Source organism: Oenanthe melanoleuca, chromosome 8 (assembly GCF_029582105.1).
Source record: "Oenanthe melanoleuca isolate GR-GAL-2019-014 chromosome 8, OMel1.0, whole genome shotgun sequence".
Classification (NCBI taxonomy): Eukaryota; Metazoa; Chordata; class Aves; order Passeriformes; family Muscicapidae; genus Oenanthe; species Oenanthe melanoleuca.
The window spans coordinates 3,585,114-4,160,538 of NC_079342.1; the positions used below are offsets into that span (position 1 = coordinate 3,585,114).

Below are 575,425 nucleotides of genomic sequence, written 5' to 3' on the forward strand. Positions count from 1 at the left end.
TTATGGCTTTTCTTTACATGTTTAATTGGATGTTGAGAAGCCAATAAATGTATTTACAGGATGAAAAGATTGTGCTATGAAGAGAAAATTGGCTGAAAGAAGCAGTCTTTAATGCATGTCAATGGTGACATAGCAAATGTGAGGTGGTGATGTTATGAGAGTTATGTTGTTGATTCTGTTGTATAAATTTTATTGATTGTATTAAATTCTGTGTTTAAAATGTTTAAAATGTAACATCCTTCCTTTTCAAATTGTCACTTCTTTATATAAAGGGATGAAAACAGGGCAGCATCTATTTCAGTTCAACTGGTCTGGAGACACCACGGTGTGGATTTTGTGTGCCTTCCACAACAACAAACATTCTACCAAACCTAAATGGCAGAATACTTTATAAATATTCACCTCACATTCCTTTCAAGTGATTCAAGTGTGCTTTAGAATCATCACAGAATCCCAGACTGGTCTGAGCTGGGAGGGATTTTAAAGCTCACCCAGTTCCAGGCTCCTGCCATGGGCAGGGACACCTTCCACTGTCCCAGATTGCTCCAAGCCCTGTCCAGCCTGGCCTTGGACATTTCCAGGGATCCAGGGGCAGCCACAGCTGCTCTGGGCAGCTCCCATTCCCAGCAGCTGCCCAAATACTAAAAAAAAAGAAAAGAAAAAAGAGGCAATTAATTGAAAACCTGACATTCTCTGCTTCTCTGGGAAAGTACCTTAAAGCACACTAACATCAACAATATATTTTTCTACTGCTTTAAGATGATAGCTGTGCTGGTCCATGGGCAGGATTCTGCAGTGTCTATCCAACACTGCAGACATGTTTTCCTCCCAAGCTGATTCCATAACCCTGTGCTGCTCTGCTCTCTGTAATTGTACTGATCCATAGCATACTGTTTTCTTCCCATTTGACCTTTGCTTTTCACTGACATTTGCAAAATGTGACTAAGTTGAAACCACTCTAAATAGATGTTAACAGCAAAATCTTTTTGCTGCTCTTTCTATTTAAAAACAGAAATCTATTTTCTAGAACTGCAGAATGCGAGGACAAATGCAAAAGTTCTGATATTTGCCATTACTGCAGCACATCCAAATGCAATTAAAGGCATTGACCACTTGCTTATTTTTATGTGCTGATTTACACAAATCTATTCAAAGTAATGAGAAGCCCAGCTGGTACAAATCGTTACCAAATGCCTTTCGTAGCCACCTTTAGCCAGAGAACATTTGTTCTACGTTAACTGAGAACAAACTGTTTCAAATCATGCTGCAGTCCCTCACAAGTATTAGACACACATTTATCAACTGTTTTGAAAGGCAAAATGAATTTACATGCTTCTCTAGCACCAGCTGTGTGCTGTGATGTGTCGTGGTACAACCACGTCCCAGTGCAGTTCCACAGCTTCTGGGTGGAGGGGACATTTCCTCGCTGGGTAAAGCAACCTTGGCAGCAAAAGCTGCTCAACAACCTATTTATTAGTATCTGCACTCCTCCCCTGCTGTTCTATTAATATAATGAATTGTTCACAGGTGCTCCAAATGAGGTTTAGATGATCGCTGGGAGCTCTGTTACTCAGACAAGCCAAATCGGAAGGAGCAGATGCAACAGTCCCCCAGCAGAAGTACAAAGTATGACTTAATGAAGGTCATTCTGCACATTTTGGCCTTGGCGACCCTATGAACAATCAGACTGTCATTATTTTACTGTTTCTAGACAGAAAAGAGATTGCTTCTTGTCCACTTGCCTTGATTTTTTTTTTAGTTGTCTTTATTACATCATTGGGAGCTTTTAATTGCATTTAATCCTGCTCTCTTTTAGCTAAAATGAGATAGTTCCCACATGATTGTTGTTAATCCATGCTCTAAGTAATGTTTGAGCTTTAATGCTCTTTTTTGTGGCAATTGTTAAATCACAATGTGTATTCAAACACTGGGCCAGGTGAACAGACAGTAAAATGGACATTCCCAGCTGGATATGCAAAATGGGGAGAAAAGAGGGGTTGGAAATGGTGCCAGATTCATGGCCTGAACATTTCCTGCAGGTAAAACCTGTCCAAAACCTGTGGTTTTCTTCTCTGCCTTTGTTTTGTGGCAAATACAAACTAACACAATGCCATTATTCCAGGAAGGCCTGTGTATGCACTTTGATTTGTAAATGTTTATTTACTACTTTAAAAGTCTCCTGAAAGGCCATGCAGGATGTGCAAGAGCTGCAGGACCTGGGAGATGAGGAATTGCCATAGGTGTGTCTTTGGGAAATGGAGGTGTCAGCCTAGCAGAGACCTGGGTCCTTCCCCCTGACTCTGTCACAGATCTCACTGGGATTTTGGAGAAAAGCTCATTTATGCCTATTCCTTATGATAGAAATAGGGGTGAGGACTTTTTTTCTTTTTTTTTAGCTGTGCTTAGTTTATGCATTTCTGAGATAAGGCTTTTCCCTTGCTTTATGTCTTACACCACTCATCATAAAGGGATTGTGGTCTCAGCTAAAGCCTCTCAGTGCTGTAATAATTGCAATAAATGTGAGGGCTACTGCACCCAAAGTGCTCCTTAATGTCCTTCTGACCCCAAATGGGAAAGAGAAGAGGCTTTTTTCCTTTTTTTTTTTTTTTTTTTGTTTTTTTTTTTTTTTTGTTTTTTTTCAGTTTAAAGGGAATGCACTAAGGTCACAACGTGCATCAAAGGTCTGTCTTTGCATCACTCAGCCCTCCACTTGGCAGGCTCTCTAACATGCACACTTTGATAGCTCAGTGACACATCTCACCAAGGAGGAAGGACAGCATTTTAACCTTGAGTACACACTGCAGGAGAAAATTACACAGGGACAGAAAAGCCATGTACAACTGCTGTGCAATGAGCCGAAGAAAGGGATCTTCACTGGGCTTTTCATCGAGAGGGGCTTTGGCAAGGAGCTGCCACATGCTGCTGTTCTGTAAAAGGTGGGGGTGCAAGTGGTCAGTGGTGGAATTGCCAAAAGGATACCACTCCTGCCAGCAAATATGACTGAGGAGAGTGATATTGTAGTGGAAACATGAGCACAATATTCTTAGTTCTCCCCAGAAGAAACATCAGTTTTGTCTTTTCTCCACTAGTGCACATCCTTCTTTGCTCCAATAGGACACAGTGCATTCAATAATAGGTGTAACCTAACTCTTGGGTGGGTTTTAGTGTGAAAAATGTGTATCTGGATGCTTTTCTGGCTTGGGCCTTGCCAGACTTTGTTTATATAAGTTTACACCAGACTCCTGGGGGCAGGTGTCTCATTTTTATTGGGCTTTATGGCAGAGGCTGCAGAGTGGAGTGCAGAAGTAATTGTTGGATCCAACCATGAAAACTGCTATTACTTGGTTTCTCTGTGACATCTGTTATATCCTGTTGTGCATGTGATGAGAGGCAGATTTTGTTTCATTTCAGAATCTGTTGGTGAGCATGAATAGTATCTGAAATAGTTGATGGCTCATCAAAACACATAGAAAACACATATAAAAGCTCAGCTTCAGGAGGTGTAGCAAATCAGTGCTCTACAACAGGAGGATTCAGCTCCTGCCTGTGGCAGAGGCAGAGCAGGCAGTAGGTGTGTCAGGCAAGGAGGATATTCCCAGAGCAGCACAAGTGGGAGGGTGGATTTATGGCTACCTGGCTACAAATGTCAGCATCCTCTGTGCAATTCCAGCAGGTTTTCCCAGGAGCTGCACACTGTCCCATCCCAGCTGGATGCAGGGGGATCATGTCCTGAGCACAGGTGTGGGCAGCACCAGGCAGGGCTGCAGCACAAGTTCCCACAGATTTGGGGTAGCCACAGGGGCTGGGGGAGCTGCTGCACACTCCCATTTTCTCATCCTGGCATATGTGCCCCTGGTCACATTGCTTTTTACAGCTCTCCTCCTTCCTCATCAACAGGCCAGATGGATCTAGTCTTGCCTGCCACCCACTCTGTGTTGTTTATTGACATTTGTCACTCCCAAGGACTTGTACTTCAGCAGAAAGCAAGTATTCAGTTGGCTGCTATAGGTCTTTTGTCATTCATTAGCTATTTAATCAAATTTTGACTTCTTTTTCCTTGCTAAAGACTATGTCTATGATACATTTAAGTCCTGAGTGAAAATATTTAATATCAAAAGCTTTGTTTATTAAACAATGCAGATTTTCCCTGCTCTGAAAACTGACAAACAACTTGGTGTTGTTCTTCAAATTTATTTTTCTGTTGAGGAAACAAGTTTATTGTAAAGGAGATAAGCTTAGGCAGATGCTGATGAGAAATGAAGGAATCAGAAGGGAAGGAGTTATTTGGCTTAACAATACATCAGATTTCTTTTTATTCTGTGTGTAACCTTGATTCCATGTAACTTCTCTGGATCCTGATGCTGATGTTTTGGGCAGTTTTGTTAGAGGCTGGCACAGAGATTCAGTCTTTAATGCACAATACATGTGAAAGCCTTCCAAAAGTTGCCATGATGTGTGCTTAGCATCCAAAAGTGGAATTTGGCCCTCATGTTGGGTTGAAGGGGTGCCACTGTATTCCTTAATTTGTTGAGTGTTATCCTGATTTGGAGAAATACCACAGGAACCACATATCTAAAAATCTATAATCTCCTCTGTGTATATGCTGTGTAGTGTCAAAACTGGACCTTAAGCATGTGACAACTGCCAGTCTTTTAAAAATACCATTTGTTAAAGTTCTTTGAAATTATCCTGGTTTTGTGGCAGTGGGTAAGGACTCCATAACTAGGTTGTATAGATTCTGTCTTGGTCCTGTCATAATTTCTTATTAAATGTGAATAAGAATGCCAGGAATGAAAAAAGACATAGACATTTAGGAACCTAAACTCCAGTGAGTGCCAGTAAATAGTTTTCTAATATAAATAAATAGAATGTGTTTGAGATATTATTTTAAACCTCGATGTTTTGTCTCAGGCTAACGTTATAAACTCTTCCAAGTGAAGGATTGTCTTTTTAGATAAACAGCAAAACCCCTTTAGAAAGGAAGCCCTGATCTAGTTGACACCTATAAATTTATTACAAAATAAAAATACTTCAAACATCCTTCATTTAAATTGTTATTTGAAGATTTATATTATTGCACTGAGTTGCTATGGTGGCACTTGCAATTTCCATTCCTGCCTGGAAAGCGTAAAGAGGAAAAAAAAATACAAATAGCAAACGTCAGGAAGTAATGATTTGTCATGTTTTGAAATGTATTACAGAAATATCAACTTAGGCAAATATGTTTGGCTGAACTCTGGCGTGCTGCCTGGAGCTGAGGCTTCCAGGCTTGTGCAGAGCCTCACAGTGTGGAGTGCCTGGGGATGGGAGCTCCAGGGTCCAGCCTGTGCTGGACAAGGGGAGAACTGACATCCCAGGAGTGGTTTTACCTGGATTTAATGGCACTGTGCTTTTCAGGAGTCCCAGAAGCACTGAGATCTTGTGTTGGAACTGGCACTTGTTGTTGTTGAGCCACGTGTGTGGAGGTTCTGAGTTCATCAGCAAGTGAAGCAGCCCCACAGAATCCCTCAGTCCTTGGCTCAAATATGTCCCACAGCCTGAAGGGTGGAGTGGTCCTGTCAGTGTCAGGTCAACTTTGTCATAGAACCATGGAATGGTTTGGGTTGGGAGGGATTTTAAAGATTATTTCCAGTTCCAAACCCCTTGCCATGGGCAGGGACACCTTCCACTACCCCAGGTTACTCCAATTCCTGTCCAACCTGGCCTTGGACACTCCCAGGGACGGGGCAGCCACAGCTTCTCAGGGCACCCTGTGCCAGGGCCTCACCACCTCCTCAGTAAAGGATTTTTTCCTCACATCCCATCTAGCCCTGCCCCTGCTTATCCTGTCACCATGTGCTCTCACAAAATCAAGAAGAAGTGGCAAAAGAGTCAATAATCAGCAGCTGCTAAAGAGGCATCATATCCATCCTTGGATGCTGAAATGGCAAAAGGAAACATATATGCTGTGGTATCCAGAGAATGGTTTGGGTTGGAAGGAACCTCATTCCAAGTCCCCTGCCATGGGCAGGGATGTCCATGAGCTGGAATCAGAGACATAATGAGAGAATAAAGGAAAAGGTCAGCAATGAAGCGTTGAAGGCAAAGAAATGTAGAAGTTACTATTCAAACAAGAGGTTTTAAAAATGCATTATTATTAAAAGGAAAATGATGAAAAATTGATTTCATACTTTCAGATACAGCTTTATGCAGCAGTGGGCTCAACTAACTCGAAAGTGGGCTAAGCAACTTTCAAAGGAAGGTGTCAGGAATCCTTTCTGTGCCTAACAGAAGTAACACATTAAATCTTACTTGAAAATGCCTTTTCCAGCTAGTGCTTACAGTACCATGCTGAGGGCATATTTCAGGATGAGTCTGAGGTTAAAAAAACACCTACTGAGTAACCAGTGGCACTTGCTTCAGCATTTGAGTTTTCCTCAGAGGTCTTCCATCCAATTACTGGCCAGATCCAGTGATATTTAACTTATCAGATCTGACAAGAGCTGAACCCAAGGTAGACTGACTGCCTAAACATTTATTTGTGTCAATGACACGTTTAAAACTCTCTGCTCTGTCTAAATATTTAAAAGGAAATATAAAGAGGAAAATGTAATGTGACATAAGAGGAAATGAAAAACAACCTTACTTGTTGAGGACATTCAGCACACACAATTGCTGTCTCCTGAATACCTGTTATTTTGGCAGCAATTGAGGGGAATGCAGCTCTAAATATCGTGTTCATCTGTCTCTTTTTAACAAAAAATGATTTTTACAATGGCAAGTGGATCTTTTGCTGTCAAAATCATGGAATATGACAACAGGCAAGATCTTTTGGAACCTCTGAGACTGAAATTTTCAATTGTAAAGCTACATCTAAAAATGAATAAATAACGAAGATAAATATATACTTAGTAAAAAGAAGCAGCAGAATTGTCCAAATCAGAGAGCTTAAATGTATTGGCTGTTTGTTAAAGTAGTCAAAATCTTAAGAACAAGCTATAATAAGTTTTTTCACTGGGGAAGTGGAGAGTTTAAAGTTTTCAAACCCCTTTTTATTCTCTAATCCAGACTAAAGCCAAATTCTGGAATTCTCTGTAGAAATACATTTTCCTTAGAAAGTACCCTTTGCTGTATTTTTTGGTGTATTTAAACTAGTGTGGGCACTCTGCAAGGCAATGCAGAGAAGCATGTGGGCTTTCAGGATGTAAGGGATGCTGAAAATTTTCTTCACCCATGAAGTTCTCCTGGAAAGGAGTTTATTAAATTCTGAGGTGTCTCTGTGTGGATCATCAGTGGTGTCTGGGGGGAATGAGAGAACAACAGAACTCAGAATGTGTGCATATATCATGCTCTTAGCAACATGTTCTCTGTTGGAACCTGACACTTATGTTTGCAAAAGCAAACCCTCTCTAAATTAGTTTGCAGTTAATTGGCTGTGAAAGGAAACACACCTTGCCAAAAAGGATTTGAAATATGAAGCAGTTTGGATTTGTGAAGGAGTTGATCACTGTTCTTGGAGAATCACAGACTCTTTCATGGGCATCTGGGAAATAATGTGGCTCATAATCTTCAGTGCTTTCACAAATTCCATTATTTGGCAGGACAGGCATCTACTTGCTGCCATCTACTAGAAGACAAATTGATTTTGGAGGGGCAGTCTTGGACTGTTTGTTTGAGCTGCTCATTTGCAGCTGAGGAAAGTGTTTGCAGCAGGCTTAGTTCAGTAATATTTTGAATATGTGAAGGAGAATAATTGGGGCTACCAGATAGAATGACAAGATCTTGTTTCTATTTTTCCTCCCAGGACTCAAAACTGAAGGAATGGCCACATTATGACAATAATCAGTGTTTATGTATGTCCTTGCCTGTCTCTGGGGTCTTCCCAAGCATTCCTGCAGAAATTCTAATGTTGACTTATACAAGATCACAAACTAGTCAGTGACAAAGCTGAGATCTGAACCAAGCTCCTGAATCCCTTTTTGCATGTGTGACTACAAGATTTTGCAATCTTTGTTGAGATGCATGAAAGGAAGGTTCCCCCTGTGACTAAGCCACAATACAGTAGAGGATCTACCTTCAGAAACCAGTGATGAATCTCTGGAACATTCAAGACTTAATTCTATTTTTAGTATTTCCATGTGCTGGCTTTTAATAGAGAGATGTCAGTGATATTTTTTGGGATAATGCATTTTCCACCAGATTGCACTGTGGGGGCAAGAGTTATCATAACCTCTTCCTGATATGTCACTGTCAGAAAATAGAGTGGCTTCTTTTCCATGAAGAGCTACCAAAATTCTTCTAGGCAGATCTTTTTTGGTGGGCAAGAGCAGTGTTCAGCAGTATATTCTGCTCAGTCACCTGAGGTATCTCTAAGGAAAGCATCCCAAAAGATCTTTAGTGGAATAAGAGAGCTAGGTTTCTTTGCATTTGAGAAAAGTGAGGATGAAACCAAATCATGATTAATTCTCCTGCTGAATGGGTAAAGCAGCTCACTGTGTGGCTACAGCAGTAAGTGATGGGCTACCATAGTTACTGATAATGCAGCAGATACTATTTTCAGTCAGTGCCTAATTGCCTTAGAGGAACTTATTAAAGTGAAATCACTATTGTGTGAGGAGCTATTCACGTAGAGGATCTCCAGAGTGATCAAGATGATCCTGCTGTGGGCTACAATATAGATCAGTAAATGTGAAGAGGGGTTTTGTGAGAAGGCTGACATCTTGAGAGCTCACTTGGCAAGGGATGGGTCTGCACGTTGTGCTGTATTTTAGTAAAATGTTAATAGCAGAAATAATGGCTGACTCTTTTTTCAGATACTGAATTCCCCCTCCAAAAATCCCACTTGAATGCAGCAAAGTGGAACATTGTGTATCTTTCACTTCTAGATTCTTTCAAAGCACAACAAAAACAACAAAAATTTCTCTGTACCATTATTTGGTAGCCTTTTATGATCAGCACAGGTTGAGATACATTAATTAGTTTAATGAAGGTAAGGTCTGTATTCCATCTCAGAGAATGTTCAGTTCTCATTAATGCCAGTGGCTGTCACATGTGTGCATGACAACCCTACAGAGTTTTTGGCCAGTGGTTTGCCATTTTTGCAGGATGATGCTGGTTTTACAATGTGCATTTCATGTGAGAAACACACAGGATTGCAGCTGGACAGCACTGATGCTGATAAACTTGCCTCTGAGGTGAAATTGGGAAGTTTTTTTACTTTTTTCCTTAGGAGTCAGAAACCTTGACTGTGAATTATCAGTGAATTCACTGTAAACAGTTATCCTACAGATTATCTTTTATTTGCAGGTAAACAGTTTTGCTCTGCAGGGTGCAGTGGTTTACCAGCAACTGCAGTGCTTATTGAAATTGGGTAGTATAACAAATTATTTAGAACCCAGGTCTACAGGTATCAGTGGTGGACATTTTAATGTAGTTTCGAGGCAATTCTTCTAAAAATTTGTAGAGTACTCTTGGTTGTGAGATTGAATTCATCCTTCTTTCAACTGATGTGTACAGGACACTTAAATAGATTCTGATCATTGTCCTGAGTATAAATCTGTTAAGGAGCACAGCTGATCTTACTTCCCCTTTAGTTGTTTTAGCAAGTAATAAGTGAATGAAAGCTGCACAAGTGACTACTGCAAAAATAGTTGAGAACTACACTTTCAGGTTTTCATCATCAGCTCCTCCAGCTGTTTAGTGGAAATTACATTTTTGGCCTGCAGATCTTAATGTACAACTCTTAATGGTTTATCACATAATTGGTGATAAATGATGGCATAGTGCATCATCAGAAAGGAGAATACAGGAATGATGAGTTTAAGCTTTACAGATCAGGACAAATGAAAGCTGTCAGTCTTCAAACCAATTTTCTCGCTCCTTTGTTTCTTGATCCTGTTTTTCAGTAGAGAGATGGAACCGTGACCAAGTACATGTTCTCAAGTGAGAGTTTGAGTTGCAAAGTTATAGCCTAAAAAATATTTTACATTAAAGCAGAGCAGATTGCTTATGACAACTCCTGCATAATGAAGGAACACAATGAAGAACTGCAGTGCATATTGCTCTTCAGGTCTGTTCTATTTTCATAGTTGTCTTTTTTTTAAGTAGGAAATTGCATAGTATAATTACAAGTTCATTTGCATTCATATTACAAGCTGTGAGCTAGTACTCTTTTATATTTAAAAAGTATTATTAGCAAGTATGACTTGCATCCATCCATTTCAGAAATGAATGGGAATGAAGTTTTATACTACTCAAAGTTCCCCCTCTACTTAGTCAGCTGCCAGCACCCCTCCTGTAAACTCCAGGACCTCAGTGAGGCCAGCAACACAATAAATGCAACTTCATTTTATTGTGCACTGGTAAAAGGGTAAGAGCAGCTCAATTACCATTTCCCCAACAAAAAAAATAAATTGCCTTTTGGGAACTAAGAATCACCAATATTTTGTTGGATCTAATACGTATAGACAAGCCTGTCTCCTCAAGGATGCTGTCTATTATTTCCTAATGAAAAAAATTACTTTATTTCTGCTTTAGTTCTTTGTCTTCCTAGATGTTGAAATTCTCACCAATAGGAGATTTTGCTGCAATGAAGTTGACTACTTACTTCTTTTAATTCACATTAGAATAAGTGGGTTCAATTGAGAATCTGACCTTTCATTTCTGTAATAAATTGAAATGAAGAAAACAGGTCTATAGCGAAAAGCTCCATTGCATCAACTACTTTTATAAATGTGGCTTGAATTTTGAATTTTTTTTTGCTGTAAAGGTTATTACATGACGTTATCTTTTATGCTTAATACCTAACGTGCTGCGGAAAGAATAATTGAGGGAGATGAAACTGATAATATTTGAGAATGTTACGAGATCTGTGCATGTACTTTCAATCAATCTGTTGGCTCAGCCTTTCCCTCTGCTCCCTGCTCTGTTCAGTGTGTTGCCACATTGCTTCAGCTCTCCTGCCTGTCAGGTGGAGGTAAAATAACCTGTAGACATCTTTGTATCTTGTGAGCATCCTGTGATCCCTGCCTGGCTGTCATCCCGGGGAGCGTGCATCAGCAGCTGGGTACCTGCTGAACATCTGGGTGTCCTGCAGAACATCTGGCTCCTAATTCCCGGTCAGACCCAATCCCCTGCCATGGTCTGAGCCTTTTTCCCTGTCAGCCGAGGGAGACGTGGCCACGCAGCCCCGGGGGTGAATCAGATCTATCTAGAGGCTGCAAAAAGCTCTTCTTTTAGTAATTTACCTCGGTTAACGAGAGCAGCGCTGCTTTTGTGCATTGATTGGAGATAATTCTGGTGAAATGGCAATAACCTGGCAAATGTACTTCTCTCTGTATCTAAATCCTTTCGGGAAGCGCATGACAGCCTCTGTTTTCTATAGGTCTCCGTTTGTAAAGAAGCTGTTATCACAGAATAAGTTTAATGGGTCGTGAATTCTGTGTTGAAAGGAGAGTCTCTCCATGACTTCTGATCCGCCTGCAACAGAACTATTGGCTCGGCAGCGAGTGCATTAGGCTAAATATGCTTCCTCCATTGACTCTGAAGGCAACAGCCCTAAATGCCTCATTAAATTTTCATGGGTGACTGCGAGAAGCCATGAGAAAAGCAGCACACTGGTGGCGGTGGGGCCCCCGGCCCGGCCGGAGCCCCGCGGCCGTGAGGGGGAGCAGGGATGGCGGGGCCGTGTCCGGGCTCCACGCGTGGGCAGCGGCCACCCCCGCCCCGACTGCCCCAGTGACCGGTCTGACTGCCCCATTGACCACTCTGACTGCCCAAGTGACCGGTCTGACCGCCCCATTGACCGCTCTGGCATCCCCACTGACCGCCCCGACTGCCCCACTGACCGCCCCGACTGCCCCGACAGCCCCACTGACCGCTGTGACTGCCCCACTGACCGCTCTGACAGCCCCGACCGCCCCGCTGACCGCTGTGACTGCCCCGACCGCCCCACTGACCGCTGTGACTGCCCCGACCGCCCCACTGACCGCTGTGACCGCCCCACTGACCGCTGTGGCTGCCCCCACCGCCCCACTGACCGCCCTCCGTACGCTCCGGGGCAGCCCCTGGTAGCGATTCTGCCCCCGGCCGTGCTGAGCGCGGTGCTGCGGGCGGCCCGGGGTGGAGAGGGGTCTCCAGCCGCTCCGCTCCGCTCCGCTCGCACACGGGGCTGCCCCGGAGGCGATGCCGGGCTCGGGATGAGCCGATGCGCGGAGCCGCCGCTCCCCTCCTCGAGCGGGGACAGCTCCGCCAGCCCCCTCCTCGCCCGTCCCCCTCTCCCTGCCCAGCTGCACAGCGGCGCTGAGACCCCCAGCCCTGGGAGAGGAGGAGAAGGAGGAGGAGGAGGAGGAGACCGACCCCTCATCAGCAGCGTTCCTCCACCGCACACCTCCCTTTTCCCCTCCCTCTGGCCTCAGCGCCGCGCTGGCGGGGCCGGAGAGGGCAGGCGGCGCGGGAAGGCGGCTCTGCCAGCATGGACGGGCCATGTGTATCCTAAGGAATAACAGCAGCTGCTGCGCCCACGATGGGGAGCAGAGGAGTGCGCGGAGGAGAGGGCTCGCTGGGGCAGGTGAGAGCGCCGGTCCCCGCTCCCCTGCGCGGCCGGTCCTGAGGGCGGTGCGGGGGCTGCGGGGTGCGGTGCTCCCCCTGCGAGCGGGGACCCCCTCCCCGCAGCGGCGTGGAAGGGCAGCTTTTCTCCGAAGGAAGTTTATTTCTGCCCGTCCTTCCCCCCTCCCGCTCGCTCCCGTCCCCCCGAGGCGGGGAAAGGGCTGGGATCCCCTGCGAGTAGCGGGAAGTTGCCGGCTGCGAGGGGAGGCTGCCCCACAGCCAGCCGAGCTCTGGGGCAAACGGCTGGGGGCGCTTTCGCCATCCCCGCAGCGGGGCAAGTAAAAAAAAATCGAGGAGGGAGCCAGAGACGCGATGCGGCTGCGGGATTCCCCCGCCGTGCCGGGGGTCCCTGGGATGCGCCGCTCCCGGGAGCCTCGGCCCCGCAGCTGGAAGCGCCGATCGGTCGCGGTAGTGGTCGCTTTCCCGGGAAGCGCCCCCCGCTGCCGGGCTGCGAGCCGGCCGAGGGCTGGGGGCAGGCTGAGGGCTGCGAGCCGGCTGAGGGCTGGGAGCAGGCTGAGGGCTGCGAGCCGGCTGAGGGCTGGGAGCAGGCTGAGGGCTGGGAGCAGGCTGAGGGCTGGGAGCCGGCCGAGGGCTGCGAGCCGGCTGAGGGCTGGGAGCAGGCTGAGGGCTGGGGGCAGGCTGAGGGCTGGGAGCAGGCTGAGGGCTGGGGGCAGGCTGAGGGCTGGGGGCAGGCTGAGGGCTGCGAGCCGGCCGAGGGCTGGGAGCCGGCTGAGGGCTGCGAGCCGGCTGAGGGCTGGGAGCCGGCTGAGGGCTGCGAGCCGGCTGAGGGCTGGGAGCCGGCCGAGGGCTGGGAGCCGGCTGAGGGCTGCGAGCCGGCTGAGGGCTGGGAGCCGGCTGAGGGCTGGGAGCCGGCTGAGGGCTGGGAGCAGGCTGAGGGCTGGGAGCCGGCTGAGGGCTGCGGTGCGGCTCGGCTGCGCCGGCGCTGCCCTGCCCGGGAAGGTGCGGCAGAGCCGGGGACGCCGCGCTGAGGAGCGGCGGGGAAATGGCGCCCGGAGCGGGGCGGAGGGGCCGCTGGACGCGCGGCGAGCGGGGCGAGCTCGCCCTCCGCAGCCGGGAACCCTGCGGGGACCGCCCGCTGCTCCCCGGCCATGAGCCCGGGACAGCAGCCCCAGGACAGCAGCCTCCGGACAGCAGCCCCAGGACAGCAGCTCCCGGCGCTGCCAGCGGTGCGCGGTCCAGGGGAGCGGGTGCCGAGTGGCCGCTTGCAGTAGGGGTGCTGCGGGTTCGTGCGTCTCTCCTTTAGGGGAGAACCCGACAGCTCCCCCCATGATCTGAGTGTTTTGGAGTGCTTTTTCTCGGGGTTGTGCACGGCCACCAGGAGCAGGCAGCCTGGAGTGAAAGTTCAGAGCGCTGCGGTGGCAGGAAGGTGGGCGCAGGAGCTGCTGCAAGGCTGGATCAGGACAGAGCCCACGGGGGCCGGCAGGACAAGCAGGGCACTGTGAGCTCCCCAGAGCCACCTCTTCCTTTGGTGCTCTCCAGGGTGTTTGACACGCTGGGAGCTCAGGTTCGTGACCGGCAGATTTGAAACGCCTCTATGAATGGTGAAGTGGGATGCTGGGACCAGTAATAGTAAAGAACAGTAGATAACAAAGCTGGTTTCTGGGCTGGAGAGAATGGGAAGTTTTTAATTTCCCGGCGAACTTCTGTTTCATTGTACATTTCAAACCGCGTAAGTCAGTTTCCAGGTCTTTCCCCGAAGTAGTTTTAAAAGCAAAGTCCTTGGAACTCTTTGCCATTTGTCTAAATTCTGAATGCATGTCTGAAGCATTTAATCATGTTTATTGTTTTCAGCCACTCAGACGGAATAAAAATTACTTATCGTTGACGAAGCTTATCTCGCAAGCTGTTTCACAGTATGTTTCCATTGCAAGACACAGCGCTGTGTTAAACTACTGATGACTGTATTGTTTATTGTTCTTTCATTCCCCACCCTCACCCCCCGTAACACCAGTATCAATCTGTTCCTTACTGCTATACTCAAAAATAATGGAGGAGCAAGTTTTCACCAGTTTGGTATTTTCACTCGTAGCTGAGATTGATGTCTTTTATATTTGCTCTTAAGCTGTTTTTCATTCAGTGTGCTAAAGGCAGCTGATGTATTAAAAAAGGAATCAAGGCACAAAGCTAAAAGGGACTTTCAAACTCCTGAGCTGAAACTGTGCATGGAATGAGTGCTGGATCCACAGCATTATTTATTTGTTTATCCACATACATAACACCTTCCTGAAGCATAAGATTCCTTGCCCCTTTGTCATTACTATTTATGTCATCACACAACTAAAATGCACTATTCACACTGGTCTAGAAATACAGATTTATTGTTTGCACTGTTTTGATCTTGGACTGTACTTCATAGGTGATTTTGCTGCACTTTAGCAGTATCTCAACACAGTGATGGAGGACACCATCATGTTTTCTTGTAGGATTACCTTTGGGACCTTAGTGACTGCACACATCAGTGGTTTCATCTTAGGAGGATTGAAATTGATTTTCTTCTTTTTCTTTTTTTTTTTTTTTTTTTTTTTATCTCAGCCAGTGAAAGACCCTGTGTATGTCCTTTGACCCATGGCCTCTCATGATGAAGTGAAACCAATAGTGGAGGATGTAGACTTGAAGTAGATGCTACTAAAAAGTAGAGGTATCAGAATAAACCTCTTGCCCTGGTGATCAGCTTGTGTGATTCTTCGGGCAAGACGCAATGTTTTAAATTTGCAAGATTTGTAAAACTGCTGCATATGTGTATCAAAATAAATTTAAAGCACGAGCATTATGATACTTTTTTTCTTTGTACTTTTGATGGGTCCTTGCTCAACCAAAGAAAGATTGACCATTCCCTCTCATCCATAGCAGGCCTTTGTCTCTAAAGTATTTTATATTTAAAATTTTTGCAAGGTATTTGTGTTGAATTTAGCATCAGCCAAGCTCAGCAACTAAATATCAGTGAGGTGGGAGAACCTCTCTTTTTACAACCCTGTTTGCATTTTAAACTGATAGCAAATACTAGCAAAGAGGAACACGGTTTTCTAGATGTTATAGTTCAAATTAACTTTCCCAGTCAATATTTAGTCAAGGTCTTGATGGTTAAAGTTAACTGTCCAAGTCAATGTTTAGTCAAGGTAATGACTTGGTTTTTATAAACACTACCCAAGCATTCTTGCAGAATTAATCAGAGTTGCTTGCTCAGCCAATTACTTAGGAATAAAGCTACGTTATTACTTGGTCTCTCATATGTCCTGTTCTATTTGGTGTTATTTCAGCAGTGCTTGCTTTCAGCCCTTCTGTGGCTTCATTCTTACAGCACCAGCTCTGTCCTAAGGCATTTATTTTCCTGGTGGTTTTGGAAGTAAAGGAAGTCCAGCACAAACCTGTTTTTGTGGTAGGAAGATGAGATGTGGAGATGCCAGAAGGAAGTGCAACATGTAGTCCAAAAACAAAATTTATTTACATCCGAGGAAGTCTTCAGGAGCCTGTGCTGAGCAGCTCCTTGTGCAGTGCTCAGGAAGTGATGAGCACTTGGGATAAAGCAATCATTAACAATATATGAAAACCATTTTGGTGTCTGGGACAAAAGTGATGAAATTGAGAATCGTTGGCATTGGTACTTACAGTGAAAGATGGAAGCGTGTTGTGATCTGGGAAAGAACTGGAAATCTTTATTGTGATTCTTCATTTCTTGGCATCCCTTTAAATGGGATCTTCATTCTTCAAGGATGGCACTTTAGTCTCTTAAACTGACACTAAAATCACAGTCTGGACTTCCATTGTACCAGCGGTTTTTCTTTCTTTCTTTCTTTCTTTTTTTTTTTTTTTTTTTTAAATTGTATCACTTGCAAATGCATTCCCTGCAATTACATGGGTATTAGAGTAGATATTCATTAGGATTTTACTAATCTGAACCTCAAGTGCTGTTCTGCAAATTTGCCAGCCTTTGTAAGGCAGTGCTTGACTTCATCAGCTGCACTGTTTTATTATGAATATTTTGATACAGTAGAATGAAAAGTATATATTCTAAACCAAGTAATTAATCAGATTGAAACATTTTCATTTTCATACTTTGATTTGTCACAAAGAGAGCCCACAGCTCTATATTTTTCCCTTAACACCAGTTTTTTCCCAGTCTAACTGCAGCCAAATGACATTTCATGGTGGTGGTTTAAGAATTTCATCCATGAATCAATGTTCTATTTCTGTTTCAAGGCAACAGAATTGTCACAACTTAGAGAAGGTGAGTATACCCAATACTGTGAGCTCCAGGACAGGTATCTGTGTCTGTGTGTTTAGTCTTACATTGCTGTCAAACACATTTTTAAGTGCTCCAGGTGTAAGCAGTGTTTTAAATTCTTAACTTTGTTTATTTTAGTGGTTCAGTCGAGCACAAATCCTCTGACAGAACCCACCAGTGTGAGCCGTGCTGGTGGCAGTGGGGTCTGTGGTGGATCTCTCCCAAGGTGGTGCCATATTGAAGAACCAGAGTGGGGCAATACCTGCCAGCTTTTGTCTCTTAATCAATATATTGCTTTTTGTGGAGTGAAGCTGATGCCCTGGGATGACCCATGGTGCAGCTGTGGGGGAAGCAGCTGCCCAAGCCCCAGCCCTTCAGACAGTTGAGCCTGGCCAGCTCCATCCACAGCAGAGCAGCAGCGCTGCTGAAGGGCTGCTTGTCACATCTTGCTCTGGCTCAGTCCTCTCCTGAAGATTTCCTTCTGGAATCAGGGAGAGGATGGCTGTGGGTGAGCTTTTGAGAGTGCAGTGTTCCTGAGCAGAAGCCTGCTGGGGGAGCAGGCTCCAGGCACTTTCCAGCCTGTGATCCTTTGCACTTTCTACAGAGTCATCCCATTATTCTTGGTTTAATGAGGATGCAGAGGTTACTTTTCTTCAGGGTGTTTTATCTTATCTTTAATATTTGTTTTCTATCTTATGTTTTGTATTCTTAGCTTAAGGATAAGAATATTTTCTTAGGTTCTAGATATACAGAAGAAATTCCTCCCTGTGAGGTGCTGAGGGTCTGGCACAGGGAAAAAGAGAAGCTGTGGCTGCTCCATCCCTGGAATTGTCCAAGGCCAGGTTGGACAGGGCTTGGAGCAGCCTGGGGTAGTGGAAGTGTCCCTGCCCATGGCAGGGGGTAAAACTGGGTGAGCTATAAGGTCCCTCTCAACTCAAACCATTCTGTGATTTTATGATATGTAACACATAAAAAAATAGGGATTTCACTGTTTTTTTTCTTTATTTAAAAATACAGAAAAAAATGTCTCTGTGTGTGCATATATACATAAATATATGTATGTATTTTTGCAAAGATTCATTAGCTGCCCCATTTTTATTGCATAAAGATTTCTCAGGTCTCCATGTATTGCCAAGCAGTTACACTGAGATTCCCTACCCCTCCCACCCCCAAAGAGTGATTGCTCTTGTGGGTAGAGGAGCATCAGTTTCTTGAGAGTCTTTGCAATTCCCTGAGCCTGAAGGCAAATGAATAGAAATTTAGTGGACCACCTAGTTCTTGACTCAAAATTCTCCAAAGAGGAGTCTGACCTAATTTATATTGTATTGGATCAAATAATCCTATCATGCATGTGTGCTTGCTGTTTTGTTTTCTTTTAGCAGGAATATTGCTGTCTTGCAGAAACTTCAGGTTTAGATGTTAGGCAATGTCCCTGTGGTTTTGGGAGGTGCTTTTCTTCAGTGAGTACTTACTGGAAAATTACATTTAAAGGACACTTGTGAAGAGGAGAACAATCAAGACAGATGACTAAGGCTGCTAGAATTATTCATACCTGAATGTGAATGGATTGTTATTTAGTACTGAGGATAATCAAGGGTCCTCTAATACAAAGTCTCCTTATTATTATTGAAGATGGAGCTGGAATCTCCCCAAATTGCTTTTTGTAGTAAAATACAGTATAAATACCTCTGTCATCACATATCCCTGTGATAGGGATTCTGGTGGGGTTTGGTGTGGGTGATTGTAGGGTTGCTGATGGGGTTTGTTGGGGCCAGCAGGTGTTGAAGCTCATTGGGAGCTGATCATCATCCAGGCACTGCAGTTGTGGCCTCTTAAAGCAATTCCAGGTGTGCAAAACCCTTTTCTGGTGTTATTCTGTAGAGAGTAGCACCCATCAGTTTGTCTGTACCAATATCCTCCAATGCTTATCAATCCATCTGTCAGTGTTCATGTTTTGGGAAATAACTGTCTAAACCTGCACAGGTTCATTCTTAGGAAAATTTTGAGTCTGCAGAATTTCAAGATCATACCAACAGGTACAAAAACAGTTCTTTGCTTTTGAATTTCTTGAAGAACTTGGATTACTGGGAATCCCATTGATGCAATACCCATTTCATAGTTTTTACAGAAATGTCTTCCACCCTACTGGCAGAACAGTCACTTAGAGAACAGCAGGAATCAATAGATTGTTTCTTAACCTAAAGCATTATTATTTTTTTCCAATGATTGAAGTAACTGAGGGGAAAATTGTGAGTGGTCTTTTTTCACGCCATTAAAAGAAAGCTGAATTTCTATTCCTGGTTACTTGAGATGCAGCTCAATAAACTATGCTAAAACATCAAAGAAAAAGAGCACTTTAACTTGTTTAACATTTCCTGGACCTCTTAGTCTCTGTCTGAGACTGGCCAGAACACTTCTATTGGCATGTGCTTTTTGCCAGATTAACATGGATTAGGTCACTTGAATTGTCCCCTCATTGAGTCCATACCTTTTATTTAATCCTCTCTCAGTATTTGTCAGAATTGATGGGGAGAAAAAAATTTTTCCTGTATTTGGGATATTTTTAACAAATAGTTACCATGAAGAGTTTGTTTTACCTTTTTTTGATTTCCTTGTGTAACCTTTACAAGCCAAATACTTCTTTAACCTCTTGTGTTTTGCTTGTGGCTGTGATGCTTCCTTGATTTGGGGGTTTGTGATAATGGGCACCACTGATAACTTGGTTCTGTAGAGGATTCCAGGCTTAGGAATTTCAAAGCAGCTACACAGTTAAGCCAAGCATAAAAACAATTAGGAAAAAAAGCAAAATACTTCAAAATTTCAATGTAGCACAGCTGATATTCAAGAAGTTGTACTGCTCTTCAGTTCATCAACAGTCAATGCAGCAAATATTTTATTAATATTTCAATTTTCCCTTCATTCCTTTATGTAAAAAATACACACTTAATTTAGTTTTATTGTTACTGCCTCTTACGTCAGTTTTCTAGTTCTGAGGCTGATTAGCAAATTCAGACCTTTCAACTGCAAGATTAGATGACCCATTAGATGTTCATGTCTTAATTTTTTAGCAGTTATTCCACAAATATCAGGAATCTTCCCAGCAGGTGGATTTCCCCCCTGCTTTTCAATGATAATTAAGGTTTTCCCATTCTAGGTTTTTAATTTCTGTGAATGTGTATACAACATGTTGGTTGTGCCACAGTAACACTGACAGTGTCACTTGAGAATGTTGTGGCCCCTGTTTGTGGTTTTAAAACACCTGGTAGTTGCTTGCAATAGAGATTCCCCTTTTTAATTGCACTGTAATTAATACAAAACAAATCAACAGGAAGTGCTACTTCACACAGCGTGTTGGCAGTTAGCTCAAGTTTAAAAACAGTGAAAAAAAAAAAACATCAGTGAGTTTAATAAAGATTATTTTATGAATGGGGTTTTTCTTTCTGGCTGCTGAAGTAATCAAATCTCACATTATGGCTTCAGGACAGTTTTCCACCCACCATCCCTGTGTGATAGTTTTTATATATTCTGACCCATTTTTCTTCTTCCTGAAAACAAGAGAAATAAAATGTTTGAGAAGTCCTAAAGAGGATAACAAATTGAATTGACCACTTACTGTTCCTGGCACTCAAATTTTATGGTCCTTACCTCCCTAGTGATGGAGTGAGCTATTCACCAGCACTGCGTGAGAGTTGCAGCTGATGAAATTTGGTAGAGTTCTTTCAAATCAGAGCCACTACACTGATTTACATCACATGAGGGCTTGTCCCCTGTTGCTATGTTACATTTGTAGCAAATGCTAATTGAATTTGGTGTGTACAGATCCTCAGAGAAAAGTGAGAATTGTTACTGAGTGAATCCCACTGTGCTAAGCTTCAGTTTCTGGATTTCAGTGCAGGATGCTCCCAGAGAAAACATGAAATCTTCTTTGTGATGTCAGACAACACCAGAAAAATAACCCTGCTGCAGCCTCAAACAGTTCTGAGACTTCAGCACTGCTGAGTTTTGGCTTGAAAAAGAACAGCAAGTGATTTTCATAAGGGAGCTCTGGTTGCAGCTCTTTATTTTTTTCATTGTAGGACTGTGGGTCCAACGAACTACCTGTATGGTGCTGTCCCTTTTGAATGTAGAGTTTCTCATGTTTCATTCTTGCATAATTTGTTGTGTTGCATTCTTGGGTGAGGTGAAGAGATGGTAGAAGATGGGATGCTTCTGTGCCTCACCAGTTCTTGTAGAAGCAGCTGAGTTTAACTTGGGCACAATGCCCAGTCCTGACAGCTGGAATTTAGGTGAGAAGAGCCCTGTTCTCAGTCACTGGGATTCCAGGGAGCAGAAATCCAAGGGAGCAGATCATGTGCATCAAGCTTCAAAATACTGCTCAGGCTGTGTAGAGAGCTAACTCTGTTCTTTATTGCAAAGATCAGCTCCAGTTCACAGAACAGACTGCAAGTGACCCATACACACTGTGGGTGGCTGATTCTGCTAATCACTGTTTTTAGATGGAGCTTTTGGTGGAGATGGGAAGGAGGACAGGGCTGAGAAGGGAAATAGTACAGAGAGAGTAATTTGTCTTGTGGATCGGAAAACACAGGAATAAATTTTCCTGATGAATAGAGTGTTGATTTTCTTCTTTGTGGCTGAAAGTGTGTACATAATTTGCAGTGTAGCCAATGAGTAAAGCAGTTATAACACCAATTTTAATGTCTGTATTGGATTAGCTCTAAGACTTATTCTGGTGGACTAGGATTATCTTTGGCTGCTTCACAGTGATTATTTATTAATTTATTTGTTAAGGAGATGTATTTTGAGGTTGAATGATAGTGAATATATCTTACTTTCATAGGTGCACATACATTTTCATGAGAAAGACTGACACTGGATTTTACCAAGACAATCTAAGGTTTGATTTGCTACAAGAAACACATCCAGAAACCACCAGGAATTGTGCTGATTTTGGGTATGTCAGGTTTCTTCTCCAAAAAGCCATTCTGGAGATCAGTGTAGGTTCACTGTTGTGTATTCATACAATTCATATTGGAAAAAACCAAAAGAAGTGAAACAAAGATGTCTGGAGGATTCCTTCCCACTTGGGGCATGAACATTGCAGGTCTTAGGTGAAAATTTTCAAGTTAAGATAGTTATAATCAGCAGGAATAGAAGTAGTTCATGATAACTCTGTAGTTTTAGCATGAATACAGCATGGAAAAGTTCAGCCTAGAGTTCCAGGAGATGGTTGAAGAGGTTTGGTCACTGCTGGCACCCTTCTGTTGGGCTGTATCTTTATCATTCCAGTATCACTGCATGAGATAAAATGCAGACAATGACAACATCTTGTGTATTAATCTTGCTGAGCCCTAATTGTTCCAGCAATTGCTTCCTGTAAGAACTTGGCCACACTGGGTACATTAGGGAGAGAACAATGCTAAATAGAATGAATTGTGTATTCAGATGTACTTTAGCTTGTACTTGCAAAAAGTAGAGAAAATCTTGTCTGCCTGTCGTGCAAGTAAAGGGGATAATGTCTGGAGGAACAGTTCCAGTGCTTGACAATTAATAATAGCACTTTGAAGAGAAGCTTTTAGCAGAAGGCAAGCACATAGGTTATAGAGTACTACAGAGAACAATGTAATTTTTGTGCTAATATGTTGAGATCAAATAAGTCATTAATAGGAGAATAATTTATAAGGATGATGCAAGTAGGAGAGTAAAGTTCTTCTAAATATTAATCTACTGCATATATTATTTATTGTTGTAATAAAAGGTTGGGGAGTAGACAAGGGAGAACTGAAATGCCTTGCAACTTCTAGTAGAGTTCACAAAGTGCTTTTTTAAAGGAAATTTCCTTTAACTGAAAAATGCTGGTGTAGCCTTTTGGTGAGTTAGTGGTAAGTTTCTAAATGCATCTCTGTGCAGTAATGTGAGAGGGAAACTTCTGAACCAGGGTTCTCTTCTGCAGGCTGAACATCCCAACTCTCATTCTTTCCTCCCAGCAGAGCTGCTCCATCTCTCTCACCACCCTGGTGCTTCCTCTGGACTCACCCCTACAGCACCACGTCCTTCCTGTGCTGTGTATCACACTTGGGAGGAGAAATCCTGAGTTCTGGCACCTGTAAAAGAGTGTTACAACCCTCCCACTTCAAATCTCACATGCCAAAGGCTGTCTTTTTAAAATAGCCTATTTCATTTCCTGGTTACAGCCTTAGGAGCTGTGCTACAGTCTACCCAAAATTTCAGAAATACAATGGGAAAAGCAACTCAAGGAAGAGTGGGTGCAGAAAAGAAAGAGCTACTATTACAGGTACAAGGTGTTAAGACCCACAGCCTCCCTTTTATCCACTGAATAATTTCATATTTAACAAGAACTTGTGAAACAGTCTAATAATGTGTTAATAAATCTGGAGTGGGATACATTTTAATTGTTGGTTTTTTCAAAGGTTTTTTATCTGCTGGCCTACTTCTTCAGGAGTGTGAGTAGATGATTAGGTTATGTATTCTATTTTTGAACACTTTTTGTAGTACAAAGCCTTGCATGCTTCTGTCATTCAAAAACCTGACATGACTCTGAATCTCCTCCTGTGATAATTCTGATTGATCACTGAGGCTTTTAAGGCACTAATACCACCTGTAGAAGAATTCTTAGCATGTGACAGAAATGTGTCTTGCTTATTTTGGAGAAGTGGAGTTCACACATGTTCACAAAGATTTGTAAAACAGCTCTGTGTACATTTTTGCAGTGACTGTAAGTCAGACTGTGTGAATGGAGAATTCAGCCTTCTTTGTATTTTGTGAAAGTTTTTCCATGTGTGATCTGCTGGTACCTGTTGATGTTTGAAAGATTATTGCCACATTTCAGTGTGCAGTATTGGGTAGAAAATGGCTTTGCTGATGTTTTTCCTGGAGTAAGTCAGAGATGCTGTTCCTGCCATTAGATAACCTTCATATATTATTGTTGATATGTGTGTTGGAATGTGTTTGCTTAATGTAAATAAAATGCTTGCCTTTAGGTTTTAGCTGTGGTAAACCAGATGTTTTTTGAGCTCTGGTTTAGTGGTTTTCACTGCTGTTTTGTAGCTAAATCTCACAGGAATTCTGTCCCCCAGAGATCCACTTTTCCTTGTGCACAAGTGAGCAGTAAAAAAGCTTTTGCCCTGCACAGAAACCTGCACGTGCTTCCAGCTTCAGTGTCTTCATCTCTATGGATGTAGGTAGGAAATGTAGCACTACTTTCTGAAATGGCCATCAGAGCTTTCTAATGAGACACTTGGATTTTTTTTCCTCCTTTGACAGAATTAAATGTTACCTATTAACCATAATGCTTAAATTGATGAAGTGTAAAACTGGTGAAATGGGTTACAGGGAAAGGAAGTGAAAATATTATGAACCATGTGCCCTAATTTATATCTTCTTAGAAAATTCATCTAATGAAGTTAAGTATTTGGAATAATTCAGCGTATGATATTCAACAAGAATTACAGCAGTAATTGTAGGATGATTTTGCTTTTATTATAATAAGGAAGATACAGCTCCTTTTCTGGGGAGGAGAATCACATCCTATTCTGTTGAGATCCATGTGCATCATCAAGTCCAGGTTTTCTTTTCCTGTGGACCTACACATTCTGTTTAATTGAGTAGCTGTGACAGCAGTTCTGCTGTATTTTTTGTGACTTTAAATAGAGGCAAATGAGATGCCAGCTCTTCATGTGAGTTCTTCATCTCAGTTTCCTGGTCCCTCTCCTGTCCTCATGGCTCCCTCTCTGGATGCAGCTCCTCTCTCATAAATGATTGTCTCCATCCACCCTTAATCTTCCCCTCCCATGGAGCTGTTTTTACATCTTGACTCCCAGACTGAACCTCCCAAGTCCTCCATTATTAAACAGCTCTCACAAATTCTTCTCTTCTGCTTCTTGTGATACAAGACTTTGTGTCAGAGTCAATCCCTTTTTTCTCTGCTCTGACTGTTCTGTTTTATGCATTTAAACTCAGCAGCTTGCTGGGTGCCTTGATGGAAAGATGAATCTCTTGCTGTCACTTTCACTGTTCTGTGTAATTCAGTCCAAAGCAGTAATTAAAGGAATAGTCCATTTTCCAGGACAATGTCTATAGGAATGTGAATGCACATTTTAATTCCTTCTGGAAGCTGCAGGAGGGGTGATAGTACAGAGGGATTTTTGTATAAAGAAGTCATCCTGGACAAATGTAAAATCTCATTTTTTATTTTAAGTAGTTTTGGGCTTGGGATTTTTGGTTTGGGGCTTCTTATTTTAGTCTACTGGCTTTTTTTTTTTTTTTTTTTTTTTTTTTTTTTTTTTTTTTTTGGGGTGGGGGTGATGATGTTGGATTTTTTAGTGTTAGCAAGAAAACCAGATCTGTACTATGAAGACCAAATCCTACTCCCAGTTTCAAAACTCAGCAAACTTTCCAGATACAAGTTTGTGATGATTCTTTAACATGGTCAAAACACAGTATTTCTCTACAGTGTAAATTTTGGAAGTGATTCAACCCATTCATCCCTCACATCCTGAAAATCACCCCAAAGCAGATATACTTGATGTGTAGAATTGTAATCTGAACAGTTAAAAATCTGGCAAAGCTGCAAAGTGATTAAAGGAAGTGAGAAGTGTCAGCCAACCTTATCCACAGGTAGTGCTTCCTACCCTAGCTTTGAGTAGAGAAAGTTTAAATAAGTAACTTATGCAAATGGAATTATTTAGCAATGTCACTGTTGATAGCTACATCATAAATAAACTGCCCAGAATTTTGGTGGAATTTTAAACATTGAGACCAAAGGTGTAAGAGAAAAGTGGAAGAGTGGATTTTGTGCAGATTTTGTTCTCATTGAGGTGCTCTGGGTCTGGTTGGTTTAATCAATAAAAATGTGCTGTATCTGATGCTCCTGTGAGACAGAGCATGAGGGTCATTGATACCAAGAGTTCTCTTGACTCTGGTTGATGGGGGAGAGAAGAATTTGAACTACATTGTTTGGCTTCTTGTCTTTCTCAGGATAATCATGGTGTGTTTAATGGCTGTACATGTCTGAAGCATTCCAATGAGTTTAGGATGTGGTTTTGGAATTTAGGGGGAGGAGGATGTATAAATACTGCCAGTATTACTCTTCTTGGGCCCTTAGAGAATTCAAGACATGCAAATGCTAAGTCAGGGAGTGGAAATGTCATCCTTCAAAGAAATGCAAGGACTGTGATAAAAGTGTTGTGCACTTTGAGGTGTCTGAGTTACAAAGAAAGCTTGTAGTTCATGGAATTATATCCATGAGTCTTTTAATACACTCAGGTTGTTCTTTATTTCCTATGGAGCGTTGCAGAATTCGTTTCCCTGGAGGTGACTGAAGTAAGGCTGGAAAAATCCTACCTGATCTTTACTAATCCTTCACACCCATGGTAATACTCCAGAATTGTACTATCATTGGGTAATTTGCACGTTAAATCCTTTCATCTCCATGCTCCCACCTTTAAAAAAAAATCCTTTAGTGTTATGAGCAGCCAGGGATTGCACACTTGAAATGCCTTGGCCTTGTTGCCAGTTCAGTCTCACCTGCTTACACTGATTTATTGTAGGTTTTTTTTTTTTTTTTTTTTCAGAGGGCTAGACTGAAAAATACATTTCTCCCATTATAGCTAATAGATTCAGGAAGTAATTTGCAGATCAGGAAACAATGGATCTCATATAATAAAAGCACTGCCTAGGTAATTCATAAGGAAGATAAACTTGCATTGTTAAGCTTGCACATTTTACTCTTATTTGTAGGCCATGTATTGCTCTCCTGTGCTTTCCACCATTAAGCAGTAACATTATTGCATTAGTAAAAAAGCACTGCTGCTTTGACTGGCTTTCAGAACCACACACAAAACCAGATAATGCATTTTACTGAATTATGAAGAACTGTGTTATTTGTTTATAACTGCTCACTTAGTTATTGCTCTCAGGGCTCCATGTTACAATTTAATCACTTCCCTGCATCTCAGGGCTTCTCACAGGCTGCCAGTGCAGGGACCAGGCAGAGTGACTGGCAGCTAAGTGTTTCAATCAGTCAGGATGCTGATTTATTTCTGTGAGGAGGAGTGTAAAGGAAATGAGAATGGCTGTTTTTTGTAAGTGATGTGCTGAACAGTCATCATTTAAACACTGGAGGTCACACAGAAGCACTGAAATCTTGAGAAAGAGAAAAAAAAGCCCCACAAGAGTGTGTCCTGTCACCTTCCCTGCACCCAGGCTTGGGGAAGGGTGTGATGCTCAGCATGTCCTGAAAAGGCAGCACAAAGGATGGGTCTGGAATCCTTTCACTTACAGGGCTTTTCTCACAGAAGAAACATGAAAAGCATAAAGTTAGAAATTGTTGTCTAGTTACTTTACACAGCTGTGAAGATCTTAGCTGTATTCAGGATTCTGGCACTGCAGAATGTTTAAACTGGACTAAAAGCATTGGAATAGCCAAGGTGGTGTAAATATCTGTGCAAATGGATCCCTTTTGGAGTTAAAAATACAATTTAACTTGAGCAAAACTAGGAGTAAAAACATTGGTAGAATATTATATCTGTGCTTTAAAGATATTCATAGGTATGCCTGAGATAGGAACAGATACATTAAAGTTTTCATTGCCTACTTTGAGGCAATAGAAATCATGTAATTTTATGTCCTCCTTGAAGTGCTGGTTTTAATCTGAAAAAAAAATTCTTTTTAGATAGTCAAAACAATAAATGTTCTATTGCAAACCTGACAGCATTAGATGATGTTTATAGGAGGTAAAAAATTAAACTAAAGTTTTTTGCTAATGGTGTATCATTCCCTTTGTATTCCATCTGAACTCATACAGATATAAAATCCAGAAGAAGCCAGCAGATAGTTTGGAATGAAATTAGGTCTTTCTAAGATTTTAAATCTCCAGAGCCCACTGAAAATCTGTGCTCAACAATCACTGCCTTTATAGCAAGGAAGATCCCTTAGCTATCAGGAGACTGCTTTAGTGGGGTATTCCCTAGAAAGCCCCCTGTAGCCTAGCCTACATTTCATCTTTCTAACCCAGATCCTGAGGTTATCAAACACTTTCATAAAATGTATGCACTAAAATTTGATGAAAATGTGGCTACATAGAGAAGAACTACTTCAGGAGAAGCTTTTAGTGCTGACGATAGAGAAACTTTTTACTGTCTCATGAAAAACTGAAACTGACTGCAGGGAGAGAAAGGGGGATTTGCCTCTTGGTCAGAGGAGAAATCTCTTGGTTTGCTGCTAAATGCACTCAGGGGAAGTGAAGGTATCTGCAGGATAAAATAATAAAATATAAAAGCAGCTCTTGCTGTTGCAGAGACTGGATGGCAAAGGAGAAGCTCCACTTTTTGATTACACTGATTTCTGGATGGTTTATGCATCCAGATGAATTGATACTTCTTTTGATGGTGCAGACACAGATTTTGAGGTCTATTTTGTCTTTTTCACAGGGAAAGTATATGATATGTTGATAGATGTATGATCATGATAGTTTTGGAAGATGAAGGAGAAGACAAAATGTGCTGTGGGCAGGAAACAGCTACTTCAGCATTTCTTTTGCCTCCTGTCTTTTTTTCCATTCAGTCTGAATACAGATCTATTCTTAATGTGTTCAACTGCATTATTTAGCCCACCACTGCAAGCCAAATTGTTATCCCTGGAGATGGAATTGATTTAATGGAGCTTTGTTGATCTGGAATTTCGTTTATATCTTGCCTTGGATGCATCCATTGTCTCTTCTTGTGTTTAGGACATGTGATTTTGGCCAAAAGGCAGAAATTGACACTAAGAGCAGCTCTTTAGCTCCTGGATACCTGCAAGGAGACTCTTGTCTTGTGAGAATCACTTACAACTTGCTGTTAAGTCTATAGTGCCTCCACATGGATCCTTTGGAAGTGGAGCCTGAAGGAGCAGATCTCTGTTGTGCTCCATGGCTGTGAGTAATTGCTGAGAAACACAGAAAAGAAAAAACCTGAGTGGTTTATTCATAACCTGCTTAGTGGCTGCATTCCTGCCTCCTGCATGGTTGGAATGGGAAGCACCAGTTGAAAACACAACCAGCTGCTGGCTGAAAAGCTCTGCAGTGGTTAAAAACACTGAGAGAGAGAGGTATCAAATAGTCCCCTGGAAGGATATGGAGAAGGATTATATGAGAGAGGGAATTTGCAAGGCTGGAATGTGTTTTTCCCCACAGTATCTATTTCCATTTTCTGTGAAATGGCTTTCAATATTTAGGTTATTTCACATTTTGTTATAATCTCTTGGATGGAGATCAGATATGAGATTTATAGTCTGAAAACAGGTTGAAATGGTTCTGGATGGTGTCAGGAATATTTGCAAGGTTTTAGCAGCTGATATAGTGGAGATGAGTGGATAATACAAATAATAACATTTATTATCTCTATTGCTATCCCATTCCCCAGAACTGTGGAGGTGGATTGGAGCCCTCCTTGCCTTCATTTTCTCCCATGGTCCTTGGCACTGTATCAAACAGGAAAAAAAAATCCCAAATTGTGTTTCAGAATGCTGGATAGTGGAGACACTTGAGTTTTCTGATGAGGAAATAGCAGAATGATGTGATTCTGGCTATGAGCTAGTCAGTGGTGTCACTGGTCAAATACCAACATCTTCTACCCCTTTCTCTCCCATTCATTAAATCACACAACAAATTGCATATTCAAGGTGAAATTTTAACAATAAATAATTTAAACAAAGTTAAATAATTGGCTTTGGAGATGTCTCTGTGTGATGGAGTGTGGATTTTGTGACACAGATAGAAATGGGGTGAGTACAAGTTATTAGTGGTTGAAGAATATTGTGTGTGATAAAATTACAACTCTCAGCTGTCCCACCTTCCTCAAGCAGTGCACCCAGTAATCCTTTTCAGATTATTTTTCTGATCTGATGCAAGAGCAAATAAACTTTGGCTGCTGAGCAAAGTAACCCTGTCATGTGGCTTGAATGGGACTTAACATGGGCACTTAGACTTTCTGTAACAGACTTTTTGCAGGTTCAGGTTTCTGTTTGCAGGATTTGGTAATGCATTTCTTAATGGAAAATGAAAAAGTTCTGTTACCTGTGAAATGTTGAGCATTTAAAGCTTTCTGATTTCTAACAGCTTTCTAGTTTCCCTTGGTTTCTGCATAAAGTCTGTTCTTCCCCAAATTATTCTGTCTCCTCAGAGCAATCTTCAGCTAAAAGTGAGGACAGATTTGCACCATGGGCAGTTCAGTGTCTTGAAGGTGAGATTTATGTTAGGGAAAATATGATGTGATGCAAAGGCAAAAGGTGGTCTTGCCCAGATTCCCATGTTTGTCCTAATTAATGTATTTATTTCCTGTTAGCTTCAAAGGATTTATTTCTAGTCAGGAGTTAAATGGACCCATTTAGTGTTTATATTTATGCAAATGATCATTGTGTCACTCGGGTTGCAACATTAAAGAAAAAAAAGCCAGATATTTTACATGCCTTTGAGTATTGAAGTGATTACAATTACCTACATAAAAGGGGTTGCTTTATTAATTAATTAACTTGGAGAAAAATGTCTAGTGACCCTCTGAAGGAATATCAATAACTGAAACATTAATTATGTAAATAAGATCTGCCTTTACTGTTCATTATTCATCATTTAACATGAAAATTGCCTTTTAAAATAATGCTTCATTCATATATTTCAATAAATGTCTAGTCTGGCTAGCTTTTCACTGGGATCTAGATTTTGAGTCAAAAAACTGTAGTGATATCAGTACAGACCTTGGGGTACTTCCTGTGAGCCACCAACACCCAGTTCATTTTTGGGGATGGGCCTCTGAGGCAGCAAATCCCCTTTGGGATTGAGTTCTTGCAAAATTCTTGCCTGGAGAGACAGAGTTGCTGCATTTCATGGGTGAGGAAGGAGAGGAAAGAAGCAGCAAAATACTTGCAGAGCTTTTGAGACTTTGCCATGGTTTCAGAAGGGAGGCTGCAGAACCAGCCCAGCTCCAAATCCTGCTGGGTTGTGGAATTGCATTTTTCTCTGAGTCAGAGGCAGCAGTACCAAGGCAAACAAATACCACAAGGAAAACAAGGTTAGCCCACATGTTTGGTAACTGTGATCTTGTGCAGTCAGTAAACTTGCTGGTCCTTTTTACATTTGGAGGATGAGACTGAATGCTCCTGGCAAGTGCTGCAGGTGATTTTGTACAGGCTATGAGAATCCTTTCTGTGTAAAGAGCTCTGCCTTTGTGTTTTCTAAAGTTTCACTGAGCGTGTTAGCAAATTCTGATGAAGGATTCCTGGAGGTTTTATTCCTTTTTGCATCCCTAAAGACAACACACAAAGGTTTCCAGGGTTACTTTTTGCTCAGGTGGCTGGGAGTGCACCTGTAAGAGGAGGGAGAGGAAGAGCTGTGTTTCTTTCTCCTAATCTCAAAGGCTGTGCTGCACGTAATCTTGAGCTGTGCAGTCCCAGAAAATCCTTTACTCTCCACTCCCTGAAGAGCACCTGCTTATGAGCATAAGATGTTCAAATTCCCCTTTTTTAATGCCTCAGAACTCGCTTTGCTCATAGCAGGAATGGCTGATGAAGAAATATGTGTGTCCCCCCCGTTCCCTTGTAGCGTGATGGATTGTGGAAGTCCTGATTGAAAATTCTAATCACAGCCTTGCAGTCCTTCAGATCACAACCCCTGACAGTTGATTCACTCCTTTTCATGCCTGCTGCCTCTGAGTGCTCCTGGTGCCTCGTCTGCATGAGTCTATCATTAGCACACAAAGCATGATGGATTGGCCAGGGTACCTCTGTCCTCAGAACCTGGGAAATGCTTCTCTTTCAGAATCAAAGAACCTGTGTGTGACATCGTCATGAATGAGAGAAGAGAGTAATACAGTATTGGAGGTGCCTGTTTGCTGCCACTGTTTAGAGGGGAAATGATGCAATATGGGGACTGTAAGTACCTGGGCTGTTTGTTTGGGGTTTGGCTCCTCGCTGGGAGCGATGCAGAAAGTCACGGGTGTGGAGCAGTGCATGAGCTGAGTCTGGCAAGTGCACCGCAGCACTAATACTGTTTGGAAATCAAGGCTGTAAACACTTCCAAAATTCTACTTAAAGTTCAGCCTGCTAATGAAATAATTTAACTTTCAGTGAGGTCTGATGGCCAAGATGATTACAAACAATGGCTTTTGGTACTGACTGTGGGCTCGGTTCACTTTGGTGGATTCTCTTCCACAGATCTTTTCCACAGGAAACTTTTGCAAATGTTTGCATCTTGCAAATGCTTTTATTCATCTGTGTGACTTGGCATTTAATGTTTCAGTGAACAAGACAGTTAAGTTTTGGCTCCAGTGAAAGATTGATAGGAACAATTTTCAAATGTGGTATCACAACAAAGTGAAAATATGTCATGTTCAAATACTGAGCTCTGATGCGTCATGTGGTCTTGTAATAAATGAAACAGCACTACCAACCTGACAGATGTGCAAGAAAACGGTTTTAAATTTATGATGATTAATTTTCAAGATGAACTGCAATGAAAAAAACTGTTAGTAGATACTTAAAGAAGGTAAGGGGAACCAGCTTTCTGAAATGAGAACAGGCAGGTAATGATAAAGCTGCCTTCACTTTTATGTTTTGCTTTCTGAAATCTTAGCAATGGGAAAATTCATACTCTGGCTGCTGCAGCTGGTGTTAACAGCTACTCATGCAAGTGTAACATCTCATGGAAACTGCACTTCTTGGGTTTGTGCTGCTGTTTCATGCTGGTTGTCTTGGAAGTAGGAGTAACTCAAAGCAGAGCTGAAGGGTTTCTGCCTGGTGATTCTTTCAGAGCCATCAAAATAAAATGGCACTGAACTTAGTGAAAAACAGAAATAGCTTGGTACTGCCATGAAAGAAGTCAAACATTCCTAAAACTCAGCGTGTTCATTCATTTGGAGGATTTGCCACTTGAACATTGGCTTTATTTTGCACTAGGACAGTTAAATGCAAAGGATATTTTTTGGTAATAAACGGGTTTAGGTAATTTCAGGCTAAAAACAGCCCTTGATAGCTTTTAGTGAAGTCAACTGCTGCCAAATGCAAGAAAATAAAGTAGTGCCCATCCCCAGCAGTAAACTCCATTATTTCAAGGAATTGTGTCCCAGTGAGGCCAAAACTGAGCTTTCCATTGGGAATGGAGAAAAGCAGTGTCAGAAAGGATGTGGGCTGTTCTTTTTTCAGAACGTGAGTTCAGCAGGGGAAAAAAAAATCCTAAGTGTCATTGTCATGTTATTTTGAGACAAACAAAATGCATTTAAAAGGAGATGTTTTGTTTCTCATTAGCACTCTAAGCTTTTACATGGGAATGTTTTTAGGTTGACAGATTTTGTGGGAATCCCCAACAATTGTCTGCCAGCTGTTAATTTCAGGCACTCTGAGAACAGCTGGTCTTGTAGCATCTTCTCCTGTCTGACCTTCCTCATCTTCAGCAGTGCTCCCTCTTTGTTAAACACACCTGATGGTTCTAGAATTTTCCCTTATTATTTGACGGAAATTACAATTATTATAATTTTTTGGCAGTGGTTGTGTAACTCAAAGGCAGTATTTTATCTGTGGATTGCAGTTTAAGTTCACTAAATAGAAAGTTAAAAATTCTAGAAGCCATTTTAGCTGTCTGAAGATAGATCTGAATGCACATATCCATTTTTTTTCTGCAGAAATACTTGTCAAAACAAGGTCTCTGCTGGTCCCTATCAGGTCCCTTTCTTACTGTGCCCAGAGGAAAGAAAAAACCAAAATGTCTCAAGAGCTTAAGGATCCAAGTATAAAATTAGTATAATAAGTATAAAAATGTCAAAACAGATGAGGTGTATCTGGAAATGTGCAGTATATTGTGCTTGCTGCCTTTAGTGCACTAAGTAATGACTTTTATACAAGTTGCTTTGGCCCTTAGTCTTTATTATCAGGAATTGTTCTTATCCACTTTTATCTTCAAAGAATAGCCAAAATTATGCTGAAACTTAATGTCTTTACCTCCAACTAATGCCAGTGTCTGTGCTGGAGGGAAAAACTTCATTTAGCTGATGCTCTGTCCCTGCTCTGGAATTGCCAGTAATGCATTGAAAATTCACCTCTACCAAAAATGGAATTTTTCCCAATCTTACTTTGTTTTAGTAACAAGAGTACTCTGGGAGACTTCCATGATCAGCACTGATCAGTTGTACTGTGGCATTTGCAGCTGGATAGAATTCAAAGTTTCTTGGGCACAAATATTCACAAACCTTGGTGTGTTCAGTGATTCTGAGGTCTGATTTAACATTTAAATTATTTATATTTAGGATTTATATTATCTTATATTTCCTCACCTCTTTTGCTTGTGAAAAATATTTACAATCACTATAATGCAAGTATGTTACTTTTTAATAGAAAATACTCATAAAACTGGGTTGATATTTGAGATTTGGCAAGAGGTAACTAAATTCCATCCACCACAGTGACTAACATTTTGACATTTACAGATGTGCCTTTGACTTTACAGTTTGTCAGATGTGACCTATGTATCTTCTGCTGTAAATACCTGGAGTGTGGAGGATGAAGCTGGAATCTCTCTGTGCATGCAAATTTTTGCTTTTAAATTTCACTGTAATAATTTTCATACCTTAAGATAGTTCCCCACATGTAATGTGAGTTGCCACTGTTGATACAGTTATTGGATTATATTGGAATTATTAGTTATTAGAGTTTTAGAACTAATTTGAATTAAGGATTGTTTATTAATTTTGGACCTTATGCAAAATATTCTGATATGTGCTGTGGCAAGATAAACTAAACTGTCAGTGGAGATTTTAATTTTCCTCTGAAATTGGAGAAATATTTTTCTCCTAAATACTGAGTGTAGAGTATTTTATGATGGTTTGCCTATAATGAATCTTGTTGATACACCCAATAATCAAGAGTGCCAAGAAAGCTGAATTTCCATCCTGGTCTGCCACTCTTTGCTGGGAGTGACCAAATCACTTTTGCAATAGGTAATTCAATATTCTGGTTTTCTTTTTAACTTGTTTCTGCCAAATGAAGGCAGACTGATCAACAGGCACATTGTCAGATGACATGGGAAGTCAGGATTTGTACTTCCCCAAGAAAATATGGGTTTCCCTATAGCCCATCTTAAGTCTAATGCCATCATTAGGTATTAAAAATGTGATCTGTAATAAAATTGAAAAGAATGTATTAGTATGTTCATTTTAAGCAGTAATGGCTGTGGCTGGTCTGAAATGGCCTAGACTTCATTTTACCATCCAGTGACAAAGTGGAAAGGCTGTACAAACGTATGGTACTTTAATTAATGGGGGCAATACTGAGCTTTGAAAGTCCTCTGGAGCTTTTGTCTCTGTTGGAGCATTGTGCTGTGAATCTTCCCTAATAGTTAAAGCAAATGAAGTAAAATAGCCTTTGGGCTATTTTGTTACACTGTGTTGTTGGGGAAAAAAATTAATCCTGTGCCATTTTGCATTTGCTGTCTGTGAATCAAACTGTGAAAGCTAATTTAAAAACTTTCACACTCGGCTTGAATGAGGACTGTCAGTGCTTGGAGAATGTCAAATTGAATGCAATTAGCTGGAGTTGGGCTAGCCTAGATAAACCCATCAGCCTCAAAGTGCTCAGCCTTAATGACTGATCTGATAAACTAACACAGAGGTTACAGGAGAGAATTTAAGGGCGTTAAAGTCCTGCTGGAAACTTGCCCTGTGTAGAAGAGCTTTGAAACCGAAATAGTTTGTACACCCAGGGGCAGGGAGGAGGTGAGACCCTGTGGAAGGTTAAATACAGCACAGATGTTCATCCAGGAAAGGGAGACAAAACCACTGATGAACCTGCTCAGAAATAGTAAATACATCAATTGTTTAAGTATTTGTTAATGGTTAAGCAGCAAGTTACCATTTGTGTCTCTGAAGTAGCTGAGTGCCAAAGGCATTTGTAGAAGAGGAGTGGTGGAGTGAAATTTTGGAATGTTTCAGGGAATGGTGGCACTATTGCTGTTCGAGGTTGGGGAAATAATGGGGTTTTGAAGTTCTTCTCTTAATTGTATCTGTTCATCAAATGCTGCATCGACCTCTAATGGGGACATGGGGTCCAAACTTAATTGATAAAGTGAAGTTCATGCTTGGTTCTGTGTGTTCAGAGTAATTTTCAGATGGGATGTGAGCAGGTCTCCCAGGCTGCAGGTGCTCAAGAGACAGGGAGATGAGGAAAAAGACTGGAGGAGAAATAGGTGATGAACAGCTGAAGTGGTGAGAAGTTATCTGCAACATCAGCTGCTAGTCTAAAATGTAATGACTCTTCCTTGGAAGATGGGACTGTCAGTGGACTGTGGCTTTTGGGATATTATTTTTCCATGAGAGCATGTCAGAAAATGTGTTTGGAGCTCATTCAGAAGTTGCCTTTTTTTCTTTTCTCTCCACTTTTTCTTGGAGAAGGCTCCCTGCAGAGTTTTATCTCCAGGTGCTGAGTGAGGTCTCAGCCCAAGTTATTCCCTGAGAATTGCAGTGAGTGACCTCTGATTTTCCTCATGGAGAGAGCCCTGATGGTAAATTGAAAAGAACTGAGCCTGTAAATTAGCATTTTACATGTCATCCCTTCTCACATGAGCAACATGAATTGTGCAGACAACAGCAGCATTTTTACTTAATGAACCCAGCCATGAGCACTGTTCACGTTTAACATATTTACAGGGGGTAGCATCCAGTCAAAAAATTCCATTAATTCTTTTTGCATGAATATTGTGTGCATGAATGCATGCATTTATGTGTCCATTTGTATGTATGTGTACACTATTAGTGTATGCAGTGTTAAAGCATATAGAGTAATTCAAGAAGAATCACCGAGGAGGTTTCATTAGGCATGTAAATGTATTCAGCAGAAGATCTGAAATAACTCTTTAATGGAAAGAAAAAGGAAAAACTGTGCCATTTGACATGAGAAATCTATTTTGAACTATTGTATATGCACAGTCTGTTTTCTGCTTTCCCTTTCTTGAAATTGTTGCTTGAAATATTATGGTGGCGTGCAAAGGCTTGAAGTTTAATTTTAAATTTAATTTGCCTGAATGCTGCCAGGGTATTTTTACATAGACAGTAAAATTGCAACTTGGTAATACTTGGCACTCAATTTCTATAGAAATGGCATTCAGGATACAATTTTGGGCTCATAGGTAAAATAAGATGAAATCACACATGTTAATGATGATTTAAAAATATTTTCAGGACTATGTAAATGTAATTTTGTAATGGATTTTGTTAGTTTTATGGGCAGCAGGGGAGGGAGTTTGTAGCAGTCATATATATGTATATTTAAAGCTGTGAATGAACTTTTTTCAATCTGTTAATCCAAATGTTCTTTAATGGCTAAAAATAGAATCAAATTACTTCATATAAAAAATCTGGGACTTACTTACTGAGCTTCAGGCAGAATTATTCTTCCAATAATATTCTTGAATGGAGTACTAGAGGTTACTGTGCTGCTGAAGGCTGGGCTTCCTCACCTGTGATTGCTGATAATGTGGTTCCTTCCTGACTTCAGTCCTGATAGGAATGCCTGTTTGGTGAAAAAAAGCAATGTTTTCATGGCTATTATAATATGAAATATTTGCTTTGAGGTGTTCAGCATTTGTTATCAGTGAAACTTTATTTTCAACCTCTCTGTCATCATCTTGGACAGCCCAAGACCTTGAGCTGAGCCTCTTTATGGGGAATGCTGCTTTCCTGAGTGTTGCCCCTGAAATCAGCTGGCTCAGGGCTGGCCCTGGTACTTTGTTGTGTTCCAGGAGTGATGTCTCATCTCCAGAGGGGTGTAATTCATGGGGAGGACCAGAGGAGATGAGACAAAGACTTATTTTCTTGTTGAATGTCACATTTCCCAAAGGAAGTCTTTGGTTAAAGATGCACCACGAAGTCTCTGTGTGGTTGGTTGGTTTTATTTACTAGAACAGTGCTCAATAAAGTAGTATTTAATAAAGTAGTGAATGCTCTGAGCATTTGTCTGTGTTTTGTCTTTCCAAGCACTTTCTGACACCCTTTGACACAGAGACCTGAAAATCACAGCTAGAATTGAACATCCTGCTTTTCATGTTTGGAAGAGAGTCACTGCTGTGCCAGACCCAAATCCCATATTCCTGATGTAACTTCTGTAGGAGTGGGTGTTGAAGGAATGCAGCTTGTGAGCTGAATTCTGGAAGGTGCTGCAGTGTGCTTCTTGTACACCTGTGCTGCTGCTTTATCCTGCATGGAATTACACACATACACAAAAAAAAAAAAAAAAAGGAAATTACTGTTCCAGAGCCAAGCACATCAGTAAAGAGATGCTGAATTAATCATTGTCCAGGTGGAATGGAAAGTTGTGTGTGCAGTCACAGAGTGACTTCTCTTCCTGTGACAGCTTCAGGTACAGACAGTCTGTGCTGGAGGATCAAAGTCAGGGTTGTGTGCTAAGGGCAGTCACTGTCTGGGATCACTGCTAGCTGAGCAGGGGAGGAGGAGGAGGAGATGATCTCATGCCTTGGGGAGCAGGACAAGCTCCTGGAGGTTGAACTCTGTGTTTCCAAGCTCCTGTGTGTGTTGTTCAAAATGCCAGCCCTGGCACTTCACTTTGGTAAAGTTACCAGGAGCTAAAACAGAACTCATAAAGGGAAATACCACTCAACTTTAACACATGGTTTTACCAGACATCACTGTAATTAAACCAAACATCAGCAGTGACCAAATCTCTCTAAAAATGGTCAGAAAGACTAATACATTTCTTGGAAGAAGCACTAGTTCTGACTCAAATTTCATGGGCATGTTTTGGGCTACTGTAATGTGCATTTCTTTGGTTGGACTACCTGAGCTAATGCATTAAGTACCATTAATTTCAGCTCCTGTGTAGGTGCCTGTAGCTTCTGTGTACCTGTGAGTTGCAAGTAAAAAGTATTTTCTCTGACTGTGATATGAAATAAATCTAGAAAACTTTCCTAAGCATTGTTTGCAAAAGAAGCAATATTTTCAGGAAATTAAGTGAACTTTTCTTTGCCAATGTGATACCATGTCAGTAGTCTTTTTTTGGTTGATTGGTTGGGTGTTTTTCTTTTTTAAATTTTTAATTTACTATAATGCTAGGCACTGTTCTGTCATGTGACTCTTCCCAGTGGAATAATAATCATTATTCTGCAATTCTTGCTGTGGTTTTGATAAAAATAAATCTGAAGAAGAAACCCACTATGCATCTTTTTTAAAAAGGAAACAGCTCTATGCTCTTATTAGAATTAAAGAATAAAATGTATCTTAGGCTTCTTAAAATCTAAGTAGGATGAAGAATTCACTGCAGATGATCCTGTGGAAAGGCTTTGCAAGAGGAGGGCAATCAAATAGGGATAATTAGAGTTATTATTTAAATATGCAGAAAGCAAAAAGCTTATCTGGAAGAGCAGAGTGAAGTGTAAGTGCAATGTAAGACCCACGTAAGGATGATTTGCAAGCAGTAAAATCACATCTCCCTGACTTTGTAAGTACAAACTAATAAGCAATATTTAATAATGGGGACTGTAATAGTGTGGGATATAAACCCAGTGGAATGTGATTTTACCATTAGATCTTACCTGAAGGGGATGGATTGGTTTAGCACTGACAGAGGGAGGATTACAGGTATTTGGAATGTGTGTGCAGTAAGGGATGAGAGTAATTGCTCAAGATAATCTCCGAGCAGTTAGCTCAGAATAATGATGGGGAATTGGTGGGACCTCTATTCCCAGGTTTTACTTCTTCCTCTGAATCAGCCTGAAAGTGTGAACACCTCTGATGGGACTCTGGCTGCTCCTGTGATTTGGAAAGGTTTGCTGAAGAACAGAATTAATGTGCTGCTAAGAACAAATCCTCCTTGGCAGAGAAATGGGTGGGATGGTCTTCAAGTTCTTAATCATCCCTGATTTTGTAACTCTGTCATTATTTCCATTAATTAACTCTAGTGGGTAACACAAACATCACACTCCTTCCAAAACTAATATTATTACTGCCTGCTATTTAGTCTGTTGATCTGAAAAAAAAAGCCCAAACCAAACCAAAATGTTAAAAGTGGTGCATAGGCAGTAACTTCATTGAACGTGTATTTATCTGAATGCCTTGACTGGGCATCATCTGCAGCCTCACCATGGTTTCTGGCTGGGCAAGGCCAGGCCTGCCTGATGCTGGGCTTTGGGAGGCAGGAGCTGCTGGAAAGGCTGGGATTCAGGAGCTGGTTCTTCCCTGGGGCTCAGCTACAGGGCAGTGGCTGCCAGAGAAGGAGAAAGGAGCAGGGGGCCTGACCACTGGAATTCCTTTGAGTTCCCCTGGCCCTTTCACCAGGCCATGGGTGCTTAACCCAGTGGTCCTGGCTGCCTTCCAAGTGTGGTAATTAAATTCTGCATTCCTGAATTCCCTCTCACTTTAATTGGATTTGGAATTCTTCACCTTTTGGCTTTAAACTCACCTGGTGAAACAACTGTTTCTCATTACAGCAAGGACTTTATTTCAGATCAGGGTGTATTACCCTTGGATGTAATGTACATTGCCTTAAGTGTGCCAGGTGTTTCAGGAGAGCAGTGCACAAGGGAGAGCAACATTTCACTTCTGTTTTTAATTGATTTTCTTTGCTGCTCTGAAGTGCACCCATTTGATGGTTATTCCTGTTCACTCTCCCAGTTTACAGGCTTTGTTGAGACTGTAGAATCAAAGGCAATTCATGAAAATATTTTAGATCTTTGCTACATCCAGGAAACCTTCTGTTTGTGTCTGTGTGCAGCTTTCATCTCTTTTGTACAGTCAGTGAAATCTGGGGCATCACTAGAAATTCAGGTTTCAGTGTGTATCCAAATGTTCACCTGATCGTGGAGACTGCTCAGCACTTCACAGGAACCAGCTGGTAAACAAGGGAATCTGTGCTACATCTCCCCTAAAATATGGCTTGATTTCTACTGTGCCAGTAACTTCTGTTCCTGTACTGGGGCCTAAATAATTGATTTTTTTTCTGTGTGTGCCACAGCACAGCATTTTAAAGCCCAAGCTGCCTTGTCGATGAGTACTGTGATTCTGCAGAAATTTTAATTAATGAATAGGGATGTCCAAGAGATGCAGGCAGTAATGAGAGTCAATACTTGGTTTAAATCTGGGAAGGTAATTTCTGGAAGGGACAAATCTTTGATATGGATAACAGTCAGATGAATTCACTTGAAGGTTCACCTGGCCCTGATACCTAAATTTAGAACTTGTGAGCACTGCTGGCTCACAATCAGAATATGTTTTTCCCTGCATAAAATGGAATTATATTAGTCAATTCACATTAGCCAAGTCTGAAGTCTGTGTCTGGTTGGATTTATTTGTACTGGGCTGATGACAGAGCTCTGTTTGGCTTTTTGTCTGACCTGGATATGTGTATTTTAATGCTGTCAGTCTGCTCTTATGCTGCTTAGTGAATACTCCTGTTACTGAAAATCCAAGATCTGTAGCCCTTTATTAAATTATAGAGTACATTACTTGCTCCTTTAGTATTTACCTTTGGGCATTAGGAATTTTTTCCTAGAAAATAACCTGGAAAAGGTTTTTATGGGAGTTTCTGAAACCTCTCTGAAAGAAAAAAAAAATCCAAGCATATCTGGGAATGCATTAAAAAAAAGCAAGCAGTAGTAATGAACACATCTGCTTTTTTTTCTTTTCTTTTTAAATTAAGAAGTATATTTCATATAAATGATTGCACAGAAGTCTTCAAAAGTAGGAAGGTCCCACCTGTGTTATGGACTATAAATTGACTTTGTATGGCATTCTGTCTCTTTTCTCTGTTTGAATTCCAGGGGACACCCCCAGACTGACAGAAAGCCTTTCTGTTGTGGACTTGATTTTGTTGGTAGGCAGAGAGGGCGGGCAAAAGCAGCATCCTGTCTTTCATCCTTCTGGATGAGGATTAATCATGATCACAGCTGCAGGATAATGCAGATCTTAGCTGGGGCTGGCGAGGGGGAAGGGATGGATAAGGGGAGAGCAAAGGACAGCTCTGTCTTCCCTTCCTCCTGCCCTTTATGGAAGAGTTGGATGGAGCTGATTCTACCTTTTTTTAAATAGTTAATCTTTAATGTATCTTGTGTTTTTTTTCCTTTAATCAGAAAGAATGCAGTCAATTTACTGGTAACACACACAGAATGTTTGCATGGCTTCCTTGTTTGCTTGATGATGCATCAGGCACTGGGTGCTGAAATTCTGCTGGTTCAAATGCACAAAGATTTACACCAGTGACTTTTACTGTGTCTCTGTAGGCAGCCCCAAAATGCCCTGCAGGTCAGCTGTTTTTGAAATGGATAAAAGTGTGCTAATTCCTTCAAGGAAAATCAGAAGGATTATGACATCTAGGAAGAAGAATCTGCCAGACAATTCCAAAGCAATATAACCAGGACTGACCCAACAGCATCTCTAAAGCTTCCAATAAAATTGCCTGAGGAGTCTGCCAAGAAGCCAGATGCTGCTGCTGGAAAAATACCTTCTGTAGCTTGGCATTTGTCCTGTAATTGCTTCCAAGAGAGAATAAACTGTAGCATGACAGTAGAAGGTGAATGGTTCCTCACTGCATGCTGCTTGGTGATTTTAAAAAATACTTTGAAAATAGGCATTATTTTCTGATGTGTTACCACTCATGCAGATCCTTGTACTCATTTAACTGCTTAAGAGTTCCCCATCTGAATAATCAAAAGCTTTTCCCCCCTCCCCTCGACATGTTAGCCTGGCAGTGGTTTGATTTTTCTTTTCCTGGAAGTGATTCCTTTTGCAGGGTCCCTAACCTGATCACCTGGGCTTTGATCCTTTAGGGTGTGTGGTAGTCATACACACCTGATTATGCAACAGTGGAGACCCTGTATGGAATTATGATACAGCAATCAACACCTGGCCCACACAGTTCCAAGGGTTAGATAGTGTTGTGGCTTTGTTTTTTCTTTTAGTGTATTTTCCAGTTGTGAGAAGAGCACTGTCTGTCATTATTCAGAAATGCTGTTGAATCTTACCTCAAACCAGAAAATGCATGGAAATTCTTAGGGAAGATGCTTCCTCCCTTTGAAACTGGTTAATACTCCTGCTAATAGAAAGCATTTGTGGAATAGTGTGTAATCTAATCAGATACAAATTAGATGAGAGCAGATAAGTGATTCCAAGAAAATTATTTATTTGAAATTTCTCCAGTAAAATCTGTTTGGTATGATGCAGGAGCCAGCCTGCTATTCATCCCAGCAGTCCTGTGGGATTGCCTTCAGAAGTAGTTTGAAGACCAAAATATTCAGATGGAATGGTCAAAAGTAATGCTGAAGCTAAAACTCATCAGAGAATCACAGAATGGCCTGGTTTGGAAGGGACCTTAAAGCTCACTGAGTTTCAACCCCTCTGCCATGGGCAGGGACACCTCCCACTATCCCAGGCTGCTCCAAGCCCTGCCCAGCCTGACCATGGACAATCCCAGGGATGGGGCACCCTTCTCTGGGCACCCTGTGCCAGGGCCTCACCACCCTCACAGGAGAGAATTTCTTCCTAATCTCTGCTCCAAACCTTCTCTGTCAGTTTGAAGCTGTTCCCCCTTGTCATGTCACTGTGTGTCCTTGTGAAAAGTCTCTCTCCATCTTTCTTACAGGTTCCCTTCAGGTGCTGGAATGCCACACTTAGATCACTTGACATTTGAAAATGTTGATATTTGTCAGTTGTGAACACAAATGTAGAAGTAACTGCCTGTTTGTGTGAATTCATACTTACAGTCCCAGAAGCTTCTTGCTTTTTCCCTTTGCTGTGCTAGACAATGAACTTTGGTAGGAGTCAGGTGGTTGAGTTTGGTGTAATAAAGCAAAAGTCCATTTCCAGCAGGGTGAATTCCTTTGATCAGTTTTCCTAATACTTTACAGTCAAAAGAACAAGAGCTTAGTGTTGAAAAACAGCAGTGAATAAAGATCATGGCAAAAGGGCTTTTTGTTATTGTTGGCATTAGGAGGCTTTGCTTTGCTTTGCTGTAGTGTCAGGAAGCTTCAGAGAATGGAAGGGCACAGGGTACAGGTCAGCTCTTGTGGCTGAACAAATCTCAAAGGGACCTGGAAAAGTTGGTGCAAAATTCATATCCTTTAAGAAGGTCAATGTAAGGCATCACTCTAAACTTTACTTCAGATTTCAAAGTATGGCTTAAGTTAGGTATAGTGCTGGTATTTTATTTAAAATGAATGAGAAGGTGAGTTTCAGTCCAGTTTCACTTGAAATATTAAGAAAATGATCCTGAAATTAAACAAAAAACAGAGCTGAATCAAGATATTTCTGTGAAGGACAGGAGATGAACAAGATTCCTTCAACTTACTGTGCCACTTCAAAACTTGCTGAGCTGTCCATGATGCAAATGTTTAATTCCATAACCTTTTCTTCCAATTAGAAGACAGATTCTGATTGTGAGGAATTTGCATTTCAATATGAAACATGGAGTCTGACATTGCTTTTACCTTCTCCCTGGTGATGCTCCTGACTGCACATTTCTCCCTTTCCTTCAGAGTGATGATTGCACCACTGCACTTTAGTAATCATTTAACAGCTCTAATTACAGAATACTGTGATCCCAACTGTGTACTTTGTCCTCTTTGCCTTCTCAGTCTCAGTTTCTTTGGTGTTGAGAGGATCAGGAAAGAGCTGTTCTTCCACTTTGCAGAAATAAACTCCAAAGGCCTTGCTGTGGTAATGTACAGATCTGCATTTTCTCGTGGCTTTGGAGTTAACAATGCTGGATTTTAGCCATAGAGGGCTTGGTTCTTCTGCTGTTGTTTACATCAGTCACACCAGCGTGACTTCTCTGACACTAATGCAGATACACCAGCATAAAATTGGTGTAACTGCAACTCCATTAAAATCAATGGAGTTATGCCAACAGGAGTCAAATGCAGCACTATTGATTTTGTGCTGGTGTGACTTCATTGACTGGAGTGGAGGTGAGGCAGTTTCTGCTGGTGGGGCTCAGGTCACAGCTGTGCTTGTGCTTGGAGTACTTGTGACTTTGGTTTCTTGTTTGTTCTTGCACAGCCTTATCAGAAATTCCTTCTCTTTTCTGCTCCAGGGTCAGCAGTGTGGGAATCTGGGAGTAGTGGAGTTTTGAAGTAATGCAATTCATAGGGGAAAAGCAATAAGGTAATTTCACTGAGCAATCTCTAGTCCCATCTGAATTATTTCCTCTGTTATCTGCTAATGTGGTATCAAAGGAATGATGTGGACTTTTTAAACCTGCTCCTTTTTGATGTGATACCCTGCTAAAGCTTACAGAAGCATTTTGAGTGGAGTTTTGAGTCAGAAGGTGCACTTAAAGGAATGATGAGTGCTGTATCTGTACCCCCAGCACACTGGGATTGTTCCTGGTTTTCAGCTCTCTGGGCTGGAATTGCATTTCCTGCTCCATGGGCAGAGGAGATGTACTTTCCCCTGAATTCAAATGCCATTCCTTTGCTATTTCAAAAATCCTTTAAAGCAAGTCCATGTCTTCTATTTTGCCTTTGTTGCATGAATGCTGCCCTGTATAATATAAAATAGAAACTGGAATATTAAAATGAAATGTTAGTAATTTGCCATTAAAAATGTTGATGAAATCAATTCATTCCTTTGAAAAGCTTCTTTTTAATCCGGTCAGCATTTTCTGTGAGTAGAAAATTCACAGCACTTCTGGTGAATAATTGGTGGAGTGGAGTGCAGTATTCACCACGACATGGAGTGATTTCCAGGAGGAATTTCAGTAATTATTCCTGCCACCACTGGAATACTAATAAAAATCTTACTTTAGAAATATTGTATAGGTCAGTTTTATGCCAAGATGCTCTTTCAGTGGTGCTTCAGTGGTGCTATTTACCCCATCTGAGGAACTGGGTAACATTTCTGAAAGATGCCCTTGGAGACAGAAAAATGAAGCATAATTTAAACCACAATAAACTCAACAAAATGTTTTATTAGCCAAGTTACATTTAGGATTTCGTTAAAAAAAGAGCTTCTTGTTTTCAGGAGATAAGTATTTTATGAATGCAGTCAACTACAGCAACTAAATATAAAAGGAAATTAAATGCTGTGGTTTGAGTACTGAGTTGTTTTCTGATATTGGAAGAATTAAAAAGGGTTATTTGGGAAGTGTTGTTCTGGAAGACACTACATAGTACAAAAGGCTGAATAAAGGACATAAAACTCCTTCCTTTATCATAATATATAGATAATCAGGAGTGGAGGGAAGTACATGCTCATTTTAGAGCAAACAAAACAAAGTATGTGATCTGGAGGCAGTTGTGAGTCTTAACAAGTTGTGCAATTTAGGGAGTGAGTGGGAGAGGAAGGGTGCTGGGTTCCAGGGGAGGGTTTGTAGGGCAATAAATGTTTGTGTAGTGTCTCAGTTGGTGCATGTGAACAGTAAAATTCCTTTCACCTCTACAGGCTGCAGAAATACCAGTAGAGAAATGGCAGGAAAAGGCAGTGCTTGGCATAGAGTGCCATTAAAGAGAGTCCTTTGGCTTTGTCACTGGAGACAGTGCATTCTGCTGTTCTGGGGGCAAGTGGCAAAACTGGAGGAGAGGGACAGACCTGTGAACAATCCAGCAGAGGTTGTTTCTGTGCCAGGGCAGCAGAATATCAGTGCATGGTCTGGCTTAGATTTTCCTGTTAAACACTTTACAGAATTTGCTGTAAAGAAGTGTCACCAGCAGCTCTCCTGTTTGCTTTTGTTTCCTCCTCATTTTCTCCTCTCTCTCAGTGTCTCTTTTACCTCAGCCTCCTCCATTTCTGGTTCTTACTTGCAGCCCTTGTTGACTGCAGTGTATCAGTGGGTTTTGGATCAGTCCCTTGGGTTCCTGTTCAGAATTAGTGCAGTGCCTGCTGTGACAGATGAATCCTCTGATGTTCCCCTGACCATTGGGGAAATGAGCTGATGAGTACAAAACAGTGTGAGCAGCACCAGAGGATTTCCTGGCCCCTGTCCCTGGAGGGTACAAAGAGCATTGGTGGCAGGGATGGGTTTTCCACTGTCTGTCTGTGTGTGGTCCCCCTGCTGTTCTCTGTGTTAGGCTTGGAGGGCAGGTGGGAAGTGGATGAGTTACATTTTCTCCCTGGATTGCAGACCCTTACACTTGAACTGGTTTTAGTTTTCCAGGATCACATCACTTTTCACTTCTATTTTCATGTTTCTTTTCCCTTTTAGTATGTTTGGGCTTTGTTTAACACTCATAAAACCACAGGCATCAACATGATCATGTAGGGCTCTTTGGAGGAGCAAAAATCTATTGCAAGACTCCAGAAGCATAAAAGCAAGAGCTAAGGATGGGAGCAAGGCTTTTGTTTTGTCAAACCAGTGTTTGGGAGGTACCATCCTCTTGTCAAATCCCACTTTGGGGCTCTGGAGAACTTAAATACCTAGGGAATGCCAGGGCTTAGTTACAAATCCTTTCTAAGACTGCTTTTCTTTTATATAAGCAGATGGAAACTGGTTTCAGGGGAGGGAACTTCTTAAGTTTTGAAGTTCTGAAAAAAATTAATTAATTCATGTGTTTTAAAGCCAGAGGGGAAGTATTATGATCATCTTGTCTGACCTCCTTCATAACTTGGGCCAGGGGAAGTCTCCTAATAACCCCTGCACGAGCTCACTGAAGCGTGATTGAAAAGACAAATGATTTGACAGAAATATTTGTTTCACAGGCGTGTGGGGGAGGTGAGTGGAGCTTGGGACTAATTTCCCCGTGCATAAAGGGTCCAACCTGTGTTAATCCTCACTGCAAAGTGAATTCACAGAAATATTTCTTTGCTAAGGCTTTAGGTTTTGTGCTGGCGTAGGAGTAATAGAGAGCGCAGGCTTAAGAACTTCTCCTGGAATTAAGAGGCAGTTAATTCCAGAATGAGCTGATTGTGTTCCTGCTGTAGCCACTCAATAAGGCCACAGAAAATGTCAGTATTTTGTTAAAACGAAGAGCTCAGAATCCTCTTTAGGAAAAGCTGAGGCATGCACATAGCATTGCAATAGCTGGAGCAGTAACAAGGCACACAAGGAGATTGTTAGAGTGGATGGATATGTGTAAGATGATGAATATTTTTTATATAATTTTTTTTTTTTTTGGAAGCACAGCTAACAAAATTTTGTCTTTAGAGCAGGGAGAGAAATGTGGCAGAACTGATCAAAGCAAATAGCATCTCATTGATAAAAGACATGCTGCAGTACTTCCCACAGTTGGGAGGCTGTGGTATTTAACAGCAGTGACCTAGATTGGAGGAGACAATGAAAGCTGTTGCAGTGAGGAGCAGATTGACTGCCATTCTCATCTGGGTAATAAACGGCTGAAATATGGACAGTGCATGGAAGTTTACTAATGTGGCTTACATAAAGACCTACACTTCTGGAGGAATTGTCTCTGTAGCAAATTCAGTTTGAACTATAGCTGGTGTCTGACAGATGTTTATGTGCTCCTTTACAAAGATACCTATTACTTTATTCAAGGATCTATGAGCCTGCGAGAGTATGACCTGATTAGGTTTGAAAGTAAATCAATATGTGAACCTGTCCAAAAACAGACATGCATTTATTTTAAAAAATATTACTCAGTGGGATAGCCTCGAGGGGATATAGCTTTTCTGGAGAGTTTCAAATGAGGTAGCAGTCATATGTTGTTACTTTAAAATATTCAGTGCCATTCTGATGCTGCTATTTCAGCTGTCCTGTTGGAAATAGCTGACAACAGGAGATGACATTCCTCATGCTTTGTAGCCACAATGGTCTTCTAAGACATTAAAACCTGCTTAACTATGGACCCCGGGGGTATTTGGTATTTGTTTTTAATTTATTTTTTTTAATAAGTGGGCCTGTTATAAATATTTCCCTTTTGTGAAGTGGCTCATGTTAGTGCTCCTTGTAGAGTTATGTAGTTAACCTTTAGGTAAATATAAATCCAAATTCTCGAAAAATAAACTGTCAATCCAGCTGTGACTCGAGAGATGCTTTAAGTAAGTGCCATTGAGCTGTAAAGGCTGATGCATCCCTACTGTGCTGTAAAACTAAATATTATTAAATTGGGTTGCATGCAGGGGGAGGGGAGGGAGATGGGGGCTGTGAGGGACATCTGTTGTTCACAGAGCTCCTCTCCCTGCTCGTGGGGGGATTTGAAGCGTGAGTGAGGAGGGTGGGGGTGTTCCCCCAGCAGCTGTGCCTGGGGAGAGGCATCTCCTGTCCATGGACTGGCCAGAGAGCTCTTGGGTCCTGGAGGCTCCACTTTGGGAGCTCTCTGACCAGCCTTTCCTACTCTTCTCTCAGCTGAGAAGATTAATCAGGATGCTGTTGGTTTTATTCAGGTCTGGTACACCAAGCAGGTGTATTCAGCAAGCACTGCAACTTCAATTTGTGCCTTGCTTAATTGTTTTCCTACTTTTTTTTGGCCATGAGGCGCTTATTCAGATTCCACAGAGGGGGGAACAGCGAATTTTGTATTTCAGAATCAGTTCAGCAGATTTTGAAAAGCTATCTTTGAATATTCTATAATACACAGACAGATTTGAAGAGCTTATTAAAGAAAGCCCCTGACACACTTCAGCAATATTAAATCACTTCAGACGGTGCATGGCAGTGTAATGTTACTGAAGCATTTTAAAATGTTAAAAGAGCCTGGATTTGAAAGTACTGGTGGCTTCACAGCCTTTACTGTGAAAAGTGATTTAAAGTGTCAAAATTACTCCAGTGTTTGCAGTCTGTTACTTTCTTAAATGACAAAGAAGGGACATTAGTAAACAACTCTAACTGCAGTTAATCTCTGGCCATCTAACCAGCTGATATGCTGGGTTAATATCTTTATTAAATGCTTATTTAATAAGTGGGCAGCTGTTCTGACAGGCCAGATGGACTTCTCTGTAATGGTGCTAATAATGAGAACTTTCTCACAAAAAGAAAGGGGCAGTAAGAAGATGCATTTGGTGGGAACATCCTGACAAATGGCTTTGGGACAGTCTGATCCCTCTGCCCTGACAGACTGGCTCAAGTGAGTGGTTCATCCCTCAAAGCAGGAAGGACCAGCAGTGAGAATTGGAGCCCTGGGTTCTTTTTTTGCTTAGATGTTTATTCTTTGTGTATTCTTTGCCTTGACATCCCCAGTCCTGCCTCCCTCATCCTGCTCCAGCACATTCCTGCTGTGGGCTCACAGCTGGTGCATTTTTGTCCCCAACAAATCCACATTATGGTAAAGCTGTAGCTTTCTCCCTAAATGTTATCTTTTTTGCACCTATCCCGTTTATATTTCATGGGTTTAATTAACTATTTTCAGAGATCTTTGCAAGAAAGATTACTAGATGAGTGTTAAAATTACAGCTTTGTTTGCGTGGAGACAAAGTCTTTTATACTGGAAACATTATCATAAGCAAGAGGAGTGGCAAAGTATGATGTTCTCAGCATGAGCAATGAATACATTTTTCATTTCTCTTTGTTCCAGTAAGAGAATGAAAGCTCTGAAAGAGAATTGGAGGAGTAAAAATCTGTACTTACTGTCTGGCAATATGGAGTTGGTGCATTTAAGAATTGAGTCCCTGCAGATTTTTTTGCTTTTGGTGACATTTCCTGCATTGTGGTCTTTGTCCTCCAGCTTCTGGTCTTCTGTACACCCTGAGCAGTGTCTCTAGGCTGTGAAGACACCTCAGATATGCCAAAACACCTCAAATACAGATGTTTGAGGTAGTCACAGATAACTCTGTTTAAGCATCTAAAATCATGGATTGGCTCAGTAGATGCAGAACTTTATATGTTTCTCCTTTGCAATGGTTTGGCTTTTTTGTTTTCCTTTCATGTTTTAATCCCAGAAAATGACTGTTCCTTTTTGTTTCCTTCCTTAACAGCACTCGAAAGGAGTGAATGAGATGAACTGTTTGGGTTATAGTATCTGAAAGGCTAAATTATTCTCTTGGAGAGACGTTCTAAATGAGCCTGACCGAGATCCTGGATCTGTGTGAAGAGGACTAAGGATATAGGATGTCAACTGAGACAGAACTTCAAGTGGCTGTTAAAACCAGCACAAAGAAAGACTCCAAAAAGAAAGGTAGTGACTTATTTCTCTTTATTTGTGTGTGTTTTTTACTTTAATCTGTTCCTACATCAGCCACCTTTGGCACATCTGTGGATTTTATGTTATCTGTGTGCTCAGTGAAAGTGGGATTTGTTAAGCTCAGTGGAAGTCTGGTACAGAAATACCGGGTTTGATTCTCTGACATAAAAAATCTATCCTTTTGAAATACGAGAAAAAAATTGCATATTATTTATGGTTCATGAAGAGAAATACATTTTTTAAAATTACTCAGCAAAAGATCACTTCTCTTTTTCTCTGCTGATAAACATATTTTATTCTAATGGCTTTTTTTCTGCTTTGCTCTGAACTAACCAGAGCTCAAATGAACTTTCTGTTCCTGGAGTTTAAATTTTACTGGCACTTGGTGAAGTTAGAGAACTCAGTAGCAATCTGTGGAGAGATTAATTGTAATCTGGTATATGGAAATAAAAAAGAAGAGGAAGAAAACTCAAAATTAAGGAGAAGCTATGGAGAAATGCATGGTTGGATTAGTTCATATTTGTATTTATAATTTTGCCTCAGACTGTAGAGCAGTTCTTTGGAATGTTAAGTGTGAGAAATGGGACCATATGAATTTGGTGCTTGTGCTTGCTTAAAGAGTTTTAGTAGGGATTTTTCTCCTTAGAGAGAAAAACAGTATTTTTAGTATTAGTATTTAGTGTTTTTAGTATTAGTTTTTAGTATTTTTATTGCTCATGGTTTTAAATACTGATGAACTTGGAGCCCAAGACCTTGACTTTCTAGTGGTGCTTCTTGTTGTTCTGTGTAGCCATATTTGGTTATTTTTTTAAACCTACACATGAAATTATGATTGCAAACATATTTAAGATTAATCTGTTATTAATACTCAGATAAAAAAGTAAAACAAAAAGAAAATAATCACACTTAATAGTTTTAATACTCGACACAGCAAGATTTGAGCTTTCATGTAAGCTCTGGAGTTTTTCATTCTGTTTCTTTCTGTGGATGTGTAATTTAGCCATTTACTTCTGAGGGGTTTTCTTCATTTTTCGAAGACAAAGATTATCTTTGCTTATATATGTATAATGCAGATTTTACTCATAGTTAACTTGAACTGCTGGGCAGCAATGCCTTTTACTGCAGCAATTCTAAAAAATCATTTACTAAGGGCTTGTGTTCCCTTTGGCTTTTGTATCAGAAATCTTTATCCTAGAGTTTGTAGAAGACACAGCAATTAAAAAATTCCAAGTGTTTGTTCAGGAAGATGGTTTAAAACCTTATGACTGCTCTAGGCCAGCACTCACAAATCAAAAATGATTCATTTAAGATTAAAAAGCTGCAGTTTGGAAAGGCAAGGAAAGGGGAACTTTGATGTAAATGAGAATGTGATCTAAGATGTTTAAGGCAAATAAAGTTAAAGTGGTTTGGTCGTATGATCATTCAGTTTTTGGGGGCAGGCAGGAAATTAAAAAATGTCATTTCTTTGCAGTATGGATAACATCTTTTTGATGTGTGTCCTATGTTATTTCTTCTGCTGGAGGCTGAAACTTTTGAAACCAGCAAACAACTCTTTTAGGAACTTGGCGTTTATGTTAATAAAGTATTCAGCATCCAATTTGTAAAAACATTTCCATAAATCACAAGAACCGAACACTTCTCTGCCCAAAATCTGATTCTATACCCCAAGTGGAAATTCTGATAATGACTTTCAGTGCTGAGGGGGAGTATAAAATCAGTTGTGTGGCAGTGATGTGCCTGGGGAGCTGGAAGGGCCAGGGAGTGGCAGTGGCACATCCCCAGGATTGTTGTGGCTCAGTGCAGCCCCATCAGCCCTCCCAGGGCTGGAGCAGTGAATGCTTCACACAGACAAGGTACACAATGCACACACTGTTTGCTATTCAAATCCCACAGAACCAGAGTCAAAAGGAACTTGGTGTGCTCATTTACTTGTCATTGAGTTGTATGCACTTGCCTGTGTTCCAACAAAGGAGCCCTCCTCTGTATAGTGGGAGTGATGGACACGTGAAAAACAGGGATTTTTTTTTTCCTTTTTTTTCCCAAGTTCATTAACTGTGAGCAGTGGCAGGTAGCAAGTGCTAACATGAAGTTTCTAATGATGCTAATCAATGAGTTTGATTAGGCAATGGGACTGAGTGTTCCTAAGAAATAAATCTTTGCTGTATAAACAGAAATTTCAGCTCTGGTGTTTTTCCAGTGTTTTGTTGCACTTCTGGGAGAGCTGTGCATCCTTCTCCATCCAGAGCAGGGACAGGCCTCTTTTGCTGTATTTTCCACTGCTTTGGTGGTTCTCCTGCTTCTGCAGCTCACAGCACTGCATGGAATGTCTGTCCCACATTTGTGTCCCACTCTGGAGGTCTGGGGTGACTGAGACAGAATGAGGGTTAGTGTGGAGTTGGGGCATGGGACTGGGTTCTTTCCTGATCTCAGCCTAAATCTTCTGTGTAGAGTCAGGTAAATCTTCAGTTCTCTTCATCTGCCTAAACATCCAGTAAAGCAGTGTTTCTTGTCTGGAGTGTTGAAATTCAAGAAAAGCTGAATTCCAAGGACTGGTAAGGTGTATGGGTATAAAACAGTATAAAGTGTCAGATAAATGTGAGCAGCTCTTCTTATTGATGTCCAGTGGCCAAAAGGAAAGCAGTGATGTGTATGCTTGTGGTAATAGTGCCTATCTTGAGTTAAAGCCACTGTGATGTCATTAGTTAACAATTTTATAACCTGGACAGGTTAGAAGAAAAGCCCAGGAGGAGTCTAATGATACTTAGTGAGTGTGAATGCAGAGTCTTGCTGCTGGGATGGACTAACTCCCTGCCAGGAGGGTGGAATGTGTAGTTGGAATTCCTTTAGGATTTCATATTTCCTGTGCTTTTAGGTTGTGTTGCATAGACTGCTGACTTTTGGGTGACAGGGAAGTAATTTGATTTGTGCTGGAGATGGGGCAAATGACAATGCTTGTGCAAAGATTTTACCAGATATTTCTTTGATGTGCTGGGGACACACAGAAAACTCTTTCTGTAGTCACATGCAAAGCAGTTCCCTTTGAAACACTTCTCTTTAGGTGTGATGTTCATACAGCCATGAGCTTTCTGGTCACAGCCAGCTCTGCACTATCTCCACTGTCACCTGAGCTGGTGTGTCAGGCACTGTCCTGTTCCAGCACTGAAGGGTTGTCACTGCAGTCAGGACAAGAATTTAAATACAAAACCCTCTCAGAAGCTGCTGCTTGCACAGAATCACAGCTGAGGAGCTCTGACATTCTGTGGGTAAGCTCAATATGTACATGATCATGTCAGACTGGAATTTTGTATGTTAACAATATCTCCCTGGATAACCTTAAAAGCAGGCTATTAAATCAGGAACAAATTTTGTCTTTTATTCAGTCCATATTGATCTGATGGATCCAGGGTTGGGTGGGCTCTAGAAATGTTTCCTGGCAGAAAGGTTAGAATTTTAACTGACCTGGAAATACTGATGAGATGAGCCAGGCACCTCCCTTCCTCTCCAGATTGTCACTTCTTCCTCCCTGTGCTGTGAAGCTCCTTGACCCCTGAGGACCAGTGTTTCACCCTGACCTCCAGAGCTCTCCTTCCCACACTTTATTCCATTTTACAGGCTTACAGTGCACTAGGCATTATTGGAGGAGATTATATTTCTGCCATCCCCCACCTCCAGCCCTAATCTTCATGCCACTCTTGCTGATATCTGCTGGTAACTTCATTGTAATTATCTTTTTTGAGAACTTGCTCACATTTTAAAGGATATCCTGGAGAGGTTTTATGTTGCTCTCTAAGTAAAAACTTCTCAGGAGATTTAGAAAGCTCAATTTGAGGACTTCTTTTGGTGATACAATTTCTTTTTTTTTTTGGTGAGTTTGCCAAAAGTAATGTGTTCTTTTAGAAGCATTTAGAGAATTAATGATACAACTAATGCTCTTAAATGCTGATTTTATTTTGTTTGTTTATGTCATCTGGTTCATTAAGAAGTGAATAAAAATTGTATGTTTGTATTGTCCAGGATAGGAAATTAGAATTTTTTATTAGCCAGAGTTGTTAGAAACATAAACCATGTTTGTCTTGTAGTACATGGGGGAAAAGCCTTGTTATAAGTGTGTATAGATTATTGAATCAAATTGAAAACATTTACTTGAGCCTATCAGAATTAAAATTGATTTAGAAACCTCTCTGGGGGACATGTTTGCATTGATGTTGAATTCACACTGATAACTGCCTGGGAAAAATCCTTCTCACAAAATTAGCTGAACAGAAAAATTGAAATGGAAGGTCAGTAAAGAAATGAGCCAGGCTACCAAATTTCAATGCAGATGTGTCTGCTTAGGGTGGGCCTAAGGGAATTTTTCTAGAGATTTCATCTTTCCTCTTGCACCTGAATTCTATAATTTTTCTATTTGAAGCTTAGGGCTTGTTCAGCAATTCCATCTCTCACTGTATCTCCCATCATAAGACTCCTGAGTCAATTTTCAAAATGACAGGCACTTGTAAAAAATGGAAGCAAATTCAGAGAGGAGCTTGGGCACGTTGACACTCAGTGTGATGGTGGCTGATGCTCAGGGATCCCTGGGCAAGATTCCCTTGCTCCATGGGTTTGCAGAGCTGGGAGGTGGGAGAGCTGAGTCTGATCCTCTCGGGATCACCATGGCAAAAAGCTTAATGGTGCCATTTTCTCTCTCCTGATGAAAAGGAAAGCAGTGGCTGCAGGACCGTTCACGTGCATGGGGCCTGTGGCAGAGTCACATCTATTTCCTGGCTCTTTTAAGCACTAATGAGAGGCTGGGATCTGCCTAACTAGCTAAAAGAAAACCTTTGCATCCCCAGGAGCAAAACTCTAGTCAGGCTGAGATCAAACAGGAGCTACCTAGTTAGTTTAAAAGCCTTTGGGGATAGGAAGCCTTTAAACGAGGTTGTGTTTTGTCATTGTCAGTTTTCATCATAGGTGCCTCATCTACCCCAGTCCTGTTCTGGGCTTCTCAGACCTCATTTGAATCCAGTCTTTGCCCTAATCATTGCTGAACTTGAGAGTGGAATGCAGGTTTCTGATGGATATAAAAGTTACAATTTTGCTGACACACAGAAATGTTGGTGCAGTTTTTGCAGCTATGTTTCCAGGTTAGAACTTCAGTTTAGATTAATAAGTGCTATGAACAGTGTTGGTAGATTACTTTTTGAATGAATTAACTTTTTTTAAAAACTTTGTGATCAACTACCAACAATTAAAGCATCATCACTATAATGAGGCATTTCAAGATGTCACATTGGTATAGGTTGGTTTATTTTTCTGATTGTGTAGCTAAGATTCATGGAATCCAGCAAAATTTAAATTTGATCTAAAGAGTAATGAACAGAGGAGCTTCTTGCATTGACTGGGAGTGGATTTGCTTTGTTTCCTTGCAGTAGCTATGAGTTTTTCAATAATTTATAGATCAAGTAACAGCAACATTAATTGATACACTAATTGTGTCCACATTCCTGTCTTTAACAAATCTCTTCCGTGAAATGATTACTGACAATATTAATTGCACGTCTTTTGTGAGTTGATATAAGTTATGAATTCATTCTCAAGTTGAAAGGGGGTGGGAAAATCATTAATTTTGACATTGTGTAGCTGTAATTAACAAGGGTTATCCAATAACCTATCATCAATTAGAGAGCTCATGAATTCTGTTTTAAATACCACGTTCCAAAGGGGGTCTGTGGCTGTTAATTGAAGGATTCTTTGGGGGTGATGGATGTTGTCTCTTGTTTCAGATACGATGTTTACTGTTGTTTTTAATTGGGGGAAATCTGCCTAAACTGAGGTTGGGGCTGGTTCAGCCTGTGCTGTACCTTGTTGTTGGCTTCATCCTTTTATGCTCTTAAACTACCTCTGAGATTTGATTGAAATACTGAGAAAATGGGGCTGATAAGGAAGTAGAACTTCTAAACAGGCAAATCAATTCATTCTCAGCAAAGCTTTTTCTCTGCTTGCAGTCATTGAAAAGACTCTCAGCAAAAATTGCAAAATTCGTGTTAGAACTTCTGCAAATGGAAAGTTTTGTTTAGAGAGTTCAGGGAAGAAAATTCTATCATGTAATGAAAAACTGAGCAGGAGTGACCTAATTCATCCAGATTAGTAGCTAAGATACCTCCAGAGGTTTGGATTAGTAGAAGTTTCCTAATATGGCTCACAGAGAAATATTCTACAGGGACAAGTATGTTGGTGATGATAATGCTTTTGGAGCATTCTTCATCCAAAGATATTTTCTTACCTAATAAATATTAATGAATACCATTTCTGTCAGCATGTTGCACTACATGCATTTGAACATTTGTAATTTTCTGAAACATTTTGCTTTTTCCATCAGCATTATTGTTACTTGCAGAATTTACCATAAAATGCAATAAAGTGTTGATCTCTGTATATTACAGATTAGAGGTATCAGCTGTGTTGATGATAACTGCTCCCATTTTGCTGAAGGGATATCAAAGGCTAGTAAATTTGGAATATTAGCTTGATCCCAGTATTAAATTGCTCACTAATTTTCCCTGAAATGAACAGGTAACACTTAGCATTGGTGTCTGCATTATTGCAGTGTATACTTTTTCATATTGCTAGGGAAAATTCCTCCAATCTTGTATAATTTTATGTCATTTATGGAAAATCATGAGCTTTCTTGACCTGTGTACATATGGGGGAAATGTAAATTGATTTCAAAGGTAGTTAGATCCTTGCATCAAAAGCCAGGGCTGATCTCTCAATTACTTTTCCAAGATTACAGCAGAAATCAGGGCAGAGCTTGGTGTGTAATCCAAGGATCCTGTTTGTTATTTGTGCTTTAACCAGCACGTTTCACTCTCTCAGTGTTGACATCACAGTAATTTCACTAATCAGCTTGTGAAGAAAAAGCTCTGGAGGAATGTCACAAGAGAAATGCAGGGTTTGGTTTGTGTGTTTAAGCAGTCTGAATTAGAAATGTTTATTTAGATATAAATATATATATATGTTAGTCACAAAAACTTTAGTTGAAAAATAGTGGGGGCAGAGCAGATGCCCCAATATTGAACTAAACCTGAGAGTTGCCAAAGGCTGTTTTCTTTTGGTTCTGGCTGTAAAACCTCGTGTGGAGATGCTCAAACTCTTAATAAGTTTCTGCTTTGAGCTTCCTGAACAGGTGAGGATCAGTGGGGTTGAAATCACTTCTGATTTAGACACTGTGTTTATCCTGTCTCACTGCCCAGGCTGAAACACCAAACCCAGTTATCACTTAGTTGCAGGCAGGTGAGTTTACCCCCTTTATTTACTCCACTATTGGCTTTTCACAATTCCTTTTATTTATGCAGTTGTGCAGTGCAGGGGAATAGTTGCCAACACAATATCCATTATTATTCTGACAAGAACAGAGTAGCTTTCACTTCCATTTCCCAGAGACAGCATTACTCATTGCTGCAAAACAGCATTAAAAACAGGAGAAGGAGGGTGAGTTGTCCCAACACTGCCTGTCCTTGCTCCAAGTAGAACAAGTTTGAAGTAGAGGTGGGAATGATGTGTGCTTTCCCTTTGTGATGGGGCAAACAGGGAAAGCAAACAAGCTGTTGCTCCATCAATACAAAAGTCCTTGGGGGTGGAACCAAAGCAATTGTCACGATGGTGTTTGCAGCATCCTCCATTGGAGGTAACTGAATCTGGTGGGCTACAGGGTTTGGGGGATTTTTCCTCTCCCAGATCCTCCTGGCAGTGGTTTCTCTGGCCATAGGATATCCTGCAGGGTTGTTAAAAGCAGGAAAGCTCCACCCTTGACTTCTAAATATTAACATTTTGCAGCAGATTCTTCTACAGGTGACAGGAGCAGCAACTTCCTCTGGAGCCAACTTTAACCACCAGCAAATGCTGAACAGCTAATCTGTGATCTATAATTACACCTCTTATGCTCTTAGTTTAGTTAGAGGGAGAATTGTAGTGAAAGGGATGATTCAGGGAGTGAAATGAAATTAAGCACAGTCTTTTGAGGTTAGCTATTAATTTCATTTTAAATATAAAATTGCCTTGAAAGTAATAAGAGGGTAATATTCACACATCACAATAATGTGCTGATAACTAGGTAGAAGGCAAAAACACCAGTAGTAGTTGGATGAACCAATCTTTTCTTTTGCAACCTTGTGTTGCCTGCATAAGTTTTAAATTGAATTCATATGTCCAAAGTCACATAAAATGAATTAAATGCACCAGGGAAATTGTGTGTACTCTGAACTCAGGCATGGCTTAAGTTTGACATGGTTACCTGGTGTGTTCAGTGTTTGCTGCATTTACTAGTGTAGGATGTTTATGGTTTATAGTTCTTTTTAAAACAATGCACCTATCTGAAATGTCTCTTTAAAAATCATGTTACCAGCCCTTCCCAGTAAAACTGGATGTGGAAGAGCACAGCCTCTGCTGTGGTGAGCGTGTCAGAAGGATGGCAGTGCTGGAGAGACACTGGAGATCAAAATGAAAGCTACCTACAGAATTCTTTATCTCTCTTGCCTATTTTCTTTCCCTGTGCTAGACTATAACTAAAGCAGTGCATTATATCTGTGCCTCTGTTTAATTGCATTAAAGAAATGCCAGGGCTCTAAGGTTAAGCACTAAAATTCTAAGGAAGCAGAGCCTCAAAGTTGCCTGTGTAAGCCTCATTTAATATCCCTTCAGGATACACATTTTCATACAGTTTTTAATGAGCTCAGCTCATCTTGCTGTTTCCTGGAGACCTTTGTCCTGCTCAGTGAATGGAAGGACAGTGGTCAGGGAATGTTCTCCATTTGGGGCTGCTTTCTGTGCTTGGCACTCAGGATGGAGCTGCCTGCTTTGTTTGCATGGCACCCCAGCCTGACTGTGAATATGTGGCTATTGATGGAATAAAATCTAAATTCCTTACATCTTCGAAAAAGGCTTTTCATCCATACCTCTGAAATAAGTTTAAACTGAATAGTGTGAATGTCTGGACATCAGTGCAGGCTCTCAGAGGAGTGCAGTCAGAGCAGGATTTGGGAGGGATTATTTTGGCAGAGGAACAAATGAGAAGAGACTGAGAGTTGGTTAAGATATGGATGCTTAACATGATCCCAGGGTTAGAGCAGAGGGGGATGAACCATCTTTAATGACACAGGTTTATTAGAGATTATCTAACCCTAAAATGATGGAAAGGCCCATACTTTGAAGCTCATCTACATATGTTAATGAGGTCCAGGATAATGCTAATTAAGAATAATTCTTTTTAGGCTAAGTCATTCCCTGTAAGACAGGTGTAGGTGGCCCCACTCAGTGCTACATGAAACAAACACAGCTTGGGTGTTTAAAAATAGCTTGAAAGGACTCCTACAAACCTGAGAGCTCACTTTAATTCTGATTTTTATGTTCATGTCTGGGGTGTTTTTTTATGCAGCAAGGATCCTGGGGTCAGATCTCATGGAAGCAATGAACCTTTATTGTGTTTAAAAACCTTTAGGATTTTATCTTAATTTCACTGTTCATTCATTTTAAATTATCTCACAACCATTTTCAGGGACATGGTCATTTAAGCAAATAAAGATAAAGTAAATATATATTTCATATATTTAAAAACCTAGTAAACTCTCTCCAGTAACTTCTTAATTCAGTAATTCCTCATATTCTATTCAATGCATAAACTGCTGGTGTACTGAAAAGATTATAAAGATAAAGAAGAGGTTTGGGTTTGGGTTTTTTAATCTTGTGGTGGAACCAATTATTTGGGGTTAAATGTCCACAGAGCAGTCAGATATTGGATTTTTAGTATGTGAAATTACTGTGTGTTGATACAAAGTACTATTTGTACTAAATCCCTCTGATTTTTAAGACAAAATATAATTACAAAGAAGGGATTTTGAGAGATGATTTGTGTCCTTTTGGTAATGAAGCAATGGATGCAAATTTAAAAGTGCAGTCAGCACTTCTATGAGCACACTATGGAAAATATATTTCCTGTTGCCTGTTAAGACTGACAAATAAAGATGTCACTTGTAACAAGTAATCTGCTGTTTGCTAGTAAAGTTCAGTTTTGTAGTAAAATGTTCACAACAGAGGAAATAGGAAACCTTGAAGTTGTGAAAAGTAAGTTGTTTTTCACCATTTACTCACAGCTCAGCTTCCAGGGAGGTTCTATGGACATCTAATCTGGTTTTGAATATTTCATAATGAGGAAGCTCATTTGGAGCTGTTGTCCAACACAAGAGTAAGAAAGAGCTGCACCTTTGAGTGAAGTTATCAAAGAGGACTTTTATGTTTTATTAAATGAGTGTGGTGAACATGAGACACTGTTTTCCACGGCTGGATTGCAGGGGAATGCTCTGGTTAGAGAGAGAGATGGGGGAAAAGACACCAAAGGTGCATCTCTTGATGTGTTTTTTCAGGAATGTGGAGTTCTCTTCAGAAGTGTAACCTGAAGCTCGTGTGAGTTCACTGACCATCAGATGAACTCTCTGAAGGCAACTTTACATATTCTGTGCTTTCTTCTTGCTCTGTTCCACACAGGCTATCTCCAGCAGATAAAACTATTACATCATCATCTTTTGTTAATGCCTTGTAACCTCTGCAGGCCAGATTTTGTCATTTCTGTCATTTCACACTAATTATATCCAAACACAAGCTGATTTACTTTTTGCTCTCAAAGCAGATGATGTTTGGAGGAGACTGAATTCTCTAAGGTTAGTAATGAAGTTTCCATTTGAAGTAACCCAGTTCAAAGGGGGAAAATTTCCCCTTTAGGTTTAGAGCAAAGGTTCTAAAAGCCTGAGATGTGAAAATAAAGAGGCACTAGCTATAAATACCTTTCAAATTATGTCTCTTTAGACTTGCTGAAATGTGTGGTTAAGCTTCTTTCTAGCTGCTTTAAAATATTCAAGGTTATTGGCCTGCATTAAACTCAAAACCCTTTAGATACTTTTTTTTATCAACTTATTCAAAACTGACAAGTGGAAAGATTTTAAAATGGGGGTCTGTGAGGAGAAAAAAAAACAACAGACTTGAAAGCAGGAACTGCCTTGTTTTCTCATAATAGAAAAAAATAGTATTTTTACACTCAAAAATGAATTATCTTAATTATTAAATGTATAGCACAAGCAGTTCCCTCTTGCCAGTGCTGTTTATATAAACAGCATCCCTGGAATATGAGTATTCAGTCAGCCAAACTCTCATGTCTAGAAAACATTAATATGCTTATGCTGCTGTGACCAAGGCAAAATATTCCAAGTGCATCACCTCTGAAAGTTCCTTTGGCAGCATTTGGAGCAGGGGCTTTATTTGATCTGCTGTGTGTGATGGGCTTTGAGGTCTGAGATTTCATAATCAGTATGTTCCTATTCATCAGAATTTCATCTGCTTAGATATGTTAATTCACACATTTACTCCTCTCAAGCCTAATAGTGAGTAGTATTAAGTGAATGCTAAGTCAGAAGTGTTGAGGGAAACACTTTTCTTTCATGGAAATTCCAGCTTTGAGTCTGGAATTCAGCCATTGGATATAAAAATCTGGAGTGCAGCTGGAACAGCCTTGTCCCAGTGAATGCACAGCTGGGCCAGTGCTTGCATTGGCAATGTGGAATTCCTCCAAAGGATGATGGTGTTTCACACACCAGCTTAGAAAGGGAGCTGGATCACTCCAGGGCAGTGAATCCCAGCACTCACTGTATTGAACTGAAGGACTTGTGTGATTGGAGGTGGATCTTTGTGCTCCCTTTTTAAAAAACCTCCTAAGCAGTGTTAGAGGTGGGAAGAATCTCTCTGAGTATCTCCAGCCACTGGATCCTGCAGTTTTTATTTCTTGTGTCAGACAGAGGTGTGGCTAAAGCTTCATATGACTCTTCTTTAATGTGCTTAACCTTTGTACCAGAGGCATTTTTATTCATTTGGAGATTGGAGCAGCATTGCCAACCTCTGCAAATGCTGTAATCATGGTATTAACCTACTTCAGAGCTCTGGGAGCTCGCTCACTTTGTGAGGGGAGCAAGAATGTTTTCATCACTCTGAGTTTGCTGGCAGGTTTTGAAACCAAATTCTGCTCCTTTTATTTATGTCAAAGTGGAAGGTGTGGAAATTTTTGTTCTCTCTTCCATTCTGCTTAGAGGAATAAGAGTTTCTTGCACCTTTTCTATGCCTCTGTGAGATTTGTATTTTATTTCTGCTGTGCATAGACACAGAGATTCTCCGAGCACATGGAATATTGTTTTAGGAAAAAGAGTGAATGAGTTGATAATGTCCCAAAATAATTTGCCAGTCAGCTTTGTGTTTCCTGCTTACCACAGTTTATAGTTGTTACAAGCAGAGCCCTTTCAGCATTTTAGGCACAAGAAGTGAGTGTAAAAGGCAGTGCTCATGTGCACTGTGTGCAGCTTTCATTTTAAATGGAATCTCTCATTTTAGAATGGAATCTTTCCCATTCTGAAATGAGAATTCTAAAGATTCCATTCTAAAACCAGCCTGATTCTTTTATTAGAGACCTACATACAGAAATTTAAGAATGGTCAGAGCCAGCTATCCATAACCTGATGCTTCTGTCCTGCTCTTAACCAGTTGCAACTGCAACTTCCAGATTTCCTAGAATGATTTTGGGGGTACTTCTGTCTGTGAAAAGCCTTGTGAACTTGTATGTTTAGAGGGAGCAACTGTGCCAATAAAAGATAAGTTGACCTGAAAATGGAGCCTTCAAGGAAGCAAGATTAAGAAAGGAGAAGGAATTATTGCTCTTTTTAATTACTTTTCACTGGCTCTCGTGCCTGGACCCACAGAACTCAGCGTGTGGTCACAGCACTGCATCTCCACCATGCCTTGAAAAGAGAAAAAGTTGGCATCTTGTTTCTAGACAAACAATCCCTGCTTTCCTTCCAGTTAATTTTCAGTGGCAAGAAGCAACAGCCAGTTTTCTGGTTCTGACTGCTCTCATAATAATAGCAAGTTGGCAGCAACGGTGAAGAAGGGAAAATTCACGCCTTTGCAGCTAAACATTTTGTTCTGAACTGTATTTTAATTACAAAATGTCACTTTGTGATAAATGAAGCTTTCTTCTCCTAGCTGGTTTCAATTAAGTTTTGTTTTAAAAAGGAAGAATAGGTTTTAATAAGGCTCAAAACACGTAAAAATATTTCATTTTGACTTTAGTAGAACAAAGAGGATTTTAATATTGAATCAGTATCGAACAACTTGAAGTTATCTTGGCTGTGGGCCTTGGTTTCTTGCTATCCAGGTTGCTCTTTTTACTGGCCAGGGTCACCACTGGCTCCAGTGGATGCTTTTTACCTTCCCAGATGCTGAATTGCTGCATCCCAGATGCTGGCAGGAAAAGTCAAACCAACCTGGCCTTGGGCTTTCTCTGAGCTTAGAGATTTTATGGAATTAGGCACACAAACATGGGCTCACTTCATGATCAAGGATTTTGACTTAAAAGAAGAAGCTATTTCCCATAAAGGTGTGGGGAATGAACATCTTCCTGTAAAATCACATCTCTAATTTGACTTTTGAGGTAGTGGATTCATCAGAGGACAGTTTACAGGATATATTCTGTCTGGCTCCTGCCTGATGTGTGGTGTCACTCATTAAGCTCCAGAGTGAAGATTCTTCAGGGAGGTTTCATGTAGTCAAGAAATCTACCACAAAATGTTCCTACTCTTGTGGGAAATTAGAAGCAGAGGATTACTTTTTAGCTTGCTAGAGCTGCCCCACTTAAAGCAAATTTATTGGGGACTCTGCTTTGGAGCTAGTGCAAAAGGTCTGCACTTCAGTGGGGTTGGGCTCAGCTCTCAGTTGTCTCAAAATAAATCTGCTGAAATCAATGCAGACAGATTTCCTGGAAGTTACCAAACCAAGACAATATTTTAAATTACAGTTTTTGCTAGCTGAAACAAGTAAGGAATTATCTTTTCCTAGAATTTACACTTTGAAATGATGTATTCACACACTTTCACTGGTGACATAACTGTGGGCAGGAGACATGGCAGTGATTTCATGAAATTGGTGGCCCAGCTGCCTGTCCATGGCACAACATTTAGATAAAAATAGAAAAAAATAGCACTATCCTCAAGATGCAGGTTTGAGGTTTTTCCCCCACTTGGCTGGACAAGAAACCCACAAAATATTACAGTGCAGACAAAGCTGCAGATTGGCTAAAAGCTTCAAATTCCAGTTATTTCTAGGGTCTAAGCAATGCATCAGCCACATCCAGGCTCTTAACAGAGCACTCTGTGGAGGGAATGTGATTTTCTCTTTAAGATGCCTGAAATAAAGCTGGCTCCCTAAGAAGGAGAGATTTTAAATATCTTGTCATTGTGAAGGGATTTTGGTCCCCCATCTGTAAGAATAAACATATGAGACTCCAGGTCTGCTGCTTAAAGGGCTGGGAAGAATTCTTGGAGGGAAATAAATGAATGTCAGTGATTCCTCTGGTTATCTTTTAAACGTGAATAAATGCACCTTTCAGTGTGAGGTGTCTCTAGTTTTCAGAATGGTCAACACAATGTGGTTTGTAGACGTGGCAGTTTAATGCTGTGAAAATCTTCTGGCAGTAAGACAGATGTGGCAAACCCCTTGTTGGAAGAGGAGCAGGTAAGGATTTGACACCCAAATAGCTGCTAAGCACACAAGCACTTGATTTTCTTTGTTAGTGAAAAAGGTAGAGTGGCTGTGGGATGTGAGAAAATCAGGAATTTCTCTAACATTTAATAAAAACAGAAGAAAATTGCTACTGAGGAGAAAGGAAAAGCTGCTTCAGAAATCCAGCTGCTGGTGGAGTTGGAGCTGTGTAAATCTTGCTCTGAGCTGGTGCAGGTACATGACCATATTCACAAAAAGAAACCTTTGTTTCTCTCCTTTTGGACCCATTTTTTCCCCCTTCAGTCTCTGCTAAAGATGTACATCTTGCTGTAAACACGTGGAAGGCTGTACTTACTTCCATCTCCTGCAGGTAAAATATGCAGCGCGACACAATTAAAACACAAAAATATTCACCGGGTTTCTTAAGCAGTTTTGCCTCCCTTCACTTGGCAGCACATTGTCAGGACGTTCCTAATGAATCCAGCCTGCAGCAGGAGCTGCTCTCTTCCCAGTTTTCCCTTTAGGAGTTAACAAAGGGAGAAGAGCAGAGAAGTGTGTCAGTGGCATGGGGAGAATGACAGGCGGCGTCAGGGGCAGGAGCTGGATCTGCACAGCTCCGGAGGTGCCACTGAGCCTCCAAACCCACTTTGGAGCAAATTGAGAATTCTGCCCAAGGCAGAAAAAAAGGAAATTTGGGATTGAGCAACTTCCATCAAATAACTTTGGCAGAAAATGCTTTTTTTTTTTTTTTTTTTTGATTCCCAAAAGGCACACACAGCAATCACGTCAGCCTTGTTTTCTGAGGTTTCTTTTTAATTTTTCTTCCACTTTTTTTTTTCTTTCAGATATGTGGCAGATTTAGGCTATATCATGCTTGAGTTTTAAGGAAGTTGTGACAGTTTGATATTTCTGACTTGTCTCTCTTTGAGGATTGCTGTGCTGCTGAATCAAATTAGCCATAATAACTGATCTGTCATTTCAGGTATTTCCTTAAACTATTTACAAATATTCTTGCATCAAATCAAGCACTTTTTTTCCTAAATGGAGTGATTGCCTTGAACTCATTGTCACTTTATACTGAACATCCCCTGCATATTGAGAATCTTTTATAGTCTAAATACACCCAAATGGAAATTTTTTCACCAGTATTGGAGCTCTAATCACACCACACTTTGGTTTTCTTCAACTCCTTTTATAGTCTCAATCTAAATCAATTTTTTTTCTTTTCAAACTTGATTTAGTGGGATATTCCTAAAAAATCTCTGTTCTTCCTCACTTCCCCATCAAAATTTACAGCCTAGAAGTAACTGTGGGAGTGTGGGAATTGCAGAGTTTGCAAATACAGCAGGCAGAAAATTTCTCTAATACAGCTGTTAGGCTTTATGGATTTACCTTCATAAATAATTAACCATAACCCTAAATGAAAAACTGTTTAGATTTTTCTTTTCCTTAGGTGGGCTGAAACACATTGCTTCAAGTAAATTGTCTTTCAGTGTCTTCCCAGTTTAATTTATCTCACTTTAATTGCTGCTCTTTGGCATAACTACAGGTTTTTTTTCTATTTCTGTCTAAATATAATGTTTCTGCAATGCTTTTCCAGAGGCTGCAGGTGAAGAGCAGAGTAGAAAGGTGCCACAAGGATGAGACACAGATCAGAGCAGTTAATAATAAAGAGACAAGGTTTAACTTTTATGAATTACAGGAAGAAGCATTTTGTAATCTTGAAACAAAGCTCCATATGGTTATTGAAGTCCCAATGTAAACACTGGTCAGTCACCAGTCATGTCAGTATTTGTTTCAAGGATGGAAATACATTGTTTTCTTCAGTGTCAGCAGCCTCACTGAACTGCAGCATCTACTTTGATTTGCCTTCTCCTTATCTCTTTTTGGGGCCTCCTGTTGCTGAGATTTTCTCCCTAATTGGTTTAGGGATGTTTTGCTAAAAAAGTGCAAGGACTATTTCTCTGGCTACATCCAAGAGACTTTCTACAAACCTGCTTGTCCTCCTCTTTCTTCCTTTATTATATCCCTCTCAATCTCATTCACACTTCCATCCTTGCTAACAGTAGTCTAAGAAAAAGTTTGTGCATATTCTTCCAAGAAGGTTTCTAGAATTGACCTGTTATGGAAATAAGCATCCTTTTGCTACCGTGGAAGGGGAAATAACCTGAGAGAAAGATCCTCACAGTGTTTTCTCGTCACTGAATTTGGACTGAGGATCATTTTCAGGCATTGTTTGCTTAACAGAGAGGGTTTATGGCAGCTTGAAGGGTGGCTTTAATGTTCCCTCACCTTTGCACATTGTCTAGGAAACCAGAGGAAGGTTTAGAGGTGTTTAATAATGCTGGGCTCTGTCAGTGGCTCTGTGATTGTGTGGTTATGGAGTCCCAGTGCATCCACAAGCATAGATGGTCTGGATCCAATACAGAAAGGAGAATTAGTGACTGTAAAGGTCTGATGAGGGTTCAGAACTGTCTCTGCCAGTGCTCCTGTTACTCACACAGTGCTGAGTTACTTTTGCCATCAGGTGTGTTGACACTGAATAGAAAACCACTTTTGCTGTTTCCCTTTGCACTTAGAGAAATCAAATACAGAACAATGAGATCACAGGTGCAGAAGAAGGGGAGATTTGGAGCAAATAACAAGGATATCAAAGCAAATTGCATATATGGGGAATCTCACCTGCTTTTTAAAATGAGGTCAGAGGACTTTGAGCTCTCTCAAAGCCACAATTTAAAAGCCAAGACCTGTGCTGCTGGTGTTTTCCCACTCAGTGTGGGAAGTATTTATGGAACTTGTTTTTTTATTTAGTTCCCCTTCTTTCAGTAAATAGATTTCAGAGGAAAATATGAGGATGGGCAGAGAAGTAGCCTTTTTGTACAGAAAGCTTGATCCAAGCAAGGAGCTTCAGGAAGTTTCCAGCAAACCTTTCATGTACAAGGAGGAAAACATAGCAAACAGTAAACAAATAAACACAGGGGGGATTAACATTCAGATAACCCTGTGAAAAACAACACTCTGTGATAATATATTTATAAGCAAAGAACATTCCAGTTGATGGTAATGAAATATATGTCAAAAGCTGCTTCCCTTCCAGGATATAGGCAGATATTTTTCCATTAGTTTATTTCACCAAAAAATGAAAATATTGCTCTCCTTCTCCTTTCTCTGTAATGGGAAGGACAGATGAGTAGGTATATTTTATAAGAAATATTTTTGAGAACCTGCTGAACAAGAAGCTGGTAATGCTAATGTACTTTTTGAGGTTTCCATTGCTGGGTGTATTTTGGACATACTGAAACACAAAATTAGTAGAGTTGCTGCACACATCTCTAAATACTGCCTATGGAGGTGGATGTGTGTCTTTCTTATCCCATATCTCTAAGTACTGTACAAAGTTTGAAACTAAAGAAAGATGAGGAATTCACAAAAATCACATGTGATCTCTGCCTATTGTGAAAGGTGCATTTTGAAATTTTATTTTAGAGCTACTTTTTAAAAATGAAAATGAACCTGCATACATCAGTGATGGGCAATGAATGCAAAAATAATAAAGCAATCAGCCACCACTGAAATGCTGCCACCTCTCAGGAAATGACAGCAATTTGCCTGTGCTGCAGCACATCACAGTATCATCCCTCATTTTAATATTTGATTTCCAAGATTCATGTTTCTGATATTTATGACAGATGTAAATCTTGGAAATCCAGGGATGTAAAATTATGGACACGACACCCAGAGCCAGCCTTTTGTGCTACTAAATAACATCAGTTAAAGGAACAAGGATTGAGCATGAATCTTCCCACATGTGAATGTCTTAGGTGGTGTCTCTGATGATCTGATAAAAAGTTCTGTGGTTTGTCCTGTAAATCAGTGAAGGGCAGATAAACTACACTGATTTTACAGAAGGAAATGCTGTTTTTCTGTATTAAAAGATACCATCCAAACTCCTGCCTGTAAAGCCTTTCCTCCTCAGCAGAGGCTCCTCTCTCAGGTGTTTGTGAGCTGCCAGCTCCAAGCATTTCAGGCAGCTCTACCTGTTCTTATAGAAGCACTCAGCACTAATGGCTCTGAAGGAAACAAGGTTTTCATTGACTTACCAATCTCCAGCGTGAGCTACAAGCTGAATTTTACCTCCCTGTCACTCAGCTTCAGTTCTGTGAAGGATCCTGAGCTGGATGTGGGGTGACAGTTCCAGCAGGATGCTGCTGCTCTGGGAGGTGCCACGTTGGGTTCTGTCACTGAACAGGCATGGGGGAAACTGCAGTTTTCTTTATCAAGTATGAGATTAGCTGTAATTAATACAATTTTATTGCAAAGCCATTTTTAGGCGAGCCATTAGACACTGCTGGTGGAAAGGCTCAGCCCACTTAAGTGTTGCTGTAGCAGTGCTGCCTGCAAAGTTGGGAGTGCTTTGCTCAAAGCTGAAGTCACTTGTAACTAATTAAAAAGATGAACTTTTGCTTCTCAAAAATTATATTGAGCTACTCAGAATTAAGAATGATGTGCCCGTTTTTTTAGCAAACACTCACCTTGGGGTGCATTCACCTGGATTTCACTTTGCTTGTTACAGCTGAAAGCTTAATCTGTATTTTTTTGTGCTGTGTAGGCTTGGTTGGGTTTTTTGTTTCGTTTTTTTTTTCCCCCCATAAAGAACAGGCTTTTCTCTGGCAGAGGAGCAGTTTGTGTTGTAGGGTAGGCATTAAAAGGTTTCACTTGGGCCGAGCTGGTTGCTGCTGGAGCTCAGAGTGCAGGGATGGATTAAGATCAGACAAAACTGTGTGAAGTTGGCTGTCAGCTACACTCAGACTTCTGACAGGGGATGTAAATTATGCTCTGCTGCAGCTCTCTTAGTTAGCTGATCTATGGAGTGAAATTGAACCTGACTACCTGGGCTGTTCATCTTTCTTCTTGATGGAGAAAGAGGTGCCAGTGGCACTGAGCAGTGAGTACCAGTGCAGAGGGAAAAGGCTCAGGCTGTGAGAGATCAGGATGCCACTGACAGCCTGTGGGAGATGGGGAGTGATGGAAGCACAGCCTCCCTTCCCTCTGCTGCTCTGCAAGGGGAATGTTGTAATTTTAAAAAGAATAGAGAAAAAAAAATGGCTAATTAAATTAAAGTGCCTTTGATTAAGAAAAATAAATCAATGCCCATATCATGGTGTAGATGATAGATACTTCCTGCCAATAGATGAAACAAGAAGTGAAACCTGAAAGAGGATGCTGCAAACTAGAAGTGCTGAAAAATTCCTTATTAATAATGGCCACATACCCTGAATACCTGGATAGCCTTATTATTATGGTTTGGTTTTCTTCAGGGTAGAAAATCCTGTGCAGTCCCATGCAGAGGTGCCTTTCTGAGTGGGAATTTTGTACATTTACTGGCTGGATTGAAAGGCAGAAAGCCTTAAATATTAAAAATATTTGAATGTTAAATATTCCCACACTGTGCATAAGCTGACTGTGCTGGAGCTGGGAGGAGCACAGGGTAAAAGTTGAGGCAGGGAAGCAGCAGCCTGTGGCTCAGTGGCATCCTTGGGCTGTGGGTGGGAAGCTCATCCTTGGCCTGATCCTCAGTGTGAGGAGAGGAGCAGCCAGCAGCAGCACAGGGATTGTGTTTTCCAAATGCTACTACCCTGTTACAACTTGTTTTAAGCTGAGAAGTGCCAGTTCCAGGGTAGGAGCTTCTGCAGCTGTTAGGGAAGTCATTATCCCACCTATTTGAAAATCCAGAGGAGTTCACCTCAGCGCTCCCGCACCTTCCAGCGAGCACATGTGACTTCTTTTGAGATTCTCATTACTGCTCTCTTCTCCTGTGCCATCATTTTCATTAGGCAGCATTGTTGGAGGAGCTCTGAGAGGCTGAGCTCTGATTTCAGCACGCCCGTCAGGACACGCGGAGAGCGGGGAGGGAGCCTGGTGTGGAGTCTGGCACAGGACCAGAGCCACGGCAGGACTTCCAGGAGTTGTCCTTGTTACTCACTAATTCAGTTATTCTGCCCCACACAGAACCATCAGAAACAAGCTGAAAATCTTGTTTGTCAGCACAGGCAAACTGTGAGGTTCCTGCAGGTTCCCTCGTGGGGCAGCTGCACAATCTGGCTTTAGCGTTCTCAGGAAAGCTTTGAGACATCAGAAAAAGTAAAATTGTCCTTCTGTACTGTTCAGTCTCCAATTTTGCTCTATTATTCAAAAGATGGGCTTGTAGAGGATAGTAATGTCCTGTCTGGCCTTGCTGAGAGCAGGTGCCCTGGTATAAATGAGCTCATGTTTCTGCAGCCTTTCTTAAGGTTGAGGAATTTTGGAATGACAGCACTAACATAAACAGTGTTCAAGTCTGCTTTGTTCTTCTGATGAGGTGGTGCATTTATTTAACACCAAGGTAAAAAAGCTTAATCCCTGCAAGCTGTTCTAGCAAAAGCCCCAAATTGGGTAATTCTCATGTGACAGGCCAGCCTGCAGAGGTTGCTGCCACCCCGGGGCTTTTCTGAGCCATAATTAGGAAAAACTGGGTTAATGCTGTTTTGTAGACTGAGCTTGAACAATGCATCTGGTGCTGAGTTTGGGGCTGTCATAGGTAGACTTGGAAATCATCACTTTAGTGATTGATACTTGAATGTATAGAGGGATCAGGATCTGATTTGTCTTCCTGCATCAACAACTTACAGTTTTTTTTCTTGACATCATTGGATTGGGAGGAACTTGGAGTCCAGCCCCTCACACTGATAATTATGCATAATATATGTAGAGTTTATCACAGTCTGTTTCTCCAGGTTGCTGCAGGTGTACAGAGCTCTCAGTGCTGCCTGTGTGTAACTGCAGTGGAAGGTGAGAAGTTAACATCTTAAAAAATCTGTTTCCCTTCCACACCTGCCTCTAATTTACATGGCAATTGAGGAAAAGTGAGTCTCAATGAAAATAAATGTTCTGTTTCTAATTTTTGTCTCTTCCTGGAAGAGGCAGGCAGGAGGGGCTGCCATTTTTGTCACAGAGATTGAGGAAAGTCCAGCTGGTTTGTAGCATGTTACTTGAAATGTCCAGGGACATTGGTCTGGTTGCCTTTTAAATGAGCAAATAGAAGGTGGCTATATTGTTGTAGAGATGTTGTTAATGGGGGTTTTGGGTTGGTTTGGTGGGACACATGGTTAAATGTTCCAATCTCAGAGGTGCTGCTTGTCCTACAAAAAAGTTTTGGCGTTGGAACTACTGATACGTGAGATCCAGGAGGAGATGTTCACATCTCCAGCTGATTTACTGGAGCAGACCTGCAATGGAGGGCAGATTTTGGGGTACTCATAGGTGAGAAGGTGGCTGGTTTTTGGGAAGGGGAACCTGTGGAGATGAAATCCCTGTGCTCCCCGAGCTGCAGAAGGATGTGCTGTGCAGGGAAACTGCTGGCACAGAGGCAACAGGGGAGGCAGTTTGAAGGAGGCTTAAATTAAACTCAGTCAGGCACAGCAGCTCTGAGCTGAAGGGCCAGATCCTGTGCCTGGTACATGCACTGAGCTCCTATTTCCATCTGTAAATTTGGAGAAAACAATGTTGGCATCAGAGATGTGAGAGAAAGCCGCCTTTTCATCCCTCCTGCCTGTAATTTTTGACAGTTTTTTCCCCCCCCCCCTCTTTTATATCCACTGATGTTTGTTTATTCCCCTCTTTGAAGACTTTTCCATTGAATTTAAAATCTCAAGATTTAAACTCTGTGTAGACATAATTATGTCTCTTCCTATTTACTTAATCTTGCTACTTGTTATCCATACAATATTAGCAATGACACTTTTTCCTGGGTAGGGTTGTGACATATTTTCATATGGAAAAAGGGAAAAAAGGAGGAGTATTTTGAATAGAAAAACTTGACTTATTTCAATAAAAGTAGGCAGGTGGTGTGTTTAATAGGTTAACCCCTGTTCTGTGGATTTGTTTTACAGCCCTTCTGTCTTGAGATGGTAAAAGACTGGAAGGGAATTAAGGAGACCAAAGAAAGTCCCTTGACATTTTTATGTGCTGAAGTAACAGGCAGGCAATCTTGCTTTATACAATGCTGTCTTCCTGGGTAGAACAATTAGTGTTAATGTGGTAATGATAATTGTTTCTGTAAATTATTCTTAATTAACTATTTATGTAATAAGACACTTAAGGATCTGTATTTAACAATTTTGAGGGGTTTTTTTCCCCTGCTAATTGGCTTCCCTATATATTTCTTTCCTGAGCTAGTAACTGCTTTCTGTTCATTATTAACTGTGTGACATTCAGGCTTAAAATTTGGTGTAGATGATCCTTAATTAACACAAAATGGTGCATAAATGATCAAGAAACAGGTGGGTTCCTTCCTTTAGCTGTGGTCTAATTGCAGAGTGCTGCATTTTCAGGGAAGCTACCAAGCTCTTAGACAGATCCCAACTTGTGGGGCCACTGTTCCTACCCAAAATCATCACCCCAGACTTTTCAGCAGGTGCCTCTCAGAAGTTAAACTTTATTATGTGCCAGATGTGGAAGTGCCTCTTTGGGAATCTTCCATATCCAACTGAGTAAGGAAGAGAGGAAAGAGGAAAAGTGCTTAAGACAAGAGCTTCAGGACAATCAGTTTGTGGTGGTATTAAGGCAAGGGAGAGAGTAGAAATGGATGATCTCCTGCCTCATTTGATGTTGCCTGATATATTTTGAAGGGTTTTGGAACAAGGTAAGAGAGAGGGAATAGCCTGCTATGCCATGTGCTCTTTAATTAGTTCCTGTTGTTCTGGTTTGGGCTTTCTTCATCTTGAAAATGTCACCTGCTGCCCTGCTCTTTCCTTGTGGTTTTTTTTTTCCACTTGCCTCTGTGTGAAGCATATACCAATATTTTATGTACATAATTGGTCTGAGTTTCTGTATACTGCCTAATATAAAGTGCACATTCTCCTCTTCACTGTGGTTTATGTTTATTGCACTCACTGCATTGCTTTATGTGCACAGTGTGCTTATGGAATGTCTGGTGCAGGCAGAGAGATGTTATATTCCATTCTTAGCATCATTAGTGCTGTTTTCTTCACCAATTTTCATCAAGCTATAGTTTAATTTAATTCATTTCATTATTTTGCAAAGCATCTCTTATCTGTTGGATTTCCCTTCTGTTGCTTTTAAACCTAGCAATGTCTCAAAACAGTGAGAACTTAAATATTTTTAGCTTCATTTTTCATTTTTTTGACATGTTCTCAGCATCCTAAGATTTCTGTAATACAGCCAATCAGTTAAAGCCAAATACTGATAGCTGTACAAGTTAATTAGCACCTCATTTCATCACCACTCACACTCAAATTAATACTGGAGGAAGCATCTCAGAATCTCATCTCCCATTTGCATTTAGTGAAGGTGATTTTGCAATATGTTAATTTTTATTGTGTGCAGAGCCTGTTTAATTTTGGTGCTCTTATTTTTTGACCTATTTGAACTTGGGGCCTAAAACCTTAGAGGAATTGGCTTGTTTGAGCTTGGGTGAAGAATTTGGAAAATTCAATCCATTGCTAGGATTTACTCTGATTAAACAGCACTGACTCATTATTTCCCTACTCAGTCACTTGGAAGGTAGGTGTTTTTTTGACTATTTTGGGTTCTTCAAAAGTGTTTGCAGCTTAGGGCTCTTGATGTAAATAAAAGGAACTATTAGACTAAAGTAGGAAAAATAACTTTAACCTAATCAAGCGCTGGTTGTCTGAATTAGTAACACCTACAATAATTAGGATGCTCTGCGGAAGCAATAAGCTAATCACGTTCAATAATAAGGAATAATCATCATATTCTATCCATTGCATCTTTAGATTTTTCACTGCATACCCTTTTCTTTCAAAGATTGAAAGAAATGGTAGGAAGATTTTTGTTTTTTTACACTGGTTGTGAGCTCTGGTGTATATGAGAAGAAATAATTGGAACTTAGAGGGTCAGTATTTTGGGAAGAGTACAGATAATTGCTGTTTACTGTTGTCTCCTCAGCTGCAGCATGCCAAGAAAACTAGCTAATTTCAATTACTCTTTCTTGGTTATTGAGGGAACACTTCATCAAGGGTAGTTTGCTGCTGCAGAAGACTTTATCCAAGTGCTGTGGGAAGCCAGAAACTTTTTGGTGGTCCTGCTGCTGCAGGGTCAGAGGAGGAGAATCCTTGGAGTCACAGATCTAATTTTACATCCCTGCAGTGGTGCTGAGGGCTGAATGTGCTGCAAATGCATCAGTCCTGCTCTGCTGGCTAAAATCCCCTCTCTAAGGAAGCAGTTATCCCAAATACCAGCACAGGGGGTTGGAGTGTATTAGAAGGGGAAGTCAGGGCTGTGTCTCTCAGCACTGCTGGTGTGGGTTTTGGTTTTTAGGAGTATTCTTCAGGGGTTTTAGCCATGTACTGCCCCATTGTGCCTTCCTCTGCCATTCTTGAGGCAGGAGTAGATGAGATCTGAGTTCATGGGAGGTGGGAGAGATTGATTGGCTGCCTGCTGGAGAAGAGACTTTTATCAAAATTTATTGAACAGGATAGAGGTAAATGTTTCTTTCTTTTAATCAAGGTTGATTAAATTACAATCAGAAAGATGCTCCTGCTCCCTTAGGCACATCACAACCTTGTTATCATCTCAAATTCATGCTGCCTTTCAAGAGGGGGTTTTATTAGCTGTTCCTAATCCCCAGGTAATTACTGTAGACCAAGAGATATTTGTAGAGAACATTTTGAGTGAGGGCAAGGGGTTCACAAGGTACCACAGGCCTGAATAAATTCTGTGGTGCTCTGTGCCAGAGTTCCTGCTCTAGTGCCAGTCCCTGGCTCCAGGCACAGCCCCCTGAGCCCTCCTGGGCTGTGCCCCTTTCCTGGCACAGAGCAGGAGTTCCTCCTTGTTCTGCAGCAGCAGCACTGCAGGAAAGGGATGGTTGGGATGATTGGTGCCACTGCTCTTTCCCAGAACAGCTCCTGATTGCACGAGCTTGGAAACTCAGCAGGATCATTAATTCCTTCAGGTTTCCACTTTTTTTCATGGCAGCTGCCTCCAGAAAAAGGCTCCAATTTCTGAGCTTTCTGTATTTCAGAAATCAGCAGATTTTGTGGGGAACTTTTATGATGGTGACAGTAAAACAAAAGCAAGCAATCAAGCCTAGACTGTTTTATATACTTTGATGTTATTTATTTACTTGCTAATTAACAGTGCTCCCTAAAAAACAGACTATCTGCTCACACCTATTCCAGTTTTAATGCTACTGCAAACAGAGAAATTAATCATAACTGGCTTGTTCTACAAAACACACTCTTGGTGATGGGAAAGGTCTGATTTTTTTTTTATTTAATTTTTTCCCCTTCAAATAAGGAAACTTAAATTACTTAAGGGACTTCTTAGCTTCCACTGGTGCAATTAGATTACCATAGGAGGAATTTTGATTTATTTCCAGAAATGAATATATGTTTCTAGGTCAGTAGCTCCATTTAGAACAAAAGATCTTAAGGTTTTTTTCCAAAATAAATCCAAAGGTAGTGTTGGTTAGGCTGCTCTCCATTTGAATTTCAGTTTAATCTTCATCTTATTTTATTCCCCTTTTTCTTGAGAAGTGCAGAAGTTTTAAAGTTTAGAATAAATATATGAATTGGGAAAGGGGAAGGAGTAATAAAATGATGAAGTCAGTAACCCTGAAGCAGTACCAGAAGCCAGAAGGAGTTAAAGAGTAAGAGTAAAGTAAGAACTGAAAGTTGACAGTGAAACTGTGAAAGGTAGGATGATATTGAATAACTGGACAACAAAAGCAGATCCAATTCAATGTTGCTGACATAAACCAATCCATATGGAGGAAAAAGAGTAAGACATGACTCCCTTTCAGTGAAACAAAACCAGATTTCTGGGTTTGACCCCTTGTATGCAATCTGGAGGAATAGATCATATCTATCAGTGTTATCAATTGAAACAAAATGAGATGTGCATTATGCTGCAGTCTGTGTGTGCCTGGTTTGGTAATTTATCCACTGACAAACTTTATAACAGAATTGTTAGAACTCCACCTTTGGAGAAATGAAAAATCAAAGAATTGAGCCTCTCTTCAAATATTCAGGATGCCATGTGAGACTGAAAATTAGCTAATGCTGCTTGTGGAAAAGTAGCCTCTAGCAAACTCTTCAGTGTAAATTTTGAGGAAGTTATATGTGTCTATGCTGGTTAAAAATATCAGTATAATACACCTTCAGAGGTCCAGGGGGATGTATGGTGAGTTAAAAAACAGCCCTAAAAGTGCCCCAACTCTTCCTCCTCCCCCAAGAATCCTTTACTCAGTCCTGGAACACCAGATCAGGATCCAGTCTGGGCTCACCTGTGGAATCTGCTGCCCTTCACAGCCACCTTTGGCTGCAGTTGTGAAGATTTATGATAAGGTAATAACCCCACAGTATCTGAATTTACAGCCTGATGGTTAATTATTCTCTGTGTGCCACGTGCTGTAGTTCCCATGTAAACAGTGGCTGGAAAGCAAAATAATCCTCCACAGCAGAACTGGGCATATCCTGAGGCTGTTCTGTTCCGTCTCAGGAGGGGGATGCTCTGCTCTCATTTTCAGCTTCTTGGAGGGTTTTAAAACATGACCTGCTGTATCTAAACGTGGTTTATCTCCATTGCCAATAAAGCTTATGCAATTTAGTCTCAATACTAACCTGGAATATAGTTTGGTCTCTTTTTGTATTCATGGTTGATTTTTCCTTGCTGGTGATCTCAGCAGAATGTCTCTACTGAGCTATGGTTATTTAATCCAGGCCTTGCATTATTATACAAGTCCCTTCATTCAGCTTTGTCCTGAAAAACTGACTGAATTTTTTTTTAATTTGCAATGGAATTGAATGAGCTTCTGATAATAAAATCCAGCTGTGCATTCTGCACCTCTGCCTAGTGTCATCCAAATGTGAAACAGGAGGTGCATGTCCAGCAGGCCTTGCTACTGGAAGCCAAAGAGATTTTCTACATCAGTAACAGAGGAATACAAAATTCAGAATCCTTTCCACCAGTTCTGATGCATCTTTTTTAGTGGATCCTGCAGATGTTAGTTCTCAAACATCTGTTTCTCCTGGTGTTTCTTTCCTCAACATCTTGAAGCACAGTTGAGCTGGTGCTGCAACACCAGCTTGGCACCACCAGACTTGCTGGTTTAGCAATTACATCTGGTTTTCTTCCAAATTATGGTTTTGTCCAGCTGTCTTTTAAACCCATTCCTATGAGTTGCTAGGATACATTTCTAAAAGTGGAAACCGTGTTTACACCGCTCCAGTGTGAAAAATCTTTGTGTGTCACTTACTTTGCCAAGGCTTCATTACAAGGCACTGCTGAAGTTTTCCAAGCTCTCCAAATTGTCACCCAGTCCTGTTTCTTTGTTTGTGGCAATCAGAGCAATACATGGTGATTAAATGAACCCTGTTTTGCCTGCTGTTATGAATTCCTCTGCATTATTCAGAGGGATGTTTAGCCAGCTCAGCCCTGACCAAGGCCAGTCCTGCACGTGTGGGTTCTGCTGTGAGCTGGGCTGAAACAGCTCCTTTTGTGCATCCTCCAGCCCTCAGAGCATCTCTGGGACTTCCTCTGGACTGGCTCCAAATCCTTCTTATGTTGAGGGCCCCAGAGTCAGGAATCAAATCATCTGAAACAAAATCAAACCCTCATGTTTTCCTAAGGAAAGCATCGAGGTTGTAAGCAAGGAACATGAAATTTGTGCAAGTGAAGGATGGGCAGCACACTCCACCAAAAGGCAGTGTCAGAGTTTGCCCAAGTTCTGCATGATTTTTAAATTTCTGCTTGCCATGATATGATCCCAAGGATGAAGTCTTCCACATCTTACAGCATCTGCTGTAACCTGCCTTGTCTTACATTGTTAACTTTTCTAAAATGTGAAGGGTTTTTGACATAACTGTAGTCTCCTTGCTGTGAAATCTACAGAGTAGAAATATATTTTAACACCTAAATTTATATTTTAATTGTCCACTTCAGGCTGTGTGTTGATGCTTTTAGTATCAAATAGGGTTTTTGTGGAGGGCATCATGTAGGAGAGTGACTGAAGAGAGAACTGGCATTTAAATCTTGAAAGAATTTTTCTTAAATGATAGTTCTGAGATAAGACTTGTAAGTTACCATTGTGATTCTTTCAAACCAGCCCAACAGGCCTTGATCTAAGTGTTGTGGATGTAATCAACAGTCAGATTACACGAATGCCCATGGACTCCACCAGAAAGGTCTAAGGGAAAACAATTACAGATGAAACAAAACATAGTATTTAAATCCCTGCATGAGAAGCAGCCACACAAGGGAAACACAGATCGTGGTTTAATTACCCTGGTGGAAGAATATTTAGAAAATTAATATTAGGACACTGGCAATTAAAAGCATTTAAAAGTGTTAATTCCCCCCCTTTTCTTCACTTTGATTAAAAGGTCACTGACAGAACATAGCTCTGTGCATACTCCAGCAAACATGGGAGTGATGGCTGCAGTGATTTTGTGCAGCTCCTGCAGGTGCCAGAGGACTGAGGGCTCATGAGTGGTGCATAGCTTTTTAAAATGATCCCCAGAAACACAGATTTTCATTTAAAAGTTGATAAAAGGAGCTGCATGGTTGATGAATTTAATCCTGTCGTGATTTTTTCAGGTGCAGCCTTTATAGCTCAGGTGTATCAAGGCAACCTGATGGTTTGGTCATGCACAGAGGTGACCAAAAGATTTCAACTCTCTCTGTTGTTCAGGAAAAACTTCTAAACTAATGAAATTGAAAGCCATTCCTTCCATTCTCTCCTGAGAGTAAAAAAATCTTAGACACACATAAGGTGTTGCAGGAGTAAGGAGGAGAGCCTGGCACTTGGCCTTTGTGTTTTTAGCATCTCACTGTAGGAATTGCTTTGTGCTGTCTCCTCATTTTTACTTTCCAGTGTGGTGCTGGAATGGCATGAAAGAAAACACAGTAAAGACAAGAATTAGGCTCATTGTTTTTTGCCTCAGGGATGATAATACTATACAATTTCAGTTGTACCTCCTGGCAGTAGATTAGGAGATGAAGTTTAGGCTTAGGCAGCATTTAGTTGGGGAGGAAAGAGAAAAGATTTTACTTCTTCCAAGCCTTAAGTTTTTAGGATATTTAGTAGGGATATGGTGGGTAAAATATGGAATCTGACATGTGGGTGGTGATAAAAGCAAGGACTGGTAAAAGCAGGAGAAGTCCACAGGTAATCTGAATGCTGCAGCAAGGTCAGTGCAATGAAGGAAATTTGAGATCTTGGAGACCATTTCTTCACTTACAGCACTGGAAACCTTGGAGTTGTTATTTACTCTTGAATTTAGATGACCAACTGGTGAGAGGTGGCCTTGGCTGGGTGATGAGGTGATTCCCAGAGAAGCTGTGGCTGCCCCATCCCTGGAAATATTCAATGCCAGGCTGGACAGGGCTTGGAGCAGCCTGGGATAGTGGAAGGTGGCAGATGGGTTGATTCCACGAATCTGTGAGTTTTTCCATCTCCCTGGTACTGCAGGAGCATTGCCTGCAGCTTGGAGTTGTTCCTGATCTCTCCCTGGGAGGGGCTGGATCTTGTGGAGCTCGTGGATAATGGCATCCATGGTACATCCATCCCCCTTTCCTCCTGGGAATCTCAGTGCTGATGGAAAGACTGCTGGCACTGAGGGGCCAGGGAAGGCTGCCTTCTTTGGTTTGCATGTTGATCTGAGCTCTAAGGAAAGGCAGGGCTCAAGTGTGGCCTCTCCTCAGCACATCCATCCATGGGATGGTTCTCTTCTGTTGAACCAGCTGTTTTCCCCTGCCTGCTAGAGTGAAAAATTCATAATATAGATGAGACTTGACTGAAATTGGCCTGAAGGTTCACTTGTTAATCCAGGGGAAGAGCAGGCACAAGAGGGGAGGATGGGGGCTTCCATTGCTCTGCACATTCCCACATTTACACCCAGGGAGTGTCTGGCTGTGTTCCTCTCCTTCCCTTGAGAAACCAGACTAAAAATAACAGCAAATAGGAAATGAAAACAATTCTATTACTACATAGTACACTGCAAGGAAAAAAACATTCTCCACGTCTCTGGATTAGCAGAATGTTTGAAGCTGTGATAACCCAGTTGTTAACAACCATAATTTAGATGTGGGGGTTTTTTTTCTTCACATAAATATGACTTATTTGAAGTACGTTGAATTAGAAAACTCATGAATAAATATTTTGACATAATCAGAATTATATGGCTAGAAATTGACCTACTTTGCATGACATATGCTTGAGAATCCCCCAGCTAATAGCAGACTAACCTGGCATAGCAATGCCCGATCTTACAATATTCTAAGCTGCATACAAACATTAAATTATTAGATTGTTGGGTTTTTTTCACGGAGATTAGACACAGTCAATTTTGTTTGTAAATGAATAAGTTATAGGCAAGTTGTTGAGGAGGCATTGGGGTGCAGTCCAGAGAAGGATTCCTGCATCATTTAATCAGTGTTTTCAGCATGGTCTCAAAAAATCTGTTAGAGGTAGAAATAGCCAGCAAAGCTTGATGGTATCAGCAGCCAAATAATGAGAGTATTACACCAAATGGACAGGTCTTTTCAGAAGATAAGCACAACTGCAAGAGGAATAATAATGTTTTAAAAATCTGGTAATATTTTGCTGGTGTAAATAGAATCTACTTTTCCCCCTGCAGCTGCTCCTTATGCCAGTGTTGATTTCAGCAGACTGATTTTATCTGTGTGTCCTTTCAGTTAATATGACAAGGATTTTCTACAGGTTAAGTCAACAGAGAACTCTGACCTTGGGAAAAGAGTCTTCTCAGTTTAGGTTTATATGGATTCTTAAAAGCATAATCTTCCTTTATTATTTTAACAAACACAGGTGATGAAACAGGTGCTTATTGCACAGAAGAGAGTTTTCAAGCTTCATAAGTTTTTGTTTTTCAGTTCTAGCACAAGTAATAATAGTGATTTTATTTGTAAAGTATCATGCTTTTTATTTTTAGTGGGGGAAAAGTACCTTTTTCATGGCTCAGTTTCAGCAAAGATAACCTTCCTTTTATTTAATCCATGCAATAAAAAATAGCATATTCCATTTCAGTAGTCTCTTTATTCTCTTCCCAGTTGTTTTCTCTTGTTTTCAAAGAATCTCTGCAGATGAAGTTGGCTTTGTTCAGACTTTTTTTCATCAAGGTCTTCAGGGGAATGTTTTGCTCTCTTGTAATGAACCCTTGTTAGCACAAAGGTAGTAAAACCTCGTGTATTATATTGGCAGATCTGTTCCCTTCCAAGCCTGAAGCAGGGCCAGGCTGACACACAGCTCCTACCCTCTATCTGGATTTGCTCCAGCTGCTTAAAACTTCCTAGAATTAGGTTAAACTGTCCCTTTAGCACCCATATTTCTTTCACAAAGGATGCAGCTCAGTTATCCTTGCAGTGCCCAGCTGCCAGCACAGCACTGTGTGCTGCAGGCAGAGACACCTTCAGGTGCTGCTCAGCTGGGGATGGAGCTGCTCCTTCCAGGGAATGAAGGCATCCTTTAAAAGGGACTCAGGTTTGCAGGACACTGATTTGCAGCTGAATCTGGATTCTTTGGAAGCTTCACCAAAGGGTAAGAGGCAGAGGTGGTGACTTGGGTTAGCCACAGTCACTGCTTTAGGGGCTTCTCTCAGGGTTGCAGTGTTTGGAGGAGGGTTGTTAGTGGTTCCTTTCAGGTGAACAGCTCTGGAGCACTGGACTGCTCTGCATGTGGCTCAGTGTTAAAATCTGTTAAAATTTTGGCTCTCCATGTTGGTATTTTGTCCTGCTTTTTGGATTCAAACTTGGGTCCTTGTGCCCTTACAACTCAAACCATCTACTCAACAGCTGAAAAAGTCTCCCAAGTTTTCCCAGCTGGGGGAAGTTTCCTTTCCTCTCTCTTGACACAGAGTCAGCTGGTGGGGTTTGCTGCTTTGTTTTTTTTTGTGTTTCATTACTTTCCCAACAACTGACTCTCAGTTTCCTGAGCTCCTGCCCAAGCACTTTGGCTCCTGGATGCCTGATCAGTTCCAGGAGCAGAGGAGTTCTCCTGATGTGCTGATCCTCCGTGCAAACCCCAATTCCTTGCCTCTGGAATTCTCTCTGGCACAGGGGTGTTTTCCTTCTTGTCAGCAGTTTGCCCAAGGGTGAATGCCAGCAGTAGTCTTTTCATTCCTGCCTCCTGCTGCCACTTTGACAATAGGAACGGCAGCAGGAGGCAAAAATGAAAGGACCAGATTGAAAGAAGCACTTTGCCACTGTTGTAATTTTGAAATTGATGGCGTTTTTTAGCCCAAAGTCTCAGGAAAAAAGCTGCTTTCCTCTTTGCCTCCTATTGTTTTTCCAGCAGGGAGAGACATTCTCTGATGTTGCAGAGGCAGTGGGAAGCCAAAATGAAAATAATTTTCTTCCTGAAACATTGGATAACAAAATGTGAACAATTTCAGCAGGGAAAGAGTGGTTTGTTTTTTTGTTGACTGCCATGTGGTGAATACTGGTATTTCCATTTGACTACAGAAAAGAAATAGCAGCTGCTTTTCTTATTGAGTTAATGTGATTTTAGGATGATTTCTAAACACCTATTTACTGTGGGGTTTTTTTTTAGCATGACACTTTCATTCTTTTCCTTTTTCTGCATGAGAACAGGTGTTGTAAGGTAGGTGTAATGTTCACTTCTGCTGCCTTTAATGCCATGCCCTTGGAGCCAGCCTTTTAAGGCAGAAATTTACAGGTCTGCACATTCCAGGTAATCATCCAGATTATCAGAACTGCTATCAGATTATCAGAACTACTAATAACCCAGATGTCATTGTCAGGGCCACTAATTCCAGAGGAAGAAATATGAGGATTGTTCTGCAGTTGCACTGATATTTTCAGTGTGGTCTGCAGTGGTTTTGGGGTTTAAGTGATGTGGGAGGTGGGGCTGGGGAGCTTTAATGCTTCAAGAGTGACCTTCACCTTCTCTGCCAAGCTCTGTGATTTAGGTGAGACTTTATTTGCACTGGGGAAGGAAGTCAGTGGAGGAGCACAAGCCCCATTTCTGTGCAGGGGGTGCCACAGTGGTGACAGCAGAGGGTGAAGTGTAAATCAATGAATGGCTTTGTCCTCCTGCTTTAGCTGTTCCAGGCTATTGCTCTTGTCTTTGGGGACTTCAGTGGCTGTAATTAGTTATCTTGAGTGGAGAGATTTCTTTCTCTTCTTGGACGTGTGAGAAATTTGGGACTGTTAATCAGCAGAGCATAACCTTTTCTTAACTTGCTGTTTTTATAGTGCAAGGGAATTAACATTTATCTGAGGGCAAGCACAGGAATCTGGTATTTGTATGAAGTGAACTGATTCTCCACCCTTTCTTTATGCATAACAAAAACTAAACTCTTTGGTAGGCTCATCAACAGCAAGTATTTTGTAGGCTTTGAAGTGTAAATTGTGAATTTGTGTGACATGACTTTGGGGCTCTGTGTGTAAACCTTTGCATGTCTGTGTCCTGGATTAGTGAAAGTCCAATTAAAATTGTTCCTCAAAACTTCATACTTAAAGCCAGATATAGGGAGACACATAAAAGCAGCTTGATTTTTTTTTTTTTCTCATGAGTTCTGAGCTCTTACAGTTCTTGTAGGATTAAAGAGGAATCGGGGAGATCCAGCAACTCTGTGGATCTTGTTGCATGCTCACATACCAAAATAATTAATTAGATGCTTACCTGTAAATGATCAGTATTCCTTGTGTTGGTTGATTTTTCACCTGCTTCAAGGTGCTTCTCAGTGCTATGGTGAAGCTTGGAAGGAAAGGCAATTCTATCTGATTTTCCTCTGCCCCAATAAGTTTAGATTTGGTTGGGAAATGACACATTCTGGGGTTATTTAGCAGCCTCTTTAGACTGGGCTCTCCTTGCTGCTTTGGAAGTCATTTATAGAGATTTTTGGCAGCAGATGGTATCACCTGAGTGCCCCATTGGGACTGTTTTGCTCAGGCATGTGAGTACAGCTGTAAGAGGTCCTTGGGTTTTCAGAGTGCTTGGGCTTTTACTGTGCCCCATCCAAATGCAGTGCACATATTAATGCAAATGAAGGATCACTGCAACATCAGTTACCTCTTCTTAGCTGGTTTTAGCTCAGAAACAACTGATTTCACACTGACACTGGGGCAAGGAATAAAACAGCTGATGATCCTGTTTTCCTAAGGGCTTTATGTACTTGACATTTTGATGTCTGTTTGATTTAAACATTTACCCAAGCTTTGAAACATTAGGTGAACAAAGATTACTAAACTATCTTCTGTCTCCTAAGAGGAGAGTCCACAAATACCTGTCTTTACCCTTCCCCTCTGGTTGTCCAGAAAACATCATTTTAATTCTCTAACAGCAGAAAATGGACTGCCAAGTTTCCCTGGTTTCACTTCTGGTCATCCCCTGGGGCTTGCTGAACAAGGTTAGTAGCCCAAAATGAAGTTTTATTGCAGGGTCTCATTTCACTTTAAATCAATGTAGAATTTGGTATTTCAGCTGTTTCTGCACACAGCCTGCAAAGGGCTCCTTTACAAAATGACTTTCAAAGATTTATGAAGACTTGCATGGTACAGAGGCTGAAAGGAAGTTTAATTACATTCAGCTTTTGGTCATTTCTGTGTCTGAAGATGTGCCCATATTCTGTCATCTCAAAAACCATCTAAGAAAATAAAATTGATCAGTGAGCCTTCTGGCTAAAAGGAAAATGAGTGCTTTGTCATCTGCCCGTGGAGCCTGGTGCTCAATCACTGCCTTCTCCCGGGTGCTCAGCCCAGGCTCTCCATCACTGAGATTTGTCCCAAGTTTTAATCAAACATTATTTTATACTGAGGCTCCTCTGTAAATAGCAGAACATCCTCACATGGACTTCACTGCAGTATAAAGAAAATTTAATCCAGTCCATACAACCATTTTGCTTTGGAGATGGTAAAATGTGTGTTGTGTTCATCTTGTATTAAGTGTTAAGATAAAAACTTGGCAAGATCTGTCACCTGATGAACAACATCTCTGCTTTAAAGCTGATCAAGGGCAGCAAACAATATGGGAACATCTTATTTCCTTGCAGAGGAGACTTGTTTCTAGGAGTGGGGCTGTGTAGGTGCCTTCAAGTACAGTAATTCTCAGGCTAATAATGCCAGAAGCCATAAAATCTCTGTTTGAGGTTTTGTGAAAAACAGCACTGAACAACTGAGGAGTACTGCTGAGATGATAGTCTGAATGATGATTGAGTTTTCCTGGAGAGCCTTTATCTGTGCTTAAAATTGGAGGTAATGTTTTTAAATTAAACCATAATAGAAGTTCATTGAGCCTTCAGAGTGATTTCTGTGTCCCCTCTTTACGTGGCTTATCATTTTCTGTGGAAGTATTCTCAATCTTTTTGTTCAGGGCAAATTGTGTTGCTGTCAAAATGGGGCATTAAAAGCACCCCAGAACAACACCTTGCAGACTTTTTCAGCAGATTTCCTATCAGTTGATGAAAGGAGAAGTTTGCACTCAAGTTGTGCTCATATGCTGTAACCAAGCTTCTGTACAGGCACTTACATAGAAAGAAGTGTTTATTCCTCACAAAATTGTAACATGCTTTTTAGGGTGGTGTCCCCATAAACAGGTTGTATTTCACTCCATCAGTAGTTTTTTACAGCTGCTAAGGATTAGCCTTTATCTCTGAAATAAAGTGTGAAATCCATAGTATGTCTTCATTTAAAAGACAGCAGTCCTTGATGTTATGAGCAAACTGTGCTATGACTGTGCTCTGGTCACTTGAGATGAAGTATTCATCTTGAAATTAAACCCTCAAGTATCTGTTCTTTTTAAAGAATAAAAAAAGTTTAAAATGGCTAATTGCAAGAATCTCATTTGAGAAGTATTGGTAGAGGAAGAGAATGCTAGTGCTGACAGCAGAAGTTAAATTTTGAGCACACAGACTGCTACGTGTACTGTGGTTTCTTTCCTAAAATATTATATTAAAAAAGGAAAAAGATGTTCTTTTTCTGTGGCAGATCTATGGATGCCCACAAGAGGGTTGGGCAGTTGTACTCTTTATGGTTGTGAAGAAAGAATTGCTGAGTTTGTGGTATCATGATCCATCCCTTTGTATGATGGATCATTTTGAGCTCTCTGTGTTGGTCTTGAGGTTCTGTGAAGGCACTCAGGAAAATGTGCTGTTGAGGAGAATAATCAGAATTATTTTCATGATTCCTTTTAGTTCCTGCTGTACTGAAATATACATTTAATTGCATTTGAGTATTTTCTCTTTTACACCTGCTTATGTACTTAGGGTTTTTTTTTTCCTAGGGAAATCTGTTGATTAAAATTGCTGTGAGTTTTCTTGGGATAATTGACACCAAATGAACCTGTGCCTCATGTGTGTGTATATGTGCAAATAGATAAGATTATGCATGTATATATATGTGTTTAGATGCATATATATGCACAGCTAATGGGAAATACCTTTCACTTAGCAATTAATTTAGGAGTCTTCAGACTGTGTGGCATCTTAGAGGTCATTCTGCACCACAGTGTTTTGTATTTTCTGCTGCCTTGATGCCACAAAAACCCATAAAAATGCTAATTGCCCCAGGAAGATGTAGGCTGTTTATAAGTGTGTATGGGATTGTTTTTCAGCCCTGTGATACAGAAGGAGGTGTTATTTCAGGTTTACAATTTGAATGTGTGCATAATTCGAATGGATACAACTTTGACAGTTTATTAGTTAGAAAAGAAGAAGGAAAAGAAAGACAGCACTGTGTCGTTCTTCAGCGAATTGATTGCCAGGAGCATGTTATTGACTTTGGTGATAATATCATTATATATTTTACAGTCGTAAAATCAAGAAATTCAGATTATGCCCTGAGGGCTTCACACATTTAAATAAAGGATATAGCCATTTCCAGAGTTATTGGTTTAGATTAGTGGGTGCCATGAGGAATGCTGAGTGTGTTGTGAGCAGGACAGGAAGAGCAGCAGTGGGGCTTTGCTTTATTTTAGTTTTCTATTTATGAAATACACTCACTCACAGATCCCCTGGGAGGATGGGCAGCATTTGCTCTAAACTTTAGCATATTAATACAGTGTTAGCTTGGTGTTCTGTGGGGCTGAGAGCTGGAATCAAGTGTAATCCTTGGCTAGTACCAGAGTGAGCATAAACGAGGGAACGCTCAGTAAAATACACAGTGAAGCAAACCTGGGGGGAGCTGCAGAATTCAGAGCAGTGTCAGAGCCAGATAACCTGACACAAACACATCTGTCCCTCTTGGTGGCAAAGGTGCAGCTTCCCAAGGAGCCCCAGTGCCCTGCCCTGGGAGCACCTCTGGAATTCAGCTGGGGCTGCTCCACCCCGGATCTTCCCCAATAGCTCCTCTCCCTCTTGGGCTGCTTGCCAGGCACCCCTTGGGACTGACTGGGCTTGAGGCATTTGGGGTTTGGGGCTGTCTCCAGCTTGCTTGGGGGAATCTTGAATTAATTAAGGTATAGTGCCTTGAATAAAAATTATTGACTGCATTACAAACCTTATTTATGACTTTTACAGTAGCTTTAGTGAGATGGATAAAGTACCTTAATGCTGATCGTGCTGCTCAGCCTCTCTCCACTTCAGGTAGGAGCCTGGGAGCACATTGCATCACCCAGCTCTGGGGATTTATTGTGCTCTTAAAAGACTGTGAAAAGTCCAAGTGCAATGTCACAGCTCCTCAGCAAAGGTCGTGTTTTCCTTCTCACAAAGAAGCAGAGGGTCCAGCTGGAACACATGTGGCTCTAGGGTGTGTGGTGACATCGACAAAAGTAGATAAAAATAAAATACTAACTCTTACATTTACATTTTAAGTGCCTCTGAGGGTTGTAAACTGGAAACAAAACTTTCCCTGGATCAAGATCAGCACATTTTCTGATTAAAAGTGATCACCTTTTTAAACTGAATTTGTATGATTTCTTAGTGGGTTTTTTGCTTCTGCATTTTTTCTCAGTCTGTGGCATGAGAATCAAAAAGATTTTGTTTTTGATAATCTTGTTCCATTTTGGATTGTAAATTGCTTGTGTTGAGGTGGGAACAAATGTCTGGGTTATATCTTATGAAAATCCTTCTGCTTATGAAAAACAGAACAAATCACTGGAAAGCACCTATTGGTCTCAAATAGTTTTCACACATTTAATTTAGGATCATTTTAGAATGGTGTAAAGGTGCTGGTCCTCTGAAGAAGAACTCTGGAGAGATTGCTCCCTGTGCAGGGGCAGGTGAACAGCTGCAATGGCATCAGCTGCTTACCCAGAGTGGTTTGGCATCTGTGCTGTTCTCTAGTCCAGAACTGCTAAAACAAGATTTCAAGAAATGTGTTGTCATTAAACATGGGCTTCTAATTTAGCTGCAGATTATGGCCTAATAATGATTTCTGATCTCAAGCCTCAATGTTCCATAAAACCTTCACAGGTGAGTGTCCCCCTTTGAACCATTGAGATGTTACCTTAACCCCAAGTTGTGGCTTTACAGTGTTGAAATAAAACTCAGCTCTGGCAGTAAGTGCATCCTATTCTGTGTCCAGAATAATTTTCCTTCCCAGAGGCTGGGACCCATCCAGTGTGGCAGGGATGGCTGGAGAGCCAGGCTGGATGGCAAAGCTCCACTGATAGGAGCAGAAGCTGCAGAGGAGCAAAGCTTGACTCTGCTTGTAACATGGAAGGAAAGATTCACTTCCCTGGGCATGTTCCTGGCACGGGCACAGCTCTCTGGTGGAGTGGTTTAATGTTGTCACTCAGCCTCCTCTGAAGCCTAGGAGGAATTACAGCCTCATCATTCAGGCATCTCTTATTTAAGCAGCTTCAAATTCAGAAAGAACCTTGTTCAAGAGCTGTCATTAGAAATCCCCACCCTTTTTTGTTTCAATTATGAGATGTTTATGGCAGCCTGGACTATCTGCTTTCCACAGTGTTCAGGGTTCAAATGAAATATCCCCCTCCCAATATATCTCACACACCTGATGGGCGCCCTAAAATGAGCTGCACTGACAGTGTCACTTTGTAATTTCCCGAGCAGGTAGGGAGTTCTCAGTACCAAAAATTGGGGATATGGGTGAATACAGACCAGAGGAGGTGTGTGTGTGTGTGCTGAGGAATGGTGGCTTGCAGATGGCTGATCCTCAATATAGGGCAGCGTGCGTGCGCCCTCGCTGTGCTCTGCACGGGACATATGCTCTGGGGTTTCACGGATGACTTTGTAGTCTCCAGCAATTTGCAGCTTCCACCACAGCTTCAAATATCTACATCATTTTCAGGCTGATGATTTTTCCCAGTCATTTATCCCAAAAGCACTTCATCCTTAATCTGGGTCATAATTGACGTGGGACTTGTGCCGAAGCAGACAAGTTGTGTTTGAGTGGGCTGTTAATGGCAGGGATTTCCTTACCTGCAGTAAAACACAGCAGAGGTTCTACAGAAGTAGAAATGTTAAAACAACAGATGAATGCAGGGTCACAGCCACGACTTGGGCCCAGAAAAGACTCTTGAACACTTGACACGCTCCTGCTGTCAGCTCACAGCTGCCTTTGGCTCTAACCAAGGCGTAAAGTTGGAGATTTTGGGTAAGGAAGCTGTTGGAATTGGATCGTATTTATTGCAAATCAACAGGATGTCTTCACAAGTATCAAAGACATATGGAAAAGTCCACTGTTATGGTTGTACTTTGATGTGTCTCCAGATGTTTTCCCTCCTGCCCCCCTCTGGATGCTGGAAGTGGGAAATGGTTTTTCATTGTTTCTAGCTGATGGTGCCAACATCTGCCTTGACGTTTCCCTGGGGAATGATATTGGCACTGCTGAGAGTTTCTGATTCATGGCTTGTGTCTCATTTGCCTTTTTTCCTCTTTTTTTTTTTTTTTTTTTTTTAATGCAAGACAGTGTACAAGTGTGAAGTTTCAGCTCTGCTCAGTTCTTTCGGGGGGTGAGAAGAAATCAAGGGAAACACTTGGGTGGCTGAACTATCACAGCAAAGCTTAGGAGCTCTCTTATTCTTAAAGGGCTACAAATGAGGCATTAAAACATTGCTCTGAGCTGATGTTTTTTATTGAAAGAAATAGTATTTGTGAGCTCAAACATATTTGAAGATCTCAAAATGCTTAAAATAGCTGTTTTCTTAATATACATTTAATCCATCATTAGTTCACAGTGCTTTACTAGGAGGGGAAGGGAATCAAGTGAATATCTTCTTTTAAAAGTGCTCTTTGCTGGTCATATATTCTCATAATGGTATTGTAAAGACTTAATTCCATAGTTCAGAACCTAACTTGTTGATCAACTTGATAGGTGTGTAAATTAGCAAAGCTGGCCTAAATGTTGTCTGCTAATGAAGGAGCTTTTAATAGAAATGCAAAACAAAAGAGCATTTTGTCCCCAAAGCTTCTGTTCTTCTCCTTATTAATCAACAGCAGTATCAGATTATATTGATCTTAATATACTAATAACATTTATTATATTAATTAGATATATATTTTTGTGCTTAAATCTGACCTTTTCAATAGCAATGAGCTCTGGAGGAGGTTTGAGCCAAAATTCTCAAATGTAGACTAAGACTAGATTCTGACCTGTGATTCCTTTATATCAGGTGTGGTTTTTGGTTCATTGTCTTACATCAGCTGGAGCAATCTGTGACCACAGCCCTTAGGTGGCAATACTGTAAATTTCAGCAGTGTCTGTCCATGTTTAGGGAAGGGGTTTGTTTGAGAAATGTGTTGGGTCCAAAAACTGAAAATTGTGTAATATCTCACCATTCTGCCTGCTTCTTTGTGCTTTGGCTGTTGTTTGTTTGGTTACAGTTATTTACAGCTCACTGCTAGGTTTTTTTGAGATCCTAGCAAGAAATTCCACAGGCAGCTACAAAATATATGTTTAATCAATTTTAGGAAGACTGATTCCCTAACTAACATATTTCTTCCAGCTGAGACACGGTAAAAACTGTTCTGCAGATACTCAGGGAAAGGGGGAAAGTTTTCCTGGCAAAGATGTCTTTTTTGTGGGTTGTTGTGGTGCCATAGTCATGTGGTTCAGGTAATTTAGGTACATTGGTGTTGAGGTTTAACCTCAGCTGACAACAAAGCAGCGTGCAGGCACTCACTCCCCTCCCAGCAGGATGGGGGGGAGAGAACTGGAAAGGCAAAACTGAGAGAATTGGTTGAGAAAAAATAATTTAATAGTGTAAATGCTACTGCTACTACTACTGCTACTAGTACTGTTGTAATGAAAATAAAATAAACAGCTAAAACCCAAGCACTTTTATTAAGAAGCATATTTTTAAATTTTTTTTTAAGCTTCTCAGGGTGAGCCTCATTTGTCAATTATGTTGTTTCTGTGTATGTTTGTGTGCAAAAAGAGCAGAACCAGGAGTCTCAAAGCATCAGTGTTCTATGGACAAACAATACAATTTGGTGTTTGGTTTTCCAGCTTTTAAATGTTAATAGTGTAAATATTGCTTAGATGAGTGATTCTGTAAGGAAGTAGCAGCATGTTTCTGTTAGAGTTTTGTCTGCAAAATGTAAAACTCTCCTGTGTATTGGGATTAAAACAACTCGTACAGAACACAAGTTTTCAGCTTCACCAGCTGTGATTCAGGTTTATCTCTAACTTCTGTAAAGCTAATTTGTGTGCTGGAGATTTTGTGTGGCAGCACTTCCACTGTGAATTCCTTCGGGGTAGCGAGGCCCCAAAGGTTTTAATCGAGCGTTTCCTTCTAATTCCACAGGAATGTTTGGAGCTGGATCTGATTTTTCACCTGGTGCTGTTGCTTGCCTTGTTCCCCTGTGCTCTGCTGTAATGTCCTGGTGTCTGTGCTGCCTCTGCAGGTCAGGATCGCAGCGAAGCCACTCTGATCAGGAGGTTCAAGGGGGACGGGGTGCGCTACAAGGCCAAGCTGATCGGGATAGACGAGGTTGCTGCTGCCCGAGGGGACAAGTTATGCCAGGACTCCATGATGAAGCTCAAGGTGCAGTGGAACTTTTCAACATCACAGTCAAATTTCAGCTTGAACTCGGCACTCATTCTCCTTTCATGACACTGGGTTTTAGTCTGGTTAATTATGTATTGAAATCAGTCAATTTTGCATGAACTCCTGCCTGCTATTGCTTATCCTGGTTTAATTTTAATACATTATCTCCCAGTTCTGTAGTTACCCCGTGATTGACACCACTGCAATTTGTCCACAAATTACAAACAACGCGCTGCAAATTGAATAATTTTATTATGCAGAAGGGGAAGTAAACGACTGTGGGGGAAAATGGGATATCAGAGCATTTTCTGTGACATTTCTAATCAACTTCAGCACTGCCTCTGGCTGTTACCTCCTGTGAGTGATGGGTGTAGGCAGCCAGATTTAGGGGGAGCTGGTGTCCTCACTGGAGGAGAATGTCTTGCACCAGTGGCAGGGCTGATGTGCTACAAAACCAGGCAGTGCACTGAGAGGATGGGCCATGAGAACATAAAGAGGAGTCCCCAGAATTTGGGGGATGAAATGAAGCAGTGACAAAGGCAGATGTGGGTGTGAGGATGGAGTGCAGGCAGTCTGAAATACCAGTGGTGTCAAGGATGGGCTCTCTGGACCTGACAGACATCCCTCTATTGCTCAGTGTGTCTCAGAACATGAGAGTTCCTGTAGGAATCATTCTGTCCCTCACCCACTGGGAAGGAAGGAGAAGTTGTGTTTTCCTGGAGTGCCTTGGCTGTTCCCTTCCCATCTCCCCTCTGCATTACAGGGTCACAAACCAGGTCTAGCAGCAAACCAACCCTCTGCTGCCTTTTCCCTTTTACTTCCCTCCCAGCCTAGAGAGCTGATGGATTTTTCCATATTTTCCAGTGCTGTGTTTTCTCAGGAGGAGAAATCACTAAATGGTGTCTGGTGCACTGCCAGCCTGCAGGGTTCCAGTCCATCCAGGAGGAATGAGTTACTCATGAGGGAAACAGCATGGGGTGGCACTCAGCTTGTGGTTCAACAACCTGAAAGCAAGATCTGGGGGATAATTTACAGTTTTATGGCAGGCAAAAATTAATTCACTCCAAAAGTTGCTCTGTTGGTGTGTCACATCTGCCACAATATTCCTGCCTGATTTAAATGTGTGCTGGGGGTTCCTCATCATTTCATAGTTGTCACTGTTCTGCTGCACAAACCTTTTTGTCTCTCTCCTCCATGGATGAATATTTCCACATCTCCCAGGTGCCTAATACCTGTTTGCAGGTGGCAAAATTAATCTAAACAGTACTGGGAAATTACTGAAACTGTTAAAGGAAGGGAGTGTTAAAAATTCATTTTTGAGAGCAGAGCTTTAATATATGGGCTCTGGAAACCCTGTGTGTTCCATAACATGAATTTTGAGGCCACCCATAAAGTTTTGGGGTGGCTTTTGACATCAGATCCTTGTAGTGGCAGCAATGAAGGTCTTAAAACCTAAGTTACTTGTTCTTGAAACATTGGAATTGCAGAGGACCAAATAAAGTCTAAATATTTTCATTTCATTTAGGAGTACAACTGATTATATTTGATTTCAGTTCAGTGTTACTGGTCAGAGCAGGCTCCTGAGAAGGTGGAAACAGAAGTTACTGTTCTAATTCTGTTCAAGAATAATTAATGAGATGGTATCAGCAAGTTCTCTTACAAAGTCTGAGATCCTGAAAAAAAAATAACCCTCAATACCAGTTTTTCACAGCACAGGTGTAGTTTGATTTTCAGAAAAATATTTTTCTTCCATAAAAAAAGCTCAATTTGCTTATACTAGATGGGTGTGAACTGAGCTAAATTCACTGCCATTTTCTCTCCTCTGCTGCTTGTTAGGGTTTTTTTCCTATTTAAAAAACGAATAAATAAAACAGAACAGCTTATAGCTGGGAAAAGTGTGCTAGGAATGACCTTCAGCTTCCATGAAAACAAATTTCATGGAGGATTAGCTAGTGAAGGGGTTGGAAGTGGGAGCACATTGGAAATTCTCTCTGGGTAGCATAAAGAGATGTAGTACCTTGAAGAAAGGGAGGAAGCCAGAAGTAAGGAGGAAAACCTCCAAGTTTTCTTAGAAAAGTGGTGAATTTTCCACAAGCAAATCTGGGAGAGTCATGAAACCAACCAAAACTGCTTTTTGTTTCCACAGGGAATTGTTGCTGCAGCTCGATCGAAGGGGGAGCATAAACAAAAAGTCTTCTTAACAGTTTCCTTTGGGGGAATCAAAATCTTTGATGAAAAGACAGGGGTAAGTAAAGCTGATCTCGTGATGGGACAGAATTGAATCTTTCCCTGGTTCCTTTAGAAGCATTTCCTGGCTGGGCAGTGGAATCTCACTGGTGCAAACACACATGAAGCATCTCAGAAATTTGATAAAGTGTTATCATCCCTTACATCACTTGAGTATTGTCAGTGGTAGGAAAATTACACTTTTTACAAAATGAGAGGTAAAAATACTGAAAAATTTGAGGTTGTCTGTGTGAAGCAGTATCTGGTGGAGGAAGTTGCAGAGACTTTCATGCCTTACACGGTTTCTGCCACAGCAATACCATGTTTCATTTTTTAAATTGCTCTAAAAGAAGAAACCTAAACATTACACTACTTAGATCTAAAGCAACAACACACAAACTGTTTTAATCATAATTAAGAAGATTTTTACAGCAGTTTAAGCTCTGCCTTGAATTTTAAAAAGCTCTTGATTTAATCTTTTGGAAGATTAACTATTTAACACGGTGCCAGAAATAAAACCCTACTGATGATAGATGAAATTATCTTTGCCAGTTAATTTATATTATTAGAAAATCAATGTCATTGAGCTCACTGATACATAATACGAGTAGTTAGTGATGAAAAGCTCATTTGGGATGTGTTGTGTAAAGTATCCATGCAAAAGCTTGTTTCAGAGGGCATTGCTGGGGTTACAGAAAATAGGAAATGTCAGAATTAGGGCTGTCAGTGCAAATTGCACCCCAGCCACAGTTGCTTTCCTGAAATTAAAGCCTTTTATTGGGGAAATAAAAAAGAAGAAAGAGAAGGTCTGTTCCTTTTGCACTTGTCTCTGACTGTTTCTCAAACACAGGAATTTTTTGCCTAGGATAAAGAGGGAAAAAGGGACAGAAACAAAGGTATGCTTTATTCCAGCTGCCTCTCCTGCCTGCAGAAAGTGAGGTGGGGACATGGGAACAAGTCTCCTTCATTTCATAGCTCTGACATCCCATACTCTAAATCTGACAGAACTATATCATCCTTACAGCAAACCTGTCACTCAGCCACTGAGGCTGAGAATGAAACCCTTAAATCCACCTTGCAGATGTCTGCCCCTGAGCTGCCAGTGATGGACAGGACTATTGAGTTGTCCTTCTTGCAGCAGGGCTGTGACAAAGGCATGTGGGGAGCTTTCCACCTCAGTTTTTACATGTTGTTGTCAAAACAGGGGGGTCGTGCTTCCCATGCCAAGAGTTTGGAGCAGAGGAGCAGAGATGAAATCCTCTGCCAGGTCTGCACAGCCACCATCCCTTGGGCTTTTTTCCCAGCTTGGGTCTCTCCTTGTGCCAGTTTCACACCCTTGTCCCATTCATTCTTAGTCTTTCTCATCCAGCCTGTCTCTGCTTTGCCAGCCTGCAGTTGTCATCTCGTTCCCATCCCTGCTGGAAAACCCCAAAAACTGGCAAAACTAGGGCTTGCTCAGCCCAGGTTTTTGGATGGGGAGAAACTGTAAAGGGATGGGAAAAGATTATATTTCATTCACACTGATCTTCTGATTTCCATGTTAAACTTCAGAGTTTATAAAGTTTGGAGACTGGTGTTTACTTTTATGCAGCAGGGAAAAAAGAAGCCCATAATAGAGAAGAGCCTGGATAATCCTGCATTTGCTTTCTCCTCCTTTAACAACCCTCCCTGTTCCCCACAATGCTTTTCCTCTTAGTTTTATTTCCATGATTTTGGAATTCCCAAAAGGGTATTTTGGAAAGATTATTTACCTCTCTAGAGTGTCCTTTCTTAACTTCTGCCATTGTCTATTGCTGTCACGTCTGCCCCAGTGCCAGTCCAATGTGATAGAAAAGAATAAAAATATTCAGAGAAAGAAAGTGGGCTGCTTCATGTTGAATATCTTGTAGGCTGCCATTGGATTTTAATTTATCACAATAAAAAATCAATTTGTAGCTCAAAACCAGCGAATTTTTTTTTAAATTGGCAGTGTCATAGCTGACTTCATACAGATGATTTAGGGGAATTGCTCCATAATTCGTTACAGATGAAGGGCTCTGGTTGGGTTACTACTGAAAATGATAAGCAGGTTTTTTTCTTCCTCTACTTTATAGCTCTCCTTAATATGTTCCAGACATAATATTCATCAAAAAGTATTGATTTTAATAATGGTATTATTCCAGCCATCAGGAATTCTGCCCTTTGAGTAAATTTATCCATGAAGGAGATTGAGTTGGAGGTGGAATATCATTTGGAAAGAATATATCTCACCAAGAAAAATACAAAAGGATTTTGCTGTGAGTTTGCACTGTAGATACAATACAGTATGGTTCATCTACAGCACTGCAATAGAAATAATAACAATCCTTTCTTATATTCCATCATTCCATGCCAGGAATTAAACTAAAGGGGTCCCTTCAGACCACTTTCCAAGTACTTGTCAGTGTATTTAGAGCATGATAGCAAAAAATTGTATTTAATATGACTAACAGGATGTTCTCCTGTTGTGTGTATGCCAGAAATTGTCATTACACGTGGGGTTTGACCCTATTAATCTTATAAATGCACCTTTTCTTTTCTGCTGTCAGATGTTTTCCATCCATTCTATTTGCTTTCTCCAGATTATGTTTGCTAAATATTACCTTAACTGAAAGACTTTCTCTATCCAATGCCACTTGAGACATTTCCTTGCTGCATATTATATGAAAATAATTGTTTACCATTTATTCTGTCATATCCATCTTAGTTAGACCTCAATGCTGCAATGTATTCTGAAATTATTTTATGTGAGTTCTTTTATATTTTCAAAAACCATCTTCAGATGGCCAAAATACAAATAATTGCATTGTGTTATTTCATATTCTCCCTTTCAGGGTGGAATGTAGTGATTGGTGATTTGCTAAGAAAGCAACAAAAGGCATAACTCTACATGTGGAAGGAAATGCAGATTTTGTGGAGGCCCATCATTGTTGGCTGGCTGTTGCTGAGTGTTGTTTTGTTAATCACACCCATCAGGCCATCTCCCTGTGATAGCTCAGTGATGCTTCATTAGACATGCCTGACTAATCTGGGCTCTGTAAAGAGCCTGTAATTGTCTCATTGTTTATTTATGTGGCCATAAATCTCTGTTTACTTGCAGGTTCCTTTCCAAAAATGTATTTGAAACTAATAATTAAATCCTCTGAAATGCCTGGGAAAAGATTTCCTTCCACCTCCATGCAGTGAGGTGTGATTTTAAACTCTTGTTGTCTCTAATTGCAAAATGCTGTCGACTTCAATGGCAAGCCCCTAAACTGTGAAAAAGAAATGAGATGAAAGCAAGAAATTGCTATTTGGCTCTAAGCAACCAATAATTTCTGTTCAAGTAAAATTTTGTATCAGCTCGTGTATGTGCAAATTTCCAGATTATGCTGTAAAATCTAGCTCTGTGTGAGATATTGTACAGCTAAATTATTTATCTGGATTCCTCCAGTGGCCCAAAAGCAGGGTAAATCAGTGTCAGGATCTTGCTTATTTATGGGAAATGCCCTAAACAGATGGATTGTAACCCAGCTCATGAAGATGACAGTCATCTCACCAATTTTTTCCTATTTTGTAGCACCCTGAAAGTGAGTTTTATTTGCACTGTCTATTCTCTTTCAGAAATGTTGACCCCCTATCCTTATTGAAATAAAGCTCTTGGGTCCAGTCTGTGGGATTGTAACATTTCTAAGAATACTCTGGTGGGGTTTCTTGCAGATAAGTATTGCAGTGTGTTGCTCATATTTCATGAATTTGATCTGTAACAATTTTCTTCAGGCTGGCAGTGTGAAACCCAGAAAGGAAAACCCTGTGTATAAATACATGTATTTCACGTTAACTATCTGTTCTTGTTATCTATCAGTTCCTCCAACCTTCATTATCTTTGCTGAGGATTTTATTTTATTTATTTTATTATCTTTGAGGGTTTATCTGCCTGAAATGGTATTATTCCATGTAAGGGAGACAAGACCTTACCTGTAGAATTCTATTTAAAAAAAAGAAATTAATTTGTTTCTTCCTGCTGGCCACAGAACTGGTGATTGTGCTTCTGCTTTAAATCTTAATGACATCCAAATAAATAATACACGTGGTGGATGGTTATAATCTGTTGTCCTCAGGTTGTTCTCTCTAATTGACATCATATTATGGCTCTGAAAGGTTCCAGCCAACGTTTTAGATGCCAACATCTTGCCCACCTTCCTGAACTTGTAAATTCTCTTGACCATACAGTGTGCATTTCTCAAGTTGTTTCTATAAAAGCATTTTCCAGCATGTTCTGAGGCTTTTTCAGGTTTGTGCTGATAACCCCTGGATTTGCTGCTCTTCCCTATTCATGTGAGTGATGGTGTTAATTATGCTGATAGATTGCTAACAGGACAGCTAAACTTGGCTACAAGAAAATTTTAGCAAGATTAAAATTCTCACTGTTGGCAAAAGAGACGTAGTTTAAAATGTACCAAAGGTACTTCTTGACTTTGCTGGAAAATCTGCTGGTTCTGGCATCCCTGACCAGAAATGGAGGTATGATCCTGGATCTGCAGTTATTCCTCGAAGCACATGTTGCTGGAGCAGATGAAATGTCAAACTGTCAGAGTCTCTGTCACTGAGCATCTCTGAGTCTGTAAAAATAGAAAGAAAAGAAGGAATTAGTTTCTTTGCTCTCTGCTCGCTCTGCAGTGAGCAGGAGGGATGGGGTGAGGAGTTCACTGAGTTTTGTGTTTGCCAGAGGGTGGGATTGGCCAGGGGGATGCTGATGCTCCCTGCCTGGGGCTCCCACAGGTGGGTTTTGTCCCCTTCACGTCTCTGAAACATCCCAAAGTTCCTGCTGGCCTCTCCTGGCTGATCTCAGTGTGATCTCTGTGAGCATCTTGTCTGATCAGCTGATTCCACACCCACTCCTCTCACCTGCTCTCACTCTTGTCTCTGGATTTTACCTGTTTTCCTCTCCTGCAGTTTTCATCTGGATTTCCTGTGTGCTCTCTGTCTTTGCTCTCTTTTTATTTTTTTATTTTATTTTACCCTTCTGTGCTCTTTGCCAGAGTTACTTAATTTGCAGACATAAATTTGGTTATTGTATCAAGCCAAGTGATGCCAGCTCTGTCTTCTGCTCCAATCTTGATCTGTCTCTCCAGCCCTCTCCTTGTATGCTTAGCCAACAGCTCAAGCTCAGTGAGGCTAAACCAGGCTTTTTAATCCTGACTCCCAGAGGTCTCTCTCTGACCTCCTTTTCAGAGAGCTGAGCAAAATATCAGCATCATCTATTTATTATTCAGCCCTGTAAATTCAGCAGCCTGTCTGACCTAGTGATGTGTTTTGATTGCCACACCCAGGGTGACTGCAGATCTTGCAGAATTCTTCTCACCTGCTCTGAAATACAGCATTTGCTCTCACACTGAGAGTTAAAACCCAGTCCTGCCTCTCTTCAGCTCATGTCTCAATTGTTATCCCTTTCTTTGTCCTTGACAAATTTGACTTTTATTTTTGAAATCCGTTGTGACTGCCAGGATTGCTGCCTCAGCTTATTCTTTTGATCATGTCACACTTCCCTTTGCATTCCTGGGCTGAATCTGCCTTCTCTCTTTTATCAGCCCATTGCTGAATTGTTTTTTTTCCAGGCTCCTCATGGCTGCCTTTACTCTTCATCAGCTTTCAAGGAGTCAATCCACAGTACCAACTTTCATCATTCATTTATTCATTTTTCTTAATAAATTACTCCCAAATCCCTTCCTACCCTGCCCTGCCCACCATCTTTTGGAGGAATTCCTTACACAAAATACTCCCATGCTACAAACTTGTTTTAAAGCTGATGATGCTGAGGAGCTGCTGCATTCATGCATCCCAGAGATGTTCCAAGGGGCATCTGGCCTTTAGCTCTTAAAGGTTGGAATTTAAATAAAAACTCTCTGGGGTTATCTTTTAATTCTTTCTTTATTTTTTAAGTTAGTATAATGTATTTATAGGAACTTCTTTTGTAAGAAATGTTCGGTCTTGGACCATGCTAAGGATTCTAAGGGCTGCTAGTTTAAAAAAATATTACATAATAACTGTAAAATAACAAAGTCAGTTTTTGCACATAGAGTTGAAAATGGTGACATTTGGGGCCTTTCTTTGTGCAGTCCACAGCTTCTGCCTGCAGAAGATCCCTGTGGGCTGACTGGGAGTCATGCCCTGCTCCTTGACACTTCCCATCTTTTTGCTTGTAAATATGACCAGTAAAACATGGCACTTACTGTTCTACATGCAATAAATGTGTCTAATTAGAATATGGCAGAGGAGAGGACTTAAAAATCTGTGTATGATGCTTATAAGGTATTTATAGACCCTGGTGCTTCAGAAGGGAAACAATAACACATTTCATGGACATGTGGCAGCTAGCAAAATGTAAATGTCAGAAGAACCTACTTCCTTAATTACATCCCTTATTGACTATTGTAATTCATTCATTATTGGCCTTCCAAACTGGGCCCTGGGCAGTTTGGATGGTTTACAGTGCTCCACAGGGATTTTTAATAACCACAAGCTCATGGAGTTCCTTTCTTTAGATGCCCAGTTTGCTCTAGGAGGGTTTTAAAAGCCTTAGGTATTCTGGCAGTTTTGTTACTGGGGGAAAAAAAGAACCCAAAAGGCAAAAGGAGGGTGTGATTGTGCATATTGTGAAGTCTTGGGGATCTAGAGGTTTGATTTGAGAGCTGAAATTTCTCTTCCTTTCACCTGGAAAAGGGAAAAGCTCTAATCTACAGCTGAGTCCATCCTGCTTGTAGTCAGGATATGCAGAAACTGCCTTGTGAGATAAAATAAAGCTATTCCAGACACATTATCCAAACTAAAATAATTTGTGCAATTTTGTGGTAGCTGTATTTTCTTTTTCAATATGAAAAGGGTAAAAAGTTGATTGCTTTCAAAAAGGCAGAAAATGAGATTTTATGAGTTTAGTGATAGTCTCATTTGGTCTCCTGTTGTTTAATCCAAGTACCCAGGATTGAGTTAGGGAAGTGCTGCTTACATGCATTCTGTATTATGGTATGGAGAATTTCACTATTATATAGTTATAACAGACAAATAACACTTCCAAACAGATAATATTAGGCATAATAATGTATTCCCAGTTACCATATAGCTTCCATTGATAGGGAGGTGGGTACTGTGTCTACAGAACTGTTGAAGTAAAAATTACTATGCCAACACTTCTGGTTTTTACTGATTTCAGTGTTTGGAATGCTTAACCAGAATTTGGGGTGAATTTTGAAAATCAGTATATTTGTTGTTATGGATCCTATTATATAGTGGAGCTGCACAGCATCTCTCCCATATTGTCCCATGGCAGAAAACTCAAAGTATATAGTTATATTGGGAATTTTTTTGCCTGTATTCACTTTTGTGATCCAGATAAATAAATCTCCAGTAGAGCCACATTCCTTTTTCTCCAGCTGCAATTTTGTCATATAGGAAGAGCACCCAAAGTACAGAGCTGCATGCAAGCCCTGGTGTTTTTAAGCCAGGTTAATGCATCACACAGTAGAAGAAAATTTCAGGCCCATTTTCAGCACACCTGGAATTACAATGGCTGGATTTCAGACTGCTTGGGAAAGGATTTAAGCAAGAGAAGTGCTGACATAATAATAGCACAGGCAGCTGAGATGCTCTGAAACCTCCCTGGAGAGCAGTGGGGGACATGCAGCAGGTGCCAGAACAGAAAGTTACATCCCCCTTTGAAATCCACTCTTTTTTTCTTGGAGATAGCTGGGAAGCATTACACCCCAGGAGAGCTGGTGATTTTCCTTCCTATTCAGAGCATTTTTATCTGGTGGGCTGTTCTGCAATTTTGTGTTTTGTGCCCTGGTAGCAGCAATAGCACTGTCACCTGAATCCCTGTGCTGCCTCCTGGGCTCTCCTGTTGTGGGGTCAGATGATAGGGGGCAGATGTCCTTCACTGTCAAGGGTGATGAGAGAGGGAAACTACAGGAAAAGATTGCTTTTAAATGTACATGGAGTTTGCAGGATGATAGTAATAGATATTTATTGGAAGTAAAGTCATTGGGTGATGTTCTGCCTCCAGGAACACAGGGAAGTAAGCAAGAGCATTGTTCACTCTGATACCCCATGGGGATGAATAAACTCCTTTTTTTATTCCTCTTAGTTTATGCAATAAGTTCCCTGTGGAAGGAGAAGAGGGAAGGCCACTGCCCCTGGATGCCAAACACAAATACCTGCTTTCATCCCTCTATTTCATTTGAATAAGTCATAAATTTCACATACCACTAGATCTTTGCTTAGTGCAAAAACAGCTGCTCGTAAAAGTTGTCTCCCCAAATGAGATCCCTGTGCTCCTGACCTTTCTGGTGGATGCTGTGTGTGCTCAGCATGTGGCAGCCCCTGTGTCAGGGGAGCCCAGGGGCTGGAGCAGCATCTCCCCTGGTGCTCCCAGCACCCTGTGGCAATCCTGGAATTACAGCAGTGCCTCTTGTGTCCTTTAATTGTAGCATCCTACTTCTCTCTGCTGTTAATGCTTCCTAATCCTTTGTGGTTCCCATCCTCATTCCACGTCATTGTACTCCCAGTGGAGCAGGAACATTCCTGCTGGCTTTGCAGGCAGCACTGTGAATAGGTGAGGCAGAACACTAATTAGTTTGAGTGCCCTGACATTTAAAGCAAGTAAGAAGTCTGGGTATCTAAAAATATTGCATATGGCTCCCAGCCTGGCTCTGTATAGCTCAAAGTATTTTTTTTTTCACTTTTTAGATAGTCAATATATGGATTTGAATCCAATTTTTGATTATGCCCGTGCTTTTAGAAAGGCTGAGTTGGTTTGTAAAAGGCTTTATGCACAGCCTTCTGCAATCTTTAATTAGCCAAATGCTTTCCTGTGAGTGATACAGAATTTGGAAGTATTTTAAAGTGTAAGGCACGTGTGAGTGTAACCTGTGCATGCACAGGGCTCAGTGCTGAGCAGGGCTGGGTAAGTTCAGGTTTGATGAGGAGGAGAGAAGACATTCTGCATGCAGGAGCTGCAGAGAGGGACAGTGAAAGGAGTAAGAAACAAGCCAGCATCCACAGCTGTGAGAGGCTTTGCTGCCTGCATTTCAGTAAAAGGTGAGGAGCTTTTCTGAGAGGCAGATCCTGTGTGTGACAGAAAAGCAAGGCAGAGACAGAGAAAAGCCAACAGAGTTGATCTGTTCTCTCAGCTGGGCCAGGTCTGTGTGTGAAGCTTTAACCAAAGTTTGCTTTTAGAGATTTCAATTAGCAGCAGAAGACTAAAACCAAACATTCATCCTGCTTTACATGGAAATGAGCAGGAGGAAACAACTCCCTGCATTAAAACGTGCAAATGGGAGCTGTAGGGATCACTTTTGGGAGGTGGCAGGACAGAGCTTAAAAACAGTCTCCACTGCCTGAGTTGAAATGCAGAACTCTTGGAACACAATGTGCCAAGCACCTACCAAGGGCAGCTTCAGGAATTCCTATCTCAGGATAATGCAAGGGAAAAGAAAAAGAAAATAGAGAAAAAAAATTACTTGCAAGTTCTTTATTCTGCTTTAGAGTCTCTTTGAGGTTTGCCTTTTACATTTTATTTTATTCTTATCTTAGGGCTCAAGTACTGCACACACACTTGTCATGTTGCTACGGATGGTTTATATCCAAGGTGAAGTGTCTGTTGTGGGACCTGAACAAATGAAGGATTTATTGATGAGTGATCCCATTTATGGGATTGTCTGAAGCTTGGTTATACGTGCAGTTGTAACTCAGAGGAAAAGGTTTCCTCTCTTTTTTCTGTAGGAAAACTGAAAACAAAATGGTTTGGTCTTTATGACCAGGATTGTTTCTGAATCAGCCACTGAAACCAGTCTGTCATTGTGGAATACAGGGCTCCTTGCTTCTGTACCTTGGTTAAATTCTGGTTATGAAATCACTTCTATATTTGATCAATACCAAGGTTGTATCATGTGAAATTTTCAAGTGTTTTGCATCATTTTCAACTGGCTCATGAGCACAACATACTTGTTACACACAGTTTGTGAATTCATAGAATCCTTTTCTGCTCTTGTTCTTCCCTGTAGCTGTGCTTTCTCTCAGTCCCCTGTAAATTCTTAGTAAATTAGGGAGAGTATCTGGGAATAGATAAGTAAATATAAAATAAATCCCTCTTTTCCTTTTTCCCCTTTTCCAGTAAAGTTTCTTACATTGTGCAAGTAGATGCATGGCCCAAGGAAGTTTCTGTTTGATGATTATCCAGTGCAACTTAAATTTGAGTGTGGTTTTTGTGATCTTTTCAAGCTCTGCTTTATAGGGGTTGCATGGGAAATCAAGAGAATCAGCAGCTGCCTCTCACTGAGGAGTTTTTCAAATCACAGGCTACAAGAAGAGGGTGACTGGTAATGCTTGCTGAATCTGAAGCAGTTAAGATCTGAGACAGCTAAAGCCAAAAAAATTACTTCCAAATCTCCTAGGAGTTGTATGAAGGAATTGCTTGTGCTGTTCATGTAAATCAAAAGCATTTCAGGAGGGTGAGGAATGTTGGTGTAAAGGAACAAAAGAACCTTGTAAAAAGTAAGGGCTGCTCAAAAGACATTCACAAGCTGTAAAGATGAACAGAGCAAAAATATGGAGAGGTTCAGTGATGCTGCAGCAAACTGTCTCATTACTGAATATTGTGCTCCTTCAAATTCAAGATTTAATCAGTGAGTCTTACAGAGTCTTGCCAGGAAAAAGTACAAGGTGTGGTCAAGGGTGCTGCAGTTGAACTGTATGGAAGCTTTGGCTTGAGAGTAGAGTGCAGTACTGGCATATTTATGGCTGCTTTGATCACTGACCATTCTGCAGAGGGTGGTGAGGTGGGAGCTCAGGTGGAGTGCACTCAGGTGTGTTACAGCCCTGGGAATCCCACAGTGACCACTGAGCAGCTGCCATCCCAAAGACTGCAATAATATCTTACAGGCAAGTGCTGTTCCTTGTACAGCACACTGGAACAGTGAAATGGCAACATAAACCAATGTACTGCAGCCTGTAGATGCTCCTTGCAGGTGGAGTTTGGGGCATGTTGCATTGCTGAGCTGGTTAGGGCCATTGACTTCACTATCAAGGATCAGGTCTGCTGTTTCTTGGTGTTACTGGGAAAATCCTTATGGCTGTGTTGGATGCAGAACAATAAGAAAATAGTACAAGACTCATGGGAGGCCCAGCATCTCAGCTTCAGTGTAGCACATCTGTCTTTCCTAAGCTCTCTGAAAATGTTTCCTTGCCCTTTAGGGTTTTCTTTGTCCTGGAATAAAATTTGCAAGTGCATATTTAAAATATAACTTGGGCTTCATAGTAATTGGACAAGGGGTTTGGGTTTAACTAGCTCCTTTCACTCCAGGTGCAATAAAAAATGGAAAAGCCTTCAAAGTGAAGATGGGAAATTGGCCATATGTGTGTTACAGTTTTGTTTTGCCTCTTTCCAAATTCATATATCTAATAAATGGATCTTCTGCATGAGCAGCTTAGCATTTGCTTCTGAAGACAATGACCAATAACTAAATTCATATCTGGTCTGTGTCAGACATTATTACAAATTATGAGAGCTGGACAGAAGTTTATTACCTTAGTGCTGCTCTCTTTCACAAATGAGGTTCTTGGAGCATCCAGCCAGTTCAATATCAGAGATCCATTCATCACAATTAGGTGCTGTGCTGGCAGAGCCACGTCCTGCTGCCTGACTGGGGTTGGGGACAGGGTCCCACCAGCAGAGAGCATCACTGGGACTGTCTCACAGGGGCACCACAAGGGCACTTTGCTCTCTTAAGAATTTCCCACTCTTGCTCCCCAGATGAGATAAAGACAGCAGCAGGGAATGGTGAGGATTAATTTGTATTTTAGCTGTGGCCCAAGTACCATGTTAAGCTCTTTTTCTGAGTCCAGCCAAGCAGGCTCTTACCTGGGGTACTCCTGGGAAGTCCTTGCCTTTATTTGGGATAGAGGGTACAGGTAGAGCTTAGTGTAGCCCTGGGCTTGAGCAGGTTCTTATCCTCACTCAGATCTTGCCCACTGACTCTGCTGCCTCCTGACTCAGCTGCACATTGCCATGCAAGCTCAGGAAGTCCCATAATCTGGGCTTTTTTTGCTTCAGTCTCCTCGGCTGCAGGAAGAGAACAGCTCTTACGAGCTAGTTATTGTTACTGTTATTAAAAGGAAATGAAATTTACACTTCTCTGGGTGCTGTGCTGTGTCACAGCCAGACGGCTGCCCCCCGGAGGGACTGAGTCTGCAGGAGCTGGGGCTAAATCTGTTTTGATTCTTCTCTTTATCAGCACCATATTTCATGTGCCCCTTTGTGCTACACAGACCAAGCTTTGATCTGCATATAATCTCAAAGTGAGCTTTTTGTGCCAAGTGTTTTTATTGCCGAGCTTGAGACGCCTTTTAGTAGCTGGCACTTGGAAAAGTCTTTCTTCAGGTTATTGTCTGCAAAATCAGTGTGTGTGGAGGAAGCATGGGGATTAGACAGATTTATTTTCTTCTCATTGTGAAGCCACTCTTACAGGCTGCCATCTGAGACAGCCCTTCAGGCTTGGAGAACACTCCAGAGGTTACATTTTCCTTTTCTGCTCCTGTTCTTGGGGTGGGGGTATTTTTGCAGAAGGAAAGTCCATAATCTGTTGTTCAGCCTACATTCCGTGAGAGGCTCTGGCTCAAACAGATTCAGGACTGGACTCTTCATTTTCAGTCTCCTTCAGGAGGAAGGGTTCAGCCCCCACTCCATGTTTTATGTTCAGTTGAGACTCTTTATGACCAAATCTGATCTTCTTGGCCAGTGCTGGGAAATGCCTCCCAATACTGAAATCTCCATAACTGCAAGAGGTTTCCAGAGGGTTTTTGCTTTCCAGGTTTTCTTGTGTGACATTTCTTTTTGAAAGCTGAATTGGAATGATGCTTTCTTCCAAAACTCCTTGCTCTCCTTGTATGCATTCAGTATTTTGATAATTTGCTAAGTTTAAACTCTACAGCTCCCTTCATTTCCTAGATCAAACCTGATAAAATTTTCCACATGTTGCAGTAAATGTTTCTATAGCAGATTTTTTTGGCTATCAAGTGTTTCCTCACACTAAGCACTATCACATTTAAGGCAGATTACTGTGATCTGTCATATATTGTTTGTTGTGTCCCCTCTCCATGGGCATGTGACAGAAGTGCTCATGACAGTAGGGAAGGGCTGTCAGATTGGAAATAAGATATTTCTCAGTCACCCTGTGCTGTGTCCAGCAGTAATTTGCAGGGAGTTTGAGTTGTTGGCAGCTGTAGCTCTGAAATAACACTGAGCTGTCTCCTCTCTGCTATTTCACATGAAACTGAGAATTTTTGCAGTGGTTGTTTCATTTCCCCATCTGCTCATCCCCTGCCTTATCTCATGAGGCTGATGTCTTGCCACCCCATCTGCCATCCAAATACCAAGTTCCAGAAAACAACACCAGGAAGTTTGTGATGCAAATGCAGTTTATTGATGTGTTTTTCATTTCACTCTGACATTTGAGACTGTTGACTTTTCCTCCAAATTATGTGTACACAGTCCCACTGAAATGCACTTTTCTCTGGAGGGAGAGGAAGTGGAGAGGTATCCATGCACCTTCATGAGTACTGGGGAAAAGTCTATGTCAGGAAGAGGTTTTGGGGGTTTGGGTGGTGGTTTTTTAGCTGTGTACATACATGGACTGCTGTCCATCTCTTAAAACTTCCAGAAGTTACAAAACTAGATCAGTCTGGGATTTGAATCTGCAATAGAGAATTCAGGTGGTTTCTTGTCATGGAATGGTTTGGGTTGGAAGGGGCCTTAAATATCTAATTGCAACCCTGCTGCCATGGGCACCTGTAGAACTGAGGGATGTTTATGATGGGGATGAGCAGCTCCACCTTTGCTAAGTGCATTTTAAGCAGAGAAGCATTGCAACACAAGCACAGCAATGGAGGGAATGCTTGTGGCACGTTGTTGTCCCCATGTTCCCTGCAAATATCAGCTAAAACAAACAGGAGTTGTTAGGAAATGGCTGTGAGGAGCACTGGACCAGGTGCTGCATGTTGAGCCCTGTTAAGGAGCACAGCAGCCTCCTGGGTGCAGTGAAGGAGAACCATCTGTGCCACCCAGTGTTTTCTTGCAGCAGGGAAATAAAATTAATCTCAGAGCCACTCATGTGTTTTGCAATTCAGTGTTTTCACTGGATGTGTTGCAGTAAGTAGTGGTCGATGTCCTGTCACACTCTGGGCTTGCTGAGCTTCTTGGTAAGGTTTTACCATTCATTTTCCATGTTAGGTTCCATTTCTCTTTGTTTTTTCCTAAATAGACAGGGCCTGTGTGCTGCTGAGTTGGAATACAGAGGACTTGCAGCATGGCTGAAACTGTGGTCCATGGAGTTATTTTTTTATGATCCATTAAGGATTTTGGTGGGTAACTGAGGTGTTTAGGGAGTTAATATAGGCAAAATGTTTGCTTATTCCAGTGTGAATAGGCAGGACTAGGCTTGGTCCATCTGTATCCCACATCCCAGCACCCACAGTGGAGCTCCCAGTAGATCCCACTCTCTGGAGCCAGGCTCAGTGTGCATCACTGTGAGAGGCTGTGCAACCCAAATCCCTGTGGGGCTTGTCCTGGTGGATGTAATACTGTGTGGAACAAGCCTCCTGCTTTCAGTGGGGCAGCTTTTCCAGGAGGATTTGCAGCTTGCAGGATATTTATTTTTTTTTTTTTGTTGTGGCTCTTAACACTGTGCCCCAGGCTCCACTAAATAGACAACCTCATTAAAAGAGAAATAGTGATAGTAAAGCAGTGACTTTCTCATGCCATCTAACTCACATTTTTGACATGATTGCTGGACCCTCCAAGTACTTAATTGATTGACTTAATTGATTTAGTGGCACTGGAGGCTACAGCATGGAAATAAAGGGGCAAGATGAGGATAAGGGGTGAAAAAATTTATGATAGGTGCCAAGCAGCCTGAGGGAAATTAGAAATGCTACAGATCTCAGAGGCAGCTAAATCAATTCAGTGTGATGTACAGGGAGTGACCTGGGGGAAGAGGGGAAGCAGGGGATGGAATGGAGAAAAGGAGAGGAAACAATGGCTGGTGGGAGAGACCAGAGAAAACTTAAGAGGAAGAGGAAAGGCAGCAGGCTTGGTGCAGATGGATATTTTGGAGTTTAACACCAGGCAAAAACTTACTGATGTATGAATAAAATATAATAATGCCATTATGTTTGGCCTAAAAAAAAAAAAAATCATGCATTACAAGAATGCCTTGTTGCCCAGTTCGAGACTTTATCTGTGCTCCCATTTAAAATCTCCAACATTTGCAACAGTGGCTAAAGTCACAGGAGACCTAAAATAATTTGGAGACTGTGGATTTTGCTAACAACTGGAACTTAAATGTTAAATTATTTTCTAATCTCTGCAATATGTAATTGACTGTGTTGAACCATAATACAAATTAAGTCTTCTCTATAATTTGTTCTGTCGTGCTGCAGTGCTCCAAAACAATTTGGTACCTCACTTAAGGATTGGTAAATGGTTTGTTACAGCTCTCAGCAGAGACAGAGTAAAAACTTCAAATAGTGTGTGATGGAACCCTTCAGCATTGGCATGCAGGGCTGGCAGAAACATCCCTGAGTTGAGAAATAATTCTTTCATGTGCTTGTGGCCACTAGGGACAGGATTCTGATCTTGCATTTTATGGTGGTGAATCTGACTGCAACAGGAGCCCCATTTCTGCTGTGCAGGAGCAAAGAGTCAGACAATCAGTGAATAATGCTTAGAATGGAGCATTGGAATATGTAGAAAGGACAGATGAGGTGAACTGAGGGCTGTGAAAATGCAGGTGTGTTTGTATCTACATTTGAATACAGTATGTGCATGCAACATTGCATTTCACATGTGTGTTCCAGCCCAGTGTCCCTCAAACAAGTGAAAAGCTCTCCCTAAACACTCCATCCAGTAAAATACATAAAAGGATAATTGCAGTCACCTTTATTTAATTTCTATTTCTATTGATACAGTGTGTAAAATACAACTGTTGGAAATGTAATGATTTTTGAACAGTGAATGTGGATTCCCAAATAAATTGGAGTGTCTCCATCTGCTCTCTTACCTTGTGGGTGATACTCTTCCATGGTAGAACAATCTTCAGATTTAATTCCATGAGGAAGGCATCTGATCACAGTTTAATTTCAGTGCAAAACGCTGCCTGGCAATCAATAAAGCAATGTCAGAGAACTTTGATTTAATGGGAGCCAGAGATAACGTTCCCTGTCATATGCAGAATAGAGAGATGGGAACATTTCATTTCATCCTAACAGATAGCATGTAACTTGGTTTTCAAAAAAACCTAATAAATCAATATCCCTGTATTACCTAAGTAAGATCCCATCATTAATTTTAAACACTCAGCACGCTGGAGAGTGTGAAGTGCACCTTGAGCTGAGCCACGCTCTGCCTGCAGTCACTGGCAGCACCTCACTCTGCCACGAGCAAGCAGGCTTGATACAGGGACATTAAGGGCCATTTACTGTGAAATGAAAATGAAACATGTCCAGTCTTTTGTTTGATATGGAGCCATCCATCTCTCACAGGCTGCCTCTCCTTTCAGATCCCCCTCCCTGCCCTACAGAACCCACATCACTCACCCTGCACCCTCAGCCTTTCCCTTGCCACACACAAACCTCCTCCCTGCTTCTGAATCCTAAAACTTCCACTTTTTATTTTAACTCTAAAAATAACTGGTTGTTTAGAGATTGCCTGGATACCATGCTGGTTTTCAAAATGTGCTTTTCTCAAAGCCAGCAGGAATCTGGACCTCCAAAGAATTCTCTGCAAAGCTTTGCCTGCTCTCAGAAATAGCATTATCCCTGGATGATACAAGAGCAGGTCAATATATCAGAAGGTAGAAATTGAAACTAATAGATTGTTTTAGATAAGCTTTCCAAGGACATTGTTTTAAGTGGAAATACTTCTCTATTACTTTGATAATAAAATGCTGTTTAGTCCAAAGTGAGGAAGATTCTGGCACTACAAGAGATGCTTCTGAGAGCCTCAGATTCATGTTCTGACTCTGGGCAGGGTTTTGCTCATACAGTTAAAATTAATTCTTTTTGTTATTACAATTCACCAAAGTGGGATTTTAAGTACAACATGGACTTTTGAATACAGCATTGATTTCCAGTCAAGTAATTACATTTACATTCGTTTTCTGAGGAAAATAAATATTTGGAGCTGGGTTATTGCTTTAAGTGAAATCTCTCACACTGGCTGATGCAGATTTTTGGGGAGATAAGGCAGGTCTGGTACTGATTCCTAGAGGTACTGGAGATCTCAGCTGGAGCTCTGCAGACCAGCCTGGCCTGGAGTCACCCTGTGTGGAGCTACAGCTTTCTGCACCCCCTGCTTATTTATGTACCTAGAAATACTGATTCTGTGCCTGGGATGTTTTGTAGGTAGTAGCTAGGTAATACATGTTCTATTTAATTCTATTTCACTTAAAGATACCAAGAAAAATCTTCAATGGAAGCTTTTAATCACCCTGCTAAAGCAAGTCAAATTTGGTAAGATTTTGAGAAAAAAAGAGGCTTAAAGCGTTCAGATATTAATTGGTTTTCATATCAGAATGTGTTTGGATCCAGATAAAGTGATGAAGGAGAAGTGATACTGCTTTTTAATCAAACATTCTGATGGATATTCTCTACTGTTGTGTGTTGTTTTTTTTTTAGCTACTCCAGCATCACCACGCAGTTCATGAGATTTCCTACATTGCAAAGGATATCACAGACCACCGAGCGTTTGGATATGTGTGTGGAAAGGAGGGAAATCATAGATTTGTGGCAATAAAAACAGCCCAGGCAGTAAGTATCAAATCACTGTCATTTTCAGCCCTGTCACTCAGCTGAAAAGCTCTTTGTAAAAAGCTGTTCAAGAGGCCAGTCTTGGATTGTTTATGATTGTGCTGAACTGGTCACAAGTGTCTGTGTAGATCTTAAATAGCAGATTAATGGAACCAGCTTGAGCAGAAGGGAGTGTGTTTCATTGTTCTCAGTTTTTTATGATGTGTTTTGTTATAATTAGTTATTGTTTACCTTTCTGGCTAAGCTAGGCTGGATGAAGATAAATTTGCTTATGTTCTATACTCATGGAAATCCACATTGTGTGTAGTCTACTGTAATTCCAGTGGATGAGAAACCACTAATAAATATGCCTTTACATTCATCCATGTGCCTTTTATATTCATAATGCTTTTTATATTCATAACTATAATTATCATTAATTTTCAAGCATAGTTAGTTCAGTAGGAATTAACCCAGGCCTGGGTGCAGAGATAGAAATTAATTCTGTATTAAGTTTAATTGTGGAGGTGCTCTAAGTGCTCTGCCAGCAGGATGGGATAAGAGATGTTTATTTTCCCCAGCAGAAATTCTCCACCCTCTTTTTGCTTCCACAGGCTGAACCTGTAATCCTGGACTTGAGAGACCTGTTTCAGCTCATCTATGAACTGAAACAAAGGGAAGAACTGGAAAAAAAGGCACAAAAGGACAAACAGTGTGAGCAGGCGGTATACCAGGTACACCAATAAGCTTAGAACTACTGCCACCAAAAGTTTGGGTTTGGAGTTTCCCCCCAAAGTTGCTCCAGAGAGGCTCTGAGCATCCTCAGCACTTCTGTCAGCAGTGGCTTTGAGCAGTGCTGGCTTCCAAAGGAGCAGCAGCCATCCTGAGCCCAGACTAGGATTAAACTGGAAGCTGGCACTGGGGTGTGGTGAACCTGCTTAGCAGCTGGAAATGATCCCCTCATTCCCTGCTTAGTGTTTCTTCTAATTCAGAAGGGAAACTTGAATGAGGGTGTTGTAAGTCAGGTTGTCAGTGTTGTAGTCAGGTTTTGAGTGTTGTAAGTCAGGATTTAATTGTCTCTTACTGTAGGGGAGATTGAATATACTTCTGACTGTGTGTATCTGAATCAAGTCAAACAAGGTGCAGATTGTTAAACTCGGATGGAACTTGAATAAAGTTACTTTGTACCATAATGTGGCTTTACCTGTATCCTAAAGAAAGAAAACTTTAAACTTACCTGCCCATTTTGCTTATTCCTTTGCTGTCCTTTAATTTCTGAATACAGTTCTTTTATCTCTGCTGTTTATGTTCTTTGCTTTTACTGCCTGTCCTCTTACTTTGCTGTAGACAATTTTGGAAGAAGATGTAGAAGATCCTGTATACCAGGTAATTTCTGAAGCTGTATGGCCTTGGAGTTTCAGAAATGACTAGATACATGTTATCTTCAAACACAGCCAAAACCTTGAACAAGATGTTTTGAAATTTACTGAGAGAGGTCTTGTGAGAAACCTTTAAAACCTCCACAGACAGTAGCATACTTAGAGATTAAGCTGTAAGTAATAGCAGAATATGTCTGTATAGAATGGAATCTTTCAGTTGGAGTATAGAAATATTACATGAAATATGTCTGCTTAAAATGGGACTTGTGTATCCAGATTTTAAGCTTCAAAATGAGATTTGTCATTATTTTTTAATACAAACTCTTAACTGAAGAGGGAGGTACTCTGAAAATTAGAGAAGGTGACATCCTGTTCTCATAGTAATAAGCTGACATTTTGTTTTTGTTTTCTGTGGAGCCAGAATTTAATTCAGGGGGTGAATATTTGGAAAAAAAAAAAAAAAAACCCTGACAGTAGCATTGATATTGTAACATACTCCCTTGTTGGTGTTTGAGCTGTGGTTTAATAATAGATCTGAAATTTAAGTCTTGCTTCATCCAAGAAAAATGTCTGGGAGCAAAGATGATTATCAGAAATGTGTCAATATATTCATGTCCAATACCCTGCTGAGTGTGAAGAAGAAAAAGATGTAATTTCATTCTCGTGTTTTTGTGCTGAAACAAAATATGTGATAGTTTACTTTTTTTTTCCTGGGGATTTTCTGTTTTTCCACTTAAGCAAATCAGTGGGAGCCACGCTGAAAGGAACCAATTCAACCATTAGTGAATATTGAGCAGTGCCTAAGGTGCAGCAAGAAAGATGATAAGAGCCAGGATGCCCTAAATTGCTGTTCAGCTATTATAATGTCAGGAGTTTTGTTCTGTACTCTTCACAATAAAGCAAGAACCTGAAAATGAAAAAGTGTTGTGACAGCCTTTTGCCATGTGGCCTGTTCCACACACACCAGCCTGTTCTCCCAGCTTGGATTTAGCACTTCTATTCAGAGATAATAAATATATGTGGAAATAATTGCCATTATGTAAAAGAGGCAAAAATTCATGTTGCCTTCAGAAAATTAATTTTGGGCCACAGGCAGTCTCCCTGGCGAGGGGGAATTAGGGAGTTGCTCTAATGATCATTAAGAGGAGATTTAGGCTTGTTCATTGCTGGTTTATGAAATATGAAACAACCTTTCCTGGTGCTTCCCAACAAACCTTGTCCTGCTGCCAGCCTGTGCTTTGAAGTTGTTTCTTTAATGCCTGCCTTTGTGTTGACAATTCCAAATGGCCTTTTTCCCTTCTGTTTCATCTCTGACTGTCCCTCTCTGGCGCTGGTGCCATAGTACATTGTGTTTGAGGCTGGACACGAGCCCATCCGTGAGCCTGAAACGGAGGAAAACATTTATCAGGTATAAAACCTCTCCCCCTGCTGTTCCCACCACAACCAGCCTTTGATCAGAGTGCATTTCATACATAGCTCGCTTTTAGTTCTCATCCATCACCAAAAATGTCCTGGCATCTCATTCTGGTGACATTATCTGCCCAGCCACAATGTGATTTTTCTGTTGTTTGTCATACCAGCTTCTGCAAATTTATATTAACTTTGTCAACTCACAAAATTTTGAGTACACCATATGAGGTGATAAATGGAGATTCTCTTCTTTTTCTGTTAATTTTTTGAAAAATTTTTTTTTTGCACCTATTCTGAGAAACATGCTGAAGATATTTTGTTGGCAGGCCGTCCAAACAATTCCTAGAAATTTCAGTGGTGCTGTTCTTGTTCCTGTGTAACCAAGGAAATAACTGAGCAAAACCTCAGAGCTCTCAAGGGGTATCCCCCCCAGACCAGGGAAACCATTTTCAGAAGTGCATATGTTATGTTAAAGCCCAAGCTCACATTCTTCACATTGACAAAAAACTGCATTGAAAGCAATATAAAATAATCTTTTGTCGTTCAATTTATCCTCAAGGGATCAGCACGAGGTTTATTAAAATATAATGTAATTCATTTTGTATCACATACTAGAGGCAAATCTGAGGATAGACAGAGATCTTTGTGTGCTGTGAGAAAATTGTGATTCTAGGAATCGTTCAGTGTGGAGGGAAAGGAGTTTCAAGCAGTGATTAAGCATTTCATCCAGCTGGACTAGAAGTTGATCTACTTAAAGGAAAAAATGTGTGGTAGGCAGAAGGAAGGATAGAACTAAAAGGAAAAAAAAAGGAAAAGCATTAAGTAATGAGAAAATGAAGGAAGATGATAAAAAAATGAGATGCTAGTGTAGTTCTAAGCAAAAATATAAAGGAGCTGAGTGGGAAAGGGAAATGGAAGTTGAACATTAGAAAATGACACCTTACAGATGCCATCAGAGGATCATTAATATGAGATTCATTTAATCTCTGCCTGCTGCTCCCCTGGCACTCCCACCACACACACTCAAAAATAAAAATGCAGCTTTTTGCATCTCCCAGCCAAGACATGCAAAGCTCTCAAGGTGAGAGTCTGCCTAAGGCTGAACATTTTCAGTGTTGAAAGTTTGACTGTTCTCAGCAAATGTTAAAAAATCACTAGTCTAGTTGTCAGGTTTGTGCTAGAAACAAAAATCCCATGAGAACTAGATTCGAGGAAAAAAATGGTGATTGCTGTTCATCAAAGTGTTGAGCTTTTAGTGACACTTCAAAGAATTTAGGTGGAAGGAAACAAAATGGGGATTTTGCTCCCAGTGTTAGTAGAACTTCCAGCAAACATTGTTGGGTAGGGAAGAAGTTGGAACTGTGTTTTCAAGAATGGCTCAGAGAACTGGAGGACTCCTGGGGCAGTTCCTTTTTTTCCATAAAATGGAAATAGAAGGTGAAAAGCAGCTAGTGAGGCCTTGCTTCATCTCAAGGTAAAGTCACACTCTGTGTTCACTGCAGGCACTACCTGAGTACAGCAGATGCTGAACTGGGGAGTCAGGGGTCATTTTTTGGGCTCTGTAATTGATGGGTGCTGAGGTGTCCCAGCTGCAGACTGGCCTGGAGCTTTCCCCCCTCCCAGGGGCTTCCTGAGCTCTTGGCTTCCACAAATTGGGTCTCCACAGCTCAGATTTTGCACTCAGATCACTCACAACATTGTTTCTCTTACAAGATCTTGGTAATCTCAGAACTGTCAGGCTACTGTTAAAAGCAAAATCAGAAAAGATCCTCTTTTACTTTTTTTTTTTTTTTTGTGGTGCTTTTGGTCGGTTGGTTGGGGCTTATTTTATTTTATTTTTAATTTGATGCATGTTCATGGCAACTTCTATTATTTACTGTGAAACCTTCCCCATCCCAGACACTGCTAAACATATATCTGCTCAATAACCTCTCACAGCCCTGCTTCAGCCTCACCAAACCTTTCTGCTGGTGCTGCTCTGGCTTTTCATTTGCTGGCATGCAACAAATTCACTCCTCCCTTGGTGGAAGAGATTCCCACCCCTGGGGAATTGCAGATGAGAGATAACGTGCAGAAAGTGACAATTTCTATTTCTTTTTAGCATAATGGAGGTCACAACTTTCTTTTTAAGCATTCTTTCTCTGTCTGCCACCTTTCTTTGATTCATTACCCCAAAGACTGTCTGGGTCTGCTCTTTTAATATTATCTATGTAAGTTGCTGTAATTTGTTAGGCAAGGACTCAATCACTGAGCACATAGCAACCCTCAGATTGCTTAATAGCATCTCCTCTGCTGCCTGGTGTGTTCTGGTGAGGTGGAGATGGGATTTTGGGAGGTGGTTTGGTGTTTGTGTGGCAGCACTGGTCTCTGTGGAGAGGCAAGTTCTGCTCCGTGAGGAGCTGACAATCTGAGATGGGGGTTCTGAATTGTGGTGCTTTTATTGCTGCAAAGACATCCAGATGGTTCACAGCCTGTCACAGAGAGAGAGCTGACAGCAGAAATAGTGCTGGGACCTCAAAAGGAAAACCAGCAATTCCTTGCAGCCCCTCAGTGTAAGCAGGGATGCAAACAAATGTGGTGGTGCACAGCAAGAAAAGGCAGCAGGGCAGGCAGCACCGAGCTGGGAGGGAAAAATGGCTTTCAGGAAAGTTTCAAAATTTCTGTGCCTTCATATGAGATGTAAGGAGCTTTTCTCTGAGTAAAAATTGGGGTAGAAAAAGGGGGATTGACAATTCAGGGAAATGCTCAGTCCACAGTCAGCTCTGGATGTAGGTGCAGATTGGGATTTCACAGAAAGGCTGGAAGGAGGAAGAGAATGGCTGAAAGGGAAACATTTCAGAGAAAACAAAAAAAATGCATTCTGATGAAAGTTTAGAAACAGTTTATCTTTCCAGATTTCCCCTCCTTTTGTGAAGACTCTGCTTTCCAGTGACTCCTAAATTGACCTTTCCTAGTCCCTGCTCTCACACTGTCACCTACAACTCTCTCTTTCCAGACTTTTACTGCCATGGCACTGAATTTCTGCCAGTTTCACATGTGTAATGGGATACTGGCTTTAGTGGAAATGGCCAGAGAAAACCAAGGATGGGAACAGAAGAGGTTTTCCACAAAGTTTATTCAGTTTCTTTGAGAGTTCTTGACAGACTTCTTCAATGTGCACCGAGTTAAAGAGACACAGTTTCTTGTGAAGGTTGTGATGGGGTGAGAGAACAGTGGGAACAACAGTACAGAGAGGTTTTTATATAGAATATTATACAGAATATTATACAGAATAAGAAATGATAGCACATTGCAATGAATAAGTTATGTTTCTTCAGCTTCCCCTAGACCAGTCTGAGTTTAATATCAGAACCTTAAGATACTTATTTTCTTAGAAAACAAAAAGTTGTTAATTTTATCATACTTGCAATATCATCCTGTTGACCTGTGAGGTTTCATTGTTGTCTGAAATGTAACTTTTGTACTCTGAATGCCTTGTGTGGTGGAGAAGCACCACTGATTAGAACAGGTTACTGCTCTTTTTGCTTTTGTCATTTACAATGGACACTTAGTGCTTCTAGGGAGGAAGGGAAATATAATCACAAATTATAAATGTGCAAACAAGTGGTCCTGGGGCAAGCCCAGCCCAGTACTACAAAGCAGCTGAGTCTGCATGAGCAGGTTATAAATCCCCTGGGTATAAATCATGAGTGGTGGCTCAACCAAAGGCTCACACAAAGTTTATGTGCATTTTGCCCTGCCCATCACTCTGTGTCAGGCTTCAAAAGGCCTTAATTCCTTAGGAAAATTATAACATTATAATTACAATTATAATTATAGCATTATAACCAGATATTTCATAGAGCAGCCACAAGACCCCACCACTGCAATATTAGGACTCTTTTTAGCTGATTAAATTAATTGTGTGGAAGAAATCTGACACAAGGTAGCATCTCTTACCCTCACCTTGGTATCTCTACTCTGTGTCTCTTCATCTGGGGAGATGAACTCACCTGGCCATAACTTCCATTGCACATCTCTAACCCCAAGTTAAAGGAAACAACAACCATTTAAGTAGGAAGGAGATCCAAGTACACCTGGACTTCATGCAACCAGAATTATCTGAGAATGGAAATCTCCTTTCTGAACACTGCTAGGCTGTAAAAAAATTCAGAAAGGTGTTTCATTTCTTCAGTATTTTCTCCATTAATGGCCCTGCTTGGATAAGAAGGGACCCATTCTCAATCTCATTAGTATTAAAAATTAGTATTAAATAAACTACTCACTTATTTACACCCTGTGCATAAATACAATTGCTCTTTTCACTTTTTCATCCAAGCTGCTTTTGTAGTGACCTCAGTTTTCCTTTGCTGTTGCAGGTTCCTACCAGCCAAAAGAAGGAAGGTGTTTATGATGTGCCAAAAAGTCAACCTGTAAGTGTAAGTATCTTCCCTATTTATATAAGGAAGGGCAGTGTGGTTTTTAGCTTCTGTGACTTTTATTATTGTTTGTAGCATTTGATATATTTCTCATGGTGTGACTTTTGTCAGTGATATGTTATGGGTTGGTTGGGATTGTGATATCACTTATATCCATCTCATTCATTGCTTGAATCTCCTTTCTGTCTTTTCTAACTCATTTTTTAGGCAAGTCACCATTTTTAAATGTGTTTTTTGTGGTTAGGAGTTGCCTTCTGCCTGTTAATATTTGAGGTGCTGCCTGGTTTAGAATGGTCCCTCTTGTACCCAAATGTGCAGTGTTTCTGTAGTGCTCTAAGTGTACAATAAACCAACTTAATTCAGCTGAATTTTTTCTGTCCTGTGCCTTGCAGGGACAGGAAAATATTTAAAAATAGGAGTAATGTTAGTCAAAAAAATACCATTCCCATTCTGTGTATTGGCATTTTGAAAAGGTGAAGCATTTATTCCCAAAATATGTAAGGAATGGTAACAAGTGATTGAGAGCAGTGACAGATGCCTTAGAACAAGATGTGCATTTGCTGAAGGGTGGTTATGCTGTTCAATATAAATTTGTGCTATAAATTCCTCCAGAAACTGTTTGATTACACAAAAAATTTATTATTTCTGAGGATCAGTGTGAAAGTGGAGAAAAACCAAGGGAAAGGTCAGGGATTTCAGTGTAGTGGAAGCATGGGGAAGATGCCTGTGTTCAAGAAAGGAGAGTTTTTCACACCCGGATGTGGTGGCTTGCACAGCTTGGGCTGACCAAGACATGGAATAGAAAAAAGAAAAATGCTGTGGAGTGGCTGGTTGGGGACCTGGGCTGTGACACTTCTGGGCTTTGCACAAACAAACAAACCCTGCCAGAAATATTTCATGATGAGCCAGTAGGAGCAGGGAGGCATCTTCATGTTGCCTGCAAAAATCTGGTGAAATAGCTCACATTGCATCACTGATGGAGGTATTTGTGGGCATGGAGTAGCTGTTGATTTTTCACTTACTTTTCGTGTAGTTTTTCATATAGTTCAGTGTTACAATTTTTCTGCTGTGCTTTTCCTGTGACTCTTTTATTATCCCTTCAGAGATGCTTCAATTTCACTCAGGGTGCAGTGTGTAATTTAGGTTGTTCAGTGTGACTGGGTGAGCAGTGCTTGCAATCATGTCTGCAGACACTCTGGTTCTCTGTCCTGTAAATAGCAGATGTAAGATATAGGACTCATGGAATCCACTCTGTAATCATCAAATATATTTAATCTGCCATCTCCATGAAGCTGGTTGCACCTTATTTTTTTTTTTTTTTTTTGATAGTTCATGGTTAAATTTAAAGGAATTGAAGCTTTTTCTCTAATCAACTTCTGTACATTAATTAATGAAGAAAAGGAGAAGAGGAAGAAAGATGTAGCTGAGATCCTGTTTCACCTTTTTATATTAGTATGTATTAAAAAGAAAAAAGAAAGAGCAATAGCTCTTAAAATTAGCAATTTAATATTCCACTGCCCATCTGATTTATTGCTCACCCTTCCACATGTGAGACTCTCTGTCATTGAGACACTTGCCATAATTTTGTTTTCAATTTATCGCTGTCATTATTATATAAACCTCTAAAATTCAATCTGAGGGCAAATAATCAAGCTCATGTACCTGGTTTAAACATGTAAGGACATTTCCTTTATTAGGAGGTCTTGCTTTCAGTAATTTCCTAATGGATGAATGAAGTGGGAAACTTTTTTGTGGCTCCTGATAGGTTTCAGGCACCATGAATTCTCTCTCCTGATGATTTATTCAGCTCTTAATGCAGCAAGTTTTGGTTGAATTCAGACTGAATTGCCCACGGTTGCTGGACAGAGATGGAGTTTCCATCTTGGGATTCTTTTCCTCTGGTGTGTTCCCAGGCAGGTTTAGTCTGGGAAAAAGAAAAAAAAAAAAAAAAAAAAAAAAAAAAAAAGGAGAAAAGTGAGGGATATTGAAGTGCTCATCCAGATGCCCTCCCTTGTCTCTCTGTAACCAGTGGAGAGAATTGGTCACTTCTCAGGTTGGATTTGCCTTGGAACAACCTGCTCCAGTGGGAGAATTCCCTGCCCATGGCAGGGGGTTAGAATGAAATGATCTTTAAGGCCCTTCCAACCCAAACCATTCAGTGATTCTCTGATTCTGTGAAATTCCTCCCATCTCACAATATGTCCCTCTCAGATGGAAATTAATGTACATCTGTACATGGCTCTTTGGTGGCTGCAGTTTGATTTTAAATGACATGCAGGTATGATGGCTTCTAAAAGTTAGGCTTAGGTGGGGTGAGATCCAGCACAGTGTGAAGGCTGGAGTGCAGAATCCCCATGCCAGAGGCTGCTTTGAAACTGGGCAGTGTAATTCCCACTGATTTTCAGTAAGATACAGCTTCCTTAGTCACTGAACCATTTGGGCAAATATTTCTCCATGGATGTGGGGTCCCACTGAGGCTGAAGGTGTGAAGCATCTCCCTGGTGGTGCCAGGGAGGAGCAGGAGAGATCAGAATTGTGTATTCACATCTTTACCAATGCTGTGCCAGTGTGTGAGGCCGTTTGTCAGCAGGTGTCAAAGTGCTTTATAGCCTGGCTCCTCATGATCTCTGATATCAAATAATGTAAATACAGAGCAAATGAGGCAGAAAGGAACGAGAGCCTCACATCCCAGGGTTGGAACAGACCCACTGAACTCAATTATCAGCAGTGGCTGCTTGCCAAGTCACTTCTCTGACATTGGGATGAAAAGATTGCTTACTCAATGTAATTCTTGCATTTCCCCATCTCTCTGCTGCACCCCTTCCCAGAAAATCCTGCTCTCCTGTGGTTTTCCTTTGCTGAGCTGAGCTCCAGACACACACTTTCCCTGGAATTCAGTTCCCTCCCAGAACCTCTCCCTTCCTCTGTATTATCTCACACTTCTTGAATTCATTCTTATTTTCTGTCTGCTCTTAGACCAGTTCTCCTGTTCCCCATTCACTGAGAGTACACTTCAAGACAAAGAAAACAGGCTTACCCTAAAATCTTCTGTTAGGTGGTGCATGCTCCACTTAGAAATTCTAGTTCTGTGTGTGAAATTAACTGTTCTAAGAAAGGGAAATGCTTAATGAGTTCTTTTTGTCATAATTTCCCTTCGTCTCCCCATTAAACATCCACATCAAGTTCTACCTGTCAGGGTGTTTTTAGTAATAACAGTCAGACTGTAAATACCCTTCACAGAGTCTGTCAGTCAAATCACAATAAAACCTTCTCATCAAAATGTCTAAACTATCTGCTTAACAATTTCATGAAGGCTTTCAAGCAGCTCATCCTGCTGCTGTGTAAAGATCCAAGGTATCAGAGCTGCCTGGCAATGCAGGAATTTGGCTACATGGGGAATATCAAACCAGGCTGGAACAGACAGGGAGAAATTGCACTGCCTGAGCACACTCAGGTTTGGCACCACAGCATCTGCCTGGTGGTTCTGGGGTGTTTGGGAAAGCCCAGCTGTGATTCTGGCTGGGATTGCAGTGCCATTCCCACCTCTGGCTGCTCCCAGAGTTTGCATCAGTGGCTTTGCAGGAACCACTTGCAGGCTGCTGATGTTGCCTTCAGCCTCCACAGTCAGGCTTCCAGGATCAAATTCTCAGACAGGAGGAGAAAGGGAGGGCACAGTCCTGGTCTCTGGCCATCTGTGCTGGGAAAACTGTCCAGTTCTATTTACATTTGCTGAATGAGACACCTGTGTTCAAATGTCCTGACTTAGTCACACTCAATTAAACCCCATGTATGAGGTTTAATAATGCAGTGTGGGACCTGCATTTTTAACAGCTACAGCTACTTGTTGCAGAACTAGAAAATACATTAGTTTGTTGAGACAGTGTCTTGTGGCCTGGGTTGATGTTTTGGTGGGGCTTGGTTTCACAGGCAGAATCATAGAATGGAAATCATAAAATCATTTGGATTGGAAGGGACCTAATTGTTAAAATTTGCACCTTTACCAGGACTGCATCTCTTTATGTTTGAATTACATCATTTGCACAATTAGGGGTTTAATTTTTGCAGATTCATTCAACGCTACTCTGAAGTACAGAAGTACACAGGTCTTGGCTTTTTTGCCTGCTGAAACTTCCAGTTATGGGAAATACCATGATGACAAGGTATTTAGTGATGAAGGTAGAAATAACTTGTTTCTGAAGTTTGGTTAGAGTTCCAGTCACCTGCTGTTTTGAAAAACAGTAGATACACCTGTCAAATGGTGCCTTGCAAGTATTTTAAATAATAAATATGAGCTTGTGCCTTACTCCCTTCCACTGTGCCTTATTCCCTTCCACTCCAAGCTGGAGTCACTCTGGTGAACTCTTGATTTATTAGAGTCTGTCAGAGAAAAGTGGTAATTGAAGCATTGTAAATATCATTTCCTCTAAGAGTAAATACCCCAAGTACACAGGGAATTCAGAATTAAGTTCCCTGCAAATGAAGAGAAAATAAACAAATGAGTAAGCGTCTGTTTTGATCACATGAAGAGTTCCTTAATTTAAAGGAAGCTCTTGAGCAACAGTGGAGCAATTCAATTCCCTCCACACGCCTGGGTAATCTGGGATGTCAATTATCAGCTGTGCAGGACTAACAGGATGTTTAACCAGCACATCCAGGGCTTCCCAGTCACCAGACAGAGGGAACTGGGCAGTTGGGCAGTGCACTGAAGCTCAAGGCTGCCCTGGGTGCATCACAGCCAGGACTTGGGTTTATGGCTTCAGGAGAATTCCCTGAAGGAGAATGGTTGTGACCCTGTGAAACTGAAAAGAACTTTAAACACAATTCCCATGTCCCGTGGGATTCTGAGCGCTGGATTTTTGCCCTGTGCAGTGTCAGATGCCCCAAATGCCTGTTTTGGATCAAGAATCCAGCAGTGGTCTCATGGCAGCTCGTGCTGCTGACATGACCTGTACTGGTTGGGAATTGCCTCCATCCCTGGGGGTGTTCAAGGCCAGGCTGGATGGGGCTCTGAGCAGCCTGCTCTGGTGGAAGGTGTCCCTGGGATGAGCTTTAAGGTCCCTTCCACCCCAATCCATTCTTGATTCCACAATAAAATGTTCACAGCAGCCTTAAAATGAAAGGGTTGTGCTCAGCTGTGGCTCTGGAAATCTGGGATGGTAACAGCATTCTGTAACTGGGAAAGTTCATGGCATTTGAGGATCTTTAGGACCTGTAGGAAGCTGCAGATTGCAAAGACTTTGATAATATTTTCTTGGCACACATTCTTCTGTGTATTCTCTTTAATTGGGAAGTAATTGAGCAATTCTTTGTTGAGTTCCCATGCCACTTCATTAATTCAGCAGTAGTTTTACAGGAAAACAATGTCTGTGGGATGTTTTCAGTGTGTCTCAACCTACCAGACGTGGTTTGACTGATGATGGGTTTAGTCAGGATGCCAACATGATCCTTCATTGTGGTTCTAATTGTTCTTTTTAGAATGAGTTGTGGTTAATTAGCAAGCTTGCTGCTCATGGAGCTTGTAGCAATATCAAATTTTGGTGTAAGGTGCAAACAACTGGGGCTTTGCTGAGCCACAGTAACCATTTGAACCATCAGAAGAGTTGTTTGTCATAGCCAAAATATTTAAATGTTCAACTGAAATAAGAGAGAAAATCTTTAGTTTGACCAAGCATTTGACTTGTCATTAGACTTCCATGTAAAATCCATGTCAGAAAAAGGGAATTGGAGATGCAGAGAGGCTGTGGTTGGGTGACTCCTCTTTTGTCTGCTGGGCTGTGTGGTTTAACACTCACCCTGAGTGCAGGAAACCAAGTTTAAATCCCTCTGCTGCCTTAAAAGAGCTAATAGCTAATACCCAGCTCAAAGGTTAATTACTAATTGCTGGTTATTTGCTATATTTAGTATCCTTGGTACTCTTTTTTTTCTGGCTGAGCTGTGTAGCACAGTACAAGTTAATTACCACGTTTGGTTTTTTTTGTGCTTTTAAGCACCATCTTTGCTCCATTCTCTGAGATTACAAACCCACATTTTGTGAGATGCTACTTTTATCATCTCATTTGCAAAAGTACAGCAGTATTAAGCAGGTTTTCTCGTGCCATATGTCAGTGTAGATCCCTTGCTGCTGCTGAAAAACAGACTGAGTAGCAGAAGTTGGATATTCTGTCTTGATGTGTGTATGGGAGTGAAAGAAGAAGGTGCTTCACAATCATGTGAGCACAAGAGCCCTGTTTTAGATTTCCCTATTAAATTCTGAACTTCTGCATTGCTTAGAAAAGATGTTTTTCAGAGGACTTGGTGCTCAGAGGGAGTACAGGAGTGGAAGTGGATCAGTTTTATGTGGTTTATGAAAGCAGCAGTTCTCTTGTCCCTTATCCTTATGGGTGCTCAGGATATTCTGTGATTCTGTGACTGCCATTGCTTGATGCACTCTGGAGTTTTCTCCAGCTCTTGGACATTAAGTTATTTTTTAGTGAATAGTGAAAAGTGTCATAAGGAATTTCTCTGCTTGCTTGGAGTGGTTTAAAACTGCTCCTGCCTTGGAATGGTGCTGCTGCTTTGAGGAGGCAGATTTACATCTTTTATGTTTGAAAGATTTACAGGATGTCTCACATGTAGACAAAGATGGAGCAGGTTTCATGTCACAAGGATTAATTCTCCTTCCTCCTCCCCAGATGCTGGTGGGGACCTGGCTGAGCTGGAGGGGGGTTCACATTCAACCCTGTGCCTTTCTGATTAATTAAACCAAGCTTTTATCACTCTGGGGAGGAATCCTCACCTGGAGAAGCACCAAGAGCTGGAGCATCTCTCCAGGCTTCTGGTGCTGGAGGGTGGGGGGCAAACAAGGGGGATTGTCAGAGCCCCAAGTGATGAACTCCTGGCCAAACTGGGCTCTCCAAAAACCTTCTGCTTTGTTTAAAGAGCATTGTCAGAGTCTGGAGTTCTTCAGTGAATGGACACAGCTTTTCTCACATTTCCTCACTGGGGCTGGGGGAATGCAGGGTCAGCTCCAGGAAGGTACAGGACTGTTCCTGATGGTGAAAATGACATTATGCTACTTTGGCTTTGCCTTTTCTCACTCTCCTTTTTTTCTTTTCTTCAGCTCTGTGATGAGATGAGGGAGGAAAAAAGTATTTTAGGCTGTTTGTGAGATTTTTAAGTGACATGGAATTACTGGTAACTTGTATGAAGCTTCTCAGTCATCTTAGACTTGATTTTCAGCACCCTGCTGTTTGTGTCTGCAGAAATGAAGTCTCAACACTGCAATAAATGTTACCTGAAATTCAGCATTCTGAAGTGATAATATGTGCTAAGTGTGGATGGACACAGATATGTACAGATGTGTGGGCAGTCTATTCCCATGTATATTTACATACACACAAACCATAGATTTAAATATAACTTGAATTGGCTCATGTAATTTTCAAAATTTCTATGGAAAGAAAATTATTATCTTAATTATGTTTACATTGGTGTTGTAGTTTCCCTAGTTAGAGAAATGTGTGGTTTTTTTCTGAAGATAACTTGGTTTCAGAGCTTTTATCATCCAAAACTCAATCATTCTTTTTTCCCTTGAGGATGTTAAATCCCTTCTTTCACCAAGCCAGGGAAATGTTCCATTAATGTAAGCAGGATCAGAGCTCACTGGCTGTGCTTATTTCTGAATTAATAAATATTTAGGGAAATAAATAGGTGTGTCACAAGTGGTAAAATTGCTTTATACACCAGAAGATGAGATTTAGCACAAATGAAGTGTGTGTTTGCCCCACATCCCAGCAGCATTCAGACTCACTGTTTTGACTGCCTGATTTCATATCTGTGCTCACAGCAAGATGGAAAAGGGTTTTCATTTCAATGCTGAAGTCAATAATTATGGAGGTTATCATTTTCATGCTCAGAAATTCATGTCATTTTCATAAATCATTCATCTCATTTCATAAATCATGCTTTACAGCTGGAGAATGGAAACTTATTGCTGGACATTGATGAAAATCTTGTTTCAGTCACTCAGGTAAGGTTGTGAAACTAAAAAATATTTTAAGGAAACACAGCTGAAAATATCTATAGGAATAGTGCATTGGAAAATGTTCATCTTGGCATTAATTTCACTGGAACATAGCTAATATCAGACGTGAGTGATCTTAATGAAGCATAAGGGGTGAAATCAGTTCTGTAGTGACAGTGAAATCACAGAAATAAAAGATAAGTGCTTGGTGTCCAGGATCTCGTGTGCTGCAAGTAGATAAAGGCAGCTCTGTGTCAGAGAAGATGCATTCATTTATTCAGGCTGAGAGCTGGGTTGTAGAAAAAAGATTCCTGAACCATTTGGGACTTTAAAATCCGCCTCCAAGGGTTGCTGTTTAAAGCTGCCTCCAGTCAGTAAATGAAGGTGTTGTGTTCCCACTGAATTTGTGTTCACATTCTCTGATGTGGTTCTGTAGCTCCTGTTGCATATGAGGTTGCTATTCTGTAAAAAAAAAATAAAAATTCCCCTGTAAATGTATTCCTTTTTCCTGGGGAATATTGTGAGTGAGGGTTTATTATAACAAAGTGCTGCTGACTTTCCTATCACTCTCTCCAGCTGCCTGTTTAGAAATGTGTCTGCAGAGCTTTAACAGAATTATATCTGTGAAGAGTACCCAAAGATCCATCACCTTGAAGTACTCTGAGAATTATTACTATTCCCATTTTCCAGGAGTATGGAGGCACAGGGATCTGAGTTACCACCTTTCAGATCCATGTCATATAATCCAGAGTTCCAAAGTATACTGACTATCAATTTCCAGCATTCCTGTGAAACCTAAACTATTTTTTCCACAAAAAAAAAAAAATGTCTGGCTTTGCACACAGCTGTGTGTACCCTGCCCTTTCCCATCCTCCCTGGCTTCTTTATCTGCTCCCTCTCCTGGGGTGGAGGCACAGGGGAGCTTTTGCTCATGGAAAAAGGACACAAGTGTTCCTTAGGAGCAAACAGAACAGTTCACAAGGGGGGCAGGAGAAGGGCAGGTTTGGGGTGCTGCTAAACAAGCAGTTTGGATAGATGAGAAGAAAGTGGCTCTTGGAGTATTTGAGTGTCACCTGACACCTCTTGAGTCAGCAGTGCCTGCAGGAGGCTTGAAGTGATTTCCAAATGAGTGCTGCTGTTGTCATTATTCCCATTTTCCTGGGCATTTTAACAACCCTTGCCTGATGTGTTTGTGCAGGGACTTAGGCTGGGTTTGTTGCTTGTTTGGGTTTTTTTTTTCCCAAAAGCTACTCCTGGTAGTATTTTAGTACAGAGCATTAGATTTGGTGTACTCTGAAGAAAATGTGGCTTTTCCTCCTTTTCCCTTCTGCATTTCCATGCAGATACTTAGAGGGATGTACAAGCCCATAAGAAGAAAAGGCACTGTCATAGCACTGAAGCAATGTGATCTTTTTAATATAAAACATAATGTGAGAAAATGTGAGATAATTCATCCCTGGGTACATCATGATGTGAAGCTGAGAATCAACAGAGCTGCTTAGACAAACTCCAGTTCTAAGTGACTGTGGTATTGTTTTTATGTGTGGGAATAGAGACTGGATTGAAAAAATATATAAATTTTTGATATGTGTAGTCTTACTCCTTAAGGGAGGATTTTTAATGGAAGGTTAAAGGCAGGAAAAAGTCTTGGAGTGATCTTGGCCTCTTGGAAGGCTGTAAAGCCTGACCTGCCAGTTTGGTTACTGTCCAAAGCATTCAGGGGCTGCTTTTGCAGGACAAGACTCGACTGAATGTCAGACCTGTGAGAGGAGGATCCAAGGTTTATGTGCCTAAAATGGGGAGAAGATTCAAGGAGCTAACCTAAGATTTGCATTAAATCTTGTTCATAATGAGAATTGTGCCTTCCCACATTTTGTGGGTGTGATACTGGGAAAACCAGGAAGAAAGGTAGTGAGAGGGAGAAGTTCTGGGTTCTCACAGAACTTTCCAGTAAAGCATCCTGATAAGGGTGGTGGATGGGGTTTAGGTTTCCTGCAGAGCTCTGAGGGATCTGTGCTTTAACATCCCTGAGCTCCAGCTGAACTCATTTGCAGGTGGAAGGGAGTAAATTTGCTCTAGAACCTGTGAAGGAGCTTTGATTATGCAGCCACTCCAGTTGTTTATAATAAAATGTGTTTTCTCTTCTGGTCCAGTTAGCCAGGCCTTGCATGGGTGACCTGCTTTGAGCTCCCAGTGAAGGGCATCCCAAGGAAATATTTCTAACAAGAATTAAATGTAGAGCCACAAACTTGCAATAACCCAGTTGTGCATCCTCCTTCAAGTCCACTTATCCAGGTCACACCTGTCCCATGGGCAAGGGGAAATCAGCAGCACTTTAAAAACCTTTCCCTCCTGTATCCTTCTGGCACTCCATGTGCTGCTGCCATGCTCTGAGACCTTGCAGTGAGGTTTAGAAAAGGAGCCAGGGAAAAGGACTGGCCATAAATCATGCTTGGAGCTCACTGATGTTAAAGGCAGAGCAGTAATGCATCCAGTCCTGTTCTGGATAGTTGTTTCTTGTTTTATTCATTTTTTTCATTTTGGAGAATTCCCTACAGAATTGCTTTTATTGTGAGTTGTTGGCTATTTGGGTCCACTAGCAATATTAAAATCCCAGAGCTTGAGCCTGTGTGTTTCCTCCATGTGGGACTTTGGGAAGGTTTATCTTGTTTTCTGCTACCAGATAACTTTACAAGTTATAACTACTTAACTCACAGTTTTTTCTCCTCAGAAGATAAATGGATATTTTTTTTTTTCTCTTTACAGGCTGTTACCCAACTAGAGCTTTTTGGGGACATGTCCACTCCTCCTGATGTAACCTCTCCCCCAGTGAGTACCCAGGGAAACTGCACTGTGTTTTTCCCTGCATGCTATTTTCAGCACATTTATTGAGCACATTTACAATTTGTGTCCTCAGCCATTCCAGTGGGGAGGATTTCAAAGCAGTTTTTAGGTTGCAGGAAAATAAAAGTGAAGTAAATTGAACGTGCAGTCCCTGCTTCACAACGATGTGCCAAAATACCTTTGATTTTTATTTTTCTGCTCTAGTGGTAAGTGTTGCATAGGGTGCAACCTGAGCTGCAGATCTGCTTCCCTGGTGTTTGTCAGAGGGAAATGCTTCATTGCACTCTCACTGCACTGCAGAAGATCCAGTTACAGCCTCATATTTTGTGTTTCTGGATCCACCAAGCACAGATCCCAAATCTGCTGTTAAAGGAGGGAAGTAAAGAGAAAGAGATAGAAAGGGCTGGATGTATTTTAAGGGGGAAAAAAAGCTCACCATGTTTTTCAGCATTATAAGATGACAAAAAAAATTTCATATAAAGCTTTTGAACCTTACATTAAGCTGTAGGGAAGTGTGAATATACTGAGAAAATTATATTTTTGAGGTCAGGATCCTCAAATCTGCAATATATTCTGGATCATTCTGGGACTAGATGTTCAAAGACCTTTCTGCTCATCCTCAGCTTATTCAACTGCATTTGGCTTCTCCTTTAATGTAGACCTATGATTTTGGTCCTGTTGATTAATTAGAAGCAATATTTATTATGTTTACCTGTAGCTATTTAATTTACCTTAACTGTTAATAACTTGAAATTTAATGCCTTTGTCACTGCCTTTCCCTTTTGTCACCTAACAAATAAATCACAAGTCTGTGTGTCCTGGAGAAAAAAACTGTGTCAGTATTTTGCATGTGATGTATTCCAGGCAAATTTCACCTTGATTCCTTTCCCCTGATAGAAAGTTTCTCCATTTCTTTCTTTAACTCACATCTTACTTTTATTTCTATAGCTTCTTTCCTTTACATCTTCCCATTCTTTCTTCTCTCTCATTCTTCACTGCAAACCTGGATTTTCAGAGTTGCAGGTGATGTGACAGCAATGTGCAGCAGAAGCTGCAGCTGATTTGTCACCCTTGTGCTTTGTCCCTGTCTCCCTGCAGACTCCTGCTACTCCAGGTGATGCCTTTATCCCATCTTCATCCCAGTCACTCCCTGCTAGTACAGACATGTTTGGTTCTGTACCTTTCAGCACTGCTGCTGTACCCTCAGGTAAGAAATCACTGGAATTATAGTCTGGAATCAGATCTGGGGATCAGTGCCCAGCTCTGGTTTGCATTTCAGTACTCAGGGCATTGATTTTAGCAGGATGGAAGTGGGGAAGGCTTTTGAGGTCAGTGCTTCAGGGCAAGGCAAAGCAAATCTTTAATAAGCAGGGAGTACATTAGTTTGAATTTGCCTACATTTTTTAAAGCAGAAGCCAGAAAAGTCACTGGGAGTTCAAGCATATTCAGCCATCTGGGTGACAGAACTTCTAGGTACAGGACCAAGGGAGGGAACAGCATTTAATTTAGTTTTGGGAATTCTGTGCTAGCAGGGAATATCCTCTCTTGTCTCCAGTAAACAGAGGCTGAGAATTTAGTTGCATTTCAAATGTATTCCACTCTGTTAAATTCTGGAATGTCCTCTAGACTTCCCTGTGTTCCACAGAGTGCTCAGAATTCAAAAGCTGGGTGCATTCTGCACAGACTCTGTGGTTTGATTGCTGATCTCTCCCAGTGCTCTCAGCTCTGCTTAGGAAAAGAAAGGAGGAGGAGGAGGAGGAGGAGTGCCTTGAATCATTCAGCAGTGACTTTCTAATTGGCTGCCTCCTCTGATGGCACCAGATCAGCCACTGCACCTCAGACAGGTTCCAGTGGCAGTGAACGTTTGGGGATAATGTCAGATGGAAACCTTCTCTGCTGGGATGAGGTCACTGCAGGGGTGATGGAGAATCCATCCTGGGGTCTGGAGAATCCATCCTGGACATCTCTTGGAACAGAAATGTATCTGAGCTCCTTCCAGCACTCAGGAATTCGGTCTCTCAAAGTTCAACATACTTTTTTATTTTATTGAGTTCTGGGCTTTTCCCTTTACAATATAGCAGCCACCCTTACGTTTGTGATGACAAAACAGCCTAGAAATAAAACAAAGTGAAAAAGGTACAGAGGGACTGAGGAAACACTCAGCTTGGAAATAAGAGTTTTAAAGCTATAGCAATATTAAAATTGCATTATGCAAAGTATTAGTGGTAAGTATTGAATTTAAACATGAAACAGCATATCTGTAAAGCACAGTACTGCTATCAGTGAAACATAATTATGTTAGGTAGTTTAATTTGTAAAATGTTTTACAGGAGTTTTAGTTTCAGAGCATTTTTGTTGTTGTTATAAATAAAAAAGCACCTGATGTTATAATTCCTTCACAGTCAAACTCTGGGTAGCTTTAGAGGAGGCTTCAGGTCTGACAGGAAGCAATTATCATTTTAGTTTTAATCTTTAATTTCCTCCTCAACTGGAGGAGGTTATGTTAGCCTAATACCTGAAGCAGTTTTTGTTAATAGGTATTTAGTGCATCAGAAGCTCAAGATCTTTTTGATTTTCTCAAGTAATTGGGTAATAACCAAGTGTGAGGGTTTTAATCTGAAATCATCTGGGTTGGATTTTTTTTATTCTTATTAGTAGTAGCAGTAGCATGATGATGCAATTTGAGATGACTGCTTTGCAGAGCCCACCAGCCTGTGGTTCTGTCTGTGGTGTTTGTGCAGTGATGTGAATTCAGTGTGCTGCAGCTCTGGGATCGCTGGTGCAGCTTTGCACCTTTCTGATTTATTTCCAGCGCCGTTACAATCTTCCATCCCATTTGTTCCCCCCTCTCCTCTCTTTATTCCCTGAAGGTTATGTTGCCATGGGAGCTGTCCTGCCCTCCTTCTGGGGCCAGCAGCCCCTTGTTCAGCAGCAGCTGGCCATGGGTGCCCAGCCTCCAGTCGCTCAGGTGATGCAGGGAGGACAGCCCATCGCGTGGGGCCAGCCCGGCATCTTTCCTCCCACCCAGCAGCCCTGGCCATCCATGGCTGGCCAGTTCCAGCCCACTGCCTTCATGCCAACACAAACTGTTTTGCCTTTACAAGCAGCCATGTTTCAAGGTACCATTGCTCCTATAGCCACCGTCCCGCCCACGAGCGATTCCAACAGATCGAGTCCGCAGACAGACCGGCCCAGGCAGAAAATGGGAAAAGAAATGTTCAAAGATTTCCAGATGGCTCAGCCTCCACCAGTGCCATCAAGAAAACCAGATCAGCCTTCCCTCAGTTGTACCTCAGAGGCCTTCTCAAGTTACTTTAACAAAGTTGGGATGGCACAGGAAGCAGATGATTGTGATGACTTCGACATCTCTCAGTTAAATTTGACTCCTGTGACTTCCACGACACCATCTACAAATTCACGTGAGTATTTATGTGCTTTCAGCCATCCCTTTCCTGAGACATGACTGCTCCTCAAAGCACTTCTGTCTCTTCTTAAATTCCCACCCAGATACTGAAAATCTCCATGCATGCTCTGGCTTAAGAAATGTGTTCAAGCCATAAAGGAAAATATCAGAGAGGAATTTCAGAGGTCATAGAAATGAACAGCCCAGATAGCTACAGTCTGAAATTTAATTTCTAAAACAGTAATATTTGTTTTGGGGTGAGAACATGGAAGCTGGTTGGCAGAAGCCCATGGCATTCAACCTAACAATTGGTTTCACTTATGTCCCATCCATACTTTGCAGAAATTAGGGGATGGGTATTTATTTTATTAGCTTGACATACTGGACACATGAGGAAATTCATTGAAAAGCTGTAAAATAAGCTTATGGTGTTAATAGCATGGTGTGGGGGATTTGCAGATTGCTGAAAAGAGGAATTCAAGAGAATTACCAGGGGCCAGTCAGAGACCTTTTTCACTTACCTGCCACAGGGCAGGTGACTCACCCATTCCTGATGTAATGTAGTGGTGTCTCCCAGGTTCATAAAGACATAGGCCAGATGCAGCCAAACTTAATTTGGAAGTTGCCAAATGAAATCAGACACGTGGGATTGATAATGACAACTGTGACCTCCTGCAGCTCCTGCTTAGAGAATGATTCTCATGGGTGGTGAAAGTTGAAGGATGTAATTTCATGCTGAATTGTCTCTTTGAAGAAATCAACAGAATAATTGTTGCTGTTGCCTTAATCCTTGTTTAGCTCCAACCCCTGCACCCAGACAGAGTTCTCCATCAAAATCATCAGCATCCCATACGAGTGACCCTGCTGCAGATGACCTCTTTGAAGAGGGGTTTGAAAGCCCAAGCAAAAGTGAGGAGCCAGAGGCTGTGAGTAGCAACAAGGTTTCTAAATCCTCACTGTCTCCTTTTAGCTAGGAAAGTTAATAGCTGATTAAATGTTGTTCTGTAGTGTCAGAAATAATTTTTCCAGTAGGGCTGGGTGGTGCTTATGGGGAAGCTGCAGCCAGAATTCCTGTCCTGCTTTGGGTTTGAGAGCTGATAGCCCAACATTTCTGCTGATGTGCACTGACACTGCATACAAGGAGCCAAACTCAGAGCTCACATGGAAGGCTGTACATGTTAGCTGTGTCCAATGTCCTCTTCAGCACACCAGCAGCCACTTTACTCATGGTAAGGAAGTTTGGGGTAAAACAACAAACGTGCTGAGGCTGCAGAGAAAGATGTGAGAGTTTGTGTGTTAAAAGATGATGGTTGATCTTGTCTTGCACATTCTTGCATCCCAGTTGCTTGCCTAGCTACGTTCCTCAATGTTCTGGCCCTCAGTATGTGATTTCTTTGCCTTTATGGACCAAAGCAAGGAATGTTATCCAAGCAATGACTGTAAATCACCAGGTGTCTTAGGGAGGGAGGAGCCCGAGTGAGCCAAAGGCAAGAAGGGTCAGTACAACAAAAAGTGCAAAATAACCCAAGCTTGGACTCTCTGTTTCACATGGCTTTCAGGGCCTTCTGCAGTTCTGCTCCAGTGCCTTCTGAAGTCTGTGGCAGCTCCTGCCTGGGCTCCAGCAGGAACTGGTGAGGTCCTGTGGTGCCTGCAGCAGCTGTAGGAAACCTCTACAGCTTTGGAGAGCGGGTCAGCAGCGAGGCCTCGCTCTGGTTTTCATGAGATAGGATGTACTTGTTATGCCCACAGCATGAAAATAACCTCGTGTTGACTTTTCACTTTCTGTTGTTGAGAAAAAAAGGTGTTATGTTCTTGTATTCTAGCCTGATGGGTCTCAGGCCTCCTCCAACAGTGATCCCTTTGGTGAGCCAACTGGTGATACTATAAGTCCACAGGTCGGTAGCTAGATAGCACAGGTTGGGGTAGGTATCTGTCCTTTTTTTCTCTACACCTCCAGGTGTTCACTTGCTCTTCCACCAGTGCCTGCCATTGCTTTCATGGATGCATGGTTTATTTTTTTCCCCTTTTCATCTCTTCTGTTTTGCCTCTCCATTCTCCACAGTATATTGCTCATGCTTGGTGGTCTGCATGGCTTTTGCCATTCACTGAGTGTTGCAGCTTATGCAAATATGTGTGTTTCAGCTGCCTGCATGCTTTTAAGAAATGTAGACTTATTTTACTTTGTGTTCAAATTCTGAGGGCAAATAGGGAAACTGAGCCATTACTAACAATCTATTAGAGCATTTTTTTTATCAAAGCCATCCTGGCCTTCAGTCAGATGTAACATATTAAATGGAATAAGACATCTTACCCATAGACATAACAATCATTAAATAAAATTATGTAATGATACATGAATGTCTCTACCCTAAATCAATGGGATAATCAGTAGAAGAAGCACGTTTATTATCTGCATGTAAAAAATATTGAAATGGGTTTGTGTATTTTTATCTCCAACTGCAAATTAAAAACATCTGAAAATTATCATCATTCATATTACCATTGGCATACTGATGTTTTAAAAATTATTCATCAATGTAAGTCATTTAAACCCAGACAGACGGGAAAGATGATCTTTTCATCTTTTGTGTTACAGAACACGTAGAAAATGTGGCTGCCTGTGAATGTTCTGTGATTTGTTTCAGTACAGTAAATACATTTTTGCCAAAAAAAACAGTGAAGCTACGAAGTTTTATGAGTGCTGAGCGTTGTTATTCCATCCAAACACTCTCTAGTGTTGCTGTTTGAAGAATATGTTCCATTATCTTCTCCCCGTCTGCCACTCCTGTTTGGTGTTGCCCAAATACAAGATCTGATGTGGCTTCTGTGCTCCAGCACAGAGCTCCTGGAGCAAATCCAGAGCAGTGGGAGAACCCTTCCCATTTTTGTACAGAAATCCCACTGGGTTTGCCAGTGACTAACCCATCCTCAGTTCAGTTTGAACTCAAAATTAATGGTTTCGTTTGCTTTGTGCATTAAATATGATTTTAAAAAACCTTACAGTAACTTAGCTTTGATCCACTTGGGAATAATGAGGTTCTCTCTTAATAATATGTGGTGCTGTGAGAGGGCATCTCCCCCTTCTGTAGCTTCACCCATGCTCAGCTCCTGCAGAATTAAGCTTTGTGTCTCCTTGAGTCTAGAAGTGGCAGTGTGAGGAGAAAGTCAAGCTGCTCCAGCAAGAACATTCATTATTTACTCCAGTGAGAGCTGCTGCTGCAGATGAATGGTGCCACATGATAATTTGGCTGTGCCTTTGCCTGACCTTGGCCAGCACTGACATCCCAAGCTATCCAAGCTCCAGACAACTCCAAGTGCTCTTCCCTACATCATGAAAGAGGATTTGCCCTTTATCTGAGTTCCACACTCTGGAAAACCACATATATCTGTTTATTATGGTTTATCACAGTGGTTCTGAAATTCAGAGCTACCAGGACAGTGTGTTACCAATGATTGCATATGGTTTAGCTGCATTTTTTGTTAATCCCTGCAGAGCCTCACATCAAATATGTATAATTCTCAGAAATATATTCTGGGAAGTGTTAACTAACGTTCCTGATTATGGTATTACAGTAATTCCTAAAAGCTGTAGGCAGGAACAGGAAGCTGAACAAAAAAGAAAGCCTCTCTGCAGTGAAGTTCCACTAATATCATTGTGCCTGTGTGCAGAGCATTCAGCAGCAGTCTGTAGGAAATCCACTTCCCAAAGCCAGCCCATCTAATTCTGAAGCCTGGTGTCGTCAGAGCAACGGGAAGTCTAATCTCCATGGAAAATTATCAATTCAGGACTTACTGTGGAGTTGTGTATTGAGCTCTGCATTTGGAGACAAACTTAATGGGGAGAAACATGTCGTGCAAAAGAATCACAGTCTGCATAAAAGCCACTTTTGTGGCTTAGATGGGAGATTACTTTGCTTTTTAGAGCGTGGTTCTTACCCCAAGAACAGCACAGTAACAACTCAGCTGAATGGACCTCTCAGGAGCAGAGCATTGTGTGCAGAAATGTCAAATCTGTCTGCTCCCAGCATCTCTGAAATCAGCTATCTTTATTTATCTTGATGTATTCAGAATATCCACCTGCCTGGTTGTTTGTACCCTGATCTTTCAAGGTACCACAGCAATTTGGTTTCTTCATTTCTTCTGATACTCTATATTATCATCTAGTTATTATCTTATTTTCTCCAATTTTTCCTCACTTCCTTTTGCAACTTTCAACTTCAGCTCTCAAAATCCTCATCCTTCCAGCAGCTGTTCTAGAAGTCACCCTTTCAGAAACAGCTGTGAGCTCTTAGTAGGTAAATGTGACATTTTATGGATATATTACATTTTTGTCCCTTTATGGTTGAAGATAAGAAGCAGAAAGGCCCAACTTCCACAGGTGAAATAAGATAAACTCTTTGCAGAGCTGTTTATTGTATTTGGCTGTTTCCCCTTTGTTCATGCATGGTGTTGAGGATGGATAGTGATTTTGCAGAAGAGGTGAAGAGAGTACAGAATGACTGCAATCTTCAGATTATTTATGTTTAATCCCTAATGCTATATTTAGGTTATGTGGAAAGTAGCTGTGGTGAAAGGAGAGAGAGGGAAAGAACTGTTCCATAGCTGTGATCCTACCAAATGTTTTAAACATTTCTCATTGTTGACATTTTACATTAGAGCAGGAAGTTTGAACAGAGGAACAAACACAGCTCTATTGAGCTGCTGCCCAGCTCAAAACTTGCACTGGCAATCATTCATCAGAGATTCTCAAGAAACCTTCAAAACATTTGTGGCTAGAGCCTATCTCCCTGAAAAAAATGGTTCAGTTGTTCTGAGAAATGTGTGCAGACAATTAGGAGCCCTCAAAATGTGTCACACCCTTCACGATGCCATCAGCACTGTCAGGAGAGCAGCAGTTTGTTAGAATATTTGTCTATCAGCTTTTGGTGCTGCTTTGGTGGCCCACTGCCATCATCCATCTTGGAGCAAGTGCTGTGCTTGGTGATAAATGCTCCTAAAATTCTTAGTCAGCTCCGGGATGAGCTGCTGTAACTCTTTTATTTGGGCTGGTTTTAGGAAGTGGAGAGAAAACAGCAATTTATGGATAAAGCCTTGGGGTACCTGGGAGCTTAGTGAGCCTCAGGAGGCAATATCAAGCTGATTCTGCATCCTCCTCTTACTTCTGCCCCTTTTCTGTTGCACCAGGACTCCAAACAGGCTCAAAAAACTACAGGCTGTATTTGCAGGACCTATTCCAAGCTTTCACCTGGCTCAATAGGAACTGGATAAAGTCCAAAGAGAAATTCCTAATTACTGGTGACCTGTTCTTGCTGTAGGCTCCAAAGCTGTCAAGCTAAGTTCTTAAGCTAAGGACACAGCACTGAGCAGGGCTGGGAACCTGAGAGAAGTAGTGTTGTGTCTTTGGAAGGGGATCACAGGTTTGGAAGTCCTGCTTCACTCCAGAGAAATGCTAAAATTTACATTTCAAGTCTCCTGCTCGGTCATTCCTATTTCCCAGGAAATATGGAGGGGGATGAGCAGAGAAATTCAGGCTGCTCTGTGAACAGGGGCATCCTGCAGGTTGGCCTTAATCTCTGTCCATTTTCCTGTGGCCAGCTCATACAGGGGCTTCTCACCTCTTCGGTGTCACCAAGCCCACCTGAGGTCACCCTGTACCTTTCCCTTTCTTCAACTTTCTCTAAACAAGAGGCAGCATTCTCTGTAACTCATCTAGAGCTGTGTTCTTGCTGCTTTGCAACCCAACAATTCAATTTAGGGACAAGTTCTCCTCGCTTCCTCTGTGATGAGGTCATTTAAAAGTTCCCCGTCTTCTGCATGACAACTGATTTTAAAAATCTACTTGTGAAAATTCAGCATCTTTGAGACTTCTGAACAATTTGCTTCAAATTGGCCATTAGGTTCAATTGTTATGAAGGAGAATTGACAGATATGTAGATGGAAAGATATGAGGATGACAGATCTGTAGACAGATATAATTGTGTGGCTACTGTTTTGGGAGAGGGGCCCAGAAAAAATCAGTGTTTCTTGGCTGCAGTTCATTTTTATATCAGGACCAAGATATGGAGCAGGTTCATCTTTCTGAGTAGTTGTCATTGCTTTTTCATTTTATGGATGTACAGCATCCATCTTGCTACTAAAATGGCAGAGAATTTAGAGTGCTGATAATTAAACTGGATATTTGGGACTAGGAAATATTCCTAGGTAGTTTTATGGTAAGATCAGAGGCACTCTCCAGGCATAATCCTGAACTAGAAGGTTGCTGCATTTATGCTGCTAATGGAGGCTGTAAGACAAATAACCAAATATCAGTAAATAATAATAAATAATAAATAAAAACTGGCTGTCAATGGGGCAATAGGAATGACCTGTCTTATCACCAAAGATCTTTAATTTCAACCCCGCTTGCCAACTTTTCTCTGTCCTATTTTTCTACGGGTCAGCATGCAAAAAACCAGAGAAGGTGCTTCACACTCCCACCCCCTTCACTTGCATCCCCAGCACAAGATGCTCATTTTGTGTGGCTCTCCAGCACACTTATTTCATGAAACTCGTGCTCATTTGAGCCTGCCCTTTCTGATCAGTCAGCCAGGAGTAAAGGTGGCTGAAAAGGGCACGGAAATCTGTGCGGGTCTCACCTCCACAGTGAGAACATCTTGCCTGCAGCTCTGCACAGAGCAGGTGATCAAAGGGCTGCCAGGGTAAAAACAGTTCCTTCCTAGCCCACAGTTGTGTTTTGTGAGTGAGTTCCCCCCTGCAAGCCTGAGTAGTGCTGAGTCGTTCAGGAGATGCTCTCCAGTGATTAGTTCTGCTGGGGAGCAGGTGTTAATATCTTCAATTGGGATGCAGATTTACTTCTAGCATTTGCATAATGTTGTTCTAAAGCATTAGCACCGTGTTGCCTCACACAGTAGTGGACTACTCCAGAAATGCTGTCTTGTCTCCCTTAAAATGGGATGGATAAAGTGATTTGCAGCATGAAGTATTTCTGGAATACAGTAGCAAAAAAAAAAATAAAAATTAAAAATTGCTTCCAGTTCTTGTCTTGGTTTCTCCCTGTGGGTTGATGAAAGCACATCAGAAGTGATTCTGGGCCAGTTCAGCAAGGAAATCACTGTAAGATTTGAGGGGTTTATGTGAATTAGAAGCTTTGTCTGCTGTTTTATTTGTTCCTCTCTTTTTGTTCTGACAAAGACCAGTTCTTTCCTTTCCTTCCCTTCCCTCTGCATCTGTTCCTAATGCAGTAGTAGAAGTAAAAGGCAGAAAATGCTGGTGAGATGCTGTGAGAAGAGTTAATGCTCACCTGCCTTTTCATAAGATGCCCTGTGACTTTTGTGTGGATTATGTAAGAAAAGGGGAGGGGGGTTATTTCAGCTTTTAAGACCCTTCAAAATAGTGCCTGGCACCATGGAAGTAGCTGTCCGTGAAGTCAACAGCACTCAACTCTGCTTTTGCCTTTTTCCTGTTCTTTCTGTTCTCTTTTGCCCTCTTGAGTATCAATATTTTACAGCCACCATTTGCATTGTTGGGCTAAAAGCTTGAATTGGCTCAAAATAATACTAGAAAACAAATCTCAGGCACTGACCAAAACCCTTTGACTGGGAAGACTGCACACAATTACTGCAATTAATTTCTCCTTTAGGCATCTGAAGGGAGAAATCAACTGAAAGGAAGAAGTAAGAGCACACTTTTCATGCAAAATGCTCTGGTCTGCTGGAAGAGAAATTATTCAAATCAGTGAGAAATGCAGGCCTTTGCATTTCAGGTGTTGGTACAGATAAATCTTGGGTATGAATCAAAGAAGTTTCTCACTGTAAAGGCTGTCTCATGCTTGTTGGAAGTGCTGCTGATGATGAGCAGCTCCTCCTCCTCCTCTTCCAAGGGTATGGAGTCCAGTGGCACCTGTTACTTCAGCTCATCTGCATATCTGAAGGATATTTGAGGACAGCTCTAACAAGCAGACTTGACATTTTGAAAAGCTCTTTTTTTCCCTGAAGGCATTTTAAAAACTGACATCTTTTGTTCCAAAGGGATGTTCTCCCTCCCTCTCCTTTTCTTCTCCTCCTTCCTTTTCACTTCCCTTTGCAATGACCTTAGGTTCAGCAACTGCCTGAAGAATGGCCTGGTGGGTGTCAGGTTCACACATTAATTAGTGCAGATTTTCTCTGAACTAGCAGTGATAGATCATTCTGCCAGCTTCAAACCTGCACGTGAAAATTGGCATAGGTAGACTTAACTCACAGTGTGTGAAAAGCAGTTATTTACTCTCAGTCATCTCCTTTGATTACCTTCAGTTTTTCAAGGTCACAAAATGTATTTGCTTCTTGCTGGGGATATTTTCAGCAGCATTTATTTAATCATTCCAGAGGGTTTCTCTCTCTCACAGTGCTTGTAGCATACTCAAGGCTCCATGTGGGCAGGGGGTGTCTGCAAGCTCCAGACATGCAGCAGTTTTGGGGAATAAGAGACAACCTTGCTTGGATAGAGGAAACAGGTCATATTTTGGATTTGTTGTGTGTTCCTGCACTCCAAGGCAGGGCAGGGCACTGGGATGGGGCAGAGCCTGGAGCACCCTGTGGATCCACCTTTGGGCTGTTCTCATCCCCAGCATCATTTTGACAAACTGTGATTAAAATCTGTGCCAGTCTTGGCAGACCTGTCTGTGCTTTTCAGTGCCCAGTGAATTTCAAACCTTCTGAAGGTTTTTTTGCTCAAAAGTCATCTCCCCCCGTGCTGCTGTAACACGAGTTGATTCTAACTTGCTCAAATTCAACGTGGCGTGGTATTTGAATATTTATCAAGCAGTGGAGAATTAATGCTGTGTGGCACTAATTAGCCTTTCTGCCTGTCTTGTTCCTTTTTTAGATGTCGTTTTTAGTTTAATAAATTAGTTTTTGGAAATGAAGTAGAGTGGATTCCCGGGTGCACGGATGGTTTGCTTCCCACTGCAGCCGGGATGAACGCAGTGTTAAGAAAGAACAGGGTGTGTCAGCTGTGTCAGCAGCTGAAGAACAGGCAGCTTTTCCCCTTCCCACATCCAGGAAATTCCCAAGAAAGTGTCTGTTAACAAGCTGACATGCTTTCCTCCCAGCTGTAACTATTGTACTAATGGTTCCAGGGACTCCTCATCAAACCGAGCAAGGCTGGCGCTCCTCCTTCTTCATGGGCCACTCATGTTATTGTTTTAAATCCCATCACAGCTTCATTTAGCTCAGCTTTCCATGGGGGTTTCCGTTTGCAAGTGGTTTTCTACTGAGTGGTGCAAAACCCACAGTTATGTTCTGCTGTTGTGCTGCTGGGGGGAATCTCAGCTTTGTATACTGGGTTTCCAAACATCCAGCCCTTTAAATTATCATTTAATTCCTTCATATGTCCATGCCCAGCAGTGAGGGTCAGTGCATGGCCAGTGCTGGAGGAGGAAATGAATGGAAAATACTCATTTTCTGGAATAATTCCCATTTTCCTCACCACTCCACCAGGGTGCCACAATCACTCAAGGCAGCACAGAAAGCAAACACTTCCTGTGGGTTTTGCCTCAAAAGGTATCTCTGCTCTCAAGCAGATGTTGTAAAAATATTCTGCAAACGCTGTCTGGAGACATCTCTGCTCATTCTGTTTTTGTTATCCCCAGGAAGCAGAACCTCTCTACGCTCAGATTAGCAGACCTAAGAAATAGCATTGTTACAGGCTCGTGGTGCTCCGAGACTGACCCCAACACCTGGCGGGCCCTTGGCTTTCACGCTTTTTTCCGATTGATTTTGTCTGGCAAAGAGAGAGATTGCCCTCCTGGACTGGCTCTACGAGTGTTCCTGATGTGGTTTTTTGGCAACCAGATTCCTATGGCAGCACAAAAACAAAAAACTCCCCCTGCTTGTCGTGCCACTAGTGCAGCCCCGTCCCCACAAGTGGTGGGTATCCAGACTAGGAGATCTTATTCCTTGGGCTTCTTTTAAACATTTGTCACCTTCTGTGTGCCACCTATAAATAAGGAGCATCTGTATTGGGTGTTAGACATTCCTTTTTTTTTTTCTTTTCAGCAAAAAGCAGAGTCTGTATGTAGCAGTGGCATTATCATTCAGCAGCCTTTGGGGCACAAGTTGGCACTTTTTATGTCAGGGTGACATGTTTTTCATCATTATTTACATCAGGCTGATCCTGACCTTTTTTTTCTCCCATGTAAACATATTTAAACAACAACAAAACACTGGTTGTGTCTTTTTTTTTCCTTGTTTTTCTTTTTTTTTTTTTTAATTTTTATTTCTTGCTGTGTAGTTTTGTATGAATGACAGATCTAACAGCGAAATGCCTCCTGCAGAAACAATTCCCAACTTGAAACCACAGAACACAACTCACTTGTTGATCCATCTTTCACTGAAAATGTTGCCAAATGGACCTTTAAGTTGTAGCACATCATGAGGAAGAAGTGCTGCTTTCTGTTGGAATACTCATGTTGTGGGCAGAGAAAGGACATTGAGTCCCACTGAGGAAAGACAAAAGAGTCAGTATTTCCTAGGAAACTCTAAACAAAGTGCAGAAAAGGAATATTTTTATTTCTTCAGTATCTTGCTGCTGTAATGCTATGCAGACAAGTGTTTTCTTCTCTGTGTGCCATTTTTGATGAAAAAAAAAAAAAATCCTTTGCCAAATAATGCTGGTATGCTTCTGGTTTAGGAGTTTGGATGAAGCGGACTTGACAAATGGGACAAGGACAGCATGGATTTTGGAATAACAAACTGACTCTGTGATCAAAATTGTTCATCTTTATCACTTTTTGTACATCAGAAAAAATCAAATGGGATTTTTATTTTATAACTTGAAAAAAAAAAATCTTACTGTTAAACTCTTTAAATGTTTAAGGGGAAATGGCTTTAAGGAGTTCGAATGAAAATTGCCATTTTTTTTGTAAATATAAATGTTATGAAAATTCTTTTACTAATGCCATTACACAGTAGAGAAGGTAGCAAGTTGCAGTGCTTGGGAGGTGTGGCAAACCCAGTTTGTGGTTCTCACATCACATATGTTTTTTCACATGCTTAACAATAATGGGCTGAAGCTCAAGTGCATTTGCCAAAAGCTTGTCAGCAACTAGTGAAATTAATGGGAACACTTGATTTTATGGTCTAGCATTATCACACAGACAGAATTCCACTTACAAGAGATCACTTTCCATTGACATTCCTTTGAACCTCTGCATAAAAGTCATCCAACTGTTTACACACAGAACAAGAAGAATTTAAAACTTTCTTTTTTTACATTTATGAAGCAAAAAGTGCAGTGTTTGGGTTCATATGTTCAGCACATGATTTTCATAAAGAATCTATATATTTTTTGCCCTACAGAGAATTGTTATACAGGTCAAATGTGTTTTCCTGATGTTCCTATGCAGTTACAGTATATTGAATTTAGTGGTTTAACACTAAAAAGAAAAAAAAAAAAAAGAAGAAAAAAATAGAAAAAAGGAAAAAAGGTTAAAGAAATCAAAGGATTAATCAGTTTTTAGGGTTATTGTGCAGATTTTGTTTCTAAATTGACACATTAGGATTTACATTTTTGTCATGATTAAAATAGGCCTGGAGTTATAAATGTTTTACTTTCTTTCATCTTTATTGTAGGCTAAAAATGGTTTAGAAGGCAGAATAACTGGGGTGGTGATTGTTGGTATGTGCGGCCAAATCTCACAACACAATCCCATTCTTTTCTTTTGAATTAGAGAAATTCGAGAAATGTGCATTGCAGAGTGTGAAGGAGAAATTAGCTGTGGATAGACCTAATGAACCTGCAGAGAGGAGAATTTTATCCCCATCCACAGTCATTTGATTCTTGTTCCTTAGTCATGTGCAAACAGCTGCATAGCAAATCTTATTTTCCCATTGGAAGATCAGGTTTTCTAACTGGAGGAGATAATTTAAAACTTGGTGGATTGAGTGTTTCAGGATTAAAAGCAGAGGTAAAAGCATTTCTGGAGGACATGTCTGTCTGAATATTTTCCTGATATTTGCACAGTGGTGCTACTTTCTTCCTCGCTGGACTTTTTTTTTTTTTTTTTTTGGGTTTTGTCCTGCACATAGAACCACAAACCCAGTTCTGGTTCATCACAGACATTGGAGGTTTAGTGTCACCAGAGCATTCCCAGAGAAGAGAAGAGATTGATGTGTCAGAGGGTGACATTTGTAGGAAGCAGATCACTCATGAATAGATGCCAAGGGAATGAGGCTGGAATTGTGGTGTCTCCTCCATCACCACAGACCTCTGTGAATAAAACCAGGTTGTGGATTGTCTGTCTCATGATGGTCCTTTCATGGCTGGGATGCTGAGCTGAGAGGGCTGCAGGGCCCCTGCACTGTACCAGTATTGTAGATAACTCAAATATCCAGCTTGTGCAATTGTTCAACCCCTCATCCTTCACTAGCACTAAATTTGTCACTTTAAATTTACAAACCAGGGACCCCCACCAGCCATCCTGTTGCCATCCCCCCTGTAGGTTCTTGATCTTTACCTGTCATGAAAAGATATTTTGATAGATGGTAGCCATCCAAGTGTCTGATGAAACCTTTCATCTCAATAACCTACTGGGCACCTTCTTTGCAAAAATGTTTACTCCGTGGTTTTCATTCATTTTTATTTCTGCATTCTGACACTTATTTTTTTAATAAAGATGAGAAAGATAAAATGACTGTTGCAGTACATTTCTAAAGCTACTTTAACTTTACCTCAGATAACAACCATTTGTTAACATCTACGTTATTTTTAACTTTATGTGTAACGCATTCAGCAACAACAGAAACAGACAGATTTTTAGAAATTTTCCATTAATTTCTGTAACACACCATGTAATACTGTTATGAATAAAAACATTAAAAAAAAAGGTGTCATTTCAGTAAGTTTGTTTCATAGTTCCTCTGGGATAATTCTGCCAGACTTAAAATTTTTGACAGTGGAAATACCTGGGAAAGGAGAAAATCCTCAGTTTGGGGAATAAACTAATTTTTAACACTAAGTGTTGCTTATCTTGCAAATGTGTAACTTGCTGATTTTAATTGCTGCCTCCACTTTTTTGACCTCTTTTTGGGTGTTTTAGGATGAGCATCCCAAACCAGGAGGTATTTGTATCATCTGCAAAATCCCACATTCCTGGGGCAGCCCATGCTGTGTGATGCTCCCAAAGCTGCTTTATCTTTGTGGCATGAGAAGCTGAAATTAATTTTGCTGGCTTTTTTCATTCAAGTGGGATTTGAAATGAACTATTTGCATTTAAACATGACAGTTTTGAAAGCAGAACCCCTCCAAAATTTCCAGTAACGTGCACAGAACTGATAATAAAGCTCAGCTGAGAAGGAACTTCCCCATTCTCTGCCAAGAGAGTAATGCAGTAAAATTTAAGTGTAAGAAATACATGTTTTATGTACAGGGAGAGAGAGAGAGGTGTGGATGTGTGCACATATATTTTACTGTATTTCTACTTTTTGATGTCTTATGCCTTCCTCAAAATGCCCAGTAGGTCATGGTGAAACATTCCTTGCCTTTGTCAATGAAGAGTTGTTGAAATGCTTGGATCCCACCTGAGAATAAAGGTTATTCTGCTGTGGTGAAAGCACACCAGTGTTAATGGCATTTTGATTTGTGTGTAGCTAACTGCACCCAGGTGTCCTTGGAAGGAAGAATGTGATCTCTGGTTTTCAACCAGCTACAAAACATCCACTTCAAGTAGCCACAGCTAAGCATGGATTTAAACTAAAGTGCATTTTTACAGTGAAGGCTAAATCTGGTCTTGTTGATGCTCTTCTGGTACCCTCATGGTGAAGTTGGTTGAAAAATCAGAAAAATTGGCTCATGTCGTACAGCTGTTGTATAAACTCAGTTTAAAAATCCAGAATGAGCAGGTTTTGGGTGTAATCTGGGAATGGTGAGGAGGAGGAATCCCAAGGAGGGAGGGAAGGACCTGTTTTGTGTGTGCAGAAGGAGTAAGAATGTATTACTGTGCTGTGTTCATGTGCTGTATCCCATTAATACTGCTGTAACTCAGAGCTCTTTATTGTATGTGAGACTGCCCGGCTCAGACATGACCACTTCAAGAGATGGTCCCAATTTAACCAATGCTAATTAAGGCCATGATCTCCTGCAGTAATGAGAAATTCATTAGCAAACAGTTTGCAGAATCAGCCTGTGGTTTTACAGCTGTGAGAACACTGACAGATCTCTCCTTTCCATGTCAGTGGCTTCTGGGAAAGCAGCTGCCTGCATGGGCTGGGAATATGCAATTTTCACTCCCTCACTTGGATTAAAGGCAATGTTTTCTGTGCTTTAATCACTGCTCAGTGACAGTTGCTTCAACAGAGCAGGTAACCTCTTCCTGGCTGTTTTTTAGGTTGTGAAATATATTTTCATGCACTGTTTGCTTTTTCCTTTCTTTGCTTTCTGAAGAACTCCTGTCCTGTCAGGTTTATACTTATTGCTTTCCTGGCAAATGCTGTTCTCAGTCAGAAGAATATCATGTCAGAGAAATGGAAGGGGATATCTGTTGGCACTTTCCCACAGAGGTTTGAGTCTGTTCTCTGCAATTCCCTCCCTGAGCCTGTGGGATGCACACAGAGGTGAAGGAACAGAGTGAAAATCCATCTGAGCAGCAGGAAGGGAGGCACAGCTCCTGGCTTCTCCTCCTGCTGCTGTTTGTGCCATGCTGGGACTCAGCCCTCTGCTCCTGCCTCTGGTTTGATGGCACTGCTGCAAAAGTCACAATTTGTAAGAGTATTTCTCTCTTGTGCTGAGGTCTTCCACGAATTGATCTTCTCACACTGATTTGCTTTTTAGCATCAGCCCCATTAAAAACCTTTATTACATTGTTTTGAAATACCCAAGGTAAGACTGGCATGGGGAAAAATAAAGGTGTTGGTTTGGTGAGTTTTTTTCTGGTTTTACTTGCTGTCTGAGTGTGGGGTGAAACTGAATTACACATTTCAGCTGATGACAGTGAGGAATATGGGAAGATATCCTGATAGGATTTCCTGAGTACCTGTAACATGGCCTGTCTCTTTCTGAAATTATCCTACTGGAGGCAGGAAATATCAGGTCTATTAGTGAAACAGCTCTACAGCTATTAGTTTTTAGAGGTTTAAATAGTCTTATCTCAATTGATGTGTTTGCCCTGTGGCTCATCTATCACCCTAAAATGTTTTATCAGCACCTGAAAAAATCTCAATGAGAAGAATAGGCTCATTCAAGGCCCATTCAAGGGGCTTTTAGATACAAAATGTTGGATTTTTTTTTTTTAAAAAAAAAAGGTCTTTTAAGATCTGATATTATTTGCTGGCTTTTCAACCCTGTTTCATAGCTCTTGTAGCACCACTTCTATAAATGTTCCTCACCAGCAAAGAAAGGAAATCACAATAGGTTAAAAGAAAATCAGGTTAACAGGCAGCAATCTCTGCCCATTCAGCCTCAGACATTTGTGAAAATAAAGGATTAGGAAGAATTACTGCCAGGTACTACCTGCAAAAAAAAAAAAATAAAAAATAAAAAAATAAAAACCTTTTGTAGCATCTTTGTCTTCTCTAACAGTTATTAGAGGTGTAAGAACAGCTCTTGGTGTCAGAAGTGAGCTGTATTTGAAATGAGCAGAAGTTACAGTGCTGTGAGATGTTGCAGTTTTTGTGAATTTTTTACTGTTTATTTGACACACAGATGATGAGTTACCTTTTTCTTTAAAAATTATGTTTCTAGTTTGAAAACAAGTTGTGTGTGTGTTGTCTTGAGGTCTGATGGAGAGGAGATGGAGACAAAGGGATTTTCTTTGTCTTACCCTCTTCACAGGACTTGAGAACTTTCAGAGTAGGTGAACCTGAGCCAGATTTGGCCTCAGTCACAATAAAACATTATTTTAGTGGATCAAAAGCCAGAAGGGGAGAACTAAATTCAGCAAGGTGAGTTTTTTATGTACAGGACCTTCCAGGGACCAGCCTCACACCAGAAAATAATAACAAAAATGGTGATGCAGTGGGTTCATTGTGAAAATCTGGGGGTATTCTTTGGTTGTAAATTTTACCATATATTTGCCACCTGATGTTCCTCACAATTAAAATTGATGAGAAGCTTCCTTTTACCTTTGAATTAGTTTTTCCACAGAAGAAAAGGCGTTCTGAGGTCCAAAGTAGGGAATAAAAGTTTTCTCAGAGGAGAAAAAGAGACTTTTTGAAAAGCACACTGGTAATTCTGTAAACAGCTGCTTGCTGGCTCCAGTCTGATCTTTCCCAGGGAAGATCTTTCAGCTCTGATGTGTTTCAGCTTTTCTTTTAACAGGAAACTGCAGTTTAAAGAACCATCATGTTTGGTGAATCTGTAGAGGATTTATTTCCAGGGAGCAGAGGCTCACAAACTTGGGATATGAGCTCTGCAAAGGATGTGTTTCACTTGCAGGGTCTGTTTTCATGGTGGGCATTTGATTTTCAAGTGTGATGAGTCCTAATTCAGCAATGTAGAGAGTTGGTTTGGGACTTCAGCTCGTCAGAAAGCCACAGCTGCTGCAGCCACCAGTGGAGAAGGAGAGCAACGGAAAATTTGACCCAGGCAAGGCAACATTCCCTGAGCCATGGACCCGAGGAAGCAGAAAATGACTTGTGGCTGCTGTCATAAATTTCATGTGTTAGACCTGCCTCTAATTAAATCAGGTTGTAAATTATGTGTAAAACCTGATGGTGCTTTTTATTCTCTCTGAAAAGTGTGTTGAGCTGTAGGAAATTCTGTCTCTTGGGTGCCTGCTCCTGTTTTATCCTCACTTGTGGTAATTCACCACTCCTCCTGTATGTTCACCACTGAGATGTGCAGCAAAACAAAGACAAGCAGCAGAGAGAAGCTTGAAAATTCCACGTGCTGGGATCACTGTCATGGTTTGAAATTGTATGTAGAGGGTGCTGTGTGTTTGTAATCTTGGTTTATCTTTTACTGCTGTTGAAATGTTGGATGTGTGCTGCATTTCCCAGCCAGCAAAGGTCCTGTGGATGGAGAGGTCTTTCTGTGAGTGGGGGTTTTTCTGTTGGTTTTTTTCTTTTTTTTGTCATGGACAAATGATTAACAGCTGAATCAATTGTGCCAGAGGTTGAGCAAGCTCTATCACACAGGCTCATCTTGGGTTCAGGCTGGGGCAGAGTCATTTGGAAGAAAAAAATGAAGCAAAAAAGGCAAACAGAAAGCTTTGCACAGCCTGAATCATCTCCCCTAACAGTTTGTCCTCCATGTCTAGAGGGCAGTTTATCACTGCCTGGGGCAGTGCCTGAAATAAAATCTTTTATTTGGAGCAGATTCCTACAAGGACTCGGTTAATGTGCTTCTCTGTGTTAAATTGTTATCATCAGGCTGCCAAACCAGAAAGGTGTCTCAGCCAGTTGTTTCTTCAGCAGGGACATGGCTCCACAGGCAGAATAATGTCATTTGTAAGGGTGTAGCACTTGGCCAGGTAATGGCACCGAGGTTGTTGGGTTTGTTTGGTATTAGTGAATATGAATAATTTCATGTATAGCACCCATCATTGACATAATGAGCAAATTAAAATGTGTTTACTCTTTGTATCACCAGAGCACTCAGAGCTGTGTCCCAGGGTGAGAGATTGTGCTGCTCAAAGCCAGAGGTGCACAGCCAGGCTCTGTCTTCAAAGATGTTGTCCAGCAAAGGGAGGGGTGGGAAAACACAATATTCCTCATTTTGTGCAGGGAAACACAGATTCAGAGAGCTTGGCTCTCTCTAAGGTGCTTGCTGTAGGATAACAGGAAAATAAAGGGAAAGCCTGTTGTGTCTCAGGAATCCAAAAGCTGTACCTGGGAGAAGCAGCAGGATGTGAAGGCTCAACAGGCAACCAAAGAAAAACTTTTCCAGGTTCTGTCTGATCTGCCTTTGACAGCCCAGCTGAACTGGTGGCAGCCAGCCCCTGGTAAGTTCTCATCCCAGTCAGGGCCATTTAAGAGAGAGAATGGCTCAGTGTAGTAGCAAAAAACCACAGAGATTACATCTGATACCCTGACAGGTCCTGCTTTCCTGGGCTCAAAGCTCTGGGTGCATGGGGCAGAGAATCTCTGTGGAATGGCCCAGCCAGGGCTGGGGCTCTGTCCTGCCCAGCAGCAGGAGAGACAGGGAAGGGCACTCAGGAATAAGGCTTTCCACCAGAGTGAATACTTGTGCCTCGAGTCTGACCTTCCTCTGGAAGACAGACATGGAAAGCAGCAATAAATAAATGATTCTGCACTCTGTTCCTAGAAAGCCAACTCGAGTTCACTTATCACTTCCTTCTTGCCAAGACTCAAATACGTTTCATTTGTTGAAATATTAATTTTCCCTTGAAAGGAGCATTACAAATGAAAGTGCAGATTGCTCCTGGGCAGAGCTTGGCTCCCTCCCTGCTCAGGAGAGCCGTGTGCTACCAGCAGCAGCGTTTACCTTGTGAGCCTGCCAGGTGTGCTGGCTCATCTGCTGCTTGCAGGGGGGCAGAGCAGCTCTGCAGCTTCTCTTTTTGTGGCTGAATCCTGTTGAGACCCCAGGGGCAGGCAGGGCAGGCGGTGTGGGCTCAGCAGAGTGATGGGTGCTCTGCTCCCCATCCCAGTGCTGCTGCTGCTGCTCTGTGCTGTGCTGGGCACCCTGGGCTCTGGGTAAGTGAATTGGGAACATTCCTTCCCTGCTGGGCACTCAGGGTTGTTTCCTTCAAGGGCAGAAATGGTGAGAATGTGGCTGAGAGCTGTTCCTTTCTCTGCTGGTGTAATAGATTTTGCTGTTTCAGACAGCTACATCTTGTAATCTTTCCAATCTAACTATATTTTTGCACTGTTCTCTGAACTTTGAGCTTTGATTTCATGCCTCAGCAAGCTGATGGGGTTTTGTAATTTCTTTATTCTATGTGATTTTTAATATGCAATAATAGGAACCTCATGCCAAGCACTAAATCATACTTAAAGCTTCAGCTGATGCTGTTCCTTGTCGGGGTGGAAGAATTGGGAACATTGCTGTGGTAGTTTCCTTGTCAAACTGGGTATGAAAAGAAACTAATTGTCAACATTTTACTAAAGCTCCCCACATGGAGGAGGTGCAACAAGGGAGCATTTGTCTGGGACAAGGATTTAATCAGAAATCCTGAATCCTCCAAAAGAGGAGGCAGCATTTTAACTGTGGCATTGTGGAAACCTTGGAGACAGCTGTGACATGAGGGAGTGAGAGAGTGGCTGGGGTGAAGAGTAAAGGCTCACACTTGGGCTTGGGTTTGTTACTGGGTTGAAAGGGATTAATGGGATAATGACTCATGAACTGAGAGTAGAATCCAAGCCTAGTGGCTTTGGCCAGCTGGGGGGTGGGGAAATGGGCTGCTGGGCAAAGAGAGAACCTTAAGCCTGGTTTTCAGAAATGCTGAGTGCATGCCAGGCCTTTTCTTGGGGCTGATGTTTGTTCTGGAGCTGCCTGACCTTGGAGCCTTGGAGCGAGGGCAGCAGTTGGTGGTGAAGGTTTTGCTGCTTGCACAGCTTGGGGGGAAGCCCAGATTGGTGGACCCTGGGTTCAGTTTCCATGCTGGCACTGGAGAGTGGCTCGGGTTTTGTACAGGATCAGTGCCAGTGCATCAATGCCATGGGGATGAGGTCTGAGGTGCAGAGGCTGCGTGCAGGGCGTGGTGAGTGTCAGTCCTTGGTGTGTGTGGCTGCACACAGGACAGGCTGGGCTGGCAGGTGCTCAGGGCTCACAGTGCCCATCCTGAAGCTGTGCTGTTGTTGACACAGTGGCCAGGAGCCCCTGGCCGGGCACAGGCCGCCCCAGCCCCGCCACTGCGCCCTGTCCTCCTGGTCCAGCTGGAGCCCCTGTGACCCCTGCCACGGCAAGAGGGTGAGTGTCTGCTCACACTGAGACTCTTTACAGCCCTGTCCTTTTGTCTGTGGGGGGCTCCCAAGCAAAGCAGTGCAGGGAGACTGGGGGGGGTTTTGCTTTCTGCTGGTTTTAGCTCTTCAGCTCACCACCCCAAATAACTGCAGTGCTTTCCAGGGTGCCTCACTGTCCTGAGAAGGTAAGGCCAGGCTTTGCAGGGGCTTTCCAACACAGCCCTGTCCTTCCACATCATTGCAAGGCACCTTCCCCACTAATGGTCCCCTGTGGGACCTGGAGACACTCGGTGCCTCTGAGGATTAAGATGCTTTTTCTTGTCTGCCAGACAGCATTTTCCACCTGAGAAGCCCCATCAAATGAAAGTAATGATCCCAACAGCGTGAAAAGCAAAATCCCCGTTGCTAGAGAGACCTCTGCTAACAAACTGGAGAAGCTGTTCCCAGGCTTAAGCAGAAATAACCAGTGATGGGAGCTGGGGGGAGAGTGAAGCTTCATATCAAAGAGTTAATCTCAGAAGCTGGGGGAAAAAAGGAGGGCTAACATATTGGACAGAGTAATTGACTGCTTCACAGCAGTGTTGTGGGCGGAAAAAAATCCCTAATGATACAGAGGGGCAAGTAAATACACTGACAGAAAATAACAAGGGGTGTCATTACCAGCACTAATTGAAAGAGAGGAGATGGAACTGAATCCTTCCTTACTCCTGCAAAGTCCTGCACTGCACTGTCAGGCTCATTTAAACAAACTGTCAAAGAAAAGCAAACTTTCCTTCATCCCCCCCAATCCCCCAATAAAATTAAAACTGTCGCAGATCAGAAACCTTAGAAAGGAGGCAAATCACCAGCATCACACTTCTGTGCTGCCACTTTTCCCTTTTAACATGACAGAGTGTGCTTAGATCAGATCTCAGCCACACAAAGTTTGTTTTTCAGCATAAAATTCTCCATTCCTGTGCACTTGAGTTTTTTTATTTCATCACAGTACAGGTTTGCCCGCCTGGAACAACCCTCTCAGTTCAGAGGAGATCCCTGTGATGACTCTGACAGAGAAGCTGAGGACTGTGTCCCAAGCAGTCCTTGCAGGAGCAGAGTTAGGTGTGATGGCTTTGTGTGTGCAGTCACAGGTAAGGTCTCACTTTTTATCTTCTCTTTTCTTTGTCAGAGTCAGGATCAATTGCTCCTGGTATGGTATTTTGTGTTTAGACTCAGATATTTATCAATCCTTATCTATGTTGCAGTGAGTTCTACAGCACTTCTGGCTAACAGGCTAAAAATGGAGAAATGGCAATGTGTCTTTCTTGTTAAAAGGTCTTTTAAGCCCAAACTGTCTAATTAAGAAAATTATTTTCACTTTTAACCCAATAACCAATCACCCATGACCCACAATGCAGATTTTTTCTATCCAATCACAAAAGTACCACTTAGACCCATGAAGAAGAAGGTGAAGAAGAAAAAATCCTCTGCCCCAAAACCTCCATCTTGCTCTCTATATATTGCTATATTCTAAAACCCCAAATTCCAATATCTCCATCTTGCTCTCTATATATTGCTATACTCTAAAACCTCAAATTCTGCTGGGCCAGAGGGATGCCAGGAATTTACCTGGCTCCTCCCGTGCTTGTGTTTGTGTCAGTGACTTTGAGTGAGTCTAGCAGCCACCTTTAGAATCTCCAAATAGCAAATTATAACCTGCTTATATCAGCAAAATCTGAAGCACAAGTGGCAGCAGCAGGAGCTCAGCACCTGAGATGGGACAAAGGAAAAGCCTCTGTTCTGCATCTTCCTGTGTTTTGGTGAGACTGAAAACACTGATTGTGGAGATGGGAAGAGAGAAAAAATATACTGCATGCACAAGGCCTGCTGAAACAACATCTTTGTTCTCTCAAAATGAAAAAAAAACCAAACCAAAAAACCAAACATTCTATATTTCTTTATACTTTTAATTAATGTGGTTTTTTTCCTAAGATGATGTCACGATCCACTTATCATTCCTTGCAAGGAATTTTAAGATTATGATGCTTTTGAGTGAAACTGAGCAGATATAGAAGAATTTTGTTTTTTCCAGCCAGCTTTGAACCATTCATTCCAGGAATTTTGTGTTTTGCTCCTAGACTCCATGTCAGGAGTGTGATCAGAGATTTTCAGGAGTGACTTTCCCTTCACCCTAGGGAGATGCATTGCACGGAGGCTGCTCTGCAATGGGGATGACGACTGTGGGGACCAGTCAGATGAGAAAAACTGCAAAAAAGTGTTCAGGAAATGTGACCAGAAGATGGAAGAGTACTGGGGAATAGAGAATCTGGCAAAAGGGTAAGATCTGTAAGATCAGACCATGTGAAAAGATGTTTCTTTTTTCTTATTCTACAGGGAAAAATTGCTTGTTGCATTAAAAAAAAAAAAAAAAAAGAAAAGGAAAATCATATTGCAAGAAAAAAATATATAATTTTCTCATTATTCTCTGGAGATATGGCTGCTGCACATGTCATTGCTAATGCTTTGTACTTCTGAGTTTAATCAAAATTAAAAATAATGTTGGACAATTATAGGAACATGCTTCTCATCTCTTTGAAGCTACAAATGCTCAGTAATTTGCTTTTAGTGGACTTCCCTTTTTTTCCAGATTGTTCTAAAATTAGAGTTAATTTTTTACAGCTTCAGGGTCATTATCATGCAAGCTTCTCTCCCCAAAATCTGGAGAGGCAGATCCAACAGAGTCCTGGAGCACTGATGGTTTTTTGTGGTGTTTTTTTATGAAGTTTCATTTCACCAGCAGCAATGGGAAAAGCAAGTGATGGGGTTTAATCTCCTCATCCCCACAAACTGCAGTGCTGCATCCTTTCCTAGAGCAGGCAGGTTAAGGTTTCTGTCCATCATCCACTGAAATCAAAGGAAAACTCCCTGTGGTTTTGAGGATTAGTTGAGCTGTTGCTCTTTCCTTGTTCCCCAACAATTTCTACTATTATCTGCTGACCTCTGCTTGACCCTTGACCGACCTGGCAAAGATTTTGGCTGATAAACCAGAATGAAGAAGAGTGAATCAAAAATCAGCCTAGATTGATGGCATGGAGTGGCAAACCTGTCTTTGAAGGTTCTGGTGGATGCTGTGGATATTTGGGGATGCTCAGGGTGGGGTGGGAGTTTGGCTGGTGCACTTTCTTCTGCTCTTCCTGGAGAGGTCCAGTGAAGACCACAAAGCTGCCAGTGCTGGTGGCAGTAACACTGGTGCCATTCACAGCTGGGGGATGAAAATTGCCATTTATATTCATCAAGTGTCAAAATTCAACTCTTGTCTTTTGATTTCTCATCAGTCAGGTTCTTCTGCAGCACCTGGGTTGGTTGGACAGTGAAAGAGGCTGAGCTTTCTTTTGGGGCTTCAAAATAAAGAAGTGTGAAACAAAGAGCCTGTGGCTGAATAAAACAATATTTTCCCTTTCTCAGGCAAGGCATTTAATGTTTAGCTCTGAATTGATGGAACTATAAAACATTGCTGTTCTGCTTCACCTGCAGGTTGAATATCTTCACAAACAGCTTGGAGGGGTTGGTCCTTGATCACAGGTACTATGCTGGGGCATGTTCTCCCCATTACATCACAGACACCAGGTTCAGGAAGCCCTACAACGTAGAGAGCTACACACCAGAGGTACGTGCCAGCTGTGCCTGCACATGAACTCACACACACATATCCCAGTGGATTCACTGCCCTAAGCTTCATTGCTGCATCGTTCTGTTAAAAAATCACAGAATTCTTAACACCCAAGAGGATCAGGCTGATTTTTACCCTATTCTAGAACATCCTCAGTGTTCATACTTTGTGTGAAAACTTGTTCCTGCCAAAAGCTGTATTTCTAATATTATATATTTGACCTTAGTGCTTCTGATGACTTGATGTTTTTGAGTGCTGCCCACTAGGAAACCTTTTCCTTTTAGAATTTGTTCTTTAATTGATGCCTGTGTTTAAGATTTCACCTTCCTTGCATAAGATTGACATAGTAAGTGAAAGCCTGGGGACCTTGCAGTATGGAGGAGATAGGAGCTTTCCTGCTGCTGTAAATCAAGTATTCTTGAAGTACCTGTGTTAATAATAATAGTGCTTTGCAATTATACAGGGCTTTTCATCTTCAAAGTGCAAGCATTAATTCACAAGTATATTTGTGTCTGCATTCCTTCCCCACGCTTCAGGTATACAATCACTGTGCAGGAAATGAGATGTGTTGTTTTTCCTTTCTGTTTAGACCAAAGGCAAATATGAATTTACAATGACTGAATATGACTCCTACTCAAATTATGAAAGCAGTGTCCTGAAGGCAAAAGCTTCTCAGACAAGCTTCGGCATCGGTATAAAAATACCAAAAGTGTTTGAACTTGGTTACAGTTCGAATGACATGAGGTTCAAGAAGTTCATGCAGAGGATGAAAAGATTTTCTTCCAGTGTAAGCACTGCTCCATTAATTCCCTGCTAATGTGTTCCCTGTAAGTGTGTGTGCGTTGGTTTGAGGCTCCTCCTCAGCAGCCAGGACTGGGATAAATCAAATCCTTCCCCCAGCTGGATTCTGCCCCTTGTTCAAGTCTTGACTACCCCCACAGTGCCTTCCTTTGTGTTTGCAGCATCCAGGAGCTTTTCCATTCAGCTCTCAGCTGGGATCTGGGCTGCCTGACCTCTGAAATCAGCCACAACCCGTGGAGAGGACTCAGTGATCCTTGTGGGTCCTTCAGCTGTGGATATTCTCTGATTCTTAGTGTGGTCTGTCCACTGCCCTGCTGGGCATCCACTTTTGAATGTTTGTAGCGAAAAATTGAAACTAAGAAACCTGTCCAACTTGAATCCATAGCTCCTACAGCTGCCATCATTTCTTTTCTTTTTTTCATCTGTTATTGCCAAAAACAAAGGAAGCTCATATCAGTGGTGTAATAGTATCACCAGTGTGAATCTCCTTTCAGTGTAAAGTGTCCTCAGGAATGGCAAAGTATTCCTTGCATTTGCTTCCTGCAAAGTTGAATTTCTCACAAAAAGATCAGAGGTCAATGAGAAGCATTTGCAACAGATAAACAAACCAGATACTAAATCCTGATTTTATTATTTAAGCTGCTGTGTTCTACACTGATCCCTCCCTGACGTGCTTGTCCTGCTGACCCAGACAACTGAACACTAAACCCTTTGAACATAATGGAAGACATTTTCTGTTCCAGACTTTTATGCCAGAAAGGGGAGAGAAAATTTATCCATGTTTACATATCTGCACAGAGACATGTAAATATGTGTGTGTGAGAGAGAGTTTGTGTTTTCTTCTTGCCTTTCTGTGAAACACAAACACGAATCTGGCTCAGCCAGAGAATGACCATTTCCCATACAAATCATGATTTCAGATGTCAGAACGTCTCAGGAGAGAGATAAAGTTTTATTAGGGAAGTCCTGCAGGATGCTGAGGTGTCCTTGCCAGAACCTGGACCCTGCCTTTTCCCATGTCCCACTCATGACTCTCAGTTACTTCTACTATAAAAGTTTTGCTCTTGCAGGAGTTAGTTAGATCTCCAGCTGCAAACTGTGAAGTTAATAAACCCCGCTGATTTTTAACTGCCAATAACCACCCCACGGTTCATCAGGATGCCACCCCTGACTCCTCCTGGCTTCTCCTGCCTTCCCTGCAGTCCAGCAAGTTCCTGCACGCCCGCTCTGAGCTGGCTGTTGGCGTTTACAAGCTGAAGCCCCGAGCCCTGATGCTGCACCACGAGTTCCTGCAGCGGCTGCGGCGGCTGCCCCGAGATTACAGCTACGGGGAGTACCGGGAGCTGCTCAGGGATTTTGGGACACACTTCATCAGGGAGGCCACTCTTGGAGGCATCTACGAGTACACTCTGGTCCTGAACAGCAACGAGCTGCGCAAGGCAGGTGTGTGCATCTGGTGGGAAGGAGCTGTGGGGCTGGATTTTGGGTGGGAAGAGCTCTCTGCAGGCACAGGGATGGCTCAGGGCAGGAGAGGGAGAAGGTGGGAGAAGAGGCAACAGCAGCTCAAAGAAATCCTGCAGGAAATGTGGGAGGTGTGGGAGAAATAGGACTTTTGGATAGGAAATTAATATGATTATGTAGAAGTTGATTTATTGTTTATTATATATTATTATATATTTTATATATTATATAATATAATATAATATAATATAATATAATATAATATAATATAATATAATATAATATAATATAATATAATATAATATATAATATTATATTATATTATATTATATATTATATATTATATATTATATATTATATATTATATATTATATATTATATATTAATCATATTAATTATATAATTCTATATTAGTATATAATATTAATATATTGTTATATCTATTATATATTTAATAATACATTTAATTATATATTTAATATATTTAATCATATATTAATTATATATTTTAAGACTACTGTTTGTGCACTTTTTGATTGGTGCTTTTATGCGCTTTGCACGAGTTTTTTAGGTACAGTGGTGATTGGTGGTTGTTTAAAACGTTATTGTTCACTTTTATTTTGGGTTTTTTAATTTTGGTATTTTGTTTTTCAGCTTTTTTTTTTTTAATTTAGTATAATTTACGTTTTAGTGGTTTTGAAGTGTTTTAACAAGTTGTTGAAAAACACTTAAAAATGGCTTACTTCGTGCACTTGTTATAAACATTGGTTTAACCTAGAAAATATACAGAAAAATAAGTTAAATAAGTTAAAATAAGTGTGTGAAGGAACAGTAAAATATGTAGAAAACCAGCTAGGTAGCAAAATATGGAGAAAAACAGCTAAATATAGTTTGGCTGGTGCACACAACACAGACCAAGGCTTGGGCTTGTTCAGACATGTCACTGTGGCCTAAAATTGTTTATTTTTACTACATAGAGGTGCTGGATGACAGTAAAAAGAGGTTTTCAAAGCATGCTCAGCATCGTGGGCTGGATTTAGCTGACAAAGAAAGGCCCTGTGGCAGGTATTTTAGACAACACATTTTAGAGGCTGACAAGATGTTGAGATGAATGAGAATTGTGGATCTTACCACTTCTGTTAGCTTTGAAAACCTTCAGCCAGGTTCTTTTCCCACTGCCTTCTAAGTGGCAGTTTTGAAACACCTTTAGCCTCCAGAGCTTTTCCAGCGTGTAGGAAACAGTAAATAATTTGCTGGGTGACTCTTGTGCCTGACATTGCTCCTGATCTTTGGCTCTGGCTCCCTTTGTTGTGAGAAATGATGATTGTTGTGTAGGACAGAGCGAGCAGTGTGACATTAATCAATAGCTGCACTCTCAATTATTTATTCATTGGCAGGGGAGTGGGGAGCTGCCTCTGCTGTCTGTCTGCAGAGGCATTTACTGGGCTCTGCTTTGTGTAATACTCTGTTTGTTCTTCTGCTGTGTGGGAAGTTCCTTACCCTGGAGTCAGAGAGAGGGACAGAATTCAGATTCCCATTTCAGGTATTCAAATTCTAACAGAGTTTCCCAATTTCTCAGCTGCTGCTGTGGGCCCATCACAAGCCATGTTTGTTTGAACTAAAGTGTATTATTGTTTGCACCACAATGCTCAGTGTCTGCTGACCCAGATCAGGATCCTGAAGCAATAACAACATTTTCACACAAGTGCTGAGCTGGGCTGTAAGCTCTCAGCAGGGTTTTGTAGGTCCAGTCTGAGAATTCAGGTTTTTCCCTTCAAATTCCTCATTATATTTGTACTGTCTGTGCTGGAGCTGAAACCTTTTGCAGATCTGGTGTCACACACTCTGTGCCATGGTTGGTACTGGCTCTGTTCTCACTCAGACTCCAATCTGCCACATCTTAGAACCATGGAATCCTTTAGGCTGGAAAAGCTCTCTAAGATCGTGCAGTTAACCCAGCTCTGCCAAGGCCACCACTAAACCCTGTCCCCACCACTAAATCCTGTCCCCAAGTGCCACATCCACACTCCCTGTGGATCCCTCTGGGGTTGGTGACTCCACCCTTGCCCTGGGGAACCTCTTCCAGGGCTTGATTACTGTTTTGGTGGAGAAATGTTTCCTGATATCCAGTCTAAATTTCCATGAAGTACTTAAGGCTCTTCTGGCAGCAGAGAGTTGGAGATGTGAGCTAGTAAAAGGAGGAAAAGCTATTTCATGTATTTCTCTTAAAAACCCTGGATCCTGGGGGTGGGGAGAGGTGATGGGTAGCTGTAACTAGACATCCACTATTTTCCTACCCACTGCAGCTCTGCTTTACCAGTACAGCTGGGTGGGTGACTGAAATCCTCCTCTTCCAGCATTACCTTGCATTTCTACTTGGCTTCAGAATTCTGTAAAATGCAGAGATTTCATTTCATATAGTTAAGTATCAAAAAACCCCCAAAAATAATCTTCATAATCATATCTTTTTTTTTTTCTTTTCCTAAAGCAAAAATACTTATCAACTCTCATGTTCTGTGTACATGGACATAAAACATGAAGCAGTTGTATTAAAACCTTGCAATTTTTGTGTGTTTAAGGTTTTTCTCTGAGTGATGTCCAGAAATGTGCACAGAAGGGCTTTAACATTGGTGTGAATCTTGTTAAAGTCTCTGTGGGGCTTGGAGTAGATACAGCTGGCTGTAAAGCCCTTTTGAAAGAGATTGGAGGTAAGCATGAAACACTTCTGCCATTTCATTTCTTTGTCATACAGTGGGACTCAATGGCCCAGCAGCAGATGATATTTTCCTGGAGGGAGGGATGGGTTGTGGAAAAGCTAAAGATGGCCCAGCAACAGATGATATCTTCCTGCAGGAGGGATGGGTTGTGGAAAAGCTAAAGATGGCCCAGCAGCAGATGATATCTTCCTGCAGGAGGGATGGGTTGTGGAAAAGATAAAGATGGCCCAGCAGCAGATGATATCTTCCTGGAGGAGGGATGGGTTGTGGAAAAGATAAAGATGGCCCAGCAGCAGATGATATCTTCCTGCAGGAGGGATGGGCTGTGGAAAAGATAAAGATGATTGCCCCAGCTGGTTTAAAGATGGCCCATTAGCAGATAATATGTGAGATAAGGGTCACTGCCCCACTCAGCTTCAACAGGGTCACATCCTGTATGGCAACCCAAGCCAGGAAGGAATTTAGGGGAGGGATGCAGGGTGCAGGATGGGGAATTCCTGCAAGGGAGCAGGAAGAACACAGGACACACTGCAGGAAACCAGGTGAGCAACACTGGTGGTGCTTTTCCTTTGCCCTCTGGGTGGGATGGGACCTGCTGCTAGCTGATAACTGCATCCCACAGAGACACTGGGCACTGTCCTGGGTGTGTTTCTGCAGACAGCACTGCCAGGAAGGAGCTGGTGGAGGATTTTGTGGCGCTGGTGCGCGGCGGGGCGAGCGAGGACATCGCCCGGCTGGCGCACAGGGAGCTGCCCACAGCCCAGCTCCTGCAGCGCTGGGGAGAGGCTGTGGAATACAACCCTGACATCATCAACCTCAAGGTACTGCCCCTCCACTTCCCCCTAGAAAATTAGGGTTTTAGTTGCCTTGCTGAAAACAAGTTAGAAGTTATAAGGGAGTAGTTATCTGAAACTTAAATAATCGATTGTCTGTCATTTCATGTTTGCTCAGCTGTGCTTACAATGGGAAAAGACAAAACTAGTGAGCAGACCCAAAGGAACATGGACAATGCAACCAGGAACCCATTCTTTGGAAAACTGGACTATCCCCAGAAATCATTTGTATTGTCAGTGATAGAAAAGGTCAAGAGTTTAGGGTGAGGAAGACTCGCCTTACTTCCTCCTTTTAAGACCCCTCCCCACAAAAACGACCCCAGACTTAATTTAAGAAGTCAATCAATGCTTAATAGCTATTCAAGCTAATTACCATAGGAAGCAGGGGATGGGAGAGGCTGTTATTAAGAATATGTATTTGTTTTAATCCTTTGCTAATAAATAGACTCTGATCACCTGTGATTTTGCAGTGTGTATTAGAGGATTACCTCACTGCTGCCCAGCACTGAATAAACACACACTTTGTAACTTTAAATTGTTAGAGAGTCTTTTGTCCATCACAGTTGAGTATGGGTGTTAGACCAATACTCGTATTTTGGTAATTCACCTCCAGCCCCTGTCTTTGAATAAACAGGATTTAGAGGAAAAAGAAAAAAAAACAAACAAGAATAACAAACCTTACTGTGCAGTGTAGCTCCTCTAAGTGAGTGTTCAGAAATTCAAAGGGGTGATGCTTTAAAGGGACTGTGCTTGGGAATGCACAAAGTAAACAGCTTTAACCCTTTAACTTGGCTGTGCAGATGGCATTTCCTGCTGCCTGCAGATCAGATGATCCACCTTCTGTTTTACCAATGTATAGCTTACCAAAAATTGTATCTGGCAGCATATATTCTAAAAGATTCTATAAAATGTTCTGTTTTCCTGGGTATTTATTGACTTCTGTGAGCACCAGTGACCATTCTTTCTGGTTCAAAAGGTCAGGTGGTTCACTGTGCATGCCTGGGTGTTTGGGCAGCTTAGCTGAACCTGAAAAATATGAGTTAGGCTTTGAAGAGTCAATGATTTTTGATCCCAGAGAGTTTTAGAAATGCAAAAAAGCAAGCAGAAATATGTAGCAATTCTGCCTCGTCATCCTTAATGTCAAAATGAGTGAATAGTACAAAGGTGCAAGAGAACATCCTTTTAAACAGGAGTTTGGACTGGTAGAGGTGGAAGTTGATTTATAGTTGTTTTTCACTGTAAAATTTAATTTTAGGCAAAAATCTTTACATTTGTAGGAGGGGATTTCTTCTCAAGAAAGAGGTGAATTCTAAAAAGGTGAAGCAAGCAAAAATCAGGAATTTGGAAATACAGGCAGTATCCATCTGGCACTTGCTGCAGCCCCTGGTGTGCTGTGGATTGACCTTCCAGAAATGCACTGGGAGGTCTCAGAGCAGGAGACAAGAGAAATGCAGCCTCTGCAGCAAATCCCCCACACAGAAAAACCTCCCATGAGGAACTGAGGTGCTCTTTGTCTTGCCTGGCATCACTGACCAGGCTGCCCAGTGAAAAACCTCAGGCAGATGTAATTTGGGTTTGGTATCTTCATTTCCATACCAATATCCCTGTGGGGCTTGAAGATCAAAAGTACCAGTGGAGTGTGACTAAATGTCAGCCCAAGAATGCTTAGTTAGGGAAAACTAAAGCAAATCAGTTCATAAATCATCTGCTGGAGAGACTTGGCAGGTCACTCTTAGTGTATTTCCTCATTTGTATGGTCTGAATTCAAAAAGCAAAGTATGGATCACAGATAATTGATGAAGAGTGGATGTACAGCAGCAGGAAATGAGCTCTTTTTTTTTTTTTTTTTTTTTTTTTTTTTTTTTTGTATTGGAGCATTCTTTAGCTCTGGTAGCAGGAGGGTGATCTTTGATGCTTCCTGTGTGTGACCTGCATCTCTGCAGTGAGGATGGGAATTTGGGATGGATCCCCTGATGGCACATGGAAGTACCATCCCACTGTGGGTGACTGGCTCTACTGACACTTTAACCTTCCCTTGTTCTCAGGAGGAAAATAAATGAGTGACCCAAAGTCTCCTTGGTCCCTGCACGTTCACTGTGCTGTGCACACCTTTGTCTTCTCTCCCCATCTGCAGATGGAGATCAAATCCTCTCCCTTCTGGAAAGCAGTGAGCCCTTATCTGGGCTCCCCAGGGACAAAAACCAGCCTTGAAATGCAGGAGTGGTGAAGGTGGCAGTGCTGATGTGAATCCCTGTGACTGGTGCCTCTGGCTGTGCTGGGGAGCTGTAGGAGGAGATTTCTGTGAATAGTTTGTAGAGGATTTCTGTGAATAGCTTTTAGGGGGAATTTTTAAAATCAGAGTAAGAGATCAGTCAGAAAATGTAAGTTTGAACAAATCTGATCTATAAATGTCTGTACCAGAAAAATGGATGAGAAGGGATTTAATGAAACTCCTGTGCAGCTTAGCCTGTTTCTTATCCAAATCTGCTGGATTTTGTTACACATTCCCAAGTGCTCTGGTGTTGGAAAGCAAGGGGAGCATCCCTGGGAGTATTCCTGACCTTGTTGTTCATAAGTTTTAACAAACAGCAATGGGAAACCTGTAATTGTGCCCCACAGCCTCCAGCTGTGCCACCACCAAACCGTGGGATGTCCAAGGCATTCTGAGCTTGGGAATTAATGCAGTTTCTCCCCTCCCCTTAGGCAGAGCCACTGCACGAGCTGGTGACTCCCTCTGACGTGGCTGATGCCATGAAAATCAGGGAGAATCTGCGCCGGGCTCTGGAGGAGTTCCAGCTGGAGAGCAGCTCCTGTCGCTGTGCCCCCTGCCTCGGGAATGGCATCCCCTTCCTCACAGGTACAGGGCTCCTCCTCCCTCCCTCCTGCCTGGAAACACCTGGCAGTCTGTGGGGAGCAAGCTGCCCTTTAGTTTTTACTGTTGTTTCTTCAGAGGGAATTACTCTGTGTTTTAAATCCTCTGTTTGTAGAGTCCTGGTAAGTACAGTAAGTCAAAGGATGTGGCTTTGTCATGGGAATAACCATCATCTGTATCTGTATCCATTATCTGTTTCAGTTGTACAGAAGAATTTGTTGCTTCTCAATTATGCCTTTAAAAAAGAAAAAAAATCCTTGACATCTTTAAGTCTCCTCCTTTTGCTTTTAAGATTGCTTCCATCCTCCTGGAGAAGTGACTACTGTCTCAGCTTTAATTAGTGTTTGTGAAAGGGTTTTGAAGATGAAAAGCACCAAATAAGTGCCAAGCACAGTGATCACCACCACCACCTCCCCCTGTTTCTGATAGAAGCTGTCCTCCTCTGTAAGCAGGCTGTGATTTAAAAAATGAAGGGGAAAAATAATCAAATTAAATGAAAACTGCTCTGCCTAAACAGGAGATATATGATGTGATGAGAGCTTCTAACAAAGGGATCATTTTGTCAAGTGCCTAATTCCAATCTGCATCTGCAAAAGTCCTGATGAGAATTGTTATCATCAAATTGTATCTAATGCAGAAATGATCACTTCAGGTACCAGCCAGCTGATTGTAGCACTTCAAGCATTTGTCTCATGGTGACCTTTGTTTAAAGAACTTTGTAGGAGCTGAGCCCAGGTTGGTGTTTCATTTAGGATCTTCCCAGCAAAGGCTGTAAATGACCATGTATTTTCCTAAGTGGGAGCTCTTCTGCAGGCTCCTGACATGGGATGCACATCCCTGGGCAGCCAGAGCAGGGATATTGGGCTTTTCCTCTGCCACAAAGCCAAATTAGCACATTCCTGTCCTGGCTGCTCTTTCTTGGTGCTGCAGTTTGTTTTTATCAGAAATCCCAGATATTCACACATGGGGCTGCTGGAGTGAGTCCAGAGGAGGCACAGGGAAGGCAGGGTTAGGTGAGATGTTGGGAAGGAATTCCTGGCTGGGAGGGTGGGGAAGCCCTGGCACAGGGTGCCCAGAGAAGCTGTGGCTGCCCTGGATCCCTGGCAGTGTCCAAAGCCAGTTTGGGCAGGGCTTGGAGCAGTTTGGGATAGTGGAAGGTGTCCCTGCCCGTGGCAGGGGCTGGGATGAGCTTTAGGGTCACTCCAACCCAAACCATTCCAGGATTCTGTGGTCCCTTTTGGAGAAGAGCAGGAGTGCTCTGTGGTCCCCTGGCTTGTGGAACTTCAGTGAGACTGAGGATGAGCTGCAGGGCAGGAACAAATGTGTGGGGAGGTGAGAGGGGCTGCAGGGCAGTCACAGCTCCCTTCTTTACTGGTGTTGATCCCTTCAGCAAGGGAGAAAAATGAAGGCATTTCACCCACTGTCCTGCCTCCCAGAAGATGAAGTGATGGTCAGAAGTGGGTGCCTGCTGGGCAGGGTGGCTCCAGGTCTGTAATTCCCAATTGTTCTTGCTTCCAGGAACAGAGTGTGAGTGCCTGTGTCCCCTGGGCTACCGTGGCTCTGCCTGTGAGATCAGCAGCAGGAAAGGTGAGAGGGGCCCAGCCCCCAGAGACAGCCCCAGCTGAGACAGGAGTGCCAGGGATGGATGGGCAGTGGTGCCAGCCCAGCCCAGTGCACCCAGCTCTGCCCCTGAAAGGGGACAGATGTATTTTCCCTTCTGAATTCCTGTGCCCTCCTGAGGAGGTGGGTTTATTTTTGCATGCACATGTCTTTCAGTTGTATCAAAATAGGAATTCCTGCCTGGTTCACAATCCCTGGAAAGCCTCAGGTCTCCTCCTTAGGAAACTGCTCTGTTTCCCAAGTTTTTCCCTTTGATAAAGCCAGCATGTTGCAAACTGTTCTCCCCCAGATATGCTACCATGCATTTTAATCTTAAAATCTTATTATGTTGTTTTGAAGCATTTATTAATGCTTCTTGGTCACTTTATGTATCCACTGTCTCCTGACTGATGCTCTTAACTCCTTCTAGTTTAGGATCATCTATGAATTTAATCATTTTGTTTACTTCTTCCAGCTCATTAATTTAGATGCTAAATAATACCAGATCCCAGGCACCCAGAGCTCTGGCACCAACCCACAATTTGATGCACTGCATTTATCACTGGCTTTGTTTACAGCATTACCCAGTACTCATTCTGCATGGCTGTGTCCAAACTGAGCCAGGCTGAAATGCACTTCAAGCCAAGATTTCACTGAACAGGGGGTCAATTTTTGGCTATTTCTAAGGCAGTCCATGGAGCCTTCAATGGTGGAGTCACTGGCACCTTACTTCAGTCTGTTTTTCACTCTCACAGCCACATCCAACCCTCCCAAAGCTCACATCCATCCATTTGTCAGCACTGTAACTTCATTTCTCGCTCCCATTTCCTCCTTTTATGTGTTGCCTCCGTGATTCTCAGCATTTTGAATTTATGTCACTCACATGCTCAGGGTCCTGAAGAACCAGTGTAATGGGAAAAGCAATGGAGGGAAAGCTGAATAGTCAAGCTGTTGTTCACTGAAGTGCTAACACTGCCCCTACCATCCCCAAATGTGGCTGAGACAAGTTTAGTTGGTCTGTTTCCTATCTAGGCTTGGACTAAGACAAAGAGAGCAACATTCTTCAACAAATCTAAAGCTAATTGCCTTTTTCCCCTCCCTTTTATGTCTTCCTGAAGTGCAGTTTGAACAAACCCCAAAAATGCTGAACAGAGAATTAACATCTCTGAAACAATCACTCATTGTTAATGACTCCAGTGTATTGTTAGTGATGTGGACAGGGGCAGAGCTGTTTGTATTCAAATACAATTCATGGGAGCTGACAGCTCTTCCCATGGAAAGAGCTGCTTGTTTCTGATGGGTATTTCCAGCTTTGTTGTGTTGTTGGTTTTTTTTTGGTTTTTTTTTTCCAGATGCTGCTATTAATGGAAACTGGGGGTGCTGGGCCAGCTGGTCCCCGTGCTCAGGAGGTCAGAGGACAAGAAGGAGACAGTGCAACAACCCTGCCCCACAGAATGGTGGCTCCTCGTGCTCAGGGCCAGACTCTGAGACAGTTCCCTGCTAGAGGGAATCCCTGGGAGCTCCCACAGAGCTGATGGGCACTTGGCAGACTGCTTGGGAAGACATCACCTCACTGGATTTCTGAGCTGGCCTCGCTCTGCCTGTGGGTCTCATCCAAATCAGAAACATTTCAGCAGACCCTGGGAGCTGGGAGGGTGTTGGGAGCCCCACCTTTGGATGTGCAGCTGTCCCATGGGATTGAATGTGCTCCCTGACCTCAATGTTTTGCCTTTTCCCTGTCTTTCCTGCAATGGGCTGAATGAGACAAGCTTTATCTCTGTCTGCATTTGGTAGCTGCGTGATTTCAAATTGTGCTGCCTTGTTGTTTAAGGTTCCTTTGAGATAAGAAGAGACACTTTGATCTTAGGTGCAGCAGGATGTGCACTGATGCACAGCTTCTGTGAAGGCAGCTGTGTCATGTGGAGCAAAATCCAGCACATTAAACCTAAATCTCAATGAGCACAACAGTATCTAACGTGACATTTGGAGCCACAGTGCCTCACTACCCTGCTTTCCCAATTTATTGTATTGTTTCCACCCCTGCCATGGGCAGGGACACCTTCCACCAGCCCAGGCTGCTCCAAGCCCTGTCCAGCCTGGCCTTGGACACTGCCAGGGATGGGGCAGCCCTGGGACAAATGGAACATTTGGGAAAAGCTGCCTGCACATCCCCTGAGCTCTTCTGCCCTTAGTAGCTGTGTTTGCCCCAGACCAGCTCTGGTTAATAAATCTGACCCCATGAAATCCAAAACTCCAGCTGCTGCTGGGTCCACCCAGGGTGGGACATCTTTAGAGAGAGTCCACTGTGGAAAGAGAGGAATTGGTTTGCCTGTTATTTCCATCCCTGGAGCTGTGCATCACAGCCCAGGTCCAACAGCAGAGGAACTGTAAAACACCATTTCATGAGCCTGCATCCTTCCAGGGCCTTGCCTCCCACAGCTGTGGTGGTGGTAAATGGTTCTGGCAAACACATTTGGTTGGGTGTGCTGCAGAATAACCAGTGACAGCTTTGCTGCAAAAGGCAATTCCACCAGTGAAAGTTGCTCATGAGTGTTGAGAGTCTGCTAACAGCTGCAAGGTCAAACTCTTCTTCTGAGGGTGTTTCAGCAGAGCTGGTGATGGTGGGCTGGTATTGCCTGCTGCTTTCCTTTCAGACTGATGCTGTCTGAATGTAATTCCTGTGGCTCCCTGACACCTGAACAATGCATTTAGCTGTGGCCCTCGTGCCGCCTCCACACTTACCGACAGGGCTCCTGTGACAGCTTTAAGAAAGGCAGAGCACATTGCATATGTAAAACAAGAGGGCTCTGTGCTCATTATGGGCTTCATCATTTAGCTGACAGCCCAAAACATTTCCCTTTTCCACTGTGTAGCTGCAATGTCTTTTGTGTGATGGAAATTCGCCAATTCCGGATTCTTTCCGGCTCGTGGTCAAAGAGGTCACTGCTTGTGAGAAGTAGGATATTCCTCCAAGTTTTTTGCAGGGGTTCTGTAGAAGCTCTGGAGGGAAGGGCCCTGAGCATGGTTCACCTCTGAGGACACAAACTGCAGTGTCATTGCCTGCCCTTCTTGAGAATCATCGGTGTAATCTGATTAAGGACATTTCTCAGATGAGTCAAGTGGCTTTTGTAAATGTAACCACCTTTCCTGCTCATCAAGCTGGTTAAACACACAGCAGTGGTGCCTCTCTTCACTGCTGTGGCAAGGACAGCCAAGTGTAGTGACCTGACTTGAGACTGACATTCCCAAACCAGAAAATGCAGATTTTTGAAGTGGTGACAGTACCTGAGTTTGTATATTTGAGTTGTTTTTTTTGGAGGAAGAGAGGTTTGACAGTCATCAAGATCATCAGCATAGTCTGACTGAAGTATGAGTTCAGCAGTGGCTGAATATTCAGCCTGTAGGCTTAGAAGCCTCCCATAAAGGACATAACTTTATCTTGTCCTTGTGATTCTGTGCTTTGATTCGCCTAACTAATGATTTATTATAACCTGGAGGGTAATAAAAAATACTATGCTGAAGCTTTTATTGTTTCATTTTGGTTGGCATTAAATTTTGGTACCATCTTTTACTGGTGTTCCTAACTCTGAGTCCCTGTGTAAGTTGAGATTAATAACCCAGGAGTGAGGGCTGCAGGAGGCTGTGCACGAGTTCAGCTCTGCTGCTGCTGCTCCAGCCCATTCCTCTGCTCAAGAGACACCTCTCAGTGGGCTCTCCTACATCCCAAATTGTATTTTCACGAGGAAAAGAAGAGGATAAACATACAGAGGTTGTATTTATGTGCACCTCCCTGCTTGAGGACGTTGCTGCTGGGGTATTGCAGCTCTGGGAGCTCCAGAAGGGGATTCCAGGTGAGTTGTAATTGCCTCATCCAGATTTCCCAGCACACAGCCAGCTGGAATCTTTCAGCAGTGGCAAACTGGACTGCTTTCCAGGCTGGATTCATGTGCTCCCTGTAGTGTCATTCCACACAGACACTTCAGCAGTGAGGCTGGAGCATCACCCAGGTGCAGCTGGGCTAACTCAGCATTGCTGAATTACTTCATCTTGCTGCTGCTTCTCCCATCTCAGATGGATGTAGCTGGTTCTCTCCCACATTGAGATGTTTTGTTGAAAGCAGCCCAGAGAGGCCATGCAGAGGTGTTAGCAGTCCCCAGATTTCAAACTCCTGCTTTTACCCTGGTGGCTGAATAGCCCAGTGAGCACCCTACACATCTGCCAGATTGCATTTCAAATCATGCCTGCAGATTGATCTTCCTTTTACATCCCATTTTAATACCTCCTGTTTCTGTAAATCAAAAAGCTAGAGTTGAATACAGTAAAGATTACCATCATAAACAAATATTTTTACTTATTTGTAGTGCAGCACCACAGGTCCCGCTGTGGTGGACGTGGTAGGGCAGCACCCCCATCACCAGTCCCTCCCAAACTCACCAGAACCTGGGATTTCTTTTGTTTCAGGTTTTTCTGGTGGGATTAAGTGTTTTGTATGAAAAGGGAAGGCAACAACTTCTGAGCTGCTCCTGCCAGGGAATTTTTGCCTGCTCTAAACCCCCAGGCTCAGAGGGACTCAGGCATTGGGGCAGCTGATGTGACATTGACCCTGAGGTAGAAAACAGCTCTGTCTCAAGCACTGCCCTTATCTCCTCTCCTGTTAGCTGGTTATCTGGAGCCTACACCTTGCAACCTCAGGTGTATTGTCATCAATCATCTCCTATTTTCTTCTACGTGCTGGTTCCTCTCTGCCCTTCCTTTGTTAATAACCCAGTTTGCCTATATCCTTAAAAATATCTGATTGTGATACCATTTATCCAAAGCACCATGCATCCATCATGTGCTCATGAGCGAGATAAACAAGGTCTCCTGGGAAATACACTGCCAGAAATATATAGGATAAATAACTATATCAAATGTGTGTCAGTGTGCAAGAGGGGAAAATCCATTCATTAAAACCTGGGTGGAACTGCAGTGTTTTATTGTACCCTCTAAGCTTTTAGTTTAACTAAAAAACATGCATTTCTGCTGCTTATCTCATCTTGCACAACTCTCCTGCTGCCCACTTCAGCATGAGATATATTAGCTTCTTCCACTGCCATTGTAAATGTGTAATTGCTCATAACATTTTTTATTTTTTTTTTCTCCCTAGACCTTACAGGCAGCTTCTTCCTTTCTTCTGGCTTCAGCTTCACTGCTCCTGGGTTTCAGATGTGGGTGTTTGAGCCCCGGGGTGGAGGGGGAGGAGAGGGGCACTCCTCACCTGCCCTTGGTGTTTGAAGGAAGGTTTGTGTCTCAGTGCCTTGGGCTGTGGGGTGAGTGATGGGAATGAACAGCTGCAGGTAAAACACAGCTTTTCTGCTCTTGTTTATGTGTTTCATGGTGGGATTTTGCATGCAGTTTCTTTAATTTTTTTTTTTTTTTTTTTTTTTTTTTTTTTTTTTTTTTTTTTTTTTTTTTTTTGTGGTTCTTCTGTGCTTTACCCTTCCAGAAACACCTCTAAAAGCTGAGGGTGCAGGTTGTTTTCCTGCAGGTTGTTTTCCTGCAGGCCCCATCTTTTCCCAGCCTCCAAGGCATCAGATCTTTCTGTTCATTAATTTCTCCCCTCTGGTCAAAAAGAAGCACACTTGGTTTTCTGACTGAGGTGATTTTGTTCTCATTTACTTGCAGGCATTTTCCTAAGAAGTTGATGTAAAGGTAAGAATTGCTTGTGAGCCAAACTGGTCCTTGATGAAAGAGCTTCAGGCTCCCCAAAACCTGGCAGCCCAATGCCAAACAGCATTCATTAAATCACCTGTTGTGATCCCACATTTCACTTTCCTTTGCATGTCTAAGTCACACTGATCCATGGCTGCTTCATGCTGCTGCATTTCCTAACACAGAAAACATCAAATTCAAGCCCTTGGGAGCAAATTCCTCTCTGGGTGAGCAGTTCCTTCCCCTGGAATAGCAAAGTTGGCCCAAAAGGGCACAGCTTTGCCCCCCAGCAAAGGGATTTTTCACACAGCAATCCATCTCAGGGTTTCTGACATCATGGCTTGTTGTTTTCAGCCTGTAGTTTCATTTACAAACAATAAAAAAGTGGTGAAAGAATTGGCCTTTGGCAAACATGCCCACAAAAGAAAATATGGGGCCAGGTCTTCAGGTGCCATAAATCAGCTGCAGTGAAGGAGCAACACTGATTTACATCAGCTGAGTGTCAGCCTGTAAATCCCCACTGACACACAGTTGAAAAACAAGCATTTCCAAGCACCTGAGCAATTTCTTTCACTAAACCACCATCCCTTTCTACTCCCTCTCTCCATTCAAATGTCCACAGAAGGGCTGCTTTGTGCTTTGAGGTTTTGGTGCTGTTGTTGTTTGTAATGCCTGATTCCTTCTCAGGGCTTTTTTTTCCCCCCCTTCTCCCCCTGCAATGGAGAGCTCAGTAAAATGAAGTGCCATTTTCCTCCTGTCCATCCCAGGTTTTTGTGGCAGTTCATTAAGAAGAGGGAGCTGCAGGCTCTGGCCGTGGTCTCTGGGCACAGTTCAATACTGTGTGCATTCTTCTGCTGAGATTTACATCCCACATTCAAAAAAGCCCCTTAAATCAAGCAGCCTGTTAGCATCTTCTCAGGCTCTGTGTGCCTGGGAGATAAAATGCCTGCGTGCTAATAGTCAATTCATCACTGATCCTACAGAGCAAAAGCCTTTGCTTGTGTGGGAACATCCTCTGCCCAAGCCTCTCTATTTATTGCTTCATTTATTTATTTTAAATTCCTCATCAGCTTGGGCTAACATTTTGCAAGGATGCTGAGGCCTTCTCCATGCAGAGCAGCATATGGCTTTGCTGCAAATGCAGCCCTGGCCAATATGCTGGACTTAAAAATCTGACAGTGCCAACTTACAAAAGTTTCCTGGTACATATGTCAATACCAACTGCATAGATCGTGAGCTTTTTCCTGTTCTTCCCAAAGGGAAAGAGAAAAACTCTCTGAGAGTCAAGCTCAGTTATGGAAATGCTGACAGTGAATTTATTTCATGACACAGGGATGGGAGCCCTGTGGTCACCCAGCAGCTCCACCACCTTTTGGGGGCTGCAATGCTGGGCACTGCTGGGGCTCCCATCACATCTGCTGGGGCAAAACCACCATTGATCCAGTGACCAATTTTAGGACTTTTTTGGGGGACTTTTTTTTTTTTTTTTAATATATATTTTAATGTGGATTTTTAAGGATTTCTTTCCCAATATTTTTCCCAGAAATCCGTGGAATCGATTTTTGGTGGTTTAGTGCAGATTTTAGGACTTATATGGCCATTTTTAGTATGATTTTGGGGGGTTTTGGCTTTTAAATGTGATTTTCTCCGGATTTTTTTCCCAGCCTTTTTCCTTTTTTTTTCCTCAGAAATCGCTGGAATCTTGCTGGATTTTGGGACCATTTTTGGATTTTTTAGTGCAGATTTTAGGATTTTTATGGCCATTTTTAGTATGATTTTGAGAGGTTTTGGCCATTAAATGTGATTTTCTCTGGATTTTTTCCCCAGCCTTTTTCCTGTTTTTTTCCTCAGAAATCCCTGGAATCTTGATGGATTTTGGGACAATTTTTTATTTTTTTTTAGTGCAGAATTTAGAACTTATATGGCCATTTTTATTATGATTTTGGGGGAGTTTTTGACATTAAATGTGATTTTCTCCAGGTTTTTTTTCCTTGTTTTTATCTTCAGAAATCGCTGGAATCTCACTGGGTTTTGGGACCATTTTTAGGTTTTTTAGTGCAGATTTTAGGACTTTTTTGACCATTTTTGGTGTGATTTTAGGGCGGATTTTGGGCCATTTAAAGTCAGATTTCCCCTATATTTTTTTCCCCAGCCTTTTTCTGGGTTTCCCCTCCAGAAATCCCTCACCAGGTTTAGGGCCATTTTTTGACATCTTAGTGCAGATTTTGGGTGTTTCAGTACAGATTTTAGGACTCCCAAGGCCATTTTTAGTGCAATTTTTTTGGGTTTTTTCAGCCATTTAGAGTCAGATCCCCCCCATATTTTTTTTTCCCAGTGTTTGCCAGCTTTCCCCCAGTTTTCCCCCTGGAAATCCCTGGAATCTCGCTGAGTTTGGGAGCAGTTGCTCAGGTTTTACACAGTGGGTGCGGCGCGTGCAGAAGCGCATCGCCGGTGGATTATTTCTCCCGGCGGGTAATTCCATCTCTCTCCTGGAGCACCCACAGCCCAGGCCAGGCTCCCAGCAGCCCATCCCAGGCAGCTGGGGCGTTCAGCAGGCTCTGCTCTGCAGGTCTCTCCCAGCACAGGGCTGCCCACCGTGGCGTGGGGCAGGGTTGGAGCAGTGCCGGCTGCGCCGCGACGTCCGCGCCTGGCACGGGGACCAGCCCGACCAGCAGCTCCAGCGCCCGTCCACCTCTCCACCTGGGCACACACAGCAAGGGGGAGAACAGACAGAAAAAAAATGGGGTTTCAGGTCTGGCTGAAGCTCGTCAGGATATGGACTCCCTGCTCTATCCCATGGTGAGATCAGCGGGTGAATCAGCATCGCCCAAACACCGACAGCGGATTTTGTCCATTGTGAGGTTAGGAACCCCTAGAGCTCTCAGCACCAACTTCCTTGGGTTATCTTAAATAAGCCAAGCAGCTAATAGCTGCTAAAAATGTTATTTATCACAAAGCACATCAGTATTAAAAGGCAAGCAGGAAAGCAATGGCAAAAAGCAAGAAGCAGCGGCAATAAGCACCAACTCTCCCCAATACATACTCCTATATAGGATTTTTTTTAACAAGCTGAGACACAAACTCAGACCACCACTCCTTAACCCATTAGAATCCTAGTTTCTTAACACATCAGGTTATGTATAAACTGCTCATACAACCTATCTTGTTCTATCTGAAAAAATGTAACAATATTCTTACTATAGCTCTATTATGTCTAAGCACTGTCTACAACCATGGTACTGGAGCCCCTACTGAAAACATCAGCATGTTTTTTAACTTCACTAGAACTCACACTGCTACTCTGGAATCTAAATCTTTCACTTATTAAAAGCATTACAGCTCACCCTAAAACTCATTAACATACTTCTACTTAAACTTCTACTTTATGTGTGAGTGGCTTAATATACTTCAATCCATCAAAAAGTTTTTATTCAATTCTTGGACTCTGATTTCTCCCTGAAGGGTTCAGAGAGACCCCAGACTCACTGACTCCAACAGTCCATCCCCTCTGGAAACCTCTGCTTTGCTTTTCCTCTCCCAAAGCACAGCTCTCTCTGCAGCAGCTTCCTCTCCTCTGGCCAAGGCAGAGCGACAGCAGTGCCCTGACATTGTGGGGATGTGAAAATCTCCTGTTGGAGATGGGTCACTCCAAAGCTTTTTCATTACAGGACAGACTGAGTTGTCAGGAGTGGTCGATACTATGGATTATGGCTGTGCTCCTGAATGATGGCAATGCTTGATGCCTGTCATTTACTGTCGTTTTTTATTTACTCATCTGGCCTTCATGCCTGGCTTGGGCACTTTATTAATCCAGACAGCACAAATGGATGTGTGTGCTCTTAGTGCTGGCTGGGAAGCTGGGTTTTCCATCTGCTGGAACATTGTGCTTTTAACAAAACAAAACATTAGCTTGGTCTTAAACGAGTTTTGGAATTGGAAATTTGAAACCAAAACTTGCCCATGAGTTAGAAATGTGCCTGTCCCCACTGCTGCTAAAATCAAGGGGCACAGGGCTGGCTGGTCCAGTGCTCTGCTTTGCTGGCAAATCCCTGAGTTTCCCAAGCAAATTCCTGAGATTTGGAGACAACTCAAAGAGCCTGAGCTTTTTAAAGAAACCCACTTTGCAGTCACTGAAGCAAAGCTCTGGCATTCAGCCTCCCAAGCCATCTCCCCAGCTCTGCTCCAACTCCTTATCTCATCACAGCTCTGGTTTTCCACTGGTGAGACCCCAGTGATGAGCCCATGGTTGAAGGCCTGGAGCTCTGCCTGGTGGAACTGCTCTCAAGATGGATTTTTCTGCCAGCTTCATGTGCTGAGATTTAGATATTTTCTATTTTTTTTTTCCTCATCATGAATCTGGACAAAAATATCCAGAGAGAACTGCAACTTTTTTGGAAATGAAAGAGCTTGTACTGACCTCAGCTTTTTTTACTATCCACTTAACTTCTTAGGATAGTATAGAAAGTGACAAAGAAAACATAAATATAAGCCTGTCACTTTGGAAAAACATATTTTTTCACCCCAAAATAGACACTCTAGTCAAAATGCATCCTTGGAGGGGGTGGGAAATCTGGCAGTGTGGCAATTTTTTGCTAAAACAGCTTTTTTGGTGGCATGTTGTGTGAGCAGTTGCTTCACCTGAGCCTTTCCCCTTCCCTCCCCTCCCTGCTTGCTGAGCTTTGTGCTCTCTCCCTTGGAGCAGCCATCCTTAGTGGGATGCCATGAGCCCTCCAGAGGATTTCCTGGATTTAACCCAGCAGTTAAACACACCTCATTTCCACTACCCTATTTATAGTAATAATAAATTATAGAATGGTTTGGGTTGGAAGGAAACATCCCATTCCAACCCCTCTGCCACGGGCAGGGACACCTCCCACTATCCCAAGTTCCTCCAAGCCCTGCCCAGCCTTGGGCACTGCCTGGGATGGGCAAACCTGTGCCAGGGTCTCACCACCCTCACAGGGAAGATTTTTATCATCATACCTAATCTAACTGACCTGGAGCAGAGACTAGGCAGAGCAAAGGGAATAAAATAGGAATTTATTGAAAGGATACACCCTCAGCTGGGGCTACACCCAAATCAAATCCAAGGTGGATCCTGGTCACGATTTTTTTGCACTTTTATATGTTTTGGTTCATCTACATCTTGGGGTCAATTATCCAACACAGCCCCAGGCTAGGAAGACTCAGCCCTCTGGTTTGCCCCCTTTCTCTCATCATTGTTTATGATTTTTGGGTACCAATTGCCCTTGATTCTCCAGCTAGAAAGGGATTGTTTTATCTAACTACCCATGAAGAGACCTTACTAACACCTAAAATGAAGTTTTGGAGCTACACACCAAGCAGCAGAGATTCTGAAAAACCTAAAAAATAAAAATAAAAAATAAAAGCTAAAACCCAAGGCATCATAACCCTTCTCTTTTTCAATTCAAAGCCACTCCCTCCCCTCCTGAGCTGCTAATCCCAGTCTCTCAGAGGGGAAGGTGGGATGGAGGTGCGGATGCAGGAGCTGCTGGTTTAGCGCCGTGGGAAGGGAAATCCACACCTGGGCTCTCACCTGGGCGCTGTCCCTGCTCGCAGGCAGGGCCCCTGTGGCCAGGGGGGCAGTGGCAGGAGCAGGTGTCACCCAGCAGGACGGGCTCCCCGTTGTTGTGGCACGGGCTGCAGCGGCAGGGGCTGAACTCCTGCAGGAACTCACCCAGAGCCCTCCTCAGGTGCTGCCTCTTGCTCTCCAGGCTGCCCAGGCCACTCCTGCCCAGGATCTCGTGGATGGGCTGCAGCTGCAGGGGGATGGAGATGGATGGCATGGGAGAAATTTCAGCTGGGCTTCGACTGGGGGGCTGTGACATTGCTGGAAAAATCCAGGGCTGGGGGAAAAGCTCGTTTGTCATCCTCGACAGCTGCATGTACATCATGCAAATGTGTTGCTGCCCCAGCGAGGAGCCACTGTTCCAAAACCTTCCTCATCTTGGAGGTTTGTGTGGGATTGGCTTTTCTGGACATGCTTTAGTGTGGAATCAAATGATAAATTAAAACACCCCAGTAAGCCTGGGTTTTTTGACTGATTTCTCAGTGCTGTCACAACCCCTGAGATCCTTGCATGCTTTTTGCCTTTTTGAAGAAAATGTTTTGGTAAGAGCTTTGGACAGAGGGCATCATCAAAATTTATTGCCATCCTATCACTTGCAGTGGCCAGATCGTGAAATATCCAGTAAATGCTGAGAATGAGGAATTTTGCCTATATATTTTCTGCCCTTTGATGTAGTGAAATAATACTGTCATCTACAGCTTTGGGAATGTAACTCACTCATCATATTTTCCAGCAGCAAAACACAGTTCCTGTATACCAGTCAGCAAAAATAGTCCAGTTTGGGCAGCAATTATAACATGCCCAACTGAATATTAATATTCAATGAGTATTAAAGCTAAAAACTTGGGACTGTGTGAGGACATTTATTTGCATTTATCCATTGATGTGCTGTGCAAACACTCCCTGTCTAGGCCAGGAATTTGTTCCAAAGGCCTGGGTGTCAGCTCACTGTGCAAGGCACAGTGACAGTGGGGAGGATCAGGGTCAGCTGGGTTTTGGGAAGAGCCAAATTTGCACAAGCCTGTTTGACAAACTGAGGGGATGCAGATAAGAGCTGCTGAAGTGGCAGCTCAGCTCTGGAGCAGCCAACAGAGAGGTCAGTGCATGCTTTACTGGAAAAGTGCAAGAATTTTTGCCCAGAATTGATGGGAACTTGTGCAAAAAGGTGAATAACCTGCAGCTGGAACTGAAAGCACATCTCTGTTATCAGATCTTTCTGCCATCAGGGGCTGCCCAGGAAGGCTTGCACTGTCCTTCATGCCCTGCCAATAACACAGATAATTCCCAAATCCATTTTCCCTTCTCCCACTCCCTGCCAGAGCTTTCAGAGCTGCTTTCAAATGAAGACAAGAGGGATAGAAATGGCAGCATGTCCTTCCCCCACACTCCACAGCTTCTCCTGGAGCAGGCTGGTGATCTTGGCACCTTGGGGTGCTTGTGGTCCTGCTGGCCACAGCTGAGGAGGTGCAGCCACCCCCTCCTGCCTCTGCCAGCTCTACCCTGCATTATTTGTTTGTAGGGCTGCTCTTCTCTGCCCCTTTCCATCCCCTCTGCTTGCACCCATCTCCTCACCCCCAGAAGCCCTGTAAGATGCTTCAGTGATCTTCCCATTTTATGGGAAACAAAAGGGAGATTAGAGCCTTGCTGATTTTTATGGCCACAGACCTTCTTTTTGGAGTGTGGACAAAGACAGGACCCACCTGACAAAGCAGCCAGGAGCTCCCAGCTCAGAGAACTGGAGGGGAGCTGTCTGTGCAGAGCTTTTCCTGGGTAACAAAACACCTTCCCAGCCCCCTGTGAGCCCCCTGCTCATCCAGGAGGGTGGACAGCATCAGGGAGACCCCCGGGGATGGATACAGCTGCAATTCATTGTGAAGCTGTTGGGGAACACATCAGAAACTTAACCTGGCACTAATCCAGCACTAAGCTCCTTGTCCATCTCCCTGTGGATGCAGTCAGTGGGAGATGCACTCCCCATTGTGAAATGAATAAGAGGTTACCAGATCAGTGGCCCATTACATTTAATCTTGTTCTGTGATGGGATCACAATAAAAATACGAAATGATCTGCTCGGCTACACTTTCATTCCTTAGAGCTGCAGAGTTTCTCCAACTGCAGAAAAGCCTTACCTGGAAATCAATAACTGCAGGATTATATTTTAATGACCTGCCCCAGTGACGATACATTTTGCCATCCCAGCTGTTCAGGAGCCCTGCACTGTAAGTGGTATCTCCCCCTCTAATCCGAGGAATAATATCTTCCACAACTGCACCGTGGCTCTCAGCATCTGCAAAGGTGAATTGCACAGGTGTTATTCAGCTGCTGCTCCCACACAGGCTCCAGAACCTGCTGAAGGAGGTGAGAGCAGTGGTGCAGGGGGTGTCAGGGAGCTGCCAGCTGGGACTGGTGTCAGCTCAGTGCTCCCTGCTCGTGGGGTGACAAGCTGAGCATCCCAAATCCTCTAAGCTGACAGAGAGCCTGCACTCCTCCAGCCTTGGTTTCTGGGCAGGACATGGGCAGTAGATCACACTGTCTATAGCTCGCAATGGAATGTACAAATCTGGGGGTTCTACCCTCTTGGAGTACTTTTTAGAGTCAATTTTGATTTTTTTTAGCTGCCATGCATGCCCAGTCTGTTGCTGCTGAGCACTGCAGCCTCCCAGCCCACCCCACAGCCTGGTTCTAACCCAGATATTGCATTAATTCCTCCTGGACCCAAAGTTTCTGTGGCCCCACATGTCTGGAGGATGGCACCAGGGCTCCCTTCCTTTCCCTGCACAAATCTCTGTGACCCAAGGAGCCCCACCAGACCCCTGCCCTGCTGCTGTACCAGTTTCCAGGAATCCTTTTTTTTTGCAGTCAGAGTGTGTCAGGGTTCCACCCAGGTTCAGTGTGTCCTTGCTGAATGTAATGCCAAGGGACAGGCCAACACAGGCACTGATCTCCTCACTGCTGATGGCTGCAAACCAGAAAGCAGACAGGTAAATTCTGTGATGTTCCTTTTCCTACTCCTTTTTTTTTCTGTCATTGAAGAAAAGATTCAGTTATTTTCATGGCTTGTATTTCAAAGTCAAAAGCTCTTCTGGGCAGAGGACAATGGAAAACCCCAATATTTTATTGGGGTATACTGGGCCTATCATTAATAGGTGCAAAAATTGTTTCCCTAGAAAATATTAGAAAAAAGTAAAAATCTTAAGTAAAAAGAAAAAAAGAAAAAAAGAAAAAGAAAAAAGTAAAAATCTTAAAAATCTAAAAAATCAAATGTCCCTGTTTGATCTATATATTTAACAACAAACCTTTGTTTTGTTTTTGTACAGACTAACTCATAACTATAGTAAAGCCAGGAACAGCAGCTGAAATCAATAGATCCTCACTGATTTTCCTAAATTCAGGATCCTGACCCAGCTGTTAATGGCTAAAGCAGCACCTTAAGGAGTGACTTAGAGAAGGTCTGTGTGCTGAGAGCTGCCAGCACCACCACATACATCATGAAAATATGTAACTGGAGAGCCATGAAGAGACTGCAGAAGGGAGAAGGGAACTAATGAGGTGGTTTCACCAAGGTAAGCAACGTGCATATTTCATACAGCCTGGTTTTATGTAAGCACTTCAGTGTACTGCAAATATAAGGCAGTCCTCTTTAGTAGTTTAAAAAGTCCATTGATTGCAGTAAATGTGGGCATTGTAAGTAATGGGTAACTTTTATATTGCTCTTTTTTTTTGTCAGAGGACCTTAAAGTGTTTTCCAAAGGAGCCTGGTGGTCAATACCATGGCACAGAGGTCAGTGGGGTTTGTGTGCTGTGGTTTAATGGTCTGAAGTTTAAACCTCTGTCCAAGCCCCACCCTGGAGCATCATCTGCTGACCAGCCTCACCTCAGCACTGGGGAGCAGGGCCTTGCCTTGCTTGTGTTAAAATATTGCTGGAACACTCTGGTTCTGTGGAATTATGGAATGGTTTGGGTTAAAAGGGAACTTTAAGGGCCAGCCCCTCTCCCTTATGTTCAGAGCCCCATCCAACCTGTCTTGTCCAGGGATGGGGCATCCACCCCCTCTCCAGGAAACTTGTGCCAGAGTTTCACCACTGTAAAAATACTTCTTTAAAATACATTGACCCTCTTTTAGTTGAAAACCATCACCCCTTGTTGTATCTCAACAGCCCCTGATTAAAACCTTCCAGGCAACTTGTGCCAGTGTTCACCACTGTAAAAAAACTCCTTCTTTAAAATACATTGACCCTCTTTTAGTTGAAAATCATAATCTCTTTTTGTATCACAACAGTCCCTGATTTAAATCTGTCTTTCTGATCAAGCCTTTCAAGTACTGGAAGGTTGCAATGAAGTCTCTCTGGAGCATTTTCTTGTCCAGGATGAACAACTTGAATTCCCTCAGCCTTTTCTCACAGGAGAGGTTCTCCACTCCTCTAATCAGCTTTGTGATTTCCTCTGGACTTGCCCCAACAATTCCATGTTTTTGCTGTGCTGGGGACCCCAGAGCTGGATGCAGCATGTCCACAGGGTCTCACCAGAGGGGCAGAACCCCCTTCCCTCACCTGCACATGGTGTTTTGGTCCTTGTGAGGTTCCCAGAGCTTGTCCAGGTCCCCCTGGGGTGTCACCTGCAAACCTGTTCCCTCCTGCACACCCTGCAGGAGAGGCTCACTCTGGGGCACAGCTCTGCTCCTTGGCTGGATCCAAACCCTGCTCAGCTACTCAGCATCCTGAGAAAGGGGGTGAGAGCTGAAACATGCTCCAGACTGGAGCATCCCACTGCAGAACTGGGCCCTTGAGGGAGATTAAACGTGCAGCACTCAATTACTCCTACCAAACTGTTCAACAGTTGTAAACACAGTGGGTAAAGTTCATTCACCCAAAGCAACATGAGTGATTGCTTATCTTGGTGCTGGAGTGCCATAAAATTAAACTTGAGGAACACCCTGATTAATTGATTTGCCATGGTCCCCGTTGAGTAATTATGTTCAGCGAGGGGCTGTCGATACCATTCGCTCTTGGTCGTGGCAAGATCTGGTTTTGATAAATGAAAAGTGGTTATCACTGCAAAAGGGTGGCCTCAGTAAGTATTGGCACTTGAGGGGGAGCCCTGATGGGGTTGGTTTTTTTTTAAAATATGATATAATTTGTGATAGTTAAATGTGCTCGAGTGATAAGATTTACTGCTGCATTTTGAATTAATCAGAATATATGAAGACTCCTTCTAATTTACTCCTCGCATAATGTTCCTCCCATAAATGTTCTTGTAATGTGTGAACACATTATACTGTTTTCTGCTAAATAATAGAACCATAACAATCTATTTTAAAAACAAGTAATGAAAAATATTGATGGCAGAGCAACGAGGGACCTCGTTCTGACACGTGTATTTATTTCACTCATGACCACATCCATATCAGCCCCTGCAGCCTGAAAGCTGGGAATGGGTCTGGCAGCAAAACTGCAGCCCTGAGCTCTGCACTGAGTTGTGGATATCTAAACAGAGAAGGTGATTTCATTTCCAAAATTCAGGTTTCCTAAATGCCCCAAGTCCAGCTCTGTGCTGAGCCAGATGCTCAGTGACCACCTAAGCTGTGTCTCGTTCAGGGAGGACTCAGCCAAGGGATCCTTTCCCTGAGTTTGTGCTTCAGTCACTGGTCTATAAAAACATGAATATTCTCTGTTTCAGAGCATTTAGCAAGCAGCATGGGTGGCTCTCAGGATGGTTGATCCAAAGCAGAGCCATGCTCAGCCCTGTGGGCACACAATGATGCATCTGCAGAGCTTCAGACTCAGCTTAGGAAACTCTAATTTTAAGACTTGAGCACTTATATCCTGATCCTAACCATTCCTCAGGGAAGGAGGATAATCCTCTTGCAAACACAGCCTCCAAGCATGGCTGTGATCAACATTAGAGAAATCAGGGGGTTTTTTTTAGCAAATGCTTTCAGACAGTGGCATATCAGACACTGCAGGTGGGTCCTTCTGGGTCACCACGTGTGACACAAGAGCACTGCTGGCTTGGTAAGGGTGGACTTTATGGCAGAGCCTGGATTAGATGAAAATTACATCTCTGCTGGGGCACATTTTTGTCTTTTGCTGGACTTCAGCATCCTTCTTTCCTAAGATAAGCATCTCGTAGCAGTAAATCTCCTTACATGCACAGCAAGCACAAGATAAAGCAAAATAATAGCCTCCCTCCACATGCTCTTGATTAATTCTTCCTCTGAAATTGGCAGTCTGCTTCCTGAAGACTTGCTTGCCAAGACCTTGTTCACTTCTATATCACTCACCCTTCAAAGTGAAGAAGTAATTTGAAGAGGCATCATGTTTCCAAACATTAGAGGTTCAGGAACTTGATGAAAATTCCCTCAATCAGTATTTTCTTGGGAAAAAATTGGCATGGTTAATTTGCAATATGGAGTGCATAGTTATCCTAATGCTGATGGGACCAAACCATTTCAAACCAGAGGCAGAACCGTGAAAATTACTGAAATTTCTGAAATTACAGCAATTTGCACCTGTTGTCCAAGATCACAATTTCCTTCTGCATCAGTGTCTGGCCTGGAGCACCAAGGCAGTGGTACCCTCAGCACAGCACAGTGATGGGGAAATGGGACCTATTGCATTGTGGACAGCCTGGTTATTGAGCTAAAATCCCATATTATTGTTCTGCATCCCATGCTTTTGGTCAGGACAAATGTTACACTTTTGACTTGCTAGGAATGGCAATTCTCACACTCTCCCCATCTGCAGTGGGTGTTTTATCTAACTGAGATGTAGAGCTAGGGCTCTCCAGCCTCATCCACTCCAATTTGCTGAGAAGTGGAGCTAACAGGGGTCTGTTAGCCTCCAGATGTGACACTAAGCAGAGTAAAGTGGCAGAGGTATTGCCAAGTGCAGTGTGATATTTCTATTTACAGAAAATTGCAGCCCTTGCTACAAACAGGCTGAGCTCTGGGTGGATTTGCAGCACTCATGGTGAGCAAGGATGACAAGAAATAGGAGAAGATTAGCAAGTGACACTGAAAAAAATGGATAAAATAATGCTCAGGTTCCTTCCCTTAATGACCAAACCCTCATCCAGGTATTCCTGAAATCAGAGCAGGAATTACACCAGCTAATCCCAAACCCTGTGGCCACCAGGCTGGAAACACCAGATTTAAAGCAGAGAGCTGAGAACAGAGAGTGTATTTTGATTTTCCTGACCTTTCCTTCGCATTTCCTCCTTGTTGATGACGAGGATGTACTCAAAGACACCCCCCATGGTGCCAGAGGTCATGAAGTGGGTGCCATAGTCGTTGATGAATTTGGCATACATGCCATAGTTGTAGGTGTCTGGCAGGTCCTGCAGGGACAGCAGCACATCTTCATCCAAAACAATGTTGTCCCTTCTCATCTTGAAGCGGGCTGTCTGCACCTTGGTCACAGCCCTGATGAATCCAACGTCCTGCAGGTAAAGAGAAGAGCAGCTGCAGTCAACATTAATTTAAACAAATGAATTTCTACTCTTTAGGCTTGCAGGGGAAGGCCTGAGTGTCTGGCTGTCAGTGCATATATGAAAACAAGCCTGATTTTAAATGAAATAATGGTAGAGTTTTTTTTTTAAAAAAGTCTCTTTCTGTAGAGGTGGAGGGATTGGATGCTACTTATGTGTGAATAAGATCAGAGTTGGGCTCCACATGATTCCACTTCATTCTCCGTTTCTGCAATTTCTTTTTCTGGTTTTCTTTCCCTTTTTGCTCTTTTCACAAACTCAGTGAGTGACAAAGCACAAGGGTCAAGCCCAGCCCAGCAGAGGGGAGATTCCCTGGCCAGGAAGATGCTGATGGAGGGAGAATTTCCTGGCTGTACCACCAGCTCCAAGGCTCCACCTCTGTATTTGCCATTGCTTTGGACAAGTCTCCACTGCAACACTTGCAGCCCTTTAAATGATTCCTCCAATAACTGATCATCATTTAGCTGCAAACATCATGTGAGTCTGGACAAGGGCACAGTAAATACTATAATGGTGCTCATTTCAAACAGCTTTTAAGGGCATTTTAACTCAGAACACCATCAAAGTAATTCTTCTTTATTGTTTTCTGTCAGCAGCCCCGAGAGAAGTGGAGATGGGGCACAGTAAATGTGGGAAATACCAGCACTCATGTTATTAGATTGGAAAGAGGTCATCACAGCCAGTCCATGATGTAAACCCTCTGTGAGAAGTACACCCTATTATCAGGTACTATTTTTCCAGAGTGGTATTTTAACCTCCTGTAAAAAGTAGCCTATTTCCCCATCACGAGGCAGCTTGTATTAATTTGAGCAAGATATATTTGCTAGCAGAGATCATTCCTTGAGGATAATTGTTTTGATCAGCATCTTGGTATTCCCTCCTCCCTCATTGTCACTTCTAAGCATTTTTTTATTTATGTGCTTAATGTAGCCATGAAACAGGATGGGGTGAGATGACATGTGCCGTGGCACTCCGTAATTCAATTTTATTCCCACTCCCTGTTTGCTCAAACATACCAAGAACAGCAAACAGGATTACTAACGATCATACACTTGCAATTACATGAGCAAATTAAGGTACAATTACCCTGTGTTAAAAAATGCAATTGAGAGAACAAACTGACATAAGTTACAGCCAGACCACGAGATGCACAGATGATGTGACTGCAGCAGATGCATCACTGATGTGCTTGGTTCTTTTTTTTTTTTTTTACCTTTGCATCATACTGTGTGAAATTCTTCAGGGATCCTTTGCCACCTGATAAAATGAGGCCCAGGTTGAACATGAGCTCTCCACCTCCAGGCCCAATTCCAACAGTGAAGCCTGTTGTTTTGGATTTATCACTTTTAAGGGCGTCAAGCAGGTCCTTTGAATCGTCATAAAACTCAAAAGCAAACCCAGAGTCAGCGTGAGCCTAAAATGAAAGGAGCAGACATTAATTTTTCAGGTGCTTCCCTTCCTTTTTAATCTCTGTTTCTTGAAGCAATACCTCTGCTAAAGCCCGTGATGCTCCTGACAGCACCAGCACTGATTTCAGTGAATGTGGAATAAGGAATTAAGTTCTGTGCCATTTCATTTGGAAATATGTGAGAAATGTGGATAAAGCCAAGCATTTTGCTTCATCCACCTCCAAGCAGGGGAGAGGTTTGTGTTTAGCCACTCAGAGCCAGAGCTGGTAATGGTTCCTATTAAGACAGCCTGACACTTCCCATTATAAAACCCTCCTTCCAGTTCTTTACAGCTCTGCCAAATCCTAACTATTTGGACTGATTTTTTTTTTTTTTTCTCTCCAGTCTGCTTCTGGATGAATTTATTTAGGAAAAGAAAAATTCAACATCTATTTACAAAGGCAAGGCTGGAAAACAAACATTGTTTTGCCTGTGTTTTAGAGAAGTGACCTTTTCCTTGACAGCTCTACTTTGCTGGCACGTGGAATCGAGCAGCTCTGCTGAGCTGGGGCTGTGTTTGCCAGCTCTGTAAAAAGCCAGCCCCAGTTTCAAACTGGGAGCTAAGGAACTCTGCCTGCTAGGAGAAAGTTACTTGTATTGAGTAATATTAACCAGGAATAACGTGTTTTCGTTCATTCATGTCAAAAAACATGATAAATGTTGAACAGTGGGGTCAAGGCCACTTATTATGAGGGAAACCCAAACTAATCCTTGCTCTGCTTGCATCAGTGACAACATAAGGTGTGACCTCATGGACTGTGGGTGTTGTGATCCACAGTGATGGGTTTCAGGATCCCCATCTCACTCAGAATTCAGATTTATGCCCCTTGCAGCCATGCCATAGACTGAGAATGATTCCAAAGATTGAACCAGCAGCATAGTTACCATTTTATACATGGTAAAAAAAAAATTTTACAGCTCCATCCCTAGAGAGGCAGAAGGCTTGTGCAAGCTCTTCAGCTCTTTAATAGGATTAATTGGAGAAAACACCTTTGTCTTGGCTCTGAGTGGGGATGCCTGGGTGAGTTCCTTGGTGTGCATGGAGTGCCTGTTGAGGCACCTCAAAGACAACCCACAGGTGGAACGTGCCCGATATCTTTGTGGGAAATCTGCCTTTTTGCTGGGAAATTGCTGCTGGATGTGAGAATGAGAGTTAGGGAGGATCAGTTGAAGAGTGTGATTATAATGGTTAGTTCTGCTATGAGGTTGATTGTTGGAGGGAGGGCCACGTTTGCTAAGTTGGCCAGGAGTCATCAGGTGGCCATGAGTGGCAGGAGGGGCTGTAGGCCTCGGGCTGGTAGGAGAATGTGGCTGTGGGTTGGTTCATAGTTGGTGTTGGCCAGGCAGAACAGTATTGAAGAGGTTAAGCCGTGCGAGATTATTATGATTATTGCTCCCGAAAATGCTCGTTGGGTTTGGATTATCGTTGCGGCTACGACTAGCCCTGTGTGGCTGACAGATGAGCATGCACTCAACGACTTCAGGTCATTAACTTGTCCTGCTGGGGCACCCACCAGGAACTGGAAGAGGTGGAAGTTGTAGGGCTTGCGGAAATACTTCTCGTCGCCGCCGTGGTGCAGGCGCTCGCAGGCGGCGTCGTACTGCAGCTCCCTCCACTCCCCGTTGTACACGTACTCACAGAGCCCCCCGAAAAACCCGGGGTCGTAGATGTTCTGCCTCCCTTCCTCCGTCAGGATGTTGTACCTTGGGAAGATGCAGCACCCAGGAAATTGCTGGAATTGCCCATAGCTCCGGTTTTATTTCCTCCTCCTCCTGACGCTACAGGTTGTCGGCGCTCGGGTCTGCTGAGGAACTGGAATAGAACTTAAACCCAACCCAGCTCTATCTCATTGCTGTTCTCCTTCCCAAAGTTAACAGGAGACAAACAGCCATTTTATCTCCAAGGCACCAGTTTGCATGTGAAAAATGGAAGAAATCAGTGTAGCTGCCCAGCCCCTCCCAGCAAGTACAGCTATGAAAGTCCCAAAGTCCTGGAATTCCTCCAGGTTCCTCTTAAGCCTAATGCATCTCATTGTCACAAAGTGCTTCCTGGCATTCTCTGCAATTATTTTCTATCTTAATCTCATCTCTTTCTTTTTAATAATGGTCCCGTTTCTCAGAGTAGTTAACACCCTCCCTAGACATGAAGACTGTGCTTTGCCAAGTCTGTCACTTATTATTTCCTTATTCCTCCTTCTTCCTGCTCTCCAGCCCTCACAGCTGCTGCCCTCTGAAATCCCTCCTATTACTTAGTATTCCAAGTAATTCTGTGGCCCAAAGTGAAAGTGTTATTCAAACTAGGCAGCAGCACTGCTCTGCTCAACAGGGAACCATCTTTAGGACTAAGATAGCAAATGCCATTGCTTTTGTGTGTTCTGCAGGAGAAACACTTCAAAGAGCAGAATTAAACAGGGTTCCCAGTGAAAATTAATGCATGCTTTGTAAAACTTTTGATGGACCCTCCCAGGCCCTGGGCCAGAGGAGACATTTATCTCATGGACTCCAGAGAGTGCTGGATTGAGCTGATGGGGAAGTTGAACAGTGGCTGGCTCCATTCTCATCCTGCAGCCCCTGTTCATAAAATCATAGAGTGGTTTGGGCTGGGAAAGACCTTAAAGATCATCTCATTCCAATCCCTCTGCCACAGGCAGGGCCATGTTCTCCAAGGGACACTGAGCAGTACCTTGGTTAAAATACAAGGTTTTCAACAGGAGTGTCACAGTCACAATTTCCCTTTCAGTTTAATTTTATTCAGGATTTCTCTTTTGCCTCTATTACCTAATCAAAATTTGAGACTGAACAGGGAAACACTTTTTGTGGGTAGGAGTATTTACATGCACTCCTGTGGAACTCAGGCTCTCTGCCTTGAATCTGTGTTCTGAAGTCCTAAATCCTGCAGTTAAATCTCCTGAAGGATGAATGCCAGCAGGGTGCTGCATCCCCAAAATTTGCTGTTTGCTTTAGTCTATTGCTTTTAACAACTGGAGAAAGCTGTGAGATAACTGGGATCTGTTTTTCCAGGAGTATAAAAAGGGCATCACATGTGGTCAGGTAATAGATCCAGGACAGAATTTGAAATAAAAGCTGGAATGAGCCTCATTGCTATGACAGCACCTCCCCTTTGGGTTTTGTACAGCCCCCTATCAATCCATGGATCACCATTATTACTAAGGAAGAGCAATATAAGAAACAATCCTGTTCTGATTGCGAGAGGAGCAGCCATTGATTAATTACTCACCCTTGGACTGCTTTTTCCACCCCTGGGATGGGGAACAGATGTTCACAAGGGCTTTCAATATCTTCATCCTCACAGTTCTCCTCATCAGACCCATCTCTGCAGTCTCTGTCTCCGTTGCACACGAGATGCCGTTTGATGCAGCGCCCTAAAGTGCACAGATGCTCATCCACCCCCCAGAAATCCTGGCTGGCAGTTTGCACTCATTGTGCTGTTTTTCACCCACACCTCAGGGCCACGAGAAGGGTGTTAAACATGGTGTTATTCCACGGGGAATTTGCTTTTCCAAGCTTCTGGGACCTAAACACAGCACAGAGTCCAAGCTGGCCACTCCCAGGGGCTTCTGGCAGGTGGGAATCAAGGAGAGGTCACCCCACTGTCCTGACTTTATTTTCTAAAATCACACTCTAGGAAAGTTGCTATAGGAATAGCCCTTGATTTCAGGAAGTCAACTCCATCTTATTAAAATGCAAGTTTTCCTTTTCCCATTGCAGGAGGCATTTGGGGAGTTTATTGCAATAATTAAGTGTAAGAATGGATATTTGCAGGGAAGGTGAAGTGGAAGGGGTTTTGCTTCTGGGAGCATGGAGTGAGCCTTGAGGAGAGAACTGGCACTGCTTAATTTACCCAGTGGAGTGATGATGAGTTGGTCACAGAGTTGACCTGTGGCTCCAAATTTTGACAGAATTTTCATTAAACGCTCAGGAAGGAAGTTTGAGCCATTTGTGTAGAAACGAAAAAAATCTGTCAAGGCTAGTCAAAGTTTCAGAGAACAGCCATTTTTTATCCTAATCCTCAGAGCTGGAGGTGGCTAAAAATAACTAAATCACCCCAACAGATTGCTGGTTGGATTGATGATTGAACTCTGTCTCTAGCAGGGGAGAAAGCGTTGTGGGAGCGCTGTGTGAGCACGCAGCACAGCAGTTGGAGCAGAATATTCCCACTCTCTTTGTTCCACTGAAAAATCCACATTCCCCATGTCACACAGCCTTCTTTTCTACCCAAATCCAAGTGTAACATGGGTGGATTTCTGTAAAAGGAGGGGTGGAAATGGTGGAGAGGGGAAATTTCCTGCTTTCTCTTGTATTGCTCACCCTCCTGCTACCCAGGGCAGGTGATCGATACCCCCCAGCACCAAAACCTTTTGCCAGGGGTCTGTGGCTGTCTCACTCACCTGTTTCCTCACACTGGAAGTCCTGCCCACAGCCTGGTGGCCCTGTGCACGGTGTCTCAGCTGGACAGGCTTGCTGATCCCAGAGGTGCCCGGCGCAGCGCTGCCCTCCCAGCTGCGCTGGCTGCAGCAGCCGCCGGTGCCGGTGCTGCAGGGACACAGCACTGTGTGCCCCACAGACAGCAACCACAGCCACACACCCTCCAAAACCACCATCCAGCATCTTTCCTGTCTCTCTGTGTGTGTGGCTTGAACACTTCGTGTGTTATAAAGGCAGGGGGGGTCACAGAGAGTTGGGAGCTCGGAGTCGCCCGGAGTTCGTTTAGTGTCAACTCACTGGAATGGTTGTTTTTAAAATATCTCTGGTTTGTACCTTGGAAAAATGTGGCATTTTTCCAGCTGCATATGCTTTGTCCTGCAATGCACCAGGCTCAGATGGACACAGACACTAATTACAACACTGATCCTGCAACATTTCTGATGGATTATTAATGAGGATTGCTGCTAAGAAAGGGGAAGAACCATATTAACTACTGATAATATACTGTCTATAAGAACAGGAACAAAAAAGGCAAGGATAAGATAAACTCAGTAGAAAGCAGAATTATGTCAGGTATTTGAAAATAAATTCTCAAACTATGAAGACATATGTGAAATGATAGAAAAATATGAGAACAGGAACTGATGCATGAAGGCTGCTTCTAATTTCTTTTCACTTGCACTAAGAATCAGGGGATACTTAATTAAATCTGAGACAGGAAAGGAAGAAAGTCTTGGGCAAGTATTCTGGCCTGATTCTTCCACCATTTGCCTTGATTTTGCTTTTCCTGTTCTGCTGCCTTGAATGAATTTATTCCCCAGTTTACACCAGGGTAAATAAGAGCCTCTCTAGCAGAGGAGCATTTCCATCACATTTGGATGAGTTTACTGGATGCTTCAGAATGATGAATATGTATAATATATATAATTAATGTGTGTACATCCTCATCACAGACACATCTGAAGATAAATGAATACATTACAGTGCATCCTTACTTTTTTCTCTTGGCAAGGGAAGCAATCAGTCCATCCTGACCACTGGCTCAGCTGGCAGTCAACAGGAGCTGGAGAATTAACATCTCTGCTGCTTCTTCTAGGGAGGGGAAGAAAGAGTGGTCTGAGGTCTTTGAAGCTGTGTTTTGAGAGGGGCTGAAGGCTGAAAGGGGGAAAATGATCTGTGTCTGTGTTTTTCCACCTGGAAGCTGGTTTGTAGGAAATGGGAAGCATCCCAAGATGTCCCATCCAGGTTTTCACCATCAGAATTGGGGATTTTTGTCTTGGGATTCCTGCTCTCCCTAGACATCTTTGCCCTTTCCAATGGGTATATTGCAATTATAAATATATATGTGTATATATACATATATATATGTATTTGTATGTGTATATATTTATATATGTATTTGTATATATATATATATGACTAAACCATCCTGAGTAAAGAGAAGAAATGTCATAAAGAGACAGGCTTTAAAGAAAAGTGAATTTTTTGCCTTTCTCTTCAGAAGCACATCACAATCTCCAGGAACAGGGATGTTTATCACTACTGAGCCTGCTTTGATGTCACTTTCTTTACACCAGTATGAGCTCATGGTCAGGATTTTTCCCAGCAAGTGTGAAATCACATCCTGGTTTCCATGGGGTTATGGAGGGGTGGGAATGGCTGAACCAACAGAGAGAATAAGGTACACAGAACCTTGACTAAGAAGTTGTTGGTTGAGTATTTCTAAAGCAAAATGCACAAATTCTGAGAAGAAGAAAATGACTAAAGGAATATTATGAGAGGAGAAAAGGGCAAAGGATGGTGTTGGCTCTTGGATCAGACTCTCTGCACATACCCTGAATATCACTACACAACAGCCAGAAAATACTTCTCCTGCCTCCCAGCCCATCATGACAATCTTTAGTTCTGTCTCTACTCCCAAAATCTTCATTTGTATGAGCCATTTCTTTGTCTTGAGGAGCAATCTGTGCCATGCAAATACAACCCTGCATTTGCCACAGCCTTAGAAGCATTTTGAGGGTTTATTCTGAGTCAGAACATTATTATTTTTGTTATTATTTTGGTGATTAACTAATGAGCAGTCTGTTTTTACTTGCAAGACTGCAGTCCAAAGAGAAATATTGATAATTAGGAAGGTATGTAGCTCGTGGGGGATTCATCAGAGCCTGGGGAGGAGAGATGCACAGAATGAAAGGCACAGCAGCTCAGGAAGGAGCCTGGGGGTGAGAGGAGACCCCAGGAGCCTGCAGGTGAGCCCAGAGGACAGGCAGGTATTGGTGCCCTCGTGCTCTGCCAGGAGGATTTGTGGGCTGCATCCTTCAGCACTTCACAAAGTGCTTAATTGGCTCACCTCCGATTGGATTTTACATTTACCTCTTCATTATTCTGCCTTGTTTGATAAGTTCATCACACATCAAAAATCTCGTCTTTGTTCATTTTCAGAAGGGATTATCAGAATAAGCCTTCATAATTAAGTGTATCACTACCACAGTTTTTTTTCCTTTCCATCTTCTCCTTGTCTCCATGTTCCAATTATCACTGATACCTTTTTTTGATCCTCCTAAATCATATTTGCCTTTACAACAAGCTTGAAATTAATAGCTGTAGAAAAAAAAAAATCCACCCATTTCCCTATCATGACACTATAGCTTTAGAAAAAATGTAATTGTTTATTCCTTTCCTTCAAAGCCCAAGTGACACTCCTATAAGTTAATAATATTGTTCATGGGGGGAAAAAACTGAAGTATGAGGATGTGGCTTGGACTGAAAACTGGGTTATTCACATGCACTTGTTAGCTTCGTGTTGTCGAGGGTAAAATAATTATAATGCAAAAGAATATGAAAAATATTAACTCATAAATCATCCTGTATAGAGAATTCATTTCAAGTGCCCAAACCCAGCCTGGTAATTTTGGTGAGGAAGTTTAAGAAGGCTTAGCAGTCATCTGTAAAAGGAAAACCATTGTGCAAACAGTTCCTTTAGCAGGAATTAGGGTGCCTGGCTTGGGCTTTGGACAGCTGCCAAATTTTAATTTTTTTTTTTGTTTTGTTTTGTGCACATGCCCCAAGTCAGGACAAACCTTGATGGGCTGATTGGTGTGCTGGAAATTCCTGTGTGGAAATCTGGGAAGGGAGCAGACTTACCTGTGGGAAGGCAATGCCTGGAGCTCCCCGCACGCCGAGACCTGGGCTGGTGCTGGAGCCAGTGAAAACACAGACAGGATCAAGGCACAGAGCTGGGCCAGCCTCCCCCACATTGCTCTGCCATGTGGAAATGCTTGCTACAGATCAGCAAACCAAAGCTTTGGAGTTTTCAGCACTGCTGGAAGGAGCATGGAGCCCACCAGGCTCCGAAATGCTGCAGTAAATCATTGACAGCAGCACAGATCGAATCACAAAGAATCAGGACACATCCCAGGGGCCTTTGCCCTTTTGGAAACAAATTCCTGGTTTTCTGGCAAGGAAATATATTAAACTGTGCGACTGTTTCCACATTAAAGTCAATCAAGTCCTGTTGCAGCAGGGTGTTTCTCATCCAGCCTGCACCTTCCTTTTAATTGAAGCAGGAGGAAACTCGTGTTATTTCCCACAGTGACTTCACTGTAATTTTGATGTGTGTGGTTGCTGACCAGGGAAAAGCTTCCCAGTGCAGCAAATTGAAGATTAGCACAAAATTGTGTTATGGGGAATGTGTACATGAAGGAAATGTCAGTTCAGCTTTTCCCCTTGCCAGCCCCACAGGGCAGTTCCCACCTCTGAAGCTGGTGTGAGTTATCACCTGGCTTTTGGATGGCCCTACACAGCCACTGCGACGTGGAAATCGAATTCCTTCTTTTCTGAAGTGATTTGGGGGGAGGAAGATGTCCCCTACATCTGAAATTGTAGTGGCCAAACCTTGTGCAAACCCATCTGGGTGGCTCTAATGCTTTTAGCTGGGTGGCATCTTAGTGGGTGTGCACAAGTGTGGGAAAGCAATACTAAAGAAAGCAAGAACACCACAGGTTGTTTATTTTTAAGATAATAGTCACAGGATGGCAATATTTAGTTCTGTCACGTTAGAAGAAAATAAAAATGACCATGAGAAAGACATTTGGTCACAGCCCAAGTTGCCTCATAGCTGTTTCTTCAAGCTTTCACAGCCTTCAAAATGCCCCTAATGCTCAAGGAATCTGTATCTTCATTAGGTATCAGTTAAAAAAAGGAGATCTATGGAGAGTTGTGTGTTCAGACAAGTGCCTGTTTCTCCCTGCTTTTTCTTCTGCATTAGTGGGCTGAGATGCATAAATAAAGTGTTCCCAGCAGACAACTGGGAGTTTGAACCTCAATAAATTCAAGAGAAAGTGTAATTACTGTAGGAAGGTCTGGTCTTGAGCTGTTAAACAGACAGTGAATTGTCCTGTGTCCACAGAAAGCAGGGCTGGAAGTGGCACTTTGTGTGTTTCCCAACCAATTGCAAAGCTCATTTCAATAGCTGCTATTGTAAATTATCAAAATGAAAGGACCTCTTAGCAAGTTATTTTCATGTAATTAAAGTTCAGAGTGACCCTGGGGCTTGTCTTTGCTAAACACTAAGAAATGTGGCACAGGGGTAAACTGGATTGGAATGAAGTGAGCAGTGCCCTTCTGTGACCTTTGGGAGTGTGTTAATGCAATCCTTTACCTGCTAATGCACTGCAGATGGGCTCAGAAAGTCCTTCTCCTCTCTTTGCCTCTGCCAGAAGAACTCCAATAAGGGGTTTAATACTTTTTTAATATACTATTAAACCTAAATTGCTTTTGCCTGGGAGAAAAAGTAGGGAAATGTGACTGGCCTGAGGTGATCCCCCTCCTCACCTCCCTGTTGCACATCACAGCCTCTCTGCAGGTGGCTGGGAAGGCAGAAGGACATGAAAAGGCTCTGGCCATGCTTATAGAGGCCTGGTGGGGATGCACCCCACTGGTTTCCATCCAAACCTGGGCTGTCCTGTGGTACAAATGGCTGTTTTGCACAGCCAGGTGCCCCCTCAGCATCTAAGCAAGGCTGTCAAAGCATTATATCTTCTTTTTTTTTTATTTTTTTTTATTTCTCCTAGCAGCATCAGAAACAGTCCCTATATATAATGGAAGTTATTTGTGGCACATCTCCCAGGTAAAAGGCTGGGCTGGTTTGTGCAATCAGGCACAACACCAATTTCTCTCTGATGGGTGAGGTCGTCTGGGGGAGGGGAGTGAGGGAGATTTAAGCAGCCAGCAAGGCACTCCACGTTAGAGGTGAAATTAAAGAGCCTTTCCCAGGGGTGTTAGGTTCCAAAATGTGAGATATAGATATAGGTATAGATATAGATGATATAGATATAGATATAGCTATAGATATAGATATATGATATAGATATTGATATTGATATTGATATTTATATAGATATATGATATATGATGCTATAGATATAGATATAAAATAGATATAGATATAGGTAGATATAGCTATAGATATATGATATAGATATATGATATAGATATATACTATTGATATAGATATAGATATAGATATAGATATAGATAGATATAGATAGATATATTATATAGACATAGATATAGATTATATAGATATAGGTATAGATATAGATTATCTAGATATGTGATATTGATATAGATAGATATATAGATGTATAGATATATAGATATATATATAGAGAGATAGATATAGATATAGATATAGATATAGATATAGATATAGATATAGATATAGATATAGATATAGATATAGATATAGATAGATATAGATATATAGATATAGATATATGATATATGATGATATAGATATAGATATAGATATAGATATAGATATAGATATAGATATAGATATAGATATAGATATAGATATAGATATATAGATGTAGATGTAGATATGGTTCCATTTAGAATGTTTTGGATTGAACATGCCTGAAATGTTTTTTGTTGGATCCTTCACTCCAAACCTGAATTAAGACTCAGGAGCTCTGGCTTGCAGTTCTGGCTGTGCTGTCCATGGCTGTGCAGTCACCTTCAGGAGCATGGAAAAAGGGCTGTGAGCTCACATCATCACTTTGTGGCTGTTCCCACCCCTGAGCTCTTCCCCTGACACTGAAGGGGGAATTATTGAATTAAAAGACACACAGTTCCTCACTCACAACTCTCACTTATCTAAAACCAGGGCAGATTAACTCAGTGTAAACAAACTCCGTGGTAGCAACACAGGATTTTGTTCCACTTCAAAAAAGGCTCCACTTCAAATGTGTTTGGCCCAACAAAGGGAATTAATTTCTGCCTGAAGAGTGCATTGATCTTTCAGCTATCACCTGAGCAGCCCCTGGGCAACGTGGCTGGCTGCACAAGCCTAGCCCCAGGGTGAAGTTATAATGGATATCACATGATGCTATTGTCATCCAGCAATTTGCATTTGCTCCTTCTTCATATCTGGATTTTTATTTTTGGTACATTCATATAGCTTTTCCTGCAGGTGATACAGTTACATTAAAAAACTAATCTTTTTTTATGCCAATATTCTATTTATATTTTTTGTAGTATATTATTCATGCAAAACTTTACATATTTTTTTTTCCTACTTGAAGCCCATGAACATCTAAAGGCAGAGAGGGCCTGTTCTTTTTTATTCTATTCAAGCCATCCTGCCCACAAAGTTTGTTGAGACTGGCACCTGCCACATGCTGTTTGCTCCCTCGTGGTTCGTTCACCAGGGAAAAGAGCAAAGCCTTTATTCAGGGGTGGTGGGGATTTTTTTGGACAGTACAGAGATTATTGTAATGTGCAGAGGTTATGCAGAGCTATGGCAAGATCCAGAAGCTGTGCCCTGCAGTTGGAGCTCTGCCCTTGGAAAGTTTGCTGTTTCTCACGTGCTTTTTGCAGCACACATGGGCTTTTCTCAGCTCATCCTCTCTTTCTCTGCACAGCAGCTTGGTAAAAGAAATTCTGCTGTGCCAAGGAAGCCGAGCTGGCTGCTGAGGTCTTCATCTCTGAACTTCAAAAATCAGAATTGCAGCTCAGATGTCATCAAGAGAAGGGTTCAGATTTAGAGATGGCTTTTTGTTGTAGAGCAAGTAAGAGACCTGAGTAGAAGCAGGAGGATGGAGAAGTTTGGCATAGCTCACCCTGGAGCAGAGGCTGTGATGATGCTCCTGGAAGGTTTCATTACAGCAGGAAAAGGCAAACTCTGCTGCCCAGCCTCCCACCACCACTTTTCCTCTGTGCACCCCTTCTGCACATCCTTTCCTCTGGTTTTCATCCCCACCTTGGGTTCTCTGTGCAGCATTGAGCCCTTCTCTCAGTTAGTGAGACTGGCTGTGGAGAGATGTGGAAAAATCTCCCCAAGGAGCAGCAGATGCCAGAGCCCTTGTGCTGGACCTGCCTGTCCTCATTTGGTGCCACTGAGCCCAGAACTGCTCTGATGAGTTACCCTCCATCAGAGTAAGCATTTAGCTTTATACACACAAGGGATTATTGCTAAATTGCTAAAAAAACGTGTGCACTTAGCTGTAGGATGAGGATCATTCTACAGAGACAACCGTGTGGCTTGGACAGATAAACCTGCAAGGCTTTTAAATTCATTTTCTTGAGTCCTACAGCGCTTTGGTGGGGCTGATCTTAAAACTTTTGATGGAGCTGTGTGGGTGCCTCCATGGGCTCCTGAACAAGCTCTTGGAATGCAAGGATCAGTGATGGTGCATTTTCCTAAACCCCTCGTTCCTGCCGGGAGTGGGAGACAGAGCAAGCAGCTCGGTGCTGGAACAAGTGATCCTATTTCCCCCTCTGCTGGAAAACCACGATATGACCTGTGGCAGGATGAGATTCCAGCCATCCCCATCCCAGTCCATGGAGGGTGGGAATTAGATGATCTTCAGCATCCCTTCCAACCCAAACCGCTCTGGAATTCTCTGAGATGTGCAGGGAGCCAGCCTGGGGGAGTGTCCTGGCCCTCCTGGGAATAAAATAAAGCATTAAAACCAAGACAAATCCTTCCCTAGCACAAGGCTGTGCCCTGCTTTCCATTCCCCCCATTTTTGGGGGTTTTGAGGTGGGTTTTTTTCAGAGATATGGACCCTACTGCCTTTCCCAGTGTTGTCCCACATGTGGAGCCAGTAGCTGTGAAAAACTTGTCAGACCATCCCCAATCTAAAATATCTTGACACTGGGCTAATGTTATCACCAGTTATGTCATGGGCAATACCTAAATCTTGTTAATCTTCTTTTAAAAAAAAACTGGATTGCCCCAAAATTTGCCTCATCTTCACCAGTCACACCATTCTACCTTTCTAAAAAGCTGAATTATACCTAAATCTTGTTATCTTCCAAAAAAAAACTGGATTGCCCCAAAATTTGTCTCATCTTCGCCAGTCCTACCTTTCTGGAAAGCTGAAATATTAAGAATAAAGCATATTCCCAAGATCTGCTGTAGTTCTTGGCTTCTAGTGGCACCTCTGTAAAATAAAAAAAAAGATAAAAAAGTTGAAAAAAAAATCCCAAATATCTATAACAGGCTTATATAGAAACTCCACCAGTCCACTAAGCTGAAAAGAATAATTCAGGGAAAATAAGTCAGCTGGATGCTGTGCTTGCAGCCCTCAGACTGATGCAAATATGTAATGTACTAAATGCTTGACTGCAGGGGAAAAAAAAAATCAAAACAACAAAAAACCAAGAAATGAAATTTAAAACTTTTAAGCAGGCTGGAATGGTTTGTTCTGGGGAGGCTGTGCATGTGCAGGGAGTGTTTGGGGCTGCTGCTCTCAGTTGTGGGGTCTGGGTTTATTCCCACTGGGGCTGTGCCTGGGAATTCCCACCTGGGTTGGTGCCTTTGAGATGCAATTCCAGAGAAAACTCCAAGCTCCTGCCCGAAGGAGGGGGTCACTCTGCTTTTCTGGGACATCAAACAAAGATCTGGCTCCACCTGTGCAGTGTTTGATGTCCCCAACACCACTGTTGCCCCTGCTCCCTGTGCAGTTGCTGTAGCCCAGTGTGATTTATGGCAGCCCTGGTGGGGCTGCTGGGGTCTAGCACTCACAAAATGCATGTTTTAAAGAAACTTTTGGCATTTTACTTTCATTCTAGAGTGCATGTAGAGGAATGTACCCTGCCCTTTTCCTCAGGACTGCAGCTCTGAAGTCAGAACCTCCTGATTCTCCAACAGTGCTCTAATTCATGGTCTGTGTTCACACCACTGGGCAGGTCATAAATCCTCCCCAGCTACCTGTAGACAAAGCTGGCATTGATTCCATCACACTGAGACTCCAGCACTGCCTTGGGAGACTTCCCTGCCAGCTTCCAGCTCAGCAGGATCCCCCTTTCTTCTCCAGGACCTCCAGGCAGCAGCAGGGCTTTTCATGTGGTGAGGAACCAGACTCCTGCTTCCAGTCATGGCTCTGACAAATAAGCCTTTTTTCTTTTCCTCAGTTTCTCTTCCTGTTACTTTTCAGCTCCCCTCACATTTGGCTGTGGAAAGCAGGGTCAGTTCCTGAAGGCATTGGGGATGCTCAGGGCAGGGATTTGTTCAATGCCAATGGGCACAGGGGGCTGGGACAGAGGGGAATGGCTTCAAACTGAAATAAGGCAGGTTTATTAGGGCAGATATTAGGAAATAAAATCTTCCCTGAAGCCCTGGCACAGGCTGCCCAGAGAAGCTGTGCTTGCTCCATCCCTGGAATGTTCCAGGCCAGGTTGGACAGGGCTTGGAGCAACCTGGGATGGTGGAAGGTGTCCCTGCCCATGGCAGGGTGTAGAATTGGATGATTTTTAATGTCTCTTCATGGTTTCTTTTCCAGGCATCTTATTGGGAATGATCTACAGAGAGGGGCTGAGTCTTGGTGTGTGATTAGGGTCAGCTCATGGGCATTGCTCATGCCTGTGCCCTCCTGCCCTCCCAAATCCCAACAGCAGCTCTGAATGCCACCAGCACCAGGCTGTGCAGCAGCTGTCCCTGCTCCCAGGAAAGCACCAAGCACTCCTGAAGAGAGAGATGAGATAATATTTGACCAGTCCCAGAGGGAAGAAGGAAGTCCTGGGGCTGCCAGCTCTCTTCTTGCCAAGCTCACCAGCCTTGCTTTTCCTGGGAGACATGTTCTGTAAAAACATGGGCTCAGTGGTTGGACAGACACCTCCAGTCTGGCAGAAATACCCAGTGATAGGAGAAGCCTTGTTTGCCCTAATTTAAGTGGCCTGTCCTTAGGACCCTGAGGAAGGAAAAACTTGGTTCCTCTGGTTTAATCACCCTGAGATCTCTGTGGGACAGAGCATGGTACAGAAGGGTGGGTGTCACCTATGGGGAGACCTAAAATTTGGGGTAAGGATTACTGCTGGACATCGTGGGGCTCCTCATGTCTCCTCAGTTTTGCCCCAGGTGTGGGAAGGGACCTGAGAGAACACTGGGGGGGTTGGAACTGGATGATTTTTGCAGTCCCTTCTCACCCAAACCACTCTAGGATTCTGTAAACTTCCATGGATATGAATATCATCTTTCCCAGAAAGCAAAATTATGATCTCTGCCCTTTCCCATCCCTTTTCCTTCCCTTTCCCATCCCTTTCTCTTTCCATGCCTTTCTTGTCTCTTTCCAATCCTTTTCTTGTCCCTTTCCATCCCTTTCTTGTCCCTTTCCCATCCATTTCCCATTCTTTTCCCATCCCTTTCTTGTCCCTTTTCCATCTTTCCCATCCCTTTCCCTTCCCTTTCCCATCCCTTTCCTGTCCCTTTTCCATCTCTTTCCCATCCCTTTCCCATCCCTTTCCCATATCTTTCCCATCCCTTTCCAGTCCCTTTTCCATCTCTTTCCCATCCCTTTCTTGTCCCTTTTCCATCTATTTCCCATCCCTTTCCCTTCCCTTTCCCATCCCTTTCCAGTCCCTTTCCCATATCTTTCCCCTCCCTTTTCCATCTCTTTCCCATCCCTTTCCAGTCCCTTTCCCATATCTTTCCCATCCCTTTCCAGTCCCTTTCCCATATCTTTCCCATACCTTTCCAGTCCCTTTCCCATATCTTTCCCATCCCTTTCCCATCTATTTCCCATCCCTTTCCCTTCCCTTTCCCATCCCTTTCCAGTCCCTTTCCCATCCCTTTCCCCTCCCTTTTCCATATCTTTCCCATCCCTTTCCAGTCCCTTTCCCATATCTTTCCCATCCCTTTCCAGTCCCTTTCCCATACCTTTCCCATCCCTTTCCCATATCTTTCCAGTCCCTTTCCCATACCTTTCCAGTCCTTTTCCCATGCCTTTCCCACCCTTTCCCACCCTTTCCCATGCCCAGTGTCTCGCTGCCGGCACTGGTGTCTCAGGCTCAGCCCTGCCCAGGCTCAGGCTCAGCCCAGGTGCGCTCAGGGCTGGCCCCGCCTCACCTGGCGCGGCTCGGGGCAGAGCAGCGAGCGCAAGGACCGGGCTGGGCTGAGCCGCGGGAGCTGCCGGGGATGGAGCGGCCGGGGATGGAGCTGGTAACTGCTGCCGCTTTTCCTCTCCTGCACCCGGCCCGGGGCAGCCTTTCTGCCGGGTTTTCTGCTGCTGCTTCACAGCTTGGGGCTGTTCTCTCCATGGAGCAGGAGCGGTTTATCCGGGGAGAGAGGTGCACTCCCATCCCTGCTCCTGCTCTGCGTGCACAGATTCTGCTTTGCTGCCCCAAGACAGCTCCTGCTTTCTAACCAATCGCTCTGACACCAGCTGCTCTCGTGCCTCTAAATGTAACAGCAAGTGGGGGTTATTTATTTATTTATTTTATTTATTTTATTTATTAATTTTATTTATTTATTTTATTTATTTTATATTTTTTTATTTTTTTATTTTTTATTTTTTAAATTTTTTTTCTTTTATTTATTTTATTTATTTTCTTTTGTTTATTTATTTTCTTTTATTTATTTATTTTATTTTATTTATTTATTTTATTTATTTTCTTTTATTTATTTTATTTATTTTATTTCTTTTATTTATTTTCTTTTATTTATTTTATTTATTTATTTCTTTGCCGGTGGGTTAATGAGTCGATGATATCTGCCTGGGCTCAGCTCCAGCAGTCCCACGCCAGGGCAGAGGGCAGCACAGATTAAACATTTACCCACCACAGCTCCCTTGGGAATCAAGATAAAGAGTGGAGTAAACCAGAAAAATTCCAGGAGGGGAACAGGCAGTGCTTCCCCTCAGCTGTGCCACATCCTGAGTGGGGCTTGTCTTCCTGTGTTGATTCGTTTTAAAAAAGCAACTTCGGGAAGCTAATAAGAATTAGGTTGATTTAGTTAATTAATGGAAAAGGGAAGGCTTTGAGGTGACCTTATTGCAGCATTTCAGTACCTGAAGGGGTTACAGGGGAGCTGGAAAGAGACTTTTGACACAGCCCTGGAATGACAGGATAAGGGGGAATGGCCTCAAACTGAAAGAGGGCAGGGTTAGATCAGGTATTAGCAAGAACTTCTTCACTCAGAGGGTGGGAGAGCCCTAGCACAGGTTCCCCAGAAAAGCTGTGGCTTCCCCATCCCTGGAAGTGTCCAAGGCAGGCTGGATGGGGCTATGAACCTGGTCAGTGTCCCTGCTCCTGGCAGGGGGTTGGAACAAGTTGATCTTTAATGCCTGTTGCAATCCAAACCATTCTGGGATTCAGTAATTCAGATTCCTTTTGGTTAGTCCAAGGTGTCAGCACAAACCTCCTGCTGCTGCTGCTTCTAAAAGGTGCCCTTATCATAGGCTTAAGCTGAGCTTTATTCTGCTTCCTTGACTGATCTTGATGTTAGAAGAACATTTTTTTTATAGGTACAAAATATGGAAAGTTTCAGTGGCCCCTGGCTCTGTAATGCTTCTGTCCCCCCTCCTTAATGCTCACAGCTTTCCGGCCAGTGGAAGTTTATTTCCTTTTTTCTCTCTTCCCCTCTCATCTTGCATGGGCTTTTGCCAAATGCAGTATTATTCACAGTCAATTATTTGGCCAGATGTAGCTGTAATACACATTGTGAGCTTTTGGCAGGCCTTTAAATTTATGGGTGTATTCTCCCTGTCAGCTGGTGTGATTTTTGGGGACCTGAGCCCTCCCTGTCCTGCCTGTGACCTGCCCAGCACTGAGCTTAGGCTGAGCATCTCCCTGAGCCAGCAGAAGGTGCTGGGATGGGTTTGTGGTTTGAAACAGTTGAATCATCCCTGCAGAGACCAGGAGAACTCACTGCACCTTGGAAGGTCTGGCTAAGCTCAGCTCTGTGCAAGGAAACAGCATTTGCAGGAGATTTTTGGGGAGGGATGGATTGCCCAGCTGGGTGTGGGTGTGCAGGAGGTGGCTGTGGGGTGCAGTTTAACCCCATCCTCCCCAGCAGTTCTCTGTGCTTGGCTGGGGGCTGTACTCGTCCCTCCTTCCCATGAACAAACCATCAGGCTGCACTCTGGGGGAACCACATCCAAATGAGGGGCACTGAGAGTGCCTTGAGCACAGATAATCTCCCTCCTAATTAGGCAAATCAGTTGTTCCAAGGCAAGAAGAATGACACTTTGAGGGGGTAAAAGGAAAGCTGGTATCCATCCCACTTTAATTAAACTCAGTGCCAGGCTTGTGACTGTCACAGCCCATTTCTGTCACAGCCAGTGCCAGGGAGAGTTCTGACCAAAAACCCCGTGTCTGCCCTGCCTGGGGCACACCGAGACAAGCAGGTACTTCTTCCTTTCTCTTTTCTTTGTCTCTGAGGGCACTGAAGAGGAACTGTTTGCTCCAATAAAGAAAACCTGCAAGGGGAGGTAAACAGCACTGAACTCTTCAACTGCTCTGCAGCAGCTCAGCAATTGCATCAGGGCACCTCAGTGCTTTATTTCCTGTCTGGCACTGCTGCAGGGATTGGGTGCATGTGGGATTTTATTTTTTTTAGGTTTTTTTTCCTCCCCCCAGAATGTGATGTACCTCTGGAAGCTCCCATTGCCATGGCTTGCTAGATCAGCCTGTCTGGGCAGCTCACACAGCATCAGCCTGCTGACCACTAATATGAAATATAATTGGAGCAATTCAAACCTCTCCCCCAAGGGCTGGTTCTTTACATCATGTACTACCCTGTGAAAGTAATAAAGTCAGTGAAAGGGGTTATTCAAGAGAAATTGTCAGTGTTTAATAAATTGTGCAATTAAATGCAATAAAACCTCAGTATGCTATTCATCTGTTCTGTCTTAACACTTAAGGCTGGGGCTTTTTTCAGAATAACGAAGTTCTGTCCTAGATAATTTTTTCCAATTTCCTCATTAGACAGGTTCTCGTGAAGCCCTGTGCTGCACTAAGCTGCCAGAGCAGAGCACCTAATGTAATCATGGCATATAAAAAGTTATAGAGCAGTTCAAGGACTTAAGTAGCTCATAAATTTTTCTTCATATTTTCTCCCTAGTTCAGTTCAGGGCTGAATTTAAGCCACGGCACTGCAGGCAAAAATTCCCTTTTCTGCAGCGTGGGATGGTGGGACACAGGGGAGTGAAACAAAATGTTCTTTAAGTGACCTTTTAAACTGCACTGCCACTGATTTGCTCCTTTTCTTCATGAACCTGGGGTCTGGTCCCTGTGTGGGAGAGGGATTGAGTGTCATGGCCAGTATCCATCACCTGCACTGGGAGATGCTCTTGATGTCTCTGTGAGCCACGTGTTTGGGTTATGTGTGCTCTGCTTCCTGGCTGGCATGGAAGGCAAGGGCAGAAGCATCCAAAGAGCCTTGGGGACCCTGAGCTGAACCAGCACCGTGGAGGAAGAGCATTTTGTCCAGGGGTCACTAGGAGTGCAGCAAGGAGGATGTTTAGTGCTTCTCTTCTCATGGTGGAGTTTTCTCCAGGAGGATGGGGATGGACTGGGCATCTCTGGAGCAGGACTGGCCTCTCCCCTGTTTGCTGCTTGTGTACTGAAAATAAAGTGCAGCTTTCATCCCCAGCAGGTGCACAAACAGCACTGCAGCAGCTCTGCCAGGAAAGCTCTAACATTTCATTTGGTGTTTGCCGGATCCTCCCAAGGGAAATTCGGGAGGGTGACATTGGGGAGAAGGAGGAATTTCCCCTGGCCACGCTGCTCCTGCTTGGTTTCTGTGCTCTGCTCCTGCATTTCCCCCCTGTTTTTCAGCTCTTTTGTCTTCACCAGCAGTGATTTGTGAGCCTTTGGAGGATCCTTTGAAAGAGCAAATTCTCCTCCGCTGCTTTTAAATTTTCACCAGGATCGGCACATCCTTGGTGACCAAGGTTGAGTGTGCAGCCTGTTTCTCTCTGAAAACAGCACGATTGCTTGAATTGCCTGTTGCCACCTCTGTAAGCAGCTGCTCTGTGCTCTCCCCTCACACAGGAAGCTGTGACTGACTTCAAAGCCCTCCGAGCAAAATTTCAGAATGGCTCTGGCTTGGCCAACAAGCCGGGGCAGAAACCTCCCACGGAGAGCAGCCCCAAGCCTGGCTCTGCAGGGAGCAGCACATCCAGCCCTGTGCCCCGGCCCAAGAGAGAGGTGAGGATGGCCAAACCTGCCCAACCCACCTGCCAGCCCCCTGTGCTCCCCCAGCACAGCCCCTTGGCTCGGCACAAGGGCAGCACCTCGGGGAAGGGGCTGAGCTCCCCCAGCAGCAGCTCAGAAAAGCTGTCCTGTGGCACTGAGCACCAGGGATCCAGCCAGACCTCTCCAGAGGACCCTCAGCTCCCAGATTCCTTCCAGCACGTCCTGCAGATCTGGGAAGAGACTTTATCCCGCAAGGAGAGAACAAATCCAAGGATCCCCGTGCAGAAGGGGGCAAACTCAGCTGCTGCTGCCCCAGGCAGGATGGCAGCCCCTGGGAGCTCCCCTGAGCTGCCCTGGCGTGCCCAGAGGAAGGATGCTCTGCCTGGCAGTGGCACAGCTCTTCCTCAGCTTCCCAGGGGATGCAGGAGCTCTGATGGAGTGCTGGCACCAAGAGAGCCACCTCAGCTGCAGAAAGGTATGGTGAGGTGTCAGCTTAACACTGAATATGGAAATAAAGGGGTGTGTAGGTGATCTGGAAGTGCAGGATACAGCAGCAGGAGAGAAAAGCTCCTGAGGGTTGGGACCCTCAAACAAGAGGCCAAGCTGGAATGCTCTGTTCTTGCTCTGGAGTCCTGCAGATATGAAATGGGTCTCAAACTGCTGCTCTGGGTAAGGGGAGGATTTCCCACATCCAGCAAAAGTTTTTTAAAAACTCACTCTAAGAAATTGTCCACGTGTTGAGAGCAGGATGAAAACTGAGGAGACTATCTCAGTTTTGGTGTGCTTTGGCTGTTTGCAGTCCCAAGGTAAATGTGACTTCCCACAGATGTGGAAAGCTTGGCTGGTCTGCAAAGACAATTTCATTCTAATTAAATGAGCTTAAACCTGAATCCCCCTCCCTTTCCAAAAGGTCATATTTAAGTCCTGAGAAGATATTTCTCAGAGAAACTGGTGCTGGTAAACCCAGAGGCTGTGAAGTTCCCCTTGCTGACGTGACTGGGTGATGGGGCACTGAAAACCTTAAGTCTTTGTTTACCTTGGAAAGCCACCTCACCTGGCCTGAGCCCTGCAAACAGCCACAGCCCTAAATCCTGGGGGATTAAACTCTTACCAGCACAGAAAATTGGGCTGCTGTTTTATAATCCAGAGGAAGGGAGCTGTCAAGAGCTGAGACCCCAACATGATTCTCATGGTAAAAAACTGTAAAAATGGGCATTTGCATTCATTCTGCTGTTCTGGTAGGGTAGTGAGAGCCCCACTGTGTGATGGGGACACTGAAACTGGGAGGAGCAGAGCCATTAGAAATGTCAGTACAACAACTAATGATCCTACATGGATTTTTGAATAAATTTTGCTAATTGCTGCCTGTCCTTGTGCTTCTCTGGAGCAGAATCAGAGCCTCCCTTCTGCCAGCCTGGAAAATGGTCTTACAGCCCTGGGAGCAAGTGGCCAAGGATCAAACCTCTCCCTCCAGCTGAATCCCTGGGTCCTGCCCCTGGGAAACCTCCAAGACCCCCAAAGGTTGATCTCAGTGCTTTCCAAAGCACCATGCCTTTGGTCCACAGAGGAAATGAAACAAGTAAGAGACATTTAGTTCTTTTTTTCCCCCGGATCTGTTCTACAGAGAATGAATTAAAACATGCAGTTTATTGACATCTGCACGGCTGCAGAAATCAGATATTGTTACTTGTTTATAACTGCTTCCTCAGACATCAATAAGAGCCCAGCAGTTTCAGTGGGGCTGATTTGGGTCTCAGTCTGGAGAAGGGATCTGGTTTTCCAGGCTGGATGCCATCCCATGCTCGGAGCCCTGCTTCCCTCCCAAGTGCTGAGAGCAGTTTACAGCTGGCTGTAAAGCAGCAGCAGCTGCCTGGGAGCTGGGCTGATCTTTATCACTCCTCTTCAATGGGAAATGCCTCCACTCTGGAGCACACAACTGTGGGAAGGCACAATAAAATTGTTAGAAAATAGTCTGCTAATCCCCCCCACTTCTGTTTTAAATACAACAGAGGGCAATGTCGTTAAGTGTTTCTACATCAAGAAATGCAAAAGTTCAGTTTCCCATAATAAAAACCTATTGATGTTGCATAATAGAATATTCTGGACCACTTATTAAGCTGCTAAGTGGTGTTTCTTTATAGATACAGCCTTAATTATAGCCAGATCTTTAGGCACAACTTTTGATTAATTCAAAGGGAGCTGCTTTTGTAAGAAGGGCTCTGCTGAAGTCTCTTTGGCTTTACAGTGCCAGTGCTTGTTGGTGTGCCCTGGCTTTGATAAGAATGAGAGGGAAAGAGAGTTTTTTCACTGAAACTCTTTTCTAGCCTTTTCTGAATCTATTAATCAGATGGGGGGAGCTAGTTTCATTTACATGCCATCATCTCCATGCCCTCCCAATATTATCTATCTCTGGAAAGCCTGAGGTTGCTGCCTGGAAATGTGGAATAGTAATGGCATATTTCCAGAGCCACGTCCCCAGTTTGTGCAGGGAGGAAGGGCTGTCCCTGTCACACCCCGTGGGCTTGGGGACTTGCCTTCCAGCACTAATCCTCTGTGTCTTTGTGTGCAGCTGCTGCAGAGGAGGATTACCTGACCCCTGAGAGGTGAGCCTGGGGAGGGGCACGCTGCTGGGAGCATCCCCATCCCTTTTCCCTTCAGCCTGGAGGGAATGTCCCACTCCAGGGTGTTCAAGGGACTGTGCAGAGCCTGGCTGGGTGGGATCCTGAGCATCCTGCTCCAGGGAAGGTGTCCCTGCTGGTGGGAGAGGCAGGGTTTGGAACTGGATCCTCTTTAGGGCTCCTTCCAACCCAGCCCATTCTGAGATTGTGAGAACCTACATGGGATGATTCTCTCCTAATGGAGAAAACTTCACCCCTCTTTTCTCTTGTGGGCTCTTAAAGCCTCATGGAGAGCCATATCCACATGTTTTTAGGTCTGGTTTAGCTGGGGGTAAGCAGAACCCTGCCACTGCTTTTCTGCACAGCCATCACCTGCCCTGTGCTTTGTGCTCCCTCTTTGCTGTGTACTCAAGGTTTGTGTTTTTAGAAAAGAAACGCTTTTGAAAACTGTTGCTGAAACAAAGCCCTGGCATAAGCAGCAGGTGTTGGGGGTTTCCTTGCCAGCAGCAAAGGAGTTTTTGTTCCTGCATGATCCTGTGATCCTGTCCCTCAGGATCTGTGAATTCTGTGATTCTACTCCCTCACCATCCCAGCCCTGCATGCTGGACTGAGTTTTCATTGAGTGGTGGTGGTCCAAAATCACTGGAGTTTGTCTGAAACAGCTCAAAAACCTTGCAGACACAATTATTTTGTGTGCAGGCAGATCCTGACTTTTTCTCTGACTTGTCCTGAGTGGTTGTGCAGCAGCCTGGGGTTTGTACAAGAACAGCAGAAGTGGAGGAAAATTACTCATACACATGTTTTGTTGTAGTTGTGAAACAGGGAAATGGAACAGCTGAACCAAAGCAAAGAGAGGGGAATTCTTAAAATACTTTCTGTGCCCAAACAACTCCAGCTATCAACAGCAAGTTGTTCTTGACACGAGGAGCTCCTGCCAGCCTGGGCTGGTGTTAACTTTTAACCTGTACTTGTCAGAGGAGAACTGGTCAAAAAATAACCTCCTCCAAAGCTGTTCTGCACTGCAGGGAGCTGTTCTACCATGTAATGCAGCAGGATCAGCTGTCCTGCTCCAACTCTTGTGACACAGTCCTTACAGTAGGTCACTCGTTAAATATTAACTGTGTGATAACAGGGGAAATTAATTAAATAGCTCTGGCACAAAAGCAAAATAGCAGCAGTCTGGGGACAGGAATTCCCCTCCTGGAAGCCTCACCTGGAATCTGCTCTGTGAGAAACCCTGCCATAGTTTCTTGTGCTGACTTCTCCTGAGCTCTGATGGTTTTGTGGGGCCATTGGGGCAGAGTCCCCAGTGCTGGGGGGCTGCAGGGCACACTGGGGGGCTGCAGGGGACACTGGGGGGCTGCAGGGGACACTGGGGGGCTGGGGCAGCCCCTGCTGGCAGCACAGCCTTCTGCTTCACTCCTGGGCTTGTTTCTTCCTCTGATTTCACTGCTGTCCAAGTGCACATGGAGCTCCTTGGTTTTCCCTTAGTCCTCCCTCTGTTGAAGCTGAGCTGTGACAGCAGGGTGATTCCAGGAGAAACAGACCCTCCCTGAGGTTTTTTACAGGCTTTGGGTCAGAAGAAGGAAGTTCCTGCTGTTCTTTTCCCTCCTTGCCCTGTCCCCAACATGTGCAACAAGCTGTGTCTTGCTTGCTGCTCCCAGTACATTCCTAAAATGCCAAAAAACTCCACCAGTGTGGGCAGAGGGGAAGCCTGGTGGATTCACCTGAGTATTTCCTCCACCTACTCCCAAATGACACTCACTGAATTTCTGGAGGAGGGAAGAAGGGAGGATGGGGAGATGGGAGCCCATCCCTGGTGCTGTGTGATGCTCTCCCTCCTCCTGGGGCTGGCACTGCCACTCGTGGTGCTGGCATGGCCTGATAAATTCAGGAGCAGGACCTTGCAATGCCCCCTCTGCTATCTCTGCTTCCCCTCTTGTTCCCTTCCATGAGGAGCCACGTGCCAAATGCTGCAGCAGGGAATTGTTATCAAAGCTCCTGAGTAGGACTGAAAAATGCTGCACTCTGATTTCCTTGGGGTGATTTTTGTTTGTTTCATTTTTTGTTTTGTTTTGTTATTGTTTTTGATTTTTTTTTTTTTTTTTTTTTGTTTTTGGGGGGTATTTTTGTTGTTTTTTTTTTTTTTTTTTTTTTTTTTATTGTTGTTGTTGGTTTTTTTGTTTTGTTTTGTTGGGGTTTTTTTTTTCTGTTTCTACTTGAGGGATTGCTGGTAGGAAGTCTCCTGGTGTGCTTTGAGCCCTCTAAAAGCAGCCTGGCCTCCCAAAGGACAAGCACTGGGAGCATGGAGTTGGGGGAAGATCCCCTACATCTGCCACAGGTCTCCTCTTCCTCTGAGAAATTCCTAATTTCACTTTGCTTTTTTCCTAGGCTCACTATCAAAGTACTTGATTTCCTTGTCCTTAAGACAGATTTTTTTTTTTTTTCATACTACTAAAAGGGACAGGAAAAAAAAAATCTTTTCTCTCTTTTTCATCTTCTCAGTGCTCAACTTGAAGGGCAGAATAATTATGAAGAAGCCCCGATGTACCTGAATCAGTCTGGGGACAGCACAACCTTGTGTGTCATTGAAGGTACCTGGAAAGGCAGGGCTGTGAGGTGGATTATGTGCTAGCTGGGGAAAAAAAAAAAAAAAAAAAAAGCCTTTAAAATAGGAAATAATACAGTTTTTTACTGAGAAAAGCAGCTGCACAGTGGTCTGGGAGAAGTATGACTGTCCTGTCCCCCTGTGCAGTGTGAGGGCTCTGGGGAAATGACAAAAAAAGTTAAAATTTTGGGGGTAAAACAGTAAAACTCAGTGGGGAATATCATAAGGCATTAACCATGTAGAGGAGAATAAAAAGAAGATGTTGAGGCAAACCTCAGCATCTTCTTGGGAACAGAAGGACACAGAGTACAAGACTTTTCCAGGTCCATCAATATTTTTTTCCCAGCATAATTTTCTTTATGAAAGTGCCACTGCTCTGCTTTTACATTTTCCAGTGTTGCCTCTTTTGGGGAGGTTATTTCTGCCACATGCACAGAATTTATCTCCCAGTGGGAAAGGAGCCAAGGAGGCACTTTCATAGATCCCTGGGATTTCATAGATCCCTGAAAAACGTGGCCAGTCAGGTTTGGTGCTGCAGAATGCTCAAAAAAAAACCAGAGGGAAGGGGCTGCAGGACATGGTGAATGTCCATGGTGAATTTGTGCCTGGATGCTGAGCATCCCAACTGAAGCTGAATTTTGCACTAAAAGTGCAGTGACTTTAACATGGACTAAAAATTAATATGTGTTCATAAATATCTTTTCTAGTACCTAAGGCAGAGCCTCAAAAACACAAGGTAAGTGTCTTAAAAACTTCTAATATCTGTATTATTTACCTGCCAAGAATTTATCTGTGTGTTTTCTGTGAAGACTCTCAAAGAATAAATAAGAACTTGCAGAGGAGACACAAAAACTAATGAGATTCCCAAACATACCAGTGGGGAAAATTAGTCCCCTTGACTTCCACTGCAGAAATGTAAGGAAGTGAAAACACCAAATGGATGGATGTTGGTAGACCAAGTGTTGCTTATATCAAGAATGTGAATTTTTGGAAGAAAAAGAACCCAGTGCAATGTTGTGGAATTTCCTGCCAAGGGTGAAGATGTGGAAGCAGAATTGAGACAGGCTGATAAGTGAGGACAAGTGTGGTGGGCAGAGCTGCAGGGGCTTTCATCCCCTGCTGCAGGGATATCTCTGCTGCAGATTGTTGCATTTGAGCTGTAGGAGAGCAGCAAAAAAGATAATCCAACATTGTTCTTCATGTGATGGAGCAGCAACAGAGAGTTTTATTTAGATAAACATTACACTTGTATAGGGTGGTTCATGCCATGCAGAATAGAAAAGGCAACACCTCTTTGAAAACGTGCTTTGTGCAAAACATCACATCTCTCATGTATCCAGCAGGTGTTAATCATGGTTATAATTCCTTGTCCTTGAGCAGCCTGAGAAAACCAAGGTTTCAAGGCTGCTTTTCCCTGGTTCCCAGCAGTGTCCAAGGACAGATCCCAGCTTTCCTTCCCCCTGGCTGCAGGGGTGGCAGGGGCATGTCCTGCAGGGAGGGCAGGATCAGGATCATGGCACAGGGCAGGAATTCTGATGTGCTGTAGAGAATCCCAGCTTGGCTGAGCTCAGCTGAGAGCACACATCATCCCCTCATGCCAGGGGATGGTGTCTGTGTCCTGGCCATCAGCTCTCCAACAGAGAGCTCTTTTACTCTTTGTAAAATGTCAGACTCCACTTTCAAGCCATCAAACTGCCTGGGAAACAGCACAGCTTTCTTTCCAAATATATTTATGTCTGTGTGATTTGCAGAGAGGTTCTCTGCCTTGGCTGGAGTCTCATCTTATGGCAGGCTTTATGGGAAATCTTTATTTACATTTTAAAAACTTCCTCCTCCTCTGCAGGCTCTCCTTTCTGTAACAGCTTCCATGCTGGCCAGCAGCTTCACTGGTCCAACCCTAGCACTGTTTTATTATCCCTGTATAGTTTGTCAATATGTGCATTCCCTGTCCTGCAAAGCAGATGAAATATCCTTGTCTGATGACTATTCCAAACATAAAATACTTCTGGGCTTTCTAAAGAAATATTTCTTCAAGTGCTAGTTGACAGTTGAGGCCTTGTATGAAAGCTTGACTGCTTAGAGAAGCACAGTGGCTGAAGGTTTTCCTCTTCTTTATTCTAGAAACAGAAGATTTTTCCATTTGCCAAATCCAGGTAATTTCCTCTCCTCCCTCTCAAACTTCTTCTAGCCCCACAACTGATTTGGGTTAGGATTTGAATATTGTAACACTCAGTAAATAGAAAGAAATTTCATTTATTTCATGACCAAGACAGTGTAGATGATGCTTTTCTGTGCCAGCACTCACAGTTTCTAAGATTGTTTTCATTCTAAAGCATATGTGGAGGGGAGATTGTAAAAAATTACACTGTCTATTCCTACTGAAACCTGAACAGTGTGAACAGGGAGAGTTATGAGGCTCTCAAACTGGTTCTAGGTCCAAGACAAGGCAAGGTCCATTCTGAATTTCACCCCACAAATGTCACACTTTGAGCTCCTTGTGGTGTGTATTTATGATCCCTGTCTGCCCCTGGGTTTTGTGGTGGTGATTGAAGAGTTATAAAAAAGAGTCACCTTCATGGGAAATGTGATGCTGGGGAAAAAAAGGCATCAGGTCCTGCATCCTGTTGCTGTTTCTTCTTCCCTAAATCTCAGCACAGAGTGGTGAGAGGCACGTTGTGTGATCCAGGTGCCACCACAAATTGATCCATTTTGTCCTTTCCTGCTATGAGGAAACAATCACATTAATTTGCCTCCTCCAAGAGTGTTTTGTAGCATCCCTGAGTGGCCACTGGCCTTTAGATTTGGAATTGTCCTCAATTTACTGGTGGCCCTTTGGGCATCTCCCTCATTCAGAGGGAAAATAATCTACTTTTTTGGGCACTGTCACAGGGCAGTGTGTTTGTGACTCTGCTGAAGTGTCTGTGTGCTGAGGTCTCTCCCATTTCTGAACATTTCAGTCCAGAAAGAGCTCTAACAGAGGATGAAAAAGAGGGAAAACCAAGTCATGATAGAACAAAACTGGAAGAGAACAAAATTTTCAAGGTATTGTATCCTTGAGGTTAATTTTAACAATTGTTGTAGGATGTCTCTTCTCCTTCTGTCCTCCCTCTCTTTGGGAAACTTGAGCCTTTGATCCCAGGGGGTTTCCACCTTCTCTTTTGCCTGTTCATCACTCAACTGCTCCAGCCTGAAAGGTTGGTGGAGAAGGGGGTGAAACTGTTTTAAGCCCACAGAAAACTGACATTTTGTGGATGTACAATAGAAATAGACATTAGAAAGCTGCTCCTGAGGACTGCACTGAGCAAACCAAATGTCTGATCCCAGGCAGGTGGGGATGAGCACGTGTCTCTGCAAGGGAAGCAGGATGTGACCAGTCCCCAAACTGCAACGTACCCAACCCCACCAGGGCTGGCAAAAGGCAGAGCAGAGCACTGTGAGTATCTCATTGCACCTCTGAGTGTTTCCCTCAGCCCCCAGCCCCATCTGCTGCCCAAATGTCTCTTCCATATGGGAAATAACGTTAAGTTTGGATGCAACTCTTGAACCAATTTAGTTAAACCAGGGCAAAAGGTTGCATGAGCATTTGTATTCTGGTCTGGATCATTTATTTTGGCTGTGCAAATAGCTTCCTAAGCTGGTTAACCATCTGCAGAGCTCTGGCTGAGGTGTTTGTTTTTCTAGCAGATTGCCCTTATCCGTGAGAGCTGAAATCCATCTCTCTGCTCCTCAGAATTTATGGACTCTCAGGAAAGGGGCTGCCTGAGGCTTGGGGTGGAAATAAGCAGGATGAGAGCCTGAAGTCTCCCTCTGTCTGATGGCTGCTTGCTCCACCTCCTCGTGGTGCCAGGCTGGTTTTGGGCTCCTTCTCTCAGCATCCTCTGAGGCAGTGGCCAGAGCTGCTGAGAGGCACCTCAGCTGCACAGCTCAGCCCAATCACATCCCCTCTGTCAGCTCAGTTTTGCAACTTCAGCTGTAAATGTTCACTGGTCCTATTCTGCAACGGCTCTGCAAGCCACTGGTGTGATATGGCAGCATTTCAAAGAGAGAAAAGTAGCTCTGTTGGGCTCTGTGGACAGACCAGGAGAGTGAAGGAAAAAGTGTAAATTGACTGTGACTGTGGTTATTTTTATTGGTGTGGTTCTCAGGTATTTCTCTTTTTTTTTTTTATTATTTTAAATCACCTCATAATAATTTTCTGGTTAGGTTGGTGTCTGTTTCTGTAAAAGGTCTTGCTGGTTTGCTTGACCTTTGAACAGCTGGAGGTAATTTCTGTTGGGATTTTTTTTTTTCAAAGTACTCCTGGTGAGCCTCCTGCTTCAACACAGAGGCTGATTTGGAGAATTGTTTGTCAACCCCTGCCTGCTTTACTGAATTTGGATGTTTTGCAGAAGTTTTGGTTTTTAGCTGGGCCATATTGAGGTTGCTCCAAACCCTGCCAGCCTGGCCTTGCACATTCCCCTTGTTCATTTACAAACACTGTCTGCTTTTATTATTTTTTATTTTTTATTATTTTATTATTTCTGCATTGCTCCAACTCTCTTAGATCAATTTTAAGGTTTTAACATTGCCACTTAAGAGTTCTGCAGCAATAATCTGTTTCTAAGCTCGTGAGGTGCAACTTCCAGGCTCAGTGAAATCCACCTCAGGGATGCTCATCCTCCTTGGGTCCTTTCCAAGGTGTTGATTTACAGGTGTATTCCAGTGGATCATTATTTGGATCTTAACATTTCCACCAACCATGCCAAGCTTTCCCTCCAATCACTTCTCTGGAGATCCAAGAATAATCTCTTGGATTCTTGCAGGTGAAGAAGATTTGGGTCAGAGCTGTCACAGCTGAGAAAATGAACAGACATTTTAAGGTTTTTAAACATAAAATATCTTTATGACCTTTTAAAAAGTTTTAAAGCCAAAAAACTTTGAAAATTGTTCACTTCTGTTTCTTGAAGTGTCTCAGAGCAGAGAACTTCCTGGAGTTCTGGAATGGAAAATATATCTGTAGGCTCTTATTTGCTGTCCTTTCTCTGAGAGAAGCTCCTAAAAGCCCCTAAAGCAAAGATCCTTTCTCATTTCCAGGGCCCAGCTTGGGTGTTGGTCCAAATGCAGAAGGAGCAGCCTTGGAGCAGAGCCCTTGGCAGGCAGCAGAGAACATCTATGATGATGTTGGGGAGCTGCAGGACAGACTGTGAGTGTGGAGCTGGGCTCTTGCAGTGCCTGTGTCTGTCAGATTTCCATTTCAAACCCCTCCTGCTGCAATGTCACACTTGTGTCTTCCTGCAGCCACGGCTCAGATGCCTCCAGTTCCTTCACTTCAGACAGCAGTAAGTGGGGAAGCTCAAACAGAAGCTGCTTTTAATTTGGGCTGGTCCCTGGGAGATGCTGGGAATGCTTTAGTTTCACTTTCACCATCTCCCTCTGGCTGGGCTGCTCTGAATTCCCATTAAAACCAGTGGGGAGTAGCAGGCATGTCTAGCATGGAATTCATTTGAGCAGCCCTGAAGCCTCAGCAAGAGGAAAATGTAAAAGGTCTGGGTGCAATTTGTCCAGCCAACCTCCCCTTATTGCTCTGTCTTCATGGCATGCCTTGGTTTTAAGTTTCAGGAAACAGCTACGAGGAGACATATGAAGATGTTGAGATTGGGGGTGATAGCCCAGCAAAAACAGAGTAAGTTGCAATTTCTTAGCTTGTATTTTGAAATTCTGGCCATTCAGCCTTGATCTCACATGCCAGGTTCTGGCTGGAAGCCTTTCATTTTTTATTTTTTTTTTTCCCTGACTCAACTGCAGAACAGTTGTTGTGTGGGTGGGTTTCTTCCCTTCTTCCTCCCTCCCTGCCCTTTGGCTAACACTTAGGGAGCAAAAAGTCATTACCAAAATTAAATCCCAGAGCAGTGAGGGGGAATTTTCTTCCTGTAACACCCTCCATCCCTGGCTCTTCCTGCATCAAGCACACAGGACAGTCTCACTTGCCTCCTCTGATCAGAAGTGTTGCTCAGCTGCAGCTGAGAATTGGCACCTTGTTTTTGTGTGTGTGTGCTCAAGGGACAAATTGTCCCCATAAAAAAGGACAAAATGCTCACATTTGAGATCACAGAAGGCTGGAGAAAAACCTGATGTGCTGTAACTAACTTGCAGCCTGCTCTTTTTTTCTGTGGCCTCTCAAGATATTTGCTTCCACGGGGTGTGTTATAAAACCAATGAGTTTTGCAGCCTTGGGTTTATACAGGATTAAGAAGTGTAATGTGAATTTTAGCTGTGTTTAGTGTGGTTCCCTGCCCTCCTGCAGTAAAAAGTTGCCTTTGTAAGGAATGGGGCAGCCTTTGGGACACAATTTTTTGGGGCACACAGTTGCATCTGGTGGCTCTGAGCTGAGGGGTTGCTGTACATCTGATTTTCCCTGTGGATGGGAGGCTTGCACTGCATCTGCATCCCTGCCCAGCTTCCCTGTGGGTGTGGAGCCTGAGAGGGAGGAAAAAGGGGACAGCTGAGCCCCTGGAGGTGACAGGATGGTTATCAAAACAAGGAAGAGCCATTTCTCTGCAGACTGTCCATGGGGGTGCAGCAGCTCCTCCATCCAGAGGGAATTGTGTCCCAGATGGATCCTGCTCATCCCCACCCTCCTCTCCTTTGCCCTCTGCACGTGGTGCAGAAATCAAACCCTCTTGCTGATTCTCAGAGGGAGCAGTGCATCTTGCTGGGGCTGCCAGGGAATTTCCATTTGGGACCAAATTCAGAGTTCAGGGTCTTGATCCCCAAACCAGCCCAGTGATCTCTCTGTTGATCCCAAGTGTTCTGAGACACATAAAGGGTTTTTAATGGTCCTTGTGCAGGGGTAATGACCCCCAGGGGAGGATTTTGGTGGCTTGCAGATACTTTACAAGAAAATTGCTGTGTAGATTTGCAGCCCTTTGCAAAGTTCAGAGAGACGTGTGAGCCATGGACAGTCCTCCTCAAGGACACACACAGCAGGAATGTGTGATGGAGGGTGGCTCAGAAGGTGCCCCTGATGCCTCCTTCAGTGGTCACTGCAATGCCTCTGGGTAATGCTGCCCTTTCCTCGGGAATTTTCACTCCAAAAAACCTGGATCACCCTCTAGTTGTTGGGTTGGAGGAGAACAACTTCAATCGACACAGAAAAGTTTAAAGCTAAGCAGAGATATGAGCTTGGACTTAATAATTAAGCACCTTTTGCTGTGCTGGTGCTTATCCTGGCAAGTTTGCCACCCACATGATGCTGTCAACACTTTAATTCTTCTCCTGAGCTGAGGTCCAGGCTCTGCTGCCCTTCCTTTCCCTGCCTCAGGATCTCTGGGGCTGCTTCTGCACCTCGTGTGTCTTTTAATTTAAAACCTGTTCCCCTTTTGGACAGAACAGAAAAACAAAAGAGATTTGGAAACCTGTTTAAGATAGACAAGTTGAAGCTGAACAATTTCAGGCTCAAGGACAACCTAAGGTAAGAAAATTTTGGTGGTCCCACCCTTTCCCCCTTCAAACCTGAGCATTCCTCCTGGCAATTAATTGAGAGCAGGTCTAGGAGTAAGGAATACAGCTTTGTTTTGGGAAATTTAGGCCAAAAGTTCTTCTCAGCATGACTCAAGGTGCACAAGGGAAAGGAGAAAGATGGAACCTGCTGCCCTGAGCTGGGCACAGCCTTACTGCTCTGGGGTTTTTATTCCAAGTTCCATTCCAGCCAAGCTGGCAGGAGCATCTGCTGAAGAAGTTTAACAGTGAGTTTTCATTCTAACAGGGTGGAGGACATCATGTAACTTCCTACAGTGCCCCTTTTGGGTACTCTAATATTCAGGACTGTCAATAAGTTTCCAGGGAAATTGCCTTTTCCTCAGAACCTGCAGAACCTGTCCCCCACTGCTGTGAGTTCCTCACCCTGTGCACAGTGCCTGAACTCCAGGAAAACACTGCCTCTTCTTGTTTCTTTGGAGATTCCAGGTTAAACCTTTCCTCTTTTATGTCAGGAAGGTTTGTTTTCCTTAAAAAATTTCACATGAGATACCCTGCAGTGGCTCCTTCAAATATAAATATCAATATAGGGAAAGACCCATCAGGTTTTGTGCCATTCTTTTGTCTCAAAGAACCTAAAAGCTCCTGAAATCATCTTAGATCTCTACAGGCATTGTCACCTTTGAATTCCTGGACAACCCCTGATGCTGGCAGACCTACAGGAAGGAATTACTACTGACTAAAAATTCCAGCTGTTGAGAAGGGCAGCAGGAGTTTGGGCTGTTCTTTGGGTGCAGATCTTTCCTGCTTGATGAACACATGGCTCTTATTGCTGTCAGGATGGAAATGCTTGTTTAGCAAGGGATATCTTTTTGGGAAATGCTGTTGGTGCCATGGAGCCCATGCACCTCAACCTGTCTCTGTCCCTTCAGCAGCATCACTGACAGATTTCTGGGGCTCCTCGTGGCTTTTTGTGCAGTTTTGTTTCTAAAAGCCTTTTTTTTTTCTATCCACAGACTGGTTTCCATTTCAGTCCCAAATTTAGGTAAGCACATACCTGTACCTGACTCCTGAGGATGCGTGTGTGTTTGAGGAGACAAATGTTGTGTGCAGTCAGCTGGGTGCACTGTGCCTTTCTGAAAATCATGTGTTGCAGCTTTGAAGACTTGATAAGAGATTTGTGTTTTAGTTGAGGATGAAGGGTTTGCTAAATTTTGGGTGGTTTTGCTCATTTTTGGGTGTTTTTGCTCATGTTTGGGTGGTTTTGCTCATTTTTGGGTGGGAGCAGAACCACTGCCCCCAGGCTGGCAGTGCTGTGTGAGCCCATGGCTCTCTAGCAGCTCTCTGTAAAACTTTATTCCTGGCTGTTGGAGGGCCAAAGTCATCCTTTACATAAATGGGATGGACACAACCTCAACCTTGAGGAGGGTCTGGAGTGAACACACCCAAATCCTTCTGTTGGGAGCTCTGCCTGGGCTGGCTGCTGTGCAAAGCTGGGGCTTTGCTGCTGCTCCTGCTCCATCCATGGAGCTGGATGGCCAAACCCATGCAGAAAACTGCCCTAAACACAACTAACCCACCCAAGCATCATTCCTTGTGCTGGATCTTTGCTGGGTGCTTGGGAGACTCAAGAATCCTTTTGCATTTCCTTGGCCCCTTTGGTTGAGTGAGGAGCAGCAGCCCAGATTTTCCTCTGCAGCAGATGAATTGGAGTAGCAGGCTCAGAGTGACATCTCCTAATCTTCTGTTTTTTGGTTGACAGCAGCTGTCTCCCAGGAGGACAATGTATATGATGATGTTGAGGTGGGGCAGAGAGAGACCAGGTGAGGAGGGTGCCCTGTCCTGGAGTGTCCTCAGCCCAAGGAGATTTTCCTCCTGGCACAAAACCCACTGAGGGTGATGAGCTGGTTAGGGTTCAGTCCTCTGGAGACAGCCCAGGTGCCCTCTGTGTGTGTTTAATTTAGCAGGATATTTCCTCACTGTTACCCAGTTAGTGCCAGAGATGTGAAAAGGAGAGAGCAGCTCCCTGAAATGTGAAAAATCAGATCTTTTTCCTAAGGAAGGAAAACTCCATCTCCCAGACCCCATTATCAGCCCAATCCTGGCAGGCTCCCTGTCAGAAAAATGAGTTTTAATAGGAGCAGCATGTCCTGGTGTCTTGCTGCCAGATGACTGCAGGGGCTGTGCTGGTGTAAATCACAGCAAGTGTTTGCATTTCTGTGCAGGCTCTGGGGGGAGACAGAGAAAATCACAGCTCTGGAGGTACATGGGTCTGGGGAGGGGACACAGTCTGCTGGGAAAATCCTGAATTCCTGCCTGTCTGCTCCTCTCAGAGGGAAGGATGAGAAGGGCAAAGTCTGGATGCCAAAACTTCGGATGGTGAAGGAGAGCAAGGACAAAAGGAGAAGCGTGGACGACCTGGACAGGTCTGGATTTCCACTGTGCTCCCATTTTGCCTGACTTTGTGCATGTCTCCTGGCTGGTTTCAGGAGCAGGATGTGTTGGTTGATGGTCCTTTCCCTTTGAAGCCAGAGCTCAGGAATCTTTGCAGAAAATATCTCAAGGGTGAAACAAACTCTTGGATCTGAACTGAGCATAAGAAGAGGATACCAAAGGTCTTATCCTGAAGTCTTGTCCTGACTTTCCACTGAGCTGAGCCAAAAGTTGTTGCTTGCTATATATTTGGCTCTTTTTTGCTGTTTTAGTAGATTTAGATGAGATTTTTGGAAGGAATTCCTCCCTGTGAGGATGGGCAGGCCCTGGCTCAGGGTGCCCAGAGCAGCTGTGGCTGCCCCTGGATCCCTGGAAGTGCCCAAGGCCAGGTTGGACAGGGCTTGGAGCACCCTGGGATGCCCATGGCAGGGGTGAAACCATTCTATGATTTTGGCAAGAGCCTTGTATTTTAAATTATTAATTATTTGGACTGATTGCATTGACTCTTGTGCTGTGCAATTTGTGCATAAAAGAAAAAAAAAATCTTTTTTTTTTTTCTTTTTTTTGTTGTTACTGGTGCTGCAAAAAATTCACATGGAAGTGGAGATTTCCTTTCCCTTTTAGATCACAGAAATGTGCATCACAGCAACCCTTTTCATGACCTAATATCTGGGACTTTGAATGTAAATCAGAGACCCAGAATTCCTGCATGGGGCTGCTCAAACACCACTGGTAGTGCTGTTCAAAGTCACAGGTGTAACTTTACAGACCATCAGGGAGTCCACACAATTTCAGCTTTCCCTTAGAGATCACAGGTTCTGCCCAAGGAGGAATCTCTTCACAGCTTAAAAATCCCTAATTTCAGCTCTTGTTTCCTTTCCTCCTTAAGCATCAAAATGAGCCAAGGATGAATAATTTGTTACAAATGGGTGGGGGATTTTTTTTGTTTTGTGTTTGTTTCCTGTCTTAGTTTTAAAAAGAAAGCTACAGCTATAATTTGTGTACTAGAAGGAGTGGCATCCCCATGTGCACTCCCTTTAAGTGGATTATAAGAACTTGTTTTCCACTTTACAGTGCCATATAAATGTCTGCTTAGGAGACTTTCTCCTCCATGTGCTAAAAATCCCAAAGAAAATCTTCCATAAATGACTCAGGATGAGTTATCTGGGGACCCTTTATTTCTGAGTATAAATAAAACCAGAAGGAGTCAAACTGCTGGGGGGAAAAGCAAATTGTTGACTTCTATATTAATGGAGATGATTTGGAACACTCAACAGAGAGTTTATTTGTTCCCACGCTGCTTACAGACCAAAAAATAAAATTATCCCAAAATGGCTGATGTTGAGCCTCACTAACAAATTTGAGTTGTATCTTCACCCTTTTCTGAGAAATAGGGATGTGAACAGTGTGCTTTACTATTCCAAGGGTTCCTTGCAGACAAGGCTGGAATTAGGCTCTGGTTGCAATTTCAGATGTGCCAAGGGTTATTTAAGTGGAGCTCAGAAGTGCACATATATGTGTGTGTGTCTTGTAGCAGAAATATCTTCAAATTCAAGAAGAACAGTGAAGAAAAGAACAAGAAGGTGGATGAAGAAGAGAAACTCTTCAGAGAGACATTCATGGTGAGTGTGTTTCTGGCTGGGTCAGGGAGGGAAGCAGTTCTGTGGCCTGTTCAAAAGACAAGATGTTGGTCCTTAGCTATGCTGGGAAAGTTGTTCCCTGGCTGTTGGAGTCAGTGAGTTGGGGGATTCTCTCAGGAAGGAATCAAAGTGCAGGGATTGAATTAAAGCCTGTGGATGGATTGAAGTGTATTAAGCCACTCACACAAGTTTAAGTAGAAGTAAGTCAGTAAGTTTTAGTGAGAGCTCTAATGCTTTTAGTAAGTAAAATGTTCAAATGCAGAGTGGAAGTGAGAGTTCTAGTGAAGTTAAAAAACATGCTGATGTTTTCAGTAGAGGCTCCAGGACCATGGTTGTAGACAGTACTTAATAGAGCTATAGTAAGAATATTGCTACATTTTTCAGATGGAACAAGATAGGTTGGATGAGTAGTTTATACATAACCTGGCATGTTAAGGAACCAGAGCTCTAATAGGTTAAGGAGTGGTGGTCTGAGATTCCATCTTGTTGGAAATATCCTATATAACTGGGGAGAGTTGGTGCTTTTTATCATTTTGCTTATTGCCACCACTTTTGCTTTCAGCCATTTGCTCATTGCCACTGCTCTTGCCTTTTGCTTTTGCCATTGCTTTCCTGCTTGCCTTTGGAGACCGATGTGCTTTGTGATAAATAACATTTTCAGCAGCTATTAGGTGCTTTGCTTGTTTAAGATAACCCAACAAAGCAGCGCTCAGAGCACTGGGCACCAACCCAAAACCAACCCCAGAGCACAGCACATCCTCCAAACCAGCCCCAGAGCACAGCACATCCTCCAAACCACCCCCCAAACCCCAGCACCAACCCCAAACCACCCCCAAACCCCAGCACACCCTCCCTCTCAGCCTCCTGCTCTCCCATTTTAATCCCCTTCCTTTCCTCCCCTTCCCTCAGATGGGTATGTTCTGGTGGAGCACTTGAGCTTCAGGTAAACTCAGGTTTTTATTTATTGTGATGCATGTTTTCCTCTCTATCCTGTCTGGGGATAGCTGGAGAAATGTATTTAAAAACTTCTGAGTTCATGTAAACAGCCAGTATTAAATATTAAATATTAAATAAATATTTCCAGTTTTGCTCTGCTGCTGGACAAGTTTCCAGCCCAACTGCAGCTAAAAAAAGCCCCATCCAGTCATGACTTGTATAAATTGGAGATTCCTGCCTTGCCTTCAGATATGCCATGTTAATCCACATCTGCTGCAAACATGGGCCTTGCCTTGCCAAAACACACCCTTAAATTCCCTGCTGCAGCATTTCCTTGCATGCTCATGCATAATTCATACAAATGAGCCTCCTCTTACCCAGGTGGCCCTTGCTGGGAAAATTTCTTTTTTTTTAATTTTTTTTTTTTTTTCTTTGAGACAGTACTGAGTGCCCTGAGAGCTGCTGTCCCCTGGAGCATCCCTGAAGGTCTCTTTTGTGCTTCCTGAATCCCTGACAGCCCACGTTGGTCAGCTGTGGGGTGATGATGGGAATGTAAATAAAGCTGGGGTTTTTTACACTGTTTAATGTGCAAGAGATGTTTCCTTCTTTTTTTTTAAATTTTATTTTTTTTTTTTCTCTGAAATAGCCATTATATTTCTACATTTTAAGAAAAAAAAGGATGGTGCACTCTAGTTGCTTGATCTCATTGCTGTAAGAATTGCAATTTTCCCCAAAAGATTTTCTCTTTAAAAAGCAAACCATATAAATTGGAACTGGTTTTGGTCTTAAAAGTATTGGAAGAAGTAGAATGTATCACCACTCTTGCTGTGTTAAATGTATAAAATGGTGGAAAAGTTGACTCATTTCTTTGCAAAAGAAAATATGAAAAAAGAGTAAATAAAGCATTCAGTCAAAATTTATTTTTTTAAGCTGACTTAGGCATCCCAGATATGTAAAGGCTGACTCCTGGCTCCCAAGGACCCACAGCAACAGGAATTACCCAACAGTTGCCCCTGTGTTCAGGCTGTTCCCTCTCCACTGTGGGCCTGGAGGATGGTTACTTATTTCCAGAAAAATGCTCCTAAATGTAGGAAGAGAAATATAAATTGCTAATGGCTTCTCCTCCATTCAGTGGATACCTTTTCAAAAGCGAAAAAAAATGTGGAATAAAGTTTTTTACGTGGCTCTGAAAGAAAATAAACCTTTAAATATGACTGTAGTGTACAGCTTTTACCCCTTCCTGGCACATTTTCTGAGCCCATATCAGTTTGCTTATAAATATCCTAAAAATGTAAGATGTTTTAATTAGAAATTATTAAATGTTCCAGGCTTAAGAAAAATAAAAGCGTTGTTTGCCACAGGGCCATTTCAAAGCTGGCATAGGAGACATCAGTAAAAAAAACCAGAGCAAATATTTAACATTTACTTTTAAGTCTATACAGGCATTCTTATTTATTTTACCATGTGGTTACTATTAAGTGCATTGGCCTGCATCCATCCTTGCAGCAAAAAAAAATAAAAAATAAAATAAATAAAGCACTCCTTGGTAAGCATGCGCAGCTTTGCAGCCCTGCCAGCCCAAATATTTGGATTTTTCTGGTGGAGAGGGAGAGTTTGGGGAGCTGGAGTGTGTGTTTGGCTTTGGCACAGGCTGGGATGTGCTCTGTGCCCTTCACCTCCATCCCTCTGCAGGGAATCAGCCCTGGGGAAATGCTGGAGAGTTCCTCCACAGCTTTTTTGGATTTTGTTTTCTTCCCATGGTGATGTTTAGGATTGAAACCTTGAAGAAAGCACCTCCTTCCTCCACTCCTTCCTCATCCTCCTCCCCACCAGTGCTCACTCACAGTGCAGTCTGTTCATCACCCCTCTGTGACCACTGTGGGCAAACCCTACACTAGCCACATGTGCATGCTCCTTTTTGCCTCCCAAAGAAGTTATTTAACAAGTTTTCCTTATTTTAAACAGAGGTGCTTTTAGGAATCTCCCCCTGTATCCTATGGCAGAGGTGATGCAGATCCCAGTGTGGTGATGTGCAGTCCTTGTGGGGCTGTGCCCCAAATCCCTGTGAAACACAAGCTTCTGCCAGAGGCAGCTGATTAAATGTCAAGGATGCCTTGCAATACCCTTAGAAATATTTTTTTTTTCCTCATGGACACATTCCAGTGCATGCAAAGAAGAAAAGAGCTTGCTGTGGGCTGACTCTAGATAATACAAAAATGCTTTAGATACAGCAACTTTTATTTCCTCAATTAAACCACAGGTTGGCTATATTTAGGTCAAGAGATTGGTCAGGAAATTAAACTCATCCTTTTTTTTTTTGTTGTTGTTGTTTTTCCTCTTTTGTAGTCTTATTGGTACATCCTAACCACATCAAAACTTCAAATAATTCTCATGTGAGTGTTAAGCTGTGTTCCTCCACGTTTCTCCTCAAAGGGGAAACAATCACGGTCCCAGCTGTGAGCTGATGGGTCTGATGGAGAACTGAAATTGTGTAAAATTTACAGGATAGGGGCAAATCTGGAGCACTGCCTGCAGCTTGAACTGGAGTTACATCCTCCTGCATCACAGGCACAGAGGAAACAGGTGCCCAGTTTTGTCCCCAGCACTTTTTCTGCACTGAAAGGTGATTTCTGCACGATGTCTTTAAAATGCTTCCCTCTCTTGCTGCAAGGAGCAAGGGTAGACACATGGGCCTGGCTCCTGGCATGGATTTGGGGTTGGGGAAGTTGTTTAAATTACCTCTGCAGAAATTTTCACTCCACCCCCTGCCCCTTTGCTCCCCCCACCAAGCCCTGAGGGCATCCTGTGCTCCTGCAGCTGGGATGTGCAAGGGTCTCCAGAGGGAACCCCCAGCCTGCAGAAAGGGACTGTGCAGTAAGGAAATCCAAAGGATTTGTTGCTTTTATCTCTTTTTCATCTCTGAGTTTATTAAAGTGCAAATGTCAACCATGGAGACAGCTATCACATGCAGTGCAGTACACAGAGAAACACTTTCCACACCATAAATGGAAGGAAAAAGGCTTCGTTGTGATTATCCAATGCACAAAGGACAAAACTGAACCAGGGCTCTGTGCCCTTCCATAAAGCACTACAGCCATGACCTGGAAAACAAAACCCTCTCCAGGCCCTCAGTGGATAAAATAGAAAATTTTGAGAAGGATGGAGTGTTTATAGAGCTCAGGGGATTTTTTTTTCCTGAGCTTCATGTTAATGATATGTTTGAAGGGATGCTTCTACTCAGAACTTTTTAAAGTTCAGCATCTTTTTCTTAAAATCATAAATACTTTATAAATCATAAATACTCCTTAGAGTATGAATTTAAGAATTTAAGTGGACAAGTCCAGTTCACCTCTCTCATAAAGCTGAGGTTTGCCTGCCCAAAGATGCTGGGCCATGGACACCACAGAAATCCTGGGATTCAGTTTTGCTTTGTCCTCTAAAAGAAAAAAAAACAAAACAAATGCCTTGAGGTACAAACCACGTGAATATAACATGATACAGAACACATGAACATGCCTTCAGCAACAAGAATAAATATTACCATGGCTACAGGATCTACTTCACAGCTTTGTGAGATGAGGATAAATAAACTATTTCCAAACTTGAAAAAAAAAAAATATAATCAGAGATGAGTCTTACAAATAAACTTTGATTTTTAAATTAAGGCAGCTTCAGCAGGAACTTCAAGGCTTTAGTTGAAAACAGACTTTTTCTAACACCAAAAGTGTACTCGTGCTTGCAGGTAGAGCTCTGATTCACAGTCTGGTTCTCCTAATTTGGTGAATAAAATGAGCAAAGGTCTGTGCATCGAATACCAGGTGTGCTCTCTGCAAAAGTCAGTGTTCCATCAGCAGGTGTCACGTGGCAACTCTGAAACCCAGTTCATCTCTTGGCCATGGCAGTGAGGTACCTCTGGCTGAATCATTAACTCCATGGCCAGGAGGCAGACTGGGATTTCAGAATTGCAAGAAGCTGTTGATTTTTATTTTTTTTTTTAATAAGTGAATGATGAAAAAGGGATCTATAAGGGGAGGGCTAAGGAAGCCAAAGGAAAGCACTAAATGAAAAGGCCATACCCAAGTAAGACCTTCAGAAAGGTGACTCTAGTAAGGTACATCATACACCTGGAACAAAACCAGATCCTAAAACTTTCCAGGAAAGAAACAGCAGGGGGTTGGTTTGGCTCATCCAGATGTGCGATTCTTCTTCCCTCTCTCCTCTCAGCTAATAAAAAAGGGTGAAGCCAAATAATTGCACAACAAATGGTAGTTCAAGTATTTAGAAACACGGCCTGCATGTCTCAGGGGGGATCCTGCATGAGCTGGGGAAATTGTGCACCTCGTGAAACAAAGCGAAGGCACGAGTTCATGTCCTGCACACAGCTCCCTCCTCCTCCTGCAGGGCTGCCAGCAGAGAGAGTGAAATGAAAAGGAGTAGGCAGGAGGGTTCTTCTGCTCAAACCTCATCTATTCCAACATGAATGCCACTGTAATCACACACAAGAACACACACACAACATGCTAACCAGCTGGCTCACGTTTTCACAACACTGCCCGTGTACTCCCCTGTGCTTTACACACCTCATGAAATGCTAAACTGGACACACAGCTGAAGATGTGTTTCTGACCCGTTGAAAGGAAAAAAAAAATTAAAAAAAATACCCTGCTGCCTTTACCTGCTCAGCTCCAGCTCCTGAAAATAAACCTGCCCCAAACCTGTCAGCACCAGGGCTTTGGCCAGGAGGGGTGGAAGGGCAGGATTCTCACAGCTCCTGATCCCAATTCCCCTCCTAGCCCTGGCCAAGGCCGTGCCAAGCCTGATGGGCTCAGCTAAGCCACTCATGAGCTTTACCTAAAAGAGGGTGTAAAAACAGCATCCCCTTGTCCAGGTCCTCTCAGAGGCTGGGATTAGGGAGAGGTGGCAGTGTCCAGGGCACACTCCTGCCCTGCTGGAAGAATAAAACTGAGAGGCCAGTATCAGGGATGCCACCTACATTTTATATATGTGCATGTCTGCATATATAATACTCACATATGTATAGCTCCCAACAAGAACAGCACAATTTCTGAATTAACTCATCCAGGAGCTGGAGGTTTCTGTTGGAGCCTATCTGAACTCTTCATCCTTTGCATTTTGTCTCTCTCCCCCTTGGGCTGAAGCAAAATTTGGGTGAGTTTGTGGCTTGCAAAGCACAGCTGTCCAGTGGCTTCTGAAGAATTGCACTTGGAGTAATTCAAGTTTCTGTAGTTCAAATATTGTCTACCCTGCTTTTCCCAACGCTTGTGCATGTACCAGCATAACTCAAAAAGAGCTGACCACAGTGTAACAGTGTGAAAGTTAAACTCTTCCTCTGGAAAATGTAACTGGAGGTCAGCAGGGAAACAGAACACAGCCTATTTGAAGGTAAAATAAATAACAAAAAAGAATTTAAAGTCCCTGGAGTGTTTCAAAGTGCAGCAGGGTTTGGGTGAGGCTGTGATGGACCCATGTGGTCACTGAGGAGCTGCTTCCAGCAGTGCTGCTCCCTGCACTGCCTCTGCTGAGCCTGAGCAGGGAAGTGCTGCCTCTCTTTCAGTCTGTCCATGTGGAAAGCTGAGTAGCTCTGACTGCCCCCCAGGCAGGACTGGTTCTGCAGATCCACACAGCAGTTAATGTTTGCACGGGTCTGAGAAGATGCCAAGTGCCACAAGGGGCTTATTCTACAACCTAAAAATCCCACCTGCCTCCAGGAAGCAAATATTTCCTCCCAAGGGCATTTGCTGCTGCTTAATACCATTAGTTCTGCTGGGCAGGAAATCCCAGAGGACAAGAGTCAATTTAAAAAAAGACAATCAGTACATCCAGCTGCTCCTGAGCCCCAGACTGTAACACACCAGCCCCTTATCAAGGTGGTTACAGGTGTGCCAGGATTTGGCAAGATCAGCTGGGAGTGAAGATTTGAAAAGCCTTTAACATTTCAAATACATTTCACTCATTGCTGTTTCCTGGATGGGAATTAATGCCAGGCCCTACAGCTGCTCCTGCTCTTTTGCAGAGGGGTTTACCTCCATCACCCCAAAACAATTCAGGGTTCTTTGCTCATCTCAGCCTTGATCCAAAAGCTGCTGAAGGGCTGGGAGCTCCTCAGCTTTGACTCTGGGGTGGGGTGTGATTTTTTTTTTTTTTTTTTTTTGCATGTAGGAGTTTGGATTCTCCATCCAAACTCACAGCACAGCACTGGGGACACAAATCACCTGGCAGCCACCAGGCACAGCACCAAAGCCATCCTCCACCCCAGAGTATTTATTTAATAATTGTAATATAATAAAAGGCTCGTTACAAAACCTAGGAGCACTACAAATATTTCCAGTATTTCTTTTAAAAACAGAGCTGTTCTGCTGTGGGCTTACAGTCCAACCACTGCTGTGTTGGATTTCATGTTCAAGAGCTTAACAGCAAAACTGATTTTTTTCTTTTTTTTTTTTTTTTTTTTCTTTTTTTCTTTTTTTTTTTTTTTTTGGAAGCTTTCTACTTTGTGTGGCTTCTGGAAAAACTGGAGCTGTAAAGTCACGTTTGTGAGGATCTAAGCACAATCTGTAACAAAAGTAAGGCAATTTTGTGGTTCTTCTTAAAAAAAAGGGACTTCAAGCTGAAAAAGTCCATTTAACTGCCAGTAGATGGCAAAAATATCCCGTGTTTGTCTTGATTAGCTTAAATGATTAGTAAAAAAGGCTTACTGTGTTGTTCTCTTCCTTGCTTCTCATAAAAACCTGCAGAAAGTATAAACTAAAGTGCAACTGTACAGAAAAAAAAACCTAGGAAAAAACCTCAGGGGGTCATCAGAAGCTATCAAAAAGACAGATTAATTTTTCTTTCAGATTGAATGCCTGCATACCTGGGACCAGCTAAAGTTTTTTTGCTTTGTTTCTTAGAACACAAAAGAGAAAAATACCAAAAAACCATAACAAAACAAACCCCCCACCCAGGACTTTTTTGGCAAAGCTTTCATAAAGCATTTGTTCCTTGATTAGACTATTACTTCATAATCAAGTAAATGGAATTAAATATCATGTCAAAGCCAAGCAGATGCCAACGCTGCCCCATTAGATTAACCTCGTGTAATAAAAAATAATAACTCTTTTAAACACATTAGGGTTTACCCTTGGGTAACAAGAATTTAACCTTAAAAATCACTGCAGTTCATCTTAAAAAAATAAAATCCCACCCTTCAGACAGCCAGTAGCAAAGGAACAGTAAAATTCCGGGTTGGGATGTCCCTGCCTGGTCAGCGGCGTGGCGAAGGTCACGGTCCAGCAGGACAGGAGAGCCCTTGGGCAGGGCCAGCAGTGTCCAGCAGCAGGAAAGGCAGACTTGGCAGTGATTCTGGGGAGGTGACAACAGGCAGAGCTTCCTAGGGGAAAGGGGAGAGGTGAGTGCCCCGAGCTGCTGAGGGCTCCTGCCACCAGGGATGGTCCCAGCCCTCGGGGGAAGCGCTGGGATCTCAGGTGGGTGAGCCAGATCCTGTCCTCTGCTCACCTGAGGATTCAGCCCGTGGTGAGGCAGGGCAGGGGGAGCAGGCTGCAGGGAGGTGGTGATTAAGGGCTGGCAGAAAGGCAACCTGCCTTCAGCTCTGAGCATGGTGAGCAGGTCAGGGCTGTCCAGAGCTCTTGGGAGGAAATAAAGCACCTTAGGGACACCCCTCTGCAAAGACTGGACATGGCAGGCTTGCACCAGGACCTCTGCACATCCCACCTTCCCTCCCCATCTTCAGCAGAGGGAAAAAGCAGGGAGGGAGGTCATATTGCACTAGTGCAGAAGCATCTAAGCAGCTGCTGCTTTGGAGAGAAAAGTGTTAGAGTGGCTGGTACCTGAGCACTGCAGAGCTGCTCCATCACCCTCCACTCCATTTCACAGAGCTCCTGGCCAACCCTGAGCCCTGGCTCAGCCCAGCCTGCCCCTGCTCTGCACAGCATCAGGGAAACACCAAACTCCCTGCAGGAAGCTTGGCTATGCCTCCATCACCCCAGGATGAACCAGGGGGGTTTTCCAAAAACTCAGTGATAGGGTTGTCACTTTACAGCCTTGACATTTCCCATGGGGTTCACAAGTAAATAAAATAAAAAGGGTATTGTATACACTTCTCCAGGCACAAGGAGAGAAATGAAGGTAATTTCCTTGGTGCCTTGCTGGAGGACAGCACGTTTTGGGTCTGGACTTGGCTCTGGGCAGGCGAGGGGAGGAGGAGGAAGAACAAGGAAGCGAAAGAAAGGACGGGCGGGCGAGTCAGCGCAGATCCTGACCGAGAGAGCGGCGCATCAGCGGGCCAGGGCCATGATGAGGCTGGCACACATCTCGAAGAAGTCCATGGTGTGGCTGCCCAGGCGAGGGGGCAGCGAGGGGATGCTGCCCACGAAGGAGCCGCTCAGGGAGCCCGTCAGCGACTGGCACTCGCCGGCCGCGGCCGCGTCGATGCTCAGGCGCGGCCGGTGCAAGCCCGCGGCCGAGCAGGAGCGCTGCGGCGTGGAGGAGCCCGACCTCTGCTCCATCACCTCGTCTTGGGAAGCCCAAAAACGACAGGAGGAAGGAAAGAGAAAAAGTTTGGGATCAGTTTCGTCGCGTTGCACTAAGTTGCGGTTTGTATATTGCACTGAAATGGTTTGTTCTGTATTGTGGGGTCGGTTCAGCCCTCCCTTTGCCCCTCCCCAACAGCAGGATCTCATTGGTTGTGGTTTGGTTTTTCCACTCCCCTTTGCCCAAGTTTAAAATTCCCCGCCGTGCCTTTGCTCCCTCTCTCTCTTCTCTTGGAATCTGGTAATAAACTGCTGGAATATATCCCGGGAAAAGGGAGCCTCCTTGTCTTTCGCCTTTGTCCATGTGAGTTCTTCCCTCTCCCCTGGTCCAGAGCAAGCCAGAGGGACCAGAGAGAAGAGAAAAAAACCCACAGCTTCTGCCCCACGTTGGGCGCCAGCTGTGCATTCTCCTCTTCTCTTCTCTTCTCTTCTCTTCTCTTCTCTTCTCTTCTCTTCTCTTCTCTTCTCTTCTCTTCTCTTCTCTTCTCTTCTCTTCTCTTCTCTTCTCTTCTCTTCTCTTCTCTTCTCTTCTCTTCTCTTCTCTTCTCTTCTCTTCTCTTCTCTTCTCTTCTCTTCAGCTCTGGACCAGGGGAGAGTGAAGAACTCCCATGGACAAAGGCACAAGGCACAGAGGCTCCCTTTTCCCGGGGTAAGTTTGGCAGCTGCAGTAATGAAACGGGAACAGCAGCAGAGCTGAGCTCCAACGCGCTTCCGCTGCAACAACACCCGCGTAAGCGCTTCAAAACACGCAGGATGGTTCCTAACTCCCAGCCCTGCCCTTCTGCCTGCACTCCATGCCCCACTCACCATCGATGCTTTTGAAGTCCAGCAGGTAGCTACGGTTGTCCACCTGGTAGAGCTGCAGGCTCATCTTCACGTAGTTGCCGGTGACGGGGTTCTTGCGGCGCACCCGCAGGTGGTACGCGTTCACCACCTGCAACGGGAGACCTGCCTCAGCAGGGAGCCTCCAGGCACCAACACCAGCACCTCTTTCCTCATTGTTTTCCTGCATACTAGCAAGAGATCTTCTGGGGAAAACAGTTTCTCAAAAGGACAACGCCTATGAAGTGAAGCGAATGGCTTCACTTCCTCCTGTCTTTAAATATTCCTCTCAAGGCTGTGATTCACCAGCTGCTGGCTGAGGAAGCTGCAGTGACCCATCTGTCAGGCACAAACCTGATGTTTGCTGCTCCCTCAGCAGCAGCCGTGGCTACATGAACCCAAAATCCACTCATGGACTCACATACACAGACAGAGTTCATAAAATCAAGCTGGACAGAGCAGCCTCTCTCCCATCAGCACAGCCAAACCCATGGATCAAACCAAACCCAAACCTGTGGATCAGCCTCAAGATGAGTGTTTCCCCTGGCTGCCTCCCACCTCACAATCTGCTGCATCTCATTTACAATGACATCTTTTCTCTGTGCTATATTTATGAAGCAACTGCACGGATGGGAGAGTTAATTCTGATGAAGAGTCACATCTGAAGTTATTCTTAGGGTGGGAAAGGCTATTGTGAAACCTTCTCGTACGAAATAAGCTCCACTGCCTACACAGAGACGTTGGGCTGAGTTGGTTTTTGAGGCTGTACCAGAAATACAGCACTGTTCACTCCCTGTAAAATCATGCAGCTAACAAATGTCTGGCTGGTGTGGGCAAATGCACCTGGCCACAGTCCATCTCCTTTCTGGTGCAGGGAAATGTGGTTTCTGAAAGCTATTTGGCTTTAAAGACATAAAAATAAGGAGGAGTCAGGAGGTTTTAAAGAAGCAGCACAGTGAGATTGACACAGTACAATGCTTGGGACCTGGAGGGAGGAGGGGAGCTCCTCTGGTGATGAAGATCTGGGCTGAAATTCTCCTTACCTGGCTCCTGATGCTCACATGATGCTGCTGCCAAAGGCCACGAGCCAGGAGAGCTCACCTCAGGGGCTGCACCAGGATTTGGGGAGTCAGGAACAGCAGCAGAGACCCAGGGCCAACTTAAGGATTTATTATTCCCACTTTGAAAAGGACTGTGACTAAATGTAGCAGTGACCATAAATACCTGCAGTGAGCACTGTCAGCTAAAACATCTGGGTTTAAATCAAGAAGCTGAGGAAGCAACAAGTGTCTGAAAAACACATCTGGTCCATGAGCACTGCTGCATCTCCATCAAGGAAAAGGCCACCACATCAAAGACACAAATCCTGCACCCAAGGCCCCCTGCCCCTCATCTGTGCACCCTTTAGGACAACTTGTACTGTGCCACTTCAGTCCTGACAGGACCAGACAGAAATAATGAGAGTTCCTCTGCTCAGGAGCACTAGAGATGACCTCACAAGGAATTAGCCGCTAAAATTAGAAATGTGAACAGCTCCTTTCATCTCTGCAGCTAAAAGAGGCAGAATCATCTTTCTGGAGCACTCAGAAAGAAACCCCTTATTTCATAAATAAACAGCACAGACACTAAAGCACAGCTGGGGCCTTAATTGGGTGAGTTTAACAAGGAATAGCAGGGATGACTGCAAGGTGAGCATTTATCTGGAAGGTAAAACAAGTGATAAAATCCCTGAGTTTATGGGATAAGGGATGCTGGAAATCTGTCACTGTCTGTGGGGTCTCCTGAGCCTGAGATCCTCACAGCAGGACATATAGGTGGTTTAAAGTTCAGGTTTTCCCAGCTGGTCAGAAGATTCAGGAGGCTGTTTTCTGAGGTTTTCAAGGTTGTTTATTGTTTCTTATCTAAGAAATTCTTTCTCTAGCTAACAGTGGTCTGTTCAGCTTGAAATCCGAGGCACACTGCCCTGCCCTTGGGGCAAGACTTATCTTTTATACTATAAATTACATATCTAATATTTACAATTACTTTCCAATACATGACAATTTTATTACACTGTCCAATTCTGTCTCAAACCAATCCAATAATGCCAGCCTGGCACTTAACATGGATGGCATGAAGAAGAAGAAAGAAAAGACATACCACGCCCAAAATCCTCCATATTAGCTTCAAACCCCCTAATATAAACACTTCTAAAAATTCACTTTTCTATCTTCAAACAATCTAATTTACACTCTACTTATTTTTTGTGACTTGTAATTCTTCTTGCAATGACGGTAATTTTTCCCAGGGGATTAAATCCAGTCCCCAGGAGTCCTGGGCACCTTGCCAGGGCTTCTGAGCCCCCTGGCAGGGGGGTCTAGAGGCATCCAGGGAAACACCCTGGATGTTGGGGAAGATGTAACAGGAAAGCTTTAGTTGCTAAATAACTATAAGACAATAGGATGGCCCACTGAAAGTAATCCCCTTTTGATAGAACAATGTCTTCTGCTGGAGAGCAAGTCCAAAGGTTAGAGAAAACTTGCTAGGGTCTAAAGAGTAGTTTTTAGAGTTTAAAGCATAACACACTATGGTAATATAAGGATTCTTATAGGCTGTATGTAAATGCTATAGAATTTGTATCTTGTGTTAGATTGGTTCTTGGAAATTAGAATATTCATCATAGAAGAGGATTTATTGTATTGTAGTCGGGAAATCGCTCTCCTTACTCTCTCTCTTACTCTTACTGAAGCACCCCTCTCTCACCTCCCTCTTGCTCTCTCTCCCTCTCTCTTACCTCTTTGCCCTCTTTCTCTCTCTTTTCTTGCTTTTACTCTCTCTTACCTCTGTCTCTCTCTCTTTACTCTCTCCCTTCTTCTCTTACCCCATCACCCTTTTATCCCTTTGCTCCTTCTCTTCACCCATTTCTCTCTTTGTCCTACTCCGGGCTGCACTGTCAGCTCTTAGCAGGGCTCTACAATAAACTGCAATGTACCTTTTATCCCTTACAGAAACCCACCCAGCACACCCCTTACCTTCCACTCAAAGTCCAGCTGCTTCATAGCCCGGTACACCTCGGCCATAATATCGTAGGGCTTGCTCTGGCTGCGGATGCCCAGGTGCCACTTGGCCTTTTTGACAGTCAGGGGCTTAGGCCTGGTGGTGTTGAGGGCGTCGAGCGGGCAGCGCGCCTTGGGGCTGTCGGCCACGAGCGGCGGCATGCGCTCGGGGTGCGGCCTGACGCCCGGCGGCACGGGCAGCGCGCCGTCGTCCATGAAGGAGCCGGTGGGCGGGCTGGAGGCCAGGTAGAACTCGCTGGCCTGGTTCATGATGCGGCGGTTGTCGATGACCAGGTGGTAGGCCACGGCCAGCTGCTCCTGCGGGTCGCCGCTGTACAGGCTGCTCAGCACCTCCGCCTCGGCGCACTCGAACTTGTCGCACACCTCGCGCACCGCCTCGTCGTCCACCACCGTGGCGTCGTACGAGGGGTCCTCGGGGAACAGGTAGCTGGGCAGCTCCTCCTTGAACCACTCGTGCTCCCTGCAGGGAGGCACAGGGACAGTTTCTGCCCCGCGCCCTGCACACCGACAGGCTCAGGCTTTGTGCTGGAGGGCTCGGCTCCAGAGCTGAGCACATGGAGAAGGCTTCCAAAATGGAATGACGGAACTAAAACTGCTGGTGTGCAGAACAGAAGTGTGGGATATCACATGGTGGAGCTGGAATTTGGGGTTTTAGAGTATAGAAATATAGAGAGAGCAAGATGGAGGTTTTGGGTTTTAGAATACAGCAATATTTAGAGAGCAAGATGGAGGTTTCAGGGTTTCAGAATATGGTAATATGTAGAGAGCAAGATGGAGATACTGGGGTTTTAGAATATGGCAATATATAGAGAGTAAGATGGAGGTTTTGGAATTTGGTGTTTTAGAATATGGCAATATATAGAGAGCAAGATGGAGATATTGGGGGTTTAGAATACAGCAATATTTAGAGAGCAAGATGGAGGTTTCAGGGTTTTAGAACATAGTAATATATAGAGAGCAAGATGGAGGTTTTGGGGTTTTAGAATATGGCAATATATAGAGAGCAAGATGCAGATATTGGGGTTTTAGAATATGGCAATATATAGAGAGCAAGATGGAGATACTGGGGTTTTAGAATACAGCAATTAGATAAGAGAGCAAGATGGAGATAATGGGTTTTAGAATAGAACAATAGATAGAGAGCAAGATGGAGGTTTTGAAATTTGGGGTTTTAGAATAGAGCAATATATAGAGAGCAAGATGGAGATATTGGAGTTTTAGAATATGGCAATATATAGATAGCAAGATGGAGGTTTTGGGGCAGAGGTTTCTTTCTTCTTCATGGGTCTGGGTGGTACTTTTGTGATTGGATAGAAAATGCCGCACTGCGGGTCATGGGTGGTTGGTTATTGGGTCAAAAGTAAAAATAATTCGGGTGTTAGTTTTTAATTGGACTGTTAGGCCTTAGAAGACTCTGTAATGAGAAAGACACATTGCCATTTCTCCATTTTTAGCTTGTTAGCCAGAAGTGCTGTAGCACTCACTGTAACATAGATAAAAATTAATAAAATCTGAGCCTGAATACAAAATACCATCTCTTGTGCATTTAATCCTGATTCTGGCAGAAGAAAATAAAAGAAGATAATAAGCAATAGGGAGCCTCTTTGTGAGAGGCAAGATGGGGAAACCATGACCCAGCCAAGAATAAAACCCAGCCTGGTACAGAGACAGCAATGGCACTCTGCACACTGAAGTCAGACCTCAGCACTTCCAAGATTTTCCCACTGTGGGATTCCAACAAGCCTGATGGAGATGGAGAGCATCAAACCCACCCAATTCCCACCAATTTCCAATGAGGTGAATGATAATTAGGTGTCTAAAACTCATACAGTGCCTTGTCTATAGGTTCTATGTACTGACAGTAATCTCACCACGTGTGCTGCCTCTCTAACATGTAATTAAATCCTCTAATCCTAAGGAATTAAGAAATAAAAAAGGAATTTTGCATGGGTTTAATTGAAAGGTAGAATTAAGGCCATTCATTGAAAATGCATTAAAAACCTGAGAATTCCTGGAAGCCCTAGTAAATGTTTATGCTTAGCACATAGCTAGATGTAATACATCCAATATTTACATATTAAGTTAGTAATTCTTGGATTTCTCCTCCGTTTCTTTTGGATACACAGTAACTGTACAATGTACAATGATTATCCTCTTATCTGGTACCCATAGGGATATGGCCTTGAAATAAAGTAATGAAAAATAGATTATTGCATGCTATAGCTGGTTTTGCTAAGTGCTGTTACGAGATTTTTAAGGTTATTCTGTAATGCAACAAAATTCAATTTTAAATCTTTGTATATAAAATGTATACATAAAATCCTCATCCTGTTGATCATTACCCACTTCCAGCCAGCACAGAAGTGCAGGGCTGCTCCTTGAATCACAAAACCCACCAGGATTAGCTGACTGCTCCTGAAAACCACCCTGCCCACCTGCCAGGCAGGCAGCCCAGCCCAGCCCAGCTGACCTGATGTCCTTGATGGTGGCTCTCTTGAGGGGGTCCACCTGCAGCATGTGCATGAGGAGCGTGGCCACGGAGCGGTTGAGGTACTCAGGGATGTAAAACACCCCCCCCCGGATCTTCTTGAACAGGGTGGGGACGTGCTCGTCGTCAAAAGGCAGAGTGCCACACAGGAGGGCGTACAGGATGACACCACAGCTCCAGATGTCCACCTCTGGGCCAGCATAGAGCCTGCACGAGGACAAGGGCAGGAGAAAGTTGCCACTACAATCATCTCCTCAGTCAGGGTGCAGGTTCTGTGTCACTACAATCATCTCCCCAGCCAGGATTCAGGTTCTGTGTCATTCCATCCTCTCCTCAGTCAGGGTGCAGGTTCTGTGTCACTACAATCATCTCCTCAGTCAGGATACAAGTTCTGTATCACTACAATCCTCTCCTCAGTCAGGATGCAGATTCTGTGTCACTACAATCATCTCCTCAGCCAGGGTGCAGGTTCTGTGTCATTGTGTCACCCCCATCCTCACCTCAGTCAGGATACAAGTTCTGTGTCACTACAATCATCTCCTCAGTCAGGATGCAGGTTCTGTGTCACCCCATCCTCTCCTGAGTCAGGATACAAGTTCTGTGTCACTACAATCATCTCCTCAGTCAGGATACAAGTTCTGTGTCACTCCATCCTCTCCCCAGCCAGGATACAGGTTCTGTGTCACCCCATCCTCTCCTCAGTCAGGATACAAGTTTTGTGTCACTCCATGCTCTCCTCAGTCAGGACACAAGTTCTGTATCAGTGTGTCACGCCATCCTCTCCTTAGTCAGGGATGCAGCTGCAGCCAGCCAAAAAGTGCAAAATGTGGGCTTGGTTTTGGTTTTCCTCCTCACTTTTGTAGTTACTAAGTATTGCCTGTACCCTTGGAACACTCAGGGACTAAATCCTTCCTGCTGATCTGCCATGTGCCTTGTCTCCTGCACCACCTGAAAAACGTGTCTGGCCTTCACTGACATGGAAATACCATTGATATTTCTGTGGAATCCCAGTAGTTTCTGGCTTTGTCCCCTTCTTGACAATGAGGATTTACTTGGTCTCATTTCACACACAGAGCTGTAGTCACAACAGGGTTTTTTGGATGCTAGTCTAATTCCTAGGATGCTCTGCCAACACTTTCTCTGGTGTAAACAGGGATAAAATAATGATAATCAAAGCAAACACATTCTGAACAAAATGTTCTATTTAAAAGCTACAGATATAGTCAAAAAGACATTGGATTAGGAAAAGTAAAGCTCATGGCAAAGGGAGATTAAAAAAAAGAGAATAGATAATGAGATGGCCAGTTTAAAGGACCATTCAGAGGACTGAAAATATGAAAATCTGTTATTTGCCACCTTTGCTAAGGTATTGCAGAAAGAATTAGGGAAAAATGTACATTCTATGTAATTTCTCTTCCTGAAAGCAAAATATGGGAGGCAACACTTCTGTATCAACACATGGAAGTCCTATTCAGCCTTGTGGGGTGTGTTCAACACTCCATGTGCTGTACAGATGTTTCATGCTGAGAGATGCAACCACAGAGGAGGTTTGTCAATCCAATGAATCAGTTCAAAACAAAGCTCTGAAGGCTGAACCTACTGCCACAGCCAAAACCCCAACTTAAGGAACCAGAAGACAAGTGTTTTCTTTACAAGTGTTGGGAAGTGATTAAAGATCTTCCAGGTTCTTTTGTTAGTGAATGGTTTTCCTCATTAACATTGTGTTTTTTATTACAGGTGGGCAGGAGAGGAGGGGGTGACCTGGAAAAGCCTTTCCTCCTGGAACCTCAGTATTTGCATCCAAAGAGCCATTTTCACCCTCTTTAATTAGCAATATAAACAGTCAACATCTGGTATTAATAATTCCTCCAAAGGAAACACCTGTAGCAAAACATGGTTTGCTATTACAGCTACTGAGAAGTAAAATAACCAAGAAAACCTTCAGATCTTTGCCAACAGATTCACCCAAACACAAAATCCAGGCTGGAAGGAGGAGTCAGCTACTCTTACTAGATGTGCAAAGCTGTTTCTAATAGCAAGAACAAATTTAAAGTCCACGTGCTCACACAGACTCTGATGAGAAATGGAATGCCTTACCTTCCAGAGATGACTTCAGGGGCTGCATAATTGGGGGAACCACAGCTGGTACGTAGAAATTCACCATCTGACATCATGTTGGACAGTCCTAAAAACAAAATGCTTTTTATATATTGATGTAGGTCCAGACAGGCTGGACTCTGTGTCACACAGAGGAGAGGCAGGGAAGTGGAGTGGAATATTTGGAAGGGAACTGTTGATATAGTTTAGATAGACTTCTCTGAACTGATTTAAAAATTATTATTTTGTTACTATTATTGTTGTTTGGGTTTTTTTGGGGGGGGAGGGGGGAAGAGTTTCACATCCAACCAAGAAATATTCACTCCATTTTGCTCCTCTAAGTGGCAAATCCCAGAGCACAGAGAAGAGACATAATTCACCCCAGAGCACTTACTTCATATGGCATTTGGGTGGGGCTGTCAAGTGAGTAAATCTTGAGAAGGATTTACATTGCTAGAAAGGACTAGCCAGGACAGAGTTGGTAGCCCAGGTATTTTAATGGATTTCAATCCCTAATGCCACTTAGAGACTCCTGTTACTGCTGGCTGTAAAATGAGCCAAGGCCAAGAGCACATGGCCAAACAGAGGGAGAACATGCACGAAAATAAACACACACAGCCAGCTCACCCTGAGTGAGCTGCACTGAGCCTCCTCAAACATAAATTAGTGATTTTTACGTCGGGTGATTACACTAAAACACAGCAGAGATTTACAAATCACTTCTCAGTGCACCAAGGAGCCCTGGTGCTGCAGCAGGGCAGGGTTTTCCAGGCTGGGATTCCCAGCTGGGGGAGGCTGGGGCAGCTCTGGGGTTTGTGCAGCTGCACCCCTGGAATGCTGCCAAAATCACCTACCAAAATCAGCTATCTTTGCATTCATGTGGGCATCCAGCAGCACATTCTCTGGCTTCAGGTCCCTGTGCACAACCATGTGCCTGTGGCAGTAATCCACTGCAGAGAGGATCTGCTGGAAAAGGCGGCGAGCTTCTGCCTCCTCCACCTGTGGGGAGAGAGGAGAGAACAGCCCTGGAGCTTGGGGTGCACACTGAGCTGCCAGGGCAAGGCTGGCTCAGCAAGGAAACAAGGTTTACAGGGTGCAGAGAGAACATCCTGAGTGCCTGAGACCAGGAGCAGCAAATAAAGCAGATTCCTCACCCTTGTGTTGTGCAGTGTTTGAAAATGATGCAGCCCAGAGGTGAAAGGTGAGACCTCAATTTAGCTGAGATGGCAACAAGAGTGTAAAGGCAGCCCCCATCACACAATGGCCTGCTGTCCCAATGGGACTGCTACAGATCCAGGCTGGACAAAACACCAGAGGATGCTGCTGGGAGCAATTCCTCATGGAATTCCTCTGGAAGCAATAGGTGAAGCTGGAATATCACAGTGACTTTAATTACCTGTGCAGCTATAAAGTTGTATGAGATATATCAGAGAAACTGTATTTTCAATTATTTTTACTGATGAATTCCAAAAAGACTCCCTTCATGAAAAACTGAGTTTATGAATGCAGAGCTTCAGAAAAGATCCAAATCACTCACTGAAAAAGATCTAGATGGGTAAAATGTGTGAGAAATCAGAACTGTACACAGGAAAGAAAATTGAGTCAGCTCCATTGAGCACTGCATTAATCTAACCCAATCTGCTGTAAATGCATTGATTTGGTAGCACAGAGAGGGAATGTGTGATGGCTGATCCTGCACCTGAACCCTTACCCTGGATGTCACTCTGGCCCATTTTTACCTCCACAGAGCACACACCAGCGATTTTCCTTGTAACCAAAATCTCACATTTCACAGGCTCAGCCTGCTGCTCAGGTGATTTACACCCACTGGGACTGCTGGAATTTGAAAATGTTGTTCAGATAAGCCACATCCTTGAAAAGCCTTCAAAGACCCTGGCATGGAGCCTGGGGGGCTCTGGGAGAGGTGAATGACTGGGGCAGAGACCACACCAAGTGCCATAAATTTGCTGCTGATCCATGGGGGTTTTGACAGGCAACCCATAGCTAAAAATCACAAAAAATATGCCAGTTTTCCAAATATTTGCCCTAAGCAACACACTACCTTGGATATTTTGGTTTTGAGGATCAAAAACAACCAGAGAAAGACATGAAAAATCACACACAAGTTTTTGTGAGCTGGTACAAGACACCCTGGAAGGGATTGCTGTGAAGCAACTTCTATTTTGGGCTTTAACCTTCACTGTGCTCCCTTGAGCAATCATTCTGCTCCTGGACACCATCCCCTTCCCACACAAGTGTGTGTGCTGACCCAGGACTGGCACTTACACGTCCGTGCTTACAGATGTAATCAAACAATTCCCCCCCAGACACGTATTCCATGACCATGAAGAAATCTGTTGGTGTGCTGATGACCTGGTACCTTCAAAAACACAAGCAGATATACAAAAAAATATGCAATTAAAAACAGGCTTTTAAACAGATTATTAATTCCAAATCAACACTTCCAATAAGAGTTTGTTCGGATCTTTCTGAAAAGCTGTTTCTTGTTTTCAATATAATCTTTCACTTGTCTGTGAAAGGACCTCTTTTCCAGACCTATGATCTTCCTTCAGCCCTTTAAATAATCCTCTGAAATATCTGTCAGGCAATCTTATCAAACTTAGGACTGCCCTGACTTTCAAATTTCCATTTTGGGTAAGATCTGCATCAACAGCTTTAGAAATGAAGTCCTGGTTAGCTGGGGGCAAGGAGAGGATCCATCTGCTGTCCCTCATATCAAGAAAAAAAGAAGATAAAGAGCTCCAGGCACTAGAGGAAGCTTCCTATGGACAGAAAGGAGATCCCCTGAAGTTATTTTTCAGATATTAAATCCCTCTAGAATGGAGAGCAAATCCTCCCAGAATGGGGGGAAACCCCAGAGTATCACCCTCAACCTTGCAGAGTTATTCTCCATTTTCTTTCAAATTGATCCCTGAGTGCTGCAAAGGCATTTCAGTGTCCCAGCTGGAATAAACTGCCAGTGATCAGCTGAGGTCAATGCAGCCCCAGCTGGGACCTCCCTCTTTTTTATTTCAGATTCATTGTTTTGTTGTTGTTTGCTTTTTTTTTTTTTTTTTTTTTTTTTTTTTTTTTAAGATTAATTTCATTAATTTAATTAATTAATTTAAGGGCTGTAATTTGAAACAAAGAGATTTCAGCAATTTTGCAGAGGCTGGCAAGGGAATTTGGGATACTCCCATAAAGATCAATAGCATCAACCTCATTTTTCTGAGGAGCTTTGGACCCAAACATCTAAATTACTGTTAATTGCCCCAATATTTCTTTTACATACATTTAAAAACTTACTGAAAGAGGTTTGTGTGCCCCAGTCTCCTCACATCTTTATCACTGTATTTCATGAATGCAACATGTATCATAGGACCCAGATATTGTCAAACTGGAATTAACTTTTATTGCTTTGACAAATGTGTGAACAGGATCTGACTTGCAGGATGCTGGGCACACAGCTGAGGAGTCTTGCTGGTGCTTTTTTCATGAAATAATACCAATCTGTTCTCCAATAAATCCGTGGAACTGTGAAGTTACTCTAAAGTCAACAGTTGCTGCATGGTTAGTTATTTAACTGCAGAGAGAATTTGTTTTCCCTTGCCTCTAAGTCCCAGGTATTTGCTATATCTCATGCCAGTTTTAAGGCTGACCTAAATGTCAACTTACCCTTGCAGTTACCATTCAACAGCTTTCTTTTATGGGAATGCCAAAGATATTATCAGGTGCCTCATTAATGTGGGCTGGCTGCACAAACTGGGGATTGAGCAGGAATCCCAGAGGCTGCAGTGCAGGTGCTGATTTATGACCCCAACTCAGGCTCATCAAAGTGGTGACTTTCAAAACTTATGTCTGAATAATAAATTTTGAGGGGAAAAAAAAAGTTCTTTTAAGCTCTGGATAATCAGTCCATTAAAACATAAATCCTATTGACTGGGGGCCAAGGTTTCACTCTCAGAGCCTGACCATGCTGCCATTCATGGAATCATGGAATGGTTTGGGTTGGAAGGGACATTAAAGACCATCCAATTCCAGCCCCTGCCATGGGCAGGGACACCTCCCACTCCCCCAGGTTGTTTAAAGACCCATGAGCACTTCCAAGGATGGGGAAGCACAGCTCCTCTGGAAAACCTGTGGATCATCCAGCACACAAAACCTCGACCAAACACAATTTTTACTGCCCTACTCCATCTCCTGAAAGGCAGCTAAGTGTGTGTGAGAGGTTTTTTTGTGCAGAGGAGCAGCTGGGCTGGCAGGGCACTCACAGTTTGATGATGTGAGGGTGCCTGAAGAGTTTCAGGTTCTGAATTTCTCGTTTGATCTTCCCCACCACATCCAGGCTGCGGATTTTCTGCCTGTTCAGTATCTTCACTGCTACCTTGTGCCCTGTCAGCTGGTGTTCACCAACTATTAGAGAGAGAAAGAGCATTGCAAAGTCACTAAACACTGCAGCAGGGCTCACACAAGCAGTTTAGGGCACTATAAGCAAAAAAAGCCACTTCTGAAGGGAAAAAAAGCAGAAGATGAGGGTGTGAAGTATCTTAAAGCTTTTGTCTCTTCACTGTTTTCCCAGTGGAGTCATAGAAGGCAGAAGAGAGGGGATTTATCTGCCAAAAACACTCCACTAAATAAAACAGAGTGAGTTGCTGGAGGAGGTCATACCCCAAGCTAATTTGCAAGGATTTATAGCATGTAAAAGCTAGATTAATCAGAAACAGATATATTTAAATGGCAGAGGAGAATCTCCACCATAGCACACTGGTAGACAAAATCCCTCATAAACCCAGTCTTAAAACTAGACCATCACACTTCTTTTTTTTTTTTTTTTAAAACGGCGTGGGGATTTTCCCTGCCCAAAATAGGACTGTAGGATTTGCATTACTAAAATGAAGTTCTATTTATACTTCCCCCAGCGTGCTTCTTGCTTTGATGACAAGCTGCAGGAACACTGCTGGACTGCAGGAGCAAACTCTGCTTTTAGGAAAGATGGAAACTTCAATTTTTTATTTTTTTTTTTTAAATGTACTAGGTGCATTGAGATGCTGATGCTCATCTCCTGTGTTCAGGGAAAAATCACAACCATAAACTGGGAGGAGCAGCCCCACTGTCACTGGGAGAATTGTACCTAATGATGTGAAACCAATTCAATTTGTTATCAATAAACAAACCACACCAAAAAAAAAAAAAAAAAAAAATAAAAAGCTGCCAGGAAGCAAGATTTATATTGAAGTTGAGAGCAGAAAGAGCTTGAAAATGAGCTGCCCCTTCTCAGCATTTCCTAATGTGATACTCAACAGGGTTAGTTTCCTAAAGCCTGCACAGAAAAACCTGCTTACAGTAAATATTTGCTCTCTCTAATTACCAACATCACCCTCCCAGCACCAACACACGGTGCAAGGAGTTAATTACTGCCAGCAAACCTTGCTATTACACCATTAGAGCCTGTAATTTTGGCAGCCCTAATGAGCTGATCAGAAGCAGCCAGGGTGAGCAGGAGGCGTGAGAAGGGCAGGGCAGCAGCACCCAGGGCACACCAGGTCACTATTATTAGCCACCAGATAAGACCTGCCAGAGATTCCTTCCTCAGCAAGAGCATCCTAAAAATAAAACACTTCACTGCCACGCTGAAAATTAAAGCAGCGCTTTGCATGTCCATTTTATTCCTCGTCATACTTAAAACTACTAGATGATGGAATGAAAATAAACTCAGCTTTGCAGCAGGGATGCAATTTAGGGATTAGCTGAGGGCTGGAGGAGGCAGATAATTCCTCTGGTGCAGTGCAAGGAGAGTGCTGTAAATAGTCCAGGGAGGCATTTTCCCTGGTGAATCCTTGGGGAGAGGAGAGCAGGGCAGTGCTGCAGGGAGGTAAAGCAAAGTTTTGTCACTGAACTAGGAGGAAAACCCTGATTTCTGCCACCTTTTGTTTCAGGACAACACTTTCTGGCCTTGCCTTGGCATATGCTTTGAAAAATTTTTATTATACACTAGGGGAAAAAAAAAAATAATGGCCATGCCCAGAATGAATAATTATTGTTTTTAATACTATTGCCAAATAGTTCATCCCCCTTCCCATCCGTGACAAACAATGTGTAACTGCAAAGGTTTGCTAGCACAAACACATTAATAATTAAAAATAAACAGCCCATTTTGTAATCCATCTTTTGCTTACAGTAAGCACTAGATACAGAGATATTATTGTTTCTGTCCCCAGTGACTTGTTAAGCCTCCTTGAACTCGGTGAGAGAGAGACAAAGAGGGAACACAATTTCCTATGTGGTGGGAGACTTTTAAGCCTGTCTGTAGCTGCAGGAACTCAGGCATGGGCAGTGAGGACAGCCCTCCCTCTGCTCACAGAGTCTCTGAGCCCCAGCATCATCCCAGAAGTCAGGGGCAGGTCCCAGCTCTCCCACAGGCATGAAGAGGATCCTCACCCCAAGGGTGGGCAGTGGTGGCTTGGCTGGTGCTGAGGACACCTCTTCCACTGCCTGCCTGGATTAAAAAACTGGAAAGGAGACTCTTGACATTTACTTTTTTTTAGAAAAGGAAAAAAAAGAGGAGGAATAGTGATTATGGCACCATGAGCATAGATAACGACAGGATGGGTTTCCACATCCCTTTCTTGTGCTCACAAGCAGTTAACATTTTTGCCTACAGGGCAATGTAGGAGCTTGTGGAAGGATGAGGAAACTCCTTCCCTATCAGTCCTGCTGGCCCTTATCTCAGCCCAAAGTTAAAAATGAAATCCACCCAAAGCATAAATTTAGCAATGCTGTGTAAATTCTGCCCCAGTGCTGCTCGTGTGTTGTATCAGCCTTCCCCTGTCCTTCATCTGCTCAGCCTCCTTTAGGTCATCTTCCCTCTGACACAAAGTTTGTCTTTCAGCAGCAATGCTACAGAGCCTGGGAAAAATGGGATCTGATCCTGACTGAAGCCCATGGAGGTGACAAACACAACCCAAGCACTGCCAGCCCTGGAGGGACCACAAATTGGTCATTTTTGTGACAAACAAGTGAGGGAAAGAAGCCACCAGGGCCCCCAGGAATGCTGTGGGTGGCATCACAGGGGAAAAAAAAACCCAAAAACAAAAACATCTGGGTTACTCTGCTGGATTTTGATTGCACCAACCTCACTGTGTGAGGGCTGGGGTCACAGCAGAGCTTTTGGGGACCCACAGGGTGGGAAATGCCCACAGCAAACACAATTTGTCACATCTGTTCTTACCAGCCCCCAGGGAAGGAGATGCCACCTCCTTCCTCCAAAGCTTTGCTAAACTCCAAATCCAACATCTGCACAGCTCTATTTCAACAAATTATTCTAATCTTTGGCCTGGAGAACAGGGAAAATAAATACATCTGGTAAAAGTGTGGTAAGTTCCAAGTCTCTTCCAAGACATCTCCTATCCATCAGCTCCTGCCACCTTCCTCTCTTCTAAGGGATGCTGCATCCTCATCACCATCTCCAGATGGAATTTCAGTGTCATCTCCAAAATCCTGCCCTCATCTGCCAACCTATCTGCTCCCCTCTGTGCCTTGTGTGGATTCTCTGTAAATGAGATCAAGAAACTGAATGGGCTTAGAACAGTTTCTGGCAGTGTTCAGCCAGATTTTAGGAGGATCAGTCCCTGAAGATCCAGGCAGTCAGGGACTTTTTCCATCATGGCTCAAAATGACTACTCAGCTCCAGCCAAGCTCTGGTTTGTACCCTGTGTCACTAAATCCTCCCCTTCATTGCCATTTCTTATTTCCTTGTTAACAATAGTCCTGAACAACTGTAAAATTATGATTTCTTAACTTAAAGGAGTAAGGTAGGAAAAAGTGCCAAAACCAAAACCTTGTGCAAGGCAGAATTTGGAGAAAACACATCAGCAACAAGAAATATCACTGATGGCACCTGACCTCTCCCTGAAAAATCTATTATTATACCCAACACACAATGCTTGAATCAATCAACAAAAACCTCTGCTTTTCTCATGTGAATACAAGTTTTTCCAAAGCTCATTCGATTAAAATACTGAAATTCTCTATAAATGGGAGATTCCATTTCTACATTTCAGTGCCCAGTCTCAAGCACAAACTTCACCTGTCAGTTGTAGGCAAAATACTAAGAGAAAAAAAAAAAAACATATAAAGGGTACTACTCACCTATAAAGGATTTTGAGCTAGGAAATCTCTTTTATGTTATTTGAAATATTTATTTGGAAAATGTCCATTTTTACCAAACTCAGGTCACATGTGGGGTAGGGGTATTTGTGCTAGTTAAGGAAAAAAAAAGTCTATTGTTGGCAGGTTTAAATTGGTCTGCAAGGAAAAAAACCTGCCTTTGGAGCAGTTCTGAGGTCTGCAGGTACACAGGAGTGATTTAAATGATCCTTACTGTTAGAAGTATTTATTCTGATAATTCTTTAGACAGTAAATTTGTGGTTTGGGATTAAACACAGCAATATATTTTTAGGGGCGTGATTAATGGCCACAGGTGGACTTAGCTGCAGTGGCTGTGGTGGTTTCTTTCATCTGCTGTCAATTTGGGTTTATTTTAAAATCCAGGCACTGAGGGCAGGCACAGCACCCCTTTGCCCAGCCACATCACAATGGGGTGGGGGGACACTGAGTGGGACAGCTGCTCCCCCAGCTCCAGATAAACCCATTTCCTACTGGGGAAGCACAGCTTTGACACTGAATTTTGTTGGTTTTCTGGTTTTTCAGTATCTTGTTTAAAAAATGAAATTTGCATGTATGGCAGAATTCGCAGGAAAAAGAAACACAAATATTTGCAAACCTCACAGCCAGGTAAAGCAAAGCCTTCAGGATGTGAGCTGGCTGCTCTGGCAGAATTCCTGTGAGGAGCCCCAACCTGACACAATCCCTCCATCCTGCAACCCTGGAATGGTTTGGGATGGAACAAACCTCAAAGCCCATCCAGTTCCACCCCCTGCCATGAGCAGGGACACCTCCCACTATCCCAGGTTGCTCCAGCCTGGCTTTTAACCTTTCCAGGGATGGGGCAGCCACAGCTCCTCTGGGCACCCTGTGCCAGGGTCTCCCCATCCTCACAGGGAACAATTTCTCCCCAGTATTTTTTCCCCAATATTCCATTGCTGCCCTCTGCCAGCACGAAGCCATTCATTCCCCCGGGCCCCACCACTCCACGCCCTGCCGGAACTCCCTCTCCAGCGCTCCTGCAGCCCCTTTAGGTGCTCTCAGGTGGCTCTGGAGCTTTTCTTTCCCCAGCTGAAGGCGCAGCCGGCTCATCCCTGCCGGCCGCGGCCCCTCCATCCCCGCGGGGCGATGCTCGGAGCGGGGGATGCTCGCACCAGGGGGATGCTCGCACCAGGGGGATGCTCGCACCAGGGCGATGCTCGCACCAGGGCAGCACCAACCCGGCTCATCCCGGCTCCAGGAGCACCCCCGGAGCACCTGCCGGGAGGGGAAGGAGCGAGGAGCGCATTCCCGGCACGGAGGGGCAGGATGCGGGTGCGCAACCCATCCTCCCCATCGCCTCCCTGCGAGCGCCCAGCCGAGTTTTGGGGGTGCTATTCACAATACAGGGCTGTGCAGCCCGGGGCACCCAGATTTGGGGGTGCTGCTCGCACACGGGGCTGTGACAGCCCGGAGCACGCAGATTTGGGGGTGCTGCTCGGACACGGGGCTGTGACAGCCCGGAGCACCGAGGGACGAGCGCTCCATCTCCCACCCGCCGCATCCCCGCCCGTGATCCCGGGGATGCCAGAGGAGCCGGGGGCAGCGGGGTAGAGGGAAGAGAGGGGATGCTGAGAGGAGCCGAGGGCAGCGGGGCACAGGGAAGAGAGGGGATGCCGAGAGGAGCCGGGGGCAGGGGGCACAGGGAAGGGAGGAGATGCCGGGTCAGAGGGAAGGGAGGAGATGCCGAGAGGAGCCGGGGAATGCCGGGGCAGAGGGAAGGGAGGGAATGCCGAGAGGAGCCGGGGGATGCCGGGGCAGAGGGAAGGGAGGAGATGCCGAGAGGAGCCGGGGGTAGCGGGGTACAGGGAAGGGAGGGGATGTCGGGGCACAGGGAAGGGAGGGGATGCCGGGGCACAGGTAAGGGAGGGGATGCCGGGTCAGAGGGAAGGGAGGGAATGCCGAGAGGAGCCGGGGGATGCCGGGGCAGAGGGAAGGGAGGGAATGCCGAGAGGAGCCGGGGGATGCCGGGGCAGAGGGAAGGGAGGGAATGCCGAGAGGAGCCGGGGGATGCCGGGGCAGAGGGAAGGGAGGGGATGCCGGCGCGGAGGCCGCGGCGGAGGAGGAGGGAGGCGGCGGCGAGGGGCGCGCCCGGCCCGGCCCGGCCCCGCCCGCGGTACTCAGCTCTTGACTTTGCCGAAGGTGCCGACCCCCAGCGTGTCCCCCAGCACGTAGTGGCCGATCTTCACCCGCCCATCGTGCTTCTGCTTCTCGGCCATGTTCGCCCCCCGCCGCCGGACCACAATGCACAGGGCCGGGCCGGCGGGGCGGGGAGCGAGCGGAGCGGGGAGCGCGGCCGGCCGGGGGCGGGGAGCGCCCGCACGGCAGGTGCGGCCGGACCGAGCGAGGGAGGGGACAGCAGAGCGGGGAGACCGGCCCGGCACAGCCCTGGGGGCGGCACTGCCGGGAGACACCTCCGGGTGACACTGCAATGGGGTGCGTTCGCTATTTCCACCCGCCTGCCGGGGGTGACACCTCCGGGTGACACTGTAATGGGGTGCGTTCTTTATTGCCACCCGCCTGCCGGGGGTGACATCTCCGGGGTGACACCGCACTGGGGTGCGTTCGCTATCGCCACCCGCCTGCCGGGGGTGACATCTCCGGGGTGACACTGCAATGGGGTGCGTTCGCTATCGCCACCCGCCTGCCGGGGGTGACATCTCCGGGGTGACACTGTAATGGGGTGCGTTCGCTATTGCCACCCGCCTGCCGGGGGTGACATCTCCGGGTGACACTGTAATGGGGTGCGTTCGCTATCGCCACCCGCCTGCCGGGGGTGACACCTCCGGGTGACACTGTAATGGGGTGCGTTCGCTATTGCCACCCGCCTGCCGGGGATGACACCTCCGGGTGACACTGTAATGGGGTGCGTTCGCTATTTCCACCCGCCTGCCGGGGGTGACATCTCCGGGGTGACACCGCACCGGGGTGCGTTCGCTATTGCCATCCGCCTGCCGGGGGTGACATCTCCGGGGTGACACCGCACTGGGGTGCGTTCGCTATTGCCACCCGCCTGACTGGGGTGACATTCTTTTAGAGAGGCACCTGCCGTGGTGACATCTCCGGGGTGACACCGCACTGGGGGTGCGTTCTTTATTGCCACGCACCTGACTGGGGTGATGCCCTACTCGGGTGACACTGTTCAAAGGGTACATTCTCTATGGCCATGCACCTGCCGGGGTGACATCCTTTAAGAGAGGCTCCTGCCAGGGGTGACACCCTCCCCGACTGACAATGTTCAAGGGTGACATTCTCTGTTGCCATGCACCTGCCTCTGGTGACATCCCTTCGGAGCAGCATCTGCCATAAGGTGCTCTCAAAGGACATTTTCATCCAGAATTCCAAAAGATTTAATAGTGAAAGCAGGGTGTTATCACTCATCTCCCAGGTAGAACATAAACTTTGTCTGGACTACATGAATTGTTTACATAAAAAAAAATTAAATAAATAAATAAATAAATAAAAAATGGATGCTCCTCCCTAAGAAAGTAGCATGATGGAACACCAAAATGCTAGCGTATCTGGAAAATGGTCCTGCCACATTTTAACAGTGTTAATTTGTAGCTCTTTGTTTCTCGTTCAGCTGCACGAAGTAGCAGAAGGCAGTCACACATGCAATCTGTGCTCCAAGGTAATAAAAAGCTGTTTGGGAAGCTGGAACAGTGTGTGTAAACACAAGGTCCCTGATAAAATAATGACCAGCCTATGCAACTGTGCTATCATAAATAATAAAACAGCAACTTAATTCAAGAACTCCAATAACATAAATAACTAAAATTACAAGCTGGGGGTAGAACGGGAAGGTTGCTGTAACGCAAAACCTTCTGTAGTATAATGAAACCATCTCTGTGCAACCAGAACAATTGATGTACGTGAAGGCACAAGAGGAACAGCTTTCAAACAGTAAACTTCGGATAAGATAGCAAAGCTACAATCTCCTGGAATGCTTGAGAAAGCTCTGCCTTCTTCAGGCAGCTGCAAAATTGTCAGCCCATGCAAACCTTTACCCTGCAAGCTCTGGGCAGTTCCTGCTCTGTCTTTGGGGTTTGTTTGATCTCCCCTTCCAGTCCTGGCAAGCCCTGGCTCTGCCCGAATGAGACACCACACAAAGAGGTGTGAACTCCCGTGCTGTTTGTTTAATGGTTGAACTAATACGTTCAACAAGAGCTGCTGCATGGAGATGCACTGTTCTGCTGTCCTGCTTGTTTCCTGAGAGCTGGTCACTAAATCTCAGAGCAAGCTGCTGTCAGGAGTGCTTGTTGACACACAGCAGCTGTCTAATAATTAATATTAATCAGTTTTTTCACTTACAGGATATATTTTGAGGGCCCAAGGTTTGCAGGAGACTCACAGAAAGGCCTTTTCTTGGCAGCAAGGATGTCCCCAGGTGGGTCAGTGCCTTCCACCCTTCCCACTGCTGGTGAGAGCTGAGAGCAGAGCCTGGGATGCTCCTGGAAAGCAGTGCCAGGGCTCAGGCTTGACAAAGTTCACTTAATTTCCCTCTGGCTGTTAATATACATCCATGTGTGTGTCTGCACCACGGGTACCTCACTTGCAGACACAGGGGAAGGGAGCTGTGCTGGCAGGAGGGAGCTGAAGGGTCTCCAGGAAAAGGCTGGGTGGGGAGTGTTGCTAGGAGATGGAGACTCCAGTGTCTGGCAAAGTGGCATTTTTATTTTTGGTGCAGATCACACAGAATGGTGTTTGACTGTGGAGCAGGGTAGAAATCTCTTCTCCCTGCTTGCATTCATCTCTGAAGGATCTGTTTTGGGTAGTAGCTCATTTAAAACACAAATCAGATGTAGTCTGCACGGTGCTCAGTCCAGCTGGAGGCTGGGTGTTTGCAATCTCCAGGAATTTTTTCTTTTTCTATTTTCTTTCTCCCTGCTCATTGAGAAATCCCTTGTCTGAGCAGCAGGATAGATATCTCTCTTTAGGGGAGGGCAAACTCACACACTTCTGGTTCCTTTGTGGCCAGTTGCCTCTTGTTTTTTCAGACACTGTGAGTTAGCAGTCGGGTTTTCTGGGTTTGGGATTATTAAATACATCCTGCCAGGGCTTGTTCTGTCTTGCTTTGCTGCCTGTGCCTCTTGTTACACCCCAGAGCCAGCCAGGAGCCCCCCCAGTCCCAGCTGGCTGCACGTCCACCCTGTCAGACAGGGACTGTGAGATGGCACAGGGAGAGCTGCCATGGAATACCTGGCCCTGAACTCTGCCTGGTCTGCTGCCAGGGCTGGAGTCACACGAGGAACTAGGTCTGAGTGCTAAAACATGGAATTTTTGTGCACCTTTTTGTGGGAATCCTGGGCAGAAATGGTTCCCTTGCAGAGACTTTGGCTCGTGTTCACATTTTGTTGGCGTTTTCACTGGATATTCAAAGGGGATTTTTTTGGAATGCAGGGCTAAGCAGCAGGATGCTGAGGGGCAACACTTGGCTTCAGTCACCATGGTGAACCTACAGAAGGGTTTGTAGCTGAACATCTCCAGCCTCCCACCTCTGCACCCTGCCCCTGTCGCCACACTTGGGTGCTGTTTTTTTAAAAAAACAAAAGCCAGGGATGCTGTGCATCTGTAAACACAAAAATCTCAACTTCTGGGCCATGCTATCCAAGTGCCCTAAATCTGTGGATTTTCAGTAGTATTTGCATTCCCAGTCTGTTTTGGGAGGAGATGGTTAATGAGATAATGCAGCAGTGGGTAAACTGTGACAGGTGAAATGGGATTTTTTTGAATGCTGGAGAAACTGCATGCATCAGAGGCAGCTTAGCACATTAGATTTGTAACCAAGCAATTCCCATTTATATTATGTAAGTGATGTCATTTATCAAACCCTGTGTAGCAGCCAGGAGCAGATGTTGAACCATTTGTGCCACAGTGCTGGAAATTAACTTTTTCTGGGGGGGTTATTAAAATTATTGGTTATTCAAATACAATCTTGTGAGTGTGATATAATGGAACAGCAAGCAGCATTATTCAAAAAAATGTAATGGGTGTGGGTCCAGGACCTATTAAGGCTTCTTGTTGGTATTGGGTGAAAATCTGGGTGGCAAAATGTGATGCTCTGGTGGGCATGTGAGCTGAAAACTCTGTATGAGAGTGGGGAAAGGAGGGTTTCCACTTCTGGCATGGAAAACAGAACATTTTAAGCCTGCACATGATGAACACCCATTTCATGAGGAGGCTGCCTGCCTGTGCAAGCACAACACTCTCACCAGCAGCAAGAGCAGGACATTATTTCTGAGAGGATTACTCCTACAGGAGAATGAGACTTCTGGATAAGATTTTATTAAGGGCACAAATGAGTAATTGGATTCCTCAACCCATTAGAATGTAACAGTAATGAATTCCTGCTATCTTTTTATATGCCCTGTGATTAGTGTGATGGTTTGGTTGGGGGGTTATTTTTAAAGCAGATTGCTGTGGTTGGGCTCTATGATCCTAGAGGTCTTTTCTAATCTTAACAATTCTATGATTCTCTATGCACTACTCCCTTTTGTCCAATCATGCAATCAATCTTGTAGGCTTTGTCCACAAATATGAAGCCCAATATGGGTGTGAGGTGAGCAATATGAAAAGATCAGGGTGAATTTTTTTATTTTCATGCAGTCTTGCTCTGCTTTTTTTTACAAGTTGTGGGCAGTACAGTTCCTACAGAAACTTTGTGGCCTCAGCAGCAAATCCTGGAAGATAACTTGTAGGAGGGTGAAGGCAAAATCAGTAACTCTCTGAGCTGCTTGTAGTAGCATTTTTTCCAGTGGCTTGCCAAGTATGTTCTCATTTAGGGCATAATCTGTGAGATAATCCCAGCTCCACTGGGAAAGCACTTGCTGCTGAGGAGGAGTTTGAAGTTTATCCTCACCCTTCACTTTACACCCATGAGCATCTATTCCAGGGACAGACTGAGGAAGAGTTTAGGCCTGTGCAGTAGATCCAGCCTTTTCTGACCTTGGTATGAGATGCTGTGTAAAGACCTGTGACCTTGCAGCCTCAGGCCACTATTTCCTTGCCCTGTCTGAAGCATTTTTTGTATCTAACAGGGAGGAACATCATGTTCTCCACGTCCACAATGGCCAGGACAGGAATAGGGATAAAATCAAAGCACACACAGATGGCATGAAATGAAGAAATACTTGAAGTGAGGCTTACTGAAGTGTCAGAATCTGTTATTTGGATGGGCTGTGGAGTGCAGATGTTCCTGCCTGGGGTGGAGGGATGCTGTGAGCTCAGTCCCTGCACGTCCAGTGCCTGGTTTGTGCCTCAGCCAGGACCTCAGGATTTGGGTTCAGCCCCTCTGGGATGCTGGGCAAGTTCTCAAGGGTTATGTGCAGTTAAGAGTTGGAGTGCCCAAAGCAGGAGAAATGGAGCTGAGCTAAAGTCAAAAAATCCCCATCCAAACCTTCTGCTTGGCTGCTGCCAAGCCCTAATGTTTAAGTGGCTTTTATTTTATTTTTGCTTTCAAGCTCCCCACCTGGGAATCTGCCAAAAGTTAGACCTCTTTTATTAACCCAAAGTGCTCCACTTTTAAAAGGGCTGAGCTGTGAAGTCACTAATGCCAGAACAACCCATGGGGCTGATATTCCCCTGCATCTCAGGAGCATCTTTAGTGCCTTGCAGTTCTGCAGTTCAGGACAAAGCTTTACCTGGGGGAAATCAAGAGTTCTAGTTCCCATTTCCAGTTGTGTCAACATATCACCTTCAATCACCATTTTTTAAGCAAACCCAGGTATTATATTATTTTTATTTAGCCCCCAATCTGTCTATGTTTCAGTTCCCCATCCTCGTAACTCATTCCTCCTGCCTGCCTGTGTCTGAGAGGGCATTTTGGGCTGGAAACTCTCAGAGCTGCTCTGAAAAATGCCTGTATTTATGGCAGGGCATTACCCTCGGTGGCAGGCTGTGAGTATGATGGGTTGGCTGTACCTTTGACAGATTTGTCCCTGCTGCTGTCCCCGGGCTGGGCTGCAGCACATAGTCCTGTTTGTGTGTGTGTGTGTGTGTTTTTAATAACTGTGTTGTTTTAAGTGAAATGCCTCTCTCTCCCTGGCCCTGGCACTCTCAGGGAATGGCTGTGCCCCTCTCTCATCACAGTGGCAAACTGAGAAAGGTTTCCTTTAGTCAGCTGGGGGAGAGGAGGAGGATTTATGAATTGGAGAAACACATTCCTGATGGGGAATAGGCACATTCCCCCTTCCCCCCCCACCACTGCCCCCTGCTCAATAAAAGCACCATTTGTGTGGCAAATAGCCAAGGGTTTTATGAATACAGCTCTTACTTTCCCCAGCTGCTAGAAACCTTTCTCAAATATGAATTAAAATAAAAAGCCTTGCTAGACACTTTTAGCGCTCATAATTCTGCTATTTTTGGTCTGCGGTGGGGAGTTCTTGCATCAGAAATCTTGGTTGGAGAGGCTTGAGTGGCTTCTTTCAAATATTATTAAATTGAAAAAAAAAATCTGGAAGATGTATGACTTTAAATAATCTCCCACATTTAAGGATCATCAGGAACTCGTTGTGATTATGTCCCTAGATTTGGTGCTTCCCTCACTGCTATGGCTGTGAAATTCTGTCTCTGATATTTTATGGAGGCTTTCCCTTCCTTCAGAAACCATTGGGGTGAGTTCTTTAGGAACTGGTCCAGTTGAGATTAAATGTTTTTAATAAATCAGCTACTGGGGAAAAAAGGTTGAGAGATTCCATGCATAAGAATATCTTGCAGGTTTTAAGAAAAGCATTTTAGGTTCCATCACAGGAATGAGTTCTGGTAGGAGATGTGAGAAACCACAGTAGCATTAGCAAGATGGTTGATTAAAAATCAAATTAAAAATCCATTTCTGACAGCAGAACTTTCTCCCTCTCCCCCTCACCCCCTGGATATACTTTTGAGAGAGCAGCCTGAATAACTTTGGATATCCACAAGCACAGAGGGATCACCTTCCAGGAGGGAAGGGGCTCACACTGTGGCCACGGGCTCATCAGGACCTTCCCAAACATTTTGTGCATCTGTGTTCCAGCCATATGGCAGCCAGCAAAGCAGGGGAAAAAAAAAAAAAAACCTCTGGGCAAATATAAAATCTCACTCACTCAGATTTTGAACATGAATCAAGAAAATGTGTCCGGGGAGTGGAATCTAGCTGTGTGTAGGCTGCAGTGGCATGAAGATGGAGTGGGTGTAAGTTGCAGATATTCATTGAATGGTCTCTCATATATTCCTAGACCTGTGCACAGCAAGGAGAGGTGGAACTGAGAGCAGCTCTTGCCTTATGAATTAGGATGGCATGGCAACAGGATGGCTCGATTTATTTGCAAGTTTATTTACAAGGGAAGTCGAGATTTTCCCCTTCTGTCACATCAGCCTGCAGCCCAAGCAGACCAGAGATAAAGTGCAGAGCCTCCTAGAGATGGAAAATCAACCAGAAGGCCTTTTGCATTGGGATGTGCACTCAGAAATTCAGATTTTTGTTGACTGGTAGGAAAGTGTGTGTTCCATCAATGCTGGTAGGATCATCTTTGAGGATGAGAAGTGCCATGCCTGTAATGGTCCTCAAGGGCTGCCACAAAGCAGATTTTGGTTGCATGAGTGGCATCTCAGTGTGGCTGTGAGCTGGGGCTCATCCAAGGCTGCAGCAGCACTATGTGGGTCACTGAGCTTGGCATGGCTGCACTGGGGAATGTGTGAGAGCTGTCACACTCGTTTGGAGAGGAGCCTTAATCACCCAGCAGCTCTGATGGGAGGTAATTGCCAAAGGCTCTAGCACAAGTTGCCATTGTCCAAGAAGTTGTTGTCCCTCGGCTGCTCAGCAGGAATTTTGTGCACCCAGGTTTTCCCTGGAGTTCCTGTGCAAGACTTCTTCCATGGGCAGTGGTGATCCATCAGCTAAAGTGGGGGGACACTGCACAAAACCCTCTGAAATGTGTGTGCAAACACCACCTTGCAGCATTCCAAAGGGGAAATTCCCCTCCAGCCCGTGTGTCCTAGTGCTATGGAAAAATCACAATGAGTTAGGGCCAAAGGGCCATCACCAAAAGAATGTTACTCTTACTTTACCAGCCAGGAGATTAAACACAAACCACACATATTAAAGGGTGTCTTCCCTGTTTCCCAGGCTTCTGAGTTACCCTCTGTCTGATGCTTTCTTTACTAACCCAGCAGTGTATTGGGAAAATAAACACAAATTTAACCATCCATGTCAAAAACAAACAACCCAAAACCTCCATGATGAGAAATAATCTTTTGTCTTTATTTTGTGTTCCTGAGCAGCAGCCTCATGACACCCTAATTAGTAGTGCTAGATAGTCAGGGATATCATATTTTGCTTAAGCTGTATTGTTTGTGCATCAATTTAATTTTACAGTCTTGCTATGGCTGCTTTTAGAAGCAGAGATATCATTTTACTTGTGCCCTATTACAAACCTGTGCATTAGGATAATTTTCCACCTTTTTTTTCAGTGCCTGCTGAATGCAGTTGGCTTTTCCCATGCACCTCAATGTTTGTTGTGTCAGGAATTTACTGATTGACTGGAGAAATGCTGTATTGTAATAATCCTGCAGATATTTTCTAACCAACCCACGTGATACCAGACATCACCCCTCAGTAGCATTTTTGGCCCATTCTCGTGCCTTGTGTAAATGAAAGGGATTTTCACAGCTGGCCTTCCCATCAGTTGCTCCTGCTGCCTCGAGATTAGATCTCCTAATCTGGTTTTATCATTTCTGTCAGCCAGCCATCCTGGTTTAATCCCTCCTGCTCTGCTGAGGCCGTGGAGTGCCTCCAGCCTGAGGGTGCCCTCTGGGATGGGAGCCTTGGGGCTGGCATGGTCATGGGATCCATGCTCACATCCTCTGCACAGGTCTCTGGAGACCTGCTCTCAGATGAGAATCTTCATTTTTCACAGCCCACTTGAGGAGAAATCATTTTTTTTTTTTTTTTTTTGCCAAGTGTGCTGGGCCAGGAGGGAAATTCTGGAAGATGTAGGTGGAATCTTGTGGGTTTCCCCAAAGGGAGCCCCACACCAGCACGTATTGCTGTGCAGGAATTACAGTGACAAAGCTTAATTAGTACAAAATGAGGTCTCATCGAGTCACTCAGTGACATTCCTGCACCAGGCTGGGGTGTGTGACAAGTGGAACAACAGAGAGCTTTGGGTCCTGTGAGGCTGCAGTGGAGACAGAGCCCTGCTGTGCTCCCCCACCATCTGAGCCACACATGTTCAGAGGAGGTGCTGGGGATTTGGCTCTTATCTCAGCTTGGGAGGAGTGGGAGATAAATCTGAAGGGTTTTCCAGACAAAGGGACTTATCGAGTGATGCTGAAAGCAGAGGGAGCAGAGCCAGCCTCGGATTTGGCCCTTTGAGCAGAGTGGAAAGAAACTGAGGCCAAGCATCAGCTGGAAAACCATTTAACCCTCCCTGGGACTGCACAGCAGCCTTGCTGAGAAAGTCTGATTGGGAATGCAAGCCTGAGGAAAACAAAGAGGGCAGTGATTGATACAGTAATTGACATTATGTCTTGTAGGACAACCTGCAAACTCGGCTGCTGAAGGTTATCCCATGTGTGATCATGGGCTCTGATGAGGTAGAGCTAAAACACAAGAGCCTATAGAGGAAAAAATGCTGCTTCTCATCCTTTTCACCTCTCCTGGTGTGCCTTTCCCTTGCTCTGCCTGTATCTCAAATTCTGGTTTAGGCTTTAAATTCGTTAGGGTGAGTAGAAGTAGAGGGATCAGCTGAATGAATTAATGCACCCTAGCATTGAGGGCTTTTCTATTTGGTGAATTACATCTCAATTGTCCCATGCTCTTGTGCTCACTTTGCTGTGAGTCTTTATTCTCAGTTTATAAAGTATCCAGCCTGACTTGTTTCTTGCATTATTACATTTTTTTTTAGCTGTCCTGCTCCTGCTGGAGGTCCTTGAATGCATCCAGAGGAAGGTAACAAAGCTGGAAGGCACATCCTGGGAGGAATGGCTTAGGATGTTGGGCTTGTCTCATTTGGAATCAGCTTCCTGGGACATGGAAAGGGAGATACTGAGCTCTTCTCCCTGGTATCCAGTGATGGGACACATGGGAATGGTTCAAAGCTACACCAGGGGAGCTTAAGGAGGAAATATTCCTTTACCAGGAGTGTAATTGTGCTGAGGAATTGTGTTCACAACAATAAATGATAAATAAATGGTGTCTGCTGCTTTTTTCTCCTTTCTAAAGTGATTGCAGCTGCACAGGTGGGGAATGGTAGATGGGATTTTTGGCTAATGGCTGCCCATGCAGTTTCAGACAGGTTTGGGCTGTTGTACAGGGATGCTCTTGGGTCTCCATGTGCAGCAGGAGCAGTTTTTACTCTACAGGCAGCCCTGGTGCTTCTTGAGCCATAATGAAGAAAGCCTGTGGGATTGTTTTTCTTTTTGTGGAACTCATGGCTGAAAGTCTGGATTCCTTGCTGCTTATCCTTCATTTGGAGTCCAAGGCTTTCCTGTTTTTATGAAGGATCTGTATTATCAACACAGTGTTCAGTTTTTGGAGCACAATCCAAAACACAGCTCCACACTAACTCCTACAAAGAAAATTAACTCTACCTCAGCCAAAGCCAGCACAGAATCCTAAGAAAAGAATCCCATAAGAACTAACCTCATATCCCATCCTACTCCAGCAGAGGTTTTTGGTCTGCCTTCTTTGACATAAACACTGAGCAGTGACCATCAAGACAGCTTTCCAAAACAAAACCCCCATCAAAACAGAAGGAATTGTGTATGATATTCCCAAATGCTTAGTGAGAGTCATTTCAGTATTCAAGATATGCAAACCTGTGGGACATGTACTTATGATTACTTGATATCTCCCAGTTATTTTTAACTGATGTATCATCTGATGTAAATCTCTTTTTTCTGAGATGCAGAGTAGCTCGAAGAATAGAGTGCCTCAAATCTTGATTCAGGCAGCTTTTTATCAACCTTTGGAATTCAGCAAAAAGAACTAAGGAGAAATTAAGGGTCTGTGCCAGAAAAATTGGAGATGTAAACAGCTGCTGGGCTGCCTTTTGCATCCTGTAGGGAGTTTGTCTGCTTTTCATAGCAGCTCTTGTCACCTAACACAGAGGGATTTTGAGCCATGGCTTGGGATCCCTCAGCACTGTTGCACAGCAGTCACTTAATAGAAGACATTGTTCCCTGAAATGTAATGCTATTATTGTTTCAACTGTTTTGTTCAAGTTCTTTAATCTCTCCTCATGATCATCCCCTTCTGTATTTTTAATTATCAGTGCTGTGCATGAAGAAATGCTGAAGTGTGGAAGATTAGATAAGGGAGCATGCAGCATCCAGCAGCCCTTTGCTCAGAGGGGCTGTGATCAGGACTGCTGCACTGATTTGTTAAACCACAGCCTGTGTTTTATCAGCAGCACACACTTCAAATGCACAACAAATAAATAACAGGAAAGAGACTCCTTCAGCGTGGTGCTTCTGCTTGCTGGCTCGTGTGAGAGAGCAAAAAGAGCTTTTTGGTAAATGAGGGATGATGGAACAGGTCTGTGAGAACAAGATTTGGCTCATTTCAGACCTGGGGGTGGCTGGTTTGCTCCTGAGTGATTCCTGAGCTGTCACACATCAGATGCCCCAGCCAGCACCCAAGGGAGAGGGCAGTGCTCAGGAGACCCTGTCCTAGGGGAGTTGACTCTGGTCCAGCCAGAACACCCTCAGGGTCTGCTCCTGTGCCCCCAGGCTGGGGATTTCAACCATGCCCTGCAGAAACCACACTTACATCCAGTATAACTGGTGGGACAGCCCATAGCCTGTTGTTTTCCTGCTCAGAATTACTGTGCAGAAATGCACCTGACAGATTTGGCTTCATTTTCTCATAGAACAATTCCTGAACAATTTAAGCCAGGCAGATTTAATCCAAAATGAAGTCTCACTACCCTTCTGTGCAGGTTCACCTGGGGCTGATCTTCAGAGTTTGCCCAGGTGCAGGTTCTGCTGCTCCTGATGTGCTGAATGATGTTGGGCAACATCTACCAGCATCTCCAGCTGCCTGGGAGGTCTGTTCTGCCTTAGATGGGACTTCAGAAATTGAAGAGGAAAGCCATTTTAGCAGGGCCTGTTGTGACAGGACAAGGGGTAGTGGTTTCAAATTAAAAGAGGAATGATTCAGACTCGATATAAGGAAGAAATCTTTTTATGATGTGAGTGGTAAAACCCAGAGAGGTGGTGGGTGCCCCATCCCTGGATGTGTTCAGGGCCAGGCTGGACAGGGCTTGGAGCAGCCTGGGCTGGTGGAAGGTCCCTGTTCACTGCAGGAGGGTTGGAAGTAGATGGTTATTAGTTTAGGTAGTAGTTGAGGTTCAACTTAAACTATTTTATGGTTCTATGACAGCCATGGCCCCATTTAAGATCTTCCTGCCCTGCAGAAGCAGGGGAGGAGAGGGCACACATGGCACTGTTGGTAATATGAAGAAATGAGACAAAGTGTGCACAAAACCTTTAAACAAATTGGATCTGAGTATTGCTGCAGGAGCCCAACACAAACATCTATTGCTGCTGGGAGATGGAGCAGCCCCTGCCTTGTCCTGCCCTCTGTTTCTGCATTCAGGACACTCTCCTGCTCTCCTCAGGCCAGGGGTAACTGCAGCTATTTCCCAGAAAACCAGTGGGTTTTCTTAAATGCACTGCAGGGCCTGGCCTGACACCATCAGTGGAGCAGTGTGTTCTTCCCACATTAAGCCAATTACCTTTGGATGGGGATGAGTGAGAGCAGCCCTTGGTCCAGTTTTGCTCTCTGTGGATGGGCTGAGGCTGTCTCACATCTGTCCTGGAGGCCAGGCTTACACAGAGCCATTAGAGCAGGGCAGGGCTTTGATCTCAAAATTGCACCACTTGAAACTGCAGATGAAAAAAACAAAAAAACAACTGAGTTAATAGAACAGCAGGCAAGCCTGCAGGTGAATCATTTCAGCTCCTCCAAGATGATCAGCCCCTGGGTCAGGGGGCAGGAGCCTTGCATGGCACAGGGATGCTCTGATGGCCTCAGAGCTGGGATGTGCCAGCTGTGGAGGGCAGGATGCCAGCAGGAGCAAGGGGAGCAGCACAGGGTGGGTGGGAGTGTGCCACAGCTCGTGGGGAGCAGTGGGGCAGCAGCTCAGGGCAGCCTGCTGCCCTGGCCAGAGCTCTGGAGCTGCTGGAGTGCCCAAAACTGGGCTGGCTCTGCACCCCATGGCATCCAGCAGCTCCCAAACCAGACCTGACTTGCTCCCTGGCAGCTGCAGAGCAGCCTGAGCAGGACAGACATGCCCTGGGGATGTGTCTGCATTGCAGGGCAGAGGTGAGAGCTGGGCTGAGACAGACCTGGGCTGCTCCCTGGGAGCTGTGGGGCTGGGAGCACCCAGAGCACAGGGTGTGGAGCAGGAGGGAGGTTTTCCACCTCAAAGAGCCTCAGGATGCTTCTGGCAGCTGAGTCTGGGTGGTGGAAGGACTTTATGGACTGGCATGTGTTGTGGCCATCAGTGGGGTGGCCATTCTGTAGGGATCACATGGGAAAAAAATAATGAAATTATGGCATCATTTAGGTTGGAAAAGCCCTTTGAGGTCACTGAGTCCAGCTACCAGCCCAGGACTGCCAAGGTCACCACCAAACCCTGTCCCCAGCACTGACACACCTTGTAACTCCCTCCAGGGGTGGTGACTCCATCACTGCCTCAGGCAGCCTGTTCCAACACCTGATAAACCTTTGGTGAAGAAATTTCCCCTAATATCCAATGTAAACCTCCCAACCAGCAGCACTGGGAAATGGATAAATTGGTAGGGCTGAAATTGGGAAAATTATTGCCCTCCTCCTTGGAGTGCCTGGATCTTGGGGTTTGACTGAGGATCCTCAGCCTGGCAATGGGACAAACCCCAGCCCTTCAGCTGGGTGGTTCATCTCCAGGAAACAAAACCATCCAAACAAGATTTTGGACGACTCCAGAAAATATTTTCTTTTAATGGGGTCCCATCTCCTGAGTCTGTGCTGCAAAAGTGGTTGCTTATTACTGAAATTCTTTTGTATTAGAGGGAAAAAAAAAAAAAAAAAAAAAAGATAGATAAAGAAGTGTTCAGAATAAATTTTATCAACCTAAATCACAGGTGATTTCAGTGGGGTCTTGGGAAATAAAGTCTGGCAGGAGCCAGCAGCCCCTGGAAGAGGAGTGAGGATGATTTTCCTCCTGGCAGCTCCAGGCACCTTGGGAATTTCCTCTGCTCTCAGCACTCAGCACTAGATGGCATCCAAGCTGGGAATCTGGGCTCCCAAATGCAGTCCTGGGCTCTGAAATTAGGATGGTAGCTGGATAAAAAATGAGGATCCCATCTGATTGAGGGGAAAGTCAAAGGGCTGAGGAGGTGGAGGTTTCCCACCTCTGCTGCCAATCTCATTGTGCAAGGTCTGAGTGCTGGGCCACCAGCACAGGAAAATAAAGTGACAGAGGGAAGAGCAAAGGCACATCCACAAGCCAAGGTGCAGGGATTCATTCACCCATCCCCTTGTGTGCAGCCACCCAGGGATGGCTGGAAATGCAGCTGCCCTGAGCTGGGAAACATTTCCCAAGGAGGGAATTACCTTTGCATCATCCACCTTGTTTGTTAAATGAGCCAAATTGTCCCTAGGGCATTGATGGGATTTGGGAGAAAGCAGAAGCACCATGAGAGAGAACCCTTGCCTGGGAGGTTTTTCCTCCTCTTCACCAGCAGTGTCTTCCTGCTGGTGTGGGATGAGGAGGGGCCAGCATCTCTCCTGTCATCCACCTGTGTTCCCCTGTGGAAGGCAGGATTAGAAACCACTGTCCCTCTGAGACACCTTTGTGCTCATGCCTTCTGTTGTTCTTTCCCTTGTGTTTTCCTGGTGTGAACACAGCATCAGGCAGGGGTGCAGAAAAGCTTTGTGGAGGTTCTGCTGGTGTCTGAAATACTTCTCTTCCCAAAAATATATGTACCTACAAGAAACAGCTTCAACCCAAGCCCTGAGCAGGCAGAGGCACTACAGACTGCTGTTTGTGTGCCCATTCCCTGTGCCTGCAATTATGGGGAAATTGCCATCGTGTAAGCAGCAGCTGTATGAATAACTCCATTATTTGTTATTATTAGTCCTAGATGTGTGTTTTTCTTGAGATCATATCTGCACAAGAAGGCACATTAATAATAGCCTTTTGAACTGGCCAAGTTTAATTTCTGTGGCTGGTGAACCTTTTGAAGCAAGGTGCTGTTTATTGCTTTCTCCTGGAATCAAAGCCCTTAGAAGAACCCTGTGTTGTCCAGGCTGAGTTCTTGTAAGGGCAGGCGGTCAAGCTGAGCTCACTCTCCTCATCTGGCATCAGCACAAGGGTCTCGTGTTACAGCCTGGTGCCAGCCTATTTTGGGAAGCAAGATTCCCCTTTTATGCAATTATTTTTTCATGTGAGTTTAAGTTCTGTTCTCCTCTGCTCTTTTTTTTTGTTTTGGGCTGTTCTCTCTCTTGCCTTCAGGTGGGGTGTGTGATACAGGGAATAAAAGCTTCCCAGCCACCAAGGTGCTGCCTGAGCATGGAAAACACGAGCAGGAGTGGGTCAAGAAATAGGAAAAATCCATGTGGAGTGTCCATAAAAGAACCTGGAGGTGCTGGAGTGAGTCCACAAGGATCTGAGGGCTGCAGAACCCTGGCAGAGCTGTGGGTGCTCAGCCTGGAGATGGTTCCAAACAGACCTTCCAGTGCCTGAAGGGCCTCCAAGAGAGCTGGAGAGGGACTTTGGGCAAGGACATGGAGAGGACAAGGGGCAATGGCTTCACTCTGACAGAGGGCAGGGGTAGATTGGATAACAGGAAGGAATTCTCTCCTGTGAGGATGCTGAGGCCCTGGCACAGGGTGCCCAGAGCAGCTGTGGCTGCTCCATCCCTGGAACTGTCCAGGGCCAGGCTGGAGAGGGATTGGAGCAACCTGGGATAGTGAAAGGTGTGGAAGGGGGTAGAATGAGATAATCTTGAAAGTCCCTTCCAACCCACACCATTCTGTGATTCATGTTTTCCCTTTGAGGGCCATTATTAGGAGCTTTTCATCCAAGCACTGTAGAAAAAAAGCACAATCAGGGCCAGGTTTCTTAATGCCCACCATGACCTACCAGTATTTTATTTTTGTCAGGTGCCCACAGAGGCACACACAGTCACAGAGCCAGCCCTGGCCCCTGAGGAGCAGATGAGAACAAACCCAAATAAAGCAGTGCCTCCTCAGACCTGTGTGATTTGTGCTCTTGCAGTTGGCTCTGCCACCCCAAAAGCATTTTGCCCCACTTTCCCAGCAGCTGGTGGTGCAAGGATTGCTGAAGGCAGGAGGGTGTAAATGTGGGAAAAGGTGGGCAGGTGAGGACAGGTAAAATGAGACCCCAAAATACATCATTTTTTGGGGGGGGGGAGGTGTCTTTTTCTTTCATTTTTGAACCCCAGTGTTTCAAAACAGCCTTGTGTTTGGAAACAGGGGGATTTTGACATTCAGTGTTTGTTGTTGGCAATTCTGATAAAGGAGATAAAGGGTCTGTGATGGAGCACTGAGTTATTTGTGGGCTGTTGGGCAATGACTGTCAGTGAACCTGTGTCTTTGTGTGTTCAAAGTGTAGTCCCTGACATTTACTGCCAATTTTAAAGGGATTTACTCTTTGCTGTTTCATAATCCCTGATTCAGAGCAAATTTGCAGATTTTGAAGATCAGAAGAGACCATTAATGCCATAGTCTGAGTCTCTGGATAGCTGAAGCCACCTAATTTCATCTCCTCCTGTACTGAGCCCAATACTTTATGTTCAGCTGCACCACAAAGCAAGACATGAAGGCAGAAAGATCAACCCCTAACCCAACACTCAAAAATGTGTTCCAAGATTTCAGCATTGTCACTATTTAAAATAAAGTGGGCAACGTGCTTCTCATTTTTCTTAGTCCACCTTTGGGTAGAAGAATAATTTATGCCAAATAATTTATATAAAAGCAAGTATTTCTTCATCCCATTCAAAATAAAGGGAAAAATAGGCTGGATATATATATCCCAAGGAATCTGCTTGGCTTTACAGGGAAAATAGCCTCTTTCTAGTGGTATGATGCTATGGTCTGCAAGGCAACTTTGTGTGCACTTGTAAAGTCATTTGAGCTGCATTAAGGCCAGTAAACAACTCGAACAGAATTTTCTTCTTCTTTACAAACATTTCCTCAGCCTTTGGAAATTCAGTGTCCCAAGCTAAATTAAACAGGAAAACTGAAGTAAGAAGAGAGGTTTTTGCACGTAGAGAGAAAATGAAAAATTAACTGGAAATGTGTGTGACAAGTGAGAAAAGGGTTGTCTATTAAAAGGTTGTGTTGCAAGATAATTTTTGGGGAAAGAATTGCAGCTAGAAAGGGGGTGTGAAACAGCTGGTTCATACTGAGTCAGTAATCTGAGTGCTCTAGTTTTGTAAGGCACTAATAACCCAAACTGAGGATCCTACCACTCCTGAGATTTTGGGCTCTTATCACAGAAGCAAACAGTCTCTGTGAAAGGATTGAGAACACAAATGGGGGAGCAAGTCCTTTTCAGAGCTATAAAACCCTCTTGTGTTTTAAGGAGCCTGATGGTTTCTGGCAAGACTTTCAAAGAAAGCAGTGTCGATGAATAGCAACATTAATATATTAGGTGAGCATTATGTAAATCCCTGCTTCAGTGGAGCACCAGATAAGATAAATGGGAGCAAAGAGCAGGCTTTGAAGGCTGCTGGTGAGATTTTGTGTGTGTGCTGTGCCCCTTGAAGGCTTGGTGCAGAACTCACTGAGGTCCTGCCCTCCCCTCCTGCTCAAGCAGCTGCTGTGGAACCTTTAAATTTTGTCACCACATGGCAAAATCCAGCTCAGTCATAGGGCTGTGCCTGAAAAACCTCTTTTCTCCCTGTTTTGGTGACAAGGAAGTCCCTCCATGGCAGAACTGGGCTGTGCATCTCCTTCACATCCCCCTGGCACTGCATGGCACGGAGGGATGATGGTTACAGCAAACCCAGCCTGTGTGCTGGAGCAAATATTTGGGGATGGTCCAGCCTGGCCCTGGCAAACACATTGACATTCTTGAGGCTGCTGGACAATGACTTATCAAGGCAGAGAGACTTGGGAGCAGATAAGCCCAGGGACTTGTGCATTGTATACAAATACCTGGCACAGCTCACGTGAGGAGTGATGCTGGAGCTCTGCCCTGGTGAAACTCCATTTTTTGTTGTATAATTGTGCAAGAAAGGATGGACAGAAGGTCCCTACATGTGAGGCCATGTGCTTCACTTTTTTCTTGTGCTGCTTCATGTCTTGATGAGCCCAAATCTTGCTCCACTTGTTTTTTGGTTTTTTTTTAATTTTTGCTTGTGATGTCTTTCAAAAGCCTCTCCCTTCTCCCCCAGTTACACACCCAGTTCTCCCCAGTACCATCCCACCAAAGCAGAGTTCTGGTTCACTTTGGGAAGGCACAACCTCATGTTCAGCATCACTTTTCCTGCTGCCCCACAGTGGCCACCACACACCTGCCCCATCCTCAGGGCTTCTTCACACTTTGGGGTGGCCCATAAAAACAGCTTGGTCTAGACGTGGAAAAAAAAAGATATCAATTTTTCTTTCACTTTTCACTTGGATGCTGAGCATTTCCAACCAGGTCATTGAGACAGTTTGCCACCAGAAATAAATCCAAGCCGAAAAAATGTCGACGGAGCTGTTTACTTTATAAACCACAGATGTTTGTATCCTGCAACAAATACCTGGGAAGTGCCCGGGACCAGACATTACAAACGTGTTAACTACCCCGAGTTAACCAGTAATCAACTGGGGGAGAAAAACCCGAGCTGGAGCTCTCCTCTGAGACTGCTCTTTATAACGGGGCTTTCATTTAGAGCCCAGCCTAGCAGCGCAATTAAACCACGGCACATTCTTGACTTTCCAACAAACTCCTGGGAGCGGGCCAGCCCCAGCACAGACCCGGGTTTTACCAGGTTGGAAAGCAGGGTGATGTTCCACCCCTTTCATGAGCTGCTGCTGATGGTGAGAATGCCTGGCCAAGGTAGAGATTGGGAATTCTGCAGACAGCCCTTCGAGGCTGTGCTAATAAACACACAAAAGGATTTGGGGGAAATATATGAAAATGATGCTCTGTTGAAATGCTTTTTTGAGTTTTAGGGGGAAGGTGTATTATCGAAGCCTGAACGTTTTAATAATTTTTAATAATTTTTAGCACGCATCAATAGTAATTTAGACTGCTGATTTTTGATTTTTGCAGTCCAAGCTGGCTCGTTCCTCTGTCAATACGGGGCCATGACCTGCTGAGGTGCTTTGATGGAGCTGGAGTTTGGCATTCCCAAGCGAATGCTGAGGAATGGCAGTAGATGGTGCTGTTATTCTCTTTTTTGAGGACAGGGATGGCAGAGGAAAGACAGGCACAACTGTGACTGTGCACAAGGTGTTAGCAGTCCCCAGTGTCCCTAAATTATAAATCAGGCTCCTTCAAATCATGGGATTTGCTGCTTAGAAAATCTTAAATCAAACAACATCCTTTATTACAGCTTCTGTGTTTTGATCATTTGGATGAGATTTCGAGCTCGCATTTTCAAGCTTTTTGTTGAGATCATGCAATTTGAAATTTATTTCCTTTTTTTTTTTTTGATTTTCATTTTTGTAATAACGTGAATTGATATCCTCCAATCATGTCAAGAGGCAGCAAGATTTAGGGGAACTAAATTAAATTAGGGAGAAGCATCAGGGTTGTGAAACTTGGCAGGAATACAGATCCTGGTTTCAAAACAAACTGGACTTTAAGTTGTTGGCAAATTGAGTGTTGCTGACCCTGAGGGATTTGTGATGCCAGGCACTGTCTGTGGCCACAGAGTGTCCCAGCCCTGGGGTCACTGGGGCACGTGCCTTGGGCAGCACCAAAGGCTGCATCAGGATGACATTGATCAGCTCATTCTTTTTAAAGGCCTGAAGGTTGATGAGGCTTGATCCTCCACACTGGGGAGGGCAGAACTGGGCCCCCCTTTGGATTTCACTTTTTATTTGCCTTTCTCTGCAATGACAGCTCCAACTCCAGCCTGTGTAAATTTTAAGAGGGCGGTGCTGACTGTGCAGGTTGGACATCCTGGCGCCAGGGATGGTGTCCAGCATGGGGACACAGCAGGTGTGCTGCCCTCTCCTCCTCCTGCCCACTCTCAGCCCCTCTGAGGGTGTTTTCTCCAGCAGCAGCAGCTGGTGATGCTAAAAATACCCCTGAAGAGGGTAGTGGTGGTTGAGCTTTGGACTTTTCAGAAGTTTACTGATTTCAGCCTCGTGACTCCAGCTCAGGCCACCTGATGTGCAGCACGTAAGTGTGCTCTGATTTCCCCCCTCAGATAAGGGATAACAATCAGCTCACTTTCTTATTTTAGGATTGCTGTAGCCATGGTCATTAGCAGCTCCAAGAAATACAATAGGCAGGGCCTGGTCCTCCCACACTGTGTGTCCCTTCTCCTGAAGAGTGGCTGCCAAAATCCTCCCTGTGACAGAAAAGCAAGGAGGGTTCCCAAGGAAGAGCTGGTCTGGGGGAAGGGGTGGCTTGGCACTGGGCAGTGCAGCAAAATGAGCATCCTTCAGGCATCAAACTGCTCTGCAGCTGCAGCACATCAGCAAGAGCACAAGGGCTGCAACCTGGAGCAGAGAAGGCTCCAGGGAGAACTCAGAGCACCTTCCTGAACCTAAAGGGGATGCAAGAGAGGTGGAGAGGGACTTTGGACAAGGACATGGAGTGATAGAAGGAGGAATGGCTTTGAACTGACACAGGGCAGGTATGAGGAAGAAATTCTCTCCTGTGAGGGTGGGGAGGCCCTGGAACATGGTGCCCAGAGAAGCTGTGGCTGTCCATCCCTGGAAATGCCAGCTTGGACAGGGCTTGGAGCAACCTGGGATGGTAAAAAGTGTCCCTGACCATGGGGAATGAGATGATCTTCAAATTCCCTTCCAACCCAAACCATTCCAGGATTCTGGGATACTCTACACTTGTAAGTGGAGCAGCCCCAGGAGCACAGGGATGGTGCTGGCCAAGGGCAGTGGGTAAGCAGGAACACAAGGGCAGGCTGCAGGTTCACTCCCTGCTCCTACAAATAGATATTTTACATGAAATAATGTGTGGGATAAGCTCCTTCCATGAGCCCCAGAGCAGAAACTGGAGCCTTCTCCTTTCCCTTCTCTCTCCTCACACCAACCTGGTGGAAACACAAGCTCTCACAAACTCTCAAGCAAGAGGTTTGGGCTCCTCTTGCCCCAAACCAGACCTTACTGTCACACTTAAACACCCTATTGTATGGAAAAGAAAGAAAAAAAAAGGAAATACAAGAACATTTGTACTGTTGTTTTTTTTTTTTAGTTTGGCTTGAGGTGTTTTTTTGGCAGATACCAGGATCATGTTGTCTGGTCATGATGAGTGAGTAAAGTAAGAGTAAAACTTTCTCTCAATTTTTAAGTTCTTTAAGTTCTTGACATTTCATGAACAGGTTTCCACATAGTCCTGTGTCACTGATACAAAGATAAAAGGGACAGCAAAAAGTTCCTGCCCCTTTGCCCATTCCAGGAATAGCCTGAAAGAGATGATTCTCTGAAAACAAGACAAGACTGAATGAATAAAACTCAGTTCCTCTTTTCAAATTGTTGGGTTATGAAATAAATCTGGGGAAGAACAAGTTGCATAGCATTTTTTTTATTTTCCCAGAAGTTATATCAACATATTCCTTGTTTACCAGAGGTTTGGTCCAGCTGGGGTGGGAAGGTGGTGGAAATCAGTCCTTCTCCAAAAGTGCACAGCAAAATTCACTGGTAATGCAAATTCAGTTAGTTCAAATAATTTATATAAAGAAAGGCCTCAGTTCACAGTGAGAATTTTGAGTCTGACTGAAAAGAAAAGCTGAGGTCTTGAAGGATACTGTTGCATGGTATATATGATAATCCTATTTATGAATAAACAATTAATTATTACCAATGAATCTCTTGACAAAGGCACAGAAGCTGCTTTTTGGTACTGCTGACTTACCCATTGTTAGATGTGAACTGGGCAATTGTGGTAGCTGCTGCTCCCTTAAGAAATTGTCCAAGATTCAGATTTGTGTGCCCTGGCTTGCATCAATTAACAGCACAATCTTTTTGTTATGAAAATGCAAACATAAGTAGCCTGAGGGGTCTTGTAAATGCAAATACAAAACCATAATTTCAATTTCCCTGAAAGTACAAGAAAGCCTCTCTTTTTAATATTTTTTTTTATTTTATTTGCTGTTACAACGATAAGTCTCAATTTTTGTTTATTTATTTTTTTTTTCTCCTTGCTTTGAACACAAAATGGAATTTAACCCAGGGAATCAGCAGATCTGGGGACGTGGGGAGGATGGAGCCAGCTGCTGGAATCTGTGGGCTCCTCCAGGCAGGGCCAGGCTCTGAAGGGTGGATGCTTGGCCCCACAGTGGACATGAGCTGGGCTGGGCAGTGTGCCCACAGCTGGGGCAGAATTCCCACGTGAAGATTCTTTCCCTTTGCTTCAGGCATCCGAGGAGCCTAAATTAGGCATCCACACCACGGTCATGCTCAGGGGAAAGACAGAGAGACCTTGAGATGTGCCCTTCTGGGCAGCTTGGTCCCTGGGTGTGTGACTGGCTCATTTTGGGCCAAAAGTGATGTTTTTGTTCTCAGTGCTATGGGGTGATAATGGGCAAAAGAGTCCCCTCAACAGCGAGATGGGAGGTGGCACCTGATTTCATGTCTGATTTTTCTGATAAAGAAAGAATTGGGGGAGCGTCCAGGGCGTGTTTTCCCCTTTCTTTTCACACCGCACAATATAAAAGTAAAATTTGAAAACTTTCCTCCTCCGTGCCAGGCTGGCCTCAGTGTGCCCGTGTATGTGTCTGAACAGATTCCTGGCACAGCTCACTCTGGGGCTCTGCTTAGAGCCTGCAGCTCGGGGAAGGGAGGCCTTGCTGGAAACACCAGGGATGTGCCAGCACTCAGGTGGGAGGCTCAGCTCAAATGCACGACCCAAAAAACAAGAGAAGTGTCCCAACACTGTCCTGAGCAGCTCCCTGGGGCAGCAGCTCTCTGCCCACCTCCTGCTCAGAGCACAGCATCACTCTCCTGCCAGCCGCAGCTCCTGGGAAACCTCTCCTTTACTTCCTTGATGATTTTTAATTAGACCAAACGAGCGATTAACCAACACAACAATCCCTCACCCAACTCTCTCGTTGCACTCATTTGATCAAAGTTGATGCTGCTACTGCGGGAGGGCGAAGCTGTCCCAGTTCCGCATCTGGTAGGGTGGCACAGCCAAAATTCAGCCCAGGGCTGCCCCGCTGGGGTCTGCCAGGGTCTCTGGGCACCACACACATCAGCTCACGGAACAGAGCTGGAGGGCAGGAAGAAAAAAACGCGGGGAAAATGTTTATAAAGTTGTTTATTGTTAGATTTCTGCCCCTTGCACCGTTCCCAGCTTTCGGGAGTCCTCCAGCCTTGGATCGGCTGCTTGTTTTCCTTTCCCCCCTGCACTCCTGTACGAACGAACGCTAGAGGCTCCCTCCTTCTGTTCTGCGAGAGAAAACTTTAGTTCCTAACTATTTTTTTTTTTTTTTTAACTTCCCTCAGGAAAAAAATGTGGAGTTAATTATGTATGTAAAATGTCAGATGCAGGAAAGGGGCTGTGCTTGGATATCCCATCCGAGGCGAAGTGATTGATTTTTTTTTTTTTTTTTCCCCTCTTCTTCTTCTCCTTTTTTTTTTTTTTTTCTGAGGGGTGGAAAGCGCCTCGCGAAATAAAAGTGCAGGAGCGAGCCGGTGGCTCCCAGAGCGGCCGGGGCGGGCGCGGCCGAGCCCCCAGCGCGGAGCGGAGCATCGCAGCGCAGCGGAGCGGAGCGGAGCCCACCTGCCCGGGCAGCACCGCCGGACCGACACCTCCGGCTTACACACACATATATATACAACAACAACAACAATATAGACATATTTAGGGGTTTTTGGCTTTTTTTTTTTTTTTAAATCCTTCCCCCCGGCTTTTCCACCAGGACTTTTCCACCGCCTTTGGGACAACCCGCAAACTTGTCGCTCGCTGCCCCCTTCACCACTTTCCCGGTGGTTGTTTTTATTTTTTTTTATTTTTTTTTTTTCCGGGGAGTAAGCTCCTTTTGGTTTTTGTTTTGCTACTTTGATTTTTTTTTTTTTTTTTTTTTTTTTTTTCCCCTCCTCTCTCTCTCTCCTTGGGAAGACCCGCCTGCCTCTCTCGCCTGCCGGAGAGGCCGGGAGCGGCTCCGGCGGCGCGGGCAGCACCTCCCCGGCGCACGGCGTGCGAGCCCGGCTCGGCTCGGCTCGGCTCGGCCCGGCTCGGCTCGGCTCGGCTCGGCTCCCTGCGGCCCGGCACGGCCCGGCTCGGCTCGGCACGGCTCGTCCCGGGCGCTCGCCCCCGATAATGCAGAGCTACAAGTACGACAAGGCGATCCCGCCGGAGAGCAAGAATGGGGGCAGCCCGGCGCTCAACAACAACCCGGCCAAGAGCAGCAGCAAGAAAGCGCTGCTCATCTGCCTCGACTGCCTCTGCCTCGTCATGGGTGAGCACGGCGCCCCTTCTCCCTCCCCTCTCCCCTCCGCCGCCGCGGAAAACTTTGGGAAAGTTGCGCGGCTCGGCCGCGCCGCTGCCCGAACAAAAGCGGAGCGAGGCCGCGGCACGGCCGGGCCGGGCCGGGCCGGGAGCGCGGGGGGCAGCCGGGGGTCCCGCTGAGGGGAGAGCCGGGGGTCCCGCTGCGGGGAGAGCCGGGGGTCCCGCTGAGGGGAGAGCCGGGGGTCCCGCTGAGGGGACAGCCGGGGGTCCCGCTGAGGGGGCAGCCGGGGGTCCCGCTGAGGGGGCAGCCGCGGGTCCCGCTGAGGGGGCAGCCGGGGGTCCCGCTGAGGGGAGAGCCGGGGGTCCCGCTGAGGGGACAGCCGGGGGTCCCGCTGAGGGGACAGCCGCGAGTCCCGCTGAGGGGGCAGCCGGGGGTCCCGCTGAGGGGGCAGCCGGGGGTCCCGCTGAGGGGGCAGCCGGGGGTCCCGCTGAGGGGAGAGCCGGGGGTCCCGCTGAGGGGACAGCCGCGGGTCCCGCTGAGGGGAGAGCCGGGGGTCCCGCTGAGAGGAGAGCCGCGGGTCCCGCTGAGGGGAGAGCCGCGGGTCCCGCTGAGGGGGCAGCCGCGGGTCCCGCTGAGGGGGCAGCCGGGGGTCCCGCTGAGGGGACAGCCGCGGGTCCCGCTGAGGGGAGAGCCGGGGGTCCCGCTGAGGGGACAGCCGCGGGTCCCGCTGAGGGGACAGCCGGGCTCGGCACCCCCGCAGCCCCGGGCGCTCGTTCGTGGCCGCGGAGGAGCGGGGCAGCGGCCGCGGGGCGCAGGGGGCACTGTGGGCTCGGGGATGGGCCCGGCTGCAAAGCTGGGCTCGGCTTGGGGTGAGCCGTGGAACGGAGCAGCTCTGCTTGCTGTGCTTCCCAGCGCTCCTCATCCTCCCCTCCTCGCCAAACCCATCCCGTTCAAAGCGCTGCCCTGCCTGCGCTCTGCCCTGCTCGGCGTTTTGGAGATGCTGTGGCATGGAAGGGAGCTGTCAACAGCGCGTCTCAAAAAAAAAAAAAAAAAAAAAAAACAACAACAACAAAACTTTTGGCATTCCAAAACATCAACCCCTTCCATTGTGGCTGCGATGCTGAATATTTAATTGACAGACACAGGCAGGGGAAATCAACTGGCTTCCAACAAAGAGATTAATAACACAACAGCACGTGAGTTTAATACTCCAGACACCACAGTCTTTAAAACAATTGTTTCTGCTTAGAGCCCATTTTTTAAAGACTGTCAGTTTGATTTAATTTTTATGCAGTTTATTGATCATCTGGTGTGTATTAGGGGGCACTAATACGCTAGGAGGAGAGGCATGGTTTTCTCTTTATATTCCCACAAGAATAGGGGCCAGTGCAGAAAGCTTCATCTTCTCGGATCTGGAAAAAATAAAAATACTTGATATCCCATATATGAAACTAATATAAGTAGAAACATAACTAGCTGGACTTACCTCACTTATTTAAGCACAAAATCGAATTCCTAGTAAAACAGCTCCTAGGAGTGAGAACTTTTAAACTTTTCTTTACCCAAGTTTTCTTAACTTGAGGCATTCCTGGCATGAGTAGGTGCTATTTGAATGGGGAAAGAGTTTTGCTTCCCCTTCTTTGGGCTAAGGGTCCTAAATGAAAAAGCAGTTGCTTGACATGTGTTATTCTACTTGTGCTAGTTTGGGTAAACAGGACTTATCAAGCATCACTGGAAAGTATTGTTAGCAGGGAATAATGTGATACAGCAAAACTGTGATTGTTGCTTTGTTTAGGTTGCTACAGGTGGAAATGGGGAAGTAAACACCAGAGTTGGCTTGTTTAGGGGTTTTTGTTGGGGTTCTTCGTTTTTGTTTTGTTGTTGTTTTGTTGGGCTTTTTTTTAGAGTGAGGAGCATTTAAAAGTAAGAGCATTAGTGCAACAGAAAGTTTAGATATGACTGGTCACTGGCAGGTGAAGAGCATGGGTGGGACATGATGAGGGAGATGATTATGGGGTGGAGAGCCCATGGTGTGTTTTTGGGGATGGACAGCCCATGATGTGTGTTTGGGGATGTAGAACCCATGAAGTGTTTTTGGGGAAGTTCAGCCCATGGTGTGTGTTTGGGGATGGAGAACCCATGAAGTGTTTTTGGGGAAGTTCAGCCCATGGTGTGTGTTTGGGGATGGAGAACCCATGATGTGTGTTTGGGGATGTTCAGTCCATGGTGTGTGTTTGGGGATGGACAGCCCATTATGTGTGTTTGGGGATGTTTAGCCCATGGTGTGTGTTTGGGGATGTTTAGCCCATGATGTGTGTTTGGGGATGTTCAGTCCATGATGTGTGTTTGGGGATGGACAGCCCATGGTGTGTGTTTGGGGATGTTCAGCCCATGGTGTGTGTTTGGGGATGGACAGCCCATGATGTGTGTTTGGGGATGTTCAGCCCATGGTGTGTGTTTGGGGATGTTCAGTCCATGGTGTGTGTTTGGGGATGGAGAACCCATGGTGTGTGTTTGGGGATGTTCAGTCCATGATGTGTGTTTGGGGATGTTCAGTCCATGATGTGTGTTTGGGGATGGACAGCCCATGGTGTGTGTTTGGGGATGTTCAGTCCATGATGTGTGTTTGGGGATGTTCAGTCCATGATGTGTGTTTGGGGATGGACAGCCCATGGTGTGTGTTTGGGGATGTTCAGTCCATGATGTGTGTTTGGGGATGGAGAACCCATGGTGTGTGTTTGGGGATGGACAGCCCATGGTGTGTGTTTGGGGATGGACAGCCCATGGTGTGTGTTTGGGGATGGACAGTCCATGATGTGTGTTTGGGGATGGACAGCCCATGGTGTGTGTTTGAGGATGTTCAGTCCATGATGTGTGTTTGGGGATGGACAGCCCATGGTGTGTGTTTGGGGATGTTCAGTCCATGGTGTGTGTTTGGGGATGGAGAACCCATGATGTGTGTTTGAGGATGTTCAGTCCATGATGTGTGTTTGGGGATGGACAGCCCATGGTGTGTGTTTGGGGATGTTCAGCCCATGGTGTGTGTTTGGGGATGTTCAGTCCATGATGTGTGTTTGGGGATGTTCAGTCCATGGTGTGTTTTTGGGGATGTTCAGTCCATGATGTGTGTTTGGGGATGTTCAGCCCATGGTGTGTGTTTGGGGATGGACAGCCCATGGTGTGTGTTTGGGGATGTTCAGTCCATGATGTGTGTTTGGGGATGGACAGCCCATGGTGTGTTTTTGGGGATGGGCTTTGCAAATACACCCAGACCAGGACCAGGAGTATCAGACCTGCTGGTGGATGACTGGGCACAAGTTGCTGTGAAAGCTGCCCCACTCATGGGAGGCTTGGCTTGCTCTTCTCTCTACCTTTTACTAGGAAAGACTATGAATTTATAGTTTCCGATCACTTGATTCCCATTTTCTTGTAAAAAAAATCCCAAAAAAAACACTTGGAAGGTGGAAAAAAGGTGCCCTAGCTGAATCCTTCCTGTAAGAGAAAGGTGGACAGGTAGAAGTTGATGGATATTTACATGTACAGTGGAATTTTAAAAAAATAGTCCCATATAAAAGTCCCAGTGCAGTCAAACTGAGTTACACCTCTTGAGCAGCTGCCCAAAGACATTCAGAGAAGCAGGGAAACAGAAGGCTTTTTCTCATTTGAGGACCACTTGTGGAAATATTAAAACTGGCCATTTGATTTGCAGAGGCCTGTGAGGCTGCACTGGCTCCTGTTGCAGGTAATGCCATAATTCAGCCTTGAACTGCTTTTCTCTGAGGGGAAAATGAAAAGAGTGAGCTATGGCTGAAATGTTTTTCAGAAATGACACGCTCTTTGTGGGGCTGTAGATGTGTACAAACCATTTGTTTACACACAAATTTAAACAAATTACCCAGGAGACAATTATCATAAACATCTAAGAAAGTCTGAATTAGTAAAGCTGAGCTTCCTTCAGCTTTAATTTGGTGAGAGTAGATAGAAAAATCCACTTTTGTCTTTCATCCTTAAGCAGTACAATGGTTATCTTGATAGCAGATGCATAAGAGGAAGATTTGTATCTTCTTTTCTTGGGGAATAGGGTCATGGAGTGGGTAGGTGAAGATCCAATCTACCAGACCCTCAGTTTCTCCTGCATTTCCAACTTGAGCTGAGTTGGCAGGGAGCTGGATGTTACTGAATGACCAGCCCACTGCTCTAATGAGTGCACTTGGCACTCATAAATCCCTGGGCTCTTGCAGGAACAAGAGGTTTGATGGCTGACACTGTGAACTTCCCAGAAATTCCATGCCCGTGCTTAACTCACTATAAAAGACAGAAAAGAACTGAGTGTGCATTTATTAAAGCAGGTCATGCAAGGGGGGAAAATAACTTTCTCCATCTGCTTCCTCCTCTTAGGAGGGCTCTGTTTAAAGGATTGGAAGATGCTTCCTGAAATTGTTAGGGCCACAGGCGAGCTTGGTGGTGTGGAAGAGTCCCTGCTGCCCTGTCCCTGTCTCCTGATCACTGCAGAATATCTGAAAATGTGAATGAGGGGTCTGAAGTTGCCCCTGCTGAGCTGGTTGGTGTTTTCACTTTGTAGAGTGGTGGGGAGAACTCTCTGAGCAGCAAAACAAGAGATGTGATGGGTGGACCTCCCTCCACCTTCACCTGAACATCCTCAGCCCATCCCTCTGCCAGGAGTCTCCTGCACCTCCTGCCTGGAGCTTAGAGCTGTTATTTGGGGGAATCTGGCTGGGACAGATCTCAGGGCACAGCTTTGCCTGGTGCCATGGGGTTTTGCTGCCCTGCAACAGCCTCCAGACCTCCTCCTGATGCAGGAGAGGTGGCCAGCAGGGGAGAAGCCTCCTGCCCTGACCCCTGAGGTGGGATGTTCTGGAGCCTGGCCACACAGATGTAGCATCCAGGGTTAAATCTCCTCTCAGACCTGCTGTTTTCCCATGACAGGGGCTCCTGGTGTTCAGCAAGCTCTGAGCAGCCACCTGTGCTCTGCTGACGGGTGCTAAGTCAAGCGTTTAATCTCGGAAGAGGGGAAGGCTGTGTCAGCAAGGGTGATAGGGCAGAGGAGGGTCTTCAGTAGCTTGTATTTGTGCAGCTTGTGCAGGTGAAACAGCTTCCAAAAAGTCCTGCTTGTGCCATAAAATAGAAGGATTTCATCTGGCATACCTGCTTCTGAGGCTTGTGGAAATGGGGTTTATGGGAGCATATGTTTCAGGCTGGTGGGATGTAAACTGCACATAATTTACTGCCCTTCTTCTTTTCTGCCTCTAATTTAATTTTCTCTCTTCTGTCAATCCCAGTTAATCTGTACAGCACAAGTTTTACTGCCTTGGGGAGGGTTTTTGAAGCAACAGATGGATAGACCTCTTACAACCTTAATATCTCTGCAGCTTTCTCACAAATTTGGCATCTCCTGTAGCGAGCTTGATGCTAAATGAACTTTGAAAGTAAATATTTATGCTAGCTGGACCTTGACATGTTTATGTAAGTGGGGATATAATCTTATAATTTGGGCTAACAGTTTAGATTACTCTTGACTTTCCTCTCCTGTGTAGAAAATTGTGTAGTCCTCCAGCTCTCAGAAGCAAAAAGGATTTGAGCTCTGTCGCTTCATCACAAAAATTGGTGCAAACAGGCCTGGGATTGTCATTTAAGTGTAAGGAGTGGGAGGAATTGGAGATGAGGGGTGAGGTTAGAGTTATTTGGACGGTGTGAGGCTGGATGTGATGAGCTAAGCAACTTTGCTTTGTTTGGGTTGGGGCTGTTGTTTTTATTTTTAGGACTACCCCGCTGTGCAGCACTCACTTGTCGCACGGGTGACATCTTTCTGTGCACCTGAAGAAGATGCTGAGCCAACCATTTCTTGTTTTCAGCAAGGGACAGCAATACTGACTGTTCCAAAGCAGCTGGGCAGTCCCAGCCCTTTGTGGGGTGTTGCCTTCTCCACACTGTGTCTCCTCTGTGTCAGGGAGGACTGAGCCCACACCACACAGGAGAAAGTGTGTGGGTGGGGAGTCCTCATCGTGTTTGGAGCATCCCTAGGTGGGGTTTGCTCCTGTGTGTTTATGTATCACTCTGTACCTGCAGGATCTCCTGGTGCAGTGAGCTCCTGGCCAGGGATGGCTGCTCTGGAGGTGCCCTGGCAAAGGCAGGTTGGCAGAAGTGGCACCTTGTGCAGTTGGACTCTGCCATAACTCTGGAGTAAAGGAATTTGTTATTTTTTGAGCCTGGAAAAGCTTCTTATTGAACCAACAGTCAGCACCTAAGGTGTGATACCCATCTGTTGTGCCTCCCTTGGAAGACCAAAGGAGCCAAAGATGACTGGAAGTAAAAGCAAGAGAAATATTTTGGAGGTGTTTGAAATGCACTTTTTCTGCATTTGCTTTGTGAAACAAACAAACAAACAAAAAAAATTACAACCGACCTATCAAAAAGAGATATTAGTGACAATTATACTTGAGGTGTTAATTGCAGAACAGGGAAGTGCTGTACCTATGGCAGAGCGAGTCCTCAGGGGTATAAATGTGTTGGCTTTCCCGAGTTGGTGGAACTTGGCCAGCCTGAAGATGTGTCTCCAGGAAAAGCAGAACTACGTGCAACTCATGGCCAGGAGTGCTTTGAATCCTGTGTACCTGCTGCTGAGACAGGCAGGAGATGGGAATCACAATTGCAGCAGATGACACTTTTTTAATTGTCTGTTTGTAGTGAGCACAGAAAATAATATAAACATCGCTCCCAGATCAAACGGATTATTTTTATACCCTTTAAATCTCAATTTAATATGCATGCCTTTCCTAGGCTGACTCTGTTTGTCTGGATACAGGCTGGTGGTGCCTCTCCAGATGCGTGTGCTCCGTGTACCACCCAAAAATGGTTTGCATACCACAGCTGGGGAACCTCTGGCAAACCAGGGCCCCTCTTCAGCATCTGAGATAGGCAGGGTGCTTGTGTGGCTCCATCTCTGCCTGAAATGCCTTCAGAGAGGGGGAGGCAAAGCCCAGCTCTGCTCCACCAGAGCAGGCTCCATCCTCCCTGTTCCCTCCATACAATGCTCCCACTTCATCCATAGTAATCCAGAAGGGACCCTTGTGGTCTCCTGGCCTGGAACAAGGGCCTGCCTGTTGAAGGCAGCGTGGGGAAAGGCAGCAGCCTCCAACCCCTCCTATCTCAGCATCCACACAGCCAGCACTGGGAGCAGCAGCTTCCCTGGCATTCCCAGCAGGGAAAGGAAGCAGGGAAACCCCCTCCCAGGATGTGGCTTTCCCCCCTGCCAGCTGGGGTTTTGTATGAGTGCTGTCATATATGTGATATACATTTTATTTTATTTATTTATTTTTTAACATTTCTTCCTTTTTGTTCTGTCTTAAGGCCTTGTTCGGCTCTTCAATAGGTCAGGTTTCATATTTCAAACAAACAAACAAAAATTTAAAAGGCTCAGGAATGAGAATGATAGAACCTCAAGGAAAGGGGTGAATTAAAGTAATCCAGCACTTATCCTGTGATTATAAAAATCTGAAGTCAGTTTGCTGAATGCACTTCTGTGCTTCCCCCCTTGCCAGTGTGTCTGGAGGCCTGGCTGTGGCCAGCCTTCCATCTGCCTTTCCAGATACCCCAGCTGGGTGGGTTTTGGGAGGAGGGTGCCCTGTGTGTCACATTCCTTCATGGATCAGTGGGCCCCTTTCTCAGAAGGGCATTTGTATCCCTTTCAAAGCCACCCCTTCTCCATTTCACTTTTTTCACTCTCTCCCACGGCATCCACCTTGGAGGGGCACTACCTGCTCCACAATTTTAGAGCAGGTGGAAAGTTCCCTGCTGTGGATTGGGTGTCTGTGCCCAGGGATGTGCTGGAGCAGCTGTTGGGAAATTGGAGAATCCCTTCTTGCCTCTCAGCTGCACGCAAGGGCTCAGTTGCAACAGTGGGATCGTGATCAGCAGAAGCTGCTCCTCCAGTTCGACCTGAGGAGGCAGAATGCCACGAAAACCAGAGAATTTGAAGTGTCTTCCTTTGAAAGCAAGCCTTGAGCATAGGCTTGTTACCAACAGAATGCATGAATGAGTTTGAAAATTAGCTCTGTCCTGGCAGGTTTGGAAGTATCAGAAATGCCTATGGAACTCCATCCTTTGGAGTCAGTCACGTAAGTGGGCTTGTTTTTCACATGTGTTGGATGTTTTGGAGACAGAGGGTTGAAAACAGACTCTGCATCAAGTCAAGTTAGAAGCAGAACATGTAATTTAACTCCAGAGCTTGTGATGCTCTGAGGATGCCTGTGCTCTTTGTGCTGTATGTTCCTGTTCCAGCCCTGGAACAGAATTGCATCCATACATGACCTTGTGTTCTCTGAGCACATGGTGTCCCCCATCAGGGCCAGGCTGGGGCTGCCAGCCAGAGCCCAGGTGGAGCTGCAGTTGGTCTGACAGTGGTGGTGACGCTGAGTCAATGCAGAGTGCTCATAACCCTCTGCTGCTTTCCCTAGCCTTGTATCCCTTGCCCAGAAAGATGTGAATGTGTTGATTGTAGCACTGAGAAGTTTAGGAGGTGCCTCCAGGCTTTCTGATAGAACACACCAGTGGGCACAGCCTGTGATGCTTGGAAAACACAGCAAATTGAGGCACAATTGGCATTGCTGGGTTCACCCTGAACACCAAAGGTGGCTGTGGGACAGAGCTGTCCCTTACTGCTTTGGGAGCTTGCAGATGTCAGACTGCACTTCTTGGAGCCTCATCATCTTTGCTGGCTGCTGGAGCTGAGAACAGCATGGTTCTTCTTCCGTGGCTTTCAAGAGAAGTGAAAGTTGCTGGTGAGATACTTTGGGCAGCCATCCCTCCTGAAAGAAATGGTACTCCTTCAGAGAGCTTCTGTCTTCCAGCAGCACAAAAGAAGAAATCAGCTGCCTGTACAAAAAGAAGAAATTACTACCTGTAAAATCACAAGAAATGACTGCCATTTTTAACCAGCCAGCAGTGCCCTTGTGTCTGACCATGCAGGCACTGCACACAGATATTAGTTACATTTTGGTTAATTCAGCACATGGTCCTGTGTGAAGCTGAGACCTCATCACATCCTCCAAGTGCCCAGCTGCTGAATTTGAAAGCCAGTGTGCCAAATGGGGTCTGGGCTTCCTGTCTCCTTGACACTCAGCAGGTTATTTATGACTTTTTTTGGGAGGTGGTGTCATGGGCTTTGCTTTAAGCCTGGAGGCAGCAGCCAGCCCAGCCCTGGTTATTGTTCTCACCCAGCTGACAGCAAGGTCTTTGCTCTGGTCTTTGTAGCAGCACAGCAGCCGTGGCAACCAGTCCCACATCCCAGGCATTTTGAGGGCTTCCAAGGCTTTTCTGCAAGGCCCACCGCCCTTTCAGCTGCTGGTTTCCAAAGGGAAAGTCGCAAACAGCGTGGTAAAATGCTGATAAGCAGGTCTGGTCAGTAACCACTGGGTGCATTTGTGTTCTGAGTGATGCTCAGGGAATAATTTTGGATGGGCTGGCGAGCTGATGGCAGGCAGCAAAACTCCTTTGAAGTCGATAGCTGTGAATCAGTTTGGTGTTAGCAGGTTTCTGGAGCGGCGCTTTGATCGCTGATCAGATGGCCCTTGCTTTTTGGGGAGCTGCTTCTCCCTGAATTCAAGTGCTGGGCCGAGGATCCCTGTGCCAGGCTGTGCTGCCCTTGGTCCTGCCCAGGCACGTTGGTGCCTCTGGGAGTTTCTAATCTGGGGAGACAGGAGCAGAGGGAGTAGCATCACCCGCTGCGTGGGCAGCACTGGAGCCCGGCGAGGGCACACTTTGAAGGCAGTGTTTGCAGTACAGAGGCACCCAGGTGCCCACTGGGGCTGATTCCTTCCTGAACTCCCCACTGGAGCTGCAAACTTCAGTCCTTCTTCTGCCAGTCTCCCAAAGTACCTTGAGATCAGATCCTCAGCGACTGTGGAGGAGTCTGTGACTGCCAGGGCTTGGGTTGAAATCTGTCCCTAGGACATGTGTGCACCTGTCCTGGAGCTTCCCACCTGAATTCCTATTAAAACTTAGCCAGGTGCCTCTGTTCTGTTGCTTCCAGGTTCTGCAGAAAAAGGGAAACGACCTTGGATTCACCCACTGTGGCAGGAGCTGGCTTGTCCTTTCCCAGAATATGAGCTGGAGTTTTTCAGGTTAAGGATGTGGAGGAAAAGTTGCACTAAGGCATCTGCCAGTTGATAATACATAACAAAAATGGATGATTCTCAAAGGGAAGGGCTTGGAGGGGCTTTTATCTTGCCAGGCTGATAGAAACTTCCCTTTGCTGCCTGACCACAGGAGGCTGTGCTTTTAGTAGACTACTCAGGAGTTTTTTTTTGTGGTTTTCTTTTTTGTTTGTTTGTTTGTTTGTTTGTTTGTTTTTTTCTCATTAACTCTTACAAAAATTTGCAGCATCACTTACTATCCCCTCAAATTATCCCATTTTTTCCCCCACATAATCTGGGCCAGATATTTTTTCATCCAGCACTCCTGGTTTCTTGACCATCCCTGCAGCTTTAGCATGCAGCTGTCATTCTGCTGCAGCTCCCACAAAGGGGCTGAAAACCAAGGTAACAGCAACATTTTGAGTGAAGGGGATGAAATGTGGGATAGGTTCAGCGTATTTCTTTGTCATTGTTGGAGTCCTATTCAGTCTGGGACTGAATAGGAGGCTGATTAGCATGTGGAAGCATTTCTAAAGCATTGGGCTGTGAGGGTTGGGTGGTTTGGGTTTTTTTTCTTAAAGGAGAAGTTTTGTGGCGTTTGTTTTTCTGACTGAGCTGGTATGAATCTTTGTCAAATGCAAAGCCCATGAAAAAGCCGGATAGCATTTTGGAGAAAGCGTGTTTTGATAAATCACCACGGGCACAAAGAAGTTTTACAGTGTGTAAAACTCTGAGAGCCACTGCAGAATCCAGGCATGCAGCATGTTTGGAATTGCCAGACAAGTGGGATAGTGTTTGGGATACATCAGGATTGTGGATATAACAACAGGTACTTTGCTTTTGCTCTTGCTGAAGTTTTCTGCCACAAGTGGGTATTGGGTCCACAGCTTGAAAATCCACCTGCTTAAATCTCAGGGTTTTGCTTTCACAGGGAGAGATGTAACACTGAGGTAAATTAAAGCTGCCTGCAAGTGAAAAACATCTTCTTCCCCTGTGAAATTGCTTTAAGTCCTGGGACTGAGGCTGGTTTTGGAGAAGAAGGTTTTCCCTTTAGTGTCAGGCTGATATTATCATTAACACTCCCTTGCTGTGAGCTCTGCTGTGTTTTCTCAGAGGGGTGAAATTATTGCCTTGGTGCTGTTTGTGAGTCTCAGCTGGGCCAGTGCTGGAGCAGAGATCTGCCCTGGGAGTACCATACCTCTGCCTTTTGTGGGAACACAGGATTTTGGGGCGTTTGCAAGTCCCAAGGGACACAGGAGATCACTGTTGCCTGTCAGGATGTTGCCTGTATGGATGTAGCACAGTTGTGCCCTGGGCTTGCAGACAGAGTGGGCAGTGCAAGAAAATGCATTTTATTTCTGTATACAGTGAGTGATGGAGTAGAGGTCTGCCTTGAAAAGCCTCAGTGAGTGATGGCGTTGTGGCTGCATGGAAAGTTCATGGCAGTACTTGGAATCAGACCCCTTTGGTGATGCGTGTGTGCATGGTCCAGACTTTGTGCCTCGGTTTCTTTGTTGCCTTGTCTGCTTTCCTTTCCATTATGCCAGTTTAAGAAAGACAAAATGGTCAGCTCACTGGTGTGCCTTAATGTCACACAATGGAGTGGTTTGGGTGGGAAGGGACCTTAAAACTCACCTTGTTCCAGCCCCCTGCCATGGGCAGGGACACCTTCCACCGTCCCTGGCCTTGAACACCTCCAGGGATGGAGCAGCCACAGCTTCTCTGAGCACCCTGTGCCAGGGCCTCACCACCCTCTGAGTAATGCCAGCTACTGAAGGCTGATTAAAGCCATTGTTTAATTAAGGAGAACTCAGCTCCTCTGTTCACAATTCATGATTAAAGGACCTTTTGAAGTGATTCTGCAGTGCTTCCCTGCTGCTGCCTTTCTCCCCTGCATGGTGGAGAAGGTTCCCGTGCTGATTGCAGCTGGGCGCTGTCACAGCACTGCAGCCCTGCTGGCAGCCCTGCCAGATCCATCCCAGCCTTGCAGAGCCCTGCAGAGGGCTGGAAGGGAGTTCAGCCTCAGGATACGCTGATTTGGAAAGGGAATCCAAACAAAGAGGCTTTTCAGCAGAGGCTGAGGCTTGGCTTCTCTCAAGGGCAGTTTGGGCTTGGGGAAGCATCCGGGAGGCGGCGAGCGGAGCAGGAGTACATGAGCTGGATGCTGCCTGGTGTAAGGTTTCCCAGCACTGCCTGGTTTTGTGTTACAGGCTGGAGAGCTGGCTCTAAGCTCTCCTCTCCTTTCTTTTCCTTTTTTTTTTTTTCTCTGTTGGAAACAAAGGAGAGGTTTAAGAGTTTTTTGTTTGTTCTTTGTTTTTCAGAAAAGGTTCCCATCCCCTGCAGGTTTGGCGGTGCCTCTCGCTGCTGATGCTGGAGGGGGACCCGCCGGTGATGTGACCTGGAGAAACCCTTTGCAGGGTCCCAGGCAGGCCTCACAGGGATGTTTTATTTTGCTCAGAAAGCTCAGCCCTCTAAGGGGCTCACCCAGGGCACTGAGGCGTTCCTGAGGGGACAGCACCTCGTAAAGAAGTTCTGGCTCAGATAAGAAGTGAAGTGAGGTGGATGCTGGGGCACTTTGCAGCAGGAGGGATGTAAATTGGAGGGGGTGTCTGCCAGGACCCTGTTCCTGTGGCATTCCTGTCCCTACTGTGACACCTCTGGAGCCACCACGTTCCCGTGAGGTGCCAGGAAGAGCCCAGCAGGCAGGAGGTGCCACCAACCATCCCAACCAGCCAGTTGGGGTTTTTTATAGGCACCAGATGGTTTTAATAGAGGAAAGCTGAACTTCTTATGACCCTTCCCCACAGACGTTGTTTGTTGTTCTGTAATTGTGGCCAGGACAAAACCCTGCTCCAGAACCTGCAGTGAGTCCAGAGCCTGGTGCCTTCTTCTTCATCCCACCATAAACCCCCACTGTCCCCACTGCTCCTCTGCCTGCCCTGACTCCAGATGATCCAGGGGAAGCTGCTGGGCATGGCAAACTTGAGGCTTTCCACTGATCCCTGGCTAAAGAGATTAGCAGGAGTACAAGCTGGAAGAAACCGAAACATCTAAAAGCAAAGCACAAGGAAGCAATAAAATGTCAGGCCATGTTTTCCCTGCTGGTTGATTAAAAATTCTCCTGATAAGGAGGAAAGCTTTCATGGCTGGACAAGACCTGCATCGTGTCAAATGCAGTGAAAGGTTTATTAGAGAAGGATAAAGCAGTGCAAGCCTTGGGTTGTACTTGCAGCCCTCCTGGAGTTGTTATCCCCCAGGGCTGAGGAGCAGAGATTTTTGGAGAAGCAGAAGGAGAGGAGGCCTGGGTCTCCTTGCTCCCCATGGGAAAACCATCAGCAGTGGCAAAGCAGTGAGCTTGGGGACCTGTGCCCTGGGCCTATGGTTTCCCTCCAGTCTGAGAAATCTGGGGATCAAGCACAAGACAGGAATGACAAAACAGGAAAACAAAAGGCTCACTTCCATGCTGTTGTGTTTGACTTCCCAAGGTTTTAATTGCCAAGGGCTGCACTGGGAGCCAGCTGGCTGCAAAGGGATGCAGATCCCCAGTAAGGGAGGCAAAGGGATGCAGATTTCAAGTAAGAGAAGAAAGGCGCTTTTTTTGTTGTGGTTTTTTATTTAATCTTTTGTCAGAGAAACTAACAACTGTTATGTTTTCCTACAGGAGATGCAGTCTTATGTATACATTTCCCCTTCAAAAAAGAAATTATCACTTTTAGTTACCTGCTTCCTCAGCTCTCCCAGCTGCTCTTGAAGCTTCTGCTGTTATTGTTTTGCTACCTGTAGGAGTAAGAGGATGCAAGCAGCAGGAAAGCCAAGTGTAGAGTACAAATGATGCCTCAATTTTATAATTTTTCTCCTTGGAGCAGAAAACCTCTGCTTTTTACAAAGAGAAGACACAGTATGTGGTTTACCTTGCCATCCCTTAGCCCATCTTCCAAGAGATGTGCATTTCCCTGCAGATGTGGTACATAGTGTCAGCAGGATCAGGCCCACCAGTGTGTGACTCTGGGAACAGGAGCAATCCCAATTCTACTGCCAAAACCTTGTGTTTGTATGATAACTTGAAAAAAGGGGAAAAGAGCGGCTTAAAACAATAATAATAATAATATTAATAATATTAATAATATTAATAATAAAAAAGCACGGGCTATTTGGCACGCTGGGTATATAAATCTCAACATCAGCTACCTGTGAATCATCCAGCAGCACGTTAATTGGTGCCCCTCAGTAGATGAGGATTTGGCACTGGGTCTGCATGTAATTACAAGCCACACACAGAAGGACACAGGCAGCTAATGAACTCCTGCCAAACTCCAGCTCCGCTCCTGCGGCTTTTGAAGTCCGCTGGTCTTTCAGCGTTTTGTATGGTGAGCACTGAAAGGCATCAAATCACTCCTTTGACAGTGCTTAGAAAGGGCTGGTTTGTTGAATAACCCAGTCCCTCCAAAGCCCCAAATCTGAGAACTGGAGCATCTATAGGCTCCTTTCTGAGCAGAGCAGTAAATAGGCTGGAAATAGAGGACACCCCTGAGGAGCTCCTGCCTTGCTGACAGGAGCCAGAGGGCTCTGGTTGCCACGATGGGCTGCAAGAAAAGAAACTATTTCCACTTAAAAGATGCTTCAAAACAATCCCACCAATGGGATGCTTTTATTTTTTTTTTTTTTTTTTTTTTTTTTTTTTTGCCCCCCAAGCCTCAGTGTTTCAAACTGAGGCTGTGCACAGCATCTCTCATGGGTTTGCAGTTGCACTGGTGTTCTGAGTGAGGTGGCAAAAGGGTTTTTGGAGGGCTTCTGCCCTCTTGGGATGGCAGGTTTTCATGGATGCTTTGTTTGAGGGATGGGATTTGAGCCTGAGCCCTTCTCCTCCTCTTTTCAAAGGGAGTAGCTGTTGAGATAAAAACAATTTCCATGAAAACCTTCGATTTTCAGGCAAACATACCAGGCAGGTTTCATGGCAGTACCATGGTGAAGAGGAATAATGCAGCTTGGCACCAAGCCCTTACAAAAAAAAAAAAAAAAAGAAAAGAAGGGGGGAGAAGAGGAAACAGAAGAGGCTTTGTCAGAATTAACTGCAATAAAGAAAAAGGGACTTCTATTCCCTTGGGCTTCTTTAACCTTCTTTCCTCAATTTATTCACACGTTCCTTGACAGCAGGACACAGCATTGTGGCAGGAGGCTGGAAATGGAAATTGGGAGTTCTCCATTTTTGGTTTTAAAAGGCATGGTACATGTTGTGTCCCTGGAGTCAGTGTGAATAGAGCCTTGGCCCTTGCCTTGCCATTCAGATGTTGCCCAGTTCATCCTGTCCCTAAAAGAAATGGGGTTATGGGATGTCACCTGGCTGCAAAATGCACAGGTTTGGGCTGTGCATGGGGTGACAAGGTGCCTCTGCCCACCCTGCCTGGCCCTGTGCTTGCAGAACACAGTGGTGAAATTTTTAGCATTACTATTACACATTCTTAGAGGGATAAAAGTACCCATAAGTCTGAGATGGTGTGCAGCATGGAACCATGCTGTCCCAAAAAAATCTGTTTGGCTTTTAGGGGCACAAATAATTCACAAGGTCTCATCCAGGGGTGGATGGGCCAGGGTAGGTAAATCCTGTCACTTCAGGTGATGTCTTGCCTCCAAAATACCCCATTCCCAGCTGCTTTCCACCAAAGTAACTTTAACTTTTGTGTGCAGGGAGGTGTCAGCATGGCCAAGGCAGAAGCTGTCACACCTCCTCCTTCCCCTGCAAAGTCTCCTCTCCCTGTAATACAAAGCTATTTTAATCAGGAGCATGATTTTTATTTATTTTTTTAATATTACCAGCACAATCTCAGCTATATCATGTCCTGCTATACACCAGGATGCCACTCTGCACAGTCAAAACACAGAGGAGCAAGAAGAATGGTAACATTACACTTTTTTAACCCATTGATAAATAGGCAAAGCCTTACAGATCTCTGCTCTGGGACCACCAAGATCAACCCCCATCACTTTAAGGGCCTTTGGATCACTTCCACCCACGTCTCTCTGCCTTTCAGCACTCTGGGCCGTGCTTTATGTCCTGGAAACTCTACCAAATCGCCACTAGCGAGGGGGAAAAGCTTCATTTCCAGTTAATCAAGGCAGTTGTGTAATACCATTTTCTCCTGGGGAACTTCCAGAAAAAAGAAAGGAGGAGAGGAAGGAGGGGGAGAAAGGGGGGGCATTACATAAAGCAAGTATATTAAGAGGAAATAAATTATGAATTAAAAGTGATTAGTGAACTTTTAAGGAAGAGGTCAGAAGTGCTTTTTGGAATACAAACTTTTTAAGCTTCCAGTGCTTGTATTGGGTTACAGAGTTATAACCCAGCCTTATTTGTGCAGGTGGCTGCTGCTTCAAATCTGAAGAAGGATTTTGCATTTACAATAGGTACATTGACAGAACTGGGTCAAAAAGCTACTGGTGGCAAGCTCAGGGCTAGGGCCAGGGGCTCTGCTGCCTCCTGCACAGGGGCAGTTACTCCCAAAAACGTGCTTAATTACAGTGGCACTGCCTGCCCATGGTGCTCAGGAAAATGTTTGGGAAGTTCAGGGCTGAAATTTGATGAATTTTTATTTAAGAGACCTAGTGCTGACTAAGTTACCTGGCTTTATTTTTGCTTCATGTGCTTTGTGCTTTTACTGAGTTAAAAATAATAGAATTTTGTTGGCTGCATTACACCTGGCTACAGTTTTATATTTCTACCTGTTCTTGTTATGGTTTGGGGTGTCTGTGCAAAGAGGAGGAGCCAGGGCTTCTGTGTTGGGGTGTTTGGGGGCAAGAAGCTGAGATGAGGAATTTTTTCTTGCTGTTTTATGTATTAAAACAGCTCCTACAGCTCACAAAATTCTCCTTTTGAGTAGAGGGTGATGGATTGGTTGGAGGGGGTCCTGAGTGACCTGTGCATGAGTTGCAAATAGGTGATTTTTAAGGTTCCTTCAAACCTAATCTTCTCTATCATTCTATATGAGTAGAACTGGGTTGTGATTACCTGGGGAAATATTAGGGCTCCCCCAGCCAGTGGGATGACAGGGATGAAGGGGAGCAGCTGCTTTGCTCACCCACTTGTTTGGCAGAAATCTCTTGGATTCCCAAGAGAAACGGGGTGTTGAGTGTAGCTGGGCAGTGGCAGAGCCCTTCCTTGAAGGCAGAGCCCAGAGCAGTGAGAGGCTCCTTCCAAACCCTGCAGACCAGCATTTGTGATTGAAAACATAATAGTCACCACAGTGTGTTTTTCACATGAGCTGTTTGCCTTCACCGTTGCAGAGTTCACTGGCACATCTTTATTTTTTTAAAAATTTTTCCCCTCTCTCCAAGCTGGGTCATCCTAGGTCAGGCTTGTCATATCTGTGAGAGTTCCAAAGCACATGGATGTGCTGAGGTGCCTCAAAAGGTGCTGGCACTTTGGGGTTTTCATGGGTGTTGCATTTTATCCCTTGCTCTAGACAGCATGAAATGAAGGCTTTGTTTCCATCAAATTGGGCTGGAGATAGATCTAGATTCCTGTTGGTAATATCTTTTATATTCACCCTATCCAAATTTGCTGTCTGGTTTAAATCTGTTTTACCACACAAATGCAGAATTTTATATGGACCTACATACTGTGGCTTGGACAAGACCTTATGTGATTATGAATGCATTCTGAGGTACTGAAAATAAATGTGCACTTTAATAGGAAGGTTTTTTAATGCATCAGCTTACTCCAAATTGCTATGAGGAACAACTTAACACTCTTTGCAGAATTCCCTTCTCTTTCTTTCTTTGCATGTGGTCCTTATCTTGAAAATAGGTGGCAGCTACTTACTAAAAGCACTTTTTCTCCCAGAAAAAAAACTATGGCAGCATTCCTTTTCATCTGGAGCTCTTGGAGTGTGAGGCTGGCATGTGATGCTCCAGCCACATGAGGAAATATTTCTACTCTTGGTTTCAAATCCAGAGGAATTTGCAGTGCAAGAGGATATTTGGCATTTGGCTTAAAGTATCTGTGACCTAGAAGGGCTTTTTGTAATAATTTTCTCCCAGGATGGCTGGGTTAATAAATATGCTCCACGTTGCACAGGGGGGTATTAACCAAAAAACATGAGTATCATGGAATGATTTGGGATGGAAGGGACCCTAAAGCTTTTCTTTTTCATGGACACTTCCCACCAGACCAGGTTGTTCAAAGTCCCATCCAGCCTGGCCTTGAAGACTTCCAGGGATGAGTTTGGGCAGCAGGTAGAGACACCTGCTTCTGGCACCACCTTTTGTTCCTTTTAAAATACCTCTGCAGCCTGGGGTCATCAATGTTATGGGCTGTCCATAAAGAAAATAAATATTTTATTTACTTTCCTCTTGTTTGGTGTTGCACTAATAGGCATGAGAAGATGTTTTGCCCAGTTTTTAACCAGTTCCTACTAAAAACAAAGAAATGAACCCTGAAAAAAAAACTCATCTAAGTCAAAATGAACCTGTGTCTGCCACTAGGAAGTCTTCTGGAATCTGTAGCATCTGGTGGACCTAAAATGGTTTAAGAGGTTTGCTTTGAAATTCCTACAATTTAGCTGAAAAAATAATGAAATGGACAACAGAAATGTCACTCTCTTCATAGGAAGGATGGCAGACAAATTAACATAGATGGGGCAGATGTTCATGGGAGTTACATGAACAAACCTACAGCTAGTTGAAAATTAATTAATTTTTTTTTTTTTTTTTGTGGTGGAAATCAACCCATTGTGCCCAGGAACTTTTCCAAACAGGTCAAATCATAGAAATGCAATATACACTGGTCTTGTTTATAGGTTCTTCAGTACTCTAAAGCAGGTACCTGTTTTACTGTAAAGTCTAGGGTTTGTTTGTGTGGAGAATTTTCTCTCCTCATGTGTCAGCTGAGAGTAATGGAACTGTAATCGAGCTGAATGGGAATCTGTTTTGCAAACAAAGATATTAGATGTGTTTCCAAAATACAGGCAGATGCACAAATCAGTCTGCTGGACTGCTGGAATCAAGGTGAAGAACAATTAAGACTGTGGGTAATAAAATAGCAGAGCTAGTGAATATGGTCCTCAAATATCCAGATCCAGTCAAAAAACATTGGGATGGAGGCACATCACTGATGCTTTCAAGACCTTTAAAAATCTGAATTTAATAGCTTGATCCAGTCTGCAGCAGGATCCTTATTTTGGCTGATACTGGAGTGCAGATCTGGTCCCTTGAGATTATTTTTTTAGCTGACCATGCTCCTACCTTTCCTTCAGATATATCCAGTGCTGGGGCAGAGCTGGGTTCTGATATGGCAGAAATGTGGAAATACTTCTATTCTTTGGGTTATTAAATTTTATTTATGTATTTATGTGTATATTTTTACATGTGCAGTGTAAGTTGGCTTCAAGAGTTGCTCGCTCTTGCAGCAGTTGCCAAGGCTGCAATTCTTCCCTGAAAGTTTTGGGAAGCCAACTTTTAAAGCCCCAATAAAAGCCTACCGTGGGCTAATTTAGTTTATATGCATTTTTAAATATGTACAAATATTGTAAACCAAATAAGATTTATATGCACCCAAGATCAGCCACTAAGTACTTCAAATAGAAAGCCTGTCTCTTGTAGGTACCCAAATATTTACACTCTGAGTAAGGAATTAGATACCCCACTCAGCCCTGCCAAATTAATTAATGGTCTTTTTCACTTATTTAGGTAGATGTCTAATCTAGTGAAACCCAAAGAACACCCAGGGCTTGCACACTGGCAGGCAAAAGCATCGTGGAATACTTGTTAGAAATTGCCGTTGCTTTGTTGAGATAGCCAGCAACATCCCACTGACTGCAGGGTTAAAGGACAAAGATTTAATGGGAAAAAACCCCTGAACTCCATCAAAACAAGACGTTTAAAAAGGAGAAGGTGGTGGTGGTGTTTAATTTGGTGCAAAGGTGAAGGCTGAGCTGGGGAGATGAGAGTGGCCTGGGTGGGTCACTGCACAAATGCTCCTGCTTTCCACTCCTTCCAGTTTTTGATGAGTGGCCAATGAAAGCTTCTCCCTTTTTCAAATTTTTTTTTCCCCCATTAAATCTGCACAAGTGTTAACTTTTCAAAGACTCTGAGATTCAAAGTGCTGTACCCAACACAGAGCCCATTTTTCTCCTGCCCTTGATTTTTATGCACATTTCAAGCTGGTCAGAGAGTACACGGGGGTTTTGTTTAGGTTTGGTGCTGGTTTTAGCTTTCAAGCAGCCAGCCTTCCCAGGATTATTGCCTATTAACTGCCTCTTAATAAAGGTGCTGACCAAAGAAAGGAATACTTTTTCCTTGGTGCTAGATTTCCAAACTCGATTGGCGTTATTAAATGGAAAGACAAATAAATTTAAACCCCTCTCTGAAATACCTTAGCACAGGACACCAGCAGTTAGAGGTCACCAAGTCACTTGGACTTCCTCCCAACAAAAGCAACATCATTTTTCAATGTCCAGCCCCACAGCATCCTGCAGTGCCTCACACAATTCCTCAGTGTCCACACCTGCTTGGAACGGGGCTGAGCCCGTTTGGATGGGGCAGGATCAGTCCCCAGGAGAATTCCTTTATGCTCATGGTTTGGAGCCGTGTTTGATCTCCTGCAGCATAGCTGGATAAAAGCTTGTGGTTGGGATTTCCTTGTTCTGTTATTAAAGCAAAAAAAAAAAAAAATCCCCGTTGTACAAGGGAAAGAAAGTTTCCATCACCTTGTGAAGGATGTTGCAGGTCAGAAGGTAATTTCAGCACCATTTGCCTTTATTGCATTGGAAGAAGCAAATCCCTTTGTTTCATGCTTTGGTTTCCTGTGAGATGGGGTTGCACAGGTCCCTTTGGGTGTGCCAGTGTTGTGTCCATGCTTTAGGACATGGTCCACAGGCTTCTGTGTCAGTTCCCAGCATGGGCATGCTGGTGTTGAGGAGGATGTGAGGCCCTTCTGCAGCATTCCTAAAGGTTTTGCAATCACTTTGCACATGTAGGTGAGCTGTGCCCACAGACAGAATGACCAGACAGTACCATTTTTGGAGAAAAGTGAACGTCCCCAGTGTAATTTTTTTTGCCTTCCCTTGTACATCTGTCATTCAGTTCAGTGCAAGTCACTGTTTCCTGAAATGAACCTCTTGTATCCTCAATAGTTTAGTGCCCTGTGCAGGGATGGGAAGTGGTGGAGGTCAAAGACTTAACACCTCTATGGGGCTGAGCTGTTGAATCTGTAGATCTGCAGCCAGGAATGCACACTGTTAGATTCCCTGTTAAAGTGCTGGCTCAGAGGGGCAGACTGGGGCAGGAGAGGTGATGAGGCCAGATGTTCCATCCTCACAGCACAGCCCTACTCTGCTTGCCTTCCATTTCCAAGGTGTGTGGGCTCTAAGCCCCACTTCTGGATCCTTTTGCCTCAGGCAGATCTCCTAGTGTGAATAATGTCTCTGTGGTGTTTTGTTTGAGGGATCCCAAAGGCATCTCTCTCTGCATTTAATTTTCTGTCTTCTTCCAGACTTCCCTCTGTAGTGTTTTTTCTGCAAAGCCCATGCTCTGGCAGCCTTTTGGCACCACTACAGGTTTCTCTGTGCTGGAACCCCCTTGCCAAAAAAAAAAGTGTGGATGGTGACCTGGTCCCTCAGACAAGCCATCCTCCAAGAAATAAGCTCGTGGAAGAAGAGTCATCTTAAGCACAATTTATTGTTTGCCATGGGCTGGGGTCCTCCATTCCTTGGGTGAAAGAGCAGCCTCTCACCCAACCCTCAAAATCAAAAGCATGTTATGTCTTTTGAGTAATACTCATTCAGTTGTAGGGAGTGTGTTTATGTTTCTCATATTAAAAAAAGGGGAAGGGAAAAAAAAAAGGGAATCTGAGGTTAGTGTTTTGCTGGAAAAATATCAAGACTTGATTGGCAATATCCCACTAAACCACAAGTTTGTAGGAGAGAAAACAAACCGATTGGATTTTCCAAACTATGCTTATGTACTTTATGAAAATGTGTCCCATATAGGCCACTTATGCTCTTATTATAGCTGTGGCAAGTGTACATATAATTGAAACACGGAAATACTACCCCATGCTGCTCAATGAATGAAGGAGAAACAAATCTTTATTATTCCTGAGTTCACAGAATATATAGGAGTGCTATTGTCTCTTTTTTAAAAAAAATTATTTATTTTTTCAAGAGTTTTTTTTTTTTTAGGGCCGGTTTTAGCTTTCAGATGTATTTTATTGTCTGTGGGAACATGTGTTTTACAGACCTGTCATGTGAAAGCCATTAGCAAGAGGAACTGGAGGAATAACAATGAGCCACGTAACCGTGGTGTGTCTACTGAGTTCAACCCCGTGCCACCACTCCAGGCACTCAGAAAACCCAGGAAAACCCAGAGTTTCTCCCCTGCCCTTCCTCCTGGGGCAGCCTAAGGATTCTTTAAATGGGATTGCTGGCATCAGAGGCAGGCTGCTGGGGCCGAGCTGGCTGGGCATCAGAACAGTTACATGGTGGGATCAGCTGGATTCACACGAGATGTCCGAATTCATTTACCAAATCTGAGCTGGGCAGGCAGTGCTGGAACTGTTGCTGGCTGGTTTACACATGTGGTGGAAACTGCCCCGCCTTGCCAAGCAGCTCGGGGCCAGAATTGCCAATTAACCCATTTCCAGGGTTCTTGAGAGGATCTGAAAGCAGTGGCCTAGACCACTGTTGTGTACCTAAAAACTTGACTTCAGTGTTGTCCCTGCTCACAGGTGATGGAGTTTTTTCTTAAGACTAACAAAACCTTGTAGTAATCCTGGCTTAGGCAAACCCATTAACATGCAGGAGAACGAGCCAAAGCGATTGCACAAAGTGAGATCCAGAGTGGTTCATGTGGAGAGCACAGGGAACATTGTTTTGGTGACACTTCTGAACAGCATGGATGGTGCCCTTGCTGATCACATCTAGCAGGTGGTGTTCACTACAAATGTACTGTGGATAACTCTGGGTCAGACCCAACAGTGCTTCATTTTTTATTTATTATTTTTGTTCGTTTTAGAAGGGAAAGCCCTCTGATGTCTTTGACTGCTGGCTGTGTAAACAAAGCCACAGATACTTTAGCAAGTTAGTGGTCGACAGGTATTCCCTAATGCTTTCTGTAGGATCTGGGTGTGAGTGAGACCTGTTGTCTTGGCCCAAGGACAGCTGGAACCACCGTGCATTTGTTTATCCCCTTACCTGGGTTTCACTCTGCGAGTGGGAGGAGGGTTTCCTGTACCTTGTGGCTTGTGATTTACTCTGAGCATGGGTTTCAGGGAATTTGGGGCTTGGTTTTGTGGGGATGTAGTGCTCCTCTTGATGATGGGCTTAACAGCAAAGATGGATGGGGAAACTGAGGCAAAGGAAAGGAGCTGCCCTGCCCAAGGTGACATTGTGCTGGGAAACACCATTCCAGGTTTGAGACAGTGCTGTATGTCTGAAAAACTTAAAAAAACACAGAGTTACAGACATGCCACCATTTCTGGGTGTCCTCTCCATTCTGTGTGTCCTGACCCATGTTGTTGAGCAGATCTGCTCCCTGCCTGGTGCAGAGATCCAGCCAAGCTGTACAGACACGGGAATCCTGCACAGAGATAGTGTTTAAAGCCCAGATTTCACATGGTTTTATTGTGACTGAAGGTGAACAGGCTCTGCTGGGAGTTCATCATGGGTGCTCTGGTCCTTGCATGGATGGGTGTCCCACAGCTGCTCTCAGCATCAGTAGGTGCAAACACTGGCAGGAAACTGTCAACACACCCTGTAAATACAAAGAGGAGTGAGCCAAGGAAGGCTCCAGAGGCAGGGAAGTGATGGGGATGGGGAGTAGCTGGGATGGCCAGGTAGGAGAGAAGATCTCCCATCTGTGATCCTGGATCCTGCCCTGTTTGTTTGCACAGCTCTGGGCTGCTCTGCCCAGAGCACTCAGAAGAGCACCGGGCCCTCCCCAGAGGAAAGTGCCAGATTGGTTTTCATGGCCTTTTGCAGAGGGATTGCTCCAGGGGTCTGTTCCTGTAAGTTAATATTTGCAGTGCTCAGGGCTTAACTGGAACCAGGCTGAGCAGACATCTGATAACCATAACAGAGGAGATGCTTTTTCCCTGCAAGACCAGCTTGGAAAAACAAATCCCAGTGCTGTTCCCTTTGGAAAGATAGCAGTATGGAAAGAAAAGCACCAGGAGCTGTGATGTGTGCTTTGCAAGGGGTTTTCTAGTTGGATCCTGGGGGTTTTTTTGTGAGCTGCTTGTTTTTTTTGTATTGCTGATGGGTTTGGTTGTTGTCTCCCCTTCTTTGTAGCCGGGTTGCCCTTCCTCATCATCGAGACAAGCACAATCCAGCCCTACCAGAGGGGCTTCTACTGCGACGACGACAGCATCAGGTACCCGCAGAAGAACGTGGAGACCATCAACGATGCGGTGCTGTGTGCTGCAGGCATCCTCATCGCCATCCTCGCGGTGAGTCCCACCCCCTGAACCTCCTTCTCTGGCCCACCTGGGGGCTTTTTGCACCTTTTTGTCCTGCTAATGCTGCCACTCTATCTAGCAGGCTGGGATTGTTTGGCTTTTGGAAGCGTGGAGTTGCAAACATTTACAAATGAAAGGTTGTAATGAGAGGAATGAGATTACTCTTGAAGCCAGTAAACAGGCCCAAAGCTGTTTGGGCAAGTCTGTGAGCTTCACAAGAACTTTTTCACCCTCCAGTAAGAGTTCAGAGCAGAGGTAAAAACACTTGAGTGTCAGTAAAGACTTGGCATGGTTTGTCCCTATTCAAATAACTCATGGTATTTGCCTATTTTATAAGGTTTAAAAAACAAAGAAAGGATACATCTTTCAGCTAACCAGTGCCTGGAAAATTTAACAGGTTAGTATTAGGTTTTTAAGAGATTGCATATTACAGCCGTTTTTAAAAGACAGTTAAAACCTTCCATGGGGAGCATATTCCCTGAGTCCTCACTGTAAAATGTAGTTAATGTCCCACCTTCCCAATGCCTCTTCATTTTCCTTCTGCCAGCTTTTTTGGAGCTGTGCTAGGCAACGATTGCATGGCAAGAGTTTTATTTGTCAGCCAAAAAGCTGAACTCAGCCCATGAGTTGAGCCTTCTGATGCCCATGTGTGCTGGTTTGGGGCAGAAGACAAGCTGTCTCCTGGTTGTTGCTTAAACACTTCCAGCTAAGATGAAATTCCCCTGTGAAAAGTACCTACATTTTCCTTCTCACCTGCTGCCAGAACAGCTCAGGTGCTTTCCCAGAGGTGCCACCTTCCTCTTGCTCCTTCAGCTGGGAGGGATGGAGATGGAGAGGTGAGGAGCACTTGTTCCCCTTTCAGCTTTCCTCACAGATGGAATGTCATGGGCAATAGATATTTTAGGGTGGCACAGTGCCTGCTTTGGTGATACCCCATCCTCAGCCTTGCTGCTTTGTGATGTGAATACTTCCATCATTTCCTCATCTCTCCATCATTCCCTGACCACATACACACACTCAGCAAAGCCAGTCCCCAAAATTGCCCTGTCCCTCTGCCCTCTGCTGCCACAAGACAGGCCCAAAAGGTGCCAGGCTCCCAGTTTTATAAACACAGAATTTCACCCTGCAGGTGAATGACCCCTGAGTGTGGAAAAGCCATAAAAATGAAATGAAAAAGCCTCTCATTTTCACATTACTGCCGGAGCTATCGGCACGCCAGCTCCATGCAGAGTGTGCTTCTGATCCCTAATGAGGCAGTGGCAAATACAGGAGTTGGAACAGAGACTGGAAACATAATCAGCTGCCTGTGTGATCCATCAACTCTCTACCACGAAATAGCAGGTCAATTAAAAGAGAAAGAAAATCCCCAAAGAATTGGATGTTTCTGCCCTGCTTTCAGTGTGCCCACAACAAATGTAACTTAATAAGGTAAATTCAAAAGCTCAGTTATTTGCTGTTGAGTGACACAAATGGCTAACGAGGAACTGAAGCAACAGATTTCTTTGCTATGGCAGCCTGCATGGAAAATTCAAGTCAGCCTGACCTCCTTTTTTAGATGTAACCCAGATACCAGAATTACTGTAGCATAATAGGAATTCCTTCCAAATCCACAAAGCACTGACTGCGCTCCTTTCGCTCACATCCTTTGCCTGTGGAAGGCAGGGCAGTGGCAGTGAGCACTTCCAGGGAGCTGGCTGTTGGGGTGGAGCAGCCAAAATTTCACACCCTCGCTTTACATGGTGTCACAGGCAGTCTAGCCTGGGGTAAAAAGGTCCAGGTCATGTTTTAAGTGGCCTGAGGACACCCAGAGAGTTTGTTAAGTAAACGGCAGAGGCCAGACCTTTGCTTCCAGCAGGATGGGAGAGGGTATGCATTTGGTTTTAATAGCTGTGTATTTACTGACTTGAGGCAAATTTCCATGCAGATGACACTGGAGAGGCTGGTGCCCCTGGGCTGTGCACTCTCACCTCTCTCCTGGCTGCTCTTCGTGCTAGGAGTGGTTGATGTGATGTTGGTGGTCCCTTGGATGGCCAGGGAAGGTGACACTCCTCTTTCTGAGCCTTGTAGGGGTGCCATGTCCCCATGCCTGATAGGTCTTGAAGGGCTGTGAAAAAATTGCTAATAAAACTAATTTGCTAGGTGGTCTGAGTTACACACCTGGATTAGCTGGCTGTTTTACAGTTGAAGGTGATACGCTGCAATGTGATTAGCACAGAGAATGTTACACCAAAAGCAAGTGGTTAGAAAAGCTCTTAAAGTAATTACAGGCTAATTGGATTGCTGGTGGTACCTTATAATAACAATAAAACGGACTTGACAACTGAAAGTCTGCAAAAAGCATTCACAGACAGAGAAGTTTGATGTTGGCTTCTGTCTGGCGACCATCTTTTTAAAATATGTGTGCCAGGGAATTGTGCCCATCACCTGGGAAAGGCACATGTCCTGTGTGAATGACTTGCCAGGAGTGCAAGGATGAGAAGAGCTTGGTGTCTTTAAAACTCATTTTCTTTCCAGGATGTCCTTCCAGTCTGTGCACATCTGTGCTGCATTAGTTTTTCACCGTCCTGCTTTATCTTGGACAGCACTGCCAAAAAACCAAGTTTACCCAATTTTTAGCTTCTCATTAAGTTGATCCATGGCTTTCACTAACTGGGGAGGGTTCCTGGGTACCCAGCAGCATTTTAGTGAGGGAAAGAAGGCTCCAATTTACAATCTGCTACATGTGTGCAATTACCCAGACCACCAACGGTGAGAGAAAAATATTAATCCCCAGACTATTGTTGGTCCCTGGTTAAAATGGTCACATGCCTTTCCCCAGGCCAAGAGCCTCAGGTTTGCATGGATCTGTTTGTGAGTTTGCAGTAATGGCACATCTCCCAGTCAGATATCATCCATAATTTGTCTGGTCTTCTCTCTGTGAAAGCCATGAGTTTTGAGCCTCAGAGCTCCCCTTTTTGTGAATTTAGGCTTTTGGGAGTGGACCTGCCCTCGTGTCCATCCAGGACAACCTCCCTCTGCAGACCTCACACCAGTAGATTTCCTGGCTGGCAGCTTGTGCTGTAAAGTGGTTCAAAATGGAGATAAACCATGGTCTTTGGAGACTGTGAAGATTCAAATGATGCAGCTCCCTAAACAAGCCTTGGTCACTACCAGATTTCCAAGTGGAAATCTCATCTGTGACATGCAAACCCCAAATGCTGCTGCAGCCACTCGAAGAATTTCTGTGCATGGTAGCAGAGCCTGCTCTAGCTTGGCATTTATTTTCTGTTATTACAGTTGTATCTCTCTTTGATAAAGCCTGCTTAGCTGCAATTTCAGCTGCCTTAGGTCAACCTTTGTTTTTTCAAGCCCTGGTACGAGTGAGTTCAAACAATGATACAGCTTCAACTCTTCTTAGTCTAATTGCCATGCTTTTCCAGTTTATTAGTTTCCAAAGGTTGTGCCAAGCTTTTAAAAAAGGTAGGCAGGGGAGCCTCGTCTCCTGCTTATGGCTGGCAGGCTGCCATGCTGGGAGGAATATTGCTGGCTGCTCCAGAAAGGGATTAACATGAAGGCATTTTTCCTGACAGTTAATTTTACATATCACAGTCGCCGTGACTACAGAGAGGCAGGGAACAAGGGGGCATCCAAAAAAGTACCCAAAAACCCCTGCCTCAATTTATTACTCAGGTATAAAAACATTTAGAGTAATGAATGAAATCCTAAAGCTGTAAATCTGGAGCTTAAAATGTAGGTGTGTAGCGTGACGGAGAACAATTTAAATCTTTGGCTCTTTGGGAGAGGTGAGACATTTGGACTTCATTTCACAGCCTGATTTTCATTAACCTGCTTTTAAGAGTCATGAGTGTGAGAAGTTGGATCCTCTGCTCCCTGACAGTGATTTATGGCGATTTTGTCAAACCTCAGCACCCCTGACACAAGAAAAACATAATCCCCTTGAAATGCCCCAGAATAGCAGGACTTTTTTTGGAGACCTTGAGAGGTCTGAGTTGGGTCTGCTGGCAGCAAGTTTTGGGCCAGAATCTGAAAAATTTGGGGCTTTCTGTTTCTTCCCTTGTTGTGTTAATGATTTTAAAAGAGGAAGATAAGCAGGCTGTGGGTTTATTTTCCTCCAAAATCAATTTGATAAGAGGGTAGTGGGTCTGGCCTCTCCTTCCCAACACACACTAATTCTTTATCTGGTGTATGTCAATTTTCTTTTCCCACTATGCTGGGGTGTTATTTCATTTTTGTAAAGATATGCCAGCGTGCTAACCCAAAACTTACTCTTGTTTTGTTTGTTGGATTTTTCCATAACCAACATTCCGAGCACTGGGCGGGGAGAGGGAGAGGATGGAGAGACGCTGTGCCATGGCTTCTCCTGGAGGGTCCTGGAGATCCTGGAGATCCCAGAGCTGTGTCTGCCCTGCATTCACCCCCACCCTGGCTCTGCATTTTCCCTGCTCTCTGACCTCTGTGCTGTGCTTCCCTGGCAGATCATAACGGGAGAGCTCTACCGCATCCACTACCTGAAGGAGAAATCCCGCTCCTTCATCCAGAACCCCTACGTGGCAGCTCTCTACAAGCAAGTGGGCTGCTTTGTTTTTGGCTGTGCCATCAGCCAGTCCTTCACAGACATTGCCAAAGTGTCCGTCGGGCGCTTGCGGCCGCATTTCCTGGCCGTGTGCGACTTGGATTTCTCCACCATCAACTGCGCCAAGGGAGTTTACATCCAGAACTACACCTGCAGGGGAAGTGACAGCAGGGTGCAGGAAGCCAGGTGAGAGCCCCAAAGCCAAGGGTGGCTGCAGCTCAGTGTGTCTCAGGTTCCTGTCAGCAATAGAGGATTCCAGTCTGGAACTGAGAGTGGGGTTAGTTTGGATATTAGGGTGAAATTCGTCCCTGTGGGGGTGGTGAGGCACTGGGACAGATTGCCCAGAGATGCTGTGGATGCAAGTGTCCAAGACCATCTTAGAAGGAAATCTAAACAACCTGGTCTAGTGAAAGCTGTCCCTACCCATAGCAGAGGGGTGGAATATGTAGGTCTTTGATGTCCCTTGCAGCACAAACCTTTCTAGAATTCTATAAATGCTGCTTTTTCTGCGAAGGCCATAAATCCCAGCAAGCAGCAGTTTCCCTTGGGAAGTGTGGCACTCAGCTGAACAATATTTCTTTTCCTTTCTCTTCACTCCTACACTATTGTTTCCCTGAGCTGTTGCTCTGTGTGGGAATTCAGCCCCAGAGCTGAGCTCATGGTGAGCAGCTTGAGCTGTCCTGTGTGTCACAGCAGAGCTTCTCCTCAGGAAAGGCTCCACCATGCAGTGCCTCCCCTTGGAGCTCTATCACATCCATCACATGCCCAGTTTTTGACTTTTCCAGGGGCACATTCCTCATGCTGCAATCAAGCAGCTGGAGAAGTTGCTCTCTCATTTCTTTAGGGTTTCCCGGTTATTTGAGGCGAGATGATGAGTTATTGGGTTATCCTGGAAATAGCTGCTGTCCCATGAGCAGGCCAGGAAGGGACAAACAATGCAAGCATCCTGTCTATCAGTTCCCCTTCTGCCTCACCAGCAAGCAGGGCGGATAGCAGGGGTTTTATAACAGAGAGCTGGGGCTGTGAGTGCTCTGGCTCCCTCAGATGCCACAGGCAAGTCACCATAGTACAGGCAGAATTGTAATAGTGGGGATTGTGCTGTCTGGTTCTGAGCACCTGCTTTGTTTTGCAGGAAATCCTTCTTCTCTGGGCATGCATCCTTCTCCCTCTACACCATGCTGTATTTGGTGGTAAGTGACCTCCCTGAGCTGAGTGATCCCCTGTGCCCCTGTCCCACATTCCATAGCAGTAATGGCAGGATGAGTGCTGGGTGTGGGAAATAGGTTGAAATTTCAAAATTTCAGAAAGAAATTTTGAAAAATAAGAGTGTGAGCTGGGAAGATCCACTCTCAGCTGCTATGGTATTATTTAGGATAGAGACTCCTGGGATGACAGCTGAGCTTTGGGATGTGGCCAAGGTGGCAATTAAATCCAAATCCTGCTAAATTTGTGGACAGCCTGTGCAATTCTGTTCACCCCACGTTGTGGTTTCCAGTGAGGAGAGTTTGGGGTGAGCCAAAAGGTTCCATGGGATGGAGGGGGAGGATGTGCTGCTGTGTTAGGAGGTGATGCCTGGTTCTGAAATGTGCCAGAGGGGCAGGTGGAGCAGCCTGTGCCCGCCTGGATCCGGAGGGGAGGGCTGGGACTCGTTTTCCTTTGTCAGTGAGGAATGGCTCTGCCCTTCCTGCCTGGGCTGGGGCTGGGGTGGCTGCCAAGCTGCTTCCTGCAGGGCCCACAGGGGCTGGACACACACACACTCCCTTCTGGGGGGGCTCAGAGGGGTTTGGGTCTGACTTTCCTTTTTTTAAGTTATTTATTTCATCAAAAATCGAGTTCCATGCTGCTTTTAAGATTTGTGCTCCTCCTCCATCCCTGGTAATCTCAGATTTGCAAGCAGAGGAACAGCACAGCACTGATAAAAACATGAAACATGAGCTTTTATCTGTGAGCAGTGCTCCCCCCTCCCTTACCCTCTGGAAGATAAGTGACCACTGCTCCCTCCTGCCTTTTCAGCCTTGGATCCCCCTCCCTGTGAGCAACTCCTATAACTGAGCTTTCCAGGCAGTTGTGGGCAGCACATTAAATTCTTTCTTTGTTTTCCCTCTTATTTTGTTCTTGGAAAACATTTGAACGTTTTGGCTGTTTCCTCCCAGCCCTGTTACAATGAAGAGCTGCCTTGGTGATGCTTCAGAGGAGGCTCAGCCCATCATAAAACTTTCTGAGCTGAGTTTGGAAGCCATCACTCACACAGGCAGTCATTTATTTCTGGGGGCAGCCAGATAAGTCAGCCCTGAGATATTTTCAGGCATCTGGGAACAGCAAAGAACTGCCAGTCCCTGTTAAGGTGGTGATGGTTTCTCTACCAGGGCTTGACCCATTTTCTGCATGTTGCTGGACAAATTTTTTTTTTCCATACGTTTTTCTGAAAATCCAGCTCTTGTGGAGCAGGTGAGAAACAAATGGGAATACAGAGCTTGGGGGACTGGTGGCAGAGACCCCAAAACTGCAGAGTGTGTTCCAAGTTCCCACAGGATGCACAGAAACTTGCATGGCTCATTCTCCATTGCTGCTTTGCCCCACAACCTCTGCTCCACTTAGCCCTCTCTATGGAGGAGGCAATCCTTTTAAAATTATTTTATTTTTAATTTTTACCTTGTCCCAAAACTGTGATATGGCTGGTAGCAGACTCTGTCTGGACCAGCTGTCCAGTTGCCTTGTGCCTTAAGAAGTCAGGAAAAATTACATCAAGTATTTGGTGATAAACTGAAGGGAAAAAAAGACAACTTGAGACAAGACAGGTGAGGTAACAGTCTTTAGGCTCTCTTCCACCTAAATGATTCTGTGATTCCAGCTTGCCTAGCAGCACCCTGCTCTCCATCACTCCAGCTGCCTGGTCACTGCCAGAGCCTGACAGAGAAATCTCACAGAAAAAGGGAGGCAGCAAATCTGACACATTGGAGAGGCTGATAATATCAAAAAATAATTACAAGAAAAAAGAGACTATAGTGAGCCAGAGGGATTTGATTAGATGCAAGATAAACCCTGCTGTCTTGCCCACCTCAATGAATGAGCTGGGGTTTTGAAAGCCTGGTTAGAAGTGTGGCATCCACCATTGCAGTGCTTGCAGGAGGTGTGTTTGATGGATATAATCAGGGAATCATCAGGGAATCATCAGGGAATCATCAGGGAATCATCAGGGAAGCAGGATAAAAAAAAAAGGGTGCTCCCCTGTTCCTGGGAAGTGAGGGCTGTGCTGCAGCAGGTTGCTGCCTACACTTTGGATACCAGCAGTGTGCCAGGAGCTTCTGCAGAGTGGGGCTGTGTCCTGCAGAGGCCTGGCAGATCAGCCGTGTCCCCAGCGGGTTCCTGGCTGAACAATACTCCATATTTCAAGGATAAGTCACTTCCCGTCTTTCCTGCCGTTCCCTGCCTTCACCCTCGGAGCCCATTCTGAATTCAGATGTTTCCAAGTGTGCTTCACCTGGTGGAGACGGGTGCCAGAGAATTCCAGTCAGGCTATTAAAAGAGCCATGGATTCCCACACATCCCACAGGGCTTTGCCTGCAGCGTGGGGCTGGATTTGCCCAGATATTCAGTGAGCAGAGGATGAGTGACCACAGCTTCCCCATTTCCTGGCACAGCAGCACAGCCCTGTGCTATCCGTGGGCTCCTAGATGGAAAACACTGGTGGATGCCAAGCCCTGGAGGGCTTTGAGGAAAAGTCCCAGGGAAAGGCACTTGCAACACAGTAAAATCCCCTGGGATTGAGCTCTAAATGCTGAGACTTCAGGGCTGAGTTTCTCGCAGCCTTCTTGTCACCAGGAATACTCAATTAACATCAGGCCTTTGTATAAAAAATTTAAAAGGGGAAATAACTCTTGGGTAATCCTCTTTGTCCTAATTTTCCTTGCTTTGTTACTCCTTGGGTGAGTGAGCTGTAATACATATTTATAGCAGGCTGAGGAAAGAGGAGGTATGGAACAGCTTATTCCTTGCAGCCCTCTGGAGCTGCACCTCTTTGTTTTGTTCCTGTGGATGTGGGGGAGTCTTTGCAGGGAGCAGTGGGTGCTTTCCACTCCCCTCTTGCATGTGAGACCATAATGCTGATCTGTCTGCAGCATGACTGAAATCACTCAAAGAGTGCAGAAAGGTTAAATTTAAATATCAGAAAAGATGAATTAATATCCTTCAGCAACGTTGGCTGATTCTGGGTAAAATGCATGCAAACCTTGTGTATTTAATATGTGTCAGTGGGTGAAGCAGAAGAATTCAGAGTGGGTTGTGGTGTGTTCTATTGATGTAAATGGAAAATGAGAGATGGTGCTGGGTTGATGTGTCAGGGGAATGTGAGGGTTATCCCTGGAGCTGTGGGATGGAGAAGGTGCCCTGGGAACAGCTGAGCAGTGATGTGCCCTTGTGAAGGAACCTCAGGGGTGGTTGGTGGACTTGGAGTTGAGTTTAGTGGTGACCTAAGGACAGATTAAAATGGAACTAATCAGAGTCCGAGGCTGAGCTGTGAACTGAGCTGCTGGGGACATTTCTGATGGGGTGAGAGGGTGCTGTGCACTCAGCAAAGGCAGGGAAGAGGCAAACAGCACGTGCTGAGAGGTCTTTGCCCATCTCCTGTCCTTCCCTTGTGGCCAGCTTGGTGCTAAAAGCCAAATTGTGCATTCCCCAGCCTCCAGCTGGCTTTGTCCAGCCAGGGCAGTGCATTGCACTGGGATGAGTTGGAGTGGGATGGCTGAAGAGAGTGCTGGAGCACTTTGGGTAGCACTCTGCTCACAGATGGGGCTGGAGAGGGAGGTCACTTGGGGTCAGGCAGCCAGGAACAAGCCAGCTGTTTCCCAGAAGGAAACTTTAGGTGTGACTAAGGGCTGTGCCTGGGGGAGTCCAGCCCTGTGGTGGGGAGAGTGTGAAGGGATTTCTGGGATTTCCAGGAGGCTGGAGGTGATGCTCTGAGCCCTGCCAGCTCCTCCTGGGCTTGCTCAGGGGCTGTGTGTGGCTGTGGGACTCTGGAAATCCCCTGGCACAGGGGGAGTGGTGTGATGTCCCTCAAGCCATCTGCTTTGTGGTAACTCAGCCTCTGCCAGGAGACAGTGGATGGGAACTCCAGATCACTCCCACTCTGTGGGATCCTCTTTCACCCATCCTTGCTCCCCTTGGTGCTCCTGGTTTGTGCTGCCCTGTGATGATCTGTGGTGGAAATAACCCCTGGTTGTGGTCTTGCTCTTCCACCCCCTCCTGGGAAGGGCTCCATTCCAGCTCCACATTCCCATCCAAATCTGTCAGGCTGTAGCAGGCAGCATTTCAGATTTACTCCCAGGACCAAAAAAACCCAAAAACAACAAAAACACCTTCATAAGCAGATTTTCAGATAAATTTCCAGGAACTTCCCATTTCTTGGTAATAGCACTAATTCCTGCTTTAGGGAAATTCTGATCCTTTCAGCCCCTAAATTCTACTTTCACTTTTTGACCTTGTCTTATTAACTGGGGTTTTCTTTCATACTGAGGGCAGGGGCAAAGTTTGGAGCACCCCAAGTCTTACCTTGAAAGTATTTAGAGGATCCTGGTGTTTGAGAGCAATGTTTGTAACACTGCATGTTCATAAAATACCTGTGGAATATGAGGAGTGCTGTTACCCTCTTTTTTTGTCCTTGTGAATGGGGAATAAAGAGCAATTTTTCCATTGCCTTTATTGTGGCAGTAAAAGAGCTCAGTTGACCTCCTCACACTGGTGTTGCAGTGTCTGAGGAACATCTGTTCAGGTGGGTTTTAGTCCTCCAAGACACAGGTGTGGGTGTGAGTTGGGTGCTGGGGACTTGGGGAACACCCAGCACACCCCCTCTGGTGCCACACTGCTTTTTGCTCCTTTTCCAGGGCTGAAGATTGCACATGAGGGACACAGTTCAGCCCCAGAAGTACCTAATTTATTGTGACTTCAAACTTTGCTTTTTATTGTTCATTTTTAAGTGATACTTTGCACACTCACCTCTAGATGTCTTTTTCAGTTCAGGCTTGTGGGATGGAAAGATTTGAGTTGTCCAGATTGTGCAAAAGTGATAAATGTTAGATTATACAGCAGCAAATTTCCTTCTTAAGGGATTTGATAGGACAAAGACAGAAGATTAAAATAAGACAACAAGTTTCAAGTCTTTCTGGTAGAGCTGAGAGTGATGGTTTATAATATATAACACTTGGAGCTATTTTTGTTCTGCAACAGCAGCAGCACACTGGAACCTGAGTTTTGCACTGTCACCTGGGCTGAGTTGAGGCTCTTGGACATGAAAACAGAACCATGGAATGGTTTGGGATGGAAGGGACCCTGGTGTGGGGTGTGGGATGTGCTCCATGGGGTCATGGCTCTGTTCCCAGGCTGGGGCTGGTGTGCAGATATGTTCCCCAGAATCACCATGTGCACTAGCCAGCTCTGAGCTGTTTTGGTGCTGCTCCCTTCCATGTTAATTGGCTAACAATCTGGATAATTTGGAGCATCTGCTCCATTCAGATGATGTGATGTTTCATTTCTTCTGAAGAGCCCAGCGTGTGTTCTTTCCTAAAAGGGAAATACAGTGTTTATGCAACAGCCAAACATAATAAATTGGCCAAAATGATGCTTCCCCCTTATCAGCTTTCCAATTAGTTCTGCTTTTATAGGTCATTTTATGCTTTTATGTTGCCATTAGGTTATTTGTGGTTTCAGGGAACCCAGTGAGAGCTTCACTCCCTTTCATATCAAGGCGGTGCAAACTGCTCTGGGTGTGTAAAAGGGACCATAAAGGGGGAGCAAACCCCTCTGCAGCCCTCTGATGTAGCAGAGCCCCTTGAAGGACACTGGCTGTGACTCCAGGGCTTCATTTGGGGGCCAGCAGAGCAGAACAGGGCAGAGCTGCCAAGCTGGGCTGCAGGAGCTGAGCAGAACAGAGCCTGCAGGCTGCTGTGGTGTCCCTCCCTTCCCACAGCCTTCCTCCCTGCTCTCATCCAGGGCAGGAGCTGCTGTTTTCCTGCCCTCTCTTCCCTCCCAGCTTCCCGTTTCCCACAGGAGCCGGCCGTGCAGCGGAAACGCGCCGAGATAGTCACGGCAGGGCTGCACTCCTGCTTGACATCACCCCAGCCTGCTCTGGCTTTGCCTGCCAGTCCCACCCAGGGAGGCCATTCCCAGGCTGTGCAGTGGGGCAGCTGCTCTCTGTTTCCCTCAAAGCCCGGGGCTCGGGCTGGGAAACGTGATGGGCGTGTTGGAGGGTGGCACTGGGCACATTGTTGGTGGTTATTGCCATGTCTGGGAGTTCTCAGGATGGCTCTGAAGGTTTAGCATGCTGCATTGACTCTTCCTTCTCCTCTGAGAGATGGTATGAGTCCTAAATACCACAGATTTGGGATCTTGGTTTCGTTTTGTGCATTAGTAATGCTGGGGAGGGATTTCTTTGCTGGGATGCAGTGTTGGGTGGAGGCTGAAGCAGAGCTGGAGTGCAGGGGGGTCCCAGTCTCCTGGTCCTGGCTCACTGAGGAAGGGCTGTGCCCATCCACCTCTGTCCTCATCCCCTCCATGGGTTAAAAATCCCTCCAGAGGCCACAGAGGTGCAAAGAGCATCCTTCCTTTTCGTCAGCTCCCCCTCCCTGAGCCACAGCCACCCAACAGACCAGTTACTGCTGCGTTTTCAGGCGAATTCGGGCACATTAACACAACTCTTTCTGTTTGTTCTGTCTGTCTGCTCCCCTCTGTTCCCACAGTTCTATCTGCAGGCCAGATTCACGTGGAAGGGAGCCCGCCTGCTGCGTCCCCTGCTGCAGTTCACGCTCATCATGATGGCGTTTTACACCGGGCTGTCGCGCGTCTCCGACCACAAGCACCACCCCACCGACGTGCTGGCAGGCTTTGCACAGGGAGCCCTGGTGGCTTACTGCGTGGTGAGTGTGCCCAGTGGCCAGCAGCAGGGCTGGGGGGCTCCTGTGGGAAGGGCAGTGCCTTTGCCAGCCACCAGAGCTCAGCTCGGCTGGTGCCCTGCGGTGGCAGGCACTCTGCTCCAAAGGCTTGGCCAGCTCAGGGCACTGGGAGGGTGTTCAAAGGTGTTTCCTTCTCCACAAGAAGCTTCTCCAGCTCTTCTCAAGGGTTTCCACCAGCAGCTGAGCAGAGTCTGGGGTGTTTGGGATTATGGCTCTTCCACACACAGTCCATCCAAAAAGTGAGGAGAGGAGGCTGGGTGATGGCTGGTGGATTTGCACAGAGCAAAAGGGCTCCTGAGAAAGTGGCAACTAAAGCTGTGCCCACTTCAGCTGCTGGGCTGGTTCTTGTGCCACCTGCTCTCCAGGGGTGACCTGGTTGCACAGCCCTGTAACTCAGAGTGACACTTGAAGATGCTTTAAGTTGGCAGGATGGGGGGCACCAGGTCAGGCAGCTGCCTCAGACAGACACAGGGGAGCTGACAACTGTGGTGGTTTGTCTGTGTGAACTCCTGAGAGCAAGATTTTAACAGCTCACCACTTTTTGTGGGGCTTTTTGTTCGTTTTTTCTTCAGTGTAGTTTTTTTTTTAACTTTCTAAAAGTAAATCAGCCTTGGGAATAAGTGGTTAAATTCACCAATATTATATTTTGCCGGGAGAGAAAAAATAGGTTATTTATGTACTTCCCACTCATTGATAATATTCCAAAGCCAAAACAAAAATGCCATTGTTGGGAAGCTTTTATGGAGCATTGCTAACTCTGTGGGCAGGAACTGTTGGGTTCTGCCATTGCCTGGTGCCCCTGTCCCACGCAGGGCTGGCAGCTCCAAGGAGGGGGTGGGAGAAGTGTGTGTCAGTGCTGGGAAGTGGGAGCAGAGCTGTGTGGAGGGCAGTGGGGAGCAGGCAGTGCATCCATCCCTGGATCCCACAGGACAGTGGCTCTCTGGATGCTTCCTGGCTGGGACAAGCAGCAGCCCTGGCTGTCCCCTCCCAGCCCTCTGGCAGCTGGAGGCTGTGCTGGGGAAGGGAGGCTGTGGCAGGGCTGGGATGGTTTTCCTGTGTCATAGGAAGCAGCTGCCTGGAGTTTCCCAGGCAGGCTCGGGTTTGGAGCCTGGGCAGCCTGAGCTGCTCCCCCAGCCCACTGGTGGAAGGGGGAATTGTGTCCAAACTCTTTGCAGGAATGGCTCAGTAACCTGGAACATCTCAGGCTTCAGTTTGGGACTCAGGGCAGGGTTTGAGCCCAGCCCTTGCCCCATTCCATCAGAGAACCAGCAGTGTGCTCCAGAACCTGGCTTTGCTGGTGGGAGTTTTCCTCGTAGGGCCTGGCAGACTTCCCTCCTTTTTGGGAGATGGCAGCAAAGGACAAGAGGAAGAGTCATCCCAAAACACCCTAGAGTTTGCACTGAAGGAGCAGTTCAGCAGCTTTTTGCTGAAATTCCTGGCGTGTCCTGGGGGTTCTTGCCCAGCTCTCCTGCACGGGCTGTGTTGAAACTGAGGGAGGGACCTGGAGACTCATCACCTCCAGCCCTGGGTGCTCCCAGCCACCCCTTCTCCCAGCAAAGCCTTCAGGTCCACCCTGGTGATAGTCAAGGGCTGTAAAAACACCCCAGTTATCAGGCCATACCTTTCAGTAGAAACCAATTGTGGATTTCATCTCCAAAGGCTGCCCGAGCTTAAACCCAGGTCGTGCTGCAGCAGACACGTTTGTCTTTCAGTGCCTGAAATAACAAGCAGAAGACATTCATGTCAAGCACTTCCAGCTGATGAAACATTCAGACTTGGACCCAGGGTGAAATGCAACAAGGATTTCTCAAATAGAAATAGTTTGTGTGTGCCTTGTAGGCAGCTTGCTGTGTGTTGTGTGGTGTGTGTCTCATCTGAGGGAGAGGGAACAGGGGAGATGGCAGGAGGACGTGCTCCCAGTGCTGATCAGAGGAGTTGTTTTAACCTCTCTGTATATCATTAAAAGTTGCTTCAATAGGAGGAAAAGTAATAGGACTTGCTAAGTGGGAATGTGAGATATTGGCTAAAAATGCTCTCAGTCTTCTCCCATCAAGTTTTCTTTATGGGTGGAGAGCACCTTCTGCAGGAAATGGAGCTAATCCAAGTGAAAAACTTAGCACGTTTATTAGTCCTTTTTTGTGTTAAACAGTTCAAGCATTAGGAGGATTTAGCACACTTTTAACCCCCAAAGATCACATTTCATGATTCCTATAAATGTTTATATAACCTCCAGCCATGTTAAAGTGAAATACAGTTTAAAGAGAAATGAAACCTCTTAACCAGTCTCTGACTGAAACCCTGAAAAGCAGCACAGTAAAAGCAAAAATACTCAGGATGACACTTCACCATAACTCATTCCTGTCAAAAATAAGGACCAGACTCAAAGCAATCCCCAGATGCTTCTTGCACTCAGCAATCTCCTCCCATAAATTGATTTGTCATGGCTACCTTGGTGCAGAAGTTGGACACCTTTTTTATTGAATCCAGCTCTCAGAGGTGGACACATGAGCGAGATGGCACCAGAAATGCACCAAACCGGACAAATGGGGGGTTTACAGTTATTAACAACCCAAAAGAAAACCAGTGCCAGAGCAGTTCAACCTGGTTTTCCATTGGGATGCTGCAGCAAGGGGCCAGACTCCAGCCTGTGATCCTTGGGAGCATCAGCTGGATCCTGTTATTTACCCAAACATACAAATGCTGCCACTTGGATGCCCTGTAAACAACTTTATCAGCTCTGTCATACAACCAAACAGCCAGACACCAGCACATACATCAAGAAAAATAACTGTTTAGTACATCAGCTCTTTAGCTTTCCCACAAAGCAACACCAGCTCAGCTCCCTTCATCCCTGGTCACAGCTGTAGGAGTAAATTGCTGCTTACAGCAGCTTTGCTGTCTGTCCAGCTTGAGCCTTATCTGTTGTGCTGATAGGGGCTTGCAAAAGTTATTTCCAAGGACAACTTGACCTGCTGCACAAGGCTCTGGGTAGTTAGAAAATGTGGAGATGCAGGTAGGACAAACCTTTGCCTTCTCCCTGTGTTACCCAGCCTGGAAGTTGTAATCTAATTTTATTTCTTTGATTACCTTGGAATTATTTTTCCCCCCTGATTTATCTAAGTGCTTAAATGTTGCATTTGAGTAGTGTGGGGGAAAAAACAAATGTACTGCTGATTCCTACAGCCATGTGCTGCTCATCCTGGGATTTCAGCTCAGCAAAGTCCAGATGTTTGGGGTTTAAGGATTTCTGAGAGCCATCAGGTTTGGGCTGGCAGAGGCAGCGCGTGGCAGGACGGAAGTTTGGGGCTGTGGCACCAGGTGACAAAATGATGAATCCTTGCCACTTCTTGCTCCATCCAGAGGGTCTGTGCTGTCTGACTCTTTTCCCTTCTGGCACGGGGCTGGGGTTTGGCAGGGGTGAAAGTGCCCCACTCCTGGAGGACTGATAAGCTCCATGCTGCTGCTGCCAAAGGAGGATGTGGAAGTTTCCTCCCAGCACTTTGTTTCTTATTGTGTTGCTGCCTTCCGAAATTGCCAGGCACTGGCGTTTTCACATCCGGGAGAGGGGTTACATCACGGCATACTGAGGAAGAAGGATCAGGAACAGCTCCTCCTCTCCCTAGCCCTTGGCTTCCCCCAGACCCCAGCCCTGCTCTGGTGGGGTGTGAGGAGCATGGCTGCCATTGACTCACTGCTGATAGCTTTTAACGCAGTTTGACTTGAAAGCTTTTAATTGCCTCCCTGATGCCTGCCCGAATGAACTGTTTCACACCACTCTATCCCTGAGACCACTCAGGATGAGTCAGGCCAGCCCTTTGGAGACCTTTGTTATTTTATTGGAGTGCAGGCCGTGGATCTGTTTCCTGGCTTTTCAACCCGAGGTCTGGCTGTTGCCCTCGGTGATTACACAGTGAGAAATTAAGTTGTCCTCTCGTGTTGTTACAGTTTTGTGAGGTCTGAGCCTTTTTCTCTGCTGTACAGAAAGGTGGTAGCAGGAGCTTGGGATTTCACAGCTGTTAGGGGCAGGCATTCAAACTGTGCTATTTTTGCAGCTTAAAGATGTGTATATGTTCTGTAAACCAACTTTCTGAACAAAGCATTGCCCACTGTGGCTGAGTTTGCTTTTTCCACTTCTTCCTGCAGGTGTTTTACGTCTCAGATCTCTTCAAGCCCAAGACAAAGACTTGCCTGCCTCCACCTCCCATCCGGAAGGAGATCCTTTCACCTGTGGACATCATTGAGAGGAATAATCATCACAACATGGTGTAGAACTTCGAGGAATCAGATGGGTGTTGTATTTTAAACTTTTTTTTTTTTTTTTTTTTTTTTTTTTTTTTTTTTTTTTTTTTTTTTTTTTTTTTTGCGAAGAAAAAGTGACTGCTGACAGCAACTACCTGCTGCTCTCAAATCTCATCAGACAGTAGAATGTAGGGAGAGACTTTCTTGCCCGACCAGTAACGTCTTACTCTGTGGTCTTTTCAACTTGCAACATTTGGATGAAAGGTGGTGGTCAACTAAGGCAAAGGCAACAACGAGAAAGGAAAATAAAAAAAACCCCACACAACACAAAAAGCCGAACAAATAAAGAGAGGTGCCGGAGTTCTGGATGTGCAATTGGTTTGAGTGTTCATGTTGTAGTGAACACCAAGTTGTTCCTAGCCCAGTGAACACTAAGGGATTTTTGGGAAGCTGGCCATCCTAGATTTTTTTTCTGACGATGATTTCCAATGCCTGCGAGAAAAAAACCAAAAAACAACTCACAACTAAATTGTATAGCACTATGTATGAGCAACAGCACTGAGTCAAGACCTGGGATTGGTTTGTGAGAGTTGCTTTTTTCCTCTTTTTGATCCTAGTTTATTTTTGCCTCCTCTCCTCCACACTGTGACTTAATTCAGAAGAAGCTTGCCCAGTCCAAGGTCTCCGAAGGGTCTGTGTTCTCTCTGCTCACACTACACGCCTGTAACCAGCGGCCCCAAGATGCGCCGGAGAGCTCTTCCTGCTGCAGAGAAACCTCTTCTCTTCCTCCCTGCTCGCTCCCACCCGAGCCTCCCTGGGGGAAAAGAGCATCCTCACTTCCCAGCCATCCCCTTTTCCCCCAGAATAAACCCCCAGCAGGTTCTGTGTGTGCGGGTCGGCGCGAGGGCAGCGCGGCTCTGCCGGAGACTCGTTCGCACTACGGCCCCGGGGCTGAGTCCCGGGGAAACTTGGATTCTGCAGTTCTGGGACGGGCTGCTGGGCGGCACGTCCCGGCCTGGCTGTCAGTCGGTTTGTGCATCCCCTCCTCTCCTCCTCCTCCTCCTCCTCCTCCTCCCTGGGGCAGCCCCAGGTCCTGTGCTCCGGGTCACTCCAGAGGGAGATCAGCTGTGCCTCTCTGGGGTGTGATGCTGAATTTTCTTTCCTGGGTCACTCTGGTGAGAAATCAGCTGTGCCTCCCTGGGGTGTGATGCTGAATTTTCTTTCCTGGGTCACTCTGGTGGGAAATCAGCTGTGCCTCTCTCTGGGGTGTGATGCTGAATTTTCTTTCTTGGGTCACTCTGGTGGGAAATCAGCTGTGCCTCTCTGGGGTGTGATGATGGATTTTCTTTCCTGGGTCACTCCACTGGGAAATCAGCTGTGCCTCTCTCTGGGGTGTGATGCTGAATTTTCTTTCCTGGATCACTCTGGTGAGAAATCAGCTGTGCCTCTCTCTGGGGTATGATGCTGAATTTTCTTTCCTGGGTCACTCTGGTGAGAAATCAGCTGTGCCTCTCTCTAGGGTGTGATGCCGAATTTTCTTTCCTGAGTCATTCCAGTGGGAAATCAGCTGTGCCTCTCTCTGGGGTGAGATGCTGGGTTTTCTTTCTTGCCCAGAAGCCACAGGTGCTTGGTTTGCAGCCCTTCCACGAGCGTTTGCAAAGGGATCCCGCAGAGCACGCAGAACGGCCATTTGCACATCCTCCTCACAGAATCCGTCCTATCATTTCAACTTATAGCAAGCTATGTTTGTTTTTTTTTTTTATATTATAAATATTATATAAATAATGTATAAAACCTTAAAAATTAACTATGTAAAATATTATTTCTGAAACAATTTTAGATATATCCACTATGACTATAAACTGTGTCCTGACCTGTGTTATTTACATTTTGCTGCTTAAAAAAGCATTGAATTAATTTTTTTATAGTCGACTAAAATATTGTAGTTCTGTGGTAGTAATATTTTAATGAAAATAACTACAATTAGAGACATTTGTATAAAAAAAAAACATATTAAATTGTCTGTATTTTTGTAATGTTCCATTTTGTAAAGAGAAGAATATTCAAAGACTTTTGTAGAATACAAAATTGAAGTTTGTATCTGCGAAATTATTGCTGTATAAATGTGCTTTTTAAATAAAAGCTCATAACACAACTAAACATCTTGGTGCAAGCTGCATTCTGTCTTTGGGTTGCCCTTTCCTTGCCAGAAAAAGAGAGTCCTTGCCCAGTAGGATGATTGGAGGTGTGATGGGGATGTTGGATGACATTTTGGGATGTGATGGTGCAGGAGGGCAGCTGGATAAAAAGGACCAGATGCCATTTTCTATGGGAGTGATGACAAGGTCCCACCAGCTCCTGGCTGGGGGAAACTTCTGGGTTTGCATTGATCTTCCCTTTTCTATATCCACTCTTAAAACAAATCCCATTTTACTGAAGGCATCCCTTTAACAATCTTACAAGCTTTAAAGAAACATTATTGAAGTGAAATAAGGTCTGAGGAGGCACAATTGCTGGTTGTCCTGGACAGGCCCTGCCTATGAGGGCTCCCATCTATGCTCTGCACAAACACCTTTCCCACAAAAAGCAGGCACTTGGCAGCTGAACTAAATATTGCAGCTAGCTGGGTTGCAAATGTAGGTGGGAGGGGAAAGAAGAAAACAGAAAAAAATCTCACAACAACATGTGCTCAGAGAGGCACATGTGCACAGCACACAGTTAGGAGGCAGCCTGGATTTTTTATTATTATTTTTTATTTTTTTAATTATTATTATTATTATTGTTATTTTTTTCCTCCTACAGAGGCAAATGAACTTGTTGGTGGTGAGACACGGTCAGAGCCGCGTTTCGACCACTCCTTAGCGAACCACATCAGCGAGATAACACGGCACAGAAATCATATGCAAGAATGCATGACAGGAAGCAAATACCACATCAAACTGCAAAGAAAGAGCAGGTGGAAATTAAGCCAGCAGAACTGAGCTAGCACTTGCTATTATTATCCTAATTAGGAGTAAAATTTTATTACGCGCGGAAAAACTTCGCAAACCCGCACCTGTCCCGAGTGCAGAGGGAGTTTTCATGGTGCCACGTGTGATCTGAGAGTGTTTGGAGGTTGAGTGTGCTGCAGAGGTGAGACTTCAGCTTGGGGGCAGTGGCTGTGAGGACAGGCTCTTAATCCCCAGTTTATCTCCAAAATGCATTGCCTGTGTCTAGGAAACACCCATGGGAGGAGGAAGCAGTGCCCCATCTGCCTGTGGAGCCCTCCATGTGCAGAGCCAGCAGGCTCTGGGCTGAGGAAAGTGTGTGCTTGCATCCTAACCCCAGCTCCTTGGAAAAAAACAGGGATACAGATGTCTGGGTGAAAGGGGAGCGCTTGGAGAAGGGTCAGAAGGGAAGCAGCACAGGAGGTGATAAGAGCCCGGGCAGGGCAGCAGGGCTGGCGAGTCACGGGATCTCAGGATGTGTGAGAGGGAGAAAAGGCCATGGATAAACCTGTGGAAGGCAGCAGGGTTGAACTCTAACGTGGGGCTGAGCATCAGCAGTGCCAAGTCCTATTTGTGGCTGAGCAATGGTTGTTTCCTCCTCTGCTTCCTGCCCGCCTCTCCCGTGCTGTCCCATTCCATCCCACCCTGGGAGCTTTGCACGACAGCTGGGAGGGTGGGTGGAACTTTACTGGGGCTCACCTGCCTGGAGATTAGGAGAAGTGGTCATTTCTGGCAGCATGGGAAAAGGCAAGGTCCACAGAGCCAAAAACAGAGGAATATTCCAATGCTAGGAGGAATAAGGACTGATTTTAAATGTGCATTTCAATGAAACCCCACAGAGAAGTGAAAACCAAAAGAGCAGAGTTGTGGGTACCACAAACCATGAGTATGGTGACAGGATGCATCTACCGCCCTTGCTTCCTGAGGGGCAGGAAGGAAGAGAAAATAAATAGGTGAAATGGAAAAAAACCACCCCAAATCCATCTGAGCTCTGGCATCCTGAGGCCACCACTTTCTGCAGTGTCTGCAGGTGCAGCTGGAGCTGCCTGGTCCTTCCTGCAGGGATGCTGAGCAGCCGGAGCACCCTGGGGTCCGCCCGCTGCCGCTCCCTGCAGCTCTCCTGAGGAGGCAGCCGGCTGCACAAACCCAGATGCACTCAGGCACACCAGACGTGCTGCTGGAGCCCGGGGCTGGGTGCTGCTGGTGGCCTTTAGTGCTGCGAACACCGGGCTCTGCTCATGCTGATGCTAATCAGGGGCTGTGGAGCACCCAGCTGTCTGCCTTTGATGCTGGGGCCCGCCTGGCAGAGCCTCTCTGCACAAGGGGACGTTCTGGTCAAACCTGTCTTTTTTTTTTTTTTTGCGCAGGGACCGGTTGAACACGTTTTCAAAGGCAGGGGTTGGTGTGTGCACCTGACTGCCATGGGAGCAGGGCTTTTGTTGCAGGGGGAGGGAGGTTTACGCAAGCCCCGGGTCCGGCAGTGTCTCTGCGCCTGAACAGCTTCACTCAGCAAGAACGCCTTGGCAGCCTGCAGGGGCTGGAGCTGCTCTACTTCTGCTCAATGATTCTCGGATATGAAGCTCTCAATCACGGGAGGGGGAGGGAGGAGATTCGCCCCACAAGCAGAGACCTGTTTGTCTCATGCTCCAAGCCTGACTTGTTTTGGGTGTCCGAAGGTTTCACCCAGCTCTTTGTGAAGCCGAAACCAACGCTCGTCCGTGGAGAGGATGTGTTGGGCTGAGGTCCTGGCTGCTGTCAAGCCCACATCCATGGCTGGGGTGCAGCACAGCTGTCCCTTCACTTCACCTGCATTTTCCCCCCCTCTCTTTGGCACACCCCTTGCCTTCATCCACTGTTCTCTCAAAAGGCGATTCCTCCCTGCTGTTTACCTTTTCCTCTGGACGCCAGATCAGAGGTACAGATTTTTAGGAATGGAGTGAGTCACTTGCCTGCTGGCTTCTGTCAACACCTGCCTACAGATAGGAGCTACTGCCCATCTCCTCCAGACTTTCCTACCCGTGTTCCCGGGGTGCCAGGTGATGCTCCGGGCACAGCCCTGACTGCTTGCATGACCCGGCAAAACCGAACAGAAGTTGTCACCTTCACTGAAGGAAGCAGAAGGTAGAAAACAACCTCCTGTTGACTCAGCGGGGAAGAAAAAAAAAAAAAAAAAAAAAAAAAAAAAAGACACACAAACAAACCCCAAAACCCAACAACTTTCAATTATCACCTTTGCACGCCACCCCCACTGGCACCAGCCGGCGCAGGAGTGCCTGCGTTAGCTTGTCTCGAGTTACAATTTCCTCGGGGCACAGACTACACCTATGTGTGTGTGTTTGGGTAATGACGATCCGGCTGGTTGTGATGAATCCCCGCCTCATCCTATCCGTAGCTGGAAGGGAGCGAAGTCACCGGGAACATCTCCCAGTTTCCTTAGAAAGTCTCGTTCTGCGAGTTCCTGCCACCGCGGCGGCACCTGGCAGGCAGCGCTGCTTTGAATATATAGTGCCCTGCCCTCGCGGAGAGATTAATTCTGGTCTTGAACCCTGAAAATAACCCTCTTGGCTCCTTTATTTATTTATTTCCCCCCTCTGAGGTGACTCCCGGAGCCGCGTTTCGGGAGCGCGCAGCCTGCCCGGCAATTCAGCGCCGAGCACCTGCGGCGTCTCAAGGCATGAACTCGGCAGGGTTTGCTCTGGCTGCGTGCAGAGGGTTCATAACCAGCTGGAACAATGGGCTGTTATTTAAGAAAAACACCTTTTAGCGTTTCCACGTGTCAGCAGAAAGTCGAGGAGCACAACCACCAAAACACCAAAAAGAGCACGCACATCCACGGGTGGGATGAACGGGAATTGGGGTGGGTTCAGCTCGCTCCTGAAGCCTTTGAAATCATCCAAAATACACCAAAACTTGAAATAAAGTGTGACTTCTCTGTCCCAGCTGAAAAAGGGACAAATTGAAACAAATCTGGTGTGCAAAGCTGGGTTTTCCCACCACGCTTTGACATCTCCATTTCCAGGTGTGTGGTGTGAGTGTGTGTGAGCTGAGGTCAGCCTGAGATATAAATTAAATAAAGGAGCATTTCATTCTTCCTGGGCTGATCTTTCCCCTGAAGAAACACCGTGAATGGAACAGAAAGAATGGTGCTGTTTCAATGAGGAGCTCAGGAAGAAAATAAAATGTTAAAAAGGGAATAAAATCTAAAAAAGAAAGACTCTTTTTATGCAGAGAAGAAAGGGAGCCAGATCTCCTGTGAGCACCATCCTTTCAAAGGGATCTGCCTTCTACACAAGTACGTAATTTGCTTATTTTCAAAGAAATTTTAGTGATGTTGAAGGCAAATTAATAACACTGCTCCAGCCTCCCAGGGCTTGTCTGAACAAGAAAAGTTGTTAATGTTTAATATGAGGTAAAATTTTAATCCATTTCATTAAACTGAGTAGATATTCTTAGTTCATTTTTAAGCAGGATTAGCCATGTTTACCTCAAGTCAAGTAAGCACAAGTATAATGTCAACTGATACAAGCCTTGCTTAAATTAAAGGAAGAATAACTACCAAGGCTTAGGGGAGGGAGAGAAAAGCCTGCTGGAGTTTTTATTAAAAAAAAAAAAAAAAAAAAAAAAAAAAAAAAAGAGATTTATTTTTTTCTTTACAAGGTATTTCTTTCCATGGGAAAACAATAAAACCCAGAAAAAGTCTATGAAAGTTTTGCTTGTAAATGATGAGATGATTGCAGCTGAAAAAACACTGCTTAATTCAGGAGAGGTAATTCTTTTCAGCAGGGCAGCCTAAGCATCCCCTTGAATGGATCTGGGGGGAGTCTGGTCCATAGAAGGTCCAGCTCAGCCATCTGAGAGTCACCAACACTGCCCATCAACAAATTATTGATGCTCCAGTCCTCTCTTAGGAGTCATTTAGCTTTGTAGCCCATGGCCAAGCAAGTCCTTTAGGAAGAAATCCAGGCTCAGTGTGAAGGTGCCAGATTAAATGGGATTTACCACATCCCTTGGCCAGCTGTCCCACCAGCTCCTTGGCCTCACTGTTAAAAAAATGCTAATACTTCCCTTGGTTTTCATTAATAACTGCTTCTGTGCCCCATATCCCTTTTATTTATCACAAAAAAAAAGGAAACAAAAAGCTTTTTAATATTAAATTGTGCAATTTTCCCAGAGCTGAATCCCCTGGTTAACTTTCCATGGGGTTTCCTCACAAATATTGCTTCTCCCTTTAAAGCTTGCTCAGGTTTTTTACTTCCCCTACAAGAACACAAGAAATGCTGCAAGTTAACACAAAGTCAGTGGGGGAGGGACCAGCTGGGGACCAATTTTCCTTTGTAGGGGCAATTTAGTAGGAACACCTTCTGCTTGTAGGTCAGATTTAATCTGATGCTCTTCTGGAGGAGAGATTCCTTATCAGGTCTTAACCCCTCCACCTCCCAGGCCCTGGGAGAATAAAGGCTTGGCAGAATTTGCTTTTCTTCAGTCTCCACCAGTCAGGCACCTCATCTGCCAGACCTGGGGGTACCTCTGAACCCAGGGCACCCCTGAACAGCAAATAACCTTCCCCATGGGGCTTCCTGCAGCTGCAGAAAAAGCCACTTTTAAAAGTGAGCAGTGTGTAAGATGAGCTTCACCAGGCAGTGTGGAGGGTGGGCAGCGTTTCCAAGCTAGTGTGGGGTGGGATAAATCACTTTGTACTTGGCATTAATTAGGTGTGGCACTGTTAGCAGGTGAGCTGGGCCACTGTGAGTTAGGGTTGGGTGCATTCAGCAAAAATCTTTGAGGTTTGGAGGTGACTCCTTGGGGTGATGGGAAGCTGCAGGGTTAAGTCATGGAAAGAAGGTTCTATATGGGTTGACAGGTACCTTAAATCTCACACAGCACAACTGTTTAGAGCCCTCAGCTTTCCAGAGGAGTGCAAAGGAACTGGAAGTTTCCTCTGTGCTAAATTCTGGCACTGCAGCAGAGATAAATGCAGATGTGACCTGGCAGTGAGCACAGAGCAGCAGCCTGGGCTGAGGGTGAACAACTGCACCCAGTGAATGTCAGCTGGACAAAAAAGGCTGCAGGATATTTCCACCCACCCCGTGCTGCCAGCCTGGAGGGGTGAGGGGAGTGATGCTGAACACAGAGCTGCATCTTCACTTTTATTTATCATGGACAAATTCAAACAGCTGTGTGCCTGCTCCCTGCCTGAACTGGCATGAGAATAGGAAGAGAATTGCCTGGCTGGGCTCTTGGAGGAAGATTTGAATAAAGAAGACAAGTTTTCTGGAGGCACTAAGCCATGCATGCCTTATCTTGCCATGAGGTGTGCAGGAGCAGGTGGATTAACTGTTCAGGGCAAAGACATGGAAAGCAGCTTTCTTGCAGAGCAGGTCTCCACACAAATAAGTCCAAGGCAGTGTGGATTAGTGCTCAAAGTAATGAAGCAGGCTGCAGACCCCAGGGGGAGAAGATATTAGCACATAGTGGGGCAGCCTGGGCAGGCTGGCACCTCTGAGCAGCCAGGGCTCTGGGAGGGAGCAGCCAGCCCCCAGCCAGCCCCCCAAAATGCACAGGCTGCTTCAATGGCAGCACAGCACCTGTAATGAGCTCCCAGCTGCCCTCAGGACGTTTTCTCCCAGTCTGGTTGTATTTATGAGCAGCTATTTTTGCCTAAGTGCAGAAAGGGGAGGAATGGTATGGGCAGAGCTCACTTCTCCCTGCACCCACAGTGCTGGAGGGGTGACTTTTTGGGTCCACTCAGCAGCTGCTGTGCTTTATTTTTATTTTTTAGGAGGGGAAATATATAAATTTTTTATATAAAATCCAGGCAGTCAAGAGGTTTATTGAACAGAAAAGGAGCTTAAGAGCAAAGAGAGGCAAAACCAAGGTGCCAAGGTGAGCAGGGGTGGGTTGGGGCTGGGCATGGAGGGGGTTTGGCTGGAAAGCAGCCATCCTGCTCCACCCATGGAGAACCAGCCTTCGGTGGGTGGGTTTGATCTGCAGGAAACAGGGGCTGAGGAGTCAGAAGGGAAGTGCATCCTCAAGGGAACCCCTGTGGCATTTCCCCCACCTGCACTATCAGCCAGGGCAGGTAACCTTGTGAGGGGGAAGCAAATCTGCTGATATCCCCACTTACTCACCATCCCTCACATTATTAAAGTGGTTTTGAGTTTGGCGTTTTCCCTTGAGAAATTTCACTGTGTGCTTTCTTTCTGAATCAAGAAAATCAAAATATTAACTTTTTTTTTTTTTTTTCTTTTTTTTTTCCTTTTTTTTTTTTCACGGAAAGGGACATTCCAAACAATTCCCGTTAGGAAACGTTAAACATTTTTTGTGCAAATATATTTGCCCATCTAGCACAGCCCCACAGAAGAAGTGCCCTTGACTCCAGCATCACTTACACCCTCAGAGCAGTTAAGGAACACGTTTTTTCCTTTCCTCCAGGAGTGGTACGAGCAGGAAAAGGCAGGGATTGCTGCCTCCTCCCCTGGAGCTGTGCTGATGGAGCCGCAGGGTTTGGGGGATGTCAGCAATGGGGAGGCATCCCCTGCTAAAGCCTCCGGGGAAGTTTTTGGGTGGAAATGGGTGTAACGACCCATTTCCTCTCCCTAGAGCAACGCAGGCAGGTAAAGTGGGAGCAAATATTCCGACAGCAATGAGGTGGTGGGGTTAGAATGACTCCTCCAGTAACACAAGTCGCCCAGCTCTGGTTCAACTTCAGTTTGCCTTGCAGCATCTGCCAAGCTCCTAAAGATCTCAGTGAAAGTTTTGTGAGGTTGTTCAGGCACTCTGCTCTTCCAGATTTAACAGGAGCTGGTGCTAACCGGGCTAAAGAGCTCCAAACAACCCTTTATGCACAGACCCCAAGCCCTGAGCATGAGCCCTGCCCCTGCACCCATTCTTGCTGCCATAAATACCAGACAGAGCTCATCATCATCTGATAAAAGTCAGGCAAAACATCCCTCACCTCCTGCAGATAACTCAGGCTGGAGTCAAGAGAGGTGCCAGAGAAAGAGCCTGTTCTTGCAGCAATGGGATTTCCAGGATGCTGCTTTCCTCTCCCCAAAACCTGCCCTGTCCCAGGCTCTGGGTGTTTGAGGCTGAGCCCAGCACATGGTTCACATTAAGGAGCTGTTAGAGGGGCCTGTGAGGCTCAGTGGATAAATCATCAGCTTTGTCCCCTTGCAGCTCATGTGTCCAGAACAGCCTGTGGTCCTACAAGAGACCCAAAAGGGGGAAAATCCAAAATCCCTCACCCTGAGCTTCCGTCACAGAGGCTCTGCCCTGGCAGAGGACAAGTCTGCAGGGTGGGGAAGCCCAGCCCACCTCATGTGGGGTCTCAGGAGAAGCTTTAGGATGTGACAGTGCCAGTCCTGCCACCCTCAGCTCCTCTGTGTGTCCTCCCAACCTCGGGAGCAAGAGGAAACAAGGGAAAAGTGATGAAAACTCACTGGAACACGAGCTCAAGGATCTAGCACATAAATAGCAAAGGAAAGAGAGATAAATGCTGAGATAGTCTTTAAATATCTGTGAAGGAAACCAGCCAGGAGCCAGTTTGGCTACAGGGGGATGGCTGGAAGCTAAGGGTGGATGATCCCGATCTTACCCAGTGGCTAAGTGGATTTCTAACCACTGTTTTCACATAAAAACAAACAAACAAACAAGCAAAAAACCCCAAATAACAACAACAACAAAAACAAAACAAATAATTAAAAAAAAAAAAAAAAAAAGAAACAAACCAAAAAAACACGCACACAAAAAAAAAATTCTAGAAGAATAGATGATCCAGTTTATTTTCCTGGGAGGGGGAAAGAGCTGCTGAAAGCCTTTAATAGCTCCTGCTCAGGCAGTCGTGATTCTGAGCAGCTGGGAGGAAGCCAGGCCTGAGGTAGGAGATGCCATCTGAAGGTGGTAACAGGGGCAGGGAATATTTGTTTTGCCAGCACGCTCAGTACACAGGAAACATCCAGCAATGAGAGGGACGACTGCACAGGAGCTCCCAGTCCTATATTTAAGAGCAAATCAAGCTAAGGGAGGTCCCTGCAAATTACAGACATCTACAAATAACCCCAGATCTTTTGTCTGAGCCGTGGGGAGATCCTGAGGACACTGATAACAGACACTGCCTTGCACAACCTGGGGAAAGGGGGGCCTGTGGTGTGTCCACTCTGCCCAGGATTTGGCTCCCACTCTGGTCCAGGCTGCAGGGGAAGGTGGAGAAAGCCCAGCAGAGGATAATTATGGAACAACCTGTTGATGGAGGAAGTGGCTTCCCAACCTCCCTTTGCTCAGAGCCTGAGCTCTGCTCCTAAGCAGGAAGATTTACAGCCCTCCCCATGGTTGTGTTGTGCTCTCCTTCTGGCCAGGTTAGTTTAATAAATGAGAGGTAGGGGGGAAAAACCTGCTGAAGAGAAATCCCCCACAGCCATGCTGTGTCACATCATTAAGTAAGGACAATTTTTACTTAAGAGGAGTTGTTTGACCCATAATTACAGCTAAGCTCCCATTTGGCTTTTGGTCTATGGGGGCTTCTCCTGTAATTTTAACTGGATGCAGCCTTTGAATCCTCACCCTTCATTTTCCAGGGCAGCAAAAAGGTGATGATATAATATTAAGCATAATATTAAGCATTAAAGATATAATATCAAACAGCAGCTGTTTTTTGGGCTGGAAGGGGCTCTTCACTGCTTTCACCCACAGCCCCTCTCTGAAATCAGACACTCTCTGTAAATGTCACATAGCACTGGGCTCTCATTCCTGAGGTCTGCACACAATTCCTTGTGACAAAACACAGGCTGAAAACTGACCTGACTTGTGTGACACAATGAGCACCCACTGGGAATTTCCAAATCCCAGCATCACTGGGGCAGCTGGAGCTCAGAAGGCTGTGGAGTGAAGCATGGGTTAACAGCAGTGTTTGCTGTCCCCCAAGACTGGATTGGGCACAGCAAGAATGCAGTGGCGTGTTCAGCCTTGCTGCCTCATCACCATTTTGATCTAAACCAATTATGAATCTATAAATCAGCTCTGAGGTCAGCAGGCAGCTTCTTTGGTGATAATAATAATTACATTCCTCGCATTTACACTGTGCTTTTCACTTGTAGATCACAGGAGACTTCATCAAAGCAGGCAGCAGTCATTGCTTCCCTTTATTAGCAGCAGGGAAAATGAGGTGCAGGGCAGGTAAACACCAGTTTGTCCCAAACTGGGGGTCAGGTGAGGGGGTGGCAGCAATGAGGAGCTGGGTGGGACCTTGTTCAAGGAGAAGCCAGAGCTGCTGACCCACTTTTTCAAATGGGTTAGCATGGACTGCTCCAAATCTGATGGGGAGAAGACAAATGGGAAGTCCTGGATCAAGTATTCCAAAATTGTGTGTGTTTGATGGAACCCCAGACCTGTGTCAGAATTTGTGGCCCAACCTCCCCATCCCTGATGAAACTTCTGGTCATGGTCTCACCAGGTTGGTGCAGCTGGGCTGCTCACAAAAATCTGGTTTATCCAGCCAAAATAACTCCATTCCTGCTTTAACTATTGCTAATAAAATAAAAAAAAAAAGTGTTTAAAATTATTTGATCCCCCAGCATTCGGATTGTGACCAGTTGTGGGACAAGACACGAGCTGTGCTCCTGTCTGGAAGCTTTGAAAGGTGTTGGTCTCACATCCACTTCCTGGAGAGCAGGGCTACATTCTGATGCCTCAGCAAATTTTTCTGCCTGTCCTCATGTGGGAAATTTCCTGTCCATATTTAAGCCTTGCACAGCCTCTTTCTGCTGTCACTCCCTCTAACAATAGAGTTGCAAAAAAGGGAGGAAAACCCAAAAAGACAAGCCTGTAAAAATGTCCTCTGCATTATACCCTTAAGAAAAACATTAATAGTGCATTATCCAATTGAACATTTTCCTTTCACATCACTTTTAATCAGAATTCCAGTCTCATTTCAAATTTGAGGTCTGGGAAAATCGCAATTTTTTAAAATAAGAAAAAGTTGTGTTCTTGGGGGAAATAAAAGCCCACCCAACCACCAAAAAAACTCCTCTTAATTCTTTCTGAGCAATTCTTCAGTACTTGATCTGGAGTGGTTTATAATGCATTAAGGCATTTGTATTTTGCATGCAGCCATCTTTGGGCTTTTGCCTGTAGTTGTACAAAGTTCTGACAAAAATATCCCCAGCAAGAGTTATTTCAGTTTTAGATTCACATTTTGGTGTCAGCAAGGCACTGAGATCTCAAAGATGGAAAGAAGTAATTTCTCATAATTTTGCAAGTCTACATGTCATTTAATTGTGTGAATCAACTCTGTGAAAGCTTTATTGCTATTGTTGTCCTGGCCCCCCTTCACTGGAACAGGGTATTCCCAAAGAAATGAGGAGACAAAGAGGGAAGTTAGGGACAAGAGGCAGCCTGGCATCCCAACTTCTTTTATACACAAAAGTGCACTTTGCAACTTTAATTCTTCTAGGTTGGTTTCTATTCCTTCAGGTTTGCATTTGAGGAGAGGCAGGTTCACCACAAAAACCAAATCAGCTCCGTAGAGCTCCGTGCTTTGCACTGGTTTGATTTCCCTTTTCCCCTGACAAAAACCAGCTAACCCACTGCAAAGCAGAGAGTATCAGACCCACAAAGTCCAAACAGAGCCCTGACCTGGAGGTGAAAGCCCCTGTCCTGCAGGAGCAGCAGAGTGTTGGATGGTGAGGTGGAGCAGCGATTGTTGGGGCTCGCTGGCAGCTCCCAGGACAGATTTGTGTCTCCACCAGGTTTTGTGCAGCCCTCTGGCCAAGTTTGGTGTCCCCAGAGGGCCTGGAGTGTGCGTTGTTTTCTGCTTTCCATGGGCAATTTCCCTCTCCAAGGGCAGGGAGAGGAATCAATCCTGAGCAAGCAGCCCCCAGTGGAGGAGGATCTGGCATGGAGGTGCTAATGTGCCAAATAAAACCATCACCCCTGGTCGATGAAACCCATTTAAATACCAGTTCTCCACGCTGTATAAACTAGCAAAGAGAAGGTTGATTTCAACCCCCTAATGAACATCCCCCATATTCCACCTCAGGAGCATCAGGGAGCCAGTGCCAGAACTGGAGGAGGGCACAGTGTCATGCAAAGCTACCACCAGCTCCTCCAGAATCTGACATGGAGGCAGAAGGGAGAAGAGGAGCCAGATTTCCCTGGGAGATTGGACAGGCAGAGCATCCCTGGAGGAGGCTGCAAAGGGAAGCCCCCGCCAGCCAAGCACCACCAACCCTCCTCCACTCCCAAGGAGATAAAACCAGCCTGGGGACAGCGTAAGTTTAAGCTGATTTGGACACAGCTGGTGTGCTGGGAGCTGAAGGTAATTTATTTCTCTTGGCTGATGACCCACTCCCTTCCAGGGCTGCGTTTTCCGAGCGCTTGGCCGCAGCGTTTGTACCTCTGGCAGTTATTGTTATTTTAATATTAGGCCAAGAGCTAATGTGTTAGGCTAATATATTAAGCTGGTAAACTCTTTAGCCAGCCTGTCCTGGTGACACATGAAGGAGATTTTGTAGATAGGCTGTTCAAACCCAGCTCAGCCCAGCTCTGGCTGAATCTTGCCCATGCCCACAATAACTCTCTGAAGGCAGAAGAAGTTCCAATAAACATGTCGTTCAAACACGGATTTATTTCGGTAAAAATGAGTGAAACTGATGCTGTGAATCACCTGCAGTGCAGTTTCTATTGCCCTCTCATCAGCCAGGACCGAGGTGATTAACACCAGCCACGATATTTATGTTGCTGGGATCGTGGTGTGTCATAAGCAAATGTGAAATTGGGTACTCTATCAGAACAGCAGGGGTGCGAAGAGCCACGTAATGAGCCAGCTTTACAGGGAGAAACAAATGGGATTGTAACACAACCCTGGAAACAAGGAGGGCTGGGGGAGCAGGACAGCAATATTGAGAGCAGTGCTGAGGATGATTTTGGGGGTTAAATCAAGTAACTTATATAAACAGAGGTGTTGGGTGTTTTCTTTTCTTGCCATGACATAGCATGCACTTAATGCTGTGAACAACATATTCCCAGGCCTGGCCACCTTGGGAGAGCATTTTATTAAGTCGACTATTTTTGTTTATTTCTGCTGAAATAATCCCCTGCCATATTTTTTTCCCTTGTTCTCCTGTCTCCATCCCTTCTATTATATCCATAATGGGGTTCCCTCCTGTGGATCTGCCCCTGCTAGCAGCCAGTCCCTCCCCCACCTGTGGCCCCTTTCCACCCAGTGCTGTTTTGTAAGATCTCTTGTCACCAGGGCTCTGCGAAGACTTAGGCATGTAATGGGAAACATGTGTCTTTGCCTGGCTTGCAATCTCACCCCGAGGAGCTCCAGCGAGGGCTGAAATGGGAGTTCTCTCTGTGGAGCTGATGGGGGAGAACAGTTTGGAGCCAGGGGCGGCGGCAGCTCGGGTGTTTTTTGCTGTTTGCCCCCACAAGTGTGGGATTTCACACCAAAATGATAGTGGCAAACGGTGGTTTCTGCAGGGGAGGTGGGGGGATTGCTGGGCAACAGCTCCTGTGACAGGCAGCCCAGACAAAAGGGAGCAAGGGAGACATAAATGGCTTTTTGGGAGGTGGCAGCAGCAAAACGATGGGAAAACAACCCCCAGGTTGGAGCCTCAGCCCACCAGTTCTGCACATTTTCCTGAGCAGGAGAAAAACACAGGAAGGAGCTGAAGGAGATACAGAGAGGCTGGGAAATCATCAGGGCTGTAAAACTATGTTTTGGTGAATCATCCCCATCAAAAAGAAAAGTGGTCATGGTGGTACTGAGTGAATGGCACATGACATATATCATGCACATAAAATATGGGATAGCTGGCCCCATTCCTCACTGCTGATCCTTCTGGGTGACTCAATCTGTGCTCTCTGGACAGAGCTGATCCTGCAGGGAAAGTGGTGCCTGCACAAGGATGTCAGGCTCAAAGCAGATGAGGTTTACTCCAGTGATTAAACCTACTCATCACCTCGGCCTCCTCCTCTTATTTTTCTGGGGTGCCAGCCAGAAATACAGTCCAGAGCAATCAGGACCCAGACCCAATTGTCATATCTAAAATCTGAGTGTGACTTGGCCTCGTCTGGGATCAAGCACCGGAATAACAAAGCACGCAGGATCTGGTGTCTGACAGCCAGTGCTTCTGGGTTTCCAACAGCCAAATTCACTCTGAGGAAAGAAAAAAATACAAAAAAAAAAGAAAAAGAAATCAGGCTAAGGCTGAGGCACGTTGTTGTTTCCTTACGAGTTCACTTGCAAAGGTCACTGCTCCTCTCCCCCTCCCCAGCCTCTCTCTCTTTCTCTGCAACTCTTTTGTTTGTGCAAGACTTGAGGAATTAAAACCTCATTTCAAGGGTTATGAGTAGACCACAGCAGCGATACATTGCCCTGATTATCAGCAGCAGGCAAGCTTTTCCCCAGCAGCCCTTTAGCTGTGCAAGTTCTCTATGGCTTACACTGATTTTTTTCCTGCCTGTAAATTTTTCTTTAGAGTTAACAGGGATTCCATTGCACAGACTTACCGTGATAAATTACATGGGATTATATTGTTACAGGGAATTGCCATCACCTCAGCAGTAATAGAAAGGAAAGGTTTAAAAAAAAAAAAAAAAAAGAAGATAAGTAGATAAAGAACAGCAAGATGGCTGGGAGTACAGTGAGAAGAGAAATGGCCCTGGTGGGGAAGCTGATAGATGTCTTCCTCAGGTGAAAAGATTCATTTATGGACACAGCACTCTGGGAAATCTTCAGATGGAAGAGCCAAACTATAGAAAAGTCATTGTCTTTATTAAAAAAAAAGTAAAGATTTAAGGGTTCCTAGGGGCTTACATTTTCTAGATCTGGAGTTCATATTTTGGTGCAATGATGGAAACACCATTTTCAGAATTGAACAGCGATTTTCAGTGGCCTAACATCTGTGCAGATAGAGGGAGAAATGCTGGAAGATGTGCTGGATTTCCCAAAAGAAGCTGCTCCCTCCCCTGGGAAATTCAGACTTCCTGCAGCAGGACCCCTGAGAACCGAGGGAGCCCCAAATCATTCAGTGCTTTAGCACTGGGCACATCATTGATTAAAGGCCTGGCAGAAATGTTATCTACCCTGGCCTCTTGCATAAGACAGGCTAGATAATTAAATTGTATAACCTTTGCATCAAGCCTGTAATTCCCTGATTGCATTAGAGTGTCTTGGAGAAAGAGCCCCAGCCTAAATGCCCCCAGAAGCATTTTGCCTCCCTGAGCAGTCTTGGCACTGGAATGGGTCAGGCTTTGACATTTCCACCTCCCACTGGCTCTGATTTTATCTGGCACCATTCCTGATGGCCCAGAGACAGGCTGGTGTTCCCCCAGCAGCCCTTTCCCTTCTGTGAGCCCCGTCCAGCTGTGATGGGGACACCTCCTGGGGCACTCAGGGGCTCTGAGATGCTCACCCCAGCCAGGTTTGCAAACAGCTGGCTTTCTTTCCTAAACCCTCAATAATTCATGTTGGTCCTCTCCAAAGCCCAGCACGTTCCCAGGAGCAGCACGCTCCTAACACCAACCTCTGCCTCTCTTTTATTTCTCTGTATCATTATGGTGATGCAATAAACATGCAGAGGAGCTGCTCAGCTGGGAATGCTGCCCCACGTTCTCCCAAGTGGATATTATCCCCTGATTATACACATGCCAGAGGAATGGCTCCCTGTGTCTGTGCACCATGTCCCTGCCTCCCTGCCCTTCCCTTGGCACTTCCCATCCCACATTCACACGCTCCCATTACATGCCAAGCCTATATTTTGCTCCCTCTGTTCTTGCTGCAGCTCTTCTTGGTAAGGGAAGTCTTGATTATATGTTTGGCTAAGTGAGTTAAATCGTAGAAGAAAAAAAAAAAAAAAAACCAAAAAAGAAGAACACGCAGGAGCGTTGCCTTGAGGTCAAAATCCATCAGGATTTAACCTCCATCTCAGGAAACTCCAAATCTCCACTAAGCCAGCCCAGGGTGAACTGGGTGGAGAGAAAAATCTTCCACATGGGCTGCAAACTTGAGGCACTGGGAAGATTCCTGCCTATTTCCAGCAGTGGGAAAATGTACGAGCAGGGAAGTTGTATTTACATAAGTCAAGGAAAACACTGTTTCCTTCTTCAGCAGGAAACAGAAGTTATTCTCAGAGCTTCAGCAAAAGAACAAGAAATTAAATAAAGTGCTGGCAGCCTAAGCTTGTTTTATTCCTGTGGTTTTACAATCTCTGAGTAAAAATAAACACATTTTCAATCTCAGGAGAATTATTAGGGTAATAATGGTGGGGGGGGGGGAGTTATTTACAGGCTCTGATGGAATCACTCAATGAATCATATGAACTGAAACAACAGATCCAGGGCAAGAAAATTCACATTTATGCAACAGTCTTGTTGGAATCTTCTGTACTGGGCACTCTGATGCAGCAACACAAATCTCTGTGTGCTCCCAGCAGAAGTTTAGCCTGGGAGAAGGGTAATGATCAATACTACAGCACCCAATTCCTGTTGGTGGAAACATTAAAACTGTCATCCAGTTTTAATGGATTTTAATGGACTCACTGTTGGTGAGTACCAGAGCAAAGTTTCTGGGTGAGGGCTCCCATCCCAGGCATAATATAGTGCTAATTTACATTGCCTTGTGATATTCAAAGTTAAAATCCAAATGAGGATTTTGAATGCTCACACCTTGCACTGAACATCTCAGCTATTACAAAATAACCCATTTTGGCACTGTTTATCCTCAGGACAGGAGGCCAGAAGTTCACATGGTCCTTCATCTTCTCTTCTGCCTGGAACAGCTGAGTTTGCCCAGGATGTGACAAGGACATCCCTATGGGCAGCACCTTCCCATCTCCTCCAATTTGTGATTTTCCTGTGAAATTCTATGGAATTGCAAAGACAGATTCTTTTTTGAGTTGAAATTCTGCCTACCACTGTGTATTTTCTACATGCCCAAAACACTCATTGTGAATGAATGGAAGAGTTAGGTGTTTATCTAATACATACATACATACATGATATATACTCACAATATATAATATAAAATATATTAAGGCCTTAAAGATGAACAGCACCATTAATACATATATTTATATATAAATAACATATATTGAGTATATGTATGAATGACATATATTGAATAACATATATTTACACTGCATGGTTTAGGCATTTAGACATAAATATATTTATCATAGGCATCACATATAATCTGTCTGCAGCCAGCAAGAGCTGCAGGTACAAGGACATCTCAAAGCAAGTACAAAAAATAACTACAAGAAGTGGTTACAAGGGAAACTACAAGAGGTACAGGGGTAAGTACCAGAAATAGGTTCAAGGCTCTTGGCCCTGGGAGCATGATGGGCACAGGAAAAGGAGGTTTTTGGATGCCAGGATGGGAATGATGCAATCAGAGAGTCCTGCACCTCTCTCTGGAATCCCAGGAGACAAAAGCAGCTAGCAGCTAAGTGAGAAAATCTTCACTTGCTCAGCCCTTCCCAGGCAGGAGGAGCAGCAGCCCTGCACAAAGCCTGTCATTTCTGTAAACAAGGCTCGTGTTTCCCTTCTGGCAAAACATGTATGGAAACCCAGGAGGCATGGAGCCCCAGAGATGCAGGGGAGCACCACTGAAGAGACCACGTTGTCTTTGCTTTTGTTCCACCTTCCTGATGCTTTTTAATCCCTCACCGGCCCTGCCTTGGGATCTCCCTTTTCCAGGACAAGCTTTCCAAGGGCTCTTTGTTCTGCTGCTCTGCCCCTCAGCTCTGTTTGTTGTGCTGTCCCTGGGGTGTGCTTTGCCCTTCCACAGGGCCAGGAGTGGAGAGGAAGAGGCAGAGGATGTGAACTCCCATGCTGGAACACAAAGAGAGAGAGAAGAACCTGTTTATTCTTCTGCTCAGTGCTCCCTTAGCAGACAGCGAGATTTCCTGGTGTTCCAGAGTAAAACACTAAAAAAGGGGCAGGGGAGAGGGGGATGTGAGTTGTTGGGGTGCTGTGGAGCTGGTTCCTCCTCATGGGTGAGTTCACAGCCCTTGTTGGCTCTTCCATCATCTCAGTGTTGGATGGACCCTTCAGACTCACCTGTGGCACTTCCAGGCACAAAACCTGCTGTGTCCAGCAGAGCTGCTCCACACACCATGGCAGGGAAGGTAAATCCTTGATGCTGATGGCTTGGGAGGGAGCCAGGGTCATTCCAGGGCTGGAAGGGACCACCTACATCAGGGGCTCAGTCACCAGCTCCTCACCAACACCTTCCCCAGGCTGGCCAAGCCCTGGCTGCTCAGTGATTTCCTGCTTAGTCCTGCAGCTGCTGCCCCTGGCTTATTAAAAGCTTGGCATAAATATTGGAGTCCTTCAGTTTGCCTCAACTGTTTTTTTCCTTAACCAAAGTCCACAGAGCCTTTTTTTGAGGAGCACCCTGATTCCACCATCCATGTGCCATCACCTGTTTGTTTTTGGGGTGGTTTTTTTCCTTTTATTTTATTTTTTTTTTTTAAGAAAACTAGAAAGTTACAGCTGGGATGCATGCTCACTTGTTGCACTGTTTTACTGGTTGTTTTTTTTTTTTTTTTTTTTTACTCTTCAGAGCTAATACCTGGCGAGGATTTTGTGTTTGGTTGTCCACCATAGGGAGGAAAGTCGTCAATCATTTCACAGCCCTCCTCTCCACACCTCACAGCCCTGGTGGTCCCCAGCTGAAGCCTGAGGACTGTGGGGTTGCTGCTTAGACCAGCCAAGTGCTCTTGTGCTCCTCCCAGCAGGTTGTGACTGATTGAACCATTAAAGTGAGTAATTTGTGTAGCACAAGAACAGCTGAAACACCTTCTGCATCTTCACAATGGTGTTGCTCCACCATCCCCCTTGCCCAAACTGCACAGCCAAGGTGTGAGTCAGATCTTGGAGGTGATCTGGGCTATAAACAATATTTTAGAGGGAGAAAGAATTAATTTCAGTGGGGGCAATTTCTCCACAGCCCAACATGCTGTTGGGAGAACTGGCAACCCCTCAGCCCCAGGAAAGGGCAGGAAGGAGTTTCTTACTTTGGTTCTGTTTGCAGACAGGACCACCATGAAACCATAATCAAAAATAGGTATTTCAGGGGAAATAGATAGATACATTTGCAGGATTGAGCTGGAGTGTGGCAGCCCCAGTGCAGGGCAGCAGTGATGGGATTTGTGGGCTCAGTGAAACTGGAGCTCCCTTGCATGTACTGTGGATGAAGGTGAGGCCATGGGCAATCAGTGCATTACAAATTGGTGCTGTCCTGCCTGCTGGGAGCCTGCTGGAGAGGCTGTACCCGTGGAGGGAGTGCACAGTGGTTATCTCAAGGTCAGGAGTGCAGGAAACCACCAGGACAGCGTGGACATTGTGTAGGTGGGAGCTGCTGCTGGGGCTATCAGAGCTTCCCAGGCCAGGCAGGACACACAGGGAGCCACCCTGTCCCAGAATAAAGCAGGAAGGAGAGAAGATGGCGCCAGAAATCCTGGAGAGAAGGTTCAAAGTCTGGTCAGAGCAACCTGCTCTCAGCAAGCTGAGCAGTGCCCATCTGGAGCTCACCCTTGCAGGGTGTCCCTGGAATTACAGAACTTTTGGTGTCTCCTTGCTTGATATCTATTTATTTATTCCTTCATCTGAGAGCATCCTGGTCCACAGGATGGTAATAAATCCACCAGCAGCATCTGGGTCTCCTCGAGGGTGAGAACAAACCATGATGTGGCTGCACAGCCATAAAATCAACAGCAGCTCCCAAAAAAAGCTGAGCACGAGGACTTGGCTGGAGCAGCAGGCATCAGGAGCATCTGTAAGGGTTAAGGCAGAAAGCTGACAAAACCCTTAATGTTTTTACAGCACACAGACATGTTACACACAATACAGGACAATTCGTTCTATTGATGTCTAAAAATTCTTAATGGAGAAACAGGCTGTTAAAATACAGGATACTTTATAGGTTAGCTCTTCTCCATACTTCATCCACAGGTATTTGCCAAGTTAGCAGAGGATCAGACTTCAAGCCACATTTAGGCTTCTCTAGAGCAGTTTTTCTACTAAAAGCTTAGCTCAAAGACATGCATATTAATGAAAAAAAGAACCATTCATTCTTGTCACACATTTTGTCCTCAGAACAGTTGCAAATCCTGCGTATAATTTTTTTTTTCCCTAATCAAAGGGAAATAAAACATCTTTTATATAGTTAGACAATTGTCCACAGTCTTTCCCAAGAATGGAAAAATGCCCTAAAAATGGAAAGCAGGTGGGGTTTCTCAACAGCAAGTTTCTTCTTCTGCACCAGAACAAGAAAGCTGCATCCCTGTTTTTGGTTTAAAAAAATTCCACAATCAATGTGGCTACTAAAAGAGTCCTGTGAGCTAGGGGTCTCTTGGAAGTGCTTTTTGGTATTAGCTGTATTTCTCTAAAGCTCCTTTAACCAGATGGAGAAAACTTTCCTGCAACCTTGGCATCCCACCTTTCCTTTCCACTGCTACTAACTTGGGAAGCCCTGCAGATTTCTTTGATGTTGCTGTTGGCTTGGCAGTGTCACAGCTGAAGAAAAAGCAGGGGACACCTTCAGAAACTTGGTGGGGATGGGGGAGAAGAAGCAGTTTGGGTTTTGCTTTAAAGACACCAGAAAAATGCAGAATACAAGAGGAGGGGGGGAAAAATGCTCAACAAAATAATCCCCACTGCAGGACTTGGGGTCTGAATCTCACTGGTGTTTCACTGAGGATTTGCTTCATTACATCTAAAACTCTTCAGGAACTCAGAAACCTCCTTGGTAGGAGGAGAGGTGGCCAAATTGCCCCCCTCTGGCAAATCCTTTTTTCCACACCCAGGTGGATCCCAACGAGGCACAGAGTCACACCATTATTTCAGACATGGGTTATCAGCAGCACACACAAAAATTCAGGGTTAGAGGAGCAACTTCCAGAATAAAAGCTGCTGATAAACCTGGAAATACTCTCAGACCTCCCATAGCACAGCAATAGCCAGGAATAGTTCAGTGAGTGCCAAAGCAAAACCCTTGACCTGAACAACTGAGTATTTCAGAGACATTTAAAACAAAATCTCAGGCTGAACTCAGAGGCATGAGAACAGGATAGAAAATTGAGATGATATTAATGAGGCACAAAACAGGTCAGAGTTTAGTTTGGGGTCAAATTTTGGGACCTTCCTGCCTTTTCTAGATTTTTTTTTTTTTTTTTTTTTGAGTGCTCTAACTCAGTGGGAAGAATTCAGTGAGCACCTCCAGCTTGTTTTCCATTCAGCAGCACAGCATCCCTCCCAGATAAACCAGTCTGAACCATTAGTTTATACCAGCTAATGGTATAAAAAGCAGATGAGATGGTTCCATTTCCTTGTTTTCCCTCCCACCTTTCTTCTCCACTGATTCTCCTCTCTCCCCCTCTCCTCCCCACCTATTAAAACAAAACATCTGCCACAGTTTTAGGACGTTTTGGGTCTTTCCAGGCTGCTACCAGCAAGGACAGGACTTGGCAGGGAGGGAAGCTGAGCCAGAGCCACAGCAGGTGAAGGTTTTCACTCCCCTGTTGCTTCCATCAGCTGGAGGCAGCAGTAATGATTTCCAAAGCCAAAAGTGGGGCTTGGCCCATCCCTGCAGCTCTGCAGAGCTCAGCTGGTGACCAGTCGCTGCGTCACCCCTCTCTGATTAAATTCCCCTTCACTTTAAAATAATAACACGTCCTTGGTGGAATAAGAAACTCTGGGAGAAGAAAGAAACAAGCCTTTGTGGGGTTTTTTTGGCCAGCAGTGAGCTAAGGGCCAGGCCTGGAGAATCAGATGGGAAAAATGGCTCTCAGACTGTGCTGTTCTTCTGTTAAGGCACAGGGCTTATCCTTGCATTTTCTGTGACCACAGAATCCAGATCCACCATGAACTAAGACCCCTCATACAATTACTACAAGGAAAAAATGCTGGACAAGGCACATAAATTATGATGTGTGAACTATGAGGTACAGAAGCGCCCAAGTCTTTCAGCAGACAATTTCTCAGAGGGGTTGATCAGAACAACCTGCACATTTCTGTCCAAGATATTTGGTCTGACATTCTGTTCTCCCAGCTCCCCAACCCTTTTTTTCATTATCTGTCTGCTTGCTGTCCCGTGCAGGAGCCAAGCAGAGGGAACAGAGGGGTAACCAGCTCTTTTGGAATGCCCACTCACATTCCCTGAAGGGAAATAGGTCCATGCCACTGCATCCAGGTCAGGGAGATCCTACTGCCTTTACCACCAGGATTTGTCCATGTAAAAATCATTACAGCAGCAATATTGATAATTATATTAATGATTAATCACCTTGGCTTATGTTTCTTTTGTAATTCTTACAGTCCTGCTGGAGAGGGACTATTAGTTTGTCTAGCTCAATGATAATGCCTTCAGTTTGAGCACTGAAATGGAAGAAACAATCCTAGAAACTTCCATTAGTGGGTCAAAATTATATTTTTGGCTAGACTTCATTTGGGGACCATATAATCTTTTTGGATAACCTTCTCCTTCAGTTCAAGTTAATTTTTGAAACTGAAGCATGATGAAAAGCAGATCTGAAACAGGTGAACACTCAGAAAAAACCAACAGAATGAAACATTGCAGCATTTCCTTGGCCAACATTTGCATTTAGAAACACTGATAGAAAAGTGGAGATGCTTTTTTGCCCCAGATTTTCCTGGTGAGTAGCCCCATGCATCATATTCCTAGTGGGAAGTGGGATGTGAATAGTCACTCCATGCTCAGCTAATTCCAGCAGGCTGCCTGGTGCTTGGCTTCAAGGTGTGTAAAACAGGTAGGGGAGGTGTAAGACCCTGACAAATATTCATTTTTGCTTGTGGTTGCTCACATGATTTCCCTACTCAGAGCTCGTTCACATCAAAGTCAGGTTACATGGGAAAAGGTTTCTTAAAAAGCAAAAGAAGTTTTAAATCATCTGGGATCAGGTTGGGTTCCTCAGGACCACGGGGCTGGGGCCAAAGGCAGGAATGCAGCATTGCTCATCCCCTCAGTGCTGTACCCAGAGCTCCTCATGGTGTGCAGGGGCAGCAACACCAGCCTGAGGGACAGCACAGCACAAGAGGGTCCAGGCAGCACAGCCAGGTCACAGCAGGGCATCACAGCAGGGCATCACAGCAGGGCATGGCACCAGGGTATCACACCAGGCATCACAGCAGGGCATCACACCAGGGCATCACACCAAGGAATCACACCATTCATCACACCAGGGCATCACAGCAGGGCATCACAGCAGGGCACGGCACCAGGGTATCACACCATTCATCACAGCAGGGCATCACAGCAGGGCATGGCACCAGGGTATCACACCAAGGAATCACACCAGGGCATCACACCAAGGAATCACACCAGGGCATCACACCATTCACAGGGCATCACAGCAGGGCATGGCACCAGGGTATCACACCATTCATCACAGCAGGGCATCACACCATTCATCACACCAGGACATCACACCATTCATCACACCAGGGCATCACAGCAGGGTATCACACCATTCATCACACCAGGGCATCACACCATTCATCACATCAAGGAATCACACCAGGGCATCACACCAGGGCATGGCACCAGGGTATCACACCATTCATCACACCAGGACATCACACCAGGGCATCACACCAAGGAATCACACCAAGACATCACACCATTCATCACACCAGGACATCACACCAGGGTATCACACCAGGACATCACACCAGGACATCACACCAGGGCATCACACCAAGGAATCACACCAGGGCATCACACCATTCATCACACCAGGACATCACACCAGGGCATCACCCCAGGACATCACACCATTCATCACACCAGGACATCACACCAGGGCATCACACCAGGACATCACACCATTCATCACACCAGGGCATCACACCAAGGAATCACACCAAGGAATCACACCATTCATCACACCATTCATCACACCAGGACATCACCCCAGGACATCACACCAGGGCATCACACCAGGACATCACACCAGGACATCACCCCAGGACATCACACCAGGGCATCACCCCAGGGCATCACAGCCCCATCCCTGCTGCCAGAGACACCTCCTGCTCATCTGCTGCTCCCACTGTGTCTCCCCCAGACACTGATGGCTCCCAGGATGATTTGGCTCAGATTACTGAGGAATTAGACAGCAAAAGAGAGCTCCTCAAAGCCCTGGGGAGCTCTGCCTGGTGAGCACAGAGGGGCTGGCAGCACCACCCTCTGCCCATGCAGGCAGGGGGAGAAGGAGCAGAGCTATTCACCCTCTGCAATCTAGCTGGAGCTCAGTGACAGTGATGGAGTGCTCTGTAATGGGCTTCCTGAACCCTCACACAAACAGAGGAAGTGGCCACCCCTGACCAGGTTGTGCTCATGCTGCCTGTTTCCCTGCCTGCTCGACACGTTTTCCCTTTTGCAATCAGCAGGGCCAAGGAGTCAGTGCCCAGCCAGCCCCTGGGAATGGCTGCAGGGCCTGGGCAGGGTCTGCAGGGTGCCATCCAGCTGGCAGCCTCAGAAAGCTCTGCCCTGGCCAGGAGGGCAGCTCTGGGCAGCCTGAGGAGATGTGGGCAGCCCCACAGAGCTGGCACACCAAGAGATGCTGTCCCTGTGACACTGGGAGTGTCTGGCATTCCTGCTCCCTCCCCAGCAGCACAGGATCTGCTGCAGCCTCTCAAGCCTTGCAGGGGCAGGGGATGGCTTCATTTATTTTTGGAAAGCATCACTTTGGCTCTATTGTCCCTGCATACCCATGTCACAAATCCGTGCTGGGGACACCTCCCTGCCCCATGCTGGGCTTGCACAACCCTCCCTGGGCATGACAAGGGACCATGACCTCCCCTTTGAGCAGCAGCCCTGCCAGCCAGGTCCTGGCAGGATTGTGAATTCCCTGCCTCCCACCCAACGAGCTGAGACCCTGAAGGCTCCTGCAGAGGAGTCAGTGTGGAACAAAAAAGAGACCACAGCTCGTGGGAACTGCCAGCCATGCCAGAGGGAAGGGCCAGAGGATGTGCAGCCACAGAAAGGCACATTTGGAGTCTGTTGCCAGCACCCCAACCTTGGGCTCAGTCAGTCTGGCAGCCTGTGTGGGCTCTGCCTCGGGCATCAGGACTGGCAGGAGGAGCTCAGAGAAATAAATCCCATTTCCAGGCTGGCCCTGGGAGTCTCAGAGCACAGGGACAAAGAGGGGGATGCAGAGAGGGAGCAGAAGGACCTCAGGAGGACAGCAAGCAGCACAGTGAGGTGTGTCACCTCCAAGAACAGCAGCTCAACCACACCTCAGCTCAGGTGGGGCTTTGATTTTTACACCTTTTCCCACATCCAGCTCCCAGGCATGCTGAGCAGGAGGGAGCTTGAGAGAGGAACACCCCTTGGCACCAGCTCTGGATCTGGCCCCTTGGCCCTGGCATGTTCCAAACCAAGAATTGTGTTACCAGTGGTATCCTGTCCCTCTCCTGCAGCCCATCACTCAGCACAGAGCCACCTCTGAGCTCCACAATGTGGATCCACTCCTGCTGCAGGGGAGGGTCACAGTCACAGTTTGTGCTACCCTATAGTCCTTTGTTCTATTTCTTCTTTTTTTTCATCCTCTTTTGGTTTTCCCTCAGCTGCTTAAACCCTCATTTACTTGCTGCCTGAACCAGGAAGGTCTAAAGATTTAGCAGAGAGTTCAGGCTGTGGTCCTGTGTTTTTTTGCCACTTACTTGTCTAAATAATGCAGGAAAAGCTCCTGCTTTGCAAGCCAGGCTCTCCATGAAAGGTGCAGAGCAGCAGAGGTGCAAATGGAAACCTTGGTGGCATTAGGTGTTGTTTTTCCAAACATTCCCCATCAGTAAGCACACAGTCTCTCAGCACTGCACAGTCCCATAGAGCCCTTTAAATTGTATTTCTAGGATTTCTCTAAAACAGGGGCCTCAAGCTTTTAAATACAAAGGGAGCTGGGGAATGGTTTCTTTAGTAAGAGATTTGAGCAGATCAGTGCTTTTTGTCTCTCTCTTTTTTTTTTTTTTTTTTTTTTTTTATGGACATCAGCTGGGGTTTGTATTTTTTGAGTGGGGAGGTGAGGGAGATTGAGGGCAAAAGAGAGGTTTGCAGACAGGGTGAGCACAACACACACTGGAAAAAATCCCGGATGCTGTAAATGGGAGCCCCCTAACAGTGCAGCTCATCTGAAGCAAAATGAAAATATCAGGCATCCAAGAAACATATGTGCAGATGGCTTGGAGCCCAGTCTCCTTACTAGGGCTCTGCATTAAATAAAATGCAGCAGGTCATGTTGCTATAGATATAAGAGATTGCTGGGTGCAATGTGCACTTTGCTGTGAAGCTGCAGGTTTTCAAACAATTGCAAACACAGGCCTTGTTTATGGATCAGTAAATGGCTTCAGTCAAGCAGAGCAGCACTTTTTGGAGTTTTTTGTGCTCTGTTTTGTTGGTTTTTTTTGCAGGGTTGGGGTGAGGAGGCTCCTGCCCAGGAGGAGCAGAGTCCAGGAGGGCTCTTGACCACGACCTGTATTTCTGAGGGATGATATGAATCACCAGAACCTTGGCAAGACCTCACTGCTGGGGCCTTTTGCTTTCAGCCAATGTCAATTATGTCATTACTGAGCCTGCAGAAGCCATTACTAATGTTACTTTTACAGTTCACTGCCGAGCAGAGAGAAGAGTTTTTCACACTGTTGTCGTTTTGTTGGAGCAGGACTACACGAATCACAGATGGCTTTGGGCTTTACAAGAGGTTTAATGAAATCCTGGCACTTTACCAACTTTTGGCAAATACTCTTGGGCTGTCAACTCACACACAAGCAAATCAAGACCCTAAAAAAAAAAAAAAAAAAAAGCCTAATGACTTGTTCTCACCGAAGGAGGAGGTGAAAGGTTTTACCTGAGGAACAAACCCCAAATGAGCAAAGCAATGTTCTGTCACACTGGGCCTGGGCTCATCATCACTGAGGTTACTGAAAGCTCTCACTGCACTCTGGATCTGTTCCCAGGTCCTTGCTGCTGGATTTGAGGGGTCCAACTTATTTCTGCTGACACAGAGCAGGGATGGTGATGGGGGAGTGACATCCAGGTGTGTTGGAATCACCTCATCCTTACTTTGATGTCTGCTGCTCCTTTTTTACTGAGCTGTGACTTTGCTGCTCTGCCCTGGCTCAGAGTTCCTTTGCTGGCCTTTCTGCTTGGTTGGTTCACTAAAATTGAACAGTTTTAATGAACAGTTCATTAAAATTGTGCTGGAGGAAATTCTCAGGTGTGAGTGTTTGGATGTAGGACTTGTCCCCTGCTAAACATGCTGAAATTGTGCAGAAATAACCAAAATTTGGGTGCAAGCTGGAAACTGCATTTTCTGAGTCTTTTCAAGCAAATTGCTTCCTTTTCTCCATTAATGGAGGTGTGTGCTAAGTGAGACTTGCCATAGCCCAGTGTCACTTCAGGCACAGATTTCTGTGTTTGTGAGTCTCCACATTTACCCACTCTCATCATCCTGAACAAATTCCATCCTGACCCCAGGTGGAGTCAGCTGCAGCCATTTGGCTGTGAAGCTTCTTCAGTTTTGGTTTGGATGAGAAATTAGCTCTTAAATCCCAGTAGCCCCAAAGTGCTGCCCCATGGGTGCAGCTCCTGCACCACTGGGATGGAACATAAAGGTTCCATAAAGGCTTAGGCATATAAAAAAATGCATTTGAGCCATTCAAAAATCATTCCAGCAAGCAAAGCCTGAAGCATTATTCACACCACAGGTAGAGGCAGCCAGCCTGTCTCATCTGTGAGCCTTTAGCAGTCTCCCAGAACCAACTGCCTTTGCCTCTCTTTAAATATCTTCATCCTGAGCCTCACTTGAATGTGGATTTTTTTTTTTTTTATCACCACTGGTGCACAAACCAGATGACTGAATTCTCTGGAGGAAGTAGTGCTTTACATCCAGGTGGCAAAGGAATTAATAAAAAGGCTGGAGAAACATAATCACAGAGATGTCATCCTTTTTCCACAGGCTGAGGTTTGGATGCAAACCTGATACCCAACCCTCCTTAGAGCTCCTGTGGATTCATCTCCTTCAGAATCTCTCTGAAACAGAGTTATTCTCACTTTTTCTGTGCTGGGTGCTCTGAAAGTTTACAGAAATGAAGTGAATTTATAAGATGCAGATTGGATCAGCATCCCTGAGACAAAGATCACCCAGCACTATGGGTCTCCCTCTTTTTTCATTGGTGTTGCAGATCACAAAATCCTAGAATGGTTTGGGTTGGAAGAGACCTTAAAGATCATCCAGTACCAGCCCCATCCAACCTGGCCTCAAACATTTCCAGTGATGGGATGTTAGGGAAGCTATAATGGAATGCAAATCTCCCTCCTTCTCTCCCCCAAAAAGAAAAACTGTAAGTGTCAGCATTTATTAAATGAAATTTTTAATAATTTTCAGTTTTATAGAAGGACTTTGGACAGGATCAGAAGAAGTCTAGTGGTTTGTGATAACTGGCCTTTAAAAATTGCCATGTGTCTTCTAATAAAACATTGGCTGGCCTGGGAGGGATATTGCTAATGAAAAGCTGCACAATATTCCCTAGTTTTTGCAGCAAAAGAGACTCAGTACAGCAGTAGCCATGATAATAATCAACCCTGAAATATCTTCTGCAGAAAGAAGTGTTGCAGAAAAGTTGTGAAAATTTGGAATATGCACCATGGAGGTGTCACTGTCTCTCCATTGATTAAAGTGGGAGCTTGCAAATGCAGCTTGTATCCCTATGAAAAATACCCTTCCTTCCTTCCTTCCTTCCTTCCTTCCTTCCTTCCTTCCTTCCTTCCTTCCTTCCTTCCTTCCTTCCTTCCTTCCTTCCTTCCTTCCTTCCTTCCTTCCTTCCTTCCTTCCTTCCTTCCTTCCTTCCTTCCTTCCTTCCTTCCTTCCTTCCTTCCTTCCTTCCTTCCTTCCTTCCTTCCTTCTCCTTCCTCCCTTTTCCATTCCATGAGCCAGCAAGGTGCTCATGGTTCAAACCAACATCCAAGAGTTTGTGATTGCTAATGTTTAACATTCCCCAGTAAAATCACAGCATTATTAATTTTCCTGCCTTATACACCTCTGGAATGGCAAAAGCAAGAGGAGAAGGCTGGCCCAGTGATCCATCATCCAAGGCTTTGAAATAGAGCCAAGTTCAGTGAAATCTGAGCAAAGCCTGAGAAACACAAGGAGGGCTGGAGCAACAAGTGCATCCAGTGAGCTGTGATATCACCCTCTGCTCCTTTCTGCAGGGAAACTGCTCATGGGATGTGCAGGAGAGAAGAAAGAAGCAGAAAAACACACATATTTAAATATTAAAGGCTGCCCCAGGAAAGAAGTTAAAATATGAGGTCATTTCCTCGATGAGCTTAAAGCATTATTTGTCATCCCTGCTGAAACAGGAGAGAAAGGGAAATAAAGGAAGGACAGGAAAAGCACCCTGGGCATTTGTGGTTTGGAGCTGAGACAGCTCCAACCCCTGGACCTGCTGGTGGCAGAATTCCTGGAGGGGAGCAGATGAGCTTGGCAAAGCCCTGGCAGCACCTGGGGCTGGTTTGCATTTCCTCACCATCCAGGCATTTGTCAGAGCCTCCAGCCAAACAGCCTCAAAGGAATGAACCTCCCTGTGGCTGGTCTGGAGACTGCCTGAGCAGCTTTAACCAAGGGTTAAGGGGTTTTCTTTGGGTTCTGGGCTGGGTTGAGCAGATCCCCCTGAATATCAGAGCAAATTTGGTGTAATAAGGTGCCATTGATAAGTGGAAATTTAAAAGTGCCATGCAGGGGGTTGTTGTGACCCAAGTGCAGGATCCAGCTCTTGCTTTGTTGAACCTGACAACAGCCACACTCTCCATGATTTGTGTTTTATTCTGCTCGTGCTGAGCTCCCTGCAGGAGCTCCAGGCAGCCCCAGGGGTGGCAGAGCAGCAGGATGTGAGCAAAGTCAAAGTACAGGCTGGCCCAGGCATCTGTGGGATGCTGGGCTCTGGTCCTGCCCTGTTTATTGGCAAGGATGCAGCTGGGATGTCCCAGAGAGGATCATAAAATCATGAAATCACAGCATGGTTTGGGTTGGAAGGGAATTTAAGGCTTATCTCATTCCACCCCCTGCCAAGGGCAGGGACACCTTCCACTGTCCCAGATCCCTCCAAGCCCTGTCCTTGGACACTTCCAGGGATCCAGGAGCAGCCACAGCTTCTCTGGGCAATGAAGGCATCTGGAAAGGACCCTGGAAACTTTCTGCTTGCATTTGATCTGCCCCTGAACAGCACAGCAAGGCTTGCTCCACGAGGAGCCTGTGGTCTGCCCAGCAGCACTGAGCTGCCCTTTGGAGCCAGTGATTTCCTGGGAGCTGAGCAACCCAGCTGCTGCTTGGCCTCTGGATTGTGCAGCTCCAAAGAAATCACTGTTATCAAGGGCTCTGACTCAGAGCTCAGGGAAACATTCCCACTCCAACCTCTGGGAGATGATTTTGTCCCCCTGGCAAATTTGGCTTGAGCCACACACCAGATTTATGAAAATTAGAATGTCTAAGAAAAGAGGAGATTGATAATTCCTGCATTTTTGCCTGTTACAAAAGCTGCACTTCCAGCATCTTGTGGCTAAATTAAATGCAGGGTGCCCATCCTCAAACACAGCAGAGAGGGGCTGGAGTGGCTCTGCAGCCCCTCTGCACCAGGGGAATGGGCACAGGCAGCAGGTCCCTGCTGGCAGTAAGGGAATCAACAATTCCTGCTTGTCTGTGTGAAAAAAAACTGCAGGGAAGAAGTGGCCATCAGCACCTGGAGCTCCACAGACAGAGCTCTGAAGCAATAAATGCTGCCAGTTTAATACTGCACAGCCCCATGGGGATGTGAATGCTCCCTGGGCACTCTCCAGGTTCATTTCAGCTTCTTCTAATGCTAATTTTAAAAATAATATTTTTTAAGGGTTATTAATCCATTTTTGGGGCAGAATGACCCTGCAGTGCAGCCACCTGCTTTATATGGTTCATCCAGCTTCAAGCATCAGCATCACACCCATAACTTCTGGTAGAGCAAGGGTCTAATTTTCATCAAATGTGGAAAGTATTGGCTTATTCCCTGCTCTACATAATCATCTCTAATAATCTTTTTGAAATTTAAAAATGACAAAGTGGAATTGCTCAGCAGGATGAACTCCAGCACTAACCACAAACACAGACCTGGCTGCAGGAACCATTGAGCTTGGAGGCATTGCCACATCTTTAGTGCTAAAGGAAAGAAATGGTGAGGAAAATCTGCCCCCTGCAAGTGTGCTGATCTCTGGTCAGCCTTCCCAGCCTGGCAGTGTGAAAATCAGCAATGCCCAGCCAGCCATTCAGGCATGAAGAGGGAAGGGTGGAGGGGGATTTTCAACTGCACATCATTAGCAAGGATGGCACTGCCACAGTGAAAAGCTGCTGAGCCATCTCTCTGTGCTCAGAGCCAAATGAAGGCAGACTGGGGCAGCTTTGGTGGGGGTGAGAAGCAGATTTGCATGACTTGTGACAGCAGATAAGTATTTGTGCCCCTGAATCCTGGGCTTTTCCCCTGCTGTCCCCTCAGTGTCCCCAGGAAAGGGTCAGAGCCACCAGATTTCAAGGAATTCAAGGATTTCAAGGAATCATGCCTTACATCCCCTGCCACTTCCAAAGGACTAAAGGTTCCCCTGGCAAGATGCTCTGCTGCAGGAGCATCCATGGGGGAAGAATTCTCCAAAGAAAACCCTCTCAGTATCTTCCAGATTTCCACTTCTTTATTACAGACACCATATTGATATTTTTCTTTGCTCCTGCAGAAGGTGACCAGGCTAAATCAGCTGTGTCTCACTCCAGCAGCCTTTCCCTGACAGCAAATGACAATTCCTGCAACATGTCCCAGCCTCCAGCCCTGGGGCTGAGTGGGTTTGTCAGCCCAGAGGAGGCACTGGCAGCTGCCACCTGACACAAGGGCTTGCAGGTCTGGGAGATGGGAGGTGAGAGCTGAGTGACTTTCTGCATCACCCTGACCTCTGAGAGTCCATGTCTGCCTCCACATTCCCCTGGATCTTCTCCTTCTCCCTTCTGCCCCTCTCTCCCTTTCTCAGCAGACATTGCACCCTGACACCACACAGATGTGCTTTTCCTGAGCCCAGCACACCTTCAGCAAGGCAATGCTTCTGCAGGCAATTTTTCTACCCCCCATTTATTTTTTTTTTCTGAGACCTGGATGAAAATCTAATTTTTTAAAAATAAATTTTCAGTTTTGTTGTTGGTTCTTTTGCAGGAAGGACAGGTTCCCTGACCATCCCTCCACTCTGAGGCCATTCCTGTCCTCCCATCCTGCTGTCCCCTTCTGAGATCCCCCAGGCAACACTGTCCATGCTTTGGTTTGACTCTTCTGTCAATAACCTCGCTGGAATGGATCTGGGATTTGTCAGCAGAAGGATGTTTTCCTCACACACAGCTCAATACTGAGTTTGGGCCATTTGTGATCCATCCCTGCCTGACATTTTCTGCACTTTGAGAAAGCCTTGAGTGGAATTAGATAACCCTTAAATGGTGCTGTGGGCAGCAGTGCAAAGGGGTAGGGGTGAAAAATGTCAAAAGTCAATTTAAACAATAAAAACAGCTGCTTTGAACCAAAGCAGGGCTAGTTTCTATCATAACACAAGGTTCATCCAGGTTAGGTGTGCTGGAGAACAGAGCACTGCACTCCTCAGCTTATCAGCAGAGAAGATTTTATTCATTCCTCACACAAGCCCTTGGACCCAGGCAGAGCTCCCAAGAGGAGAAACTCCCTGGCTATGTCAGATTTCAGAAAAACACAACAACAGCAGCCCTGCTTCTCAGATGCTGAAATTTCAGAGAGGAAAGTGGCTTTTTTCAAGGCAGAAGGCAGCAGCCTGGAGTTCAGTTACATTGTCTGGGTGATTAATGTGTTATTTAGGGAGCAGACAGAAGCAAGGAGCCTGAGAGAGACCTCCTCCCCTCTATGCCTGCCTTCAAGTGCTGAAAAAACCCACAGCCCAAAAAAAAAAAAAAAACCAGCAAATTGACTCATGTGGACATTGTTTTCTGACTATCTAAGCAGCATTTGAAGTCCATTGTGTGTGTAACAGGAATGACCCAAACTTGTGCCAGCTGAAGACAAATTCTCATGTTTAATTCCTTCTCAGACACAGCTCATCAGGGCACCCAGGCAAAAGCAACACTGCAAACCAAAATCCCAAAGGGCAGGAGCTATGTCTGGTTTGTCCTTTTGGATGTGCAAGGAGCAGGATCCAAACTGGTGTGGGTTTCACAGCAGAGCCACCAAATCTCCTTCCCCATCTCCTGCTGGCTGAAAGGAGAAGGACATTTATCCCAAATATGAGACAGAGATTCAACAAATTCTCAGCTTTGAGGTGGCAGGGAGCAGAATTTGCTGTGCATCTGGTGGTGGGTGCAGGATGGAGAGTGGCATTTGACATCCACATCCAGGGGTGGATGCAAGGAGGAAGGAGGAAGGAGGAAGGAGAAAGGAGGAATGAGGAAGGAGTAAGGAGGGAGGAGGGAGGAGGAAGGAGGATGGAGGAAGGAGGAAGGAGGAAGGAGGAAGGAGGAAGGAGGGAGGAGGAAGGAGGAAGGAGGAAGGAGGAAGGAGGAAGGAGTAAGGAGGAAGGAGGAAGGAGGGAGGAGGAAGGAGGAATGAGGAAGGAGTAAGGAGGAAGGAGGAATGAGGAAGGAGTAAGGAGGAAGGAGGAAGGAGGGAGGAGGAAGGAGGGAGGAGGGAGGAGGATGGAGGAAGGAGGAAGGATCCCATTTTCCTTCTGGGTACCAGACACAACCAACACTCTCTGCACAACCCAGAACTGGCTCTGATTCCTGTAAGATCTCTGGGCATCCCCTGGGAGGTTTTCTCCCTGGAATGCTGTGCCCATGTCTCAGATGTGCAGCCCTACCATGTGTGCTTTGCAGGGTGTATTTTTCATCACATGGTTTGCCCTCTCTCCTCTCCTCCCCTCCTGGGGAAAGCAGCACAGTGCATGTCAGCATATGCTGAAATGTATAAATAAACCAACATTTTGCTGGGTCAGCCCTCTGTTGGCAGCCTCCTTGCACTTTGTCACTGCAGGCCACAGCTCCACTCAGAGTGACCATGTCTTGGCAGGACTGGTTTGCTCTCTCACTGCCTCCCCAGCCCTGCTGCTGGGTGCCAGACACACCAAGAGCCCCTCCAGTGCCCTTGGCTTCCCCTCTGCAGAGGAGTGCTGACTGGGGACAGCCCATGCCATGGAAAAGGAAAAGGGATTGGAATGCTTGCCAGTGTCCCAGTAAAGGGAGGAGCTCTGTTCCCACCACTGACTGCCACATGGGGGTCCTGATACCCTCAGTAAGGGTGAATATCCCTTGGCCTTGGTGAAGAGAGGCATTTTATGGAACACAGAACCATTAAAGTTGGAGAACACCCCTAAGATTATCTATTCTGTCCATTCCCCCAACACTGCCATGTCCACCACTAAGCCATGTCCCCACATGTCACATCCACACTCTTCTTGAACACTTCCAAGGCAGCCTGTTCCAATGCCTGACCACCCTCTCAGTGAAGAATTTTTTTCTAATATCCAGTCTAACCCTCTCCTGGCACAACTTGAACCACAGCTGCTCACAAAATTTCCCAGACCAGTATCATCCCTCTCTTTTTGTCCAGAAATGGAACCATCTCATCCCTTTTCCTGCCTTTAAAATCAGAATTGCTTGTTCCCATCCTAACTCTTGTATGGGTTTGATCTTTTTCAGTGCTGCATTGTTTCCAAAGTGCAAAGTGTTGGAAATGGAAAAGAAAGAAGTCACAGGTACATGGCTGCCTGTCAGAAAGGAACAGGCTGCCCATCACTGGAAAGGTGCTGCTATGGGCACAACATCCCTAAAGATGAGATATTTAGAGAGGGAGGTTGAAATTTGGGAAACAGGCTGTCAGTTCCAGATGTACAACCCCAAAATAGCCTCATTCAAGGACAGTGCTCTCAGAAAATCATCCTGATCCCAAGCTGGACACTGCTCTGGAAAACATCAAAAATTTTGCATGGCATTTCAGAGTGATGTCCAAAACGTTTGTGTTTGGTAAACAGGAAGTCACTTTGTCTGGAGAGGATATTTCCCCCCCTTCAATAGCTGCATGCTGCCTTTTTTACATAACCCCTTTTCTTCTGCAGCATTTTGGGACTGAAAAGCTCATTTCCCTCTCACAAGCACAGAGGAGAACGCAGCTGCCACCCAGACATCCTTTAAATGGGACGACATGTAAGCCACTCAGTCTCCAAAAATGAAAGCAAAACACGGAGCTGTCATCACTGCACGGCAGCGTCAGCCAGGGCTGCTCAGAATGTGCTGTGCATCTCACACCACGTCCCCTGTGAGCCCAGCCCAGTGTGGAGCACTGCAGCAGGGCAGCACAAACCCTAGGAATTCAGTGAGGGATAAGCAGGGACAAAAAAAGTTCTGATCCAGCCTTTTTTTCCCTAAGCGTTGGTGAATATAAATTCCTCTGATGTTTTCTTCTCGCCCCAGCTTCGCCCTGGCCAAGTTGGGTGCACCTTCCTGAAAAAAAGGGCATTTTTTGTTTGTGTCTCTCCACTGAACAACCCCAATCCAAGAGTTTTGTTTGCAAGTTCAGCCAAATGAATCTTGCCAGGGTCAGTTCCCCATGTGGGGATGGGGTGGGTCGTGCCCAGCTGGGTTCATCTGCTCCCTTGTCCTCTTGGTGCCATCCCAGGATGCAGAAAAGCCAAAAATTGGGATGAGCTGGGAGGGCAGATGATGCCTGTCACCCCCAGGAGCAGGAGAACACTGAATATCTACAGACAGGCCTGGGGCTTTGGGCTGCTGCTGGGATCACCAGGGAAAATTGGCTGAAAAACACATCCTGTGCAAAGAAATGGTTGGGCCAGGTCAAATCCCTGTGCCTCCAACCTGCTGAAAGGTGGGAAGGGAAAGCTGCCTGTATAGCACATTGAAATAAAATCTGCAAGGCTCTTGCCTTGCTTAGAGGGATGAAAGGCTGAGGTGGAAAAGGATGTGTGCTTCCATGGGCGGGCAGAAGGCAAAAAGGGGCTGACAAAAATAAAAGCTATTGATAATTGGGCCCTTCCTGTAGCTGCACACCTCCTAAGACTTCTTAAAATCCAAATAGAAAAAGTCATTATTTTTTTATCATTGCTAGGATCCCAGGCTTGGCATTGAAAAAGAAATATTGGGGGCAACAGATGCAGAGAAGAGGGGGAAGAGGACAAGGAGATGGGTCCAAAAAATGTTCAAGGAAGGGGCAAAACCATGGAGAACAAATGGCTCAGTTCATAGCACGGCAGATCTATGAAAGTATTGATTAAAAAAACACAAGGAAATTAGTAAAATATATTTGGTCGCTGGTGTAAAGCTCTTCAAGAACCTTAACATCATCTGTAAAGTGCCTGAAAGAGTGAGGAGGGTGAGAAGGAGGGTGGGGAAAGGGGAGCCCAGGCTCTCTGGTGGGTGGGATGGTTCCTTTCCCCTCCTTTCAACATGCCCTGGCTGCAGGAGCAGTTACAGCCTTAAACAAACCAGCTGGCACAGGCTTAAAATTGTGTTGTTATTCATATGCATCCAAGTATAAAACAAGGAGTGTATGAGCTGAATAAATAAACACACTGGCTGCTCTCTGCTGAGGAGGTCTGTGTCGTTTTATTCACACTTTTTGCCCTGTACTCTGGGGTCATTTGCCAGACTGGGAATAAATGGCATCTGGTTCTTTAGCCCAGGCTTGATCTGCTCTCTCCTATAAAGACTTTTCTTTACTGGCTTCTGAGATGCAAAAACCAGGTGAAATGTAAGGAAAATCTAGTCAGAAAGTCTCTAAAATATATCAGAAACTTTTGGGCTTGATTCTGGCTGTGTTTATTCCCTTTTCCTGCCATCATAACAGGGCATCCATGGATTCATTTAAATTCAGCAAGAAAGTACTGAGAATTTGTTATAAACCTGCAAAATCTCAATAGAACTAATTTAACTAAATCATCTGCTTTCAAAAAGTCAATATATCTACAATCAAACAGCAGACATGTTTCACTGGGAGGTTGTAACAAAAGTGATTTTAGAGAAGGAAAAATGCCATTTGCAGGCAGAAGAAAACCACCCATTTAAAGTCAATTTTTTCAACAGTCTCTCAGGGAAGAGAAGAGAAGAGAAGAGAAGAGAAGAGAAGAGAAGAGAAGAGAAGAGAAGAGAAGAGAAGAGAAGAGAAGAGAAGAGAAGAGAAGAGAAGAGAAGAGAAGAGAAGAGAAGAGAAGAGAAGAGAAGAGAAGAGAAGAGAAGAGAAGAGAAGAGAAGAGAAGAGAAGAGAAGAGAAGAGAAGAGAAGAGAAGAGAAGAGAAGAGAAGAGAAGAGAAGAGAAGAGAAGAAGAACTGATTTGGATTGAGATGTGTCAAAGCTCTAGACCACGGTCAGAGCTTTCACCTCCATCCCTTGTGCCAAACATTCATCTGCTGCCACCTGGAACCAGAGAGATTCCTTAAAACACAAACAGGGAGAAGTAAAGGGACATCTGTGGCACACTGATCACCCTCACCAAAGCTGGGAAGGCAAAGTTTGGGCTGGGGCTGGTTTTCTGTGGAGCACTGCTGGAAAATGCAGCACGCTGCTGCTTCCATCCAAAACCTTCCCCGTGTCATTAATGCTGAAACCCCTCATTACACTCTCATTAAACCTCCCCTAAGATGCTGTTTCATGCTGAGGGCTGTGCATGGCTCTTGCTGGTGTTTCAGGTGGGATTTTTTGGCTTCCTGGCAGGGGAAGGAAAAGAGCAGGACCAGAGGCAGAGCAGCTTTAACTCCCCTGTGCTGAAAGCCAGGTGAAGGTGGGTTTTTGTGGTCCAATCCAGCAGGATTAGGCTGGGCTGAGATGCAGGAATCAGAGCATTAATTAGGGGGTGATTAGTGGAAAAGCCAATCCCCAGCAGCACAGATGATTGAGTGGTGGAGCAATGTGGGTTCATGACTTCTGCTCTCATCCCGTGTTCTGCCCAAAAATGCTTCAGTCCTGGGTGGGACCATGACATGCAGACACATTCCCAGTGAGTGCATCGTGGCTGGCTTGACATGGATTTTTCAGGGGTGGGGACAGGGAAGAAAGGCTCGTGCTGGCCACAGGTGTAGCTTTGAAGACAGAACGTGGAATTTGGGGGCTGTCATATGGGAATGGTTTAGGTTTTCTTTGTGTTTTTTTTTTTAGCAAGATCCTCACCTGCTACCCTTCCCACAGACCTAACTGCACATTACACCACAGGGAAGCATCTTTTTGTCTTGGCTCTTTGCCTGGCATTTTTCCCCCACCTGATAGAGCTGCAGGTGTAATCTTTATCCTTATGCATGATTCCATCAGTCTTCCCCACCACCCTAAAAGCACCTCACCTTGGTGAATCCCAAAGCTCAGCTCCATTCTCCAGGTGTTTCCCATGCAGAGGAGCCCAGGCAGGGCTGAGGCAGCTGAGGACCCAGCAGCTCTGCACTCCAGTGCCTCAGCAGGCTTTTCCCTGCCATGTCCACGTTTCCAGCACTCAGAATCTCCTTCCTGACATGCCCCAGCAGCATTTATGGTGCCTGAGGCACAGGGAGCACCCAGGAGATGTGCCCACAGAAGGTCTCACTGAGCATCACATCAATCAGCTGCTGAGATGAATGTCCTTCCAGATATGCACATGGAATCAATTAATTCAATTAAGAATTTTTGTTGTTGCTGTTTCCTGGAAGCAAACATGGCTTTTAGCTCTGGGATATACTACTATTGCACAAAGGGATAAAAAAACCAAAATCAAGAGGATGATTTGTGTGTGTGTGTGTGGTAAAGAGTGAAGCTTTTAAAGTGGATTAGTGTTATTGTTGGGTGGTGGGAAACATGAGACTCATCCAGCACAGCCTGGAGTTCACTGTGATTTGCAAACCTGGTTATAGCTGTACCAAAACCAGCTCTGGCTGGTGCTTGTGTAGCCAGGAAAAAAGGAGAGTTTGGCTGGGACATGTTTGGGTTAAAAACACATGAGAGAGATGCTGAGACCCCTCTGTGGCCACTCAGTGCTGTGGGCACTGAGGACCCAGCTCTGAGGAGCTCCAGTAGCAGGCTAGGCTCTTTTGTTCTGGAGAACTTCATTCCAAATGCAATATTGTGTAATATTTGCTCCCACAGTGTAGGCAGTGATTTACAAGAGTAGTATTACAGTATTTACTTTTTTTTCTCTTACCAGATGCTGCCCCAGCTCTGGTTCCCAAGGCTGAAATGCCCACTGCCTGCTGGCACACAACCCCTTTCACAAACAGATTTTATTTTAACATCAGGTTTTCAGGAATGATTCCCCTCGACCTGCAGAAGAGCTCAAGGGTTTTTTTTCCAGAGCTCCAGATGGTTTGGAGTGTGGAGGAGGGGTTTGATCAGGGTTTGGAGGCTGCCAGGGGCTGGGTGGTTTGTGCTGTGATAGCCAAGGACTATTGTCTGTCTGGCCACACTGGGACTCATTCTGAACCAGCAATGAACCTTCCTCATCCTCACACCCACCCAGGGGCATTGCAACAGCCCCAGTTCCTCAGGCTGGAAATAAAAGCACATTTTTGGTCTCATCAGGACTAATCACTCAGGGAATGAGCAGAGAAGCCAAAGCCTGGAGGTGCTGGGTGACTTTTGGGAAAATCTCCCCATGTCTCTGTCGACACTGAGCACTGGAGGTGGTTTGGAAAGCCAGAAGGGGATTATTTGGGTTTTCTCTTTGCTGGTTTATTAATAAAATCCAACAATAACAGCAAAGCAAAATAAATCTCCCCCGTGCCGAGAGCAATTTCAAACAACAGCCCTCAGGTGGTGACAAGGCAAGAGGTGCTGCAAACCTTCCTGTGGACAAAATCAGAGCCACAGCCTGGGCAAAGCGAGGCTCCATCTGAAATAGAAAAATGGGATTTTTTTGTGGAAAAAGGTAGAGCCTGGCACATCTCTGGGGAGAGTGGGAAAGAAACTGGGAGTCTGCAGGAACAGAGAATGATGAGAGGTCTAGAAAATGTGATTTCTGCAGGAAGATGACAAGAACCAAGATCATGACATTGTAACTCAAATATTTAGATTGAGAGGAAATTAATAAAGTGATTTTGTGTCCACTGAGCAACAAGGAAAGAAATAATAGGCAGCAAAAGAGACATGGGTTAAAATGTGTAAAAGAGATTTAGGGATGCTCTGGCATGGATTTTGCAGGCAGGCTGTGCATTTGCCAATGCTGCAAACCCACAGGGCACCTCCACCTGCCAGGCATGGCTCAGACAGCTTTTGGCACCCATGTAAACTCAAAAACTCCCTCCCAGCTCCATTTCCTCTGATTTTGAAATAACAGCAAAATTACAGCCTGGCAGCATAAGAGCTGGGATTATTTGTTTTAGGATTACCATAATTAGGCTAAGCATGAATCAGATGCTTTAGCAATTTGCAATCAGAGCAGGAGGGATGTGACCCTGTCTCTCTGTCACTGAAAGATCTGCAGGCAGAAAGGAAATGCTGACAGACACCTTCCTCTCACCTCCACACATGCCAGGCAGGGCTGCAGGAAGGATTTTATTTTTTTTTCTTTAATGCTGCTGCACAGTGCCAGGCTGAGCCCTGCTTGTGCAGCCACAGCCTGCCTGCAGTCACACTGTCTCCATTGGCATCAATAAATGTTAACACTTGCTGGGTTTGCTGGGAAGGAGTGAATTCCAGCTTAACTGGAGCTCAGAGATCAGATCCCTCCTGTTTTAAGATCCCCTGGCTGCACCTCCTGCAGGGTGGAGCCCGTGTGCAGGAGCAGAAGGATGCTCTGGGGCTGACACCCATCCTTGATGAGAGTCAGCCCCGGTGGAGAATTGCACTCACAGCTCAAAATGTGCCTGTTTCGTGGCTGGAAGAGCTTTAACTCTGTGTGCTGGATGTACCTGGGGCTCTCTTTATCTGGTAAGTGGCTGTATCAGTGAACAGGTCAGGAAGAAGATGCTAATCCCCTGGGGGTGCACACAGCAAGCCAGGAAATTTCAGAGGTTATAATAATAATATTCTATACAATAATAATAATAATAATAATAATAATAATAATAATAATAATAATAATAATAATAATAATAATAATAATAATAATAATAATAATAATAGAGAGATTATTCCAGCCTCTTTATGACAGGCAAACCATGAAGGCTTTTCCAGTTTTCCCCAATTCTCCTCCTGGCAGCAAGCTGTTTGCTCATCACATCTCACCACTGGCAAGGAGTTTGGTTCAGGGAAACTCCATCCTTGCTGTGCATAGTCCTGGCATGAGCAAGGGAGTAACACTTGGCTCTGACTGCTGTTGGGGGACTTATTTTATTTTGGTGACTGTTTGGATGCAATGTTGAGTGCAGGGAGAGGGGCTGGTGCTCTCCAAACATGTGCTGTGGTGGCACCTGAATGGAAAACTTCTCAAGCCCAGAAATGGCCCTGTTGGTGTTTTGCCCCTGTTTTGAAATCAGCATCACCTTTCAGTGGATAAATGAGATTATGCAGCAATATAGACTCAGGAGAGGGGAAGCCCAACATGATATGGGTTTATTTATTTATATCCCTCCAAACTGTGGGCACGTGAGTCTTTCTTCTCCTGAATCTGGGCACTAAAAATCCAGAGGGCTCAATTTTATCCCATCCATCCCACTTCTGGCACAATTTCCTCTCAGGAGAGTCTGTGCTACAGACTTTCTCAGCAGCAAACACCAAAGAAGGTTTTTTGGAGGGCTATATTTAAATTCACCAGCCAAACAGCACCACTGCTTTGCTGGGAATCTCTCTCAGACTTTGCTCAGCATCTACTATAAAAAAAGATGGAAAAGATGCAAAGTTATGGGCATTTCTCTGGCAAATGCTTCATTCCTTTAAGGAAGAAGAGTCTACAGAAGGCTTAAAACCAGGCTGGAGTTCCTAAAGAAAACAATAATAACAATAGCAATAATAGCAATAATAGCAATAATAGCAATAATAGCAATAATAGCAATAATAAAAGTAATAACAATAATAACAATATCAATAACAATAATAGTAATAATAAATAATAATAATATTAAGAAGAAGAAGAAGAAGAAGAAGAAGAAGAAGAAATAAAAAAAAAAAAGAAAAATTAAAAGGTGGCCAGGCTTGGCTCCCAACATCAAACTCCTCAGAAAATCCTGGCTGCAGACAGGGACATGCAATCCCAAGGTCCAGGCTGCTGTTTGCAGACCAATTTAGCAGCATGCCTGCTCGACCCCTGGCTCCAGTGGCACCATCTGTGGTCCATTACTGGGGATTTTGTACCAGCTGGGCAGCAGGAGCTTGTCTGAAATCCACTGCAGCTCAGGAGCTGATGAGCTATTTAGCTACTGCTTGTATTTATCTTATAAAAGTAATAATACCATGTTCTGCTGCCATTAAGGTCTGACATTAAATGCAATAATTTCCTAATAGATCTGAAGTAAGAGCTAGGACAGCCTTTTATTCTTAATGAACTGGAGACTGCTGTGATCCCATTCATCCACCCATGAAATCCACTGACTGACAAGGTCCCATTTCTGGGCAGCAGGGTTAAATGTGCTTCAGACAAAAGCCAGATTTTCCTTTCTTCTGCATGCCATGGGCAGGATCAAAGGAGTGGGGAAATGGACATTAAAGCACTTGCAATCAGGGACACAGACTGCATCCCAGCATGGGCCAGCCCCCTCCCAGGCTTGTGGGAATGCTGCTGTGTGCTATTCCTTGGGAAGCCTGGGAGCTCTGGGAGAAAACTGGGCAGGTAAATGAGGCTGGGCAAGAGCTGCATGGGCCAGGCTCAGATGTCACCAGCAGGAGCTTCTCCACGTGGGAGTGGATATCCCTCCAGCTCTGGCTTCATCCCTGTTCTATATTGTAATAATAGTATAGAGATTGTTTCTTAAGGAGCTTGTAGTAACACTGGGGCTCAGCAGATGGTGCTGCTGTGGATAACCCTGGAATGGGATGGATGGATGGATGGATGGATGGATGGATGGATGGATGGATGCATGGATGGATGGATGCATGGATGGATGGATGCATGGATGGATGGTCTGGGGGGAAAAAGGGATCAGGAATACCAGTTTAATGACATTTCTCTCTAAAAGCTGTGTTAATACACCAGAAAAAGTCATTAATCAAATTAATCAAACCTGCCTGCAAATGGGACAGCACTGTAGGAAACCCATGTGAGGTGGGATGGAGACCTGGAGGGGTGGCAGGGCTGCTCCCTTTGGCTTGCTAGGCAAAGCACAGGACCTTAGAGGATGAAGAGAAGCTGGGGAGTCACCCCCACTTTCCTTTTGGCCTCTTAAGACACCCTTTTCCAAGCAACCCTCTCAAATGAAAGGATCAGGGCAGAGAGACTGCTGATGTCTCCCAAAAGACAGCAAGCTGGGAATGGTTTGTTTTCCAAGCACACATGAGTTCATCTTCTTCTCAAAATTTTCATTTATTTTTAACTGGATTAACATCCAGCTAATGTGGATGTCAACCAGTTGGAATGCAATTTTGGGAATTATGGAGGAATTTAGCACTGCTGATAGAAACCATGTGATGGGGTTGGACAGCATATGATGTTTATCTGCATGGGCTTGGTGTCATTAGCATGCTCCCTGTTTCTCCAAGGTTAACTCTTAGGTGAATCCAAATGGGAAGAAATATTTCTACCACAGCTCCCAGATGGCAGAAACAAGAGAGTGACTTACTCAGCTTGGGGTTTAAAATAAATAACAGTGAGTTTATTACCCAGATCTTCCTCCTAACAGATAGATAATGGCACTATATATAAAAAGTGGTTTTTTATTTGTTAGGCTGGTTTTTTTTTTTTTTTCATTTGTCAATGTCTGAATTATTGCAGTGCATGATGATTTGTAAGCACATATGTATGAGCAGCTCTCCTCATCCTGCATCTATTTCAGGCATGTTCAGAGGAGTTGTTATGGCACGTGCTGAAACTTGAGGCTGATAAGTCAGGAGAGGGCTTAAACATCTTTAATTCTGTCCCAGGGATGGGGAACCACCTTCCCTTTAAACAGATGAGGCCCAGTGTCCCTCTCAGTGCTGAAATCCTGCCCCCAGGAAACACAGACCAGGAAGCATCAAAGCAGACAGGAGGAGTTGTTCCTTAATCAAAATGTTGTGGGGCTGTGGTTCTGCCAGTGGTTTGCTGCCCAGGGTCTGTAGATATGTGGGATGGCTGGGGAGCTTCAAAGAAGGATGTCAACCAAATGTTTTCCTGAGTCACATGCAAGGCAGAAGGAAATGTGCTTCCTAAAGGTCCTACCAGCAGATGAAAACCTTTCTGCAGTCATTAGAGCTGTAAAGCCATCCCCCACCCCCTCCCTAGACACACATGAAAGATGAGGGGATTTGCATCCCAGACAAAGCCAGATTTGGGATCTGGGTGTTCCCCTTGGAAGGAGCAGCACTTGGATCTTGTTGGGCAGTTTTTTTTATGTTCTGCTGTGCCCCAGCACCTGCTGGCACCTCTGTGCAGGGCCCCCAGCCCAGAGACAGGGCCACTCCTGGCCACTGCTTTGCTGCCTCTTCCCACACAGGTGGTGGAAAACCGATGGAAGAGGGGTTTGGCTGGAACTGTCTCCAAAATCTGCATTTGCTGTGTAGAAGAACATTTCCTGGCCTGTCCCTGCTCCACAGAGAGCTCGTCACAGCACAGAATTCCCTGCAAATCACATCCCAGTGGCCTTTCTCCAGGATGCTGCAGAACACCTGAGCAGAGGATGCTCCCTGCTGACAAAGGTGGGAGGATTTCCATGTGCCAGCACTGCTCCCTCCTCCTCCCTGGGCACAGCCTGGCCCACAGGACATGGTCCTGGACAGCTGCCTTCTTCACTGCTCCATCATCCATCTCCATTCCTCACGAGGAAAAATTCATTTGGGAGTGGTGAGGCTGGCAGAGGCTTCCCACATCTCTATTTCCACAGAGCTGAGTTCACCCAGCTGTCCTTTCCCACCCCAAAAAATGCCCAGCAAGATGGGAACTCCTTTCATAAGGGAACAGGAGCTGGAGGGATGAGTTTGAGACCTCCAGCAATGAGCCAAAGGGATGATAAAATGATTGTGGTGGTCTCTGGGCTCATACCTCTCCCATGTAGGGTCTGTAGTACCAATGGCAGCTGCTTTGATGAGTATGGATTGGAGTAGAGCTCCCAGTTTCTCAGATTAGAGAAATTCAAATTTTAGTTCTACTTGAGGGTCCCTGGGAGTGCAGAAGGTTGATTTGTGAATGGCAGCATTGGGAAAATGACTAAAATTCATCCTGCTCCTCTCCCTGGTAACTCCTTCGCTCCCTGAATTTGTGGAAGCTGGAGTCATCACGGCATTGGGACAAGGTCAGATCCAAGGTTACTCTTTATTTGATTATTTGTGCCTAATCCCTTGGGATTGGAGGCCTTTGGAGAGATATTACTCCTGCAGCACAGAGCAGCTGAGCTCTGGTGGTGGCACTCTTCAGGATCTCACATGGACTCTACTCTTGTCTTGCAATTAACAGAACATTCCCTAGTAAGTCCCATGAATGGCTAGAGGGCATCAAAAAGTCTGTTACCACCCACTAATTCCATAATTTTTGGGAACAGAACCCCCACGTGTTTTTTCAATAAGCTCTTCTCCTTCTGACAGGGCTACATCTCTCACAAACACAGCAAGAGTCACCTCTGGACTTTGCCTGCAGCAGTGAAGTATGAAATTTTGAATTCCATGGGTCACTGTTTTCTCTGCAGCCAGATGTGGATAAAAGGCAAAGGGTGTTTTATTGTTGTTTTCTCAAGAAACAGAGAAAGGTTTGTACTAAGGTACACCCTCTACCCTAAAAACAAGTGGCTAACATGTGGCTTAAATATCACCAATTGGCATTTCAAAAGATGAAACTTTTAAAAAAAAAATATTTTAAATTTAAATATTCTGTCTGCAGCTAGTAAAGTACATTATGACTTTAAATTGGATTTAGGAAAACATACAGGAGATCTACAGCCCTGATGCCAAGCTGTGCATTAGTTGGTGGTTTCACTGGCATCACAGGTACCAATGAGTTGTGATGGATATGAAAGGGAGATAGTGGCTGAGACCTTCCTTTAGCTCTGAACAGATTGGGTTATCCATTGGAAATACATTAACAGATGTATCCAATCCCTGTGTGCAGTGATGGATGAGTCTATGAAAGCCTTCTTTATTGGTATGCATTTTATGCAAACTCTTCTGGCGACTGAGGCGTGTTAAAAAACTGCTCAGTTTAATTTCTCTGAAGCCCCAGTGTGCCACTGATGATTTAAACCCTCTGTTTCCTGCTTGGGGAGCTGAATATTGAGCAACCAGGAATGAATATCTCAATTCTGGAAGTTTATGAGGAAAGCTATCTTCGTGGTAAAATTTCAGTGGACCTCTTGGAAAGACTTCCAGAGAATATTTGAAGCAATGAAACCCATAAATAACAGAATGAGAAGTTCACTGTTTGTTTGAGGGGGGGAAAAAAATAATTCTATTTCTCTTTATTATTTGATCCAGCCCTCCCAGTCTCACAGACATGGGACAATATTTGGGTTCCCAGCCACAGTCTGTGCAGCCCAGCAGAGTGACACGAGTTTCCCCACTGCCTCCTGAAATGCTCTGCTGTGAAACAAAAAGATAAAAATGGTGATCACAATGAAGCACAAGCCAGAGATATTTGATCACCCTCCAGCTTTGATTGCTGCTGCTTTTAGCCTGGTGCTTGACTGCACACTTGCCAGATGCACAAGTAGCAAGGTTGTGACAGCCCTGAGATTTTACTGCTGTGCTGCACTTTTAGGATGATGTTCTCTAAATGTTAACAGCTGTGAGCCAGGGTTTTGGCAAGGGAAAATTCTGCAGAAAGTTTGATTTTTCTTTGTCTTGCTGCTGCCCAAGTTCCTCTTGTCAGAGGGATGGAGCATCTCTTCCATGGAGATGGGCTGACAGAGTTGGGGTTTTTCAACATGGAAAAGGCTCCAGGTCAATGTTGTTACAGCCTTTTAGTACTTAAAGGGAACAAATTCTCTAGAGGACAAATTTTTCAGCAGGGCCTGTTGTGAACAGTACAAAGAGTGATGGTTTTAAACTAAAGAGGGTCGATTGAGACTGGATATAAAGAAGAAAGTTTTTACAATGAGGGTGGTCAAACACTGGCACAGGTTGCCCAGAGAGGCAGTGGCTGCCCAGCCCTGAAAAAATTCAAGGCCAGTTTGGATGGAGCCAGTTTGGACTGAGAAACCTGCTCTAGTTAAAGATGTCCCTTTTATTGCAGGGGGTTTGGACTAGATGACCCCTAAAGATCCCCCCCAACCCAAATCACTCTGTGATTCTCTGACAATGGGAAGAAAAATACTTAGCTGTCCATTTGTACCTGTTGAGAGCATTCATCTCTTCTCCAAATTATGTGATTTCTTTGCCTGTGCCTTTACAAGATTTTCCACCTCTCTGTGTTGCACACAGAGCTTCAGCAGCCAGACCACATCTAGCAGGAAATATGTGGCCCCACCTTGGATGAAAATTATGTGACCATAGAGTGGTTTGGATTGGAAGGGGCTTTAAAAATCACCCAGTACAACTCTGTGACTGTGAGCAGGGGCACCTTCAACCATCCAGCCCAGTCTGATCACAAAAATAGCAGATGAAAGCAGAGTAGGAAACAATGTGGGCTATTCCAGATGGAAGCATAGAATGAGGGAGGAAGGAAAAGGATTTGGAGACAGGAGCCTTCCCCTTTTGATGGCAGGGGGAGAGAGGACCACCACAGCCATCTGAGGGGACACAGCTGGTGTGTGCATGTCCCTGCTGCCTGTGAGGAAGAGGCAGGTGAAGGAGAATCATCTTTGCCTCCCTCCTCCTGAGCTGAGGGCAGAATCACCCTTTCAGATTTACCACCTTGTGTGCAGCAAAGCCTTTGGAGCAGCAACTGCACCACGTGGGCTCACAGAAACTCACTCTAATGATCTCAAAGCCCTTTGAGCAGCAGGTATTTTCATCCCTTTCTAAATTGGAGTTGGGACCTAGGGCAATTTTGGAAACTTTGGAGTTACTTAGACATGGTAAAGCCATGGAGCAACTGCTCGTGTTCTCACTCCAGCATTTGAAGTCTCCCCATCAAACAGCTGGTCTCTGATGTGACAGATACCTGCTTCCCACTATTTGGCTTCCAACAGCAAGAAGATGACTTATGGCCATGAACTATCCCTTAATTTCACACATCAAAACCGAGCAAAAACAAACAAAGCAGAGTGAGGAACACATGTAGACCATGAACTCACATTCTGCACCTTGCACTTTTGCCCAGAGCACATGTTTTTGCAGCTTATCTCCCTGGGTATCTGTGATGGTGCCTTCTCCTGTGTTTGTTTTCTTTGTGTGGGGATTCTTGGCAAGGAGCTGTTTCTCTGGGAGAAAAAGCAGTTTTTGCTCCTCTCTGGCCATGGACCAAACCAAGACCTTAGCTGGACACTTAACCACGAGCTTGATGCAAAACCTGCCCTGGACATGAAGTGCCTTGCACTGATTCCAGAGGGTCTTGAGGAAGGTTATGTCCCAGCTACTTTGTCCTTTTGAGCTGCATTATCCTTCACTTAGACCAGTTTCCTATAATTTCTCTCTCTGTGATCTCATAAAAACCTTCTGCAGCCCCAAAATACCACAGAATGTCACAGCAGCAGCTTGGTTTGAGCCTTGCCTTGGTGTGAAATGGGGCAAAGATCCATCCTTGGGTGCAGCCTTTGGCAGCTGGGATTTATCCCCCAGTGTGACAGGCAGTGATCATCACCTCTTACTCCTGACAGGCTCTGAAAAGCTAATAGGATGCTTCCAACCAAAAATGATCCTTTAATTCTTATTTTTATTTCCATGGACTGCTTTTTTCTGTACTGCTTTTGGAAAAAAGATTGTGTTACTTGCAGAGACAAAGCTCAGATGTGCTTCAGAGCAGAGATTCCCACTATGGACTCCAAGGCCTGCAGCTGATTTTTCAGCTGGAAAACAGACCTGGTGAAGCTCAGCTTCAAGTTGACTCAAAGAGCCTATAACACTTCCTGAAAACACTTTTAACTCGTTTCTAAATTTGTACTCCCCTTTGTACTGGAATAAGTGTCATTTAAAACAAGATAGTGAGGAAAAAAGAGCCCCAGTTTCTTCTGGCCAGCAGAAGGGCAGAGTTCTTCCTGTCAGTGCTGGGTTTGTGTCACAGCTGGGAGATGTTGCCCCTCACCAAACACAGGAATTCAAGTCTTCAGCTGGTCTTGCAGGGCCCTAAAATTTGCTCAGAAGCTGCTCCATTATCAGCAGGGATCTGCAAGGATTTGTGGATGCCAAACCACGAACATCCAGTGCATTCCCACTGCTGACAAAGAGGGAAAACACAGCCTTTCCTGTGTGAATACAGAGTGAAAGGGTCACATCCAGAAGCCAAGGGCTGGTCAGAGACTCAGCTGGGCGAGGGTTAAGATCAAGTCTTGTGGAGTCAGGAAAGAGAAAGGCCCCAAGTGTCCTCACAATTTCCATGTGACATTTAGGTATCAATAACAGCATTGTTTGGGAGAGTTTCCTCATTTTCTGAGACCATGCTGCCTGTGGCTGGGGATGCCAGGCTGCAGCTTGGCAGGAGCTTGATAGTTCATTTTAAAAATGCCCAAATTAAAGCAGGTATAAATCAGCACCATTCTGCCCACATTAAGACACACCAACTTAATCCTGCCGAGGACACTGACCTGAAAATGTTCTACAGAGTCAACATTTCTAGGGAAAACTTTTCCTGTGTGGAATTTCCAAAGGCTTTTGATGTTTTTCGTAGTTTATTTTTCATCTAAAAATCCATTTGCCATATTAATTTATTTTTTTTTAAGGATTATCTCGTAATCTTACCCTGTTACAAAATGTATTCATAATCCTCATGGCAGTTACTTAGCAAGTCTTAAACCTGTCATTAAAATACCTCCTCTTGTTACTACAATCAACAGTCTTAATCCACTGCAAGTCTCTCCTTTTCTCTCTTTTTTCTTTTCTCACTTTGTTCCTAAATGACTTAAACCCAGGTATGGCAGGTAACAAACAATCCCCCCTCTAATTACTTGGAGGAAACAAACAAAGGGAAGGAAGAGGTTTGTGTGGCAAATTCCTGAGAGTTTGGAAACTAGAGGCTGTAGGAATTCGACCTGGGAAATTTTAAACCCACTCCAAAGTGGTGGATTTAGTCCCTGGAAGGCGAGGTGGCTGTGAGCAAGTCCTGGGGTGGAAATGAGGAATCAAGGTCCTGTGCAGGAGGATGTGCAATGTCTGGATGCAGGGAAACACACCTTGAGCCTCACCTGGGAGGGCTCAGCAGTGCCTGGATCCCTCCCAGCACCAAATCCCTGGGACAGCCCAGGCTTGGGAGCTCCAGGAATGGCTGGACACGCTGAGAGGGAGGGCAAGTGGTGGGAAACAAAGGGACCACATTGCTGGAGAAGTGGGTGTGAGTGTCAGGGAGAGGAAGGATGGGAGCAGGATGTCTGATTCATGGGAGAGAAAAAAAAAAAAAGTTCTGAATTGGAGATGAGCAGAGGAAAAGCTGCAGCTCTGCACTGCCCATCCCTGGAAGGGGGAGGATTGAGGAGACATTTGGTCAGTGCTTCAGCATTTCCACCTGTTGGAAACTCAGCCCCATCCCACACCTGCAGGGCTGGTGTCCAAAATTGCTCCCAGCCTGTGTTCCTGTGAATTTTTTTAGGGGAAAAACACGAGCTCACGTTCAGAGCCACCCTGAGACCCCACACTGTCCTGGGAGCTGCTGGTTAAACACAGCTCTGGCTTGAAATCAGATATCTCCTGCACAAAACTCTTCACAGGATAATTAGGCTCAACTGGGAAGTTTTAAAAAGGCATTAACTCCATAACTTTTCAATCTGAAACAATGCCACAATGACCACGTTGGGAATAAGGCATTCTGGCCCTTCTTGGGGATGGTGTGTTGAAGTTGTCTTGTTAGTAAGGAGGAGTTAATGCCATAAAGGGAAGCTTTGTGGCCTGGAACAGCTGGGCTTTTCTAACTGCTTGCCTAAATGTGGATGATTAATGACCAAAATGCATCCTTGCTGAATGGCATTGAGAGGCTGGAGGTATTTCATGGCATTTTCCTTTTTCCATTTTTTGTAAGAGATTTCTGGCAAACAAAGCTCCATTGATGTGGGTCCATTACAGATATGCAAAGTGAATTCCAAATTATTGCCTATCTGATGGGTGACAATAATGTTGCCTTGTTGTTGCATGTTTCAGGCTGCAGGATCTGAAGATGCTCAAAAAGCCACTTGTTGCTTTTGGAGACTGGGGCTACTCAAACACTTCAATGAGATTTGTTGTCAATGTTGTTGGAAAATGCTGCTACATCCAAACCAGAACATCTTGCAGTGAAATGGTCCCATTAATAACATTTCCATGGGAAAGTGTTCAGATTTTCTGGGGTCAATTTATAAGCAGAGAAGAATCTAAATGAGAGCTCCCATCTTCTCAGTCTGAGACCAGATGTTTCAATGGCAACAACGACAACAACAACAAAAAATAAATTGGGGAAGCACTTGAAAAGTTTGGTTCTTTTTCCACACCAGAATGAAAACACATTTCCAGAGCTCAAAGACCTTTGTGGAAGTGCCCAGCAGATCTCTGGCTGCCTCAACCAGGAATTTCTTGGCCATCAGGAAAGGGGCTGGCACTGAAATCCTTTGTTGGTCCAGCTGTGCCACGGCCACCCCACTCCATCCTTTGTAGGGTGTCACCCCTCTGCTGCTGCCTGTGTTTCTGCCCTGAAGCCTCTGGAAATGCAGAAGAGCTGCCTTGCTTTTCTCCACCTGTGGAATGTGGTTCACAAAACATAGGAAGAGTTTTTTGGAAGTGTGAGCAGTCATGTGGGTGGTGACACTGTGTGCATGATTGCAGGTTGGCAGGGAAGAAAGGACAACATTCTGACACCAGTTCTGCTGGCTGACCCTTCTATGCCCACAAATAATATGTGTGAATGGCAATTTCCTTCACCTAAAGGCACTGCTGCAGCCAGGCAAGGTATATCAAGCATTTATCCAAGGCACTTAAAGGCAAATTCTTTTTTTTTCCTCAGCCAGCGCGTTGGCTTTTATCATTCAACAGTCCACAGAATTGTTTTCCCTAACATCCCCTTAAGAAGGATGTATTTTTCAAAATACTGCCATTCCCTTCTCTAAAACAGGTTTTGATGTGGCTACTTCAAATCAAAACCATGAGCTTTCCTCTCCTCACGCCCACCGACTTAAAACCTGCCCCCAGTGCCAGTGGTTCAGAACTATCAAAATAAAGCAGTTGCTTCAAGGAGTGTTTGCTTTTCCTCTCAGGCTCCTTCTCCTGACTCTATATTGTTTGTGGAAAAAGAGTTCTCTGGGTGGGTCATTGAGCTGTCGTGGTTAAGAAGCTGTATTTGATGTCTGGTTCAGTGTAGAAGAAAAACATGTCAAAACAGCCTTGAAAGTACAGCTCCCTTTTTTCCCTCCTCCATGTCAGGATGTTACCTTTTCCCCCCTCTCTTTCCCATGAAAAACAGCTTCTGGAGGACATTTGCTGGGTGGCTCCAGAATGCAGTGGGAATAACACTCTTTTCATAGCAGGAAAACAAATTGCTTCTGGAATAAAGCCGTGCCTATACAGCTCTGCATTTTAACTCTGCTTGGATGCTCACCCCTGAATATCTTCACATCAGGGAAACATGCTTAATTATTCCTGAGCAATTCTGCCTGCTGGACTGCAATTCCTCAAATAAATGCTATGTGGGGTTTTCCTGATGATGTTCTTTTTGTTTGAAAGGATGCCAAGGAGCAGGTCTCCCTCTTCCATCTTCCCCCTCTACCTTTTGACTTTAAAGCAGATTCTTGGTGCTCCTTACATAAACACTCCTCTGAGATATTTTTCATGGAGTGGCATGAATGCCATGAGCCCAAAAATGGCACTAATGCTTTTTTCTTCTGTGGCTTTGGAATGATGTTTCTATGTGTGCTGCCTCAGAGAATGCTCTGTTTTCTATTCCTGTGTTTGATTCTCTGCAGCTGGGGAGCCACGTTTCACAGGTGGTAGGGAAGCTTATTAGATTATTCATAACTGGGTTTATTTCTTCTATTTGCCTTTTTTTTTCCCCTCTAAGCAATTAAAAACATGTGTCAAAGGAGGCCTGAGATGATTAGAAGCACTGCTGACATCTCTTTCCCATTTACCTTTTGCTGTTTTCACTTGGGTTACACAGAGAGCCTGGTGCTGGTACCCACAGATGTGGCTCTAAAGGAGAGAGAAGTGAGAGTTTTTCCTGTTAGAAATAGTTAAAATCAAATAGAAATAGTTAGAATAGTTAGAAATAGTTGAAATAAAATAGAAACAATTAGAATAGTTAGAAATAGTGAAAATCAAATAGAAATAGTTAAAATCAAATAGTTAAAATAGTTAGAAATAGTTAAAATCAGTTGCTGTTAGTTTATCAGGGACTCCTGTGTGAGAAAACTAATTTTCCTGGGAATGAGCAGCAATCACAATCATAATTATCATAATGATGATGATGAATGTTTTCAGGCATTTTTTCTGCTGGTGACCACAGAGCAGTGACAGACTCTGAGCAAGCAGCAGCTCATCTGAAGATGAATTCCCAATCCATGGCAGTCTTAAAAGAGGAAGAGGGAAATACTGAGAGAGTCACTGATGGGGAGAATTTCAATGATTTTCAGGGAAGAGCTTCAAGCAATGGAAATTAATTCAGGCTTTTTAAAGGGCCTGTGTTAAAAAAAAAAAAAAAAAAAAAGAAAAAAAAAAAGAAAAAGCGTAGGATTTGTATTTGGTTGAAACTACTGGTTTCTTACAGAATCCATACATGCAGTGGAAGGAGAATGGGTAAAAATATCAATATGAAGTAGTAGTGTTAAAAACAGAGATCATGAAATCATGGAATAACACAATTTGGGTGGGTGGGCACCTTAAAGCTCATCCAGTTCCACCCCCTGCCATGGGCAGGGACACCTTCCACCATCCCAAAACTCCCTCCAGCCTGGCCTTGGACACTCCCAGGGATGGGATGTCCTGCCTGAGGACATAGGAGAGGTGCCCAGCTAATCACCAGCTACTCACCCTTCTCCAGAGCATCTCCCATCCCTGGAGTGGCTCCCACCAAAACCTGTCAGGCAGAAAGTTTCTGTCTTCCTCTTCCTCATTATGTGTAAGAGACAATTACATCTCCACAGTGCAGCTGCCTGTTTTTACCATCAGCCAGCAGCTTCCTCCTCTTCTACAACTCTTCTGCTGCTAAATAATTCAGATACTGAAAAGTTTCCTTTTAAAATGCTCCTGGTTTATATGGACCCCTCATGCATCATGATTTTCTGCATTGTCTCCTCCTCTGCCTTTGGGTCATGTCTCACACAGAGGAAACAAGAACAGGATGGCAAAGTTTGCATGAAATATCCATCCTGGTGTGGGAGAAAATGCAGACAGCTCAAAAACAGTCCAAACAGTGCAAAATATCCAGCTCCACCACTCCTCCAGCTGCAGGTTTTCCCAGTCCAGCCATCCACCAGCACTCATTTGCACAACCAACCTCTTTGGAAATCACCCACCTCGAGGAGCTCTTGGGAAATACCAGGGTGAAAACCACTTTTAAACAGCTTGGACAGCAGTGGGTGTCTGAGGCTGAGGCTGGATTTACACCTGACCTCACCCCAGCTGGGGCTGGAGTGTGGAATGTGCTGCCTGCACAGAAAATGTCCCTGGCAGCAGAATCTGTGCTGTCAGTGGCACATCCACAGTGCCACCAGCCTGCTCCTGGCTGGCCCTGCCTGCACAGCAGCTGCTGCTCCTCCTCCCCACCCTGACATCTGCCCATCCCTCACAGCCTGGCTTCTAATGTTTTGGTGAGGAAAGGCCACGTGGGATGAGTATGATAATATTTTTCAGTTAACCCATGGTTCTGATCTGGAAACCAACAGCATGCCTACGGTGTCTGATCAGGGGAGAAGCCAGATCCACTCAGCTTTTAATTTTTTTCCCCCCAAAGACAACTCAAATTTGTCTAAATTCCCACTTTTCAAGAGTTAGTGAGAAGGATCCATTTAGTGGCCATGGAAAAACCCAAAGAAAAGAAGCAACCTAATGCTGACTTCCATGGAAGTAACAGAACAAACCTATCAGGGGAATCTGGAGCCATTCTGGGATTTTATTGTGCAAAACACCAGCTCTTTTTATCCCACTTTCCTGTCCAGAGATCTTGTTCCTCTCAGGCCCTTTTCAGCTTTCCCACTGGCAGGTTTTGTCCCCGCAGACATTTCCTGCAGGGTGAGGAGAGCTGCAGTGCTGCTCACAGCTCTGCTCTGACATCCTGTGCAGGTCACCAGCAGTGTCACTGCTGAGAAGCTGCTTCTCCAGTTTAATCAAGGCCAGATTCCCTGGGAGGGCTGGGATCCAGGAGACAGCATGGGATCCATCCACATCCCATGGGATCCATTCAGCTGGTGCTGCACAGCCCTGGCTGGGACTGCCCCAGTAGTGATGCTCCTCCAGTTAACCTCAGCAAGATCAGACCATGCTCAGCTCACAGTGATTCTGAAAATCCCATTTTTCTCGTCTTCTTGGTCCACAGGTTCCCCCAGGGTGATGTCACTTCCCTGCCTGCACCAGAGGTGGAAATACCTTGCTGTTTGCTCATGTTCCTGTAGGGTCTCTCAGCAGCATCAGGAGGCACAAATAAATAAAATTAATTAATTAATTAATTAATTAATTAATAAAAGTGTGCAGCATCAGCTGAAGTTTATTTGAGCTAAGACTGGTGGGCTAATTGCCTGAAGCAAGGAGAGATAGTTTGGGTTTTTGTGATGGCTGGGTCCCATGGTGAAGCAGGAAACCCCATCCCTGGCAGCTGTGCCAGGGTTTATCTCCTTCCCCCACTTCTGGTTCATTAATGTCAGGTCCTGATGAGCTGAGCTGCCATGCCTGTGCTTCCCTGCTCAGATTGCTTCCACCAATGGTGTGGCCTCTTCTTTCTCTGCTTGCTCTGCAAATGTCATTTTCTATTTTATAGGATGTTTTCCAGTCTGCCCAGCTGCACCAAAGTGACAACTTCTGGAGGAAGAGCCAGTCCAGGGTGTTGGTGCAGCCTCACTGGAGCTGCAGGGATCTCTCAGACTACACATTTTATTAGATCACTCTTTTCTGCAGCCTGAGCTCTCTATTTTTCTCATGTGGAACCTACCTGAGCATGTCCTAGGGCTCAGCAAAGCCTCCTCCATCACCTCAGAGCAGGGAGAAGATGCTGCTCTTAAACCTAAAAAGAGGAATTTGTGGTAAAAAGTGCAGAGAAGCAGCTGTGAGAGCTGACTCCTCCTCTCTGCTACCTACAAACCATGGGAGAGGGATTTCACCCAAACTCTGCAGCTTTATCATGTTATCTCTGAGCTGGTACCTTTCCTTTGAAACAGAGAACATGACAAGCACTTTTTGCCCAAAATCTTGAATCTTAATCCAAATTTTTGCAAGGAATTAAAGAATTTTGTGGGCAGGTGCTTTTTTTTTTTTTTTTTAATTCCTCCCCTCACCCACTTTGCTGTTGATAATTTCTGCAGGGTAGGGATGCAGCCAAAGCAAGTACTTTGCTGTTTTTTCTCAGTAAAACAATCATAAAAATGATCAGCCTCATATTTATTTTGACACGAAATTAAAACTATATTCAGACGCAACAGAAAAATACCACAAATAAAAACTTCACCAAGAACCTGGCACCAAAGTGCAGTGACACCCAGATCCTTTGGGGCAGGTACCTGATCCTGCCTGCACACACTGCCAGCCCTCCAGAGGAGCCCACCTGGAGATCTTAAAAAGCCTGAAATCATGTCTTTGCTGGCTTCAGATAATCATATAAAGTTTTATCCATGCCCCAAGTACAGACAATAAAATAAAATTAGAAAATCAGATAAACTGGAGGTAAAGTGACCTCAAATTCACATTTGGTTAATGTAAATAAAGATGATTTTTTAACTGTCACTACGTTTCAGCTGAGTCCATGTGCTGTCCCACCTTCCCTCCATGGCATTAAGGACCATTGCTGGGACTTTTTTAGTACCTCAAAGCAATCTGGTAAGGTAATTTCATTTCTTCCCAGCAACACTTGTGATTAAAACACTCCCTTCCATTGTGGAAAAGACTGTGAAACATGTACTCATCTTCCCCAATAAAAGCCTTTATGGGGTTGAAGGGGGAAAGTAATGTTTTCCAGTACTCACCAAAGCTAGCATTTCATATGAAATTTTAATTTATGGTGTATTTTTAACCCTGGAAACCTGATCTGGGTAGGATGGTGTTTGTATATCGTGTATCACACACACATATCTCTTGCCAGGGACTATTTTGCACTTGGCAATGTGTTCCATCCCCATATTGACATATAAATGTACTTATTTATGGGATTAATAGGATGAACTCCTCTTCTCTTCTCTTCTCTTCTCTTCTCTTCTCTTCTCTTCTCTTCTCTTCTCTTCTCTTCTCTTCTCTTCTCTTCTCTTCTCTTCTCTTCTCTTCTCTTCTCTTCTCTTCTTTCTCTTCTCTTCTCTTCTCTTCTCTTCTCTTCTCTTCTCTTCTCTTCTCTTCTCTTCTCTTCTCTTCTCTTCTCTTCTCTTCTCTTCTCTTCTCTTCTCTTCTCTTCTCTTCTCTTCTCTTCTCTTCTCTTCTCTCTTCTCTCTCTTCTCTTCCCATGGCTGCTTGCTCACTGCTCCATCAGCACAGATTTATTTCCATGCTCGATTTGTAGGAATAAAAGAACCAGATAAGAAATATGTTTTTAATAGTAATGTCACCAATGAATGCTGAGCATCTTGGTATCAGCCATTAAGTAAAAGCAGGGGAGGAATGAGCATCATTTGTCTGTTGCCAGCTTCTCTCAACTGGCTTTCATTTAGAGGAGAAAAAAATCCCCAATCATTTCTATCCAGGTAATAGTGAAATATATTCTTTGTCAGCAACAGGTCAAAATGCAGAGATATGTTATTCACAGCAAGCTGACTTCACATTTTCTAACCTAAATGCTGGATTGCTTTCCTCAATTATTCACATATGTTTTCTGGTTTAATAATAACCCACATGCTGTCCCCTAAAGAAAACTACAGATTTCATGATGTTCAGCTAGAAAACATAAGTCTGCTCAGCCATTTCTTGTTCCAGTAGCTGAACCAGCCAGTCCCAGAGATGAAATTAAGAGAGGTGCCAGTGTAAAGTGCATCCTGTTAAAATATAAAAATATGCCATTTACTCACCGAAGAATTGCAAGTAACAAAATTTAATGATACAGTGAATTAAATAGAGGAAAACAAGCCTGATGGTTACACTGTAATTGCCAACCCATATGTTCTCTGCTCCAGGCCTTCTGCAAAGCAAATTTATTTTCTGCCCACATGGATCTGGACAGTTTTCTATCAGCTCAACTGCTGCAGTTTCTTATCCCTGGAATTCTGCAGGGCTGCAAGGGTTCATTCACCAAGGCAGAGTTAAAACAGCAAACAGAGCCATGGGCAGGTTCTGCAGCTGGTGCTTCACGAGGAAATTATGGTCTGTCAACCCATGAGGGTACTGAGGGTGGATCCTACCTAGAAAAAAGGTGGCAAAGAGCATGGAGCTGGATAAGAAGTAATTTGTGCAGCCAGGGATGTGCCAGGCAAGAAATGAGAGGTGGAAACAGTCACAGTGAGAAAGTCCCACTCCTGAAACCTGCTGATGTCATCATTGATAGAATCAGAGAATTATTTGGGTTGGAAGGGCCATTAAGGATCATCCAGTTCCAACAGGGACACCTTGCACTAGACCTGGCTGCTCAAAGATCCATCCAACCTGGCCTTGGCCACTTCCAGGAATGGGCTGCCACAGCTTCTCAGTGCCAGGGCACCCCACCCTCACAGGGAGGAATTTATTCTTAATATCCATCCTAAACCTATTCTGTTCCAGTTTGAAGCCATTCTCCTCTATCCCAGCACTACATTCCACCCTGATTTTTAGCACTGTGGCAGCAGGGAGGTGCCAGCTCAGGAAAACATCACCAGGGTGGGTGATGCTGTGCTCATCACTGCTCCAAACTGCCTTGTCAGGTGCTGGGTGGGAGAACTGGGCTGCTCACCAGTGGGGGTTTCAGTTTCCAGCAGAAAAAACCCAACTGTGTTCTGAGAGCACAGATGTAACCAAACCCCGAGTTCTCCCTGGAAAAAAACTTGAGTGGGAGATTTTTGACCAGCACCACTTTCAACCCAGAGAGCTCAGTGATCCCCCCTAAAGATGAAAGACTGAGGAGTTTCAGATTCCTTCCTGCCATGCATCAGCTCTGGGAGATGGCTCAGCAGTCTGGCATTAAACACTGCCCTGCGAGCCCCCACGCTCCTACACAGATCACTTTCAAGTGCACTAAAACCTCATATGACTTCCACATGTCCTGCTGCCTAAATACTTTGCAACTGGTTCACCATGAAAAAAATACCCTTATAAACACATTACCTTGACAGGAGCAATTCCTGGGGTAACAGGAGATCTGATAGCAGAGACTTTGAAAGGAGATCGTTATTATCCAGTAGCGTTTTCCTCTGTAGTGCACAAAATTTATGTCAGTGAGTCACATCCTGTCAAAGCAAAGAATGAAAAGTGCCCTGTAGGACAGGTGAGCTCCTCCCCAAGCCTCTCCATGACTAGGTAGCTCCAGAGCTGCTCACTGCACTGCCAGCAAAGCTATTAGCTGAACAAGCCACAGAGCCAGATGCCTTGGCTGGGAGAGAAAATGATCCAAGCTTGCACATATGGGGCTTGCTGCAGCTGTAGCCACAAGTGCTGACTCCTTTGGTGGAGGACAGAGGGGCCAGATGGAGAGAAAAGCACTTCTGCCCCTGAACGTGGATGGTTTGAGGCAGAGTGGTGGAACAGCCCTTGTGCTGCTGGCAGCACAAAACCATCCTTAAAAACATGGCTCAGGAGGGGACACGGCTCTTGTGAGCACCAAGTGCTGTGCACAGCATGAAAAGCCTCAAGGTCTGCCAGTCTGGGCCTCCCCAGCATTCCCTGAGAGGACAGAACTTGTTTTTCTTAAGCCCTGGACATCTGAGTCCTCTGTGCTGATTTTGGATGACTGGACCTGTCTGCCTGCTAACACTTTACAGGTTCATTTAACCCCTCCCCAACTCCTTCCCCACTTTATTTTCTCAAAAAAAGAAGCAAAAGTTCCTCTCTGCACCTGACTTCAAATATGAGAGGTGCTCAATCTCTCCAGAGCAAGATTTTTCAAATGCTGCTTCTGCAGTGCCCAATCTGAAATTCCCCACAACTGGGGGCCCTAGTGTTAGGAATAATTGCAATGACAGGTTGACAGAGCTAACCTGGACACCCCATACTCCCACCTTAGCAGGATCTGGATGATCCAAACACTGATGTAGAGGGAGGACTTCAAAATTCAAAGCAGAAGGGTAACAACAAACCTTTGACCCTACTGATCCAGAGAATTTCTCCTGGCACACCAGTGGAAACAGATCCCACTCATGGACATCCCTGACCTGCCTTGTGGGTTTTAGCATTGCCCTGACTGTCAGGAGCTCAGCTGGCCCCTGCAGATCTCTTGGAAATTTTGGGATAAATTAGTGAATCCTCTATCTCTCTCCTTCCTGAAGAGCATCCCTGCTTTTAACACAGAATTGGAAGGATAGCAAATGTCAGTGGGGGAATAATGTGTGTTAACTGCTGAAAGCCCCCGGGAGAAGCTGGCCAGATAAACCTGTTTTCAGTGTGAAGGCTGGTTCAGCTCTTTGTGAATTTGTAGTAAATCAGCACTTCATAATAAGAACAAATGTTTCATTCTCACTTAAAAATTACCACGGTCAGAGCCTTGTAATGTGCAGTTTTCATGCAGGGCTTACATGACAGGAACTTAAATCTGTCCCATTTTCATCTGTAATTTAAAACGTGCTATTTTGATCGATGAATTAGTAAAGGAACCCGGGATAATTTTGAAACTACCAGCTTAGTAAAGTTGCCTGACCTTGCAAATAACCTTTCCAGTTTAAAAGATTTTAATAGCTTAACTATTAGCTAATCTCCTGGGAAACGTTTTTTTTTTTCCTGGGCAAAACTAGTATGGAAACACAACACCAGTAATAAGGTTTCCATCTTTCTTCTATCTTGATCTTTTTAATTAATTGCCACGCAGTAAAAACATAAGATTGGCAGCCAGGGGGTAAATATCCTTGCAGGGGGAGGGCAGGAGTTTAGTGTAGGCTGTTTCTAGGCTTTACCTGATTTTTTTGCATGGATTCATTAGGTGCTGAAATATATTAGCAATTGTTAAGGCATAACTGCTGCTTGATTGCTTGACACTCTGGGCTGAAAGCTGTGAAATAGATCACTGTGTAATGGAAAAAAGCTGCTGGTTTATAATGAATAAACATTAAAACCCAGAGTGGCTTGCAGGGCACCTCCAGCTTTGTTGCAGTTGGGATGTAGCTGGTTCTTGGGGTTTGTGGGTTGTTTCTTACTGAGGAAGGACAGTGGTTTTTCCCAGGGCAATAAAGGACTGCAAATAGGGATTTGTTACAGGAAAAAACAAGAGTCGTGTATAAGTGATGGAAATTCATGGCTCAGGTGCAATGTGGACTGAAATATTGAATGAAACATCCTGGTTTGTTTATTTTCCCTTTTATCTATTGCCTTTTATCTAATAGTCCTCTGACACAAGCTCTGTGTGGGACAGAGAGGTTCCCCCTATGCTTTTACCTGTCTGATTAAGAGGATCTAATTTTATATCACCTGTGTTGTGCTGTGCTTTTTTATGCTGTCTGGGGAAAAGAAAAAAAAAATAATAAAAGAAAATTCTGCTTTCTAGGCTAGCAGCACCTGGCTTTTTCACTTCTGTAGCTCTCCAGCAGCACAGCTCCAGGTACAGCTGGGGGCAGTCCCAGTAAGGATGAGGACAAGGATGGGAGCATCATATGAATGTTTCCATTTTAAAGAGAGGCCCTTTTTCTTTTTTTGTTTTGTTTTGTTGGTTTTTTTGTTTTGTTTGTTTGTTTGTTTGTTTGTTTTGTTTTGTTTGTTTGTTTGTTTGTTTGTTTGTTTTGGGGTTCTTTTTTGTGTGGTTGTCTTTTTTATTTTTTGGGGTTTTTTTTGTTTAGTTTAGTTTCTTTCTTTTTTTGGTTGTTTGTTTTTTTGTTTGTTTGTGGTTTTTTTTACTTTTTCTCTGTTGCTGAAGAGCTTATTGAGGTCTACACTTGCCTGCAACCATTCTGCATATTTAGCTGGGACAAAGATCACCCACCATGCAGGTGAAGGTGCAAGGGAATGGACCATGGGGTTATCTCTCAGGCTGGGTTTATTTTGCAGGTTTTCACTGCAAGCTTTTCTGCCCCATGAGTGAAGATAAATCCATAAATCCCCCTCCCTGGGCTGCCCCAGATGCTCTGTTATTTTACCTGGAGCAGGAGCAGCAATGGCACATGGCTCCAGAGCTAATCACTCAGGCTCTTGGAGCAGAGCAGGAATTTCCCTCCTCCCTCCATCCCCCTCCAGCAACCTGGGACTTTATTGTGTGTCTGGATCGTTTCAGGCTGATCCTGCCCCAGCATTTCCCATTTATTTCCCCCAGGTTCAGACCTGTGGACCTCTCTGGCTGGTGTGATGGGGGCTCTTTGCTCAAGCCCATGGAACTCTTCCCTCTGCAGGTCCCTGTTATCCTCTCCATCAGCCACCCTATGTGGTTTTCATATTTCTGGGACATCCCTGCTGAGCCCTGTGTCTCTCACACCAAAAATCCTGGGTTTTCCCTGTTTCACTATCAACATTCATCCTTGATGCTGCACAGGTGGAAATCCAAGGAAGAGGTGAGAAGCAGCAGCACTCTCCTGCTTCCTTTCTCTCCTATCAAGTCTACAGGGAAAACCTGAAACTACAATCAAAACAGAGAAGGGAAACTCCTTTTTTTTTTTTTATTTTTCTATGCCCTGAGGCTCCTAAATATTTGCTGTTTGCTCAGTCCACTGAGCAAGGGACTGAAGTGCAGGGTAGCAACACACAGAGTAAATGCAAAGGTCAGAGAGCCTGACTTTCAAACCAAGAGCCCTTGGGATTAAATTGTGGGCAGTCATTGCCCAAACTGCCCCCAAACCTTCCATGGGAGCAGTGGGGAGCAGGGCAAGCCCCCAGGCTGCCCCATCCTCCCTGCTGTCCCATTAGCAGCTGTGGGGGCTCTGCTGGGCACACCAGCACCATCAGGGCTCCAGGCTGGGGGGACAAACCCCAAACTGGTTCCTCCCAGCAGGTCCTGATCCCAGGCTCATCCCTGCCCATGCAGGGCAGGCTCACAGAGGGCTGGAGGAAACCTTGTGAGAGAAGTGCTGGTGCTGTGTGTTGCCTCCTCTTGCTGGCTGGGAGATCAGGTGTGGTTATTATCCCAGACACAGCCAGAGATGCTCACTGTGGCAGGAACCAGCAGAGATGAACCTGCTGTGCCTGTCCAGAGTGTCACAGCTGTGCTTGTCCAGCGTGGTGGCTGTCACCTCCTTCTCTAAGTGACCCTCAGGGTGATCTGCCCTTCTGTCCATGGGTTATCCCCAAACCACCCACATTCCAAGGCATATCCAATGGATGCACACACAGAGCTTTCCTGGGGGTCCCTGAGCTAATGTGAACCTGTCCCCAGAGCAAACTGTCCTGCAACCCACAGAAAAGTCATTTAATGCAAAGCTCCTGTCTGCTCTGGGACACTGCAACTGCAGAACAGAGCCCATGGCCTCTGGCAGAGGGCTGTGCTCAAAGTAAATAATATTATTTCAGAAAACAAAATTCATTTTGCAGCCCCAGACCAACTGCAACAGGATACGAAGCAGGGGGAAAAAGAGTAAAAATGCCTTGCCCCCGGGGCTGTTTATTATTTATACACCACTGTGCCTAGATAAACTCCTCCTTGAAAGAGCAGGACGAAAATAATTCTGCAATGTGGAAACAAACTACCTATTTAAAGTGATTTTATGCCTGAATGGCCTCATTATAAAAACAGCCTGCATGCAATAACTTTTTACCTTTTTCTACAATATCCAATGAACTGCTTTTTGTCACTCTCACCAGTCCCAGTGCTTTCATGCAGCCACCTTGGTGGAAAGCCTCTGTGGTTTCCTTAGAAACGTCTTCCTTCCTGGATGTTGACCCATGGTGGTTGAGCAGCTAAAAACCCTGGAGAGGTGCTGTTCAAACAGGAAAGAGCAGACAGTTTAATGGCCAGCTTTGCAGCTCTGCTCCTCCACAGTTTACAGTAGTTGGGAGCTGTAAAAGAAAAACATCACAACGAAGGTTTCTTTATTCTGGGGTCAGCTCTGCGTGGGTGTTTTCTGACCAAAGCTGAATCTGCAGCTCACAGGCTGCTGTTGGGCAATGGTGGGATGGAGATGGTTCACTGGCAAAGTGCTGGTGCTCAGGAGATGGCTCCTCGTGTGCAAATTGTGAAAAAATACACCCTGTGTCCCTCTAGGTGCGTTCATAACTCACTGCCTGGCAAGCCATAAATAATGTCACCCTCCAAGTGTTCTGCAGTGTCTGAGTAGGAACAAGAGGCTGAGTCCAGCAGCCCTTGAGAGAAGTGGGGAAAGCCCTTGTCAGGCTGTGTGTTACTAAGCCAGGCTTATCTGCAGCTCAGCTCATGGCCTGACAGTCATTCCCAGGGACAGGACTGGCCTTACTGGAGACTTCAGGGTGCTGCTCAGGTGAAGGGACCTGCTGAGACCTTTCTAACCTGCACCTCCTCCAAATCACTCCTGTCAGCAAGAGCAAGGGTGAGGATGGGTTGTGCAGGAGTTTTAGATTTGCTGCTTCCTTCCATTTTTATTCACTTCCAGGGGAACTCATGAAACCTACACAATTTTCTGTTTGCTCAGGTTTTGTTGGTTTTGTTTTTTGTTTAGTTTAGTTTTGTTTTGTGCTGCTTAATAGTGGTTCTCCAAGAAAGGAACTGTTCACAAGGACATGGAGCAATAGGGCAGGTTTGGATTAGGGATGAGGAAGGAATTCTCTCCTGTGAGGATGGAGAGGCCCTGGCACAGGGTGCCCAGAGGCTGCCCCATCCCTGGCAGTGTCCAAGGCCAGGTTGGGCAGGGCTTGGAGCACCTGGGACAGTGGAAGGTGTCCCTGCCCATGGCCAGGGGTGGAACAAGATGGTTTTTAAGGTCCCTTCAAGCCTACTCTGATTCTATGATATCTCCCAAGTGCTGCTTGGCTACCTTTACACAAAGCATGGAAAAACCAGTGGCAGCTCCTTTACAGCTCTAAGCTGTGTGACACTCCAATGTCTCTCCAGCCTTGTTCCAGATCTTGCTCCAGGTAGCAGCCACAGGCTTGGGAAATCCATGGTGTGAAGCAGAGTAAATACCCCCAGGCTATCCCCAGCCCAAGCTGCCCAGGAGCTCTGTGGTGAGCATGGCACTCATCCTGTCCCCATCCAAAGGAGCAGAAAGAGCTGTGAACTCCAGTGCAGGGCTGTGCCAGGGCTGCTGCAGCAGGTCAGGGAGGAAAAACCTGGAGAACTGTAATTAACAGCAACAAAAATAAATTACGCAAGAGCGTTTCTCTTAAAGTTTTTAATAGCAAGCGTTGGAGAGAGCAGGTTTTTCAAGCCAAACAGGAAGGAAAACAAATAAACAACTGCAGTCAGTGAATTCACAGGCTTTTAGAAGTCAGGTTATCAAGCAGGGACCCACAGACAGGAACTGATGAAGCAGAAGTCTTCAGGGAAACAGATGAGGTTTTCAAAGAACACAAACACATAAAAACCCTGAGATGTGTGTTTATAAATAAGCAAAGGGAAGGGCTGGGCACACAATTCCCAGGCTGGAAGAAAAGTCTGAAGATTTGGCCCAAGTCAAATCTGTGAATGGCTGGGGAGGTATTTTGGGCATGTACAAATTTGGGGAAGTCAGACAATATAGTGAAAGTCACTGCTGCTGGGGTGGGTGCAGCATCAGAAGGGCAAAGAGAAGCTGAAGGAAAACTAGAAGAAGCTCCATCCTCTCCAAAGGGCAGTGAAAAGCTGTGGAAAAGCCTTGGATTACACACAAGCACTGCCATGGAGTCCCATCAGGAAGCACAAGGCTCCTGGGGATCTCTTTCCAGGATGAGCTGCTGTGGGCTGAGCACATCTCTCAGCCCCCAGGCAGTTTGTATTTTCAGTGGCACAGCAATGGATAGGGTTAATGCCTGCAGGAAAAGGTTCAGTGGCCTCTTGGTGATGTGTAAATTAGCAAGTGGACAGTTGCCCCAGAGAGAAATGGCAAACAAATATTTATTAGTTGTTTCAAAGAACCACAGCCATAAAACTTTGCCATTTGACTGCAGAAGTGTTTGTGTTTTTACTGAAACCAGTGCTAAAGGTGATGGCTTTATTTCTAACCCAGGTAACCTCTGTAACCCTGTGATTTACTGCCTTCAGGTAACAGAAAAAGCAACCCAGAATGTGTTTAATGTGCATTGCTCTTGCAGTGTGGCAGGAAGATGCCAAGAATGAATTTGAATATCATTTTTTTACCTTATGAACATGGATAAACACCTGATGGGGCAGCCTGAAGGAGGCTCTTCTCAGTGACACCCACTGACAAAGCCAGAGGCAATGCAGAAATACAGAAAATTCCATTTATATGTAAAAAATAAAAGCTTTTTATAGAGTGGGGGTGGTTAAACACTGGACCAAGTTGCCAGAAAAGTTTTGGGGGGACCCTTCTCTATGCATGAGACTATCTCACTGACTATTTAAACTCAAAATATATATGTTTGGTCACACACATAGCAGGATATTTAGAAATATTTAGCTTCAGTAGAAGCCACATGTCAAGTGAAGCACTGTCTAAGGAGTGGAGTCATCAAAATCTAAGGATGCATATAAATTATTGTATAGGTACCTTAAACATATATAAATATAAACACATATAAAACCATACATAAACATATATATAAACATATATAAATGTATAAATATATAAAAATATAAATAGATAGGTAGATAGGTAAGTAGATAGATAGATAGATAGATAGATAGATAGATAGATAGAAATATATGTATTTAACAGAGATCTATTTCCTAAATTACAGTAATTTCTAATAAGGTTAATGCTTGATAATGAGCAGTTTGGTATTCAATCCAATCCAATTCAATTCAATTCAATTCAATTCAATTCAATTCAATTCAATTCAATTCAATTCAATTCAATGTTAATTTTTTTCCTTGCATTTTTAAGATGTCACCAAAGTGCACTGGCCTTTGGTCAATTATAATTTATAGAAAAAAACTCGGTTTCTAAACCCACATGTAGGTTTCTAGGTTGGAGCTTTGACAGAAAGGCATCATGGAGGATAAGGAAATGATGGAGGCACCTGGGTGTGTGCCATGGCTGAAATCTCTGAGCCTGCATCATTTCAGTATATATGAGTGAATTGTGTTTCACTGCTTATTTTTGCTAATTCACCTTTCAGGGGACTCTATGACAAACAAAAGCCATCCTCAGAGAAAACTTCATTTCCTGGGAAGAGAGGAATTAGCACAAATTAAAATACTATTTGCCTAATTCGCTTGGAATTCTAATTGAAATGCTTTTGCAATCTCAATTACACCACTTGCTCCCCACTTATTGCCAAAGTTTAAAAGGAAAAGCTGCTGTGTGACTTTCTTATGGGACACCTAAGCCTGGGTGAGCTGTTCTTGGGAAATTTTGGGTGTGTGTCATCAGGCAGCTGGTCCCAGCCTCCAGGGCCATGCATCCACTCTTCCTCCTTAGGACAAGAGAATATTAACTTGGAAAAACTCTCTGTGCCCCACCAGCAGCCAAATCACCCAGGTGCCCTCAAGGAAGATTTTACAAAATGAGAGGCAAAAGAAAGGCAGGAAGAAAAACAACTCCAGGATGAATTTAGATGGGTTATTCTTAATGATGAAAATTCCTTTATTAACCCTCTCCTGCTTTGCTGCTGTTATGGCAGGAAGGGGAAAGTTGTAAAGATAGTGAAAGGTGTTCCTGCCCATGGCAGTGGGATTTGGAAGTGGATGATCTTTAAGAACCCTTCCAACCCAAACTTTTTTACCATTCTGTAAGGAAATGCATCAAAAGGGAGAACTCAAAGCTGTGGCACATCAGAAAAACCCCTGTGCTTGTTTTTGCTGCTTTTATATCAAATATCTGTGCTGTCACCCACACTGTGCTGCCCAGGAGTGCCAAACCCAGATCTGAGTGACTCAGCTCAGTTTTACAGGGTCTCTAATCCCCACACATGAAGACCACTGCTCCACTGGGCAGGAGGGGGATTTTATAGCAGCACCCAAACCCCTTCTCATCTGTTATCTTTGCCTGGAGAATGGGACTTTTGACATAAACCTGGAAGGTAGTTCAAAGCCTTGCTGCATAAACACACATCCATTTTTTTGTGCTTCAGGAATAGGTAATGCAAGAGTTGAAAGGTGAAGGTTGTGGCAGCTCGTGTTTATTTCACCAAGAGCCAAGAGATGGGAAACATCTGGCACTTACACCCCAAGCAAGTCTTAAAAACAAAGAGATCTAGACTTGAGTCTGGCTGAGCAAGCACTGGGATAAAAGCTAATGACAGGCTGCTTATTTAAAGGGATCATAATACAGAGCAGCCATGTAGGGATCCAGGGAGGATTGGGGAGGGGGAAGATGAGGGGAAAATTCAGCTTTGTGTTTCCAAGGGAAGGGTCAAAGCCTGGCTTCAGTTACACTGCAGTGTCACAGCACAGAGGACCCTCCAAATTTAATTTTGTCCTGGTTTCCAACGTGGACAAGCATCCCAAGCAGGATCATTTTGCAAGCAGAGATTTGCCCAGAAAATGAAGAGTGAAGACTCTTTTGCCCCTTTTCCCATTGATATTGTCACACCAGCATGGGTGGGCTGCATGGTGACATCCTGCTTTCCTTCTGACTTTACCTAATGTCACCTAATGTCCCCTCACCATGAGCAACATGTTATGTGAGAGGTTCTTCTCCCACCACAAAAAAAAAAAAAGAAGAAGAAGAAGAAGAAAAAAAACACCAAAAAAACCCAAAAAACAACACAACAAACCCCCCCCCAAAAAAAAGAAAAAAACAAAAAAAAACAAAACAAAACAAAACAAAAAAAAAAAACAAAAAAAAAAAAAAAAAAAAACAAAAAACAAAAAACCAAAAAAGACCCCAAAACAAACAAACAAACAAACAAAAAAACCCCAAACAACAAAAAAAATGTAATATGGAAAAATAGGTTTATTTGTAGTCTCTTAATTGCAGTTTGATGACCTTGGAACTAAGGAAAACTCCACTTTTTGCTTTTGGCAAGGTAAGTTTTCAATCCCAACCCCTCAATCACACCAGGAATTAATGTTTAACCAATCTCCAGAGCAATGGGGAAATGTGGGCTCCTCCTTCTAAGACTTTAAAGCTCACTGCTGAAACCAGCATTGTCTGCCTTGCAGCAAACATGCATGGCAGTCCCTGTAAGTTGGTTTTTCAAGAGAAAAGGCCTGTCACAGGCACACAAGTGGCTGTCATAAAAACCTTGCTCCCAATAAGATGTGATAAGGAAACAATGGTTGCTGCCCTGAAAAGAGATTCCCAAGGGCAGCTACGTGACAGGAGCCCAAGTGCTAATTCTAAATCCTGTGGTTTGCAGGCAGATGTAAGATTTGTGGTGTCACACCACCAGTGCCATGTGCCAGATGAGCAACACACTCATAAAAAAACTCCAATCAATGGCTCACATTTGTCAAAACAACAACAACAACAAAAAAACCCCTTTGTAACAGCAGGTTTTTGGTGTATCTGTACTTTTTAACTTCATGTTGGACCAGCAATCTCCTGCCTTTCCACAGCAGGAGTGCAGCTAGCACAGGAGGATAAAGCTGGTATAAATTCCATATCATGTCCCTTGGCTAATTTGACAAAACACAATCATGTGTCCATGCCTGATCCACATTAGATTTATAGTCCTGGGTGAGCTGGCAGTGCACAGATCTGGTATTAATAATCCTGGAACCACAGCCTAAATCTATTAGCTGGAAGCAGTTATGTGATTCTTAATCCTATTTTGTGTCAGAGCAGATGACTGCAACCAAGATGGAGCAGAAATTACATGGTTTTGCATGGCTAAACTTTCAGAGAGTTCAAACCTGATCTTAAAACTGATGTTTTGGGGATACTTTATAGGAAATCCAAGAGCCCAAAGTGTGCAGCTTTGTCCTGTCAGAAATAAACTTCTTTTATTTGGAAGATGGTTAAATCCCAAGCAAGAAATGTCATCTGTGCTTGAGAACCCACTGCTGGAGCAGGATGAAAGTTTAACTGTTTAACATAATTGGGAAGCACAGTAAAGATTTGGAACAGTATTCCTTGAAAACTTAATGGGACTCCTACAGCAAGACTCCACCATAAAAACACAACTCCCTTGCTTAGAATGATTTTCCCATTCTAAATAACTGAAAATCATAATCATACTGTTTCCTCAGCAATTAGACATTTTTTATGCACTACGTTTCTTTAATAATACTAAAACTCTTTCTTTTATTATTTAAAAAAGCTGTCCCCTGACAAGCACATTATTAAATTACAGTTTATAGCTCTTGCAGTGGGGTAAATTATAGTTGTTTTATTAAAGTATTTTAAAAACTGGAGTTTTACCAACATCTTGCTCCTATAGTTGGCCAAACCCACGTATGCTGTGAGGTGCAAGTTGCCTCTCACAGAGTTTTTCTGCACACCAGGAGGGAATTTAGGCTTGATTTTCCAAATAATGGGATACCACAGGAAGTGAGCCTCATCAGACTCCAAACCTCCAACCATTATCTGTCTTGGGGTGTTGCATTTTCTCTCCCCCAAGCACTGAGAGGTGGTTAGAATCAAGGAGGAGCAGGCTGGGGGCCGTTGGTGTTCTTATTATTTTGTAAGTTTTATAAGTTTTGTAAGTTTTATAAGTTTTGTAAGTTTTATTTTTATTGTATTGGTTGGTTTGCCTCTTCACAGAGGACCCTGTTTCTCCACAGGTGCTCCTCCAATGGAAGATCTTCACAAGTTTACCCACCTGAAAAGCAGAAATAAAAGACTGACAGCATCCAGGCTGTATAAATATGCCATGAAAATGCAGATTCATGCAAAGGGCAGATCCAGGATCCACTTTTCCTGGGGGTTACCCTCCCTGGAATGACACTGACGTCGCATCAGCAGCATCAATGGGAATTCACATTCCAGGTACCACATGGATCTCCTGAGCCTGGTTTGGAGCCAGCAAGGAGTTTTTTCCCTCCCACAGGCCTGTGTCAGTAACTGACCACTCTGTGCCAGTGTTTTTTCACTGCTCACAGTGAAGCTCCAGGGGCTGATCCCAGGGGAAGGATCCCTTGTCCCCTCTCCCAACAGCTCCGGTGTTTGGCACTGCAACAGGAAATTAAGGGCTGTAGGAAAGCAACCTTTGGCCTCTAATTCACTTTTTAATAAAATCATTAAAAGGAACCTACTGCCTGCCAGACTTTGTGGGAAGTTGCTTTAATGATGCTTTGGAGCAGAACACGTTCTCTCAGCTGCGTGCGTGGATTGCTCCGTGGCTTTGTGTGTTTGCAGCTGAAAATGGTTCCAATTACAAAGCCAGGCTAGAAAATTTTATATGAACCAGGCAGTGATAACAACCAGGGGCCAGGCTCTGTCCATTGCACATCTTACACACAGAAGATTATGAGCAATTATGAAAACAGACAATTGTGATATTCTGCTAGAAAAGGTCGATATGTTTGAGCACCAACAAAAGGACAAAGAAAGCAGAGGGATTTTTGTTGTTCCAGCCTCTTCTGGGATAAAAATGGGTGCTATTACCTGTAAAAGTGATGGGCACACAGCAAAGCAGACCTGTAGGTTGTGAGAGCACAAACCCATCTAAAAGCACCAAGGTGTAGCTCTTAATCACTCTGTTCTGTCACTGATTTTAGAGTTTGCCATTGCCTCTTTGCACAGGTTCTTGTGAAGAAATCTTATGGCCTCATTATCCTAGGGAAGGGACAAACCTTGCTTTATAATTTCAAATTCCTAACTTACCACTTGGGCAAGTAGAAATCTAGTCAGGAAATTTTATTAATTGGACAAAGCCTATAGAGAGGTACTGAGGACACCTTAAAAATTACAGGAGACAGCTGTGCTAAAACAAATCCATTGTTTAGTTACAGCAGTGAAGTTTTCAGAGACTGAATAACTTCTGTCTAATACAAAATTTGCCCTCACGTACTTTGATTCTTTTTGTCTTTCCCATTGTATAAAAAAAATCTTAATCAACAAACCTGGTAGTCAGTTTTCTACAATCAATAAATTCTACGTCCAAGCCACAGTAGCTTTTATGTCTGTACGTTGTAAAAGTAAATTTACATCATATGTCAAACATTACACACTAAGAGAAAAACAAGGCTGATTTCTGGTCCTAAAAGATATATGTGCATCCATAAAATCAGCAAGCTGTGTCCTGAATGCAGCTGGATGATCATGCTCTGACCAAATGGCTTTTTGTCTCAGCCTGGAGATCTGTCAGGCTCAACTGTTTTCCAGAGCTGCATCTGTTTCAGGGAGCTCTGGGGAAATGCAGGACAAGCCCCTGCTTTACTACCAGTCCTATGGGAATGAAATTTTCCTGCTGGCCAGGCTGTGGAGCAGTTTGGGTCGTGCCAGGTCCCCAGAGGCTCCAGGATGGCCAGAACTGAGCCCAGATTGGAGCTGTGCTTCCCCAGCAGCCTGGGGAGTTTGGTCACCAGAAGGAAATGGGAAAGGAGGAAAAGACCCAGCTGTGCTAATTAATCACAGGGTGACTCCAGAGCACCAGCTTGTGTTGGGAAGAGCAGATCTGATCCTGGGAATGGGGGCTGAGCAGGGAAGGCTTTGCAAGAGCTCTCCATAAGAGCCCAGCAGTGCTGGGCACCTTCCAGGGAAGGGAAATCCCAGCCAGAAAAAGGGCAGGGAAAGGACAGCCAGAAACACCAGGGAATATGTGACCTTCTCACAAAATGAAACTCAAAACCTGTGCTACCTCTAGCCTGCTAAATGACCCCTATGAACACAATACCTGTCTATAAATACATTGGAGGAGAGCAGAGGAAAGGAGGAAAACGCTGATTTAATTTAAAGAACAAATGTGGCACAAGAAGGATGGAATATAATCTCTGCCCATAATTACATAAACATTCAGGGAGTTCCACTGGCTAAAAAGTGATCAGCCAGGTTTAAAGGTCATGGTTTTACCCCAATGTGTTGGAGGGAGCAAAATCTTCTTGCAATGACCATGATTATTTTTTTTTTCCCCCTCCAATAATTAAGATATGTTTCTACTCATCTTTCTGCCTCCAGAAGCTCACACCTTGGTAGCTGGGGGTCACAGCAGAAAGGGGAAAGGTGGAACCAGCAGAGATTTGTTCATGGGCTCTGTGTCAGTGGGAACATCCTCTGTGAAAAACTCTGCTGCTGTAGAACACACATGAGTATTTCCAGAACATTTCCCACTGTTTGCCAATGACATGACATTACTTTATTTGGGTGAGATCTTTACTTTGGCTAGTTGTGTCCCTGTTTTTTTGGCTGGAAATGTCCATGGATGAGTAGGAAAGGAATGCTACCTACTCCCACAAGTAGTGTTTTGAGCTGCAGTCTCTAACAAACTATCCCTTCCTCATGGAAGGAATTTATTAGAAAATCCCTACTGAAAATTAATCTGTCTCTGAAATGAGCTCTTTATCTAATAGCTCACCAGCTTCCTGGGAAGTGATGAGGTGGAGGCTGCTGAATTTCAGGGTGGATCTGGTTAATACAAACTGGCACCTGGTGAATGCTAAAGAGTATTTTTGCCTTTTTTTGCCTTCACTAGGCGTGGTCTGGTTCATGCTTAGGAGGGGAGCAGATCCTCAGATCCTCACGTTGCACCATGAGCAGTTACAGCACAAATATGAAATGAAGTCACTGCATGACTTTCTTCCAGCTCCACTACACAGAGGTTATTTTAACACACTGGTTCCTTCCAGATCCCCAGGCCAGAGCAAGCTGAAACCAGGCATCCACAGCTCCTGGATGGTTATCCCAGGTTACTTTTTCATCCCAGGCAAGGAGAAGCCACCCTGTTTAACCTGTTGGTAACACAGAAATGGCTCTGCCTCCCTACAGAGGGATGCTGAGGGCAGTGCACAGTGCAGACCCTGTGGGGATGAGTTCACAGCTGTGTCCAGAGGTTTTTGGGGATGCCAGGCTGCAGCAGCTCCTTTCACACAGCTCCTGGCATCACAGACCTGCTCCCAAGCCTGTGGGCACTGCAGGACTCCCACTGGCTCACATCCTTGGCATCTGGGTCATGCAAATCAGGAGCAAATCAGGCAAAACAGGGCAGCTCATCTCCCTGCTCAGAGAAGCCATTTAGAGTGATTGTAATCTGTGATTTCATTGCTAGCCCCTCTCTGCCTTCCCAGTTGGGCTCTCCAGGGAGGGAATTTTATTTCTTTGGCACAGCCTGAGCACTGTGCTGAGCAAATCTCTCTGTCTATTTATCTCATGCATACCTATATAATAAGCATGGATGTGATGAATAATAAGTACATAGGTGCTAGGGGTCTCCTTTGTGTTTCTTTGGCACTATTAATAGCCTTTAAAAGTGGGAATAACTCTCATTTGTGCCAGCTCTAAGCTGTCTTCATACAGTCCAAGCATTGTAAGGGAGTTTTATTTTAAACAGAACATTTCTAAATAATTAATCACTCCAATATAAGACACACATAACAATTCCAAATAACCTTTGCATGTGTTCTTAGTTGAAAGGGGCAAATGAAAGATGGGGGAAAAAATACAGTCAAAACAAGGAGCTGAGATGCAGAACCCAGCCAGGAAAGCGTGGATGAGGTTTTTTCCCCCCTCCTTACTCAAACAATTCAGAACATATTTTCCCTATAAAGTAAATGGGTAGAATGTCCAAGTGTACCTCTGACAGTATCTCAGCTGCATGTGCAGCTATGGGGTGGGAGGATGGGGTGCTGGACAACATCATCTGCTCCAAACCACTGAGCAAGGCCCCAAAAAAATAAGTGCCAAGCTCTTGGCACTGCAAAATGTAGATGTGCAGCCAGTCACTTGTTTCTGTTCCAAAAAACCCAAACAATCACAAGAACAGGCACCTTTTAGCTTCAGCAGCTGCAGCAGAACTCACCAGGGTGGGATGGTCAAGGAACTGGTGGGAGGCAGGAAGTTTGGTGGCTGTTTTGTTTTTTTTTTTTCAGTGGGTGTTTCTCTGCACTCTGGGATTTTTTTTTTCAGTACCTGAGTGAATTGGAGTGTGGCACATCCTGCCAGAGGAGGATAAAGCCCATGAGGACACATCCTACAGAACAATTCACTGCTTTCTACTCACTGTCCAGCTCATTCTGCTGTCTCTCAAAGCCAGCCTTGCTCTGCCTCCATCTTCATTTTCATGTGGAAACAGAGTTGTGGGATGGGCTCTGTATGGCAGTGGAGACATGAACTGAGTCTTTAAACATTTCAGGAACACATAGGATGTGTTATTTTTGCTGGATTCATCTTAAGGATGAGATCTAATTTCTGCTTTTTCCAGTTATCTCATCTGTTTTCCCTCGTGCCCTCTCAAATCCAGCCAATCATATCTTTAGCAAATAAATGTTGAAAGAGCTTTGTTTTGCTGCCATGTAACATAAAATTACGTGTAACATATGAAGTAAAAAAAAAAAAACAAAAACAAACCAAAAACCCAAACAAACAAAAATTGGAGGGGTTTGGGTGAACAGAACATTTCTCCTCTGACTCATACAAAAAGGCTTTGTCAGAGCACTCCCAGCACCAGCATCTACAAATGGACTCAACTTTTGAAATCCTGCTGCTCTGTATTTCTACCTGGATGCCTTTTGTGCCATGAGATGTGGAATAAAGTCTTGGAGGAAATTTCTCTCTCACTTTTGGCAGGTGATGATCTCATGTGCAGTGGAAGATCACAAAGATTTGTCATAATTCACCTGTCCATGGCCAGAAGAACCCTCTTCCTGGAGCTCAGACCCAGTCTGGGCTCCCAACCAGCCACTGGACAGTGTGATTTGGATTATCCTGCTCATTTCTACTCTCACTAAGCTGCACAGAGACATGAACTGCCTGACTATTGCTGAACTTCTCAGAGAAAACACATGAAGATCCCAAGACACTAGAGTTTAGACAGCATTCCCTCAGATTTTATTAACAATTGTGGGGTTTTATATAATAATTTTTTCCTTAATGGTTTGGGTTAGAAGGGGCTTTAAATGTCATTTAGTTCAAACCATGCTGCCATGTTTGCAAAGTTTGTTCATTTTTTTTTTTTTTTTTTTTAATAAAGAAATCTTTCTGATGACTTTAATGGCAGAGGTAAATTGAGTGGCTGACTTTACAGCTTTCTTTTGGGATTTGGATGGAATTTTTTCCATACTGGGAATCAGGAATTTTTCTACAAATCAGCACCAAACCCCATCCAGCTCCTCTGTCACTGGGATACCATGTTGGGGCCATGCTTTGTGCATCCTGAGGGTTCTCTAACCTTAACACCCTGCTGAGCAACTGGCAGGGAAAACCTTGTTTAATGCCAGGACAGCAGGGCAGCTCCTTTCCACGCAGAAGATCCCACAGAAGGTCTGTGTGGCAAGGCTGTAAATCAGCCCCACTTGCACAAGTGGACAAGTTCAAGTTGAAGTTATCGAGTGTGACGGCTCAAGTGGCATCCTGTACGTCAGCCCCAGGGCTGGGTGACCCCTCTCTTCCTTTTGCCAAGGAGACAAATGGTGAGAACGTGTCAGGCTTTATCTCCAATCCACATTTTTAGCTGGGGACATAGGAAATTTGGAGCTGAAAATAATGTCTCTCTCGGGGCGTGTTGCAACCTCTTCCTGACGAGGTCTTTATTTTTTTTTTCAAAGCAGGGCAGTAAACAGAACAACACCCAAATGATGACAGGACTGAGCTACACAGATGATCTTAAGCATCTGTCATCAAAGAGACACTGAGCTGCTCGTCCCCAGAGGCCTGGAATGGCTTTCCTTGCAGCAGGACAGCCCAGCACGCCTTGACCTGTGCCAGCACCCTGCCTGAGACAAGCCCCTGCCAGGCCTTTCATCCTGGTCCCACTGACAGGACGTCCCTGGGGATGCCCTGGTGGAATATCAAAGCACTGATGGCATGCTGCTCATCCCCCCACCATGAGCCTCCCCAGCACCACGAGTCTGACATCTTATAGAAACCAGCATTTTCTGTGGATCTGTGGCTGGGTTGGAGCAGCAGTGTGTGCTAGAGTGCTGTAAATAGGATGCAGCCTGGTGGAAGAGGGAAATCTCCAGTCTTCATGCTCCCCTTGGCCAAGCAAACTCCCTCACATTAAAAAAAAAACAGCCTAAAAATAATGAAAACTCCCAATTCTTTACTTCAGAGCAGTCAGATTATGTAATGTTAGTACACACAACCCAGGCAGAGTCACACTGCCCTTTCCCTTTGCATTAGATAAACAACAGCTTTCCTTTTTCCTTTTTTTTCTGATGGAAATCACAACTGTGAAACTGGCTGTGTTGCTCAGAGCCTGAGTTGCTAACAGCCTTCACAATCCTGTCCATTAGGAAGCAACCAAACAAACTTGACAGGACCTCCATGTACTCTGTCACTTTTACTAAACTCTGTTTATGTTATTTTTAAAGTAGATTTAGCATTCACCAGGCTGCACCACTTGTTGAGATGAAGGCAACAAAAGCTCTTGTTATTCACAGGAAAGGGATGGAAGAGACCCTTCACACATCCTTGAGAGTTCTCTGCTGCTCTTGTGGCTCCAGAGCCAAAAGTGCAGTCAGGTCTCACATGCAGCCATGCAAGTTCTGCAGAAATCACCAAAAAATCTGCCCAGAATATTGGCTGGGGAGGTCAATCCCATTGACTGACTGCACTGAAAAGGTTGGCAGCCTTGTGGTGGTGACTGCCATCACCCCAAACATGGGCTCAATTCATTTGATCACTTCTCCTTCCTGTAGTGGGCATTTTATCAGTGGCTTTAGTGGCCTTTATAGGGAAAAAAAAAAAAAGGCAGCCAGAAGCCTTACAGCCTTACAGATTAAATCCTGTATCAACAGCAAACACGGGGGGTTCTGTTTGGTTTCCTATCTGCAACTGGACCTACCACAGCAGCTCATGACAGCCATGTGCCACATCTCATCCCTGGGTTATCATCCACAAAGCCCCTGGGATTTCATCCAGAGAAATTCTGCACAGTGTGGTGAGTGGTAGCATTCTGAAAAAATGTTTCATTTCACACAATTAACTTCTTAGTGAGCATGTGAGAGAATTCCCATTTGTCTACTAATTCATTTCCCCTGACAATATTGCATTTTCAAGCTGGAAATCTCCCTTTTTTAAAGAAAAGCTTTCTGATCAACCAGGCCCTTATTGTGTCTTGGATGGGAGAGACTTTGTGCCACGAGCAGATAAAAACATGATCATTAACCCTAATTCCTCCACCAAACACCTCACCTGTCCTGCAAACAGCACTCCAATTCCAATAAGGAAGGAACATATCAATGCAAAATTTACTGGTCACCAGGCAGCATATTGTGGCTGGAATTTTCCAACCAGCTCAGTGTCTTTAGCAGTGGCCAAGCGTTTGAAAGAAGCTCTTCATAGTCCAAAATAAATGTCTACATTTTCAGAAGACAGGCAGTGATTAGGCAGTGTCTGGGAAGAGATTCCATTTTTTTTTTTAGTCACTTCCAAGTTTTGTTTTTGCACATGGATTTTGTCCCTGGGTCTGGCTGGTCTGGGAGAGGCACGTGGTGCTCGGTGTCTCCGAAGGGTCAGCCAAGCACGGGCGCTGCTGGGAGCTGGAAGCACTGCTCAGTGGCACTGGAAATCTGGAAACTGCTGCCCCTGGAAGCAGATTCAGAGTGGTGTGGCCATATCCTCCAGGTCTGGGCCAGTCCAGGAGTGATGCAGGGTTGGTGTAACCTTAAATCAGGAAGACTCACCAGCTTTGCGTTCTTGGGCATTAAAAGAAAAGCCTGGCAAATGCTTCCCCCCGAAAAGCACACACAGATCAGATCATGTTGCTTACTGCAATGCCAGAGAAATGAGGAATCAAAGACACTGGAGACTTTTATTGTTCTTTTTAAGCCCTCTCCCAGCAAACACAGTGCCCATATTTTACAAGGCTACAACACAATAATCTGCCACCACCGCTTTAACAACCAAGCAGTTGCAGAGTTGATCTATAAACTGATGTTGCCATTTAATGTGGTTTCCAGTGAACTGTAAAATTTATAGCTGTAACTAACACCCCCCCCCGCCCCTCTCTCTTTTATGTTCTCCTCAAAAAACAAGCTGCTCCACAGCTCCAAAAGGCAACACACAGAAAATCAATGTGTAACCTGAAGTGAGCTAATTAGGATCATATTCACGTGGATCTGCTGCCTTCTGGTCAATTAAGCAAAGATTAATGTCTAACACTGGGTAGATGAATACCACCAAAAGGCAGGCACAGAAATATTCAGATATACAGCCTGGATAATGGCAAAGCTGCTGTGCAGAGCAGAGACCCTCTGTGATGTTTCCTCCATGGTTTTTCCCACTCTTTTCCATGCAAACTTCTCAGCCTCACCATTATTTCCATCCTAGCATGGTGCCACTGGTGCTGCTTCTTTGGCATCTTCCTGGCATGGGTGTCCCACCCTAAACCCTGCTGATAAGAGGTGAATTCCAGCTGTAAGGCCAGCCTGGCCCTTCTCCCACCCTCTCTGTAGTGACTGATGGGATTTAAATGGGCTTCACATCAAGTCCCCCACGTGGGGAGGACCTGGTCCCAAACCAACATAATGCTGGAAAAATCTTCCAGGGCTCACAAGAGCACGGACTGATTTAAGCTCACTCCTGTGAAGGCTTGGAATAAAAACTGAGGGCCTGATCCCAAAGCCCATTAGCCTTTGGAAAGGCTTCCTATGATGTCAGTGGGTTTTGGAATAAGCTTTTGATGCTTTCTGGTAAGGGCTGACGGAAAAAAAAATCTTAATTGGAGTAGGGGGGGACTGGTTAGGAAAATGTTTCTAGATGGACACCTCTGTTGTGGGGGATGCAGGTCCTTGCTTGAGCTGCACTGATGCTTTCTGCAGAGAACTCACACTCACTGATGCTGGCTGTTTGTTTATAAGGAGTAATTTCTTCACTGGAGGGGATTTATTAACTTCCTGCCCTCATGTAAGATCACATTTAATATTTTAATCTCCTCAGCAACTTCCTGATGGGAAGAAGGATCTTTTATCTGGATGATTAATCAGAACTTTGGCTTTCATTTCATAGATTGATGAGAGAAGTTGGATGTCCTGAACCTCCTGGTTGCAAGTGTTTTTTAATCACAGATTTGCTTTAAGGTGTTTTTATCTGGGGCCAGGGCATGGGGGCAATTTGGGGTAAGGCTGCTTTATGATGGTTTTGTTAATCTCATGTTTGTGGTGCCCTGTTTTTTTATTTAAGAACAGAGCAACACAACACACAGGGCCATGTTCTGATGTCATTTTTGCTAGGAAAACAGTAATAAGCCAATGGGTAAAAAACCTGCTGCTGGGGAACCACTGAGCAGTGCCATGTAATTATGGTCAGGTCCATAAAAACTGGTGGAGGTGGGAATGGGAGAGAGCTGCTGTCTTAGGGAAAAAGAAATGAGGAACTCTAATAATAAGGAAAAAAGGAGGGATAAGGAACAAGGACCTAAATCCCTGGTTAAGGATGTTCAAAAGTGTCAGATTTTTTTTTTTCCCTTTAACTTGATGGCTAAATTCACCATTTGAGCTGTTTACTGGAACTCTCCCTACTCACTATAGTGAAATTATACCAAGATATTCACAGAACTATAAAATATCCTGGGTTGGAAGGGACTCTCAAGGAGGATCACCAACACATTGTTGTGCAAATGTGCAGAGACACAAGGACCCCAAAGGATAAATGTATAAACACTGAGAACCTACAAACGATTTTGCAGAGCTTTAAGGTACTGATGCAGCACTGCTGCAGTGTGGACAAACATCCCAAAAAGCAGAAACAACAAAAGAAATAGCAACAGGAATTATCTCTGAGAATTTGCTCTGAACACTTTACAGCAGGGAGAGCTCAATTCTAGTTTTACAAAACAGCCTGGCAGCTGTGCTATTTATATGTTCACCACCAAGCTTTCATTAATTTTAACACGTGTTAATGGACAGCCTGTATTATTTTGGGAGGCTAAACGTGAGATTTGTTTAATTTCCTTAAATATCAAATATGGGTCAAGTAAAATAAACCGTGGATTGTATTTTTTTTTTTTTTAAGGAATAAAAAAGTGTCAGTGTAACAGAATTCAGACAGAGCAATGTCTGATCATATTTACAGCATTTATAGGTTTGGAAATCTCCAAAGAAATCTGAGGAAACCTACAGGCTGCCTGAGTACATTGAGTGAAATTCTTCTTGGTAATGAATAAATACTCCACAGGTCTTTACAAGAACACCTTTTTAACTACATGTAAATATTCCACAATCTTTCAGAAAGTCTCCCATTTAAAGGTGATTCTTAAAACAGGTTCTTTTTTTTTTAATAGTAATTTTTTAAAATGCCATTTGCAGATCCAATAGTTTCTGTCTGATTTTTTCCCATTGCTAAGAGCACCAGTGTTTCCAAACAGGCATACAAAGACTTTGGAAACAGAGTCCTTGTGTTGTTCAAAAGAAGTTCTCAAATAAGAACTAAATGGCCCTAAATCAAATTGCAGCTACAAGCAAATTTATTTCTCACCTCATCTTGCTCCTCAGGATTTAATGGAAAACTGGTATAAAGCGTGGCAACAGAAAAAAAAATACCTGCCACAAAAAATAAATCTGTCAGACTTGGGAAAATCCATTCATCAAAGGAGGGAAAAACACAATGAAATCACGAGAAGTTTATGGAATAAATCTGTAAGTGATTTGGTTATAATATTTAATCTCCCTCTGTTACCTTGTAGTGCGAGGCTGTGCTCACCCTGCATAGCTTGAACATGACAATGGGTTTTTAGTACCAAATTTATAACTTAATCTGGAGATTGCCAGCTTGGGAGGACAAAGCCAGTGTTTTTTGAGTGTTTCTGATTCTGGCCAGAGGGACAGCTGCTTGGGGAGGTGAAGCATACAGATTTGACTGGTAACACATGATTTTGTAGGAGCACCATTGATTTACACCACTGGGGCGCCTGGCTCTAATCTGTGCTGGAAAGGGCACCTTCAAAGCAAAACCTGCCCCTGGTTCCAGTTAAACAAAACCCTGTTCTGTCCTGAGAGCCAGGCTCTGGGATCACAGGTTTGCAGCAAGCAAGAAAAAGTTCCAGGAGAAAAAAAACTTTAGCACAAAACCCCCTTTCCCTCTCACGGCACGGCCGCGATCGCCGACACCCCAGGCTTCAAAGGGAGCTGGGGGTGCCTGAAGGAGCTGACCTTGCACACAGGGCTGTTTATTGGCACAAAACCATGCCCTCCTGCAGCCAGCTGGGTCAAACAGCTCCTGTTGGAGCCCAGGAACTGCAGGAAGCTGGAGAGCCCATGAGAGGGTTCAGCGGATTGGACTTTCTTGAGTGACAGCTTGATGAACTCAGGCACGGGGAGTTGGCCCTTTGAAGGAGTAATTGTGCTGCTAGTGGGGAAAAAAGCAGCTCTGGATTGTGCTGTGGGTGTTTACACCCTGCCAAAGAGACAGGCAGGCCCTCCCTGGGATGGGTGCCACCACAGGGACAGGGAAGAGGCATTTCAAAGAGTTATTTATTCACCGGAGATCCTGACAGGATGTTTGTTGGATCATGCAGGAGAGTGGAAGCTCCTGAGTCCAGGATGCCCTAAGTTCAAGTAGGAGCAGGCAGCAGATTTATCTCTCTGGGCTGCTGGGAGCTTGTCAAGTGCCATAATTGCCATTTGTTCTCATCCCACCCGTGACTCCTCTGTGGCAGTGACCTTTGGAACAGTGATTATTTATGTCATGGAAACAACATATGCTGGCACAGTCATCCTTCCCCGCTTTTTAATTCACCAGTTTCTCAATGAGTTTGGCAAAAGCAAAGGGAATGGGAAGGAAATGATCAATGCTGAGCAAGCCAAGGGGTTTGTCTGGGTTCTACTCCTTGGTGAGGAAGAATGAGAGTGTCTGTGTAGTACCCACTTGTCCCCTGAGATGCTGATGGCTCCCACTGCTCCTCAGGACATCATTCAGCACAAAATCGGTAAAAAAGAACACAGCATCCACCTTCTGCCTTCCTGTGCCTGCCCTGAGGTGGATGCCTCCCACTCACCAGCCCTTTGCCTGCAGCTCCTCCATCCCCCTTGTTTTGTCTGCTCCCTGATAAAAGCCTGCATTCGTGCACTGCATTGTTTTAATTCCAGCCACCAGCCAGATAAGGCTATCAGCATATCACAACTTTTGCTGGGATAATCTGCTGGGGCTCTTGTGAAAGGAATGCTCTGCCTTGCCAGGGGGGTGGTGCTGGTGTACCCAAGAGATGCTCATCAGCCACGGCCTTGCTGCACAACCTGAAGCAAATCTCTGTCTTTCCACTTGACACCATCTGCCTGCATATTTTTGAGGGTAAAACTGACTTTTAATCCAGACTGACAGACACTAAACATGGGCTGGACTGTGACTGAATCTCTGCTGGCTACTGTAATCTAAATCACATTGTAATGGACAATATGTTGTCCTATATCCAACTTGTAGGCAAATAACTGGGTGCAGATAAGCTGACATTTTGTTTAGCACATGCACTCTAATTTCCAATAAAAGCTCCAATAAAGAATTGCAAAGTGAGTTTATTGCTTTGCTTCAAAGCAAGGACATGGTGCCACTTTGAAAGGGTATTTGAAGTGTTAAATCCATTTCTATGATGCTCTAATACATTTTCTATAAATTTATTTTTTTAAAAGTTATTTTAATATTATTGTGCCACTCTGTTAAAAGGCCATAAAATATTTTAAAGAGCAATAAAAGTAAACACAAATGCTAGAAAGCCCATTCTTCTCTCTCCAGCCCACTGAGAGAGGAAGAGACAGAGGATTTAGGCATAACAGAATTCATGGCAGCTGTGTAAATAAAATAAAAGAGAGCACTGTTTTTCTGTTGGTGATGACTCTTAACATCTTGCTATCAAGCAGGAGCCCAAGGCAAGCCATGGGAAGGAAGCAGGAGCACTGAAGGAGAGCTTGAGAAGGAGGGCAGGCTTTGCATCCCTCCTGCAAATGGGAACTGAAATAAAGGAACAACAGAGGAAGCTTTCCAAGGCAAAGCCTTCATCCAGCAGACTTCACCTGCTGCAGGCATGAACCAGCTGAAGGATGTTATTACAACCAGCATTAATAAGGATGTGCTCCTTGCCAAGCCAGAGCAGGCTTTGGTAGGACTGACCCCCCTGGGACAACCTCCCTCCTCCTGCCTGGCTTTCATTTGCTTTCTGCAAAGTTTAGCTCTGTGTGAGGTACCTGCTTATGGTTCACTGGAGTTTTAGAAAAGAGGGTTTAAGGAAGATGTAACATGATAAACTATATGGTTCTTCTCAGCCCACCCATGAATTTTGCTTGGTGTGGGAAGAGGGAAGTCTAGTGTAGCTGCAAAACTGGAGCTAAAGAAGGAAGAAAGTGGTCAAAGTCTTTCAAAAATCTGAATAATGACTGTTGATGCTAAGAATAGAGAGACAAAATCCTCTGCCAAAATGGGCTTATCTCAGGGAAATTGGATTCTCAATGTCTACGGTCTCTGCAGAAATTTACAGCAGTTCTCATAAAAGAAAATAATAGATTTTGAGCCAACATCTCTCCTTCCTGTGAAATATTCCTGACAAAAGTGGTTCCTTTATTTCCCAGCCTGGGCCAGTGCTGGGAGCCCAGACTGGAAGGGATGGCAGCTCCTGGCAGCTCCCTGGGCCATGGAATCATGGAATCACAGGATCCTTTGGCTGCAAAAGCCCTCCAGGGTCATCGAGTCCAACCTTTGATCTCCAGCTTGGCAACCACACCAGAGCACTGAGTGCCATGCCCACACTTCCACACCAACCTGGGCAGCCTCTTCCAGTGCCTGCCACCCTTTCAGTGAAGAAATTCTTCCTGATGTTCAACCTGAGCCTCCCCTGGGCCAGCTTGAGGCCATTTCCTTTTGTCCTTTGTTCCCTGGGAGTAAAGCCTGTCCCCCTCCTGCCAGGGAGTTTTGGAGAGTGAAAAGGTTTCTCCTGAGCCTCCTCTTCTCCAGACTCAACAACCCCACAGGCATCAAGGAGCTGACAGAGCCATGGCCAGATCTCAGCCCTCCTGCTTTTTAAAAAAATAAAAGATCTGCCTGGGTTATTCTATTATGAGCATCTCAAATACCTAAATTTGTAGCTGGTTCTCCAGGTACAACCTCAGATTTACCTCTCAGGATGAGCACAAAGCCCCATAATACAGCTTGTGTTTAGCATTCAGCAATAATTGCACAATTAAACCTCCCAATCTGCCACATTTTGGAGTTTTTGAAGGCACCAAGAACATCATGGAGAGGCTGCTTATTTTGCAAGATGTTGCTACAAACCTTCCTGGCCTTGAAGAGCGTTTCACCAACGAGGTTTTACAAATGCAGGGCTTCACAGGTAACACCCACTGGGGTGATGGCAGCAGTGAAAGGAAATTAGCCTGCAGAAGACAGGGTGTGAAAGGAAGGTAAAATAAATCTGCTGGAATCCTGCTAGAACCCTGCTGGAATTCTGCTGGAATCCTGCTGGAATTCTTCTGGAACCTGCTGGAACCTGCTGGAACCCTTCTGGATCCTGCTGAAATCCTGCTGGAATCCTGCTGGAATCCTGCTGGAACCCTGCTGGATCCTGCTGAAATCCTGCTGGAATTATGCTGGATCTTCTGGAATCCTGCTGGAATCCTGCTGGATCCTGCTGGAATCATGCTGGATCCTGCTGGAATCCTGCTGGAATCCTGCTGGATCCTGCTGGAATCCTGCTGGATCCTGCTGGAATTCTTCTGGAACCCTGCTGGAACCCTGCTGGATCCTGCTGGAATCCTACTGGAATCCTGCTGGAATCCTGCTGGATCCTGCTGAAATCCTGCTGGAACTCTGCTGGAATTCTTCTGGATCCTGCTGGAATTCTTCTGGAACCCTGCTGGAACCCTGCTGGATCCTGCTGGAATCCTGCTGGATCCTGCTGGATCCTGCTGAAATCCTGCTGGAACTCTGCTGGAATTCTTCTGGATCCTGCTGGAACCCTGCACATCATTTTGGGCCCTTTCCTCACAGTTTCCTGACAGTGCTCTCCAGGCCCTCAGTCAGATTTCTGGAGGGAGACACTTTTGTTGTGCTCAGTGAGGATTTGGCCACGGAAGGACAGAACACTGAAAATCCTGACGTGCTCCAAGTTACTCACTGGTGTGTCTGCAAGTGGAAAATTATTTGTCATTTCCTCACAGACACAATTTCCAAAGGAGAGATGGATCACTCTGGCAAGGTGCAGCACTGTGATTCAAGGGGTTATTTATCTCTCAGCCCAGCTCTGCTGCTTAAGTGCACAAATTTAGTGTACAGTCAAATTTAGTCCTGAACCTTCTTCCTCTCCTTTTTTGTTTTTGTTTTGGTCTAATCTTGTTCATGGAACAGGATCCACTGACATGAATGAACCCTGGCTACCAAGGGGAATGAGGATTGGCAGTGCTCAGAGCTTCATCAGAGGGATGACTGCATCCTTCTGAAAACCTACAGACTCCAAGAGCTAGAGGGATTTAGGGATGGGAATTCATCAGAATGTTTCACTGGTGAGACACAATCACAGTGTTGGGCTGTAAATGTGTTGGAGTGGAGAAGATTTCTAGGGTAAGGAAACAATGAAAATTATTCTCTTCACTCCTATTAGGGGGACAAGTAGAGAAAAGGGATGTGAATAAGGTTTATTTGTAAGGTTTCAAACCAACCCTGGACCTCATCATCCATCCTGATAATGGGCATCCCTTGACACTCCTCATACCCAGCCAACCCAGTGGTTTCAAGCCCTAAACTGCAGCACAAGCACACTTAAATTTCCATATAATTTCAGGATGTTCTGGGCAGTAAGAGCTTTCTCTCATTTTGCTCTTATTTTTTAAAAGAGGAAAAACACTTCATTTTCTGTGTTTTATAAGCATCAAAATTACAAGGGGCCTGACCTCATGAAGGCCTTGAGGGCACTTGGCTTTGCTGCAGTTTGGCCCCAACCTGTACAAACACAGAGCCCAAAGCTTGCTTTGAATAGAAGTTGAAGTGCCTGTAAGTTCTGGCTGCAGAAAAACCATGGATGTAGTCAGACCCCTTGCAGGAGAAGTCAAATTACATCCTTGGAATGGGAACCAGACATTTTAGAGCTGAGAGAGAAATTCATTAGAAATAAAGACAGGAGACCATGGAGTCCAGGACTGTGACTGGAAGAAGTTAAATAACCTCCCAAAGCTCTGACAGGCCAGAAACCTCCTCCACCAAAACACTATAGATGTCTCTTCACAAAATTTTAAAAAAAGTGCTTTTGAGGGCTTGAGAGAGGTCTGTCTTCAGGAATCCCTTTGTCCATTTGCCCAAAAGTCTCAGTATCAGTTACAGCCTGTGAAACACTCAAATCTTTCTGGGGTCTCTTGGCCAGCAGATTCCCTCTCTCTGCTTCCAAGGATTATTTTTTCCCCATTAGGATACAAATTTTGGACAATTTCCCCTCTCATCATGCACAAGCATAACAGATGACCTCTCACTGAATTATTTTAGAAATGCATTTATGGAGTCTGTTGTCTGGGATATAGAAGCTCCATCTTCCCTACACTATATATTATCAAGTACTATTAACACGGTCCAAAGAGTGGAAAACTGACTATGCAAAAGAGAAAAACCTTCCACCAGTCAAAGAAGATGCTGTGGAGCATCTGCACTGGGCTTTGTGCAAGTGGAGAACAGCTTTATTAAAATATAAAAATCTATATAACATCTGACAGTCTGACACCAGCTGAGGGAGCTGCTACCAGAGCCCAGGTGACAACAGCTCACACATTTTGGTGGCAGAAATCCCATTTCTGCTTGGCATGTGTGGACCCCATGCAGTGCTGTGGTGCTGCCTGCTGGCCTGGTGACATCTTTGGAGAAGGGATGGACATCTTTGGAGAAGGGATGGACATCTTTGGAGAAGGGATGGCTTCCAGCAGAATGATGTGGTGGAAGAGAAGTGCACGTGCTCACCCTCTGCTCTGGATGCTCAGGCTGTGTCCTGGCTCCTTGCTGGGAGCTGACCTGAGCATGGGCTGATCCCCCATTTCCTTGGGAAAGGAGGGGACATTTCATGAGGTCCCTTGGCACAGACAAGCTTCAGACATGGGCTGTGGACCTCACCATGCTGAGTCATTGCTGTCGCCCGTGACATCAGTTCTGCTGGAGTCAGAGACGGGAAAGTCATTATGAGGATTTATTTACAAGGAAAACAAAAAGAAATCACAACTCCAGTGCTGTACAATGGGCAGCATGGAAAAAACACTGCCCTGAGCCAACTGAATATTTGATCTGATATTTAGTGTTCTCTTTGTTTTTAAAATTGTGCATGTTCAGGCGTCTGGCCACTGAACATCTTGGGCAATTCAGCCCCCAGCGCTGCTCAGGACATTCTTCTGGGTTTACAAGGAATCTTTATTGAAGCAGTACACAATGATAAGCATTAATAGAAAGGGCATTCCTCTCCCATAGCTTTAAAGAGAAGCCATTAATTCCCTTTTCAGAAATGTGTGCAATGTGAATTCCTGGAAGGGTGCGGCTGGATGGAGAAAGGATTGGGAGATGAAAACCTGGGGGAATGGTGTCAGAAACAAAATGTGAGCTGTACATTGCACTGTGCAGATTTACAGAAATATTGTGCCTTGGGGAGGAAAAAGAGCTGGTCAGCCACTAACAGTGTCCAACTTGACCACCCTGTGCTCAGCTAATGTTCCATGTGCTGCTGCCACAGTCAGCCTGTTCTCTTCCCCACTTCTTGTCCCTGTGGTGTCCCAGCTCTGTGCCCGTGGGTCTCAGCCCTGTCTGCCAGCTCCTACCCTCTCCTCTTGGATGGGTTGAGGCTGACCATAACCATGGTGGGCAGAGAGCACATGGAGAACAAGGAAATGCTGCCAAAGTTGGTGGGGTGGGACTGGGAGCATTGTCCCTGCATCAACTTGCTGCTCTTGCAAGGAGAACCAATTCTGCAGGTCGTGCTGTGAGTGCTGGCCCTGCAGTGCTGGTGTGCCATGCACAGGGTCAATCCCAGGCTCTGGGTGCACAGATGGGTGCTCCAGGAATCCCTGCACCCACCCTGTGACAGGGAAGAGAGGAGCTGGAGATGTGAGCAATCAGAAAGGCAATTACCCACTGCCCCAGATAAGAGTGAAATATTCCATCTGCCTTTGTTTTAATGGCATTGATCTAAAGCAGAGACACAAGGATTTCCAGTGCAGCAGTTTATGGCTGCTGGTGGGGATGGCTCTCTGTCCTTGAGAGTGGGAGTGCTCCACGTTGGTGCAGTTTATCTTCTGCTGAGTTAAGGACTTCAAGGAGATTGCTTTAACGAGGGCTTAGCAAACTTCACAGTTGTCTGTGATGTTTTATTGGAGGTTGGGGAGCCTCTGCTCAAACATCTGTTCAGGAGGATAAACAAACAGCCCTGCCACGTTGGTCACAGCCCAGCCATGGGCTGGGGAAGGAGGTGATGGATGGGCTTCAATTACAGCCCAGCCTGGCTCTGGGGTGAGTCTTACAAAGCAGCTGAGAGGATGAGGAGCCTGCAGAGCCTCCCTGAGATCAAACCCTGGCCCTCTCCATTGCATTCATGCTTTAATATCACATCCCAGAGGGCAGATGTGGTCGGTTGTGGTTGTTTTTCAGAATAAACATTCTGGGTAGGGAGCAATGATTAATACAGCAGAGATCTGGGGGAATATACCTCTGTAAACAACAATGTTTTATAGCTGTGAAAGGAGCTGTGTGTGCCTCTGCCTGTATGTGAGTGTAGCCTCCTCACAGAAACAAGCCAACAGGGAATTCCCTCACTTGGAGGAAAATATTCAGTAGATTTCATTTGGACAATAAATTTCACATAATCCATATTTCCCTAGAATGAAGAGACAGAATATGGACTGTGGTAGGAAATTAAATGCCAGAGGAATCAAAGCAGGAGGCAGTGAGATTTCTTATGTTGACTACTTAATGAAATACATTAGGAAACCTTAACTTTGCCATCAGTGAGAGGAGAGAGAGTTTAAAACATAGATCCTGCCTGTCACAAATTTCCAATGCAATGTTGTTGTAAGAATGTTGGACAAATATATCTATATCTGTCTATCTCTCTATATATATATATCTCCACAGAAATACAGACATTTGACCCTGGAAAAATGCATGTCATACAAAAGAAACAGTGAAACACAGAGGGTGCAAAGGCAGTGGTGATGTTATCTCTTCTCCAGGTGCCAGCCCTGCCAGCAGCTGGGAACACGAGCTCCATGGGGGTTTGAGGTCAGCAGAAGAAGCCCAAATGGGTAACCCAATAGCACAGTATGGGCAGGAATGGTTTTCACTGTACAAAGGGCAATTTCATGGTCATCTCCCTTGGTGGGAGTTGGCAGCTGAACTGCTATTTGTGTGTTTGAAAACATCTCCTGTAATATTTAGACAGAATGGTGACAGGCTTTTATAAAAATATCCCAAAACAGGTACCTGCATTTCTCTTTATGAGGGTGACTTTGCTCACTGCCCTAGATAAACTAGGCATGCAAAGTCCTTTTTATTGTAGTTATTCTCTCTTTCAATAGATTTCATAACATGAAATAACATGCAGGAATCTTATTTATTTACAGAATCAGAGAATATCCTGTGTTGGAAGGGACTCCCAAGAATCATCAAGTGCAAGTCTGAAAGGAAAGGCCCATGTAGGGATCAAACCCAGATCTTTGGTGCTATTATCACCATGCTCTAACCAGCTTATTCTAGGTACATTGTTTTGCAAGGTTTTTCCTTTAAAAAGACTGTCTCTTTCAGAGAAAAAACTTCGGGTTTTTTTTTTTTCTAAGGAAAAAACAAGGCTTGTGATGTGGCATCATTTCCTCCAGGAAATTTTGGAGCTGATTCCTTCTTCTGTTTGCCTCTGGTGTTGGGGGTCTCCTGCAGCTCCCTAGTGCATGAATTCCCACAGTGCTCAAAGAGAGGATGGGCTGTAAACCCAGGAAAGGGGGAGGAAGAGAAGGAGGAAAAGGTGACAATCATCCTGGCTGGGTGAATGTCAACCCCATGGCTTTAAATGACTGTCTCAAATATTTATAAAAATTTAACAATTGGCTTAATAACAGGAAGCTGGGAGCTGGCAAATTACCATTCTTACAATCAGAACAGGAGGCTGAGAGAAGGAGTTACATTTTGGCAGTGACAGCTAATTTCCACGTCTCATTAAAGCAACCTGGCTTAATCATTGATGTTTAGGCTGTTTTTCCTTGAAAGGATAATAGAGTAGATGGCTCCTTTTATTAGACTTGAATCTATTTTGTCTGAGCCATGTGTATTGATGGAGGAAGGTGTGTAAACACAGTACCAGACTGGTGTCCCTCTGATATCTGTGTGTTACTGGAAAGGATGAGGAACACGTCACTTCCATGGTGTGAGTCTGGGCTTAGCTCTGAATCAGCACAGGGACTGTCCCAGGACCAGTTTCACGTCCCTGTATTGTCTTTTTTTTTTTTTTTTTTTTTTTTTTTCCCAGAAGAGGCTCAATGTTTTGATGTGGGTAGGCCTGAAAAAAGCACCAAAAGGATAAATTTGGGCTCATGTTGTCAGGGTTCAGGCAGGTACCTGACCTCTGCACCTGGTCCATGCCCCCATCCCATCTGTGCAGAGCATTGCTTTGTCACCAATTCATAAATAATTATGTCAGTTGTAGAATCCTGGAATGGTTTGGTTTGGGCTTGAAGGGGCCTTCAAGTCCATCTCATTCTACCCCTTGCCCTGGGCAGGGACATTTTTCACTATTCCAGGGTGCTCCAAATCCTGTCCAGCCTGGCCTTGGACACTTCCAGGGATGGGGCAGCCACAGCTTCTCTGGGCACCCTGTCCAGGCCCTCACCAGTCCAGGATTTTCCTATATCTCAGGCAGCTTAAGGATATTTCAAATCTACAGAGTCCTTTCTGCTTTCCTTGATAAAGTCCCTACCTATCAGGGCAAAACAATTGGTCCTGTAGGAAGAAAACACATAATAAATCAGATTTCTTAGTGACATTTCCCAACAGCAATCCCTGCCAGTGGAACTCTCTTCTTCCTGCTGGTGCAGCCCTCCCAGGCAGGGCACTGAGAGCTCTGCTCATCTCCCAGGGTGTTTTGCAAAGGCAGCTCCAAGTCTGTGCAGAGACACAACAGTGATAAAACAGAAAGAAGGGTCACTGGCAGTCTGGGCTGCCAAAGGTGTGGGTCATAATGAGCCCACAGCAGCTTTGCACATCCTGGGGCACAGCCTGTGAAGGGACAAGGCTGGATTCTGACTGAATTCTGGCTGGATTTTGGCTGAATTTTGACTGAAGGCTTCGTGGTGTGTTTCTCTGTTATGGCTCCAGAATCAATGGTTTGGCAGAAACGTCAGCAGGACTTAAAGCAGGGCAAGCTGCACAGTAGAAAGCTAAAAAACAAAACAAAAACAAAAACAAAAACAAAAACAAAAACAAAAACAAAACAAAAAAAAAAAACCAGAAAAATGGGTATGATATTCATCCAAATGGAGGCTTTATCCTTTGAATTATATTTAAAGATAAGTAAAGACTAAACATGTGTCTTCATTACTTCTATAATATGATCTGACACAAAAAAAGCTTGGGCAGAGCGATTTAGGGGCAAGGAGAAAATCCTGAAAAGTCAGATTTCTCCAGTTTTATATATGAGCTTAATGGGCTAGAACAGAAGGGAGCCTGGTCTCTGAGGTCCAGCACCTTTTGCTGGATGACAGATTGGCTGTCTGTACAATGCTGTAAAATATCCTGTCTACTTTATCTTGGGTGGAGCAATAAAGGAAGGAAAGTCACAATAGCTCTCCTCCCTTTATCAAAATAGTCTGTGCCTATCTAAGAATCAAGGATAAATTAATCACAGGGCTCCTCTGGGATTTGGGCTGCTGCTAGAAGCCAGTGGGTGACATGGTGAATGTGCATGTTTGAATATCATCCAAGCATTTCACACCCTCCACTTTGCACAACGTGTCTGTGCAGCATCCTCCAATCAGTTCTTGTGTAGCCTCATCAGATATGTAAGCACTGCATTCCTATTTTTTTTTTTTTTTTTTTTGAAGCCTTTCCTTCCTCTCATATCCATTTTTTACAGCCCCCACCTCCTCCACCACGTTTCTGTGGAAGATCCAGCAGCCCCCAGTGCAGGAGGATTAGCAGGGGTTGTTTGCAGCTGATACCATCTGACCCTAATTCTCTATGAAGTTGTAACTCCTGCTCGGTCAAGGGTTAGATTTGATGATCTTGGAGGTCTTTTCCAGCCTTAATGATTCCATGATTTTATGAACTTGCCCATTGCCTTCTCCAGGGCTCCAGGGAAAGGAGTGGAGGTGACAATTCCTGCATTTAAACATGGACATGCACACAAGGATGCTCATGGTCAAGGGGGACAGCATCTCCAGAAGGAGAGAAGAAAAAAAACCAAAGCTCATTTTCTCATGATTTACGCAACTGATATGAAATATTTGTTATACATTTCCTTTGGGATGTATTTTGGTTCCAAACCTGTGATACCAGCTGATAATGAGTTACACATTTATTTTGAAACAGCACAGGCTGATGCTAATTGGAAGCATGTTCTGTTTGACTAAGCAGGTACAAGAACTCTGAAACATTCACTGCCATTTCACAAGCTCCTGCAATGGTATTAATCAAAGCACTTTTTCTAAGCTAAGAAAAAGTCAACACAAAAGTGATCAGGTATGATACAGGGTAAAGCAACAATCAACCAGCCAGGCAGATCTTTCTTTTATAGGACTACTATGTTTTCATAAAAAAAAAAAATAAAAAATCAAAAAGCTTTTAACGAGAATAGTAAATTTTTCATTGCCAGATGAAAACTTGTGTTGATTTCAGGAAATGTTGGGTTCTTTCCTCCACAGAAAGCAGGTCTTATTTTTGGAAAAAGAAAAAAAAAAAAAGAAAAGCAAAGAGAAAAAAGGATTATTTACATTATAAGCCTGGCTGGAAATTTGTGACTATTTCTTATACACTTTCTTTCTGGGTTCTCCAGCAATCATGTTGCATCCACATTAACTGGTGCTGTGGCCCAATGACAACTGAGATGCAAAAATGGAGACACAACCAAGTTTTGGCAGCTACTGCTCCAAATCTAGAGCAGCTGAGAGCCTGAAAACACTGTTCTCATCATCATCATCACCATCATCATCATCATCATCATCATCATCATCATCATCATCATCATCATCATCATCATTTGCATGACATTATCCTGCACAATCACACAAATGAGGCTGAGACAGCAAACTACAACACATGAGGAGCCAATTCTGCCTCTTGGGACAGGATTTAATATTATTTAAAGCAAGCATGTGGTGACAGTCATTATGCAGAAAAATAATTAACATTCATGGCCAGGAAAGTGACCCACAAAGCCAACCCTTGGGGTGGCACAGGAAGTGTAGAAAACTGTGACAGCACTGTGCTAACAGGATACTCAGCCCTTCAAGTTTTAAAGCTTTGAGAATCTAGATTTTTTTAAAGAAAGCAGAGGGATCTGCCTTTTATCTCTCTGTTATTTATAAAGATAAATGGACAAAAATTATAGACATGAGTGTGGAGGATGTAAGAAGCTTTTCCATGGTGAAAATGGATTCAGGGAACTACTTGATAAACATTACTGCAGGCAGCAAGAGCTGCACTGGAAATAAGATTTTGCTGGCAGATCTTACAAACACATTCCTGACACCCCAAGGTGTTCATGTCCATGGATGTGATGGATGTGATGTCCCTGTCACAGAAATGTGGCTTTTGTGGTGGCATTCCATGTGGGGAACCATCTGCTTATTTCAAAGCTCCACCTGGGTTTTTCCTATTGCCACATCTTGCTGAGAAAAAAAAGTAAAAGGATGTTGCCAAACAGATTAATCTTAATTTTTCAGGTGTTAGACAGTGTTTCCTTCTCCAAATAAATGAAAAAAAATGTGGTGGTTTCTTTTCTTTGCTCTTGCAGGAAAAGAGTTCAGCAAAGTTTCACTCCAGCAGGAAACTTTCCTACCTGTCTAAATCTCAAAAAGGGCCTTTCCCCTCTACTATGAGGAGAATTTAATAAACCAGTGAAACCTTTAACCACACAGGTTGGAGGAAGAAGCCAACAAAGAAGGATTGAAGGGGGAACCAGGGCAGAATTTACTGGCACAAACACCCATGAAGGAATATTAAATAAACAGGGGAAAAATCTATGCAGAGGCATAATTAGGTCCTGCATAGATCTGTGGCCAGGGATCCACTGGCTGTTAAAATCCAGGTTGCTTGGTAGTGCTGGGCTGGCTGCAAGCCTTGGAGAAGCACAGAGTGATCTCCAGCAAGGGAAATTTCCACGAAACAGCCTTGGGAGCACATCCTGCACTGGCCCCACCACATTTATTTTCCAAGAAGAGCAGCCAGCAGCCCAAAGCAAGCTCCAAACAACGTAGATTTCAGAAACATAAATAAAAACAAGCAGGAGAAAGGAGACTTTGGAAATCTGGGACAGCAGGGAGAGGAGCAGCCCAGTGGAAGGCACCACTTGAAGAAGTGCAGTCTGCTGTTTGCTCCTTGCACCAGAGTAAATGCAATGAAAGCTGCTGCCTAGGAGCAAGATATTTGGCTGGCACATCAATAATCCTGTTTACCAGAATGGGAGGACTTCATCAGCAGGCAGCAGGAACAGAAAGTAAAGTAAAATTTGAAAGTAAAGTAAAATTTGAAAGTAAAGTAAAATTTGAAAATAAATTAGGAGAGCTGGTGGAATGATGGTGGAAGTCCTTCCTGAATAAACCAGGCACTGTGCACTCCCAGTCCCTGGGCTGATGGGTGGCAGTCCATGGGATAAAGTGTCATTTCCATCACCAGGGTGAAGACACTCCAAACCAAGAGACCTCTCAATGTCACAGCTGACATCAGAGCAGAGCAGCCTCCAAGAAAAGCAGCACAACCTCAAGCACTGTGCCTTTAAATAATAACTTCTTCCCCACCAGATGATTTTAATAAGCCCAGGCACATGTGTTGTAACCCCTTGATGCAGTACAATATGAAAAACCAAATAAAAGATCTCTCCAGATTTTAAGATTTACTGTTTGCAATGGGAAGAGGCCAACCACATGACATCATTATATTTCAAATGGGAAATACTGCCAAGTTTGGTAATTCTAAACTAGAGAAATTGATCCTCTATGTTTTTGCAGAAAAATGATTTTTGGATTTGGGGGTGATTTTTTTCTCTTGTTATTTATGTAACTATAACGTTCATGTTGAGCAAACTTGAATTTGACTTAAAACTAAAGCCAGAGTACCTTATCTTACATATTATTTATTTTCAGCTATCTGCTTAGCTGGAAATAATTGAGTTTGACAATTTATGGGTTAAAGAGTCAATGGATTGTGCTGGATAATTCACAAAGAGCCAATTTCTAGCTCAGGCAAAGCCATACTTGGCTTAGGTGGGAGTCTGCCTGATGAGGATGTCAGGATCTTGGTCCTTGTCTGGAAGATGCTGCTTTGTTTGCCTCTAAGGAACTCAAATCCATACAAACGTAGGAAAAACACCTTTTTCATCTAAGACATCTGGATATCTGGGGGGATAAAGCCATGATAATGCTAAATTACATTTACATGCCACCTTTCTGCAGGGACTCTGCATCTTCTCGTGGCTATTTCAAACACCCCCTTGTCTGAGCTCTCCTGAATGCTGTTCAGCCACTGCAGGGCTGCACACAGAGAGCCCCCACAAGGTTAAGCCACTTGCCCAAGACTGCAAAGTGATTCACAGGCAGAGCTGAAACAGAAAACCACAGAGCTCTGTTCCCACACCCCTGCACACCACTTCTTTTAGACTGTTTGTTGATGATGGGAATAATAACAGTTGCAAAGCTTTGTGCTGCAGACAACTCCAGTGACTGTTAGTCTTTTTGTCTTTTTAATCAAATATTTCAAATCTTCTCTTTTCCACTGCAGGAAGGGATTCTGAAATTTCGTTGTCACAGCAATGCTTGCAGACAAATCCATACCCTGAAGGCCAGGAAAATATTCTATTTTTACAGCACGCATAAAAACATTTATTAAAGCAGCCATATATACTTGGAATTATGTTGGGTCTGTTTCCTTCAGAAGGAAGCTCCAAGTGAAACTCACATGGTTCACCCACCCCAACAGAACAGGTTCTACTTAAATCTCAGTGCTGCAACTGCTTGGGTGCATTACATGCCATGTCTGACCCTTAAATACCAATCCTCCATCCTGGCTGCCCATCCAGGAGCTGCCACCAGGTCCTGCTCATCCCAAAATCCTGCAGACCTCCAGCAGTGCTGCACGGATGGTTTTCCTTGTTGGCATCCATTGCCAAGGGGTAACGTGGTGGAAAATGGTTTTCCTGTGGTGGAAAATGGTTTCCTCAGCACTGAGGGTGGGTTGGTCTGAGGTGACCTTCTCTGGCAGGACCCTGAACTCCATCTCCTGCTATGAATTATCCATGGATGGGGGTGAGCTCCTGGTGGACGTGGCGCTGGGAAGAGCGCCTGGAGCGTGCCACAGCTTGGGAACAGCAGCAGAGGACGAGGCCAGAACAAGCAGAGGAGCTGAGAAGCTGCAAAGGGAAGTTTTTGGGGCCAGGAGCTGGTTGGGATCAGCCCCTGGCTGCTGGAAGCAGAGGAGCCTTTCCAGCTCTCGGTGCGCGGATCTCAGCCCGGCGTGGAAGGAGCTGCCCACACCAGCTCTGCTTCCAGAGAGGCATCCCTCCTCCCACCAGCCAAACTGGGAAAAAAAGGAGTGAGGAGGGAAAACAAGAAGTGCTAAGCACAGAATTTTGGCTAGCTGCTTCAGCCAAAAAAAAAAAAAAAAAAAAAAAAAAGTTAGAAAGCCTCTCTGGTTACAGCAAAAACCACCGCTGGAACCGTGGGCGAGTTCAAACCTGGCAAGGGTTTTTGGGTTTTTGCAAGACCAGTTCTGAGGGGGTTTGGGGTGGTGCAGCTCACACACCTCAGGGACCAGGGCCTGGGAAGGAGCTGGGCCAGTTTTAGTCACAGTGGCTGGTGTGGAGACATCCAGGGAATGTTGTGTGGTGCTGATTCACCCTCTTAGATCCTCTCAGATCTTGCTCAGATTTGAGCAAGCCCAAAGATCTTGCTGCTGTCAAAACCATTCTTAGGAGGTGAAGTTTAGGAATTCCCACCTCTTGAACACAAATATTTGCTACATTTTTTTTTTTTTAAATTTTATTTTAACAAGGATTTTTTTTCTCTTTTTTTTTGGCCCAGATACATGGATGTGTTCCACAGATCTCATAGTGGTTGAGATTTGGGATGGGAGAAGCAGAAAAATCTCTGTTCCTGCTCTCCTTTTTCACTCCCAGCTCTTCTGCTGGTTGAATTGTTGGTGGATATGGGAATCTGGCAAGTTCACCCACTGCCACATGCTCTAACCAGAGTGTGAAGGCAATTTGGTACTTCACAGCACTCAGAATCCACCACTGGCTTGGCAGGAAGGTCCCAGCAGGCAAAAGAGAGAGGAATACAGAAAATCCTGAATTCAAACATCCAAATGAACTGGAACACAACCCCAGAAAGTAGAAACTAAAGAATTGAAACACAACATTTAGCAGAAGTTCTTTATGAAAGGCATTAAGAGACACCAGGGCCTCATTCTGCCCCACAGCTTTATTTTTAAGTGGGTGTGTGGAGGAGGGAGGCCAGGTTTGCTGACGTGGAATACCACCCTGGGAAAGCCCATCCCACTGGGGAAGATCCTCCCAGTGATGGAAGATGAAGGAGCTCTCAGAGAAACCACTGTTCCTTTCCAATAGCTGGGCCTTTATTTGTCCTCCTTCCACCCAGGCCCACCTAGTGCACCCCATGAAAACCAAGATGTTGCCTTCAAGTGCTGCCCAAACCAAAACACAGCAGGAAAGATGAAGGAAGGAAAGGCAGGACAACCCTGCACCCCAAGCCAAAGTCCTCATTTCTGTCTAAATGTCCTGAATTCTGTCTGTGCCACAAAGGGAGAGTAAATCTCAGGATAAATGAGTCAGGGACCACCGTGGGAGGGTGTTTACAGCCAGGAGGATGCTCCCATTTACCACTGCATTTTTGTTTATGACAACTTTCAGATTAATTTTATTTTGCAAATAATCATGGCTGGCTGCCCAGCTTTTAACTTGTTCTGCATTTCAGCAGGAGCCTTGTATTTCGTGGTGTCCAACTAAAACATGTAATGTGGTCAGAAATGTGTTTTCCTTGTTTTAAGAGGAGCAGCAGAAGGAAACTTGGAGGAGCTTCTGTTCCCTTTCTTTCTCTGCTCTATTGGAGGACTTTAAAAAATGAGAGAATCAGTTTCTGTGTGAATTTATCCCTTTGGACTATTTTTGAAACACAATATTTAGAGCTGTGCAAAGAATGTTTGTTTTTTTTTTTTTAATTTGGCTGACAAACCACACAAATAAGAAAAGAAGTCCATTTCAGATTGACTAATCTGCTTTTTATGACTGCAAATTAATTATTTTCTTTCGTTTTCACATTTGGATTGTTGTTTTCTTAGCCTTTGGAAAAGAGATGGTGTTTTTTGTTTAGGGGGGAAAAAATAGAACAGGGAAAAAATCTATTTAAACAAGTTAAATGTAATATATGAAAGTTATTCCACTTCCTCCCTGATTTGCAGGTGAAACTACCTGGAAGTTGCCTAATTTATCATCTCAAAAGAATATTTTAGCAAATTTTCTTCTCAGACAAAACTCCAGTAAATATCCAATAATGAGAAGATGGATGTGGTGCTGCTTTCCAGATAAATGTCCCATTTTAGTGTAAGCAGTATAATTTTTCACTGCTACCTTAACTAGTGATGTCAAAATATTGAAACCACACATTCAGGGCTGGGGAAGCAGAATCTCACCAGCTTGAAACAAAAACACAGCCAGAGTGCAAAACCTTTCTGCAGCTCAATTTCCTTTGTGGGGCACTCACAAATCAGTCACAGATGCAGCCACATCTCCTTGTCTTTCAGGTGTGGAGCCATGTGTGACTGCAGGGGACACCCACAGCTCACCTTGACTGCAAAAACTCCAGCACCTGGGGCTCAGCAGGATCATCTGCTTCTCTTTTTGCTCTTCCTGCTCTTTGGAAAAATAAGGGGGGAACGGTGTAGAACCTCATGGAAATGAAATAATGGTGTGCACTCAACTCCAGCTTGCCAGAGGAGGATTTCTTGGAGGTCCCTGACCCAAGCCATGTCCCAAATGCCTTTTTATTTTCCCTCAAGACATCACAGCCCAGGCTGGAATATCCTACACCCTCCCCATCGAGATGCTCAGGAGAAAGAAGGAGCCCTCTGGACATTTTGAAGCTGTTAGAACAGGATTTGGGGAAGCAGGGCAGCCTTTTATGAAATCCCCATCACCAGAGGACTGCACTGGAGGAATGAAAAGAGCAGAAACACTTCAAATTGTCTCCATTCCAGCACCCAGATCCCTGTCAGAGCACCAACATTCTGAACATCATCTGCTCGCGTGAGGCTCGAGTTCAATCTCTCCAACACGTTCTTCCTGTCAGCAGCTGCTCACAGCCAGAAATGAACAGCCAGAGAGTGCACAAGAAGAAGCTAACCACAATTGGTGTTAATTTGGAGGTGTTAGCTTTTAGGGTCCACGAGATTAAACTCCCCTAAGTGCGCCTCAGTTTGTGGCTCCAAGTCAAAGGCAGCGCTTTGTGCGAGGTGTGTGGACTTGAGGAATTTGGACCAAGAGTCACCAAGGCACACAAAAGCTCCACATAAATGGCTAAAATAATTTTTAAAATCCCTCCTCTTTTTCCACATTATTTCAGCGAGTATTTTAATGGAATTTTGGATTACATTCAGCTAATGCTTGGAGAGGTTTTTGGATGTTTTGCCATCTTAACCATATGTCAGTACTTCAGTCCTTCCCTGTTAGATTGTCTACAAACCAGTAAAAAGTCCAATCAAGTGTGTCCAGAAAGGGACAAACCCAGCAATATGTGACCAACACAGTCCCTCTTTAGCTCTTTTTTTTTATTTTAACTTCCTGGTGTGCTAATACAATTATTGCCTGTGGAGTCTTTATTTTAGGGAAACCTTGGAATGGATTGAAAACACAGTCCTCATCTTCTCCCTGAGAAAACATTTATGCTTATTTTATGGTTGGGTAGCTGTTCAAATGCCCATGCAATGCATCCAAGGGGGGATGGTGTGTGGGAAGAGCAAGCCCAGCTGCTCGAGGAAATTCTCCCAAATTGTTGTGGAGTGGGCAGGGTGGGGTGGCAGAAATGCACAGCCCTCACCTCCCCCAGAGGGGCTTTTCAGCTTGGAAAAAAAGAGGCTCCTCTCAATTTTTTTTTTTCTTTTTGTCTTCCTGGAGGAGCCTGGCACAGCTTTCTTTCTTTTGACCTCTCCTTTTCAATTTACAATAAACTAATACAGCTACTACTATTATTGAAATGACGTTTGAGCAGCCCAGGGAGGCTGTTTAAGAGGAGCTGGCGACATCCTGAGTCTCACACAACCTTTTACCCTCACATCTGTGCCTTTTCATCAGCCGACCTGGGAGTGAGTGGAAAGACTCACACAATTACAGCCTTTTATGTCTGGAACGACCCACCTTAGTGAGTCCTGTGCCAATTAGCTGAGGCACAGCAGAGAGGTTCCAGCTCATCCACGCTGCACTTCATCCTCTCAGCCCTTCCCCCCCAACCAGGGCTTGTGATTTGGCCACAGAGTTTGGCCACAGTTTGTAAACAGAACACCTTGCAATGTGAAAATCTGGTTGTGATGTGATTTTGGGGGCACTACTTTTCTTCTCTGTTAAGCAAGGGGATGAGGTGAAATTTTTCTGGCAGGTTGAGAATACCCAAAGACCTTTGAGTGATGTCCCAGTGAGCCCAGCAGCACCATGTTGGAATTCCTGAGCCAATCGACCTTGGGATTGATGGCAAAGAATTCCAGAGTCAATGGCACTCAAGTTTTAACCAAAACACATCCAGGCTGCTCTGCTACTCCCCATGGGAGCAGTTGGCATCTGCTTCTCAAGGGGTCCTGTCTCTCAGAAATGTGCAATTAAAAAACAGTCACTGCCTAAAAAAAAAATTAAATTTGATAGATCTCCTACACTTCCACAGGATCTCTGTCCCTGAATTCCCCCCTCACTGCTACTGTTCATCTGACACCTCCTTCTGCACTCGTGAAGCACCTTAATTGTCCCTGCCTGTCCCCTGGCACACCTCCAAGGATGACACCAGCAGGATGCTCACCCCTGGCTGCTGGGAAGAGCTGGAAAGGGTTCAGCTGCTTCCTGCACAGTGACCACTCCATCAGCAGCAAGTGTGGTGTGAGACATATTCCAGAGCAGCTGCTGTGCCCTGGAGGCAGCAGAACATCCTCCAGCCTGCAGAGCTCAGTGCAATCCATCTGCTGCCTGTGACATCCCTGGGCTGCCTTTTGCAAGACACATTCCCCAGCATCTCTGTTCTTGCCAAATTCTCTGTGACTCATGTTCTTCCCAGGTACAGCAGAGCTGTGAATTCCCCCCAGACATTCTCGTGTGTTGATGGTCTCCTGCTTCAGTAGCCTTAGCAGGGTTTGACAAATGGTGTGAGGAGGGAAGCAGATGTTTTGCTTTGTTTTCCAGCAAACAATGATGTTATTTCTACAGAATGACCTGACAAGAAAGCAAAATCCTTCCAAATCTCAGAGAGCTAACCTGCAGTGTGTGGCTTTCCCCTTAACCCACTCTGAGCCTGAAAAATTAATATGTGAAGGAAACACAGGTAAAACTGGCAGATGTGATGAACCAGATCTTTGTCAATGGATCCACTTCCCTGCTCCTTAACAATACACAAGGAAGATGTGGTGAGAGGTTCATGGTGTCCCTCTTAAATCCATGGGGAGAAAAGGATGAATTTAAGGTGTGGTGGCTACTACAGAGGAAGTGGTTGAGGTCCCTCAGGTTCCTGTTACACTTTACTGACTCCAAGGATTGTCAGCTCAGATTTTGACATCAGCACAGGCTGGGTCAGGTGAGACACACAGTTTAAGGTTGAGGGGCAGGCTGTGTTCTGGGGAGAGCTTTCTGCATCATCACATCCCATTTTGCTGGAAGAAATTGTTCCCCCTTTTTTTAAACCACAGAGAACAGTACTAGGGAAGAGCAGCATCTCTTCCTGATGGCTGAGGTGATACCATAAAATATGGCAAAAAGAACAAAGCCTGAGATTTAATACAAATAAAATACAACAGAGCAGTGAGTCCTGCTCCTTTTTGTGTGCAGCTATAACTTGTGTGTGATTACACAGGTGACAGAAGATGTATTGGTCCCTGGCTGCTAAACTGATGTAATGCAGGAACCTGTAACAAAACTTTAAATTTATGACACCAAAGTAGGATGAAGCCTCTCTTTGTCTCAGGTGTCATTTTACCTGCTGTGAGCAAGTTCCTTTTTTCTACTCCTGCAGCTCTTCAATGCCTTTCACTCTAAATGGGTCTAAACCAGAGAAATTTAAGGTGGAATCACCTAAATTTCTAATCCAGTTGCAAGGTTCAATATATTTAATTGTTTCTTGTAGCCCCAGCTGCTGATGATTTCTTGTTCCCAGCATCTTTGTTTCAGCATGGAACAAAGTTAAATTGCATTTCCCATCAGAACAGTTGTGACCCATGGACAGCAGGTGATGGTGAGAGGAGAGAAGGGACTTTTCTGTCTTGGGAAGGTGAAGGGACACCATGGTCCAGCAGCTATGTTGTGATACCTCCAATAAAATACCTGAGCTCTCCTTGCCCTCTTGACTTTCCTCTGCAAACAGAGGGAAAAGACTTTTCTTTGCAAATTGTGTTTCTTTTCCATCTGAGGAACAGATATGAAAATACAAGGCTTGCCCCCAGGAATGGATGTACATCTAGGCTCTCTCAAATAATCACTCCTCTCAGGTTACCAAAAGAATACAGATAGCTGAGTTTGCTGTTTTGTTGAAAACAAAATTGCTTCCAATCCTCCTCTCAACCAGCTGCTGATTTCTGTTCTTACAAACACAGGCAAGGTTTCTCAGATAAACCAAGAAACTGAGTGATATTCCCAGGCAGGGAAGATGTTATTGAATTATGTCTTCCAGTCTCTGGGCTCCATGAACAAGGATTTCCATGGAAAATGACCCAGGTTCCTTCTCTCCCTGAGCTCACTGTAGAGCTGTCCATTGGAAGACGTACTGCTGGGAAAATACTACAAAAAGGGTTCCCAGGAATACTCATTTTAATGCCTTATTGAATGCACTGCAACTGGTCTTATGTTCTTTTAAAGTTTCTCTTTCCAGTAATGAACACATTTACTGACAAGAACAATTATAGCAGCAACAAATTAATGGAAAGATATTTTTATAACTCGAGTATTTTTATTGGAAACTTGGCACTGAGTGGCGTGTTCCTTTGATGGTGGAATGAAGTTGGATTTTGCTCTCCTGTAAATCTAGTGGCTAATAAAAACAAAACTAAAACCTCAGGTGGTATTTCAATATTGATAAGAAAAACTAGCAGGTGAACAATCATTTGTGAAGAAAATTTTGTATGGATTAAGAAGGACAATGATGTTCTTTGGTTTTTCCAGATAAGGAAAAAAAAGAAGAAAGGATTATTCAGTGGAAGAATAATTTGATTGGTGCTGTCTGTGTCTGAAGGAGAGACTTTTGGGGGTAGGAGCAGAGTGTGGAACATTACCACAGTAGTTATGTGAATTCAAAGATGAACTTTCAACACCAGAAAACACAATGAAATTTCAGCTTCTGCTGTATAAGGGCTCCTAAGTTAGTCAGAGTGTCTCCACTGATTCAGATGGAAATAGGGTTGTTTATGGTCATTATGACTAATCATGTGAATAGAGGAAAAAAAGATCCCACAAGACCAACCAAAAAAAAGCCCTCAGTTCAATCCAATTACCACCATCAGCATAAAGAATAAAAACTAAGACTTAGAACCCTGGAAAGGGCAATCCAGACAATTTTGTTAATATGGACACAAGTGATGACTTCTCAAAACAAAACAAACCCCAAACTGCGTAATTAAATTTGAACAGGGCAAAAGTATTTTAAAATCTCCTCCATCTATGCAGTGTAATTAAAAATCTGGCCAAAAAGCCACTTAAACCAGCTTGGTTGTTGTATCAGTAATTACTGAGCTCAACTGGTTAACCCCTAGTCCTGCAAGAGTAAAAAGAGAGGCACCTACTTGAATTGATAGAAAAAAAATCTTAATTAAAGTTTTTCTGATTTCAGTTTTCTTTTGCAAGGCCAGTCAGATCTCTGCATTAAATCAATGATAGGAAATTAGGAAAAAAGGGGGAAAAAAAAAAAAACAAGCCAATACTTTCTGCTGTTAAAAATGCCATAGCAAGTTATCTGGGCAGATGGGAATTATCCATCACCAGGGGTAAGACAAGAACTGTGGCAATGAGTAACAGGGGGAAGGATGCTCCAGACTTGTTTTCAGATGATGCTGAACTCTGTGGGCAGCACAGATGGTCCAGACCCAAATTCCAAGCCCCACCTAAAGCCCAGAGGGTGGAGAGGAAGGGTAAGGAACTGTTCAGAGGACAACTGGAGATTTGCCCCTTCTCCTCTTTGGAAACTGCTTCTCCTCAGACACAACACAAGTGGAGAGAGGTTAAGTCTGCTAATTTCAGAGGGCATGTGGCCAGAAATTCCAGTGAATGCCTAACACCACCTTGTCAGCTCCACTTCATACTTAGAGTCAACAATTTTTCACGAAACACGCTGAGATTTTTCAAGTGCTTCATTTTTTTTTTTTTGCTGTAGAGTGGAAAACAATCTTTGCATGTAATGGGCTGCCTTTTCAAACACTTAGTCCTGATCTGAAAACATGCCAGTATTTTCTCTCCCAGCAGATAAGGAGATACTTCTGTTCAGCCTTTATCTTCCATCTTAGCCCTGACCTGGTGGCACACAAAGTGGGGTGTAGAAAAATGTGACCCTGGAGGGAAATTAAAACCCATTTTGTGTCAACCCAAAGGTATCATATGCACACCTTTTATTTTCTGAGGCTGGCAAGTGAAGGTGCAGTTGCTTTTCTGCTGTTGTCTGCCCTGAATCTCCCCCTCCCTGAATTCCTGGGCAATACAAACCTCACAAAACTGGTTTCCCAGTCATTTTTTGTGATGCAAAGCTGGGACTGCCAGGTAACTCCTAGGGACTGTACACAAAGCCTTTAACCTTTTTACCTCCTCTTGATATTATTAAATTGCTTTAGAGTGACTTTAAAATGTAAGAGCAAAAGGGCAAAATCTTGAAGAGGACCTCATGCATGATTAACTCTGTTTTCTCTGGAGGGAATGGACACAGAAAATCTCTGCATCATTTATGAAATACTTAATTTCCTCAGATTTCCCTGAGACTACCTGAGACTGGAGCCACAAGTTTTTCATTTGCCCCTTTTTACTTCTCCCTCACTAAAGTATTTATTTCTCCAGAGTTTGGGACTTGGTGGCTGTGGCATCTTCAGAAGTGGAGTCGATTTCCCACCAAGAACCCACCAACTATCAGGCTGACGTGGATGGCTACATTTCTTTTCAATATTTGGATAAACTCTCATTCAACTGAGTTTTTTAGCATTTTTACAGTGTAGTCATTTGGAAAACAGAATGTTGTATCTTACCAGCAACATCTGAAAATAGGGATTGGGCAATAAGTGCATTATAGGACTTGATTTCAAAAGAATGCATGCAGCAATTATTCCAGGCTGCATTAAATTACAAAAATTGAGAAAAGCTGTGACCTAGATATTTCTTCTCTTCAAATATTTTTCGTTTCAAGACTCTACTTATTTTTTTTTTCCTCCCCAGCCTCCATTTTGTAATGAAAGAAGTATTATTTTGTTGGTGAGGTTTTTATCTTTGCAAACCCATTATGCTGTATTAACAGGTTGCAGGGGATAGTTAAACACAACAGAGACATATGTGGTCCCAGCAGAGCAGAGAAACAGATTTTGAAACAAAGATACCCTGTAAACCACTGGGAGTTATACAAAACAGACAGGGGAGCTATTTAAGTGAGGAAACCTGATCTGGATCCAGAGCTGGAATAGAAAGGCTGGAAAGCTCAGAGAGCAAAATTTGAGTATGAAATGTTATCTGTGCAGGAGGGGATTAGCTATGAGTTGAATTATGTTAAAGCACACTCCATGCTAAGGAAAAGATACACATCTTTTTTCATAGCAAAATTCAGAACTCAAAAATCAGTATCATGCACTTCAAATAAAAGAATTGCTCTGTATATTCAGAAACAAATAGATTTTTTGGGTGCAATTAAGTGCTTTTGAAAGGGAGAAAATGCTCAGACAAAATTTAACATTGCTTCACAACAGTGTGTAAAACTGAATGAAAAACACCAAACACAAGGACATTGTAACTGGAATAATTACTCTGGATCCATACTGGCTGGGAAATTATGTGGTGAGTCATATTATTTTTTTAATCTGTTCCTAAATAGTATTTAGCAACACAGGCCTAAATTCATTTGTAGATTAATCACTACAGGATAATGACTGCTGGCTTAAAAATTTCAGTAAATTGCAATTTACTCATGTCTACAACAGAGTTGAGTACTCACTGTCTGCACACAAACTGCTCTGCCTGAGCTGGTTTATCAGAAATCATTAATAATTCTCTCACAGCTTCTCCTGCATCCTGTTGAAACAGTTTTGCCAATGCTTAATTGCATAATCTCAGTTCAAAAGCAATTTTCTCTGGGATTTTATTGCCTCTTTGATGCACTAACTGCTGGAAACACTACTCCTTGCACCACACCTAGCAAGGTCGAGGTCCAGCAGGAATGTTGCTGTGTTTTTGGGATGAGGACACTCAGATGGGGGCTCTGGAGAGGTTTCAAGCCTTGCACACCTTTCCCAGAGGCAGAAGTGCCCTTGGCTGCTCCCTCTGTGGCTCAGGGGTCCCAGGCTGCAGCTCCTGTGCTCCATGGGTAGAAGAGCTAATCCCTGAAAATTTAATCCCTAAATTGGATGCACCAATGTCCTTCCAGTTTACCCATGACTAAGGAAGACCTTTTCAGTGGCAGCAAGAGAAACTGGTGGCAAAAAAGCAGATTACTGCAAGAAATGTTTGTGATTTCCACAGAAACCCAGCCATTAAAGAGTTGTCTTTACTAGAAATCTTGGGTAAATGGAAAAAGATGCCAAAGGACCAACAATGATCCAAGGAGGAAAATAAGCTAAATTTGACTGTGACTTGCCTTGTGGCAAGTGGGAATTTGCACTGGGAGGAAAAAAAAATCATCCCACAGAGTTGAGAAGATCCCAGCCCTGTGCCCACAGCTCCCCCAGAGCTCAGCAGCTGCAGGTAGGAAATATTTCCCTACCTCCTGAAAAATGGCTCTACCCCACTCAAAACAGATTTTCAGTACAAATATGTCCTACATGAACCAAAAGCACTTAGGCCTGAAAGAGCCATTCACTTGTATTAAGTCAGACAAATGATTGAAATTTAACATTAAAAGTGCAGCTCCACACCTTGTACCATTTATCGGCAGGAAATTAGGAACAATTAGATCTCTGTAAAACAAGGCAAAGCCATGATTGCTGAAGGTCAGGCTTCAGGAAAACCCTGCAGAAAGCTCCACAGCAGAAATCCTTTACAGGTATGTTCTTTTACACTTATATTGTGCATATGGTTCCAGCCACGATCAGGTAAAATGGACAAAACCAGATTCCCCCACCAGCTGCAATAAATTCAACCCTTTTTCTCCCCCAGCCTCCTGTTATAAACAAGAAGTGTTGCACAGAGCAGACACTCTTCTGCTCTTTTATGGGTGTTGCTGTGCTCTGGAATGGAAAGAGGACTGGCAAAGATTCCTTGCAAGTACCGAAATGAAAGCAAGAGAATTAATTTTATGCAATTCTGGAGTTTTAATGCTTTCCCATTGTGGGAGCTCACAATGAAACACCCTGTGTAAATATTGCAAGCTCCTACCTGGAATTCTCACAATGAGCTGCCAGCAGATAAACTTTCACCATAACTTTCTGTAAATGGATGTAAGAGTTGAGAACACACACACACACACACACACACACACACACAGAGTCAGATCTCTTGACTTCTTTTCTTTCAAATGGACTGAAATTCTGATTCCTAGTCAGTTTGCATGTGCTAGGTTAGAAATGAGGAACTGCTTTCCAAAACGTTGTGTCCAACTCAGCCAAATTTTGAATAAAGCTTCATTAGGGTTCTGAGAGTTTAAAGTTTTTGGACACACACACAGACATAAAATACATTAGATGGATAGATAGATAGATAGATAGATAGATAGATAGATAGATAGATAGATAGATAGACAGATAGATAATTTTTCTTCCAACTTCCAGCTTTGGCTAGCACTAGAGCCAGCCATGCCAAAACACAGCAAATATTCTCCTGATACTCCCAGCTGTGGCCAGAAGAAATTGTGCCTGAAATGGCGTGAGAAAACTTCAAGACAAATGAGCCTTGGCTGGTTCTGCTGAGAACGTTTGGATGCTTATTTGAAGTCAAGCGACCCCAAACTGCAAAGCACTGGATGTTGACTCATCACTAATTTCTAATAGTCACTCTGAGACCAGGTGGAAGAGCCAGGGAAGGGCTGCAGGCTCCTTGCTTGCACAGAGGATTCAGGAGATGGAGGAAATGAGAAGTCTCTGGGGTGTGGAGGCTGTGCTGGATGGAGATATTTTTCCTTGGTGTTGTGCAGCAGTTTTGATGTTTGAGCAGCACCAGAGTGAAGGCAGACATCAGGGTGACATCATGTCCTTGCAGACAAGCCAACATCTTTGGCTGTGGTTGGATCCTTCATCTCCTTCTGGACAGACAGGACAATCCCACTCTCTTTTCTCTGCCACCTCCTCATCCCCAAGATTTTTTTCCTGCTGCATGTTTGGCCACCTCCATGCAGCCTTGAGCAAGGCTGAAGTGCTGGAGAAAAATACTGTGTGTTTCCCTTGGAAAATCTTGGGTTTGAGGTTGGGGACAATGAGAATAAGGACAACTTGGATTTTGGGAAGTCAGGGAACCTCTTTTGTCACTGGTCCCTCAGATGAGTGTAGCTGAGATGAGTATGTGCTTTTACAAGCAATTATTTTAAAGTGTGCCCAGAGGATGCAATAGTCAGGCTTTATTGGATATGTAATACACACTGTGACAGTGTATGGTGGCCAAAATTACAATTCTGGGACCTTGCAGCCTGCAGCTGTTCAGTAAAACAAAGAAAATTTCACCGAAAGAAAAAGGGGAGGGAGGGTTAACTGGCCTTTAAGCCAAATCCAAAACACAGATTATATGACTTCCCTCATTTCAGGGCTTTTCTGTGCCTCTGGGGGCAGCTGGAGGAAATATGAAAGAGCATCTGCCCTAGAGCTTTTCCTGATGAGGGGAGGGGGCACAGGCACACCTCATCTCTGCACATCTCCTGCCTGGGAGGGGCACTGGCAGCTGGTCGTGTCAGGGCTGTGGTGTCCCCTGGGTTCCTCAGAGCAGCTCTCCAGGACCAGCCATGGCTCAGTCCCAGTCTCATTCATGTCAGTGCCAGGGGGCCAGAGGAGAGAAGCATGCAGCAGATCAGGTATCTGCCCAGCTGGAAGCAGAGATCCTCTTTTGGGAGAGTTGGAGCCAGAGCTGAGCAGAGCAGAGCAGGACAGTGCCTTGGGAGCAGAGACAGGCAAGGACACAGACTGTGGGACATCTGTCCCACCACAGGAACCACACATCAGGCTTTCCCTTCCATGGTGCTCAGCATGACCCTAACCTGATTAGGGAGAGACAGACTGTTCTGCACTCTAAATTGCTTCCCATGAGCAACTTCTGTTTGTTAGTTTGTTTGTTATTCTGGTTTGGGGAAACTTTGCTGCAGTGTTCCAGAAATCAGGCTAAAAGTTTGCTTTTTCCAGAACAGTGTGTGCAGATGCTGGCAGGACAACCTCAAGACAAACTGGGATCTGATGAACCACTCCTGCAACCAGAGCAATTGAGACAACTGCAGAGATACCAGAGCTAATTATGTGATTCTGATCTCAGGTAAGGCATGCAGAGCCCAGGAGGGGCAGTGGAGCAGAGCAAGGGCTGGTTCAGCATTTTTGAGTGCTCTGGGCACCAGTGACAGGCTCTTTGTGATTTTCATGAGTGACCAGAGCCTGAAGAAGCCATCCCACAGCCCTGATGGCAAAAGTGTGGCACAGATCAGATGGAGCTTGTGTTTTATTTCATCACAGCAGTTTCCTGGGAGTGTACTTCCAGATGGCAAGCATTGCCCAGCTGCTGGGCTTCAGCCTTACGTCAAAGCTCTTCCTGGAAATGCAAATAAATGTGCAGAAGTTTCTGAGCCACACCAGCCCCACACCACACACTCCAGAGGATCCACGGGAATGAAGGGGATGGCACTTGTTTGGGAGCAGCTGCTGCAGTGCATGACACACTGTGTTTGTGGAAAGGGGATTTGGGGTCCAGGTGAGTTGTGTGTCTCTGGATCACACCCCCTCCCACTCCAGGCATCCCTGGAGGCATCAGGGATGGACACAGCACTGAGGGGTTGGTCTCTGCACCAGGCAGCACTGACAGAAGAGGACACAGACTCAAGCTGCACCAGGGGAGATACAGGTTGGATATTAGGAAGAAGTTTTTCACAGAAAGAGTGATAAAGCACTGAAATGGTCTGCCCAGGGAGGTGGTGGAGTTTAAAGAAAGCCTGGATGTGGCACTTGGTGCCATGGTCTAGTTGAGGTGTTAGGGCCGGGTTGGCTTGATGCTCTTGAAGGTCTCTTCCAACCCAGTCATTCTGTGAACTCTGTGAGGCCTCACCCAGGGATGGGCTCAGCACTCTGCAGTCCAAAGACACCTCAGCACTAAGCAAAGGCTTTTCAGACCTGTTAACTCAGACCCTGGGTGCAGAGTGAGGAAATCTGAAGAACCACATCATTAATTCAACCTGAACAAAACCATCACCGCTAAGCACTGTCCCAGTTTAACACAAAACCCCTCTGGCTCCCCGATTTGGGCAATTTTATCAACACTTGATCTCCTCTGACATCAGAGCTGGCTGCTGTCTGTGGATCACTTTGTCTAGACTGGGTGTTTGCAGGAGGCTTACCCAGACTGGCAGCCTGTGCTTGGCAGCCCCTCCGTGAGCTCCCTCCTCTTCCCCGAGCCTGGCAAACACAGCACTTGGTGTCAGCAGCACCCACGGGGACACTAAAGGTGTTTTTGTACACACTGCCCACGGAGAAAAGGATGTGAAGTGATTGTCAGACATCTACAAAGGGCCCTAATCAATCCCAGATTGTCAGATGAGAGCGATTGTTGAGGTGGGATCAATTTCTGCTCTTTTTCACTGTTGGAACAACTATCCAAACCTCAGTCATGTTCAATATGTAATGTGGCAGCAAAACCCAACCTCAAACAATTTTCAAGGCTAAGGCCAGCAAGGGTCAGTGAAGAGCTGCAGAGTCCAGTGGACTTTGAATAAGAGCTGTGATGATGTTGGTCAAAGAGGCATTTCACAGCTCACGATGGCTGGAGGGAGTGATTCCATCCAGGAATCAGCTGTCTATGTCCAGCTTCTTAAAATCCTCAGGAAAATGTTTTTTGTTTTTATTTTTTTTAATGAGAGGATATACAGAGTAATGGATCTGAAAGCCAGAAGGAGCTTTTACTACCAGCTGCCCTCCTGCAAAAACCCTGTGATATTTCCAAAGGTAATTCAGATGTGCATGGCTGAGTCACAGTGTCCTCTAGACAAACATCTGTCCTCTAGACCAACATCTGCCCTTCATTCAAAGTGCCTGAAGACTTCAGCTGACCTTCTTCCTCTATCATTACATTTTGTTTGTCCTTGGCAAGAAGAACAAAAGCTTAATCATAACTATAAACCCAATATTTGGTCAACGTGACTATCCAGGTCTTGAAAGGAGCAAACAATGTGAACATTTGGGGTAAGAGCAGAACTCAGCCAGGGAGCAGAGGAGTTCATGGGAAACAGCACTGTTTGCTTTCACCCCAAACCTCCCAAACTTTGCATTTTGTTCTGTGTAATTAATAGTAATCACTCCAATCAAGTTAATTATCATGGTTTTGGGTAGCCCTTGCTTCTAAGTGTCCCTTCGTGGTCATGACACACATACTGGCCACAGCTTGGCTGTTAATTTAAAATTAATAAGAAGACACTGCACAGGAGTACTGGGATGAAATTTTGTCCAGTCAGAAATAAATGGCCCAGACAATAGAGGCACTATTTAAAAATAAAGAAGTAAAAAAGCAAAGAAGCAAAGAAGCAAAGAAGCAAAGAAGCAAAGAAGTAAAGAAGAAGAAAAGAAGAAGTAAAGATGTGAAGAAGAAGCAAAGAAGTAAAGAAGAAGTAAAGAAGTAAAGAAGAAATAAATAAGTAAAGAAGAAAAGAAGAAGTAAAGAAGTTGTTCTCACTGAGGCTGAGCTTTCTGAGGTTTGCACCAAATGCTCGAAAAATTAGGGTTTGCAGCAGATCCCCATTTGGATTGTCCCTGGGCTGCTCTCTAGAGCTTTCACTGATTTTCTCAGACTGATTTTTCCCTCTGGCCATCAGATGTGCATGACCTCTGTGGCTGATGGCAGATCTGCAGCAAGACAGCAGGAATGGCACACTTGAGGTGTGCACATACTCATGGCTGCAGAAAAAGCAGCTCCTGAGCCAACCTAACGAGTACAGGAGACAGCTGAGCTGATGGGGGTCCTGTGTGGATGTCAATTTTCAGCCAATAGTGAAGTGTCAGGACACAATTGTTTGGCAAGTCCTTTGCCCTTTATGTGTCCAAACAGCATCGATGCCTTTGTGCAACAGAGGGCTCTGGATCTCACAGGGTGCATTCCTTACTGATTTTCATTCACTCAAAAAAAAAAAAAAAAAAAAAAAAAAAGAAAAGCAAAACAAAGCCCACTCCAACAACTGCCAAACCTTCCAAAATTGGAAGTGAATCAGGGGTCATTTCTATTGCACAACCTCAGTGATAATGCCTGATAGCTGAAACCTTCCCCTCCACGCTCAGCCACATCTGATGAGCTGTGCTGTGATGCTCCCCTGGAGATGGGGTAAGCAGAGATGACTCACACCTTCTCCCAGTTGTTGTGCAGACAGCTCTTCCCATGTAACACTGTGATATATATCTGATGATGCTGATAAGAGGTCCAAGCATGTTTTAGCTCCTTGTGTAATTTCCAGCCTGCCTTCTGGAAATAAAACAACTGGAAAAATCTCAGCTTGTTCCATCGGTCTTGAAGCATATTGTGGGCATCAGTGGGAAAAGTGCAGGCCAAGTTTATTAGATGTATGAACTTACAAACCTATAAAGGAAATTTAATGTCAAAATTAATGTGCAGACCCTGGAGAAAACCTTGCTGGTGTCAAGATATGCAGAATAACTGAATAAATTTGCTCAGATCCTTGCACAATCTTTCCTCTAATTAGAGTTGCCTGAGGCAGAATCTGTCAGTGCAGGGGTGGAAATATCAGACTGGGGACAGGCTGCTGCCCTCACACTGCTTGGGAGCTCACAGGCTGCTTTTCCATGGCTCTACAGCATTTAATTCACAGGCATTAGCATCCAAAATAAGGCTGGAAGAGTTTTTCTGCAGAGTCAGGTAGAGCTGAGGAGTGATTTTGCAATGGAAATCTGACAACTGCTGTACAAGAAACCCCCTTCTGTTCAGCTGAGCACTGATTTCAGGGAGCTTAGGAGAAATTAAGCATGGATTTAAACTGAAAGAGGGTGGATTTAGGTGGGATATTAGGAAGGAATTCTTCCCTGTGAGGGTGGTGAGACCTTGCATCAGGTTGCCCAGTGATGCTGTGGCTGCTCCATCCCTGGAAGTGTCCAAGGCCAGGCTGGAATGAGAGGACCTTTAAACCCAAACTGTTCTATATTCTGTGATTCCATGACCAATAAAGATTATGATTCCAGGAACAGCAATTCCCATGTTATTTATTTCAGGCTAGCTAAGCTTCCCAGAAAGCCTCCAAGGAGCCCTGACAGGGTTTCCTGGCCATGGTGAGCAGTCACCTTGCCTGCACATTAAGTCATTTTCTGTCATTCCCACCTTACCATTGCAATGTGCTTTTCCAGGAACCTCCCACAGAGAGTTTTCAGGCAGATAAGGATTAGTTTTTCTTGAGCAGGAGCCATGGTGCTCGTACAATAGCAGTCATCACCACCATCTCCTGTGCCAGTGAAGGCCACAAGCTAACTATAGGATGCCTGAGGAGTTATTTCCTGCTATTCTTTCACTTTCCACCAGCTGTTGTTGTTATTATTTAACTTACTATTAGTTTCAAGTATGATGCAGCATCAAGCAGTTGTTCTTATTAAGGAAATATAATTGGCTGTCTGGCCCACATTTGGATGAAAGCTCATTTCTCCCTGGGGAGTTTTCAGCATTAGTCCATCTCCAGCAACAAAAGCTGTGATTTTAGCATCCTCCAAAACATGGGATTACAGTAATAGTGGAAATGGGTAGTGAAGGAAAGTTCTGAATTAAAATTCTTCATATGGACAGTTAGCAGGACGGTCACTTCTGTGTACAAAAAAAATTCTAGTAAAATAAACACACCCTCCAAACTTCCTGGGCCCTAAATCATCCTGCTAGATTTGATTATCACTTAAGTGATTTAGAAAGCAAGATGTTCTCTGTGTTATGAGAGTTTATCCACAACGTCAGCTAAAACTGATAGACACTGCAGTAATTCAAACCAGAGGGTGGGGGAAAAAAAAAGGAGTTATGAAAACTTGGCTTAGGCTGGAGACCAGAGAAGAAATTGAAGGAAGAGCAGCATTTTTGAGGGAAGGGCGAATTGGAGGAATGAAGTTTTGAAATTCCTGTCTTTCCTGCCTCCCCAGCAAGCAGGAGAATCTAACATTCCCTGGTTCTTGGGGAACAAAGCAGAGCTTGAAGCTTTCAGCTCTGCTGTGGCTCCCTGGCTGCCCAGCTCTTGTGTGCACACAAACCAGCCTGTGGCTTGCTCCAAGCCTGAACCTGGGGGAAGAAAGGTTCTGCAGAGAGCTGGAGCAGGCTGGCACTCAGCACTGAGCCCCTGGATGTCAGGAATCACAAAGTTTGGGTGCTGAGGGTCTCCAGCCCTGCTCCTGGGAAATTCAGATCAGGAGATGCCACCACAAGGAGGTGGCAGGGGAAGATGCCACAGCTCTGCACCAAATGCCTCAGGGGATTGCAGAAAGCCCCCAGTAATTAACAGAGTGAAGTTAACCACGTGTCAAACATTTCTCAGCAGATTTCCAAACTGTAAATGAGTATCTGTTAGAATTTTGCTTGGAAAAGAAAAACAATAGAGGAAGATTTATTTTGTATTAATGCTCTAGCATGCTTCCTTACCTATCTCCCTATCCAAGAACCCAGAAGAAAACAACCCAGTTTTGGCTTCTAGTGATGGAGAATTCTACATGTCCCATCCATAACTCAAATCTTCATGAGGTATCTTACAGTTACCTACTGCCACCATTAAAATTATTAACTTTATTTTCAGCCCAGGTTTGTCTGGATGTTGTATCTTTGTATCTCTCCTTTTGATGTGCAGAAGAAAATCCCATCTCTAAATCAGTTTTCTTCAAATTTCAAGTTGATTGGCAAATAAATTGGCAAATAAAGTAACATTTAAGAATACAGGGGCAAAAATTAGGACATTTCTATATTAGTACATTGTCCTCAGTAGTGTCCATTCCAAAATCAAATAGTGATGCTGGAGCAGGATAAAAATTCTGCAAATTTGTGAGCCAGCATTCGTCTCCTCTGATTTAAAGAGTCACCATTTCCTGAACTCTGAAAGCATCATAAAATAAAACATTTCTTGGATGTTCTCTGACACGAGCAAATCTTTCTCAAAGTCAGTGGGAGACTTTCCACTTCCATTAGTGGGCATTTTGTCAAGTTCTGACTTTTTTTTTTAGTAAGTGAAGCTCCAAATCCTACAATAATTTGAACTTTATTGCCTATGGAAGAGAAAAGCAGCCAAAAAAACCTCCCAAATAAATGGAAAAGAAACAGCAAAACAAGGTTTCCCCAAACAGCATTCACTGGTAACAATACAGCTTTGTGACTGCTGTCATTTTCTTTATGTATTTCCAAGGAAAAACTAAAGGAAATATATGATTTGTCCACATTTCTGCCAAGAAGGCAGTTCCCAGAGCATACATTTAATGACAGCATCACAGGAAGACAATTTTTTCCCATCTTTTTAAGCTCCCTTGTCCACTGCAGAAAGATCAGCAGGAAGAAATCCCACACAGAAGGGGTGGGGGTAAGGACACTTCACTTGTGATGGAAGTGAAACAATTCTTTGGAGCTGAGCTGCTTTGAAAGGGCTCTGGTGAGCAGCTCATCATCTACTGGAGATTGCCCAAATCCAAGGTCTCACTGGAGCTCATCAAAATAGGATTCAGCTGACAGGAGAGTGCCAAATATCTGCCCCAGAGGAATTTCTCAGACTTGCTGAGATCATGAAGTTTTTTCCTTGGTTTGGGTTTTTTTTGTTTGTTTGGTTGGTTTTTTTTTGTTTTTTTTTTTTTTTGTTTTTTTTTTTTTTCTGGGGGGGTTGGTGTGGTTTTTTATTTTTGGGAGGTTTTTTTTTGGTTGGTTTTTCGGTTTTTTGGTTTATTGTTTTCTTGTTGTTGTTGTTGTTTTGTTGGTTTTGGTCTGTTGGTTATTTTATTTTTTTTATTTTTTTTTTTAATGTGGGGGAAGGAAGTGTTTTGTTTATCCCCCCAAATTTGGAAACAGAGAATTTTATTTTATTTTATTTCTTTAGAAGGAGGTTACCTGGGCCCTTGGCCATCAAGCAGAGCCAGGCTCAAGCTGCTCCAAGCACTCAGTGGAAAGTGGCAGTGATTCCTGGCTGGTGGGAGATTAAAGGTGATTTGGAGTGAGGCAAGGACCACCCCTCATGCAGCATTTCCAGCTGAACTGAAGTAGAAATGTCTGCTATAAACAATGTAATATATGTAAACCTTGTACTAAAAACCAGGCTTGAAAAAAAAGTGCTGGTGGAAGAAGAAACACCAACAAATCAAAAGTGGCAGAGGATAAAAGGTGGATTTTGGAAAGGCCTGAACAAGAGGGCTCCTATGGAAGGGCAGACAGAGCTCACAGGAACTTTCTCCCCAGCTAGGGAGGACTTAAAGAGCCAAATAAGTCCATGAAATTCACACAGGGCATTCAGGGATGGAAGAAATATTACCTGAAGAGACAAATTCCCCAATCAAGACCACAAGAGCCCTTGAAATTATCACATGAGCTGGTTCAGACTGTCTGGCAGGACTTCTGCAGAGCAGCAGGAGCCTCAGTGTGGGGATCTGATAAATCACCAGCCACTGCTGTGCTGCTGAGGCACAGAAAAATCCATCAGGGACCAGCCAGAATCTGTCCAGGACAGATTTGTGCTGAGCCATGACTGTCTGAGCCAGGCTGGACCTTGGCAATGACCTCTGCAGGGTGTTGGAGAGAGGGAAGCTGCCAGGAATTGTGCTCTTGATGGAGATTTCCTGGGGAGAAACTGGAGAAATCTCTCTGCTGACCTGGTGCAGCCCAGTTGTTCCTGCATGGGCTTCCTCAGGAGCTGCTATTTCTGCCCTGCTTTTGGTTAAACACTGCAAAAGTGCTTCCTAGCTGGTGGCAAAGAGCTCTAAATGAGTGATCACCACTGACTCACCCTAACTCCAGTATCAAAAAGGATGTGGAGCTGGAGGAGTCAGAGTTTTAAGGGCTCAGTGCCTGCTGTGATCAAGGGCTTTGGAATTTCTATTAGGAAACACAAAAAAAAAAAAAATGCTGTCAAATCTACCAGGTCTCCTCCCTGCCCCACGTGGATATTGAGGGAGTCTTATCAAGTGTGAAAAAGGGATGCAAAAGCAACAGAGGAGCATCTTGGAGGCTGGGCAGAGGAGAGGTGAAATAAGAACTGTCAAAATTAACCCAGATGGAAGTTTGGATGAGGAAAACAGTCTCAGATGTTTTCCAGCCACAAACATAGAGAGGGAAAAAAAGTGTTGTGGTGCAGGGAACACGGAGCAGAGATCAGAGAACTGAGGGTGGCTCCAAGGCTGCCACCCCTCCCCAGTGCCCAGCAAAGGGCTGCTGCAGAGCCTGGGGTGGAAAATGAGGAGAGGGTGTGGAAAGGATGGAGCTGAGAGGGAGTCACAGCCACAGCATCACATGGGGAAGTCCAGAGGGATGGAGAAATCTCCTGCTGGGTTTGAAAAGTTTGAGGAACTGCACATCAGGAGAGTGGATTTCCACCCCTGAAGGTGCAGGAACTGCATTTAGGGAATGGAGCAGGGAGAAAAGGCACTGCCAGGTCACTGAATCTGAACTGACAGCAAGGCAACCTTTCTAAAGCACTTTTTAAAGAAATATTAAGACATTGTGAATCAGGCTTTGCTTCCATTCCTGTTCCTTCCAAAAAATGGGTCCCAGCTTTTCTTCTGGCAGGACATGAGTCACTCTGACCACCCTCAGTGAAAGCCTGTCCTGTCTGGGTGGAAAGAAAGCCCCTGGCACACAGAGATTTCCTTCCTGGGCATCCTCTGGGTAACACACTTGGAGCCTGAGCTGCCATTCATTCTTAGCAAATGACTAAAAATGACTTGCAAAATTCACTACTATGTTTTTCATCACAGCTGCTCTGGGAATATATTTTTGGCACTCAAAGCACTGCTACCATCATGACAAAACCAATTATGCTAGTTAAAAAAAACAACAAAAAAACACATGCCAAAAAGATATGAGGTTATTGTGGGGTAAAGACAGGGGAATTATTGAGATGAGTTGTCTACAAAATAGCTTAAGAGAGTTTATTTCTTATTATGACATCATGAGTTAGGCTGGCTCAATTATGATGAGTGATAATCATGACAAAAAGTGCTCTAGCTATATCCTTGGGAGATGAAAATTGAGGGAAAGAATTAGCAGGGGGTTGAGGGAAAAAAAAAAAAAGAAATAAAATTAAGTCATCTTCAGTATATATTAAGCCAATAGAAATTGATTTAAATTACAGTGTGTGAGTGGAGTAGCATGAAATGTAACTCCACAAAAGCAGGACAAGGATTATCTTATGGTGTGCATCTATATAAAATCAGGTACTCTGGGGAAGGATTAGGGTTTAAAGGGGTCCTGGCAGTGCAGAGAACCCAGAAAAAGAGAATATGCCTGGCCCCCAGGCAGAGGAACATTTCAGATTGGAACTGCATCCTTGAGTTCTACCCTCATCACATAGCACTTTCCAGAGATCCACCTAACATCACTGTAAAACTGAAGGATTTTTATGCCTCCCTAAATGCTCAGAAGGTCGTCAGAAATCTATCCTTTTTCTCCTGAATTTCCTTATGGTAAAGCCATACCTGGACTTCAGGTGACCTCCTGGCACTGTCCTTAGGATGCTGCAGAGCTGTAATATCCTCACCACCTCCCTTTGGCTTGGAAAACCAAGCCAGCACCTCCTAATTCCTTCCTGTCCCTTGGCCCTTCCTTTCCCTGGGGCTCTGCAGTCTTCTGAGCATCATCCATGTGGGAAACCTTCACATCCCTTGGCCCTTCCTTTCCTTGGGGCTCTGCAGGCTGCTGGGCATTATCCAGGAGGGAAACCTTCACATCCCTTGGCCTTTTCTTTCCTGGGCTCTGCAGGCTGCTGAGCATCATCCAGGTGGGAAACCTTCACATCCCTTGGCCTTTCCTTTCCTTGGGTTCTGCAGGCTGCTGGGCATCATCCAGGTGGGAAAAATTCCCATCCCTTGGCCCTTCCTTTCCTTGGGGTTCTGCAGGATGCTGAGCATCATCCAGATAGGAAACCTTAGGAAACCTTCCCATCCCTTAACCTTTCCTTTCCCTGGGGCTCTGCAGGCTGCTGAGCATCATCCAGGTGGGAAACCTGACCCTGGAGGCTCCCTGAATTAGGGGCAACTGGGTGCTGAGAAACCACCTCTGAGAAAAGGGCTGAAAAACAAACAGGAGCCTGCAAGAGCCAAGGAAAGCTGGAAGTCAGGAGATGATTTGTGTAAACTTTCAATTGAGCAAGTTTCATGCAGGAGCTCGGGTTACGTTTTGCGGGCAGCGAGAGGCAAACTCCGGCACAGCAGCAGGGATGAGGTTCTGCCCTCTGTGCCACCCTCCACACCATGGGAAAGGCAGGCAAATGGCTCCTTTAAGGTTTGCTCTGGGTTAAAATGAAGGAGGGAAAGTGCCAGAATATCTGAGTTTTGCCTGTCAATCCTGGGTTCTTGGAAACAACCGAGTGTTTGTGACGGGCACAGCAGCGCAAGGAGCAGCCTGCCCGCTCTTGGCAAAGCCTCCAATCTGCGAGTTCCAGCTTTACCTGGGGATTGCACAAGAAAGGAAAACACATTTCTGGGTCTTGCAGGACGTTTTTTGCCTGGTGGAGGGCTCAGGCCTCCTGCAGACCACCCACCACCTCCTCACAGCCAGCGCTTGTTCTCCCGCTCGCGTCTTTGGGACATCCCGGTGTGGTCAGGGACCAGGAGCAATTTGGAAACTAGAAAAACATAAACAGCTGCAGATTTAGAAAACAAGAGAGATAGAGATTTCTGTGATAGAGCTGTCACTCCAAAAACTGAGACATAAAGTCAAAATGAAAAACCTGTCTGGTGTGGGAGCATGGAAAATGCACCAAGGGCAGGAGTTATGCAATGTAGCAAGATGTTCATCACTTCTGGCTTTTTTTTTTTTTTTTTTTCTCTTTTATTTTTCCTGAAATTGAAGATGAGAGTTAGAAAACAGGCTGCTGGGGTGAGAGAGAACACAGGGACACTTCACTTCTTGGGCTGGCATTTCAAAAGCTCAACAGGGTGTGATGACACTGGGTGAAATTTTAAAGGATCCTCTGGTTTGTTCTCCTCTGTCTACTTTCAAGGAAGATTCAGATGAGACAGTGGTGAGAGAAAAGGGGATAGACCCTTTCCCACCCAGCAGCTCCTTGGTATCATCAGCTCCTTGATAACAACACCAACAGAGCCAGGGCTCAGTTCAGGAACAGGGTCTGTGCCACACTTGGCATCATTGGAAACCTCTCCTGTCTCCACACTCAGCAGCACCTCAGAAATGCCTTTCCTGGGAGTAGAAAACCAAACCCAAATGCTGCTGCCTGTCCAAATCCAGAGGAGATGACAGGAGAGGTTCGGGAAGGAAAGTCGGGAAAAGTTCACCAGAAAGGCTCGTGGGTGGTAGAGTGATGTAACCCTTTAGGTAGCTCCCAGCATCTTGAGGTCAGCCATCCATCAATTTTCCAGCAAAAAGCCTGGCAATCCACACGTGAGGGTTGCAACACCTGGTTTCTGTGTGCCAGGGAGGGTGTGCACCCTGCACCCTGCTCTCCTGGTGCTGCTCAGGACGTCCAGAGCCAGCAGCTACTCGTTCCTGGGAAAAATGAGTCAACACTCGGAGCAGAGACACATTCCAGTGTCCAGGAAAACAACTGGAACCTTGAGTGGTCTTGCAACATCCAGCCACTCAACAGAGTGAAGCAATCACTCACATGGGCAGGTCTTCAGCTCATTTCACAGCACCCAGGAGCAGCCAGGACCAGAGTTTGCTCCTCTGTGGTTTATGGATGCTGAATGACCACCAGTGACCTCTCCCAGCCCACCTGTCAGTGGGGGCTGTGTGCTGGGCACCCCTAAAATGCAGAAAAATCCCTCTCTGTTTGCTGTGTGGGCAGAGAGAGGCACTGCAACCTTCACTTTGCAGGGATGCAAAGCTGCTGTCCTGGGAGGAGGAACCACCTCCTCATCCTCCATCCCATGTACACCAAACCAGCAGCAACAGCAGATTTGCATTTCTGACACTTCAACAGCTACATTAGATTTGGCTGGGTTTTTTTTTTTTTCCTTTCTCTTGCAAGCCTGAAAAAGTATTTATGGTCTAAGGAAAATGTATTTTTTAAAAAATCCAACAAAACCTAACAAAAGTGAGTATCATTTTTCTATGCCTTTAGGAAAAACCTAAAAAAAAAATTTTTTTTTTGTAGTTACAGTGGTACAATATTGCAGAAAAAGTGGTGAAAAACAAACATTTCTGAGGTAAAAGCAGCTCAGCCCTAGCAGGTGTTTTATGATGTTAACAGAGCCAAGTGAGGAAAACATCTCTCCATTACAAATGCAATTATCTGTTTGAACTGAAAACACAGACTTTGGAGAAAACAACAACGAAACGCTTGACTTCCAAAATATTTAACTTATTTTGAGCATTTGACCAGTAGGAGGGAGCAAAGCAGGGACAAAAGCAGTGGTGTGGTGCTTCCAAATGCACATATACTGTTCACACTTTTCACAGATGAGTGGTTAACAACAAAGGCAATCACATTCTTGCCACAGCTGATTAAACAGTTGATCCCACGGACCCCAGGCTTCTCAGACACGGCTGTTTGCTGTAAGCAGAACCAGCAAAACAAAAACAAGGCTGAAGCAGAGATGTTCATCTGCTGTGGCTCGGGTTCAGGACAGCCAGAGTGCTGCATAAATATGAAACACGTCCTGTTTACACTAAAATTAATGCAATTTAGCCAGAGCTTGTCAGGGTCAGGAATGTGGAGGTGTGGTTAAATCTGAGTTGTGCCTCTCCTGCTATCATCAAAGAGCTGAAGTTGCCAAGTGCTGTGCACAGGACTCCTGGATCCCTGCTTTGTTGATGGGTTAATGTCCCAGTGTTCAATCCATGTTTTCTTGGCTGTACACAGAGTGTCCCACCAGCCCAGCTGGGCAACTTTAGAGGATGTCTTGAGCACGCAAACAGCTCTGAATTTGGAAAAGCTTTGATTCCCGTGGAGCCTGTGAATAAATACATCACCCAAGAGCCCATTCCCCACCTCCAGCTGCTCCCTTGGGGCTTCCTGAAAATTATGGCACATGGAATATCTGACTTGTGGGGGAGTACATCCCGTTGAACTTAAATGATCTGTCCTTTCAGCAGGCATGCACTCATTCCTAGTTACATACCACAAATTCCTCTCAAAATTATTTCACATCCAGCTTTGTTTTTGGAAGCACTGAATGTTGTCTCCTTAATGGGCCTTTGTGAGAAACAATTGCATTTGTATTGGCAACCCTTTTTTTCTAAGATATTACTAAATCTCCCTGTGGAATGACAAGTTGGATAAATAAGAAAGCTGGCTCCTCACCACTTTTTTGCAAAAGAGGAAAAAAATGTACTTTACTATGTGGCATAAGAGACAGTATTTCCACATAGCAGCAACCCTCTCTGTGGAAAAAAAAAAAAAATCCTGCAAGCCTTTCACATTTTAGCCCAAGCAGAGTATTTGCTCCAAAGCAAAAATGCTCAAAATGTTCTAGAACAGAGTCCACTTTTGATATTCAATATTCATTAATTACTTCTTCCCCTGTATCATTTTTATTACAGCAAATCTGAGACCTGAATCCAGCTGATGTTTTTTGTATCTCCCCAGTGGTGTAAGGACTATAAAAAAAAAAAAAAAAATTTATATATGGATAAAGGAGCTGCAGTAAACTGAAAAGTTTACAAAATTAAAAACAACAGAAGCAGTGAGGGAGAGCTGTGACCACCACAGAGTTGGAAACTTGGAGCACAAGACCTGAAACAACTTCCCCTTGCAGGAAGCATGTGGAATTTGGAGAAGACCACCACAAGCACATATCCCTAATATATTCCTAATATATCCCTAATATATCCCTAATACATCCCTAAAACATCTCATATATATCTATATATAGATATAGATATATATATTCCTAATATATCTCATTATATATATATATATATATATATATATATTTTTTTTTTTTTTTTTTTTTTTTTTTTTTTTTTTTGAGAGCATGTTTTATTTATATTTGAGAGCAATGTTTTAACCTTGGAAGAAATACCATGTTTCATTTCTTGGTGTGTTTGGTGAGGGAACTTTAGCTTGGGTGAAGGAGTTTGTTCTTGACCCTGTACTCACTAAACCAAGATTGAGCTGGTCCTTCCAAGGCTTGGCCTTGACCCTGAGAGAGGAGAGTGTTCTAAAATTCACAGTCACCCACCACCCATGGTCATGGTCTGTAGGGTCTGGGGTTTGTGATTACTGGAGTTTTTCCATAGTTAAATTCCTCTGAAGCTGCAACTCCATTTTATATTTAATTAATGGAAACCAACTGGAAATATTCCCAAGTGCCATGCCTCAAAACATAACATATAAATGGAATAAACCACCCTGTTAAACCACCAGAAGTCATGGGCAGACTCATTCCTCACCCCTAAGCCCCTGAGCAGATGACACAACTTCTGTGTAAGGGAGGAGCAGGAGGAGTTAATCCTGGGACTAAAGGCTGAAATGCAAATTTTACACTCCCTCCAAACAAACACCTCTGGGTGTGGGAAGAGGGAAAATCAGAGCATGGTCCCCAGGCTCAGAGCAGAATGATCCTGTGCCCTACAGCAGCCAAATCCTTCCCCACCCATCCCAGAGGGCTCTGGCTGCACAGGTATTAAGGAATGTGCAAGAAAAGCTCATTAGAGGGCAAGGATGAGAAAAAAAAAAAAAATAGAATCAGAGCATCATTAATTTGGAAAAGACCTTTGAGATGATTGAGTCCAATTGTTAGCCCAGCACTGCCAAGTCCACCACTAACCCGTGTCCCCAAGTGCCACATCCACACATCTTTAAAATGAGCTTACTCTGGAAAAGTTGGATTTTGCTGCCTGGGATACATCCCCATACACTCAGCCCAGCTCAGAGCCTGAGAGCCCTGCAGCTCTTGGAACCTTCTGCTGCAACTTTCCATCCAAAAGCTCCACGTGGACTCACTTGTAAATGGCAAAAGATTAGAGAACTTCCCCTCGTCATCACTTATGCACCAAAAGTTTGGAAAAATCTTGATTTCCACAGGAGAAAAAAAAAAGGAAAGGGGTTGGATCTTGAGGGAGGGAGGAAATAAAATGTTTATGGTGTGCATTACCTAAAAAAAATAATTCATATGATGAATCTTTATCTTAAAAGCCCTGGACTAAAAACAAATAAATGAATCATTGAAATTATTGTGGAAACAGGCATGTTTCATGTTATTTATGTGTTTAATGTTCCTTTTAGGGTTAGGTTTTTTCCTTCCTATAAAGAGAGGCAGTTTTCTTAGCATTGCTGTGAATACCAATGTCAAATTCTATTTTAACAGTGCTCAGTGATGCATGAACATCCCAAAGGCAGAATTTTAAAAACACTAAAACCATTTGTTAAAGAGCAACTCGACAAATTGAGCAGTTCTCTTTCCCTGCAAGCTTTAGAAAGACAGGTCAAAATGTGGTTCCACATGGAGAGTGCCTGAGGAATTTTTTCATTGGCTGTACCTGAACTTTGGATCAGACCCACCAAAGTATTTTTCTGTTGGCACTTGGTCTGTGTGAACAGAATTATTGATAAGATTATAAGAAACCAAAGCACTCATTAAATGGCTAAGAGTTTTTTCAACCAGAAAAGGTGATGCATTCTCCAGAGACCTCAAAGGCAGTGCTGGGACTCCAGGAGCTCCTAAACAAAGGCAGAAGATATTCTGCTTTTTTTTTTTAATTTTATTTTTTTTTTTAAGGAAAGGAATAAGTGAAGGAAAGCTATGAAATCAAAAGGAACTGTCACAAGTCCAGCCATGTCTTCATATAGGCCTAACTTTATACACACAATTAGCATATGTGATTTAATGGCAGCATTTCATGAGTTTAAAATTACATGTATTTTAGAGCAGTGCTCAGGGGGTATATTCCTCTGTTTTTGTTGTAGCTTCAAATTCTTCATAATTACATTGCCCCTCTTGCTCTCTTTAGATATTTCCATCTTTCCTCTGTGTCAGGAAAAGTATTTTGTTCACCAGTTTGTGATAACACAATCTCTGTGGTGTTTCCCTTGGCAGCAGGCCTTGGATTTAAATTATTTAATGATCTGATCATTAATTGATTACATTTTGTGGTTGTGTGCACTTGGTGTCCCATGGAAAATGAACCCACCAGAGCTGAAGAATTCCATCCTTTCCTAGGAGTCCAAATTTCTGAGGAAATGCTGAAGAATTTCTGAAGAACCTCATTGGGAAATGTCACTTATTTCCCTCTGCTGCCATGATTCACCTGTGGTGTTCCTCCAAGGAACACCTGCAGGATTTTCCCTCAGGCTGCATCTTTCCCACAGAGTTATTAGAATTCCTAATTCTTTTACTTCTTCTTTTTGGTTATGCCCCTTATTATTTTTTTTTAAGGCAACAGCAGGTTTTCAAAAATACATTTAATGAAAAAAAAAGAAAAAAAATCAGTGGTAAAAGTGTTTTAGGAAGTGGAGTTGATGGCTTACTCATTCTTTTCCATGTAGCAGGAAGACATGTGGTTCTAAAGAAAATCAAAATACAGATGAGAAGAAAAAAAGGCTCAAGAAAATCGTAAAAAGAAAATAAATGAAATAAAATTAAAATCCCAGTCTCCCCAGTAAGGTGAATGAGGGAAATGAATGCCACCTGGACTGCAGCAGGGATTTGCCTGCTTGGTTTTTCCACAAGGGGAAAAGAAATTCACTTTTCTCCCCTCCTGTGTCCCCGCCTTCCATCCATCTTCATTTGGTCACATTATTTTGTCAGCCATCTGCCTGGCTCCAAGTCAAATAATATCCTCCTTCTGCAGGATACAGCCAGGGAATACAGAGTGGGATCTGAGCCCTGCTGGCACCTGGGATGGATAAACCCGAATTTAAGCCTCGCTCAGTTCAGGTTCATGGATCCCCCCCTTTAAAAAGCTGCTGGAATGCTTTGAGTAGCTGAAATTAGCCTTGTAAATACCCTGCTGCCATGCCCAAAAAAAGCCAAGGAACCCTGATTCCCTCTGAAATATTGAAGCATTTTGTTATTTTCTCATGCCTTTCCAAGAGCAGGTGGCCTTAGCACAGATTAGTTAAACAAACACAGGGAAAGGAAGAGTTATTCTGGCAGAGGAGGGGAATGGGAGCCAATATTTCTTCTCACTCAGGTCCAAAGTGTGTGCCTGTGAACCCACAGGCAAAGTGTGCACAGGAATTTGTCACTGTTTTGTGTGTGACATGGTGACAGGGATTTGCCAGCTCGAGGGGAAAGTAAAAACAAAACCCCATCCACAGGCAAAGCCTGGCTAAAAGACCAGAACAAATTCTGTCTTTCCCTCAGGAAGATTCTTGTGGAGACAAGGAAAAAAAAAAAAAAAAAAAAGAAAAGAAAATAAACAAAAATAAATAAACATAAAATAAATAAACATAAAATTTAAAAATGGAATGGAATGGAATGGAATAGAATAGAATAGAATAGAATAGAATAGAATAGAATAGAATAGAATAGAATAGAATAGAATAGAATAGAATAGAATAGAATAGAATAGAATAGAATAGAATAGAATAGAATAGAAAAATTAAAATCACAGACATCTGGCAAGCAACAGGGACTGAAGACACAAAGTCATTGTCAAGTGGGAGGGAGATGCCAAATAGTCACTTTTTGATGAGAATAAAGGAAAGAAATTGCTATTTTGGGGGGTGAGGGGAGAATTAGTGCCCAAAACTTTAGGATCCACTGCCTGAAGCATGAGTTAGCAAGTGCTAAGGGCTAAGGATTTATTTTAATTTCTTTTAAAGGAGCAAAGGATTTAATGCAGATTCTTGGGTCTTTTTTGGGGGAAAGGGAGGCTGGGAATGGAAAGGAAACAGGAGAAAAGGGGAGAAATAGGTAGTAAAAACATCATGAGAAATATCACAGTAGCGAGGAGAGAAGGCAGCTGAAAAAGTCAAGGATAACTGAAGAAGCACATGAAGCATGACCTTGAAATGAGACTGATGAAGTGAGTTTTTTGGGTTGAGTGCTGGCTGGAAAAGGGGAGTTGGACCACTGCCCAAGGAAACTGCCTCCTGCTATTTAATTCCTAATGAGTTCAGGGAACAAGGATTTTGCCCAGGCTTTGAAATAAACAGGATTGTGTTAAAGAAATGCTTGAGACCATCATTAATATCTTCTTCTAGTGAAAAAAAGAAAAACCCTGAGACCCCAATCCTGGCTAATCAAAAGGTTACATCAGATTAATTTCAGTACATTATTTTACAACATTATTATTATTATTATTATTATTATTATTATTATTATTATTATTATTATTATTATTATTATTATTATTATTATTTACATTATTTACATTATTTACATTGTTTACATTATTTACATTATTTACATTATTATTATTTACTTTATTATTATTCACATTCTTTTGTAGGGCCAGATACTTATCTTCATGCCTGTATTGTAGATCTTCAGAAGAAAAGGGTCATTTCTAATAAATTATTAAATTAATTAATACTGTACAACTTCAGCATTGTAGTTTCTTCTTTTCCTTCCTTCCTGTGCCAGTTTTTCCATCCCTATAATCGACCTTCCTGTTTATGCAGTTCCATATGCACAGTGGCTACTAAAAGTCAGCTGTCAGGACTGTTTACTGTAAATATTTACACTGTGGCCATTAGTGAAATCTGTGTCTCTGGATGGATGATGGATGGCAGAGGGGTCTGATCCGAGTGGGATAAACAGGGGGAAGTCATGTGTGCAGTCTGGGAATGCTGCTTCCCACTCCCTGGAAGGCATGAAGGAAACTCATGTGCTTGGGGCATTTGCTCTGAAAAACGCTGAGAATCACTGGGTTATTTGCTGTCTGTGATCCACTTTGGATCCCCTTTTCACCAGAATATCCTGGGCTGCCAGTGAGCATCCAGCAGCTCCTGGGTGAGCCATGGATCCATCACCTTCTGGAAAAGATGGTTCCTAAGTGTCCCTGCTCTTCACATTCTTTGTGTCCTTTCAGAAGCAGCTGGAAAAACAGATTTTCTATTAAGAAAGAGACACTGAAAAAATAATATAACAAAATGCCCTATGAGCAGTGCATTATTTGGGAAGAGCAGAAATAAGCAGGCATTTGAAGTCAGTTAAATATTTGCTGGAGCAACACTTTGGGCTTTGTTAATATATATTATTATATAATATATTATATATTATTATATATATATTAGTATACCTCAGCACAGAGACTGGCCTCATCCCATGCCCCTAATCAGAGCTGTGGGAATTCTTTATAAATCAGGATAGCACGTAATCCTAAAGCTCCAGTTCCCTGTCTCAGCCCCAGCATGTGCTCAGCTGCAGCTCTGCAGGGCTGATCTCTCCTGATGACCCAGCTGATGCACAGAGTGTGTCCTGCAGGGAAACAACTTGGCAGTTTGCTCTGGGTTTGAGACTGGACCTGTGAGCACATGGAAAACACTGCATGACTTATGCCTGCACCACGTCAGGGGTTGGGAAATGTTCCACGTGTTACCAAACCCACCCGAGGTTCTGAACTCTGCCTCCTTTGTTTTCGTTGTAATTCCTAGGAAAATGGAAAATCCACAAGGAGATGACCAGGCTGATGATGCTGATGAGTAGCTATTTTTGGGGATTCATCCTAGAGAACATAATTTTCCCTGATCAACAGCAGGCTGGAGAATAAAGACAGGTATGGGGCTCCTCTGAGAGCTGAGAAGCAGAGGAGCCTGGAGAAAAGGAAAAAGAGGGAAGAAACAAAAAAAAAAAAAAAAAAAAGAAAGAAGAGGGGGGAGAAAAGAGGGAAAGAACCTTCCTTGAAGGGAGGAGGAGCCATATTTTGGTGTTGTTCACATCCTGACCTTCACCTGATGTACAGCAACGTTCCCCTTCCACGTACACAGCAGCACACCTGCAACTAAAAATACAAAAATCTCAGTTTTGGTGAAAACCCTCTTCTCTGCCAGCTGCATATCCATAAACCTGTATTTTCCTCCATCCATAAACCTCCTTTTTCCTCCTTGCTGCCCAGGTGCCCCTCTGATCAAAGGGAAAGCTGCTCCTTTTTTCAATGCACCCTTTCATTTGGCAGAAGCACCTTCCTTCCCACACCAGAATTAATCTCTGCACGGGTATTTTTCCATTTCTAGCTCAACCTTCTTTGTGGGAAAGTTTATTTTGCTCAGTGCCCAATTAGCCACTGCTGCAAATGGTCTCTTAATGTCAGCCAGGGTGGGATTAGTCACTCCCAGGTGGGAAGGTTTGCTCCATGTGGCTCCTGCCAAGCTCCACACAGATTTGTGCTGCACTTTGCAGGAGATGGATGGAGCTGGTGGTACCATCTTTGATTTCCCTCTGTAAGGTATTTTATTTCTGCTGGCACTCCCAGATCTCAGGCCTGGATGTGTTTATGACACAGCTTGATGTTAATGTGGGTTTTCCATGCTCTACCACTGCATTCTCACCTCTCCTTCCCCCACGTAATTCCACTCTGATCCACTGCTTGTATTTATCTTTTCCCCACCTTTTGGCTGTATGGCACACACAGAGCAAGAGGCAGAAGGATCAGAGCAGAAAACTCTCTTCTGTTTGGCAGAGGGCACAAAAGTGGGCTCAGAACCCCACAGGCACACGAGGTTTTATCATCCACATCTTACCTGCCCTCCCCAGCTGCTGCTGCAGCATCCCAGCAGGGAAAGAGGAACTTCCCCTTTTCCCGCTGCCCTGAAACAATGAATTAAACTAAAAACCTTTAAGTTCAGCTCAGCAGACCCAAAAGCTGCGTTGGGAAGTGTTTTCAGATCACCCTGACCTGGGGTTGCACTGGGGGTTCAGACACAGGTATGAAGGAAGAGCTCCAAAGGCACTCTGCTCGTCCTGGAATGTGATGGGGAATCCAGGAACAGCCTCTCAACTCCCCAAATCCCAGTCCCCCCTCCCAAACAAAACCAGCACTGCCTTACAATGAGTGCCACTGAAGAGATAACACCTCCACTCCCTGTTATTGACTTTAGAGTGGCATTTCCTCTATCAAGAATGAGCCCCACAACAAGGTGTTTGTACCTGGCTGCAAGACAAACTTGCTTTTTACCTTTGCCTGCTGCACATACCACACTGAGGTGTTGGGAGCATTAATTACTCAGCTTTGAAGATAAAATGTGCCAAGTAATTACTATGTGTTTCACTGATTTGGGCATGCACTGACTTTTTTTTTTTTTTTTTTTAATGTTTTGGTGATTTTGTTGACTGGTCGTCCAGGACAAAGCTGCATTTCTTGCAAGGTTTCTTTTTTTAATATTATTTTAATAGGATTTTTAATTGCAGTATTTACTTTAGTCACCTATTAAATAGCTAATTACTTGTAATCCTGTTTAGATTTGTGTTTAGCACAGACAACAATTACATCTTTTCTCCCACAGCCCACAGTCAGTACATTACATGCCAGGCTTGCTCTATTTTTTCCCTCTGTAAACAGGACTTTCTGACTATAATAACTTATTTTCATGCTTCTCTTCCATGAAGTGGAATGAATCTCAGTAAAGCCTCCCTGCCTTACCCACAACAAAGGAACTATGGCCAAAAGCTGTTGTATAAACATGGGAGATTGATCCTTTGTGTCATCAAAAGGTGTAAATGGGACATGAGTGTAAACAGGAGAAACAACGGGGTAGGGGAAAGAAAATGTATGGAGAGTTTGGTGTTGGGCTGATTGTGAGAAGCCTGTCTTGGGAGGTCAGCAGGTTTTCCTTTTAGGAAAATGAGCAGGGAGACTGGTGGCTCTCACCCATCAGAGCTTTATGGAAAGCACTGATAGGAGCAGCAGCAGGAAGGTGACCCCCAAACCAGGGTGACCCCAAACCAGGGTGACCCAAAACACCTCTCTGAGAGCCTGGAGGAGAGAAGCCCAACCAGCAACCCCTGCACTTCATGTTTAAACTCCCATTACCACTTCCACAAAGCCCCACTTAAAGAAAAAGGCTTTGTCAGATAGGGTTTGGTAGGTTGCATTTGGCAGATTATTTCTATTCTTCCTCCTCACCACTTCAGGCCAGCCCTAAGCTCCTCTGCAGCACTCAGGAATTTGTGAAAAGGTCAAGCCTCATCAGGAGCAGCCACCAACAACAACCAGACAGGAAAGGTCTCCTTTCTTGTATGCCTTAACCTCCTTTTGCTGCTGCAGGAGGATTTCTAAGCTCAGCTTCTTAGCTCTGATTATTTTTTATTGCCTGTCCTTGTCCCAGCCTCTGACAGGGCACACTGACGACCTTCCCAGGAGCAGAAGGTGAACATCAGATTTCTTTTGGACAAATTGATCTGTCCTCTGTGTGTGGAGCCTCAGCCCAGCTCTTCTCCCCAGTCTGAGCAGGCAAAGCCTCTGTCTGCCCCAGGAGATGCTTTTTCCAGCACATCTCCTTCGAGTTATAATCCAAAATAGCGTTAGCAGATGGAAGCTCTGGATTTGCCTCCCTGTGATGCCATCCAGAGGCCAGACAGCTCCAAGGGGGGATCCTGGTGCTCAAGGATCTCCTCTGGGATCTGAGGGGCTCTTTCAGCCCTGCCTCTGTATTTACTTTTCAGGTTTTATGGTAGAGGCTGTGCATTGCAACAACCCTTTTTTTTTTTTTTCTTTTTTCTTCTTTTCTTCCCCAGGAATTCACAGCAGGTGCAGGATTGTGGAGGATGCTTGCAGGAATAAGCCAGGCTCCTGGAAAAAACACCTCCAACCCTGCCTATCCTGCTGTCTCCAACTGAGGTCAAGGCAATCCAGCTAATTATTGGATGCATTAAAAATCTTTACAAGCACAGGAGCCCCTCCAGGAATCCTGGAGCATCCCAAAGCTTTCAGGGCAGGCAAGCTTCAGGGATATCATGTTTTTCCAGGCACAGTACTGAAAGTAATAGGAAAACAACTGTCTCATTGTTTAGAGCATCCCTAAATATTGCCAGTAAAGATCTGGTCAACTTTCCACAGTCTGCGGCTTTTGAGATTTTTCCACCGGGGTGATTTATTTCATCAAAACAGCTCTTGGGCCACCAGCTGTTAAAGCACTTGTGGAAAGGGCCAACTCCATTCTCATTCCTCACTGCAGGTTTCCCTTAATAGAATCAAACAGGATAATAAGTGCTAATACTGTAATGCAGCTCTCTGTACTTTGACCTAAATTCTCCTGCAGCTCCCGAGGAGGTGGACACAGGGGGAATGCTGCAGTATTTCCTCCAGGCCATGGACAGGCAGGATTAACCCACACAGACAGCCCTCATGTCTGTGTTTTGGGGAACACTTCGAGGTCTAGGCTCTGTTTTATCAGATACTGTGCAAAATCCTATCCAGTATCTCTGATTTGAGGTCTGTTAATATCCAAACAAGTGCTTGGTCCCAGAGCCACTTCTCCAGAATGGCCTTTCCCTGCAGCCAGATCACACAGTCACAGCTGGTCTTTTTAAATAAAAAGATAAGATATGGCACAATATTCTAAGTTTGGCAGCTGCACTGCCAGCTTGAGAACACAATAAGAAAGTAAATATCACTGTGATTAATTAATATCACTAGGGGGAGGGTTTTATTTTGTTGGGTATTTTTCCCTGAGAGACTATCTAGAAAAATCAGCTTGGTGTAAACATCACAAGTGTATTTTGGTGAGGTTCATTTGGCAGGTCGGGTTCCAGTGAAATTTTTCATTTAACTGCTCTCATTGCCACGTAATCCAAGCTGTAGTTTTAGACACATGAGCTTCTCTAGGGCATGCACAGAGCCATGACTAGACCCACTCACCTGTGGGGAGCAGAGCAAGGTGGCCCAGGAACGGGATCTGGGATGGAATGAGGTGACTGATCCTAATCCCAGCAAAAGCACGTGTCATTGCACAAGAAATTGAACCTAAATTACTTCTCAAGCAGAGATGAGCATCCTTAGACTTGAGGGTTAAGGTTTCAGCGTTAAGGTTTCAGGGTTAAGGCTCAGGGTGAGTTTCCAACCATTGTAAGGCATTCCCAGATTTCCTGCTCCCAGGTCAGGGCAGCAGGAGTGGCAGTGCTGACCTCCTGCACGGCTCAGCCTGCACTTCCAGAGCAAGCCAAGGAGAGGAAGGAAGGGATGCAGACTCTTCCAGTCACCAAGTTAATGGCCTTCAATGCATAATTAGTGTCATTCTTGAAAACCCACGTCTTGTCACCACTCTAAATGTGTTTCACTTCTGTTTCCTCATTATTTTAGGATCTCGTTTTTCCGCTAGATTAAGGAGATGCTTTTGTTCCCCCCCCAAATAAACCCTCTCCCATGTGGGTGTTCATAGATGATTAAGAGATGATTGGAAACCTCTTGGCCTGCTCTTTGCATTAAACATTTGCCTGAGGAAGGACAAATATCCACTATGCACTTTGGAAGCTGGACAAAATCTGATGTATTGAGCAGAGACTAACAAACCCCTGATTTGTATCTCATCCTGGGTACCACAATTCTTTGGGACTACTTATGCACAGTGATCATGAAATGAATTAAAGACTAATTTTCCTATATTGCCATATAAATTTGAGGGGAAAAACAGGTGCCTTGAGATGTGAAGTCAACTTGGAGTAAGTTGTTGAAGAGGAACTATCTCCTCTCTTCACTTTCTTTGTCCTTGTCAGAGAAAACCTATTTCAACTGATGTAGAGAGAAAACATGACTTGACATCCCTGACACTAATCAAAACACATTTTTTCCTAACACCACTGGCATGTCAGGGCACATGTCCTGCCTGCAGCCACTTCCACCCCAGCCAGAATGTGCAGCACACGAGCCTTCAGGCACACCACAGCTGAGGAAAAGGGTCCAACTCCTCAAATACAGAGATCTAGAGTTACACACTCCATGTTTCTTATCCAATTTTATTTTTGATTTGATTTTTATTTGCAAGCCAGCACAAATGCAATGTTCTGCAGAGGGACACGCTTTCTTCCCCCTGCCTTGAGACAGACAGAAAGACTTAGGAAATGCCACAGAAATAAACTCCTCACAGAAAATGCAAGAATTGAGCAGTTCAGCTTTCAAGAGTCAGATAATGGCAAACAGAAGGTTGAACTTTTCCCCTCGTGTGCATATGCATCATGATTCATTGCATACTCCTCTTATGCTATTCCTCAGCTATTGCAGCATGCCATAATTTGTCTCCAGAGGCAAACAGTAGTTTGCAGAGCTGCATACTTGTCTCTGCGTGGCGGGGCAAGGCTGAGTTCACAGCACATGCCCAAGGCACTGCTCACCACGGCAAGGGAGAAGCACAAGAGCAGGGCTGCTCCCTAAAGGAAAAGCCAGGAAAGCCCAGCAGCAGCACAGGAACAGGGCAGAGGGCAGGCAAGCCTGGGATGCAGCTCAGGATGGGCTGAGCTCAAGTGGGGACCAACAAAATTCAAGAGGAGGCAGGTCAGGGAATGGGGCAGGTTGGAAAGGACCACAGCAGGGAATCTGGTCCAACCTCCCTGCTCAGGCAGGGTCACACAGCACAGGGTTGTGTCCAGGTGTTCTGGGATGTCTCCTGTGAGGGGGACTCCACAGCCTCTCTGTGCTCTGTCAATGCACAACAAAGTTCTTCCTCATATTCCCGTGCATCCATTTCTGACCATTGCCTCTTGTCCTACTGCTGGTCCATCCTCCTGGCACCCTCCCTTCAGATACTGATAGATATTGATGAGATCAAGGTCTGGTAGTGCCCTCAGGGCCCCTAGCTGGGTCATGGTTGTCCCTGAGGCTTGGCTGCCCTGAAAAAATTCCCTGAGGTACAAGGAAGGTTGCATTACAGCCTGTCTGAATTACACTGAGTCAAGTGGCCTGCCCATGGCTAAGCCAAAAGCTGCCCCACACACCCAACCATGAAGGATTTGACCTTGTGAGGTGAGAAGTAGTGGCAGGTTTGAGTCACTTCTGGCAGCAGCACGAGTGGAGCTCATCCCCAAAGCACAGCTCAGGAAAAACTCTGCTGGAAAAGGAGCCTGAAATCATGGCTTTGTGTATCCACATCACAGCTTCTCCCCAGCCAGTTTGGACCAGTGCTGGTGGTGCAAACAGCTCTGGAGAACAGCCCTGAGCTGCCCTCTGAAAGGAGCCCAAGCAGTGCTGGTGCTGCTGGAGTCAGCACAGCCCTGAGCCAGGCAAGAGCACTGCTGGGGAGCCTGCCATGCCCTGGACACGCTGAGTAATCAGCTATTCCCATGCAGATGAGCCCTGGGGGATGAGCAGCAAGCAGCCCTGGGAGCTGGAGCTCTGGGAAGAGCAGACCTCTGCTCTCCCAAATATCTCACCGCGGGAGTGATGCCGCTCCAACCTTGCGAGTCGTAAAAAGTAATGGGAAACACATGCTGCTGTACCTTAGATTAGAATCTCTGCTTAGATTTCCAAGATAATTTTTATCTCTGATGCTTTGGCTAATGTAAGGCTGATATGATAAATGGGTTTTCTGCAGAGCCTGAGAAGAGAGAGCTCGCTTCAGAACGCAACTTGATACGGAGTCATCTCCAGCTGGGAGACAGAGAGAAGAAACAGAGCTGGCCTGGACCAGGGTCGGGATGGAGGATGTGTTCCTTGTGAGGTCAAACAGCCCTGCACTGGTGCTGGAGAGGGAGGAGGCACATCTCCCCTCCCACCTGGCCTGAAGGTGGGAAGGACCCTCCCTGGCTGCCCTCCATCCCTGCAGCAGCAGTGCAGCCTCCCCAGCTCTGCCTCAGAATCTTCAGACCTAAGGAGGGTGAGCTCAACCTGGCTGGAATCACCCACTAATGGAGAGAAGAGGGTATCACACTCCAACAACCTCTATTTCCACTGGCCCATTGTACCAGGATGGGGTATACACCTCCCTGTGCATCCTCACCCTCCTTAGCTCAGCTGAAAAACTATTTTTCCCATAAGTCATCTTCCAATATCCCCTGTCCCCATCACCTCTCCTGAGGCCAGGCACAGTTTACTGTGATGCTGTGGCTTCATTTTCACTGTCCCCTTGAAGCAATGGCCACAAACAGTCCATACAGCCTTGTCTTGGTCTGCAGCCAACAGGGCCAACAGCAAATGCACATGGCAAAAGAAAAAAAAAAAAAAATGGGGGAAAGAGTAAGAGAGATTTTATTTTTTTGAGATTATTTTTTTTTTCATTATTATTTTCCAGCCTGAAAATTCTTGGCAGAGTAAAACTCATCAGTTCCTTCTAGCATTGTAAGAAGAGATTATGTAATATTTACAGTGATATTAATGCAATCAATCAGCGTCAGCAAGTGGAGATGTGGGAGCCAGCTATACACATGAGAGAAAAGTGGGGAAAAGGGAAGCACAAAGGGGTCCCTGTGATGGCCAGGGAAAGATGCCAAATAATTTCACTGCTTTCCAAACTAATATGTTACAAAATAACACAATCAGCTTTGGCCCAGTTCATTAAAAATAATTGACTTGACTGCTCGGTGACTTCCCAGCAGACTGGAGATGCCCATGAGCACCCAGGCTCTCCCATAAACACCTTTCCTCCTCCCACCTGAAGGGAAAGACTCTGCCCAGCCCTGCTCCAGCTGAGCTCCACATGATGTCAAAGGAGCCCTTGTTGGACTGTGGGCTGGTGGGGATGAAAGAGTCGTGGATCAAGAGCCCTCACTGAGCAGAGGGGCTTGGCCACCAACACTTCCAACAAAAAGCCAGTGCCTCAAAGAGCTGGTTCTTCCCAAGGTGTGAGCCTTGCAGCATCAGGCAACACACTCTGCAACCCTGAAAGCCCCACAGGCAGAGGCTGCTTTTCTCCCTGAAGGAGAAAAGGAAAATAAACAAAGCAGCAGAGGCTGCTGCTTTGCTTTATTTTCCTTTTCTCCTTCAGGTGGAAATACTGAGAGGGAATTGTTGCCAGAACTTGATTTCTGCATCGCCATCGGAGAAACCTCTGGCGTTGTTTTGCAGTACAAGAGTGGCAAGTGGGACCTGCAGGTGATTTGAGAAAGGCTTCAAACCCAGCCCAGCCAGCCCCCAGGCAGGCTGCAAAGGGCTCAGCAGTTGCCATCCAAGGAGCTGGGAATGTGCTCTGGTCCCTGTCTCCCAGGGTGGAAACACTGCAGGCATTTCTAAACCAAATCTTGGAATAAGCCTTTCCTAAATAGCTGCTGCTGATGCTTGGACCCCAGCCTACAGTATGGCAGAGGCTAGTCTTGGGATTCAGGTCTTAATGTGGAACCATCTCAATTTCTGATGATGCTGGAATGAGGGATTCCTGCTGCTGTGCTGATGGGCCACTCTCACTGGGGGGAAAAGGCAAATTAGTTTAGAAGAAAGTCAGGTCACATCCTCATAAACTCATGAATCCTTCCTTCAAAAGAGGCAGGAAGGGATGAATTATCTTGTTTTTAAAATGTTATGTAACTGTTGAGATACTGGGTCAGATGGATCTCACATCCCAGAAGAAGATCTCTGGTCTCTGAATCCTGCTGGACCATGGAAGAGTTTCATAGCCAAATATGGCTAATTTCAGAAATTCAGGTCTGCCCTGGAGGGGTCACTGCCTGCTGATGTGTTTGCTGAACTGAATAATTGCAGCTTGCAGAATTTACCCTGGCCTGCTACCTAAAGGACAAAACCTGCATTTCTTTAGAAACGTGTCACTTGAGAAGCAGAGGCAAGGACCCTAATAAAATTAAGAAAAACTGAAGTGATGGAAAGGCCTGAAACCTTAGAGCATCTTCTTCAGAGGACTTTTTCAACCAAGAATTCAGTTTAACTTCTGGAGTAAGAAATTCCAGTTATGCTTCATTTGGAGAGAGGACAATCTTTATATTTATAATCCAACAAGTGCAATAAAAGAACAGGAGAGATACCATTTTTCCTGTGCCTGTTATGTTACCCCAAACCCAGAAGCATGCTCAGGCCAAAGTCAAAACATAGTCAGGTTTGTTTTTCCCTGCTGACCTCCTGCCAGGAGCCACCTGAGGAAGTTCCAGAAAGATTTGCTGGCACCCACCTTGGCTGAAAGGGAAGGGACTGCTGAGCTCCTGACCCCAGTGCAGATGGAGGTGGCGACTGCTGGAATGCTGGTTCTGAGAGGAGCAGCTGTGATTGAGAAATGCCTGCTCTCCAGAGGAGGATCAGCACGTGGGCAGCAGTGACTTGTTCAAGAGCAGCCCTCTCCTCCAGTTTGTTTGGCAGCAAGAGCCACTTGTCTCTGAACAGGCACTCAGCATGTGATCATTTTGGGCTCCTTCCCATTTAGGAGCATGACTCTTGGGGAAAGCTTGACATCAGATTATGCCCTTCTCTGAGAGTACAAAACCCTGTTTCAGGCCAAGTTTTGTGCATTTCTGACCCCTGAGCCATGCTCTCACTTCTTCTCTGTCCCAATGAGTCTATTTTGGGCTGAATTCCTAGTGACATGAACAAAAATTCCTAGAAAAAGACCCTTGTGCACAGATGGAAGAGCAAAAAACTCTTTTAACCACAACCACAAACCACTTCCATGAACTCCAGCCTTTTGCTCCAGCTTTAGGTTTCCTTGCAGAGACTTGGAATCCTTCTGGGCAAAGTTTAGAGCTCTTGGGGAGAAGGGGCCCCTTTTTTATTGCTGCAGAAACCTGTTCTTGCACCATGGAGGTGCTCACCTGATGCCCTAGAAACCTTTGTCACTGTGAGCAGAGGAAAAAGAACATTGCCCCAGAGAGCTTTAATCATGTAAGCAACTAAATTAGGTGGCTGATCTGCCTTTGATCTCTTTATCTGCAGAGATATTTATTTAAGTGAATATAGAGCAGGAATTAACCTCCTGTGCAGGGAAGAGCCTTAAGGAGTAACCTTTGTCTCTTCCCTGTGTAGAGGAGCTGTTGAGCAGTTTAGCCAGGCAGCTAAACTGACTTAGAGACTTAAAGACTTAGACAGCTTAAGCAGGCACCTGGAGGTGTCATCACCTTCTGGAGATGAACACTTTTCTTGTACTCCATCCTCCGTGCCTCCATGGAGAGGGAAATTCTTCCTTTGTTCCCCAAAACCTGGACAACACCTTTCCCAACACTGAACTGACCAAGAGTTAATAGCAGGTAGAAGAGTGACCTGAAATGTTTGTTCCAGGAGAGCAGCAGTTGCTTTCCCAGGTCTGTGGTGACATTCACAGCTTTCTCTGTATGTCACACTGAGGCAAAAATTTCGCAATGCCCCGACTGTACGTTTATCCACACTTCTGGTGCTTTAGCAATCTGGCTTCTCAGCTAGAGGCTGGAGCCAAAGCACATTAAGAAATGAGCCTGTGTTTTGAACATATGCTATCAGCAAAGTCTCATTTTTTTTTGTTGCCACTTAGTATTTCTTGACAGGAGGAGAATGCACGTGGGGCTGTCTCGAGGCTGGAATGATGCAGAGCAAAGCCCTGGATGGCTTTACACCTTCAGGCCACTTGCTGCCACTGGGCTGCAGTGCAGAAGTGTCTAATTCTGACCCACCCCAGGCAGGACTAATGGAAAGAATCATCAACAACAAAAAGATGCTGCCAAATCACCCACCACCTCGTTGCAGGCAAACATGGAATAAAAAGGTCTGAGCTGCACATGACTTCAGGATGGAAGATGGACTGGGGAGAGCTGTTCACCCCAGTCCTGGAGAGCCATGGGTTTGGCCAGCAGTCCCTGGCTAAATGATGAGTCCATCCTGTTTGTTATAGACACAAAGCAGCCCTTGGCTGCTGCTCTTGTCTGTATTTCTCTTGGTGCTGATAATACACATTTTTAAAGGCGATCTTAATTGCTGCACCAGATTTATTAGAAGGGATATTATCCATCCTTTCCTTCCACCCCCTGCCCCCTCCAGCTCCATTCATCATCTTTATGAGAGGGCAAGTTGAGGAGCACACCTCCTCTGCTTCCCAGGGGCAGCACCATGGACCTCAGCTTCACCATCGCCCAAAAATCAAACAGGAGGAGTTCCTAGAAAGCTGGGGAACGACTGGATGTGAGCACAGGGAGGCCAATTGCACTGTTTTCACCCTGAGCAACTCGAGGTGCAATTCTGCAGCAGGGTAATGAGAACAAAGAGCTTTTGGGGTAGAATCCAAACCCTCCTAGCAAAGCCTGCCCAGCCAGGATGCTGAAATGGCTGAGCCTGCAGCTCAGAGCTAAATAAAGCTGCAGGCAGAGCAGCCCTTGGCTGGTGCCAGGCTCCAAGCTAAAGTGACTTCTACAGGAGGGAGGTTACAGGCCTCTGATGGGGTGTAAACTGTGTTTCTGGGTGCACAGAAAGCGTGTGGCTGCTGTCTGTGCAGATCCTGGCAATTTGCATCTTTCCATGTAAGCATTGGTGGTGCCAAGCAATTACAATGTTTATAGAAACTGATGGCCTACATCTGTTTAAAATACTTCCCAGTGTTTAGACTGACAGGACAGAAAACATTCTGCAAGGAGTAAGCAGAAATTGGATGGTTTTATATATATCTGGTTTTGGTTGGCTTTTTTTTTTTAACTTAGAAGAATTTGCACTAAATTGATTAACTACTCAAATTCATTAGCACTGTAAGCACTGTAGGGTGAGCACAAGCCATAAACCTGCCTTCCTGCATGCTAGAGAATTAGCAAAATGTAAGAAAACTCTTCCAGAGGTTGAAGCCTGAACTAGACCAAAGCAAGAATGTGGTTTCATATCCCTGCAGCTTTACAGCCTTCCTGCTTGATCTTAGGCAAGGCAAAGCTTTCTCTCCTTTGAGAAATCAGCCAGGATGGCTGATCCCAGTCACTCCAACAGAGATAACAACCATCCTCACTCCAGTGCAGCTGTTTACAGATGGAGCAGAAGAGCAAGCTGAGGTCCCAGCATCACCTGCTTGCAGAGGATAACTGGATCTGTTGCCCTGCACAGAGAGCCTGACCTTGGCCTTATCTCACCTGCCAGTGGTGGCTCCTTATCTCCACCCCAACACTGCCCTTCAGTGCTCTGAGTCCTCCCAGGCTTTGATTCCTTCCAGGATGTTCTGCAGGGATCCTTCTTCACACCAACATCCTGCTGGAACCACGGGGTGTGTCTTCTTTGATTCAGGCAGCTTTGGCTCTGAGTGAAATACCCAGATGTTTTAGGGATGAAAGAAGCTGAGATTCCACAGATTGTGACCAGGACAGCAAAGAGAGCAGAGCTGCACAGTGCTGCAGTCCCACAGCCCTCAGTGCATGGGTTTCTGGATGTGGGTCTAGTTTGCAGAGGCTTGTTGAGGTCTCTGAACCCAAGGATTGCTTCAGAAATGGCCAAACCCCAGGAGACTCCATGGCCAAGCCCAAGAGCTTTGGCCAAGCACCTTCCCTTAGCTGCAGCAGCCCTCTAAGCAGCAAATACCCAAATTTTCATGCACATACCCAGGGGTATGTGCTGTTGTTTGCACAGCCAACCTTATCTTCCTCTTCCTCAGCACGGGCTGCTGTGCTGCTGTGCTTTGCCACCTGACTACTGAGAGAAGCCTTCCCCCATTAGCAGCTTGGAATCCTGCTGTAAATCTCCCTTTAGGGCTCACTCTTGGGTGACAATGTCCCAGAACAAAGAGCCCCATTCACCAGTCGAGCCTTTGGAGTTCATTTCCCGTTTTTAATGTCAGTCCTAGAGGCAGGGTGTAAGTTTGTGTGCAAAGCACACAGAGACCCCAAGAGGGACACCCTGTTCTGGAATTAGTTATAACCAAGTCCCCCAGGGCATGGCTGCAGCTCAGCAAGTGGGAAGGTCTTTCCTCTCTTGGTTATACTGAAAACAAATGTATGGCAGAAAAAATATCCATCTCTGGAGCTCTCCCTTAGCTCACTGCCAGGATTATTATGGTATCTAGCTTAATAAAAAGATGGTTTCCATTCTCCTTTTCCTCCCACCCAATCCTTTGTATTTTTAAGGCCACTTATGTCACACACACAAGGGGATGCAAAACTCCAGCATGGAAGGCAGCCACATGGAGCACAGCATCACAAAAAAAGCAGCCACCATCTCTTCCAAGCCCTCCTTCCTTCTGCACTGGCAATCAGCACACAAATTTTGTGGCTGGGGAGGGAAGGCATCTCCCAGCAGGGATTCCCTGGGGCACTGGGATGGGTCAGGACTGTGCTTTGCTCTGGTGCTTCACCCTGCAGGTCTCAGTGTGCCACAGGCTGGTCCCTGCTCCCCTGGAGCATCCTGTCCCCTCAGCAGTGACATCTCTGTGCTCCTGCAGGGCTGCTGCCTCTCCCCCAGCCCCTGAGCAGAGCTGTGTAAGACATGCAGACGTTTTCATCACTAAACTTATGGCTGCCCTCAGGGCATCTGCATCAGTTTACCCAGTGCTCTTTAAATCAGTCCCAGAACAACCTTTTCCAGCCACTGCCAAACAAAAGCTGTTCCAGCAGAACTCCATTTTCCTTTTCTCTGTAAGAAACCCCCTTTTTTTTATTTTTTTTTTTTCAGGCTTAGCTCAGCTGTTACACTAGGGCACTGGCTGGTGGAAACACACACAAATACCTGCAACCTCACTGAAATGAATGGAAAAAAACCTGTTGTTAAATTCAGAGGGGAACAAAATTTTGCAGTATTCTTTTTTTTCCAGGAAGAAAAAAAAAAAAAAAAAAAAAAAGATAAAGAAATCAAAAAAACTCAACTTTAGTCCACGTTGAAGCAAATCTTAACTCTCATATTTCTGAGGAGGACATGGACATGCTCCAGAAGTGAGTTCCACCACAGTGTGAGAGCTGTAAGGATGCAACCTGCTCTAGGCTAAGGCTCCCAAACTGCTCCTCCCATGCCCAAAGTGACCTGTCAATCCTGCAGAGCTGTCAGCATGCTGCTGGTCACAGGTTTGGATGCTGAAACAAGCTCAGGGTGGGTGGGCACAACATCCACCAGGCAAACTCTCAAGGGGTGGGGTGCTTTCAGACTTTTTATTCTCCTACCGAAATAGCTCAGGCACTGACGTCTCTGAGTGGCTTTGCAGGGTGAGGCTGTGCTCTGTTTCCATCTGCTGTGAGGATGGCCAGGGAATGCAGTGTCCCACACCCAGTTTGCATCCATTATCACCAGCCCAGAGGACAGCCCAGGCTCCCAGGGATTGATGATTCTGGTGTTTCCCAGAACCCAAACCCACTGTCTGAGACCCACTTGCTCCATCCTCCCCCTCTGATCCTCTCACCCACAACTGCAAGTGACTCAGAAATGCCAATGCCCCACGAGAAAGGGTGTCCCTGACAGGGAAATGGGTGCCATGAAGGGACAAGCAGTTTATGGCTGTTTTATGATGCTGGCACCAGCCAGGGGTTGTTCTTTGCACAGGGGTGGATAGGGGAATTTTAGACAGAGCCAACCTAACAGCTCTGCTGACACCTCCCAGATATCTGACATGATTCCACATACTGGACCCTCCAAAATCTCCCTTGGTATCACTTGGGACTGAGCAAATCTAAGGCTCATGAGGTTTTGTGCACCAGAGCAAGGCCAAGCTTGTCCATTGATTGGATTTTAGAGTCAGGGAGTTGAGGGATTCTCTGAATCCTTCAGGGAGAAATTAAAGTGCAGGGATGGAATTAAAGCTTTTGAATAGATTTAAGTATATGAAGCCACTTACACATAAAGTAAAAGTTTAAGTTTTAAAATAAGCAAGTCAGAAAGTTTTAGTGTGAGGACTAATGTTTTTAGTAAGTAAAAGGTTTGGATTCCAGAATGGAAGTGAGAATTCTAGTGAAGGTTGTAAAACATGCTGATGTTTTCAGTAGAGGCTCCAGTGCCATGGTTGTAGACAGGATTTAGTCATAATAGAGCTATAGTAAGAATATTGCTACATTTTTCAGATAGAACAAGATAGGTTGGATGAGTAGTTTATATGTAACCTGGCATGTTAAGAAACTAGAATTCTAGATTATGGAGTGGTGGTCTGAGTTTGTGTCTTAGCTTGTTAAAAAATCCTGTATAAGAGTATGTACTGGGGAGAGTTGGTGCTTTTTGCCAAGGCTTTTTATCCATTTGCCTCTTGCCATTTGGTTTTGTGCTTTTGCTTTTTGCCATTGCTTTTCTGCTGGCCTTTAGAGACTGATGTGCTCTGTAATAAATAACCTTTTAGCAACTATTAGCTGCTCTGCTCATTGAAGATAACCAGATGAAGCTGGTACCTGGAGCAGCAGAGGTTGTAACCTCAGACATGGGACAAGGCTGAAGGGACACAGCTCTGACACTCCAAACAGGAGGATGCAGGAGGGAGGATTTCTCCCAAGCTGAGCAGCTCCAGCAGGAAATGGCACATTTAGCACTTCTGTCATGACTTTCTTTCCACCACATCTCCTCCGTGCCCCCTTCCAGGCTCTGCCCATGGCAGCACACATCTCTGGGAGCAGATCCCTTCATTTTTCACAGCAGCCAGGTTGGTCCCTGGCCACAGCCATGTCTCTCCAATGTAGCCCTGCAAACCACAGTGGCACCAGATTAAGCCTTTAGCCGTGTTATTTCATGAGGTTTACTCATCACAAATGTTGACAGCAAGGATCAGCTTTAAGTAACAAACCAGAAAACCAATTCCCTTCCATATATTCAACAAAATCCTGTTGTTTCCTTCAGGAGAAAACATGCTGCATTGCCTTACAGCACAGGCAGAGGAGGAAATCAATCTCTGGGTTTGGAAAGTCAATATTAATGGGCTCAGACTGCAGTGGAGGGCATGTTCATTTTGCAATTCAGTTACTCTCTTGATTCTATTTTCCTGGCAAATTGGGATTGCTAATAAATTGCAATAACTTTGAGTTTACATTATGACTTGCAGAAGATTATTTTGGGCAGCAATGACATTCCCAAAGCAGAGGGTCTCTCCAGTGAAATATCTGGCACATGGAAACAATTCAGTTTTTACAGATGCAGATGAAACCTACGCATTACTGACGAAGAAACCATGTTTTGATAAGATAACAGCCAGCAGTGTGAGCCGACAGGGAGGAAAACATGAAGTTTCTAATGCCTACAATGAATTCAGGCTTCTCCCAAAGCTTTTTGAAGGCAGTGGACTGAGTCCTCCAGCTTCACTGGGGTTGAAGATCAAGTGCTCACCCTCCCCACAACAGGAACACGTTCTGGGTCAGCTCATCCCATCCCAGAACACTTTATCCTACAATAATATTCCAGCCTCCCACTTATTAGATGCTCAAATCTGTTTATTTCCTCTGGTGTCCAAGTCTCTCTCAGTGTCTCCTTTTAAAACCCCCAGGGCAGCCGAAGCGGGAATTTTAATTTTATTGCGCTATTTGTCAAACATTTTTTCCTTTATGTTTTTTTTTTAACACTGTTTACACAGAGCAGCCTTCCTCCCTGATCCCCTCTGGTTTGTCTTTTGCTTCTCAGGCATTTCCTAGCTGCTGTGCTTGGGCTCCACCTTGTCATGTAAATCCAATTTAATTTGCACAGTTCTGCTTGGCTGGGGCTGTTTTCTAATAAATTCAAGCTCCGTGAAAAATTCCAACCAGGTGATACACTCAAAGGCAGCAGCTCCTAACACAGTATGTGGGAAGGATCTTCAAAACACACTCTAGGAGGAGGCAGGTGGCTTTTGGGGCTGATTGCCCTTTTACTTCTAAGATTAACTTTTAATTTCCAACAGCTAAACCTTGTTTTCCTATATGATCCATTGCTGCCTCAAAATCTGTTCTGTCCTGGGGTTATTGACACAGTTGGAAAATTTACTGTGTTTACTCTTTTGGAGAAAACAGTTTAGTTTTCATGCATTAATTTCAAATCAAGAGCATGTGTCCATGCTCATAGTGCAATCTCTAATTCTGTTCTTCTTCAACCTCTATCATTAGTAAGGAGTTGTCTTCAGAAATCTTTAGTGCAGAGATGGAAAGATGCAGGAAACAAGAATGAAAAAGAAGCTTTGTTTTATGAGTTTATGGTTTTAATACTTCTGCTTATCAGTGAGTGAAATTTGGGGAAGGCTCAACAGACTAAAAAGCAAAAAATGTTCTTTGCAAAAGGAGGATGGTGAAGTTTATAAACCCCAGTACAACACCCTGAGAGACCAAAAAATCCCTTTCCCTCATGTCCCACATCTCAGAGCAGGCTGCTGCCTCCCCTCTAACTATTTTTGCCTGCAGGCTCAGCTCCAGCACAGGTTGGGTGATGCACATGGCTTTGCACCTCTGCACCCCCTCCCCTCTGAGCTGGGCTTCATCCCCTCTGAAGCACCTCCAAAAACAGCAGCATGACATACCTCAGGTGCAAGAGTCCAGCTGGAAGTTTAGGTGGCACTTATCTGCTCTCATGAGCAAAGGAAACCCCCCCAAAACTCCCAAGAAATCCACAGAATGAAGAATCTCAGCTTTTGTTCCACTTGGTCAATAAAACCAACAGCTCTAACAGTTCTAACAGCTTTGTAAATAAATACAGGGCACCACGACAGTGCAGGTGATTTATTGGCACTTAACATTATGGGGGTGACAGAAAGCACTGCAATACTCAAGTGCTATGGCCATTATAAACATTTTTTTAAAGGGGTTTATTACAGAGCTGTAAAAGTCAGCTCGAGGCTAGAAGTTGGCATGTGAGTTCCCTCTACCTTTGAAGTGTTTATTGACAGTAGAAATTTGGAAGGGGGAAAAAAAAATCAATTTGGGAACTATGGTTTCATCAGGCTTTGAATAGCAAGTGTAAAAGGGAAAGGAGATAAGGAAAAGGGGAAGGAGCAGTGCTGTGAGGATGGATAATATCCAGCAAATCTTCTGCCAGGGGGATTTTTGGGTTCACCTTTTTCCACCCATAAGGGACTCACAAAGCAGTGGTTTCTACAAAGTTTCTCCCATCTTTCAAAATATTTGCCCAGCCATTTCCATGCAGTTACTGGTGTGTAATTTACAGCTTTCCACAGCAGGCAGTGCAAGTGGCCCTGGGGTAACAGATGCCTTGGAGAGCTGCTGCTCTCTGGCTCCTGCTTTCAGAGAGGAGGAGGAATTTGTGTCCAAGAGGATCAGCCCTGCCAGGTTACACACTGGCAACAGCAAGGGGTAAATCCCACCTGGCCCCATTCTCCAGCCAGTGCTGGAGCTTCTGAAGTCTGCTCCAGGCAGAGGGGCTGCTTTTCCATTCCTCCAAGCCCTTGCCAAATGCAGGTACCTCTCAGATTTCAAACCCACTGTGAGCTTCTTATCCAGGAAAAGCAGTGCTATTTTTTGGTTAAATGTCACCTCAGCAGTCACCTGCACAGCACCACTGTAGCACAAACTGGGCACACTGGAGCACCTGTGCTCAGGGGTACCTTTACAGCTGATTTTAGGAAAAGGGTGCACAGAAAACACTTGGGAATGGGTTCACCATGCAGGAGGGGCAGTAAGGGAACATTGACTCCTCCAGTGGCACCACCCAGGGGTGCACTCTGAGCTTGGTGCACATTTTGCTGCCCTGGGTGTTCCCACTTGCACTTGGTGCATCACCTAGCTCGGGTCAGAGAGGTGAGGATAAATCCATGAATTGTTTGGCTCCTTCAGGAGAAACCCCACAGTGAGGCCTACTTGGATGGGAGAAATGAGCTGGAAAATCAGCTTGGAACATCTCAGAGCAAGCCAGGAAGGTTTGGTGAAGATGAGCCACACCTTGAGCAGGCAGAGCTGGAGAGGAGACCCTGATTAACACCCACCAGCAGCCTGGCCTGCCTCCCTGGGAAGATGATGCTATTTTTGTCTGCCCTTTTCAGAGCCACATTCACCACTGAAACCCTGCCACATGCTGAACTATGGGCTGGATGGGTGATTCCAAAGTGGAGCAGATGTTTATCTCATTTACTTCCACTTTTTTTTTTTTTTTAACATTTCACGTGTAGGAAAACGATAAAAGCAAGAAGATTAAAACATGGATGCCCAAAATCTAATTAACATCCCCTCAGTAAGCTGGGTGTGTTTTATCTCTAAAGCAGAGTGATTCCAGCTTCCTTTGTAACATGCATGAATCCCAGGGGGAGCAATCAGAAACAACACGATGATGTTGTTAAGAATTTATTACTGTTGTTATTACTGTGAGCTTGGGTGAATCAACTCAGTAAGACTGACACAACCTCTGTGAATAAGTTAAACTCTATTTTAAGGTCTTGAATAAGACTTTGATGGGACTGAGTGTAAAAAAACCTACATAAGGGTGAGATGCAATTATGGAATTTTGACAAGGGCATTTGACCAACCCCAAAAAATCCATGCATCAAACTGTCATCATCACCAAATGGGCATGCCTCAGATTTTCCAGTTCAGCAAGGTTATAGAACATTACAGCTTTTTATGTCGTTGAAAGTGAGAGCTAAAATATAATTACAATATAAAAACATTATAAAATAAAAAGCTTACTTTTTATAAGCTCGCCACACTGGAAAATTTGAGGCACAATAATCTTCTCTATAGCAGTCTCAATATTATGGTTCCAAGTTCCTCACACCTTGTAACATAATTAGGAGTCCTCCTGAACGCTTTGTCACACTTTGATTTTTGGGGAATATCGCCAGGAATGGTTGGTCAGGCTCCACTCCCTCCAACCATCCTGACACTTGCTGGCTTGGAAAGAGATTTCTCCAAGAGCAAGCAGGAGAAGTGAGCCCTATAAACTCTATTTGGCTCTACAAACTGACTGCACACAGGGAAAGAGAGTGGTCAGAAACATTTTCTACCCACATGCAAACGTGCAAGCAGGTGCCAAAGGGTTCTCACTACATGGCTTTATTTAGCCTGGTGACAAAATCAACCCTTGTGTAGGAAGATAAAGCAACAGGTGAGGGGTTTCTTTTTAAGCAGAGCCTAAATAATTTCTTTATCAGAGGGAATAGCATGAATGTATAAATATTCTTTAATTTTATTCTTAAATGTTAGCCCTGAGGTTTTCTTTTTATGCCCTGTCAGTGCTTTCAGGTGCCCATACCCTGCAGCTGTGCTCCTGTGTGAGCTTGGACCATGTGGCAAAGGGATATTAGCACCTCGTGGCCACTGGCTGGAAATGGGTTCCTGCTTGGCTCAGAGGCATCTTGGACCAGCTGGGCTGGAGAGGTTCGTGAAGGGAACCAAAACAAGCCACAGGAAATTCCAGGTATGGTAAAGGTCCCCTGGCTGAATGATTGATTCACAGTCTGCAAGAAGTGTTGTGCTGCTTTTGGCTGGGGTAGAGTTAATTTTGTTCATGGTAGCTGGTGTGGGGCTGTGTTTTTGATTTGTGCTGAAAACAGAAGACAGGATATTTGGAGTGATTGTTGTTTGTCATCCCAAGTCATTGTTACACATAATGAAACCCTTTTTTTTCCTGGGGATTCCTGAACACTTTCCTGCCCATAGGAATAAATTCCTTGGTTTGGTTTGCATGACTTTTGCTTTAGCTGTTAAACCACCTTTATTTTAACCCATGAGTTCTCACCTTTCTGTTTCTCTTGCCCAGATCTGTTTCTCTTCCCCATATCCCAGGAGCTGTGTGGGGTTGTGTTTCCATCTGGAGTTAAACCATAGGGGTCTTGCATGTCAGAAATATCTCCAGTTACAAGATTTTCACAAAAGAAACACAGAGGGTGTTTGGGACACCACAACCTCCCTATTTATTTCTCCCTCTCCTTCTGGCTCTGTGGATGGGATTATGCAAGCAGAGCACAGTTACCTCTCTTGGCCTACAGCTGTGATGAAATCACATCTTGAATTCTCATGGGACTATGAACCTGGGACCAAGAGATGGAGTGGAGGAAATAGAGAGGTTGTGCTGTCCTACCCAAACAAGGAGGAGATGAAATGGGTCTGACTGTGAGGGCAGGTCCCTGTTTATGTGCTGACTCCATGCCACTCCTCCACAGAGCTTTGTTTTCTTTGTAAGGAGATTCAGAAGTGGTCACAGAAGAGCTACAAGAGACCTCATTATGTCCCAATTTAATTTCTGGATGATGTGATGTGCACTGGCTGTTTCCCTTTTGATTCAGACCCAGCTGATCCTGGGACAGGAGAGACTTTAAGGGTAAGGACCATCCCTATTACACCTCTTGTGGGTGGACACAGCACTGCAAAACTGTGACAGCTTAGGATGGATAAAAATAATCTGCAGTGTGTCCAGAACTGACTCTTAGGTGTTAGGGAGGGCCATAAGGAATGATACTCAGATTTTGGAAGAGTGAGTGGAACGTTCCAGTTCTTCCCAAAATATACAGTGGAAATATTTGTGCTCAGAGAGAGCAGCTACAGCCAGGGCAGCAAGAGGAACAGTCCTGGCAGTGCAGGAGGAGCTGAGAGCTGACTCAGAAGCAGGATTGTCTTTCAAGCTGCCCATCCCAACGTCCTCACCTGGCCTCTGGGGCTGCAGCTCAGCCCTGCTCTGAATCCCTGGGGACTGCAGCCAAAGGGACGTGGGGCAGCTGGCAGCAGGCACTGCCTGGTCCCTGACTGCTGTTGCAGAGGTGTGGTGAGCTTGGCAGCTGCTCTTTTCATCTCCTGCATGGGCTGGGGGGAGCAGGGAGGTGAACCCACCCAGGCCACTCTGCAGCTGCCCTGCTGAGGATCTTTGCCCTCTGGACAATGAACCTCCCAGTGGGACAGTCTCAGTTCTTTGTCCCCTTGCAGAGCAGGTCACCAGTTACTGATGGAGTATTTCTCACAAGGACATTACAGCACCAAAAATCACAGGACAGAGCAGTTTCTTCTTTCGTTTGCTAATTCTGTTCTAACCAAATAATAATATGGGAATTTTTTGTGTTTTGTTCCAAAACTTGGACCAAAGACAGTAAACTGCTCCCAGGCTGTCCTGCAGCTGACCATGCACCCCTGCATAGTCTCTGTACATTTCAAGTGTCACCATAAAACAATTAGCCACAAAAAAAACCAAGTTATTAGCAACTATTAATCAATTAAACTAATAGATTACAGTTGGTATCCCATCAAGGTGCCACCAACTTCCTGGGCACCAAGACCAAGCACTTTCTCAGACATGAACACATGTAAAACCAGTAGCATGAGACTACAGAATTTATTCCTTCAATCTTTGGGAATTTAATCCAGGCAGCAGCCAGAAGACAGGCAGGTCTTTTCTTTCTGTCCTTTGCCATATCTAAATATGGGTTAGAAAGAAGAATTTCAGACAACTTATTACAAAAGGGACTTATTACAAAAGGATCAACTCAAGCAATCAACTGAAGAAGGACCAGAGCTAATTTTAGGGCCTTGAATCCTAATTTTCTTCCCATGGCAACCAGTCATAAAATGGAAAACAGAGTCAAACATCCAGGGAGGGCACCCAAATCCTGCTGTGTGGGCATCACCATAGGCTCACTCCAAAGGGATGTGGTGCTGATGCTATCTGTGACATTGATTCCTCCCCACCCTTACTGCTGCATTTCACTATTTTTGATCATCAGGCAGGAAAGCATAAATAAAATCCTCTGAATGTCACAGTCATTTTTTCAAGCAGGAAGTGACACAGGTTGACACCCAGCCATTAAATTGACATAGGGGTGGTAAAATCATTGGATTCTGCTGGCAGAATTTCATAGGAATTAACCAGCTTGAAGATTTATGGTCAACATATTGCTTTCACTGTAAAGGCTGGTATGAAAAAAACCAAACAAAATGGATCATTACCATTGCTTATTGTAAAAAGGATTTTTTGACTATGGGAACAGAGTCACTTAGGACATCTCTGCTTTCTATAAACATTTAAATTTAAAAAGAAATCACAAGAGAGTATTTTAGAAGAAGCAGTTATTGTAAAGAGGGAGATATATAGGTGGGGTTTACTGGGATGTGAATTTTGCTTCCCCCCAAAAAATGAGTACAGCCAAGGGGATGGTGGCCATAATTTATGTCTTCAAGGATTTGGTTTTTTCCCACTTATCTGATGAAACCTTAGGAGGTCAGGGAGGTGTTTGGGCAGATCCCACAACAGCTATCCTCTGCATAAGAAACAGATAATTTTTTTAAATTTTTGGACAGCAAATTAATATGATTATGTAGAAGCTGATTTATTGATTACTTTTTAGCTTTAATTATATATTTTAAGACTACTGTTTATGTGAATATGCATTTTTTAATTGGTGCTTTTATGCTGTTCACTTTGCATGAGTTTTTGATTGGTGGTTGTTTAGAACTTCACTGCTTACTTTTATCTTGGGTCTTTTAATTTCTGTATTCTGGTTTTTTAGCTCTTTTACTCTTGATTTCGCACAATTTATGTTCCAGTGGCCTTGAAGGGTTTTAATAAGCTGTAGAAAAACACTTAAAAATGGCTCATTCTTTGCACTTGTTATAAACATTGCTCTAAACTAAGAAATATGCAGAAAAACAGCTAGTAGAATATGCAGAATATGCAGAAAAACAACTAGGCAGCAAAATATGGGGAAAAAACAAAATATAGTTTGGCTGGTGCACACAACACAAAGCAAGGCCTTGTTCAGACATGTCACTGTGGCCTAAACTTGTTCAGAATTACTGCAATCCTTGTTCCTTCAGTGCAAGGGGCAGCACAACCACCGTGTCCAAATCTTACTGCTGCAGCTGATGTGTGTTATTTTGGGCACAGCCAAGCATTAAAAATCTCTGGTGACCCCAGGCTGATATCCCATCACCTTGGAGCAGGGCAGAGTCAGTCCTAAACCCAAGGCTGAGCCTAAACCAGTTTCTGCTCTGCTCTGCCCTGCCTCTGTGATGCTGAAATTCCTGCACAAACCAACCCACAGCAAGGGGGCCTCTGAACCAAGGAGATTTATAAGCTCAACAGCAGGAGATTTTGGGGGAGCAGATGTAGAGAGAGAGGGTCAAACGAGGTCACATTGGAAATGTATGGCAGAGGCAAAGCTCAGCCCAGCTGAACTGAATTCTTGCTCGATGGCAGAGCCATGAGACCATTCTTCCTGTTAAGTTTTTCCATGCCCTAACAAGCCTGGTGAGCAACTTAATGACATCTGTGTGTTCTTGCCTGAGTGAGGACTTCATGATTTGGCTGGATGCCATGAAAAAAAAAAAAAAAAAAAGATGTCCAAAAGTTATGAAAATAAAGGTATTTATCTTCATTGTTAGGGGGGAAAAAAAGGCTGAGCCTTTTATTTCCCTCTCTTGGAGGATTAAACTCACAGATTTACAAAGAACTGGTTGATTACCAAAATAAATACATTGCCATGCCAATTTATAGGACACAAATGTAGGAAACCCATCCAACCAAATCAGGCAAAGTGTAATTCATGTGAGAGCCCTCAGCATGTGCAGAGGGCACAGAGCATGTGGAACAAAGTCCATAGGAAATGCATTCTAGAAACCTCTATCTGCAGGAACAATTCCCAGTGCAGCACACAATGGAGCTATAAAATAAATGGTTTGGCTCTCCACTGGAAGCAAAGCCCAACTGTTCTCAATGAGAAGGAGGATCATGTATCTTTATAATGAGAATTCAGTCATTTTTAAATGTTGGCTTTGCTCATATCACCACCAAATCTGTCTGCAGGGCTGACAGGCTGCAGGCTTCATTTGGGTTTCTAACTGTGATTACACATGGCAGTGATGGATACCACAGGGTTTTCCAGGGCTTAGGGTTTGGGGCTGGCTTTTGTTTTTCAGTTGTTTGGGGCTTGGGATTGAGAGAGCTGGTGGGGGTATTTTTAGTGTCACTGTCCAATGAGGCTTAAAGGGCTCTTTCCTTATTTTAGTAGCTCTGATAATGCACAGAGATGAAAGCAGCCCCTGAACAAGTTCTTCTTTATATTGGTAAAGCTGCCCCTTCTGCAGTGAAACCCAAGAGCAGTTTGTGCTTTCAGTGCTCAGTGAGGTGGAGCAGAACGTGTTTACTGAGCCTGAACATACCTCTGCCCCCAGAGGTGTAGGAACCACCCTTTGCAGCAGAGGTGACCCTCAGAGCACTAAAACATCTGCTTGCTCAGTGGAAAAACAACCCCCAGTCATGTTAACATTCATGAGCGTGGCAAATTCAGGAGTGGAGGGAACTTCTCTTTCCTCTCTTTCCTTTCTCACTTTCTGTAGCTGACAGCACACACAGCAGTGATGCATTTCACAGCCAGAGCAGCTCCTTCCACAGCCCAGCCTGAAGAAACCTGGAGTTGTCCATCAGAAAGGAAGCAGCCTTCACACAAGGCTTAAAGCCCCATTTGGGATCTCTTTTTTCCCAGTCCCACCTCAGACTGCAAGGCTAGAGACAAGCAAATCACTTGTGTTACTGTGGATGCAAAGCATCTATAGCAGCCCAGACTCCACAACAAACTGGCACAGGGAGGGTATTTACAATTTAAAAACTCATTTTTTCCCAATCTTTGCTCCTACTATTAAGACTAAAGAGAAGAAATTTGTCTGGTTACCTCTGGAGAAACAAATTCAATGCTATTGATCCATAGGGATTGCAGCCTGGACTGAAATGGGAAAGCCAAAGGGAATAATTTTGTCTTCTACAAGGTGCTTCTGCACATAACCTGGGGAAAACATCCCTGAGCTTGTGACAAGAGGCATTTGGAAGCAGCTCCTTGTGTATTTAGCCTGACTGGGGTCACTGCTGGGCAGCTGGAGCTTTGGTTCATAAGAGAAAAGTGCCTGAGCTGACACTGGAGCAGTGGAGACACTGAGCTGACAGCAGGCACGGAGCTCACAGCATGCTCCTTGCAAGTGGACCTGAAGCAGCTCATAAAAGTGGTTCAGATCAGCTGCCAAGATCCAATGTTCTCAGCTGAGCTGGTCTGGCACTCCACAGGGCTGGGTCTCCTCAAAGAGAATCTCTCTGTAACCTCAGGGTGTTGTATGGTCAAAGATCTTCCATCTCTGCACAGGAGTTGGATGACACCTTGGGTCCCATCCTGCTGTGGCCAGGGAGTGTAAAAGCAGCTCAGGAACATCCAGATGACACCACAGTCCTTGTGGAACTTAGAATCATTAGGACTGCAAGAGATCTCCAAGACCATCATGTCCAGCTGTTAACCCTGATGCTGTTCATGCAAGCATAGAAGTCTGGTTGCAGAATTTCTGGGTGAAAATCATCCTGCTGCTCCACTGGTGGAAAATTTAAAGGTGATAATCACAAGGCCATGCTTGAAATCAAACAAAAGCACAGCTAGCTCAGCTCCCTGTACCCCAGTGAGTGCTGCTGTGCCACTGACCAGCTGCAAATTCAATAAAGGGCACAGCAGAGCCAAGCAGAGCTCCAGTTCCCCCCACAGCACACCAGCTGCTTCACCCCAGCACTTCTTCCCAAGCTTTAGCCCTCTGCCCACAGACCCTGAGGCCAAAATAAGAGGAGTCTTCCCAGTGGCAGCTTCTGGAGGAGGCCAAATTCTGTGTGCATTGTGGCTTGTGAAACAGATGAGCTCCCAGGCTTCACATGAGCCCTGCTCTTCTGTGCAATATCACATGGCTTTTGGATTGGCCTGCCCTGTCCACCTCTGCCATGTGTTTCCAATGATTGCTTACACATGGAGGGGTTTCTTTTGTTTGCCCTGAGAAGTGACAAGCTGTTGTTCCCCCTTCCTAGATGAGGCTGCAGACGTACACATCATTTTTATTGGTGAGTTTTATTGCCCCCACTTCTTTACAGCACAAGCCACAGGTCTCCCCAGCCTTCCCTTTCAGGCCACTGTTTACCCTCACCCCTGTTAGGTCTCCTCATTCCCCATCCTCTCTCAGTCAAAACAGGGGCCCCTAATTAAGAGAATGCCTTATAAATCTCTCTGCATCCAAATAAGATCCAGAGCCTGGCTGGGGAGACAGCCCTGGAGACAGAGGGTAGGTCTGGCATTCCTCATGTTGCACACAAGGCTCCCTTCAGCATCACTGCTTGGCATGTGGGCTCTGCTCCCTGCTCTGACAGCCCTGCCAGGACCCAGCTCTGTGCCCACAGCCAGCAGACACAGAGGAACAGGCTGGACACCACCCACCTGGACCCACAAACCCTTGGTTATGCACAGCAAAGACCCAACCTGGGATGCTGACCCTGCAGGAGGAAAAGTCAAACCCCCTAAGGATTTTCAGGTGTGCATTGGTAGGAAGGGTGGGGTAGAAATCTCTCCCCCAAAAAGCTACAGAGAGATCCTGCTCTCCCAGAAATGTGGCCAGCAGACCCTCAGGTAGGAGGTGAGCTGCATTCAGAGCACCTGAATATAAATTCATGTTTATATAAATATAAATTCATATTTATATAAATATAAATTCATTGTTATTCCTCTGTTAGGGGCACAGCCTAGCCTCAACACCCCCAAAAACAACCCAAAAACCAGGATGGAGGTTCCTGCTACCAAGCCCTGCCTGGATATGAGTTTGTGCCCTGTGTAACACTGGTGCCAGCCCAGCACATCCAGCACCCAGGCCCCCAGGAATCACCCAAGGTCAGGACCCAGAGTGGCTCTCTGCCCTCTCCATCAATCCTGTTTGCACTGGGAGCACAGGCAGGATGACCCTGCTGGGACATCACCATTGCATCACCCAAATTATGTGTGTTTCAAGCACCCCCAAAACTCACAGCAACACCAGGAACCTTGCTGAATACCTGCTCCTTGTGGGACAGTGGGGTTGGAGGCCTGTAATTCAAAAACCACAAAGGACAAGAGTGGCCTGAGAGAGAGAAAACCCACCCCAGTATGTCACCACGTTACTCTGTCCACGCTTGCTCCAGTCCTGACTTTTGATCAATACCAGGGACTTGAGCTCAGCCTGCAGTGGTGTCTCTGCACCACACTCACACACAATAATTTCCTCAGTGTGCACATCTCTGGAAATGCAGCTGGTGCCAGAATTCCTCCATACCAAATCCCTGCTTGGGCTGGTGCCCAGGGCTCTGAAAAGGCTGTCAGCATCTGGAAGCAGTGACACTGCACATCTGCATCAGAATTGCAGGATGGAGAGAGAACTACCTACAGGATCAGGTCTGTTGATAATTAAACCCCAAACAGGAGATGTGCTCACCCTCCCTGACTCTGGAGTGCCTGAACTGACTCGTACACAGTGCTGCTGCTGGAAACAGGAGGAGAAGTAAATGGACTTTTTCTTCCACTTGTAACAGAAGTGAAGCTGGGGAGGCTGAGCAGGTAGGATAAACCTAAAGAAAACATCTCTAATTATCAAGGGAGTGATTTTGACTCTTACCCACACAGAGAATAACAAAGCAGGTTGTTGTCAGCGTGACTCAGGGGATTGAATCAATGCTTTAAACAGAACCAGGACCTCTGGGACCAAACCAAGATCATACAAAGCTTCTTCAGGCTTCCCACAAACCTGTGGAACACATTTTTCCCCTCAGAATTCAGAAGGCTTTTAGCAGCCTGCCAAAAGTTGGAAGCAAGACACCTTCCTGCTTCCAGCACCCTGGTTTTCTGGATGCCTGCTATGGGCAGAATACCTCATGGTTCTGCTGGAAACATCCCCTGTTTAGAATTCTGGCATCATTTATACCTCAACATGCAAGACACGACACCACATCTAATGTTTATTTGTTGGGGTTTTTTGCTTCTTTAATTCATTCAGGTTTTTAGTACAAATGAAGTGCTGATTTCCTGGCAGTGGGGTCAGATTAGCAGAATGGAAAAGAGGGCAGAGCCCTCCCTGTATTCCCCTCTGTGAGGCTGAGCAGGCTCTGAAGTGCCTGGGATGGGTGACAGGAGTTTTATCAAGCCAACCAAAAGTCAGAGAAACCAGGAGAATTTACAAAGGGATTCCTTCAGCTGCTGTATTTGTGTGCTGACACCTCCTGCTTGGCCCTGGGACTATGAAATTTCAAAGAGGCATGACTTAATTTATGTATATTTTTCTATTATTTTTACATTTTTTTTTGTGATGCAAAATCCCCCCTTTGATGGGCAAGATCAGGGATGTGGAGCACCCCAGCTACCCTGGCAGCTCCAGGGAATTTTTTCCCGTGGTGATTCCAACAGGGAAGACATCCAGCCCAACAACCCAGCACAGACACACTGCCACTTGCACAAAGAAAAACATCTGAAACCGTGATTAAACTCGAGGCAGTGAGGCTTCCCGATGCTTATCTCTGATCGTTCCACTTGTGTTCTGAGGCAGCACAGATAAATGCTGCTTTGCATTCCCAGTGACCCCAATCCAAAGCTTTTCCAAAATCAGAAGCTCTCAGGGCAGCAGTGCAGCAGCTTTCAGGAATATGTTGGGGGTTTTTTTGTTGTTTTGCTTTTTTGCTAGTGAATAAACCCATTCTGTGGACACCCAGCTTTGAAACAATGAGAGATCTGGGTTCAAAAAAAAAGGTTTTTGTTTCTCTGTAAATCCTATTTATGGCTTAGAGTGCAGCTGATACGCCGTTAGCTTTTATTTCATTGATAATTCTGTGATTGTAGTTGAAACCTTGCAACTTAATGAGCTGATGTTATTGCTCATACTGTGTGGCCATCTGGAACCAGTTTGGCCAGAGAGCCCAAAGCACCACCAGCCACCTGCAATGCATTAAACCTCAGCCCAGTACCAGCTCCGTGGATTGGAAAAGCCAGGCCTGCATAAATACTAACCTGTGAGAATGTAATTGGAGAAGTGATATTTAAGAACTCAGAGTTTGCCAGAAATGCTCATTCTCAGGGGAATGCAGGCAGAGGCTCAGAGTTTAAAGCCAAGTGGTTTTTAGTTTCAACATTGTGAATCAAGAAAAATCATTGCACATGGATGTGGCCAGAGTGTCCAAACCACCAGGTCTGTCCAAAGAGACCAGGCTGTGCCAGGGCTTTCCAAAATCAGGGTTCCCTCCTCACACCTGAGCCTCATGTGGTGCTCAGTCACCATCTCCAGACATCCCTCCAAAGGCTCTGAAGAAAGGAGTCAATGCTCCAGAATACCTTGGCAGAACATGATGCTACAATAAGAAAAAAAAAAAAAAAAATATATATATATATATATATATATATATACATATATATAATAATAATCACAGGAGATAACACCCAGCAATTTAGAAAGGCACAAAACCAGCATCTGAATATCCCAGAAAAATGTTCTGCTGAATATTGTGAGCAGACATGAGCAGCATTTGGGTCAGAAAAGAAGAGGAGCAACAGCTTTACCTGGAATTCTGTGTCTCAGGCAGACCCAGCCTTGGAGGCCTCCTGGAAGAGCCCTGAACTGAGTTATTGGTGAATAAAGAGGAGGCTGTGTTGGCAGAGACATAACTTAGCATGGTGAATTATCACAACTCATCAGCAGGGTTCCTTGCCATGGCTGCTCTCTGCTCATTCCTGATTGGCACTACCTGGGGGTTTGAGTCACTACTCAGATTGCAGAGATTTTGGTAAAATACAGTTCAAATTAAATTCTTTTTTTTCCCTTTTTTATTTTTCCCAATCTTTTTGGCATTTCAATGAAAAATCGTATATTGGGAATTGCTTTCTGTATTTTTCTGACACAACCACTGGTGGCTGCAGCTCAGACAGGCTGTGACACTGACTAAAACCAGTTTTCCTGGTTGTTTTCCAATGGCTCAAGGACAGTGGTTCCTCCTGCTGAGGCTTGATGGATTTGGGCTTGATGATCCTTATGAGTCCCATCTAACTTGAAGAGTTCTATGATTCTAAAGCCCCTGGTTCAGTTAAAGACACACAAAACTCAGATGCTTCCAGGTAGGAATGCCAATCCAAATAAATAGAGATGAGCAGCCCTTGCAAGGGTTTCCATTTCTTTTTTTTTTGTCCTGCACAAGGCAACTTTGCAGAGCAGATAATCAGGATGTCCAGTAAATACAGGCCTATGTGAAGATTTGACTGGATATTTGAGTATTTTATCTTAGACACTTTAATGTTTCACGAGTTCCATGCAAATATCCAAACGTCGCATTTGTGTGAAAATCACATTTTATTCAGCATCATGAATATTTCACACACTTCACAATGGCTCAGCATGGCCAGCATCATCCAAAGTTCAACCATCACAGCCACATGTCTTGCCTGGATCTAGTTTGTGGTTTATTTATTTATATTTTTAACTCACTTTGGTGACAGAAACAAATCCGTTTTAGATGAAGGCTGCAAGCACCTTTTTGTTTTACCTCTGCCTAATCCTGAAGTGCTTTGAAATTCACACAGAGTCATAAAAGAGAAAAAAAAAAAAAAATAAAGAGCTAAGGAGAATTTTTTCTGCTCTGGTTTTGATAGAAGCAATGCAGTGCAATATAAAAGTGTCTGCAGAAAATCTGCAATAACAGTGCAAAGGTGAAGAGTTTCATTTTAAACCCCAAAGTCTGGGGGAGGGATTGGTAAGAACTGGGGGCAGGTCATTCATTCCTCACACACTGGGGCTCCCCAATCCCATCCCTGTGTTAATACTGAGCAAGTTTAGCCACAGTGACATGTCTGAATAAATCCAAGCCTTGGTTTGTATTGTGTTCACCAAGCTATATTTTGTTTTTCTCCAATTTTTGCTTCCTAGTTGTTTTTCTGCATATTTTGCTGTTTCTTCACACACTTTGCTGTTTTTCTGTATATTTCTCAGTTTGGACCAATGTTTACAGCAACTGCACAAAATGAGCCATTTTTAAGTGTTTTTCTACAACCTGCTAAGACCCTTCAAAGCCACTAAAACATAAATCGTGCTAAATCGAGGTAAAAGAAGCTGAAAAACAGAACACCAAAATTAAAAAAGCCCAAAATAAAACTAAACAATAACATTTTTAACAACATTGTACCTAAAAAACTCGTACTAAGGGCATAAACAGCATAAAAGCACCAACCAAAAATGCATAATCACATAAACAGTACTCTTAAAATACATAATTAAAATTTAAAAAACAATATAACAATAAAAATAAAATAAATAAAAAATAAACAATAAATCAATTTCTGCATAATCATATTAATTTGCTGTCCAGAAGTCTTATTTCTCCTGCACATCCCTGCTGGGAAAACACCCTGATCTTTTCCTGCCCATCCCCATGGCCAGGACTGCACTGGAGGTGACCCCTGGGGAAGGAATTGTCCCCTGGCCATGTTGGCAAAAGCCCCTGAGACCCACAGCAGAACACGGAGAAGAAAAACAAATCCCAAAAGAAGAGATGAATTTCCATGTGGATGTGCAGAAAACTGATCCAGTGACTTTTTTTTTCATTTATTTTCTTTATTATGTGTCAGAATGCATTATGATACAAATCTTTTTGGCTTGCAGTCTTTGCTTTCATTTCTTCATGATCCTCCAGACTCTTTTTTTTTTTTTTTATTTTCCCCAAATTTCAGCAGATTTTTCAATATTTTGTGGTGGGGTTTTGAGTAATTCCATGCATAAAACTGTCCAAGGAGTTTTTCTTTGTAATAGTTTTTCATGGCTCGATTTCCTGCACACATACTCGAGTGGGAGTTCCATCAAAAATGCTGGTGTCTCTTAAGCTGGGTGAAGATTAGGATGGCAGGATAAAAACCCACAAAAATTTTTTGAAGCTTTCACAAAAGCATTGAGAAAAGTTACTGAAAATTCTCCATGTTTTCTGGGAAATTATTACTTAAAAAAAAAAAGAGCAATGTTCCTCCTTTTCCCTGAAATGTATTTGTGTCTTGGACTGTGATAAAAATCCCTCCTGCCAATTTTTTTTTTAGTCTGAGCATCCATAACTCTGCTTATATGGAGGAAACAGGAAGAAATCCCATAAAACCTGATCTGATGGAAGGTGTTGCCTGTGGCAAGGTGATTTTCAAGGTCCCTTCCAACACAAACCATCCTGTGATTCCTTGACCATCCCCTATATTTTTTTCTTGCTGTAAACATGTGGATTCTACCCTAAATTTGCACCTCCAGATAAGTCCTACTCCTTCCCTATTTTTTATTTCAAGTCTCTTATCCCAGGTGTGCATCTCACACATCTCTTTGCCACTTTCCTGACTTTGTCACCATCCTCACAACCCCTCTCTTGCTATTCCACCCATGTTTCTTTGATATATAAGATCTCTGAGGCTGGAGTGGAAGGATTTTTTTTTTATTCCAAATTTCTTTCACACTTAATCAGCCTCGGGAAAGAAAAAAGAAAAAAGAAAAAAGAAAAAGAAAAAGAAAAAGAAAAAGAAAAAGAAAAAGAAAAAGAAAAAGAAAAAGAAAAAGAAAAAGAAAAAGAAAAAGAAAAAGAAAAAGAGAAAAAGGAGGAGAAAGAGAAAAAAGAGAAAAAGAAAGAGAAAAAGGAAAAGGAAAAGGAAAAGGAAAAGAAAAAGAAAAAAGGAAAAGTTAAATAAAATAAAAAGAAATAAAATAAAGAAATAAAAAGAAAAAGAAATAAAAAGAAATTAAATAAAAATAAATGAAAAGAAATAAAATAAAATAAAATAAAATAAAATAAAATAAAATAAAATAAAATAAAATAAAATAAAATAAAATAAAATAAAATAAAATAAAATAAAATAAAATAAAGCAGAATTCTTGGGAAACTCAGTTTGGAAAAGATCAGTCCCAACACCCTGAAATCCTCCCTTTTGCTGATAAATATGAGAGTGGATGTGGATTTGCTGTAGGAGTAGCAGAAATGCTTTGCTGCTCTGCAGTTTTTCCATTGCCAGCTCAGATTTCCTGGAGCTCAGAAGTGTGGGCAGGCAGGAGCTGCTCACAGGCAGCCCAGCACTTGGCTGTCAGGATAAAATTCAACCTACACTCAGTGCCTATGAGGAAAGAAAAACAAGGAAACCCATCTAGATTAACTGGCTCACCCTGGTCCCACAAGCTCTCATTCACAGCTTTCCCTGCCAGCCTTGCACCATCACAAACTGAATGGTTCAAAGCTTTGCTGCTCCAGAGGCTCTTCCCAGAAAATCCAGGTTTATTGCAGTGCATCCCCCATGGCACTGTGCCAGCCAGGGCTGGACATCTGCACACACCACAGTCAGAAACTTGCTCAAAAAATGGGGGAAATGTCCTTTCAGTGGAGGTGCAAGGGCTGGGTCTGTCCTGGATGGCTGCTCAGGGTCATCTCCAGACCTCAGCAGCCTCTGGGACATGTCTCAGCTCAAATCTCTCCTCTGGTTTCCCCCAGCTGTCCCAAAAGCAAGAACATCCCCCACTATATACACAAGTGGCTTTTCCAGTGGCAAAACCAAATTCCTTGGTTTGGGTCTCTACAGAGAAGCCAAATCTGGCTCAGCTTTTCCCAGCAGCTGCCTTCTCCTGTTGTATGACTTGCACCTTGCTCCCATCCCTCGTGGGGTGCATGAAAACCTAGAAAACAAACACATCATGATTTATAAATAATGTTGGGGGGAAAAAAACAAAAAAACAAAGCAGAGCTTGATGACACATCCCATCCATTTTGGCACGCATCTCATCCCATCCCATCCCATCCCATTATCCCATCCCATTATCCCATCCCATCCCATTATCCCATCCCATCCCATTAACCCATCCCATCCCATCCCATCCCATCCCATCCCATCCCAACCATCCCATTATCCCATCCCATCATCCCATCCCATTATCCCATCCCATCATCCCATCCCATCCCATCCCATTCCCTTTTCCCATCCCATCCCATCCCATCATCCCATCCCATCATCCCATCCCATCCCATCCCATCCCATTATCCCATCCCATCCCATCCCATCCCATCCTATCCCATCCCATCCCATCCCATCCCATCCCATCCCATCCCATCCCATCCCATCCCATCCCATCCATTTTGGCACCTTACATCTTCAGGTGTTTCTGACCACAGGAGGGGGTTTGGAACAAGATGATCTTTAAGGTCCCTTCTGACCAAAACCATTCCAGGATTTTATGGTTTGGACTCTAAATCACCCCACAAACCAGGTTGCCTGTGCAGCCCAGCACCAGAAAATGGGGAGCAGGGCAGGGATTCCCACCCTCCTTCCACCAGCACACAAACCACTTGATAAAAGTGATAAAAAAGCAACACAAAGTCACATCTCTGCTATGAGAAAAGCCAAGCACCAGTGCTGCATTTATCCCATTCCTCTCTGGGCTTACTGCTGCCACACACTGTCATTCATCTCCCAGCAACATCCACTCCCACTGGAGCAGAACAGCACAACACTGAGGGAAAAAGCAGCATTCCACATCCCCAAACACATGTTTCTCTGTAAATATTTGGAGAGCATGTGAATCCTCAGGAGAGCAGGGCAAAGCAGTGAGAATGTCAGTACAGCCCTCATTGCCTTCCAAACCCCAAACATGAGCAGTTATGGTTTTTCTCCATGTCTTTCCTGCAAGGAGGGTTTCTTCTTGCTTTATTCTTGTGGTGTGGGGATGTTGGGATTGGGATTTTCAAACAGCAGGTGTGCAAGATGCAACCTTAGGTCAGTCAGTGGGGATGAGAGACTCCACCCAGACAAAGGGAACAAACCAATATAAAAGCCTGAGGTGAGCCTGGGGTGAGTTGTCCTTGGATGCCCAAAAAAACACTCACAGAGTCAGCCCTGCCCTCTCTGGGCTGGTTGTGGCTCATTCTTTCCCCAAAAACCTGCAGAGTTTAGGTTTCTTTTCTTTTTCCTCCTACTTGTCTTCTCCCTTTGCAGAAAGGCCCAATTTCACACATTCAGTCTCTACTAAAACATTATGCTGCCCAGGAAAGTGCTCAAATCTCTCTTAATATCCTGAATTGTTTCCCCTGTGATGTGAAAGTTTATATATCCTTGAAAAATCCACGTCCCTGTTTCTGAGAGAGCCTGGAGGAAGCAGTCCAGAGGACTGGGCAGCAGCATGCCTCGTCTCAATTGCAGAAAAAGGATTGTTTTCCTTGCCCCTAATCTCTTCAGTGTATTCCATTTCCTATCTGTTTCAGAAATGAGCAAATTTACTGTAGTCATTAGAGTTTTACTTCAAAATTACAGGCAGGCTAATACAAAACTGTGCACATATTAACTTTGACTTTGCTTTTGTTAAGTCAGATGTTTCTTAATCAGAACCATATTTTATGCAAAGTCTGGTAATTTAGGCACCTTAAAAAAAATATAAAAGGGAGTTAACCTTCCATTAAATATCAACCCCTCTTCATTGTAAACAGCTCAGCTCTAGATCAATGATGTGACATTTGCTTTCCCAAATGCAAGTGTTTGTTTCTGTCTTTTTATAAATGATAATGTCTTTGTGGCCTTTCCATTTTAGTTGATGCTGAGAAATGGAGTACAAAAACACAGCCCAGACTGCTCTGGCTGCACTGCTGGCTCTTCTGGAGAGGTTCAGAGCCTCATGCAAAGGGTGGCTCTGAGGTTCATGCAGAGTTCCATGGATTAGAGTGCCTGAAATCCAGAAAATTCCTCAGCAGCTCATTTGGAGCTGATATTTTGGCCTCTGCATCCTTCCAGCTGGGGATGCAGAAGTGCTGCCATGTGCCAAGCCCCAGGCAAGCTTGGGACTCAGGACTGAGCACTCTGTGGGGCATCAGCCTGGATGACAGAAAACACCACCCTTCAGTCCCACAAGGAAGGTTTGGGTGCCATCAGAGACTTTAAGCAATATTAAATACCTGTGTTCACCTGAAACAATCCCTTGTTTTCCCTGGGTTTGCAGCTTGCATCAGCCTCACCCTTTACAAGGTCCTCAGCTGCTCCTGCATCTTTTGGGACCTCATTGCCTTTCCAAAGCAGGACCCTGTGCAGAAGCAAGGGCAAATCCCCCCAGACTCATGGCAGGGGTTGTCTTTAAGCCTGGAAACACCAAGAAAACCCCTCCCCAAAGCTCAGTGGCATGAGTGATGTTCACTCCCCTCTGGGAACACCAAGGCTCCCCAAACAAATTTCCCCTCCTGCTCAGTGCCAGGTCTGAGCACACACATTCCTTCTCATGAGCAAGTCCTGTGTTTGCTGGGGCTGCTTTTGCCCTGCTCAGGCCACAGGAAAGGGGAGACAAACACTGCAAGGTGAAATGTATCCTCACATGGGCCAGGTCCAGGGGAAATAGGGACAACAATAGGAAGATGCCAGCACTAAGGGAAAGGTTTCCTTCTTATTTCCCCCAGAGGAAAAATTTCCAGTTGCATGCACTTCATGATACTCAAATTCAGGGTTTGAACCTGAGGCTGCTGATGCCAATCCCACTTTTCCCATTTTTCCCCACTATTCCATGCTGGAGCTCTGAGCTGCTGCCTGGCACAAGTATTTAAACTGCCAGACAAAGGATTTAGCAGCCCAGGAGACTTTATCCAGCCACTTCATCCCTGTCTCTGCTTCAGCCACAGGCTCCCACACTGGCCACAGGGCTAAAAAGAAATCAGTGGTGTTTAAATCAGAAAGCAAGGTGTGCTTTTTATCTCATCCTGCAGGTTCAAGTAGTCACAGCAAAAATAACAGATTTGTTTTGGTTTTTTTCCTCAGCTGATTTTAATCCTCATGTGGATAGTTATGGAATTGTGGTAGCACATTTATTGACTCAAAGTATCCTCTCAGAAGCTGCAGTCCACTGAAACCCACAATTTTACTCAAGAAACAATCCTTCTCCAAACAGCAGCCCCAGCCTCATGCTCATAAATAATAACAGCAGAAAAAGAAGAAAAGTCTAAATAAGATGGAGAGAGGGCTCAATAACAACCACAGCTCACTTTTCAAAACAGCCTTACAAAAATGCTGTTTGTACCACAGGTCTCAGCTGGACAATATGAGGAATGTCAGGAATCTGATTTCTAGAGAGCAGTCTTTGGGGAGAAGGCAGTTTTTAGGACATACTTGATGATGTGATCCTGAAAACAGTTCTATAAATCACAGCTGGCTCAGTCCAGCAAACTTTGGAGCTCCAGAGCCATGGCAAGGGCTGTACACTTATCTGTTGCTTTGGATTTGTGTCTCTTACATGGAAGTTTATTCCAAAAACACAAGTGCTTTATGAGTATCTTAACTATTCCAACCAGCAGGAGGAAGGTGTTTGTGCTGAGCTTGCATGTCCATGGGTTCATTTGGCTGGGGCACCAGAAATGAGAGGAAAATAACATTTTTGTGGTAGCAAGCATAATTTATTTACACCAACATGAAAAAATATTTACTCCCAGCACAAATGATCTGCTCGTGGTGATCTGAGTGGTTTGGGACATGCCAGTGTCCTCAGTTTGATCCTGTGCTGAACTGGCATTTCTAAGATGCTTCATGGCCTTGAAAACCATTTCTGAAGGTGAGGAAAGTGGGAGGTTTGTCCCCAGCCTGCACCCTCCTGAAGGAATTAGGAGTTTTCATCTGCTGACATGACCCAGTAATGATTTCTCCCCAGTTTTCCTTCTTGCTTTCACCTCCCCACTTCATTTTCCTCCTCAGCACACAAAATCCTGCTTTTCCTCCTGACTCATCACCACAGTCCTGTGGGGCAGCACGAGCTGGGCCCCCTGTGGGAGAAACAGAACTTTTGGAAAGCAAATTAATATGATTATGCAGAAGCTGACTGATTGTTTATTTTTAATTTTACATTTTAAGACTACTGTTTATGTGATTATGTATTTTTGATTGGTGCTTTTATGCTGTTTACGTGTCTTGCACGAGTTTTTCAGGTATGATGATTGGTTGTTTAGAACTTTGCTGTTCACTTTTATTTTGGGTTTTTAAATTTTGGTATTTGGTTTTTAGCTTTTTTTTTTTTTTTTTTTTAGCACAATTTATCTTTTAGTGGTTTTGAAGGGTTTTAACAAGTTGGAGAAAAACACTAAAATGCTTATTTTGTGCAGTTATAAACAATGGTTTAAACTAAGAAATATACAGAAAAAACAACTAAGTGTGTGAAGAAAATAAAATACGTAGAAAAATAACTGGATGGATGATGGATTGATGGATGGATGGATGGATGGATGGATGGATGGATGGATTGATGGATGGATGGATGGATGGATGATGGATAGATGGAGGATGGATGGATGGATGGAATGGGTGGGTGGATGGATGGATGGATGGAGGATGGATGGATGGATGGATGGATGGATGGATGGATGGATGGATGGATGGATGGATGGATGATGGATGGATGATGGATGGATGATGGATGGATGGATGGATGGATGGATGGATGGATGGATGATGGATGGATGATGGATGGATGGATGGATGGATGGATGATGGATGGATGGATGGATGATGGATGGATGGATGATGGATGGATGGATGGATGGATGGATGGATGGATGATGGATGGATGGATGGATGGATGGATGGATGGATAGATGGATGGATGGATGGAGGATGGATGGATGGATGGATGATGGATGGATGGATGATGGATAGATGGATGGATGGATGGATGATGGATGGATGGAGGATGGATGGATGGATGGATGGATGGATGGATGGATGGATGGATGGATGATGGATAGATGGATGATGGATGGATGGATGGAGGATGGATGGATGGATGATGGATGGATGGATGGATGGATGGAGGATGGATGGATGGATGGATGATGGATGGATGGATGATGGATAGATGGATGGATGGATGGATGGATGGATGGATGGATGATGGATGGATGATGGATAGATGGATGGATGGATGGATGGATGATGGATGGATGGAGGATGGATGGATGGATGGATGGATGGATGATGGATGGATGGATGGATGGATGGATGATGGATAGATGGATGGATGGATGGATGGAGGATGGATGGATGGATGATGGATGGATGGATGGATGGATGGATGGATGGAGGATGGATGGATGATGGATAGATGGATGGATGATGGATGGATGGATGGATGGATGATGGATAGATGGATGGATGGATGATGGATGGATGGATGGATGGATGATGGATGGATGATGGATGGATGGATGGATGGATGGATGGATGATGGATGGATAGATGGATGGATGGATGGATGGATGATGGATGGATGGATGGATGGATGGATGGATGGATGGAATAATTATCATGCTGGGTATGCCAGTGTGAGGGGAGGTGACCCTGGGAGCTCCATCTCCTTCCTGGAGGAGAGGATGTGCTGGCCACAAAACCAAGGGTTCTGCAGGCTGGATCATTGGCCTTCCCCCTTCTCCCAAGTGGGGAAAGTGAAACAGCACCAATAGAAACTGCAGAATGAGGCTGTGTGTTGGGACATGTCCCCCTGATGTGTACCCTGTGCATCACACCACAGCTGTGACACTTTCCCCACTCCAGAGCCTGCCCCACACATCTGCACCAGAGCAGGGAGCAGAGGCTATTTCCCATGGCAGACCCTATTCCCAGGGGAATGGGCACCACAGGAAAAGCCAGCAGGTTCTCCAGACACATCTCATGCCCACAGATGCCACAGAGCTGTTCTTGCTCCCTCATTAGCTCTGTGTGAACACCCTCCTCACCCTCCTTGGTGGTACCCAAGACATCCTCCCTGCACCAAAACCCCAGCTGTAGGACACTGGGGTGTCTTCACTGGTGCTGCCCCATAACTTCAGCCCCAGTGCCAGTGGCTGGATTCCCCAGGCCAGTGCTGCCCTGAGTTATTCTCCACCCCTACACTGCCCTGCAGAGAACCAGCTGCACGGGGGACTTGAAAGCAGCTTTGCTCCTGAGTGAGACCAAAGGGTGAAGCTAAAAACATTACTCACCAGAGAGCACATTTTTGCATTTCAAAAGAAAAAAACAATTTTACTTGCTAATAAATGATTTGTTTATTTACCCTTTTCCTCCCAGAGAATGGTTTCATGGCTGCAAGTCCAGATAACTTATGCTTGTCTTTGACTTGGGGGTCACCCATTTGGGGAGGGGTAGAATTTCTTACCCTGGTGGGCAGCAGAAACAGGCTGGACTCCTGCCAGATGGGAGGCTTGCTGGAGACACCCAAGTGGCAGTCTGGCTGCTGGCCATGCAGAGCAGGGAGGTCAGGGGCCATCCATCAGCTTGGGTCCTTTCTGGGTGAGCAGCCTGGAGTAAATAAGTTGTTAAGCTGCCTGCTCCATCCCTGGAGTTGGAAAAGCCATTGGGAGTGGTGCAAACTGTCAGCCCAGTTTGTTTTGTTTGCTAATGTAGCCCAACAAGAGGCTGGTGGGGAGATGCAGTGGGCTGGAGAACACACAGTTCCTGGGCAGGTTTTGAGATGTGCCCAGTGCTGACCCCACATCCCTGGACTGCCACGAGGGCTGGAGTTTTGGGTTGTTTGCTTCCCCTTTGCTTTGTTTCTAATGCAGAGCAGACCTCGTTTATTGTAACAGGAAAACCAAGGGCTCTATTTAAGTCATGGTTATGCAGCTGCCAAGAATTCAGGGTGTTTGAGTTGGGATTTTTTTTTCAACAAGAAAACCCCCACACACACACAGCTCCCCTTCACAGGTAAACCTATTAAACACTTTTCAAAGGTCAGTTTTTCCTCCCATCCTCCTTGTGCCAGAAACAATTGCTTCATATTTTGGTAATTTTGAGGTGAAAACAGCAACACTTCAGCAATTCAGAACTGAAGTGGCCCTGTTCAGGCTCTCAATGAAAAACAGAATTTCCCAGTGAGACATTTCAGTTCCTCCAGGAGCTCCAGCCACCACCCAAGGAAAAGGCTGCAGTGCTCTGGATGCCCTCTGATTAATCCTCCTTGTACCCCTGGTGTACAGAGGGTATTAACCTCAATTTACAGATCAGGAAAATGAGAGAGGAGGGAGATGAGTGACAGCTGTAATGAACACACTGCTTCACTCAGCCAAGGATTACAACCCATGGACCCCCAGCTCCCAATTCCCTAATTAGCAAATAGCATAGCTCCTCCAATGGACCAGAAACGAGTCTTTTTGGAATAAAATAAAATATTTCCCTTCAGATGCCTGGGCTCCTGCAAAATACCTTGTTGGATTGCAAGCCCTGCTTCTGCCACTGCCACCTCTCCTGATTTTGTTGGTGACAAATTCATCTTCAGGGAGGAAATATCTGCTGAATATCTGGGAGGAAGCATTACAGAAATGCAGCTATTCCACACTCTTGGGGGATTTGGCTGTGCCAGGGGCTGATTACAGCTCCCATGCTGGTTTATTTGCTGACTGTTTAGGTCTTGGTGCCAATGGAAACCCAGTCTCATCAACCGTTTTATTTTAATGGCACGAGAGCATAAATTTGATTTAAAATTAATTCAAGTCATCTCAATACCATTTAAGAGTTTTGTACAACTCTGACAAGTGCAAACCAGCACTTCTCAGTAGATGGGGCAGTTTTGTGCACATGCTGCATGGCTTGGTTCAGGCACCAGTCCCAGCCTGGAAAACCCCAGTGATCCCAAAGCATTGCCCACAACACCTGATTTCACTGCTAGATATTTTCTAGTAATCCAGAAGATCAGCTCACAGTGCCACAGAGAAGCCTGATTATTTATGGCTACCTCTTACCCATGCCCATTAAATATTTCTTATCTATCCACTTTTAAACCTCAGACTTCCATAGATATTTTGGGCTTAGCAGAGTGGTTGGTAGATTTTCCAAAAGAAAGTTGTTTGGTTGTTATTTTATTATTTATTTATTGTTATTTATTGTTTTGGTGGTTTTTCCTCAGAAAAATTATAATATTCTAGAAAAATCTATTACAAAATCCTCACAAAACCTACATCAAAAAGAAGCCCCCTTCACAAAATGCATCCTGGTTTTCCTGCACAGAAGGGTTGACATAGCACTGGCTGGCACATTTCATCCTTCTCTCTCATCTGCAATACAATGATGTAATCTTAGAGAAGGAAAAAACACTTTTATTGGTGAAAAAAAAAAAACAAAAAAAACCAGTTTATTTTTGGGTTTGAGATTTTTCTTCCCCTCTGGAAAAATGTTTTCTTTCCTGTAATTTCAGAACGTGTTTTCTCTAATTTCAGATTTTTTTCCATAAATAACAAGTCTGATTCCTGCCCTGCTCTATTGCATCCTTTATGCAGGATCCTCCCAGGAATGGCATGCCTCAAGGATTAAAGAGATGTAATGTTTGGAGAGAGATAAAGATTAAGTTCACTCGGCTCCTAGACCTCATGCTGGCTCTGAGCACAAGGCTGAATTTCACTTTGTATGAGTTATCACAACTGAAACTGCTCTTCGGTGGAAACCACTCTGCAGCCATCCATTTGCAGTTGTAAAAGTCAATATATTTAAGCCTGTGGTGCATAACAATGACCCCTATGGATCCTCCAACGTTTTTCTTGGATCTGTGCAAGCCTGTTTTTAATATATTACTCATCTAAATTGTTCCTGGGACTTGATTATTTGCTGGAGTTAAATATCCAATCTTTAAAGATTTTTTTAAGCATGTGCACGCTGAATTCCCCACTGCAATAAGCTTCATTTAGCTCAACTAAAACTGCCTTGCCATAAAAAAAATACAAAAAAAAAAAGAAGCTTTAAAATATCCCAAACTAGCTGCTCCGTTGGTTGGTGGGAGCTCCCCAGGCAGGATTCCTTAGTGATGATAATCTCTGGTTTTGGCTGGCTCTGGAAGAATAAAAATCCAGTTTTCACTGAGCTGTGCACTGAGAGGGCACAGCCACCCCTTGTCCCCTGCAGCATCCTTCCCATGGCACAAGGATACTGGATGTTAAAAAGAAAAAAAAAAAAAAAAAAAAAAAAAAAAAAGAAAAAAAAAATTATAGAAAAGAAACAGCATTGATTTATGCTGTGTCTCTGAGCAGAGGATGAAATCAGCTCGCTGCATTCCTCGCCATTCAAAGGCAAATCCTGCACACCCAGCGCAGCGCGGGTCCCTCCCTTTGTCACCAAACCCAGGATCCCAAACCCATCAAAGGCTGCTCAGCCCGAGCCTGCTCTGCTTCCCAAGCCCCAGCTCCTTTTCATCGGTGAAAATTAGGGAGCAGCCATTGAAGGAGATGGAGCTGGAGCAGAAAAGAGCCGGGCCAAAAAAATAAACCAAAAATCGGACTTCAGCAGGCAGCTGTTCTCTCTCTGTCTCCTCTGCAAAGAAGAACTGGGTCATCCTGAAAATCACTGTATAAAGCCTGGCATTTTCCCCCCTCCTCTCCTATATGGAAAGGCAATTGGGCAATCATGCGAAAAACTGCATAAAGTTCAGCAAAATGTGGAGGGTTTTCTTCCCCTCCTTCTGCTTCTCTGAATAATCTCCCCCTTTGCACCTCAGCAATGAATACTAACAAGGTGATTCCAGTGTTTTTTCCAGTGGTGTTCAGAGCAAGAGCCAAACATCTATTTCCTAAACTTGAAGTTTTGCAAATTGCTCACCTCTGTGGCTTTGAAGTCTGGAGGGGGGAACACCCTAATTTATGTGCCTTTGATTGATTTTTGTGGAAATGCAGAACGTCTTTATCTCAGCCATACAGCCAGATTTCTGTGGTTTTGACCACAGAGCCTCCCTACAGTTTCAACAGCTTGATATCCAGAATTAATAAACCTGATATGTACATGCTTTTCACAACCCCCTTGCTCTTATTCCCCCAGGGGAAAAATATCATCTGCCCTATTGTTGACTGCTTGGGTTTACCCCCACAATATCTCTCCCATCAACACGTGATTAATCACCCTAATCCAGCAGGCACCTCTCAGGAACTCAAGACCTTTTACAAGCCCTAATTAAGCCTTGCAACATCCCCGTAAAATAGGTTGAAGCCGGGGTTAAATGATTTGCCTGAGGTGACAGAGTAAATCAGAAGCAGGGATGGAAATGAGATGGAGAGCTGCTGCTCCTGAAGCACGTGCACAGCTCCCAGGAACGGTGCAAGATACCAAAATCTTCACATTTCTCTTTGAAGATAAGGTGCTACAGCCACAAATCCATGGCAGCCACGCTGTGAGGCTTCCCCAGCTGTCAGGGATCTGCTCCATCCTTCATCCTGAGCATCACCTGTGGGTCCATCACCTCTCTCTGCCCCTGTGCTTCCCCATCCTTCTCCTCCTGACAGCTGAGCCCTGCCCCAGACCTGCCTTCCACCAGCCACCTCTCCCCATTTGACACCCAAACTGAAGTCACTTGGCACTTGGCACATCATCAATTCCAGGGCTCCAACTGGGAATCAGAGCCAGGTGTGAGGATGTTGGGGTCTGGGCTTCTCTCCCCCTGCCTTTGGAGGGGAAAATCACACCAACAAAGGTGAATCCAGTGACACATTCTGGGAGGCAAAAGCAGCAAACAGAAAGGAAAATCCATAACTTTTTTTGTGGCATGGGAGGTCCTGTTACCTTGCCAGGGACCTTTTGTGGGATCAGTTATTTTCTCAGCTCAGAATTAGTCTCATGCAGGTGGTTGGGAGGGCTGTCCATGTGCTCTCTTCTTCCTCCCCACAGAGTTATGAAATACACTGTGAGTTTCTGAGACTGATTTTCTTTCCTCCCAAGAAAGATCTTTCCTTTGTTTTTTCTTAATTTTCACATCAGAGTCCAACACTAAACAAACAAACCAGCAAGATGAGCTCAGTGGGTTAGAGCATGGTGCTGATGGTGCTAATAACTCCAAGGGTGTGGGTTTGATCCCTGTTTGGGCCATTTACTGAAGAGTTGGACTCAATGATTCTTGTGGATTCAATGATTCCCTTCCAAATCAGCATATTCTCTGGTCCTGTGAACTCAAAATCAATGTTCCCTCAGCTGGTTTAGTGGTTTCCTCAATGACCCAGCAACAAAAACAGACTGGGAGAGTCTGTAGATCTCCCAGTTGTGCCCACCAAAGGGGGCTCATTTGGGAAGTTTAAATGCCCACAGCTCCAGGAAAGCATCCCTTTCCCTGAGTAAGCAGATTTCCCTTTTCCTTGTCCCTGCTGCTCATGTATATCCTCCAATGTATTCCCAAAGGTCATCCAAGGAGATGTCATTCCTCGAAAGTTCTTCCTCCCCCAGGGCTTTGCATCTCCTCTCACAACCTTTACACAGCCTGGCATAACAGTGAATAAATAAAACATGACCAGTTTAGGAGGAAATGATGGTCTGGAGCCCTTGGCATGCCAGGTCAGCCAGGGACAGTGGGAAGGACAGAGAGGATAATCCCTGTGTGGCATTACTGAAAACTTCAGTGAGAGCAAGGCAAGCAGCACACCCCACTTCTGATGGCATCTGTCTCAGCTGTTTCCTGGGGGGCAGCTCAGATCTTTGGGATTTATCTTCTCAGGGGCCAGCTCAGATCTTCAGTATATATTTAGGCTGTGTGGGCATCCCAGAGACATCTTACCAAAGAGTTTAATTATTCCTACATAAAACCTTACCCACTGCTGTGACCCCCCTGAGCACAGAGCACCTTTCCAGGGTGTTTCCAGGGACAGGGCAGCACGGTGGGGACAGAGGGCTGGTGGAGCTGGCATCTTTGAGGCCAGCCTTGCGTGCCTGCCCGTGTCCCCAGTGCCAGGAGCAGCTTGTGTGCAGGTGTGCTCTGCTCCCAGCACAGCACGGACATCTGGGGGAGCGGCACACCGCAGCGCTCAGGCATCCCTGCCTCCAGAAACCCCCTGGGAGCTGCATCAAAAATCCCCCTCTGCTCTGCACTTGTGGCAGCCACCCTGTCACACACGGGCTGTGCACCACCAGCATTCCACAGCTCCAGAGGCTCACACCATCCCTGTCCCCTGCTCCGGGTCTGGAAGCAGTTAATTCACAAGGTGCCAGGAAATGAGGCTAAAAATACCCTGCATGTTTGCTCTGTAGAGCATGCCATGCTTTCCACACGGCTTTTTTTCAGTGGGGTTCTTCAAATCAGCCCCTACAGAAAGTGGGGTTTTGTTTTTTCCCCCCCTGCACCTATTTCAACATCCCAAACAGAGCCACAGGCAAGGGGTGGGTTCTCCCCCATCCTCCTGCAGGGCCAGTGTTCCCAGCTCTCTCACTCCTTCTGGTGGGTTTTGCAACATTTGGCTGTTTTGAAACCAGGCTGAATTTCCAGACCCATGTTTACAGCAAAAGGCTTGAAAGCACAGATCCCAAACCCCGGAAGGCCAATAGACACAACTCTAATTGCAATGTTATTCTAATTCCAACTATTTTAATTAAGCATTTGGACTGGCGATAGGATTGTGCTTTTTCCCCCCCCGCCTTTTGGAAACATTTCCAGAAATATGAATAGTCTCAACAGCTGGGCAGGAAAATCGGAAATCAGAAATGTGCAGAAAATGCTAATTAAAATGGAACCAAATTGCAGAAAGCTCAGCATTTTCCATGCCATGCTTTCCTGTCTGGCTTGGCTGTTCTAAATTCACCTCTCCATGCTGCAGCAGGAGCTGGGCTGGCAGCATCCTAGGGCTGAGACTTTGAGAAAGAGATTATTCCCTTTTCTTCAGTTTTCAAAGTCACAGTTCAGAAAGTGCCTCCTGCATGGATCTGATGGCTGGGGTGCAGCCATTCCCCCAAGCCAGCCTTGGAAGTGTTGCTGTTATCAACAGAGCAAAACAGCACTTGTTCCACAAAAAGCAGCCAGGAAACAGTTAATCCCAATTAGCTCAAACCAGCAGATATAATTCTTTACATTTTGGCAGTTCTCGTTTTGAAGGAAAAAATATGTTTGTATTCTTGGAGTCTGCCTGAACAATAAAATCAGATGCCAATTTTCTGGTCTAAATTAGGTAAAAGACCAGACTTTTTATCATATGTGTGTGTCTGCGTGTGCTGTTGGGTTACATGTTTATTTTATCCTCTGTGTATTCACCATGGAAATCACGGGCTGCCCTGCACATGGCTCAGCCTGGCAGAGGAGTATGACAGCCTGGTTCATTCACCAGGGCTGGAAATCCAACCTGGCACCAGGAAAACCCGAGGCACTATCAATTGCAGAAGGAGATATTGCCAAAAGATAAACATAATAAAGTCAGCCATTGTCAGCATATCAGGCTGAAGCCTTTCCAGGGTGGATGAATAAGGGGTTTAAACTTTTGCACTGGTTGAAGTGTTTTCACGTCCTTTTCAGTGGGAGCTGAAAGACATCCAAACCCTGGGCTTCAAAGAGGCTGAAAAATCAAAAGGATTAATGAGTGGCAAAATACCCTGGGAAAAGAAGTGAAGCTGGCACATCTTCCATGGGACATTGTCCATTGTGAGCACGCAGCCAAGGTGCAGGCAGCACTGCCCCCATCACAGGGGAGGCAAAGGCAGAGGCAAGCAAAACAAGCACGTTTCCAGCTCCATTCCACACACTGTTCCCATCTGCTGGGCTCAGCCATGGGAGCCTGACCAGGGACAACAAAGCCATGTCACCCCCTCTCTGTGGAGCAGGACTTGGATCTTGTGGACATATCATAGGAGGGGCACAGCCCAACCTGTGTGACCCACAAGAAGCCTCAAACACCCATCCTATTCCTTCCACATGCAAATGAGCTCCCCATATCTTGTTTTCATCATTCCCTCCCTTCAGATGTCACTAATTTTCCAGGAGAGGCAGCAGGATGCCAGACTCACAGTCAGCACAGACGCCGGCACGCAAGGGAGCAGCATCCATCCATCCCTCCCTGCAGCAGAGCAGGGCAGGAGATCCAGCAGAACCCAGCCAAAATGGGCCTGATTTATCAGCCAAAATGGCCTGATTTATCAGCCAAAATGGGCCTGATTTATCAGCCAAACCAGCCAGCAGCAGCTCTGCTCACAGCACGATCTCCCCCCCAGAGCTCCTCCAAGCCCGCTCCTCTCACCATCCACGGATCTTGCTGGAATCTGTTTGCTGCTGAGCTAGGAGAGCACCTCAGGCACTGAATCATTGGCATCATCCCTAACTCCTTCTCCAAGTGTTTTCACAACACTAGAGGGAGACAGGATTCAAATCAGGCTTTGCCATCACAAATCCGTGACAAAACCATCCCAAAATCCTCGCAGAGCCCAGTGCGCCCAGGAGAACGTAGGTGCCACCTCTGAGCACAGGCCACGTGCAGAGCAGACCCTTTGCAAGAAGAGATTTGATATTGTTTTGGGGGTTTCACTCAAGAAATGCACATAAATTCAGCCCAGGCTTAAATTTAAGCACACACTTAAGAGCTTGCTGGCACAAGGGCTCAAGCAAGGATTAAGAGCCACACACCACATTACTTTTAATTGAGCTACTGTCTTCCCATATGGTTTTCCTTGGGGAGACCAGTGGCTGGCTTATGAGTTCAAGTAACAACATCAGTTAAAAGAGCATTTGAACAATTGTGGTTGGCAGCTCCCTGAATAATATGAATGTTATGGAGTGTCGGAAAATGTCGTATCATCAATTTTCTGGTTTCCTGCACTCATTGCTTTTGATCTCCACTAAAAGATTTATTGAATGGCTTTCGTTTTTACATTAACCTTTTCCAAATCACACCGATTGAGAGCTAGGAGTTTTTAATTTTTTTATTTTTTTTTAGTACAAATCTTTTTAAAGCCGAGGTTTTCCATTCCTCCCAGTTTTTATTGTTTGAAGCAAAGGGCTGTTTTGGCAGGTTTATGAGATGGAGCCTGTTTTGCTGACAGACATGCCTGATAGATTGCTTGTCCATGTTTTATTTTTGGAGCCATTGCTGCGTTATCTGCATTTGAAAAACAATTCCATTTGATTAAAATTTAAATCAAATATATGGTAATATCTGCCTTGCTTGCCACCAGATCTTACATCTCTCCTGTGGAGCCTCCCAGTGTGAGTGAAGTGTAATGCTGAAGAAAGTGATTCCTTCCCCTCCAGCAATGGCCACATTCTGTCATTATTGCTCACAAATGAGAAATAATTCCTCCCCATGAACCCTGTGATACCTTGAAAGGTAAATAAAGACACTTCTTGTGCTGCCTGGCTAACCTAGACATGCCACTGATGAGTGTGAAATTAAAAAATTCCTCAAAAAAGTAAAGTTATAGCAGCCAGGACATTTGGCTTGGATGATTTCCTGCAGCAGTGAATTTTAGAGTGACCACAGTGTGCACAATTAATGATGGATTGGATGGATTGGATGTGAAGGACTATAAAGATTACTACCTTTAATTTGTCCCAGGTATTTAATCATTTGTAGCTTTTCAGCTCTGCCTTGGGATCACATCCCAAGAATTTGTTGTTTTTTAACAAGACCATTTTCACCATTTTCACCATTTTCACCATTTTCAGCTCTACCACACCAGAAGTTTGAGGTGACTTAGAGGAATAAAACTGAGAACTTTTAGTGCCAACAGTTCAGTGCAAGAGAGCAAGCCAGTGAATCAGTGAGTCACAAAACATCCTGAGGTGGAAGGGACCCCTAAGAGTGTTGTCCAGTGCTCTTCCTTCAGGTTTAAATGATACCTCTTACCATTCTGGGAGGTCTTACAAGCCCATTTTATTTATTCTCTGTTGAAAGAAGAGGAAAACTGATCTTTGATATAAGTTGTATAAAACAGAGGTGCCTCCTGCAACATATTGAGACCTTCCTGGCAGTTGTAGAGAAAGAAAAAATAGGAAAAAAAAATCAAACCAAACCAACCAACCAATCAAACAAAAAAAAAAAAAAAAAAAAAAAAAAGAGCCCATTTTCTTCCATTGTCCTTTTCTTTTAGAGAGCTCAAATATATTAATTTTGATTTGTCAGATTTGGTTTTTTTGTTGTTTGGTTTTTTTTTTATGAGCTAAGTTCACCCTCTCAAAGTCCATCTGTGACAGCAATGATGAGCTTGGCCTTGCTGATGCTTCCTGGAATAGCCTCCAGCCCCAAAAATCCCTGCACACACACCAGCACCAGCTCCTGGCTAGGAATCACAGGGATGGGGTGGGCAGGGAAGTCTGGGCAGCTCAGGACTGAACAAGAATTGAGGATGGTCCAATTTTCTCTAAACACAGCTAAACAAGGCAGAGTGCCCCTCCTCTCCCTCTCATTCTTGTTTTCCCCTCTCCTGTCTCAGCTGAATTTTCCTACCAGCTTCCTGAAGACACTTCCCAATTTCACACCCCAAACATCCTTCACTGTTTTTTGGCCAACTTTCCTACACTTCAAGCCCTTCCTCCTGGCTCCTCCAGAGCTGCTTCTGTGCTTCCCCTGTCCTTGATACCTTAGCAATAAATGGAAAAACACCTTTCCTGTGCTGGGTATTGGAGTGCTCCAGGCATTTTAATTCCTTCCCTGCTAATGGTGAGTGCAGGTCACTCCACACCAGAGTTACCCAACAGCTGCTTTACAAGAGGTAGCAATGGTGGTGGAAGGATTTATTGCTGCCAAATCTAGGCTGGGAAGGTCACCACGCTCAGAGGGAGCTGATGTGGCTCTGGGGGTTGCTGCTGTGCTGTGAGGGTCCTTCCAGCCCCACATCAGTGGGGACACTTGAGGAATGGGACTGTCCCTGGGAGGTCTCCAAAAGGAGCCCTCCCTGCCAGCCACATCCTTGGATCAGCTCTGCAGGGCACTCCCTGAGCTCAAACCACAGCCAGCTGGAGGTGAGAGGTGTTTGTGTTGGCCACACAAGGTTTCCCAGCAGGAGAGTTTCCTGGAGAGCCAGCACTGAGGGACACAGGGATGTGTTTCTTTGGGAGATGCTGCTGCACAACAGGTAAGGTGCAACCTTTATGCTGCTCCTTCCTCCTCTGGAGAGCACCCATGTCCTATCACATCACTGCCCTTTTTCAGCTTTTTGTTGTGGGACTCAGCAACACAGGAGTTCCCCAGCACTCCAACTGTGTGCAGTGCTTTGGAGATGTGAGTGAGCAAAAAAGGGAAAGGGCGTATCCTCCACTGCAGGAAGCAGAGAATCACAGAATCACTTAGGCTGGAAAAGACCACTGAGTCCAGACATTAACCCAGCACCAAACCATGTCCCCAAGTGCCACATCTACATTTCTTTAAATCCCTCTAGGGATGGGGACTCCACCATTGCCCTGGACAGTGTTTGACAACCTGCTTGGTGAAGAAACTTTTCCTGATATAATTTTCTTTTGATTACCTGGGGTCAGCTAGGACAGCTGTGTCTCCTCCCAGCTTCTTTTTCCCCTCAGCCCCCTCACTCAGTACCTCCCAGGACCCATTTTTTTGGTCTGTGGGCACAGGGTGGGGCTGGCAGAGCAGTGTTCACCCGTGCTGGGAGTCAGCCCAACACCTGGGCTATGGTGGCACATCAAGGGCTAGTGTGTGACTCAGCTCTGGTGGCCTGGCAGGAGGACTGGCAGCAGGCAGAAAGAGCCTGGTTTTTAGAAACAGCATCATGTGGAAGGCAGACACCCTCCAAACTGCTCAGCTCTGATTTAAGGAGAGGCTGTGCAACCTCAGCTTCTGCAAAAGTCTTTACAGAGGCATTTGGCGCTTCAGCAGCAGCTTTGGGAAGGTCTTCTGACACATGAGAAAGCAAAAGATTTTGCCAGGAAAACTAGGTTGAGGAGCAGCAAGGCTTATTTATGGAGAGCCTGCAAATGGGCTGTCTTTATTCCCCACAATCGTATCAGAGCCACTGATGGACAAATGCCCTGCTTCTGATGTGAAAATATGAGAGCAAGGCTTGCTTTGAGAACTTCATATTTTGTTTCAGCCACATTTTGTTAGTGTCAGATGCAGCCAGGGATATAATACCCTGGCTCAGAGCAGCCAAACATAACAGGCAAGGCTTTGCTAGAAAGGATGGCCATGAAAGATGAGTGAGTGATGAGAGGATACCACATCCTGCATTTAACAGCAGCAGCAGGCACACAATCCCTGTCCCCTCACCTGGCTCTCCCCTCAGGAAGATGAATTTTTGCCACTCTGGTATTCATAAGTAACTCTCATGTTTAAATGTCATTTGAGTGCACGTAGCATTGTGTCTTTTAACAAACTTTGGGCAGAAGCCCAGAGCATCCTTTGCCTGTTTGCCATTTTTGTGTTTGTAATCAGGGAGGCAGCAGCTTTTCTGACTGTTCACATGACATAACACAGGAAAACTGGCAAGGAAAGCTTGAGGCTTTAGGTGCAGCACTCCTGCATTTATTACTGCAAATAAAGCACATTGTTGAGAAGAGTTTAGAGCCAGGATGCCACAGGATGCAGAAAAATAGTACTGACAATTTTTGTGCATTATCCTATTGCTTTTTTCTTAGAGGTAAAGCAGGTTGTTCTCTTCAGGCAGGATCTTAATCCACCTTGCACCACTATGAAAAATAAACTGGTGAAGAGAAAAAAAATAGCAAAGGGGCTGGTTCTGTAATTCTAACATTTCTGCAGCATTAGAGCAAGATAAAGAATATCTAAGTTTTCCTTGCTTAATATTTAAGAGATAACAGTTATGGAGACATTTAGGAGCCAGGACAACTGCCTGCCCATTGTCCCATCATGGAATTTACTCTGTACACTGTTTACTTTGTGTACACTGCTGGAGGCTTCCTGAGCTTCAAATGTGATGTATTAAAGGGAAGTCATCACCTTCATCCATCTATGGCTCTTCCAAACAAAGGAGTTGATGCAACACTGACTCCATCCTAACCAGGGTCACCATGTCCCTCATGGCAGGGAAAAAAAGCAAGACAACACGTGGCATTTGCCACAAGTCCAGCCAGAGACACAGAAACTGTCAGAAATACAGAACTGCCAGAAACACAGAACTGTCAGAAACACAGGAACCATCAGAAACACAGAAATTGTCAGAAATACAGAACTGTCAGAAATACAGGAACCATCAGAAATACAGGAACCATCAGAAATACAGAAATTGTCAGAAATACAGAACTGTCAGAAATACAGAAATTGTCAGAAATTCAGAACTACCAAAAACACAGAAATTGTCAGAAATACAGAACTGTCAGAGACACAGAAACTGTCAGAAATACAGAACTGCCAGAAACACAGAACTGTCAGAAATACAGGAACCGTCAGAAATACAGAAATTGTCAGAAATACAGAACTGTCAGAAATACAGAAATTGTCAGAAATTCAGAACTACCAAAAACACAGAAATTGTCAGAAATACAGAACTGTCAGAAATACAGAAATTGTCAGAAATACAGAACTGTCAGAAATACAGAAACTGTCACAAACACAGCCCAACCCAGCTGGACAGGGAGCTCCAGGTGGACAGGAGCACTCACTGGATGAGCCTTTACCAGCCCACATCAATTCTGACAATTTTGTGGCTCTATCCCATGAGCAAAGAGCTTCAAGGAGGGCACTGTAGAGGGACATCAAGGACCTTGTGTTCCTGGAGGTCACCTGGAGACCCACACCCTGACAGAGGAGAGGCTCTCAGACTCCCAGCTCCACACCAGAGATGACAGCAATGTGAAGCTCAAAGAGCCTCACAAGAAAAAAACAACTCTAAATTCTTTTTTCCTCCAATAAATCTTTCCTTGTGGTTAGAATCACTGGAGAGTTCAGTTAATTTTTTCCAATATGCAAAGCAACTGCCCAGCCCAATGCCTGTAGTATTTACAAGAAAAAAAAAAAAAAAAAAAAAAAAAAAAAGAGGGATGAAATTAAAGCTGAGCAGCCCCAGGAATGGGCTGCAGGAATCCTTGCCACACATGGCACACCAGGAGAATCCTGCTCATGGAAAAACAAGGAAAACCCTCCATGACAAAATGAAGACTCCACCACTTCATCATCAGTGCTGTGTTCAGTACACACCTCAAAGGCTGGTTAAAAACAAGTTATTGACACCTCAAAGCAGGCAAGCATGACTTTTTCAAGAAGGCAGAAAGACTGGAACTAAAAGACTAAAAGACTCTGGAAAGAGTCAACAGGTCATAGATTAAAAAAAACAAAATCAGTTTGTATTTCCCAGCTTGTCCTTTTGGTCCGAATCTTTCCAGGTGCTGCATGAACCAACTAAATTTATGCCTTGAAAATGCTCAGAGGCTGCATTTTATTTCCTGCAGGGGTGGAAATGCATCTTCAGGTGATGTTGTCCATCAGAGTGGTGATGGGTGGTGGATGTCCCTCATTCATGGGGCCTGGGCCCCCTCCCCAGCTCTGCAGGTCAAGGGGGACCACGCTACAATCACAAGGCTGCAGCACCAAGAGTCTCAGACTGACTGCAAAGACACCTTTCTCCTCCTCATGCCACCTTCACTGATCTTTTCCAGACCATCTTCAGCTCTCAGGGAGTTACCAGCTCACACAAGAACCCCCAGAACATGGAGACTGGGGGGTCATTAACACTTCTGGGTGTGGAGATCCTCTGGCATCCTTTGGCACAGCAGATTTTGTTCCTCAGTGCAGGCAGCTCATCCCTGCCTGATCCATCATTGCCTTCACTTCCTCCCAAAACATCCAAGCCCACCGTGCTGAGCATATTTGGGCTAGTCCAGCTTTCTGGCTCCCAGCAGCTTTGCTGTATTATTAAAATAACACCCTTTGTCATCCAGGCTCTAAACACCTCTCTGGAGCACTTGAACACCCAAGGGCTTCTTCGAGGGAAGAAGAACTCTCCCTTCTCACAGGAGCTGGGCTGGGGAGGCTGATAATCATCTTGTGATCACAAATTACTTTTCACAAGGTCCATTTATGAGGTAACAGTTGGCATGCAGAAAGCATTTCACCTCGCCAGCAGCCCGCTGAAAACGAACCATACTGAACCCTAAAAAGAAACCCCGAATCAAAGGCTGCATTCTTCTCTCCCACAGTGACCCCTTTGTTTGGATCTGCCCAAAAGTTTCATTACCAAAGTCTGATACAGGAGCCTTATTAAATTGTGATTAAATGACGTGTCCGTGTAGAAGCCTGCTCTCTCTGCTGTTGATGTGGGCTGGGTTTCTTAGGCTTTTAAAACATACAAGCTTATGAAATAGCTGTAATATCTTTTCCCATGATTTCTGGGGAAAGGAGGGTCTTTGCTCCTGCCCTAGCCATGCCTGGCCTGGCTCCAGAGGATAACATTTTCATTAAAAGTGCATTAGGTGCACAGCTCACCACGCAGCCGTCCTGACAAAGCGTTGACCTGGCTCAGAAGCTTTAATGGGCTCTGGTGAACTTTGCTGGCTTCTGTAAAAACAGAATCACCCATCACTGGCTTGACTTTGAGCTGTTTTTACCATCATTTGGACCCAGTTTGTTCACACTGCTTCCACCTAACTCTGCCTATGGATGTTTAAAAGAAGAAGCACAAGCTGAGCCATGGCTCAGGCCAGATGATTACTGGAGCAGCAGGGCTGACACTGGGACATCTTAGAAAGAGTTAAACAGGAGAAATTCAAACCCAAAAACCTCCCCATCATTTCAGACCGAGTGTGAGCTCTGAGCCACCAGCAAACTCTCAGCAGTGACGCATCTTTGCCTCCAGATGACTCACAGTAAATAGTGCCTGGTGATTTACGCACAGAAGAATCCACTGGGCAGGGAAATGCACAAACCCGCGCGTTGGAAGGCCAGGGGAGCCGTCACAAATGTTCAGCCTGGCTCTCTGGAGAGTGCAGCCTCACCCAGAAACTCCTGCCCGAGATGCACGGCTTCTGTTGGAGTGAAAGCATCCACAGGGAACGCTGGAAATACTTCCTCCTAGTATTTGTCAGGAGGGATGTTGTAAAAACAGAATCAAACAATCTTAGAATGGTTTGGGACCTTAAAGATCATCCTGTTCCACCCTCTCCCATGGGCAGGGACACCTTCCACTGTCCCAGGTTGCTCCAAGCCCCATCCAACCCTGCCTTGGACACTGTCAGGGATGGGGAAATTCAAAATTTCTCTAGGCAACCTGGGCCAGGCCATCCACACCCTCACAGAGAAGAATTCCAACATCCCATATAATTTGAAGCCATTCCCCCTTATCCTGTCACTGCAAGTCCTTGTAAGAGCAGCTCTCTGCTCATTGAGTAGACAGCAGATCAAGCTGCTCAGAGAGGTGGCAGAAACTTTGGTGGGGATGTGGGTGATTCCTGGGAGATGCTGGCTCAATCAGCAGGAATCCTCCATGGGACAGCTCCAGGACCAAAGGGTTGGATCACAAAAGCACTGCCTCAATGGTCCAGCAAGGCTGTTTAAACCATGCCTTACAAAGTACAGATGAGTGTAAATATTTGTGCAAGATAAGATCGGCGAGTGGCAGAGCAATATTTCAAAGAGCTGAGAGCCAAGGGCAAACAACAATTTATACGTTCTGCTCCAGAAAAATAAAACTAGGAAATGCAGCAGAGTGTTTATGTTGGGGTAAGGTTTGCTCTGGAGTGGGTTTCTGTCAGTGGAGGTCCCACACATGGGACAGGCAGTGGAAATAAGAGGGCAGGGCATGAGAAGAGATTTATCTGCAGAGCAGTCCTGGATCTCCTGAGGGACTCCTAATCAACCAGCCACAGGACATCAAAAGGCTTTCAGGAAAGGTTGGTGGATCTGTCAGATTGATGTACACAGGCACAGTTGCTAAGTTGTATTTTATTCAGAGCAAACACCCAGTGAGCGTGAGATAATCTGAGATAATCAATCTTTCTTTATTCAGAAGACAAAATGTGCTAAAGTAGCTGCAATGCTCTCTGACAAGGATACAGATATTTTCTCTTTTTAAATTAATGTTTTTCATTAATACTTACAGCCCAGAGTCACAACCCTGAGGGCACCACCCAAAACCATGCTGAACTGGAGGTTCAGAGGTGCTGTCCCCCCCTGCCTTCCTCAGCAGGCAAACACTGCTACTGCTGGCCAGGGCTGCTGTGACACATCAACAGGATCTACTCACAGGGCAGACAGAAGAAAATCTGCACAGTTTATAGGTGGGAACAAGACATTACCAGTTTCTCAAATGGTTTAGCCAGAGAAGGAATAGCAACTCCAAGCTTGTCATAAAACCCCTTGGGAGTGACCACACTGGAGTATCAGTGAAAGTCACTGGGTAATCACAGTGCAATGATTTGAGCTTTCAATCAGGAGTGAAAACATCAGGCTCCATGAGCTGGACAAGCAATGAGAGAGTTGAGGGAGCCACTGTGCTCCAGCCATCCATCAGTTCCCTCCCTCCCTTCTCTTTCCAGATGCTCTGCATTTCCCCCTTTCTTCTGCCAGGTGTTTTTAGCACATCAATGCTAAAAATTTCAGTGTGTCCTAGGATTCCAGCCTGCTTTTAACTAAACTGCCACAGATCTGTCTCCATGGATCTGGACAGAAATATTATCTAATTTGTAAGCATTTTATGATTTTCTAAGAGTCATAAAGTACAGTATTAGGAAACAAATGGGCAACGGAAAAGATCCCTTCTGGTAGCCAAAGTGACCATATAATTGATTTTTATGAACAGCATCTGAAGAAATGAGTCACAACCCATATGGCTGTTTTGGAATCCAGATATACATCGTGTTTTAAGCCTCTCAGAAGATTTATCCAAGTTTTTTCACATGTAATCAGTGGCCATTAGACGAGGACATGAATCATTACAGGCTGAGCACACGTTTGAAGGGTGAAGGCTTCACACATTCTCGCTCTATAAATACCCATCCAAGGCTGTCCAGAGCACCAAAGTGAAAAAGGTATCGTGGAACAAACTGCAGACTCATTACAGAGCTGAGGCCTCCTCCCTCCAATGGGTGTAAGAGTTATTAGCTTAGGACATGGTTCAAACTCCAGTTGAAGTCAGATGGAAAAACTTTACCCCAAAGTCAGGCTGTGTATCCTCTTTCTCCATGGCTTCAACCATTTCCTCACAGCTTGGCGAGGTTGGGTGATGGGTTTGCTCACTCAGCTGTGATGCTACACAAACAACACCCACACAGTTCACATGTGCACATTCCCCAGGCACATCTGGGCTGTCCAGAGGTGCAGAAATCCCTCCTGTGGGCCCACATCTGCACAGCCACACACACAGCTCACACACAGCACACCAGCCTCACTCCTGCAGCTCCTCCATCTCAGCCACACTCCCTTCTTCAGTGCCAGAGTCTCACTCACCCAGAGCTGGCACAGGAATGCAGGCTGCATCTTCTGGAAGATGCTGAGAGCCCTTTTTGCAATGGCCCCAGACTTTTGCCTTCCAGCTGACCCAGCAGCAGTGTGAGAATTTTATTTACAGTGACATTGTAGATGCAACAGGTAGAACTGGGCAACTCTGCAAATCTGATTGTTAAATTAAATCACTTCACATTCCAGCCCCAGGTGCTGGTCCACCCTTCCTCATGCCATGCAGCACAGGAACATTTATGTATCACACATTATGCCACTTTTCAAGGACTCCCAGAGACAAATGTGTCTCCCAGTACAGAGCAGCCCCCTTGTTCCCATGGAAATCTCAGCCAAATAAATATTTTGCAAGTTCACTTGCCGCAGAAGGAATAAGTCAGGGCTTAGCATGATGCTTCAGGCACAAGAACCCACCATGGGCTGGTGGAGAGCAGAGCAGGGTCCATGATCTGTTGCACAGGTTTCACTCACAACAGCAGCACACATCCAAATCCTGCTCCAAAGGGAAGCTGGAGGATTAACACTGGCTCCCAGAGCCCTCCTGCTGTAACCAAACCCCTGCCTGCAGCTCCACACAGGCACTGACAGGGTCTTTGATGAGGACTGCCAGGGGAAGGCTCCAAGACAGACGAAAATTTTGAGGTTAGAATTTGAAAGGCAGTCAATCTTACCCTCATATTCATGTTACAGCACATGATAAACTATTCCAGAGGGAATTCTTGCCAGGATGCTAAAAGAAATTTTATGAAGAACTAGAGTCATTCATCCGAAATGAGGATGAAAGAGTGACATGTTACCTGGGAGGAAACAAAGAAAGGTAATATTTTGCCCTCAATTTTATTGTGTTTCTAAGGCAGTTCAGTCAGATAAAATTTGGAAAGACATCTGAAGATGAAAAGGCCTGTACAAAAAAAAAAAACAGATCCAGAGGATCATAATTTAAGGAAATATTATGCCAGTTGTAGCAAAAGTAGAAGTTTTCATATTTAAGTTATTTCATATTATTATGAAAGATACCAAGTCTAGCATTCTTCCACCAGGAGATTTCCCAGATTTCCCACCCACATAGAGTCTGAAATCTCTCTGTAAGGAGTTGTTCCCCACTTCACAGATCAAAGCAAGCATCCCCATGCTGGCAGTCAGAAATAGGGCTGACATGCACTTTTGCATCTTTGGACTTTAGTAGATATGCAAGTTTTTCTGAGCCCATGGAGGATGATTTTACTCCTTGAATGCTGGGGGCATCTATCTGGTTGCTTGCCCAGTTGTCAGAGGTGATTAAATCTTCTCCAACAGGGCTCAGTGCTGATGTGGGGCTGGGGGGATCTGTCCCCTCTGGTGAAACAGAGATCCCTGTGGTGCCAAGGACCCATGAGAACACAGCCAGACCCAGGCTCATGGCCTTGGAAATGCTCCCATGCCAAGAACAGTAAATAACTTGCTCTCCAGCAAGAACCATAAGCATTTCCAAGCTTAGCTGGGGCCTCTTCCATTCCTTTTTTTTTTTTTTTTTCTTTTTTTTTTTTTTGCCTGGGAAAAGTCAAAACACTCTGGGATGCCTTGAAAATACAGAACAGCAAGTGCTGCTGAAGGGGGATATTTGCAAGGAGCCCTGCCATGACCTCAGCTTTTAAATCATTTCAATCAGAACGACTCAGAAGTCGTGCCAGTGCCAAATTATCCCCATGCAGCACAAGAAAGGGAGCTAATCCCTGCTCCTTGATGATAATTGGCACAATGAGAAACACCTTTCTGACATGATTTAGCCCAGAAGCCAGGCTGTCTCAGGAGAAAAGCCCCTCCAAGGAGCAGATGATGACAAAGTCTTGAGTGGTGCCTTGCAAACAAAACACCTGGCTCATCTCCCCGTGGGTTTGGACACAGGGAGGAATTCCTGCTCCCTTCCAGTGGCCAGACAGACTCGATTTTCCAGCTATTCCATGGAAGAAATAATCCCCCAGGTGATTATGTGCACAGTGACTCAGCCCTTGTGGCTTTTAGTGGAGCTGACTTCACAGGAAGGTTTTCAGGGGGGAAAAAACAATTCTTAATTGACATGACAGGGAATAGATGTGGTGGTGAAACTCCAGCCAGATGCAGGTTTTACTCCCAGGTGACTTTCCATGCACCTACCCTCATGCCCAGGCCTGAACTGGCCCTTTTTGAGGGAAAGGAAATAACATTTTCCATAAAATTCAGAGGGGTGAACTGAAGTTTTGTCACTGGCACCCACAAGATGACAGGTGAAGGTTGCAACCAGAGTGCTGCCAAGGAATACTGGAGAGAGGATGTAAAACAACATCCCATTGCTGCTGTTTCTCCAAGGGTTTCAGTCTGGGAATCCAGAGACCCTTCAGCACCAGCCATGCCCCAAGGTAGGGGTAGGGAACATTGAATTTCCAATCCTGTGACTTGATCACCTCTAACCCATTAAACAGGTAAAGAACAGCAGGACAGAGGCTTAAAAGGGTACTGGCAAAATCTGGGAGTGGTTTTTCCATGTGCAAAAAATCTCAGGTGCTGATGCAATTCCCCCCCACTTCACCTGCCCCCAAAGTCAGAAAAATAAAAATCTTTAGTCCTGTTCTCCCAGCATAAGCAATGAGCAGGGGCACTTGCACAGAAATTTAGAAAACAAAAAAAAAACAACCTCCCAAACTTAACTGGTTTCTGTTCAGAACCAGCTCTCCTCTGGGAGAGATGAGAAAGAGCAAATCACTTGTGACAGATGACAAGGTTGGTGGGGAATGCACTAATGGGAAGCACACACATCCCAGGAGGATGAAAGCAATATAAAACCTTATAAAAAAAAACAACTGCATGTCTCATTGGGCTGCTCACTGTGGCTCCTTCTATAAAAGATATATTCATTTAAGGGCAAATCTTGATTTCTGCCATGAGCCCAGTATTACACCAGGTAAAAGGCACAGTAAGTCTGTGTACACCCACATGTAGATTGGACACAGATTTACACAGCCTGGAGAAGAGAAGGATCCAGGGAGACCTCACAGCCTCTTCCAGTGCCTAAAGGGGCTCCAGGAGAGCTGGAGAAGGACTTGGACAAGGGCAAGGAGTGACAGGAAAAGGGGAATGGCTTCACTCTGACACAGGGCAGGGTTAGATGGATATTGGGGGGAAATTCTGTCCTGTGAGGGTGGCAGGGCACTGGCACAGGCTGCCCCATCCCTGGAAGTGTCCAAGGCCAGGCTGGGAGGGCTTGGAGCAACCTGGGACAGTGGGAGGTGTCCCTGCCAATGGCAAAGAGGATGAAAATTGGTTTTAAGGCTCTTTCCCACCCAAACCATTCTGTGATTTATTGTTTGTATCTTGTGACACAAATAACCCCCCTACCTGCTCCCAGGATGTGCAGGCATCCCAGCAGGCTGTGAGATATGAAAATCTCTCAGGGAATACTGCATGGAGAAAAGTGCATCCCAGTCCTTAGCAGTTTAAAAGTCTGATTTAATTCTGAGATGCTTTCTAACAGCACATGCTGCTTTTCAGAGGAAAACATCCAGAACACTTATCAGCTGAAACCACAGGTAGCACACAGGGAAGCAGATTAAGGGAATAACATGTTTTCCACAGGCAGCCCCGTGCCCCATCACACATGGAAAGCCCAGGGGACAGTTAACCCTGAGTGCAGCTGCTGGGTTTAGCACCACAGAGCCACAGAGAGATTTATCTCTAACTCTCCAACAGGCAGGAGTTTGGTAGGGATTCAAGGAAAACAGCAGTGGATCCCCTTTCATTTAGCATCCTGAGGAAGTCTGGGCAGAGGATAAGTCTTAGCCTGAAACAGCCACAGGTAGGAGCTGCTAATTTCTGGAATGAAGCTCAGACCATGGGAGGTCAGGAGCAAACCTTGTCTGTCCCCACTCCATAACATGGGCAAACCAGCTGAGAGTGCTCAGCAGTCCTGGAACACCAGAACCAAAAGGATTTTGTGTCATTGGAGCCAAGAGGTGATGGAAGCACCTCCCTCCCTGGGAATTGGAGTTAAGAGGACATAAACAGCTTTCAGGATGGGTCTTGACCAATTTATAAAAAAAAAAAAAAAAATTGAGATGTGGACTTCTCCAGCAGCACAGAACACTGACCCACCTCATCTCAACCCAAACATTTGTGCTACTCACAGCAAAACACTTTTGGGTTAGATATTTGCTGGACCAGCTGCAAACTCATCCTAAACAATTTCCTGCCATCCCAGCTATAACATGTTGCTCATTTTCATTACATCCCAGTTTTCCATCTCTGGGTGTGCCTTACCATGGTGAAATCTGACTCTGCCCCTTGATTAATACCATAACTGCAGAGTTAGCTGCCTGCCCTGTGCTGAGCACCATCCCCTGCTCCGAGGTATTTGTTGCCTCGACAAGGGAATACAAAGCTTCACACGCAGGAGATGGAAAAGGTTAAAGTCAATATTTTGGCTGGTGGAAATATTTATGGAAAGAACCAGTGAATTAGTGAGCTGTATTCATTCCACTGACATTTCCTAACTGCCTTAACCTTTTATATTTCTTGTGGTTGGCTCCTGTTTAATATGTTCTAATTATATGAGAACCAGGAAGCAAATGAACAGCTGAGATTAAACATCAGCCATAGACACTGCAGGACAGATCCTCAGCACTGAGCCTGTAGATTGAAGCCTCTGAGCAGATGAGACACATAAGGCCATCAGACACATGTGCACAGCTCAGAATTTCTTGCCCACTCCCTCATTTGAGGGCAGAACTTGTCCCTTTGATGGCACTGTGCTGATGTTTCATTGAGCATGGAGTGGAGCACATCAGTTCATTCCAAGAGGGTTCACAAAGGACAACTAACTTCTGCAAAAATCACCATTTCCTCTGGCCTCCCCACCATGAGAAAGGCAGGAAAGGAAAAAAATGGAACCAAAATGATTCAGTAATGATGGGCAATGCTCTCAGAGCCAACCCTCAGCCCTGATCAGGTAAAACTGGAAGCACTGAGTGCAGTGGCAGCAGTTCCACCTCACAGCCCCTCAGCAGAGATTCACCAGCACAGCAATATCTGCTACAAAACACACAGGATCAGAAGAACTTTCTCCCTGGCATCACAGGCTAACACAGACAATTGCAAGGAGATGTTAACAATCTGCCCCAGTCCTGTCTGACACACAGAAATGCCAGATGGCCACTCTCTGCTCCCCCCCTCAGAAGGGCTTGCAGGAGGCTCCTGTTGTCCCTTTTAACAGAATCCAGCTGAAGCTGGTGGCCAAGGGAGCACCAGCAACTTGCTGACATGGCCACAGACTCACTCAGCTAAAGCTGGCCAGCTGTGGAGGAACTGCACCTCTGCTGGAGAATCATTTCAGAGGCAGGCACTCGACCATCCCCTCTGTTTGGGGGTTAGAATGGCACCACCAGCTCCTCCAGCACCCACACATGGCCAGGGTGCTCTCAGTCTGCAGGGCTGACCCCACTGCCACCCCAGCTGCACATCAGCTTCCTCTGACCACCCTGGGATAGAAGGGCTCTGATGGGACTCAGGCTCTGCTCTTCAGCCTCCTGCCTCCTCACAGACAAAGCAACAAGGGCATCATCCTTCCTCCCTTCAGCCTGTGCAATGTCCTCCCAGCTCCTTGCTGTGGTCCATAGGGTTGCTCAATATTCCTAATTGTTGTCTTGTATCACAGCTTCCAACGTGATGCAGCATCAAAGGGACTCATGCATGTGGTTACAATTAAATCCAGGCTTAAACACTTTGCTGAACCCAGGCACCCACTGATCTGCAGTTGTTCCTGAGGTACAGACCATCTTTCCCCATAAGATGCCTCACACAGACAATTTGACCCCAGCTGGCCTTATCTACCCTACTAAAATAAAAATAAATATCTGGGAGTAATAATAATAAATGGTTTCTCCCTGGTAAAAATTTATTTCTTTTGTGTTTCCAAGAATGGTACACAACCTTCAAGGAAGGATGTTGCTGTCTCCTGCCATCAACAATGCCAAAAATATACAGAAAATAAGTTAAAGAGTCACATTTCAAGAGGTACAAATTCAACCACAGCAAATATTGTGTGTGGATGCAGTATAGTTTAGACTCCAACGTGTTTCCTTATGGTCTATTTCCTCTAAAAATATCAACTATAATCACTCCAGCTAAGCCTAACACAGAATAGCAATTCAACAAACATCTCCATTCCTCTGTTGCTTAGGGGGCAAAAGGAATCCCTGGTCTGTCAGGGAATTTTGAGAGCAAATCTCTCAGCTGATCTGTTAAAAATCCCAGTGTTTGTCTTGCACAGCACTAACAGAATCTCTTCACAGCCCAGACAGCCTCTGCTTTACTTTCAATAACACTGATTCCCTCCACATGCACTTAAAAAAAAAAAAATTAAACAAAGAATATTTTTTAAAGTTATTTGATACAGTGATCCTCAGTATTTTTTGTACATCTGGGAAAGCCTCTGCCTGTCATCACAGCTTGCCCATTTGTAAAGCTGGTGTCATTAGAGACTTGAAAGGCTTAATGCTTTAACACACTTTGGGATAAATAGTGTTACATTAGCACAGGTGCAAACAGCTTTCTAATTATTATTAATTTAATAATACAGCACTGCTGGCACATGCTAATTAGATCCACGTTGTCCTATAGGAGGGGAACAACACCAGAAATTTCCACAGCTGTCAGCTGCTGTCTTCTCCCAATTGCTATGGAAAGCAAACAAACCATGAAGGCAATTCATAATTATTACAAACACTCCCTAACCTAAACCATGCTGACATTTCTAAATCAGAGCTGCTCTTGCTCTTGTCTGTGGTGCCAGAAAGGGATCAGAGCCAGCTAAAGGACAACCAGCTCTCAGATAACTTGAGGGCCAAGCAATCAGTTTGGTTTTAACAAACTTTTATCCTGCAGGAAGAGTTTCCCCCTTCATTCTGACCAACCCATCCCACCTCTCCCTCCATCATGTGCATCCTAACATAAGATTAGGTATTTTCTGGACTTTTCCTGCCCTGTTTGGAAAAGGCTTTGCTGTTGCTCTCCATTGGGATTCCTTCCCCCCAGCTAGAAAAAAGGAAGGAGAGCTGCAGTTTCCCCTGCCTGCTGCTGAGTCCCTCCGGGTTTTTCTCATAAATTCATTCCAAGAACATGGCTTAAGCTCTTAAGTGATATTCAAAGCCCTCAGCATGAGGTTTATGGCTTTCAACGTCTGCTGAGAATATAGTTATAACTGACAAGTTCTGAGGCAGGTATTTGGATGCTTTTCCACAAATACATCCCTATAAAACAGATCTCAACTCTGACATTGACCAAGACTTAATTTAAAGTGGTTTAGTAGGAGCAGCTGACAGATGAAAAAAAAAAAAAGGTCTACATGCAGAGAAAAGCCTGCAGGGCTGAATCTGCAGCTGAATGCCTCTCTGGCAAACCAGGACCCTCTGACTCTTCTTTGAACTGTGTATCACTCACTGATTTTGACTTTTTAAATTTAAATTGCCAGTTCTGCCATAAAAGAGAGGAAATCCCTGTTTGCTGTTTCTCTCCTATTACGGTTTCATTTAGATTTCATTACAATAATTTGGGTTTTGATTTGAGGCACTTCCTGAATGAATTCTTTGTCTTCTGTGAAAGCCCCCAGAGCACAGCCAGGGCTGACAAGCTCAGGGTGGGGGGATCAAGAGGCTTTCCCAGGGGACCCACATCCCCCTGCATGCTGCATCCTTGATGGACAAACCTGGTTTGTGCAACCTCCCTTCTGCAGAGAGAAGAATTTACCTGCAAAAGAAACCCAAGCTCAAGAACCTTTGTGGCTAAAGTGCAATTCTAAACTCCAGGCAGTGCATTCTGATTTACAACAAGATATTCATAATTTTCAAGCCATTGTTGAATTTGGGTGACAAGGGTCATAGAATGGTTTGGGTTGGACAGAACCTTAAAAATCATCTCATTCCACCCCCCTGCCATGAGCAGAGACACCTTCCACTAGATGAAGTCACTCAGAGCTCCATCCAACCTTTTCAGGTGCAGTAAATCATCCCAAAGTCAGACACACATTGTACCAAGGTGCTCTGAGAAATGCTGAGAAGCTCCAGAGCCCTTTTGCAAGGGGAGTAGTGGAAACTCCCACCCTTGAGGAGATGCTGGTTTGACCAGCAGGGAATGCCAGCCTGGAAGTCATTGATGCAAACATTCACTGGAGTCAGGGCAAAAATTGATTTTTATTTTCCAATCAGCACAGAATCCTTAGATCTCCTGCACACCACCAATTGTGAAAGCTGAAAAGCAAAATCAGTGCCAGAAACTTTCCTTTCTTTGACACTGCCCTGGGAAGTTTGAAACATCTTGTTCAACACCTGCCATGAGTGTGAGGTGTGCTGGGAAAGAGCCTTTCTTCCCCACTGATGATTCCCACTTTGAACCAAAAGCAGAATGTAACACACTTCACCTAGGAAATTGGATATGGACACTGCTCACATTCACTGGGGCTCCACATGAGCACACAAACTTGACTTTCCAGCCAAAACAGGTGGGAGAGTCCTGCTCTTAAAACACTCACAGGAAGCTGTGGGGTCACTCAACATCCCTACCCTCAAATAAAAGCTCCTCTTCCACTGACATGTAGCTGAGGGCTCTTGCTTGTCTTTCCCAAACCACAAAACTGGCCTGGATGTTAATTGGAAATGGAAAATGTACCCAAATGTGATGACAGTCTATTAAAAAATAAAATAACCTACTGTAGTAGACTCTTTCTGAGTACAAGAACCACATGGAATAAACACTGTGGGCACTCATAAACCTCCAGTTGCTTTTAGCAGCTTTTCTTCCAGCTTAGTTTACCTTCAGCAAAGGCTTTTTTTAATTAATTGTGATCACAGTGAAACATCTTTCTTTAACATTACCAAAAATTAAATATTAAAAATAAAAAGTATCTTATAACATTCCTTAAAAACTCTCCTTACCCAAGGTGATGTGGTGCCTTTGGGAGCCCAAAAAATCTTCCCCTGCAGCCTTTGGATGATCTGCAATGTGGCAGATGCTGTCCTGAATCCTGGGAAATCAGGTGAGAAACAGCTGAAGGAGTGAGGAAGGTGATATTCCTGAACAAAACTTGCATCAGAACTTCAACATTGATTTTTCTTTACCTGCCATAGGGTGGAGTCAAAAAATTCCCACCACAAAGAAATGTTGCTGAGTTTTTAACTCTGGTTTAGAAATTGGCATCGAACAAATAAAGTTCAGCCATGGTTTGTTGGGCTGAAGGATTTAGATCTGTTTAATATGGGAATATTTATAACTGGAGTATGACTGGTAGAGAAGAACCCCTTCATTTCAGTGTTTCACATCACCTGCTTGTACTGGGCCAAAAAATCCTTAAATCAAAATATAGCAGAGTAAAATGGAGAGAAATGATGCTGAGCAACATTCTCCTGTCAAGGATGGGTCATTTTGGGGTAGGATAATTAATCAGCCCCTGTCTAAATGGCCTCTGTCTTAAAGAGCTTCCTTCTCCTCCTGGCATATTCTCAGTGGGTCAGAAATGCCAGTGCAATATTATCATTCTGTCTTTGCATTTGAAACATTTGCTACAGTGTTGATGAAACAGACCTTTACTGAACTTCAAAGCCCATCATTATATATCCTCTCCTTGAGCTTTGATATTTTAATATTCAGCTGGTGAAATTATTATCTATTCCAGCCACAAAGAGTTTATTTATTTTGCTAGCTTTATCTCTGTTATTTCTGCAGTGGCAAGAGGCTGAGGAAGAAGCCCCCCTGCTTATTGGCAGCAGCAGAAAGTGGGAATTGAATGTACCAGGACTTTTATCTCCAGCAGCTGAAGAAGGAAGTGTTTGAACTCCTCCTTGAGCCTTCAGAAACCTCTCCCCACAGCCAGTTCCTCTCATTTATGCTTTTCAAGAGCCAGCCAAATTTCTTTATATAGGTTTCCCTGTGCCATGAGGGAGCACAGGAGTCAAGGAGACACCAGTCAGCACTAATGATGGCATGAATTTTTCATCTGAAAAAGGCACTCTGTTTTCTTGGGAGCTGCAAAAAGAAATTTTTTTTGCTTGCGTTTCCTCAGCTCCAGCCTCACCAAGGTGGGAGAACGTGCAGCAGGGGCAAAAATATTTTATGTATACATCCAGCTCAAACATAAATACACACAGGTAGGGCACAGCTCCCTTGCTGGCTGACAAAACAAGGTGGTGTTTCATGGCTCTGCAGCCCTCCCTCCCCAGAGAAAGCCCCTGTGAATATTCTCTGCCCTTCTTCTCAGGTGTCTCAGCACTGAGCTGCAAAATTCACTGCAAAACCTGGATTTTCCAGGCTCAGCTCACAGACCTGGCTCAAACCTCCAACAAAACTAAATGAAAAGTGCATTTACCTCACCAAGAGATTTCAGAATTTGGTAAGCCCCCCTGACATTTTGAGAGATGCCTGCAGCTCATTGAGACAGGGCTGTGGCCAGGAGGTGCTGGAAATCACACCAGAATGATGTTATTGAGATGTTATTGCTGAGCCATTTCTGAGCTAAATCCCCTCAGATGCGCCTGGATCTCTCTCCTGGTGAAAAAGGATGATGGCTGAGCCTGTGCAGGCGTTTCTCAGGAGTCCTCACAGGCTTCCCTCTCTCTGGGTCATTTCCAAACAGCCCTGAAATCAAACCTGTGTCAGATGAGCACAGCATCAGCATATGGCTTTCATCAGGTGATTCCCATGCTCTTCAGGAGCCTGACTCAATTGCCCTTCACAGCAGCCCCTGATGGGATTCAGCAGCTTTTGCTCTGCCTTGATGAGCTGGAAACTGAGAAAAAGGGTCTCTGTCACCTTTCCAAACTTGCAATGTGAAACAGCAGAAGTGAGAGAAATGCCATTGAGAGGCCTGAGCTCCTTGTCTCACACTTCCTGGGACAGGCTTCCCAAAATCCAGCTCCATTAAGAAAGCATTTCCCCACAAGGGAGGCAGGGAAAGCAAGCCAGTTGGAGTAGGACATCAACGTCAAGATGTTCCATAAAATTGTAATCCTTCCGTTTTAAAAAAAAAAAAAAAAATTAAAAATGAAATTATGCATGCTTACCATGAGTTTTTCCAGCATTTAAGCTGAAGAAGTTATGCTGCAACATATGGGGTGGGTGTCCAGGCCAGAAACACTTTTCCTTCAGCCCTGGGAATGCAGCTTGATGATAAGGGGGAGATACTGAGGAAGAGGTTGGAAGAGGAGCAGGTTTTCTGCATCCAGCCTCACACTGCCTTTCACCTCCAAACTCCTCCAAGTGTCTCATTTTATTTTTGCCATCATTTTCCCAGCCACTGGGCAGTATATTCCTGGTCAGCTGCAGGAGCCTGCTGTCTCTTTCCAGGATTAAGTTGTTTATTTTCTTACATGGGCCTTTGGGGAAGCTATGATACTGTTTATGTCACAGTCAGTGTTGCCATATTCCAGAAACTTTAATGCCTGGGGAAAAAAGAAACAAAAAAAAAACCAAAAAAAAAACAACATTATCTGGGAGAATGGGGATATTATTGAAGCTGAGAGGTGACCAGGAGCCAAAGCTCCTCTTCATTGAGCAATGGCTTGGCTTGGCTCTCCAGCTCACTGGGATGCTCAGCACAGGAAAGGCAAAAAATCCTCTTAAAATTGGGTAATCACCTATTTACCAGGAATTTGGGAAGAAGGAACAGGCAGAACCTCACAGGCCACATTCTTTTTTTTTTTTTTTTTTTTTTTTTTTTTGCCAATGAAAGAACTCGGTTTCTAGCAGCACTACAAAATCTTGGGGGGGGGGTTTATTTGCAAATTTTCATACAAAAATGACTTTGTATTCGGAAATGTTAACGCCTGGGCTGCAGCCCCTGAAAAGATGCAAAGGAAATGGAAATCTAAACGAGTAGCATATGCCATCCCCTTGGCTCCACCAAGGAAAATATTTGGCTTCCACTTACAGCTGCCCCAATCAAAAAGAAGTTTGGGTTGCAGGAATGTAAGTCAAAGTGAATGTTAAATTTACATTAGACATTTGTTAATTAGCCTGCAAATGAATCACCCCCATGGACTGGCATGGCCCACACGATTTTAAAGCAAACACTGTTGTGTCAAGTTTAACTGTTGCCCTGGTGTTGACTAAGCAGAAACATTCCAAAATGGAATTATTAATAAGATTTTTCTTGCATTATTAAAAGCATCACGATTAAAATGCCATGGTGGATATTTACAGGCAGGGAAATAGAAGGGAGGCTCAGGAGGTGTTTATTAAATCCATTTCCACTTATACCCCCAGCCTGAGTGTGCTCTCCCTTCCCCTGCAAGCAAAAACCCTCTTTTACCTGGCATTTATCCCTGTGGGTTATTGCAGCCTGGTCAGCATGATTTGTTGGCTTAATCAATATTCAGGTTAAACACTAATTCCTTTTAGCAGGCAGGAACTCTGTCACCCTCCTTCGTGTCATGCAAGCACATTAAGGGAGCAAAATATTTTCCTGGAGTGTTTAAGAAACATTTCTGTGCCTCAGTGGAGACTGGAATAATGCTTAGAGCTGCTGGGTTGGTAGCACACACAAATCTTGGCCACTCAGTCTTCCTCTTCCTCCTGAAGTTGCTGACACCTTAGAAATGGCTTTGGTGGGTGTAGGACTAAGGAACTTCTGTGGCCTCAGTTCCTGATCCCACACAGCTTCTGTGCTGGGTTTTCCCCCAGTGAACAGCCAAACAACCCAAATAAAGCTATTGGGAATAAATATATTGTCAATAAATTCTATTGACACTGGGACCCTGGTAAACTTCCTTGTACACCAACATCTGAGACTCGAGTGCCCCAAGACCTTCAGAAAAGGATATCACTTTTTTCCTTTTTTTTTTTTTTTTTTTCCTTCACTTCCTTTGAGCTTAGGCCAAAAGCCAAAGTCATAAATGGAAACAGTTATTCTGGGCTCAATATCACCTTTTGTGCAATGACAAAAATAATGTGTTGTTGAACTGTTTGGCACAGCTGCCCCAGCATGTGACAAGAAGCTAATTGCTTCTGAAGCCAAATCCACTCGAGAAAACAAGAATCCAACTTATAGCAACTCATATTTTGCCAGTTTTTCTGCTCCAAATGCACATTCTCTTCCGTTTTCCCTCTCTCTCGTGACATCCTTTCCTTCTTTTTTTGAGCACTCGTGCACAGTTTGCAGCTGAACTTGCAGACAGTCTCTGCTGCCCCTCTCTCAGCCTTGCTCAGCCCTGATAACCAAATCCATCCTGCAGAGCTGAGCTCTTTTTCCACCATCACACACTACATTAATTCACTCAACACATTTGTTTGCAGCTGTCTTCCATCACCAGCCCCACACCCAGCTGGCTCCTCAGAGCAGAGGGAGAACTTCATTTTCCACTAATGAAGGTATAAAGCAGGTAATTTTTTTTTTTATTTTTTTTTTTTTGTCCTTTGGTGCTCCCCTCCCAGAAAATTTTTGCTTTGTTTTGCTGGGAAAACAAAAAGTGCAGTAAAATGCCTGAGCTGCTGGTCCTGAGGTGGGTGAGCAAGTCTGAGCCTCTTCAGGGAAGGAGCAGATTTCAGATTTTTAAGCAAGTTTAGCCAAATCAAACACATAACACAAGCTGGTCATTCCTGCAGATGTTTGGTTCTTCTGGGGAAGGCACAGCTATGGATTTATTAGGAATTATTATGTGGCTTCTTCTATTGCTTCCCCCAACCATTCCCTTGTTTGCTTTTACATCCAAATGCTAAAGAAAAACAACATCATCAATGACCACAGAACAAACCCAAACAAAACCCCCCAAAAAAATGAACAATCAACAAAGTCTTGGACTCAGAGGTTTGCAAAAGGATTTACTTTAAGACATTTCTCCAAATCTGAGGCTCCAAACACAGCGTGGGGTTTTCTGTCCCATGAAATTTGCTTTGCACCTGATATTTGGGAGGCATTTTCCTTTTTTCTCCCTCACTCTTCATCTCTTAGTTCTAATGTCAAACACAGGCAGTAGCTTTGAAGCTTTTTCCAACTGAAAATGCCAAAAGAGTCCTGGTTTTCCAGCCAGCCTGCCAACTCCAGCAATCATTAATTTTATGTGCTAATTTTAAAGTTGATTAGTTTTGTGTCTATGACTTCAAAGGCAAATCCAGTGTAAAACTTGAAATCTACTTAAAGAGGTAGAAATTTTGTAAAAAATGTTTTTCTTGCGAAAAATTCCATTATTTTTATTTCAAGGAGCACAAGTTTCCTTCCTTCATGTATGTTACTGAAGATCCCCATACCAAATATTTGGTTTATTTCAAAGAAGTCTTAAAAAAAATTGGAAGGGTTAAATAAATGAGACTGAAAGTGTTTTCATTTGTTCCACTGGTGGCACTGTGGATGTTGTTAGTGAAGTGTGCGTGTAACATATGTGCAGAGCAATTATGTTTTGCAGTTACAAAACACTATTCATTAGATTAAATAAAATGACAGGGATTTTGGTCTGGTTCTGCCCTCAGATATTACACAGTCACTTGACTGGAGTACAATTTTGACTGTTTTCCCAGCTCATCAGCACATTAAAACCAGCTGTGGCTCTCAATAAATTGTTTCAGCAGAACCCACTGAAAATATCCGTATTTTCCTTCCTCCCATCCCAACAAATGAAACTCAGGGGTCATTATGGTAATTTTAATTATGATTTGGTAGGGATGGCCTTCACTGAAATCTGTAGTTCCATAAACAACATGTTTCTTCTGTCATATTAGATTTCTTTATTTCAATTGTAAAGACACAAAACCATGTGCTTCCTATTTTAGCTCCTGGACCCCCTGCTAAATTTACACACATGAAGGAGTGGTAGCACAGGGAGAGCAGCAGCCAGGAGAGTCCAGGGCCTTATTCCTGCTTGTGAAAAGATGTTTATTCATTCTGCAATCAACAAAAAGAGAAAGGGAAAGGGAAAGGGAAAGGGAAAGGGAAAGGGAAAGGGAAAGGGAAAGGGAAAGGGAAAGGGAAAGGGAAAGGGAAAGGGAAAGGGAAAGGGAAAGGAAAGGAAAGGAAAGGAAAGGAAAGGAAAGGAAAGGAAAGGAAAGGAAAGGAAAGGAAAGGAAAGGAAAGGGATGAAAAAACAACAACAAAAACAACCAAAAAAACAGAGGGGGTGGGTTAAAAAAAAAGAAAACCAGCTGGGAACAAAGTGGGGAGGATGCAAAGGCAGAGCCCCAGAGTGACAGGGGTTTGTGAATGTGTAAAACTGCCTGAGCCTCGAGCCCTACACGGCTCCAGAGTGAAACCAGCTGCCAGCCAGGGACACGTCACAAAAAAGTTCCCCAGCACTGCAAACAATTACCCTGGGCTCTTATTTGTTCCATTTTATCAGAGGCTCTAGGCTGGAGGAGACAAAAGAGAGGAAAGGGGAAATTTGAAGAGAAATGAGAACAAAATGGTTAAGAAGGGCTCTGCTTGGGTTTGGTTTGGTCTCAATGGGGTTGTCCAAGCAGAGGTTCCCATATCCCACTCCCACATCTCTCTGCTAGGGAAAATTCAAACCCCTCCTGAATCTGCAGTAGCATTTAGGCTGTATTTTAGCAGAGCCCTTAAGCAAGTGCCTGATTTTAAGCACCTGATTTATTCTATTTACTGCAAGCTGAGTGTGCCAGTGGGTGACGCAAAATGTGGATAAACACTGATCTGACTTTACTCAATAACTCAAACAATCCAGTGCCCATCTTATAAAGGAGTCATTGTACCAGTCTGTTGTTTCTGCCACGTGTTTCAGCATCCTGGACACAACCAAGCAGTTAAAGTGCTGCTGGGAGAGGCCTTTCCCATTAGGGGAACACTGGAAAAACATATTGACAAACAATTGTCTTGAACAAAGCCCAAGCATCCCCTTTGACAATGTGCATTGCATTTGTAAGACAAATTTTGGCTGGGAAAAGGACATTTTGGCTGGAAAAGGGACATTTTGGCCAGAAATTAGGTATATATGTGGAAGAAAAGTTCCTCTGGAACTAGAGCTGGGTTTGCACTGAGGAGCTCACACCATTGGCTCACCCTCGTCCTGATCCCATAGAATTCCACACAAATAATTCTCCCACCACAGACTGGGAGTCATGTAATGAGGGAGACATTTGTGTCTGTCCCACCATGAAGTGCCATTTGTGATAATGAATTTCATGTTTGTCGCAGGAAGAGTTTATGGGAGCAACTTTTGAGTTTGGGAAATATCTCAAAATGTCAGATTTCTTGGGGAGCAAACAAGCTCATGAAAATCAAAACCAGGAATGAACCAAAGCAGTGAAAATTCCAGTTGAAATTGTTAGACTGGTCCCCTGCCTTTTGTTGACAGTTGGATTTTGGAAAAGAACAATTAGTGTAATAGGTTCTGGGAGCAACTGAGCCAGAAACTGGGAAAAAATGGAAACCAAGAGAAACAGCTGAAATATCTTCTCATTCTCATTTAGACTGTGGTTGGAGCAGCTGAATGGCTGTTTTTTCTGGTCCACTTGTGTAATACTGAAAACTGGGGAGGGGAGGAATTGTCCCAAGTCGACCTTAGGGAACAAAGGGGGGAAACCGTGGGACAAAGAGAAATAGAGACAGAAAAAAAGAAAGATTTTCTTTGGAGAGCTGAGAAGCACGCAGCTTTTTCTGCTGAGATGAATCAATGGCTTTGCTCAGCCCAAAATTAGATTATATATTTTCTTTACAGACTGTTTTTAGAGAGGAGGCAGGAAAGATACTCTTGGTTGTATTAGGAAAATTGAAGGATATTCCAGGAAAAAAAAAAAAAAAACCCAAACAAAAAGTCTGGATTGAAAAGCAGGTTTTTTTCAGAGGATTTTTTAAAGAGATGTTTCAAATAAAAAAGAAGAGAAAGCTTTCTGATTCAAACTTGTTGAAATTCAGCTGGTTTTTAGGTTGGTTTTTTTTTTTTTTTCTTTTACAATTCTGTTTTCACAGGTTAAAAATGAAGGTGTTTGATATAAATTTGCTAAACAACCAGATTAACCATAAATTAACCTTTTAGGAAGGGAAGAAAGCAGAAAGCACCATATTATGCTTGGGTAAGGTCTGAGCCCCAGCACACCATGGCAGAGCCTCTCTGCCCAGATCTTTCCTGGAGCCAGGATCAGCCCCAAGCTGAGACTCACTTCCACTCCCACCATCCAATGTGGGATCCAAGGTCTGTGCCAGCAGGAGCACAATGCCACCAGCCCAAGGCAGGAGAAATTAACCATCCATGGGGAGCTGCAGGTGGTGAAAAGTGCAGGATTTGCAGGGGATGGGACCTGGGTGAGATCAGGCACTGGATCCCTCCAAAGAGCCAGGAGAGGAAAGGCAGACACAAACCCATTCCAGCAAGCCAGGTGCTGGTGCCACAGAGCCAAGGAATGACAACATCCACCTCTGAAAGCAAGATTTGTTACCTGCTGAGTTGATGGATGCCTGCACTCCTATTTTGGGCACCCAGGCACATTTAAACTATAAAACCCTTCTACACCATCCTGGCTTCAAAGGTACTGCTCAAAAGTGGTTTGGGATTGGGCTTTATCCTTCTAGTATTTGTTCCCTGTAGGACAGGCTTGTCCTGTTGAGGGGTCAGGTATCCAAGAGAAATCAGAGTTTAGTCTAGAATAATTGTAATCAACGTCCTTGAGCATAGAATCTGGTCAAGAAGGACTCAGAGTCTGAGTCCTTGATGCTCTCATCACTTTAAAAACTGAACTTGCTCAAACAAGTTCCAAAGTTCCACTGGTACAAAACTGGACAAGCAGAAGGAGTAATTCACAGCACTGATTTGAGCAGTGCTGGAAAAACCTTACAGGAGAAGCCAGAGTCCTCCCCTCTGCAGAAAACCCAGCTGGCTTCAAGGGCACTAAAAATATCTTCTGTGGCACGAGGAGAGGAATCCAGATCTAATCCTCTGCTCCTGACTAAAAGGCATGACATTATAACATGTTTTCAAACAGTGGTTCCCATGAGCTGCTAAAACTGTCCTGGACAGCAGCCCTAGTGAGGGTCCACAGGTGACACCAGGGACACGGAGTGGGGCCACCCCTCCCTGCAGCTGTCCCTGATCCCAGCCTCAGGACACCTGTAACTTCATTCCCTCAAAGAGGGACTTTTCACAGTGGAGAAGAGCCAAAGCAGGACCTTCCCAGCAGCAACAAATGGAGAATTCAGCCCCTCTCTGGTTCTCACGGTGGGGTCAGGCACAGCTGTGCTCAGCCCGGGTCCTGGGCCAAGGGCTTTAAAGCTGTTGGCCTTCCTGCATCTTTGAAAAGGTTGTCAAAGCGTGCTGTGAAACAGCTGAAAAGATTTATTAAATTCAGCAGAAAGCTCCAGAATTTCAAACAGGGCTATCTCATGTGTATTAAATGGTCCTCTCACTGATTTTCCCTGCACTCAACCCCAGCTGACGGCACCAAGGTCTAACATGAGGAAATGCATTTATTGCCTGCACTGAAATCTCTCATCCATTGCTGGTTCAGTTGTACATTTATTTCTCCTTCTATCTCCAGGACACAAGCCCCAGCCAGCCTGATTGTCCTGCTGAGGTCACCACTTAACCATTGTGACATCACCACCTGGTGAAGCCCCAACGGAGGCAAAGTCACTCAGGAATGATTTTGTTCTTTCACGAGGAGGAAGGAGAGGCACAGAGCTGAGAAACCACAGGTGCCTTCCAAAACTAAGCAGTAATAATGGAGCAGGCAGGGAAGGGGTCCATGGGTTGAGGAGTGAGGGCTGAGGGTTGCTCCCACTCCCTGCTCCAACACCCTGCCAGGAGCAGCTGGTGCCCAGCCTGGGAACTTCCCCGTCTGAGCAGCTTCTCACCTCTTCTCCCCAGCTGTGCAGAAGGCCAGATATGGACTCCCAGATGGTGCAGAACTGGATGTGCCAAACCAGGAAATGCCCCAGATGCTTGGCTGCACACTACCCATTGTATCTGCCCCACCTCAGCGTGGTGGGATCCTTCCTTTGGCAGGGAGCCGTGCAGAGGGCCTGTGAGCCACCAGCCTTCTCCAGCCACGTGCACAGGAGACACATCCTTGCTCTGACTCTTAGAAGAACAAAAACCAACGAGGTCAAACACTGAAGGTGCAGAATCCACACGCAGAGCTCCTCCGGCCCCTACAGGAATCGAAGGCAAATTCCTACAACAGCAAAACGAACGAATCTAAGTTGCACGGATAGCTTGAGAGCCAGGGTTATAAAACAAATTCAAGCATTAAATATTCTTACCAAAGGCAATCTGGGCTCACTGTGTTCTGTTTTTGTTATGTTTTCCCCCTGTTTTATGCTGCTTTAACCTTCGGTTGTTGCTGTTGGAATCCTCTTTGCGCTGTTCCACTTGTCATTCTTCTTATTTTTATTAGAGACGCTTTGGCAGAAGACTTATCAAAATGCTGAGCTTGTCAACAAACGTCATTAGCAACGAGTCAAGGCAGACAGTGTAAGCAGGGAAAGGGCATGGGAAAATATGCAATATAAAATAATTTTATATCTCGAAGAAATGCGGCAGAATAATAATGGCAAAAGCCTCGCTGTAAATTATTTGTGCTGTTATAGGAGTAAATTCCCACTGTTAAGTGATTTCCAGCCAGAATTCAAGGGATCAGATGATCTTCTGGAAGAAAATGGTGTAGCTTCCTCGAAATGAGGGGTCTGGCCACTCTTTGTGCAATGTAATCAGGTTGAGACATTCTACACCCCACACTGGATAACTTCAAAATCTCAAATAACAGATTAAGGACTAGGTCTCCTCCTTTGGAAACCAAAATCAGTCCACTGGCAAAAGTGCAGCTGTACCAACCTATGCCAGAATCATGCTTTCTTCTGGGCTAGTGTTACACCCTGCTACGTCCAAGACACCCACACATCCAGCACCGTGCTGGGGTTCAATCTCAACACGCCAAGCTGTTCATTCCACAGCTAAAAATCTGCCCTGCTCTCAATCCCCTGCTTTGAAGTCCCCTCAAAGACATTTGCTTACTTAAGCACATGCAAGAGAAGGTGAAGTCTGACCCCACCATCCAGGGTGGTGTCCACTTTCATGAGGGTATGAGAAGGAAAAATAAATCACTGCAAAACGAGCGTAAGCGAAGCCGCACGTTGTGCTTACCCAAATTCGGCTGGGGCTGTGCTGCAGGTTGCACCAGGCTCTACAAGAAGGGCTGGAATTCGGTAGGCTTAGGTTAATCAAAATAAATCATGGGGTCAATGGTAAGGTGAAAGCTGAAAGGCATCCCACCCACCCAGCACAGCACATCAGCAGCAAGCAGGAAAGGGCACTCCTGGTATCCCAAAGCACAGGGAAGCACATGAGGGTCAGTCCTGATTAGTGCTGATTGCAGCTCTTTGGAGGGCAGCTTCTCAAAAGTGGAGAGGTCAGGCTGCTCCTGGCCCAGGCTGATGGGCAGGGGGGTTTCTTTAACCTCAGGGTTTCCTGGGACACCAAGGTGGATGGAAGGATGATCCCAAAGGTGGCTGAGCATGGGTGGGACACAGGGGAAGCCCCAAATGGCCACAAGGCTGACCCAGCACTGGCCCTGCAGGCAGGAGGAGGGGAGCACGTGGTGGCTCATAACACATCCTAAACACTGCTGGGAGGAAGGGGAAGCTTGGAAGAAAAAGCTGATCCAAATTTAAAACGTTTTAAATTGATCACGCCACTAATCTCTTCAATATGCCACCAAGTGTGATGGGCTCTGGCACTCCTCCTAAACCACACACAGGAACTCAAACATCTCAGATTTGGGGCTGAGGACTGTGCCCTCCACAGGGCAGGGAACATCCATGTGCACTGGAGCACATGTATGGAACAAGGACACAAAATGATTTTGCAAGCCTGACTCAGTCTTTCTGGAAGCTAATGGGATTTCATCAGGCTGAACTGGCCTCTTTTGCCTGGGGGAGTAGTTTTATGGCCAAAATAATACGTGCCATATGGGAAAACCCCTTAGAAATTAATAGGAGTGCAACCAGTAGAATTGGAGAGAAATTAAATAATCTATGGAAATGACTGTGTAATCTTCAAAATTTGATAGAGAATGATCCCCCCTTGCAAAGACTTTTTAAGACATTCTATAGAGTTGCAATGATGTAATTCAGTTTTAAATCCCATTCAAAAAGCCTAAGAATGGTTATTGTTTTCTTATTAAATTCTGCAAGACTTTTCCATAAGGAAAGAGCTGGCCTTCTCATAACATCTCCACCATGCCAATATGAAGGAATATAAAACCACTGGGTTTAATTATATCAGGCACATAAATGTCTTCCAAACCATTACATGTATCTGCAGACATGAAAACACTCATCCATACAAATTAGGTGCCATTGGAATCAACAGAGTTGAACCCACTCTGTTGGGACCTGCTACTGAAACAACTCTGGGTGACTGACACAACTTTTAAAGGCCACAGGAGGGCATGGGCTGGAAAGCTCTCATGAAATGCTTCTGGAGGTGGAAAAATACCAATGCATTGAGATGGAAACTCTTTGGAGGAACATGATGGTTTGCTCCCACTTTTTTTTTTAGCAAAGAAGAATTTTTGGTCATGCTCAGAAAGGGAGTATGTGCTCACCCCAGCCCAGTGCATCCTGCAGCTGGGATGTGAAAGGCACATCCTTTAGAGCTGGGAATGGAGCCTAGAGAGCTGGCAGCCCGAGCACTTCCCTCTCCAGGGGACTGTAAGGTATTTGTTCTCCTCCTTTCTCTCTCCCACTCATTCATTTCCAGTGAGACCCATTGATTCATTGATGGAGAGGGAAAAGCAGCCCCACGATCACAGAGTGCCCTTGTGAGATGGAAAAACTGGGCTTCACCCTGCTCTGTTCCAAAAAAAAAAATGAAGGGGAGAGGTGAGAGTGGCTGCCTGAAGCCTGCCCACAGTTCAGGAGGGGCTGGGGGATCGTGCCTGGGATTCTTCCAGCACTATGCCAAACGGGGATCACAGCCGGCAGAAAGTTGCTAAATGCTGTGAAACAAAAAAAAAAAAAATTATATTAAAGTAATAAATGAAAGCAAAAGTGCTCCCTGTCACGGGTCTGGGAGCAGGGGAAATTTCAGTGTGCGGTAGGCCGGTGCAAAATGCATCTTGGCATCGTTTTCTGCACTGGAGGAAAAAAGGACATAAATAGATGCAAAAAAGTCTTATGGCTGGCTGGTGGAGTGTGCATGTACTTGTCATTAGGGAGTTCCAATCCCTGATTTAGTGAAGTACTTCAGTGGATGTTTAATTTTCAGCATGCTAGTGATGAAATGGGTCATAGAGCACTAATGAAGATGACGGGTGTTGATCTAAAAATTACAAAAAAATAAACAAGAAAGAAAGATATGTATTTCTTTTTAATATTTCTTGGGAACGCTATTGTTTGAAAACAAAAAGCCCTTAAACATGTTTTACACAAACTTTCAAATGTAGATTTCCTACTGAACTCAACTCCTCTTCCCAAAGGAACCCAGAGAAAAATCCAGCAAATCAGAGAATTTTCCTGGTAAATACATGGGTTTGCCATTTCTTTAAACACAAATATATGTCTGTGGATGTTCTGACTGGAGCCAGGGTCATACCAACATAGGGTAGCAATAACCACACCAAACACAGGGAAAAGCTCCACACAAGCCTTTCACATCTGCCCCTGACACGTGGTGAATTTGCCTCAATTGGGCTTTTATTATTCAGTTCAAATGATGGTCCCTGAGGTGGACCAAATTTCAAATAAGTGCTGGCTCTGCTTCAAGGGAGCATGAGCCACTTTATAGCTTCAGGTGCAAAGACTCCATGATTTTCTTTTTTCACATAAATTTGACAAAGTCAGAATGTGACAATTTTAGTCACACTGCAGGAATCTTCCCAAATCCCTGCCTGCTCCAAGGCCACCTGTCAGGGAATCTCTCCCTGAGCCTTTAGGTTGCTGTGATTTACATTCTATTATTTTATTGGACATCAGCAAAGAACACAGTTAAAGAATGAAGAATAGATCATCAAGGCAAAACTTTTCCTTTAGTAATCATGTTCAGCTGTCTTTTCAACAAAAGCAGTACAGGGTGAGGCAGCAATTTTGCTTTATCAGCCTAAATCTTAATTAAAAAATGTATAATAAATGCTTCTTGTTTGGGAACAGAGGGGGGAGAAGAAAGCCAGAAGTTGTTTTTCTTTATCTAATAGCCATCAGGAGTGAAAAACCCCAGTTCAAACTCTGGATTTCATCACTTGTGTGTAAAACCAACCTGCCATCAACGAGTCTGGCACGTTGGGTGCTGCCAGAGAAAATCCCTGCAGGAAATAAATGCTCAGTCTCTCTGGTGACCCTCTCATGGGACAGGAGATATTGTTATGGGTAAGGCACTGTGAAACCCTGGAAATCAAGCTGCTCTGTGTTTTAGGAGGATGCTGAAGATTTTTTTCTCCCAGATTTAGTCTGGGCCATGCTCAGGGCTGAGCAGGCACCTCAGTGCTCTGCAAGTCCATCAAGTCCCAAGGCAGGGAGTGGGAGCAGCCAAAGGCTCTTGTCAGCCTGGGGAGTCTGGTGTAAGTGCAAACGGATTTTGGCTTCTCCCTGCCATGAACAACCTCCCAGCTGCTGGGATCCATCCTGCTGGCAGAGCCTGCCACAGGTGGCACCATCTGTGCCACCCAGTCCAACCCAAACAGCTCATTCCCAGCTGCAGGGAAGGGCTGGGAATGTGACAGTGCCTCCCAGGCGGGGCAGGGGCGGCTCACACACTGGCTCCCTTGTGGAGGAGGAACGGTCAGTAATTAGCACCTGTAGGCAACTCCCAGCCCTGGCAATAAGCACAAATATGTCTCCTGGCATGGCCTTCTAGGAAAACAGCAGCTGAAAAAGGCCCCTGTGCCAGAGACATTCCATGTGGTGTGTGCCAGCTGCTCACCGAGGGGACGGGAGCTGCAGACCCAGAGACCTGCTGGAAGGATAACCTTTTCCCCCTCTGACAGCATGTATGGACTTCAGAGAAACTCTCAGCCTCACATTCTTGTTTGTGACTGAAGGAAAAGCGTGACTCCAGTCAGATTTGTGTTATTATTTTATGCACTGTGGGTTTAGTTTGTGCTGTTACTCCAATAAAGGGGATGAATGGAGAATGGAGTGTCATGCACAGATTTCTACTTCCCTTCACCCCTCCTGCCAAAAAAGATGACAAGACATTGAAAGAAACCACTCACAAATGGTATAGAATCTTCCCTGATGCCCAGAAAGAGTTTGTGAGATTTAGGAAAGACCTTGCCCATGAGAAGTTGAGAGTCCAGGCATGAAGGACAAGCCACCCCTTTGGTGGTGGCAAGTGGGGAAAACCCATCCAGGGGGACACCAGCAGGACACTTCAGGCAAAGGGACAAGATGCCCGTGACCTTCTGCCACCATCACTCCAAAAAATGGAGTTCTGGGCATGGGAAGATCCCAGTCCCAGTCAGAGGGGCTGGTGCTGCCACCAGCACAGCTGCAGGCACACGAAGCCCAAAGACAATAAACAAAAGGACTTTGCTCTCAGAGCTGGGGCTGGGCACGGGGTTATGTGATTTTTGGAAGCCTTGCAAGAAGCTGTGTGTGACAGATGGAATTAAAAATCCCTTCACATGTCTCGGCCGCCCTGGTGCTCCAAGGCAGCTCTTGCTAAGCTCTTTGCTAGGTGGATACCTGCTGTGCAGGAGATCTAATCAGAGCTGAGCATCTCCAAAGGAAACAGCGCTGAACACTTCCATTGTTTAAACTTTTTTGCTCTGGGCTCACAAAATCCTGGTGCTTGCTCTCTCGAGGATGAAAAGGGAATATAAAGCAGGCTGGACTCAGCTGTGGCTTAGCAGGCAGTGTGAGCTGCTCATCAGTGATGGGCTTGCACATAAACCACTTGGCACAGCTTCCAGGACAAGTCCATTCCTGGAAGGAAAAGCAGCTCATAGGTAAGAAACACACTTTGTTTGTACCAATAACACTCAGGCCAAGTGTCTGCCTGTCAGATAAGCCACAAAGTGCTGACTATTGGAAAGCTTTTTGCTCCTGAGCAGTCACACCTGAACCCTTGCTCTGCTCAAATTCATCTCCTTGATCAAAACACGGTCTGGGGCTCAGCAGCTGAGATGTCCCATGGCACAGTGTCCATTAGTCACAGTTTAGCTGAAATTCCTGCTTGCTTCCCTGCTGTGCCAATTTGGACCCCAGCTCTACCTGCAACTGGCCTGGGAAAGTGACTGACTTCTGCTATGTGTTCTCCCAAATAAAAAGAGCATTTGTATTCTCTCACAGGGTGTGACTTTTGGTTTAGATTCAGGGGGAAAAGCAAACTTTTCCTAACAGGGGCAAAGAGCGTGTCACCTCCATAACATGCTACATAAACAGAATTTTCCTGCTGGCAAGCAAGACCCACCTGAAACACAGAGGAGCAGCACTGAGAAAACACATTTAAGAGGTGATAGAGCTACTGGGGGCTGCCCAGTAGGCAATGCCTGTACTCCAGTGGCTCCCTCACCTGCTCTAACCACCAGAAAATCCATGTGGACAGACACAAGCTGTGATCATGCATCTGCTCCAATTCCTGGACATTCAGATGATGTTACCCAGTGCTGCTCCTTTGATATAATACAGGCAAAACAAGACAGTAGTATCAGATTCATTCTTCCAACTGTGATTTATTTTTTTTTCTCTCATTGTCTTTACACCCAGGATGGAGTTAGTTCAATTTATGTTATGTTCAACAGCTTTATCAAGCATCGAGCTGGTGATTAAAATATCCTGCAGAATAAATATGTTGCAAAAGAAAGTAAAGGAAAACTCATGTTGTCCTGCATCAGGGAAAACAACAATAGGAGTGACTGTTTCAGCATGCTGAGTTTATTTAAGCTATTTGGTAATTTGGAATCAGATAAATTTGTCTGAGTATGGAACTAGCCTGAGGACTTGAGATGGCAAAATTCATAACTAAAGAATGGTGATCTTAGTGGTTTGAAAAAACCTCTCTCTCACTTCTTGTGATTAATGTTGTGCCATTGCTACAGTCCAGATAATAACCACATCAAAAGGAATCCTTTGTTCATGTACAGATAGCCATGACCCATGAAGGTTCTGAGGAAATATCTCCAGGTCACAGTCAGTTTTCTCCCTCACTTCCAGCACAAGCATCTTCCCCCTGCCAAGGAAGGAATGATTTCCCAGGAAAGGGGTGACTAGCCCAGTGACCTTCATGGCTCTGCAGCTGTTTCATGCCACAGCCCATGGCTTATCCAAAATGATGCAAAGGCACAAAAAAATCAACCAGCACTGCTGTTTGCAGAGAACTCGATGCTAATTCATTATTCCACCTGGGCTAAAGACTTAAATTTCATTATGTGCTTTATAAACTTCAGAGTTTTAGAAATAACATATAATATTACTGGCTCAGAATGAATTTCCATCTAAAGGAAAAGTTCTGAAAGGGATATATTAAATCCAAGGAAATTCAGCTTCAAAAGCTCCATGCACTTCTGAACATAATATCCCAGAGTCATGCTCCAAAGTTAAAATTTGATAAAAACTGGAAATTACTTGGCACCTCAGCATATTTGGAGATACTGAGTAATAAAATGGATAAGACCTGTGCCAAGAATAAGATGAATTTTCCCCATTTGTTTAAATATTTAAACTTTACAGAATGAGAAAGGGCTGCTCAATATTTTAAATGTGGCAGGTTGTTAGTGGCATTAGTTTATACGTTTTTATCTCTCCATATTTTTTCTGAGTTCAGTGTAGTTGACAGAGATCTCATCTCCTGCTAAAATTAAGATTTAGGTGTACAATCAGAAACATTAAGACAATTTTAACTATTTTCATGAATCTGTCAACCATCAGGAGTCTTCTCCATGATGAAGTTCAGAAGATAAGCTATTTTTAAGATATTATTATACTTCTGTATCCACAACTCAACATGCAATTGCTTCTTTCACCAGTAAAACCAACTCCTTTATGCCATTTCACTGCTCAGAACATAATTTCTCTAAGATTTATATTTTGGCTTCTTCTCTTTTTTTTTGCACTGCTGTGTTGGGTTTGTCATGTCCAGTCCTCTCTAGGGTGATAAATACCCAACATGGTTACTGAAAACAGAACAAAATAAATACAAGCAGGGAGAAAAATATATTTGCTTGGGGTTGTTTTTCAGGGGGGTTTTGCAACTCGAAGAATGAACACAATGTTGATTTTTTATGAAGCCTGCAAACAGAGTCATCTGAAATAAAAGTTCTGCCTGAAACAAAATGGAGTTTCTTTGGAAATGCCTGCTGAAGATGAAATGCTAAGGAGATGTCATTAGATGTGTTGGACAAATCTTTTCCTAAGGCCACTTCAGCTAATAAAGGCAATCTTGGATTTTAATTGCCACCCTGGGGAAAGGAAAAAAATATTTGTCTCATCAGCATGTAACAAGAGTAATTAGTGATTTAGAAATAGGTGTGGCAGGGGAACAAAACTGTGAGCTGACAGAAGGATTTGTGCATCAGGAATATAGAATAGCAGGAAATCTGGAGATTTACCAGTGATGCTGAAACAGAGAATGCAAAAAAAATGTTGTGCTCCTAGTCTGCCAGTTAACCCAGAGGTGTTTTATGTGTACTCACAGCAGGGCAGCCCTCTAATCCAATTTTCAGAAGCAGGTGGGATTGGCTTGAAGGGAACAACATGATTCCCTGGTCAGAGGAGCAGGCTGGGGATGTGACCAGTCTGGGCAGAACTGAGGAATCTCTCCCTCCCTGGATCTTGGACACAGTTGAGTTATTTAGTTCTGTGGTAGCTCAGTTTGGTTTTCCCTGTAAAGAAAGTGAACTGTATTTAGGTGTCACCTCTGTAGCACCTCATTGGTTTATAGAACACCTCTGAAGGACAGATGTGAAGAATGGCTGCTAATAAAGAGTTTAAAATTCTAGAAGACAAAAAGAAGACAGTGCTGAGAGCCCTGATTAAGCTGCCAGCAGACTCAGATGACATTGCCCATCACTCAGATTCCAGTCTTTGATTTTTGACAGCACTACTCAATCAACTCATCCAATGCAAACTGTTTTGTCTCAAGAAAATCCCTAAAACTAGTTTCACACAAATACCAAGTTGCTGTGGGCCAGCATCTCCTATTTTAACTCTTACTCCTCTTCTTTGCTATTTGCAGTGACACTGAAGAGCCACTGACATAAAAACCCACCTCAAATTTACTCCAGAAATGGAAACAGATGCATTTTATTAGGAGTTTGTACTGCTCTGCAGAGATGAGAAAATATTTACAGATAGCTCAGCTGATCTTTTAAAGTGGCATGATTTGATTGCCATTGAATAATTATTATGAAAACATTTGCAAGGTTTTTGTTACCTACCTTCCCTTCTCTTCAGGACATGTCTTTCTGGAAAAGATTTTAAAAAAAAAAAAAAAATGGGTGGCGGGGGGAGGGTGTAATGTAATACATGGCTATAACATAGATTGTTAATTTTTAGTGTAGCTGAATCACAGCATGCTTTGATTGAGAGGAGCCAACAAAAACATGCAAAATATGTGCCTCTTTGAACAGGATACACCACATCCTGCATTTGGTAGCCAAAGGTTCCAGTTTGCATCACAAATGCAGTCCAAGATCTCTCTCTCCTTGAGGTATGTACCTCGAAAAGTGCCAAATCTGCAAGACACGCCGCCTTCTTTTTAATTTCTTTCTTTCATTCTTCCCCATTTAAAAAAAAAAAAAAAAAAAAAAAAAAAAAAGAGTTTAATCATTTGCTTGTTTGGGTTTTAGTAGAGACTCAGCAGGTGATTGAAAGAAAGGAGTTGTCAGGAGGGACTTTGATTAATCAGAGACTTGATGGTTTGATTAATCGTCCCAGAAAGAGCTGACTGCAGCAGAAGTGCCCCGGCCAACGTGTAAACACGTCGAAAGAACATTTTCAAAATACGTAAAGACAAATTGCAGTTCAAAGCTCCTCTTACTGGCCTGTTGATTTGACTGCTAGAAACAAAAGCCCCTCTGCCTGGCTGATAGAAACCAGACCTTCCACGGGAGGAAACAATCGACTTCAGGTCCTTTCAAATTCTGAATAAAAAGAGCTTGACATTTTCTTTTTTAATTGATTTTTTTTTTTGGTCTTCTCATTCTTGTTTACAGTAATAAATTACAGCCCTGAGTCTTTTTATAAGGAAAGTTAAGTTTCCTCTCATTTTCAAGCAATTCATAACACATGTTTACAGCCCTCAGTTTCACAGAACATCCCAGCAAAGCATAAATTATCACAGTGAGGTAGCAAACAAAACATCGTGCTGTGCATCGCCCAACCACCACCACATTTTACCTGCCACTTAATGGCACCCAGTAGGAAACCTTGAGCTGGAAAAACACTCCAAAAGCCTGCCTGCCTGCCTAGCAATATCAACATGTAGGGGGGAGAAAAAAAAATGAGATTTGCACATTCAGCTGGCTCCCAAGTGACTGGAGGTCATAAAAACCATTTCTTGTCATGGAAACACACGGAGAGCTGGCTGTCGTGAGCTGCATGGTGCTCATCAGCCCTTAACAACATTTCTCCTCGAGTTCAGGCAAGCCCATGGACATGTGAAGGCCAGTCCTGCTCAGAGGAAAGCCAGTTGTCTTGGTTTGAAAGATGGGTGTCTGCTAAGAAGGGCAGGAGCCTCTCCTGAAATGGAAAATGCAAACCCCCTCCCTCCAAATTATTGTAATTTTGAAATTAAGGGGCTCTCGGGCAAAGATATGGGAATAGGAATACTTAAAATAGAAATGCAGTATTACAGAAAAAAAAAAACAAACCCAAAACACTGACAAAGTCAGAATCCAAGCTGACACCCGTCAGTCAGTCAGGGTGTTGGCACAGTCCCATTCAATGGTGGCTGCATCCTCCTGCAGTGGCAGATGTGGTTCAGCTGGAGCAGTGCTCCTGTAGAAGGTGCAGTTTTCTTCTGAAGGTCCAGGGATGATGTGGAAAAGTCCAGCTTTCCTCTGGAATCCAGGGGAAAAAGTCTGCTCTGCTGTTGCAAATCTCAGTTTTTATCTGGGTAGGAAATGTTTGGCTCCTCCCCCTGGGTGGAGCATCTCCCAGTGGGATGATGTAATTTGATCAGTCATGCACTGGGACTGAATGGCCCATTAACAGGAGATATCCTCCTGGAGGAAGGATGGATTGTGGGAAAGATAAAAAACATTGCCTCACCTGGTTTTTAACAGATGGCCCATTAGCAGAGGATATCTGCCATGGAGATAGAGATCACTGCCCCACCTGGTTTCAACAGACAGTGATATAATAGATAGAATTTTGGTCACATCCTGTATTGCAACCTAAGACACCAGTAAAAAGCAGAATTAGTATTTTGAGGATGGCAGAAAACAATTTCCTTCCTGGAGCAACAATAAAACTTTCCTATGTATGGTGCAAATCAGAGAATACAGGCAGAAAATCAAATGTTTCCAGTGTTGAAGGCAGCAGAAATGGGTTTAGTCACCTAGCCACACAGCCTGGGAACATCCCTGGTTTTTGGGTGCTGTGCCCTCACTGGGCTGCCCTTGCAGATGCTCTGGTAGGAAACCTGGCAGCCACCAGCCCAATTTCTTCATAATCCAGTTACTGCAAAGGGCTTAATTATTCCTTCAGTCTTGGGTGTCAGCCCAGGGTGAGCCAGTTGGTTTTCCTGTCAGCAGCAACACAAGAAATAATCTGAAATTTGGTTCTACTCAAACCAAAATGGAGATTTTTTTTCTTTTGCTCAGCAATAAACCTGAGTCAACGGAATGCATTTGACTGCCTCAAAAAGGTGTAGATTTACATTGAATGACATATGTTTTTCAGCCCACAAGGAAACCTATAAAGAAAAGACAGTTATTTAGCACCTGTTTTAAAATAAATGTGAATTTCGAGACTAAACAAATCAACGAAAGTTAAAATAATTCCCATGCAAAGTTCTGAATAAATACTTTGACACTTCCCAAGTGTTTCATTTTTCAAAATTATGAAATATTGTATCTTGCCTTTTACATTCTTTCCAATGGCCACCATCCATCGTTTTGAGGTCCAAGACTTGATTTTGAAGTAGAATTTGTCTTTCTCAAGCCATAATTTTTAATACATTTACTATTCCAGCTGCAAGCGTCACAGCTACTTGATCTCATTTCAGCATAGCAAGTGGGGCATGAGTTGGGTGAATTGTCTTGACAGTGCAAAAGCACAGAGGAGGCATTTTGGTGAAAGCATTAAGGAAAATCTGTACAACCAATTTGAAAAGAATCCATACACTGATAGTACAACTGCTTATTAATATTTGCTGGAATGTGAACTGACAAAAAAAAAAAAAAAAAACTATTCCCAAATGTTTTGCTAAAAAATGGGATGCAGTAAAGCATAGTGGATGCTTTTGTAACAATTGATTTGGAACATATATTTTTGCTTTAGCTTGCTTTATTTTGCTGTATCTTATCTTCACCATGTTTTATTTATCATTAATTAACCCAGCTTTTTCGAAGACCTTGAATCTCAACCCTGAATTCTAGCAAAGCACCACGGAGAGCTAAAATTACCATTCTCTCCTCCCTTCAGCTACAGAGCCAAGAGATGAAGATCTGCATTACCTCTTACAACTTCCTTAGTGGCAACAGGAATCCAAAGGATATTCCTCCCTCTTTGTATATATCAATCCTAAGTCCTTTGTCTTCATTCTCATTCCCCATCCAGCCGTATTTTAATTAATGAAATCAAAAGACCATCTAGTAAAATAAACCAGATTTAACGAGGGAAGAAAGTCAAAACAAACAGGCACTGTTTACTTCCTCTGCACTGATTTGCCAAGAAATGAGCTCCACATCTCAGATTATCGATTCCTGTCAGCAATATCAACCTCTCACAGCAGCATGAAAAGGAGCATCTGGATCAGAGGGATGAGAAGGGACAGGCGTGCAGTGAAATGAAAGCAAAGGGATTTTTCTGCACGCCCTGGTGGAGGACTTCACCCCCACAGGTAATGTTTGTGTCCTGCCCATCAATCCTGCAGCTGGAAATGTGATATCCAAGGTCTCACACTTGGCTATGGCCCTGCTTCCCTGTGGAGCAGGGATGTGTCCTGTTGTGTCCTCCAGAAAGTGCAGCTCCCTGCCACATCTGGAGCTCCTGGCTGCTCACACAAATGATGTGGTGCTGCTGCCTGGAAAGGCTGACCTGGAATAGAGACTAGACAGAGCAAAAGGAATAAAACAGGTATTTATTGAAAGGATGCACCTTGGGCAGTGCAAGAGCCTGGCCTGGGCTACACCCAAATCAAATCCAAGATGGATCCTGGTCAAGAGTTTTTACACTTTTATAAGTTTTGGTTCATCTCCATCTTGGGGTCAGTTATCCAACCACAGCCCCAGGCTAGGAAGTCTCAGCCCCTGGCTTGCCCCCATTCTCCTTTTTGGGTACCATTTGCCCTTGATTCTCCAGCTAGAAAGGGATTGTTTTATTTAAATACTCCGTGAAGAGACCTTACTAACACCTAATATGAAGTTTCAGAGCTCCACACTAAGCAGCAGAGTTTCTGAATAATATATAAAATCTAAAACCCAAGGCATCAGTACCATATGAGCAGAAGAACCATATTTCAGCTGTAATCCCCTGCTGACCACCTCCTCAGTGTGAAAAGGCTTGGATTTGGTGGCCAACACAGGCAAAACATGCCAGCCTTTCATGGGATTGGGTTTGTAAGGGAAGGAGGGGTCACACTGTCCTCAGAGCAGGTGAAATCATGCAGGGACATCTGTCTGATCTGAGAATCACCTTCATTAGTTACAACACTGCACACAAATTGCCTTTTGGAATATTTTACGTGAAAGGTTTTGTTGCTGAAAAAGTAGCTTTCCCAAAACTAAAAGATTCAATACAAAATCCTCATTTCCAATCATTAGATCTTCTCTTTCACAGAGAAGGATTTTATACCAAAAACAAACTAGGGTTTACATAAGCTTTGGGTTTTGGAAAATTGAAGTGTTACAAGCTTTTTCCTCATTTCCTTAATTGATGGCTGTTCCTCTTTCACCCCTGCCCCACCTTCCTTTCACCACTGAATGCACTGACAGGCTCTTTGCCTGTGGGATTCTCTTTTTCCTTTTCCTTTGCCATCTTCACAGAGTCTCTCTGACTTCTGCAACAGCAAGGACAGCCGTGAGAACCCCTCCAGGGCACACCTTCAACCCTGGTACCACCCTGGGAAACAGAAGCAACGTGAAGATCTGCAGTTTTTCTTCATAAAACCCTATTTTCCTCCTTTTCAACTGGCTCTGCAGCTATTACCACAGATCTTGCCACACTGCTGAGTTTCAGCAGCTCCCTTTGTTATCCCCCCACAAACAAAGAGGGAACTGGATGGTTTCTGCAAGCTGGGGTGGGATGTTGGCTCCCCACTCCCTGCTGCAGATCTGAAGCTGCTAACAATGGACAATGGTGTCACGCTGGCTCCCCGTGGCTCCTGTGCTCCGTGTGGTGTGAGAATGGGGCCAAGGGCATGGGCATGGCACTGGTACAGGGTATTTTGGTTTCCTGCCTTTTTTGTCCGGCGCAGAGCAGGAGCCAGAGCATCCACAGGGGTATTCCCTCACTGCACTCAGTGGCATCTGCCCCTCAGGGGCTGTTTTGTCGCTGAGAATAGAAGGAGCTTTAAGCAGAGGCCAGGGAAGAGAGCGATGTGCAGATGTGCCATTAACTCCATCCCACATGGCCAGCTCCCTTCTGCTGACAAAGAGCAGCCCAGAGCTGCTCCCTGCAGCATCTCAGCCTCTGCACCTCCTGCTCTGGGAGCCACAGCCAAGCAGAGGATGGTCCTGGCCCCTGGGATAAATATCCTGCCAGCCACAGCCCCTCAGCATCCCAGTGAGCAGACACTGTGGCAGCAGACTTGGAGGTGGCCTTGTCACTCAGGGCTAAAGCCTGTGGTCAGCCTGGACCTTTGCAGCCCTGTGGATAAACACAGGGCTGCCTGGAGCCAGCATTAAATCCACGCTCTGATGCAGGATAAATAAAGAATTAAACGTGGTGCATAAATAACTCTGAGCGTTCAGCAGTGTGAAACCTGACACAGCCCCTGGTGCCTCCCTCTGCAGGGGCTCTGTGCCAGGCCACTGCCATCACAACCCAATGCCAACCTGCTCTCTAATCCTCTTTTTCCCAAATCTAGTCCCTAAACCCTCACTTTACACAGATGACAAACAGCAGAGCCAGGTGTGATGTGTTTGAACAGAAGCAAAGCCAGCCAGGACAGTCCTCTCATTTAATTAGTCCAATGTGCTGCTAAAATCATAAGGAAAAATGCTGACTCCCCCATTCTCACACCCTGATTTTTATGTCCTATTTTCATGAGACACATAGCAATCTCCCTGGGTTTCTTATCCATATTCACAGAGACATTTATTTCTTCACTCTTCTTTTTTCATTTTCTTCTCCATTTTTCTTTTCACTCCCTTGACTCCAGCCAGGATGTCAGCTACAAATTACAATTATTTTTTTTTTAATGTATATAACGCATGTGTGTATATATATAAAATGTATATAACATGTGTGTATATATATATATATATATATATATATATATATATATATATATATATACACAAAGATTTATATATATACATCTTTTCAGTGAAGCCTTTCAAACCATAGTGTCCTCCCAATCCAAAAAACTAAAGCAAGCAAAGAGCTGGATATGAAGTTTTCTAGTCTTAAACTGGAACAAAGAATGGGAATTTCAAGGGAGCTGGATATTAAGTTGTTCTCTAGTCCTGTACAAATCTGTCCCTTACACTCTGTACTTACACAGCTGTTCCCCAAAGACAACAGGGCTGAGAGTAAACCTCCAAATTACTGCAAATGCCCCATGCCAGGAGAGCCAGTGGTGCCTTTGATGGGTGGTGCAGGGTCTCTGGAGTGATGGCAAATCCATGCTGCCTCTGCTGCTTCCAGCACAGCTCCTCCAAACCCCCCACACTGCTCCAGCATCCCCAAATCCTCACCCCACAGACACCACTGGGGACCTCTTCAGTGTGCATGAAGACATTTGTGGACTTCAGCTGAGGAATTCTGGTTTTTCAGCCATTCAGAGGATGAATTTTGCAGCAATTAGCTATCAAATCTCTCTCCATCCCCCTGACTGCCTACGAATTTCACAGTGAGCAACACGAAAGCCATTAGTGGTCAGAGAGTCACAGCAGATCCAGAACACATTTCCTAGTGAAAGAATATTAACTGAGATCTCTTTGGGGTGACATCCAAGCTCCTCTAACCACTTCCCAAGCACTCAGGAAGGGATTAGGTCTGTTTGGAGACACTCAGATTTCAGGGGTGAAATATCTAGCAGTTGAGGAGAGGGGGATGTGTTTTAGGTCTTCTACCAATATCCTAAGTGCTGATTTTAATAAAACTTGGCAACAGTGGAATAAGATAATTTCCTATTAATTGCAAAGCAGCACACACAGACCCCAAATGCTCTCAGATTCTGTCCCCACAGGAATAAGGAGCCTTCCCAAGGGTACCCTGTGGGTGCTGTGTGATTCCCATAGCCAGGCTATGATGTGCACTGCACACAACAGATGGAGGGGACTGGAAAGGCCAAACTTCCTCACTCTAGCAGGGTCCATTTAGTGATTTCATAACTCCAGCTGGACCTCTTTTGGCAGAAGACAGGATTTTTTATGAGGGAAAATGCTATAAATCTGCTGTCACTGAAAGCCATCAGACACCATGTGGCGTGTTCATGATATCACCAGTGTGCACCAGTTTTAAAACAGGGGTTTTCAGCCACAAAGCTGCCAACCAGGAAAATCACATGTGAGAGCAAAGCTGAACTTTTAACAGCGAGACATCCCTTTGAAAAGCCTTCCTCTTCCTGCTTCTTCTCAACCCCAAAGCTTGGGAGAGATAGAGAAGGGGAAAATGAAGGGTGTGTGCTTCAAAGTGCAGTGATAAACATCCCAGGATTAAAACAAAGCCAAACTTTGTGTCCCGTTTCTGAGCAGAAACAGCTGTCACTCAGCAAAAGCATTTGCTTAATGATGAAGAAACCAAAAAAAAAAAAAAAAAAAAAAAAAAAAAAAAAAAAAAAAAAAAACTAAACAAAAAAACCCAACAAAACCCTCAGTCCTTTAAAGAAAAGGACTGTATCTGTTTCATAATGCTCATCCTGCCCTGCCCTGAGTTAAAAATCAGGAGGAATCAGTGCAGTGTGCCAGGTAGGAGTCAGAGATGGAAATCTAGCGGGGTAAATGTGATCCACACAGCCATAAATTGCTTGCCTTAACTGTTTGTGACAATTGGTAGCAGACAAAAGTTGTATATCTCCAGCAAGCGTTTCTGCAGGACGCAGTTTCCGTTCTGCTCCGGTTCCCCAGCACCTCCTTGCAGATTTTCCTTGTGCTCTGAGGAAATGCTGGAGCTGGGAGGAGAGGGGAGCAGGGCCAGGCCACTGAAACCCTCTGACATGGGCTATAACAAACGAAGGCAAAACACAGGGAGCCTCAGGGGACCCAGAGCTGCACGAGGCAGAGATTTTGTGCATTGATACCTGCAGACAAAATCCTGATTGTAGACACCAGCTCAGTGCCAGAACGCTTTTCCGCTAGCAGACTTCAAATTTATGCTTCTAGTAGGGTTGAGAAGTTCACAGAAAGGTCATATTCATCTGTTTCTTTGCACTGTAATGCAATACCTCTCCCAGTGATTTTAATTAGGGCCCTCACAATTAATTTGTTTCCCCATCACATGTGTATTTCACTTCTTGTCACAAGCAGAAGAAAGGCTGCTGCAGTTGCTGCCTTCCCTACCAAGGGAAAAATGAAAGCTCATGACTCCTGCCCACAATAAGGAGTAATTCACCCTGCTGCTTCTGCACCCTGGGCTTTTTCAGGCAGCTTGGTTATAACTGCTCCTTTCAGCTGGCTGCACAATGCCCAAGAATCTTTGATTTTGGAGGTTTTGCCTTGTAGCCCCACAGACTGCTACTGGAGCCCAAACCAGCTGTGTGTGCGTGCAGAGCAAACTTTGCACGTGCCAAGGGGTTGAGTAGGTGGGGGAGAGCAGGAGGGAGAGGGGAGAGCAATTTTGCAATATTTATGTCATTTCTATGGTGTCACAGCTGAAAGGGACGAGCAGGGATGTTCACATTTCCACCAAAGAGGCTGAACAGCTCAGTTTTACTCAACACTTTTGAGTAAAGCCTGGGATATTTAGTTTGGAAGATAAAGATACTGTGATTGGGAAAATCTCTGTCAGCAATGAAACACACAGAGGGGATATATTTCCTGTTTGTTGGATGCAGGCTAAGAACATTCAACTCCTAAAAAGCATTCAGGTTTCTCTCTGCTACTACACCAACACTGTGTCTTGTAATTTGTTCAGTTTTTTCAGTAATGTGGATTTGTACAATGCCAATGGTTTAAGATATTGCAGAATTTGGCTTTAAAAGAGCAGAAAAGATTCAAAACATTTTTTTTATGCAGTCACAAACTTCATTTTTCACAATGGCCTTGATGCAAAGGCCACTTGCCAATGGTTTCCAAGGAGCTTTTAGACAAACCCCATGCACAGCACAAATGGAGGGGCTTTTTGCTTTTGCCACTTTGAATGGACAGGCCACCACTTTGGGATTCAGGTACAAGCCCATAAATTTGGTAAGCAACATCCAGAGGCCCCCAGGTGATCTTTAGGAGCTGCCACATAGGGGTGGTGGTCTGCCCAAACCAGAGTGAGCTCCCAAGGGGAGAAAGAGCTTTGAATCATTTCAAATTGAGCTGATACAACACTGTCACATCACAGTTTTTCATCACTCTGTCCTGGCCTGAAAAAGCCTTGCTCAGGTTTCTTTCCCTCTCCCAGATGAGCAATGTTGAGCTACACAGAATGCTTGGATAGCAGCTCGGGATGGGGAACCAGAAATCATCAAAATTATGTGAAGCATGATGCAAATCTCTGAAACATGGGGGTAAAACAAACAAGCCTTTCTTTTGCATAAGCACCAGGTTCACTCATCTGTTGAGGACTCATAAAAGGCACGAGCTGGATGGATTTAAGGCATCTACAATGTGTGAAATCGTACAGAAAAAATAATACAGAAACTCCTCAGAGTTTTCCATGAGGTTTCCACAAGAACTCACTGGATCAGGAGGATGTATGAATTTTAACACTGCCAGTGTGTACCTGATGATGCTAAATGTGGAACATCCTTAGCCCTTTCTGCAAAGAGATGTTTCTACACTGGGCAAAAAGCAAGGAGTGACCATGCTTGAGTGCTGTCATCACAAGAAGGGCAGGCAGTTTTTGTGGGACAATCCCTAAGGCTCTCAGGGGAAGAGCAGAGCACCTGAGAAAACTAAGTCATGGTGAATGAGGTTGTTAAAATCACACATTTCCATATTTCAGATGCATCACTGGCCTTCAGGATGAAAGCTGGCTCCTATTCCCCCAGACCAGCTCTTGCCCATGGCTGCACCTGTGGGCTTTGCTGAGTGTCTTCCAAGCCTTTCTCCAGCTTTGGCTCTTTTCCTGTGTCCTGCTCCAAATGCATTGGCCCAGAGAGCCATCCCGTGCCAGAAATATAACAAATTAGCAGACAAGAATTGAGGTGTCAAAGCAAAGAAGAAAAGAAAGAACCAAGGGGAACAAAAAAGAGCATTGTGACCAAAGCCAAGGCAGCCCTACCTCAAAGCAGTGGATACAAAAAGGGAGTGCAGGTGTTGATGTTTTTACTCCTACTGATAAAAATCAAAGGAAAAATAAAAGCACCAACTGCAGAGGCTGGTTTGCAGCACAGTCCCCCATGCACCTTCAGGGTACAGTCAGCCCTCCTTCATCAGGGGCAGCAAGGATTAGGGATTACCCAAACAAATTAAAAATGCAGGTGACACTCATTCATTCTGGACCATCCCACAGAGGCAGTCACCTCTCTGCATCTTGCAGTTCTGGTGGTCTCAGGGAGGTTTATCTTTGGTAGAAGATTGCAAACTGCACAGCTCAGAGATGCTCCTGGGTTCCTCTGGAAGCAGTGGGGGTGCAGGTGGGCAGCTCTGGTAAATTCTATAGAAATAAGATCATTGCTTCAGTAAGATTTTTTTTTTTTTTTTTTTTTTTTTTTTGCCTGTAGATAAATATATTTTTAAACAGTTCTCTCAGTAAATATTCTTTAAAGAGGTCTGTGCTCAGTGCCTGTCTGTCATGGCAAAAAATGTAATTCTGGTGGATGTGTTTGCTCATTTGGCAGCTCCTGGTGAGGTGCCCATGATGGTTGTGCCACCTTCATGGCAGAAGGCCTGGACTGGGGACAAGGTGGGTGTGAGGGGCTGGTTGGGCCCTCAGCAAAAGCTTTAGGGGGTACATGATCACTACAGAATCAAAATAAGGTGCTCTGACACAGAGTAAAGACAAGGAGATGGAAAGAATGTGATCATGTAAAGAAAGAGCCATTGGAGATCTACATTCCCAAAGGTTTGGAGACCCAATGCCAACCATTAATCAAGCCCATTTTCTTGTCCAGGGAAAGCTCTGAACTTGTAACCTCCAGGCTCAGCTCATAAGCAAATGTTTGCACAAAAGCACAATAACAATTGTTAAAAGGAAAGATGTAGCAATCTACATGGAACTTTGAGTAGCAGATAAAATTTGTTCCTAAGAATTTGTGGTTCACAGCACTTCAGATCTATTGTAACCACTTTATGACCATGAAAAATGGCATGTTGTCACTAGACTAAGCCCTGCAGTCAGATTCTAAAATCATGATCCATCACTTGAGCTGGAAAAAAATATCTTGTAAGGTTTGGCACTACAAGATTCATGTCACATCCTGTCTTGGAGAAGATGGTGACAAACACACTCACCAGCCAGTCTCCTGCAATGTACCAAACAGTCTGACAAAGTATTTTAAGTCTTGATGTTTTTTCAAGTGTCCAAGCCTGAAAGAGACCCAGTTGAATGGTTCTTCTAAACTATTTCCTCCCAAAGTAGTATTCAAGCAGCAACAGCAATGTGGCACTCTGACAAATTATATCCTGACATTATTATTTACAACAGAATCACTCTGTGTGGCCAAAAGGTGACACTGGACAGCAAACAGGGCACTTAATTTTACCTAATGTGGGGAAGTGTCCAGGCAGGGTTTTACTGGTGTAATAGGAACTAAATGATCTGTTTTAGTGCCTTCAAAAAAACACAATTTGAGTACAGGGAAAACATGCAAAATTGGAAGGCAAATTAGTCCCGATCCAAATCTAAAATTTTTGATGTTGGCCAAACTCTCTCTAAGGTTCATTACTGCTGATGGTGCACATTTCTTTTCTCAGTGTATTTCAAATCATTTAGCATGGTTTCAGTAGGAGACAGCTTTACAGTTTTGTAATATCACTGCTTATCTTGCATTGCCAAACTTCTCTCCTCCCTCAACCTCCATTAAAAGAACTTCCAAGGACTTTCTTCAAGCTCTCTCAACAGCTCTTTCCAAGCAGTAAAAAAATGCCAGGTTTGGAGAGCTGTTTTAAAGACCAGGTTGGGATGAGGTTTGAGATTCAGCATTTGACTGGAGCAAACACAGCAGCACCTCAGGAATTTATTGCTTGGATGGAGAGCTTGTTCCTTAGCAAACTCTCATTTGAACATATGCTGCTATGCAGGAACTTTGGATTTATGCCTGAAAAGATAGAGATTTCTGTCCTGGAGTGATTACCAGCACCAAAGGTCATCCAGTGAACTGGAAAATCTGCAAGTCCTTGAAACACAGCTTAAAGGGGGGGAAAATGCTCTTTTTGCTTTAAATCAAGTAGTAGCAACCTCACTAGAAGGGCAGCTGCACTCAGCACCCAGCACAGCTTTTTTTGGAAGAGGTGTGAGCTGAGTTCTGGATTTGGCTCTCAAAACCTCACTGGCAGCACAGGATGGATCACCTTGTGCAGTTCTGCAGTGGCCCCTGGCTGCTCATGTCATTTTTTGTGGAATACATCATGTTGGAGAAGGGCACCAGACAGAGCAAGGACTCAACATGGAATGGCCAAGCTTCTCAGGCAGCAGCTGAAAACTAATAATAAGTACTAAGATACTGTTCACAAAGGTCTGCTCTATCCCTCATTCAGCTACAGAAAGGCAAAGTTTAGCAGGAAAACAAGGACCAAACAATGTTGAAGCTCTCCAGTGAAATGCTTTCCTTTAAGTTGCATTACATGCATGAAAAACTAAATCAGCTCTGAATTCCAGCTCCAACTGGATACAAGGCAGGGGAGTAATTAAAACAGCATAGAACAGTAGACCATGTCAAGAATAATCAAAGTTTACAAGCTCAGTAGATAAAGATTGTTTGTTGTTTTCCTAGAAGCCGAGGGTAAAACTACCAGAGCGTTAGAGGAATACCAACAAAAACCTCTGCATTCTCACTTCTTTTGCAGAAGACAGCAGCAGAATTATTCAGAACTACCAAATGCACAGAGCTCTGCCCGACCTTCTTGGCAGATGGCCCATTCACCCTGAAAAAAAAACAAAAAATCACACAAAGGTCTCAGTGTCCAGAGCCCAGACTGCGATGGTGAGAACTGGGCTGAGCTGGGACAGGGACCCGTGAGAGCTGCAGGTCCTTGGGCTGTGCTGCAGCAAGAAAACTGCCCAGGGGGACAAAGCAGAGCCCTGAGAATGAGGAGTCTCTGTCTCCATTTAATATGTTTGTCCTAAGGCTGAGCTGTACAAACTGTCCCTCTGCTGCCTCCTTGGAGGTGCTGAAGTCAGCCCAGATGAGCCAAAGCTAGCAACGGGGCAAAGGGAACATTTGCTGCCTTTATTGCTGGTTTTTATTACACAAATTAAGTCTTATGAAAGACAGCATCATGCTGAGGACTGAAGATATCAAATGAAGCCAGCCGAAAAAACACGGTTTTCCTAAAACCAGATTTTTCACTTTTGAGTTTTAAAAGAACAAGTTTTCTTTTGTTGCTCTAATTACAAATTCCATTTTATTAAGGACTCTTTTTCTTCCAGGGGAAAAAAACCAAAAAGGCCCAAAATATAAACCAGAAAGAAAGTGCAGTAGAAGAATACAGAGCAAATCTAGCACATTTATTTGAGGACATGTACATATTTGAGGAGAACTTCTTCCATACTCCAAGGTGGATCTGAACAAGTGGGAAGGCACAAACAGTGTTAGACATAGAGCACAAATAACCATGGAATATAGATGGTATTCCTCTCCTGATATATGGTTGAAAAGAAGCTTTTTTGGAAGTAATTCTTTTGCCAACACATCATCAGCTGGTCTCCATACCAGGCTCACCACTGAAATCTGATTTTTAGTGGACTAAGGATGTCACCCTGGAAAGTTCAAGCTTTCAGTTTAGTCCTAAATTGTATGATTTGATGATGTGTGAATGAACCATTTGAGGGCAGTGAGATGTGGACTCACAGTTTCAGTGCCTCACTAGAGGAGCTGTGGGTGCCCCATCCCTGGAAGTGCTCAGGGCTGGACAGGGCTTGGAGCAACCAGATCTGGTGGGAGGTGTCCCTGCCCAGAGTGAGATGATCTTTGATGTCCCTTTCAATCAATGCTTCTTTCAATGAAGCAATACTTCACACCTTACCTTTAGATTTAGGTCTTCCACCCACAGCTGGTGGCCAAAATCATCATTCCCATGTGCAGTCAGTGCTCTCCCATATTCCATCCTGAGCTGCAGGAAGTGCAGTTCCTCTCCAAGCCTTTTTTCTCTGGGTTTATCTCCTGGGAGAGGTTGTTTGAGCCTCACCACAGCACCCAAAACTCCTCTGCCATTCCCAAGGCTCACCAGGCCATCCCCTCAGCAGCTCAGAATGGAAATCACCAATGGTACAGAAACACCCTGAGCTCCCAGGACCACGATTTTGGCTGGCTCCATTTAACCATCACTGCATCTGTGTTGCAGTAGCACCTAGTGGCCAGGGCTATGAAAACACACAGAAAAAGGAAGCATTCCTGCCAAAAAACCCTAAATACTGCTGAGCTCAACCAAGAAACAACAGGTGGTCATGTATGACTGCTGCAGCCAGCACAAGGTAACTCAAGTTGACTCTAAAGGCCTAATTCTCATGTGAAAGTGAGAGTAAAAATAATTTACATCCTGTACTTGTTGGCTCAAGAGACCTCAGTATAAATGAGAATCCAGCCCTAAATCCTCAGTGGGATCCAGGCTTCAAGAAGGATTTCAGCTCAAGAAGGGGTCTGGGTTCTACTTTGCAGTGTGTGAACAGCTGAATGGGCAATTCATATTATTTTAAGAAATGTCCTGATGGGTTTGGTATGGTTTTGTTTTTTCCTTTAATAATTACACCCCACTTATTAGGCTGTAACCAGGGGACCTGTAAAGCCTGTTGAGCTAAGATCAGCACAAATCATCCCACCAGGAACACACAGTGGAAAGCTGAGAATGCAGGAGGACAAGGTGTTGCTGAAGCATATGAATCATGCAAGGAGAGCTGCTTCTGGGAATCACACCTGTTGTATCCTTCCTAAAAAAAAAAAAATAAAATCAAATAAAAAGAAGGTGGTTCTTTCTTACTGGCAGTACAGCTGCCTAATTCAGGAGTGCAGAGTCTAAAAGCAAACTGAGCTCAAAGAGCAACAAGACAAGAAAATATCTGATGGCTTAATTTTCCTCTGCCTTTTCACTGTTTAATCAGGACTTAGGGAAATAAATGTCATGCTGAAACTCTTGGAAGAAGGTCCTGAAGTTCCTTCTCTGAACTCCAAGTATGTCCAGCAGAACAGGACTGGATTGAAACATCAGGAATTTTTCCAGGACAGTGCATGGCTCACTTGGCACCAGGAGCTCACCACATTTGGGTCCAACACAGCCCAATTGTCCACACTGCCACATTTTGCCATCATTCTGGATGTTGTCTGGATTAACCAGCCTGCCCTTGGCTGGGGAATCCTTGTCACTTTGTCCCCATGTTAAAAAGGAACAGGAGCCACTGGAAGCTCAGAAATAGCTACCAAGAGGAGAAAGCTGCAGACTAGGATGGGAAAAGCCATCCCTCCATGTCCTGCCTTGCATCAGGCTACAGCAGGAGGAACTAAAGGAAAAAAAAAAAAAAACAAAAAAAAAACAAAAAACAAAAACAAAAAAAAAAAACCAAAAAAAAAAAAAAAAAAAAAAACCACATAGAGGGGGAAAACTCCACATTTCTAGTAGGAGCTCTGTTTTAAGCTTTTTCTTTTTTTTTTTTTTTTTAGTTATTTTTTATTAGGGATGAAAGAAATGATCAGAGGAAAAATGAGCTCGTTTCTGTCATCTGCTGCCACCATCTGCAAACCCAGCAGCAACATCTTTGAAACAGAGGATTAAATCCACCCACTTCTCTTGTTTCTGCCTTCCCTCCCAGTGTGGTGGGTGGTATAAACCAGTAAGGGGGAAGCTGGCCTGGAAATAAGGACTCAAAAAGGGCCAGAACAGACCCAAGCTCCCCCCACCATTGCTGTCATCAGGCTGCCCCATCAAATAAACTCATTTTTCTGCCCTTTCTCCTTCTGCAGGTTGGCTAAATTAACTCTTCCTCTGTGCAAGGATGTTGTGTTACTTTAGAAAGATTGGTGTCCCAGGAAGTCTGGGGGAACAGAGCTCAGGAGCAGAGCAGGAGCAGATCCCATTTTTCCCTGATGATCAGGGCTTTCTGACACTTGAGCTGCTCTGCTGCTGAGTGCAGAACTTGAGAAGGACAAGGGTAACACTATGAATATCCAGCCTAGGCTGGATCCTCCAGTGAAGGTTTCAAAACAAATAATAGTAATGCAGCATATTCTTTTGTGCCCCAGTGGTTCCAACCAGGACTGGGACCAGATGTGCCAGTTCTCAACAAGAAAGGCTACTCATGCTATTCTTGGCACAGCTTGAAGCAGAAAGTACCACAAATCCTATTTAATATAGTGCCTAAATGCCAGAGACCAGTTTGTTCTCTGAGTTTTTCAAGCCCAGCTGGTTCTGATAACCATCTGACCTCCAGGGCCCAAGTCAGTCACAACCCCAACCCCTCACAACTGCACCCATCACTAATGCTTTCCTTCTGGAAATGGGTTTCTTCCTATGGCTAAAGGTTGCCTGGCAAACAAAGTTTACAGAACAAAGCCAGGCACGCCACAATTTAAATTGCATCATGTTTTTAGTAGTGAGATACAGATTTGGTAGGGCTGGCACTCCAAATTAGCAAGATGGGCACGGGTGCTACTGACAGATGTTTAGAAAACTGTTCACATAGCTGGAGATAAGGGGCTTACTGCCCAAAATGTCCATGAAAATAAGAACAGATACAAGCATGTCAAAGTTGCATGGAGAATTCATTCTCCCTTGGGTTCCCACTATATGGGACTGATCTGCCAGAACTCAGATATTGAGCAAAGCAAATCCCTGCCTCACATTGAGCTCTGGATGATTACAACATCTTACCCTGCAGTCCCATTAACCAGTTCAAATGGAAAATTTGTCATTTGTGTGGCAGACAGCCTCCTGACAGCCACCACTTTCAGTCTGAAATAATCCAAAGTACTTTATATCCTTTTTTCCCCTCTGTCTTCACCAATAAATCTTCCTCCTAGACCTCAGCAGAAACCAGAATTGCTTGGGAAAGAAAGGCCAACAGTGGAGGTAGAGACAACACAGGATTTAAATCCATGGAGATGGATGGGTTTCACCTCAGGGTACTGAAGGAGCTGGATGATGTGACTGTAAGACCAGAGTTTAACACCTGCAAAAGGTCACAGTGGTCAAGGCAAGTCCTGCATGACAGGAAAAAGCTGATCCATCTATCAGAAAGGTGGAAAAAGGTCTGAGGCAGCTGGGTTCCCTCCATCCCTGGAAGGAACACTTGTGCTGGAGTCCATTTTCACACAGGGGAAGTTCTGGAAGAAAAACAAACAACAGAAATTGCAATATGAGAAGTGTACAGTGCAGAAAATTGCTATTTAGCTGGGTAATCCAGCTCTGGAAGGTGTTATCTAGAGGTGATCTTGCATCTGCTTCCATGGTGGCTTCCAAGCCTTGGCTCACCTCATCTAGTTTTGATGAGAGATCTCCTGCAACCAGGTTTTTTTTTTAATGACTGTGTGATTCAGACAAGTACCTCCACTGAGAAGGGAGGTGAGTTAGGAAGCAAGAAAGAAAAACCTTGTCAGGACAGATCCTGGCTGTAAATGCAGAAACAGGACAGGCCACTGCTACTCCCAGCACCAGGGGAGGATGCTCAGAGGGGAGATGGTACCTGGCTGGTTAATGTTAATAAGACACCAAGCTATTAAGTCTATTCTGCCTCATTACTCCTTCCCTCAACCTCCTCCTCCCCCCAAACCTGGACTTGATCACTGGCTGGAAAGAAACACACGAGAGCAGCTCCACTGCTACTGACACGAGATGAATAATTTACCAAGCAGAGAGCCAAGGCCAGACCAGCTTTCACAGTAAATAAAAACAGCTCTTTGTTGTCAAAAGGAGAACTGGATCCTTGGCAGGGGCTGGTGACAAAGCAGAGCTCCATATGTGGGGAGACAGCCATAAGAGGCTGAAAGCATCTGCCTGGATATGCCTGAGAAATAAAATAACCCAGTGCTCTGCTGGACCAGTGGCCACTCAGGACACAGGGTGGAGAGGTCCCTGAGATGCAGAGCTTTGTACCCCTGTGATTTCCATCCCATTCTGGCGCTGGTGTTTCGTCCTCTGCTGGCAGAGCAGTGGCTCAGGGAGCCTGGCTCTGGTTAATCCTCCCTTCTACTCCCCCACCCCATTTTGTTACTGAGCAGGGCTTTTCTGTTTCATCTCACTTTGCTTTTATTATGGCAAAGCCCAATAAAACTATCAAGCAGAACTGGCCGAAAAATGGTGTTTCCAGTGCCTTGAAAATGCATGGATTTAAATATATATATATATATGTAAAATTTGGGTTTTGTCCAAATTGAACAGAAACCTTTTTCAGGTTTTTTCTTCTGAAAGGAGAGCAGTTTCCAGGAAGCCAGAAGCCCCCCAGAGCCTCAGTGAAGCTCATGTCAGAGCCTGTCAGGCTCAGAGGGCAGCTGCAGAGCTCTCAGCATCCCTGGCCTGGGGCAAATCCACCAGGTGCATCCACTGGGGAGCCAGGGCTGTGCACTCTGTGTTCCTCCTGTCCTGGGGGAGACCTGCCAGCAGCACAGGTGGGTTTCCTTAAGCTTCCCTCCTCAGGCATGGGGGAAAGTCAACTGTGCTCAGCACAGGTCCAGCAAAGTAAGCCAGGCTTAAGGAATGATGTTCCATGGGGACATTTCTGACCAGCTCAGTGCTCTGGGATAAACCATCAAAGAGGGAAGTTGCTGGCTGGAGGAGCATTTTCTTTGCAGGATATCTGATCCATCTGCAACCTGACTTCCCTCTCAGGAGCATCCAGCCCCAGGGATCCTCTCTTGTTGGAGCTGGCTGCCAACAAATCCAGCTCCATATGGAAATGACAAGACCACGACCACCCCACCAGTGCTCATGTGGTGGCAGAGGAAGGCAATCCCAAACATCCAAACCGCTGCTTTTAAAAGCAGAAGATGCTGGTACCACTTTATGACCTTGCTGGGTGTATCTTCACCCACTCAGGTCCAGTGATGAGAACCTCCATAGATTAATAGTTTGGATTACTTTAAAACAGATTCCTCTGAGTCAGCCCACATGGATGTGACGAGCTGGTGAAGCATCCAGCATGCTACAGCTTGGCATTGTGCCTGCAGCTCCTTCCTATTAAATGGGCAGCTTTTAGAGCCATTTAATCACACTTAAACAAGCTTTTTATCTCATTTGTTCTGCGCCATAACTCTCCCTCCAAACACTATAAACCACTGTGGCAATGCCATGAAGTGCAGGCCAGCCTCACATTTTAGAATCATCTGCCTGGCTTTCACAGTTTGTTTAAATCAGTGTTTCACGACAAATATCTGTTTTCTGCAGAATTTTTTTTTTTTTTAAATGCAGCTCTTTTTCCACACACAGCCCTAAGTTCATTCTCTCCTGGTGAAGTCATCACCCTTCTCAGCCACCACATCCTCAGGCTGCAGGTGCAATTCCAAGGTCTCCAGCTGTCTGGAAATGGTACCTACAGCATCATGTCAGGATTCCCACTGCCCAAGAACCCCCAAACAAGGCACAGAGGGCTTTGTGTCACCTGCTGCTCTGCACAGAGGTTATGGGAAATTTGTTTTTTCTTTCTTTCCATGCTCAGCCTCCCTGTGCAGCCTGAATGTCTCAGCCCTCACTTGGGGAGATTGCTGCTGTTTGTTTAGATGCCATGGGTGATAAATAAAACCCCACAGTGATGGGTGCAGAGTGAAAAATACACTTCAATTGATAAGCAAACCAAGCAGGCAACTCCATGAAGTGTCTGCCATGGGGGCTCCAGAAAGGGACAGTGACCCAGCCTCATGGGCATTTCCAGGCTGTCTTTTACCCTTTATTTACATTTAAAAACCTCAATATTGGAAAACTTCCACACTTTTCACACTCTGTTTCACCCTGTGACAAACCCCAAGGGCAAACCAGAATTAACTGGATGCCCAGCCTTGCACCTCAAAGTGCCAGTTCCCTCTGTCCAACAGAAGTTGCCTGTCACAGAACCTCAAGAGTTAAAACACCCTGATAAGCTTTAACCTCCTGAGTGAGAGGGAGAAAGACATCTGCTTTTTATTTTCACAGCCCAGCATCTCTGTGCTCCAGTTCTGAAAAATCTGCATTCCATATCAACAGAGAAGTCCTCATAATTTATGCAATGATATACCAACATATTTAAAGGGTTATATTTTACTCTAATGAGAGAAATAAGATATCATTTCCATCCCAAGAGGAAGGAAGAGTTCTTGTAATAAACACCAAATGAGCACCACTTAATTTCTTTAAGAGCAAGGATATTATGACAGCAGAGTCTTTGAGCTTTAGCTACCTACCAAACAAATCTTTATAAAAACAGACATGGACACTGAAAGAACATCCTGGGAACTAAAGGATGCAAATTGATTTCAATAAGGTTAATCAGTAGAAAAGCAAGACTGAGAATTTGTTGCATCTTTGGGTAAGTGAGGTTATGCCCAGTGAGGCTGAATTAACTTTGTTTGCTTGTGCTGCCTTTTCTATAGTCATCATCCTTCCAACACTCTCAAAATAAAACTTTTTTTGGCAGAGGAAGGACCAAAATCTCCAAGAAGAAAGGCAGAAAGAGTTTCCATCTATAGAAAGATCCAAAATAGCAAAATATCTGTGTAAATACAAATGGTAGAAGAGCCTAGAGGTGAAGGAGAGAGATCAAACCACAGCAGTGATGTAGGAGAGGAGGTTCTGTTCTTTGGATGGTTTCCTACTGGGAGAATATAACTTTTAGACAGCAAAAATAAATGGAGATCTTCATTTCTGCTGCACTGCTAAATGGCTTTTAGTGCAGATGAGACACACAGGGAACCAAAAGAAAAAGGCATTTTTGAGGAGAGGGAACAAAATAAATGAAGTGGAAATCACCCCAAAAATACCCTGTTCAAGCTGCAGCTCCTGTCCAGCTGTAAAAGACATAACAGCCTTTCTGTGTAAAGCAGCATTTGTTCATATACTTGAGTGTTTAAATAATTTACCTAAAAGATATTAATTTATTAATTTTTAGAATTATTTGTACTGACCCACACAACCAAACAAGTTAAACCATGAAAAGTCAGTATACTATAAAGAAAAATCATTTTAGAAAATGCTGAAAAAAGCCCAAATAAGGCAATAAAGGCGAGATGAAATTCCAGTTCCACTCTGTGCCATTGTCTTGGAGATCATTACAAAGATCCATTCAGCCCAAGATCACACTTGCATAGGAGGAAGTCCTCTTTATGCACTGTTAATTGCTTCAACAATCTATAAAATTAATGGCTAAATGAACTGCATTTACAGTGATTGTATTCCAGATATTATTTGCATTTAACAGAAAGCCCTTTGTTAGTGATTCCCAGAGTTATGGACTGTTTGGGACAAAGCAGGACACACACCAGGGAATGTGCCTCAATCCCACCACAGACAGGGACTCACATCCTTCTCTCACAGGCTGCAGAGCTGCTCAGAGGGGGATTTTCACCACCCTGCTGTTCCCAAATCCTGCATTTTGTGCAGGGAGGGCAGGGCAGCCCAGCTCCCCCCAGCACAGCTCACTGCTCCTACCTGGCATCCAAAACAAAGGTAGGGACAATTTGGATTTGCTGCCAAACACTTCTCTGCCAAACACCCCAGCCCAAGCCAAGCCACAACTCCATATTCACCCTATTTCAGTTCAAATTACTCATTTTTCAAGATTTCTTTCCAGAAATCTCTTCTTTTTGGCTAGAAATTTTCAAGGTATTAAGAAGTTATTTTGCTATCGCTTTTCCCATCTGTGATACAGAAGTAAATCTTCCTCAAATCTTTCTCTCTCCCTTGACTCATCTCATACATTCCTTCACTTGAAAAATCCAGATTCTCATCTGTTCCAGGCCTCTTTCCATGCCAGATTCTTGGGGAAGAATTTTCTTTTCTTAGCAAAGAGCTGAATTTCTCTATTCTTTCTCCTTGCTTACTTTCCCAGGTCAAATCCACAGCTTCCTGTTGGATGTACTAATTACAATTCTGTTGCCACTCTCCATGCACGTTCCCATTTCCCTTCCACCTACCACTTTCTCATTTCTGCTGAGTTTATTTAGGCTTTTTTTATTCTTCATCCATATTATCCCTCCTGCTCTCTTTTGGCTGGTATTTTTCAGATTGGACAAAGTACCCATTTCTTTTATTGCAAGCACAGGCAGGCATCTTGCATGTTTTAGATAAAGCTGTGGGCATCTGCCTGAGTTTGAATGAATATGGATGTAGATACAAGCCAAAACTTGTGTTTCCAAGCAGGAGCAAAAGCACTAAAAATTTCCAATAAATTTCCTCTTTTCAGAAGAAACTCCATTCAAAGAACAATAATTTAGGGAGCCAATGCATAAACCAACTCCAGTTTCTTCTCATGATGAGCAAGTAGGGAAAGGGGACAAATAAAATCTGGGCAAAAATTTCCATGGAGAAATGTGACCCACACACCATTATTTGTCTGAGAACCACCAAGGGGAATGACAAATCTTCTAATGCCCTCTAATTTGGCCCAGGATCCCACTTGGAATGCTGGGACTTGACCCTTAAATGTCCAGATGCCTCTGGAAACCTGCAGGTTCCCCTCAGCATGGACAGGATTCAGTAGGCAGGATGGTTACAAACCCCACTCCAGAAAAGTGTCAGCTGCACCCTGGACACCAAGATTCCCTTTTGGTCAAAGATTATAAATAGCAGCAGGCAAATCAATTGCCATTAATCATTTCTAATAGTACACAAGGCTTTAAAATAGCAGTCAAAGGGAAGAGTAATTAAAGACATAAGTATGTATGGGAACTGGGATGGAGTACAACTTTGGGATTTGCCAGACAGATATTCATTTCCTCTGGCTTCTTTGCTAGAGATTTCCTAGAGGACATACAGTGAATCCAATTGATCTGGACTTCAGTAAAGCATGTCACACAGGGCCACATGGAAAATGGCTCTTTGCAGGAAAAAAATAGGAATTTGTACAAGCTCTGAAAAAGTACATGAAGTGTTGATTTGCACGAAAGGAAACACATTATGTGAAAAGGAAATTCTTTGACTAAAGGGAATTACTCATGGAGCTCTTCAGTGCTGGGTATTGGAAATGTTGCTGGGAATTCTCATTAGTGACCATGTGAGAAATGTGCTAATGAATCTTGCTGATGACCCCAGGTTCAGAAATGCTCCAGAGAAGAGAACAAGATTAACTGGATGATGTTGAGGCAAGGAGTCCCAGAAGATGGGCAGAAGTTTGTGGTGCAAGCTGTCACTGCAACCTCACTGAGGTGGAAAGACTGGAAAACAACATCTGAAAGGAAGGACTCTGGGGTTGGCAGAAAAGAAAACCATTTTCAGGAGCACAAACCAGAAGAGGATGGCCTAATTCATACCCCCAAATCAAATCTGGTTTAAATGAAACAGGGGGATCAAAGAACATAGGCCAGGCTTGAAGACCCCCATGCCATGCCTGGAAATAATAAGGCAAGAGCTCCAACAGGCTGCTAAACTTAAAGATACTTGTTTTTATCATCAGTCATCAGTGAAGGACCAGAATCTCCTCCCCCTGGTTCAGCTTTCACTGATGGCAAGTGGAAGGTGCCCCCAAAATCCATGCAGCACTTCAGCACCAGCAGGATGCTCAAATCAAGTCAGCAGTGTCATAAAAGAGGTGGAAAGAAGCCAAAACTGGCTGAGGTTTCTACAAAACCATCTTTCTGTGATTTGACATCTTGGAGAGAAACAGACCTTTTTTTTTCTGCTTTTAAAGTAAGAACATTCCCTGCAGTGAACACAGCCTGAACATTCCAGCATCCTGTTGTTGTACCCAGTCCAGGAAGAGAAACCAGGGCCTGGGTGTGTAACTGGGGCCACATGGATGTCCCTGTGCTCAGGCTGGGATGGGGGGACCCCACCAGCCAGAGGCTTCACCATGACCCTGGGCAGGTCATGATGAGTTTTAGCTCAGTTCCCACCTGCCAGCCTGATGTTCTCATCCAACTCTCACCTGCTGAGAGCCTCTCAGGGTAGGGAATGTGTTTTCTAGATGAACATGCAAGAGAACCCTGATTTTGGCTAAGGCAACCAAGTGCTACAGTAATTACAGATATCATAGAAATAGAAGCATATTTTGTAAATTATTATCATGAAGAAGCAGTGGCTATTCTCCTGAAAAGTCCCAGCACTTAGGGTTTTCATGTTTTTTGTTTTTGGAACAGACTAATCACTTTCACATCATAAACAAATAATGCTTTTAATAGATTCCATACTTGTGGAACTTTTACAACTAACATGCAGCAAAGCCCTTGCCCTTCACAGGCTTGGGGTGTTTTTTTGGGTTTTTTTTCTGAAATAGCAAAGCATATTCTGCAGCAAATTAAGTGTGATTCACGTGGCATTTTGTAGGAGCGTGCTGTGGATGTGGCCTATGAAACAAGCTTTGTTAGAATTCTGTAGCCTTATGTTCCTTTTTTTTTTTTTTTTTTTTTTTTTTGTGCTTATAATTCTGAATATGTTTTTGCTGCAGTTTCACCCAGGGAACAACAGGGGAGCTTTTCTGTGCCCTGTGAATCCCCACCAGAGCAGTGATGAGGGATGAGCTGATGCTGCCCCATCAGCCAGGAGGGCTCTGTGCTTCCATCCTGCCCCAGGGCAGGGTAAGTGAGAGCAGAACCAGCCCTCCTAAAGGCACATGTGAGCTTTCAGCTCCTGATGAGCTCTAGGACTCACAGATTAGTGTCTGCTTTCCCAGCTTACTCTGAATTTCTTGTGCTCATAGCCATTGTGTTTTCAGGCAGCAGCTGAGGCAGAGAGAATAAATATGGGATGAAGCTTGGGGAATTCCCATGGCTGAGGTGGCACCACCACCACAGAGAACCCTTATTACTTTTCTGCTGTATTCTGTTTGAAAAACTCAGTTCTCTGGAGAAAGGCTCAGCTTAGAGTGACCCAGGCCAAGAAAGTTTCTGTTGGGTGACCTTGTTTATCAAGCCCAGAAATTCCAGCTACAGAACCTCTGCTGGCATGAAAAAAAAAAAAAAAAAAACAACAAAACCCAGCACTTATGTGCCTAACATAAAACATACTGGACTGAGAGGCCCAGAGAAAGCTGGTGGAGACAAGATTAATGGTTTTAACTGGGAGTGAAATCCAGTAATTAAGTAGTGACCCATGACATTTGAGAAGCAGTAACAGTTTGTTGACCACAAGAATGATTGCTCAGAGCACCTTCTTAATGTTGTAAATGTGAAAATGATTTACAGCATGACCAACAGGGGAAAAAAAAAGCAAGTTAGCAGGCAGACAGGATTGACAGTGGTAATTGTTCCTGACTGCATACATATGTGGAGGTAGGAAAGTAGAAATAATTTTGCTGTGTAGCATGGTAGCTATATATCAAAATTGCCAACAGCAAGGGACTCAAACTCCTTGAGCTGAGGTGATTAAAATTGTGCAAACACCACTCACAACACCACGACCAACAAGAAGCCTGAAAGGGGTGGAGGCTTCACTCTGGATTTCAGCAGGACCTGGAGTTGTGGCAGTATCAGAGCCTTGGGAAAAGAGCAAAAAACCAAATTATTAATATCCAAAATGAGCCTCAGCACACAAATGGCTCTGCTTCTGAAGAAGTAGGAAGACTGTCAGAGGATTTCAGCAGCACCTGAAAGCAAAAATTGATTCAGATTTAGGAAGCCAATAAAGAACTAGTCAAGTGTTTGGGAAGGACCCAACATTGTCTTGCAGTGAACTTTGCTCTCTGGCACACTGAGGGTGGTGATGTCCAGCCTTGCAGTAGCACATTTGTGGTCCTGAGAGAAAATATGAATATCAGAGTACCCCTGCTTCCTCTTTGCCTGCAGAATAAGGAGAAATTGAGTCTTTTGCCCCTTGGCCTCACTGGCCTTTCACTGGGGGAGGGATGGTATTTACAACACAGCCTAAGGTCCCATAAAGCAGGATGAAATCTTTATTTTACCATCAGAAAAAGCAAAGGTTTGTGCTGCCCAAGTTTGGAAATGTTCCCTTTATTTAGTGTCAGAGAAATGTCTCTGCAGCTTACAAGAGTTGGGTAAAATGGTCATGGAAAGAGCTGGAGAGCTGGAGAATAGTTTCCTTTCAGGCTTTTTTTTTTTTTTTTTTTTTTTTTTTTTTCTTTTGTCCCTGAACCTCAGCTTTGTTTTCCTTTTGTGAGTGATCACAACTTGCTGGGTCAAGGCAAAGAGGTTTTCTGAACAGAGCAGGGCTGTTCCCCTGGAAGACACCAAACCTCCATCCCCAGCAGGCTCCTCCAGCCACCAGCTCTTGGATTGCCACTCAGCACCCCAGCACAAAGCTGTCCAAAATGAAAGGCAGTGCACAAAATGCAGGAGAGACAGGAGCTCAGGTCAGCATGAGGCTGAGCAGAAGAAAGAGCAGAGCCTTGTTTCAAATGTAATTATTTTTATGCTTGGTTTTTTTCGGCATCTCTCAAGGCCTCTGTTCCACCATCTCCTGTTAAAAGCTGCTCAGTTTTGTTGTGTTTTTAATATGGCCATAACCCTGTTTTATGTAGAAGGGGAAATGCTGGCTCCCTGTGGCTTTCATGGATTTTCATATTGGTGTAATTCAAACAATATGGATGGCTCAACTTGACGTCGTTTCCTGGCTGCAGTGGGGCTCGTGGTAATCCAGAGTTTAAACTTTACTGGGGGGAGTGATGGAGCAGCAGCCAGCACCACAGAGAGCCCTGGGGAAAGCAAACAGGCCAGGCTGGTCAGCTCTGCCCAGCAAGGACATTCAGGTAAGTGCCCTCTGGCCAGGTGAGCCACCCAAAAATCTGCCAGAGATGCAAAAGTGCAAAGGGCCACAAGAACACCAGCTCCACTCCCACTGCAAGAAGAAAGCACAGGTACAAAATGCCTGTGCTACATTTCCAGCAAGTTCCTTTTTGTGACCCCAAAGCCAGTCTGAATTCTCCTCTTAGAGTCCTCAGAGCATCAGGAGAGCTGCTTTGTTCCAGCAAGGACAAGAAGCATTTGCACTCTGGTTTTAATTACAGCTGGAGGTGGAGAGACAACCAAAAACTAAAGAGCTAAGGTGGAGAAGAAAGAGGTGAAGAAAAAGCTGTGTGGTGGCATTTGTGCCTGTCTCCAGTTGCAAGCAGCTTTAACAAATGCCTGCCTTTGTGCTGGGTGTTTGCACATCCCTGAACATGAACACATCTAAGAGGCAGGGCTGGTAGCACAACCTCTTACTCAGCTTGCCAAACATTTCCAATTATAAAGCCCTGTTTTCAATTGCTAATAACTTTGTTAAACTTAAACCACTTGGGCTTCAATTTTCCATGCCAAGTGTCTGCCTTGGGCTGAATTCTTTGTTATCCCCTTTTTTTTTTTTTTTTTTTTTTTTTTTTTTTAAGCAGCCAATAAAAAGGTTCAGCTGTTTCAAAGGAGATGACTAGGGAAAATACAGGGGCTTGCAACACAGAAATATCCTAGGAAACCTGTCTTGCAAAATTCTGGAGTCTTCTTGTTGTAGACAAAAGGCTGGAAATCTGAAGCATTGAAAAAACCTTATCAAATCTGAAACAGCAAAATTGCTCTGAAAACCCTTTTTATACCAGCAATACCTCTTACATCTCTGCAGCTCCATCTTTCCTGGACACATTTTATCCTTTTGCCCTGCTGGCCATGGCAGGACAGTTTGACCATTCCATCACAGCCCAGTGCACTCAGATTAGGGCCAGAGAACCTGTTTTTTTCTACCCCAATTCTTATTAGCCACCATCCTTCCCTTCCCAAAGGCAGCCCTCCTTGCTTTCACCTGCCACCTCTCCCTCTGTATCCCTGCATTTTCCAGTTCCAGCAGGGAATACAAACAAGGCAGAGTGTAAAAATAGAGTCCCTCCTTACAAAACCCATGTGATAGCAAAAATGTGCCATTTCCCCTTCTCCCCCTGTGCAGCAGCACCTTCAGCATCCCTGGAGTTTGCCCACTTTTTAATATCCCAACACTCACATCTGTTTCCTTTTGCTTTATGTGCATGGGATTTAATAACAAATATGTTCCCCATCAATCCTGGCCCTCGCTGTGCCTACAGTGCCTTACGTATTTTCTGATCAGATCAGATGTTCTCTGTGGTTTGTTTGTCAGATTTGCTGGTTGGTGTGTCAGGAAGCAGCGTGGAGCCAGCAGCACTGCTGGGCTCAGGGAAAGCACAGGGAGACAGGCATCCTGCAGCCCCAGTTCCCTGCATTTACAGTCCTGGCCTGGTACACAGATATTCCAAAGGGGAGGGTCACATTGCTCCTTGTATCACACTCCTGGGAGATGCTGGACACGTGGCAAAGGATATTTGTGCACCTCTGGGACCCAGAGGTGCCTCCCATGGCATTGAAATGCAGCTGAAAAAGTCATTTATGCAGGCAGGTGTGGGAGGATTTCAGCCTGACAGGGCCATAAACAGAGGGTGCAGAGTTCTCAGCTGTCATGTTTCTTAAAAGGTGGAGGAACCACTGAAATAATCCAGGTCTAACTCCCCTAACATCCACTTAAAAGATCTGGGAGAAATGCTGCAGTTCAGAGGATGGTGAAACTGGAGATGCTGTGAAAAGCACTGAAAAGGAGGAAAAGAAAACAGTTTAATGTGCTTTTCAGGTGGTCCTTCCCAGGCACAGGTCTGGAAATAGAGCTGGGCTAGAATGTCAGTGTGGTGGTTGCTGATATCAGGTGGGGGTTGGGAGCCTCAATATAGCTCAGGAATATTCAAGAGATGAAAGAACCCAGAAATGAGAAAATCAGAAGCCCTGCAGGGGGGTTGTAAACTGGGAGAAAGGAAGGGAAACACACACAGTGTCTTCCAGCAAGGCTGACAGCTCTTAGCAATGAAGAACAGCACATCAGTGGGCAAAAGACAGGTACAGAAACACTGGTGCCACCACACTACAATAAATTTTAAATGTCAAAGCTTGTTCTGCTTTCTGGGGAAAATGCATCACTTTGTGATGTTCTAAAATTACAAGTTCCTCCTGGTAAAGATTATTTTGAGACACACCACCATGTACCCCAACTGTCCCTTTCCTACAGACAATTCCATTTAATTGTTGAGAAGATAAATTTTCTATTAGGGACAAAAAACCCAAAATATTGTTTTCTAGAAAAAAACTGCTAAATTTTGGGGAGAAAGTGGCTGCCAAAAGCCAATCATTCCAGTAAGGGACACAGCCCCAGTACAGTAGCAGCAGAACTCAGACTGAGGCATAGCCATCAACTCCCACCTCATACATTCAAGAGGCCCAGAGGGAAACCCAGAGCAGTTTAAGACACTGAAATATTGTCTGAAAAAGATGAGGGTTTTCTTTTCTTCGTAGTGAAAGCTGCTCTGCCCCTGGACAAGGTGTGCTCAGAGTCAGCCAGCAGGATTCCTGAGAGATAACAGCACCATTGACCCTGCAGAGCACAGCCTGTGAACATTTCTTTTTCTGCTTTGCTCTCAAACAGCTCCTGCAGCCCTGAGCAGGCTCAGAGGCAGAGATTACACATGGGTTGGAGCTGCTCAGCTTGGGGGAACCCAAGAGAAGGAGTTGGAGTACCTTGGAGTAATTGGAGTCCTTGCTTTGCACAGGCAAGAGCAAACTGTCCCCTCTCACCTTTTGGGTTTGACCAAACACAAGCTGAATAATCTATAAAATAAAACTCTAACAGCCATCATGCCTTGGATGCTGTCCCAGCTGGTCTCTGGCCAGACCTGGCTATGGACAGGTACACATTCCCAAAGTTGTGCTGATCCCCAGTTTCAGAGTGCCAATGAGTGTGCTGGAAATCTGGGAGAGCTGCTGTCCCCCCTACAGCCTTTTCAGCTGGGGACCTTGCAGGGTGCAAGGCTGAGACCAGGAGAGGCTGAAATGAAGAGCCAGACCAGACTGTGGGCTCTAAAGAGGAGCCAGCACTGTGCTGGGCAGTGGGGTGAGAATGGATGCTCCTATAAGATCCATGTGCTCTGCAGTTTGGCCCCAGGGGAAGCACAGCCCACCCAAAGCCAGAAGAATGTGCATCACCAGGGAGAATTTCAGCCACCCTCATCCTTCAAACAGCAGGTGGGAGGTTTGACCTTGGGAGCAGCCTCAGGGCCTGTCCCACAGCACAGACACAAAAGCACAGAGCAGAGGAGGATGAAGTGCTTCTGCAGGTGGCCCCAAGCAAAGTGGCAGCCCCCAGTCAGCCAGGGCACCCCAATACCCACTTTGGGTCTGTAAGCTGTCCCCAGGGTAGCATCTCCAGGCACACAGGGTTGTATCTTTCACACTTTTGGAGCAGGGCTGTAAATTATGGCAGAGGAACTTTATTCTGCTGACTCTGTGCTCCTGGCCCCTGCTGGGGGCTGCTGCTGCTCCAGCCCCAAATGGGGAGCTGGGACTTCCCTAACTGCTCCATGAAGTGGTCACAAATAGGAAGAAACTGCAGTTTCCTCCAATATTTAGCATTATATAGGCCCACAGCAGTGCCACACTTTACTTCTTCATTTCTAGCATCCCCCTTTGAGAGTTCTAGCCCACTTCATCATCATAAACATGTCAACAATCAGTCCCTGTGGAGGGCTCTGCTGTTTGTTCTTTGGCTCACATGGAGAAAGCATGTCCCTGCTCCAGCCCCCAGCACACATTTCTGTATCCTCAAAGGGGCTGCAGCTGGAATGGGGCCATCTTGCAGCTCCCAGGCATTGATAGCTAAGGATTTAAAAAAAAAAAAAAAAATTTTAAAAAATTAAATAAATAAATAGATAAATAAAGTAGAAAGCAAGGAACACGAACTTGATAAATATGATCAGCTGCCAGGAACGTGCCTGAAGCCTCCTGCTGCTGCTGTTGACATCAGAAAGCTGCAGAGCCTGGGACACAGGAGGAAGTTTTATTGTCTCACTCCTGCCAGGAGCACGCGATGCTGCTGCAGCTGCCTGGTGCTGCCCCAGCCCCTGGGGAAAAAGGACATCACTGCTCACCTCCCCCAGAACCTCTTCACAGAAACCACTGCTGCCACGACATTTCCTAATTTTTTATTGCACCTGAAGTTTCCTGGCAGCCACCTGGCAGCTCCCAGGGCTGCTAACTGGGGTAAATTTTGTGGCCAGCCAGGGAGAGGTGCCCCTCCAGCATGCAGCTGTGTGCTGGTGCTTTTTCTAGAGTGGCTTCAGCTGCTGGGGCTGGGCAGCCCCAGCTGTAAAAGTGGTTTCATGTTTTAGGAAGAAAGAGGATCCAAAACTCAGCTTGTTGCTTTGAGTCTGTGCTCCCCATCAGAGCTTAGCAAGGAAGTTCAGGTTCCCTTAAACTTCACCAATGCAGCAAGCTGGTCTGTCAAAGGACCAGGAGGGAATTTCATTAATGCTGATGGAGAAAAAAGAAAATCCATATTAATTAATACATATATTATCTAAATATTAATTCAAGCAGCTGAAAAGAGATGAAAACTCCTTGGGGAAAGGGAATCTGAAGCAGTGCAGTATTTTAGTAGGGGCATGATGAATAATTTTGCAGTGGCAAGTCATAAATATATGTGATGAAGACACAGACACTTTTTCACCTTTTTATTTTCTTCCAGGTTGCAATGCTCCCTCACTCTTTCAGGTCCATGGCATTTGGTATAGGACAGGAGGGAATTATTTTCTTTCATAGGCAGAGTTTAGGCCCCCTGAAAGGGGCTGGCTGGACAGTTATGAAGATGTAAATACTCTGTATAGACCCAGAACAAACTTTCCCAGTGCTCTGCTTAAAAAATATGGTGCAGTGCTTGGCTGGATGAAGCACAGTGAGAATTCAGTTTTCATGGCTCATTTAGTCAGGCACTTTTCTTCAGGGACAGCCAGCAAGAGCACTGAGTTTTCTCTGCACTTTCTTCTGATGCAGGCAAAATTATTCTGGGTTTTGGACTGAGACTGGCTTAATTTACAGGATTTTTAAGAGGCTTCAAAGTGGTCACCTGGAGAAGAGTTTCCAAATCTGCTCCATGCCAAGACATCCAAATCCTTTCTCACATGAACTTAAAGCATTAAAGACTTTGAAAAAAGAAAATTCCTGTTCAGAAATGCTTTTCTAAAAAACTGCTTGTCCTCCAGCTATGGCTGCATGGGAATGTCTCCTGCCCTCAGCTTTCCAACCCTTTTGTAGAAAATGTTCAGATCTCCCTTCAAAGTAAAAAAAAAATAACTTTTTTCTTTAAAAAAGCACCAAAAAAACATTACATTTGGCAGAAACAGAGAGCTGCTCATGGCACTCTGTGTTGTTAATGGCCAAAGCAGTGGCAGCAGTGTCCAAGCTGGTGTAGGATTGTCAGGGCACTCAGGTGTGAAGGTGCTGAGAGACCTGTAAGTATCTGGACTGAAAGATGGAAAGAAAATGCAAAACAAAACTTTCTTGAGTAGCTCAAGGGTTCCTCTTCCAAAATCACTGGAAAAACCTTTATTACAAACTCCTCCTCCACCCTGATTAACCCAGAGAGAGATTTAAGCAGTGCTGTGCTTTGCTAGGGAGCTGTAAGGAGCCCTGGAGGCAGCCAGCTGAAATAAAATGCCACAGCTGAGGGTTTCTGTAGAGAAACTATTTAAAACTTGTTTTTCACCTTTCCATTTCTCTGTTAAAATGTGACATTAATTTGGGCCCAGGCTAACCCCTCCCTTGTCACCAAATCACTGCACTTAGATTAACCAAGACAAAGACTTTTTTTTTCTTTCCTATGTAAATCTACTGTCCTCTCCATGCTAGACATGACTCTTGGCAAAGATGCTGAAGAGAGGAGCTTGGAGGAAATTAATAATATTTTTGATTCTAGAGAAGCAAATGTCAAAAGTCAGTCTTGAAAAGGTAATACAGCTTCAATTGATTCATATGTTTGTCAAGATGCTGCAACTCCACAGAGCTCCAGAGAAAGGAAGAAGCTGTGATTTTAAACTGCACAAACTGTTGATCTTTTGCATTGTTTGGACTTTTGCAATCAGATCTGTATTTCAGTTAATAAAAGTTAGGCAGTTACTCAACATTTTTATATTCAGGGCAGCAAGCAGCCCAGCAGAGACACCAGCCAAGTGCCTGCAGTTAAATGCAATCACTTGCATCCACTCTCCTCCCTCTGACAGGGCAGCATTCCTGCAAAAGGGTCTCTCCCTCTCTAATCCTGTCATTAAACCTGGAAACCAGATCCTATAACTTTAATATTAATTTAATTCATCTGGCAGCAGCTCGCCCCGCTCTCATTGCACACCAGGACAAATTGATGTCACTTCATCCCAGATGAGGAGAACCCAAACTGCACCTCAGAGAAACACTCAGGGCAAGTTCTGCACAGCCCTGTGACATGTTCTGTGTCACACCTGGGGCTCCAGGCCTTCCCTGAGCACTCCTGCACGATGCTAGAAGGGTTTAAGGTCTCCTGGTAAAAGCTCTATTTTCCCCCTGGGAAATCCCACACAGGGTATTATTTTAGTGGTCTGTCAACACAAAGCTTCAGCCTGACTGGGGTTGTGCCATCCCAGGCATATATTAATGAATCACTCCAGCAGAAGCATCTGAATGCAGCCATCCTTTTAAAAAAAATCAATCAGAATTAAATGTAAACCGCAAAACCAGTGAGTGGATGGATTGTTAAGAGGTTTTGATTAAAGCTTTTGAAATTAAAAGGATCAGACCAAGGATCACAGAAACATACCACAAAATCATCAAAAGAAGATGAGGAGCAGATTTTGTAGCCCTTGCTCTTGAGGGAGATAAATCAGTTCTTTATATTTCATGTAAGGAAAGAGTTGCAAAACTTGGCCTTTGCTACACAGAAAATCTTCTTAACTGATCCTGAGTCCTTGAAGCCTGTTCATCCTTTGTTGTCTCCCCTAGGAGGAGTCTCTGGTGGCAGGACAGCTGCCCCAAACAGAGGTTTCCCTCCTGTCACTTGGCTGGATGTGCCAGGGTGAATTTTGGGACACCACCAGCACGGTGACAAGCAGCAGATGCTGCAGCTCAGCCACCACTAATTGCTGGAAGCAGAGAAAGCTTTTATAGCCAGTGATATCACTGAGTGAGAGAGCTGCTTGTGCTGCCTGATGGGCAGAATTTAATGTTTTTGTGTCATAAAGCTCCTTGCATTGCATTGCTTATGGAATAAGCACTGTGCCATATCCTGTTTTTTACATGACATGAAGTTTTGCTTCCAATCAAACCAAAAATGAGTGAAGAGCATTAATCCTGTAGGTCTGGCATGGTCAAGCCCTCAACCCAAAATCCCTTCTGAAACTTTATTCTTCTATTTATCTACAAGCCTTCTCTCTCTATCCTGATTTCATCTAAAATTGGTCCCTTGCTTGGATGTGCAGGTATAAAAATTGAGTGTTGGACAGATCTGCTGGATGTGAGTCTGAATGTGCACTGAGCTGAAGGCAGAGGTGGAGCTGCCCTCCTGCAGTTATAAAGAGTCAGCAATTCCAGCACAGCTTGTGCAGTGAATAGAGCCCTAAATCCAGATGCCAGTTCACAGATAGTCTTTCTGTCCAATTACACCCAACTTCTCATTTTTAGGCTACCCAAAAGCCACAGAAATTATTCTGCTTTGCAGGATGTCTCTGCCAAACTAAAACCTGGTTAAACACATGCTTGAAGAAGCCACCTGATTTTTTCTATATTTACCACACATTTAAAAGTCATATTTATAAGTGACAGAGCGGAACAAAAACAAAACAAAAACAAAAATAGGGGCTCTGCTGAGAATTTACGTGGCAAGCTTTGCCCCAGAGTGTGTTTTTATGGGCTGGTTGTAAACCCTTGGAAACAGAAGGGTGCATAATGAAAACATTGACAGATCCTTACCTAGGATATTGCAAATGAGCACACCATAAAAATGACTAATTACAGTTATTGTAAAACTCAGCTTAGCTCTCAGGCCCAGCTGAGATGCAGACAGTGATAACAGAGGGTTTGGCCTCTGCTCCTGCTGCATTTTCCTACACACAGACAGGCAGCTTCTTGTTTTGACCCTAATGATGAGTCAAATAAATGTCCATGACCACAACAGGAAATACATTTAATAAAGTTTAATGGCAAGAAGAGTGTTTGCTGGTTATCTGACCTGCAAAAATCCTGCCCTTTTTCACTGCCTGTCCACTCATAGTCCCAAGCATGTTCCAGCTTAGTATTTCTCACCTGTCTAATTCAGGTGGGCTTTGAGGATGTGTTAGACCCTACACCAGACCTCCAGGCTCTCTAAATGGTTTTTCTGGTTTGTAAGAGTGGAAGGAGGTCTCTCAGAGGCTCTGAAGAGTAGCAGAGGGGTGAGGTGAGGAGGTGGGAGCTGCCTGGATGGAGACTGTCCTCATCAGAACTCATGGGAATTAGGTGGTTGCTGCACTGGGGCTGGCTTCACCAAAAAAAAATGGCCAGAAATAAATGGAGATTAGGTGACAGGAGTACCCATGCATCAGAAGGGGCAGTTAATTTTGTGTACACATATGGAGCAGTGTAATTTCTGCATGGCAGCAGGGATGGGGCACACTCTGCATGTCCTGGGGGGGCTCTGCTGGAGTGGGAAACTGCCCACACCAAGCTCCACCATTCCAGCAGTGAGGGGTTCAGGAAAAGCCTTGCATCCTTCCCATCCATGCTGGAAAAGCTGATGCCAGCTGGCAAAAGCAGCAGGAAGATGGCTCAGGGTCTGGGGGAGGTTTT

The 575,425-nt window shown here is 44.4% G+C and overlaps 6 protein-coding genes and 2 long non-coding RNA genes across 22 annotated transcripts; 5 read left to right on the plus strand and 3 right to left on the minus strand.

The window, feature by feature from the left end:
- Positions 1-12,395: 12,395 nt before the first annotated feature.
- DAB1 (DAB adaptor protein 1) lies at positions 12,396-148,406 on the plus strand. 5 transcript variants are annotated; one of them, XM_056497943.1, is made up of 15 exons: positions 12,396-12,547; positions 50,671-50,870; positions 93,251-93,390; positions 95,540-95,638; positions 113,341-113,472; positions 114,066-114,185; positions 114,799-114,837; positions 116,173-116,238; positions 120,599-120,658; positions 128,610-128,666; positions 131,427-131,489; positions 132,603-132,711; positions 134,375-134,923; positions 135,706-135,833; positions 144,536-148,406. In XM_056497943.1, exons 2-15 carry the CDS (start codon positions 50,804-50,806, stop codon positions 144,578-144,580), a joined length of 1,674 nt encoding a protein of 557 aa, XP_056353918.1. In that variant the 5' UTR covers positions 12,396-12,547; positions 50,671-50,803; the 3' UTR covers positions 144,581-148,406. The 5 variants fall into 5 exon arrangements, with proteins under 5 accessions (XP_056353918.1, XP_056353919.1, XP_056353920.1 ...); XM_056497942.1 differs by lacking the exons at positions 12,396-12,547; positions 144,536-148,406 and adding exons at positions 44,447-44,523; positions 136,731-136,827 and having other exon boundaries at positions 120,599-120,652; XM_056497946.1 differs by lacking the exons at positions 12,396-12,547; positions 114,799-114,837; positions 116,173-116,238 and adding exons at positions 44,446-44,523; positions 44,900-44,970 and having other exon boundaries at positions 144,536-148,405.
- Positions 148,407-153,269: 4,863 nt separating this feature from the next.
- C8B (complement C8 beta chain) lies at positions 153,270-172,192 on the plus strand. The gene is made up of 12 exons (XM_056497564.1): positions 153,270-153,533; positions 154,647-154,749; positions 155,728-155,869; positions 156,914-157,055; positions 158,253-158,385; positions 158,978-159,175; positions 160,392-160,632; positions 163,230-163,358; positions 164,025-164,188; positions 166,904-167,057; positions 168,591-168,659; positions 170,024-172,192. The coding sequence occupies exons 1-12, from the start codon at positions 153,463-153,465 to the stop codon at positions 170,173-170,175; spliced, it is 1,698 nt and encodes a 565-aa protein (XP_056353539.1). The 5' UTR covers positions 153,270-153,462; the 3' UTR covers positions 170,176-172,192.
- Positions 172,193-174,312: 2,120 nt separating this feature from the next.
- On the minus strand, positions 174,313-196,735 carry C8A (complement C8 alpha chain). Of its 2 annotated transcripts, XM_056497565.1 has the most exons (11): positions 196,476-196,735; positions 194,327-194,423; positions 193,295-193,439; positions 192,124-192,268; positions 190,400-190,589; positions 188,651-188,851; positions 187,149-187,389; positions 182,783-182,911; positions 182,082-182,239; positions 179,920-180,142; positions 174,313-177,062 (listed from the first exon to the last, which is right to left on the minus strand). In XM_056497565.1, exons 1-11 carry the CDS (start codon positions 196,586-196,588, stop codon positions 176,911-176,913), a joined length of 1,794 nt encoding a protein of 597 aa, XP_056353540.1. In that variant the 5' UTR covers positions 196,589-196,735; the 3' UTR covers positions 174,313-176,910. The 2 variants fall into 2 exon arrangements, with proteins under 2 accessions (XP_056353540.1, XP_056353541.1); XM_056497566.1 differs by lacking the exon at positions 179,920-180,142 and having other exon boundaries at positions 196,476-196,722.
- Positions 196,736-204,695: 7,960 nt separating this feature from the next.
- FYB2 (FYN binding protein 2) lies at positions 204,696-227,029 on the plus strand. Of its 10 annotated transcripts, XM_056497575.1 has the most exons (19): positions 204,701-204,777; positions 208,611-208,766; positions 209,163-209,229; positions 210,145-210,333; positions 211,324-211,357; positions 213,878-213,966; positions 214,688-214,716; positions 216,102-216,133; positions 216,938-217,022; positions 217,305-217,413; positions 219,054-219,162; positions 219,258-219,298; positions 219,573-219,642; positions 221,347-221,430; positions 222,452-222,480; positions 223,198-223,258; positions 223,769-223,861; positions 225,403-225,490; positions 226,882-227,029. In XM_056497575.1, the coding sequence occupies exons 1-19, from the start codon at positions 204,754-204,756 to the stop codon at positions 226,948-226,950; spliced, it is 1,458 nt and encodes a 485-aa protein (XP_056353550.1). In that variant the 5' UTR covers positions 204,701-204,753; the 3' UTR covers positions 226,951-227,029. The 10 variants fall into 10 exon arrangements, 8 of the variants coding, with proteins under 8 accessions (XP_056353545.1, XP_056353548.1, XP_056353542.1 ...); XM_056497570.1 differs by having other exon boundaries at positions 204,696-204,777; positions 208,611-209,229; positions 226,886-227,029; XM_056497573.1 differs by having other exon boundaries at positions 204,696-204,777; positions 208,611-209,229; positions 223,201-223,258; positions 226,886-227,029.
- A 2,321-nt stretch (positions 227,030-229,350) lies between these two features.
- On the minus strand, positions 229,351-253,982 carry PRKAA2 (protein kinase AMP-activated catalytic subunit alpha 2). Its single transcript, XM_056497576.1, has 9 exons — positions 253,784-253,982; positions 247,728-247,869; positions 245,743-245,836; positions 244,311-244,455; positions 243,457-243,544; positions 241,342-241,566; positions 238,827-239,331; positions 235,801-235,927; positions 229,351-234,977 (listed from the first exon to the last, which is right to left on the minus strand). The coding sequence occupies exons 1-9, from the start codon at positions 253,875-253,877 to the stop codon at positions 234,739-234,741; spliced, it is 1,659 nt and encodes a 552-aa protein (XP_056353551.1). The 5' UTR covers positions 253,878-253,982; the 3' UTR covers positions 229,351-234,738.
- Positions 253,983-277,446: 23,464 nt separating this feature from the next.
- On the plus strand, positions 277,447-321,735 carry PLPP3 (phospholipid phosphatase 3). The gene is made up of 6 exons (XM_056497577.1): positions 277,447-278,232; positions 302,654-302,811; positions 307,296-307,579; positions 308,526-308,583; positions 315,124-315,300; positions 319,480-321,735. The coding sequence occupies exons 1-6, from the start codon at positions 278,094-278,096 to the stop codon at positions 319,603-319,605; spliced, it is 942 nt and encodes a 313-aa protein (XP_056353552.1). The 5' UTR covers positions 277,447-278,093; the 3' UTR covers positions 319,606-321,735.
- On the minus strand, positions 279,421-283,825 carry LOC130256168 (uncharacterized). Its single transcript, XR_008841067.1, has 2 exons — positions 279,710-283,825; positions 279,421-279,635 (listed from the first exon to the last, which is right to left on the minus strand). It is a non-coding gene; the product is annotated as an uncharacterized LOC130256168 (long non-coding RNA).
- Positions 321,736-524,336: 202,601 nt separating the features above from the next.
- LOC130256181 (uncharacterized) lies at positions 524,337-530,410 on the plus strand. The gene is made up of 3 exons (XR_008841068.1): positions 524,337-524,584; positions 529,680-529,836; positions 530,009-530,410. It is a non-coding gene; the product is annotated as an uncharacterized LOC130256181 (long non-coding RNA).
- Positions 530,411-575,425: the final 45,015 nt, after the last annotated feature.

Excerpts from the sequence above, each read along its gene's own strand:
- C8B (XM_056497564.1), top strand. The coding sequence starts at position 153,463 with ATGGGTGCTCTGCTCCCCATCCCAGTGCTGCTGCTGCTGCTCTGTGCT. Across the intron at positions 155,870-156,913 it reads CTTTGTGTGTGCAGTCACAG|GGAGATGCATTGCACGGAGG; the intron begins GTAAGGTCTCAC and ends CCTTCACCCTAG. Across the intron at positions 168,660-170,023 it reads TGAGATCAGCAGCAGGAAAG|ATGCTGCTATTAATGGAAAC; the intron begins GTGAGAGGGGCC and ends TTTTTTTTCCAG.
- FYB2 (XM_056497567.1), top strand. The coding sequence starts at position 204,754 with ATGGAGCGGCCGGGGATGGAGCTG. Across the intron at positions 216,134-216,937 it reads TTTCCATTTGCCAAATCCAG|TCCAGAAAGAGCTCTAACAG; the intron begins GTAATTTCCTCT and ends TGAACATTTCAG. Across the intron at positions 217,414-219,053 it reads AAAAGGCAGAGCAGAGCACT|GGCCCAGCTTGGGTGTTGGT; the intron begins GTGAGTATCTCA and ends TCTCATTTCCAG.
- C8A (XM_056497565.1), bottom strand. The coding sequence starts at position 196,588 with ATGTGGGGGAGGCTGGCCCAGCTCTGTGCCTTGATCCTGTCTGTGTTT. Across the intron at positions 190,590-192,123 it reads GTGGAAAAAGCAGTCCAAGG|GTACAACATCCTGACGGAGG; the intron begins GTGAGTAATTAA and ends CATCTTCCCAAG. Across the intron at positions 177,063-179,919 it reads CGAGCAGGGACAGCGCCCAG|GTGGAGAGGTGGACGGGCGC; the intron begins GTGAGAGCCCAG and ends GTGTGTGCCCAG.
- PRKAA2 (XM_056497576.1), bottom strand. The coding sequence starts at position 253,877 with ATGGCCGAGAAGCAGAAGCACGATGGGCGGGTGAAGATCGGCCACTAC. Across the intron at positions 244,456-245,742 it reads ACATCTGTAAGCACGGACGT|GTGGAGGAGGCAGAAGCTCG; the intron begins GTAAGTGCCAGT and ends CTCTCCCCACAG. Across the intron at positions 234,978-235,800 it reads GGACTTCAAAAGCATCGATG|ACGAGGTGATGGAGCAGAGG; the intron begins GTGAGTGGGGCA and ends GGGCTTCCCAAG.
- PLPP3 (XM_056497577.1), top strand. The coding sequence starts at position 278,094 with ATGCAGAGCTACAAGTACGACAAGGCGATCCCGCCGGAGAGCAAGAAT. Across the intron at positions 278,233-302,653 it reads CTGCCTCTGCCTCGTCATGG|CCGGGTTGCCCTTCCTCATC; the intron begins GTGAGCACGGCG and ends CCTTCTTTGTAG. Across the intron at positions 315,301-319,479 it reads CCCTGGTGGCTTACTGCGTG|GTGTTTTACGTCTCAGATCT; the intron begins GTGAGTGTGCCC and ends TTCTTCCTGCAG.
- DAB1 (XM_056497942.1), top strand. The coding sequence starts at position 50,804 with ATGTCAACTGAGACAGAACTTCAAGTGGCTGTTAAAACCAGCACAAAG. Across the intron at positions 114,186-114,798 it reads GTGAGCAGGCGGTATACCAG|ACAATTTTGGAAGAAGATGT; the intron begins GTACACCAATAA and ends ACTTTGCTGTAG. Across the intron at positions 135,834-136,730 it reads AAAGTGAGGAGCCAGAGGCT|CCTGATGGGTCTCAGGCCTC; the intron begins GTGAGTAGCAAC and ends CTTGTATTCTAG.